Source organism: Rhinatrema bivittatum, chromosome 8, assembly GCF_901001135.1.
Source record: "Rhinatrema bivittatum chromosome 8, aRhiBiv1.1, whole genome shotgun sequence".
Taxonomy (NCBI): Eukaryota; Metazoa; Chordata; class Amphibia; order Gymnophiona; family Rhinatrematidae; genus Rhinatrema; species Rhinatrema bivittatum.
The window spans coordinates 72584865-73064225 of NC_042622.1; the positions used below are offsets into that span (position 1 = coordinate 72584865).

A 479361-nucleotide genomic window follows, 5' to 3' on the forward strand; every position below is an offset into this window, starting at 1 on the left:
GCAGGGCAAGAGACAGAAGGGTGACGGTGCAGGGACATCATGAAGTGCTAGCTACTGAAGCAGTGAGAGCAATGAGGAGAGTGACAGTAAGAGCAAGAGCAGGGACATTAGAACACACAGAAGAGGTTGGCAGATTAAGACAATTTAGTCCACCCACGCTGTCCATTTGTGCCTGCTACTGTGCTGTCACAGGTTTTACTTAATCTATGGTCTTCTTCCCCACCCATCTGCCGCTCATGTTTCTTAGGGATCAATCATTTTCATAGGGTTTTGGGGGCTAATTTAATGCCTTAGGGCCTAGGCTCTTAAATCGGCCCCTTTGAAAGTTGGGCAGGGCAGGGATGGATTTCATTCAATACTTCCCCCAAGGAATTGATTCAGTGCAGTGGTATGCAGTCTTCCACCCCACTCCAGCAAACTGCACTGCTCTCAGCTCCCTCAACCCCTGAATCTCAGCTCTAGCGGCAATTCTCATAGGTCAATGAGCACGAGGACTAAGCCTAGAGGGGGTTGGACACGTAAGCCAGGGGAGGTGCGAGAGCATTTGGCAGCCTAGGTAAACCTTTGATACTGCATCCAATCCCCCTGTTTACCTATTGGAAGCAGCTCCAGTACAGCACTTCCTCCTATCAGCAACAGTGGCTCCAGCACAGCGCTTCCTTATTTGGTGGCATTGGCATTGATACCAGACCCCTCTTGATATCATATTGGCAGGATTTTTCCACACTCAAAATTTTGATATAGGCAACCGCCTAGTTTGCCTAATGGAAGCACCAACCCTGTTGTAAGCATATGCTTACACCCTGTGCTCACTGAAGATCACCGCTGGAGCTGAGGTTCAGGGTGCTTTCTGAGGTCCAGAGCAGGATTGTGAGGAGGAGGGGGAGGTCAGGAAATCTGCCCACCACACCCCCACCAAATTTATCCATCCTAGGCAGAAGCCTAGTAGTTCTGTGAGTAAATCCAGGCCTGGGCAGAGCATCTAAATTTGGGTGCCAGTTTTCACTGAGCATCTAAATTAGGTGTCTAAAAATTGGGCAGCTGTGGGGACACAGGACAGGGAAAAAATTTAGGCACTTAGAACTGATTTTCAACCCTAGGCATCTAACCTAAGCACTTAAATCTAAGCAAATGAGTTGCTTAGAGTGAATTTTCAGCTGCAGTGTTAGGTTCCTAAATTTGGCCAAATTCTGCCCACATTTAAAGTAAATCTCTCATGCATATGAATTAAGGATATCCTGAAAACCTGATGGAATTGCCCACCCCTGTTCTTTCTTTCTTTCTTTCTTTCTTTCTTTAAATTCTTTTAATATACCGATGCTCAAGACGAGGTCTTATCGTACCGGTTTACAATCAAACTAGGGGAAAACCAATTAACAATATATAGAAGGTAAAAGTTACATTGAACAAGGGGAATAAACATAGGCTTTGGAAGAAAGGAAAGATTTCAAAATAATACAACTGGAGAGTACCAAAATGGTAACGAGACAAAAGTAAATTAACAAATGAGGATTAACATAAGGTTGCTGAATTCGGCTGGAGAGTTATCTCAGGCAGGTGTTATCATAACATTTCCAGAGGAAGGAAGAGCAGGGGAGGTAACTTGGGGGGGGGGGGGGGGGGGGAATAGGGTTCTATATGGTATTTCCTTAGCGCAGATTCAGTCTTGTGCTGATGTGTAAGTTCCTTGTGCTTTAGAGTTTTCACATAGAATGTCACATTGGGGTGATATTTACTCCATGTGTATACAGAAGGATGCATAGCTAAATCTAAACATAAATAGTAAATATATGTCCATAACACTAGTACATTTTGTGAACCCCACACAGTCTTTATTTGAATACTTAATTATAAGATACTTTATCATTCATACATTTTCAGCTACAGCAATTTTTAAAAATTATTTATTTATTGAATTTTTAAAATAATATTACAGAACTCAAAGTTCAAGATTTAGACAACATGTTTTGGAATATATACTATATAACAAGGATCAATATCAAGAACAGTTTCCCCCATATGTCATAATTATAGGAAATTGGGAGATCCAAAATGTAAATCAAGCAGTAATACTAGGAAATACAAACAATTGTGATTTACATAATGCTTCAAAATTAACCAATGCCTTTACATTATATGCCTTCCTATCCCTTGGAAATTATTCAGAGCAGGAGTCGAGGTATACTCGCAGTTGTTCTGGCTCTCTGAATATATATCATGAATTCTGATAGTAAGAGTAAACATTCTCACAACCCTAGCCTTGTGATCACTTCTGATGCTTTGATATGGTTACACTGAATGTACTTGACAACTGTTGCCCATTTTTATTATTTATGGAAAAGGGGAAAAACTACTACACAGAAAAAAGTAGTAGCAATTAATATACCTCAATATTTATAGCTTCACACATCAAAATAAGCCGAACGGAAAGCTATTTAACATGAAAAATCTTAAAATATATATTTATTTAGATATGAAACGGGCATCATATGGACCACTTCAAATCTTTGACTTCATTTCCTGACCATCATCATGTGCTCTTACTGTCCACATTTTTCATTCAAATTTTTTTCAAAAAATAATGCATATCTTTCCAAAAGAGTTTCTAATGTCCCAACAATCAAACAAACAACAAACGGTGCAGTCTGTACTTATCTCATTTTTTTGCACAGTTTTCCGCACAATATTCCTCTAAGTGGAACAGAAAGGTGTCTGAGGAAAATGAACTCCGTGAGAAAAATTGAGGTATGATAATATTTACAAAATATTTTAATTGCTACTACTTTTTTCTACAACCATTTTATTAGTGCCAGACAATAAAGTAAATTTTAACAAAATTTAAAACAGATTAAAAGGGGCTTAAATAATTGTATTTCCAATATTCTTAAAGGAAGCAATTACTGTATAGACTTGTGTTTGTAGAACAGTTGAGGACTTTTCTCCAGAATCATTGGTTGTAGAATCATGAAGCTTTTCAACATGGGGTATCCTGGCATTGCCAATGGATTTGCGGCTGTGACTCCATATAGACCTGGTGCAAGAAGCTGTTTGTTTGATAAATTTAAGACAATATCTAAGGAGCAGCTTTGCATGGTTCCAAAGTCTCCGAGTGTTTGTTATGCTCAGCATGGCTGCAGCAGATCCCATCCTAACGTGGCTAAAGAGAGGACCAGGGCGCTATTTGCCCTAGATCCAGCCCTGGTTTTATCTGACCCAGAGAGCTTCCTTATGAGTTCTAAATGGTTCAGATGGTTTCTGGAAGTCATATTATGACACAAGCTACAGCAGAACATTGTATCCGCCCCCCAGGCAGGCCCAGATTAAGAATTGGCAACTATCTAGGGCAACAGATATCCAGGACAAAGAAGAGCCTGCTTCTGTTTCTTTTCGGGCCATGTGCCGGCACAGCTTCAAAGCGGGGGCTGCCATGACACTCTGCTTATGGGCCCAACTTCTTAAATCTGACCTGATCCCAGGCAAAGCACACAGACTTCCTATGGATCCATGACAGACACAGTGTGATGGTACTGGGGCACTTGCTGAAACTGCTGCTCTTTGGTTCTTTTTTGGATGTCAGCCGAAAAATAGCCACAGCAAAACCAAAGGAATCAATGGCTTAAAAAAATAAAAATGGCTGACAGAACGCTCTGGATCACTACATGAAAAACAAAAGAAAACATAAAACCAATGAAAAACCCTGACTAGGCACTAAAGGATGGACCATAGAGAGGAAGAGGCATCCTGGACTGAAAATTAGAGAAAAATGGAAAAAGTTTGCTTTCCTCCGTGGAGCTAACTAATAAGCAAATGTTGGCTTTGTAGAAAAAATGGAACTGAGAGACCAGGTGAGTGCACCACTGACAATAGGAAGTCCTACACATGCTCAGCAGAGCATTTTAAGAAGTGTGCTGAGCTCGAAAAAGCTCCAATATAGGCTCCATTGGCTGACATCACCCAACTACGAGCACTTCTGTATCTTTCTTTCCCTTGGAGAAACATCTCAATCCATTATAAGCCTTTGGAAGTTAACTACACTTCAAAAGGTGAAATTAATTTTACCTCCAAAGGCTCTCATGGACTCCCCCCCCCCCCCCCCCCCAGTTCCTTAAAAGGGCAGGTGTCCACAATTTACAATTCACCCCCGCCACACACATTACACACTCAGAACCCAGTCTGAGCCCCTACTGATAAACATCCCTAAAATCAGAAACTTGTGACTCCATCCCCCTGGCTAAAATCCCATCCCCAAAGTATCCCCTACCTAGCTATCATGCCATGTCCCTCTCCACTATACCAATTACCCCATAGGATGAGCTTCCATTTTCCCTCTCATGTGTGAGCATTCCTCCCCACTCTCACCATAATTTAAAATGACATCAACTGACCCGAGGGTTCCCTTTACCCTGCACGACAGCTCACAAGTTTGATTTTGGGAGGATTTTCTGAAGAGGGTGGGCCTGAAGGGGAATTTGGTTTGGGAGGGGGTTGGATCTACCTCAGGGCTACCTGCCTCATTAAGGATTCTGGAGGGTGGAGGCAGAATTGCATGGACATTAATGCCTGTGGTAATACCCGAGTGTTAATGGCTGCGGAATGCGCGTTCCCACTAAGAGCTTAGCACCCTTCAGTAAAACCCACATTGATGGGGGAGTTACTAAAGCATATTTGTAATGCTTTTAGGCAATAGGCCTCTTAGCTGGTTAGCGTTGAAAATCAGTGCTAACCAGTTAAGTACCCCCAAAATAATAAAACAGCAAATTGGTGATTCCCTTTGTCTTCCCCATCCATCTTTCCCCAACAAAAAAAAGGTACTGAGCCACTCCAAACCCTCTTTCCTCCCAACAGAACCCCAATTACCCCTGATGCCCCTGCCCTGAAATATGAAAAAAAGACCTCCCCCACCCCATGTTTCGCCCCCTCCCAATTCCCACTCCATAAATCTCCCCCTTTGAAGTTTTCCTTTGGCTTGACTTGGCAAGACCTTGGGGGTTTGGGGGATCAAAGTTTCCAGGACAGTGGGGATGCGCTAGCTTTACCCCTTATTCAGTAAGGGGTAATAGCGCGTCCAAAACGCGCGTCCAACCCCCCTCCCGAACCTAATAGCGCCCGCAACATGCAAATGCATGTTAATGGCCCTATTAAGTATTCCCTTGCGATTCAGAAAGCAAAATGTGCAGCCAAGGTGCACATTTTGCTTTCAGAAATTAGCACCTACCCAAAGGTAGGCGCTAATTTCTCCGGGCACTGGGAAAGTGCACAGAAAAGCAGTAAAAACTGCTTTTCTGTGCACCCTCCGACTTAATATCATGGCGATATTAAGTTGGAGGTCCCGAAAGTTTAAAAAAGTAAAAAATTAAAAAAAAAATAATTTTAAATGGGCCCGTGGCTGTCGGGTCGAAAACCGGACGCTCAATTTTACCGGCGCCCGGTTTCCGAGCCCGTGGCTGTCAGCGGGCTCGAGAACCGACACCAGCAAAATTGAGTGTTGGCTGTCAAACCTACTGACAGCTGCCGCTTCCATCAAAAAAGAGGCGCTAGGGACGCGCTAGTGTCCCTAGCGCCTCTTTTTACCACCGGGCCTAATTTAAATAAATTAAGATACTGTATCGCGCGCACAGGAAAGTGGCCTGTGCGCGCGCCGGGAGAGCGGGCATTCGCCTGCTCTCCTGCATTTTTACTGTATCGGCCCAAAAGTTAGGCAGTTGGCGCTGAAAGTCAAGCTAGCTGCTTAACTTTCTCCCTTGACTTAACCCCACACTGAGGGCTGCCCATCATTTAGCTAAATCTGTGCACCTTGCGCATTGCTGATTAAAGTTGGCCAATCAGAGGGGGCCAGTTTTAAATGGGCAGGGTTTAACTGGCTACCTCCCAAAGGCCCTGACGCAATAAGGTTTGCTAGGCTGTGCGTACATGTCTGCGCATGTTTCTGCACATATTTTTTTGTGTGTAAAATTTTACTATTGATGAAACAAGATGTTTTACACACAAAAAACATGTACACAACCCAGAGTAAAAGTGTGCACACAGTATCCTCCATCCAAATCCCATGTTAATCAAGACATTCGCTATTAATCCTTACTGCAGAAATGTGCATAGGCTTAACTTATGTTTTCTTAACGCTGGAAATTTAACTCCTGGTCAGAGATGGAGGAAAGTTTCTGGGGCCAGTGTTAGTCTATGGAACTGAACCTGGAGTTCGTGGTGAGGCGGATCTGGACTCAACGTTTTTGCGTAACAAAAGTGATGTGTGTTTTGTGCGCACAACTTTTATGCCAGAAATAATTTAATTTTTTTTTTTTTTTAAATGTATATTCTTCCTAGTTAAGGCTGGAAACTAATTTAAGGAAATTTAGAAAAGACCTAAAAACCTGGCTCTTTGAGCGAGCCTATCTAAAAGATCAAAAAAAGGGTCATTAACATGAAGAGTCTCGAATTATTGTTTTGTTTACCTGTGATTCCTATTTTAAACTATTGTATCAGGTCTTTTAGATGAATAATGTAGATTTATATACTGTTTTTGTTATTTTGTTTTTGTTTCTTACTGTAAACCGTTGTGATGTATTTTCGAACGACGGTATACAAAACCTTTTAAATAAATAAATAAATGCAACAATTTGTTCAAATGGGATCACAATCAGAACATAGACAATATAATGTACATGGCTTAAGACAACCAGTAAAATACATGCATTGCAGGACAAAATATATACATGATTACTTCAAATTTACTATGCACAAAGACATTTTAAACCATCCAAGAACAGAGCAAGAGCAGACAATGCAAGATTTGGTTGTGTTTTGTGCATATCAACCATGATTTAATGAGTGCAAAACATCGTGAGGCCAATGTAACTCTATATTTTGTGAGCTATCCAGCTAAATGCCAACTTTTCAAAATCCTTGGCACTTCCTAGCTAAATTTTAGCAAAATAAGTAAGCAACATTTCTGGGAGCATTCCAGGTGGGGATGAGTTAACCAAGAAATTAGAAGTTAGTCGAATAAGGTTTTCAGCTAACTGTAGCCAGCCCCAAGAGCAGGTATTCCCAGTTAACTGTAGGCTTAACCAGTGCCATCAGCAACACATTAAAAAATACAAGTGTGGTCCAGCAGTCATAACACTCCCGCCCCCCCCCCCCCCCCCCAGCAAGTATAAAATTGGACTGGCAAGCCTGTATCCTTCACCCGACAAGCTCCCAGAAGTGTTCTAAAAAGTGTCAGGTCTTTTGCTAGATAACTTTAAACCTAACCGGCTGTATTGAAAGATCACCAGTTACATAAGAACCTAAGACATGCCATACTGAGTCAGACCAAGAGTCCATCAAGCCCAGCATCCTGTTTCCAACAGTGGCCAATCCAATACCCGCTCCCATTGTATAAGCGGTATATAAAAAATGTTAAATAAAATAAATAAGTCACAAGTACTTGGAAAGTACCCAAACATTAAATAGATCCCAAGCTACTATTCTTTATTGATTAATAGCAGTTTGTGAACTTCTCCTCTAGGAACTTATCCAAACCTTTTTTAAACCCAGTTACCCTAACTGCCATAACTACATCCTCTGGCAATGAATTCCAGAGCTTAATTGTGCATTGAGTGAAAAAGAATTTTGTCCTATTTGTTTTAAATGAGCTACTTGCTAACTTCATGGAATGCCCCCTAGTCCCTTTATTGTCTGAGAGAATAAATAACCAATTTACATTTACCTGTTCAAGTCCTTTCATGATTTTGTAGACCTCTATCATATCTCTCCTCAGCCGTTTCTTCTCCAAGCTGAACATCCCTAACTTTTTTAGTCTTTCCACATAGGGGAGCCATTCCATCCCCTTTATCATTTTGGCCACCCTTCTCTGCACTTTCTCCAGTGCAACTATATCTTTTCTGTAATGTGTCAACCAGAACTGCTCACAGTATTCAAGGTGCGGTCTCACCATGGAGCGATACAGAGGCATTATGACATCCACCATTTTATTTTCCATTCCCTTCCTAATAATTCCTAAAATTTTGTTTGCTTTTTAGACCGCCAGAGCACACTGAGACAACAATTTCAATGTATTATCCACTATGATGCCTAGATCTCTTTCTTGGGTGGTAACTCCTAATATGGAGCCTAACATTGTGTAACTATAGCAAGGGTGATTTTTCCCTATATGCATTATCTTGCACTTGTCCAGATTAAATTTTATCTGCCATTTGGATGCCCAATCTTCCAGCCTCACAAGGTCCTCCTGCAGTTTTTCACAATCCGCTTGAGATTTAACTACTCTGCATAATTTTGTGTCATCCGCAAATTTGAAGTTTAAAGTTATCTGGCTAAATTAGCCTGATAAGTTTATTCTGGCATATTCAGTGGGACATTTATCCCACTGAATGACTTTATGTGTTATACAATTTTTTGAGAATTGACCTCTGTTTGTTATCATAAATCGTGGGTTATATACATAAATTAATCTTGATGTGCAGAAGACACTGTGCAGAATGCATGTTTTATGCATGCTAAGCATGCTTCTGCACATAGTTTTGGGATAGTGTGTTTTTTTTTAACTTATCTATTAGCATATCATTACTTTACTACACTGGCCATTAAATTATTTTGTAGCATTTGCATTAAGAAACTGTATGCTGAATTTCAGTGCACAGCTTTTTACACTGACCCCAAAGTTAGCTCTCTAAGGCCTGGATTCATCATTCTTCGCAGAATGATGAATCCTGCGAAAACGGGAGGCGGGGAGGCAGGCCTGCGAAAGCCCACAACCTTCGCACCACGGCGGTGCGCCGGCTGCCGGCTTTCGCATCGAATAGTGCCACCATGAAAGGTAGTGCTATTCAGTGCACTACTGCCGACGATAATGTTAGTAACATTATCGTCGGCAGCGAAGACATTGCCAACTCCGCCCCCTCCCCTCCCTGACTCCTCCCCTCCCCCTAATTTGCATTATATCACACGTGAAAAGGCCTTTTTTGCATGCGATATGGCCCTAACGCACGCGATAAAGCTTTAGAAAATAACTCCCTAAATCTTTTGAAAATTCATTCATTTGCATGGGATAATCGCTTTGCACTTCTGGCCTAAGATTAGGCAAGGAGAAGTATGAGTGTGGAAAAAGGTCACACCACCATTATCCACCTTTCAGCAGCTCTTCAGACCCAAGAATCAATGTGACATCCACTCGGAAGACTAAATTCCTCTTTGAAGCTCTGCAAAAGTCCAGCCAGAGAATGTCATTGCTTGTTTGTTCTGGGGCTGTCTTTGACTTAGCATTTCCATACTTCTGGATCCTTGCTCTGTTATATTGTTCTCTGTAAGGCTAATTGAGTGTTGCATTGTTTGCACAGTTAGCTAGCAATGGCTGTGGTGCCTGTTGCAATCTGCTATCGGTAGTAAACAAGGCTTCCTTCTCTTGCTTTGACTGATGTTGTCTTTACTGAACTAAAACTAACCGCTCCCATAATAAAATTGTTCTGCAGAAGGAGCAGCATAGAGAAGTAAGTAGGAGCTCTCTCCTATGCTGAAGACATAGGTTCAAAATCTGAAGACAAGTATAGCAGGAAACGTTTTACGTAACTTTTCACCAGAGTAGGAAGTGAAAGCTGCGCAAGCCCCAGCTTCCCCCAGCTATGGTGAAACCCGCTGCATGCAAGAGTGAAACAAGATTTGCAGGGGATGTTAAAGATGAGGGATGGAGATGTATAATCAATAGGGGGAAGGGCTGGAGAGGAGGTTAGAAATGTTGGGCAAGGCCCCATTTCCTGCAGTTAAAATGAAAGTCATTCCAAGCAGTATCAGGCACTGCACTGCGGGAGATCAGGAGGCAAGAAGGAGAAATGGATGGGGGAAATATTGAAAAGTTGACATTTAACTGGATAACTTGTGACTTATCTGGCTAACTGCCGCTGAACATTGATCTCTATGAATGCTTTAGTCTAGGTCAGGGGTTCTCAACCCTGCCCTCAGGACACGCCTAGGCAGTCGGGTTTTCAGGATATCCACAATGACTATGCATGAGATACATTTGCATATAATGGAGCCAGTGCATGCAGATCTATCCCTAGTCTAGGTCGGAAGGGGAGGGGGGCAAAGTAGGAGCCTGGAAGCCTGATATTGGTTTTGAAATCGCAGAAGGGGCTCATGGGACTGAAAAGCTTGTAACTTTAAAATGATTTATTTGGGGTGCTTGGAGGGGATGCAAGCATCAGGCGCAATGACCCAAATCATTTTAAAGCCTTTAATAAGGTGGGAGATTGGGCTGGACATCCCATTAGGATTTTTTAAAATATTTTTTTGGGTTGCCTCTTAACCAGATATATTTTGAATGTATACATTTAAGTAGCAAGTTATCTGGGTAAATGTTTGACAATTTTATATGCAGGCATGCATGTACTTAGTTTTATTTAATGGGGTATAATTTATCAGACATTTTATTATTTTTTCATTTTAGTTTTTAACATGTTCATTTGTATTGTTTAATTTGGGTGATTTTATTATAATTTTTTAATTTGTTTTATTGCTTTTATATTTATGTTTACTAATTATTGATATATGTTATTTATGGATGTTAACAGTTGTAAACAGCCTAGGGATTTTGATTTGTGGTGTAGAACCCCCCCCCCCCCCCCCCCAAATAAATAAATAAATAAATAATTAAAGCTGCCAGGATAACTTTAGGACTGTTTTTGGGAAGTCCTAGAATTATCCAGCTAACTTAGACCTGGATTTTCCATTCTCGCAGAGAATGGTGAATCCAGTGGTAACGGGGGGGGCGGGCCTGAGAAAGCCGACAGCAATCGCATCATCGCGTGTTATTGCTGCCGGCTTACGCACCCAATAGCGCCACCGTGAAAGGTGGTGCTATTGGGCGCGCTACTGGCGACGATAACTTAACTTACCTTATCGCCGCCAGCGAAGATACCACTGTGTCCGCCTCCTCACCGCCCCGACTCCTCCCTCCCTGCCCCGACTCCTCCCCTCCCCACCCCGACTCCGCCCCCGGCAAGCTATCTTTTCGCGTGCGAAAAGTCCTTTTTTGCATGCAATAGGCTTAGAAAATGACCCCCTTTGCCAGATCCCTCTGAAAATCAGCTAAGTTAGCTGGATAACTTTGCTCTGCCCTGCAATGCTCCAGCCCATCTCTTCTTTATCCAGCTAAGGTTTAGCCAAATAATGACTTATCAAGCTAAAACTTGGTTGATCAATGGGGGGATACATATAAGCGCTAGATTTTTTGGGTTAAATTTGGGAGATAGCCAGACAAATCCTTTTGAATATTGATCTCAGAGTAATATTTAAAAGTATTGATGTCAATATTGAAATCCCACTAAATGGATAAAGTTAGCCAGATAAGTTATCAGGGATATTCAGTGGAATAAACGCCCTGATGAATATCCCAAAATACAGTTACCAATTTGGATAACTTTGAAACCTTTGCTTGAATATTGCCAGTAACGTTTCATTTATCTGAAATGTGTTCCTGGATAACTTGACTTAGGTGATATTCAAAGAAAATCATTGGTTAAGCAGTAATTGCAGAACAAAAAAAAAAGCTTCTGAGAAGGATTTACAGCCCAATTTGCCACCCCCTCCCCAGCTTCCCAGTGAAAATAATGCGAACATTGCTAGCCAATCCCCTTTCCCTGCCAAATATGTATAAAACATTGTGGTGTTTATTTATTTATTTAAAAACTTTTCTATACCGTCGCTAAGTTATATACCATCGCAATAGTTTACAAATAGGCACATAGACTAAGGTTAGTAAATCTAGGATATCGTACATTCTAACAGGTGCCAATAAAGTTTGGTTACAATTTCATAAATAAAATCATTATTTGAGTAATGTTGGTCAAGTCCAGGTATATTATTGAGTTACTATCTCTTTGAGATATTACTTCTTAAATGTAGGATTGAGTAAATTCATTCTTCTCTCAAATCTCAATCTCCCACACTTTGTCTACACAGACGATGTACAGGTCCTAATACCCATAACTGATTCCATCTCCAATGCCCTAAAAAGATGGGACAATGCCCTCACATCCATCAACCAGCTCCTTACCCAACTCAACCTAGCCCTAAACCCTAATAAAACTGAACTCATGATCATCTCACCTCAAGCCATCAACTCCTTACCTTCTCTTTCAGCCAATTCACCCCTCCCCCTCCCCCTCCCCACTTTCTCCCAAACCGTAAGAGACCTAGGTGTCACACTTGACCCCCAATTCAACCTTCAGAAATTTATCACCTCCACCATCAAAGACTGTTACTACAAACTACACACCCTCAAAAAACTTAAACCCATCCTGCATTTCAACGACTTTAGAACCGCCCTACAAGCCCTTATACTATCCAAAATAGATTACTCAAACGCTTTACTCCTAGGTCTCCCGAAGAACAGCCTTGCCCCCCTTCAGCTACTCCAAAACGCAGCTGCACGCATATTAACTGGCTCCCATAGAAACGAACACATAACACCAGTTCTTAAACAACTTCACTGGCTCCCCATCACTGCCAGAATTCAGTTTAAAACTCTCACCCTCATACATAAAGCCATCCACAATCCTGACATGCTCTGGTTCTCAGACAGTTTACACATCCGTCTCTCTTCCAGACCTACCAGAACACCCTACACAGCAAATATTCACACTCCATCGCCCAAACATTTTCACCTTACCACCACCAAACAACGTGCACTATCCCTAGCTGGACCTTCCCTATGGAACTCCATTCCCACCCACTTACGCCTTGAGACCTGCTCCAAAAAATTCAGACAAAATCTCAAGACCTGGCTCTTTACTCGAGCCTACACATGAACCCCCCAACCTGTCACTCCTCTCCCCCCACCAATCCCCCTGCCCCACAAGCACACCACCGATCCCCCCCCCCTCCCCTCGCCCCCCCAAGCATACTACCGCTCCCCCCACCTCCTAACTCCCTTCCCTAATTATTTTTGTAAATAATTCACCTGTATAAAATGTTGTCATTGCGTATATCTAACCATTTTATTTCGCTTTTCAATTTGTACATTATTACCTTTGTTTTCCCCCCTCTTCCCCTCTACCCAGTTCGCCTATCAGTTTTATTGTAAAGCCCAGTTGGCCATTTTATGTTACATGGAAACCGATGTGATGTTTTCCTAATGAATGTCGGTATACAAAAATTGCAAATAAATAACTAAATAAATAAATAAATAAAATCTGCATTACTCTGTACTTTCATTCTCTACCCTCCACACTCTTTAGTGAAGGCTTTTTTAAAGAGCCATGTTTTTAAATTTTTCTTAAAAGTTTTGAGATTATTCTGTAATCTGAGTTCAGGGGGCATCGTGTTCCATAGTATGGGCCCAGCCAATGATAAAGCCCTTTCTCTCACTTGGGTTAATTTTGCTGACTTTACTGAAGGGATTGTTAGTAGTGCTTTGTTTGCTGAGCGGAGGTTGTGGGCATTTAAGCCTGAATAACCTCTCTCCTCCTCCCCCGAAAAGTCCAGACATTAATTAAAGGAAGGACTGCAGCATAAGGCTACTCTCATCCCCATCTTCATCAAGCCCACCCTAATCCTCCTGCCCCCTCCCCCCACTGCCTCTAAACCCCTTATAGTGACCAGGAACTTAGAATTAGCATCCAGATGCTGGTGTGCCCAGCGTTTATTATTTCTAGGCGAGTCACAAGGTAAACACTCGTAAAATGATCATAGACGTACATACATACTAAAACAAAGGACAAAAGGCAGAAACCGCAGCAATTCAGGGATGGAATAACTCCAGTCGAGATCGGAAAGAGGCCCAAGAGTTAAAAGGCAGTCATAGTCCCTCAAATCCCCAAGACCTACAGATGCTAGTTCAAAGGCCTCTGTTAGTCTGAGCTCAGTGCAAAATATATAACTATCACCGCATACTCGCAAGACTTATTTAATCACCCACAAGTTATATGACATGAAATAACAAGCTGGCCAAGAATTCAGATTTCAAGGAGACGAGCACTGATATTTTTTTAAACTTTAGTGCACTATCGGGCTGGTGGAGCGCACTGTTAGCCTGCATTTGGACGCGCGTTTTCAACACACTAGCTTTACCCCTTATACAGTAAGGGGTAAAAGCATGTCGAAAACACGCATCCAACCCCCTTGAAACTAATAGCGCCCGCAACATGCAAATGTGATGCGATACAGAAAGTAAAATGTGCAGCCAAGCCGCACATTTTACTTTCAGAAATTAACGCCTGCCGGCACTGGGAAAGTATAGAGAAAAGCAGAAAAAACTGCTTTCCCTGTACGTACCAGGATCAGTCCAGACGGTGGGTTATGTTCCCCGTCCAGGAGATGGAGTCAGAACAAAAACTTCTAGGGGAGGAACTATATAACCTCACCTCCCCTTCCTCAATTCTCAGTATCTTTCTGACTCCAGCAGATGTGAGCAGGGTACTCTGTAGTCCCCAGCACTTTAGCTTAGTGGTCTAGGCTCTTCTTTGGTTAGAGGGATCAAGTAAAAAAAAAAAAAGAATTTATTTAGGCAGGGGAGCGGCATTAAGCCTGGGAGGGTTTTCTTAGCTCTCCTTTGTTTCTAGTGGCTTGCTGACAGGCTGTCTCCCTTGCCTCTCCTTCTGTTTTTCTTTCCCTACACTGTTTTGGGGTAAGTGTGTTCTTTTTTATTTCAGCCTTACCTGTGGGGAGCCGGCGTTGCTGGGGCCTGTCCCGGACCACTGGGGTACACGTTGGTGGGGCTAACCTCTCCCCCTCCCCCCTCTTCATCCCCCCCCCCTCCTTGGTGGAGCGAGACGCATCCCGACCCGTGGCCCCGCGAAGTGACATTCCCCGGGGCTGCCTGCCGTCGGGAAGCCAGATTCCCCGACAGTTCCTTCGGGTCGGTGGGGGGACCGGGCCGGATTCTTTTGCAGCCAGCCGCCGAGGATTTTTGTCGCGCGCGCTCGCCCCTCCCCTTTTCAGCTCCGATGCCGCGATCGGCGGCCTATGTGGTCTGTGGCCGTCAGGGGGGACGGCTTTCCCGGGAGGGGCACTGCGCGAGCTGCCTCCCCAATGGGGAGGACAGCTCTCCTCAGGAGGACCCCGCACAAGGTCAGGACTGCGCGGTGAGAAAGCGGCAGGCTTTTTTGTTTCCTGATTCGGATGCCGGCATTTTTGAAGAGGACACCGAGGCTCCGATTTCAGCGCCGCCGTTGGTGCTGGCCCCTTTTGCAGAGCCGGAGCCTGGAGGTCAGGAGGGGGAGGCCCCGGGGTGCCTCCCCCTCGGAGGTTCCTGCTTTTTCGCCTGAGTTTGTCATACTAATGCATAGGGCCTTTCTACAGAGCAGGGACTCGCTCATGGAACCCTGGGGGCCCCCCCAAACTGGCACGCCTGGCCCCTCTCCTGGGGGGAAACCTCCCCCAGGGCAGTATTCCGCTAGCCGGGGGGGGGGGGGGCAGGACCCTCTCGGGACCCACCTGCGCCACCGCGAGTGCCGCAGTCCGGTCCAGGGGGGTCCCTCTTCTGGATCTGGACGGGGACGAGCCATCTTGACGGCCCAGGTGGAGGGCGACAATCCGAGGGTCCTCCGCATTTTTCAATCTGGGGAGTTGGACGATCTCATCCCCCACATCCTGCAGGAGATGGATATCGACCCTCCCCCAGAACCAGTGGGGCCTGACCCAAAGATCAAGAAGGGGGACCCCCTTCTGGCGGGCCTTCGGCCGCTGGCCAAGGCTTTTCCCACTCATCACACCATTTTACAATTAATATCCAGAGAGTGGGATGCGCCGAAGGCCACCCTTAGGGTCAGTAGGGCCATGGAGAAATTGTATCCCCTTCTGGATGATTTCCTGGAGCTCCTCAAAGTCCCCGCCGTGGATTCCGCGGTCTCAGCGGTCACAAAGCATACCACCATTCCCGTCACTGGCGGTACGGCGTTGAAGGATATTCAGGATAGGAAGTTGGAAGTTTACCTCAAATGGGTCTTCGAGGTGTCAGCGTTGGGAATGCGGGCTGCTATTTGCAGTTCGCTAGCGCAGCGAGCTGGTCTTCGTTGGGTCCAACAGCTTCTCACCTCACAGGCTTTGCCGGACGCAGAGGCGCAACAGGCGGACAGGTTGGAAGCCGTGGTCGCCTATGGGGCAGACGCCTTGTACGATCTCCTACAGGTCCTGGCCCGTTCCATGGTGGCGGCGGTTTCGGCTCGTCGGCTTCTGTGGCTTCGGAACTGGTCGGCTGATGCCTCTTCCAAGACCCAGCTCGGGTCCCTTCCCTTTAAGGGCAAGTATCTCTTTGGGGAAGATCTGGACCAAATCATCAGTCACTCAACGAGAATGCTGTCCATAGACTACCAGAGGATCGACCACGTTCTTCGAGATCATTCAATTCCTCTAGAAACCGGTACCGCAATCAGTGCCGGACGCGCTCTACGAGACAACAGCCACCCCGGGCGCCATCTTCTCGCTCGCACACCTGGAACCAGTCCTTTCATGGGCACCGACACGGTAAGGACGGACAGGGCTCGGGCACCTCCTCTAAATCTGCCCAATGATGCCAGGAGGACCCGTGAGTCGATTCCCCAGCTGGGGGGTCGAATTGCTCTCTTCTACGAAGAGTGGGTCCAAATCACGTTGGATCAGTGGGTTCTGGATATTCTAAGAAATGGCTACGCCTTGGATTTTGTACACTCGCCTCGAGACAGGTTCCTCTTCTCCCCTTGCGGGTCCCTTCACAAACAAAGGTCCGTCCGGCAGACCCTCGACCGCCTCCTATCGCTGGGCGCGATAGTGCCAGTTGCTGCCTCCGAGCTGGGCCGAGGTCATTATTCCGTCTATTTTGTGGTTCCCAAGAAGGAAAGTACATTCCGGCCTATTCTGGATCTCAAGACCGTCAACAAGTCTCTCAGAGTTCCTCGGTTTCAGATGGAGACTCTCCGCTCGGTGTTGGCTGCGGTGCACCCAGGGGAATTCTTGGCCTCGCTGGATCTCACGGAGGCGTATCTTCACATCCCGATCCATCAGGCCCATCAACGCTATCTTCGTTTCAAGATACTGGGACAGCATTTTCAGTTCCGGGCTCTTCCTTTTGGTTTGGCCACAGCTCCTCAGGTTTTTACAAAGGTCATGGTGGTAGTGGTGGCTACTCTACGCAGGGAAGGAATCCTGGTGCATCCCTACCTGTACGACTGGCTCATAAGGGCGAAGTCTCGGGTACAGGGTCTCTGGGCGGTCGACAGAGTAGTACAGCTTCTCCACTCTCTGGGGTGGATCGTCAACTTTACCAAGAGCAATCTGGTTCTATCCCAGTCGGACTTTCTGGGGGCCCATTTGGACACAAAGGAGGGCAAGGTGTTCCTGCGTCCGGAGCGGGCGCATGCGCTTCGCGAACAGATTCACCGGTTCATAGCGCTCGAAGCCCCCACCGCGTGGGACTACCTGCAGGTTCTGGGAACCATGGCCTCCACCATCGATCTGGTCCCGTGGGCCTTCGCACACATGTGGCCTCTCCAGAGGGCCTTGCTTTCCCGGTGGAAACTGGTGTCGGGGGATTTCCAGGCGGTCCTTCCGATCCCGAGGCCAATGCTGTTCAGTCTTCGCTGGTGGCTGGACCCTCATCACTTGGCTCAGGGAGTGTCCCTGGAGGCCCCGGACTGGGTGATAGTCACCACAGACACCAGCCTCGCCGGTTGGGGGCGGTCTGTCGGGAGAGTTCAATCCAGGGCCAGTGGACGGCAGAGCAGACATGGTGGCCCATCAACCGGTTGGAGACCAGGGCGGTCCGCCTAGCATTGAAGGGGTTCTTTCCATTGGTACACCATCGGGCAGTCAGGATTCTATCGGACAATGCGACCACAGTGGCATACATCAATCACCAGGGGGGGCATGAGAAGTCGTCACGTATCGTTGGAGACCGACAAGCTGATGGAGTGGGCGGAACTCCATTTGCAGCGCCTTGCAGCTTCTCACATTGCGGGTGTGGACAATGTGCAGGCAGACTTCCTCAGCTGGCAACACTTGGATCCCGGAGAGTGGGAACTCTCGGAAGAAGCAATGCGTCTGATAGTAAAGCGTTGCCATGTGATCCACACATGGATCACATGGCAACCGCCGGAAATGCAAAGGCCGTTCGTTTCTTCAGTCGCAGAAGGGAGCACGGCGCGGAAGGGGTCGATGCTCTAGTTCTACCGTGGCCACGTCACTGTCTACTATATGTCTTTCCCCCGTGGCCTCTAGTGGGAAAGGTTATCCGAAGGATAGAGACTCATCAGGGGCCGGTAATTCTGGTGGCACCGGAGTGGCCCCGTCGGCCGTGGTTTGCAGATCTCCTCAACCTGGCGACTGAGGGCCTGCTCCGGCTCAGTCACCTACCGCATCTCCTCCGCCAAGGACCAATATTTTTCGAGGAGGCAGATCGCTTCTGTCTTGTGGCTTGGCTTTTGAGAGGCGCAAGTTGAGACGTCGCGGTTATCCTGAGCCTGTCATATCGACTCTATTGCGGGCACGTAAGGTGTCCACTTCTGTCACTTCTGTCCGGGTGTGGAAAGTCTTTGAGGAGTGGTGCATGTCACATGCCATTCAGCCGACCCATGCCTCAGTGGCACAGATTCTCTCTTTCCTTCAGGCTGGTCTGGATTTGGGACTCGCCTATAACTCGATCAGGGTTCAGGTGGCGGCCTTGGGGGCTTTCCTTCATAGTGGGAACGATGTTTTACTTTCTTCCCATCCGGATGTCCTACGTTTCCTTAAAGGGGTGGGACACTTGAAGCCTCCGATACGACCGCCTTGTCCCTCATGGAATCTGAACCTGGTACTCCGTGCCATTTGTGGTCCACCTTTTGAGCCTCTACGTGCTGCCACCATCAAGGACGTCACCCTCAAGACCATCTTCCTGGTAGCGATCAGCTCGGCACGACGGAATTCCGAACTGCAAGCGTTATCCTGCCGAGAGCCATACCTCTGATTTACGGCTGACGGAGTTTCGCTGCGCACGGTACCATCATTTCTACCTAAGGTGGTCTCGGCTTTTCATCTCAATCAATCGGTAGAGCTGCCCTCGTTTTCCTCGTCTGATTCCGGTGACCTGCGCAGATTAGATGTGAGGCGATGCCTGATGCATTATTTGGAGGTCACGAATGATTTCCATCTTTCTGACCACTTGTTCGTCCTTTGGTCGGGACCCAAGAAAGGGTGCATGGCCTCCAAACAGTCCATCGCTCGTTGGCTGAAGGGAGCGATCATCGCTGCATATCTTGGAGCGGGTAAGCCCCCGCCGCTGGCAGTTAAGGCTCATTCCCTTCGCGCCCAATCCACGTCTTGGGCAGAGAGTACTTCAGTGTCTGTACGGGGGATCTGCAGGGCGGCCACCTGGAAGTTGCTTCTTACTTTTGCAAGGCATTATCGTTTGGACATTTGGGCGCCGACGGGCGGTCATTTCGAGGTCAGGGTCATCTGCGCAGGGCTGTCTTCGGTCCACCCATAATGGGGAAGCTTTGGTACATCCCACCGTCTGGACTGATCCTGGTACGTACAGGGAAAAGAAAATTATTCCTTACCTGCTAATTTTCGTTCCTGTAGTACCATGGATCAGTCTATGTCCCTATGTCCAGACACCCTCCCTATGGGGGTTAGTTGTGGGACATCCCTGCTTACCTGTCTCCTCCTGTTTCACTCTGTAATTCTTGGTGCGCCAAGATTTTTATGCTCGCAGTTCTGTTCGCAAGTTCACAGTTAGGATTTTGGTTCCAAACAAAGTTGTCTTTGTTTGACAACCGTTATTGAGCGTATTCGTTACTTGATCCCTCTGTCTCTGTCTCTTCTCTTCTTGGCTTTGCTAGTCTAGTTACTGAGAATTGAGGCAGGGGAGGTCAGGTTATATAGGTCCTCCCCTAGAAGTTTTTGTTCTGACTCCATCTGCTGGACGGGGGACATAACCCACCGTCTGGACTGATCCATGGTACTACAGGAACGAAAATTAGCAGGTAAGGAATAATTGTCTTTTTCTGTACACCCTCCAACTTAATATCATAGCGATATTAAGTCGGAGGCCCCAAAATTAAAAAAAAAATCAAAAATATAAAAAAAAAAAATTTTAATCGGCTAGCAGCCTGCGGGTCGGAAGACGGACCCTCAATTATGCCGGCATCCATTTTCTGAACCCATAGCTGTCAGCGGGCTCGAGAACCGACCCCGGCAAAATTGAGCATCGGCTGTCAAACCCACTGACAGCCGCCGCTCCTGTCAAAAAGTAGGCGCCAGGGACGTGCTAGTGTCCCTAGCGCCTCTTTTTACCGTGGGCCCTCATTTGCATGCGGACCGATTCTAAATCGCACACACAGAATGGCCTGTTCGCGCGTCGGGAGAGCGGGCGCTCGCCGGCTCTCCCGCACTTTTTTCTGTATCAGCCCGTATGACAGCAATGCGGGTAGCTTTCATATCACTGAAGGGACCAATCCCCATTCAGAACTAAACTGCTACCAGAGGGCAACCAGGCACGTTGAGATAGCAAGAGGGATGAGTAAGTCCTCCTGCCACCTCAGCTGTGCATGGAGTGAGTTTGGAGGTATTTGGGAAAGGGATGGCAGGACACCCAGATTATGAAAATGAGGAGTGGGGGGGACAGGGGAGATCAAGGTTTTCAAGGAGCTTCTGTTCAAGGACAGTGGTTTTGCTGGAAGATGGACTGGTATCATGACTGCTGCAGGTTCATATTGTGCTGGAAGAGAGAGGGGAAAGTAGAAATCATGGCTACTTCTGGCTCTTATTTAAGTTTATGTTGTGCCAGGAGAGCGGGGGCAGTGGGGGCCATTTTTTGTAATACTTATGATGGCAGGGTGGGGTCTTGGCTTGCCGGGACATTTTTTTTTAAACAAGATTTAGTCAGTTAGCGCTGATTTTACTAAGCTACATTAGGGAAAATACCATGAGGTTTCCTTAGCTGCAGTACTTGGTACTGTGGTTAAGGAAACACTGCAATACTTTCCCTGGTGGCAACATACTGCCGGGAAAAGCACAGCAGGTTAGTGACCCCCATAAATTGTGCATGATAGTGGCTCCTCCAGCCCACAGCCCCCGTCTTTTTAAAGGGTCAGAGAGGCCTGATGTACCCTCCCCCAAAGTGTGGAAACCCCCCTCTGGGGTCTTGTGAGACTCTGTCACCCCTAAAGGTGGCCTCAGTGCCAGAATTTTAAAATGTTTTAAAAAGGGCATAAGAACCTGCCATACTGGGTCAGACCAAGGGTCCATCAAGCCCAGCATCCTGTTTCCAAAAGTGGCCAATCCATGCCATAAGAACCTGGCAAGTACCCAAAAAGTAAGTCTATTCCATGTTACTGTTGCTAATGGCAGTGGCTATTTTCTAAGTCACCTTATTTAATAGCAGGCAATGGACTTCTCCTCCAAGAACTTATCCAATCCTTTTTTAAACCCAGCTACACTAACTGCACTAACCACATCCTCTGGCAACAAATTGCAGAGTTTAATTGTGGTTCAGGCCTTTCCCCTTTCTTCCTAACTCCGTCCCTTTGTAAAAAATCTTCCTTTCCCCCCCAGGCCTTCAGACACCCCACCCTAACCCTCCACCTGACCCTTTCCCCAGGTCATACATTTGAAACCCTGGTGGCCTCGTCGGGCCTGGAGTAGCCCCTAAGTTCTGGGCCCTGTGATTTCCCTAACAAATGGGTGCAGACCAGTCGGTTTTCAAATTGTGCCCCTATCACATTCTAGTAGTATAACTTGATATGGTCAGGGGTAAGGCTTTAGCCAGAAGGGTCCAAAGGGGAATTTTTGCAAAGGGGCAAGGTTGGGAAAGGACGGGGGGGGGGGGGCCTTCACTACATGCATTTTTTAACATTTGTTTAAATTCTGGCATTGGGCCACCTCTAGGAATTGTGGGGCCTCAAAAGACTCCTGAGAGGGTTTTCCAACTTTGGATCACTCTGACCCTTTAACTTACAGCCCCAAGAGCATCAGGACCCTCATTAATGCCCTGATACTCGCTGGAAAAATAGGCTACAACGTTCATGAAAATAACTTAGCTTGTGAGTTTTCAGGCAAAGCCATGTTATTTTAGCAACATGAAATTGCCTAGTAATGAGCTGCTTTCCATGCTTGGTAAATGAGCCCCTACATTTGGCCTTGAAATCCTAGCCACATAGCTGGCCTAAATCTAGTCAGTCAAATTTTGATCTGCTAGATTTAGGATAATTTTCAGCTCAAAACCTAGCCAGTTATTTTCAGCTGAAAATGTTTCTAGTGATAACCAACTAAAATTAGCCAGTTATTTTGGCATTTCAAAGGCTGTCTGAAAATTGACCCATATTGTTTGTGTACTATGCTTAACTTTTTTTAATAGGTTAAAAATAAAAATAAATTTAACTAAACAAATTTCTTCAGTATAATTCTTTATCACCTAGTTAAGGTATATCCTGAACCTTGGATTATTTTCACTATTTTCTGACAAACACCACACCAAGCAATACAAGCCTCTTCAGAAAGCATATAAACTTTCAATAAAAAATGTTTTATGCTGATTATGTCTGTTGCCTGTGTAGTCTGCTGAACCTAATATGGAGGTAGCAGAATATATAAATTGCTCAATAAATAAGTAAAAAAAAATAAAGCAATGCTGTGCTGGATTCACTGCTTTTCCAAACAAGCACTTTACTTTGTGCACTGGCCTACACAATTATTTAGTTAGTACTATTTTCCTGGTAATTCAATACATTAAACAGACCCTATGCTCGCAAAGACCTCTATCCATTTTAAATCTCTGCAGAAACCAAGTGTACTTACCAACATAGAGCCAAAGCCTGGTTTTATATGACATTTTATCAGCATGAAAGCTACCATTGTATGAATAACTTTGAGCAACTGACTCCCTGCTCCTTATTGGCTAAATGAGATGAATAAATAAGATGAAGTCACCTAATAAGGTGATGTAATTGATGTCACTTAACTCTGGCCAGTGAAATCACTTGCTTACATTATTCTAAGAAATGTAAAGGTCTATATTCAGAACTTATCCAGCTAGGAAAGTTATCTGGATCCGACTTTAGTATGCATGAGGTATATTTGCATTCACTGTCTCCATCGTATGCAAACATATCTCATGCATATTCATTGTGGATGCCCTGAAATCCAAACCGGTTTATAGCTCTCCAGGGTTGAAGTTTTCTACATCTGGAACAGCAGCATATAAAGGTCATTTCAGCTTCACAGTATGAAGGTGTATACAAATTAAGATCAGCAGCAAAAATCAAATTATAACTTGGCAATAAGACTAACTTTAAATAGATCAACAACTGCTTACTAAGCTCTATCAATAACACAGCAGAAATAATAGTGACTAACTTACAAACATAAATAACATCATAGAAAAAAATTAGTGGCAACAGCATGTTTAAAGCATTTAAGGTGATGCCAGGCAGTTTTCCATAGTTCAGTTTTGCATCTTTAAATTCTGGGTTTGGCATTAAAATCTTGATAGAAGTGCTAGGCTTTTATTTGTTTCCTGAAGTGAGGGTCATCATCTATTTGTCTGAGCTCTTGTGGGAGGGAGATTCATAGGCTGCTCCCTTGAAGGATCTGTTGTGGATGTTTGTTCTTTTGATTTCTTTTAAATTATAATTTTCACAAAAATCAATTAAGTCACTGTTATACTTCACAAAAATAATTTTATATATTTTTACAATAGCTAACAAGACTTTTGTTATGAACAAATTAAATTTACTTTCAGCTTTGGGTCATGTATCTATTTATAGAAAACCTTCAATGAGCAATGCTTTCTCCATAGCACATACTTAAAAAAAAATGCCTCAGGCAACTTTTAGATTCTTTTAAAGGGCAGCAGTAAAACAAATAATTTACTTTGAGAGCACAGGCTCACACCTATTTTTTTTTATTTTTTGTTTAATTTTTCCTATCCATTATAACCCTGAAAGAGGGGCATATTTCTTTCTTCTTCGTTCTTTTACCTTCTCTATTTATAACCCTCTTGTTCATAGTTTATAGAAGTTAACCTCTTTTTTTTTTCCTTTTGTTTTTTTAAATTAAAATTTCCCAAAGTTTCAGGTGAGGCTCTACCATACTTGTAACAGCAGCCTAACAACCAGCTGAGAGTTGCTCATAATTTATTCACCTCTACAGAGAAGTAGGGAGCCAACAGTTTGGGTTTTTCTTTTTTGCAGTTTTTTTGAATTTTGCCTTTTTTTTTTTGTTTGGAGTGCTGCTTTTTGCGGTTTTTCTTTCTCTTCTAATAATTTTGGTTCATTATGCTAAAGCTTAAGGCCTTCCCATTTTTGTTTATTTCCTGCACCCTCTCACCCAACAGTAGGCTAGGCAGGGATGACAAATAGGCAATGGGGAAGAAGTGCACTAGAGAAGGCTCCAGTTGGACTAGGGACAAGGGAGGTGCCCACCAGAATTTTGCTTAAAACTGGACTCCCTTTAGTTCAGTGCCAGTGCTCCTGAGGCTGCAGCAATGCCATACCTCTAGTTATAACAGTTGTACCAGTAGAGTCTGCAGCTTCCATCCCAGCAGCAGTGATCTTCATAATCACCATGCTGCTGACAGTTACACTATTCATGTCCTGGCACATTCTAATTTTGGGGCAGAGCCCCCTTTATTTAGGGTATCCCAGGTCACAGCAGTAGTGATTACCTTCATCTGCCACTGTGACTATAAATAACTTTACCAAGGCTCACCCTACACCTGGAGCAGAAATTTGTTTGAGTTACCCAAAATTGCAGTGTCCCTAATCATTTTGTCACCTGCTGCAGCCTTCTGCCATCTGGCATTACAAATCATTCCACCTTGGAGACTGCTGCATCGCTAGACAGAGAGCCTAAGAATAATAATGTTCCTCAGGTTCAACCTCTCCTCCATATGAGATAGCAGCTCATCTTGCCCTATAACCCATATATATTTCCATCTCCACTGCTTTCAGTTTATATGCTCTTATGAGGTAGTTGCATCTAGCACAGAGAAACGTGGCTTTCTGAGAGAATCAGAAATATAGAATCAACTGGATGTGGGAGGCAGGATCCCTATATTATCTGGGTCAGGTTCTGGCCCATGCCTCACTGTAATTCAAAAGGATGAGATTAGTTGTTCGGTTGGTAGGGAGTCCATTGAGGGCAATGTGAAAGCTGAGGTAGGGTGTTCTGTGAGCATCATGGTGACTAGTAGGATGTATGGCAAAAATTATTTTCTTCCTGCAGAACCTGACCATCACAGTCAAAGCAATAAGCTTTAGAATTGTGATAGAGTGGATATATGCTTATCTAGAGTTTCCAGAAGTCCATGGAATGAGGATAGTGCTGTGAAATGTGTGACCTTAATTGACCAAGGTAATATTTGTAAGACACCTATGCACCCTGGGTGAAATCTGTTAACCCATCTCAATTAGCCCTCCTCCGTGCTGATGTTACTAAAGGGACGGAAGATTTAGAGGGCAATTTTCAAAAGCAATTGACCTAGGTGAAAAGGCTTTTTGAAAATTGCCTATCCTGTATGTGAGTAAAAGGAAATGGATCAGAGCTTTCACTTCTGAGTTGTAGAAGCAGAGGGAAGCCAAGAAGCAGATACTTTGCCTGCTGCCTGTGGATGCGTCTGTCTTCATGGATTTGCTCAAGAATTCTGCTCAGCACTTTACTGTCCAGAGCATTTGACCCTCAAATATACATGATTTTCTGGGAGAGGACAGACAGACTTTTAAGTCTTGCCAACATTTTTGAAGCCCTGCATTTGATGCCTATAACAAGCCTCTGGGCGACAGTCCAACTGTGGAGTTCTATTTCCCCTTCTGGACTGAGCTAGGGCCCATTCTCCTGCAGGATCTGATGTTAGTGTTGGAAACATGGACCCTTGAGCCGGCTCGAGAGTTGGAAGTTCCACTGAAGGAGTCAACAATGGCACTGGTAGCTGGGAGGCGGAATTAGACTAGGAGACCTGACAGGAACTTCACCTATACCAGCCCTCGTTCCCCGCAGGTTGAGCCCTTGGGTGCCAGGGCCGGCAGGACTTAGGCGCACGTCTCCTAGAGAAGAAGGTCCGGTGGGCGGTCTGAGTTGGGGCAGGCAGATGACTACAGAAGTGAAGATGGTCCAGGAGTTGAGGCAGGCAGCAAAGGAGCAGCACAAGGAACCAAGCCAGAGGCTGGGGCAGGCAGCAGATGAGCCAAAGTCAGAGAACACGCCGAGGGTCAGTACGGGCAGCAGACAGAAGAATCCGGAACCAGGCCGAGGTCAGAACCGGAGAAGCAAGCGAAGACAGGAGTGGAGTCAGGCACACAGGAACGCTGAAGCAGGATCAGGAACAGCAACTAGCTACTCAGAGAGTCGACCTGTTGCAAAGGCAAGGTAGAGGTGTTTGAAGTGCATAGGCTGTCATCCTCCATAGGCCTCTGAGGATGACGTCAGGTTGGGGGCCGGGCTGAAGTTTCCCGCCGGGGCCCCTTTAAATTTTGGGCTTCTGCGCATGCGGACGCCTAAGGGACAGAGTTACCAGCAGCTTTCAGCGGCAACTCCCTCGTGGGGAGAATGCTGCAGGAAGGCCCCACCGTGGGTTGGCCCGGCATGGGGAAGTTGGCGGGGAGCCTCCGAGTCCACGGGTAAGAAAGGGCGGTCCCGGTCATGGCTGTCCACGGCTGGGTTTCCCAACAGTACCCCCCCCACGCCCCCTCCCTGGGGGATTTGGCTTGTTGAGATGCTCTTGATGGAACTTGAGGAGGAGAGATTTGTCTAGGATATTGGAGGCAGGCTCCCAAATGTTCTCCTCTGGGCCGAAACCCTCCCACGAGATCAGGTATTCCCAGCATTGTTGATGAAACCGGACGTCCAAGATCTCCTGCACCTGGTAAACAGGATCCTCGTCCGCCACTTCATTCAGAGGCTTCGGTGGGTTATGGTGGAAGCGTGAGAGGACCAGTGGTTTAAGCAGCGAGATATCAAATACGTTGTGTATCCTTAGGCTCAATGGCAAGCGTAAGTGGTAGGAGACTGGCCCCAAGCATTCAATGACCGGAAAGGGGTCAATATATTTAGGAGCCAACCGCATGGAAGGGATTCAAAGGCGAATGTGGTGGGAGGTTAGCCAGACTCGATCTCCGGGGTTGAAGAGTGGAGCCTTGCAGAGCTGTCTATCTATATCCTTCTTAGCGGCCTCTGCCGCTCGTAGCAGATTAGCTTGAGTGAACCTCCAGCGAGAGTGAAGTTGCAGGGCCGTGAGTTGGACAGCAGGTGAGGGCACAGACAGAGAAAGCAGTAAAGGTGGTTTAGGTTGTTTATCAAACACCCCTTGAAACAGAGAGGCTTTAGTTGCTGAGTGCGTGTGATGATTGTAGGAGAACTCCGCCCATGGTAGCAGGGCCACCCAATCATCTTGTTTGTCTCCCAAGAACATACGGAGGAATGTCTTCAAAGAGCAGTTGGTCTGCTCTGCTTGGCAGTTGCCTTGGGGGTGGAAGGCTGACATTAAATCTAGCTGGACCCCAAACATCTTGCAAAGTGCCCTCCAGTATCTTGCCATGAATTGTGATCATTGATCCGAGGCAGTATACTGTGATAGCCCATGCAGGCGGAAGATGTGCTGCGTGAAGAGTCTGGTGAACTCTGGTGCCATAGAGAGCTTTGGGAGAGCCACGAAGTGGGCCATCTTCGAGAACCTATCTACAGTGACCCAGATGACTCGTTTCCCTTCTGAAGGAGGTAGATAAACTACAAAGTCTGTAGAGATATGGGTCCAGGGTTCTGTTGGTATGGATAGTGGCTGTAGTAGCCCCCAGGGACGACCGGGTAACGGCTTCTGCTGGGTGCAGGTTGGGCAGGAACTAACATATGCCTGGACATCCCAAGAAACTTGGGGCCACCAATAGTGGTGGGTTAAGAGTTTCAGTGTTCTGGCTTTGCTGGGATGCCTGGCTGCCAGGGAATCGTGTGCTCAAGAGAGGACTTTCTTTCGCAGGTGAATGGGTATAACCGTCTTGCCTGCCAGGACTAAGTCCGTAGCTGTCAGAAGGACCTTTACAGGGTCTAGGATATACTGCGGAGTTACTGGTGTGTCCTCCAGTTCAGAGGTGCGAGAGAGGGCATTGGCTCTGATGTTCTTAGATGCCGGCTGGTAACATAGCGAGAAGTTGAACCGGCTGAAAAACAAGGACCACCGAGCTTGTCAGGGGTTCAGCCGTTGAGCCCGGCACAGATATTCCAAGTTTTGGGGTCGGTGTATACCACGATGGGATGTTGGGCCCCCTCAAGCCATTGCCGCCACTCCTCAAAGGCCATCTTTATGGCTAAGAGTTCATAGTTTCTCTCGGCGGGGGAGAACTTTCGTGAGAAGTAGGAGCAGGGACGTAGCGTGCCCTTGCTGGAGACTTGGCTGAGAACCGCACCCACAGCTAGGTCAGAGACATCCACCTCTACAATGAAGGGTCATGTGGATCCGGATGGCGCAAGGAAGAAGGCTTGTTTTAGGTCCTCAAAAGCTTGGAAGGCTTCTAGTGGCCATTCCTTGGAGTTAGCCCCCTTTTTGGTTAGAGCAGTGAGAGGGGCTACCTTTTGAGAACAGTGCAGGACGAGATGGCGGTAGTGTTATGAATCAGCGCTGCCCGCGGGTTCCCCCGCGAGCAGGCCACTTACCCCACGCTGCTGTCTTCGCCGACGCGGCAGGACACCGCCATCGGCCTGCCCTCACGGCCCGGAGGCTGCCCTGGAATCTCCTCTTCGCTGCGGTCGGAGCTGCGGCCTTTGCTGCCTTCTTTGGGGCTGGGAGTGCCCACAACGTTGTCCTCTTCTTCGCGGCCGCAAGCCCCGGTGCCATCCGGCGGCTGGAGCCGCTCCCGGGGCTCCCTGCAGCGGCTGGAGCTGCTGCCGACGTCAGGGCCTGCTCCTCAGGCCCTGCCCTGCGTCTGACGTACAGACGCTGTGCAGGCCGCTGGCCATGGTCCTGCACAGCTTCCTGCACTCTCCTCCTAGGTGCGCAGCCGCGTCTTCTCTCTACATTTAAAGGGCCAGACACAGGAAGTGTCTGGGCCCTACCTTGGGACTATTTCCTGTATCAGCCCTATAAAGGGCTGCTCCGTCAGTTCTCCAGTGCCTTGCATCATCGTCGTCTCTTCACTCTGGAGGCTCCTGCCTGCCAGAGTCTGTGTAAGGTCCTCATCATGATGCCTTCTTGTTCTTTCATGTCATGTCTTCGTGCCTGAGGTCCTCGTCCAGGTGTCTTCATCCTCCACGTCCTGGTGTTCCTGCCTTCCTTAATGTCCCTTCCTATGCCTCGCCTCGTTTTCGCTCTCGAGCCTTCTGGTACCGGTAGGCCGGGGGTCCCTCAGATGCATTACTCCTGGGTGGACTGCCTGCCGGTGGACGGTTGTCCTGTGCTCCTGAGCCGTCTAGTCCTGATGTGTGTTCCTGTGCTGTCCCTCTCCCGTCGTGGTCCGTGACCAGTCTGCTAGGGCTGTGTAGGGCGCGTAATGGACAGGGTGGTCCGCGACTCAGTCCCGCGGGTGGCCTGAGTAGGGTGCCCTGAGAGACAGTGCCAATGTCCATGCCTCGTGTTGCCTTTGTGGATGTTAAGAGTCTCGTCTGGATGCCGTCCGCATTGATCCCAAGTGTCTACGTCATGGATGCCATTGCATCAGCCTTGTGTCCTCGCCATGGATGCCGTTGCATCAACCCCTAGTCTTCGTGCCTCGTGATGCCGTCGCATCAGTCATGTGTCTTCGTCCCTGGATGCCATTGCATCAGTCATGTGTCTTCGTCTGGATGCCGTCGCATCAATCCACAGTCATGTCTTCATGTCAAGGCCCGTCTGCCCTCAACCTCAGGCCAGGCCTGCTGCTCCATGCTGCTTGCAGCAGGTCCGAAAGGGCCCGGAATGGTCGGAGGACCATTCACCTTCCAACATCCTTGGATGTTTGGCCATGGGAGCTTGCCGGCCTGGTGGAGGGTAGACCGTCAGCCATGCGGAGCCACCGTCTTGGCTCGGTCCGGAAGGTCTGGGTCGGGCTGAGGCCCATGGGCACACTAAACCACCAGAGTATAACAGGTAGAAGTTTGCAAAGCCAAGGAAGCGCTGAAGAGCTTTAACTCCTACTGGTCGCGGCCAGTCTTTGATGGCTGAGACCTTCTCGGGGTCCATGTGAAATCCAGTAGTTGATACAATGTATCCTAAGAATGGCAAGGATTCTTGATCGAATAAACACTTTTCTAGTTTAGCAAAAAGGTGGTTCTCTCGGAGTCATTGTAGAACCCGACATACTTCATGTCGATGTGTGGAGAGATCCTTTGAGTATATAAGCACGTCGTCAAAATATACTATTACAGAGGACTGGAGCATGTCTTGGAAGACCTCGTTCATGAGGTTTTGAAAAACCGCTGGGGCATTACATAACCCGAAGGGCATTACTAGATACTCGTAATGCCCATCACGAGTGTTGAAGGCGGTTTTCCATTCATTGCCTGGTCTGATCTGCACCAGGTTCTATGCCCCTCGGAGGTCAAACTTGGTAAAGATCTTAGTCCCCTGCAGACAGTCTAGGAGCTCCGGGATGAGAGGAAGAGGATATCTATCTTGGCGAGTGATGGCGTTGAGACCTCGATAGTCTATACATGGTCTGAGGGTACTGTCCTTCTTGTGACGAAGAAGAACCCAGCCCCCACTGGGGAGGTCGAGGGACGAATGAATCCTCAGTCCAAGTTGTCCTGGATGTACTGTGCCATAGCCTGCGTTTCTGGTAGAGATAGGGGGTAAACCCGACCCCTGGGAGGTGTCGAGCCAGGAAGTAAATCTATAGCACAATCAAAGGGCCGATGTACTGGGAGAGTCTCGGCCTGTTCTTTAGAGAAGACATCTGCAAATTCCGCGTACTGTGGTGGCAGCACCAGGGAGGTGGCTGCCAGGAGGACATTGGGGCGCGGTAACTTGAGAAAACAATTGGAGAAACAAGTGGGGCTCCATGCCATGATTTGGAGGGATCCCCAGTCAAAGAGTAGAGAGTGCTTCTGGAGCCAGGGTAGGCCCAAGACAATAGGATGAATCACCTACTCGAGGATATAGAAGGATATTTCCTCCTCATGGAGCACCCTGGTGCGGAGGGACACTGGAGCGGTGGTAGGAGAAACTCGGCCTGGAAGAGGAGTGCTGTGGATAAAGGATATCCTCAACGGTGGGGTACGCGGCAGAACGGGAAGTTGTAGCTGTTCCACCACATCTGCCAGAATGACGTTGCCTCCAGCCCCTGAATCAATAAAGGCCAGTGTGGAGAACGAACCTCCTGGGTACGAGAGGGATACTGGAATCGTGCATTGGGGAGCAGGATTCTCACAGGCTAGGGTCAGCTCCCCGGTGATGCCTAGGCTCAGGAGTTTTCTTTTTTTTTTTTCATTTATATATTTATTCAAATTTTTATAACATACAAAAAGAATAAACTTTTGCATTGAAATACAGAGCTTAGAAAGAAAAAATGAGTAACTTACTCTTCAAAACAAAGAAATATCAAAAGGAAAGATATTCTCCTGTTACATAGGAAACAATGAGGGGGGATTTATAATATAAAGGAGTCAAAGGAAATTCCATTTAACAATTCAATATCGTCCTGATCATACCCTTTATCTAACTAATTACTCCTTTCATGTTGCACTAGGTTGACTCCTCCCATCCAAAAAGGTCCTAAGTTGGTCAGGAAAAAAGAAAATATAAGTATTCCTGGACAGTTTTACTATGCACTTACACGGATATCTCAGTAAAAAACTGGCTCCTAGTGCTTGGGTCTCAGTTCTCATTAATAAAAAAGCTTTTCTACGCTGCTGCGTAGCTTTTGCTAAATCTGGATAGACTTGAACAGGGCCCCCATAATATAATTCGCTAATATTTCTAAAATAACTTCTCATTATCTTTGAAACACTTGCTTCATCATATAAAGAAACAAAAAGTACAGCTCTGTCTATTATTTCAGGAGATGAATTTTCTAGGTAATCTGTTAGATTTTGTAAATCCAACCTTTGAGGATTTTGTATCCCAGAGACTGAGTTGTTTCTTTTTGGTAGAAAAAACAGTTTTTTAACCGCTGGTATTTCATCCTGTGGAATCTTTAAAGTCTCCAATACATATTTCTTAAAAGTCACTATAGGGATTTCTCCCATAATGATTGGAAAATTTAGTAATCTTATATTATTGTGCCTCATAAAGTTTTCAATGGATTCTAATCTCCTTGACATGTTAGTCCTTTCAAGTAGCATATTGGCATTAGTAGATCGGAGGCTACTTATTTCAGCATTTACTTTCTTTAGTGACTCTTCATGTTCCTGGAATCTTTTTAGATTTTCCCGTTCTTGTATACCAGATTTGGCAACAATCTCATCCAACTTCTGAGCCTGATTGTCAAGTTGGCTAGACATCCTCACCATGAAATCCCAGATGGTATCTAGGGTAACTACCGCTGGTTTGATACATTGCGGTAAGAGTGACATCCTTGCCCCACTTCCAGCAGACCGACCTTCCCCCCCATCTATTATAGGGGTTGTGTCTCCTGCTGTATCTACTTCGCTTTGCAGAGAAGCAAATTTCTGGGTCAGAAAATCATCTTTAGACAGGACAAGGTCATCTGGGCCACCTAGCCCGGCGTTACCTGTATTTCCTGGTTCAGCCGCGGCTCCTCCGACTAAGTCCTGTGGCAAAGCTCTCAGCGGTGTTTTAGGAGTAGGAGGGCTCAACGAGAGTTCCCCTGGGGAGTAAAGCGCTCCTCTCGCCTGTTCTTCAGCGGGGGTTGAGACACTCAATATGGGTAGAGAAGAGGCAAAGTCAGATATTAAACGCTGTCCTATTGAAAGGTCCGAGTCAGGTGGAAATACTCGGACCTTCCCTTTCCTCTTATGGGGCATGGTTACTAGAGAACTTTAACTTCAAAAGATTGGAAAAAAAAGAAACAGTTCAAGGACGTTACCTCTCAGGACGTTTTTCTTATTTCACCCCCTCAATGGCTGAAGGTTCGGGTTTGGGGCTGCGTCTCTCCTCCGTCCTTCTCCGGACGAAGCCGGACAAAGCCGCGCGCGCCCCTTAGGCGCGCGCGGCTTTGGCGGTGCGCCGGCGGTGGTGGTGCGCCGCTTCTCCGCCAGTTTTTCTATCGCCTTGGGGCTCCTCCCTGCTGCGTGGTGGCGTTCAGGTTGGGGGAGGTGTTCCGGCTCCAGCAAGCCTCAAACCTTCAGCAGTCTTTGCCGCTTCTCCGCCGGTTTTTCTATCGCCTTGGGGCTCCTCCCTGCTGCGTGGTGGCGTTCAGGTTGGGGGAGGTGTTCCGGCTCCAGCAAGCCTCAAACCTTCAGCAGTCTTTGCCGCTTCTCCGCCGGTTTTTCTATCGCCTTGGGGCTCCTCCCTGCTGCGTGGTGGCGTTCAGGTTGGGGGAGGTGTTCCGGCTCCAGCAAGCCTCAAACCTTCAGCAGTCTTTGCCGCTTCTCCGCCGGTTTTTCTATCGCCTTGGGGCTCCTCCCTGCTGCGTGGTGGCGTTCAGGTTGGGGGAGGTGTTCCGGCTCCAGCAAGCCTCAAACCTTCAGCAGTCTTTGCCGCTTCTCCGCCGGTTTTTCTATCGCCTTGGGGCTCCTCCCTGCTGCGTGGTGGCGTTCAGGTTGGGGGAGGTGTTCCGGCTCCAGCAAGCCTCAAACCTTCAGCAGTCTTTGCCGCTTCTCCGCCGGTTTTTCTATCGCCTTGGGGCTCCTCCCTGCTGCGTGGTGGCGTTCAGGTTGGGGGAGGTGTTCCGGCTCCAGCAAGCCTCAAACCTTCAGCCGGCTCAGGAGTTTTCTGAACACTCCTTGCATTGGGCTAGTAAATGTCCCTTGCCACTACAATAGAGACACAGGTGCTGCCTCTCCTCTGGAGTGAGAGGACTGCAGCCCAGCTGCATGGATTCCTCTCCTCGGGCAGCTTGATGTTCGGATGGAGGTGCCAGCGGACGGGAGAAGGACGGCGCCAGTGGAACCGGCCTCTGAGCCGGTTTCAACTCTCAGGCCTGTTGCTGAAGGCAGCAGTCAATTTGCCCGGTGAGATCAATCAGGGCTTCCAGATCTTCCGGGAGATCCCGGGCCACAAGTTCATCATTAACCCTGGATGATAGGCCCTCCAGGTATAAGCTTCTCAGGCTGTCCTCCCGCCAGCCCAGTTCTGATGCCAAGGTGTGAAATTCGACTGTGTAGTTGACTAGAGGCTGAGACCCCTGGCGTAGGTCGAGTTCAGTAGCTGCGGTGGATTGCCGAGCGGGTTCGTCAAACACTTGCTTGAAAGCATGGACGAACTGTTGGAGATCCCCGAGGAGGGAATCGCCCTGCTTCCATAAGATGGAGGTCCATGCCAGGGCTCGACCCGTCCAACAGGGAAAGTATATAAGTCATCTTAATCTGCAGGGTGAAGCACATAAAACAGTGATTAATAAACCCCCGGCACTGCTTTGGATCCCCGGCTTAACGGGGTGGCGCCGGCAAATGTAGAGACGTGGCAGGCCCAGGAGCCGGGACAGGAGCCGGAGGTGGAGCTGCAGCTTGGAGAGCGGAGTCCAGGCGATTGACCAACTTTTGATCATGGTCGCCAAAACATCCAAGCAGTCTGCTGTTGCTGCAGTCATTGAGCCATGCATGGTATGGCCTGGAGGCCAGAGATATCCGCCGGATCCATGGCCTTGGCAAGCTGTTGGAAACGTGGACCCTTGAGCCGGCTCAAGAGTTAGAAGGTCCACTGAAGGAACCAACAGTGGCACTCATAGCCAGGAGGTGGAACTGGACTAGGAGACCTGACAGGAACTTCACCTATACCAGCCCTCATTCCCCGCAAGTTGAGCCCTTGGGTACCAGGGCCAGCAGGACTTAGGCACAGGTCTCCTAGAGAAGAAGGTCTGGTGGGCGGTCTGAGTCGAGGCAGGCAGATGACTGGAGAAGTGAAGACGGTCCAGGAGTCGAGGCAGGCAGCAAAGGAACAGTAGGAGGAACCAAGCCAGAGGTCAGGGCAGGCAGCAGACGAGCTGAAGTCAGAGAACACGCCAAGGGTCAGTACGGGCAGAAGATAGAAGAATCCAGGAACCAGGCCGAGGTCAGAACCGGAGAAGCAAGCAAAGACAGGAGCGGAGTCAGGAACACAGGAGTGGAGTCAGGAACATAGGAGCGGAGTCAGGAATACAGGAACGCTGAAGCAGGATCAGGAACAGCAACTAGCTACTCAGAGAGTCGACCTGTTGCCAAGGCAAGGTAGAGGTGTTTGAAGTGGCCTATATATAGGCCTCTGAGGATGACATCAGGTTGGGGGCCGGGCCGAGGTTTCCCGCCGCAGCCCCTTTAAATTTTGGGCTTCTGAGCGTGCGCGTGCCTAAGGGGTGGAGTCACCAGTAGCGTTCGGCGGCATCTCCCTCGTGGGGAGAACGCCGTAGGAAGGCACCACCGCGGGTCGGCCCGGCATGGGGAAGTTGGCGGGGAGCTTCCGAGTCCGCGGGTAAGAGAGGGGGTCCCAGTCACGGCTCTCTGTGGCCGGGTTTCCCAACAGTTAGGGCATACTGCCAGATTTATGACCCCAGAAACAGGAGCAGGTTGGACAGATATGAGGCAGGCTTGAGTAGGAACGGATTCAGGAAGTCTTCTGCTTGTTCTGGCCACCTTCCCCTCATGTTCAGCCCTCGGGTGCTGGTGACTGGCAGAACTTAGACATAGGAACAAAAACACACATGCTAAGGAATTGGAAGGCATCCACAGAAGCAGGGCTGAGCTGCTGCAAAAACAGGAACCAGAAGGGTGCCCACTAAAACAACAACACAAGTAGGACCAGACAAGAATATAAGACTAAAATAAAACATGAACATGGGAACAAGCTAAGACACAACAAGAAGTTAGAATAAGTAAGCCCAAGAGAGGGACCCAAGAAAGCTTCATATTAGGGCCTACAAGGCAAGACTCAAGAACAAGACTAGGAAACAAGAAAACAAGACACAAGGAATACAGAAGACAGCAGATTAGGGCTACTAGGCTAGAATCAAGATCAAGGCTAAGATACAAGGCAAGACAGACTTACACCATGAGTAGAACAAAGCTCTGGCAGAGTGCATATTTAAGTCGATGCAATATCATGTGCTCAGGCTAGTGCATAGGTTAACCCGCGTTTTGGATGTGGATCCATAACCCCTTATGCAATAAGGGAATTACTGCATCCAAAATGCTCGTCCAAACCAGTGCGTAAATAATAGTGCTCATCACATGAAAATGCTATGTTGATGAGGCTGTTAGCTAGTACCTCCTTATGTAAAAACATAAATGTGCACCAGATGTGCACTTTTTAACCCTCAAAAATTAATGCCAGCCCCGGAGCTGGCGTTAAGTCTTGGGGAGCCCCAAAAATTTTAACAGAAAAGCAGAAAATACTGCTTTTCTGTGATTCCTTCAACTTAATATCATGGTGATATTAAGCCGGAGGAACCACACCAAGCAGCAACGTGAAAAAAAGTCTTGCTGGCGGTCAGGTTAGAAAAATGGATACTTAATTTACAGGCGTCCATTTTCCTAACCCATGGCTGGGTAAGGGAAATGGACACTCGTAAAATTGAGTCTCCGTTTTCCTAACCCACGCACAGCCACCTCTCCTGGGCGCCCAATGCCAAGGAGTTGCTAAGGACGCACAATTTCCCCTGGTACCTCCTTTTTAACAAAGCAGCTCATTAGCTACTGCATCGCACACCCAGGAGAGGTGGATGGGCGCGCATTAGGAAAGTGGGCATTCAATCATGAGTACCCATCTTTCCGGCGCAGACATTGCATTGACCTGATTGTTAGGCCAGAATATAACAGGGTCCACACAGGAACAACTTAAGCTGCCAGCAGACAGTACAGGCATAGAATTAGGAGGATCAACCAGAGAGTCCAAGCAGCAGGGCCACAATGCTAGCAATCCATGAAGCCTACCAAGGTCCCTTCCTGTGGGAAGGTAAGAACTTCCTTACGTCCTCACATTTAGCAGAAATGTTGGCATCATTGCTGTTTTTTCTTGTAGCTTAGTTTTTATGCCCATCAATCTGTGTGTGTTAATAATAATAATTTTGATAATTTTATTTATATCCAGTCTTTCGTGACATTTCACAGCGGATTACATTCAGTTACTGTAGTTACATTGCAGCTTCAAGGTTTGAGAGCTATATTTATATGAAATCACAATTGCCTCAGGTTTCTGAGCACTGCTGGAGACTAGCAGGAATTTTGTTGAATACTCCAGTAAAATGTAGAACACAGGAGGTGAAAACATCAGAGAATGCTCTAGCAAAATGCAGATCGTAGGAGCTAAGAATGCTGGAAACCAGGAGGATGGGAGGGTCTTGTACCAATGAAGTGGGTGAAAAATCAAACAAATATGTAAAAAGCAATTTAGGAAATATGGAGATTAAATTTTCAAATTATTTTACCTAAGCAACTAAGCAGTTGCCTGAGTAAAATCATTAGCTGAAAACTACCATCTGGCACTGCATGTCAAAGTAAGCACGTTTACTTTTATCAACGTTGCAGAAGCGAAAGGTCGGGGCTGGCAAGTAACCCACAGAGGTTTTATTTTGAAATCCCCATGCCTTCCAAGTCTACAGGTATGGAGATACCCTTGGCACTGGCAGGGAGTTTCTCTCTAAAAATTCACAGACAGAACCATGGGTATGAGCAACGTGCATGTTTGAAAAATTGTCCCCTAGGTTTACTGTGCTACAAAATTATTTAAAAATGGGTGTAACTGAATGGGAAATCATTACCAATAATCACATCTTCGCTTCTGCATTGCAGTACTACTACAAAGCAGATCAGAAAATACAACCTGTACTAATAGTCCTACAGCTCAATGCTGCCAGTTAAAAAAAAAAAAAACTGTCTTCAAAAGGGGGTTAGGGGACTTCACATGTGTGTCAGCATGTTTTCTTCATGTTTTCTATTTTAAGTGTATTTTTAAACCAATATTATATTCAAATTTTACAGCCCCCTCCCCCTTTTGAAGTCAATCCCATCCTCACCACTCCATTCACCTTCATAGATTTCAGTGGCATCACACTTTTAAATATCAGAAATCCGTAAAGAAAATCTCACTCTATATTGGCTCAGATTTAGACATATATATTTATAATTCTGATACTTTGGATTTATTATACATTAACAATATTGAAAAATACAAAGACATTCAGGCCTGTATGGCTATTCATAAATACAAGCACAGCCTGTAGCAAGACCAAAACAGTGATCATTACACAGGTCAGAATAGGACATAGGCAGCTGCTGTAAATGCTCATTTATTAAATTACTTACTCTGTTCAAACATTACTGCACTGAAAAAAAAAAAAGAGGCTTGTACATGGAGTATGACACTAAAGTTTGGGAGGTATGTTACTTCTGATAATATTACTGGCTCTGAAACAGTTTGTAAATGCTCTTAATGAGTAAAAAAAAAAAAAAAGCTTTCAGATTTGGTCTTTATATTATGTAATGAGTACCATTTGATGGCAATGGATAGGAACTGCAGCTTGTGTTGCTTGGCTGGAAAAGTGCTTCTTTTGCCTGCCTTCAGATCAGATGAGGTGTATGGTGCACAGCAGATGTATGCAGTGCTGTACAGAGACACAGTATGGTCAGTCCCTTCTCCTTGTAGCTTACAGTCTAGTCGAGGCAGACAAGCAGAATATAACAGAAAGCAAATAAGGAGGCTTTGAGTTAAGATGGCAAGGCCATTAGTGAGAAGATTTAAGGTGGGTGGAATTAATTGAGGGAATGAGAAGCTTTAATTGAATAAAGCTATAGAGAATGACTTCTTTACCTGATTGGTGAATCATTAAGAAATTGAATCTTGCTCTGTACTAGAGAGGCGTAGCCACAGGTGGGCCTTGGGGGGGCCTGTGCCCCCTCATGTTTGGATTAGAATCCTCACCTCTAGCAGTAGGGTCATGTCCCATTTGAGTCAGCTCCTTAATGGAGCAAGGAGTTAGAGGGTCTGGAAGCACTGCCAATTGATGAGCCTCTATGTCTTTAAAGAGATTAACTTGGACTGGAAAAACCACTGCACCCTGGCTAAACATCTAAAAATTTGAAGACCTGAAAGTCTGTTTACTTTTGGCAGGCAATTATTTATCTCCCAGCCCCTTCAAAGTTCAGGAATGTCTGGGCTAGGTGGAAGTCTATTTACATAATTGCACCTCAGCAGCCAGAGAGATTTCCATTTGTATAAAGTAGTTGCCTTAATCACAGAGGGAAACAGCAGAGACAGGCCAGGGAGACACTGAAGAGATAGAACACATAGAATATTGCCAGAAATTAAAAAGGTTTTGTAGCCACTGCCATGAAAAGCCATATAGGATAGGGTAAGGGATGGGGGCAGGGCGGGGTAGCTGGCCACAGTGCCCAGCCATGTTAACCTTGTGCCTGTCCAAGAATTCAGTTCTGGCTAGTGGCTACACCCCTGCTATATAAGAAAAAAACAGAGCAAATGGTGTGGTGGGGGTTAGATGAAGGATAGGGTATAAGGACATGGACCCAGATTTAGGCATAAACAACACAGGCAACTGCCTCCGTTGCCACATTTTGATAGATGACAGTGTTGCTGCTGCCATGCTTCTGTCTAGGTCTGCTTCTATGAGAGTGCCTGGGGGGTGTTGTCTAGACATAGACCTATTGGTGGCCATGAAGAGGGATGATGGCAGCATAATGAAAGCTGAAACTGATCAGACCTGTAGGCACCGTATTAGGATGTGGACTGCTAAAATGCACCAAAGGCCAATGCCTGCATTCCATCCCTGTTCCAAGGATCAACTTACAAGAATGTAGTATTTAGCATGTTTAGATAAGACATAGTACTAACCAGTTGAAAAATGTTATGTTAAGGAAGTAACTAACCCACTGGTATGTAAGTTGAGGGGAGGCAACATATATAACCTGCTGTAAGCCTCAAGAGCTCCAAGTTCTACATTTGCTAAGGTGATCTGCAGTTCTCCTAAGATATCTTACTAATAAAGATTTTTCTCTGTGCTGGCTGTTGGTGTTAAGTGCTTATTTCAACCCACAACACCTCCAAGTTGCAGCTTGTTATGTAGAGTGGCAGAGCTCCAACTCTGCAGTGGCAGCAACAACTTCAAAAACTGGAAATACAGCACAGGGCCTCCAAGCAGCCCATGGTGCTCTTGCAGGCCCTGCCTCTTGTACGGGTTTCCATGGTAACCAGAGGGGACGGAGCCGCAGCAGGGCCTGAGTGTGTGCGACAGGCGGCTCAGAAGGCCCTGTGCTGAATTTCATTTTCAAAGTTCTTGCTGCTGCCGTGGGGCTGAGGCACCGCCACTCCACATAATAAGCAGCTTGAAGGCGAGGGGGAGGATCAGAAAGGAGAGGATCTGGGCAGGAGCAATTTGGGATCCCTTGCCATACCCCCTTTCCTTCTCCCTGTATTCTGATTACTTCAAGGGGATAGGACAGGAGTCAAACCTCCACCCCACACCATCCAATTAGTTCTGGGAGGGGTGCTGTGCTTTGCCTATGGGCACCCATAATCTAAATCTGTCCCTAGAGAGACCCTAAGTAGACTAGTATGCAGTTTTATATTAGCAACTTTCTAAACAGAAACCAACAACAGAAACTTAACAACAATGAGGTCAGTATTCAAAAGTGTTTCCCCAGGTAACTCTTTGAGATACCCAGACAAATCCTGAGTTTTAAAATTTCCCACCCTGCCAGATACATTTTAGCAGGAAATCATTACCCAGATAAAATTTACCTGGATATAAATAAATTAAGGTTAACAAAAACATAAAAAAATATATAAGATGATAGCTTTCTACTAAATTAATACATTTCAAGACTAGCTAGTCAAGATATCTATTAAGTTAGTCCAATAAAAGGTATCACCTTATATTTTTTTTTGTTTTTGTTAACCTTTATTTCTATACATTCAAGTGGACTAACAGGGCCAGTGCAAAAGTATTTGGTGCCCTAGGTGAACCTTTGATCATGCCCCCCCCCCCTCCTCTTCCCTCAATTTACCTCCAGCATAACGTGCCCTCCTACCAGTGGCAGTGGCACCAGCATAGTGCTCCTTTCTTTGGTGATATTGGCTCCAGCACAGCACCCCTCTGGGCCTCGTGCTTGCGGGATTTTGCCACCCTCAAAATGTTGGCTCTCTAAGTGACTGCCTAGCTTGCCTAATGGAAGCACCAGCCGTGTGGATTAATATGGTAACCACACTGCTTTATCCTGGATCGAGAGACAGTACTGGGGGGGGGGGGGGAGGGGGAGGGGAGGGGAGGCTAAAAGTTATTTAGGTAACATTGATATGCAGCACTACTTGGATAAACTTAGCCAGGTACATCTTATTGAGGAACTCTATTCTAAAGATACCCAGGTAAATTTACCTAGGCATATTCATCATCAGCCTTACCTAGGTAAGTGCTGCTGAATACCCATGGAAAGTTAGTCAGGTTACTTTACAATTCACCGGCCCACTGAAGATGAATCTGTTTATGAAGCCAGCATTAAAGCAGTTCCAACCCATTCCTTATGGCGATGCTTGATTTTGCAATTCAGCTCAGATGATACCCTGTGTCCAGCACAGAACGTGACAAGTAAAATCTAGATGAGGTCTGCACTGGGTTGACCAACGCTCTAACCAGTACTCATTAAAGAAAGAGGGACATGGAATGAGAGAAAAGCTCTGCAGTTGTGAAGACGTGACGAAACATCTCCTGTTGACACTAACTACTAAACAGAGAAACCAGTGCAGCTTATGGCTCCAGTATCAGTGACCCTTTGTTGCACGATGCAGAAGTTGGTTCATGGCACAATTTCCCACTGGTGCCTGCAGTATCTGGTGTCTGAAAGGCATTATCCATTGATGATCTTCTGACTGATGTACCCTGGCATGGTGTACAGGATGAGGAAGAGGAAAATGGTCAGGATGATAATGATCAGCAAAGCAATGATGTATTTTTTGTATTTCTTCCAGATAAAGAAGATGAAGGTTTTCAAAGGGTTCACGAACCAGTTGAAAGATGTTTTTGGACGGCTGAGGTAAGAAAAATGAGAAGACAACATATCAGATTGTTGATGCAGGAAACAGGGCTCTTTCTCCACCATATTCTCTGGGTCAAGCCTCCAGGGTGAGCTCAATGATGAATGCAGACAATATATAGTTGCACAAGTCAGCCACACATCATCTACCTGGATGCCACATATGCCCCTGCTAGCCACATTCTCTGCCACTCCCATTGCTACACATACCACTCCCACCCTATAACTCTCCCATGCCACTCCCAACCACACACCTGCTACACATACTATTGCACATTTTGCCATCCACCAGTCACACACACATACTGTCACCCCACAGTCACACACAATCACACAAACCTTGCCATCCCCACCTCCCTCGGCAATACTCACCTCCTGTCACCCCTACCTAGCCACATACACACAACCCACAACACAGCATTTTGAAGTTGCATTTTGCATTTTTTAACTTAATAAAAGCATGTAAAAATTAAAAGATAAATTAATTTACACCTTATTAAATTAAATCCACTTAAAAATACCCCATAAATTTTAATTCACGCCATGAAAACATAATGAACACCTATTTTTAGTACCCACCAAAAATACCTAGTTACCTGAAAAATAAACCTTTACATTTGAAATGTATAAACCTCGAGGATCAGATGTGCTACTTATAGTCAAGCCTTTTCATGTGCGGGTCCCCAACTGTGGAACACGGCCCTGAAAGAGCGATGGCTTATGGGGGTCTACTTGCATTTCAGAAAATGTATTAAAGCCTGGCTGTTTGGCCCTGGTCTTTAGATATTTATATGTGGTCACAGACATTCTGAACTTATTACACTGACTCTTATAGATACAGCTACACTGGCAGTGGTTACCATGGTGACAATACATTGAATATCAAATTGCACTAATTGTTTTCAAACTCATTAATTTGGGATCCTGTCCACGGCTTAATGCACTTTTGAAATCATTATCAGCCTTCAGGTCAGTTAAGATCTTCACAACGAGACTTTCTGGATGTTCCATCTCTAAAAGGTGCTGGCTTATGCCTAACAAGGGAATCTGCTTTCTCTATCACAGCTCCAGTTCTATGGAATTCTTTTTCCATGGAGCTAAGACTTTGCGTTTGTTTAAAAAGATTCAGAGGTCTGTTAAATACCTTCCTATTTAAAAAAGCTTATTACTGAATGGGGTTAGGTTTAGTATTAAAAGCTTCCTCACTATTACAGGATTGTCAGTAAGCTACCTTTCTTATGGTTTTGTTCGTTTGCTTTTCATTATATATTTGGATTTTATGAATATTATTTTGTACATCACCTAAGCCTTTATTGTGTTAGGTGATGTACAAAATAAATATAAATGTAAAATGGTATGGAATTTTAGTTTCTTAATAGTTTATAATAGGTTTTTACAATCAATTATATATGGAGGATAGCTATGGAAATTATAGAATCAAGTTGTTTTTATTTTGTTTAAACGGTTTATTGGAATTTTACAATAACAAAGTTACAAACAGCCTGGGAGGTGTGGGACACTGCAACACCGCCCAGTGTTCAAGCAGTCAAATAGTCACGTAATACAACCAAAAGCATACTATAGAATCAAGTTTAAACTTGTTAAAGGGAGGGGATTTTAGTTTCAGGATTTGTGGGAATGTACTATACATGATTTTTATGCCTTTAGTCTGTAACGATTTATGTTTGTGTATTATATGGGATGTTTAGTTAGGGTTTAATTTATTTTATTTTAGAGTTTATCAAATTTGTTTTGATTTGAGGCATGTGGAGGTCAACCTAACTTTGCTGGGATATTCAGCAGCACACCCAGCTATGTCAAAGTTATGTTAAATATGTTTTTGTCTGATTTTATCTATTTTTAAATTGTATTTGATGTTGTACATTTTCTTGACTACTTTGAGCCTTCTGGGGAAGGCAGTGTACAAATTTGAATAATTTGACTTTGATGGTGTGTAACTGGAGACCTTTGATTGATCAGCATTCCATTCTGTCAATTGCGATGTTCCTGTTCTGTTTAAGGAGCTCAGGGCTGGTGTAGTGAGCGTAGAAATGTGTAGAAAGGGGATAATTTTCAAAGGCATTTCTGTGGATAAAACATTGCTTTACTTGCAGAAATGGCTTATAACATTGCAAAATAAAGGTAATCATAACAGTAAGCTTATTAAGCTTAATCGCTGTTCCAGAAGGAACAGCGATTCATTTTTGAGTGGGATATATCACATCCAAAGAGGCTAAATCAGGTGCACAGTGGATTGCATACCTTTAAAGAGATAATAAGTATTCCAGGATTAGAAGGAGCAGTTATGATTGGTTATTGAAGTCAGTGATGTCTTAAAGGGTGGGGCTAGTAGTTGGTAGGAATAGTGGATGTTTGCATGTTTTGGTAGGGATTTATAAGCAGCCATTCATATTGGGCAGATGCAATAGTTATATCATAATACATGGGGCCAATTGTGAGCATTTATATAAAGGACAATAAATCAATGTGCTCATGCACAGCATTTTTAGACACATGCCACCATTTTTATTTGCGTTGGATCATTTTATGGAACGATGGTTGTAATATGCCATGATAAAGAGCTATAAGTAAGTAACAGTACATTATATATGGCCAGTATATTTTCTTGTTTAAGTTTTGATAGTATGTGTTAAGTTATTAAGATGTATATTACAGATTGTTGGCGCAAGGCATTTTCAAGTTGTTAATAGCATGTCCTAAGAAGGAAGTGTGTGGGTACATTTGTTTGTAATTTGTGTGAAAATATTAATGGGATTAATTATAAGCTATAGTATGTTTTTATATTGATTGTTTCTGCTCTTTAGATGGATAGTTCATTGTGCAAAATATATATAACATCATGTGTTTTGTATAATGCCAGCTGCACAATAATTTTAGACAATCTAGTGTATTCATTGTTCCCTGGAAAAGCTCAGCATCTGTGAAACTGAATAAGTTTAATGCTGGGCGACAAAAGTGTTTTGTAACTGTTTCAAATATTTATTGTAAACTGTTTTGTTACAATTATATTGTAAGTTGATGTGGTTTCATTGAAAATGTGTTAATGCCCCCTGATGAAGCCAAGTATTTGGCGAAATAAGGGCCCATTGTTGGGAATATTTGTATAAATCTTTGAGAAAAGGAAATTGCGTATATTTGGGAATATCTGGGAATTGTTTGTGAATATTGGGGTGAGCTTTTTAATGGGAGACTATTTTGTATGATATGTATGTAGTACGTTTTAATTATGTGAATGAAATAAATTGTTATTGGGTATTTCCTTTGTTGTACTATAATAGCATTGTGCACCCAATAGGCAGGAAAGCTTATGTGTGTATATCCTGTATACATATGTTTACCAGGACTAAATGGAGGCATTTCCTGGGGCAGGGTTGAGGGGTTTTCAAAAGTATGCCTGTAAAATTTCAAGAACATTTCTATGCACATAATAAAAGATACTACTGTGTGCGAGTAGTTTTGGTGGAATCAATTTCTAAGTGAACTTACGCGCGTAAGTTAATTTTAAAAATTGAAACATGATAGCAGAAAAAGACCATATGGTTTATCTAGTCTGCCCATCCACAAAACCTACTCAGCTCTACCATCTCTAATACTCCCTCAGAGATCCCCTGTTTTATTGAATTCAGATGGTGTTTATGTAGGCTATTACAAAATTACTGCTAACTGGCATATTTAAAATATAACTGCCACAAAAAGTAACTCAAACTAGCACAAAAATTAGATATCTTTGCATTGATATATTTCCCTGTACATCAGAAAAAAATACCAGCCCAGCTCAGCTTGACCCAGCCGAATCTGGCAACTGGCCATGGGAGCAGGACTGTGCTATATAACATGCTGCTATTTACTCCTACTTCCCATGGCTAATTGGCTCTTCCAATAAGCCACAGGAGGTAGTGAAGAAGCAGCAGCAGCAGCAGCCTCATCAGTACTTCTCCCAGTCCTGCAGCACATCCTGTGCCAGCTCTTCTCAAACACACAGCATCAGAGGTAAAAGAGGCAGCCGTGCTGAGGCAGCCGTGCTGAGGGGACGGTGCCAAAGGCTTATCCTGCCCATCTTCCACACGGGGCAGCCCATTTCTAGATCTGCACAGATGGTGCAACTACTGGGTCCTCCAGTTATTAGGCCCAGGGCCATCACATAATTTGTACCAACAAAAAAAATGTCTTTTCTTTCTCAGACACTTACTTGGGCTTTTCTAGAGGTTCTGGCTCTTTTCGTCCTAAACCAACTGGGTTCTTCTCAGCTTCCTCCACCGTCAACAGCTGAAATTCAGCTTCCACTTTTCCCTGAGAAAGAAAAACTTGGCTTAAATGTTTCCTCCTAGCATTCACCCCACTGTGTATGAGGATTGTAAAACCTTGTGGACCTCCCCCAGGTAGTCCCAACATAGGAAATTCACTGCACTCTCTCCATAAATCATTCTCACCCAGAGGTGCTGATACAGGAAACTTTCTGCACTCTACCGTGCACACTAGCCGTCACCTCCACCCTCAACCAGGCATTCCCAAAACAGGAACTCTCCCTGCACTCCACCTTGCAACCTCAGAGATTGCAAGTGACCCAATTCAAGGAGGGTGGGTTTTAGGACGGCCTTGGATTTCTGACAAACCCATGCATTGTGTTATCAGCAACCACTAATTTCAAATGGTAGAAACGGAGATTACAGATGCCACAATGTATTGGGATGCAAGTTCAAAAATCAGAACTGCTCAAAAGACTTTCTCCTTGAAGTGGGTCACTTGGCAGTTCTGCATACCAACCTCCCTGCCCCTCCACCACTTTCTTTGGTGGTTTCTGAACAGGAAACTGTGTGAGCTCTCCCTTTCTACTATGTTCTTTCTTCCACAAACTATTTAATCCACTCACTGCTCACTCACAGTATTCCATGAATTCCAGGTACTCCCAGAATCTGTTCAGCACAGTCAGAGCACAGGTATGTCAAGATAAAAATATCTGGAGGAGATAGGTATTGCCAGAGGAATGCCTCATGGCTGTCCTGGGGCTGATTCCATTCATTGTTTTCACGTCTTATTGCAGAGGAACTAGCAAGGAAGGTCAATCTGTTAGTAGATGATACTAAGATCTGAAGCAGGATGTAAATTCTAGATAACATAGAAATAATGAGGCCAATATTCAGTAGCTCATTCAGTGGACAAGTTATCCATCTAAAAGCTGGATAGCTTGTCCTGTATACTCAGCGGGATAAATGTCCCGCTGAGTATACTTGCTCAAAGTTGTCAGGCTACGTGCAGCCAGCTAACTTAAAATCCTAATAGGCTATGTCTGAATATAGACTTTACTTTCAGGTTTTTAATTATCTAACCTTCAGTGGCCAGATAACTTGCTTCTTATCTGGCACTTTAAACAGGAAAAAAAAAGAAAGAAAGAAAGAAAGTAAAAGGCCTAGGGCTTGGTTCTCTATAGTCCCTTATAAAAAGTTGTATCTGGTAGGGATGTGCAGAGCAAAATTTTATGTTCATATTTTTTATGTCCGAAAGGGGGTCCCACTTGCGGCCAATATGGACATAAAAAAAATCCAATGAGTTGGGTATATGTACATATGTGCAAAAAAAAAATTTAAACCCCCTCACCCTCCTTAATCCCCCCCCCCAGACTTACCACAACTCCCTGGTGATCGAGCGAGGAGTGAGGACGTCATTTCTGCAATCCTTGGCGAGAAGCATGTGACGTCGGTGGCACGTCGAGTGATGCGGCGTCACGTGATTCCCGGCTCGTTCGCGCCGGACGGCTCGTTCGGCCCAAAAAGAACTTTTGGCCAGCTTGGGGGGGCCTCCTGACCCCCCCAAGCTGGCCAAAAGTTCTTTTTGGGCCGAACGAGCCGTCCGGCGCGAACGAGCCGGGAATCACGTGGCGCCGCGTCACTCAGACGCGACGTCACGTGATTCCCGGCGAGTTCGCGCCGGACGGCTCGTTCGGCCCAAAAAGAACTTTTGGCCAGCTTGGGGGGGCCTCCTGACCCCCTCAAGCTGGCCAAAAGTTCTTTTTGGGCCGAACGAGCCGTCCGGCGCGAACGAGCCGGGAATCACGTGACGCCGGCGTCACTCGACGTGCCGCCGACGTCACATGCTTCTCGCCAAGGATTGCAGAAATGGCGTCCTCACTCCTCGCTCCATCACCAGGGAGTTGTGGTAAGTCGGGGGGGGGGGGGATTAAGGAGGGTGAGGGGGTTTATATTTTTATTTTGGCTCAACAATCGCGATTTCCCACATATCGAACATATCTATGTTCGATATGTGGGAAATCCGATCGTTTATGTCGAATCAATTTTTTAAGTAAAAAAAAAATATGAGTTGCGTTTTACTAATGCGGTCAATCCGAATGCACACCCCTAGTATCTGGCCCTGTTGGGCCGTGCACTCTCCACCTTACAAAACAATTGTTCTTGGGTCCGCAGTTGCCCCCATCCCCTTCCTTGGTTCATTTAATATTATCTTTGGCTGCTGCCACTGCCCCTTCCACACCCCTCCCCCACACTGCACCAAAACTCCCCACCCCCTGCACCCTCCTCCCATCCCCATGAAGCATAAAAATTCCCTGCCGGGTCCAGACTACATTTTCCTCTACAATCTGTTGCTCTTGACCAGATCTTCCTCTGTCACTGCTGGTCAACTCTGCCTCTGCTTTTCTTGCTCCTGCTGAAGGCACAGCTCCCTCTGCCACTACTACTATTTTCCATGCAACTCCTTCCACACTACTACAATTACCAAAATGTAGCTCATTTGACCCTGGCCCCAGATTTGTGTCTTGTAGGTCAATATGGTCCATCCTTAATCTCTACCTAATCCCTACTTAACTGCTACCCAACTAAAGCAATTCTTTTTATTGTTTCAGTGGCAGATGGTGTAAAATGGGAATAGTGCCTTTAAACTATGTTGATGTCATCAGAGGACATCTAGTGCTATGAAAGATGAAAATTGAGGTGAATATGTTCTCCTTTTTGCTTAGCCTTTTCTTCCAGTTTTTGCCTACTAGTTTTGTGTTTTTCTCCTTGGTACAGAAACCAGTGAAGGCAACACCTTTTTTCATGGACATAGTAAATCTAAAACTCTCTTCCTAGGCTTAAGGCTTAGTATCTCTTTGGAAGAGCCCCTGGGAGGAACCATGGATTTTGCTATTATCTGCCTATTTTACTGTGAATGCCTGTGGGAAAAGCTGAACTTGTATAAGATACTCTGTTTCGTGCTTAATAAACTTTGGCAATATTGGAACCCAAATCCAGGAATGGACATTTCCAGGGTTTGGGATCACAGTAAATTGGAGTGAGCCAGAAGAAGCCAAATACTTGGAGGGGAGGGGAAAAGGGGGGGGGGGGGGTCTGTTCATCTACAGAGGGAAGAAGTTTCCTTGGCCCAGTAAAAGAAAACCCTCTGAGCCTGGTCCACTACACCATCTGCTTGACAACTTCATGATATGAAGTTGGAGGGAGGCAGAGTCAAGAGGAAATAAAACTTCTTTATTTAGGGGGCAGTAGCTGCACAGAACAAAGTACCAGCAGAGGTGGTAGAATTGGAACTCAAGCATGCTTGGGACAGGTGCTATATATATAGGACAGTGGTAGGAACAGGGTTGGAAGGCTGCAGTACTGCAAACAACCCACTCTTCATGCCCTCAAAAATAGAGGCAAGGGGAGGTGATAAGGAGAAAACAAAGGGTTTGTGGTGGTGGAACATGCTCCAGCTGCATAGTCGAGGAAGGCAGGAGAGCAAGAGCAGGTGGAGAGAATTGGCATGGAAGCAGATTCTGGGGAAGGGAGGAGAGGCAGGGGGGGGGGGTGCTGAGATTAAAGAAGGGGGATAGATTGGGGGCCTCAGCTGTACAAGGGAAAAATGAGCAGAGGGCAAATGCTGAGGGATGGGAAAGGAGGCATTATAGGGATGATGGATGGTGTGGAGATGGAGGAATAAGAGAAGAAGGAAGAGTGGATGGGAGAAAAGAGACAAGAGGGCTGAGGATGTGACAGGGGGAAAGAGTGCAGTTGCTGCAGAAGGGAGATAAGACAGGGAATGGATGCTGGGGGAATGGTGGGAAGAGGAAGGGGTCTGAGGATGGGGCAGAGGGCAGATGTTGTAAAAGAGGGAAGGAGGCAGGGACAAACACTATGGAATGGGGAAAAGAGGCAGGAGGCAGAGACTGGAGAAAGGAGAAAGAGGGAGCAGAAACGGGAGAAGGGGGGGAAAGAGGCAGGGAGACAGGATGAGGAGATGGGGAAGAGACAAAAGGGGCAGTGGCTGGAGAGATGGGTACATATGCTGGGGAAGGGGACTTCTTGGTAGGATGGTAATGTCTGAGGAAGGGGAGGAAGAGAAAGAATGAGAAATGAAGGATTAGTGGAGGCAAGGTGTAAGAAATTGGAGGGATGGGAAAGGAGGCATTATAGGGATGATGGATGGTGTGGAGATGGAGGAATAAGAGAAGGAAGAGTGGATGGGAGATAAAGGAAAAGAAAGGAAAATATGTGAGAGAAAATATGTGAGAAAAGCTACAGAGGAGTTAGAAGAGAAGAGAGACAATGAAAAGAATAGAAATGGAAACCGAGAAGAGAAAGATGGAGCTTGAGTCCCCTGGTGGCAGCTGAGTATGTGATGATGCAAGGGCAGAAGCACAATGGGGAACCTCCCCCTCCCCTTGTTTGCTCATCCCCTCAGCCAGTATTTTTCTGCAGTTTGTCCCTAGGAAGGAAGGAAGGTAGATAGGTAGCTAAGTATCTAGGTTAGGAAGAGAGGAGGAAACAAGATTTTGAGTTGGGCCAGAGAGAAGACTGGTATAGACCCCCTCTTCTTCCTCCCCTCCTGTCCTGGCTGCCTATCATCTCCAAATCTGGCACCATTATTGTTTGCAAATTCACCCCTGCCTGATACTATCCAGTGACAGGGAAAAAAGGTGTGTTTACCGGTTTTGAACCAGGGTCAGCTCAGTTTAGGGCTGGTGTTTCATGCACAGATCCACAGAATGGCTCAGAAAAAAGTCAGCTCTAGACTAAAGATAGCCTGCTATATAGCCCCTGAGGATCCTGACTGGTCCTGAAGGCTTTCAAAAGCAGTACTGGAACACCTGGAGAGTCTTTCCAACATTTAGATGGCATGGAGGCCAACGGAAGGTGTGGGATACTGGACTAGACCCATGAATTCTTCCTCTGAAATGTATTAATGTTATATTGTATTGTTAAGTTATGGAAATATTGTACCTTGTTTGTAAACAGAAGTCTGAACTCCAATTGTGTTTGTGTGCTCTTACTGGAGAGAATCTACTGGAGAGAATCTACAGTAACAGACCCAGACTGTATACCTGGACTGGAAGCAAGCCTTATTCTAATTTACTGCTTAAATTTCTTGCAGTACACAAGTCAGGAACTGTTATGTTATTCTCATTTCTAATAAAACCACCATTAAAGAATAATTCTTGTGTGAGTGTAGTGCAGGGGCCTTCAGAGTCTGACATCCAGCAGTGTCACAGGACCTAAGCAACCAGATGTTCGAGCACATGCTTCACTCGTTTTGGTATGTTGTGAGCGACTCAATACCGGATCTGTTCATCATCGTCAGGACATATGTGTCCCAACCCTTGTTGGTATGTTGTATTTGATGAGCTGCTGAATCTGTTCCTTATCAGCATGATGTATGTGTGTCGGTGTGATGGGTGTTGGATATGTTCCTTACCGTCAGGATGTATGTGTTCCCACTGCTGTCTGTATACTGAATGTCCTCGGGGTTTCTGTTCTTCCTCTTCTTCTTTTTCTTCTTTTTCTCCTTGGCTTCTCTTTCCTCCCGCTCCTCATCATCCTGGTCCTTCAGTTTGATGAAGGGCCACCAGCCCTTCATACGCTTGTGTCTGAAGATGGAGAAGCGTGGCGTGGCATTGTCTTTTGACATCTTGATGGTGCATTGCTCCGCTGTCTTTGCTGCTCGAATCATATCATTCAACTTCAGTTCGATGGAGCCTTCAGAAAGAAAGGACGTAGGAGTCATGAATACACAAAGAAACATTTATGCAGATAAAATTGGCTTTTACCTGCATACATTTTCCCTTTTAAAAATATTCCCCTTTTCTGGGTAACTTTACCAACACAAACTTTTGTGTGGCCAAAGTAATCTGGACAAAAAAGGGCAGGACTGCAGGCATGGCAAGGGCAGGCTAACATGTTCAGCCAGGTAATTTACCTGCTTACCAGCTTTAAAAATATGGACCTTTCACTTACTCCTTTGCAAAAATCTGACTTCTCCCCCTGGATCCTCTAACCAGCCTTCGCCAAATGCCTGAGGGTCTTCCGAGTGCAGGAACAATCTCCACATGCTCCTACCTCAAGGGTGCCATCTTTCAAAATGGTGCTAGCTGAACTCCAGGCTACCCTATGTCCCAGCAAAGAAATGTATTTATTTATTTTATTTTATTTATGTTCCGTTTTTCTCTCGCCTCTTCAAGAAAAAAAAAATGTGGCCCAGAGGCCGGATTCCCCCACCCCAGCTCACCCTCTGGACCCCTCCAAGACTTACTAAGTACAAGGGAAGAGCGGAATCTGGGGGTGATTGTATTTGATGATCTTAAGGTGGCCAAACAGGTGGATAAAGCGATGGTAAAAGCCAGAAAGATGCTTGGCTGCATAAGGAGAGGAATGGTCAGCAGAAAAAGGGAGGTGATATTGCCCCTGTGTAGGTCCCTGGTGAAACCTCACTTGGAATACTGTGTACAGTTCTGGAGCCCACACCTTCAAAAGGATATAAACAGGATGGAGTCGGTCCAGAGGGTGGCTACTAAAATAGTCAGTGGTCTTCATTCTAAAGCATATGGGGATAGACTCAAAGATCTAAAATATCCTAGAGGAAAGGTGAGATAGGGGAGATCTGATACTGACATTCAAATATCTCACAGGTTTCCATGCACAGGAGGTGAGCCTTTTTCAATGGAAAGGAGGCTCTAGAACAAGGGGCATGGGATGAGGGTGAAAGGCGGTGGACTCAGGAGTAATCTTAGGAAATATTTCTTTACAGAGAGGATGGTGGATGTGTGGAACAGCCTCTCAGTGAAAGTGGTGGAGACAAAAACATTGAATTAATTCAAGAAAGCATGGGATAAATATAGGGGATGTCTAAGGAAGTGATGAGAATTATAATGCTAAATTAATTGGATGAATTGGCAAATTGGACAGGCCATACGGTCTTTTTCTGAGGTCATGTTTCTGTGCTAGCCCTGGTGATTTAGTGTGGGCCCGGAGCACTCCCTAGGCTCCAGGTCCGCCAGTAGCTATCTTTCAAAATGACACTGGCAGACACTTCGACTTGATGAGACAAAGGCCAGACCCAGCCAGCCAAAGACATTTTGAAAGATGGCTCCTGACGAACCTGGAGCCGAAGAGATGCTCCTGGCCTCTACCAGACCACCAGGGTCAGAATAGTAAGCTTTGGGGCGGGTTCCAGAGTGTGGGCTAGACTGGGGGTAGTTCGGCCTCAGAGGCCACGTTTTTTTTTGAAGGGGAGGGAATAGGGCAGGGCCAGAATGAGGCTTAGAAAATAATTTTTATTTTTCATATGGCTGCCTCCATGAGTGGTACAGGGCATCTATGTAGACCACCAGGGTGTTTTCTTAACTTTTAGGAGGGGTGTGACTTGAGGCTGAGTGGCCCCTTTAAGCTTAAATGCTGGGAGCATCAGGATGTGCGTTAGTGTCCTGATGCTCCTGAGGGAAGTTAGCTATAACTTTTGAGTTGCAGCTAACTTCAAATCAAACAATGCGGCTTGCAGTTTTTGATAGTTTAGATTAGACATGAGCTAATTAGCATGCATTTGAAATATCTTGCGCTATCCTCACATTCGGGCCGATTCAGTAAAATGTGCGGGAGAGCCAGTGCTCCGAGATGAGCGCCCGCTCTCCCGACACGCGCCCAGGCCACTCTCATGGGCGCGTGATTCTCTATGCAAATGAGGGCCCACAGTAAAAAGGAGGCGCTAGGGACACTACCGTGTCCCTAGCGCCTCCTTATTGGCAGAAGTGATGGCTGTCAGCAGGTTTGACAGCCGACGCTTAATTTTACTGGCATCGGTTGTCAAACCCGCTGACAGCTACGGGTTCGGAAAATAGACGCCAGCAAAATTGAGCGTTCGTTTTCCAACTCATGGGCCGCAGGCAGATTTTAAATTTTTTTTTATTTTTGGGGCCTCCGACTTAATATCGCTATGATATTAAGTCAGAGGGTGAACAGAAAAGCAGTTTTTTCTGCTTTTCTGTACACTTTCCTGGTGGCAGCCGAAATTAACTCCTGCCTTTAGGCAGGCGTTAATTTCTGAGAGTAAAATGTGCAGCTTGTGCAGCACATTTTACTTTCTGTATCGCGCGGGACTAACTAATAGGGCGCTATTAGTTTTAGGGGGGGTTGGACGCGCATTTTCCACACACTAATACACCTTACTGTATAAGGGGTAATAATAGCACGTGGAAAACGCGCGTCCAAACGGGGGTTAACGATGTGCTCGGCCTGAGCGCACCGTACTGAATCGGCCTGATTATGCCATATACCAAGCGGTAATCTACCTAATGTGGCTTTATGAATGAGCCCTTTAGCTTGTAATCTGTTCATGACACTACAGAGAGTGTATTAATGTGAATAATCGTGTGAAGTGCTGTGCACGCCACTAGGAAATAATCCCTTACTTTCAGAAACCAGCTCAGCGGCAGGGCTAGATTTAAGATTTTGGTGCCCATAGGCAGTTGCTTATATTGTTTATGCTTAAATCTGGGCCTACTAAGCAGGCAAACTAAGCGAGCACTTTCAATCCACACAGACAATGTGGACTTACTTAGTTTGTCCCATGCTAAGGCGAAAGGAGGTAAATCTTCTACCGTCTATGTCCTCACTGCTTTTCTTCCATGGGCAATCTGGTGTTTGCTAGTGGTGAAGCGATCTTTGAACTGTGTGCATACATGAGGGGGACCATCCTGAGTGCCATGAACAGAGGCATCGGTTGAGAGTGGGGGTACATGGTGAGGTCTGGAGGTGTGCTGTGGTGCCAGGGGTGGTGGAAGTTGCTATGGGGGGCCTGATGCAGAGACACAGAGGGATTTATAATCGGGAGATTGGCAGAGGTAAGCAGAAATCAGTGGTGTTGGGGAGGGAAATCAGGTGTCTGCAGAAGCCACGTGGGTGGGGGGCAGCTCTGTATATAGATTTACATACCTCAACAGTGCAGGCAGATTTACATGGGTAAACTAACCACATACATTTTATGTCTGAAATGTATGTGCATAATTTTCTCCCCTGTTTTATGCTACCTGGAACATCTAGTTTTAGTACTGCTAAAAGTACATAATGTGGCTACTTCTGGCCTCTGAAAATCCTTTTTACGTGGACAAAGGCAATCCACCCATGCAAACTCTTGTTTTATATAGTTAGATGGTGAATTAAGGGCATATGTAGTGGCATTTAGCCCAATAACGTGTAAGTTATCCAGCTATATGCTGACATTTGAATATTGTGGGAATTTATCTAGCTGAATTTTAGCTGGATATCTCATTATCCAGCTAAGATTTATCAGATAAAGTAAGAGCATTCCGGGGACATTTCTGGATGAAGTTAATTTAGCTGGATAAGTTATCAGGCTAACTCCGATATTCTGATTTAACCTGATAACTTATCTGACCTCACCATGTAACTCTGGTCGTATCATAGAGCAGCCCTAAAGTTAGCCAGCTATCCAGCTATCTTTAAGATGGTTAGATACAATCAGTGGTGTGGCTGTATCGCGGAATATCCCACTAAAGTTAGCCAGATAAGTTTATCCGGCTAATTTGGCAAGCTGGCTAGTAGCTGAACATTGCCCCCTAGCTTTTTACATTTCCAGTCCTATCATTATTATTTCCATAACTGTAGGGTACAAGAATACACCATTACCTAGGAAATCGTTGGCTGATATTCTGTCATAATCCCAGACTTGCAGAGCCAGAACTGCTGGCTCCCGGAACTCTGACTCCTCCAGAGAGAAAAAAGAATCTTTCTTCTTGTACGTGATCTCCTTTTCTGTCGGCAGATAGTCAAAGCGGAACACAAATCTCCAGTTGAAGTTCCCCTCACCAGTTAGTGAGTTAAAGTGCACATCTGTTTCCTGCTTGTCCTGGTCCAGACCTCGTAGCCAGCTGCAGGAGGATAGTAGAAGCAATGATAATTAGGACAAAGTTCTAATCCTGAAGGAGCAAGCTGAGAACCCAGGGGCATTTTATAGCATGTTCTGTCGTTAAAGGAGATTGCAGGATAATGGCAGTGTTAAATCTCAGCCTGATGCAGGGTACAGAGCTGTCCAGCTGCAAGAGTGAGATGGTGGGCACAATTTGCAGGTTGAGCAAAAGTTCCATGATACTGTTGCATAAAATTTTGCTTACATTTTATGCTCACCTCCTCAAACAGAGTGCTCTAAGTGAGGTTCAGACAAAGCATGAAAAGAAAAATAATATTCCAGAACCCAACAGTAGAAATATTGTATACGCACTATGGTGTACAAGGCATAAAGAAAGAAGTGCGGATTTACTTGTCCTATTTACTTTAAGTTTATATACCTACACGAATACTACATTCAGCAGAGGAACTACTGCTGGAAATACCCTCTGTTAAACTCCCCCTATTTTTATTTTTAATCTGCTTTTTCAGTAACTTCAAAGCAGATTATATTCAGGGACTGTGGGTATTTCCCTATCCCCAGCAGAGGGCTTACAATCTTTGGGGATCATTTACTAAGCCATGATATTTTATTGCTGGAGGGGCGAAATATCGAAGGGAATGTTCCTGCAATATTTTACCCCACTGACAAAATATTGCGAAGGTCTTGCCACATCATTTTTTATTGTGGAAGAAATGTGCAACAAAAAAATTGTGCTGTGAAACGAGGCGTCATATTGGATAATACTTTGAAATCATTGGCTCAGTGTGCTGTGGCAGTCAAAAAAGCAAACAGAATGTTAGGAATTATTAGGAAAGGAATGGTGAATAAAATGGAAAATGTCATAATGCCTCTGTATCGCTCCATGGTGAGACCGCACCTTGAATATTGTGTACAATTCTGGTCGCCACATCTCAAGAAAGATATAGTTGCGATGGAGAAGGTACAGAGAAGGGCGACCGAAATGATAAAGGGGATGGATCTGCTCCCCTATGAGGAATGCCTAAAGAGGTTAGGGCTGTTCAGCTTGGAGAAGAGATGGCTGAGGTGGGATATGATAGAGGTCTTTAAAATCATGAGAGGTCTAGAATGGGTAAATGTGAATCAGTTATTTACTCTTTCAGATAATAGAAGGACTAGGGAACACTCCATGAAGTCAGAATGTAGTTCATTTAAAACTAATCGGAGAAAGCTTTTTTTCACTCAACACACAATTAAACTCTGGAATTTGTTGCCAGAGGATGTGGTTAGTGCAGTTAGTATAGCTGTGTTTAAAAAAGGATTGGATAAGTTCTTGGAGGAGAAGTCCATTACCTGCTATTAATTAAGTTGACTTAGAAAATAGCCACTGCTATTACTAGCATCAGTAGCATGGGATATACTTAGTTTTTGGGTACTTGCCAGGTACTTCTAGCCTGGATTGGCCACTATTGGAAACAGGATGCTAGGCTTGTTGGACCCTTGGTCTGACCCAGTATGGCAATTTCTTATGTACTTATGCTATTCTTTGTTCACCCTTCTACTACTATTACTACCTCTTAGCATTTCTATAGCGCTACTAGTACTCTACATATTCAGCGATGTACAAAAATATATAAGAGACAGTCCCTGCTCAATAGAACTTACAATCTAATCAAGACAAACATACAGGACAAAAGAGACTTGGGGAGTTTCACTTATTAAGACATTGGTAAAAATGTCTTAATCAGGGGTTAAAATTTAAAAGCAGCCTCAAAAAGGTGGGTTTTTAGATGGGATTTAAACAAGGCAAGAAAGGGAGTATGACGCGCCAGCACAGGAAGTCTATTCCAGGCACATGGTACAGTAAGGTGGATAGCACTTTGTCAGGAATTGGCAGTAGAGAAGGAGGGCATACATAGGAGCAGAGTACACAAGGAACGGAATAGAGAGAAATAAGAGAGCAGGGTATAGAGAGATAAGAGAGCAAAGGTAGTGAGGTGCTACAGAGTGAAGGCTCTTGTAAGCGAGTAAGAGGAGCTTGAACTGTATGTGGGAATGGATAGGGAGCCAATGTAGTGAATTGAGAAGAAGAGTTATATAGATGTAGTGACTTTGGCAAATCATAAGTCACACAGTTGAATTTTGGATAGATTGTAGTGGAGAGAGATGGCTCACTGGGAGACCTGTGAGGAGCAAGTTGCAATAGTACAAGTGGGAGGCGATGAAAGAGTGGATAAAGGTTCTGGTAGTGGGTTCAGAAAGGAAGGGACAGATTTTGATGATGTTATAGAGAAAGAAACAGCATATTTTTCCAGTGTTTTGGATGTGTAGAGAAGGAGCTAGAGGAGTTGAAGATGACGCAGAGGTTATAGGCTGAGCGGAGTGAGAGGATTACAGTGTTGCTACAAAGAAAGGAGAAAAAGGTGAAGGAGACTTGGGTGGGGGAGATAATGAGCTCTGTTTGGCCATGTTGAGTTTAAGATGGCAGTGGGACATCCAAGCAGCAATGCCAGACAAGCAGGCAGGATAAGTAGTACTGCCCAGTCATGTGCGCTACCCGGCTATTGACTATCCAACTAACTACTAAGCTGGATAAGTGACTTATCTAGCTAAGTGGCGGCCGCTGAATGTAGCCAGAAATTGAGTGACTGCCACTTAGCTGAGTAGCATTTGAATATTGATCTTGCTGGAAATATAGGCAAGGGGAAGGAGGTTGTGGTGGCATGCAATATCCTAGGCTTAAAATCTCTCTTAAAAATTGGCAGCTTCAGTATTGAGAGGGGCTGTGGTAAGGGCTTGAACTGAGAGGAACATTATTACAAAAATAAATAAAACATTCCCCTGTTGTATCTCACAGGAGACAGCAGTTATAGGAAAATTAGTTCTTACCTGTTAATTTTCGTTCCTGTAGCCCCATGGATCAATCCAGACCGTGGGTTGAGCCTCCTGTCCAGCAGATGGAGACAGACCAAAACTGAAAGGGTATCCTATATCAGGACAGAGCCTACCCTGCAGCCCTTCAGTATAACCATTGTCAAAGCAGCAAAAGGTATAAGATCAAGCAAGTAACAAGATAACTATTAAAGTTGTTGAACAATAGAACAATTGAATGAACTGTGTAACTAATCGCTCTTGCATGACTATCCCTGATCATCGTAAAAGATGCTTCCGGTGCCTTCAATGAGAATCCAAGAGAGCCAAGCAGAGACACTCCTATAATAAGGAGAAAAAAGAAAGGAGTTTGCGCGGACAGACCAAGGAAACACGGGAGGGTGTCTGGACTGATCCGTGGTACTACAGGAATGAAAATTAACAGGTAAGAACTAATTTTCCTTTCCCTGTACGTACCCTGAAGTACCTCACTTCGGTGGTGGGAAAATTAATGGAGACTCTGCTGAAAGAAAGGATAGTGAACTACCTACAATCTGGTGGCTTGCTCGATCTGTGACAGCACGGACTCACCAGGGGAAGGTCCTGTCAGACGAATCTGATTGATTTCTTTGATTGGATGACTAGAGAATTGGATCAGGGAAGAGCACGTGATATGATTTACTTGGATTTTAGTAAAGCCTTTGATATGGTCCTGCATAGAAGACTCATGAACAAAATGAGAAGCTTGGGAGTGAGTGCCAAGGTGGTAGCGTGGATTACAAACTGGTTGACGGATAGAAGACAGCGTGTGATGGTAAATGGAACCTACTCTGAAGACAGAACGGTGTTAAGTGGAGTGCCGTAAGGATTGGTGTTGGGACCAGTTCTGTTCAACGTCTTTGTGAGTGACATTGTGGAAGGGATAGAAGGTAAAGTTTGTCTATTTGTGGATGATACTAAGATCTGCAACAGAGTGGACATGTCGGAAGGAGTGGAGAGAATGAGACTTGATTTAAGGAAGCTTGAAGCGTGGTCAAAGATATGGCAACTGGGAGTTAATGCCAAGAAGTGTAGTCATGCATCTGGGATGCGGTAATCCAAAAGAACTGTATGTGATGGGGGGTGAAGTGCTGCTCTGCACGGAACAGGAGAGAGACCTTGGGGGTGATAGTGTCTAGCAATCTAAAGATGGCGAAGCAATGTGACAAGGCAATAGTTAAAGCTAGAAGACTGCTGGGCTGCATAGAGAGAGAGGAATATCTAGTAAGAAAAAGGAAGTGATAATTCCCTTGTACAGGTCCATGGTGAGGCCTCACCTGGAGTACTGTTTTCAGTTCTAGAGACCATATCTCAAAAGGAACAGAGACAGGTTGGAGGTGATCCAGAGAAGGGCAACCAAAATGGTGGGAGGTCTCCATCAAATGACTTATGAGGAAAGGTTGGGACTTAAATATGTATACCCTGGAGGAGAAGAGGAGCAGAGGAGATATGATACAGACCTTCAGATACTTGAAAGGTTTTAATGATGCACAATCAACAACAAACCTTTTCTGCTGAAAAGAATCCAATAGAACTAGGGATCATGAAATAAAACTCCGGGGAAGATGACTCAGAATCAATGTTAGGAAATATTTCTTCATGGAAAGGGTGGTGGACACCTGAAATGCCCTGCCGGAGGAGGTGGTGAATACAAAAATGGTGCAAGATTTCAAAAGGGCATGGGATAAACATTGTGGATCCCTAAAAGCAAGGGGGAGGGGAATGAAGTAAGAGGCATGGGGGTAACTTGATGCTGTGGCGGATACTACCCTTAACAAATAAACCTTTGCATGGGGGTGGATACTACCCTTTTCAAATAAGTCTTCATATTGTGATGCAACTCCATCATTGCTCGCTTCTTCAACAGCAGGGGGGAAAGAGGAACTGAATTCAGACAACAACCAACAAGGACATTGAACTATACAGTCTGGAAAAATAAATAAGCATGGGAATAACTTGCTTGATACATCAGTTACTACCCTTATCCAAAAAGCCTGATACTACATTTCTGATTCAACTCCACCATTATTCTCTACTTCAATGGCAGGGGGGAAAGGAAATTGGACTCAAACAGTAACCAACAAGAACCCTGACCTTGGCAGCCTGAGTAACTGATAAGTATGGGAAACTGATAACTATGGGAGCTTGCTAGGCAGACTGGATGGGCCATAAGGTCCATTTCTGCGGTCACTTCTATGTTTCTACAGGGTGGCCCATGATAAAGTAGCCTGCTTGCGAGGCACTGGTATTGGAGGTGGGTTACTTTTCCATGGACCACCCTGTATGTTTCACTGCTGGTACCGGTTTGCCCCTTTGTGGGTCCTTGGGCTGTCCATGCCATTTTTGGTCCCATGTTGACATAACATTTATATAATGGTGGGTAGACATCATCAGAAGAGTCTTCACTCTTCTGATGATGTCTACCCACCAGTTTCATTAGAAATGATTAGAGGAGCCCAAAACAGGCTGCATTTCTTCCCCATTGATTATAATGTTAAACAAATGAATGAATAAAATGAAAATTATTATTTATGAACTAAACTGAATGAATGACTGTGCCAGATGAAACAAATTACGATCTTGATGTAATCTCTACACACATTCTGAAAGAAATGGCGCACATCATCGCCCCAACCATAGCGGCAATTATCAACAAATCACTCGAAGAAGGTGAGCTTCCAACCGAACTAAAAACCGCAACTATCACTGCTATACTAAAGAAGAAGAACCTAGATCCTGCTGATTTGAATAGCTACCATCCTATCTCAAACCTACCCTTACTCGCAAAGATGACTGAGAAAGCGGCACTGATACAGCTGAACGAACACCTAGAGAACAACAACATTCTACATACCTCACAACATGGATTCAGGAAAAATCGGAGTATGGAAACACTACTCGCCAACCTTTCAAACAAAATAATAAGGGGTTTTGACAACAAACGAAGCCACCTTCTAATCCTTCTCGATCTATCCGCAGCATTCGATACTGTAGACCACAAAAACCTGTTATTAAGTCTTGCAAGCATCGGTCTCTCCGGTAAAACTCTCAACTGGTTCACATCATTCCTAAAAGACAGATACTTCAAGGTCACCATGAACAACAAATTCTCCAATCCCCTCCCACTGGAAACTGGAGTACCTCAAGGATCCGCCCTCTCGGCCACCCTCTTTAACATCTACCTACTCCCACTCTACCACCTCATCTCAAGTCTCGGCATAACATATTATATGTACGCCGACGACATTCAACTCCTCATCCCAGTAACCACCACAATTGAAGATGCACTGAGCTCTGCAGCCAAACACCTAATCTCAATCAGAAACATGCTGAACCAACTAAAGCTATGCCTCAACATAGACAAAACCGAATGCATCCTCATAGGTAGAAACAACTCAGAACAAACAACCCCAATACACTCCCTACAAGTTGATAATCTCAACATCCAGCTGAAAAATTCAGTTAAAGACCTCGGAATCTGGATCGACAACGAACTAAACCTAAAAAAGAACATAGCAACTAAAACTAAAGAAGGATTTCTCAAGCTTCACATCCTGAAACATCTAAAACCGCTTCTTCACCAATATGAATTCTGAACAGTGCTGCAATCTCTTATCTTCAACAGCCTCGACTACTGCAACTCACTCCTGATTGGCCTTCCTAAATCTACATTTAAACCACTACAACTGTTACAAAACACCGCAGCCAGAATCCTAACCGGCAAGAAGAAATCAGAACACATCACCACTGTTCTGAGAAGTCTTCACTGGCTTCCAATCGAGCAAAGAATCGAGTTCAAAACTCTTAACAATAGTTCATAATGCTATATACAAAGCAGAAAACACCGCACTCAACAACATGATCCAACAACACAAACCTCGACGAACGACCAGAACCACCGACAAACTGCACCTAGACATCCCCTCTCTTCCTTTGGCGAAGCTCACTAACACTAGGAACAGAGCCTTCTCCATAGCAGGACCAAAATTATGGAACTCTTTACCACAATACCTAAGCACACTGAGCGACATCAAATCCTTCAAAAAAGAACTCAAAACCTGGATTTTCAGCCAAACGTACAGAGATGGCGTGGGCTAAGCGGAATACCACTACCACTACGATTACCCAATTTCTATTCCCGGCTACTCACACTAAACCATTACCCAATGTCCATTCCCGGTTACTCACACTAAACTTGTTCAAATGTTCTCCTCTCCCATTTCCCTCCTATCCAATTCTCTCTACCCTCCACGATCTCCTTCAACGCACCCCCCTTACAACTAATGAATGATCTGATACTCCCCGCCTACAATACCATTCATAGCGCCTACAATACCATTCATAGAGCCTGATGTTAGTAATCAGTTAAGTGACTGATGTTAGTAATTGTTCAGTTAAAAATGTGCTACAGCTGTGCTATTAAGAAGTTTATCATTCAATTATAATATACTCTCCTATGTTAACTGTAATATACTTTACAATGTTAAATCGATGTATTAAGTTGTTACCATGTAAACCGGTGTGAAAGCAGATTGCTATACGTCGGTATATAAAAAAACTTGAAAATAAATAAATAAATAAACGAGAAATGGAAACAAATTTGTTGACTCTGCACATGCCTAATATCTATTAAGTTATGATGTTACTGTATGGGCTGGTTCTGGATTATTAGAGATAGTACTATATAGGCTAGTTCTTGAAAGGTCAAGGTAGTACGCTATGGATTGGTTCTGGGAAGCTGGGAGATGGTACTGTACCTTTTGACATAGATGTCACTGGAAGTTTCTCCGGTTATTGGATTTACGTCATCAAGAATCACTTCATCTGTATTCCAAATAATGACTCTCAGCTCATAACTGCAAGAAATGTTCAAAAAATACAACTTAACACTATAATCCTTGAGGGTAATTTTTTTTTTTTAATTATCTCTTTATTGGAATTTTCAAAAATTACAGATAAGAATTCCATTCCTTACCATAAGGTATAGCATATCAACCTTACATTCAACACAAATAATAATAGTTAACCAAAACTTTTTCTTATGCTATACCCTTATTTACTATGAAATCTGAGAAATTGAACTTAGGTAATTAAATGGAGCAATTTTGACAAATCAAATAAGAAAACATAATAGAAAGTGGTCGAGTTAAATCTTTTACCTGATAACTAACAGAATTTCAAGCTGTTCCTTCTTTGGAAATCAGGAATTTTTCTAGATACTCCGGTTCAAAGAAAACATAACGCTCATTCTCTAATGTAATGACACATTTACAGGGAAATTTGATCAGGATTTGTGCTCCAAGAGCACATGCTCTAGTACATAAATTCAGAAATTTCTTTCTACGTATTTGTGTTGATCTTGCTACATCTGGGTATACCCATATTTTTTCTCCCAAGTACAATTTTTCCCTATTTCTTAAAAAATTCCTCAATACATTATCTCTTTCAATTGGGGTTGCGAATGAGACAAATAATATACCTCTTTTCTCTATCTGTTCCTCTTATGAGGTTTCTAAAAACCCTGAAAGATCTTCTAAGGGTGACAAAGAAACTCCATCACCCCTAGGAACATCTTTGACCCTTACAGGTACACCTTCCACTTCGTGTCTCTTTAGAGTGTCAGACATAAAATATACTTTAGTTACGTTTGGAATACCTGAAGAGGGAAATAGCAACACCTCTCTCATATATCTATTTAATTGATCTTTAGGAGAAATAAGTTTGCATTTAGGAAAATTTACCATTCTCAGATTGTTATATCTGAGATTATTTTCCAGTTTTTCTAATCTCTTATCTGTTCTGGAGTCTTCCTGAATCAAGTTTACCTGAACTTCTTTAATTTTGACAATCTGAGAATCCAGCTCTTGAACTTTAACAGAGTTTGATAACACAACTGGATTAACTATAGTGGATTGTTCCTGAAAATTTTTAAAAGCTTGTGTTAAGGAAATAATCGTCTTCTCAAATACAGAAACAGCATTCCAAATTGTATCTAAAGTAACAACTTCTGGTTTCTCTAAAATTTATTTATTTATTTATTTATTTATTTTTATTTATTTTTAATTTTTATATACCGAAGTTCTTGTAGGGACTACAAATCAATCCGGTTTACATAAAACGAAGAACTGCTCAACAGAGAGCGGAGCTTTACATGGAACCGAGGAACATATGGAACAGTATAACTGATTGACAATTTAACATAGTGCTAAATAAAGTAATAATAGTTTAACTGGAAATAAATAAAGCAATATAATATTTTATAAAGACAGTTTAACTGTTTAAAAGAGTAATCTCGGGAATATTAAACGGAGCACTCTGAAAAGCTTCCCCCGATTTCCCTTTATCTGTTGTATTTCCCCCAGCTAGGGTTCTTGGTAATATTATACCAGAACCACTTACTGTCCCGATGTTAATTTCTTTCAAGGCGCTCAAAACTTCCTCGCCTTGAAATTGACCATATTCCAAGCCAGCTGTGGCTCCCTCGATCGTATCCCCTTCCTGTGGCACTTTAGGTCTCAGGGGGTCTACAGTCACAGCTGGAGAGGGGGTTACAGGAGCCCCAGGGCTCAGAGATGTTTCGTCGAGGGGTACTGGGATTTTCTCCTGTTCCAGTAACCCTGCCGACACTCCTGGGGTATCCACGACTGCGGAGTAGAACTCCTTAATCTTAGTTTGCACTGGGGAAGGTAAGCGTGGGGTCGAGGTTCCTTCCCTCACCTTCCCTTTTCTTTTTGTATGTAAGAGGGTAATTTTATAATAATTTTATAATAGTCTATATAGTACTAAAGTCTGTGGAACTCTTTGCCTGTCTAGTTACAATTGATAAAAAAGCCAAAATTGATCAAGAAGGCACCTTTTTCAACTTGTCTATCATGACTTCATTTGACCATTTTAAGAACTGTGATGTATTTTTATTGTCCTGTATACATTCTGTTACTGTGAATGTTTTATTAGGTACCCCACCCTGAACCTTTGAAGGGCAGGTAACAAATATTTAAATAAATAAATAAAGAGGACTTACACACATAAGTCTGCTAAGCATGTGAACAAACATGCACAAAATTACATGTTTCTGAATAGTTGTACCTTTGTGTAGATTTCCGCTCATACTTGTTCCATTCACCAGTTGCGGGACCTGCCTGCAACAAGCATCACTCACCCCTGGCAGAGACGCTGCCTCAGGGAGATGCCACCGAGAGCAGCACTCCCTGTTGGGATGCCACCAGGTTCCAGGGCCTCCCTACATGTGCGGTGCACATAGAGCCTTGAAGGAGCCGCAGCGGGAAAGTCCCCACTGTGCCGCTTGATGACGTCAATGTACTTCCCTACTTAAGGCTGCCCTGGTCTCCATTCAAACACCTCAGTAATGGGTCTCCTGCATACCTGATTATTCTGTGTTCCTGTGTTTCTAGGTTCCTGATTCTCCAGCCTTGCCTCATCTAGCCTTGCCTTCCCCTTGATCTTCTAGTACTGACCTCTTAATTTGGACCTGACTTCGAGTGCCTGCTGCCTGGACCTGACCTCTTGGCCTGTCCTAATACCTCCAGATTGCTGCCTGTCCAGACCCTGGTGTGCCCTTGGACTCTTGCTTTTTCTACCACCCTAGGGATCCATTTAAGTCCTGGTGGCTGCCAGAAACCAAGGGCTCAACCTGTAATGGAGGCCTGGAATAAATTAAGCTCCACCCTGTCCCACTACAGGGCACATTCACCTGCTGTCGGCATAGGCCTCGTAGGTTCACCTACGAGGTTGTGTCAACTACAATACTTTCAAAAATTGAAAGTATGTATATAAATTATTTCTTTACACTAACCCCACTTTCAGCATTCCTACACAAATGCGGGGAAAAGTCTGTGCAAAATCAGGTTTTACACTTACTTTACTCACAGAACCCCCAAGTTGATTTTCAACTTGCAATTTACTTGCATAAAAGCGGGTTTTATGTGTAAAATGCTTTAAAAATCAAGTCTTAAATAACCACACATAGCAAGATTCAAGAAAAAGCAAAATTGCTTACCTGTAATAGGTGTTCTCCAAGGACAGCAGGATGACAGTCCTCAGATATGGATGACATCATCCAATGGAGCCCAGCATGGAAAAACTATGTCAAAGTTTTGAGAACTTTTACTGAGCCTCTCTAGACATGCCCATGGCATGCTACTATGCTGTGTTTCCAAGTGCAGTCCCTATGCTCTTGCATTTAGCAAAAAGAAATGAAAAATGGAGAAACCAACTCCACAGGGATGTGTGTGTGTGTGTGGGGGGGGGGGGGGGGGGGGATTTCATGAGGTACTTCAGGTCAAAGGATTACAGTAGTGCCAAAGGAGCTTTCATCAGCTGGGATATAACCATGTTGAGGTCCCATGAAATAGCAGGAGGTCCATTAGGAGGCTTCAAATGAGGTAGATACCACATGAAATCTAAAACTAAAGGCTGTATAGAGATGGGCTTAACTTCTACATGGTAATGGTATGCATTAATTCCAATAAGGAGGACCCTTACTGAGCTGGACTTGAGACCAGCATCAGATAAATGTAGAAGTCAATCAAGAAGTTTTTGGTGGAATAGGAGAAAAAATCTTTGACCTGTTGCTCATATCACATGGCAAACCTCCTACATTTCAATGCATAAGTCTTTCTATTGGAAGCCTCCCTTGAAGCCAAAATAACCTGAGACATATCCTCTCAGAGATTAAGGCATTGCAGAATCAACCTCTCAACATTCAAGTGGTGAACAATAGGGATTTGAGGTTGAGATGGTGCAACCTGCCTTGATCCTGAGAGATGAAATTAGGGGAAATCCCCAGCCTGATCAGTTCCCAGAAGGACATCTCCCGAAGGAATTGGAACCAGACCTGTCTTGGCAAAAGGAGGCTATGACTCAGTCTGTCCACTAACACATTCTCTACACTGGCCTGGTAAGTGGCTCTGAGATCTGTCCCTTGAGAGATGGCCCAGCCCCATAGCTGAACAGCCTCCTGACACAGAACAAGCCCATACCTCCCTGCTTGTTGACGCAATACATCACCATTTGATTGTCTGTACAAGAATAACTTTGTTGGATAGTCAGTCTCTGAAAGCCCTTAGAGTGTGACAAATTTTAAGATTCAAGGTCTTAAAGATAGCCAGACAAACCCTTTGATTATTGACTTCAGAGCTTATAGATTGGGATAGGCAAGTTAGAAAAGTTAGTTATTTTTTTTAAGTTCAGACTATAAGGTAGAGAGAGATGAGGTGTCTTAGACATGTGAAGGAAACTTGTTCCACATTTGGACCCAGAAGTGAGAAAGCATGGATATATGAAGAAGCTTGCTTGGTATGAAGAACACAAAGCCGGGAACATAGGTAGTAATGAAAAAGATAGGAAAAGTAATCAGGAGCAAGGTCAAATGCATTTTTAGATGACAGTTACTTGTTTATCCACTGATAAGTAACGGGAAGAGAGTGAAGTAGATGACCTGGGAGCAGTGTGGGAAGCAATGTGCTGGAATTGTTTAAGAATTGGACACTACAGAGTGAAGCTTTGGGGAAACTAGAAAGAAAGTTATTATTTTACTGCAGTGAGGGGGAAAGGATAGCATGAAGCAGATTGCTAACACTGAAAATTTGAGAGAAAAGGATTTTGTAAATATTAAACTGATATCGGAGAGTAGAAAAGAAGAGAAAGGAGACAGGAGGATGAATCTCAAGTAATATCAATGCTTTTCAAAGTGTTGAGATGGAGAAAAAGAGAGAAAGAGAGTCAGAGAGTCAATAGAAAACCAGATGAAAGATGGAAAACTGCCAAAGGGCTCAGAAAGAAGAGAATTTTGGCTTTAGATGGGTTATGCGTAAGAAAGTGAGAACGTGTCCAAGCAGAGACTGCAAAAAAGAAAGAAGAGAGCTGGGTGGAAACAGCAGCAGACAGGCTGTCGGTGTTTGGCCTCCAGCAGCACACGCAGACAAGGCTGCACTGATCAAAGCAGTGCCTTGACCCCCTGAGACATCTAGCTGCTGTTCAAACTGCACTTTGTTTTGTTTTTTAATCTTCACAGCTCAGCCACTGGAGCACTCCTTGCCAAGGCTAGGTAAAAGACTGGAAGGAAGAACCGTGTGTGCTTCAGAGAAAAGATGTAGAGTGGAAGCCTAAAAGCTAGCCTAGTATAATTCCCCAAGCTGACTACCGAGCAGTCCCGATTGGTTGGAATTGTAATGCAACTGTGTATTCCCTTTTAATAAATGACGTTATTACATACCTGATTGGCGCTCTAGGTTTGATATTGACTGGAGGAGGAGCTGGGACATCATTTGGAAACATGTCAATCCACATGTGCAGAGAACCCTGATGAGGAGAGGCAAGTGTCAGTGTTCTAGTGATGCTAGCCAAAAGGGAAAATAAGGGATGAGTTGACAACACTGCCTGCTCAGCAGCTAAACAAAATGGCCACTCCCGCCAGGGGCATGAGCCTTCAATTCAAAGTAAGATTTTTGGGGGACATGCAGTTTAGCACTTATTGTCAGTCCTCAAAGCACTTTCATATATTGGCTGGACGATACTCTTTCATTTTAATTTTGCCACAGTAGTTTTCTTTCCATTTTCTTATGAGATTGTAATATACCTGACCCAGCCCAGGACTGTCTGGGTTATTAAGCGTCCGCACTTCTACATGTTCAGGAACAAGTTTGTGTCCATACATTGGCATTTCATCCCAGTGCTGCAGAACATACAGTGCTTTTTCCTCATCATATGCTGAAAAGGTGTCATCAAACTGCTTCTTCTTGTTTTTCACAAATGCCTCTGTAGCAAAGACAGACAGAGCTATAGTCAAGACCAGCTGTTTCCTGTGGTGGATTATGGGTAGATTTTGCAGCAAGGAATTCTGCACATTTTTCAAGACTCTTGTGGCAATTACATGGCAAATCTGCATGTTTTGCATAAAATTTCATGTCACCAAATATGCACAAAATAGTAAATTTTTACTGAATCTTTCCAACTGGGGTAGATTTTCAAAAGATATAACCACTTAATTTTGGGAGTCAGCAAGTTAAACCTTTTGTTTTTAAAAATGTTCCCTCACCGACTGGCTAACTTTAATCACCTAAATTCACAAGGCAGGAAACTTTAGCACTCAGTCCTGAATGAGGGGGTGGGGTTGGTACTATCACTGGTCCTGTTCGGCTGCAGTGGAGTAAATAAATGAATAGTAACATGTCTATGCAGGTGAGAGTGGTACAAGCATTTACTACTATTCAGGCCAGCAGGAAGGGCTATGAGCTTCTTGTCTTCCCATTAGGTTTTTTGGTCATTTTGGGGGATTCAAGGCTGGGTAGGAATTTCAGAAAAGTAATTTTTTTTAAGGTGGGGGAGGAATCAGGTGCTCAGACTACACTACATATATGTTAGGAAAGTGGATCCTTGATCCGGGACGAGGGATGATACCCACCAGGTCTTTAGAATAGATAAGTATATCATCGAAATAAATGATTACTTGTTTGTATAACATGTCCCGGAACACTTCGTTCATTAAGTTCTGGAAAACTGCAGGCGCATTACACAGTCCAAAAGGCATAACAAAGTACTCGTAATGACCATCATGGGTATTAAACGCGGTCTTCCGTTCATCACCAGGCTTAATTCGGACCAGATTGTAGGCACCACATAAATCTAGTTTGGAGAAAATTCTGGCTCCGTGCAGGCGATCAAGTAATTCTGGAATTAATGGAAGGAGATATCGATCCTTGCGAGTAATCGCGTTAAGTCCTCTGTAGTCGATGCAAGGTCTCAAGGACCCGTCTTTTTTTGGGACAAGGAAAAACCCTGCCCCAGCTGGAGACGTAGAGGGGCGGATGAACCCCCGTTCAAGGTTCTCTTTTATATACTGTGCCATGGCTTGTGATTCTGGACCAGAAAGGGGATAAACTCTAAAACTCGCCACCTGGGTGGGCTAGTATTAGGTAGAAGATTAATGGCACAGTTGAACCTCCGATGAATTGGAAGGATCTCAGCTCCTTCCTTGGAGAAGACATCCGAGAAATCAGCATACTGTGGAAGCACTGGAATTTTAGTGGTTGTTAGCGGTATCACTGGTTGTGGTCTTTGTTGTAGACACGTCTCAAAATAGTCCAGACCCCAGGCTGTAATCTGAAGAGTCCTCCAGTTAATAGTAGGAGAATATCTTTGTAACCAAGGAAGACCCAGTACCACTGGGTGGACTGTCTTCTCCAATATAAAGAAAGATATTTCTTCTTGATGAAGGACCCCTGTCTGGACAGTTATAGGAGCCGAGCAGGACGTGACACGACCTTGGAGTTTTTCTCCCTGGATAGAGGAGATGAATAAAGGTGTCTTGCGAGGAAGTATCGGAAGTTGCAGCTGATGTACCAATTCTGCTAAGATAAAGTTCCCTCCAGCTCCTGAATCAACAAGAGCTTGAGTAGTGAGGGATCCTTGCCCATATTGCAGCGCAACCGGAACAACAAAGTGAGGAGCCAGATTACTCCCTAAGGTCAGCTCCTTAAGGACACCTAGGTTCGAAAGTTTCCCGGCCGTTCCTGGCATTGGGCCAATAGGTGTCCTTTGTTTCCACAATATAAACAAAGTCCCATTCTTCTCAGGCGCTGTTTCTCCTCAGCGGTTAACCGACTTCTTCCTAGCTGCATGGGTTCTTCCCTACTTTCAGATGAGGCTTCGGCCGTAGTATGGGTAACCAAAGGCCAAGAGAAGGTAGGGGCCAACGGAACCATTTGCCGGGGTAGTCTTGATTCCTTTGCGCGCTGTTGTAAGCATCGGTCGATGCGGCCTGCCAAGTCAATGAGTGCTTCCAAATCCTCTCGAATCTCCCAGGCTGCTAGTTCATCCTTGATGTGGGGTGATAACCCTTCCAGGAAAATACCCCGTAGACAGTCGGAATGCCATCCTAGTTCGGAGGCTATGGTGCGGAATTCAACCGCAAAGTCAGCCAGTGTACGGGTACCATGGCGCAGATTGAGTAATTCAGAAGAAGCTGTGGACAGCCGTCCAGGCTCATCAAACACTTGACGGAAGGTTGGACGAATCTTGTTAGATCACTCAAGATGGGGTCCCCGCGTTCCCAGATGGGAGAGGCCCAGGCCATGGCTTTCCCATCTAACAGTGAAATGATGAACGAAGTCTTCATCTGGTCAGTAGGAAACTGCTGCCCTTGTAGGGAAAATCTGATAAAACATTGATTCAGGAAACCTCAACACTGTTTAGCTTCTCCTGAAAAGCGAGGAGGAGCAGGCATGTGAGAAACTGAAGTAGGGTTACTTGGAACTGTCGGCGAAGGAGCGGCCACCTCTGCTTCATGAGCGGAATCAAGACGACGAACCAGGTGTTCCACGGTGGCGGTTAAAGCCTCCAGACTCTGCTGCTGTTGCTGCTGCTGTTGTCATTGCTGCATAAGCTGTTGGGCTAGGCCTGGAATAGCCTGGAGACCAGTCAAATCCACCAGATCCATGGCCTTTGCAATCTGTTAGGAAAGTGGATCCTTGGTTCGGGACGAGGGATGATACCCACCAGCAGTGCCAAGGTGTGCTCGTCTCCGGAAGGTGGAAATGTACTGTAGCACAGTGATGCAAAGTTCCATGCAAGGTGTCCGAGGCAGGCGGCAAGCAACAAAGTCCGAGTTCCAGGCGAGGGGTCCAAGGCAGGCGGCAAACAACAAAGTCAGAGTTGCAGGCAAGGGGTCGGTGGCAGGCGGCAAACAGCAAAGTCCAAATCCAATCCGAGTCAAGCCAGAAGACAGAGAATCTACACCACAGGTCAGGGCAGGCAGTGAAGCAGCAAAGTCCAATATCCAGGCAAATGTTCAAGGCAGGCGGCAAGCAGCAAGTCCAAATCCAATCCAAGTCAAGCCAGGAGACAGGGAATCCAGAAGAAAACAAGCGAGTAACCACTGGAACCTTGTTGCAAAGGCGTCTTCCTGTCTTCAGGGAGAGGTTTAAATCTCCCTGGCTGATGATGTCATCTTCCGGGGCCGGCTTGGTCTTCGCGCTGCTGTCCCTTTAAGAGGCGGGGTTTGCCGCGTCTTCCCCGACGCTGCTCCCCGACGTCCGGAGGCCATCATGCCGCGGCCCGTGCGCTGCTGGCTGCCCTGATTGGGACCCTGTGCTAGCAGGATGAGGAAGGTAGGGGGGCCTGGCCGCGGGTAAGCGCGGCCAGGAACCATAACAATATAATTCTTCTTTGGGGGTAGAGGTAGGGGTTCCACTGGCACTGCTACAATGTTAATTATTCTTTGTGGGTGGAAGGGAGTAGGAAATTGCCCCACATTACATTTTATTTTTTTCTTGGGGCTGGGAAGAGGGGTGCTCAGTGTTGGGTAAAATGGTAGAATCTATTCTTTAAAACAAAATTAATGGTCATAGAAATAAACATGGCTTAATGGGGAAGATCAACATGGTTTTAGTAAATTAAATTCTTGTCTTACAATAGATTTTTTTTGAAGGTGTAAATAAATATGTAGATAAAGGTGAGCAGGTTGATATTTGGATTTTCAGGAGGGATTTGATAAAGTCTTTCATGAGAGACTCCTCAGGAAGTTAAAAAGTCATGGGACAGGAGGCAGTGGGGAGTAGTGAATAGCAGAGTGCCTTGGGGATCTGTTCTGGGACCAGTTATTTAAAACTTTTCTATAGCGTCGTTTAGTAGTGCACCATTACAACGGTTTACAGTTAGGCACAAATATGTTTGGTTTGGTTTCTAAATTATCCAGAAGGTGCCAGTATTATACGGTTACATAGTTCAATAATATACTCTAAATGGGGAATGGGTGTGGTTACCATTTATGATTGTTAGCGTAATCATATGTTTATACTGTCTTTCTAATATAATACTTAATATATTCACTAATGATATGGAAAAGGGAGCAACATTATTCAATGTAGTTAAAACATGAAATGATTGTGAACAATTTCAGAAGGACCTTGTGAAATTGGGGAACTGAGCATCTAAGTGCCAGATTAAATTTTAATGTTGACAAGTGCAAAATGATGCATATAGGAAAAAATAATGCTGGTGCTGGATTCCATATTAGGATTTATCACTCAGCAAAAGGATCTTGAAATCACTGAGGTCTATTTTCAGCTGTTATGCAGCTCAGCTAGTTAGCCAGATAAACATATCCGGCTAACTAGCAGGTTATATTCAGTGACATGGTCGCGCTGCTGAATATTTCTGGTTATTATAGCCAGTTATGTCTAACCTGCTAGCTTTAAGACAGCCCTTTGTCCCAACCAGAGGGAACGCCTCTTGCCTGCCCACGAAACACCACCTTCTTATCTAGCTAAATGGCTTTTGAATATGGACCTCAAGGTGAACAATACATTAAAAACCTCTACTCAGTGTACAGCTGCAGTTAAAAAAAGCATCTAGAATGTTAGGGATTATTCAGAAAGGAATAGAACACAAATTTAAGAATATCGGAATGCCTCTGTGCCAATCCATGATGCAGCCACACCTTGAGTACCGTATACTGTTCAGATCACTACATCTCAAAAAAGACAGTGTGGAACTAGAAAGGAAACATAATTGATAAATGGGATGGAATGTCTCAGTCAATGCACAATGAAGTTTATTGCCAGGGAATGTGGACAAGGCTAAAGGTATTGCCTTGTTTGAAAAAGATTTGGGAAGGTTTCTGGAGGACAACTGTTGGTCAGATGAACTTGGGTGATGATAGGGATTAGACTTTCCCAGGTAGTTTCCAGGTGGAACAGACTTGCCACTGTCGAAGAAAGGATGCTGCGCATGATGGATCATTGTTCTGACCCAGCATAGCACTTCTTATGTTCTTATAGTAAACAAAGGGTATTTGTATCGCTCCGTGGTGAGACCACACCTTGAATTTTCTGTACAATTCTGGTCGCCGCATCTCAAAAAAGATATAGTTGTGATGGAGAAGGTACAAAGGGGATGGAACAGCTCCCCTATGAGGAAAGGCTGAAGAGGTTAGGGCTGTTCAGCTTGGAGAAGAGACGGCTGAGGGGGGATATGATAGAAGTCTTTAAGATCAAGAGAGGTCTTGAACGAGTAGATGTGAATCGGTTACTTACACTTTCAAATAATAGAAGGACTAGGGGGCATTCCCTGAAGTTAGCAAGTAGCACATTTAAGACTGATCAGAGAAAATTATTTTTCATTCAACACACAATTAAGCTCTGGAATTTGTTGCCAGAGGATGTGGTTAGTGCAGTTAGTGTAGCTTGGTTCAAAAAAGATTTGGCTAAGTTCTTGGAGGAGAAATCCATTAACTGCTATTAATCATGTTTACTTAGGGAATAGCCACTGCTATTAATTGCATCAGTAGAATGGGATCTTCTTAGTGTTTGGGTAATTGCCAGGTTCTTGTGGCCTGGTTTGGCCTCTGTTGGAAACAGGATGCTGGGCTTGATGGACCCTTGGTCTGACCCAGCATGGCAATTTCTTATGATAAAGGTCTGATTCACTGAGGCTGTTTTCCACTGTGTCTTGATGAATCAAGCCCTTAATGGTCAGTTTTCACAGTGGAAAAAGTTACACAGTGGTTTCCCACATGAGCATGTATCATTGTGATGTCTGCATTGAATTAAGGACATAAAAACAGAAGCGGTGCCATGCTGGGTCAGACCAAGGTCCATTGAGCCCAGCACCCCATCTCCAACAATGACTAATCTGGATCTCTAGGAGTATCCAACAGATCCCAAACTGTAGATCCATTTCTTGTTGCCCTCTCCAGGAATAAGCAGTGGTTCTTCACAAATCTCCCACTGCACAGTTTATAAAATTCTAGAATAAATCTCCATTTGTTCACTTATGCATGTAAATGTTCCTCCATGGTTAAGTTTGAAAGTTAGGCTCCCTGTTACCTATTGTTAGGATTATATGTCTCTATGTGCATTTCTTTCCACTTACCCATATAAAATTTCATCTGCCGTTTAACTGCCTAGTTCTTGAGTCTAGAAATGTCCCTCTGTAGTTCCTCACAGTCTGTGTTTTTTTAAAACTACTTTGACTATTTTTGTGTATTCTGTAAATTTGATTAGCTCACTCGCTGCTCCCTTTTCCACATAATTAATAAATAAGTTAAACTTTGGTCCTAATATAGATCCTTGAAGTAGTTTATTTATTTCCACTATGAAAACTGAATATGTAGTCCTACCCTTTGTTTACTATCTTTTAACCAGTTTACTTATCCATGGTAAGGCATCACCTTCTATTCCATGACTTTCTAGTTTCCTGAGGACTTTTTGAATCACCTTCTAAAAATCCAAATACACTCTATCGACTGGTTCACCTTTATCCACATGCTTATTCACACCTTCAAAGAATTCTAATAAATTAGAAAGGCAAGATCTCCCTTTGCTAAATCCATGCTGGTTCTTCACCATTAAGCCATGTTTATCCATATGTTAAGTAACTTTGTTCTTAGCAATAGCTTCGATTATTTTACCTGACACCAATGTCAGGCTCACCAGTCTGTGGTTACATAGGTCATGCTTGGAGCCTTTTTTGAAAACTGGCATTACTTTGGTTAACCTCCAGTCCTCAGGTACTGTTATGATCCTGCCCGTAGAGTTCCCTGCGAGCATGTCTTTTACCTCTCATGCTGACTTCTTCAATGCGGTATGGAGCCGCTAACATTCTCCGCGGCATGGAGCCACCTCTTGGGGTCTTGCCCGCGTGGCCTGAAGCCGTGCTTTCGACCATCCATGTGGCCGAAGATGCCGACATCAAGCTGCGTTCCGCAGCAGCCAGAGCCCGCCTCCTTGTTACTTGCGGCAGGGAGCTGTGAGTCTTCATCCTTGTCTTCAGCGGCATGGAGCCGCCACCGCTGGGGCCTGTTCTGTGGCCTGGGTGGCCCCTGAAGGAGTCCTTGCGGCAGGGATGCCGCCATCAAGCTTCCCTGCTCCTGCCTGTGTCTCTGCGGCAGCATGGCTGCTCTTCAAGGTCCTGCCCCCTTCCTAAGGGGCAGGCCCGCATATTCTTCCCCTTCTTAAAGGGGCAGCGTAGGTGGGGCCCCACCGAAGTCAGCTTTCCTGGTTTCCTGTATCAGCCCTATAAAAGGGCTTCTCCTACACGTCAGCTTTGCCTTGCATTGGAGTTACTTGTCTCTGGAAGTCTCGTCTTCCAGCGCTCCGTCAGGTCTTCATTCTTCGTTGGAGCTCCATGTATCGTCGTGCTTCCATTGTCTTCGTTGTCTCCTGTGACTTCCTAAGAACATAAGAAAATGCCATACTGGGTCAGACCAAGGGTCCATCAAGCCCAGCATCCTGTTTCCAACAGTGGCCAATCCAGGTCATAAGAACCTGGCAAGTACCCAAAAACTATGTCTATTCCATGTTACCATTGCTAATGGCAATGGCTATTCTCTAAGTGAACTTAATAGCAGGTAAAGGACTTCTCCTCCAAGAACTTATCCAATCCTTTTTTAAACACCGCTATACTAACTGCATAACCACATCCTCTGGCAACAAATTCCAGAGTTTAATTGTGTGTTGAGTAAAAAAGAACTTTCTCCGATTAGTTTTAAATGTGCCCCATGCTAACTTCATGGAGTGCCCCCTAGTCTTTCTACTATCTGAAAGAGTAAATAACCGATTCACATCTACCCGTTCTAGACCTCTCATCATTTTAAACATCTCTATCATATCCCCCTCAGCCTTCTCTTCTCCAAGCTGAAAAGTCCTAACCTCTTTAGTCTTTCCTCATAGGGGAGCTGTTCCATTCCCCTTATCATTTTGGTAGCCCTTCTCTGTACCTTCTCCATCGCAATTATATCTTTTTTGAGATGCGGCGACCAGAATTGTACACAGTATTCAAGGTGCGGTCTCACCATGGAGCGATACAGAGGCATTATGACATTTTCCATTTTATTCACCATTCCCTTTCTAATAATTCCCAACATTCTGTTTGCTTTTTTGACTGCCGCAGCACACTGAACTGACGATTTCAATGTGTTATCCACTATGACGCCTAGATCTCTTTCTTGGGTTGTAGCACCTAATATGGAACCCAACATTGTGTAATTATAGCATGGGTTATTTTTCCCTATATGCATCACATTGCATTTTTCCACGTTAAATTTCATCTGCCATTTGGATGCCTAATTTTCCAGTCTCACAAGGTCTTCCTGCAATTTATCACAATCTGCTTGTGATTTAACTACTCTGAATAATTTTGTGTCATCTGCAAATTTGATTATCTCACTCGTCGTATTTCTTTCCAGATCATTTATAAATATATTGAAAAGTAAGGGTCCCAATACAGATCCTGAGGCACTCCACTGTCCACTCTCTTCCACTGAGAAAATTGTCCATTTAATCCTACTTTTAGCCAGTTTGCAATCCATGAAAGGACATCGCCACCTATCCCATGACTTTTTACTTTTCCTAGGAAGCCTCTCATGAGGAACTTTGTCAAATGCCTTCTGAAAATCCAAGTATACTACATCTACCGGTTCACCTTTATCCACGTGTTTATTAACTCCTTCAAAAAAGTGAAGCAGATTTGTGAGGCAAGACTTGCTCTGGGTAAAGCCATGCTGACTTTGTTCCATTAAACCATGTCTTTCTATATGTTCTGTAATTTTGATGTTTAGAACACTTTCCACTATTTTTCCTGGCACTGAAGTCTGGCTAACCAGTCTGAAGTTTCCCGGATCACCCCTGGAGCCCTTTTTAAATATTGGGGTTACATTTGCTATCCTCCAGTCTTCAGGTACAATGGATGATTTTAATGATAGGTTACAAATTTTTACTAAATTTTTCCTGATATTCCATGTCTTCATGTTTCGAGGTTCCTAGTCCAGGCTTCCTGATGTTTTGCTTACTGATGTTCCAGGTTCCCTGATGTTCCATTTCCTGTGCTTTCGAGTTCTCCTGGATCCACCAGCTCCTGTGGTTCTCCAGATGACACTTCGCTTCGTCATTGGAGTCTCATCTCAGCTGGATTCTCTTCCTGTGTTTTCAAGTTCTCCTGGATCCGCCAGCTCCTGTGGTTCTCCGGATAACACCGGCTTCGTCATTGGAGTTTCGTCTCAGCTGGATTCCCTTCCTGCGCTTGTCCTGCTCTCCGCGTGGTCCGGGACCAGCCTCTTCAGGTTGTGTAGGGCGCGCAGTGGGACAGGGTGGTCCGTGACCAGTCCCGCAGGTGGACTGTGTAGGGTGCCCTGAGAGACAGTTCCAATGTCTAACCTTCCCAGCTTCTCATCTCATCCAAGAGTCTTCCAAGTTCCTCGTCTCATCGAAAGTCTTCCAAGATCCTCATCCTCTTCCAGTGTCTTCTCGTCTTGTCTCGAGTCTTCTGTGTCACAAGGCCTCCGTCTACCCTCATCCTCAGTCTGGCCTGCTGCTTCTTGCCGATACCTAGCGGCAGGTTCGAAAGGGCTGGGAACGGTCGGAGGACTGTTCAATTACCAACATGATGTTGTTGGCTTCCAGGAGCATGCAGGTCTGGCAGAGGGTCAGACTTTGTGTTCACCCATGCTGGGGCATGCCTCGCCAACCCTCGGTGCTGTCTTGGACTCGTCTGGGATCGTGCAGAGGCCCAAGGGCACACTATCCCCTCAAGTTGGGATCGCTCTCCTAGTGTTCCGTAATATAACAGGTACAAAGGAAGATTAGAATGATAAGTTACAAAATTGCAGACTTGCTACTGGTAATCTGTATTTGAGTTCCTTTAGAACCTTTGGGGTGAATGCCATCAAGATCCAGTGATTTGTTACTATTTAGTTTTACACCTGGAACCTGTGAGGGAATCAGCTGGACCATTAGGTCCAGCTGATTCCCTCACAGGTTTCCTGTTTTTAATGTACTTAATTATTTTTTGCCCCATGAAACATCTCTCTTGAAATTGTCTCTTGGCCTGCTTTATTAGTATTTTATTTTTAATTTGCCAGTGTTACTGCTTATGCATCTTCCTATTTTCCTGGTTAGGTCCTGCTTTCCATTTTTTTAAAATATGTCTTTTTGGCTTTAATAACCTCTTTCACATCACATTTAGCCACTATGTTGTTCTTTTGACATGTTACATTCTGAAACCTTTTGAAAATTACCTCCCATAAGCAGGACAGTGTTCTTGAATGGACAAATTTACCTTCAGGAAAAGCCTCATTTGGGATCTTGAAGATCTTGTTGTTGACTTTCACCACCTCCTGGCGGTACTCCGGTGCAGGAAGCATATTTTTCTTACACAAGTTTGCTAGGATGTGGGTGGGCTTAAATGCATCTCTCCACTGATTGTAACCATCTCTGATATGAGAGCAAAAAAAAAAAACCAAACAACCCAGAAAATATCATTGCTTATGTCCCAGGCTAAAGTCTGCACAACATTTTTGCACAACAGTGTCACAAGTCAGTGTTGCACAATGCACTGCACAGCTTCATTGCAAAATGGTATCCCATAAATTGTAGGACAACAAAGATAGACCCAGGCCCTCCTCATAACCATTAGTCTCTTCAGTCCACAGTCTACTGGAATCAGTTTTTAGAAAAAAAGAAACTTTGAGCAGATGGTCATTAAAATCAAAGACTTCAAAGTCCAAACATTTTAGACCATGTTTCATAGATTGCATAGGGAGAGACTAAATCTACAAGCAAAGGAATATCAATCAGTATGGACACAAATTGGCAAAAACAGGTATAAAACAGTATTTAAAAAGCATTAACGGAACCCAAGGAGACCCACCTTGATAACAATGGTACAGGAATAGACTAAACAGCATTAATAGGAATGTGACATCTGGAGAGTGGAAGTAAACAGCAGGTTTTTGAAAAACTGCACCATTCCAGAGATCACATAATCAAGTACCGTCAGCAACAGGAGTCGTAATGATGACGTCACGAGCTTACGTTCAGGAAAAGGCAGAGCCAAATAAAAAAAATAATTAAGGCAACAGTGAAACAAAGAGAATTGCAGAGTCAAATAAATCAATAAGGCAACAGTAAAGCAAAGAGTAAAATAAAGCATAATCTGCAGAAGGAAAGGGAGACGGATGGGCAGGAGGAGGATGGAAAGTGTGTGTGTGTGGGGAGGGTTTCCATACACAAAAACATTGCAGCTGTTCTGAGGGAAGAGTGAATTCAGTTGAAAATTTGAAGCTGATATCTTGATGAAAATATTAAAAGTCTATACGGCTCTAAAATATTTGGAATTTGAAGTCTTTGCCAAAACTGTTCTAAGTTGCACTGTAAAAATAAGCAGCCCATGACTTATTTGCTTTCAGTTTTATGTGAACCAATGTGTTATCCCTGTCGAATGTCGGTATATAAAAACAAACAAACAAATAAGTAAATAAATAAAATAAATCTTATCGTGTATGCTCATTGACTTGATGATTTGGCTATCCACCTACACCTTTACACATTAAAATCAAGGATAAAGACCAAATACATTAAACTGCCATTAAAAAAAAATATTAAAACATAAGTTAAACCCAAAGGTAAATAATAAATACATTTTGGAAGAATATTTTTATATCACTTTATGGATTTAAATGTTTACAGCCATACTACTCGCAGGAAAGAAAGACAGGATTCTTTGGACAAACAAAATTATTGCCCTGAAGTTTTCAATCATTTAAGCTCTCCTGGCAGAATTTTCGGATGTTTTTAATGTTTTGTCACTAGGGGGGACATTTTTAAACTGTCCACATTGGAAGAAGGACTGCACACATTTTTTTTACCTGTGGGCTTTGCACCAGCTTTCAAACGGGCCGATACAGTAAGGACGCGTAAGAAACAGTGCGGTGGTGCCGGGTGCCAGCTTGTTTGCCGCACTCATATTTTGGTTCACATACCGCTCGATTCAGTATTCAAATTAGACACAAATCCAAGCGGCGTCCAAAGCGCGTCAATGAAGCGGTAGGCGCTCGCAATCCATTTTACTGTATAGAGCGGTATGCAGCGCCTATACAGTATCCAGGGTGCGTTGGTACCTGTCATTTGAAATGTCATTCCACCAGGTAAGTGGATGGTTCTTTTCTACAGACCCCACTGCCTTGAGTGCCCAGCCGGACGTCCAAGCCGTGACCTTGGACGTCCGGCTGGGTGCACAAGGCAGCGGTGCCTCCGATCATGGACGCCCGGATACAGGCGGGAAGGTCCATGAACGGAAGCCGCGACCTCGGATGTCCATGAACGGAAGCCGCCACCTCGGACACCAACCTTCCCGCTTGTATCCGGGCATCCATGATCGGAGGCACCGCTGCCTTGAGCGCCCAGCCGGATGTCCAAGCTCGCGGCTTGTTTATCAGTTTCAATGTAAAATGTTTTTAAAGTGATCTTATCATTTCAACTTGTTAAGGTACCACAGTTCTTCTCTTGGGATTGACTCTGTGTCCAATTTGAGTTCCACATTAGGGAAAAAGCTTGCGTAAATCCTTTCAATTTCAATAGTGTGAAGGAAAACAATCAATTTTTTTTCTTTGCCATCATACGGGGTCTGATAAATATCTGGGCATCCATGATCAGAGGCACCGCTGCCTTGAGCGCCCGGCCAGACGCTCAAGGCAGCGGTGCCTCCGATCATGGACGCCCGGATGTATTCGCCTGAGAAAGAGGTCCTCGGGCTGTGGCTGATTACAGGTGAGAAGGCCACACTAGCTGCCCCGGTTCATCAAAAAAACATTTCCCCTCGAGCGTTACCTGGTCGGCTATAGTATTTAAAACACGTTTCTATAACTCCAGCATTCCCACGGTGCTAAAGATGCTACACATTTCTTCACACTGCGTGCTGAATGCCCGCAAACACAGCAGTACCTCCGGCCGCCGTACTACCCATGCGCTTCACTCCAGCAGCCAAACCCACCCCTTAACTCTGATTGGCTGCTGCTGCCTACGGGTCGAAGCCTTTCCCGAATCCTGATTGGTTTGGGAGAGGTGTTGATCAAAGGAGACGGGGCTTTATATCTGGGATGTAAGCTCCTCTACAACAGAGGTGAGAGTTTTTGTAATTTCTATTCTGGGTTCCTTCCCCGAATACTGCGGTGAGAATAATCTGAACGCAAAGGAGGCTGAAACCCTTTATGGTAGAACTGGCGGGAAGGTCCATGAACGGACGCTGCGACCTTGGATGTCCGAGGTCTCGGCTTCCGTTCATGGACCTTCCCGCCTCCGATCATGGACACCGCGACCTTGGATGTCCGAGGTCACGGCTTGGATGTCCGGCTGGGCGCTCAAGGCAGCAGACGTCCAAGCCACTGTAGGCACCACTGCCTTGAGCGCCAGACCTCGGATGTCCAAGCCACGACCTTGCCGAGCATGTCGAGCATTTCTCAACCGTTGTCCGGTACGGAGCTGACTGAACACCACACTAACGCTAGGGACAGGGTAGGCGGTAAATATTCAGGTTAAAGACGCGGTAAATGAGCTGGTTAACAGGGCAATAATTTGGGCACACGTTACTGTATCGGAGGGAAGAGCTAATCCGATCATTAACATGTCATATACATGCGGGGGCGGGAAAGGGATACATGTCCTTTTCAGCAAGCGGTAAGGACGCGTAAAAGCCAATAATGAATCGCGGGTACGCCTTACACGTCCAAAATGTGCGTCCAAAGCGGGTTAAAAACCGGGTAACCACTGCTGCGCTTTACTGTATAGGCCTGAAAGTGAAAGTAGGTTTGTACTTCTGCATTTAAACTTACCATGGGCACAAAGACTGTGAGGTTACTGGCACCTGCTTTTTTCTGAAGGTAAAACCGTTGCTGGAAAAGACTGGAAAATACCATCTGTGCGAGAACATTTCCTCCCCCAACTAAAACATGCCCCTAGGAATGTCTCCTCTCAAAGCTGCTAAAGATCTTTTAGCCACATTTAAGATCTAGGGCCCCTCCCCATGGCTCCCCCCTTCCTTCTTCTTGTTAGACAGGAGGGACCTCAGCTCCTTCCCCCCCTGCTGTGCTGACTTGCATTAAGAACGCTGTTGGTTGCTCATGCAACCTCAGTCAGCGATGCAGGCAGGAGAGAGCTTGCATCTCTCCTGCCTGGAATCATGTGTAACTTCTAGAGGGGTGGTGGGAGTGCACGTGTGCCCGGGGGAGGCTGGATCTTTTTTATTGCAGTAGCAAAGGAGAAGAAGGGGAGGGATAAGAGCCCGGGAGTCCTCGGAATCTTTTGTTGTGGAGATGAGTGGTTCGAGGATACTAGATCTTTTGATTTGGTGGTGGAGGAGCAGTTTGGGTATCTCAAATCCTTCTGTTGTGACAGCAAAGGGCCCAGATCGTTTGGTTATGGTGGCAGGGTGTGTAGGGCAGGAGTCCTGGATCTTTTTCTTGCGGCAATAAGTTTGGGGGGGGGGGGGGGGGGAGTGTCCCATGGGTCTCAGATGATCTTGTTACAGTGGCAAGAGACGGCCACTAGAGTATCTTTCTTAAATTGGATGGTGGGAGGGAGAGGAGGAAGGTATTTTGGCTCAAGTAGAGAGGGGGAATCAAGGAATTGGGGGAGGGCAAGGATAGCACCTAGATTTAGGGAGCCATCCCTGCACCTAGATTTGGCTGTGTAAATTAGATGCCTAGCATGAAATCCTGCCTACCTGTCCACACATTTTTAGGTGCCTAAATTTTCATAAGTGCTGTTTTCACATAGGCAGATCTAAGTGCCTTTAACTCAAGGACCTGATTCACTAAAAGGCAGATTTTCAAAGCTCAGCACGCGAAAAAAACAGAAGATACCTGCATGGCCAGGCAGAGCGCATTTTAAATATGGCCCGGCCACACACGTATTTCCTGGTATGCATAGAAGTGCCAGGCTATGTCAAAGGGGTGGACCCGGGGCAGCGACTGTATGAGACGAGGCAGGGGCCGGCCGGGACAGCAGCCATAAGGCCCTGTCCCGGGGAAGTGTGTGCCGGCAGCTGGCTGGCGTGCAGAACTTACTACTGCTCCAAAGGAGCAGGTAAATTCTTGAACAAAAAAATTGAGGGTAGATAGGTAGGGTTTAGGGGTCGGGGAGGAGAGGAGAGGAGAGGGGAAAAGGGAGGAAGGTTAGGTAGAGGGTTAGGGAAGTTCCCTCCCAGTCCGCTCCAATAAAGGGGATGTCCCAAATGCGTTGCTGTGCGCTTTTTCAGAAAATCCCCCCTTATGTGTCCCCCCACGCACATGTGCACACCAATATAAAATCGGGTGATGTATGTGCGCAAGGGTATCAGATTTTATAACGTGCGTGCATCAGTGCGCGCACGTTATAAAATCGGCGTGTCCATGTGCGCGTGTCGGGTATCGCGTGCACAAGGACATGCGCGTGCTTCTTTTAAAATTTACCCGTAAGACTTTTCTCCCATTCTTTGTCTATGGGAAAAATGCTTATTGAATGAGGCCCTAAGTTAGCCACCTAGCTCTTTTCAATATTAGCCTATATGTGTGAAAGAGGGTTTAAATATTCCTTATTAGTGAAGCATGTGTTTCCACAGAGGATAGTGCAGTATAGTGTTGTTCAAACACTGCTCATTTGGGAAATGCCTGAAGAGAGTTTGTTAGATTGAATAAAATAAAAAAAACTGAGAAAGCTCTGAACCTTTTTATGTTGAAGCATTCCAAGACTCAAAGTGGGAGTCCCTGGATCTGCAGGAGAGGGAGTGAATGCTTTCAGCATCAAGGTGTTCAGAAAATTACTCAGAATTCACCTGTTTCAACTGGCTTTTCAATCTGAGGTATAGGAAATGAAATTAAGCTATACATCTGTTACGTTTGCCGGATCGCGGGCTGCCCCTGCGAGCTGATTCACCCCACGCTGCCCAGCCATGCAGGTCCCACCACTCCAAGCGGCCAGAAACGCTGCCATGCCAAGCGGCCAGAGATGATGATGCCGTCGATCTCCGGGCCCTCCTCTAGGTGCATGTCAATACTTAAAGGCCCTGCGGCGGGAACAGCATTGGCCGGTGCTTCCAGATGATGTCTCACGGTTGGGTATTTAAACTCCGGCCTTGCAACACTTCAGTACCTCAGCTGTGGGACGACTACCTTGGAATAATGCGAGTTCTCAGCCCTCCAGCTTCACTCAGCCTTTCAGCTTTGCCTTCAGCTTTCCAGCCTTGTCTTTGTCTCTTCATCCTGCCAGCCTTGCCTTCATGCTTCCGGCCTCACCTAACTACCTCTTCCTTGCCCTCGAATGGATTATTCATAATTGACCTTAGCCTGGACTCTCGATACTGCTACTTGTCGCCTGCCACTGACCATAGCCTGGACTCTCGACATCTTTGCCTGCCACCTGTCACTGATCTCCGCCTGGCCCCAGATCTTCTCTATCAGCGTCACAGAGACTGCCACCTAAGTTTTGCCAACCCCCGGAACCCAAAGGATCAACCTGAAGGGAAAGGGGTTGGTACAGGCGAAGCTCCAGCCCAGTCTCTGTACCATGTGTTCAACCAGTTGGCGGTGAGGTCCAACGGGGCCCATCCTGTACACTGCACCAATCTCACCCCAATACGAAGGTCCACAATCCTAATAGCAGCTGATCAGGTAGTTAAAGACTAGGTTCGGTAGTGGCAGAATGATTTTATTTGCAGTAGCGGGTATGCAGACAATCTGCACTGTCTTGTTGTCTCTGTTATCTTTGTTCACATATGAAGTATTTTATGATTGCTTTGTCATTTCCTGTTTTTAATTTTTGCTTAAAGCAGGCTATAATTTTTTTAAATAAATAAATAAATACATCTTGATAAGATTCTTCTTTAAGAGGAAACCTATCCCAGGACTCTTGCTCTACTGGGAGTCATCCAAATCTGTGTTTTGTGGAAGAAGTGGATATAGTATCACGATTAGGATAAGCTCCGAGGAGAGTGTGGCTGCAGCTAAAGAGGTTCTGCACCCAGGAGACAGCAGCAGAGAGGCCCATATTCAGCAGTGCGTGGAGCAGGAATTTACCTGCTGAATATATATTAAGGTTACTCAAGTAACAAAAGGACAGATTATTTTTCTGACCAGACTTACCCGATTAAGTTGAGCTGGGCAGTGCTCCATATCAATGCTACCTGGCTACTGTAAACTTAAGCCCTATCCCTTAAAGCTCCCACCCTCCCTTTTTGTACCCAGCTAAATTTTACTCAGGTAAAAAGTTAGTCAGGTTAAGTTTAGCTGCTAAGAGAGGGGAAATGTCCAATTACAGGTTTTTGTCCAGGCTTTGCTCTTTACTGAGGAGGATGTTGAAAGATAGCCATGTCATTTATAAGTCCTTGAAGGTGATGATTTGGAGGAACTGTAGGATAAAATGACTTGACAAACAAAAGATGAACAATCAACTGGCCTGTATGATATTCACCCCAGAGTTCTAAAAGAATTCAAATATGAAATTGGCAAGAAACAGGTGGCCTACTACTAGCAATCAGTAGCCTATCATTAAAATCACCCACTGTGCCTGAAGAATGGAGGCTGGCCAGTGTGACACCAATTTTCAAAAAGGCTCCAAGGGTGATCCGGAAAATTATAGACTAGTGAACCTGACATTGGTGCCAGGAAAAAATAGTAGAAACTAGGGATGTGAATCGTTTTTTGACGATTTAAAATATCGTCCGATATATTTTAAATCGTCAAAAATCATTAGAGCCGCGATACAATAACAATTCCCCCGATTTATCGTCAAAAAATCGTAAATCGGGGGAAGGGGGAGGGCGGGAAAACCGGCACACTAAAACAACCCTAAAACCCACCCCGACCCTTTAAAATAAATCCCCCACCCTCCCGAACCCCCCCAAAATGCCTTAAATTACCTGGGGTCCAGAGGAAGGGTCCCGGTGTGATCTTTTACTCTCGGACCTCCGGTGCTTGTAGAAATGGCGCTGGCGCTACCTTTGGTTTTTCCGTATGGAAAAACGATTCGCGGCAGGAGATCGCTCCCGGACCCCCGCTGGACCCCCAGGGACTTTTGGCCAGCTTGGGGGGGCCTCCTGACCCCCACAAGACTTGCCAAAAGTCCAGCGGGGGTCCGGAACGACCTCCTGCAGTCGAATCGTGTTGTCTACAGCCGGCGCCATTTTGCGCCGCCATTTTGCGCAAAATGGTGCCGGCCGTAGACAACACGATTCGACTGCAGGAGGTCGTTTCGGACCCCCGCTGGACTTTTGGCAAGTCTTGTGGGGGTCAGGAGGCCCCCCCAAGCTGGCCAAAAGTCCCTGGGGGTCCAGCGGGGGTCCGGGAGTGATCTCCTGCCGCAAATCGTTTTTCTGTACAGAAAAACGATTCGCATGCAGGAAGTCGTTCCCGGACCCCCGCTGGACTTTTGGCAAGCCTTGTGGGGGTCAGGAGGCCTCCCCAAGCTGGCCAAAAGTTCCTGGGGGTCCAGCGGGCGTCCGGGAGCGATCTCCTACGCTCCTGACCTCGGGGGACAAAAAACAAAATGGCGCCGGCGCTACCTTTGACCTGTCATATGACAAGGCAAAGGTAGCGCCGGCGCCATTTCTACAAGCACCAGAGGTCCGAGAGTAAAAGATCACACCGGGACCCTTCCTCTGGACCCCAGGTAATTTAAGGCATTTTGGGGGGGTTCGGGAGGGTGGGGGATTTATTTTAAAGGGTCGGGGTGGGTTTTAGGGATGTTTTAGTGTGCCGGTTTTCGATTTACACGATTTTCACGATATTTAAAAAACCCAAACGGCGACGATCCGATTCCCTCCCCCTCCCAGCCGAAATCGATCGTTAAGACGATCGATCACACGATTCACATCTCTAGTAGAAACTATTCTTAAGAACAGAATTACTGGTCAAATGTATTTGCGTTGACTGTTATTATTATGTGTCTTTCATTGTGATATGTGTTATGTACTAAATGGTTACCTGGACAAACCTCTTTGAATAAGGACCTCAGAGATATATTCTAATGAAGTGCAGGAGAAAGGCGGTTCTAGCTATACACTTATAGTACTGTTGCACACTCCCCACTTACATGTCGTACTGTGAAGCAATGCCACAGTTGGCTCTGTGCCGGCTGTAGAATCGATTCTCTAAGTCGATCTTTGTCTCTCCAATCAAGTCATCAGAACCCACCAGATCATGATCGAAGACAGAAATAGTGATTTCTGATTCTATAGGAAATGACACTGTCATCTCGAAAACTCTGTATGTAAAATAGAAAGACAATACTGACATGGGTGACCTTCTGCAACAGAAACATACCAACACATGCATAGTAGTGACATAGAGAGCAATCTGTGACTAGAACATGCTAACAACAGAGATGGGGGTGCATGCAAAGTTAGCATGGCTGGCCTGTGGGTTTTAAACCTGTTTGCAATGCTGGTATTCAAGAGGAAGCAACATGCCAGCCAGAAGATTTCTGATCCTTGAATTAGACTATTGTGAATATTTAGACCATCATCAACTTCCTCTTAATGCAAGTGGAGAAGGAGTAACTATATCAAGGAGAAGGATAAAGGGGTCAAAGCTTTGTCAATATTGGGAACAAAATAATTTGGGAAATTACAGAAGTGTTGGCAGACACAATTATCAATTGTCTCTGATGATAAGGCTATGAGCTGATGACCTACTAAGGGGTGGTTATCAGAGTTGGCCATGGAGGAGTACTTGGAGCAAATAAGGAAGAGACAGTGGCTGGAACAGTGGCAGCAGGGGGGGAGGGAGGGATGAGGAGACAGCGGCTGGAGGAGTGAAAGTAGTGATAATGGAGTACATGCTGCTCACAGAAGTTGGATAAGATACAGGATGGTATGACATACTGGAATGCACCTCCTATTGGTCTGTCAGGTCGCACTAATATCTACAAATTCCTAGTGAACCAATCAAAATGAAAAATATTTTGAACCTAATTTATAAGTTAACCTATCCATGTCTAATGCTGCACTGCTTCACCTTCAGTGAGGATTAATATACGTAAAACCAGCAATACACTATAAAGCATAAACACTTACTCTCCAAAGACGGGATTCAGCTGCTTGGGAATATATCTCTCCTTACTGTCCTTCTGCTGTTCGCCCACTTTTACTATCACATAGGGATCTGCCTTCCCATTGGGGTCTGCCGGTGACAGGTTAGTTGCCTAAAATCCAAAATATATTTGAAAAATATTTAATATGGAGGCACAGCACATTGGTATTTAGTACATCAGCAAACTGACCAGAAGCTGAGATACCTGCTTCTCCTGGCTACCCGTTAAAACTTCTGCTCATGGAACAGAGTCTGTAGCTGTGGCTCTCTGTCTTTGATATCACAGTATCCATGGTTGGTGATGTGCCAACACCTCTACTTTTACATTATCTATGGACTGGTTCTCTCAGTGCCACTAAAGTCAGCGGTTGTTACATAAGACAAAATCTACCCATTTGCTTTGTTGTTTTTCTTGAACTGATTTTATTAATGGCAGATTGACACTTCCTAATTACTAAAAGTCACCTAACAGAGATTAAAGTCCCTAAGGCATACCTTTTGTCCAGATGTTCAGCATTTACTTTTTACTTTTTATCCATTCTCCTCACGGTCCTTGCTGGTACCTGAAGAGCACCTCCCCACTTCTTTTTCAATGTTCAAATGATATAAAAGTGGTTAACACCACAGGGGTGTGGCACCCCTGTGGTGCCCCAGTTCAAATTCTCCTCCTCCCAGGAATGAATGGAGATCATTTGACTTAGACTCTCAAACTCCTTCATGATGTTAAACACTGAGTCCCTGGATCCTGGGGAACTCAGGTAGATGGTAAAAATAAAGCCCAACAGTGAAGAAGGAAGGGTGGAAAAAAAATGTCCTTCACCCAAACTCAAAAAGGGAAAAGAATTCAAAGGTGGAAAAAGGCACCCTTCTCGTATTCCATACCCAGGTTTCACTCCATGAAGCCCAAGGGTCCTTTCCGCATCTCCAAAATATACCAACAACTGGAACATCGTGCCTCCTCAAAGGACTAACTAAAAAAAAATCCACACTGCACAATAGTGGCATTGGATTTTATACACTATGGATTTCAGTATTGCAGCCTCCCACATGGGGAAGCTACTCCCAATCAAACGTCTTTGAATTCCCTTCAGGGGCAGCTTGCAGGAAAATATCATCCATGGGGATTTATTTCAAAACCAGCCCATGGGGTATCTGACTCACTTATGAGCATTCTGTGCAGCTCATGCTTCAACAGCTCCCAAAAGCTCACCAAGCCAATCGTTGACAGGTACCATCACATGACCTGGAGCTGGCGGAATTGAGACAAAACATCGCTAACAAATGTTGTATATTTTCTAAACAACTAAGTAGAGCACATCCTAGACTAGGGGTGAGCAAACTGAGCTGCAGTCCCACTTCCATCCATGCAATCGGTTGGGCCCCCCACAAGCTTGGTGACATCCCTCATATATCCTGGAATTCTTTGTCTGGTATTAAAAGTCTTTGCCAACCACTTAGCTCTTGAAGCAGGTGACAAGTAATGAGACAACCATACTGCCAGTCAGTAGCTCAGATACACACAATCAGACGCAGAAAAAGTCACAAACACAAAGACATTTACTGCTTTTCTGTACTGCCTCCTTCTTAATATCGCTGCGATATTATGTAGGAGGAAAAAGTAAACAAATTTTAAACAAAAAAAAAAAGTTTAAAAAGTCAGCAGTTGGGTGCAGGAAACGGATGCTCAATTGAGTTTATCGGCGTCGGTTTTCCTACCCGGAAGAGGGCCGATGCACTCGGGCTATCCTTGCTAATGCGACCCCCTAATTTAAATATTGCATAGCGCCCCCAGAGGGGGCGCCTGGGGGCGCATTAAGAAAGCAGGCTCTGACTGTTCAGCGCCCGCTTTCTGCGCCAAAGTATTGCATCGGCCCAAAAATGAGTGACATCCAGGACTCAGTGCACACTCTCCCCATCTTACTCAGCCTGGGTATGACACAGAGGCTTCAAGGATTTAAAGACAGAGAAGATGAGGAGGGACTGTGCGCACTGTGGGGCAAATTTTTAAAAAGTACGCGCGCGCATACTTTTGTTCGCGCACCCGGCGCAAACAAGAGTATGCCGGATTTTAATAGATACGTGCGTAGCCATGCATATCTTTTAAAATCCGGGGTCGGCGCGCGCAAGGCTGCGCAAAATCGGGAGCCTGTGCGCGCCGAGCCGCACAGCCTGCCTCTGTTCCCTCCGAGGCCGCTCCGAAATCGAAGCGGCCTCGGAGGGAACTTTCTTTCCGGCGCCCCCCACTTTCCCTTTCCTTCCCCTAATTAACCCGCCCCCCCGGCCCTAACTAATTCCCCCCCCCACCTTTATTTCAAAAGTTATGCCTGCCTGAGGCAGGCGTAACTTGCTCACATGGGCCAGCTGCTGGCGCACCATGTTCCGGTCCGGAGGCTGGTCCGGAGGCCCCGGCCACGCCCCCGATGACGCACTGGCTGCGACACGCCCCCCAGGAAAGCCTCGGGACATACGCGCGTCCCGGGGCTGGCACGCGCAGGGGGTGGAAGGGGCAGCTTTTCGGGGGTTACGCGCGTTCCCCTTTGAAAATCTGCCCCACGTGTGCTGCACTAAGTGGGTCCCAGTTATCACTGCCCTGAGTGCCGCCTATTAATTACCAAGGTTCATGCTGTGGCTAGGAAGAGGCATGCATGTTCTCAGACAGGAGTTCCTATCAATTTAAGAGCCACTGCTGGTGTCTCTTGCCGCTGCAAGGTGCTGAGAATAGAGGTAGGTGGTGGTCTGGATTGGGATATCAGGCAGTGGTGACTTTTCCATGGCATACTTGATCAGGTCTGAAGGCACCCTAGTTAGGAAACACTGCCCTAGGCTCTGCTTGCCTATCTACTCCTGGTTGGGGGGTGGGGGGTACCAAAAGTGATCCATACTGCCGGCTTCCTCCAGGGCTTATGAAAAAGAAAAATTAAGCCCTGGACAAGACTTTATGCTTCACTGCTGCAGCCAAGACTAGGGAGAGTCTGGCCCACAACAGCACAGTTCCATGGAGCTAATGCAGCCAGGGCATCAGGAACCCAGGAAAACCGTACAGCCATGCACCCTGTAGTGCGTGGAAGAATAGGAGGTTTTGCCTTACAGTCTGGATCAAACAAACACACTAATAAGTATTTTCCGCAAGCCTGGCCCTTACTGCTAATACACACCCTCCAGCCCCAGCCCCACCCTCCACACACACAATTAAAAATTGTGCATTTGTAGAAAGATTTTACATGAAAAATGTACATTCATAGTACAGCCTTTTGAAGTAAAAAATATTACAACATGTTTACTATATTTATATGCGCTGCTGTAGTGCCAACCAGAAAAACCTGCAAAAAAGTAAAAAGATATTTGTAATCCATATGGTATTAGGCCTAATGTAACATACATTGGGTGTGGGTATGACCCTCAGAAAGCCAAGAGTAAACTAAATTACAATTGCAATATATTAAACATCCCATACCAAAACAATATTAACTGCCAACACTCAAATAATAACAACTCTACCTATGAAACGGCAACACTGCAACTATTACCTACGTGATATCTTTGATGAGCGGCGGTATATAAAAACCAATAAATAAATAAATAAATAAATAAATAAATAAATTACCTCCCAAGCTAAAAACCGCCACTGTTACACCTCTTTTAAAGAAAAAAAACCTCAATCCTAATGACCTAAATAATTACCGCCCAATCTCTAACCTACCCTTCTTTGCCAAAATGACTGAGAAGGCTGCTCTGAAACAACTCATCAATCATCTTGATGATAACAAAATTCTTTATCCCACCCAATTCGGCTTCAGAAAAAACTGCAGTACGGAAACTCTCCTACTTAACCTTTCCAATACCATCCTAAGAGGACTCGACAACAAAAAAGGTCACCTTCTGATTCTGCTGGACCTCTCTGCAGCCTTCGACACAGTGGATCACAAAATTCTGATTTCCAACCTTGAATCTATTGGGCTTGCTGGCAAAACTCTTAGTTGGTTTACTTCCTTCCTTAATAATAGATTTTTCAAAGTTTCTTATAACAATGTATCTTCAAGCCCTATCCCCCTCGAAACAGGTGTACCTCAGGGATCGGCTCTATCTCCCATTTTATTCAACATCTACCTTATTCCTTTATGCCATCTCTTATCAAGCCTTGACATAACTTATTACATGTATGCTGATGACATACAAATTCTCGTTCCAATCTCCTCTACGATAGAAGATGCCATGTCAAAAGCAGCCTCTCACCTTGATGCAATCAGAAACATGTTAATCCACCTCAAATTATGCTTAAATATGAGCAAAACTGAATGTATCCTAATTAACAGAAAAAACCTTGGATTAAAAACAATACCACCCTTTCACTTCGATAAGACCCTCATCCAACTTAAAGAAAATGTGAAAGACCTGGGTTTTTGGTTAGACATTGATCTAAATTACAAAAAACACATCTCTACAAAAATTAAAGAAGGCTTTCATAAACTTCAAATAATCAAACACCTAAAACCTCTTCTTCACCCCCACGATTTAAAAACCGTACTTCAAGCCCTCATCTTTTCCGGCCTGGATTACTGCAACTCCCTTTTGATTGGTCTACCAAAATCATCTTTGAGGCCCTTGCAGCTACTTCAGAATGCTGCTGCCAGATTTCTAACGGGTAAAAGCAAATATGATCGCATTACCCCTGTCCTCAACCAATTACAATGGCTCCCAATAGAAAAAAGAATTGAATACAAAGTTCTTTCATTGATCCACAATGCAATCTACAAAGCCGACTACACTGCCTTTGATGACATTATACACATACTTCGCCCTCAACGCACAACAAGAACTTCTAGTAAACTGCAACTTGTGATTCCCTCACTCCCAAATGCCAAACTATCCTCCACCAGAAACAGAGCCTTCTCCATCATCGGACCAAAACTCTGGAATTCACTACCCCACTTCCTCACCGCGCAAGAAAACTCAAAATCCTTCAAAAAAGAACTAAAGTCTTGGCTTCTCAACCATTCTCTTAAGGACAACTCTCAATAACTTTATACTATAATCCCTTAACTGCCAACTTTAAATATTCCATTTGGACAACCTCTACTGATTCAAGCCACTGATGCCTCCTTTTTGAAGAACCCAGTTATATCTGCCTATCTATTCAGTGTATCTACCCTGTTTACACTATGTTCTTTGTTCACATCTCTTCTTTTGGTGCCATTTCCCACTATTGTTAAATTTAAAGTTTAAAATCTTTCAATGTAACAAGTTGTTCTATATGTAAACCGGAGTGAAGGCAACTATGCTATACCTCGGTATATAAAAAAATGCTAAATAAATAAAAAATAAATAAATAAATTACACTAGACCCTAAAACATCAATACTCTTCCAATTAGGAAAACAGAACAAGCCAAGTTGCAATAGATCTCAGGATAAAAACTGCATGCTAGCAGACTACCTCACTTTGGTTTGACTTGGAAAAAACACAGATCCTTACCAAATACAGAATAAAAAGACAATAAAGTATAAACAGAAACATACAGAAACATACAGGCACAAACTGAACTGGAAACCAGAACAAGCTGACTCTGTTTGCAGTGCAACAATGGAAAAACAAACAGCATTCCTCATAAAAAAAAATCAAACAAAATTAAGAAATATAAAATATAACAATGAACAAATATTTCAAAACAGCTGAATAGAATATCCAATAATTAAAAACTCGATTTGTTTTTAAATTTAACTATTTTGAAATATGTTTTTGATGTTTGGGAGACACAGCAAATGACATCCAATAATGAAAAATAGTAAAGATAAAAAAAATCTTGTGCTCTCCATACCTTTCATTTCCAATCATCCTAAGATTGTCAAGGATTCACAGGAGACAGGGAGATGCACAAACCTCTCTTCTCTCTCACACACACATGCAGACAAATAGACTCATGCTCCCTCATACACATGCAGACATACAGAACCATGCTCCCTCTCTCATACACACATTTGCAGGCAGATCCATACTCTCTCTCTCACACATAAAGGCAGACAGATCCACGCTCCTTCTCTCATACACACAGGCAGGCACACAGAACCATGCTCCCTCTCTCATACACACAGGCAGGCACACAGAATCATGCTCCCTCTCTCATACACACAAGCAGGCACACAGAACCATGCTCCCTCTCTCATACATACAAACAGGGATAAAGAACCATGCTCCCTCTCTCATACACACAAACTGGGATAAAGAACCATGCTCCCTCTCTCATACACACAGACAGGCACAAAGAACCATGCTCTCTCTCTCACACACAGGTAGGCACACAGAAAATGCTGCCTTTCACACACATGCATACAGAACCATGCTGCCTCTCACATACATGCACACAGAGCCATGCTTCTTCTCTCACACACATGCACACAGACAGAAACATTCTCCATCTCTCTCTCATTCAGGCACACAGAACCAAACTCCCTCTCTCTCTCACACACACAGAACCATGTTCCCTCTCTCACATTTGTGCCTCTGCATTTTTTTTTTTTTGCTTTACTGGTGGTTTGCAGCCTCCCCACCTTTTTTTTTTTTACTCTGCTGGCCTTTGATCTGGCGGTGGCTGCAGTCCCCCTCTATCTTTGGGTCCCTCTGGCTTCAACACTGGCAGCAGCCTTTAGCTTCACTCTACATTTAGCCCCATTGGCTTTGACTCTGACAGTGGCCTGCAGCCTCCCTCTATCTTTGGCCCTGCTGGCTTCACTCTTCTTTCTTCAGCCCTGCCAGCCTGGGCTCTGCTAGCAGCCTCCTTCTATCTTCGGCCTCACTTACTTTGACTCCAACAGTGGCTGCAGCTTCACTTCTTTGGCCCTGCTGGTGTTATGACCGTCGGTCGCAGGTGGCTGCGACCGAGTCTACTCAAGTTTTGTGTTACTCTGCTCCCCTCTCCGGGCCTGCTCGCAGCAGGGGCTAGCCTCTACCACCATGTACCTCAAGGTTCCCCGTGGCGGCCGGGATTCCACCGCCACACACGCCAACTCTGGGTCTTCCTAGACGCGCGTGCGCGCCACCGGGCCCTCTTTTGAAGATGCTACGGTGGGAACCTCAGGGGCGTCCCTGACTGATGACATCACTTGCTCAGGGTCCTTAAGCACCGCCTTCGCCCCTTGCTAGCTGACTTGGCAACGAGTTCCATCGCTATTCTACTTGCTCCTGTCTCCTTGGACCTGTGGTGGCTGTCTCGGACCCTCCTTGGACTCTGGACCCTGGCTCAGGTACCCGCTCCTCGGGGGCCTGCCTGCGCTCTCTCCAGAGACCTGGTCTCCTGGCTTCCCCCGCTCCTCGGGCTAGCCCTGCGCCTTCCAGGAATCCTACCCGCCGGCTTCCCCGCTCCTCTGGGTTGCCTCTGGGAATGTTCTCACCACTTGGGAGACTTATCTCCGTGCTACCCCGCTCCTCAGGTCTGTGCCTACGTTCTACACCTGAGACCGTCTGTGCTTCCCCGCTCCTCGGGGCAGTGCCTACGTTCTACACCAGAAACTGTCTGTGCTTCCCCGCTATTTGGGGCAGTGCTTACATCCTACACCAGAGACTGTCTGTGCTTCCACACTCCTCGGGGCAGTGCCTACATTCTACACCAGAAATTGTCTGGGCTTCCCCACTCCTCGGAGCAGTGCCTCGTACAACACTGGCAATTGCTGGTGCTTCCCTGTTCCTTGGGGCTGTGCCTTCATTTACTTCAGTGACTGAACCCACATCTTCCCCGCTTCTTGGGGTTGCTTACGTCATTACCTGGAAAACCGACTCAGGCTTCCCCGCTCTGCGGGTTAGCCTACGTCATCACATCAGTACCTCCCTCGCTATGCAGCTCTGCCCCTCGGGGCTGTCTCAGCAGTATACCTCCTGCACTTCCTGCCTCACACTTCCCACTCCTCGGGTCTGCCTAGCACCACTCTCTTGGAGGTCTCTGCTCAGGTACTGCTCTCCAGTCCAACCTGTATACTGTGGGTTTCCTCAGTGCTGTGTCTCTCACCCTGCTCTTCGGGACCTCCCCACAGACTTTCTCCCAAAGCTCCAGCTCCACCTGACCTCGCCCCTCGATGGTGTGGACCTGTGGGTCTCCTCCCCACAGGTGGTAACAACTCTCACCTTGGGCCAAGGGTCCACGAAACCCACAAACCATAACAGCCAGCCTGGGCTCTGGCTGTAGCCTGCAGCTTCTGAGGCAGGATACAAGGGGAAGCATTGCAAGTGTATGCTGCTGCCGCCATCTTGGATAGGGGATGAGCACCTGAGGAGAGTGGGGAGCATGTTGCAGCCTATGCTGCCATGGTACTGGTTAAGGAGAGGGGAAAGAAGTCCTCACACTGCCATAGCTTTCCCCACAATTAAATTAAAAGCTTGTCGCTCACTTAGAAGAGCTGCGGGCTGGTATTGAGCCTAGTGGTAGCTCGAGCCGGTGTTGGAGCCACTGCGACCATCACCAACTCATGTGATTGGCTGACCTGACCCAGTGGGGCATGCCCAAAGCCCCCATAAGCCAATCCACTGCTGATTCCCTTACAAACATGGTATTTTCCTCTTAGTGGAGCCCCAGTAGGGCGCGCCATATTGGTGACAGAAAGACGTGCAAAAGTGAGATTGGCATTACATTGGCCATCTTCCAGACTTTGGGCGTTGTGGCTGTTTTAAATGATGTATTGCAGAACCATTCTCCATGGTAATAGATTTGCAATTTCATGTTTGAGTTCTTTCAGGACTCTAGGGTGGATACCAACTGGTCCTGGTGATTTGTTACATCTTCCGTCATCACAGAGATTTGCTTTATTTGCTCAAAATCACCACCATCAAAGAATGTTTCTGGCTTAAATATTATTCCCAAAGACTTCCTCAGTAAAGACCTGTGCAACCCAATCCAATAATGGAATCCTACACACAACTACATTTGTAGAAATTGTATCTATTTTCCAGAAGAACTTGATGACTAATTTCAAACCCTGATATTAATATGATGACTACCTTATCTGATTCCAGTGTTGATTTGTACACAGCAGATGAGAAAGAGTGGAGTAGAGTCAGGAGCAGTGGCTTTGAGTATAAAATGCCTCCAAGTTCTACTTACTTTAACGATATAAACTCGCACAAGAACTTTGATGGGTCGGTTTCTGGGAATGCCCTGCATGATTTTATAATCTGGTCCTGCTTCATCAGCAGGATAGATATAAAATGAACCCTGAAGAAAAACAAGAAACAATTACATTTATTTTTTTAATTTTTGGCCTGGCAGTTTTCTTCTGATACTTTGGGCTCTCAGCTCAACTGGAATTAGTCTTTATTTGGCTAAGAGGCCAAGAGCGTTCACACACAGCTGTCTGGGTTTTTCCCTGTTTTATAACACCCTTCTCCCATCCTAATTCAGCCAGGGGCCACAGGCCACAGTTCCCTCTAGAACCTGATAAGCCTGCATCCTGGGTCTGGTTACTGGATGTTGCCATGTTGCACTAGCTGAGAGTCCCTCTCCTGGAGGCTGTGAAAGCTGCCTTTGTAGCATCCCCATCTGGCCAGAGGAGCAGAAGCTGGGCTCATGAAGTGGATCCAGATCTTCCACATGACAGCTCAGTTATAGTTCTAAGCCCAGCAATAAATATATGTTATTTATAATTATTGGTACATGTAATCATCAGTGTGCTAAAAGCTTAATTCACCCAAATTAAAGACAGAAACATTTATGGCCAAAACATATTTGCTGACTTCAGCAAATAAAAATAAGATTTTATGTTAAGAAAACAAAGCTCAGAAGCCCTGTACCACTTAGAAAAGTAATGCAAAATGCATCTGCATAGCTTTTAAGATTGCTCCCCACAGATGTGATGCTAGTCCCAGATGGTCTATCTTTAAATTTTATTTAAACTACTTAATCTCTATGTAAACTTTACTTAACCTATAAAAACCTATAGGCTATATTTGTTTTGGTAGTGGACGGTGTATATTGGGTCTTTCTGATGTCAGCAGTGACATCTACTTTGTACAAAGAGTGAGATTTGCAGTCAGTGTCTGGCCTGTTTTTTCAGCTTGCAAGTAAACTGTTGTTGCCTAGTGCAGAAATCAGTGGAGGCAACTTTTTTTTTTCCCATGGAGGGGGTGAAGATGCTACTTTACTCCTAGGCTTAAGGTCTTGCTTGTTTTCAGAAAAAACCCCTGGGAGAATCATGAGGGCCTAACTAGAGGAGGAACAGGAGATTTCATGGAGGTCTCATCATCCTCTAGTGTGTATCCGGGGGATCTGAGAAGGCCAAGCCTTCTCAGATCCCCCGGATACACACTAGAGGACCAAATTCCCTTCATGAGCGATGGAACCTTGTACCTCTAAGTTCATTAAGCACTAGCCCGCTTACCCTATTGTATTATATTACTAGTTTTCTGCCATCCTAGGCCTCTCTTTCCAGCTGATTAAGCCTCCAAGTTCACCCTCCTTGTTGAATGTAACTTTACCGCCTCCGTTCATATGTTTATTTCTGTTTCAGTTTTTTACCCTGTTCGATGTAAACCGATCTGATATTGTTACTACCATGAAGGTCGGTATAGAAAAGTGTTAAATAAAAATAATAAATTTATCGCACCTGAAACAACTAAGTTAATTTTTTGCTGATGATGAATTGTGCGGATTTCACCAGAAATGAATTCTTTATTCTTGAGGATTTCTTGTGCTGCTAAAACTTATCTGTGCTACTGTTTGCCTGTGTAAATAGTTGAACTATATCTGACACCCCAATTTTTGGCATGACTGGAACCACCAATGTACAATGTAGACTGAGCTCTTTGTCCTAGAATTTGGGTTGGCCTGAGGTGGAATTGCCTCTAAACTGACAACACTATTCACTTGAAGAATATAAACAGGGGGGAAAAACCCTGGGTAGTTGCAAATGTGGGCTCATGGCACCATAGCCCAACAAAGGCTGGTTCCAATTAAGCTGGAAATGCAAAGGATCAGGAGGAAACATCCAAGCCAAAGATAAAGGTAAATCAAAACATGCCAGTGCTCTTGCAGCAGTTCAGTTACCCTGATGCACCAGAAAATCTCTAAAATAAACTAAACTGAAACCTGCCATATACAGTGTTAATGAGAACAGTCGTGGATGAGTGTTTAAGCTTACTCTGTGATCTGGGACAGGGCATTGGGAGTCAGTGGTGAGTGTTTACACTTGTATGAACCAGGACATGGCACAAGGAGTAAAGAATGAGCATTTACATTTACTCTGTGATCTGGGATATGACACAGGGAGTCAAGGGTAAGTGCTTACACTCATTGTGTAATCTGGGAATTGGCACAGAGTGTCATAAGCACTTACACATCCTCTGATCTGGGACTTGATGCTGGGAGTTCAGTGTTCAGCACTTACGCTTCATCTGTGAATCTGGATAAAGTACAGGGAGCTGAGTGAGCATATGTGTTTGTTCTCTGATCCCAGACTTGGCACAGAGTCAGAGTTTGACAGCCCCAACACTTAATTGTTGGAGACAGCACTGATATGATCCCAGGATTGGAACGGGAAGTCAAGCTTGGAGCATTAGCACTGACTCTGTGATACCTGGCATAGCTCAGGGAAATAGGGATTGGAGTGTTATCCCTGGTTCTGTGATACAAGGATTTCGACTTTAAGCATTAGCCTTAACTCTGTGATATTGGGGTTAGCACAGGGAATCAGGGCTTGGACCATGTGATATCTGGGATAACACAGGAGATCAAGGCTTGGAGCATTATCATTGACTCTGTGATCCCTAAGATAACACAGAAGGCCAAGGCTTGAATCATTAACATTCACTCTGTGATACCTTGGATGGTATAAGGACTCTGGCCTTGGAGCGTTAACATGGTCTTTGTGATTCCAGGGATAGCACAGGGAGTCAAGGTTCTGTGATACTGGAGGTGGCTTAGAAAGGCAGAGTCTGGTGCATTAGGTACTGACTTTGTATTCTGAAGGTAGTAATAAGTTGCTGGGAGCTTGAAGTATTTTCATTATACCTTGTATTTTCCCATGAAGTTTTCTTCATCATTCACATCTTCTTCTTCACTTGCTTTTCCTCGATATAGAGGGAAGATGAAGAGCCAGTCCTGAAAGTTATCAAATTCATTTTCCAGTTCTGAATGGTAAATCTGGAACCAGAAGAAGGGGGAAAACCTATTACTTCAGCAAATGACGGTTCAGAGGAAATCCCAAGGCCTGACTTTTCTTTACCCTCTATTCATGTGTATGGCATAGGCTCCCTCAAACAGCCACAAGAACCCCCCATCTAAAACTGCATGGGCACACTCCCAGGGTTACACAAGCACTCTTATAGGAATGGCCAAACTGAGTCAGACCAAAGATCTAGCAGACCTTTGAAAGCAGCAAGCAGAAAATGCTTAAAGGAGGTGTATTAAAAAAAAAGAAAGAAACTGGGTCTTTTTTGTAATGCCAGATAGACAAATTCCCATGTTTCAGTCAGATCACCTAACAATAATATTTCATTTTGGAGTGGAATGTGCCCACCTGTGTACTTTTTGAATTTCTGTTACTTCTTCCCAGAAAGTCAACATCCTATTGTAAATTAGGAAAATGTGTACCAGACTCTTGTTCGGTCTTGCATTTGTAGCAACTTACTGAATTATCCAGCCCCATACGATATCTTTTGCCACTGTGAATATAACAGTGGTGGGGAATCTTAAATTGTATTTCTTTCAGGGTCGTTTCTATGGCTAATTCATGCAAGTCTTTTGAATAGCTTTTCTTTTTTATATATATATTCTTTACATTCAATTCGTTACCTATCTCTTTTTGCCAATAATTTCTCAGATCTTCCAAAACTACTTCTGATAAATTTTTCCATACACATTAAAGTGCATAGATGAAGAACCATCAAATATGAGCATTTGGAAGGATAATGATAGAATTAATGCAGATGAACAGGTTGGATGTACTGTAAATTAACAAACCGCAAAGAAGGTAAAGATTATACAGCAATATGGAAAGGCTTCTATGAATTATTAAAGGTTAAAAAAACAAACAAACCAGGAAAACTTAGTTGATATGGGTTCCTTAGTAGAACAATGATCAGAGGGAATGGATGACTAAGGATATGGAGGCAGTCTGGGGGGAGTGTATAAGTGTGGATGAATGTATATGCATGGGGACAGGAGTGGGAGGGGTAAGGGGAGGGGGGGTTATACATTCCAACTGTGACAGCATACAGGGAAATGACTGCTCTTCTAGATTTAGTTATGATATGTTACATACTTAGGACAATTATGTAATTGTAATGCTTTCTGAATATTTTACTTCTTTTTGTGCTGTTGACAGAAAGACAATATAAATTGGGGAAAAAAAAAAAGAAATGGGGTCTGTTTGTCATCAAGTACTTCTAGTCATGGTTCAGGGGTAGAAAGAACATGGGGTAGCAACCTTTACTGTTCTTTCTTTCTTTATTTTATCTAAATGGCTTGTGATTAATCTATCCTACAGTGAGGACAATTGTCATAGGGATCTAGCCAGGTAAAAATAGTATTTACCCAAGTAGATTCTCCTGGATGAAAACTGTCCCTCTCAGAACCACTAAAAGTACATGCGAACTGTTAGAATGTGTGCATTTTAGCCAGATTAAAAAGAAGCATTCCCAGTGGTGTGTTTAGATCATGTATATTTGCATATTCAAATTTAAGCATGCTGCTCTACCCCCGAATGACTCTCTGTAGGTGAAGCGTATAGGCAAACTTTCTACACCTGTATCTTGTAGGCAATTTTCAAAGACTATGAGGTCCATATTCAAAAGCAATTAGCCAGCTCAATGAATATTTGGTCACATATCTGGCTAAATTCTAGCCTCCTAATAAGTTAGGTAGCTAGAATTTAGACGGCTAAGTTAGGGGTGTTCTGGGGGGGGGCGTAACTGGGAGGAGTTGAGTTAGCCAGATGACTTAGCCAGCTAAGTCTAGTGAGGCCAAAGAGCTGCACTAAAGTTAGGCATTAACTTTAATACTGGTACACGGGCGCACGTATGTGCGTGTTTACTGGCTCACGTCCAGAATAGCCTGGACACGTGTACGTGTGTGCACAATTTTAAATGCATGCGCACATGTGCAGGCAAATACTGCTTCTACAGCATAAGTGGGGGAATTTTATAAGGGACATGTGCCGACGTCATTACCAGTTTTCCCAGTTCGCCCAGGTAAGGAATAGGACTTCCCAAACCCCTAGTTAAATAGCCTCCCCTGTTAGCCCCAGACTTTAAAACCTGCTGATCTGTTAAATTTCTTTTTTGTTTTATGACTTACACATCACCCAGAGCAGAATTAAAGTTATGCGGCAGGGGATCCTGGCTCGCCCTTGTACACGTAAGTGTTTACGCGCTGGTTTCGAAGTGAAACCTAGGAATGCCCATGCCTACCCAGACCATGTCCACACCCCTTTTTTGGAAAAACGTTGTGCGCACAGCGGGAGACATCCATATCCAGGCAGCTTTTAAAATTCGCTCAGCGTGCGCCAGCCCAACATATTTGCATATCTCCTGGTTTTGGGACACATCAGGTTTTTAAAATTCATTTTCAAGATAGTCGACCATATTCAATAGTGCAATTTCACATCTGAATACAACTCCCAAGAGGGTGCACAATTGTGCATCCTGCGCATGCCGACGCCCGTGGGCTTCCCCTGTTCCCTACCCCCTAGCCTGACCTTCCCACCCCTTCCCCTAGCCTTTCCACACTCTAACACACACAACCTAACTCCCCCATCAAATTTTTGTTTCACCTTTTGAGCCTGCCTGGAGGCAGGCAAAGGTTGCGCGCGCCAGCAGCCTTCCAGCACGCGATCCATTTGCCGCTGTGTTGGAGGCCTCTGGCCCAGCCCCCGGACCGCCCCCTTTGTAAAGCCCAGGGACTTAGACGTGTCCTGGGGCTTTATGCGCGTCGCTGGGCCTTTGTAAAATAGGCCTGGCGCGCATAACCCCCCCTACATACGCGTAGGGCTTTTAAAATCAGCCCCAAAATTGCACATGCTGGGTCTAGTCAAAAGGCCATCAAGTCCAGCATCCTGTCTATGACAATGTTCGATCCTGGTGATTAGAAAGTACCAAGTAGATCCATAAGAGTAGATTAAGTCCTTATTGCTCACTGCCAGGGATAAGTAGTGGCCTTCCCAAGTCTACCTGGCTACCAACTATGCTAACTGCTTTCACCACATCCTCCAGCAACAAATTGTACAGTTTAATTGTTCACTAACAAGCCGATACAGTATTGTCGTGCATTAAATGGGCACTCATGAATGAGAGCCCGCTCCCTTATCATGCACCAATCCACCTCTCCCAGGCTCCCTATTTATTTAATATTTAAATCGGGTACTGTGGTAAAAAGGAGGCGCTAGGGGAAATTGTATAGCCTCGGTAGCGGACATCCGGGAGGGATGGCTTTCAGCCGGTTAGAAAAACAGACGCCCAGTTTTGGAGCTTGTGTTTTCCTAACTTGTGCACAGATGCTGGTTTGGAAAATGGACGCTCATTAATTGAACGTCCCTTTTCCTAACCTGACTGCCGGCATCTTTTTATTTTTTTTATTTTTTTTATTTTGTTTTCCAGACTTTCTATTTTTTTAGTTCCTCCGACTTAATATTGCCATGATATTAGGTCAGAGGAAGTACAGAAAAGCAGTATTTTCTGCTTTTCTGTACATTTTTTTGGCTCCTCCAAAATTAACGTCTGCTCTGGGCAGGTGGGGAATAGATAATAGTCACATCAAGAGACCTCTCATGATTTTAAAGACCTCCATCATGATGGCCGACCCTGCATACTGAGCATGACAGCGTTCAGTCCTGGTCTCGCTGAGCTTCTTACCTCAATGCCTCATTCCACGAGAAAATGGCGGGCGAGGGAAAGAGAAGCCCTGCCTGCCTTTGCCTCAGCGATTTTGGGCCCGATGGATGCCCACGTCCATAAGAACATAAGAAAATGCTATACTGGGTCAGACCAAGGGTCCATCAAGCCCAGCATCCTGTTTCCAACAGAGGCCAATCCAGGCCACAAGAACCTGGCAAGCACCCAAAAACCAAATCTATTCCATGCTACCATTGCTAATGGCAGTGGCTATTCTCTAAGTGAACTTAATAGCAGGTAATGGACTTCTCCTCCAAGAACTTCTCCAATCCTTTTTTAAACACAGCTATACTAACTGCACTAACCACATCCTCTGGCAACAAATTCCAGAGTTTAATTGTGCGTTGAGTAAAAAAGAACTTTCTCCGATTAGTTTTAAATGTGCCCCATGCTAACTTCATGGAGTACCCCCTAGTCTTTCTACTATCCGAAAGAGTAAATAACCGATTCACATCTACCCATTCTAGACCTCTCATGATTTTAAACATCTCTATCATATCCCCCCTCAGCCGTCTCTTCTCCAAGCTGAAAAGTCCTAACCTCTTTAGTCTTTCCTCATAGAGGAGCTGTTCCATTCCCCTTATCATTTTGGTAGCCCTTCTCTGTACCTTCTCCATCGCAATTATATCTTTTTTGAGATGCGGCGACCAGAATTGTACACAGTATTCAAGGTGCGGTCTCACCATGGAGCGATACAGAGGCAGTATGACATTTTCCGTTTTATTCACCATTCCCTTTCTAATAATTCCCAACATTCTGTTTGCTTTTTTGACTGCCGCAGCACACTGAACCGACGATAACAATGTGTTATCCGACGGAGAGAATTAGAACCGGAAGAAGGCTCGCAGGGAGAACGTCGGGAGGAAGTGTTACCTGATACCTCTCTTGAGCTACGAACAACTCTGTCCCTGGTGAATCGGGTGGCTCCGGTGAATCCAGCTGAGGACAGATTTTCGGATCAGCTGAGAACCGAAACGGTCTTCGGCACAGTTACGGTTGAGGAAGGACGTGCCGAAGCTGAAATTGACCCCTACACCCCCTAGCAGTAACACAAGGCCTCAGCCTTTAGTTGGAGAAGCACTTTCATTTCCAGAGATCAACAAAATAGACCTGGTAAGACCTACTGAGATTTCCTTAAATTCGATATGGGAAGCAAAACAAGTTTTGAATACTAATATATACAATCAAATGGCACCTGTGTATAAATTTATGGGGAACTTTGGTAATCGGCTGAATATGATGGAAAAAGAAGTGCTGAGAAGTAAGAAAACAATTGATTCAATGGAAAAGGCAATAAAGGAAAAATCCTCAATGCATATTTCTCTGATTAAAGAAAATCAGATGCTTTCCATGAGGATGGAGCAATTGGAAAATCAGCTTAGGGCAAAGAATCTTCGCTTCATAAATTTTCCTAAGGATCAATATACTCCTCCCAAGGAGATGTGGAAAAAATACAAGATGGAAATATTAAAGATTCCCGAACAGGCCCTTCCTCTTACTTCGAGGGTTTTCTACATTCCACCCTTTAAGAAGAAGGACTTACACGATCAGAAGGGTGTTCAAGTCCTGACACCAGCTGAACCATCTGTAATGAATCTGACTGATATATTAGAAACATTACAGAAAAATTCAGTTACCCCTGCAACTCTAGTGGTTTCTTTTCTTTTAGAAGCGGATAAACAATGGACACTGAGAATGTTCTTTCGGCTCAGCTTCCTTTTTGAATCTAAAACTTAGTGTGTTTCCAGATCTATCCAGAGTGACGCAGAGAAGAAGAAAACAATTCCTTTTGTTAAAGCCTAAAGTAACTGAAATTGGAGCGTTATTTCTCCTTAAATTTCCTTGCAAGTGCACTATAAGATATCAAGGCCTTTCCTATATCTTTTTTGCCCCAAACCAACTTTCCTATTTTCTGTCAGATATAGTAATTCCTCTAAGTAGTTCTTCTCCTATTTTGACTGAGCAAGTGTAAAATCTGGTATTTGACTCCGAATAATGTATTTTGCTCTCCGTAGTGCAGGTTTTTTCCTTTTTCTTCTGTATTGACAGTAAAATTATTCCTGCAGTTGTGGTATTAGGTCCCCTTTATCGAGGACTTGTATGAAAGAGTAATATTTTTTTCCCCTCAATTTGTAATTGATGATTATGTATTTTTTAAGTTGTTTAACTCTCTCTATCTTTCATATCAAGATGTTATTTCTTGAAATGTTATATTGTGAAATTAATAAAAAATAAATTAAAAAAAAGTCACATCAACATGCATTTGCATGTGATGAGCGCTATTACCTACGTGCACGATTGGACGCGTGTTTTGGACACGCTAACCCCCGTTTTGCATCAGCGGTTATAGAAGCACTTCCAAAATGCATGTCCAATCACGCACGTAGATAATAGCGCTCATCACATGCAAATGCATGTTGATGAGGCTATTAATTATTCCCACCCAAACAAAAAAAAAAATGTGTGCCCAACATGCACATTTTTACTCTCCAGTGCATGGTACTGCATCGGCCTGTGAGTGAAAAATAATTTTCTTTGTTTCTATATCTGTTACTTGTTAGTTTCAGGGAGTGTCCCTAGTCTTAGTATTATTTGAAAAAGTAAATAACAGTGCCCTATTTACCTGTTTCACCCCACTCAGGATTTTAAAAACTTTATTCCTTGAGTAACTGCAGTATCATTTAAAACATCAATGCGATTTACATAAAAATTCAGCTTCTATCGTATCCCCTCTAAATTGTCTCTTCTCCAAGCTGAAAAGCCCTAACTGTTGCGCTGTGGATGGAAAGGAACACCAGGGGGCACTCCCCAGCGCAGGACAAGAGATGTGTGCCCTTGCAGTAAGACATCCCTGACCCTTGACCGAACCTGCACGTTTCCTTGAGATCACTAATGCAATGGTGGTCTCTGAATGGTCCTCAGACCATTCCAAGCCCTTTCGGACTGCTGCTAGGGAGCAGCAGGAAGCAGCAGGTCGGACAGAGGACAAGGCAGATGAAGGCATAACACAGGACGAGACTCAGATGTGGGAAGTAGACGAAGACTCAGGCTTGGAAGTAGTCGAAGCTCTAAGGCCAGTGCCGAAGGGCGCCCACCACAGCCAACCAAGGCCAGGCATGGACCACACCTAGGACTGACAAGACAGAGTTCATTCGAGAACAAAGGCAGACTCGGCTTGGAGATAGCCGAAGGCTTAGACGTTGAGGGTGCTAAAACTCAGACATGGAGGACGACGAAGCTCAAACATGGAGGATGACGAAGGCTCAGACGAGGACGACGAAGCTCAACATGGAGGATGATGAAGGCTCAGATGTGGAGGACGATGAAGGCTCAAGGGATGAGAATGCCGAAGGCTCAGACGTTGAGGACGACGATCCGAGACGGGACTCAGATAGGACGAGATTACTCCTCAGCGCCGTCTGATGGAAAAACCCACCAGCGCCCTATTCAACCCAGCTGGGCTGGTCGCGGACCACGAGGGACGGGTCAGAGCAGAGCTGAAGACATCTGGAACAACTTGGAGACAGGAACATCAGGGAAGCAGAAGACATCAGGAGAACATCTGGAACAAGAATGAAGACGAAAGACCAAGGAACGAAGAACATCTGGACGAAGACTTGGGATTCCACATGGAACAGAGTGCCTAGGAGGAGAACAGATGTGGAGTCCTAGGGAAGACTTACTCCTTGCAAAGGCGAAGCTGGAATGACTGAAGAACCCTTTTATAGGGTGAAGCAGGAAACACCCAAGGCGGAGTTCGCAGGAGGAGCCAGAGGGACCACTCCCTGCTGGCCCTTTAACTTCAGGGAGGAGGTGCGGCCCCGCGCCTAGGAGAAAGCAGGAAGCAGTGCAGTACTTTGGACAGCGGCCCTGCTGCACGGAAGACTGCAGAGCCGAAACAGAAGCTGGAATTAGGCCTCAGGCAGGCCCCGAGGTAAGCACAGCTTCTGACCGCTGAAGAGGAACTGCCAGCGGCTCCAGTTGCCAGGCGAGACCAGGGATGGTAGGCCCCATCCCCGCAGGAGACAAGGTAGGTGTCGGTGGCCTCCGGGCCACATAAGGGTATTGTTGGTGGCCTCCTGCCACATAGGGGCGTACCCAGATGGCTCACTGCTGTCGGGTAGAACAGCGGTATCGGCGGCCTCTGGAGTGCATGCAATGCCGTAGTGCGGCTCCAGCTGCTTGGTAACGGAACTGACGGCCTCCGGGCCGTGCCGGGTGGTACAGTGTGGCTCCAGCCATGTGGTAACTGTGCCAGTGGCCTCCGGGCCATGCTGGGCAGTACAGCGCGGCTCCAGCCTCGTGGTAACGGTGCTGGCAGCCTCTGGGCCACGCCGAGTGGTACAGCGCAGTTCCAGCCGCAGGGGCAGCCTCCGGGCTCCGGGCTGCAGAGACTGCAGAAGCGCGGCTCCGAGCTGCGAGGAAAAGAGGAGGAAAAAGGTGGAGAAGCTGTTCGTGCAGCTAACACAGGGCAGATTCATAACACTAACCCGCTAAGCATTTCTTTACATGGGAATTACTGCATCTCCCTTTATTATTTTTATTACCTTTCTCTGTACCTTTTCAAGTTTCACTATATATTTTTTGAAATAGGGGTGACTAAAAATGCACACATGGTACCATAACTCAAAACAGCCCAGTTCCAAGTGAACTGGAGGCCCTAATGAGCAGGAGAAATCTGCCAATTAAAAAAAAACCCCTCAAACAAAAACAAACTGCCAAACCATGCACAGACCCACGAAAAAACAGCATAGCATGCCAGACACAGTTTAGTACACCATACAGACATGCTGCCATCGTAATCCCTGCCACGACCAGCACACCATATCCAGATCCTACCAATACCACTGTGCCAGATTCAGATCAACCACAATCGCTACAGGCAAAACATTCTCATTTTGTTTTCTTTTTTGGTTTGATTTTGTTGTTTTCTTTTTTGTTTTAGCGCATGCTAAATCTTATTAACACCATAACCATGTAACACGGATAAAATATAAAAAATAAAATGAAAAATGTCATTTTTTTGTGTAATTTGCAATCTGAAATGGCACAAAATGAAATAATTTTGTTGTCCCCCTGTTTTCAAATGATAACATATCCCCACTACATCATACCCAGGACCAATCAAAAGCACATCACCATTCCTAGATGCAGTTGAAACCACTGCACAGCACATTACATCATACCTGAACTCAATCACAAGCCTCCTGCCACAACCAATACACCAAGCTTGGATCCTGCTACAACCACCATACCAAATCTAATCTTTAATAGAGCTAACCAGATTCTATTAAATTGTATGGATGTTTTGACCTGTTCAGATGTTTTGACCTGTTCAGATTACATAAGAACATAAGAACATAAGAAATTGCCATGCTGGGACAGACCAAGGGTCCATCAAGCCCAGCATCCTGTTTCCAACAGAGGCCAAAAACCAGGCCACAAGAACCTGGAAATTACCCAAACACTAAGAAGAACCCATGCTACTGATGCAATTAATAGCAGTGGGTATTCCCTAAGTATAATTGATTAATAGCCATTAATGGACTTCTCCTCCAAGAACTTATCCAAACCTTTTTTGAACCCAGCTACACTAACTGCACTAACTACCTTCTCTGGCAACCAATTCCAGAGCTTTATTGTGCGTTGAGTGAAAAAGAATTTTCTCCGATTAGTCTTAAATGTGTTACTTGCTAACTTCATGGAATGCCCCCTAGTCCTTCTATTATTCGAAAGTGTAAATAACCGAGTCACATCTACTCGTTCAAGACCTCTCATGATCTTAAAGACCTCTATCATATCCCCCCTCAGCCGTCTCTTCTCCAAGCTGAACAGCCCTAACCTCTTCAGCCTTTCCTCATAGGGGAGCTGTTCCATCCCCTTTATCATTTTGGTTGCCCTTCTCTGTATCTTCTCCATCGCAACTATATCTTTTTTGAGATGCGGCGACCAGAATTGTACACAGTATTCAAGGTGCGGTCTCACCATGGAGCGATACAGAGGCATTATGACATTCAATTAAAATCATCACAGTAAACCCAAACTCAGTCATAACACTAATCCTGTAGTCAGACTCAGCCATTCAGGACAATCACATCACCAATCACCGTGTTAAAGATGAAAATATCTCCCCACACCAAGAAAGGAAATGGCTTCTCTATGTCCCTGACCAGGAATGGCACCGACCACCATGATTCTATACTACAGACAAACAGGGGATGGCAGCCCACACCACCAGGTACAGTAATGATGTTCCCTTCCTCCCAAGTAAAAAGGGTTTTAAATATTGTGTTAAAAAAGATAAGCCTTGTGCAGCCAAGAGGAATGAAATAGAACAGTGCTGTAAGGGAAGGAGTATGTCTTGACTCCTGCAGAGAGATGAGAGAGAGAGAGAGTCATAGGCTCACCTTTAATGTCGCTATCAATTTTCTTTTGGTCTTTACCATCTCCTCTTCAGCATTGAAATCGTCTTCAGCATCTACATCAATCGAGTATGCATTCAAATTCCCACCATCTGCATATTCCATAAGTAACAGAGAAAAGTACACAGCTTTTAAGGGACAATGTTCAAAACTATGTGGGCAAGTGCAAAGTATCATGATGACTGAGATTAAATTTTTTTCTGCTGCTTTGAACTTTTGTTTGCTGTTACATGCCCTAGCCATTAGTGTGACACCCTTTGGGCTTTATTTTACCTGCCATTCAATGCTGGTGAAACTTTTATTTTTGAACAGTCTGGGAGACTATATGTGGTGCTTGTGCTTGTTTTGTTTACTGGGCTGATGCACAGAAGATCCCCAACAATGAAAAACCCTAAAGGCCTTGAAGAATTTAAACATTTCCCTCACTATGTGGTAACCCCGAGAAGCCATGAGCCTTCCCATAAGCCCTTGTGCCCAGGACTGGATCGGAACAGGGGATACACGCACATTGGCACAGCAGTAGCACGCCGAACCCCAAATAAATCAGCATTTCTAAAATGAGGGACACTGTAATCACTGCAAATGATGTATTTTCTGTTTGTGGAGGATGTAAACAAAGAGATGCCGAAGGTCCTCAAAATAGGTTTATTGATAAAGCAATTGTCCAGTGAATGCCCGACTCTAGGCCTGAGTTTCGCCCAGTTAAGGGCTGCTTCAGGGGCTGTTAAAAACAAATTGTCTCATTTGACAAGCTGCACTTTGAATCTCTAATGCCTCAGTCAAGGTGACATCAACAATGAAATCCAAAACATTGGTAGCGGGTCTGTAACTATCTTGTTGATATGCTCATTCCAGGATTTTCATAAAAAATCTCTAAAGTTTTCAACAGTGTGCGCACTTCAGAGTAGTTTGCGTGTAACAGCGGGAAATCAATATCAATATCATTCTCTACCGCTGGACCCTCCATCTGGAACGCCATACCCCCGGACCTCAGACAGGAAACCTGTCTTCTAACTTTTAAAAAGAAACTGAAGACATGGCTATTCTGCCGAGCCTTCCCTGCCAATAGCCCAACAGCCTGATTTAGAATTATCATGCCTCCCTCCCATTCTCCATTGTAAATAGTACTTTATTTACTGTATATAGTAATCTATCTTCGTTCTCCCCCTCTTTTTTTCCTTCTCCCAGTTAAGGCTACCTTGTTAGAATGTAACTTTCATGCTCCTTCAAATTGTCACTTGTTATATGGTTGGTTATAGTTCTGCTTTGTTCGATGTAAACCGAGTTGATTTGATCTGTATCAAGAAAGTCGGTATATAAAAGCCTTAAATAAATAAATAAATAAATAAATAAATAAATAAATAAATAATCAACCCATCTGTTGAAGTGCTTTAACTTCAATCTCAAATATGTTAGAGTACACAACGAATACTAGACTCTTTATGACACAGCCAGTCTGATTGAAAGAACCTGAAGTGCACAAGCTCAGGCCTAGAGTCGGGCATTCACTGGACAATTGTTTTATCAATAAACCGTTTTTGAGGACCTTCAGCATCTCTTTCTTTACATCCCTCATGGCTTTGTTAGACCGACTTCCTTCTTGTTTTTTGGGCCCTTTTCTGTTTGTGGGCCACACACACCAGAACTTAATTATACAAAGTAAAATCTCTTTAATTATTCGATCAGACATGTGGGATGAAGCAGAGCTCGCTGAGACAATGAGTGCAGTGAGACTTCATTTGGAGCACAATGTCCAAATCTGGAGACTTAACCTCTAAAATTGTAAAGAGACAGTCCAGAGAAGGAATACCAAGATTTTGCAGGAGATATGTACGTGTCTTGGCCCGGCGTGTGCCGTGTGGATTTAAAAAACTACGTGATTACGCGCATATCTCCTGATACGTGCATAAATCATATTAAAAAATGGGGCGGTGCGGGGGCAGGGTCTGGGCGGGGCATGGGCATGGGCAGCATGGGCGGGCCGAGTCTGTAACATAAAGTCTGTGCAAAAGTATTTACACGCACAAGCTCGTGTCAGGGTCCCCTACCGCATAACTTTATTTCTGCTATGGATGGCCTGTAAGTAATAAAATAACAAAAGCTAGGCTAGTCAGCGGGATTTTAAGGGTTGGCACTAATAGGGTAAAAGGGAAGCAAGTTAGCTAAGAGGTTTAGGAAGTCCTCTCCTTTACTGGGGCAAACTGGGAATGAATTGAGGAAACAGGTAGTTGCTTGGTGCACGCATCTTACTAACCCCCCCTTCCCCCACTTACGTGATCGAGGCGGCATTTGCGCGCACATGCATGCATCAATATAAAGTTGTGCACACATGTACGCATGTATAGACAATCTTATAGCAGGAGCATGTATGTGCGCATATGTTATAAAATCACTGCATCCATGTGCGTGAGCCAGCAAATGCACGCACATGTGCACATGCATGCAAGTCTTAAAATTCACCTCAATGTGTGCCAAGAGCCTATAAAATGAGACTTAAGGACCTCTATTTGTACACCTTAGAATAGTGTTTCCTAACCATCTCCTGAAGGCTGAAGGCACATCTAACCAGTCGGGTTTTCAGGATATCCATAATGAATATGCATGAGATCGCTTTGCATAGCCTGCCTCAGAAGAGAGAAGAGAGCAGGGATGTAACAGAGACATTTAAATACCTCAAAGATATAAATGTACAAGAAATAAACATTTTCTAACAGAAAGAAAGTTCTAGAACAAGGGGGCATGATATAAGACTAAAAATGAATAGATTCATAATTATCATAAGGATATATTCTTCACAGAAATGATGTTGGAAGCATGGAGCAGCCTATCAGTGGATGTGGTGGAGGCTAAAACAGTAAAATAAATCAGAAAACAGAAACAGAGAACATGACAGCAGATAAAGACCACATGGTCCATCCAGTCTGTCCACCCACATTCCCTGTTCAGCTTTATAATCCTTTGTGCATGCTCCATTTTTTCTTGAATTCTGATACAGTCCTTGCCTCCACAGGGAGGTGGCTCTATGAATGCACTACTCTTTCTGTAAAGAAATATTTCTTTAGATTACTCCTGAGTCTACCCTCTTTCACCCTTACCCCATGACCCCTTGTTCCAGAGCCTTCTGTCTATTGAAAGATGCCTACCTCATATGCATTTATTCCTTGGAGGTATTTTAGTATTTTAATTATATTTCCTCTTACCCTCCTTTCCGCCACAGTATACATATTTATATATTTGTGTGTCCCCATATGATTTATTATGAAGATCAGTGATCGTTTTATATCTGCCCTCTGGACCAAAACTATTCGATTGTATCCTATTGAGAGTGCAGTCTCCAGAATTCTATCTAGTTTTCTAAATGAGATCTCACCAGAGACTTATACATAGGCATTATCACCTCATTTTCTTTTTTTCCTCTCCCTGTGTACCCAAGCATCATTCTAGCTTTTGCCACTACATTGTCTACCTGTTTGGTCACCTTAAGATCATCATATATGATCACCCCCAGACCTCACTCTTGTTTTGTGCACATAAGAACTTTACCCCCTACTGTACTGCTCCCTTGAAGTTTTGAAATCCAAATGCATAATCCTGCATTTTTTAGCATTAAATATTAGCTACCAAACTCTAGACCATTCCTCAACTTTACTAAATCCCTCAAAAATATAAGAACATAGGAAACATAATACTAAGTCAATCAAAGGTCCATCAAGCCCAGCATCCTATCTCTGACAGTGGCCAATCCAGGTCACAAGTACAGGGCAGAATCCCAAAGAATAGGTCCAATCTTTTTTGATCATAACCAGAGATAAGCAATGGCTTTCCCAAGTCTACACAGTTAATAATGGTTTATGGCCTTTTCTTCCAGGAACTTGTCTAAACCCTTTGTAAACTCAGTTATGCTACTTTCACCACATCTTCTGGAAATATATTCTACAGTTTAATTGTGCACTGGGAGAAAAAAGACTTTCTCCAATTTGTTTTCTATGTGCTATCTATTAGCTTCATGGAGTGTCTTCAGTCCTAGTACTATTTAAAAGGCTATATAACATACCCTGTTTACCCATTTCACCCCACTCAAGATTTTATAGACCTCTAACATATCTCCTCTCAGCCTTATTTTCCAATCTATAGAGCCCTAATCTGTTTAGTTATTGTTATAGGGGAGCCGTTCTATTCTGTTTAACATTGGTTGCTCTTCTCTGTACCTTTTCTAGTTGTTTTATGTCTTATTTATTTATTTAAAATATCTTATTAATCACTTCCCCGATACAAAGATCACCTGAGACAATATACAAAGTCAACAAACATAGTTCCATCAGATCACATGAAACAAGACTATACAATCTACACATATACAAAATATATAAAAATTCATTAAAAAAAACAAAGAAAATTACTGCTATATAGTATAATTCATATCTTATTCCTATCGCTTAACCTCCTAAAAGAATATCGTTTTGTTCTCATGAGAATAGCCATGTTTTAATCTTTTTACAGAAGGTTAGTTACGCTCTAGTCCAGGGCTTCCCAAACCTGTCCTGAGGATCCCTTCAGCTACTCAGGTTTTCAGGATATCCACAATGAATATGTATGAGATGAATTTGCATATCATGGAGACAAATACTGAGTTATAAAGGAAGAACATACAAGACAACACTTTAGAAATGTCAGCAATGGCACTGTGGTGGATATTAAATTTAAGTCCCTAATGCAGTTCAATCAAAACATGATAAAATGTCAGGCATGGCATACTGATGAAATAGGGAAATATTTTTGCACCTTTATACCTGCAATACCAAAATTGTCTTAAAAGAGAAACACAATATTTTGTTGGAAACCAATGGACCAATATATATATGACTATACTACAAGGGGAATAAGTGAGCAGTAACCTACACATGGATGTTATGATGGTTTTTATTTATACAAATAATTCTATTTATTTATTTATTATTTTTATATACCAACATTCGATCTCAATTGAGATATCACACCGGTTTTACATTCAGGTACTGTAGGTATTTCTCTATCCCCAGAGGGCTTACAATCTAAGTTTTTGTACCTGATAATATATATTTGTGCTTGTCTGCTCATGGTAAGAAGTAAAAAGTAAAGGAAAAGAGTAATTTTATATTTATGCAACAATGCTTTTAAGTTTTATTCTGACACTATTTTATTTTATTATTTACTTAAACTTTTAGTATCATTTTATAATAATTTGAATTATAATATTGTTATTTATATTTTATTGTGTGATTTGTAAACCGTTGTGATGGTACCCCCAAACGACGGTATAGAAAAACTGTCAAATAAATAAATAAATATCAAGTACTAGTTAACTTGGTTTATAGCATGTTGCATTTGAGTTGAGGGACTCTATTTATGTGATAACTTTTAAACAATATCCATGCCTGATGTAAACTTAAGTTTTACATCTGCAGCATTTAGTTTTTTTCTGTTTTCCTCATTTTATCATAGTTTCCCTTTTAAAAATTAAATGCTAGAGCAATAGTTTTCCTTAATATCCTTCCTTGCATCCACAGGTTCAGCTTGAAATAAATTATCTAACATTTGCAGAACTTGAAAAAAACTTGATGATTTATTTTATGATCGTTTTGTTACTTTTTTATTAGAGAATATTTCTTAGATTTTTGTTTTAGAGGATATTGCCATTAACGTCTGATTAATGCTCTTATACTCTTTTAGGGTCATTTATCAAAATGCTATAAGGTGTTTTTGCATGCAAAAGTACCATAACATATGGTGCGATGCAAATCTGAAAAAGAGGAGAGGAGAGGAGAGGAGGGGAGAGGGGAGAGGGGAGAGAGGGAGAGAGGGAGAGAGGGAGAGAGGGGGGGGGGGAGAGAGAGAGAGAGAGAGAGAGAGAGAGAGAGAGAGAGAGAGAGAGAGAGAGAGAGAGAGAGAGAGAGACTAGCTATAATGCCCTAACACTAGATAGGTATTTTTATGCCTCCCATGGCCCACCTAGTAACTCGAGGTGAGGTTTAGGTATTAGTGTAGGGGTTAGGGGCCATTTTGACATTCAATGTGAGATGTACGAACAGAACAGTTCTCTCTTGTGAAGATCTGATGACCTTCGGAGTGAGGAAACTCACTCAAAAATGATATTTGTGCAATGTTCTCTCAACCTAGCTTGATGGACTCTCTACCTGGGTAACATCAAGCTAGGTTGAGAGAACACTGCACAAATATCATCTTTGAGTGAGTTTCTTTGAGAGAGCTCCAGGTAGCAGCCTTACAGATGTCAGCAAGTGGCACCGAGGGTAAGTGTGCTACTGATGTTGCCATGGCCCTGATAGAGTGTGCCTTGACACGGTCTTGAAGCGGAATGCCTGCCTGCTGATAGCAACAGGAAATACAGTACGCTAACCAGGAGGAGATGGTCTGCTTTCCCACAGGTTTACCCAATTTGATGGAATCGAAGGAAGCAAACAATTGAATGGATTTCCTGTAGCCAGCCTCTTCATGAAGTCATTCTTGGCTCTCTGACCTAGCCACTCTTACCTTGTCCATGCCTTGTGGCCTCTGGGTCTTCCTGTATCTTGTTCCTTGTTTTGCGGCCTGTCTAAGCTTCATCTTGCCTTGTAGCCTCTTGGCCTTCTGTCTTCTTATATCTTGCTCTGTGGCCTACTCAGGCCTTCCCTTGCCTTGTGGCCTTCAGGCCTTCTGTCTCTTTGTACCTTGCTCTGTGACCTACTCAGGCCTTGCCTTGCTTTGTGGCCTCTGGGTCTGCTCTTACTTTATACCTTGCTCTGTGGCTTACCCAGGCCTCTCCTCATCTTGTGGCTTCTGGGCCTTATGCTTAGAGACCTATGGTCTTCTGTATTGCTGCCTTCAGGCCTCAGTGTTTTTGTTCAGTGTTGTCTAATCCTTGTTCAGTCCCAACCTGGTCTGTCTTGTCTAGCCCTGCCCTTATCCTGACTTGTCCTGCCCTGCCCAGTCCAGTTCCTAGTATGCATGCCTTACCTTGCTATTGCCTTGCTCCAGTCTGTATCCAGCCCCAGCATTTACTTAGTATCTGCCCAAGCCTGTGTCCATATCAAGGTCCAAAGTCCCAGACCTTGCTCAATGTCCTGTTCAAGCCTGTGTCTCTATCCAGTCCTAGTCCCTGCTTAGTATCCTGTACAGCCTGTTCCAGTATCCAGTCCTCAGCTCCCTGCCTGTCTATACCTAGACCTTTGTTTCCAATCTGTCTCTGCCCACAATGTCCAGCCTGTGCCAAACCTCAGTTCTAGCTCATATCTGCCCTGCCTTGCCCAGCCTTGTCTAGCCTCAGCCAGCTAAGCCCTACCAGTCCTCAGAACCCAAGGGCTTGTTCTGCAGGGGAGGGGCTGACTAAGCAGAAGGCCAGTCCAGCTTCCATCCGTGACCATCCATGATGTTCTGCCGCCAAAGCCAAGCCCTACTGGCCCCCAGAAACCAAGGGCTCAACCTATGGGGGGGGGGGGGCTGGCTAGGCAGAAGACTGGCCCTTGTCCAACCCGCAGTCCTGTACCACACCTATGGGAGTGTATCCTAATCCTTGCCAGGCACCCCATGACATATTTACAAGCAGTGGCGTAGCCAGAAATGAATTTTTGGCTGGGCCCAAGGTTAATATGGGTGGGCATTAAAAGTCTGAGCCATGGAATTCATATTCATATTGATAAATACTTTCTCTCTCTCTCTCTCTCTCACACACACACACACACCTGACAATAGATTTCTAAATAATCTGCTACAGCTGTTATACAATTACACCTGTATTATGGAATACACTTAAACAGGAGCAACCCTGTCGATGAAAAGGCAACACTACAAATATTAAATCAGGCCCTAAAAACCAATACACCTCTTATTAGGAAAACAGAACTAGCAAGCAGCTATAGATCCCCACACAGAAATAATTGTAAAACTATACTAATAAGCAGAATAAATGTTTCACAACAACTATGAACAGAATAACATCCAACAATTAAAAACTCATAAAAAACTATTAAAAATTCTCCAAATACCAATAAAATATTTTTTAAAAAGCAGACACATCACATAATATTAAATAATTAAAATGGCAGTCAATCAAGAAAAAATAAACTTAAAAAGCCATCTTTACTTACCCCCTCCAGCAGCTCTCCTACTCCTCTTCCATGCAGGCTGTAGCACACACCAGAAGCAGCAGTAGTGGCTAAGCTCTATACTCATAGTCTTCTTCCTTAGGGCCCATGTCTCTCACACACACACACCATACCAGTCATGCCCCCCATGACCAGTTTCTGTCTCTCACACACCAATCATCTCCCAGTCTTTGACACACACACACACCAGTCACCTTCCTGAACAGTTTCTCTCATGCCATACACACACACAGGCTTCCCACTCCCGTGTTCCACTTACATATATGGGCTTCTCACTCTCATAATCACTTTCTCACACACACTCACCAGTCTCTCACTGCATGCTTGTTCTCTCCACATGCACAGGCTTCTCATTCCCATAATCACTTTCTCTCTGTTACACACACACACACACCAGTCTCTCTCTCATTTCCATGCTCGCTCTCCATGTGCACAGGCTTCTCATTCCCTGAATCACATTCTCTCTCTCTCACATTCACATACACACCAGTCACACCGTCACCTTACCAACCAGTCTCTCTCTCATGCATGCACACACACACACACAGGCTTCCCACTCCCATGCTCTCTCTCACATAATCAGGCTTCTCACTCCCATGCTTTCTTTCACATACACCCCCACAACACCAGGCTTCTTACTCCCATGCTTTCTCACATACCCAGATTTCTCACTTCCATGCTTTTTCTCTCTCACACATCAGTCACATCACATCCCTGACTGTCTCACACTCTCACATACACATCAGTCATCTCCTTGAGCAGTCACTTTCATTGTATCTCACATACACACACATACATCAGCTCTCTGACCAGTTTCTCTCAATCAACACATGCTCTCGATCAAATACATTCTCTCACTTACACACAGGCTCTCAATCACACACACATTCTTTCACTTACACACTGGCTGGCTGGCTGCTTCTCTCTCTTTCTCTCACTCACTTCCTCTCTCTCCCCCCCAGCACAAATGGTAGCTGCAGCTGCAGCAGCCTCCTCCGGCTCCAGCCCCCGCAGGCCAAGAAGGAAGAATTCCATCGGCCGCGGGAGGCTCATGATGCTATCTCCTTTCTCGATCCCCGGCTGCTTAATTGCTCGGGGGCCGATGCTGCAGTGGCCGCTGCTACTTTATCACGCGGCACGGCTCTTTCTTCTTCCCGTGCACGGCGTAGCACTTCCGGTTCCGGGGGGGGGGGGGGAAGTTGCAGGCGCGGGAAGAAGAAAAGGCCGGCCACGGGTGCCCCAGCTTCTTTTAGCACTGCTGCCGTTCCCACTGGGCTTCAAAGTGCTGATAGCCCGGCGGCAACAGCAGCAGGGAAGAAAGAGCTTGCCCCTTCACACTCATTTCCCTCCCCAGAGACCCCAGCACTTCTCCTGCCTCTTTTCCCCCCCCCCCCTCCTCCTCCTCCTCCTCCCTCCCTCCCTCCACTCACTCTTTTCCCCCTCCTCCCCCGGGTGACCCCAACCCTCCCCTCACTCTTTTCCCCCGGTCCAACCAATTTAATAAAGATTACCAGCCTTTCTCTTGGAAGTGTGAGGTAACTGTGGCTGTGCAATGCACCGCACAATGAAGGGAGCCAGCGTGCCGCGCGCCCGCACCACACGTGCCTTGGTCACCTGACCCGTGACCAGTCTGCATCGTAAACGTGCGTCCGGCACGGTGCGCATGCACAAGCTCCTCTTGGGCGGGTGGTGCAGTGAGCGGTCACGTGAGTCACGGCTGTTCAAAAAAGTAAACTCGCCGCCGATTGCCTGACTTTTTTTTTTCTTTTAGCTTTGCGTGCTGCCGATGCTGCCTGCACGCTGCCGATGCTGCTGCTGCAGTGGCAAAAAAATCTGGCAAAAAAATTTGGGTGGGCCTGAATGGAAAGTGGATGGGCCACTGCCCACCCAGGCCCACCCGTAGCTACGCCACTGTTTACAAGGAAATCATCATAAAAAAGATGCTCCTAGTTGCTAAACTATAAGCCTCAATAACAAGAATTGCTTCCTCTTATTTGTACAGAACAAGTTATATCTGAAAACAAATGGATCTTAAAATTCATTTTATAAATTCTCTAAACTTAAAAAAAGTTTTAAGCAGCCATTCGCTATTTGAATCAAGAGACAACTGGACCATTAATGTTGCTGGAAGCGACCTTTCAAGGAAACCAGATAGATCAACACTGTCAAAGGACAGATAAGATTGCCGCCCTCAGCGGCGTTCTTCTTGCTCTAGAGGACAAAATATACTTTGGAGATTGGTGGAATTGACATAGCTGGAACTTTCAAAACTTAAGAAACAGAGCTAGTGGTAGGCTTTTGTATGGTTGTTTTATTTATAAAATTGAATCATACTTGAGGGAGGTGAGGAATGCTTCGCAGTTGGCAGAGAGAAGGATTGAATCAATGTGGAGGTTGAAATCCCCTAAGATCATAGCGGGGGAGTCTAAGTTTATATATTTGGCTATGGTTTCTATAATGGGGGAGGCATTGGTGTCTAGGAAGCCTGGCGACGCATATATGAGGAGGATTTGAAGCTGGTCAGATTTGAACAGGCCTAATTCTAATTTAGATGCAGACTTGGCTGGCTGTAGAATTAGCCTAAGTTCTTTTTTGGCAGCTAGAAGCAGGCCGCCACCTCTTTTTTTTTGTCTGGGAAGAGAGAAGAAATCGTAAAGATGTGTAGGTAGTTGGTTTATCAGGGCTATGTCTGTAGGTTTAAGCCAGGTTTCAGTTATAGCGCAGATGTCTGTCTTTGAGTCGAGGAGATAATCATTTAGAATATGCGATTTCTTTGTGAGAGATTGTGCATTGAATAGTGTCAATGAGAATAGTGCAAGACCCAGAAGTTGAGTAAAGGGGGAGATCATGGGCCTGGACACAGGACACTCCTTCCTACTAGTACTTCTGGACATCTCGGCTGCTTTTGATACAGTGAACCACTCCATTCTCCTAAAACGACTTTCAGACATCGGGATACCAGGAACAGCCTTTAGATGGTTCGATTCCTTTCTCAGAAATAGAGGCTACAAAGTCAAAATCAATAACAAAGAATCCCCATGCATCAACTCCACATGAGGAGTACCTCAAGGCTCCTCCCTGTCCCCCACCCTCTTCAATATCTACCTTCTTCCCCTCTGCTAGTTGCTTATGAAACTAAAACTTAAACACTATCTCTACGCCGATGACGTACAAATCCTGATTCCTATAGCCGAATCATCACAAAAACACTAACGTTTTGGGACAACTGCATCCAAGATATCAACCTCCTCCTCACTAGCCTAAACCTTGTTCGGAATTCGTCTAAGATGGAACTACTCCTTATATCTCCCAACCACAGTGATAACCTTCAATTGACCCACACCAACACCCTGGTCAGCCAAGGAAGAGATCTCGGAGTTATAATTGATAACCAGCTAAATCTAAAGAAGTTCATCAATAACACAACCAAGGACTGCTTCTACAAACTACAGGTACTAAAAAGACTCAAACCTCTTCTGCACTTTCATGACTTCAGAACTGTCCTCCAGGCCATTATATTTTCCAAGTTAGACTATTGCAATTCTATTCTACTAGGTCTCCCCGCCTCCTCTACCAAACCACTTCAGATGCTTCAAAACTTGGCCGCCAGAATCTTAACAAATTCTAACAGAAGAGACCACATCACACCCATCCTCAAAAATCTGCATTGGCTTCCTGTAAGCTTCAGAATCTTACACAAGTCCCTCACCATCATTCACAAAACTATCCACAACCGGATCCCTATCAATCTCATATGCCCACTCACACTCCACACCTCTTCAAGACCTATCAGAGAAGCCTACAGGGGATCTCTACACTCCCCTCACCCCAGCCAAATCCACTCTTCATTCAGCCACCAGAGAACGAGCCTTCTCAACAGCGGGGCCAACCATCTGGAATGCCATGCCCCCTGACCTCAGACAAGAACCCTGTTTATTGACATTCAGAAAAAGACTCAAGACTTGGCTGTTTCAACAAGCCTTCCCTTGATCCAGGCCCATCCCAGCCATAGTCACACTTCAATGCCATCTATTCAATGCACTCCATTACCGATACTATAAATGATTTGTTATTATTTTAGTTCTGAGTTACCTTCTGCCACTGGCTCTTCGCCTCCCCAGTTCTAGTACCCCTGTTATATTGTAACTTTTTGCCTTCCTTTATATATATGTTAACGTTATTACCCCTTGTTCCTTGTAAACCGATATGATATGATCTGTATCATGAATGTCGGTATAAAAAAGCACTAAATAAATAAAATAAATAAATAGATATTCTATGCCTATTTACAATAAATAAGAAAAGGCTAACTAGTATGTTTTATTTATTTATTTTTGTTTAGACTTTTTATATACCGTCGTAACACTAAACATAACCAGAATTTCATAAGAACATAAGAATTTCCATGCCACTGAGGTCCACTGAGCCCAGATCCTGTCTCTGACAGTGATCAGTCCCAAAAAGTAGATCCAATTTTTTGTTATTCCTGCCCAGGCATAACTGGTGAGTTTCCCAGAGTTACCTGGTTAACAACTGTTTATGGACTTTTCCTCCAGCTCTGCTATTTTTTGTGACTAAATCCTCTGGTAACAAATTCCACAGGTTTATCGTAAAAAAAAAAATACTTTCACCAATTTGTTTTAAATTTTCTATCTTTAAGTTTCAAGTGCTATTTGAAAGAGTAAATAATCATTCCCTATTTACCTGTTCCATCCCACTCAATCATATCCCCGCTCAGTTGTCTCCTCTCCAAGCTAAACCACACATCTTTGTTACCCCCATATCTCAATATCACAAATGCACACATAGTCTCCCGCTCTCACTCACACTTAAATATGCATACACACAGCTTCATTCTCTCTCACCCACTTACACATACAGAATCATATTCACTATCACCCATACACATACATACACTGAGACACTCTCTGACCAGCTGGCATGCACTCAATCCTCTGTTTATACAGATGTCCTTGTGTGGAGTGGATGAGTAACCTAGTGATTAGAGCAGCAAACTGAAAACAAGGGAAGCCAGGGTTCAAATCTTGCTGATGTTCGTTGTGACCTTGGACAAATCACATCACCCTCCATTGACTTAGGTATCAATTTAGGCTATGAGCCCTCTGGGAATGGGGAAATACCTACTGTATCTGAATGTAACTCACCTTGAGCTACCAGTGAAAAGGTGTGAACTAAATTTAAATAAGTTAAACACATGCACAACCACCCTCCATCAGACAGAGAGGCTGCTCTGCTTTCCTGCTATGGGTTTTCCACACATGACAGCTCTAAACAGAATGGGTGGGGAAAACCTGCACACAGCAGCAGTTACAACCCTATAAAGACCTTGCTGGGCAGACTGGATGGGCCATTTTGATCTTTTTCTGCCGTGATGAACTATGTTACTATGATGAAGTAATAATAAGTTCTCAGTATGAATCCTTACCTGGGTCTTCATTTTCACCATCATCATCCTCTGCATTGCACTGAAAAATAAACATCCTTCTTTGTTTAAAGAGTAGAAAACAGTAACAGCATCAGTATTTAAAATAACTGTTCCTTCCTGGTGCAGTTGACTCCACCCTCTTTTTTGCCCCTAGGGTGGGGCACTTGGTCCCACTGTATCATTTTAAATCTGAATTGACCTTTAAACTTTAGTAATTAGTTCTACTATTCAATTAATTCTCTACTACTAGTTTTCACAGTCCCAAGACCAGTGTCACCTAGAAGTCAGTTTGGCTTTTTCTGACATATATTATCCTCCTTGCATAATACATATAGGGGTAGATTTTAGAAGGTTGCGTGCGGGTGTACATGTGCACACGCTACCCGGCGCGCACACATGTGCGCAAGGGGGCGCACAATTGTGCACCTTGTGTGCGCTGAGCCGCGCTGCCTTCCCCCATTCCCTTCCCCCTAACCTGACCTTCCCACCCCTTCCCCTAACCTTTCCTCCCCCAGCCCTACTCTAACCCCCCTCAAAAGTTTTGTTTTACCTTTTGCGCCTGCCTCTGGGCAGGCGCAAGTTGTGCGCGCCAGCCAACTGCCGGCGCACGATCCCCGGCACAGCAGCAAATATGGCTACTATGCTGGGAGCCTGACCCTGCCCCTGCCCTGCTCCCCGGACTGCCCTGCCCCCTCCCGCCCCTTTTTGCAAGCCTCGTGACTTACAAGCATCCCGGGGCTTTACATGCGTCGCCGAGCCTTTTTAAAATAGGCCTGGCGCGTGTAACCTTTTTAAAATCCAGCCCATATAATGGCCAGAATCTGAATAAGGCTTTAAATATTTATTTCAAGATTTGGGCTTTTACAGAAAAGTTCTAACTCTGCTGGAGAATCTGATTCTAATCCCATTTCTGCCTCTTATAATTTGACATTTAACTTACCGATGCTCAAACTTATGCTAGTAGCTCTTTGGGGAAGGGACTCTGTAACGCTATGATTTGTCTTGTGCCTCGCTGTACACACTGGCATTGATATAATAAATCTTCCTGTTCTGCTAACCTGGCTGTACATTTCCTTTAAGGATTCGTAGTACTTTGACCACCAGTCCAGCTCTTCCTTTTCAGGCTTCTCCTCTTCATACTCTTCTTCTTTTTTTATCAATTTGCTAATCGGGATTTTCTTCAGAGGATCCTGCCAAGCAGAATAGCCACAAGGATTACTGTCAGCCAAGCTTAGGCCTTGCTAGCGGGTAGAAATTCCGCCTGGATGACAGGCACATAAAGAAATCACTCCAGTGCAGTGACTGACGGTGAGCCTCAGATGACACTCCCGGCCACTTCTCCTTATATTGCTAAGTGAAAGTGTATGAGATCACACTAAACACCGGCACCTTACAAGCTGATCATGTTTTGTCAATTTATGAGTCCTAAAAAAAAAAGGTTTTAACATGTGACTCAGTAAATTATGATACACACTTGTACGTTTTTCTAAAAATGGGAGCCCGAGAGTCTTCAGTACTGAACCTTCATACTCACCGCCACCAGGCTCAAAGGGTTGCGTTTGTTCTCGGCTCCATTTTCTGGCGCCTCAATGGTTATCAAGGCCTGTGAAGGACCTGGTCTTAGAGACACCTCTTGTGCTAAAACAACAAAAGTAATTGGGATGTTTCATTTTGCTGGTTTGTATCACTTTCACTATTGTTTCTCTAACATTGTTGTGATATAATGCTAGAATATAATTTTAAATATTTCTACTGAAAATAATAGAAAAAATAATAAAATCATATATGTTTTTAAATTTTAGTTTAACTCAGTTCACTAGGCCATTAATGTGTAACTTCTTTTATCCTTAAATGCTGACAGAATTTTCCCCCTGAAGGGCCCAGAGTAAGCCAGTTTCCCTGCCAGAGGAACTTAAGCCCCTGAATGCACAGGTCTGAGTTTATGTGCACACATAGGGGCCGATGCAATACAGTGCGCTCAGCCGAGCGCACTGTATTGCATCGGCCCCTATGTAATGCAATAGGGGGATTAACGTCTATTTAACGAGCGTCGGACGCGGAGTAAACGAGATAGCGCTCATCACCTGCAAATGCAGGTGAATGAGGCTATTACTCATTCATTCCAATGCAAAAAAATAAATGTGCTTCTCAGGTGCACATTTATCGCTCGGATATTAACGCCTGCCTGAGCCTGCCTGAGCGCATTGAAAAGAAGTACAGAAAAGCAGAAAAAGTTAAAAAAAACAAAAAACCTCAGCCGCTGCATTGAAGACCAACGCCGATATGCTCAGCATCGGTTTTCATAACCGGTGGACTGCAGTTATGAAAACTGACGCTGAGTTTATCGGCATCGGTGTTCATAACCGGCAGACCGCCGGTAACCGCAGGGTCGCATTAGCAAGGAGGCGCTAAGGTCTCGCAAGCGACCCTAGCGCCTCCTTGCTAGCGCGACCCCCTAATTTGCGTATAGCATGGCCACCCCTTGCGGGCGCCATGTGCGCATTAAGAAAGCGGGCGCTGACTTTTCAGCGCCCGCTTTCCACATTTTTTATAGCATCGGCCCCTCAGGATGGGAACATGGGACCAGACTGTTTGAAGTTCACATTCTGGTCTCTTCCAGGGCCAGTAACCAGCAGAAAGGGAAAACACCTTCTTTATTCATCAGGAAGCTGGGAGACATTTCTTAAGACATTCCAGAGGATCCAGGTCAGAAGGAGATGCAAGAAGAATAGAAGCTGCTTCCAGACCAGTTAGAGAGCTGATCTATGACTTGGTCAAATGCTGTTTGCATTCTAACCAGATGAAGCTTCTCAGAATACATCTATTCTTCTCATTTTGCAACAGGCACCATCCTTTGTTGATTGTGGATGCTTTTATCCTATCGTAATTTGGTGGACTGTGAATTGGCGAGCTATAAATTTTATAAATATATAAATACATTCAACAAAAGATTATAGGTTAATACTAGCCCATCAGCTATGCTGCACACTGTGATATGCAGGACATGAGTTTGATTCCTGAGCCAGCCTTCCTCTCCCTAGTCTGGGGTAAGGGATGCTGCAGAGGCAGTATTCATAGTCCTTTGTCGGAGATGAGTTTCAAGATTAAGCTCTGGATCCCAGTATCAACAAGGGGAAATCGTAGTAGAAGGGAGAAACCTTGCCAGCTACCATAGGGGCAGCCCTAAAGTCCAGGAAGGCACAGAGTGATAAAGGGACTGGAACAATTCCCCTATGAGGAAAGCCTAAAGAGGTTAGGTCTCTTCAGCTTGGAGAAGAGATGGCTGAGGCGGGATATGATAGAGGTCTTTAAAATAATGAGTGGAATGGAATGAGTAAATGTTAATCAGTTGTTTACTCTTTCGAAAAGTACAAAGACCAGGGGACACACAATGCAGTTACTGGGTAATACATTTAAAACTAATAAGAGAAAATATTTTTTTACTCAATGCATAATTAAGCTCTAGAATTCGTTGCCAGAGGATGTGGTAAAAGCTGTTAATTTAGCTGTATTTAAAAAAGGTTTGGACAAGTTCCTGGAGGAAAAGTCCATTAACCATTAATAAGGCAGAGTTGCAGAAATCCACTGCTTATTCTTGGGATAAGCAGCAAGGAATCCATCTACCCCTTGGGATCCTGCCAGGTACTTGTGACCTGACTTGGTCACTGCTGGAAACAGGACACTGGGCTTGATGGACCCTTGGTCTGACCCAGTACGGCAGGCCTTATGTTTCATGAATCCTTGTCTGTGCTAAAATCGATGCTGTCAGAACAATCTTGGAAGTGTCTAGGATGGCTGTGTCCTGTGAGCCCAGCTGCTTGTAACTTTGTTCTAACAGCACCGATCCCTGCACAGACAGGGTTCAGAAAGGGAGTGGAGGAGTGGGAGGGAGGGAGACAGAAGAGGGTCCTTTGATTAAATAATTTGCCTAACTGGGGAAGGTGAGGCAGGGAGGGAGGGAGCCCAGCAGCAATCCATCATGCTTTCATTTTTAATAAATACTTCAAGAGGCTTGGAGGATGGGGGGAGGGGACTCGCCTGGCAAGGCAATCTTTTTTTTTTTTAATGAGTTGGGGGCTGAGAATTGGGCCCTTAGATAAGCACTTCACTTTTTTTTTAAAGGCCATTGCCACTTAACTGGCTATATTCTTTTGAATATAGCCAGTTAAGTGGCTATATTCTCCTGCTCCTGGGCACAACTAGAGTTAGCCAATACATGTTTTTGGTTATCTCCTAATACTGGAGTTAGCCAGATAAGTTTCTTGGTTAACTCGTCCCCGCCTTGTAACAAGCCTGTAAAACCCATTACTTATTTGGCAAATTTTTAGCTGGATAATGTCTTAGCTGGCTAAAAGTTACCCGGATAAGTACTGGGATATTGAAGTCTTGGCATATCGTCAGTTAACTTGTGAGTTATCCAGCTACATGTTGTTAAATATTAGCCTCAGTAATTCTAGAACTACCCCTGGTAGCTTGCAAGGCATCAGAAGTTATAGTAAGCAGACTCACAGTTTGGTTCATTTTCTGGCTCCTCTGTCATCTCATTCATCTCCTTTGGAGAGAACTTCATGAGATGTGACACGACATTGGTCCCTACCAACACTGTGCGTCCAAAGGCACGCTTCTCCACCACGAAGATGCTGAGGGGAGGATGCAAGTACACCTGCTCCGGCAGCTCCTGCAAATGCCAGGAAAAAAATCATAAAATTATGTAGCCTTGCAGCCAATCAAATCACCATTTCTGCACAGGGAAGGCTACCTCACACAGGGATGTGGTCTCTGAATCATTCTACTGTGCAAAGTCAGGGGGAAATTTCTTTTGATTTTTGTGTTCTCTAAAAACCAAGATAACAAAGTATATATACAATTGTAAAATTAATTTCATGAAATGAGATAAAAGACTATTTATTTATTACAAGGGTTTATTACTCACTTTACTTCTAGAGCACTTACAGTGAGGTACAGGATTATTGAAGGGTTTACAGAGAGGATATGATAAATAATCTGATACAAATATATATGAGATAATTATAAAGAAACATTGCAAAACATAATATAGATGAATAGTATACATATTTGGGAAGTGGGGCACAAATAATTTAACACAATAATTGATATAATAGTTATTTATTTATTTAGATATTTTATATACCATTGTTCCAAAAGAAGATCACGATGGTTTATAGTAACTGCATTCATAATCATGGATCATATTACTTTGTGTCCACATTCAACTTCTAATTCAACACCACAGCAAGTACATATACTAATTCATAGTAATATATATTCTAGGATATTAAAGTAGCTACTATATAATTTGGTTCATATTGATACTTTTCTAGTTCAGCACAGCAGTAAATACAAATTCCAGTTCAAAAAACTGTTATTTGTTATATACCGGCTTGATGTAATTAACAAAAGTTTCGGTATACAAAAAAGTTAAATAAATAAATAAATAAATAATAAATAAATATTGCTCGCTCATCTATCATTATGTCTGGTACTGTAGTTGCAATTATCAGCATATTGGCATTTTATGTTCTATCGTATGCCCTTCTAAAGAGCCATGTTTTCAGTTCACGTTTGAAACTTTTTCTTACTTTATCTGACGTAGTGGCTCTGGGAGTGAGTTCCACAGCTTGGGGCCTGCTATTGAAAACATTCAGTCTACAGAGGGAGGCGTAACTCATAAATCAGAGAAACATTGTAAAACATGTTATACACGAGTGGTGAATAGCTGTAGGACAGAGAAGACAAAGGGGTCCATTTTCAGCTGCTCTGCGGGTAGGCTACTTAGCCAGATAAACATATCTAACCAGCTAACTTTAGGACAGCCCTATGCCCTGACCAGAGCTAGCTGCGTAACTCTGCTCCTCCTCGGAACACCTCTTGCCTGCCCACGGAACACCCCCTTCTTATCCAGCTAAATATAGCTGGGTAAGTCATTTATTATGCCATCCATCTAAATGGCTTTTGAATATGGACCTCAAAATAAATAATAAAATGTGCAGGAGATGGAAAGAAGTGCTTATAAATTAGGGAAATAGTGCATGAAATATTATACATGATATGGAAGCATTCGGGTAGAATTTGTAAGGTGCGCGTACTTCCTGGTGCACACACATGGATGTGCCGATTTTATAACATGCGGGCGCCGGATTACATTCGGGTACTGTAGGTATTTCCCTAGCCATAACATAGAAACATAGAAATGATGGCAGAAGAAGACCAAAAGGCCCATCCAGTCTGCCCAGCAAGCTTTCACACTTTTTTTTTCCCTCACACTTATGTTACTCTTGGCCCTTATATTAGTAAGTTTTTGGTTCTAGTTACCTTCCACATTGATGTAGAGAGCAGTGCTGGAGCTGCATCTAAGTCAGCGGTTCTCAACCTGTGGGTCGTGACCCCGGCGGGGGTCGAACGACCAAAACACAGGGGTTGCCTAAAGCCATCGGAAAATACATATTTCTGATGGCTTTAGCCGCTGAGAAGTCGCGCTACCGTCTGCAGCAGCGCTATTCAGCTGGAACGCACGCCGTTATGGATGCGCGTTCCAAACTGAATGCCTGCGCGCATGCGCAGACGTGATTGCATCATCCGTCCGGGGCCTAAGGGGCAGGGGAAACGGGGGGAACGCTCCACAGTCCATAGCAGCGCATTACATGTGTCCGGCGCTTGCTGACGTCATCAGTGGGCGGACGCAGCAAGCGCCGGAGGACAGAAGCCTAGGAGGCGGAGAGGCAAGAGGCGGAGAGCCAAGAGAGCCTGCGAGACAGCCTGCTGGTGTAAAAAAGGTTAATAATGTAAAAACAGTACACACACCATACACACAATACTGTGAAAGTGTAAGGTGCTTTGTGTGTAATCATTTCTGAATTGGTAAGCAAGAAGCAACCACAACCATCTCACTGAATTTGGCAGCATACTGTTGCAAAATATTGCACTGTTGTTTACTGTTATATTACTGTTGTTATATTTAAACCCATGCTATGCCATGGTGAAATGTTATTTATTTGGAATTGTTGTTGTATTTAAAACCATGCTATGCCATGGTGAAATGTTATTTATTGGAATTAGTAATAAATATTTCTCAACATATAATTAAATATTGTTTTTGTGATTAATCACTATGTTTAAATTATGTTTGATTTGTAGCAATGAGAATACATAATGTATATCAGGTATTTACATTCCAAATCATAACTGTAGCAAAATTACAGTTTTGAAGTAGCCACCAAAATTATTTTTTGGTTTGGGGTCACCGCAACATGAGGAACTGTATTGCGGGTTCACGGCATTAGAAAGGTTGAGAACCACTGATCTAAGTGAAGTATCTAGCTTAATTGGTTAGGGGTAGTAACTGCTGCAATAAGCAAGCTACTCCCACACTTATTTGTTTACCTAGCCTGTGCCATTCAGTCCTTGTTGGTTGTTGTGTGAATATAATTCCTCTTTTCTTTATTCCCCCTGCCGTTGAAGCAGTGAGTTGCTCTAGATATGTATTCCAAGTGAAGTATCAGGCTTAATTGATTCGGGGTAGTAACCGCCGTAACAAGCAAGCTACACCCATAATTATTTGTTTACCCAGACTATGTAATTCAGTCCTTGTTGGTTGTTGCCTGAATATAAATCCTCTTTCCCCTCTGCCGTTGAAGCAGAGAGCTATGCTGGATATGCATTGAAAGTGAAGTATCAGATTTATTTGGTTTGGGGTAGTAACCGCCGCAACAAGCAAGCTATTCTCCGGTTTTTTGTGAATGCAAATCCTTTTTACCACATTTCCTCTTGCCGTTGAAGCATAAAGCAATGCTGGAGTTGCATTGACAGTGAGAATGTTTATTGAATAAGGGTATTAATCTCCAGGTAGTAGCTGTCATTCCCGCAAGCTACCCCCAAGACTCTTCTCTTCATTCACATCCTCTAGACTTTATGGATCCACAGTATTTATCCCACGCCCCTTTGAAGTCCTTCACAGTTTTGTTCTTCACCTCTTCCTCCGGAAGGGCGTTCCAAGCATCCACCACCCTCTCCGTGAAGAAATACTTCCTGACATTGGTTTGGAGTCTTCCTCCCTGGAGTTTCAAATCGTGACCCCTGGTTCTGCTGATTTTTTTTCCAATGGAAAAGGTTTGTCATTGCCTTTAGATCATTAAAACCTTTCAAGTATCTGAAAGTCTATATCATATCACCTCTGCTCTTCCTTTCCTCCAGGGTGTACATATTTCAATTCTTCAATCTCTCTTCATAAGTCATTCGATGAAGACCCTCCACCTTTTTGGTCGCCCTTCTCTGGACCGCCTCCATCCTGACTGTCCCTTCGGAGATACGGTCTCCAGAACTGAGCACAGTACTCCAGGTGAGGCCTCACAAAGGACCTTTACCAGGTCTATACTTGTTCCAGGACTATAGCCTCTAGAACAGTGGTTAATGCTTTACTTTCCATGGAAAGATATCGGTGCACAGGTCCGCAGGTACATTGCACCCAACTCATGTCATTTCAAAGTACAGGTGCATGTTTTATTTGAAAATTTGTGCACAGTCCACGGGTAAAATGTACCCAAGGACTTTGTCCCAGTGCAGACAGTCTGAAAATTGCCTCCTGAATATGGTAATCATAACTATCTCCTGTGGCAAGATGCTCAGCGACTTCACCACTCTTCGGACCAGGTTTAAGTGTTGGGGGGAAAATAGGGCATAAGAGTACAAAAAGTCTGAAAGTCAGTGTGCTTGCGCAATAATGTCCTATAACATTAGGACAAGAGAGGAATTCATGGAAGAACTCCTGCAAGCAAAAACCGTGTGCGTACAGCACTGTGGGACTTTTCTCAAAAGTGCAAAACTGAAGGATTGGGCGGTAAGTCCTCAACGGTGTCTGTTCAAGATTTCACGTGCACACTTTTTTTTGTGAATTCGTTTCCCTGAAGAAATGGCAGAAAAGTGAATCATTAGTTAAAACTATGTCACCAGACTGACTTGTATACTTTGTTCATTTGTTTGCCTGAAGCTTAAATCTGACAACTTTAAGAGCGAATGCCTTGCCCTGAAGGCAGTGACATCTATTTCCTCTGGTTTTGTGCATTCTTCCTTGTTTTACTGGTTGCTCCTGGGATAATAATGTAACCCCCCATCTCCAGGTGCTGACTTAACACTGAAGGGGCCATTAAAGGATTTGTTTATCCTGGGGCTGGCTTAGATTTTTTTATACTCTTACATAGTCTCTTTCACTTCTGGGTGGGGGAAGGAATATCTCCTCCAAGGCCCTGAGTGCAAAGGTGACACTGGAACACTTTTCTCTGGGAGAGATAAAATCTGTTACTGCTGTGAATGCTTTTTAGTACCATTTAGCACACTGGAGACTCTGAGTGTCCAAAAGAAATACTTCACGGAAGGTGAATCAGATGAAGCAATGGCACAGTCTAAATACAGTTCTTAACTCCACAGCAGATCTTTTCCTGTTTATAGTCCTTCCTCTATCTGTGCAAGGGTCTCTTCCTACCAGGATATGGGAAAACACTCATCCTCCGTGTCATAGAAAAAATGAGGTTCCCTAGTGGACAGGGTATCCTTGTGTGGGCAGGAAAAACCCCTCCAAAGCTAGTAAAAATGGTAACTCAGCCTAAGCACCAAAAGTCCCAATCGCCTCTCTCCCCAGGTGTGAAATTGGTCTTACTCACAGTTCTCCAGATGTCCAAGTTTCCTCTTTTTCTCTCTTGAATACTTGGTGGTACGGCTCCCCCCAGGAACACACAGCTCTCAATGTTCCTCCATGAGGGCAGGAAGGGAGCAGCAAAACATTCCTCCCAGGTCTTCTAACCAAAAATCTTCTTTCCCCAAAATTGATTCCAAACACCAGAAGTACCCTGCAGTGGGTCACTACCATTTCTTTGTCCTCAAGAGGTTGAATAGGGGCACGTCTTCCCTATCCTGCCCCCTCCCCCCCCCCCGGGGAAAGGTTTCCCTGTGACCTCTCTCTGGGCAAATTTCAGGGGTCTTGCAGGCTTCCTACTATAAAAAATAGCAAAAATCCCAAAAACAACCCGGAAACCCACCCTGCAGCCAATTTGTGGACTGCTGAAGCCGCTTCCTCAACCCTTCCTAGGAACTTCAGGCAGGTGGTACCCGAGTCCAGGGATATACCCAAAAACCAATAAAAGAAAAACCTCCAGCACTTCCACCCAACTCCACATTTCAAATGCACTGCCTCCCAGCTCTCAGGAAAGAGCTACCTTTAGTTCCTCACAAAGGAATGGCCATCCCAGCTCCCTCAAAGGTAGAGGCTGTACCAAATGGTGCCTCCCCACAATCTCTTCCTCCTCTCCCTAGATTAAAGAGTTAAACTAAGACCACTACTGGTAATGAACCCTAAGGGGTCATTATAATAAAATTGCCTTCAATTAGGATTGCCAACTGGCCAGTATCTGGCCAGCTTAGCTGGTTTTAATGAAGAGAGGCTGCAACCAGCTGAGATCTTTAAACCAGCAGTATTTATAATGATATTCTGTTGACTGCCAGCCTCCACAGCCACTGCTGTCCCTTTCCCTCCCCCACAGACCTATTTCTTTGGAAGCAGTGGCCTGTCTGAGGTCCAAACACAGCAACAATGACAGCAGTGACATATCATAAAGAGCATTGGCCTGGGACTGAGACAGTGCACATTCCACTGCCAGGCTCCACAGTGGCTCAACTTCCTTCTAGCTTCCATGTAAGAAGTGGAGCCTGGGCGCAAAGCAGCAGGTGCTGTTTTCAGCTTCTGCTCCATACTCCTTCACAACATGTCATTACTGTTGCTGCCACCACATGTGGACCTTGGAACAGCTGCTGTTTCAAGAACAGGTCAATGGAGGGAAGTGGGGAAGGTTGTAAAGGGGAAAAGGTTTGGGGGGACTGTTGGGTGGTGGAGGGGAAAGGGCCAATTGGCCAATTAGTTTTATTTTTAAATATCGGCAACTCTACCTTCAAGATCCTTGTATGATCCATTGATATTTTTATACAGTATAATTAAATGACCTCTCAATCTTCCTTTCTCGACAGGAAACAGTCCCATTTTAGACAATCCTTATATGTTCTCCTGTTCCCTTCATTAGCTCAATGACCTTATTTTGTGCATTTCCAATCCTTAGCTATGCCTTTAGAAGATACTCCAAACTGAACCATATGCTCCAAATGTGAGCTGACTTAAGGCCTTGTTGTTTGGTTTGGCACACCAATTCCCAGTTTATTAATGATAGGCCTGAGATATTTTCTGAGACAGTCAGAAAAAAGAACATGCACAGGGTAGATGCGAAGGGCAATACTGTGCAGAGGAAGACTGGAAAGGGGTAGATGATTAGGGTAAAGACAGAATAGACAGACACTGAATTTGGGCGGGAAAGATGCTCAGTGGTTGAACAATAACCCAACAACTGCTGTACTCACCACATTAACAAATTTGACCAATTCAGTAAAGTTGGGGGTCTCCTTGTAATTCAGAATAACTTCAGACTCCACTTTCTTCCCAGCGCACTCAATAATAACCTGGGGCTGATCCACTTCAAACAAGTTTATTCGTTTCAAATCTCGCAAACCCCAGAACAAAACCTGGATGCAGAAAGCACAAGTTATAGGGTGTCAATAGTAAGAAAGAAATTAGTCAAGTCATCTATGGTACAGAAACTACTAGTTATGTCAGCTGTAGAAGAGCTAATTTGCTCAGCAAGTTATAATCCGACACTGTCAAGAGATCCAGGTTCCAATTCCACCCCCACTCCTTACTTCCATGAGTCAACCTTTTAAGTGGTCAAGTTCTACAGCTGGTACCTGAGAAATATTCTTCACAGTATGGACTTCTATGATGGCCAAATTGACCTTTATCTGCCATCATCTACTATATTATCCTTGAATTTGTAAAATTCTTTAAAAAATATATAAGACCAAGTGATTGAAATCGGCCATAAATCTGAGGCATTATTCTGATGGTCTATATTTACTTACTTCTGATGGTCTACATTTACTTACTTAAAAAAAGTAATCAGATTGCTTGAAACCTCTGAGTGATCAATTTTTTTCTAGTGCTGTTCAGGCTCCAGCAGCAGCATTAGTAGTGGAAGTCAGCATGAGGCCTGTGAGTCAGCGTGCCCTCACAGACTGTAGTGGCACCCCTTCTCATGAGTTTCTGTAGTAATGGGAAAACACTGCATGAGGAGGGATAGGGGTACTAGCTTGCAGGCCCCATGCTAACTTTCATTACTAACACTATTGTCAGGCTTGGGACTAGTCATGAAGAAAGGAGAAGGCTGAGTGTACGTGGGCCAGTGGAGATTGCCACTGCTGTTCTCCCTCTCTCACCATTGAACTGATTCAAGAGAACAATATTACCCCTGTTATCAGCCAGTCCTCTCTTCCCATCAGTTGTTATCCACCTTTGGCCTGGGGCCCAAAGGAAATGTTGCTGCTGATCCTGGCTGAGGGGTTGTTTGAGGAGGAACTGTTTCAAGCAAGGGATCTAATGCAGGAGAGGTTTGAGGATTGGATCAGGTAGAGAAGAATTATCTCCAGAGGGTAAGCGAAGGGGAATGACAGAAGATCCACTGGGGGACATGTGAGAGAAGGGTTGGAAGGGAGTGGTGTGACTTAGAATTGAGAGAAAGTTGATGGGGAATGAAACTGAGGAAGGAATGAAGGATGGAGTGAGTCAGGGGATGAGAGCATCAGTTGAGGGGATGCAAAATGGGCTGGAGGGGGTAAAAGTAGAAGGGTAGTGTAAGAGGGCATCAACTGGAGGGTAGAGGTTGAGAGAAGAGGGTCTACTGGAGTGTAGGAAGGGTGAGAGTAAAGTGCTTGCTGGAGGGATCCACTCTATCCCTGCTAATTTGTTCTCGTCATCCTCTGGGGTCACGTGAATTTTCAAGTGCTAAAATGGGGTCACACTGGCTAAAAGTTATTCCAGCACCTGGGCAAGACAAAACTTACTTTTGGGAAAATTGATTACCCAACTTAACTTCTGCAATTACTCTGTCAGTTGAGGTATGACACTCTGACTATGACATTGCTTGAATCAACCAATTGTCTAGATACAAATGAACCACAGTTCCTTCTTTTTGGAGAGACACTGCGACCAGCACCATCACCTTAGAAAAAGTCTGAGATGCAGTTGGTAAGCTAAAAGGAAGAGCTTAAAACTGAAAGTGCCCTCCCAGCATTGCAAACCTGAGGTATCTCTGACACTCTCTTCTGATCAGAATCAGCAAAGAAGCTTCCAAAAAATCCAGGGACATCATAAACTCTCCTTTTCTCACTGCTGCAATTACCAATTGTAAGGTCTCCATATGGAAATGGGACACCCTTAAGGATGTGTTCAACTTCTTCAAATCCAGAATAGGTTGGAACATGCCCTCTTATTTTGGTACCAAAAAATAAATGAAATAATGGCCTATACTTCATTCTCCCCTTAGCACTGGAACAACCAATTGGAGTATACTGGATGAGCAAGTTCTAAGGCATAACATTCTCTTACAACATCCCGGACCCACTGGTCTGTTGTAATTCAAGCCCACTCGCCATAAAACTGGGACAACCTTCCTCCAATCTGACAAGGAAGAGAGTCAATTCTTAGTTCCTCCAGAGCTGCTGCAGCTGCTTTCCTGAGCACTTCTACAGCATGACCAAAACGGCTGTGACCTGCTTCAAACTGCCTCTTGGAAGTAGAAGCATTCCCCAGCCAATAGCACCTTGAGTCTCTAAACTCCGGCCTATTGGGCAACCCTTAACAGCATTTTTTGGCTTGTCCTCTGCCAACTTAAGAGTCTTTGAGTCACCCAAATGCTTCACTAGCTTCTCCAGGTCTCCCAAAAAGAAGCTTCCCTAGGAAGGGCAAGTTATCAAGCTGCAACTTAGACCCAAACATCTGCTGCCCACTTGTGCAGCCACAACAGCCTTCTGGCTGACACGGAAGCCCCCATGCTTCTTGCCAAGGTCCGAATAAAATCATATAAGGCATTGGCTATGAAAGTGAAACCAGCTTCCAGCCTCTCTGCGTCCATCTCCAACATACCTTTCTCTGCGCCATCTACTGGAAACTGTTGTGTCCAGTGCAAACACGATCTAGCCATAAGGCTGCCACCTAGTGCCAAAGCTAATACATCAACTATCGCTTAAGATTAATTTCTCATTTCCTATCCTACACATCTTTAAAAGCCATACTCCCTCTTCAACAGGGATCATTGTTTTCTTTATGGCTACTGAAATTAAGGCATTCACATTTGGCATTTTCAGCTGCTGCAAAGCTTCCTCTGGAAGAGAGTAAAGTCCTGCCCTCTTCCTCTGGGAGAGGGTAAAGTCCTTGTGTTAGCAAAGTGGGAAACTTCCAGAGTATCCCACTTTGCTAACACAAGGACTTTTTCAGTCCCATGAAAAAGAAAGGTTTTTGCAGGACCTGTAATACCCTCCAAAATGGGATACTTATTCTCCTGTGCTGATCCACCTTCTCTTTTATACCCAACTCTGCTAGAGCATGGGAAATCATGGAAGGCAGCTGCTGTCTTTTAAATAACCCGAGGGGCATCTCCCTCTACCACAGGGACCACTGGGATTTCTTCCAGAGGCTCTTTGACCAGCTCATTCGCCAAACTATTCTCCTCAGGGATATCTGCCAGAACATCATCCTCAAATTCCCCTGAGGCTGTCTCCCCTGGTTCTTGTTCCAAACTAGCCCATGTGGGGCTAGACTGAATAAGGTCACCTCCCAATGAGGTCCCTGCTGGACTAAGCATACCTGAAGCCATACCCTTCTTTATTAAAAAAGTGTAATGCATTAAACAAACTCCATGGAAAAAGAATCCATGGAGAAGTGCTTAAACAGGTCTTGAAAATCAGGGCTACCTCCTACACTATCCTGCAGTGCCCTCACCTCATCTATGGGGATTCAAAACTGGGAGTTCCATTTCTCTGTTTTCCACCTCGCTACCAGGAGAAACAGCTAAAATGACTGCCATCTTCTTCAGGCCAAACAACTGCAGCTATAATCTTAATGCACGGTTTCCCCTCTCCTCACCTGCTGAAAGCAGTGGAGCCACTGACCCCTCATACTGTGAGTGAAACAGTCATTTGCCTGCCACTTCTTTCATGAACTTGTTCCTCTCCCACTCCGAGAGCAGCACTGCCTGTACCACTAACTTTTTTTTTCTTAAACTTTCAGAAACTAACAAGAATAATAAATGAAATACTTATCTGTAAGAATCCACTGGTCCAGCCAAGCCGGGGAGAAATAGAGGAGAGGAAGAGGAAGGAAAGAAGGAGCCAGCATCACTAGCTTTCAGACCCTCCTCCAGTAAACGGGAACAAGGCAAGTCGAGGGTCACCATCCCTGCCCCTGCTCGTCCTGACTCCACCAGGAGGATAATCCACCCAGGACCTGGCCACCCTTGGGAGCAATTTTTCTACTAGAACCACTACCAGAGGGATTGGCACCTCTACCATATGCTGGAGGCAGAGGAATATAGAGAAATACTGAGTGACTGTAGGTGGGACAGTACCTTAAGTAGGATGTTACAGTAAATCTTTTATTCTCTGTCTCCATCTGCTGGTAGGAGAGAAAAAAACATCTATCTGGACTGGTCTGGTGGATGATACCGAATGTTTATTTACCCTTTCAAATAATACTAGCATTAGAGTCACTCCATGAAACTAGCAACCAGTAGATTTAAAACAAATCGTGAGATTTTTCAATCAGTGCACAATCAAGCTATGGAATTTGTTGCCAGAGGATGTGTTTAAGGCAATTAATGTAGTGGGGTTCAAAAGAGGATTGGACAGTGGACACAAGTTCCTGAAGGAAAAACCCATAAAAGTTATTAGCCAGGCAGACTTGGGAAAGGCAGTGCTTATCCCTGAGTGTGAGATACAAGAAATAAATTAACTATTGGGGATCTGCAGGGCACTTGTGACCTAAACTGGGCACTGTCAGAGACAGGATGCTGGACTCAATGGACCTTGGTCTGACCCAGCATGGCAATTGTTATGTTCTTAAGTTAAGTTGCTCAATCCATTGAAAACAGAATCCTATTGCCGTATCAGTAGTGAGGTGTGGGGTTTTTTTTTTACTGTTGTGAGATGATAGTTCTAGTGATGTTTGGTAGAACATAAGGTGTCATGCTGAGTCACACCTTCAGGCCTGTCTCCAATAGTGGCCAATCTGGGTCAAAAGTACCCAGCAGATCCCAAAGAGTAGATCCATTTCTTTTTGCTCACTGCCAGAGATAAGCAGTTGGTTTCCCAAGTCTACCTGGCTAATAATGGTTTCCTCCATTATGGACTTTTCCTCCAGGAACTTGTCCAAATCTCTATTACATCCAACTGTGCTAAATGCCCTGATCACATCCTATAGCAACAAATTCCACTGTTTAATTGTGTGCTGAATAAAAAAAATACTTTCTCCAATATATATATATATTTTTATAATATCTTTATTCAGTTTTCCGAAATAAACCTCCAATATATTTTAAATCTGCTTCATGTTAGTTTCTTGGTGTGTCTCCTAGTTTTAGTAATATTTGAGAAGGTGAATAACTGTTCCCTATATATCTTTTCTATCCCGTTTATAATTTTATAAACCTCTTTCATATTCCCTTCTCCAAGGTGAAAACCCTAACCTGTTTAGCCTTTCTTCATATGGAATCCATTTTATCCCTTTCATCATTTTTGTTGCCCATTTCTGTACCTTTTCTAGCTCTGTTATATTTTTTTTTGAGATGAGGTGATCAGAACTGCACATAATACTCGAGGTACAGTCATACCTTGATTGTTTTATACTACATTCCTTTCCAAATCATTCCTAACAGTCTATGTTCAAATCTTTTCACTGAGTTTTCCATTTGGCACACAATAAAACTGATAACCAACCATACAGCGGTTTCTGCACACAACCATATGCAAAGCAAAGTCGAACTTCAACAATCATATTCAGAGAAAAATACAGTGTGAACATTAACTCCAAAGCAACCCCTTCCCACCCACCTTACTCTCCCCTCTTCCCTTCGGACCCCAAACAATGACCCTGAAGAATAGAACAAACAAATCTTTCACACCGCTACAACCATCTGGTAGACCAGTTATAAGAAATCATTTAGTATCCAGCTTCTTGCATTGTGCAGTAAGCTTTGGGGTAGATTTTTTTAAAAAGCGTGATCGCGTACTTTTGTTCGCGCAGCAGGCGCAAACAAAAGTACGCTGGATTTTATAAGATACGCGCATAGCCGTGCGTATCTTATAAAATCCTGGATCGGCGCGCGCAAGGCTGCTGATTTTGGGCAGCCTGCGCGTGCCGAGCCGCACAACCTGCCTCCGTTCCCTCCGAGGCCGCTCCGAAATCGGAGCGGCCTCGGAGGGAACTTTCTTTCGCCCTCCCCTCACCTTCCCCTCCCTTCCCCTACCTAACCCACCCTCCCGGCCCTATCTAAACCCCCCCATTACCTTTGTCCTTCGATTTACGCCTGCTAGAAGCAGACATAAATCTACGCGCGCCAGCGGACTGCTGGCGCGCCGTCATCCGACCCGGGGGCTGGTCCAGAGGCCTGGACCACGGCCCCGGTCCCGCCCCCGAAATGCCGCATCATTCGGCCCCGCCCCTGACACGCCTCCTTTAAAAAACCCCGGGACTTACGCGCGTCCCAGGGCTCTGCGCACGCTGGCGGCCTATGCAAAATAGGCGCACTGTCGCGCGAGGGCCCTGCTCGCGTAAATCCGGGCGGATTTACGCGAGCAGGGCTTTTAAAATCCGCCCCGTTGGTATGTAAGAATCCCAAATCTTCAAAAACACTTTCTTTTTCCTTGTCACATCGACAATCTTTATATATTTTTCCATGAGATACGTCTGATGCAGAGAATTTCTCATTTGTATTACCTTTGGGGCCTCTAGTAATAGCTGGTTTTTTTTCTTTAAATTATTGTTTTAGCAATTCCAAAGCTTTTGTCCACATAACCATGTATGTTGATCCTGAAAGAATATTCTCCCAAGGTTATCAAAAAGAAATTACAAGGCTTCCAAAGGTAAACTCACCTTTGTGACTTAGTAAATATAATTCTGTATTGCCTGCCAGAAACGTTTTACAGCAGTGCATGTCCAAAATTGGTGCCCCAATGTATCATCCTCCTTTTGACATTTAACACATAGCTTTGTTGGTATCAATTTCGAACTCCTAATATTCTATTGTTTTTTAGACAGCTGCCACCCACTGATCTGAGAATCTCAACATATTGTCCATGATGACTGCAAAATCGTTTTCCTGGTTAGTGGCTCCTAATGCAAAACCCAGCATTCTGTACCTATAGTTAGGACTTTTTATCTCTATGTGCATCACTTTGCACTTACCCACATTAAGGGCCAGATTTTAAAAAGCATTTACTCGAGTAAAAACCAGGTTTACTGGGGTAAATTCACTTTACTTGAGTAAGTGGGTTTTTGAAAATTGCTACAATATATGCCATTGACTTGTCTATAGGATTTACTCACATAAGTGCACTTTACTTGAGTAAATGGCTTTTGAAAATTGCTACAATAGTAGCTACATTTACGTATGTAACTCCTTTTGAAAATTACCCCCTCAATGTTATTTACTATATAGTGCCCATTTCGGAATAACGTAGTAATATGGTAATGAGGGTAGATAAAATCCAAATGGTCCATACACTCTGCCCAGCAAGTTACTCCCATGCATTCTGTTAAGCGCAGTAACGGGCGGATTTTAAAAGCCTTGCTCGCGTAAATCCGCCCGGATTTATGCAAGCAGGGCCTTGCGCGCCGGTGCACCTATTTTCCATAGGCCGCCAGCGCGCACAGAGCCCCGGGACGCGCGTAGGTCCCGGGGTTTTTGGAAGGAAGCGTGTCGGGGGCGTGTCAGGGGCGGGACCCGATGACGCTGCGTTTCGGGGGTGGGGCGCGGCGTTTCGGGGGCGGGACCGGGGGCGTGGCTCCGGACCAGCCCCCAGCTCGGAGGACGGCGCGCCAGCAGTCCACTGGCACGCGTAAATTTACGTCTGCTTCTCGCAGGCATAAATCTACGGACAAAGGTAAGGGGGGGGTTTAGATAGGGCCAGGGGGGTGGGTTAGGTAGAGGAAGGGAGGGGAAGGTGAGGGGAGGGCGAAAGAGAGTTCCCTCCGAGGCCGCTCCGATTTCGGAGCGGCCTCGGAGGGAACGGAGGCAGGCTGCGCGGCTCGGCGCGCGCCAGCTGCCCAAAATCAGCAGCCTTGCGTGCGCCGATCCAGGATTTTAGAGGATACGCGCGGCTATGCGCGTATCTTATAAAATCCAGCGTACTTTTGTTTGCGCCTGCTGCGCAAACAAAAGTACGCGATCGCGCTGTTTTTAAAAATCTACCCCTAACTGTACCCCGCCTGAATGTAGGAAGGGTGGGTAATGTTTAAAATAAATAAAATAAAATAAATGCTCCATGCAGGTTATCACCATGTGTTCTGTTAAGGGTAGTAACTGCCACTCTGTGCCGGTTATCCCCATTTCCCCAGGCTTGCAAGGTCTTCCTGCAATTCCTCACAATCCGCTCATGTTTTAACAACTTTGAATAATTTTGTATCATTTGGTCACTTCATACATTGTTCCCTTTTTCAGATCCTTTATGAATATGTTAAACAGCACTGATCCCAGTACAGATCCCTGGGGCTCGCCACAATTTAGTTTTATTCATTGGAAAAACTGACCATTTATTTCTGTTTCCTACCTTTTACCCAGTTTACCAGTTCTCATAGGACACTGCCTCCTATCCCATGACTTTTTAATTTCCTGAGAAATCTCATGAGGGACTTTGTCAAATGCCTTCTGAAAATATTCTGGTGGTATTAGTGTAAAATATTGCAGATAATGGTGGTCAGGAGACGTAATTTTGGTGGTGCTGGTGTGAGATCAATAGTTCCAGTGATGTATTTAGTGGTGAGATAGATGATTCCCGTAATAATGCTGGTCTTGGTGGTGATCGATTGGAAATTAAGGATGATAAGAATAATCAAAAAACATATAAAATAAAATTACCTCAATTCGGAATTCCTTTAGAACAGGACTGATTCCTTTTGGAATGATGTATCGCTCTGATTGTTCATCCAAATACTCCAGCTCCTTGGGCACTACATCATCTGGAACTGAGGGCTGAAACAGAAGCAGACAATATGCTGGTTAATGAACTTCTGCATGGGTTATGGAATAAAAACTTGATACTCAACATGAATGACAGCTCAGAGTCAGTCACATAAAAAATGTACATATCTTTATCTTTATCATAATTTATGAATTGCCAAATACACAAGGCCCAAGGCAATTTACAACATAACATACATAATAAAATATATCAAACAAGCAAGGACAATTCACTAAAAGGTAAAAACATACTTTAAAGTAATAAAATGTGACAAATGGACGATAGAAACATGGTTAAAAAACATAGCCAAATCCAGAAACATCTCATATTTCTGAACTCCAAATAAAGACTCCAAATATTTAAAAAATCTTATCGGAAGTTATTTATTTATTTATAAACATTTAATATTCCACCCCTTCCTAAGTTTGTCACAAAGCAGATTACATTAAATAAAGAACATGGGCACATAAGTAATGCAAATATACAGTAATGACATATAGATATGAGGTAGATTGTAAGTATGTATCCTGAATGCAAATAGCACATATAAATTGATAAGAAGAGAGGTCCTTTTGGTACACTGGGTAGCAATAATGGAAATAAAAATAAATAAAAATGGGTCCAGAGTACAAAATGCATAGATAAATTAGCACCAATTATGTAGAATTAACCCAGTGATAGACAAAATTGTGGGCTCGTGATCAAGAAAGAGTTCATGTAGACGGCAGTAGATGGAAGATTCTCTGCTGTGGAATCTAGGGGAAGCCAAGCTTTGATTTCTCTTTGGAAGGGGCAGAGCAACTGAATGTATAAAGTCTTGTGCATGTTAGTCTAGGAGAAGCTAGTAGAGTGGGGGCGGAGCTGGAGGCGGCCGGTACAGTGGCCATTTGCCGCTGTGCCGGGGGATTGCCAGCGCACGTAATTTACGCCAGCTCAGGAGCAGGTGTAAGTTCTGAAATAAAGAAAAAAAAAAAGGTAGGCCGCGTTAAGGGGTTGGGGAGGACAGGGGAAGAGGGAGGGAGTATGGGCAAGGGGAAAGGGAAGTTCCCTCCCAGTCCGCACCGGCGCGTGCATGTTATAAAATCATGCGTCCATGTGCGCACGCCGGGTAGTACGCACACATGGACGCGCATGCATATGTTTTTAAAATCTACCCCTATATGTGTCAATATCAATAATATATTGTGAAATACATTACATGAAAACAATATTCTGTACTATGACACTAGATCCTTGATCAATATATCAATACTATAATCTGTACTTTAATATTAGCCAATATAGTATACCACTGTAATCAATTCTAATACCTTATCTCCTTGACTGACAAAAAGGCAGCAAAGTAGCTGGATAGAGAAGATACCTTCATTAGGCTAATTACTGTTTAAACATGGACCTTAATCCTCCCAAAAACTGCTTTTTTAATCACTTAATCTAATAAATGTATCATTTCTACTCAGCGATCTTGCTGGCTTTCTTTTAGCTATTTTTATTTTTGTGATCTATGACAATGATCTCTATCTAAAAAAAAAAACAAAAAACTGTTAAATAAATAAATCTGCTTTCTGGAAAGAAGAGATTAAAAATAGATATAGATATACATTTATATCTATATATCAGATATATAGATATAAATGTATATCTATATCTATATTCTATTTATTTATTTGGACAATTTTTTGTACCGTAGTTCCATGTAAAGATCACAACGGTTTACAAAGTGACATTCATAGTTACAACTCAAACAGACAAACAAAGATTGGTTACAGGGGTGGTATTCATAGGCAGGCATTAATATCTATCAAGTTAAATTTTCTACTACTTAAATGTAAGATGTATATTACAGTGTCAATCTACTTATCAGATAAACTGGAATAACAAATAAATATACTTCCCACTTTAGATGTATCAATAAACTATTTTTAATCTCTTCTTTCCAGAAAGCAGATAGAGATCATTGTCATAGATCACAAAAATAAAAATAGCTAAAAGAAAGCCAGCAAGATCGCTGAATAGAAATGATACATTTATTAGATTGAGTGATTAAAAAAGCAGTTTTTGGGAGGATTAAGGTCCATGTTTAAACAGTAATTAGCCTAATAATAGTATCTTCTCTATCCAGCTCCTTTGCTGCCTTTTTTTTTAAACTCTTCTTACTGGCTCACCATCATTTTTGAGAAAGTACTAACAATAAAAACCTGCCAGCACCGTGTGAGGCTGATGTAATAAGGTATGCTTGCTCTGTAGAGCATACGCATTAACTAGCAGTTGTGTGCCAACTTTATTGCTGATGCAGAAAGAGTTTTGCATACAAAAGATCTGTAGCACCCTCTCATGCAAATCCTATGCTAATGAAGGCATTAGCTATTACATCCCAATGCAGACAGGTGCGCTTGCTTACCTCATGTTTTCTTAGCACTGGAACGTTAACTCATAGTCCAAGGTGGAGAAAAATTTCAAGAGCTGATGTCAGTCTATGGGCAGAAACTGGATTTCCAGTGCTGGGATCTGTAATTGGGAATGTTTTGTGCACACAAACTATACTTTCCTCATATAAAATATGATTTACACATACAAAAAATGCTTACTACAACAGGAGCTAAAAAAATGTTTATTGTGTGCATTAAAAACCCATACGTTGAATTACAGCACAGTTTTAATGCTTAGCTTATTAGACCCGCCCCTTTGTGATAAGGAAACCTGAAGCCTAGTACCTGCTCATGAGCCTCTGTCAGAAGGCCCCAGGGCCACATTTTGTCTTTCTTGTCCAATGGGAAGCAAAGGCTGTCATCTAATCTCTTGAGTTCAGCACTGCAAGAGCCCAATGTTTGGACTGGGCAAGATACGAGTATAAATCCAAATCTCAGAACAGGGAACAAATGGCCAGCAAATGCTGCTGAGCAGCACTTCTGCTATTGCTGATACTAAACTGAGTTAGAAAACTCTGCTGACTGCATAGCGTGAGGAAGCGGTGTCACACTGCTGATGTATCTTACCTCCAAGAATCCAGTGTAATCCAATTCTATCAGTTCAAATGTGGCCAGCAATTCCCCTGCTGCCACTTGACCTTTGTAAATGTCAAAAAACTGAAGTGCAGGCTGGTTGTAAGGGTCATCCACCAGTTTAATATTCGGAACAGCAAATGCACGGCCCAAGAATTCAGGTGATCCCTAAAAAGAAGAAACATATACGTGCAGTACCTGAATGTAATCTGCTTTGAAGTGCCTGAAAAGTGGAATATAAATCAAAATAAATCAGTTTTCCATAGGGTAATTCTGATCCCTATGTGTCCTGGAGTCACCAAAAGCAAATGGATTCACTCAGTCCATCACTGACCTTTGCAAAACTCTTACATCAGTGATGGGATGTAAGCACTGGCTTACTGTCATCTTTGAATATCTTTTACATGTTTTCCAACAAAAGAACTCAGAATGAGTTACTGGAAGCTCAGATTTACAACAATCGGGCCGATTCAGTAAAGTCCGCGGGAGAGAGGGCAAACGCTCAATTTTGCCAGCGTCGGTTTTCGAGCCCGCTGACAGCAATGGGCTCGGAAACCGGATGCTGGCAAAATTGAGCATCCGGTTTTTGACCCAACAGCCGCCGGCTGACTTCAAAATTTTTTTTTATTTTTTTTTTACTTTTACCCTTCGGGACCTCCAACTTAATCTCGCCATGATATTAAGTCGGAGGGTGCACAGAAAAGCAGTTTTTACTGCTTTTCTCTGCACTTTCCCGGTGCCCGAAGAAATTAGTGCCCACCTTTGGGTAGGCACTAATTTCTGAAAGTAAAATGTGTGGCTTGGCTGCACATTTTACTTACTGAATCGCGCCCAAATACCTATTAGGGCCATCAACATGCATTTGCATGTTGACGGCGCTATTAGGTTTGGCGGGTTGGACGCGCGTTTTCTGCCCCTTACTGAATAAGGGTAAGGGAAAACGCGCATCCAATGGCAGGTTAACAGTGCACTCCTTTGGAGCGCACTGTACTGTATCAGCCCGAATGTTTGTAAACATCTCTGATATAGAGAAATAAGAGTAATGTATGATGGTAATAGCAAAATAAGGCACAGTAGGTGGAAAGCAGGTGCAACAGAGTAACATTTGGGGAAGCATAATGAATTAAAGATAACAGTAGGGAACATAGGGTTATAGGGCTATTTAACCTGCTGAAATGCCGCTTTGGGGAAAAGAACTGCCTGCACTGAGATTACTAGTAACCTGAGGAGAGAGGAGGAGCGGTATGAGACTGAGGGCCATAACAGCTGGATCTGAGGTGAACCGGGTCATTGGCTCCTTCCCCTACCGTGACGCTGCTGGAAATGCCCATGGTAACATCTTATGCTATTTTACCAGGTAAAATGCAGCTTTGCGGCATGCTGCTGTGGTGCGCTGAAGGGGTGCGATGTAGGAGAACAACTCTTAGGGGTAAATTTTAAGACATGCGTACGCGCGTCCATGTGCACGCCCTACCCGGCGCACATGGATGCATGTTATAAAATCAGGGGTCAGCATGCACAACGCGTAGGGCTTTTAAAATCCAGCCCTTAGTGAACCCCTTTGTGAGAACTTTGAGAGACTGTGAGGTTTCATTTGTTTGGGTACTGTTGTTGGGAAATTATGTGTTTGGGAGGGTTAGGGATTCAGGTAGTTAGTGGGAGGGGTACATATGGCGAAGGTTATAATTGTGCACATAAGTTAGGGTGAGTTAGGGGGGATGGATTGAAAGAGATATGAGTAGGTAATGGGAAGTGGGTTGTGGAAGACAGTAATATAGATGCTATGTTCTTCAGTGAAGGTCACTGTGTAATAAAACTAATCAGGTGTGGGATTTGGGGTGGAAACAACGGCAGATTTAGGTTGTGTGACAGAATTGGTTCTCAGATGAAACAATTGCAGTGTTTTCGGAGGTTTGACCTCCAGGATATAAGATATTTTCACAGAATAAAAAGAAGTGACGGAGGGAGGAGTGGCTGTTATTTCTAAAAGGAATGAGATAGTGCAACAGATGGTTTTGAGAGAATCAGAGAGTTGCGAATGTTTATTATTAGTGATTGGGAAAGGGAGAAGTGTGGGTATGGAAATTATTAAATTTGTGGAGTTTATTGGAGAGATGGTATTGTGATTTGAAAGGCTGATAATATTAGGAGATTTAATATACATGTGGATGATGTTTCTTGTAAGAAAACGTCTATGTTGCTGGAAGATTTATTAACTTGGGATTTGTTGCAGCGGGTAGGTTTTAGAACTCATCGGGGGGGGGGGGGGTGTCATGTTTTAGATTTAGTTTTTGGCACAGCAAATAATAAGAGACAGTTGTTTGTGAATTCAGAGAAATGAGGATGTTATATTCTCTGATCATAGGGTTATTTATTTTTCATTTATGATAACAGGAATGGAAGGATTGGAAAGAGGGAAAAAGAAGATTGAATTTAGAGGGGAAAAAAGACAAGGAGGCATTTTATTTAAGGTGGTAGAATATTATAGAAGATTTGGTAGGAAAGTGGAATCAGTCATTGAAAGAGGTTCTGAAAGAGGTTGCTCCAATGAAGAAAAGGAAAATAAGGTTAAGAGGGAACGCAGCATGGCATTCTAGAGATCTAAAAGAAATTCAGAAGGATGTACGTAAAAAGGAAAGGAAATGGTTGAAATCCCATGTTTGGGCAGATAATTTGCCAATTGACAGCGTGCCAATTTTTATTTAGGGAGGATTAGAGTTGCTAAGAAGTTATATTATGAAAATCAGATTAGAGCTGCTAAGAAGTTATATTATGAAAATCGGATTAGAGCTGCTGAGTATATAGTTCAAGACATTTTTGCGATTACACAGGAAATGTGAAAATATTGTTTGCCCAAAGCCATTATTCCAGAGAGTTTGAATAGCGAAAGTTTTGCATGATTTTGGAAAAATAAAATAGGAAGGTTGCAAAGTAATATGCTCAGTGAGTCATCTTTGGTTGGGGTGAGCTGTTTGGAAGAACAGAGGATGATAGATGGAGGAGTTAGGGAAGGGTAAGCTGAATTGAAGAGGTGGGACAGTTGGAATTCTGGGAAATATTACAGAGTTGTAACCCAATTACATGTAGTTTAGACCCTTGCCCCTCATATCTGATAAAAGATCTACCAGAAGATTTATTAGATAACTTGCAATTGATTGTGAATAGTTCCCTGAGGGTAGGAGTTTTTCTTGCCTCATTGAAGAAGATATTGGTCCATCCATTACTGAAAAAAGCAGGTTTCGAGAAGGAATTATGTATAAATTACTGGCCGGTAGCAAAAGTATTAGAAAAAGTGGTTACAATACAATTATCTAGATATATGGAGGAAATCAGTACTTTGGAAGAGAGCCAGTCAGGGTTTTGCACAGGACAGTGGTTCTCAACCTTTTTTCTGTCGGGACACACCTGATAGATAGTTCTCACATGCGTGACACACTGAACACATGACAGTCACAAGGCTAGATATAAATGTACACTTTGCATCCACAGGAACCCCACCCCCACTCCCGACCCTCAGCAATGGGTATAAAGCAGAACTAGAACATTCCCCGTACTGCTCACCATACAAAAAAGATATTCTGGTGTTATCTCAATAACAGAAACACAAACTCTACTACCAGGCGCATTAGCCTTACTTATAAAAAGACAACAGTTCACCACGAATGCATGTCCTATTGAGAAACACAACAAATAAGGTGAAGTATTTTACTAGCCTACATGCTAGTTAAATACCTCACCTCGGTCATACACACAAAATCGACCTTCACCAAGTACAGAAAGACCACAAATTATAAATATGGAAACAGAAACTGGAATGGAAACCCAAAAAAGCCACTCTGCATGCAGTACAAAACTAGAGAAATGGAAACAGAAATATAGCACCTAATATAGGATCTGCAATAATGCACACAAACTAATCCACAGAAAGTTAAACCTGCATTATGGCATGCACTCAGATAGAACAACCCTACCTATAAAAAGGCAACACTACAAATACACCTCCAATTAGGAAAACAGAAAAAGCCAAGCTGCTATACATCCCCACACAGAAATAATTGTAAAACTATATGAATAAATGTTTCAAAACAGCTGGGGGAAGATTTTTTTAAAAAGCGCGATCGCGTACTTTTGTTTGCGCAGCAGGCGCAAACAAAAGTACGCTGGATTTTATAAGATACGCGCATAGCCGCACGTATCCTCTAAAATCCTGGATCGGCGCGCGCAAGGCTGCTGATTTTGGGCAGCCTGCGCGCGCCGAGCCGCGCAGCCTGCCTCCGTTCCCTCCGAGGCCGCTCCGAAATCGGAGCAGCCTCGGAGGGAACTTCCTTTCGCCCTCCCCTCACCTTCCCCTCCCTTCCCCTACCTAACCCACCCCCCCGGCCCTATCTAAACCCCCCCTTACCTTTGTCCCTAGATTTACGCCTGCGAGAAGCAGATGTAAATCTACGCACGCCAGCGGACTGCTTGCATGCCGTCTTCCGACCCGGGGGCTGGTCCGGAGGCCTGGACCATGCCCCCGGGCCGGCGCCACGCCCCCGGTCCCGCCCCCGAAACGCCGTGTCCCGCCCCGAAATGCCGCGTCATCCGGTCCCGCCCCCGACACGCTCCCAACCCGCCCCTTCAAAAAACCACGGGACCTACGCGCGTCCCGGGGCTCTGCGCGTGCCGGCGGCCTATGCAAAATAGGCGCGCCGGCGCGCAAGGCCCTGCTCGCATAAATCCGGGCGGATTTACGCGAGCAGGGCTTTTAAAATCCGCCCGCTGATGAACAAAATAACATCTAACAATTAAAATAATTAAAAACTCTCAAAAATTCTCCAAACACCAATAAAATATTTCAAACACATTACATAATAGCCAATAATTAAAATGGCAATCAAGAAAAATGAACTTAAAAAGCCACCTTTACTTACCCTCTCCAGCAATCCTCCTACTCCTTTCCCTTGGAGGCCACTCCAGAAGCAGCAGTAGTGTCCTCATGGTCCTCTTCCTTAGGGACCATAACTAGTCTCTGTCTCTCTCTCCCTCTCATATATATACACACACACACACACACACACCAGTGACCCCCTCAGGACCAGTTTATGTCTCTCACACAGCAATCATCTCCCCGACAAGTCTCACTCTCTCTCTCTGTCTCTCTCTCTTCTCTCTCTCTCTCACACACACACCATTCACCTCCCTGATCAGTCTTTCTCACACATAAACACTTCACCTCTCTGACCAGTCTCTCTCAATCACACAATGCTCTCTCTCTTACTTGCACACAGGATATTAATCACACATACTTTCTCTCTCTGTTTCACTTACACACAAGTTCTCAAACATGTGTTCTCTCTCTCTCTCACTTACAAACAGGTTTTCAATCACACATATGCCCCCTCTCTCTCTTTTACAGCCACAGCCAGCAAGAAACATGCTCCATCTCTCTCTTACACACACAGAAGCACCCTCCCTCACTTACATACACACACAGAAACACCCTCCCTCTCTCACATGCACACCACACATACAAGCACCCTCCCCCTCTCACATACACACCACACACAAATACCCTCCCCATCTCATATACACACCACACACACACAAGCACTCGCCCCATCTCACATACATACCACACATACACACATACAAGCACTCTCCCCATCTCACATACACACCACATAAACACACACAAGCACTCTCCCCATCTCACATACACACACACAGAAGCACCCTCCCTCTCTCACATGCACACCACACACACAAGCACTCTCCCCCTTTCACATACACACCACACACAGAAGCACCCTCCCCTCCCACATACACACACAAAAACACCCTCCCCCTCTCACATACACACCACACACACAAGCACCCTCCCCATCTCATATACACACCACACACACACACTCTCCCCATCTCACATACACACCACACACACACACACAAGCACCCTTCCCATCTCATATACAAAAGAACCCTCCCCATCTCGCATATACACCACATACACACACAAGTACCCTTTCCATTTCACATATACACTGCACACATACACACACCACACACACAAGCACCCTCCCTGTCACACATACACACCTCACACAGAAGCACCCTCCATCTCTCACATACATACACACACAGACACAGAAGCGCCTTCATGATCTCAAATACATACACACAATCACACACACACACACACACACACACCGGCCCCCAGCTGAATAGCTCCAGTCTTTGGCCCTGCCGGCCTGGTCTCCAGCGATGGCCAGCAGCTCCGATCTTTGGTCCTGCGGCTGCGGCTAGCACACAACACACCTGCCAGTGCTTGGCAACACACTAGTGGGTTGCGACACACCGGTTGAGAATCGCTGGTGTAGGATATAGTACAGAGAATCTATTGGTGGCGTTGAATGATTCCATTTTTTAGTTTTTGGATAAGGGTGAAGAAGTGGGGTTAATTATGTTGGATCTTTTTAGGGCTTTTGATCTGGTAGATCATGAGATTTTGTTGCAGAGATGTAGAGAGTTGGAATTGCAGGGATACATTTTGAGATGGCTCTCCTTTTTAAAGGATAGATTGATTGAAGTATGAGTGAAAGGAAAGAGTGCGAAACCTTATAGCCTAGATTGTGGGGTTCCACAGGGGTCTCCATTATCCCCCCTTCTTTTTAATATTTTTTTTTCAACCATTGGGTCAGTTGATTTGTAGCTTGGGTTTTAATGGCTATATTTAGGCAGATGATGTGCAATTATAGTGTGCTCTTTGGGAATGGATCCTTTAAAATGTTTGGGTAAAGTTCAGGAGGGTTTGAATATCTTGGGTGAATGGATGAATACAAATAGGTTGGTATTGAATGATGGCAAGACTGAATGGTTGGTTTTTACAACAAATAGGCCAGAGAGAGTTTTACAGTTAAAAATTGGGGAGATAGGCTGTGCTAATTCTTCAGAAGTTGTCCTTTGACTTCCATATCTCTTTGATGATAAAGAGGATCTTTCTAAAACTAAAACAGCTGAAGAGAATTAGGGGATGGGTGAGTTAGAGATATTTCGGACCATTGTAAAAGCATTAGTCACCCCAATATTTGATTATTGTAATGGGATTTTGTTAGGAGTAACGGTGAGAAATTTGTGTCATTTATGGGTAATGCAGAATATGACAGCGAGGTTGGTATTTGGCTGCCTAAGAAGGATTAGTGTGAAGCCTCTTTTGACCGAGTTACAATGGTTACCTATCAGGGAAAGGATCATATGTTTAAGACCCTGATGTTTAAAGCTAATAAATCCCAAGGTGCAATTTATTTAAGGCATATACAGAGGCATATACCAATTCAAAATTTACATTCAGCAGAGGTTATTTTATTTGAGGTACCAGGGCTGAGACAGGTAAAAAGGGAGGGGTTCCGAAAGAAGATGTTTTCAGTATCCACTGTCGTTATAGTGGACTGTTAAATGGTTTGTCCCTGAAAAGATTCCCTTTGTAATTTATTACCCCCTGTCATCCCAGCAAAGGGCCCTCCCCCCCCCCCCCCCCCCCCACCCCGTTGGCTGCATTTGCTAGATTACACTGACACCTAGTGGAAATTACTGAAAAAGAAGATACTAGCATTAATTATAAATAACTTTCCATGAAATACCATTTTAAATTCAAACAGTTGAAGGAGTAGAGCAATGATGGCTGGCACAGTTATCAAGATTACAATAAGAGGTTTACTACAGGGAGAGCGAACACCAACATGAATGTACTATCCCATTTACCCATTAGGGATGAACCTGAATATGAAAATTCCGAGAAAGACTTCCTTAAGTTAGAACCTGAAAAGATCAGAATTGTCTCTGAGATAAAGAAAAGAAAGATTGAAATTCACTCAAACCTGTTATGACTAGAGCCATACGTCACAAGTCTTCTTCTCATACACTAAACTACTCCATGGAGTACTTGAGGGAGCTGCAGTTGGAACATGATGAACTGAAGGTGGTCATCTGTGCCATACTAGAGAATCAGTCACCTCAAACTGATGGTTGGTCAGAGAAATGGAAGAAACTCTGGAAGCAGCATATCAGACTTCTCTTTAAGAATGGTCTACTTTATCAGAAAATCTGTGATCCCAGAGATATGCCACCTTTGCAATTTATAGTACCAGAGGCATTACAGTGAGAGATCTTTGAAGCTAAACACAATTTTGGAGGATACTTTGGCATGGAAAGCATGATAAAGATAATACTTGGCCTCCATGGTGTCTGATGTCACTCAGTGGGTACAGCAGCATTAGCAATATCTGTTAACCAAAGACCTGTTCCTAAGAGAGAAGGCAAAAATGCAATGTTTTGAAGTGTTTTTCCGATTAGAAGTGTTGGCAATGGACTTCACTGTTCTAGAATCAAGTACTAATCGAACAGAAGATATATTAGTCCTAATGGACATGTTCACCAGATTCACATTGTTTACACCCACTTAGAAGTATATGGCCAAAACCACCGCCCAAGCCATAATGCAAAACTGGTGTTACGCGTGCCGTCCACAGCAGACCCGCGGCACGACCCCCTCATCTTTCTACTGTAACTCCAGCCACTGGTTCCTCCTAGCTGGCGGTGGTGGGCCATCAGCTTCGTCCTCGGGCCTCCCCTAGTGCCTCCGGCTCTGCCACAGTCCCCGGCATTCCCGGTCCTGCTTCCACTTCTCGTCGGGCCTCTCCGCATGGCCCGTGGAGAGACGCTGCTACTCGCTCCACACCCCTCCCTAGGCGTGCGCACACCATTGACTCTTAAGTAGGGACCGTGGCCGGAACCTAGCCACGGCCCCGGATGATTACGTCAACCTAATCTCAGTATTTAAGCTCAGGCTCTGCTCCCTAGCATTGCCTTTGCAACAGGTCCTCTCGCTGGTCGAGTACACGTTGCTTCTAGAGATTCGCCTCAACCTTGCGTTCCTGTTCCTCGTTGTTCCTGGTTCCTGTCTCTTCATTCCTACCCTGCTTATGCTTCAGATTGACTACACGGACTTTGTCCTCGCTTTGCCTGACGTTAATACTGCCTATCTCCAGACCCAGACCTCTGCTTTGCCTGACTACGGTACTGCCTAACTCCAGACCCAGACCTCCGCTTCACCCGACTATGCTACTGCCTATCTCCAGACCCAGACCTCCGCTTCGCCCGACTACGCTACTGCCTATCTCCAGACCCAGACCTCTGCTTCGCCTGACTACGCTTCTGCCTATCTCCAGACCCAGACCTTTGCTTTGCCCGACTAAGCTACTGCCTATCTCCAGACCCAGACTTCTGCTTCGCTTGACTACGGTACTGCCTACATCCAGACCCAGATCTCTGCTTCGCCCGATAACGCTACTGCCTATCTCCAGACCCAGACCTCTGCTTCGCCTGACTACGCTACTGCCTATCTCCAGACCCAGACCTCCGCTTCGACCGACTACGCTATTGCTTATCTCCAGACCCAGACCCTGCTTTGTTCGACAAAGCATTGACTATCTTCGTGATCAGACTTCAGCTTTACTTGACTATGACAATTGTGTGTTGAGTGAAAAAGAACTTTCTCCGATTAGTTTTAAATGTGCCACATGCTAACTTCATGGAGTGCCCCCTAGTCTTTCTATTATCTGAAAGAGTAAATAACCGATTCACATCTACCCGTTCTAGACCTCTCATGATTTTAAACACCTCTATCATATCCCCCCTCAGCTGTCTCTTCTCCAAGCTGAAAAGTCCTAACCTCTTTAGTCTTTCCTCATAGAAGAGCTGCTCCATTCCCCTTATCATTTTGGTTGCCCTTCTCTGTACCTTCTCCATCACAATTATATCTTTTTTGAGATGTGGCGACCAGAACTGTACACAGTATTCAAGGTGTGGTCTCACCATGGAGCGATACAGAGGCATTATGACATTTTCCGTTTTATTCACCATTCCCTTTCTAATAATTCCCAACATTCTGTTTGCTTTTTTGATTTCCGCAGCACACTGAATAGACGATTTCAATGTGTTATCAACTATGACATCTAGATCTCTTTCTTGGGTGGTAGCACCTAAAGTGGAAATACTGAAGCTCTGCTGACGTCACCATCCGGGGCTGCAGCTTGGTTCCCGTCATGGGCCCTACATAAGCATTGGTGATGCATGTGCGCCTAGGGAAGGGCGCAGCGCCAAGTAGTGGCGTCTCTCAGCGGGCCATGCGGAGAGGCCCGACGTGAAGCAATGGACGTGGTGGCTGGACCAGGAACGGCAGGGACTACAGCTGAGCCGGAGGCACCAGGGGAGGCCAGAGGACGGAGCTGGCGGCCCACCGCTGCGAGAGAGGAGGAACCAGGAGCTAGAGTTACTGCAGAGAGGTGAGAGGGCCATGCCGCGGGTCTGCCACGGATGGCACGCGTAACAACACATTGGAATCTTGCAGCCAAGCTGGGGCTTGCCCAAACAGTTCTGGCATGATCAGGCAGAGTTTCTTGGTGTGTTTTAAAAAAGTTAGTCTCTGTTACATGTTACGTTGCTTATGGCTGACAAAAATATGACATGAATTTTAAAATCATAAAAACGTCTGTCCAGCAAGAAAATAAGGGCCAGATTTTCAAAGGATTTATGCACATAACCACTCCTGTGCGCGCCGAGCCTATTTTGCATAGGCCCGGCAACGTGGGCAAGCCCCGGGACACGCGTATGTCCTGGGGCTTTGTGAAAGGGGCGGGGACAGGACTGAGGCCTCCAGCACAGTGGCTGTGCTGGGGGATTGAGCGCCGGTGCTCAGCCGTCACGCGCAACCTATGCCTGCCCAGAGGCAGGTGCAACTTATTAAACAAAGGTGGTGGTGGTGGGGGGGGGGTTAGGTAGGAGAAGGGATGGGAAGGTGGGAGGGAACGGGGAAAGCCATCTGGGCTCCCCTAGGGCTCGGCGCGTGCAAGGTGCACTAGTGTGCACCCCTTTGCGCGCGCTGACCCCGGATTTTATAACATGTGCGCGGCTACGCACGTTATAAAATCGGGCGTACAATTGTGCGCGCCAGGTTGTGCTCACAAATGTATGCCCGCACGTACCTCTTAAAATCTGGCCCTATGTGTACGCAAGATTATGTTTTATAATTTCACAATTATTGTAACACAAAATTGGCCGTTTCTCAAAAACCTTACGTGACGTACAAATTTTAAAGTAATATCTGTGATCAGCATCAAAAAATCTATTTGGAACACCAAAAAGCCTGAAGGAAACAAAAACTTTGTTTACCAGTGTAATCTGGACCTTAAGGGAAATGTCATTTTTAGAATGTGCTACTCTCTTCCTGCAAAGCTGACTACCAGATCTACATGGTCAACTACTTGCATAATCTCTGGGATGAAGTCAAAACATTTACTTAGTTTCTCCCTCAAGAAAAACAAGAAGAATTTCACTCTTCTAATAAGGAGAAGAGTGAGATGCATTTGAGAGGGTTCTGGTATGGCCAGTGACATTCGTAAAGTTGCATGGTTGTAGGTATTAGGTTTTAGAAATGATGCATAGAACATGGCCATGTTGTGCTCCAGCGAGAAACCCTTTGGAAGGAAGGTGAAGGAGGCAATGGATCTCATTAAGCAGTACCAAACAGACTCTCTCTTCTTCCAACTCTTAGTCCTGGGGGAATTCTGCGCTACTGCGGAGTGCAGAATTTGCGCAGAATCCCCCCCCGTGCACAATTGCCATTTTCTGCGCAGAAAATGGCAGAGGAGATCCCGGCACGCTGCGAACGGCGCACGCAAAAATGAAGGCCCAGGTTTTCACAGTTACTTGTTAATCTAACGTTACACAAGAGATTGTGGTGCAACTAGTAATGTCAGGGATGACATTAATTTTTAGTGGAGAGGAAAATAAGACAGTGACAGGAACATTTTAAATGGTTTCTTCTTATGCCTGGCTAAGGTTAATTTAAATAACAAATGGGGACATGAAACAGCTTGGTGTGACTTTCTTTTTAAAGTTAAAGGGGAAATGCTTAAACAGTATAAGAAAAACAAATGTCCTTTTGAAAGCCACTCGTTTAAGCAATGTAATGCTAGCTTCTCTCACACACACTGCCTCACCATAGAAATTCACGTTCTTTAGTTCAATACTTACAAATTTATCAGAATCAAAGATATTGATGATGATAATTGGGGGGTCGTTCTTTAAATCCTCCTTATTTCCATTTATCAAAAGCTGATCAAACAGAAGCAGCTCATTCCACATGGGTGCCAAAGTCTCTTCCTGAATCTAAGGGAATTCAAGTCATTATCAATAATGAACAAGGATTATTAAACATAGGTGAAAACAGACCTGGAATTTCAAAATGGTACAATGCTGACAACACTATTCCCAAAGATCCTTTAGATCAGTGATCCCCAACCCTGTCCTGGGGGCCCACCAATCAGTCGGGGTTTCAGGATCTCCACAATGAATATGCATGAGAGAAAATTTGCATTCACTGCATCCATAACATGCAAATTTTCTTCCATGCATATTCATTGTGGAGATCCTGAAACCCTGACTGGCTGGTGGGCTCCCAGGACATGGTTGAGGACCATTGCTTTAGGTTATGCTATCCAGAGCCTTAGATCCTGGTAGGGCTGCCTATGGTGGACAGGCTGGGTTTCTGGGGAGGGGGTCTGTGACTAACTCCATGACATCTCAACCTTCACTTTCTCCCTGATGGAAGCACAAATGTGCTATGGTCAAATTGATCAACGATTATAGGTTAACTTGCTTCAGGGTGAATCCTCCAATTATCTCAGGTTCCCTGCCATTGATTTTAGGACATATCCTGATTAAACATAGTGTGGTAACTGGTGTGCAACAGTGTCCTCATAGTAAACTCTTCACATGCCAATGCCCTCCCATGGATTTCATCACTTCTCATAACCTTGACTTCATAGAAGACAATCATACTTGTTTGTAAGGAATCCTAGGGTAATGATGATTCTAAGAAGCATACAGTGTGTTGCAAAAGTCTTCATACCATTGTAAATTTTTTGCATTCTGCTGACTAAAAAGTTTAAGTCAAAATGCATTAAACTAGGAATTTTTTTCACTGATCTACATAACATATGCTACACTTTCATTATGAAAGAACAATTAGAGAAATATTCTAAAAGTAATTGAGAATAAAAAAAAGTCTTGATTGCGTAAGTCTTCACATCCCTTGATTCAAATACTTGGTGGAAGCCCTGGCTGCAGCAATAACAGCCATCAGTCATTTAAGATAAGTGTCTACGAACTTTGCACAGCAGGATAGTGTAGTTTTTGCCCATTTTTCTTGGCGCACTAGCTTTAGCTCTTTCAAATTTGGCTGGGGATCATCTGTGGACTGCAGTCTTCAAGGCTTGCCACAAATTTTCTACTGGATTCAAGTCTGTCCGAGCCACTCAAAAACATTCACTTTCTTCTTGCTGAGCCACTCCATTGTTGCTTTTGGTTTGGGCTTAGGATAATTTCCTGTTGAGAGGTGAATCTTCTCCCCAGTCCCAGGACTATGGCAGACTGGAATAGATTTTCCTCCAGGATCTGCCTGTACATTGTACTTTCCATCTTTTACTCGATCTGCACAAGCCTCCCTGTACCCGCTGCTGTAAGGCATTCCCACAAGATAATGCTGCCCCCACCATGCTTTACTATAGAGTTGGTGTACTACAAGCGACTCCTGCCATTTCTATGAGGAATCAGCCTGGGCCATTCTGTTTCAGGGTCTACTCTCTGTTGTTATGGTGCTGTCTGGAGAACTCTCACAGTGCTTCCCCTCTGACTACCAGCTGGTGAATTAAAAAAACAAACAAACAAACACTGAGTGGGAAAGATAGTTGGGTAATTTTACCTGATTATCTTGAGACAAATTTTAAGCCTAACCTAACCTGCTAGGTTTGCTGTGAAAAATTCACCAAATCTGACTAGATTTAGGCCTGTTATTTGTATGACTGGAGTTGTGCAGGTAAACTTAGATGGTTAGTGCTGAAACTCCATGCTGACCATCTATGATGGAAAGCTGCCCTGAATTTTAAACTGGTTAGATTTATGCAGCAAACTTATTAAGTTTGTTTGGATAAACCTTTTGAATGTTGACCCCTAACTGCACAAATCTAAGTGGCCCTTTCCCACCTTTTTTTCTGAGGGCCTACTTTACGGCTGCAGCTGGTGAAGGCTACCTATCTCCAGCTTCCTGCTTGTTTTCTGTTTTCTATGTGCTTCTGTGACTCTTGGGATGGTGCGCAGTTTGTTTCCCTAGTGTACTTTGCATATGCATATTGCCCTAATGTTAAAATAAAGAGGGTATACCAGATTTCAACAATATCAAATGTTATTACCATTTTTTATAAAATAATTACAAGAAACTAAGGAATAAAAAATTGGGCCACAGGGGTACCTGTATTGTAACAGGTAATGGCAAGCACAGTATCCCTGGATTGTGACAATGCTATGCTGGGCTTTAGATTTAATGAGTGTGTAAAACTGATAGGCTGAGGCCTATAAATCATCCACTCACAGGTGCTCTGGAGGTTAAGGGGTCAGTGTCACAGGTGCTGAGGAGCCCGCCATCTGTTGTAGAGCGGAGGCCGTCTACTGCATAGTGACATTGATCAACTGCACCTCACTGATCAGCCCTTTAAGTTCACTCCACTGCTCTGCATATGCTGCAGTATTTGCTCCCAGACCCTACAGGTGTTTCAGAGCCAGGTCCTGTTAGAGGACAATTAGCTCCTTCACAAGTGCTGGCCTGAAAAGTTGAGGGCTATTCCGGTTCAGAGACTCCAGAATGTGCAGGACCTGTATAAGGTTAGAGGTGGGGGAAGAAAACCAGAGGGCCCTGGAGGGCAGGTCTGCCAGGACTGGCCATGAAGCAATTAAAGAACTATATATATATATATATATATATTTTTTTTTTAATAGAAGGGAATGCCTGTAAAATGTCCATTGCATAACTTTAGGCCAGTCCATGGACCAGTAACTCCTGGTCATGATTACTCAGGGATACAGCACTGTAGACTTACCATGGTGGTCTGGCACTGTGTTGAAAAGATCACTTTTGCGAAGGGATCTGAGAGACCGTTGTCATCGGCAGGGAGGATGCCACGAGCTTGGTACAGATGTGCCCGCAGCTGGAAGTAACAAAAGTCTGCCAAAAAAGAAGCACTTATGAAATCATAAGATATTAATTAATACAGAGATCCTGGTGTATTTAATTGTAATTAGAAAAAACCCCCCAAGAGATACAAAAAAAATGCAGTCACCCTGTTGCTCATCAAGCAGCAAACCCTCAATGCTTGGTCACACTCTTATTAAAGAAGCTATTCACCCTGCCTCACATCTCTCAGTGCCTCTTACCCCTCAGCTACACTCATTATAGAAGCAAATCACAGTCAAGAAACTTTATAGCATGATCATTTGCACATGTGTTGTCAAAGTAATTCATAATGGGATAAAGTTTCAAAGCAAGGTAGCTATCTAATTATTATCATTATTATTAGGCAGTTAAATGGTTAGATCAGCCCGTCTTAAAATCTAGCCCCGCACAGTGACTAGATCTAGCTGCTTTAATTTCACTAGATGGCTAGACTTAGCTGCATAAATTCTGTGCAGTGATGGAGGCATGGTTGGGAGAGAAGGGGACGACTGCTAGCACTAATTTCAGCATTGACTTTCCCAGAGGGGAAAATACCGAAGGATTTATAAAGCAGCTGTAAATGGCATTGCCATTTTGTGAATCCCATAGCATTTTCCCTGGTGGCAAAATACCGTGACAGTAAAGGGCTAAAAAAAATCGCATGATGGCGGTTCCATATATTAAAGGGGGCCGATGGCCCCAAATATCTCCCCACCAAAGGTGGAAAAAAAAAAACTACAGGGGTCTCCAATTACCCCCTGTTCCCCCTTACCCTAGAGTTGGCTGTAGAAAAACAAAAAAAAAATTAATAATAATAATAATAACATTTTTACAGGTCCAGGCCAGATTCCACTGCCCAATCCTTTTAAGTTAAAATTATGCCCACTGAGGCCAGCCAGAACCCCCTCCCCCTATGCTAGTCCACCCTCTGGATCTCCCCAGCAATTACATTTGAAGCCCTGGTGTTAGAGTAGGGCCTGGAACACCCTCTAGGCTCTGTGCCTGTGGTGACCATTTTTCAAAATGGTGCCAGCTGCTACTATCATGAGATGGGGGTAAAGGCCAAGCCTGGCTGGCTGGCACCATTTTGAAAAATGGCCACAGCCAGTCCCAGAGCTCTGGGCTCCTCTGTACCACCAGGGCTTCATATGTAAATGCTGGGGGAGGGGAGTCTGAAGTGTATGGGGGTCCTGCCTCGGAAGGACAGAATTTTAATTTGAAGGGGAGCAGTTGGGAGTAGGGGGGGGGGCAAGGCATGGTACGGACCTGTAAAAATGTTATCTTTTTATTTATTTATTTATACTATGACTGTCTTCCGGGGTGGCAGGGGGAGGGACTGGGATAGGGGGTTTATGGAGATTCCCAGGGTTCTTCTGGGGCCATTAGCCCCTTTATCACATGCCCTGGGAGCATTAGGATGTGTATTAGCATCCTGATATTTCCGGAGGAACTTAGCTACATTAGGCCATTTACTGTTGTGGAACAACATAAAATCAACACATAACAAATATATAATATAATTAATGCAGAACAAAAATATAAATTCAATATAAGCAATATAATAGTGCAATCAGTACCTCAAATATAATGCATTACTGTCTGATAAACAGCCTAATGCAGCTTTGTAAATGACTCCTTAAGTTAAATGGCTATTCTTGTTCACAGAGATAGCTGGCTTAAATCTAACTCTACTTAAATCTACTTAAATCTTAAATCTACTTAAATCTACTTAAATCTACTTAAATCTAAATCTACTATTCTTCCAAGACTTCAGGACAGTTCTGCAATCCCTACTATTTGCTAAAATAGACTATTGCAGCGCTCTCCTTCTGGGTCTCCCCAGCTCATCCACTAAACCCCTACAGCTGATACAGAATGCCGCGGCAAGAATTCTGACTAACACCAACTGCGGAGAACACATATCACCCATTCTCCGTAACCTACACTGGCTCCCGGTGAAATACAGAATCCTTCACAAATCACTCACTTTAATTCACAAATCCATCTACAATCATCTGCATCTGGACCTCAAATTCCCTCTCAATCTCCATATTACCAACAGACCGACCAGAGAAATATATAAAGGAACCCTACAGGCCCCACCTACAAAAGCTACTCGCCTCACCTCGACCAAAGATCGATCCTTTTCTACAGCAGGCCCAGCTATCTGGAACAACATCCCATACGACCTCAGACTGGAACCCTGCCTATTAACATTTAGAAAAATACTCAAGACCTGGCTTTTCCGCCAGGCCTTCACAAATCCCTCAGACACACATTAGACGACTAAATACCTGTCTTGAACAAAGGATCTCCATTCTAACTTCAAGTTCTGAATAAGAGCCTACCCTGACTCATTAACTGTTGTTAATATCCTAATCACTACGTTCCTTAAACATTTTTGCTTTCTAGCAGTCTTTGCTTCCAAGTTTACTACCCCTGTTGAATGTAACTTTGTTCTTCCTATTTTTACCTACGGTTCTTGTTACAGTTCCCCCTTTCCATGTAAACCGATCTGATATGGTCCTCAACCATGAAGGTCGGTATAGAAAAGTGTTAAATAAATAAATAAATAACTGGCCGAGTTTTAGGGAGTTAACTATATCAATCAATCAACTTTTTATCTGTTCCCATTTTTACAGTGGCTCATGTAACAACTGCCACATGGATCTTTTTAGGTCTTCTTTTTAGACAGTATGGGGTCAATTTTCAAAGCTGGCAGATTAAGTAACTAAGGGGGTCATTTATCAAAATGCAATAAGGCCTTTAATGCATGCGATCGCACCATATCGTATGGTGTGATGCAAATTCAGAAAATAGGAGGAGAGGTGGCTGGGTTAGCCTGTATGTGAAGAGCTATTGCACAGCTGTAATGCTGATTTTAACTACACCTCTGCTGTAAGGTTTCATTGCCCTTTGTGATGTCTCCTGTAAGACCTATTTCAAGTGAATTGAAGGAGAGAGAGAGAGAAAGAAAGAGAGAGAGAGAGACTGGCCATAATGTCATGGCCCATAGGTAGGTATTTGTATCCCTATGGTAGCCCCACCTAGTAACTCGAGGTGGGGATTAGGTAAGAGTGTAGGGGGTTAGGGGCCACTTTGACATTCTATGTGATACCTACGAACAGAACAGTGGTCTCTTGTGAAGATTTGATGACCTTCGGAGTGAGGAAACTCACTCCAAGATGAGATTTGGGCAAGGTTCTCTCCACCTAGCTTGATGGACTCTCTACCTGGGTAACATCAAGCTAGGTTGAGAGAACATTGCCCAAATCTCATCTTGGAGTGAGTTTCCTCACTCCGAAGGTCATCAAATCTTCACAAGAGACCACTGTTCTGTTCGTAGGTATCACATAGAATGTCAAAGTGGCCCCTAACCCCCTACACTCTTACCTAATCCCCACCTCGAGTTACTAGGTGGGCCTACCATAGGGATACAAATACCTACTTATGGGCCATGATATTATGGCCAGGTGCACTCTCTCTCTCTCTCATTAACAATGGTCCCCCAGTGGTTGAATGCAGGAAATACAACAGGTCAGCACTTACTGCAAAATCTGAAAAGGGTATCGCAATTTGCACTAACTTAGCTCTTCGCACAGGTAATTAGCACAAATTGCAATAAATGCTATATTAGCATAAAACACACCCCTTTTGCTATCGCATGCGGTACTTACCGCATTTTGATAAATCCAGGCCTCAGCTGGTTAGAATTTCATGCTAAGTTATGATGTGTATTCAGTGGCACGGCTAGCTTAGCTGTACAATTTATGTGGCTAAGTCCAAATATCGGCAGTTAGCTGCATAGGTTTCATGGCTAACTCGCTCCGCCCTGATGCACCCACCTCCTACCCACAGCTAATGCGGTTAATGCTTTAGCTGTATAAGGGACTTATATGGCTAAGTAGCATTCAGTGAATGTGGGCGCATATTCAGTGGCCACTATTTAACTGCATAAGTCCTGCTTATCCAACTAAATAGCTTTGAACATGCTTTGAATATTGATCTCTATGGAGGAAAGTTTAAAAGGAGTTACGTGTTAATTTAATATATTGTTATAGCAATTATAAAAAATATTTACGCAAGTGCATTTACACGTGAATATCCTATAGACAATTGAATGGATATATTGGAGCAATTTTCAAAAGCCCTCTTACACGGGTAAAGTGCATTTACATGTGTAAAACCAAATTTAAGCATGTAGATGCTTTTTAAAATCAGGCCCTATCTTTTTACCCTGTGTGTCCTGATAGAATATGCACACCAACACTATGATTTTGCAGTCAGTACCCTGAAACACCTCATTCCTCCCTTCCTCTCAAAGTGACACTCAGTATAAAGCATTCACCCTTTCATATTCCAGATCTCTCCTCATCTCTATAATCGTTCATTGTGAAGCACTCACTGTCCCATATCTCCTAGCTTCCTCATCGCCCAGTGACAACCCTCCTAAGGCCATGATTGCTGACAAAGTTTCAGGCTTGAGGACAAATCCAAAATACAGGCTTTTCCTTTCTACCTCCACTCACCTCCACCTTTTCAAATTTACCTGCTCCCTCTAGGCCTCCAGTTGCTTCCCCAAGGCCAGCCTACCACACCTTTCCTTTACTCCTTCCCATTTCATGTCTCTCCTGAAGCCGTGCAGTGCTGACAGTAGCAATCTGTGAGCAAGTGCAGGTGGCCCTTGTCCACTTGCAGGCTTCCATGTAGGACAGGAAACATGTGCCAAAGTGGGGAAGGCACGCAGTCCTGAGCTTAAGCACTGAATGCTGCTGTACCTAGTGGTAGGAGCAAGGCTGCCCCAACTGCTTTGGGAGAGACATGAATCGATAAGGAAAGGAAATAGGGTGTATCCACAGAATACAGGATATCCCCTTGCCGAAAGTCATACCAAACATTGCCACATTTGAAAGGTCAAGCATCCTCCACCTCCCCTCCTGCCCTCCTCCCTGGCAGTCAGATCAGCAGCAATGAAGGCAGACTGGCAGGGTGGGGACACAGTAAGCATTCACTCCAATCCCTGCAGCTGCTTCTCTTCCCCTTTCTACATTTCCTGTTTACAAAGGAAATGTGCACCATGGGGTTAGAGTAGCTGAGGGAACAGGAAGCACACAAATCACTATGGGCCTGCCATACTTCTCTCACTCTACCCATAGTATTGTGTCCCAAGAAATTAAGAAGACCTGAAGGAGAAGCAAGGAGAAGAGAGGAACATGATGAGATACAAAAGAGTCTAAGGAAAGGGAGGAGAGAAAGAGAGAGAGAGAGAGAGAGGAATCTAAGGGCAGGGAGAGAGGAAGAGGATTTTGGCACTTGATGAGGAAATGCAGAGGAACTGTGTGCAAGATGAGAAAGGGGCAGATGGGAGCTACAGAAGTACCTGAGGGAGATGAAGAGAAGGCAAAGAGGAACCTAGGTACAGATAGAGAGAAATGGGAAGGGGTAGATAGAAAGGAGCCGGGAAGGCGTAGAATGGATGGGGAGAGAGGGAAAGAAAAAGAGCAGAAGGGAAGATGAAAGTGATGGGGGAAGGAGTAAGGAGTAAGGATGATAATGCACCACATCATCTGCACATCCTCACTTTTTTAAAATCCTACAACTGCCCCTGTGTGTCACATATCTCTGTGTGGTCAGATTGAAAAAGAGGACAATTGTGGTCCTGTTCTTGCTAAAGCAGGACATAGAACAATTTCTTTAAAAACAGGATTGTCCTGTATAAAGTAGGATAACTCTCCATTGTAAAAGGAAATGATAAAGGGGATGGAACGATTCCCCTATCAGGAAAGGCTAAAGAGGTTAGGATTCTTCAGCTTGGAAAAGAGACGGCTGAGGGGAGATATGATAGAGGCCTATAAAATAAGTGGAGTGGAGCAAGTAAATGTTAATTGGTTGTTTACTCTTTCGAAAAGTACAAAGACCAGGGGACACACAATGAAGTTACTAAGTGATATGCTTAAAACTAATAAGAGAAAATATTATTTTATTCAACACATAATTAAGCTTTGTAATTTGTTGCCAGAGGATGTGGTGAAAGCAATTAGTGTAGCTGCGTTTAAAAAAGGTTTGGACAAGTTTCTGGAAGAAAAGTCCATTAACCATTATTAAGGTAGAGTTGCAGAAATGCATTGCTTATCCCTGGGATAAACAGGATGAAATCTATCTACCCCTTGGAAACCTGCCAGGTATTTGTGACTTCAATAGGCCACTGTTGGAAACAGGATACTGGGCTTGATGGATCCTTGGTCTGACCCAGTATGGCAAACCTTATATACTTATGAAAGGGGAGAGGTGCAGGGTCCCAAGGGAAGGGGGGGAATTGTAATGAGGAATAACTGGAGCTGTGGGATAAGAGAAGGGAATCTGGGGACACAGATTTAGAAGTTGGGGGTTTATTTGGTGCCTGAGCTTGCAACTCCTCGAGCCCCATTAATCACTGGGTATGGGCTGCATTCCCAGTTGGCAGCACCTTCATAGGGCTTACTTACAGCTCCTAACCTCCCAGCCACAGCTTTGGTTGAAGCCTTTGTATTGGCTCTTTTCTGGCTTCTGATTCTGGGAGAAAGACAGAAAAAGCCAGGACTGCTTTCAATCAGAAATTAAAAGTAAATGAGGGATGAACAGAGTCGTATCCCCAGTCTGTAGACAATGAATGTTGTTTCCTCACCATCCTTGCTGAGCCTGCTGGGTGGCATATTAGTTGGGATATCGACAATCTGTCCGGCCTTCTCATATATTGGTTTAAACTCCTCAAGCAGATCAGCAGTGCAATTCTTCGCATATTTGGTCACCCCAAGCCAAATATAGATTTCCATTTTAGCAAATATTTCTCCATTGTAGGATCCTGGTGTCTTGGCGCAAAGAAAGAGAAAGTCAAATTACATTCATGCCAAAAAAAAGAAAATAAAAAAGGAGTCAAAAAATGTTAATTACAACCCATACAAAAAAAAGACCACCTTACCCAAAAACAGCCTAAATAAAAGTGGAGTGGGAGACCACCATACGCAAACAACATCACGATGGAGGTCAACTATATATGGCTTTTCTTTATAATCAGAATTCTCCCCACATCTGCTAATCTCCACAATCCATATAAATATAATTTGATTTTCCAAAAATGCTTTCCCACATGGTAACTAAGAAATGTGCAACGTGACAGGTTACACTGTTAATAACAATCCACAAAAATTTCCTAATGAAACATCATCACTTATCCTACTCTGATGAAACACCTGACACGGCTACCGGCGTTCCATTATAAGACTGCATCAAGGGCATACATTAAAGAGTCAGTCATTTCAGTTCTTGTTTTTAGTATGAATTTTTATTTTTTTTACCTTAAAGAAAATTGTATGTATCTTCCCACAGTCCTTCCCTTTTTCTTCTTCCACCACAGAGTAGAGCACATCTTGAGCAGGAATTCTAACGTATGCCACACGCTTATTATTACTCAGCATCCAAATTATTACATCTGGAAGAGTACACTGGGGCTGGAAGACACAACATTTCCCCCAAAGTAACATTATATTATAGCAGCAGGACAGAGATGATTTGTGTTTGTATCATTTTATGGAAAGTGGATTTTATTCTGTTGTAAACTGCTGTGATCCTTGGCATGCGCAGTCTAGAAATAATCCGAAATAAATACATTAAAGTTGAGTTTAATTTAGGGTAATACATGTGATTAATTGCCTTTCATTGTAAATAAATGGAGAATAGCCTGGTGGTGAGAGCAACAGGGCTATGAGCCAGAGAAGCTAGGACTCAAATCCCATTGCCATTCCTTGGACAAGTCGCTTTACCCTCCATTGCCTCAGGTACAAACTCAGATTATAAACCCTCTGGGGACAAGGAAATACCTACAGTACCTGAATGTAATCTGCATTGAAGTGGCTGAAAGGCAGAATATGAATAAAAAAAATAAATCACTACAATGTATTATATATACATAGTAATCTAACGTATGACAGCAGAAAGTGAGCAGCTGGCCCATCCAGTTATTTCTGTCCACTCTGCAAGGATATATTCCATCTGCCAGCCACAGAGCATGACAGCTTGTAAGATCTTTCTCATTATGCAGAATAGTTTTGCCATTTTCTTATAAATATAGATACTGCAGTTAAATAAATAAATAAATGCATACAATAAATGTATATTCTACCATCTTGGGCAGATGAGCATACAGGATCCCCTACTTAAGTACACATCCAGCACCCCTCCCTTCCTATGTTTAACCACAAGGATTTATAATAATCTAAACAGCTACCAATACCAGCATGGCCACTGCCAAATATTTGGCCTCCTTGACCCTCTGGGTAGCCCGCCCAAAATAACCAGCTGCATGAGCACCTGCATTTCTGCTAGGACTTCTAGTTATTATTGTACTTGCAGTCTGCCAGACATACACAGCTGCTAGTTTTATTCTGTCATCACAGTCTAATCTAAATAGATACCAATACAAGTGTTTACCTCCCACTGACACTCCTAGTGACCTTGGGAAAGTCATGCTATATCCTATTACTTCAGGTACCCACTTAGATTGTAAGCTCTTTTAGGGAGAAATGTACCCGAATATTAATAATGCTGTAAGCATTATTTGGAAAGGTGGGGTTAAAAATCCTAAATCCAAATTATTGCTATTGTTGCCCGAACATCTAGCTTCCGAGGTCTCCTATACAGCCTACCAGACAGATTTAGCTAAGTTAGAGCCTGCATTTCCAAGTAGGATTTCTAGTTATTAATATGGTCGCATCCTGCCAGATAGACCCAGCTGTATGGTTACCTACATTTCTGCTAGGACTTCTGATGATTTTTCCAATTCACTCTGACTGACCTAATGGTTCCATTTTTCAAAGAGTTTAGGATCCTAACATTTGCAGTTAGGCACCTAGATTAGACCTATTGAAAATGTACTAGGTCTGAGTCCCTAAATTTAGGCTCCTAGTTTCATTAGGCTCTTAAATTTAGAATCCTAAAAAACGGGTGGCTACGGGGATGGGGGTAGGGCGGAGAAACAAAGAGGATCTTAGCACTGATTTTCAGAACTAGGCACCTAATTTAGGAGCCTAAATCTAGGCAAATAATTAGCAGACCTAAATTTAGTAGCCTAATTTTTAAGCTTCTAAATTGATGTGAATTTTTAGCTGAAAATGTAAGCATTTAAGTTCAGCGGAAAATAGGTGCCCAACTTAGGGACCTAAATTTAGGAGCTCAGCTTTTTTTTGAATATCTGCCCCAACATTTGTTGAATCGTCTGAGTAGAGTACTTTAGATGCAGTCAGGGTAACTTTAAAGCAAGCACATGCACACCTATATTCACATTTATGTGACTGCCAGTGCACATGGGTATGAATTTTATATTGTCCGTGCATGTGAGAGCACATATAAAATAAGGTTATTCATGTGTATGTGTGTTCCTAATTTTAAGCATTTACATAAGGAAATATTATTCACGTATTTTGCTTAGCACTTGTTGGCTTTTAAATGCGCAAGTCAGCACATTTTGTACCATGAGCACAAGAAGAAAATTATCAGTTTTACCAATTATCCCACAAGATTGCCCAATCTGTCACTAGGTCATCTAGACCCTCTGGGCTGGATTTTCAAAAGGTTACGCGCACTGGACCTATTTTCAAAAGGCCCGGCGACGCGCATAAAGCCTCGGGATGCGTGTAAGTCCTGGGGCTTTACTAAAGGGGCGGGGTGTGGGCGGGGTCAGAGTCTCCAGGCACAGCAGCCATTTGCCATTATGCTTGGGATCGCGCCCAGGGCTGAAGAAAGTTTTGTAATAAAAGACAGAAAAAGGAAAAGGTAGAGGGGAAAGGGCGGGGGAGGTAGGGGAAGGGAAGGTGAGGTGGGGGGGTAGGGAACGGGGGAAGGCAGCATGACTCGGCGTGGGCTTGGCACGCACAAGGTGCACAATTGTGAACCCCCTTGCGCGTGCCGACCCCTGATTTTATAACTGTGTGTGTCTGCACACGCATGTTATAAAATCAGGCATACATGTGTACGTGCCAGGTAGTGTGTGCACATGTACGCCGCACGCACTGCTTTTAAAATCTACCCCTCTGGTTGTTCAGCCTGTACTCCCCCCTGTTTACCCTGACTCTTCAGCCTGTCAGTATTTGGCTATAAAGGATTCTATTCTGATTTACACCTTATAAATAGCAGAAGTAAATATGCACAGGTAACAGCTGTACATGTGTTGCATGCATATAAATGTTGGCCCCGCCCCAGAACACCCCTGACCTACCCCTAGCTCACCCCTTTTTTATGTGCGCAAAGTTATTTCTGTACCAGTACTTATGCATGTATGCGCGGGATTTATAAAATACCACTAGTGCAAAAATGTGCTATTTGAGCGTACATCTCTTTTAAAATCCACTTTTAAGGAGGGAATTTTCAAAGAGTTCTGCAGTGGTCATGTGCTTAAAAATAGCATATACATGTGTAAGTAGCATATATGCACATATATGATATTTTATAAACCACATGAGTATGCATGCACTTGAAGTATCATGTATAAACTTTAACAGCTTGTCTCACTCTAATCCTAGGATTTTTATTTTATTTATTTATTTATTAGTTTTTTTATACCGTCTTTCGACAATGCCATCATAACGGTTAACAAAATAGTGCGTCAATTGGATTACAATCATTAAAGTTAAAATAGAAAATATATAATATTCCAAAAATAAATTTAAAATTTAACAATTAACAATAAATTGCACATCAGGAAAATGCAATAAAATCTTAAGATCTTTATCTAATCTGCCTTACTACTACTCCAAAATCTACTTTTCCCTCAAGGTCTCCAATCTCCACTCTACCACTGTGGAACCTCTTTATCTGTACTGGATGGGAGGTACCAACAGCCACGGAGCAGGAAGAGACCCGAGGCCTTGCAGTGCTGCGAATTTTAGGAGTTGTCCACTGAAACCCTAGGCTGGCCTTCCCAGCACATACAAAAGGTGCAACCCTGAGTCTCCTCTGCAGTCTTCTCTGATCCTGGTTACTGAGCTGGTGTGGCAGCCCTTGATCTTTCTTCCTGCTCCGCAGTTATTGGTATCTGATGGTTTCATCAGGAGCTGACAGTCACAGAGCATGAAGAGGCCCGAGACCTTGTGAGGCTGAGATTTTTAGGAGGTGGCCAGGTGGATAAGTGACAGTGATGGTGGGTGATGGCATCATGGCAGCGCTGGGAAGAGGTGGAGGATTGGGAGAAAAGAATGTGGGTAAGGGGATTGTGGGGATTGGTGTGATGATGGGTGGGGGTAGTGTGAAGCAATGAGGGGTTTGTGGGGTGTGAATGATGGTGACAAGGTATTAGGGGGAAAGGAGATGGGACAAGGGCAGAGAGAAAAGGTTGGAGAGAGGATGGATGGCTGGGGCAGATGACAAGATCAAGCAGGTGTGAGGTTAGAGGAGAGAGGAGGCGCTGAAGAAGAAGAGGGGTGGGGGAGAGAGGTAGAATCCTGAAGGGGGGCTGGGGACAGGAAGAAAGAGGAAGAGGCTATGAAGAAAGGCCTTATAGGGAGATATCTCATGTTTTACCACTGAATTACCAAATACGAATCATAATAGCCAAGAAACATGCAAATAGATGCTGACAGGCCCCAAACACTGTCAAGCAAGATAAAGTACTTTTGCCCAGATGAACCATAAAACAGCACTCTCTTAGTGGAAAAAGAAGAGACCTTGCCCTGATACACTGAAGAATGTTTAAATAAAAAAGCAGACACAGATACAATGTAACTTAAGCTCATAAGTAGGAGTCATGGATCAGCCAAGGCAAGTCCAGAAGTCAGGAAGACCCCCACCCTTGGAAGAAGGGGGAGCAGTCAGAGACGGAGAAAAACATTCTGGCATAACAGATTGGCATACAGACATGGCAGTTCTCCCCCCGAAGAAATGGGGAGGGGGAAAAAAGACCTGAAACATGGCAGGACACCCCCAAAGAAATAGGGAGGGGGAAAAGACCAGCAATGCGTCAAAGACCCTCCACCCACCTCGTGGTTATGCATGAATTTATGCATATTTATCAGCTGGAAAGTATAAGATGGGGGCAAAGAAGAAGAAGGAAGCGAAAACCTTAGGGGCGACCCTGAAACCAGCAAAGGACCCTGGGATCGAGAGGCTGAGGGGCAAAACCCTGAAAGAGTGAACCCTAAGAGTAACCCAGAAAGGAAGAGCGAAAGGGGAGTCCTAAGCAGACCAGCACCCCCTGCTATTGATGAGGGAGAAGATTAGGTGTGACCAGGAGACTGGAGAGAGGAGACGCCCTGACGAGAGACAGTGGTGAGCAGTCTGAGGCAACGGGGAGCAGAGAGCAGCCCGACAGCTCTGCCAGTACGGGAAGGAACCCAGAAGCAACCCCAGACAGCCAATAGCTCTGCCAGAAGCTGTCCTAGAGTCAAGTTTCCTCACCTGCCCACATTCTCCAGCTCTCCTCTGCTTAGAGGTAAACAGGGGAGATCGCCTGAAGCTGGACCAGGGGTAAGTGAGTTAGCCATAAGTATTAATACATTAAGCAGGCTAAGCTTTACGGCATGTATGAAACCACCCATGATACAGCACTTTCTTTAGGGTAAACTGGTGCTTAGTGGCCAGGACAGGAATTGTTAATTTCTAAATGCTAAACCCTGCCAAATCTGATAAATAAAAGGCTATTTCTGAGGCGAACACATTGTCTTTTTCCTGACAGGATCTGAAGTAAGGTAGGAGGGCAGCTGGAAGTATCCTGATGTAGATGGGACCCTGCACCCCTAAACTTGCTTACAGCCTGATCATCATTTTTGTTGGGGGGGGGGTCCCTTCTCCATCTCCTCCCTTCTGCACTCTCTTTCTCCTTTCCCCTGCTCACACTCTCTCCTCTTGCTCTCTTCTCCCTCCTGCCACCACTCCTATCCATACCACTATTCTCCACAAGAAAAACAGCAAAGGCTCGGTAGATCCAACATAGTACCATAAATTTTATGTTGGAGCCGCAGAGCCTTCATTGCTTTTCTTGGGAATAGACCTCTCTTCCTGTCCCCAGATCTCTCCTCTTTCTCTCCTGCTTCCCTTCAGCATCCTACCTCCATCCCCATCCCCTTTCTCTTTAAGTATCCCATCTCTCTCCCTGTTCCCACTCCTTTTTGCTTTCTCCCCATCTCCTTCTTCAGTGCCCTTCATCTCTCCCCCATTCCCCTTTCAGCACCTCATATCCCTCAGCATCTCCAGTCCCTCTTGCTCCCCACTCCTTGTCCCATCCCCCTTCTCCATTTAGCATCCCTCCTCTCTTTTCCTTGCTCCCACTCCTCCTCCTGTTGTTCTCTCTCCCTCCTGCCCCCACCCTGCCCAGCTCAAACAAAAACGAAACAACAAAAGGCTCAGTAGCCATGGCTTTCTTTAAAACCTTAAATCATCATAACTAAAAGTAAACTAGCACAATTCTTAAAACTTATCTTGTTTAGAAGAGGAACAATCATACGTGGAAAAACTCTATGGAAACATCTACCTTATTTTTCCATGTATGATTGTCCCTCTGCTAAACAATGTACGTTTTAAGAATTGTAGTGCTAGTTTTTTGGTTTTATTTGTTATGATTTTGATTATTTAACTAGCTATTTGGATTTTGTGTTTATATGTTTCTCTAAAAACCTCATGTTTGTATTGGTAAATAGCTGAAAGCAAGTTACATCCTGAAGAGATACAGTAGCTTTCTTCCTGTCCCCAAAGAGCTTAATATCTAAATTTGTATGTGAGGTGAGGCAATGGTGAGTGAAGTGATTGCCCTAGATCATAAGGAACATCAGTGAGATTTGAATCCTTGCTTCCCTGGTTCTCCTGGATTCCTAGAGCAGGGGTTCCAGACTTACCCCTGCCAGATCTCAGTTTTGTCGTTCCAAAGAACAAGAAGGATGGAAGGGCTGTCAGCACCTGATGACATCATCAGGCGCCCGCAGCCGCGAAGCAGGAAAAGGCCTGAGGCCTTGCAAGGAAGAGGGGACCAATATGCAGTGTAATCCAGTGATCGAGACTGGGGCATAACAGCAAGAGCAGGAACGGTAGCAGAGGCAGCTGCAGGAGTAGTAGTGGCAGTCAACCAGACCTCATATGTAAAGTTTGAGAGTTTTTTTGGAATTACTCTCACCAAAGAATTACCACGTTTTCTGTACGAAATTGACATATATATTGTGGGTTCTTCAATGTTTCAATCATCGGTCATGGTTGTATCAAGATCTCACACAAAAACTTTTTTTAAACTTTTTAGAGATTTTTTTCCCAATATAATTCTATCAGTGTTATATGTTTCTTCATGTAATGAAATACAGTTTGAGCAGGTTTTTGAATATAGGAGTAGTAGTGGCGGCAGGGGCCAACAGAGGAAGGTAGCATTGTGTCTATTGCTATGGCCTCTTCGGCCCTCCCCCCCCCCCCCCCCCCCCCCCGATGCCTGCCAATTTTGGTTTAAACCAAATTTCACCATTGTAAAAATCTGAGAATTTATGGGTGAAAATCGGTTTAAACAAAAATGAAGGTCCCTACCTGTACAAGAGCATTATCAGCTCCTTTTTCCTGCTGCTTATGCTTTTTGTGCGACCCAGCAGCATCCCTCGGACTTTAGACACCGCCTTGTCACATTGCTTCACTACCTTCAGATCATCAGACACTATCACCCCGAGGTCACTCGCCCAATCTGTGGACATCAGTTCTCACCCCATCACATCTGCTCCTTTGGATTTCTGCACCCCAAATGCATGACTCCACACTTTTTGGCACAGAAGTACATAGCTTCTTTTAGCGTGTATATTTAGCACTTTGCTTATTTTCAAAGGGAAACAACATGGGTTGAAAATCTGCTTACAGTATACGTTAAAAGCATCCCTGTAGTTTGCAACTAAGTGGGCTATTTGAAAATTACACCTGGCTCTTCCACTATTTACTTGGTAATCCCCAATATCCCATTTTTGTTTACCTAATTATTCAATTTGTTTACCCTATAATCCAATTAACATGCCCTGTTATCCCATAATTCTATTCAATTTGTTAAGTATTTCATTGCTATACCTCATTGTCCTATAGAGCAGTGCTTCTCAACCAGTATGTCGCGACACCAGTGTGTCGCGTCCCACTGCCCCGTTGTACTTTCCTTCTTCCTTTTTCCAGCACCTGCAGGCCAATTGGAAGCCTCCTCTCTTCTACCTGCCAGTGGGAGTAGGAAGAAGGGAGGAAGCCTTTGATTGGTCAGTGAGGTAGGCATCGCATAGCCCGGGGGTGGGTTGGGAGGAATGACAGTGTCGAACCCTGACGAAGCAAGGCCGCCATGGGAGCTCATCCCCGTGGCGGCGAAGAGGAAACCCTGACCCCGATGAAGTAAGGCCGCCACAGAAGCCCATCCCCATGGCGGTGAAGAGGAAAACCTGACCCTGACCAAGCAAGGCCACCATGGGAGCTCATCCCCGTGGTGGCGAAAAGGAAAACCCGACCCCGACCAAGCAAGGCCGCCACGGAGCCCATCCTGGTGGCGGTTAAGAGGAAAACCCAACCCCAACCAAGCAAGGCCACCACGGGAGCCCATCCCTGTGGTGGCAAAGAGGAAACCTGACCCCAACCAAGGCCACAGCGGGAGCCCATCCCCGTGGCAGCGAAAAAAGAAGGCCCGCCGGAGTAAAGCTGCGGTGGAACTGGAGCCCAACCCTGCAGTGAAGGATGAAGAAGTTTTTGGTGAGAGTTCGTGTCTGTGAGTGTGAATGAGTGCCTGGGTGAGAGCTTGTCTGTGTGTGAATGGGTGCCTGGGTGAGAGCTTGTGTCTGAGGGTGTGAATGGGTGCCTAAGTGAGAGCTTGTGTCTGTAGGTGTGAATGGATGCATGGGTGAGAGCTTGTGTCCGTGGGTGTGAATGGATGCATGGGTGAGAGCTTGTGTCTGTGGGTGTGAATGGGTGAGAGCTTGTGTGTGTGGGTGCCTGGGTGAGAGCTTGTGTATGTGGGTGTGAATGGATGCTTGGGTGAGAGCTTGTGTGTGTGGGTGTGAATGGAAGCCTGGGTGAGAGCTGGTGTGAATGGGTGCTTGGGTGAGAGCTGGTGTGTGTGGGTTTGAATGGAAGCTTGGGTGATAGCTGGTGTGAATGGGTGCTTGGGTGAGAGCTTGTGTGTGTGGGTGTGAATGGAAGCCTGGGTGAGAGCTTGTGGGTGAGAATTGGTGCCTGGGTGAGAGCTTGTGTGTGTGGGTGTGAATGAGTGCGAGAGCATTTGGGTGTGATTGAGAGCTTGTATATAAGAGAGTATGAGTGTGATTGAGAGAGAGACTGGTCAGGGAGGTGATGTGTTTCTGTGTGAGAGAGAGAGACTGGTCAGGAAGATGACTGGTGTGAGAGAGACCGAGACTGGTCTTGGGGTCTAATTGGGGGTGTGTGTGTATGTGGTTGTGGGCGCTAAGGAAGAGGACTGTGAGGATAGAGTTTCAGCAGCCCTTGCTGCTTCTGGTGAGTGCTATTGGCCTGGAAGGGAAAGGAGTAGGAGAGTTGCTGGAAGAGGGTAAGTAAAGGTGGCTTTTTAAATTTATTTTTCTTGATTGACTGCCATTTTAATTATTGGGTATTATGTTTTGAAATATTTTATTGATATTTGGACATGTTTTAATAATTTTTATGAGTTTTTAATTGTTGGATATTATTCTGTTCAGCAGCTGTTTTATAACATTTTTAGTATAGCTTTACAATTATTTCCATGTGGGGTTCTATAGCAGCTTGGCTTATTCTGTTTTCCCAATAGGAAATATATTAGTGTTTAGGGCCTGGTTTAATAGTTGCATTTCTTAGATAGGGTTGTTACTGTTTGAGTGTGTTCCATAATACAGGTGTAACTTTGTGCGGGTTAGTTTGTGTGCATTATTGCATATCCTGAGAGTCTGTTAGGTGCTATATTTCTCTTTCCATTTCTCCAGGTTCACACTGCATGCAGAGTGGCTTTTTTGGTTTTCCATTTCAGTTTCTGTCTCCATATTTATAATTTGTGGTTTTTCTGTACTTGGTGAAGGTCAGTTCTGGGTGTGTGACCGAGATGAGGTATTTTACTAGCATATAGGCATTTGTATCAATCTTATTTGTTGTGTTTTCTCAATAGGATATGCATTAGTGGTAAATTACTGTCTTTTCATAAGGAAGGCTATTGTGCCTGGTAGTAAAGGGAGTTTGTTTTGCTTTTACTGAGATGTCATCAGAATCAGAATTTTTTTTTATATGGCAAGTTGTAAAGGTTAATACCCTAGATCTGCTCTGCATTCATTGCTGGGGGTTGAGGGGATTCCTGTGGATGCAGAGTGCAAGTTTACATTTAGGCCCGTGATGGTCACACGTTCAGTGTGTCACGCATGTGAGAACCATCTGTCAGGTGTGTCCCGGCCACAGTGGAGCGCACTGTTAGCCCAGGTTTGGACACGCATTTTTGACAAGCTAGCATTACCCCTTATACAGTAAGGGGTAATAGTGCATCGAAAACGCGCATCCAACCCCCCCCCCCCCCCCGAAACTAATAGCACCCGCAACCTGCAAATGCATGTTGATGGCCCTATTAGTTATTCCCGCACAATACAGAAAGTAAAATGTGCAGCGAAGCCACAAATTTTACTTTCAGAAATTAACGCCTGCCCAAAGGCTGGCGTTAATTTCTGCCGGCGCCGGGAAAGTGTACAGAAAAGCAGAAAAAACTGCTTTTCTATACACCCTCCGACTTAATATCATAGCGATATTAAGTCGGAGGTTCCAAAAGTAAAAAAAAAGTAAAAATTAAAAAAAATAAAATGAAAAATCGGCCCACGGCCCGCGGGTCGGAAGATGGACGCTCAATTATGCTGGCGTACATTTTTCGAACCCGTGGCTGTCAGCGGGTTTGAGAACCGACGCCGGCAAAATTGAGTGTCGGCTGTCAAACCCACTGACAGCCGCCGCTCCTTTTACCGCGGGCCCTAATTTGCATAGGCCACCCTCCTGAATCGCGCGCCCAGGAGAGTGACCTGTGCGCATTTTTCTGTATCGGCCTGTATGTGTTTTTGTAACTTGCTTGGAGCTGCAAAGTTGAAGCAAGATATCAAATGGAAATAAATAAATGAGATGAACAACAACTGAATTGACTAACAATAATTGAGTACAGTAGTGCAATAATATGTAGAGTAAAGCAATGGGATTATGAAATGTAATAGGATCTGTTCATGGAATACCCATGCACATTAATGGAATAACTGGGCATGCACATTAATGGAATAACTGGGATAATGGAATATAGTAATGAGACAATGGTATATATTATTATTATTATTCCTTAAGGGGTAGATTTTTAAAGTTATGCGCGGGCGTAGATTTGTTCGCGCAACCCATCACGAACAAATCTACGCCCGATTTTATAACATGCGCACGCTGCCGCACACATGTTATAAAATCCAGGGTCGGCTCACACAGGGGGATGCACAATTGTGCAACCTGCGCGTGCCGAGCCGAGCAGTCTGCCTCCTTTCCCTCCGAGGCCGCTCCGAAATCGGAGCGGCCTCGGAGAGAACTTTTTTTCTGGCCCCCCCCCCCACCTTCCTCTCCCTTCACCTACCTAACCCACGCCCCAGCCCTAACTAAATCCCCCCCTACCTTTGTTCACAAAGTTACGCCTGCCCAAGGCAGGCATAACTTGCGCGCGCCAGCCAGCTGCTGGCGCACCATTCCCCGGCCCGGGGACTGGTTCAGAGGCCTCGGCCACGCCCCCGGGCTGGCACCCACCCCCAGAACACCCCCAAATGCCACACTGTCCCCGACACGCGTCCCAGGGCTTTGCCTGTGCTGGCAGCCTATGCAACATTTAGGAGTCTAAATTTAGGAGCTAAGCTTTTTTTTTAATATCGGCCCCATTGTAAATAATTATCTTGTTACAATATCTGATTGTTAATGAATAATTGTCTTGCACTGTACCTCTTTAGCCAAGAAGCGTAATTTGGTTAGAATTTTCTTGGCATCACTCATCTTTTCCTCCACATTGGATTTATTTAGCCGTCTGCTTGCTTTCAGTCCATGCTTTGCATACAGGATCTACATAGAGAAGTAGAGCAGAATTAGAAAGAACCAGATATCCTATGTCAGACAGTCGTAAGAGGTGACTATCTCACTGTGCCTGTTCTTATTATTTTATTTTAAAAGGGCACCAATGCACACAGTGCAGTACTTGGTCTATGTTAGCAATATGAGATTCATATGTAGGCATCTATCTTCAAAATAATCTTACAAAAAGTAATAAAAAAAGTGCAACAAGGGTGATGAACTTTATAAAGGATAGAGAAGAACTTTTGTGTGCAGAAAGACTGTCAAAGCTGGCTTATTTTCTTTAAAAAAATATAGAATGGAGGAGATATTCAACTATATAGTATAAATATACCAAAGCCCATGCAGGAATTTTCCAGATCTTTATATTTCTGGAACAAAAAAATAAAACTAGGAGGCCTCCTCTGATGATTAGGTTCTCCTATCAAAACTAACATCTGATCCAGAGTCATCCCTGTCACATCAAAGGGTTTGTTTTTTTTAAATCTATAGAAGGCCTAAAAATTCTGACTATTAATATTTGGTTACTATGGGCTTTAATGTAAATTGCCAGGGCTATTCACCAAAAATTGTTCTGAGAATTTAAATGCATAGTCAAAAAGAGTAAGTTCTATAACAGAGCTAGGATAAACCAAGAATGGCTTCCCATTCACTACAGAATCATGTACAAATCTATTACCATCATTTTCAAAGTCATACATCAACTCGCACCATTAAATCTACAAATACCACTCAAGAAACACACCTCTGTCAGACCAACTAGAGAACACTACAAAGAATCACTTCATGTTCCAAAAGCCAAAACATTCCAACACAAATCTCTCGAAGACAGAGCTCTATCCACAGCAGGACCGCGCCTATGGAACTCCATCCCTTCAGAGCTTCGCCAGGAACCATGCCTACCTACTTTTAGGAAAAGACTAAAAACCTGGCTTTTCAAAAAAGCCTACCAGAGTTCAGATTGATCCAGGTTCCCTTTCAACCACCATCTGTCACCTCCCTCTTCCCTCTATCCTAGTGTAAACCCCACCAGCCCATACCCCTCCCCGTCCTTGACTGCATTTAGCTCTTGACATCCTCTTGACACAGATCCTTTATTGCATACTATGTAAATATTCACTGTAAATGCGTTTTACTATGTAAATATTCCTGTCCCTTTTCTCTTTTTTCCTCCTATCCCAGTTGGTAATTTCCTTGTTCATTGTAACTATTATTTTCTGCACCAGTTCAATTACCCTAGTTCTATGTTTATTACACGACTTGTTAAATGTAAACCGACTTGATGCAACCTTTGGTCGTGAAAGCCGGTATAGAAATTAATAAATAAATAAAGAAATAAAGAAATGAACTCTAGATACAGTTTCATCAGCAATGCTAAAGTGAAGTAACCTTCCCTCTCTAGTCTCATATTTACTATAATTAAACCCAACATTATTTATTTCCTAGAAACAATATTTGCCAAAAAAAGAAGTTATTAGCAATAGGGATGTGAATCGTTTTTTGACGATTTAAAATATCGTCCGATATATTTTAAATCGTCAAAAATCGTTAGAGGCGATATTTAATAGGAATTCCCCCGATTTATCGTCAAAAATCGTAAATCGGGGGAAGGGGGAGGGCGGGAAAACCGGCACACTAAAACATCCCTAAAACCCACCCGACCCTTTAAAATAAATCCCCCACCCTCCCGAACCCCCCCCAAAATGCCTTAAATTACCTGGGGTCCAGTGGGGGGGGTCCCGGTGTGATCTTTTACTCTCGGGCCTCCGGTGCTTTGTAGAAATGGCGCCGGTGCTACCTTTGCCCTGTCATATGACAGGGCAAAGGTAGCGCTGGCGCCATTTTGTTTTTTGTCCCCCGACGTCAGGAGCGTAGGAGATCGCTCCCGGACCCCCGCTGGACCCCCAGGGACTTTTGGCCAGCTTGGGGGGGCCTCCTGACCCCCACAAGACTTGCCAAAAGTTCAGCGGGGGTCCGGGAACGACCTCCTGCACTCGAATCGTTAATGGAATAACGGGAGCGATCTCCTACACTCCTGATGTCGGGGGACAAAAAACAAAATGGCGCTGGCGCTACCTTTGACCTGTCATATGACAGGGCAAAGGTAGCGCCGGTGCCATTTCTACAATGCACCGGTGGCCCGAGAGTAAAAGATCACACCGGGACCCCCCCTCTGGACCCCAGGTAATTTAAGGCATTTTGGGGGGGTTCGGGAGGGTGGGGGATTTATTTTAAAGGGTCGGGGTGGGTTTTAGGGTTGTTTTAGTGTGCCGGTTTTCCCGCCCTCCCCCGATTTACGATTTACACAATATTTAAAAAAACAAAACCGCGACGATCCGATTCCCTCCCCCCCCCCAGCTGAAATCGATCGTTAAGACGATCGATCACACGATTCACATCTCTAATTAGCAATAGTATTTCAAGTGTTTGACATACTCCCTGTCTATAACTAATGTAAAGTATCAGTGCATACAACAGAACAATAACTATGGGTCATATTGTAACTTTTTCCAAAACACAAAGAGGTCCATATTCAGTCACAGTCCTGACAGCAAAGTTAGCAGATAAAGTTATCTAGCTAACTTTGGAGGTATATTCAATAGTGTACCCACAATATTGAATATAGGCGGCTATCTTGAAGTTAGTCAGCTAACTTTATCCTGCTAACTTTAGGGCAGCTTTTTGTTCTGACCAGACTTAGATGACTAAGTTATCCAGCTAACACTGAATATTGGAATTAGCTGGATAACTTAGCTGGCTAATGCAATGCCTCCCAGTTATGCCCCCAGAATGCCCCTAACTTACTCTTAGATTCATCAGAATGTTTTATCACGTGCATAACGCGTGAGATAAACAAAAGGGCATGTCTATTTAAATTGCGGCCTGCCACATCGCACAGCTAAATAATGCACGAGGCGGTGCATCATCACATGCGGCGGTGCATCATCTCTGTGCAAGTTGCGTCATCATGCAGTGTGTTATTTTTCACCAGTATAAAAGCTGACTTCCTGCACCTCCTTCTTTGAGGGTGTGTCAGGCGTTGGAGTGAGAGGAGATGTGGTTAGTGTTGTTAGAGGAGTTTTGGAGTAGTTCTTTGCGATTGCTGACTGAGTTGTTTTGTTTTCTGTAGTCATCTGTTTCCCTTTCCCTTTGTCTTTTGTGATATTTGTTGGAGTGAAAGTTAGTAAATCCAGTTTGGAGTTGGTGAGGAGAAGAGGAGGAGCAGAGGAGCAGAGGTGTGAGGAGGAGAAGAGGAGGAGTGTGTGTGTGTGTGTGCAAGATCGGTGAGGAGCGTGTGTGTGCAAGATCGGTGAGGAGTGTGTGTGTGCTGAGGTGTGTGTGTGCTGAGAGGATGGAGCGTGACAGGCCTGGGAAGAGAGGAGAGAAGAGACGTGAGAATAGTACTGGGAGGAGGAGGCAGAGTGAGTGGGAGGATGAGCGCGAGAATGCCAGGGGAAGAAGGAGTAGGAGCAGGAGTAGGGACAGGGGGAGAAATAGAGAGAGGCAGGAGGGAAGGGATAGGAGGGTGCACGTGGGGGAAGGGGTTGGGCAGGAAAGAGTGGTGGGAGGAGTAGAGTAGCATAAGGATAGATGGACAGGGCAGAGGATAAGGGAGTTGGCAGGCCAAGGTGAAGTAAGGGAAGGAAGGGAGGGGAGAGGAAAGCAGGACGGAGAGTGAGGGAAGGGAGGACACCTCTCTGGGAGAGGAAGTGGCACCCCCTTTGGGCAGCCAGGCAGCACCACGGCAGCATCAGAGGGCCGTAAAGTTTAGAGTGGCAGAGAATGAGCTTCTCATCACTGGTGTCCTGCAGCATTACACCATGTTGTTTGGGAAATGTGCAGCAAAGACCTCTAAGGTAGCCAAGGGCCAAATATGGCGAAACATTGCCCAGGCCATCAGCCGCCACAGCAGAGTACAAAGAAGCAGGGAGCAGGTTGCCCATCGCTACCGGGATGTGAAAGCCCAGCTGAAGGCGAAATTAGCATTGAGATCCAAGTATCAATGGCAGACTGGAGGAGGGACCCCCTGTCCAATAGTAGTGACTGAGACGGAGCAGCGACTCATAGAAAGGCTGGGACTGGACGTGCATGGATGCGTGGCTAGTCACCACATGAGCTGTAGCTGGTAAGTAAACCTTACCCATAAATGTGCATACAGCAACGGGTGTATGCATAATTTGGCATAAGATACTCACTTTGCACATAAGCAAAGTGCACCTCTGATGCCAAATATATATACCATATTTGCTGGCATATATACTTATGACTTTCTTTTTGTTTCTTCTCTGTATCCACTGCTCTCGAGCTGGAACACCCAAGACCCAGCCGTGATGCCCCTAGGACAAGCTGGGATGCCCTTGGGACCGGCCGCGTGATACCAATGATACAGAGGTCCTTACAGATGGACGCTGAGACACAGTGGGGGGAGGAGGAGGAGCAGCAGCAGGCAGAGCAGTCACAGCCTATGTTCTTTGCTCAGCACCTAGGTTCAAGGACCCCACTTCATGTGGACCTCGATCTGGAGACATTAATGGAGGCAGGCATTCTGGACTGGCAATCTTCGGACAAGCATTTAGCAGGAACCAGCACTCCACACCAGCCTGCAGACTCTCCATCACCAGGCCACATGGTGGGCACAAGCCCACCTCTGCCGAGGTTGTGCCCTCAGACACCACTAGTGCCTTCAGCACCAGCACCAACAGCGCTACCATCAGGGCCACTGCCATACCTGGGAACTCTCCGGATTTAGCCTGGAGACTCTGGATTTTTAGACAAATCACTGGGTTTATTGTCCGGGCAGGACAATAAAATCTCCAGAGGGCGCAGGCGCTATTTCTTTCTTTGCCACATGCCGCTCTGCTCCTTTTACGTCTGGCCTATGTCACATGTGCTGCTGCCAGGGGCAGATTGGCCTATTGGGGGATCGGGCATGATCGGGCATGATCCGGTGGGCCGGTCTAGCTGGTCACATGAGCTCTTGCTTTGCATTGAGGCTCCTGCTCTGCTGTGTCCCTGCGCTGTAGTGGTGAGCAAAGCAGAACAGCCAGCACAGTGCAAAGCAATAGAGATGTGCATTCGTTTATCACGAATTAGGACATTTTGACGAAATTGCCTAATTTGTAGTGGTTCGGGGGACCTGAACCACGAAATGGATTTTCCCCGAACTTCAGGGAAAATTCGTTTTTTAGGTTAGTGCAGGGGGAGGGGCACATTTATTAAAAAAAAAAAAAAAACCACCCCAACCCTTCACATTTACTGTATTACAACCCCCCCCCCATCCCGATCCCTCCCCAAGACTTACTAAGAGCCCTGGTGGTCCAGCAGGGTCCCGCGAGCGATCTCTCCCTCCATGCCGTTGGGCTGTAGGGCCTGCTATGAATCAAAATGGCGCCGATGGCCCTTTGCCCTTACAATGTCATAGGGACTACCGGTGCCATTGGTCAGCCCCTGTCACATGGTAGGAGCAATGGACAGCCGGCGCTATCTTGTGCTCCTACCATGTGACAGGGGCCGACCAATGGCACCGGTAGCCCCTGTGACATAGTAAGGGCAAAGGCTATCGGCGCCATTTTGGATACTGGCAGCTGACAGCCCGAGTGCAGGAGATTGCTCCCGGACCCCCGCTGGACCACCAGGGACTTTTGGCAAATCTTGGGGAGGGATAGGGATGGTGGGGGTGGGTTGTAAGAAAGTACAATTGAAGGGTTGGGGTGGTTTTTTTTCTGATTCTTTTTTTTTTTTTAATTCGTTTTCCCAGTTTCGAGTTCCAGCTTCATTTTTTCCGGAAAACGAGTTTTCCCACGAACCGCCCGAACTGAAACCGGACCCGAGCCAGAAAAACAAAGCTCATCTCTACAAAGCAATCAATGGTGATCCAACCTGACTGTGTCAGTGTTTTTTTCCACCAAAGCTGGTGGCTGGCCTGGCAGGCACCAGGTAAGCCGGCTGGAGCCTCGACCATAGTGGGAAGGGAGTGGAGGTGAGAGAAAGGGTGAGTGACAGAGAGAGCAGCACAAATGAAGGAAAGGGGGGTGTGAATGAAGGGAAGGAACGAGTGTGAGAGGAAAGGGGGGGGGGGGTGTAGAGTGAAATGGGAGTTCAAAAGGGGATGTGAAAGAAGGAAGCAAAGGTGTGAATGAGTGGGAATTCGAAAGGGATTCTCTCACATCTCCTTTCAAACTCTCACTTATTCTCCCTCTCTCTCCTCTCTTTCAGATCCCCTTTTGAACTCCCATCTCACCTCCACTTCCCTTCTTTCCCCTCATTCAAACCCCCTTTCCTTCCTTACATTAAAGAAAATTAAAAAATGGAGAAAGAAAGAATGCCTGTTTGTTGGGGGAGGGAAGAGAGAAAGTGTGTTCCACCACCACCCGCTAATCTAGAGAAATCTCATGGTGAGCGGAATTAAAACGTTCCCAAGTATGGCCACTGCCACCATCAGGGCTCTCCCCCCCCCCCCCCCCCCCCATGATCCCATGATTACAGACACCGCCAGCAGCACCCACACCGCCACTAGGACCAGAATCAGCATGGGCACCTGCAGCAGGCATGACTGCAGTTGAACTCAGGCACTTGTGGGGAGAGATACGGGTCCTGCAAAGATCCAGAGGCAGGCAGAACAAGATCTTGCAGCAAACCATAGCTGCCAATACACAAAATGCTAATACCATTGTTGCAGCCATCAGCAACCACACAAATGTGCTGACACAAATCTTCAGCGCATGCCGGAGCAGCACTCAGAGTCCTCAGCTGCATCCCTTGCATCGATACCCCACAGCAGTCCTGGAGATTCAACACGACGCAGGGGTAGGCCCCCAAAAAGTATGCCCCCCCAAGTGAGAAGCCACGGCATGGCAAGGGGCCTTGAAAAAATGTATAAAATGGCCAGTAAGGGCTAAGAAGGCAATTTTTCAAAGAAGACTGGGACGGGCTCTTCCCAGAGTTGTTGTGCCATCTAAATGGAAGAAACCGGCTCAGTGTGTCCTCAGTACAGAGTTGCTGTGCTGCCATGCACACTGGATGGTGTTCTGTGAAGCATATCCAAGCAGAACACTTACTAAAATGCAGTCCTTGAGCCTCTGGGTCTATTACGGCCTACTTTAAGCAGCCTACAATCACTTTGCACCTGCTGTCTCTTGACAGGCTGTCCCATATCCTGCTCCATGTTGCGGGGTGTCATCTCTTCTCATCTCCTGCAAGTGCTGGCTTCATGCTGCGGGATGTCATCTCTTCTCATCTCCTGCCTCCATGCTGATGGGTCTCCTCCTGGGTCTCCTGCCTCCATGCTGCTGAATCGTGTGTGCTCCTGCTGTGGCGATACAGAACTCTGCGGTCCTAGTCTTGCTGCCAACCATGCTGAACTGTATGGTCGTTCTCCTGCTGACTACATGCTGAAATTTGCTGCCGTGGCCCTTAGGCTGTCCTCTTTGAGTGCACTGTTTCAACATGGACTGTCTGGGGCCTTACAGTTTACACACATAGTAGTGATGCATGTAGATGTTACTTTACAGCACTACTATAGCTTTTGGGGTGCCACTTCTTCTTTCTATGTTCTTAATTGTAATCATGTTTGTGCCTAAAGGATAAGATGCAATGCCTGTATATGCTATGATGCTATTTCAATATATTATATGTACAGGTGTACACTGAATGTGTTGTTCATGAAATGTACACATTCTTTTTTGCTATTTGTTGTCTTGTCCTTGCAGAATGTGATTACCTAAGACATTGCCTTAATTTAAAAACAGTGCATTACATGTGTTTGCGAATAAATTGCTCACTGTTAGGAAATATAGAATTTGTGTTGGTGTTCTTTCATTGTGTGGTTTTTGTGCTAATGGGACAGAAGGTAAAAGGTTTGCTCTCCACATGACCTTGCATGTTCCAATGCACTGACTCATTCCTATTCTGTGTTGCGGTTCTGGCCACGAGCACCGCGGCCAGGCCCTTACCTCCGGGCTCCCGGACCTGCTCCCGCTTCCAGTGGCCTGGTTGGCGGCGTCCCCGCTGGGGCTGCGCCGTTGCGAGCCCTCCCATGGACACCCGGCTCCTAGGCGTGCGCGCCACTTGGGTGCTTTTCTAGGCCGTTTCCCACCAGTGGTGACTCTGCCCAACTCCTGACGTCAGACGCCGCAGCCTTGATAAGCCGGCCGCGGCCATCCAGTCTTTGCCTTGCAACGGGTTAGCCTCCCGGTTTCCTGTTGCGCTGTGCCCTGGAGTGACTCGCTTTGCTTCGTTGCTCCATTCCTGCTACAGTACCTGCTTGGTTCCCGCCTGCCTGCTACAGCACCTGGTTGGTTCCTACTTGCCTGCTATAATACTTGCTTGGTTCCAGTACCCGAATCCTACTACTGTTCCTGCCTGGTTCCAGTACCCGAATCCTGCTACAGTTCCTGCCTGGTTCCAGAGCCCGAGCCCAGTTACAGTATTGCTACTGTCCTAGTCTGGTTCCAGTTACCTGTCCTGATCCACAACCCGCCTAAGTCCCAGCGGCCGGGCCCCTATGGGCTCCTCCCGGGAGGGCTTCGGCTTCCAAGGGTGAAGCCACCTAAGTCCCAGCGGTTGGGCTCCTACGGGCTCCTCCCGGGGGAGTACCAGCTTCCAGGGTGAAGAGCATCTACGTCCTGCCTGAACATCTGCCTCCCGGCCTGCTATTCACTAGAGACATTGACCACCTTTCTCAGTCTCCAGCAGGTCGGCCCAAGGGTCCACTAAACAGAGACTCCCATAACATTCTGTACTTACCAAGCATGCAAGGCCATATGGCCTCCCTCTGCCTGCCCACCGTCCGGCGACTGCCCACCAACACCACCACTGGCATCTCAAGCCAGTGGCTGCAATGCCGCAAGATAGGAGAGCGGGCAGCCCGGACACCTGATCTATCCAAAGATAAGTAACATTTCTCCTGTACTCTCTTCCTGCCTAACGTTATCTCTGCTGTGTTACTAAATGTCCAATCACTATCAAAAACAATTCCACTGATAAACAAACTGCAAGAAGAACTAAAATCCACTATCTTCTGCATTACCGATTATGGCTGAAAGACTGTGATAATGTCCTCCTAAACCAAATTGATCACCCCAACTATGATATCTTTCACTTCCCCAGACGAAAAGGAGGAGGTCTCTTAATAATTTGCAAAAAAGAACTTACATTTAAACTATACAAAGTTGAGATTTATTATTTATTTATTTGCAGGTTTTTCTATACCGACATTCGTTTAGTAACATCATATCGGTTTACATTTAAACATAAAGATAGCAACAGCGCTTTACATTTGAAAATATGAAATAAGGTGATTAATAAACAAACTAGTTAATACAAGATAATTAGAAAACAATTGCATAACTCAGCAACCAAGACAAGAAATAAATATTGCGAAGATAAAATACAAGTGCTGAAAACCAGTGTGAAATATTATAAAAGGGAAAAGCAGGTGATAAACCTGCCCAACAAAGTTGCAATGCTAAAATCCTCACTTCTAAATATAGGTCTGATTTACAGCCCACCCGGAACACTCCAAAAAGACTTTCCCCCAAATCGAAATTTTCACTAAAGTTTTTCCGGCCCCAGAATCTGTTATGGTTAAGCGGTGTTTGGGTGAATCCTTGGGTACTGTGGTAGATGACCACGTCCACGGGGAGGAGCCCCTTGAGGAGCCACAGTACTGAGCTAGACTCAGAATGCACAAACACAAAGTTAATTCTTTATTATACAGCTTGAAGAGTACCACCAGAGGTGGCAATAGTGAGGCAGTCTGGTAGTAGCAGTCTCAGGGACCTTGGTAGAGGGAGCCCTTCTCAGCCCATTGGTATAGGGAGGTTCCAATGCAGGTTTCCCAGCAAGGTAGTACTGTGGATGAGATAGACTGAGAGTTAGAGTACTCACTAGATGTTTGCTGTAGGTATGCGATTCCACCAGGTTGAAGAAGATAGTACAGGCACCGAGGTAGGGAGAGCAGGCCCTCTAGGAGCGAGCACCTGTTCCCTGTAAGGCACCTGAAATAAAGCAGAGGGCCCCCAAGGAGCGGATACCCAGGTTAGCAGTTACCCCGAAGGGAAGAGAGAGAGCTTCCAGCAGCAGCACGGAAGCAGCAGAGTAGCGTAGACAGGAACGGATTCAAGTCCTTGCTAACTCAATGAGCTAGCAAATTAGAATAGGTTATATACCCGGATGGCATGACGTCAGCAAAGGGGAACGCCCCCAAGGTTCGCGCCAAGGTTGGAATAAAGACGGTGGTGGCGCGCGTGCACGCACCCTAGTAGGTACCTGGGAGGAGCATGGTGGGAGGCTGCACCATAGCCATTCCAGGGACGCTGGAGAGGTCAGCTTGTAGACACGGCAGTAGCCATCTTTCCTAGGTAAGCGGGAAGAGCCGTGAATAAGGTGAAGCAAACGGGGCGAAACTGTCTAGCACCAATGGATGCAACAGAATCAACCCTAATCGTAGGAGACTTTAACCTTCATATAGATAGCAGACTGAAAACTAAAGCAAGTGAAACCTTTCTAGATACTATGGAAGCCATGGAATGGACACAATTTGTAAGCAACCCCACCCATAAAGCAGGACACATCCTTGACCTAATTTTCGCCAAGCGCAATAACTGCATAATCAATTCCTCTCACAAAATACTACCCTGGTCTGATCACCAGCTAATAAGGCAGAAGTAACTATCCACACCCCCACACAACAAATAAACACACATATGTTAGAACCTGAAACACTCAAAGAAACTATTAAAAATAAAATATCTGAGTTTGATCAAGATAATGCCTCCTCATCTTTTGACTCCTGGGATAAAATTATCATTGAAATAGCGGATACCCTATGCCCAATCCAGGAAAAAGCATTCCAAAACAAAGGCAACACAACTAAACAAAAGAAACCTTGATATAATGAAGAATTAAGACACACTAAACAGACCCAGAGAAAATCTGAAAAGCAATGGAAGAAATGCCATTCGATGGAATCCCGATGTTAATGAACAACCTGTTTCTTGCCTGCCCTTAGTGGTCCTGCGGCGCAGCAATGGCTGCGTCAGCGGCAGCAGCTCCCTCGGAGAGGAGTGAAACATGAAGCATGCTCCATTTTGGCTCCTCTTTCCCGCCACACTGAGCGTCGCCACAGAGGAGATCAAGGGCAGTCAGTATTTAAACGGTGTCTTCTCTGCATTCTTTGCCTCGGCAACAAGCTGTGAGTAGGTGCTTGCTCAACTATTGATTTATGCTGGTTGTTCTGTTTCCTGTGTTCCCCTTGCCCTTGGTTCTGCCTTGTGAGTTCCTCTGCATGTAAGTTCTATCCTTGGGCTTCCTTGTGGCTTTGACCCCTTGCTGGACTCTGGATTCAGATTGTTCGCTGCCTGCCTTAGCCCCTTGCTGAACTCTGGATTTGGTTTGTCTGCTGCCTGCCTCGACCCCTTGCTAGATTCTGGATTTGGTTTGTCTGCTGCCTGCCTCAACTCCTTGCTGGACTCTGGATGGATTGTCTGCTGCTTGCCTCAACCCTTTTCTTGAGATGGTCTTTAGAGAAACTTGAAGGCACGAATGTTATCAGAATTGGTTGGTTTCGTTGAAACTAAAATAAATCTTCGGCACACGATGTTCTGTTGCTGAAAAGCATCACCGCATGCAGTTCAGCACTACGCTCTCAATTGTGGATATAGAGATCGTTCCACTTGGCTACAGAGTACTTCTCTCTGACTTGGTTAAAGAGAACTCCTCATTGAAAAGTACCATAGCTTTGATTCCAATACTCCTTGAGGTTGACTGAACAAGATATGTACAAAATCGATTTGACATAATAAATCAGAGCCCCTGATGCAGCCATAAAGCGAAACTTTGGCCAGAGTCGGGCATGTTCAACAATAAATGAATTAATCTTTTCCAAGGCATCGGTCTAGTTTTTGTTGTTCCACTATCCTGGTCTAGGACTGCTCTATGGTCTCCGTTCAGTCTCCAATTTGAGGTAAGACTGTTACTCTCTTCCACTGGATCCATAAAATAGTAACACCCAAGAAAAATACAAATCCATGTTAACAAAATACCATTAACTAATAAAAAAAAGCAAAAAAAAAAAAAAAAAGAATACTACGTAAAACAGATCCATGATATAATATTTAGTTCTAAACTACTCTTTGAAACAGTGAAAAACCTAATCAAGGATCCATCCTCCTCCATCTCAAATAACTACAACTTTACAAAGAAATCATGCAATGAATATGCTAACTTGTTGTTAAACAAAATCAATACACTTAAATCCCAATTCTCCACCTGCCTACCAACAAAACAAATGGATGAAAAACTTGATCAAGTGAAATGGAACTCAATTGACCAAGTATCTAAACTTGAAATAAACTAAATCATCACTAATATGAAACCTGGGACCCAGCCACTGGACCCTATTCCGGCAAGTACCCTAAAAAAAGTAAACTGCATAAGAACCCCAATATTCACAACCATTTACTAGTAGAAGAATTGGTCCCTGACAGGGTAAACCAATTCTAAAAAATAAAACCGGCAGAATCGATGATTGGAACAATTACTGACCAATATTCAACCTGCCATTCATCACGAAAGTCCTAGAAAAAGCAGTGCTATCACAATTAGAGAACCACCTAGAAGAAAACAATATATTATACCCAAACCAATTTGGATTCAGAAAAAATCCTCAACAGAAACCCTACTCATTTCTTTAACTGACCCTGTTCTACAAGGCTTTGACAACAATGAATCATATATACTAGTACTAATAGATTTAACAGTAGCATTCGACACAGTTGACCATAACCAACTATGAAATAGGTGGAAATGTTAATAAATGGTTTTATTCTTTCCTAAAAGATAGGACATTCCAAGTCAAACTAAGTAATCAAATTTCAGACACCTTCCCGATCAATGCCGGCATCCCCCAATGCTTAGCACTCTCGGCCATTCCATTCAACATCTACCTGCTGCCCATATGCATATAACTAGAAAATCTAGAAATCAACTTCTTCCTATATGCAGATGACATACAATTCTACATCCCTTTCGACAAAACATTCAAAAAAACTGCAGAGTCCCTGTCAATGTACATGAAGGCCATAGAACAAAAACTTTCTCAACTGAAATTAACTCTAAACCCCAAAAAAACAGAAATTGCTTGGCTAAGGAGAGACAACACAATAAACAAACCATCAACCCTAAACCTAAGAATAATCAATATTACTCCATCAGATGAAGTACGAGACCTAAGAATTCAGATTGACAAGAACTTCACCATGAAAAAGCATATAAACAAATTAATCAAAACTGGATACTCCAAGCTGAGAATACTACATTGACTAAAACATTCATATTTTCAAATTTAGACTACTGCAACTCACTTTTACTAGGCCTCTCCCAAGTCTACTAAAATCACTACAGTTACTTCAAAATGCATCCGCAAGACTATTAACAGGGACAAGGAAATTCGAACACATCACTCCCTCGCTGAGTGCCCTGCACTGGCTTCCTGTACAATTCAGAATTCATTATAAAATGTTATCCCTAATCATCAATATCATCAACAATATTGATCCATGCTTATTAGGAGCAACACTTCAACCCTACACACCAAAGAGAGACCTAAGGTCACAAAACAAAAGACTTGTAATGGTATCCTCCACTCGGAACACACACCTATCGCAAATAAGAGACCGAATGTTTTCAATAGCAGGCCCCAAGCTGTGGAACTCACTTCCAAGCCACTACGGCAGATAACAGAAAGAAAGAGTTTCAAGCGTGAACTGAAATCATGGCTTTTTAGAAGGTCATACGATTTAACGTAAAAGCCAATATCCTAATAATTGCAACAACAATAGCAGAGATAATGCTAGGCGAGTAAGCAATATATAATGAATGATGAGTATTGCTAGTTAGAATTAGAATTTGTATTTTCTGTGGTGTTGATCTAGAAAAGTATCAATATGAACTAAATCATGTAGGAGCTTCTTTGATATCCTATAATATGTATGACTTTGAACTAGAAAATGTAATTTGCTGTGGTGTTGAATTAGAAGATGAATGTTGACACAAAGCATATGATCATAGACCAAGAATATGAATGCTGTTGCTGTAAGCCATTGTGCGGTCACACAAGACAGTTATGATGCCACCAATCGTGTTCTCCACCACAGCCCCCCCCCCCCTCCTCCAATTTGGGTGCCATTAGCCACATACCCATAGGCAGAGATGGAATTGAGAAAGAAACATGTGTCTTACCTACGAGCCAACCTCAAAATTGTCAAAGAGGCCCGATTACCTAAGTATAAAGGAATCATAAACGGCTCCCGGGTACCTGGCCACCACGTTCAGGATTCACATTCCAGCGTGGCAGACCACTTCACGTTGAAGGAGTGGAAGAGCTTTCTGTTATGGTACGTCTCCTCCCTCTGACGGGGTGGAATAATGGCCACATGAGTGCAATTGATAGCTCCAACATTGGGAAAGTGTGAGAATGCATAGAAACCTCTTTTCAAGTCCATCAAGTCCTGCCTGTTGCGAGGAAATTTAATGTATTGATTAATGCAGTCAGTGACTGCTTCGATGACCTGGTCCAGATAGCATGAGAATATGGTTTGGAACATTCCCCCCATGACCCCTACTGTGGTTTCAAAGGAGCCGCTTGCCATGAAATGGAGGGCAGCCAAGAGTTTAGTGAGGCTGGGGATGGCGTGGGACCTTGCGGTGGTTGGATCCAGATCCCCTTGGATATTTTCATATAATTCCAGGATTGCCTGAGAGCTGAGGTAATACCTGCTAACCACAAAGTCCTAACCACAAAGTCCTCAGGCATGCCCAGCAAGAATGTTCATGGAGGAAAGATACGCTCCCTGTATCTCCTGTGCCGTGGCCGCCTGCGTGCCAGCCACTGAGCCAGAGCCTGAGGCTGCGGCAGCAGAGCCTCTGCCTGCGCTGCTGGTACTTTCCTCAGACATCTTGGAAGTGGCCTTGGCTGTTGTTCAGATGGTTCTTCTTCCACATGTTGTCGCCTGTGATGAGCCTAGCAAGGCATGAAGTATGCATGTAAAGTACATCTGACACTCTCAAAATGCTTTTAGGAAGGTTGATCTGGTAAAAACAGATGTTTTTATTGGTCCAGGAATGCTTGGTAGGTGTGTCTGTATTGTTTGGAGTTTTTATCGCGTGCAATGCATGCCGCGATAATACCATGGTCCGCGATAATGCCCGAGATAAACACTTTTCCGACCATACAGCAAAGAAAAAAGGTGTACTTATTACCCACTATAGTAACCTGCGATAATGTGCGATACCTATCACACACAGCGCTACCACCCCTTACTTTACATTTATCCCGCCCAACTCCTCCTATTTGAATATAAACTTTTACATTTGCATATGCAATTTCATGAATGACCCGGTTAGCTGGCTAAATTCTAGCCAAACAACTTATTAGCCAGCTCAAATATGGCTGGCTAGGTGCCTAAATATTTAATTAGCAGGTAACTTCTGAGTTATCCGTCTAAATACTTCTGAATAAGGACCTCAAAGATAAAATTCATTTACAAGCATCTACAAAAGTAAAACTACTAAATGCCATTTAATAAAATAAAGGGTAGAACTTCCAGTGTGTCTTCTGGTATAAGACTCACTGCACATAGGTTTGGCTCACTTGTTCCACTCATTTCATAGTCCTCATAGCTTGCAGTTGAAAATAGTAGGAAACATGGTGGGGACTTTTGTTTTCAATTTTTATTTTACTTTCCCCAAGAATTTATCAGTGTTTATTATAACCCCAAAAAACTGGAGAAAATCATTGGAGAAAAAAGGAATCCATTTTTTTCAATGGATTTTCTGCCAGTGGACTGGCAATTATAAACACTGATAAATTGCCAAGGAAAAAAAAGATAAAAACTGAAAACAAAGGTCCTAAGTATGAGAACAGATTATTTTATATCATGCTTCAGACTTTGGTTCCCATCATACATCTGCCAATCTACTTACAATGTTGTGCATCAGGGACTTCATACGACAGCGATCCAGGTTGTTAGGACGTGTCATTGTTTTCTTCTCTGCATTCAGAGAGAATTGCCTAGAATTATAAGGACATATATGAGAACATATTCAGGAGCAGGGCTTATTTTTCAGACACTAAGTAAAGTGTTCTCAGTTGTGCAGGCGACATTCAGTTTCATTTTCTCATTGAGTTCTAATGTAAGATCCTTCTAACCTTGACTCCCTTTCTCCACTGAACCCTTCTCCTCTCCTTTGCTTTCCTTCTGTCATATCTCTCCCTTGACTCTTTTTTTTTTTTTTACCATATTTCCATTGACCTCTGGTCTTTCCTACTGACTCTTTCCTCTAACTCTCTTCTCTGATGTTTAGTCTCCTCCGTCTATTGATCTCTCATGCCCCTGAATCCAAGAGGTGAGGATTCCAAGCTCTTTCTCCAGGATTATGTATTTACAGAGGGGAGCCAGTAAATTAGAAAAGGATATAAGTAAAAAGCTTGGGGGGGACCCAGAAATATTGTAGAGGCACTGAGATGCAATTTGTGGAAATTTTGGGAATGCTAGCAAGCAACATTAAAGAGCACTGCATCAAAGACACATTGAAAATTAACATCAGATGGCCAAAAGGCCAACAATTGGAGGGATAATTCCTGAATTTAGTGAAAAAATGCCCATTTCTATGCTCTTTCCTCCATAAAACGTAATACAATCCAATGCGATACAATGGGACATTAAAACACATCCCTCTTTCTTTACATGTTCCAAAATGACTTAAAAATAGCATTTAAACGCTGGCCAACCTGATGACACTTGATTCTTTCAGAATCCATAAATAAAAATGTTGCAAGCGTGGACGTGAGCATGAGCCCTTGGGCCATGGCACAAACCTGGGGCAAGGCTCCAAGGTACTCCCCATGGGTAGGTGAGCGCATGCAGGCACAGGCTGGACAGAAGCTTGGAGACTTGGAACACTCAAGCCTCCGCTAAACCTGCACGCACAGGAGTGAGACCTAGCAACACAGTGCTGGTCTCTGGAGTAGCCCTCTGGCCACTCGATAGCCTTTTGGACCTGCCGCTTGGGAACGGTCTGTGCATCAGGATAGACAAAGGCTGAGGACACAAGACAAGATGTGACAAAGGCTTGAACAAGACTCTGAAGATGTAGACAAAACAAGGCTGAAGACTTTGTACTCTTGACAAGACAGTATGCCCTACCCAGCCCATGAGCTGGTCGTGGATCACGCCAATGGCGGCACAAATTCTGGACTTGGAACCAGCTGAAGATGACATGACTCTGAAGACATAGACAAAACAAAGGCTGAAGACTCTGAAAACTCTTGGCAAAATGAGGCTGTGGGAGATCCCTGCATTGAAATGCACTCTACACAGCCCATGGGCTGGTCACGGACCACACCAATGGTGGTGCAGACTCTGGACTTGGAACCAGCTGAAGAACGTGGGTCTAGGTGAGATGAGAGAGCAGGTGAAGACTGAAGACAAGGTTTCCTCTGACTGAAACAAGATCTCTGAAGACCAGGAACAAGAACACTGGAACCAGGAACTCAGAAACTTGGAACTCAGAACAAGACTCAGGAACTCAGACTCTAAAAGCAAGGACGAGGACTCTGAGGACTTGAAACAGCAAAGGACTTGAACTGCAGACTGAAAAACTCAGAAGACAAGAACAGGAACCAGACTTGGACCTCAGGTGACAAAGACTGTTACAATCTCTGACCTTAGGGGCACGAGGGCGGCCACACTCCCCCGCCGATGCCGGTCTAGCCTAGTGGCCCCAGGCGCCCTGCTTGCAGCTCCCAGCCATCCCAGCCATCACCATCCTCAGCCATTCTCTGGCTTGTCGGCTGCCGTCCCAGACCCTGTGGGGCCGAGTAATCTTCCTTGCTCCAACATGCCACACGCTGCCACCGCATCGGGCCATGTGCCCTCCTAGGTGAGCACGCATGACATCTCTTCAGATTTAAGGGGCTGGAAAACCGCTTGCGTCCCCTCCTGATGACGTTTCCAGCAACTCCTATATAAGGCAAGCTCCAACATCCAGAGCTTTCCTTGGCCCAAGTCCCTTCACTCATTTGGGCTGCATTCCTGTTTCCAGCATTTCTGTTTCCAGCTATCCTGCTTCCAGCGATCCTGTTTCCTGTGTTCCTGTTTCCATCATTCCTGTTCCAGCCTCCTGCTCTCCGTTCCCATCTCCTACCCAGCCTTGCCTTTTGGACGGATCTCCTGGCTCCTGGCCTCTGGCCTGAATCTTGACTATGAGTATCACCGCCTGCCCTGACCTCTGGCCTGAATCTTGACTACGAGCAGTGCTCCTGGCTCCTGACCTCTGTCTTGAACCTGATCTTCGAGTACCATCACCTGCCTCTACCTGCAGCCCGGACCCAGCCTTTCTCCTCTCTGTGCCACCCATTGTGGGATCATCCATGCAGAGGCCCACCTAAGACCAGCAAGCCCCGGTACCCAAGGGCTCAACCTGCGAGGAACGCGGGCTGGTATTGGTGAAGCTCCAGCTGGCTTCTGCTTCCTGACTAGCCTGTCCCTTCAGGCAGAGCCAACTTCCCCCTCGGCTGCAGGGTTCACTCATTCAACAAAGACAGGAACACCAAACCAGGAACATGGACACAAGGAACAAAGAGAACAGGAATATCCAACGAAGAAAAAGGAGACCCTCAACATGGATAACAAGAAGTCCGGAACATGAAGTCCATCATAACTGGAGCATGACTATGCAAACCTTGAAGGACAAGGAACACTGTAAACAACCATAAAAACATAAGATATGCCATTCTGGATCAGACCAATGATCCATCAAGCCCAGTATCCTGTGTCCAACAGTGGCCAACCAAGTCATAAGTACCTGGCAAGTATCCAACATTAAATGAATAGATCCCAAGTTGGAAATCCTTATTGATTAATAGCAGTTTATGGATTTCTGCTCTAGGAACTTATCCAAACTGTTTTTAAACCCAGCTCACTATCTGCTGTAACCACATTCTTTGGCAATGAATTCCAGAGCTTAATTATGCATTGAGTGAAAAATAATTTTTTCTGATTTATTTTAAATGAGCTACTTGCTACCTTCATGGAGTGCCCCCTAGTCCTTGTATTATCCGAAAGAGTAAATAACTGATTCACATTTACCTGTTCAAGTCCTTTCATGATTTTGTAGACCTCTATCATATCCCCCCCTCAGCGTCTCTTCTCCAAGCTGATCAGCCCTAACCTCTTTAGCCTTTCCTGAGAGGGAAGCCATTCCATCCCCTTTATCATTTTGGTCGTCCTTGTCTGTACTTTCTCCAGTGCAATTACATCTTTTTTGAGATGCGGCAACCAGAACTGCACACGGTATTCAAAGTGCGGTCTGATGTTCTGAACTGCCAGCTAGGGAGTTTCATTTGGCACAATAAGGTGGCGGGTATTCAACTATCAATTCTCTGTTTATCTAAATCTAAGGTGGGCATGGGGCTGCCTGACTTCTAGGGCTACTATTGTGCATCAAGATTGGTATGTTTGATTTGGTTGCTGAGAGTGGGTGGCTTCAGATAGAAAGAGCTCAAACAGAGGGAACTGATCTTTATTACTAACACTATCCTCGCCATCAATACTGGTTAGAAGAATTTTTCATGGTAATTCAATTATTGCACAATGGTGAAAATATGGAAGGGAGTGATTATGTATATGGGATTATCTCAGGCAGACATGTCCCCAATCATGCCGTTGACAAAAAAAATCCTTATATTTCCTATTGTTCCTTTTATCCAAATATGGCCAGTTGGCAAGTGAATGGGCTGTGATATGTTTGGCAGTTATGGAAAGGGGGGGGGGGGGAACCCGAGTTCTTTGGAAAGATTTGTTAACGATCGCTCGGTTGAGGGGAAGCCCATAGCACGTATGTATAATGATATAACTGATAAGAATGACATTCTAGACAGGATAGTTTCTTTAATAGAAAAATGGAATGAGGATTTGCAGCTCAGATTAGACGACACTGATTAGGGTGTGATATGGGAGGCAGCACCCTTGGTTTCTATTTGAGAAGGTTGATCTTACGGTAAAGTTATTATGTAGGGTGTAAAGATATCCTACGTTTTTTATGGCGTTCTCTCTCTCTGCGTCTCCACTTTGTTGGCGGGGGTGCGGAGAGGAGGGCACATATGCACATGTAGTGGTTCTGTGTACTTTGGTATCTTCTTTTTGGGGAGATGTGGAGAGAGACATTTGATTGGTCAGTAAATCTAAGATCTTGCTAACACCTTGTTTGGGATTGTTAAGTTATTGGGATGTTAATGTCAATGTGGGAGGTACGGATATGATTTTGATTAATCACTGTATTAATGCTGCCCAACAAACAATAGTGTTATATTGGAAGGGGACTCCTATCATCTTTAAATGGCAGGCTTTATTAAATGATATTGCACTCATTGAAAAGATTGCGTATTCACTTTGGGGGAAATTGGATAAGTATGATCAAATCCAGAGGAAATATTGGCAATAGTTGTGTATTTGATTTGTGCTGTTCCATGGGAGTACTAAGGTGGGGATAGCTATTGTCTTATGAAGGGATTGGAAAATGATTTGTGTATGTAAGTATTTTGGCAATTCTAAGTTTGTGTTGTATGACGTTGATAAACTGGGGTGTGTATACTATTTGCTAAATAAAGTGTGTTAAAAAAAAGAATAATCCCTATACTAGTGTTATGATTTGTGGGTATGTGGGCCCTTGGCCCGAGGTGCAAGTTGTTACTACCTGTGGGAAGGACCCTCACAGGTCTGCACTGCCGGGAGGTGAGGTCAGAGACAGCGGAGAGCTCTGGGTGAGGCAATGGAGAGATCCCGCTGCATCAGGAGAGGACCCCCATGGAGTGTAGACTTGAGGCTATACCTGGGCAGGGACCCTGAGGGAAGGAATGCCAGACAGACCGCAGAGCGGGGCAGGAGGGCGTGAGGCCTGGCCAATCAGGCAACCAGGCAACCCCAATCAGGCAACCCCAGAGGGCAACCCCAAAGGGAGGAGCTGCACAGTGTAGGATGATGATGTAACACCGTAGGCCAGCCCACAGGACAGGAAAGCCCAAGCTGAGCGTCTAGTGATGACGTAGCACCGCCCCTAGGACCAGGGAAGTGTAGGCAAACTCAATATAGTATTTAGGCACAACCCCGAGGAGCGGGGAAGCGTGCAAGTCCCAGGGAAGCCGGAAAGCGCCACCTCGAGGAGCGGGGAAGCTCTGGCAGTCATTGTAATACGTAAGCGCGGTCCCAAGGAGCGGGAGGCATGCACAGTCTTGTTCAGGCTGTGGGCGCAACCCCGAGGAGCAGGGAAGTCCCACTGTAGAACTCACGGATAGCTGAAGTCCCAGAGGTAGCCCCGAGGAACTGGAGGACTTGCAGGTTAGAACCCAGGAGACACAGAGCCAGCTCAAGGAGCGGGGTAGGCAAGGAGAGCAAGTCCCCAATGCGTGCACTGGCCCCCGAGGAGCGGGTACCAGACAGAGTCCAAGTCCAAGGCACGAAGCGTAGTCTCAGGAACACGTAGGCAGTAGTTGAAGACGAATGGAACTTGTTGCCAAGTCAGCTAGCTGAGGGCGAAGGTGGAGTTTAAATACACCGGTCTGATGATGTCATCAACTGGAGACGCCCCCGAGGTTCAGGCCGAGGAGGCCTCAAAGGAGGGCCTAGTAGTGTGTGTGCGCGCCTAGGAAGGCCCACAGTCGAGGAAGATGGCAGCGGTGTCCAGGCCACCATGAGGAGTCCTGGGGAACGAGGCGGTGAAAACTGGCCCGAGCCGCGAGCAGCCCCTGGGAGGGCAGGAGAGCAGTGCAGGAAGTAAGTACACATGATTGCAGCTGTCTGCGACCGACGGGCATAACAACTAGGGACTTTGCACTGGCTTCCACTAAGTATTGTATGTTTAAAATTCTCCTATTAACTATTATGTCGCTATTTACTTCCAAACCTTTGTATTTTTTAATTCATCTGTCTACATATTGACCTACTCGTGCTTTGTGGTCAGCTGATGACTTTCTTTTGAGACTTAAAAGGAATAATAATAATAATAAACTATCTCTTTTTATACAAAAATGTATTAAATACTCATATATACATATGCATCTATATACTTTGCAATACCTATCTAAACCTACATACATATACAACCTAATACATATATTGTTACACAGTATACAAAAACAAATTACATCACCATTTCAAGATCCCTCTATTTCAAATCCTGACAAAGGCCCTTGTTTCACCTTAGACCGGCTTCTTCAGGGGACTATACCACACAAGTTAAAACAACCAAAACGCAAACATTTAATATATATTTACCATTATACATAGGCATTGGCTGTATTAATGGGGTATTAGGATTTTGCCTGTTTCACAGGCTCACCCTGCTTTACTATGACACCTCCTCACTAGCAGAGGTCTCCAGTGAGCTCTGTTCTGAGCTATCCAAGTCATCCCCTCAATGGTCTCTAGAGAGCCTGTCTTGCAGCCTCTACTTCACCAGGGATCCTCAGCGAGCTTACCCTCCAGCCCTGCCCAGCTCCTCTTCAGCTTGTATAACACACAAAATCCAGCCTTATGTAACCCAGCTCTGCCATTTTACCCTTGCCTTCTCATGGAGTCAGCCTTGGCTCTCTGACCTGGCTGTTGTTTTTTATCGTATGCCTTGTGGCCTCCGGGCCTTCTTGCTCCTTGACTTGCCTTGTAGACTCTTGGCCTTCTTATTCCTAGTGCCTTTCCTTGTGACCTACTCAGACCTTGCTTTGCCTTACATTGTGACTTCTTGCCTTCTTGCTTCTAGCCTTGTGGCCTATCTTGGCCTTGCCTTGAATTGTGGCCTTCAGGCCTGCTTTTTATTTTATCCTGCCCTGTGATCCATCTACACCACTCCCTTTACCTAGGGGCCTTTTGGCCTATTACCTAGTGGCCTACGGACCTCCAGCCTTGTTGCCTTCGGGCTTCCATGTTCTCTGTTCTGTGTTACCCTTGTCTGTCTTGTCTAAGTCCTGCCCTAGTCTGCCTTGTTGGTCTTTTCCTTATCTGGTCTTGTTGTGCCCTGCTAGTCCTGCCTGATCCAGTATCCAGTCCAGCTCCCTGTCTGTTCCAGTATCCTGCCCTGTTCCTGCCCAGCAATGCTCCCTTCCAGGAGTGTGTGAACATTTTTTTTATATGAGCAACAATTTTGTACACCAACAATTTTTGAGCACCAGTATTAGCGTTGCATTTCTGTATATAGCACAAAGAAAATTTTATGTGAATGACCATGTAAAACCTGTAAGCAATGCTCCAAAATGCATGAATAATCGCTCATGTGCATTGGGCTTGATTTACTTTTACGATAAGCTGCATTATCATTAAATAATGTATGTTAACAATTAACAAGTGTTAAATGCAGATAATGCACATTATTTGGGAAATAATGCACATTATTGCAATAATTATGTATCACATATAGGCCCCTAAGTTTGCATATGCCTTGGATTGGCCCTAAAGAAAACAATAGTTTTGATTTGCCCACTGACCTGCAGCCAGCTACAAATTCTTCCAGGACCTTCTTCAGTCGTTCTTCTGGTTTGGATTTCGGTCTCCTTGAAAGCTTCTCTACTTCATCAAGTCCATGTTCCTGCAGGAAGAGTCACTTCCTTAAGCTGATGTTCCCTGCTCACTGTGTAACTCCACAAGGTCAACATGCTGCAAGGGCCAGGCTACACAGCACTGATAGTTTGGCCGATACAACAGAAATATTATTAAGACAAAATGTGGGCTTTATAGAACTCAGAGCAGGCAGGAGGAAAAGAATAAAAAGAAAAAGTGGGGAGATTCAGAACAGCCACAAAGTGAAAAAGACTGAGGGGGTCATTTATGAAAGTGCTATATGGCGTTTTCGCATGCAAAAAAATGCCTTTAATGCATTCGAAAACGCCATTAATGCATGCGAAAGCACCATAACGTTTGGTGCGATGCAAATGAGAAAAAGGGGAGGATATTTTGGCCAAGCTCACAGTTTTGTGAAGCTGTATTGCTTTAACTATACCTTTTTAAGCTCCTGGAGAGCCAGCCAAGCTATCAGGGCCTGAGAGAGAGAGAGAGAGACTAGCAATCTCTATGGGAGGCCCACCTAGTCACTCGAGGTGAGGGTTAGGTGTTAGTGTAGGGGTTAGGGGCCACTTTGGCATTCAAAGTGAGACGTACGAACAGAACAGTGCTCTCTTGTGAAGATTTGATGATCTTCGGAGTGAAGAAACTCACCGAAAGATGAGATTTGTGCAATGTTCTCTCAACATAGCACATAAATCTCATCTCTGGGTGAGTTTTCTCACTGCAAAGGTCACCAAATCTTCACAAGAGAGCACTGTTCTGTTCGTACGTCTCACTTTGAATGCCAAAGTGGCCCCTAACCCCTACACTAATACCTAACCCTCACCTCGAGTGACTAGGTGGGCCTCCCATAGAGATATAAATACCTATCTAGTGTGAGGGCATTATGGTCTCTCTCCCTCCCTTCCCCAGTGGTTGTATGTAGGAAATACATCAGTTCTGGCAGTTATTGCAATTTGCACTAAGATAGTGCTTCACATAGGTATTAGCACAAATTGTGATAAACTGCCTATTACCATAAAACACACCCCTTTTCCTATCGCATGCGATATTTACTGCATTTTGATAAATCCAGGCCTGAGTGAGTAAAGCAGAGAGTGGGGAGGGACTTGAGAGGCAGGGGAGGTAGAAGGACTCAGGGAGGCAGCAAAGAAGGGGGTATGAAGAGGGGCTGTGACAGCAAGTGTGGGGAAACAGATGCTGAGAAGAATGGCACAGAAAGAAAGTGAAAGAGGCAGGGAGGGAAGTGTAGGACCTACCCAGGAAACTCTTAAAAGAGTACTTGTGTCAGTTGAACCAAACAAAATTGAGTCAGCAACACAAGATGGACATTGCAGAACTGTAAGATTTGCTATTGTTCAACACAGGACATTGCCTGCACAGCTGAAATTAGCTGACATAGCCAGATACAAACTGTTGAAGCTGCTTTGGCCTTAACAGACATCTAAGAAAGTTTACTCTGCCAGCATGAACTATATGTAAATCAGCCTGCTAAGAAGAAAAATAGCTTCTAAACCCACTAATCATATACCAAGGGACTGTAACATATATAAGATATGATATGATAGATAGGGGGATATGATAGAGGTGTTTAAAATTATGAGAGGTCTAGAACGGGTAGATGTGAATTGGTTATTTACTCTTTCGGATAATAGAAAGACTAGGGGGCACTCCATGAAGTTAGCATGGGGCACATTTAAAACTAATCGGAGAAAGTTCTTTTTTACTCAACGCACAATTAAACTCTGGAATTTGTTGCCAGAGGATGTGGTTAGTGCAGTTAGTATAGCTGTGTTTAAAAAAGGATTGGATAAGTTCTTGGAGGAGAAGTCCATTACCTGCTATTAAGTTCACTTAGAGAATAGCCACTGCCATTAGCAATGGTTACATGGAATAGACTTAGTTTTTGGGTACTTGCCAGGTTCTTATGGCCTGGATTGGCCACTGTTGGAAACAGGATGCTGGGCTTGCTGATCCAGTATGGCATTTTCTTATGTTCTTATGTTCTTAAGATCAGATTGTCTATTTTAATTGCTGGGCACTCATATGAAGAAACCAGTAAGGCCCCAAAAGACTTAAGAAAGGACTGAGATAAAAAACTGGCATCTGGTTGGACTTCATTTTGATCCCCTATTACTACTTATCGCTCCCTGTGGGCATTAATGGCCCCCAAGACCAGGCCTTGGACCCAACTACGGAGATCCTGCAAGGAGAGACTGCCAGACACCTGTATCTTCCTGCCAAGCATATAGAAGAGTGGGTTAGATATTCTCTATTATGCTGGATATTTAGACTGGAATTCATGTGGAAAGGGCAAGTTGAAGTTTTGGGATTGGTCCCAGTACAAATCCATGGAGCACTCCACTAGTTACCTTCCTCCACTGAGAAAACTGACCATTTAGTCCTACTCTGTTTCCTATATTTTAACCAGTTCGTAATCCACAATAGGACATTAAGACCATTCCCATGATTTTTTAATTTTCTCAGGAGTCTCTCATGAGGGACTTTGTCAGATACCATCCAAAAATCCAGATACATTATATTCACCGGCTCACCATTATCCACATGTTTATTAACTCCTTCAAAAAATGTAGCAGATTGGTGAGACAAGACTTACCTTGGGTAAATCCATATTGGCTTTGTCCCATTAAACCATGTCTATCTATATGTTCAGTAATTTTGTTCTTTAGAATAATTTCTACTATTTTTCCCAGCATAGACATCAAGCTCACTGGACTATAATTTCCTGGATCACTCCTGGGGGTCCTTTTTAAAGATAGGAGGGTGGACAATGTAATACCACTCTTCAGGTACAATATATGATTTTAATGATAGGTTACAAATTACTAGTAATAGGTCTGAAATTTCATATTTTAGTTTTTTCAGACCTCTGTGGTGTACACCATCTGAACCAGGTGACTTGCTACTTTTTAATTGTCAGTTTGCCCTATTACATATTCCAGATTCACCTTGATTTTTTTTTCCGTTCCTCCTAATCATCATCACCAAATACTGTTTCTGGCATTAGTATCTCCCCAAACTTCTTAGTAAACACTTACTCCCTCATAGGCTTTCTGCTTCAGATGCAGTCCTACAGTTAGTAGGATAATTAAAACAACTCTAGTTCTGAATGGGGATTGGTCCTTTCACTGACAGCTGTGGAGTAGAAAGGGTAAATAGGGGGATGATTATTTAAATTATTTGCAAAAGTACTAAAACAAGGGGATGCTCAATGAAACTAATAACCAGCAGATTTAAAACAAATCATAGAAAGTATTTTTTTCACTCTATGCACTATCAAGCTGTGGAATCTGTTGCTAGAGGATGTGGTCAAGGCAATCCGCTTAACTGGGTTTAAAAAAGGTTTAGACAAGTTCCTGGAGGAAAAGTCCATAAAGAATTATTTGCCAGGTAGATACATGTGACCTGGACTGACCACTGTCAGAGATAGGATGCTGGGCTTGATGGACCTTGGTCTGACTGAGCATAGCATTTCTTATGTTCTTTAATCTGTGTAGCCAGCGGTACTAGCATGACCATTGCCCAAATATCCAGCCTCTTAGGTCCCCTGCATAGTCTGCCAGACAGATCCGGCTATGTGTGCACCTGCCTTTCTGTTAGGAATTCTAGTTAACTGCACAACTTGCAGCCTGCCAGACAGACCTAGCTGCTAGTCAGTTTTATCATTGCAGCCTGTCACACAACCAGCCCATGCAGAAGCCTATGTTGCCACTAGGATTTCTAACATTTCATACTTGCCTCTTTTCTACAAATCCTAGCAGCTACAACACCCTTAGTTGACTGAGGTATGTATGGCACTATGAACGCTTAAACACATGTTGCTTGCTAGGTCGTGCTGGCTGCTCTGTCTACTTATAGCCCTCTTAAACTCAGTTACAGATGTAGCTACTACCATCTATGCCTGGAGGCATTCTTTGTTTCCGCTATCCTTGAAGAAAGAGAAGAGGAAAGAAAACAAAGAGGTCTATTTACTAAGGGTTTTCTCTCATTTCGTGTCTATGAGGAAAATGCTTAGTAAATAAGCCCCAGAGATAGAAATGGGACAATGAGGTGAGACAGGTTGCAATAGGAAGGAGATTGCTAAGGAGGAGGAATGAAGGCGTAAATGGTTGATATCTTGTTAGTGAAGCAATCTAACAAGACAAAGCCAGAGGGATAGATGCAGAGGGAGGATACAGACAAAACAGCTGATTGGCAGAAGAAGGGGCAAGAGATTGATAATAGTCAATGTTTGCCAGTTGGAAGGCAGGAAACAAGGACAGAAAAAGGGAGCTGAAAATCTGAAGATTTTGAATTCTTCCATCAAGATTCAGCATGGTAAGAGAAGATGGCACTGAGGGTGGAAGGAGAAACTCATTCAGGGCTGGGCATTAGATCTGGTTAGGTTATATGTGAATAAGAAAAGGTAAAGACTGCTTATGTTGACTCCCTAATGAGAGCTGGATGTGAGGGAATAAGCCTGGGGGAGGCAATTTTCAAAGCTGTTTACTCAGTTAAAGAGTGATTTCCCCATGTAAAATGGCCATGGCTGGTGCTTCCATTAGGCAAACTAGGCGGTCGCCTAGGGCACCAAAATTTCGGGGTGGCAAAATCATGTAAATGCAAGGCATAGAAGAGCCCTGTGCCAGATCTAATATTACTAAAAAAGGGAGCACTATTCTGGAGCCACTGCCACTCCTAGGAGGGAGTGCAGTGCTGGAGTTGCCTCCAATAGGTAAGTTGGAGAGGTGATGCATGACTGAAGGTTCGCCTAGGATGTCAAATACTCTTGAACCAGCCCTGAAAATGACCCAACGGAAAACCAGCCTCTTCACTCGGGTTCCTTAGCGCATTCACGTTTAGTGACAGGAAAAAGAGGCGGTGATGTGGACATGTTTAGGTTGGAGGAGGAAACCAGTGCATTCGATTTCCAAATGTACATGTGCTGTTTTCTCTCCCTCTGCCGCTTGCACAACTAGGAGGTGCAATGCGCAAAGACACTTTAATGTATAATGTACTTTGCCCATACTAATTGTCAAAGAGCAGCAACACAGATAGCTTCTCTTTGAAAATGTGCCAAGGGCTGCACATTAAAACCACCCATGCAGTATGCAGCTGCTCCAACACAAGCAATTCTGAGAACCAACCAATACTGCCTGTCAGAGTGAGCTTACCAGTCGTTCTGCTATCTTAATGAGCCAGTTAGAATTGCAGAGTCTCCACGTGTGATCCTCCCAGTGACTCCAGATGTAAATGCAAGGCTTCTCGTGGACCAGCGGGATGCAGTTGTAGGAACTTAAGAGAAAGAAAAAAACCTTTTTACTGGACCAAAAGCAACAGACACAATCCTTAGAAGCCAAGTACTGTGGGGGCAACACCCAGAGGTTTTTAAGCAGGTAGACACATGTTTCCCTGTGTTAAAATGTGTTTTGAAAATTTCCCCTCCTCCAAAGGAAGGTAAAAGTATTCCCACTACCTGCGTTGAAAAATAAAGTAGGCAGGGGTTAGATTGGGAGAGGGAAAATACTTTCAAATCACTGCATCTGTTTTCAGGCACACACTGTGCATTTGCTTGAGTGCAGTATGGTATGCAGCACCTACACTGTCTGACTTTACAATGAGACTTTGTTGAGCTCTAGAAGTCAAATGTGTTGACAGTAATAATTGTATATCTAAGTGACTGCAAGTGATTGAGAAGACCAAGCGCTCTCCAGGTTATTGGAGAGACGCTGACTGGCTTGCTGATGCAGTCCACTTACTACTTTAAAAATTTTCTAAAAAATTGTTAATACATTAAAAATTCAAAAATTAATCTACATATAACATTCAGTGAGCTTCCCCTTCAAGTTTGCAACTTGTTTTCCCTTTTTTTGTTTGGTTTTGGGGTTCATTTTGTAACATCACTCATAAGTCCGCCTTGAAAATTATCCTGTCAAAACTATGCGGTACCTATGTGCCTGCTCATTTTCCAAGCAGACTTATGTGCACAAGTCCAGTATGAAATTTAGGGCTGAAGTCCCTATGAACTTTCTATTTGCAAACTTCAGCCTTATGTGGGCTATAATAAAATTACCCTCATAGTAACTGATAGTGTGAATGTGTATAATTTTACACGTGCATCGCTCAAACAAATTTCTAATGGTTCATTTTCATGTGTAAAGCAGTACTTCATCTTCACAAGTCCCTCTCTAATTAATGATATGCTTTGTGTCATATGATTGAAATTATAAGTAGTCACCACAGCAATATGTCTTAGACTTGGGAGGACATTTTTAATTAGTCAGAAGCAGTAGCAAATGCATTGCTAACATTATCTTCGTTGTTTGGTGATTGCTCGACAAGAGATGTAACTATGTGCATGTGGATTTGCATGTATAATTTACAAAAATAAAAAAATATGTGCTTAAAACCCAATCTCACCCCAGTTCTGCCCCCCCCCCCTCCATGTAAAACCATGATCTGCACATACTTTAACACACATACCCACCAAGTCTATTTTGAAAGAGCCCCTTACATACATAAAATTGGGCTTTATGGGGGTAATTTTCAAAGAGTTACACGAGGGTTGCATGTGTGAATTTAGCATACAGCTACGTAAGTAGCATGTCTGTGTATGTGCTATTTTATAAACCTCGAGAGTACACATGTACTTGTGGTGTCCCACATAACTGTTAATAGGAAAAATAAGGGGATGTGAATGAGCGCTCTGGTATGGGGGTGGGATTTTCAGAAGACATGGTGGAATTAGAAAAGGTACAGGGAAGGGCGACCAAAATGATAAAGGGAATGGAACAGATCCCCTATGAGGAAAGGCTAAAGAGGTTAGGGCTCTTCAGTTTGAAAAAGAGATGGCTGAGGGGAGATATGATAGAGGTATGTAAAAAACTGAGTAGAGTGAAATGGATAAACACGAATCAGTTGTATACTCTTTCAAAAAGTACAAAGACTAGGGGATATGCAATGAAGTTACTAGGTGATATTTTAATTTTTTAATTTTCAATTTTTTTTATTTATGCTTATTAAAAAACAAATACAAGCATTTGTTTAAAGTATTCAGATACCATAACTTTCTACACACATAACTTTAACCTTAAATTTAATTTATCTGATAATCGATAAAAGTTTTAGAAGGGGCAATTGTTAATTTGACAAAAATAACTGTAGATTCTAACCAACGTTTCACTACTATTGAAGCCTCTCTTTCTAAAAATAAGGAAAAAAATTGGGCAGATTGGAAAAAGAAATGGAAACTTAGAAAACTGGCAACAAAGATTTGCAAGGGCAGAGATTCTGTATGAGAAGAAGTTTGAGGCGATAGAGAATTCATTAAAATATCTAAATCTCAGAATTCTTAATTTCCCGAAGCATGATTTAATTTTGCCTTATGACATGTTTAAGGAATACCTTTTACAAATATTGAAAATGCCATTGCAAACGATACCTGTTGTGTCTAAGATCTACTATGTACCTTTAAAAGGAAGCACAGTTACAGGAAGTAAGCCAGGAGAAGATCAGCTGAATTTGCCAGAAATAATTGAGTCTTCATTAGAGACTATAATAAGAAATAGATCTACATCGCATGTCTCTTTTTCCTTTGCTTCGGATCGAGAAACTCTATATGCAAAATCGATTGGCTATATTTCATGGAGACAAAATATGGATATACCCTGACTTTTCAAGAACGACTCAAGAAAGGAGAAGGAAATTCCTCAAGTTGAGATCAGAGGTCGAGACTATGGGGGGTAAAATGTTTCTAAAGTTTCCATGTAAATGTGAAATAGGTTATCAAAATAAAAAATACGTATTTTTTGAATTATCACAACTCCGAGCTTTCCTTGATTCCCACACCCAAGAAACTGTAGCGATGGGACTTGAGGCAAATTAGAAATTATACCAGATGTAACTCAAATTTCAATTGTTTAAAGGAGGAAAAGTGTCCTCCTTATTTGTCCTTATTGCCGCTTGTTTTCACCTACCCTTCTGAAATTACTAGGTGATATATTTAAGACAAATAGGAGAAAATATTTTTTCACTTATCGTATAATTAAACTCTGGAATTCATTGCCAGAGGATGTAGTAAAAGCTGTTAGTGTAGCTGGATTTAAAAAAAGGTTTGGAAAAATTCCTGGAAGAAAAGTCCATAAACCATTATTAAGCTGGACTTGGGGAAATCCACTGCCTATCCCCAGCAAACATAACACTAACAATAGGATTTCACCAATGGCATGGAATCTATCGACCATTTAAGATCCTGCAGGTACTTGTGACTTGGATTGGCCATTGTTGGAAGTGTATGCATTTTTTTGACATTTTGATATTAGCAAATTTATGTAAATTGTTTCAATTATTTGTTTTTAATTTTAAAAGGGTACACTGAAAAATATTGTTTATAGTAAAATTGTTCTCTCTATTGTTTTTACATTTATACTGTGAGAGAATTAAGTTGTATTTTCCTTCATACATATTTTTTACCTTGTCAATTTTCAAACGAGCTATTCCTGCAGGTAAAGCACTGTTTTTCTCGAAGTCCCTTTGAAAATTATCCTCCCTTCATATTGATATATTTGAAAGTGTCTAGAATATCTTGCCTATCTTTCCTCCCTTTTATCACTTAAATTTCACCTCTTAGAGCTTATGGTGCTGATTTTTGGTAGCCCTTGTCTGCTCTTTGCATATCTATTTGGAGATGTCACTTTTAGAAATATATATCACCTCACAAAAAATATGTACAGAGGTAGCCACTAATTTATTTTCATTTATTTATCTTTTTGATTTATATTACACCCTTCAAACACTTCAAAGTGGATTACATTCAGAAACATCAGCCAAATGGCAACCAAAAAGTGGTTCTTTAAATAATCATTTATGTAAATTGTTTAAATTATTTGTTTTTATTAAAAAGAGGGTACATTGAAAAAAAATTTTTATACTGGAATTGTTCTCTGTATTGTTTTTATATCTTTCAAAAATTGCCCAGCTGATACGCACTGTAAAATTATCATCTACTAAGCACATCAGGGAGAGATATTCTGGGAGTCGGAGTCTGGGTGGAGCTTGCACTTATGCACATGTTTTTTGACTTTGAAAAGTATGCATGTGAATTTCCCCAAACACTTTCCTCACACAAAGCAGCAGGTGTAACTTTGTGTGGGTAATTTTCATGGGATAATTTTCAAAGCAAGGTTGTGCGAAATTGGTATAACTTAGGCATATAACAGTCCGCAAATCTATGTGGGCTGTTACAAAATTATCCCCATAATGCACAAGAGATGAGAAATTTTGAGTGAAAAGAAAATTCTGCAACAAGGGATCATGACTTTAGGCCAGAGGGTGGCAGATTCAGGAATAGCTTCTTAACACAGAGAATGGTGGACACATGGAAGAGCCTCCAAATGAAGGTGGAAGAGGCAAAAACAGTATCGGAACTGAACAGAGCATCTTTTGAGGATCCTTAGCAGTAGAAACCCAGTAATAAAATTAAAGATCAAATAACATCTGTGATATTGCATTAGAGATAGGAAAGGATAAGCTAGCTAGGCCTGGTGATCATTATCTGCAGTCATATTCAATGTTCTTATGTTGAGCTTTCTATAATGTCAGTAAACCACAAGAAAAATGCTTTGAATGGATAAAGCAACCTCTCTTGTACAAAGGAGTACGTTTTCAAAAGGTTCAGGTGGGAACTATATCTGTAGGATTGGGTGTTATGTGGGTAGAATGGCTGAATCTGGCCAAGTGGATTTTCTACCAGCTAAAAGTATGTGCATGCATTCACATGGGAAGCTTTTTTATCCATAATAAAAAGAGGCATTAGCGGGGGCATAGCATGATCAGGGGAGAAAACTACATACATAAATTAATGGGTGAATTTTCAAAGAGTTACATGGCGGTGGCATGTATTAAAATAGCATATGTGTGAGTAAGTAGCATGTGTGTACATATATGCTATTTAGAAAGCTTGAGATCACATGAGTACTTGCAGTATCACGCATACATTTTAGTGGCGGAAAAAAGCAGCGCATGCAGATGTTCCTAACACTTTTATACCTACTAACTGATTCATGCAATTGAAATCGGGCGTGTCTTTTTTTCTGCAGGCTTTTGAGTGGGAGATCTGGGTGAACTTGTAGGGTTAAGGGTGATGTGCTAGAGAGTCTGGGTGAACTGGTGATTCCAAGTATGCACACAAGTATTTTCAGAATGGTGAATGAGCATATTTTATAAAATACCTGCCTCAGAGGTAAATTTTTAAAGGGCCGCACGGGCGCCCATGTGGGCTTGGTTCCTGGCACACACACATATGAATGCACCGATTTAATCACATGTGCGCGCCCATGCACACATGCTATAAAATTGGCTACCTGCGCACACTTGCGCACCCAATTTCATATCGACGTGCGCATGTGTGCACGAGTTTCGAGTTGTGCGCACAAGGGGGGGATATTTTATTTTAAAAAAACACACGGCGAAGCGATCGGGCCTTTACCCAGTTTCTTCCCAATCCACTCCATTAAAAGAGTAGACTGAGAGGGAAATTCCCTATCCCCCTAACTAACCTTCCTCCCTTTTCCCCTATCCTCCCCAACCCCTAAACCCAACCTACCTACCCTATTTTTTTTTTATAGAACTTACCTGCTCTCCTGAGGGCTGGCTGATGACATTTTGACTCATGGCAGCTGCTGCCGCCGGGGAGCAGGTGATTGCTCCTGGGCCTTTACTAGACCTCCAGGCATTTTTGGTGAGTCCTGGGGTAGGGTAGGCGGGGGAGGGTCAGCTGGTGGGGGGTAACTCAATATTGATATAAATGGGAAGAGTTGGGGCAGGTACTGGTTTTTTTTTTTAACTTGCTTTTCTTTTTGCTCCCCCCCAAAAATGATAGAAAAAAACAACACAAAATGTTGTGTTTTTCCTATCGTTTTTTTAAATTCCCGAAATAAAACGAAATAGGAAATATTGTTGGGATTTCCTATTTCATTGCAGACAAATGCCCACCCCTAGTATTTTATAAACTGTGTGGCTGCCATCAAATAATTTATGAAATACTAGCATAAATCTCTGCATAACCATTACACATGTAAATGTGTAATGCAGACAGTTTTGAAAATTGGGCTGTACAGTTTAAAAAATGTCTGTGCATAGTGGAGAGACATACTTTATTTACACCATAGTTTTAGAAGCAGTAAGTATACATGTGTACTTTTAGCTGCATAACAAACCAATGTACAGAGATAGAGTAAGGAGGGGCCCTAGTTTTTGAATATCAGCTGTATTTGTGCAGGTTAAAAAGAAGGTGCATGGAGAGCCAGATAAGCACTCTGCTGAAAATTGACTCCGTAGCACACAGGCTCATCATGGGAAGAGAGGAGAACATAAGAACATAAGAAAATGCCATACTGGGTCAGACCAAGGGTCCATCAAGCCCAGCATCCTGTTTCCAACAGTGGCCAATCCAGGCCATAAGAACCTGGCAAGTACCCAAAAACTAAGTCTATTCCATGTAACCATTGCTAATGGCAGTGGCTATTCTCTAAGGGGTAGATTTTCAAAAACCGCGAATAGGCGTACTTTTGTTGGCGCTCCAGGCGCAAACAAAAGTACGCTGGATTTCAGTAGATAGGCGCATAGCCGCTGAAATCCGGGATCGGCGCGCGCAAGGCTATCGATTTCGTATAGCCGGCGCGCGCCGAGCCGCGCAGCCTACCCCCGTTCCCTTCGAGGCCGCTCCGAAATCGGAGCGGCCTCGAAGGGAACTTTCCTTTGCCCTCCCCTCACCTTCCCCTCCCTTCCCCTACCTAACCCACCCGCCTGGCCCTGTCTAAACCCCCCCCTTAGCTTTGTTGGGGGATTTACGCCTCCCGGAGGGAGAAGTAAATCCCCGCGGGCCGCTAGCGCGCCGGGACGCGATCTGGGGGCGGGTCCGGAGGGCGCGGCCACGCCCCCGGGCCGCCCCAGGCCGTAGCCACGCCCCCGGGCCCGCCCCCGGAACGCTCCCGACACCCCCCGAAAACGCCGCGCGGTTCGGGCCCGCCCCCCTACACACCCCCTCCGAAAACCCCGGGACTTACGCGAGTCCCGGGGCTCTGCGCGCACCGGTAGGCCTATGTAAAATAGGCCTACCGGTGCGCAGGGCCCTGCTCGCCTAAATCCGCCCGGATTTGGGCGGATTTAGGCGAGCAGGGCTCTTAAAATCCGCCCCTAAGTGAACTTAATAGCAGGTAATGGACTTCTCCTCCAAGAACTTATCCAATCCTTTTTTAAACACAGCTATACTAACTGCACGAACCACATTCTCTGGCAACAAATTCCAGAGTTTAATTGTGCGTTGAGTAAAAAAGAACTTTCTCCGATTAGTTTTAAATGTGCCCCATGCTAACTTCATGGAGTGTCCCCTAGTCTTTCTACTATCCGAAAGAGTAAATAACCGATTGGTGGAAGCTGCCCTCCAGGGAGAGAGACAGTAGTACTGCCATTCACATGAGCAATGACAAAAGTGAGTGAACTTAATTCATTACATAGGTAAGTGCGAACTGTCTCAAGTGATTACGCTCACTTGCCCAAGCCACAGTGGTAATCTGACAGGCAGACATTGCCTCAATATCAGGAAGGAAATTGCACCTCTAAACATTAATAATAGACTTAGGGCTGGATTATAAACAGGTTACGCGTGCCAGGCCTATTTTAAAAAGGCCCGGTGATGCGCATAAAGGGGCGGATTTTAAAAGCCCTGCTCGTGTAAATCCGCCCGGATTTACGCGAGCAGGGCCTTGCGTGCCGGCGCGCCTATTTTCCATAGGCCTGCTGGTGCGCGCAGAGCCCCGGGACTCGCGTAAGTCCCGGGGTTTTTTGTCGGGGGCGTGTCGGGGGCGGGGCCGATCGACACAGCGTTTTGGGGGCGGGACGCGGTGTTTCGGAGGTGGGCCCGGGGGCGTGGTTTCGGCCCAGGGCGGTCCGGGGGCGTGGCCGCGCCCTCTGGAATCGCCCCCGGGTTGCGTCTCGGTGCGCCAGCGGCCCGCTGGCTCGTGGGGATTTACTTCTCCCTCCGGGAGGCGTAAATCCCCGGACAAAGGTAGGGGGGGGTTTAGATAGGGCCGGGGGGTGGGTTAGGTAGAGGAAGGGAGGGGAAGGTGAGGGGAGGGCGAAAGAGAGTTCCCTCCGAGGCCGCTCCGATTTCGGAGCGGCCTCGGAGGGAACAGAGGCAGGCTGCACTGCTTGGCGCGCGCCGGCTGCCCAAAATCGGCAGCCTTGCGCGCGCCGATCCTGGATTTTAGCAGATACGCGCGGCTACGCGCATATCTACTAAAATCCAGCGTACTTTTGTTTGCGCCTGGAGCGTGAACAAAAGTACGCAAACGTGCCGTTTTTAAAAATCTACCCCCATGCCCCGGGACACATGTAAGTCCCAGGGCTTTACAAAAGGGGCGGTTTGGTACAGGGGCAGGGCAGGGGCGGGGCCAGAGGCCTCCAACAGAGTGGCCATTGCTGCTGTGTTGGAGGATCGCATGCCGGCAGGCTGCTGGCGCGGGCAACTTGCGCCTGCCCAGAGGCAGGTGCAAAAGGTAAAAAAAAAATTTTGGGGTGGGTTAGAGTAGGGCTAGGGGGAGGAAAGGTTAGGGGAAGGGGTGGGAAGGTCAGGTTAGGGGGAAGGAAACGGGGAAAGGCAGCGCGGCTCGGCGAGCGCAAGGTGCTCCATTGTACACCCCTTGCTTGCGCCGACCCCTGATTTTATAACTTGCATGTGCCGGGTAACGCGCGCACATGTACGCCTGCATGCACCTTTTTAAAATCTACCCCTTATTGTTCAGATGCTTAGACTTAGCTCAGAAAGGTCATGCTGTGGTTAGTAAGCCACCTGTCATATTCTGTGGGCTCAGGTTTCTTGCTGGGGGTCATTGACTTGTCCAGTTGTGCTGTAGTGGATGGTAAGATCTCCACATGCAATTCCTCTTCTGAGGCTGCCTCCAGCAGTGGCTGCTTCTCCTCCTGCCCCTCTACTTTCGCACCTTTCTTAGAGCTTTGGGTGATCACCTCTGCTGCTTTCCCATAATTTCCTGTGAAGTGGATTCATTTAATAAGAGGTGAACAGATTTCTATGACTGCCCTTTATCATATACCTTTTATCATATACCTCTCGGAGAATACTAAACTTCACCTTACCCGAGTTTATCCCACTGAAAACGGCCCAGACCACACACCCAATTATACTATGACATTAATTATACTAGTCAAATTTAGATCTATATGTACATTATTGTATTATTTAGCAGCCCCTATTTGTCACCTTATAAACCCGTTACCTCTGCACTAAATAAATATAATCTGCTTAGCTGTTACTGTTAAACTGTTATTATAGTTACTCTATAAAAGCTGTAATACTGGTTACACTGTAAAGCTTCGTTGCTGAATACTTGTTGCCTGTAAACCAATATGATGTCCATCAACGAATGTCGGTATAGAAAAATCTTAAATAAATATCACAAAGAGCTGTGCGAAGACATGCGCATAAGAGATAAATATAGGGGGCCATTTTCAAAAAGCCCACATAAAAAAAGCATCAAAAATGCCATTTTTGAAAGTGGATTTGCGCGCTTTGAAAATGATCCCACCAAATCTACTCACACAAGTTACACCTGCTAAACCTTCTGTGCAAATTTTCTCTGAAAATTTCTCTGAAAATTTGCATGCATACTTTTTAAAATCCAAAACTACGTATTAAATCCAACACTACCTCCAAGAACACCTCCACTCAGTCCAGCTAAACACAAACACAAACAGGATATACAGTCATAAGTTTACCCACATCTCGGGCAGATAAATTTGTAGAAGGTCATTTCTGCACATAAAACACCCGCAGAAGTCTCTTTGAAAATGACCATTATATTATATTCTGCAGATGCAGGTTTAGTAGTTTGTTCGCTTGTCCAACATCAAGTAAGGGACATTCTTCTACATGATGCAGGTACTTGCAAAATTCATGGGAACTTTTCACTGTGGATTTTGCACCAGTTCTCAAAGAGAAAGCACACGAATACTTTCCTATTGAAAAGTGCCCCAGGGAGTAAGTACCTGCAGAGATTTGCACCTATTTTTTTTTTCTGCAGATACTTTTTCTCTGAAAAACAATGCGCATAGTTTTGAAAATTCAAAACTATACATGTTATTGCTTCCCCCAACCTAACTGCACCTCTGATCCCACCTGCAGGTAAAAATAGATGCATTGCTGATCCCACATGTTCTTTTACCTGGAGGGGGAGGGTCAAGTTATAGACTGCCTGTTTATCTGGGTTAATGTCTTTTGAAAATTGCCCATCTAATTTTGAAACATTACAAATTCATATCATACATATATATCAGGTCCTGAGTAAAATTGGCAGCTGAAAATGCCCCTTCCCGTTGCAGGTAAAAGTAACTACAATACAAAATGAGGGGCTGGGAGTTAGGGGAGGGGAGGGCTGGACAGGATTGCAAAGCAACACACTGAGCTTCATTTTGAAATCCCTGCACCTTTTTTATGGTGATGATTTTCCACCTGCAAAGAGGCCCCCAGGTTTTCATAGGGAAACTCAATGGGGAGCTTCTCTTTGAAAATTCGCTTGTAAATCTGAAAATTGTACCAAAAAGCTTTTGATCTTTCTCATTAATCATGGCAGTGTGCTATGTATACAGAGAACAGAAACTTTAGGACAAAGGTTTAGGGACTGAGCAAAAGTTTAGAAGCAACTTGCAAAATCTGAGCATTTTATCTGTGCTGGTAATTTTATGAGTCTCATGGGGAGGGCATTTTTCAAAGCCATTTTGATTCATACAATGTATGCATAAACGGGATTTTTGAAAATGGCTTATCCTGTCTGTATGTAAGTGTGTAGTGTCACTACACATGTACTTTTACATACAGAGCAGAAGCGTTCCTGGGGGCGAAGGTCTGGGCACATATGTGAACACTTATGTGTGTATGCGCATAATTTGAAAGCTGCCCCATTAAGGATCACACATAAATTTCATACTTCACTGTCCAATAAAAATTGTGCAAAAATGCTCTGTAAAAAATTGGTAGAAATAATTTTGCTGCACAATTCTGAAATAACAACTTTTGCTCAAGCTACATATTTGGCATTAGACAAAAACTTGCTCAAACTTTTGCCTAAGCCTAATTCTGGCCCTGATTATTTTGGATGGTTTACAGATCTCTCAACCCTTAACAGCTTGTAGAAGAGAGACCTATGAAAACAATAAAATATTTTCGCATGGCATCAGAACTCATTGGAGATTTTCTAGCTTCTAACAAATAACCCTAAAGCCTCCATTTCTACAGAAGGCATCAGGTCATGTGGGTCTGTGCCAGAGTCAGCAACTTGTTTTCTTCCCCACAGATCTATGACCATGAAACACTAAGAACTATCCTAAGCAGTAAGCACTTCTCTTCACCCAGATACTCTGCTGCCCTCACTGGTTTCCGCTTCTGTCTCTATGGTGGTACTGGTCTGCTTATAAGAGTACTCCAAACCAATGTAAAACTATAAGAATTAAGAAAATCTTTCATATAAAAGTACAGTAAATAAGACCAAGGAAGAAGCTAGAGAAGATTAGCAAAGGGTTGAGACAATAAACTAATGACAGGTAGCCCGAGGAATATGTAAACTACCGCAACATTATATTAAAGTTGCCGTGAGTATTACCTATAGACATCTCAAAGCAGACAGGCTTAGAACCAATGCTGGGATCAATCATGGTGACTTCAAAGATGGAAGCAAAGAGCAGGAACTCCTCCTTTACTCCCAGTGAATTCTGAAAGAGAAAACCAAAAATCCTGTTACTACCTATGGTACTTCACTGCCAGAGATGAAACTACACTGAGATAATGCATGGCGACACTAGAACAGAAAGCCCAAGATGTGCTCTCGCTGCAGGTTTCTTCTGCCACCTCTGTCCAGGAACATCGGCTCAATCCAGGAGAGGGAGAACAGGGGAACAAGTAGCATTCTGGGAAATAGGATACTGGAATGGATTGGCTCCCTTATGAAGAAAAGCTAAACAGGATAGGGCTCTTCATCTTGGAGAAGAGACAACTGAGAGGAAATAAGCTTAAAGTTTATAAAATCATGAGTGGAGTGGAACAGGTAAACAGGGGACAGGTGCTTATGTAAGGCAATACTCCCTTGATGCTGAAGTAATATAACCCTCTCCAATGTTAAGGTAATATAATGCTCCCCTGACCAAACCCCAGAGGTTGAGGTTATATAACCCCCCCTCCCCCACCACTGCTAAGGTAATGTAACTCTTCCTCAGTGCTGAGGTAATGTAACCCTCTCTCTCTATCACCCTTAATGCTGTAGTAAAATAACTTCTTCGATACTCCACCGATGGTAAAGTAATGTAACTCCCTCCCCAACAGCCCAGTCGGTGATGGATTTAGTCTTTTGACACCCTAGGCAGTCCTGGTGCTCCCCTACAGGCATCGAAAGATTTTCTCCAAACACCCCTTCCCCTGCAATATTTGGAACATTTTCTCCATATACATCCCCTATTTCTTCCCCCCATCTCCCAGACCTCGGAACACGACGGATCATTTCCTTCCTGCCGACACCCTTTGACCTCATGGTTCTGGCTCTGGCTCCAGCAGCAGTATCAACTGCAGGTGGAATGAGAGCAGGGACTGAGCCAGCCCATACTCACAGGCCCAAACATAGATACCTGAGAGGGCGGGACCACTAAAGTGCGGTGAGTGTGAGCTGATCCCCCTCATCCTTTTTCCTCCTCTTCCCCTTTCACCCTATCATTGCAATGTCTTTTATGATTCACTTTTTTACTGGTAAAATGTCATCTTTTCCGCATTCTATTCTGACATGAGAAAAAAAGTATTAGCTCTCAAAAGCTAGTTAAGTAAAAAGTTATCATCTCATCCATCTATCTATCTATCTCTATATAGATACATATAAAGTTAACACCTCATATATATATATATAATTTATTTAATTGTTAACCTTTATGTCTACACACACTCAGAAGTAAGAGGTGTAGAAACCCAAGTTTGTCTGGCTAATAATTGTTAATGTGTCTGTTTTCCAGAAACTTGTCCAACCCTTTTTAAACTCTGCTATATTACCTACCTTAACCACAATCTCTGGTAACAAATTCCACAGCTTAATTGTGCATTGACTAAAAAACTAGTGAGTATCCCCTAGTTCTAGAACTATTTGATAGAATAAATTAAAAAATCATGAGATAATGGGTAAATTAAAAAGTCATGGGATAGGAAGCAGTGTCCTACTGTGGATTGCCAGCTGATTAAAATATAGAAAACAGAGAATAGGGCTAAATAGTAAATGTTTTCAATGGAAAAAGGTGAATAGTGGAGTGCCCCAGGGATCTGGTCTGGGACCACTGCATTTTGATATATTTATAAATGACCTGGAAATGGGAACATCAAATGAGGTGATCAAATTTGCAGATGACACAAAATTATTCCAAGTTGTTAAATCACAAGAGGATTTTGAGAAATTGCAAGATGGCTTTCCAAAACTGAGAGACTGGGCATGCAAATGGCAAATGAAATTTAATGTGGACAAGTGCAAGGTGATGTACTTAGGGAAGAGTAACCAAAATTATAGCCTCATAATGCAAGGTTCCACATTAGGAGTCACCACTCAGGAAAAGGATCTAGGAGCCATCATTGAAAATACGTTGAAATTGTCTACTCAGTGTGCAGCAGCAACCAAGAAAGCAAATAGAATGCTAGGGATTATTAGGAAAGGAATGGAGAATATCATAATGCCTCTGGATCATGCCATGGTGCAACCTGTCCTCATCTTGAGTATTGTGTGCATTTCTGGTCAACATATCTCAAGAAAGATATAGCAGAATTAGAAAAGGTACAGAGAAGGGTGACCAAGACCATAAAGGGGATGGAACAATTCCCCTACGAAGAAAGGATAAAGAGGTTAGGATCTTCAGATGGCTGAGGGGAGATATGATAGAGGTCTATAAAATAATGATTGGAATGGAACAAGTAAATGTTAATCAATTGTTTACCCTTCGAAAAGTACAAAGACCAGGGGACACATAATGAAGTTACTGGGTAATACATTTAAAACTAATAAGAGAAAATATTTTTTTACTCAACACATAATTAAACTCTGGAATTTGTTGCCAGAGGATGTGGTGAAAGCTATTAGTATAGCTGCATTTAAAAAAGGTTTGGACAAGTTCCTGGAGGAAAAATCCATTAACCATTAATAAGGTAGAGTTGCAGAAATCCACTGCTTATTCTTGAGTTAAGCAGCTTGGAATCTCTCTACCCCCTTGGGATCCTGCCACGTACTTGTGACCTGGCTTGGCCACTGTTGGAAACAGGACACTGGGTTTGATGGACCCTTTGTCTGAACCAGTATGGCAAGCCTTATGTTCTAAACTGCTCCCTATTAACTTGCATGCAATGAGGAATAACTAGGATTAGATCAGCTTATTTGCATTGACCAGATCTAGGTGAGGTATCAACACATTGTTCAGGTGCTCTAACCCTCCCTGGAACCTCACTAACCTCTGGCAGGGGCAGGATATCTTCCACTTCTACAGTCACAACACTGGGCTGCTCTATTGCCTCGGCAGCCTCTGCCTCTTCCCCTTTCTGGCTCTGTTCCTTTTCTTTCTTCTTGGATTTTTCCTTGGCCTTTTTGCTTTTTTTCTTCATCTTGAGCTTGCTGAGTGCATTCTTCAGGGCCTGCGCTGGCTTCTTCTCTGCCATGCTGCGACTGATGAAAATCTCCACGGCTATGGCCACAAGGATGCGTCCTCGGTAAAATATGCCCTCGCCCAGTCCTTCATTGAGATCCCGGTGGACGTCTCGTAATGTGTAGTTCTGCGGTGAGCCATAAAGATTTAGCCAGGCAGGGCCAAAGGTAGGATTAAAGCCAGCTGCAACAAAACCCATAAAAAGCATACAGTGAAACATTCTAACCAGTAAATTCTATGTCGTCCATATAGCATCTAATGTCACAAATGACATCACACATAACACACTACATGAGCCAATCAGATTCTATTTGAGGTCATTATTTTTTATTTACTTATATTCCGCTTTTCAGGTGCTTTAAAGCAGATTATATTCAGGTATGGTAGGTATTTCCCTATCCCAACTGAGCTCACAATCTAAGTTCATGATACTTTTCCAAACATGGCTGATCCCAGGTGTTTTGGAGGACTATAAGGGAGATGGAGCCCAGTCTAACTCCTCATAAGAAGGATCTAGGCCCAGGAAAAGGGAGTTTGCAGAGAAGTTTGCCTCTCTCTGAATGAGAGAGAAGGGAGTAGCTATAAAGGAAAAGATTATTTTCCAGTTCATATATTTTTATTGAATTCGCTATAGGGTAGATTTAAAAGAAGTGCGCGCACATGTATGCCGGATTTTATAACATCCCTTCCCCTAAGGGTCAGTGTTAGGTCAAGGGGAGAAAGTTAGGTAGCTAGTACTGATATTCAGCACTAGTCACCTAAAACTAGGAACTGCAATAGCAGAACTAGATTCATCCTCCTACCCTCCCTCCAATCTGTCAGGCTGATACAGTAAAGTTCGCGGGAGAGTGGCCTGTGCCCACTCTCCCGACGCGCGCACAGGCCACTCTCAGGTGCGTGCGATTCTCTATTCAAATGAGACTCGGCGGTAAAAACAGGCAAAAGGAGGCGCTAGGGACACTAGTGCATCCCTAGCGCCTCCTTTTGGATCGGAGCGGAGCGGAGCCAATGCTTAATTTTGCCAGTGTCGGTTCTCGAGCCCGCTGACAGCCACGGGCTCAGAAACCGGATGCCGGCAAAATTGAGCATCCGGTTTTCGACCCAACAGCCGCGGGCCGACTTCAAATTTTTTTTTTTGTTTTTTGTTTTTACTTTTCAAAACTTTCGGGACCTCCGACTTAATATCACCATGATATTAAGTCGGAGGGTGCACAGAAAAGCAGTTTTTACTGCTTTTCTGTGCACTTTCCCGATGCCAGAAGAAATTAGCACCTACCTTTGGGTAGGCGCTAATTTCTGAAAGCAAAATGTGCGGTTTGGCTGCACATTTTGTTTTCTGAATCGCGCGGGAATAGCTAATAGGGCCATCAACATGTATTTGCATGTTGCGGGCACTATTAGGTTCGGTGGGTTGGTGTTTTCGGCCCCCTACTGAATAAGGGGTATTGCTAGCGCATCGAAAACGCGCATCCAATGGCGGGTTACTGTATCGGCCCAATTGTTAGAAAAAGAAGTGTATGGCCTACAAATCCCTCAACTGTATTCCTCCCCCCCCCCCCCCCCCCCCCCCCCCCCACTGTACTATGCTGAAAAACTCCTACCCATGCCATTCCTGCTCTCTCCCCACTGTACGCTGTTTTAAATAAAAAAATCTAGCCACAGAATTCCCGCTTCCTCCCCACTGTGCTCTGTTTAAAAAAAAAATACAGACTAAGGGGCGGATCCAATATGGCGGTGCAGTGAGAGGCAGGATTCAGCTGAATGGCGTTTTTCTCTTTTCCTTCTCGATTTGGTTCCTGATAGCAGTGGGAGCTGCTAACTGGAAATTATACTGCAGAAGAGGAAAGGGAAGGTGAGGGTATACCCGCCCGTGCCCAGCCTTTCCTCTCAACATCGCCTGATACCGGAATTCACCATTCCAGCCCCAAATGTGGGGACGACAACCCCCGTTAGTGGAATCGAGAGAGGAGCTCTATTCTCACCAGGGGAAATATCTTTAAGTCCCCACGATCCTCGACAATTGCTGCTAGCTTCCCCCCTGAGACCTACCGTGAACGCTGGAGGAGCGGGAGGGACTCCCACCAACTACCTTCAGGAGGACGGAGCCTGTGGTGGGAAGCCTGAGAGGGCCAGAACCTCAACCCCGGACCAGAGTTCAATCGGCCCCGGAGGAGGGGTTGAGGGGACCGGGGAGTTCCTGCTGGAAGCGGTAGCTGGAGAAAATCTAGAACCTGGAACCGGTGGGATGAGTTGACCCTCTGTGGGGATTAAAAAACCATTTGTAACTCTAGACTCCTTGTGGGACTTAATGGCAATGCTCTCAGCTAATTTCCAGGAACATTCTCTACATTTACAAGGGGTATCCCTAAGGTTAGACCACCAACGTATTCTGTCTGAACAATGTGTGGCAATCTATTCTTTGGAGGAGGAGGAGGTTAAAAACTTGAAAAGCACAACAAAGATGATCATATGAGAGAGATTAGCCTCTGTTAGGAAGATGGAATTTTTAGAAAATTCCATACATCTCAATTTTAGAATATTGAATTTTCCAAAAATTAAAGATGAACCTACTTTGATTTCCTTAAAAAAAAATACCTTGGGGAAATCTTGAAGATTCCCTTAGAAAAAATTCCTACAGTGAAGAAAGTAATCCATCTATCACAGAAGCAAAGTTCATCGCTTGTTAATCAGATGGAAAATCTGTCAAACCTTACTCAATACCTGGAAGAAACCCAGGTGGAAGTTACGGGCAGAGAGACACTGTTAGTGACGTTCCACTTGGAACAAGATCTGAATGTTGTCATGTGATCCTGTTTTAAAAACATGAGCACGTTATTGCTTGGGGGACCAGTTAGAATCTTTCCAGATCTAGCTAGGTCCACCCAGATACGCCGGAGGGCCTTTCGAGAATTAAAACCAGAGGTTATTTCCTTGGGTGCAATGTTCCTGTTAAAGTACCCATGTAAATGTGTGGTGAAGCTGCGGGGGAATACCTATATATTTTTTGATGTGGTCCAGTTGAGAGAATTCTTGGGAGCTAGAAGGGAGGGCACTGTTATTAATATAAGTGGAGGAGGATCCAGTTGAGATAAAGGGCAGGAACCCCTAGCTTGCTATATTTCTTTTTCCTTTTGAAAGATAAAATGATTTGAATCTACTTGTCTTTTCCTGTTATTTGTTTTCCTCCCCTCAGTATTGCCTCTATGATGCTGTAAGTGTGAAACAAGTATGTTTATTTTCATTTTGTATATATTTCGTATTATTATTGTATTATTATTTGCTAATCTGTTTTCATTGTGAAACACTTCATGATTTCTTACAAGGTATATATTACTTTGTTTATTATGTATAACATTCAATAAAGAGAAAATTTAAAAAAAGAAAAATACCCATGGCATTTCCATTCCCTCCCTACAGTGCTTTGTTAAAAGTAAAAAAAAGGCTACCTGCAGGATTCCAGCTCCTTCCCTGCTATCTCAAAGGAAAAAGCACTGCCAGGAGTCTTCTCTCTCCCTCCCTGCTATCCAGAAAGGGTAAAGTGCCCCCAAAGGATCCCCAGCCAGCTCTTTTGTCCTTGTTTTAACAGCAGGAGAGACAGAGGAAAGGAGAACCAGGAAACAAGGTTAGAAGATATGCAAGATGATAAAAGAGAAAAGATCAAGTGTAAAATAGACAATCAAGACAAGAAAATAAAAGCTCACTTTATTTTCAGATCAGATATTGGAAGGTATGGTCTCCCGAGGCATGAAATTATTTTATGTACATTGCAATATTTAAAAAACTGACAACTTCCAGGTGTATTCCAGGTGTAACTTTTGGAATAAAGGTAGGGGGGAGAATTAGGGCCGGGGGGTGGGTTAGGTAGGGGAAGGGAGGGGAAGGTGGAGGGAACGGAGGCAGGCTGTGCGGCTTGGCGCGCGCAGGCTGCCGATGTTGCGCAGCCTTGCACACACCGACCCTGGATTTTAAAAGATACGTGCAGCTATGCGCCTTTCTATTAAAATCCGGCGTACTTTTGTTTGCGCCGGTCGCACGAACAAAAGTACCCTCGGGCGTAGTTTTTAAAAATCTGCCCCTAGTCAACTTGACTAATAGCAGTTTATGCACTTCTCCTCCAGGAACTTGTCCAAACCTTTTTTAAACCCAACTAAGCTTACTGCCTTAACCATATCCTCTGGCAACGAAGATGAGCGCGGCGATTTGCAGCTTGCGGGCCACCAGACAGAACATATATTAAAAAGCACCAGTCCAAGTACAATTCCTGAGGCACTCCGCTGTTTACCTCGCTCCAATGAGAAAAGTGACCATTTAATCCTACTCTTTGTTTCCTGTATTTTAACCAGTTTACAATCCACAAAAATACATTGCTCCTATCCCATGGCTTTTTAATTTTCTAAGAAGTCTCTCAAGGAGGCCTTTGTCAAACACCATCTGAAATCCAAATACACTACTTCTACCAGCTCACCTATATTCACATGTTTATTAACCCTTTCAAAAAAATGTGGCAAACTTGTGAGGCAAGACTTCCCTGGGTAAATCCATGCTGGTTGTGTCCTATTAAACCATGTCTATCTATATGTGCTGTGATTTTGTTCTTTAGAATGGTTTACACATTTTTTCCCAGCACTGAAGTCAGTCTCACTAGTCTATAGTTTCCTGTATCACCCCTGGAGCCCTTTTTAAATATTGGAGGTACATTGCACACTCTCCAGTCTTCAGGTACAATGGATAATTTTAATTATAGGTTACAAATTACTAGTAATAGATATGAAATTTCAGGTTTTTAGTTCTTTCAGAATCCTGGGGTGTATACCATCTAGTCCATGCAATTTGCTACTCTTCACTTTATCAATCTGGCTTACTACATCTTCCAGATCCACTGTGATTTGGTTCACTTCATCCGAATCATCACCCTTGAAAACCCTCTCTGGAATGGATATCTCCCCAACATCTTTATTTGTAAACACGGAAGCAAAGAATTCATTTAGTCTTTCTGTAATGGCCTTATCTTCCCTATGTGCCTTTTTAACCTCTCGATCATCTAACAGTCCAACCGACTCTCTGACAGGCTTCCTGCTTCGGATATATTTTTTAAAGTTTTTATTATGAGTTTTTGCCTCTATAGCCAGCTTCATGTCAAATTCTCTCTTAGCCTGTCTTATCAATGTTTTGTATGTAACTTGCCAGTGCTTATGCATTTTTCTATTATCTTCAGATGGATCCTTCTTCCAATTGTTATAATTCTGCCCTCATGGGCAGCTTCTTACCTTCTCTCTACCTGCCTCGCGGCCTGGAGGCCACAGTCCCCGGTCTTCCTTGCGGCTGGAGCAGCTCCTCGGTCTGCCTCCTGTAGCTTGAGAGCTGCCGACAATGCTGGGCCTGTTCCTCGCCCTGCCCTGTTCTTTGGCATTAGCAGTAGCATGGCCGCTGGTCATGGTCCTGCATAACTTCCTGCTTTCTGTTCCTAAGATGCGGGCCGTGCCTCTTCACAAGATTTAAAGGGCTCGCAGCCAGATATGCCCTGGCCCCACCTGATGACTGTTTCCTGTCTCAGCCCTATAAGAGGGCTTCACCTTCAGTCCTGCCTTGCCTTGCATCGGAGTTACTTGCTCCTGGAAGTCTCGTCTTCCAGCGCTCCATCAGATCCTTTGTTCTTCGTTGGAGTTCCATGTCTTGTCTTGCTTCCTGAGTCTTCGTGGTTTCCTGATGTTCCATGTCTTCATGTTCTGAGATTCCCAATCCAGACTTCTTGATGTTTCACTTCCTGATGTTCCAGGCTTCCTGATGTTCCATTTCATAATGTTTCAGAGGTTCCGCCCTCCTTCGCTCATTTCGAGTCCTCCTGATCCTCCAGCTCCTGGTTCTCCAGATGACACCTTGCTTCGTCATTGGAGTCTCGTCTCAGCTGGATCCTCTTCCTGTGTTTCCGAGTCCTACAGTCCCTCCAGCTCCTGTGGTTCTCCAGATGACACCAGTCTCGTCATTGGAGTTTCGTCTCAGCTGGATTCCCTTCCTGCTCTCCGCGTGGTCCATGACCAGCCTCTTCAGGTTGTGTAGGGCGCGCAGTGGGACAGGGTGGTCCACGACCAGTCCCTCGGGTGGACTGTGTAGGGCACCATGAGAGTCAGTGCCAATGTCCGAACATTCCAAGCTTCTTGTCTCGTCCAAGAGTCTTCCAAGTTCCTCGTCTTGTCGAGAGTCTTCCAAGATCCTCATCCACTTCCAGGGTCTTCTCGTCTCGTCTTGAGTCTTCTGTGTCACAAGGACTCCTTCTGCCCTCATCCTCAGTCCGGCCTGCTGCTTCTTGCCGATCCTAAGCGGCAGGTCCAAAAGGGCTGGGAATGGTCGGAGGACTGTTCAATAACCAATATAATGTTGTTGGCTTTCCAGAAGCATGCAGGTCCAGCAGAGGGGCAGACTTTGTCCTCGCCCATGCTGGCACAGGTCTCGCCAACCCGCGGTGCGGTCTTGGATTCGTCTGGGATCGTGCCGAGGTCCAAGGGCACACATTCCCCTCAAGTTGGGATCGCTCTCCTAGCTTTCCCGTAATAAAACAGAAGGCAAGGCTTCCTAAGGCCTCCCTTCTGGAACACCAATTTTTGAGGGAAGATGTTTTAGCTAAAATAGCTTCTTTCATTTTACCTTTTAACCCGTTCATCAACAACTTGCCTCATTAGTTTAGTTTAGTTTATTAAATGTGATGATTTGCCTTTCTTTACAGATTAATCAAAGCAACATATATTTAAAAATGAAAAAATACAGATAAAAAGATAACAAAATAATCAAGCATAAAAATTAAAACTGAAAAAACAGAATATCTATAATCAAAATTAAAACAATAAAAGCAATAAAATAATTAAAAAAATGTAGCAGGATTGTGAATACAAGTCTCAAATTTTGTTACATCTCATATGCAATTTTGTGCAGAAAATGGCAAAGATGGAGCTTGCCTCCCGCATGCTGCAAGCAGAGCGCTTCGCCTGCAGAGTGCAACACACTCGCAGTGAAGATGAAGGCCCATGCGTGCAGCAAGTGGAGTCTGTCCTGCTTGCAGCAAAGCTGAAGGCTCCGGTGAGAGTGAGTATGTGTAGAGGGGTGTGTGTGTGTATGTGTGTGTCTGTGTGTGTATGTGTGAGAGAGATTGTGAGCCTGGGGAGGGGGGGGGGGGAGAGAGAGCATGTGTGAGGGTGCTTGGGAGGGGTGAGAGAGAGTATGTGTGAGGGTGTGTGTGGAAAAGTGGGAAAGAGGGGGCACAGAGGGCGGGTACCATCTCATCCCTTGCCACAGGCAGCATGTTGCCTTGATTCACCCCTGTTGGGACCTAACCACATAATTCCACAGGCCCCTATCACTGCCATAATAGTGCACATAATGGACACTTAGTTAGAGTAACTGAGGACCCTATCACTTTCAGAACAGCACTCATCACAATCACATAGTAACAGTGACTGGGGCCCCCGTCACTAACGAGACAGTACACATCATGGACATTTAGTAACAGTGACTGGGGCCCTGTCACCAAAGGGATGCATACATCACAGTCACACATATCAGTAATTGAGGGCCTTGTTTGCCAATGGGACAGCATACATCACAGTCAAATAGTAACAGTGACTGGGACCCCTGTCACCAACAAGACAGTACACATCACAGTCACAATAGTAACAGTGACTAGGGTCAGTGACTGGGGTCCCTGTCACTGACAAGACAGTGCAAATCTAGGTCATGCAGTAACAGTGACTGGGGTCTCTATCAATAAGGAGAAAGCACATCATGGGCACATGGTAACAGTAACCAGAGACCTTATTGATATCAAGAAAATAAATATCACAGCAACACATTAAATGGGGCCCACAAAGATCGGAAAGCACATCACAGTCACATTATAACTTTAATGAAGAAACTCAACTGAGTGATGCCAGAATCTCTGCTATGACTGTAAAGCTGAGAGGAGATCGTGGGGAACCCCTGCTATACTAGAAAAACATTGCAACTCACCATTCCTGCCAGGATCTGAAATCTGCTGCAAATCAATGAATTGTGTTGCCAAAGCCACATCCCCAATGTTCGCATCATCTAGCACCTGCACTTTGATCTTTCTAGCGAGAGGTGGGAACATCTCGATGAAACTGATCTGCTCGTTCCACTCAGGATCTGTAGTGTTGTTTTCAACAGATGTTTCTCCCTGACATGGAAGAGAATTATGACTTTGTCATATATGTATGTACTATACTAGTTTACAGTACGTTATAGTACTTTTATAAATACAGCTCACTCAAAGAAAACTCTTGTTTAAATTAATGGCTGATTGCTTATCTCCCCTCATATCAAAGGCTGAGAGCTTCATTTCCTGTCAAAACAATAAGAACAAGTGCTCCATCCCCCATTATACCAAGGATGAGCACTCCAGCTCCCGTTATTTTCTGTTATACCAACAATCAAGTGGCCTTCTCCCATTATACCTAAGGCCAAGTGCTCCATCCCCCATTATACAAAAGGTCAACTACTTTATCCCGTACTATAGAAACATATACCAAGTCCTGAGTGTTCAACCCTTCATTCTAATGGCTTAGTGGACCAGCTTGTAAATTATCTATCTAAATCAGGGGTGGGCAAACTATGGCCCGCAGACCAAATCTGGTCCATCCTTACCTTCCTGTTGGCCCATCAAGTCTTTTAAAAATAGTATTGGGTGCGGCCCACTGAGTCTTTCGACACCCAAATAGGCCTGAAGACTGACCACTGTGGATCCCGTACAGTGATGGTGAAAGAGTGCCTGCTGCAGCAAGGCTGCCGTGGATCCCATTTCACAGTGACCAAAGAAGGTCTGCAGTAGCAAGGCCACTGCGAATCTCAACTCATGGCACCAAAGGAGAAGGCCTGTATCATCGAGTCTGCTGCAAATCTTGCAGCACTGAAGGAGAAGTCCTGTGTCAGTGAGGCCGCCTCGGACTCCATCTCGTGGAGGCCCAAGGAGAAGGGCTGCATCAGTGAGGTCACTGCGGAGCCTATCTCATAGCAGCCTAAGGAGAAGACCTGCTGCAGTGAGGCCATTGTGGATCCCATCCTGTAGCGGCTGAAAAAAGGGTCTGGCAGTGGCTGAAAAGGCCATATGTGTGTGTGTAAGGGCGGAAGCCTGTGTGTATGTGTGAATGGGAGCATATGTGTGTGAAAGAGAAAGACAGTGGGAGCCTGTGTCTGTATGGGAGCCTCCATGTGTGAGTGGTAGACTGAGAGCCTGTATGTGTGGGGGGGGCACAGCATGTGAGAATGAGAGCTTTTGGGTGTGTATGTGAGCAAGCATGTGAGAATAAGAGCTTGTGTGTGGGGGAAAGGATGTGCAAGTGAGAGCTGTGTGTGTGTGGGGGGGAGGAAAAGCATCTGAAAGTGTGTGTGTGTGTGTGTGTGTATGTGTGAGTGCTTGTGAGAGAGAGCTTAGATGTGTTTGTGGGAGAGCTTGTGAGAGAGAGATTGTGTGTGTGAGAGAGAGCATGTAGGAGAACTTGTTTTGGTGTGCAAGGACATGTAAGAATGAGAACTTGTGTGTGTGTGTGTGTGTGTGTGAGAGCATGTGAGAGTGAAAGCTTGAGTGTGTTTGTGGGAGAGCATGTGAGAATAAGAGCTTGTGTGTATGTGTAGGAGAGCATATGAGAATGAGAGTTTGTGTGTGTGTGTGTGTGTGTGAGCATGTACTGTAAGTAAGAATGTATGTGTGTGTGGGAGAGCAAGTGAAATTGAGCTTGTGTGTGTGTGCTGGAGAGCATGAGAGTGAGCTTGTTTGTGAGAGCATGTAAGAGTGAGAGCTTGTGAGTGTGTATATGTGAGAGAGAGAGAGAGAGAGAGAAAGCATGTGAGAGTAAGAGTTTGTATATGTGTCGGAAAGCATGAGAGAGAGATCTTGTATGTATGTGTGTGAGGGAGCCTGTGAGAAAGCATGAACCTGTATTGGTGTATGAGAGAGAAAACGAAGAAGATGGGAGAAGAGAGAAGAAACAGAAAGAAAAGAGAGATCCTAAAGAAGGAATTAGGAAACGATCAACAAGGGAAAAGTAGAAAAAAAGAGTTCTGCAGCAATTCATTAGAAAAAAAAAGATCAAATAACAAAGATTAATATATATATGCTGTCTTTGGGAATGTGCATTCCTTATAGTTTTGTATTTTGCTCTTTCTTTAGAATTCCACTGCTCAGAGTCTGCTTTTTCAGGCTTTCTATTTTGGTTCTGTCTGCATGTTTCTGTTTCTAATTTTTAATCTGTTATTTCTGTATTAGGTAAGGGACAGTCTGTGTTCTGTTATGGTTAAGCGGTGTTTGGGTGGATTCTTGGGTACTGAGGCAGATGACCACACCCATGGGGAGGGGCCCTGTGGGGGGCCACAGTACTGGGCTAGACTCAGGACGTACAAACACAGAATTAGATCTTTTATTGTACAGCTTGATGTATACCACCAGAGGTGGCAGTAGTGAGGTAGTCTGGAAGTAGCAGACTCGGGACCCTTGGCAGAGAGGACCCTTCTCCCCCCGTTGGTATAGGGGAATTCCAGTGTAGGTTTCCCAGCGAAGCAATGCTGTGGATGAAACAGACTGAGAGTTAGATTACTCACTAGATGGTAGCAGTAGGTATGCGATTCCACCAGGCTGAAGTAGATAGTACTGGCACCGAGGCAGGGAGAGCAGGCCCTCGAGGAGCGAGTACCTGATCCCTGTATGGCACCTGAAATAAAGCAGAGGTCCCCTGAGGAGCGGGTACCCAGGTTAGTCAATACCCCAAAGGGCAGAGAGAGAGCTTCCAGCGGCAACACGGAAGCGGCAGAGTAGCTTAGACCGGACGAATCCAAGTCCGAATCCAGTCCTTGCTAACTCGATTAGCTAGCACGTAAGGGCAGGCTAAATACCCAGATTGACATCTCTTGAGGGGGACGCCCCCGAGGTTCGCGCCATAGCTGGAATAAAGATGAGGGTAGCGCGCGTGCGCGCACCCTAGGAGGTCCTTGGGAGGAACATGGCAGGAGGCAGCACCATAGCCGTTCTGGGGACGCTGGAGAGGGCCGCTTGCAGACGCAGCGGTAGCCATTTTCCCAAGGTAAGCGGGAGCAGTCGTGAACAAGGTAAGGCGAATGGGGTGAAGCCGTCTAGGACCGACGGATGCAACAGTACCCCCTTCAAAGGGCGCCCTCCAGGCTTCCTACCTGGTCTTGGTTTCTGAGGATGCATTCTGTGGAATTGTTGAAGCATCTCTTTATCCATGATATTAGCCATAGGTTCCCAAGAGTTTTCTTCAGGTCCATAACCCTCCCATGACAGGAGGTATTCCCATACTCTGCCTCTCTTTCTTATGTCAAGGATTGTGTCTACCTTGTATTTGATGTCTTCTTCTGCATCTATTGGTGAAGGTTCAGATGTCTTGGTAGAGAACTCACTAAGGATCAATGGCTTCAATAGTGAGACGTGGTATGCATTATGAATCTTCAATGCTGGTGGTAGCTTCAGACTACAAGTGAGATTGCCCAATCATTGGAGAATGGGAAAAGGTCCAACGAAGCATGGAGCAAAGTGAGCTGAAGGTAGCTTAAGTCTTAAGTGCTTTGTGGATAGCCAGACTTTGTCACCAGGCTGGAAATCTGGAGCCTTGCAGTGATGAGCATCGTATCCTTTCTTTGCTCGTTGTCCTGCTTTAAGAAGCATCTCTTTGGTCTGAGTCCATAGTTGTTGAATATCTTTGGCATTAGATTGAGCTGCCGGGACGACACTGACAGTGGAAGTGGTAGTGGTGACCACTTTGAATGGTGTTGATTCAGTAGATGTTGCTGGATGAGAGTTGATGGCGAATTCAGCCCAGGGCAACAGTTCAGCCCAATCATTCTGGCGGATGCCCACATGGGCACGACTGAACTGCCTGAGTGTCCTATTCATTCTCTCTGTTTGCCCATTAGACTGTGGATGGTATGCTGAGGTGAAGTTGAGAGAAATATCAAACTTCTTGTACAATGCCTTCCAGAACTTAGCTGTGAATTGGGCTCCTTGATCGGAGACTATGTGCTTAGGCATGCAGTGTAGGTGGAAGATGTGCGTGATGAAGAGCTTAGCAAGCTCCATAGCTGTGGGTAAGCCAGAGAGAGCCACAAAGTGAGCCATCTTTGAGAACCGATCTACAGTTACCTAAATCGTGTTGTTTCCTGCTGAGAGTGGTAAGTCTACCACAAAGTCTGTAGCAATGTGAGTCCATGGCTCGTTTGGTACTGGCAAGGGTTGAAGTAGGCCCCAAGGACGACCAGATAGTGTTTTCTGTCTGGCACAGTTAGTGAGGGAAGCAACGTAGGAGAATGTGTCTTCCTTCATGGTGGGCCACCAGTAAAACTTTTGCAGTTTAGACAGAGTTCTGCGTTGACCAGGGTGTCCAGCCAGTTTGGAGTCGTGAGTCCATGCTAGCAGCTTTTTTCTTAGGTTCTTGGGTACAATGGTTTTACCCACAGGTACAGAGTGAGTAGCTGCCAAGATAACTCTTTTCGGGTCGATGATGTGTTGCGGTTCAACTGGAATGTCCTCAGCGAGGAAGGAGCGAGATAGGGTATCTGCTCTGATATTCTTCTCCCCAGGGCGGTATTTCAGCACAAAGTCAAATCTGTTGAAAAACAGAGACCATCTCGCTTGCCTATGGTTTAGGCGCTGTGCATGGCGGAGGTACTCCAGATTTTTATTGTCTGTAAAGACTGTGATCTGATGTTGTGCTCCTTAGAGCCAAGGGCGCCACTCCTCGAATGCCATCTTTATTGCCAGGAGCTCCTTATCTCTGTTGCAACCTGTCCCTTCCCGATGGCTACACTCCTCCTACCTCTCTCCTTTTGCTCCTCCTCTTGCTGTTAATAGACGCCTGGCTGCCACAGCGTCTGTCTGCCATCCTCTCTGGCGTCCCCGGACCGGCTTGGGCGCTGCCTCTCGCCATGCTCTGTCTGTACCTTAGGGCATGCTCCACGCGGCCCTCGCTCTTATTTCCTACTTGGCGCAAACCTCAGGGGCATCCCCCTGTGATGACGTCACCCTGCCCAGATATTTAAAGCCTACACCGTTTGCTAGCCTTTGAGTTAGCAAAGGGAATCTTACGGATGGGATTCTCTCTCCGTACCCAGCTACTCTGCCTCCAATCTTCATTGGACTCTTAACGCTAACGGGGTACCCGCTCCTCGGGGGCCTCACTTGCTTTTCAGGTCGCTATCAGGAAACTGGTACTCGCTCCTCGAGGGCCCATGTTCCCTGACTCGCTGCCTGCTCCTACTTTCTCTTCTGCCTGGAAGGATTCACTATCTTCAACACCAGTGAGTACTACCATCTCCACCTCAGAGCTTTCCCTGGAACTAGGTACTCACTCCTTGAGGGCCTGCCTCTGTTCCAGCCCTGGTGCCATCTCCTACGTGGAACCGCTGTGTGAGTACATCTCCTTCAAGCCTCTCAGCTCTCAGGGATCAGGTACTCGCTCCTCGAGGGCCTGCTCTTCCTATCCTGGGGTTCTCCATACTGGAGCTTGTTCATTTTCCACTGTACTCATTATTCTCAGTTCTTTCCACTACAGCACTGCTACCGAAGGAGTCGCTGTTCCAGCACCTGAGGGATACTAGCCCAGCCGGGCTACTTCAACTACTCATCACTGCCACCTCTGGTGGCTACACAAAATTGTTTAAATAAAGATCAATCTCTGTGTTTGTGTGTCCTCAGCTGAGCCTGACCTGTGGCCCCTCACGGGACTGCCCCCCGTGGGTGTGGTCAGCTGCCATGGTGTCCAAGGGTCCACCCAAACCTCACTAATTATAATAATCTCCTATTCCGTAGTTCTTCTCTGCTGGTGAGATGCGATGGGAGAAAAATGAGCATGGGTGTAAGGCTTTGGAATCACCAGCCTGGCTTAGTACGGCCCCTACGCCAACATCTGAGGCATCGACCTCAACAATGTAGGGCTTAGTTGGATTCGGGTGATGGAGGCACAGCTTGCTCAAGAAGGCGTCTTTTAGATTCTGGAATGCTGTTACTGCCTCAGTAGACCAATTGGCAACATTGGCACCTTTCTTCGTCATGGCTGTAAGCGGAACAGTGAGTGAGGAGTAGTTCTTGATGAATGTTCTGTAATAGTTGGTGAAACTTAGTAAACATCTGAGAGCCTTTAGACCAGTGGGTTGTGTCCATTTCTTAATGCTCTCCAGCTTCTGTGGGTCCATCTGGAAACCTTGGTTGGAAACAATGTACCCCAAGAAAGGCACTGATTCCTTGTGAAACTTGCACTTAGACAACTTGGCATATAGATGATTCTCACAGAGTCTTTGCAGCACTCTTTTGACATCCTCCAGATGAGTGGTCATGTCTTGGGAGAATATCAAGATGTCATCTAAGTATACAATGACACATTTGTAGAGGAGGTCCCACAAAATATCGTTCATTAAATTTTGGAAAACAGCCATGGCGTTGCACAGGCCAAAGGGCATCACTAGATATTCAAATCAATGGCTCATTTCTTCCAGCCTTGCCTGAAGGTGTCAGCCTTGTCCCTGCCTAGCTTCAGCCTCAGCTTGGTCTTTGTATAGACTTTAGACTCAGTCATAGTCTGGCCCATGCCAAGACTTGCTCACCTGCTGCTGGCATGGGTCTCTGGACTCTACCTATGAGGCTGCGTCACAGCAAGAGGAGCTCACGCGTACACATTTCATTATAGTTTGCTGAGGCCATGAGGTTGGTAAATGCATCCCTGCAATGGGCCATCACTGCCTTGATCACCCAGATGCAGGAGCAAAAAACAGAAATGATTGGTCTTCTGCACCAGTTCATGCAATAGGTCCAGCAGCAACTCGATCAAGTAAAAGACTCATGGATCTTGTCACATCATTTAGACATAATACAAGCCCAACGTCCAGCTTCAGTCTCAGTTCCAGTTCTGGCGAACCCTGCACTGGCACCTATCCAGACTGGTGAGTCCTTGATTCAGCGACCACCACCTCCAAGATATGGGTGTGAACCTAAAGCATGCAGAGGATTCTTTAACGTGTGCAATTTGAGTTACAGCCGACTTGTTTTTTTATGGCCATGTCAAGATCACATATATACTCTCCCTGTTGGATGATGCAGCTCTCGCTTTGGCCTCTCCCTTGTGGGAGGAAGATGATTTGCATCTCAGGAATTTGGACAATTTCATTCAGCAATTCCATCTGATCTTTGATCAACCTGGATGTGTCATGTCCGCTGCCACAGAGCTCCTTGTATTCATCAGGACAATCGTTCTGTTGGTGAATATGCAGTAGAATTCCATATCTTAGCTTCCAAACTTGGTTTGGGTAAAGAGAGCCAAACCACCATTTTTTGGCAAGGATTATCTGAGAGAATAAAAGATGAATTTACAGCCTGGGACCTTATTCGAGATTTACTGTTACATCAATGTAGCTGCCTTACTACCAGCCTGACTACTCCTCGTGTTATTTCTTCCATTTTCAGAGAACCCTTACCTGGCCATGTGACCGCTGCCACCATGCTTATTACCATGCAGATACAGTCTCACTGAGAAAATCTTCAGTTCTATGTGTTATGTAAGGCATCCAGCCCTCTGGTACTTGGATTACTCTGGCTCAGACTCCATCAACTGACCATTGACTGGAACAACTTACAGATCAACCACTGGGGTCTATCCTGCCAGAAGCACTGCGCTATCTCATCTCTGGATGCTCTGCTCCAGATCACCTTGCCTTAAAGACCGGATCTGCTGCTCCTGTATACATCCAGTTCCAGCTTATGCTATGAAGGACGACCAAGAGCCCTAGCTGACCATTCCAAATCTTTGAAGTCCTTCATCATGGAAGTAGAAACCACTGCCAAGACTGCAGGGGCTACCCTCATTCAACATGATGATCTTCATTCCTCTGAAGGATCCTTGTCTGTAGAACAGGATAAACCAGTGGATGTTTCTCCAGCTCAGTCCAAAGACAAAAGAATTCCTAGATGTCAGCTGAATCTGGCCGCTTGATGTAGCAGGAAAGCCACCACTCCTGCTCTCCTAGGTGTGCACCAGGCTATAACGACCCCGCACCGGGTATTTAAACCCTGGCCGTGCAATTCAGTATTGCCTCAGCTAAGCTCACCTGTTTGTCAAGCCTTGTTCCAGTATTACATGCACTTATCTTGAATCCACTGTTAGCATATGTAGTCCTGAAGTACTTCGTCTCCTGAAGCTCCCTGAAGAAGGAGTAATATACTCCGAAACACCGCTGTGTTGGAGGATGGACTTCAGGACTGCATATGCTAACAGTGGATTCAAGATAAGTGCACGTAATAGTTGTTCAACATACAGTGCCTTATCTTGTGCTATAGCTCCGTATGGAGAATATTAGGCATTCTTGCGACCTATGATTAGATAAGCCCAGTGCTTCACGGGCTTCATATATAAGCCAAAAAGCATCTTGAGGCAATATATGATGGTCATAAGATACCTACAACAAACCTCTCAAGTTCCTTTTTGCATAGCTGAATTTATTAGTTTGTGATTATTTCAAATTTTCAAGCTATTTTTGGGGTTTTTAATTGTGCAGCTTTGGGAAATGAGCACCTCTAATATCTTTGTAGTTTGCCCAGCAAAGGAGGAAATGTATTTCTATTTCTCCAATATTACAGTGCATGTAGAGTTTGACTTATTGGGGTTTCCAGTTCAATTGGTTTCTACATTTTTCTATTTCTAATTTGTGTTCCCTTATGCTACATTAAGTGAGGATTTGTCTATGTTCTCTATGCATGACATGGGTATTTTACTAGGTATTTTACAATCTGGTTTCAGGATATCCTCAATGAATATGCATGAGATATATTTGTTAGCACTGACTCCATTGTATGAAAATATATCTCATGCATATTCATTGTGAATATCCTGAAAACCAGACCTGTTTGTGGCACTTAAGGAGTGGAGTTGCCTAACTCTGCCCTAGAGCAAGCTCACAAGATTTCTATACAGGACACTAACAATAGGGCTCAAAACATAGGGGCTCCCACTCTCTGGGGCATTCCATGTTCACTGTGTAGGAATTCACGAAAACACAGGATAAGCACAAAGAATCTCTGACAGAGAAGAAGGGACTATAAGGCTAAACAGGAGATTTGGATGGGCAGACTGGATAAGCTGCATGATCTTTATCTGCCGTCATGTTTCTATGACTAGATTGGATGTATCTCTCACTCCTCTTTATTTATACAGAAGTGAAATTCCTCTTCTTTCTCTTGAAGGAAAAACCGAGCGCAAGTTTGTAGTTCATGCTTTAGGATGTGCAAGTATTTGATTTTGTAGACCTGGAATTTCACTATGTGAGAACTAAGTAATATTTCTTGAAAGAACCACTTCCCAATCAGCTCCAAATTCTTATGTTTACGGCCTGCCAGGACAGATGCACGTGCCTTTAGGTTTTTGGCCCTCTTAAGCACTAATTTAACCACCACACTCTAATGTCGCAGTCAGATGTGACCAAATTCAGGAGCTGCTTGGCCTAAATGAGAACAATGTTCAAAGCCACTTATGTGGGTAAACAGTGACTTCCACACATAAACTGGCTGTCTGAAAATTGCCCCTCAACGCAGCTAAAAGTATGTGCAACCTTCTACAACACATGCATTTTTAGCCGCATTGAGAGGAGGCATTCCTGAGGATGTGTTTTGGTTGGAGGAGGAAAATCATGTGCATTGATTGAATTTTCAACTCTACACATGGTATTTTCTTTGAAAAAGTACTCACACAAAAACCAAGTGCAAATGACCGCCAGTACTTTATTCCCATAACAAGTTTCAATGTCAAAGTACATGTGCACTTTCACTTTGAAAATTAGTGCAAAGTCCGCAGGTAAAAAGCAGCCATTGACTTTGCCCAATGCAGACATTCTGAATATTGCCCCCCATATGTTGTGTTCACCTTGTTATTTACAAGAAGCAAAAAATTATGGATATTCCCACATTGTCTTCATGATGTCCTATAGGAGAGTGTAAGTGAACATTGTCACATCTCCATACGCGCATCTAGGGACCAGGAGGCCCTTAATGCTCATGAAATCTGCAAATCAAAAGAGATTGCCTCGACCTTTTCTGTATACAATTCAGGAAGGAATTATTCTCCAGTGGGGTGTCATTTCCAGGAAGCTGCAGCGAGGGGTCTGAGGGGTAATCAAGAGAACAGTTCTCTTCTGGACTACTCAGCAATGAATAGTCTTATGGTCCACACAAATTTGATAGTAAATGAGGAACATAAGACCCAATTAATCTGCCCAGTTGAAGTCTTGTAACAATGCCCTAGAACCTCACCAGTTTCTGGCTTTTCCTTGACTACATTGCAAGTAAGGATCCTCTGTGCTTATCCCAGTCTTTCTTCCATGGTTGCTCTTCTTGTCCCAGAAATCAGAGCTCGAAAGATTTCCAATATGAGCTTATGATATGGGGGTGGGGGGGGGAATCCCCTTCCCCCACTCTACTGGGAAAAGGAGCATCGCTGGGGGTGGGATTAGAGTGGTTGCGCTGAAAGCACATGCAGATATTTCGCTTTGAAATCCTTACACATTCTTGACCCTTTTTTTACCCCATGTATCTTGTACTTGGCTAAGTATGTGGGGGGTGGTAAAAAAAAACAAACCCATCCCCAGAGCGCAAGCCACTGTGGGGAAATTCACAGGGAAAATTTCACAGGGAGCTTCCCCTTCAAAACTGGCTTGCAGGCCCATGGCCACAAAGTACTGCAAGGAGGCTGAAAACAGAGCTCGAGAGATCTAAGCTCCTCAAAGCCAAACTGTCAAAGCAGTGAGGAGTGGGACAATTTTCAGTGACCGATGTTCGCCCACATGAAACTTAAAAATCCTCCTCTAAAATGCATCATTTACTCTTTTTCTATCTTTTTCTTTTCTGGGGGAGGAGGGCAGAGGTTGGCTTGCCAGTCTCGCCCCCTCAATCTCCCTGAAGTTGCCTTTACACAGAGGATTGCTGTGTATGTCTAATATTTCTCCTTTTACCTGCTGTCCAGCAAATGAGACCTGAACATAGGGATCAATGAAGACTTTCTTCTCCCCTATGATCTTGGAGAAACTCCCCATGATGCCAGCGCTCATATTGGGCAAACCCTCCGCCTTGAAGATTTTAACACTGATTTTTGCCCAGGGTCGTTCAGCAGGAACTCTTTTTGGAAGAAGCAAATTCCTGAAAGAAAAAGAGAATGTTTATTTTTGTCATCTGCTGGTAGTAAGCAGAGATATTAACTGAGCCAGACACCAATACTGTAGATAATGCGCAAGTGCAAATCCACACCAACTCTAGATGTTGGTGATGTCAAGAGTAACTTTGCACATCAGAAGAGGGATAATGATGCTTATCATTATTAATCTTCTTGGGGCTCATGCAAAAAATCAGCGCAGAAAACGGGTGCTCAGTGTTGAGCTCCCTGCTTTCCTAACACGCACCCATCACCTCTCCTGGGCCATCTAATGGTACATTCCTCCTTCTGCCCCACACTGTGCCTCTCCTCCCCACACCTTTCTCTCTCTCTCTCCACCCCCTACTGGTGCTTCTCTCTGTCTTCTCTCACCCCCTACAAGTGCCGCTCTCTTTCTCTCATTCCGCACCCTCCCCATTTCTCTCTCTTCTTCCTTCCCATTAGTGCCTCTATCTCTTCCCCCACAACTGGTGGCTTCCTCCCTTTATTCCCCCCCCCCCCCCCAAATGGCACCTTTTTCATTCTCTCCTACAAGTGCCTCTCTCTCTCTCACCCCTCATGCATGCCTTTTTCTCCCCCCATCCACTGGAAACTTTCTCCCTCTCTCAACCCCAACCTTTGCCTCTCTCACTCTCCCCACCCCCTACTGGTACCCTTCTCTCCCCCTTCACAAACACTTGCACCTTCCTCCTTTCCATCCTTCCCCCCCCACACACACACACACACACACTGACATCTTCTTCCTTTCCATCTCCTCCCCCCAACTAGTGGCTTTCCCTATATCTTGTCCTCCAGGCACTAGGATAGCAGCTGGTCTTATTACCTGTGGCTGCCTCCTCTGCCCTGCTTCCATCTAACATTATAGTCTGAATGCCCAGAACCAATGGGTTCAGATATCAGATGGAAGCGGGCAGAGGAGGCAGCTGCATGCAAGCAGTGCTGCTCGTTTATGCCTCCTCTGGCAAGGAGGAGAAAGACCACAGTAGCAAGGGAGAAAAAAAAGCACCACCACCACAAGGACATGTGAGGATTCTACTGGAGGATCATAATGGGATTGCTGGTACCGAGGCACATAAGCAACTGTACTGCAGCACAGCACTACCGTAAAAATAGACTAGATCTGCCGTCACACTCTTGTAACAGCCAGTACCTACTTTTCAACGTCATCACTCTGAGTGCTGGTGGTAGTAGGAGGAGCCATCATAGAATCCCCTCTGGCAACCACAGAAATATTACATTTCACAAATCCCTTGATGCCACCCCGGGTGTCTTTGGGATCAGTGATGACAGCCCATTTCTGCAAGAATCTATGATCTGCAGGGAGAGAAGAGACAGGATATGTGATAACGCTGTCAAGGCTATATTTTCAGACACATATATTATAAGAGAAAAGTTCAATGTTTATTATCACAACACTTTAAATAATTCAGGAAATGTGTCCTAAAATACACATGCCCTCACACATCCATACCATAAAAACACCACACAAAATACAGAGAAGTAATCAGCCATAAGGCCTATATAACAATAATTTCCTATAAGAAACTACAAAATCATATATCAGTGCTCCCTGCGGTCTTTATATGACCACTTACAACTCTATACCTGGCTTTCTCCCATTTTTAATCATCAGTATTAAACTAAAACACTGAAATATGACTGTATATCATGAATTAAATCTCTTGAATGTTTCTTCATATGGCAGACTTCACTGTATATACCTCCTCACTTCTGGGCAATGCTTCATATTATTGCTGTAGTTTAACCCCTCTCTTCCCTTCTGGGTAATACTTCATGTTGTCACTGTGGTTTGACCCCAACAAGCGGCCCTTGTTTCACTACCATCTGCTTCCTCTGGGGGATGATAACCACTGAGAAGACAAACCCAAGCATATTCGCCTTAAGTGAATATTATATTATAATTTACAAGACACATTAACCTCCAAAAATATATAAAACTTTTTTACCAGTAGTGTTTATAATCCAATTTTGTCCCCAGACCATCCGCAAAAAAAATATACCGAAGATTGCCACCCGATGGCCACCTTGAATAAGCCTTAAAAACAAGCTATGAAGAAGGGGTTTTAATGGCAATTTTGGTGGCGCAGTGTGTATTTGCCGGCTGAATTATAAGCATCAAGAAGCTGTTATAGCCTATGTGAATTGAGGTTTTGGATACATTGACCAGGTATGACATTGGTTTAGGAGTTGGGAGAATGACGTCAGTTAGTCTAACGCTCAGGAATGTGGTGATATTATATAAGGAGTATTGTTCAATTTCTGTTTTACCGTTTCAGATTTTGATCATACATTATGACCAGATAATTCCTTTCGTATAGACATAAGCCGGTCTGGGAGAGCCAAAAGATATCGGGGTGGCAATCTTCGGTATATTTTTTTGCGGATGGTCTGGGGACAAAATTGGATTATAAACGCTATTGGTAAAAACATTTTATATATTTTTGGAGGTTAATGTGTCTTGTAAATTATAATATAATATTCACTTAAGGCGAATATGCTTGGGTTTGTCTTCTCAGTGGTTATCATCCCCCAGAGGAAGCAGATGGTAGTGAAACAAGGGCCGCTTGTTGGGGTCAAACCACAGTGACAACATGAAGTATTACCCAGAAGGGAAGAGAGGGGTTAAACTACAGCAATAATATGAAGCATTGCCCAGAAGTGAGGAGGTATATACAGTGAAGTCTGCCATATGAAGAAACATTCAAGAGATTTAATTCATGATATACAGTCATATTTCAGTGTTTTAGTTTAATACTGATGATTAAAAATGGGAGAAAGCCAGGTATAGAGTTGTAAGTGGTCATATAAAGACCGCAGGGAGCACTGATATATGATTTTGTAGTTTCTTATAGGAAATTATTGTTATATAGGCCTTATGGCTGATTACTTCTCTGTATTTTGTGTGGTGTTTTTATGGTATGGATGTGTGAGGGCATGTGTATTTTAGGACACATTTCCTGAATTATTTAAAGTGTTGTGATAATAAACATTGAACTTTTCTCTTATAATATATGTGTGATTTACAATTCAGTTGAGAAAGTAGTTAAACATCACCCATTGTGTGTATATTTACAGACAGACATCTCTCCTATTCTCTGTAAATAAGGTCCCTATAATTCATATCTTAAATGTATTTTAAAAAATCACACAAAAATACTTCAGTTTAGAAAGGTAGTTTGAGAACATCATTACAAAACAGGAAAGGGGTCAAATTTGGAGGTAAGCAAAGTTAGGGCAAAAAAATACAAAAAGGTCTACAAATCACTTCTTTTTGCTGTTTTGAAAGAGCCCCTTCTTCATTCAAGGCTTTAATTTTCTGCAATTTATAAGAGGAAAAATATTCTGGAGAAAAACTATGTAATGAAAAACTTGTGCAAAAAGCACTGTGGGACTTTTGTCTCCAAGAGCTAAAATTAATTAATTCACACCCTTCCATCACCTACCTAATCTGAACCTAGTTTGGGTCTCATGTGCTAGAGGTATGAGAGTGGCTCAGTGGTCCTGGGTCAGCAATTTTTAACTTTGGTCACTGACTGGTCAACAGCAAATTCATGGGATCTTGGTGACCATGAATCCAAGCCACAAAGGAGTCTGTCTCACACAGATAGGAAGTTATTACAGGATATCTGATTGGAAGAATTAGAAGATGCTCACTGACTTCAATAGTGAGGGATCAGGAGTCAATCCCTTCTCCTGAGAGGAAGCTTTTCCTCAATGAGAAAATGGCAGTCAAAGCCAGGTTATGAGATAAAGCCTTTTCTTCTATAGGAAAGGGTGATTTAGTCCCAGAACCCAAAAAGAAAGATCCTCCTGCTGATAGGCAGCCTCTGGTGATACGCAGTCTGCCAGAATACCAAAGCTTGGGACACACTGACTTCACAGACACCTCCACAGACAACATGCTGTTATGATTTGTGGGTTTGTGGGCCTTTGGCCCAAGAATGCAAGTTGTTACTACCTGTAAGAAGGACCCCCACAGGTCTGCACCGATGGGAGGCAAGGTCAGAGACAGTGGAGAGCTCTGGGTGAGGCAATGGAGAGATCCCGTGGTACCAGGAGAGGAACCCCATGGAGAGTAGACTGGAGGCAATACCTGGGCAGGGACCCCAAGGGAAGGAGTGCCAGACAGACTGCAGAGCGGGAGAGTGAGGCTTGGCCAATCAGGAGGTATTCCGGAGGGAAACCCCGAGGGGAGGAGCTGCACAGCGTAGGATGATGATGTAATGCCCGAGCTGAGCCTCTGGTGATGACGTAGCACCATCCGAGGAGCGGGGAAATGTTGGCAGTCCCGATATAGTACGTAGACGCAACCCCTAGGAGTGTGGAAGTGAGCAAAGTCCCAAAGAAGTCGGAGGGCACTACCCCGAGGAGCGTGGAGACCGTGGCAGTCACTGTACAATGTAAACGTGGTCCAGAGGAGCGGGAGATGCGGACAGTCTTGTTGAGGTTGCGGGCGCAACCCCGAGGAGCGAGGAAGTCCTTCAGTAGAACTCACGGACAGCTGAGATGTAGTCCCAAGGAACTGGAGGCCTTGCAAGTTTGAATCCAAAGACACAGTGCCAGCCCAAGGAGCAGGGTAGGCGAGGAGAGCTAGTCCCCAATGCGTGCACTGGCCCCCGAGGAGTGGGTACCAGACAGGGTTCAAGTCCAAGGCACAAAGTGAGTCTCAGGAACACGTAGGCAGTAGTCGAAGACGTACGGAACTTGTTGCCAAGTCGACTAGCTAAGGGCAAAGGTGGAGTTTAAATACACCGGCCTGATGATGTCATCAACTGGAGACGCCCCCGAGGTTCCCGCCGATGAGGCTTCAAAGGAGGGCTCAGTGGTGAGGAAGGTGGTGGCGGCATCCAAATGACCATGAGGAGTCCCGGGGAACGCGGCGGTGAAAGCTGGACCAAGCCGCGAGCAGCCCCGGGGAGGGCAGGAGAACAGTGTAGGAAGTAAGTACACGTGGTCGCAGCCGTCTGCGACTGACGGGCATAACACATGCATGACTGCCACTATCAATGACACACAACCTATACAGACTCTTCTACTGGAAGCATGTATAAGCTCCACTTTTGGCCATAGACATAAGCACAATTGACATCATTGAGGATATTCAGTCCCCTACAGACACCTGTTAGTCATACATGAGCAGGACATGCAGATGTTACCATGAATGATCTACAGCATACAGTAAACAGAGATTATTGGTTATAAGCAGTACCTGGCTGGTTGTACACAGTCCCTGCATCTATTTTGAATGTTCCAATGCATGTTCCCATGAATGGAATCTTCTTTGCATGAACAACCTACAACAACACAAAACATGTTGAGGCACCACAAATACCATTAATATGGTGTATGGTCAAAGTACTATGGGAAGGGCAATTTTAAGAAGCATTTACATGGATAAATAGGTTGTCTGAAAATTTCTCAGCCTGTATGCAGGTAAAAATACACACAGAGAACAACATGTCTGCTTTTACCCATGGGAAAAATAGGTGGGATCAGAGGCAGGGTTAGAGCAGGGGAGGAAACAACATATATATTTTTGCATTTTCAAAACTATGCATGTTGTTTTTTCTGGAAAAAGTATCTGCAGAAAAAGCAGGTACACATTTCTGTATGTTCTTTTTCACTGGGGTAGTTTTCAAAGGGAAAATACTCATACTTTCGAGAACTGGTGCAAAATTCATGGGGAAAAATATCTGCAGACTTTTAGTTTTGAAAATTGCCCCCTTGATGAAGTACAATAAATAATGTGTGTAGGAGATGGAAGGTGCAGTACTCCTGGATATATATATATATATATATAAATTCAGGTATCCATAGGGTTTCCAAAAGATATAGCTGGAAAGGTAAGAGCGAAAAGGAGAGAGGATAACTTTAAAACAGCTGCACACGTGCCTGAACGTGTGCATGTATATGGGCACACAGAAATCTAGTCCTGTTTTTATAACCTGCGCATATATGGTTATAAATTATGTCCAAATGAACCCCGCAACCTGTGCGAGTATGTAAAAAAACCCACGTGAATTCCTATTGTGCTTATCCAGATAAGTTCCAACTTATCTAGCTAAGTAGCAGCTTTGCAACTACTTAGCCGTATAAGTCTTAAAAGCAATACTTATTAGGGATGTGCAGAAGAGACGGATTCGTCCGATTCGGTATTTGTATTCGTTGGGGGCCAAATACGTTGCATTCGTTCAATGGCGGCCCTGATCCGTTGATACATTTCATTCGTTTTCCGATTCCCATTAAAGTCAATGGGGGAAGTATTTGCAGCCTATTTCTGGCTGCAGAATTGGGGTTTTCTTATCAATTTTGATGAAACTTCTGGGGAGCAATCATCAGAACAAGAAAAGAGCTCCAAGATACTTAGACTGTGGCAAAGTGGCACCAAAGTGGCATGAATAGCCTAAGGTACTTTAAAGGGGCAAAGGGGTACCAGAAGTGGCAAGAGTGCTTTAATAGAGGTGCAAAGCAGCAGCGAGAGTGTCAAAAACACACCACAGCTTCAAAAGAGAGCACCGATAACAGATGCTTGAACCCTCAAAAGCAGCACGACAGGCAAAGCGGCAAGACAAGTGGCATCAACATCCTACAGCACAATGAAGGGGGAACATAGCAAGCAGAAAGACTAGCACCAACACAATGAGGAACCATGATAGTGGCAAGAACACCACAAAGAGTTGAGTGAGTCATCTGGTGTATGGCAGCAAGGCAGAGTGGCAGAGGGTAGATACAGGCTGGCTACACCTGGGGAGAGTTCCCTTTCCTTTGAGCAGGAAAGGGCTCACCGGAATGGGTTGGCCCCTAGAGTGGAGCATGAGTCTTCAAAGCGTGGCGACGTGGAGCATGGTCTCACTGTGAGCATGGTCTCACTGTGTTTGCCACAGTCTAAGTAACTTGGAGCTCTTTTCTCATTCTGAACATGGGTCAACAGGTGCTAAGAGATAGGCTGCTACATCCGGGGAGAGTTCCCTTTCCTTTGAGCCGGAAAGGGCTGCCTGGAATGGGTTGGCCCCTAGAGTGTATAATGGTACAAACTATTAGGATTTAAGCATTTGCAAACAGATAATGACTTCATGAGCAAGAAGGAGGAAGTTCTCTTCTCTGCCCTGAAACTAAAGAAAATTGTTTGTTTTATTTAAGGATCCATGCTGTGAAGGATTAGTAGTTTGAATTGCCAGAGACTGAGGTTTCCCTTTGCAACGAAGGTTCAGCCGTTAGAACCAAAATAAGCACAGACGTCATCTCCCGCCCAAATCTACAATATCAACCTATGTTGACTTTGTACCCTACAGTGCCTGTGTAAACTATGGGAACACAGAGGATGAACTAGAGTCCCACTACCACCAGTTTTTGATAGTACTAGAAGAAACATTAATGTTGACACCTAGGAAAGATTTAGGGAACATGGCCCATATTATGAAGGTCATGAAAACTATTGAGCATATGAAATACGTAAGCTCCAAACATCTTAAGTCAGCTTTTTATGTTCGTACATTCCAAATGTGGATGAACAGGCACAGTGTTTGAGGTTAAGTCCTCGTAGGGACATAAGGCCAGGACGGACAGGCACAGCATTTGAGGACAGAGGTCAAGCCCAAGTAGGGACATAAGGCCTGGACAGACAGGCACAGCATTCAAGGACAGAGGTCAAACCCTTGAACGGACATAAGGCCTGGACAGACAAACACAGCATTCGAGGATAGAGGTCAAACCCTTGTAGGGACATAAGGCCTGGACAGACAGGCAGGCACAGCATTCGAGGACAGAGGTCAAGACCACGTAGGGACATAAGACCTTGAAGGACAGGCACAGCATTCGAGGACAGAGGTCAAGCCCACATAGGGACATAATGAGTGGACGGACAGGCACAGCATTCAAGGACAGAGTTCAAACCCTTGTAGGGACATAAGGCCTGGACAGACAGGCACAGCATTCAAGGATAGAGGTCAAGCCCATGTAGGGTCATAAGGCCTGGATGAACAGGCACAGCATTCGAGGACAGAGGTCAAACCCTTCTAGGGACATAAGGCCTGGACGGACAGGCACAGCATTCGAGGATAGAGGTCAATCCCACATAGGGACATAAGACCTGGACAGACAGGCACAGCACTCTAGAACAGAGGTCAAGCCCACGTAGGGACGGACAGGCACAGCATTCGAGGACAGAGGTCAAACCCTTGTAGGGACATAAGGCATGGATGGACAGGCACAGCATTCGAGGATAGAGGTCAAGCCCATGTAGGGTCATAAGGCCTGGATGGACAGGCACAGCATTCGAGGACAGAGGTCAAACCCTTCTAGGGACATAAGGCCTGGACGGACAGGCACAGCATTCGAGGATAGAGGTCAATCCCACATAGGGACATAAGGCCTGGACAGACAGGCACAGCACTCGAGAACAGAGGTCAAGCCCACGTAGGGACGGACAGGCACAGCATTCGAGGACAGAGGTCAAACCCTTGTAGGGACATAAGGCATGGATGGACAGGCACAGCATTCGAGGATAGAGGTCAAGCCCATGTAGGGTCATAAGGCCTGGACGGACAGGCACAGCATTCGAGGACAGAGGTCAAGCCCTTGTAGGGACTTAAGGCCTGGATGAACAGGCACAGCATTCGAGGACAGAGGTCAAGCCCACATAGGGACATAAGGCCTGGACGGACAGGCACAGCATTCGAGGACAGAGGTCAAGCCCACGTAAGGACATAAGGCTTGGATGGACAGGCACAGCATTCGAGGATTTCCTTTGTGCAGGTATGTTTTGGTTTGACCTGTCACTTCTTCCTGAACTGGTTCACTGCCAGAAGAAAATGGCATCTTTTTCATTTCTGAAAGATAATTCAACAAAGGATGCTTTTAGAGCAATAGAGACTGCCATTTGTGAAGCAAGAACTGAGCTGGAGATTATTTTTGAATACCCAGTGGACAGTGGACGGACAGGCACAGCGTTTCAGGTCAGGTACGTGTGCTGCAGTGCTTATATTATCTGGAGCATAGGAGGTAGTTGCAGCTGCTGCAAGGCTTTCAATTGCTTTTATTCATCTTGCCATTCACAGGGAAAATTTGGAAACCCAAGCAAAGGCATGTGTACTTTCAAAAACACTAGCATTTCCATCAACTATGGTGCCAGCCATGAGCGGTGAGGGCTCATGTTATCCCCTGTCTTTGAAAAGACACGTTCTCTGGGCACACTGGTTGGTGGACATGACAGATATCGCTGAGCCACTTTGGCTATGTGTGGCCAGACAGTGGACTTGTGTGCCCAATATGCCAGCGGATCTGTCTGCATGTTCTCTGTGGGCTCTGAGAGATACTGTGTCACTGACAGCTGTGCTGGTGTCTCCTTTGCTTGGGTGGGCTGAGAGTCACTCATGGCAGCTGCTTTTTCTCTATCCCATAGCACAAAAGATGAATCTTTATGGGCAACATGCCTTTGGTGTTCTGAAGTGGAGGAGGATGAGGTACTAGCTGTCGCTGACAGAGTGCTGCTCCTGCTTGGGCTAGCACAACTCTCTGAAGTGCCCGCTGTTTTTTCCTCCTCTGCTTCATGCCTAATCTGTCTCTGCCTATGGCGCTCCTGTTCACAGACTTTTGCTAACAGCAGGTCCTTCACCAATAGAAGACAATCGTACTGTAGGGCGAGTTTCCCTTTCACACGGGGATCACAGACTGTGGCGAGCATGTATGTGTTCTCTTCTGTTAAAGGCCTTAATTTCTCTTCCACCTGCTGCTGCAAAACATCCAGAAAATGCAACACCTCAACTGTCATTCCCTCTTCCTGTTTAAAGGCCTCCAAATTTTCATTCAGGAAATTAACTATAGGGATGATGTCAGCCAAGGTGGCACTTCTGGAACTTAGCTCCTCTGTGACATCCTTGAAGGGCTACAAGATTTTTACCAGCTGACTCATGACTAACCAATCATGATGCCCTAGGGGATTATGCACACCTATATCCATTGAACCAGAAAGTTCATGAAGGGGTGTCTGCAGTTCCACTAACCTCTGCAGCATTGTAAAGATGGAATTCCACAGGATGGCAATGTCTTGAATGAGATGCTTGTGAGGCATGTCCAAATCAGTCTGCTTTTGTCGGAGAACCTGCCCCGACTTCACACTTCTGTGGAAGTGCGCTGCTATGTTCCTGCACTTCTGAATTAAGATATGCAGGTATTCATTCTCTTGGTCATTGGACTCCAACCCCAGAGCTGAATTCACTACCAGGTGCAGAGTGTGTTCAAAACATCGGATGTTCTTAAAGCGCCCGTCGGTTATTGCCTTAACCATGTTTGCACCATTGTCTGTGACAAAGAATCCTGCCTGAAGCTTCCTGTCTTGCTGGTGTAGTTGCCAGCCCTCCAGCATCTGTCTGATGCATGCTAGAATATTGGCTGTGGTATGGACCTGGTCCATCAGGTGGGTGTGCAGTAAAGCCCACCTCCACCCTGATACTTGTTCAGTAATAGAGCTGCTGCCTGCCCCTGCCTCAGCCAGGTCCCACCAGTGTGCTGTCAGGGAGAGGTAAGAGTGTGCAGCATTCATGGTGGTCCATATATCGCAAGTGAAATGCACACTCCCCTCTGCCTTAGCTAGCAGCGCGTGGATGCGACTGCGACACTGCTTGTACAGGCTGGGAATGACCTTTCTGCTAAATGTGGTTCTGGAGGGGACTTTGTAATTTGGAACCATGACCTTCAGAAAATTCTTGAAACCCACATTCTCCACTATCTGCAAGGGCTGGTCATCAAGGGCAATCATTTCCCAAATGCTCCTGGTTACAACCTTTGAGGCTGCCTGCCTCCTACCCTGGGATAGCGTTACTGCACTCCACCCCATTTCCTCCATGGTGGGTTGTTGTTCTGCCACATGTCAGGGGGTTGCTGGTCTGCCACCTGACTGCTAGAAGGGGCTGAGGGCGTGGGGTGACTCTACTCCTTTTCAACCACTTTACGCTGCTTGGAAGGGGTCCCCTGACTGGTACTGCCACCATCCCCAGATGGCAGTACTGTTGTTGGGTGTTGCCTCTTCATATGATGTGTCATGCCAAAATTAGATAGATATCCTATTTGCTTGCCTCTGCTAATAGCCCTACCACAGTAATTACACCGAGCAAAACGCAGGTCCTCTGTCACTTTAAAGTGGCTCCAGATCACAGATGTCTTTCGTGATCCTCCCTTCTGTATAGCCTCGGAGGTGGATGCTGGCACTGGAGCTGAAGTAGTGGGTGCACCCTGAGAAATAATGCCAGGGGCCTCAGTCACATTCTGTACCTGCGCTGACTGCTCTTCCTCCTCCTCATCATCATCAGTTTCATCTCTCCCCTGCTGCACTGAAGTGGGGGCTAAGACAGGACTAACTAATCCTTCTAAAACTTCGTCAGCTATTACTTCTTCCGTTTCTGATGAGAATCCCACACAAGATGATTCTTCATTGGAATCAGAAGCAAACAGTGCCTGCTCTACATTGTCAACACTAAATCGAGACTGCTGTCCCACTGCTGCTTTTGGGTGTTGCTATTTCGTCTTGCATGACTCAGCCTCCCCTTCCCTCACCTCCAAAACTACAGGGTCAGAAACAGGTGGTGGCGATGCATCATGTTTAGATTTCATTTTTTTCTGGATGGAACTGCCTGCCCCTCCAAAGAGTTTAGATTGCAACAGGTCCCTTTTTAACTTTAATGGGAGACTGGCACTAGTGCCTTTTGAAGTGCCTCCTCTGCCAGTCCCAATCATTCAACCACATCTAGCTTTCCCTGACATTATGGATTTAATGTCACTGCCTAGTGTCTACTGGCTGTCCACGGGCACAGTGCCTTGATATGCACTAATGTAATGTGTGTGCACACACTGAGCTTGTAACTACAAAAGAGGCCCACTGGGGATTTGGCTTCACAGACCACTGCTGTCCCAATATACTTGAGTCTGCAAAACTGGCTGCCCACGGGCACAGTGCCTTGATATGCACTAATGTAATGTGTGTGCACACACTGAGCTTGTAACTACAAAAGAGGCCCACTGGGGATTTGGCTTCACAAACACCCACTGTCCCAATATACTTGAGTCTGCAAAACTGGCTGCCCACGGGCACAGTGCCTTGATATGCACTAATGTAATGTGTGTGCACACACCGAGCTTGTAACTACAAAAGAGGCCCACTGGGGATTTGGCTTCACAGATACCCACTGTCCCAATATACTTGAGTCTGCAAAACTGGCTGCCCACGGGTACAGTGCCTTGATATGCACTAATGTAATGTGTGTGTGCACACACCGAGCTTGTAACAACAAAAGAGGCCCACTGGGGATTTGTCTTCACAGACCACTGCTGTCCCAACATACTTGAGTCTACAAAACTACCCAGTGCCCACTGGCACTGATTCCCAGTGCACAGACAGACTGAGTGAGTTCAATTAAAAAATGCAGTTAACAAAAAAGCTGGATTTGGCACAACAGGAAAATCTATGAAATATATTTTTCAATGGAAATTCTAGCAAACTAGCTAGCAGCTTCTCTCCGTGGCACAGAGAGACCATCTCAGATCAACTAAAAAAAAGTGCTTAAAAAAAACATGGCTAGCTGGCACTGCAGCCAAATGAAGAACAAATATCTTTTTCTATCTAAGTAATTAGCCTAGCTAGCAATTGAATACAGATTTGAGAACTCAGACTAGCTCTGAGTGTAGCCACCTTCCACAGAGACAGACCACCACCCGGCCTCCCCAGATCACCCCTGCAAAGAAAATGTGTGGCATGCCGCGTGCTTAAGTATATATAGTGCTGGGTCATCAGCAAAAGCATCACCAACCACTGAGTGAGAGCACGATTGGCTGCATTGCAAAAATTCTTTTTGCTGATACGTTGCATTCTGGACTCCTTGCCAACCTGTCCGACCCACTCTGACAGGGCTGTGAGGTCACTGATGACTCACTGGAAAGGGCTGGTTTTTGGCTATGGATACACCCAAATGGTGTTCTCTGAATTCAATTGGCCGCTAAGAAAAGCGCGCGGTGCCAAACGTATGGAACGGATGATATGTTATATTTGTGGGGAATTGCGATACATTTCGCGACCCCACGAATACAACAAATATGGACATATACGTTGCGGATTGCCAATATGTTGCAAACAAATGCACACCCCTAATACTTATCCAGCTAAATCAGATAGCAGTGCTACTTAGCCAGATAAATAGCTCTATTTGAGATTTATCCATCTATCTGACTTAGCTGAATAAGCAGTACTTTTAAGACTTATCCTGATAAGTGTCAGATATTTTTATTTCTAATTTAAAAAATATATGCATGAGATTTTATCCACATAATTTACATGCATTTAAGTCAGGTTTAAGTCGGGAGATTTTCTAACATGCTTGCGGCAATGAAATTACCAGTTTGACCAATTAGTCTACCAGTTCACCCACTCCATCTACAGGTCATTGAGACACTGCTGGCTCTTGAGCCTGATCTCCCCCCATTTCACCCAGACCCCCCCCATCACCTAGTCAGTATTTCACTTTTAAGACTTTTACAATCACCTACTCCAGATAAAGATCAGGAGTAAATCTACACGAGTAAGCTGCCAAATCTACACGTGTAAGTTTCTTATAAAAAAAAATTTACACGTGTACATGTTGGCCCCATCCTGGAATGCTCCTGGACCGCCCTGGAGAAAGTCGGGGAAAAATGAATGGAATGGCAGAGGATAACATTTCAGGAAGGAAGGATGTGAAGGTTTAATTCTGATAGATGCAGCTGGTACTAGTACCAGGGGGTGCATTTTAAAATTATTGAAGAGTAAGCTTACTCCTAAATGAAATTGATCCTTTTTCACAAGCTGGGTGATTAGGCACTGGAATGGTCTATAGTGGAATATAATTCAAAAGAGATATTTAAATAAAAAGTCAATATTCCAAAGGGCTTGTCCAGCTAACTTTTAAATCTTGTGCAAAAAATACACATTCTAGGTAAAAGATCAAGATTTAGGGACAGATTAAAATGGCTGGCAAAAAAAAAAAAAGTGCAAAATGTCTGTAAATCAGTTTGTGTGCACAGTTTAGAAATAATGCCCAAGGATTTAATTTTGTGTAACTTCTGCAAATAAAAAATTATTTGCATAGAAAAATATGTGCAAAGAGCACAGTAGGACTTTTGCCCAATTAGTAAATCTAACTCTTAATGTCAAAAGTCCCACAGCAGTCATTTTTCCTTTCTAGAATCTGCAGAAAATTTAATTTTGGGGCAAAAAAACCCCCATGTGGCAACCTGACTTGTTTTTTGCACTTTTTTTCCCTACTTTTAACGGAAACTTTAATCTGTCCCAGGGCATCATCATGCTTTGAAGACAGCTTTACTCTTAGAATGACAGCAGACTCCTTTCTGGGAGTTCAGTTTTGCATCCTGCTGAATTGTTCACATTAAGTTATCTGATCCTGTTTAATTGCAAGGTCTTCATTTCACACACACACACACACACACCCGCCCTTCTTTTGAGCCAGATCTTTCAAATTGTCTTGTATTTCTAGACAAGGAATCATTTCAAGCTATTGCATCCGCTCAAAGTGGCACTCTCGCAACATCCTATCGTTTGTACAGGTGGCCCACCAGACACTTTTCAGCATTGCCTCCCAGGCCTTCCTGTATTCACAGGGCATAGCATGACTGTACCCATTATGGGTGGCCAGTCAATGGTTTCCTAGAATCTGCTCATCAGACTCGTCAAAGGCTTTCAGACCTAGGCTGGACATTTTGTTCCTCTCAGATTCTGCTCTATAATAAGTAAATCAAATATGTAAGAATATTAATACTTACGGAAATTTCTATCAGTTTATCAAACACAATCTCTCGGGGTTCATGAAATTTAAAAAGGAAGTACTGAAAATAAAATAAGACATTTAATCAAAAGGCAAGGTAGTGACAAAACAGTCCAGTTCTGGCATTTCTCTTTCATAGCACATTAAGAAATCTGTACCCTTATAACTATACAACTAATCTCACATTGTGTTACACCAGATCCCGTGCGATTCTAATGAAATGTTATTCTGCTATATACAAGATCCCACATTGCGATAATAATTCAATGTTACCCAACAAAACTGGATGACACTATAACAAAATATACCAAAAAAACAAGTCAATCCAGAAATTGATGTAATAATTTTACTAGGTAGTCATAGACTAAAGTGAGAGTCAACTTAATATTCACATCATCATAAATTCAGTTATTGAGAGGGCCCTCACTATAGTTGAATTTATAGTGATGTGAATATTAAGTTGACTCTCACTTTAGTCTAAGGCTACATAGTGAGATTATTACATCAGTTTCTGGATTGGCTTGTTTTTAGTATATTTTGTAAATAATTCAATTTCATTCTCAGTATAAATGCTCTTACAAGTATACAATTAATCCTATGTCATATTCTATCTGATTCCACATCATGTTTCATCAGAATCTTGCTAATGATTTAAATAAAAAATAGTAACTGTGTCATTCGCTTGTATACCAGTTCTCACATCAGGTTAATAACTCAGTGTCCTTCACTTTCATACCCAACTCTCCATCTTGTTAATAACTCAGTGCCCTTTAATCTACACTCAATTCCACATTATATTCGTAAGTGAAAGTCCTTCCCCTTTATTCCCAATACCATAAGTTAATAACTCTGTTATGTGTGTAGCAGGGGGCACTCTCGTTGCAAGAAATGATCAAGTTCCATGCGAGAAGCTCTCTTGGTTCATGTACCTGCTTTTTTTAATCTTCTCTGGCTGTGCAGATCCCACAGAGATGGTACTGGTGTACATAATAAAAGTTGATTAATATCTGCTGGCTCTACCTAATATTCTACACCCATTTTCTGGAGACAAGGATGGGATCCTGTTGCTGTAAAATGTGCACGAGTAGCAAGAGTGTGCAGTTCTTGATAGGTGAGTCCAGCACAATCAGCCAGCATTCAGAAAGCAGGGCCGTGCTTAGAAATCAAAGCAATATATTAACCTGCAGGTATTTCCCCTTTTGGTCTTATTCAGGTATTTGATTTGGGATAGCCCATTGCCTGTGACTCTTATGCAGAAAGACTGACATTCTGTATGGAAGAAAGTAAGATTGAGATCCCTGTACAGAAACAAACTGTTCTTCTGACTTTATGCAGGGAAAAAACATATGTCATCATGGTGATCTTACCAGCCTTGCCAAACACTAAAACATATGAGGAGATCACAGCAATGCTAAAGGCCCATTTTTCATCTATAACATCCATCATAATGCAAAGGTTTCCTCTCCACTAGTGAAATCAAAATTGTAATCAGAGCATGGCTACCCATATGGCTAAGCTGCACACAATCGCAGAGCCCTCCAACTTCAACAAATTGTTAAAACAACAATTTGTGATGGTCTAGTCTGCAAGGTCCAGAATGAAAAACTTCAGTGCTATTTCCCTGTGGAGCCTAATCTGATCCTTGCAACAGCACAGGAAAAGGCTTTAGTACCAGAAATGGCACTGCAGCATATGAAAGAAATCTAGGTAACAACCACAATAAATTAAAAAAAGTCATTCAGCACCCAACCCAAGGGGCTGTGCTCCCTAAATCAAGTTTTAGCTGTGGATTTAAAGGGGTAGAGCATCATTTTTATAAAAAGAAATGCCTCATTGAATGAGTTTGCAGATCAAAGCTCAGTGGTGAGAGGCATAAGGGAACAGCAAGGAGCTTGATTCACAAACAAATGTGCTCGACACAGCAATGAGTAACATTGGGAAACTATATCACATCCAGGCTGTACAGAACATGATGTCACATAATTCAAAAGTGTTTATAACAGTCCATACCAATGGCTGCAAATCCAAAATGGAGACTGACTCTGTGTCTGGAGTGTCAGTTATTAGTGAAGACACTCTCAAGGAGTTGTTTCCTACTCACAATCCTCCTGAGTTGCTACCACACAGTGCAGCCTCTGCAACTGCAACAGACAGAATGCTGAGCTTGCTACGGCCCTTCTTAGGGAATGCTGCCACTCATAGTTTCACAGGAAGGAACTAGTTCACATCTTTAGGAATCAGTATCTAAGAGGTCCATGATATCAAGAACATCATGAATGAATTCCCTCAGGTGTTTTCTGAGGCACTGGGAGCTTACAAAGGACCAGCAGTGTGATTTTAACTGGGCTCAGGCGTTACACCCATTCAACTGAAGGCCAAGATGTGCCTTTTACACTACATCTTAAGACTGAGGCAGAGCTCAAGCATCTCATGCTGCAAGGTATGCTAGAAACAGTTACACACACAAAATGGGCTATACTCATTGTACCAGTGCTAAAGTAAAATGGAGATGTGTTGATAGGTAGAGATTATAACTGCACTGATAACAAGGCTCAAAGATCACCCACACCCTTTGCTTGCTGATATCCAACTACTTGCTGAAGGGAAAGTTTGTACAAAATTTGACCTTGCACAAGCCTATCAGCAACTGATTCTGGATGAAGAAGCTACAGATGCCCAGACAATCATTACTCAACAAGGAGCCTTCTAAGTTAAACATCTCCAATTTGGAATCTCTGTCACACCAGACATCTTTTAATATTTCATAGAATCATCGTTGGCTAGAATTCCAAGTGTTGTACCTTATTTTGAAAATGTCTTGGTCTTGGGTGCATCAATGGACAATCTGGACAATTTAGGGAAATTCTATACTAATAGGAGATGTCAGGCATTTAAGTGAAGAAAGATAACTGTGAAATTGGGACTACTGGTGTCGCATTTTTTGGATATTGCATTTATGCTTCAAGAATCCATCCAACAGAAGGCAAAGTAAAGGCAACCCATGATGTCCCTGAACCGAATTCTAAAGATGAGCTGAGTTCTTTTTTAGGAATGCTCAATTTCCATGATATATTTCTTTCCCAAAAGGCAACACTCACTGAACATTTATGCAGTCTTTTCCATAAAAGGGTGTCAAGGAAGTGGACCCACTGACATATAAATGCTTTCCAGAACATTAAAAATCTTCTGGTATCAGACTCTATGCTCATTCATTATGTTGAATAGAGGCCTCTCACAGTCATCTACAATGCCTCATGATATGATGTTGGGGCTGTGCTGAGCCATGCTTTGCCAAATGGCATGGAAGCATCGATTGCCTACTATTCTCAAACCCTGTTGTCATCAGAACAGAATTATGCTCACCTTGACAGCGAGGCACTCACTTTGGTAGCTGGAGTTAAAAAGTTCCATGTATGGTCATGCTTTTGAAATCTGTACTGACCTAAGCCTCTACTGGACATAGTCTCCAAAGACAAGCCAACAATTCTTATCTTGTCACCATGCATTGTTGGAGTATCATATTGAGTACCTATTATTATACATTGGCATACAAACCTGGCAAAGCAATTGCCCATACTGATGCCTTGAACCTCATGTCACTACAAGTACCAGACTTTGTTGTTCCATCTCTGGTTAAAGTTTTAATGCCAGAAACTCTCCCTAATGCTCCCCTGCAGGCTGCCCAGATAACTCAGATGACTGCAAAGGGCCTTGTCCTGGCCTGTGTACCAAACTGAGGTGGAGGGGATAGTCAAGTGGTAAATTGCTTGAGGAGTTAGGATTATTTTCAAGCAGGAAGCATGAACTATCAGTCCATAAAGGATGCCTTCCTTGGGGAAACCCTGGTTTTGTTCCAAGGAGAGTTCAATAGATCATTCTAGTCATGTCATATGCTGCATATCTTGCAGAGTGTAAATGAAGTGGCCAGGATCTAAGTCTGGTGGCCTGGGATAGATGCTGACATAGAAAGGGGTGTCAAGGAGTGTGACACATGCCAGATGTCTGGAAACAACCCATCAAAAGCCCCCATTTTCCTTTGGAAAGTAAATAATAAACCATGGTTAGGAATTCACATTCACTATTTAGATCCATTTCAAGGGAAGAACTTCCTTGTTGTAGTACATTCTTACTTGAGGTGGCTCCAGGTGATGACAGTATCTTCAAAAACATCTATTGCAATAATTATATTGCTTCAACAGCCATTTGCAACTCATGAGCCGAAGTACACACCCAAAAAAAAAACCAAGACCAAAGAAAGTAGCACTTTGGTACAATCAATCTTTGATCGATAAAAAGTGAGCTGTACGTTGCACTGAACGCAGATGTTGTAAAAGAAAGAAAGTCCTCTGACACTGCTGAGGCCTAGAGATCAGCCTTTAATTCATCCAGGAAGGCTTACTACTTCAAACAAATTAATAGCTCGCTTAACAGGCCACACAAGTTGTTTTATTTAGTTCCTCATTTACTAAGCATTTTTTGCATAGACACAAAGTTGTAGAAAAGCCTTAGTAAATCAGGCCCTAAGTAAGGTAACCTCTCTTAGAACAACATATTTTCAGCTTGACTGTCAATCGATTGATTCTCTTTTGAAGACTGTTCATGGGTCTTCTTCTACGTCACCTCTTTAATCAATAATTCAGCCAGATTTTGTATGGCATGATTTTGATTTTACTTATTCTACCGAGGTGGAGAATACCTTAAAAAAAACTTAAGAGGTGTTCCTGTTTCTTAGATCCTTGTCCTATTGGTCTTTTTTTGTTCCAGAAGACTTTTCTTGTTGTTTTAATTACCACTATTAACAGCTCGTTACAGTATAATGTTTTCCCTGATACTTTTAAAAACGCAATTGTGTGCCCCATTTTGAAATGAGGGTCAGTTTCTCTTGACAGCTGCTTCAGTTACAGTTTGATTTCTAATTCGCCTACCTTGGCCAAACTTATTGAGAAAATCGTTTTTTCTCAACGTACACCGTTTCTAGGACAGCATAATATTTTAAGTCAACATCAGTGTGGACTTCAAAGCAGTTATAGTAACGAAACCTATTTGTTTCTGTGTCTGATTTTTTGCTTTGTCAACTAGATAGAAAACTAACGGTTATTGTAATATGTCTGGATATCTCATCTGCATGTTACATGGTCAGCCATGCTTTGTTTCTACAGAAGCTCATGAATTTAGGAATTGGGGGCAAGGTGCTTTGCTGGTTTAGTTCTTTTCTGGCTCAAAGGCAATTTCAGGTAAGATATGCTCAAAATTCTTCCACGTGGCAAGAACTAAAGATTGGTATTCCCTAGGACTTGATTCTTCCTTCCTCTTTCTTTAATATTTATCTTTTCTCACTATGTCCTATTCTTGATCAATTTGCTCCTTATTATAAAATCTATGCTAATAATACTCAGTTTTATTTTTCCAGTCAAGATAGACCTACGATCACTTTATCTAAAATTAATTTCTGTCTGGAGCAGGTCAAAATCTGGATGACTTCTAATGTCTTAGTATTAAATTTTTAAAAAACAGAGACCATGTGGATTTCACGTTAGCCCATTCCTGCCTCTTGTCCCGGCTTACCATTTGCAATCTAACCATTCCTTTTTCTGAGTTAGGTTTTTTATGTTGATGTGTTTATCTGATATTAGTAAAATATTGCATGCAGGGTTTTATAAATTGCTATTGCTATATCATTTAATTTGTTGTCAACAAAGGATTTAAGAATAGTTGTCCACACATTTGTTTTAACTTTTATTGACTACAGTAATGCTTTATTAATAGGTTTGCCAATGTAACTGCTACAAAATGCAGCTGCACAGTTAGTGACCATTAGAAGTCCAAAAATCATGTTTAGCCTATACTTGACAACTACACTGGTTACTGATGGCACAGAGAATAAAATGTAAGATCTTTAATCTCGTGTTTAAGGCAATCAAAGCAGAGGGGACATTTTATTTGTCCAGCTTAGTATCATTATACACCTCCACTCAAACTCTATGTTCACAGAATGAATTGTTACTTAACATTCCCTCTTTTAAACAGTTACTGTTGGCTGAGACTCATGCTAGAGCCTTCTCAATTATTGGTCCCTCACTCTGAAGTGAGGGACCAATAATTGAAGTGAGGGCCTTCAGTAATGCACTAGATTTCTGATGTTAAAGATTTTCAAAAGCAGCTGGAAGATTTTCTGTTTCAAAGAAGCTTTTACTACTGTGATGTAATGTACTATTTTTATTTAATTTTGTTTTTAGCTTTTATTTATTTATTTATTAGTTTTTATATCCCGACAACCTTTGCACATCGTGTCGGTTTACAGATAACTTAAAACTTTTTGGCAGTGTCATTACATAGAACTTTCTGGCAGTGCCATTACATAGAACGGTAAACGATGCAAACAAGAGAAAAAACATGAACAAATGGAAACTGGATAACTATTTACAGGGAACGACGGTTCCTCAACCGGGGGCGGAAGAGGGAAAAGTCGACAGGAGCACATTGTAAAGATAATACAAGAAGCACATTGTGAGGATAATACATCGGGAAAAGTGTTTTGTTTCATCTGTTTGCAGAGACTCCCTAGATCTCCACTAGATGACCCCTGCTCCCTGCCCTTGGATTAGCAAGTAGTAGAGGGGCATAGCATTCCAAACAGCACCTCCCCAGAGACTTGCTGGAGTGGTAAGCTCCTGGTACATAAGGCAGGGTAGGAGAGAATAATGTGTCATCTTGTTGATTTGAAGTTAGGGCGTGAGGAGCTGGGTTGTTTTTTTTTCCACTCTTGAGTTTAAGTTTGGCCTCCTGGCCTTACTTGTGTTTGGGAGAAAGAATTCTTTCAGTACACCTCTGGCCTGTAAGGATATGGCTCCAAGTGGGCATAAATACTATTTTCAGAAGTTTTGGAACTTTTGATTGTGACCTCAGGTAAAGACCAGATCCCTCTTGGAGTAGGAACATGCCCCATATCTGGAGGCCAGGAACAAGAAGATATGCTGTACCCTCTCACTGCCAGTAAATGAACAACTTTAGAGTTGTGGTAATGTTTTTTCCCTTATGTTTTGTGAGGAAGTTTTTTCACCACTCTTCCTCACACTGAAGCTGGGTCATAGCAGCACTGCTTGTTTCCAGCAAAAGACCTTTTCCCTAGAGAGGTGTTTAGGAACAGTCTAAGAACGAGGTGAAAGAGAAAAGAGCCAAGATCTTTGGAGACCCACCAATAGTATCTCCACCCTTGGAACACAAGACACAGGCTGGATTTTGATGACCTGAATTCTTGTGGATCTCAGGTACGAAGTTTCTGGGCAGAAGGGGATCCTAGTCACACCTTGGGTTACCATGCCCACCAGGGACACTTATCCAGCTACTCCAATGATGGATAAGCCCTGTCCCAGGAGTATGTAGCAGGAACACCTACACAGAGAGGAAAGAGGAGTCTAGTGAGGAAAAGAACCCAGTTCTAACACAGATGTAATTTGGAACAATACTTTCAAAGAAATTGGACTTTATTTGAATTGAATAAATCACAGTAAACTTTATTTCTGGAACATTCATATCTATAACCTGTCTATTCCTGCAACACCATCGCAGTGAAACGTGTAGTAACACACTAAGGAAGGGGATTCCACTTACATGTCCTGGGCCTAGAAGGACATCCTTCCCCCAGAGACAAAGACCCACACCTCAAAGCAAAAGGACTAATGACTCCAGAATTAAAACTTAGCCCTCAGTTGAGTGTGACCCTTGCATCATTTAGTAATCACCCTGAATTGGGGTTTCATGTTGTTTTACTTAGGTATTGTTAGTGTTTATTATGTTTTATTATATGTTCTATGTTTTATTGTTTACCACTTAGCTCGATTATTTTGTTACAGGTGGTTTCTAAATATTAATTAATTTATTTATTTATTTAATGTCTAACACTGAGTCTGTTTTCATATCTAAAGACGTCAAAAACTTTGCGCAAAGAAACTTCATTAGGGCTGTCACCACTGCACATGGCTAACCTCAGGCAAATGGCCTGGCAGAGCAAATGATTCAGTCAACAAGAAGTATTAAAGAGAATCACTGAAGCACATTGGCCTACTAGGCTTGTCAGATTTCTCATCTCACAACAAGTCATGTTTTGTCCAATTACAGAGGCCATTCTGGCAGTATTGCTTATGGGACATCACCTGAAGACATGCTTAGACTTCCTCAAACCTGACCTCATTGCAGAATTACAACTCAAGCAAGAACAAGAGCTAGATTCCTCCCTGGATTCATCTACCTTGTACTCATTTATACTACAAGATCCTATGTTAGCTAGATTTTATGGGGCTGGACCAAAGTGGGTCCTTATCACTGAGATAATTGGACCTCTATCATGCAAGGTCCAGAAAACTTATGGACAGATCTGGTGTCGCTATATTGATTAACTGAAAGGCTACTTGTCCTCAAACATTAGAATGCCTCATGAAACTATGGAAATTCCAAATATTGAGTACACCATTATCCCATAGGAAGTGATTCCACCCTGAGCTCTGGATGCACTCACTCTGTCAGAGCCACCATTGTATGAGGATGATGCTCTTTGTTCATCAAGGTCTGAGGCTGACATACAGCCTTTACACCCACCAGTTAAGTATGTGGGCCTGCTGAGACCTTGGTACAATTGAAGGCAGCCCCTGGGACTGGATGATTATGTCACCTGGGGGAAGGGGTGTGATATATGCAGCAGAGGACACTCTAGGTGTATGGAATGATCAGGTTCTGTGCTAGACACTCCCTTGGTTCTTGTTAATGTCTTTTATCTTCTCTGGCTATGCAGCTCTCATCTAGGTGGAAGGTGATAAGCATAATAAAAGTTGGTTAATATGTACTGAATCCATCTAATATTCTACAAATCCTTCATCCTGCTACTTGTACATTTAATCTCACATCATTTTTATATCTCAATATCTTTCCTCTTTAAAACCAATCTTATATCATGTAAATAACTCCATTACCTTCACCTTTTCCACCCTATCCTATTAAGGCCAAGTCACAACCTTGTGCGATTCTTCCTTATTTTGTTAGTTTCCTGACCTAGACTGGGCTTCCCTTTTCCTGGTGCTCTTTCACTCAAGGATTTTTCCAAGTGCAAATTAAAATTGCAACTCATCCCATCCCACAATATATTATTTCTATGGCCCATTTCCTCCCTCATTGCTCTCTCACGTTTAACAGCTTTCAGGTTGACCAACTGTCACATACATAATTATAAAACATAAAATTGATTGCTTTTTGAATATATGTGAGCAGCCATGTACCTTATTATAATATATAATTGATTTATTTTTAGAAGACAATGTGTTCATACACCACATACGAGATTATAACAGAAATAATTGGTTTATTTTTGGAAGACAATGTGTTCATGTGCCATATACATGATTATAACAGATATAATTGGTTTATTTTTGGAGGATAATGTGTTCATGTATCTTATTAAATAGGGACAGCTGGATGATTTTTGGATGGCTGAGTACCTCCCTATAGTTGATTATAATGTGGGTCACCTGATTGATCTTTCTGTCGTCATACGCTATCAGGTACTTGATTTTAGTAGGGACATTTGGTTGATAACTGGGTACCCATATGCTGTCACCTGATTATAATAGGGATAGCTGCTTAATAATTGACTCTCCTTTAGCTGCCATATATCTGATTGAGTTTTGAGTGGTTGCTAATCCCTTGTATGTAATTTCAGTAAGGACAGCGGAATGATTTTAGCATGGCCATATGTTGTCATGTACCTGATTATAGAAGGGACAGTTGGTTGATTTTTGGGTAGTTGTGTGCTTCTTCTCCTCTCCCACTTTCACATGCACAACAGGATCAATGTTAACTCCCACCAGCTTCTGAGCTTGGATGATGGTCACTTCTATCTGCGCAGACATGGATAAAATACACGTTTATGATCTGTCTTTTCACCTTATATCAAACACTCATTGAGGAACATTTTCAAAGGGATATAGCCAGTTAACTAAGTGAAATTTCTGCTTGTACGACCACAGGCCCACTCCTGCCCTGCCTCCAGCGCCAACCATTTTCTCTATGGGGAAAAGTAAGCTCATTGTCAGCAGCACGCATACATTTCCCCACTGAGGGCCCAGGGTAATTTTCAGCAGGGGGGGGGGGGGGTTCCATGGGTGAACACCCATTAGCCAAGGAAATCCCTTTGAACACTGCAATTTTCAAATAGTCCATGTAGTTCCAAAGTACACAAGCACTTTTCACAGGTACATTATGCTAATTTTTAATAAGAAATTACCCACATACTTTGCATCTGCTACTTTGTGCAGGTGGCCAAGCTCATGTGAACTCTGGAAAAATGCCACATGTGCATGCTGTTTGACTCCCCTGACCTAAGCGCAATCAGGGGAAAGCCTCTTTCAACTGTAAACAGAAGGCATGGGGGTTGCCTGCATGGAGCAGCAGTTACAACCCTGAACACCTTGCCAGAAAGACTGGATGGGGTCATTTTGGTCTTTATCTGCCATCATTTACCGTGTTTCTCCTGCAGCTAAAAGTGTGCATGTTGTCTAAGCACATGTGTACTTTTAGCTGGACAGAGGATGGCAGTTTTCAGACAGGACAATTTAAGCACAATGATCTCTTTTAATACAGCTAGATTGCTGTGAAAATTTCCTGCCCTTTTCCTAGTTAGGCAGGTCATTATATTTTAATGTTTTCTTTTTGTCACTGCTGCCTCAGCATGATGTGGGATCACAGCTTTGACTTGGTGAACTGTGCTTAGTGGTTGTAGCCCACTGGTGGGGTTTTGCCCCCCCATCTCGTCTCTTAAAAAATTACTTTCTTTCATTTTGCATCAATAATTTTCTGGACCTTGGTCAAAAAGCAAGCCAGAAGCTTCTCAATGTACTCAGAGTTATCCCAAAAGATGTTCCTTGTTGATCATCACAAGGAATGCTGCAAGTGTTTGAGTGGAGGCCACAATGTCTTGGCGTGCAATCTCTGGGCTGGGATGAACCCCGGTCAAGGTTTTCTTTGATGTATTCCAACATTGCTTTGGTTTCTGGGATGGATAACAGATATACCCTGCCTTAAGGTGGTTCAGTGTTGGGTAATAGGTTGATGGCACAATCATAGACACAGTGAGCAGGTAGCATTTCTACTTCCTTCTTTGAAAAACATCAGTGTAGTTTGCAGTCCTACTAGGGTTGTCACCAGGGGCAAATGAGGAAGCGAATCAATATATTTATTTATAAAATTTTTTATTTATAAATTTTTTTATATACCGCCGCTCATCAAAGATATGCCTGCAATACCGACGTGATGAGTTGTGGTAATGGGGGCTCCAGCTGATCAATTGTAACGAAGCCCAGTAGAAGTGTGGAGAGTGGAGCTGCAACCAAGGTAGGCCCAACACAATGGGTGTAGCGCCCTGTTGATAATATGAAATACAATGCTCTGAATGTGTAGCAGGCCGGTGCGAAGGCGCAAGGGGGCTGTAAGTAGAGTGATCCGGCCAAGGAGTGGGTGCCAATGAATTGAGGAGATGACTAATGGGGTCTTCCTCGTAACCACAGGAAGCTGCAAGTGATCGACAAGGGCCTTCATTATGAAGTCTCCCCCCCACCCTAGCATCAAAGTCTATTAAGGCCTGGGTAGGGAACTCTTGGTCATTCACAGAGATGGGGAGCAGGGGTTGTGAAGCCTAGGATTACCGCCCCACTAGATCCTAGGCTGGTTAGTTTCCCAGCTTCAGTGGGCAATGTGTCAGCTGATGCCCAGACCCGCCACAGTAGAAGCATAGGCCTTGCTGGCATTGGCGGTCTTTCTTCGGGGGAGAGACGCCCTGGCCAAGCTGCATAGGTTACTCCAGATGGGCCTGGGCTGCAACTGCTGTGGAAACGGGAGAAAAAGGGCACTGGAATCGAGGAGCTAGTGTGATGGGTCTGCGTGGGCAGAGCTCCCGAGCCCATTGCTGGAGGCGATGGTCTATTCTTCCAGCTAAGCCAATAAGATCATCCAGAGATTCAGGGAGCTTACAGGCAGCCAGTTCATCCTTGATCCGTGAAGACAACTCCTCCAAAAATATACTATGGAGGCTGTCCTCACCCCAGCTTAGCTCCGTTGCCATGATCCAAAATTCTATGGCATAGTCCATGAGCATCCAGGAGCCTTGGCGTAGGTGTAGGAGATCCGAACCCACTGTGGCCAACTGGCCGGGTTCATCGAAGACAAGCTTGAAAGCTTTGACAATTGTTGACGGTCCTGGAGGAGAGGATCTGTCCACCCCCATAATGGGGAGGTCCAGGCCTAGGCCTTACCGTCCAGAAGAGGAAGCACAAATGTTGTCTTGACGGAGTCATTGGGAAACAGTGCCGACTGGAGAGCAAAGTGCATGAAACATTGGTTCAGGAATCCTTGCACTTATTCTGCTCCCCCACGTACCAAGGAGGGGTCAGTATCCGCAGAGTGGGAGCCAAGGACTCCGCTGGCAGTGAAGCAGCTATTGGAGGAGGTAAGGGAGCAGTTGAAGCGACTGTTGCATCTAGATGGGGGCTGAACTGCTCCATTGATGCCGCCATCAGTTCCAGGAACTGTTGTTGCTGAAGAATCTTCTGTTTTAGGCCAGAGATGGCCTGGAGGCCTGAGGCATCCGCTGGGTCCATGGCTTCAGCAATCTGTTGCGGAAGTGGACCCTTGGGCCGAGGGAGGAGCCCTGCAGGTCCCCACTGTCGGCAGAGCTGACTAGAGCAGAGGCTCAACTGGAACTTCATCAATACCAGCCCTCATTCCCCTTAGGTTGAGCCCTTGGGTGCTGGTGCCGGCTAGACTTAGGCGCAGACCTCTGGGAAGGTGAAGATCCATTGAGACAAGGATGTGACATGCCAGCACCGGGTGAGCAAGTGGAATCAGGTTCAAGCTGAGGTCTAGGCAAGCAGCATTCAAGTGATATTGAGGTTCAGGCAGTGGCCTAGGCAGGCGGAGTAGGGGGCATTGGAGGGGCGACTAGGGAAGCCTTAAATACCCTGGTGGCTGTGATGTCATCTGTAAGCACCCCAGCAAGATTCTCGCCGCTGGCCCTTTCAATACCAGGAGATCAACATACGCGCACGCCCTAAGGGGAGCAGAGTCCCATGGTCTTGGCATCCTGCCGCACAGGAGGAGTGCTGCATGGCTTCCCGCCATGACTGGGAGAGGCAGGTTGACATTGGGTAATCCCCATGGGAGTCCAGAGGGTGGCTATGTCTCACCAGGGAGACTGGCCCCGAGATCGGGAAGTGGCAATGACAGGCCCAGGCTGGATGTAAGCCCGGTGGGCCATGGGATGGGCCCATGGTTCGTTGAGCACAATGCTCATGAACTATTTTTTAATTTTCTTAGAGTATGCATATGTAGGCGACACTTACGAATGAAGGACCCAACTTTCTTAAGGCTTTAATCATTAAAGATAAGACTTTAAATTGCAATTGCCTTTAAATTGGTAACCAGTTTAACTTTTACAGTGCAGGACTAAGGTTTAATGATAAACATGCTGCTGCTTTTTGAATTTGCTGAAGCTGTATTAAGTTCTTTTGAGGCAATCCTATAACCAGAGCATTAATAATTGAGTCTTCATATGATAATGCACCAGTCATTGTAGCTATGTCCTTTTCTCCTGCTGAAATCTGTGGCAAGAAACTAAGTTCCATGTCAATGATGAGTCGACCCCTTGTATAATGTACTTCTGGTTCAGTATCAATGCCTCTCCCTCTAAAGTTAGTGATGGGCAATAAGGTAAATGTATTTATTTATATTTGTTTGTCATGTTTTCTTAGAAAAACTGAAGGCAATTTACATAACTCAAACAAATTATAATAAATAAACAATTGAAAACAATCATAACATCCATAGATGAATCTAAAACAGCTGCTTCCCCCATCTCAATATACCATCCCCATTAGCTCTCTTACATTATATTAATTTCAATCCCACAATCCACTAAATAAAAATCAATCACATAATTCTATTATACAAAATTCATTGCACAGCACTCCCAAAATCCTAATTCTCTACTTGCTGACTAACCCCTGATAATTCATATGGCAGCATCCCTAAATGATTGTATTATTAATACATACCTATGTTGTTTCTAACTGTAACAGTGATTTTGTTTTCATTTCATTTGTTAATTACCTGGAAGTTTTGTGGTTTGGGAGCTGCAGAAAAATCCAATTTTGTTGGAAATTTAGCTCGGCTAGAAACAGAAACAAATTTATTAAACATTTTTTTTTTTATAATCTTCTGGAGAAAGTACTGCAAACTGTGAACATGATCTCCATAATCACCCTCAATTATGTTACCAAGGATAATGGTCACAGAAAGCATCCATATCATCAGCTTGATTCAAACTTCTCAAACTGAAGTGAATTGGGCCTGGTAATGGGAGGATCATCTCCCATAGCCAAAAGAATTTCAAATCTACCACAATCAGCATGTGAACTCACTTATGTGACTCAGAGGCAGTTCTTTTTAAAGGGGGCATGGCCACCAATGAAAGGATTTTCCACATAGAATGGAAGATCAGCAAATAAGCTGTAGGTGACACATTTTTATTGGACTAATTTAACACATTTGTGGCTAGCTTTCAAGAGCAATGGCCCCTTTCTCAGTTTAATACAGAATGGAGACAAGAAGTTGTCTGAACATAAATGCATGTTACAATTTGAGACAATTCCTCCCCCTGTCTCCCATGCCAAAATGATCCCCTCTTATGACATCACCCTCAGCTCTATGTTGCAGTGCAGGCCCCGTGACCGAAGCAGCAGCAAGCAGAGCCAGGAAATTCAGCGCGGGGCCTCGTGCCAACCTCATACACTCGCCAACTCTGTGGCACCCCGCCCTCTTCTCCCACAGGGGTTTCTTGTTACTATGGAAACCCATGCAAAGGGAGGGATGTCGCAGGGCTGGTGAGCACGAAAGGGTTGCAGGAGGCTCCGCGCTGAATTTCTTGGCTCTGCTTGCTGCTATTACTGTTATGGAGCTGGCACCACAACCTAGAGGTGAGGGGGAATGCCATAAGAGGCAGCAGGCCTGGATTTAGGCATGCATTAGCAATGACAACAGCCCAGCACCTATAAAAACGTGTCACTGGCAGCAGTTGTCTACATTGCCTATGCCTAAATCCGGGCCTGGAAAGTACCTACTGACTTTGCAGCTACACAGGTTATCTGACAATTGCCCCCTACATAAACTACCAACACCCGTCATGGCTCTAACAGTATGGGCCTTACAATAGCCTTCTAAGATCAAACCTGCCAGGACATGGCAGTTGGGGATGTAATCTGCATCCAATGATGTAGTTTATTACAGCAAGACCAGGCTTGTCAGATCAAAAATAACTATAAGTTGAGTGAACTTTCTATGGACTTGACTCTGCTCCAGATAGAAGGCAACAGCTCTTGAAATTCAATGAGTAGAGGGTCCTTATGGTGACATGACCTAGGGAAGAAAGTTGGAAGGATGACTGGCTGACTGAAGTGGAATTCCAACATCACTTTGGGCAGGAACTTGGGATGAGTGTAGAGCACCACTCTTTTGTGAAGAAACTTAGGGGTAGATTTTAAAAGGTTGCGCACGTGTCCATGTGCGCACACTACCCGGTGCGTGCACATGGACACCTGATTATTTTATAACATGCGCACGCGGGTGAGCGCATGTTATAAAATTGGAGGTTGGCACATGCAAGGGGGTGAACAGTTGTGCAACTTGCATGTGCCGACGCCTGTGACCTTCCCCCCTTCCCTCCCAGGCCGCTCCAATTTTGAAGCGGCCTTGGAGGGAACTTCCCAACCCCCTAACCTAACTTCCCTTCCCCTTCCCCTAACCCTCCCGCCCCCTAGCCCTCAACTAGGACCCCCCCCCGACCTTTGTTACCTGTTATGCCTGCCTCCGGGCAGGTGCAGGTGGCGCGCACCGGCAGCCTGCCAGCATGCGATCCCCCGGCAAAGCGACAAATGGCCGCTGTGCCGGGAGCCTCTGATCCTCTCCTGCCTCCGGACCACCCCGCCCCTTTTTCGAAGCCCCGGGACATACGCGTGTCCCGGGGCTTTACATGCGTCGCTGGGCCTTTCTAAAATAGGCCCGGCGCGCGTAACCCCATATTCAGGTACTGTATTTCCCTGTCCCCAGAGGTAATGGAGAGTAAAGTGACTTGCCCAAGGTCACAAGCAGTGGGATTTGAACCTTGGTTTTCCTGGTTTGTAGCCCACTGCTCTAACTAATAGATGTCATGGTTGCCGGCTTGCAGGACACTCCTGTGAGCTGCCTTACTCACCTCCATCGCCATTGCGAAGCCAGAGCAGCATGGATGCTGTCTCCCTCACCTACCACTGCTCAACACGTTATGGATGCCATCAGCTTCTCACTCCAGCTGTCTTCCCCTAGGCATGCACGAACGCAACGCCTGGATTCTTAAAGGGGCCATGACAGGAAAATCCCCATAATGCCCTTAGATGACATCACCAAAATCTCCCTACAAAAGGTTCCTTCAGAGAAGCCACTGACACCTCAACAACAGGACCCCTCGTGTGCCTTGTGTCCCAGTGTGTGTTGCTAGTTCATCTCTTTTTCTTGTCTTAGCCTCGTCCTTGCTTCATCTATGCCCTACCCTTGCCTTGCCTTGTTCATGCCTTGTCTTGTCTGTGTTGTTCTTTCTTCCCTTTTCCCCTTGGCTTGACTTCCTGGTTCTGACCCCAGCTTGGATTCTGACCTTGATTTGTCTGCTGCCTGTCCTGACCACTGACTTGCTTCTCATTTCTACTGTCTACTGCCTGCCCCAACCCTTTGCCTGTACTTGGACTCTCCATTCTCCTGGATAGTTCTAGGGACCCACCTAAGACCTGCTGGCTGCCAGAACCCAAAGGCTCAACCTGCATGTGAGGCAGCAGGTATAGGCAAAGTTCCAGCTGGTCACACCCAAGGGCTTCTCCACTAGCTGTTGATGCGATGTAGTTGGGTTTACCCACTAGGTAGTGCCAACTGCACCACAACACTAAGGGTCCACTCTCCCAATCAGAGTTACACTAGGCTACTCCTCCTCTCCAACCAGTTTCTAAAGTAAGGGAAACCCCCAGTATCTGAAAGGGCTGGGTTTCATTTCTTTTTGCCTTTGCTCAAAGTCAAAGCAAGGGTGTCGAGAGTGAAGGGTTTTGAGATTTTTGGTCTTTCCAGCAATAGTTGTTGGATCTATTTGATTCTAAAAGCTAGTTTTGGAAGAAGGGTTTGATCACTTTTCTCCAGTTTTGCATGCTGGAACTACAACAGGACTATCCTATCCTCTAAGGAGAAGGAATATTGGAAATGGATGCTGGTGCAGTGGAGGGAACACCACCAAGGAAGAATGATATGAACAAGGAGACCATGGTTTTTCTGACATTGATTTTCTTAATGCTGTCTCATTTATTTTCCATTCTTGCATGGATTTTAATTTTTAAACTCAAATAAATTTTTGTTGAACACCAATATCAGACTCTGGGAATCTTTCTTAGCACAGACCAGCAGAATAGTGAGTGAAATGTTTGTCAAATTTGTTTACTTTTTTGGGGTAACATTTGGTTTGCGACTCATCCAGAGAACCTCCCTGCTTAGTAAAGGGACCTAGTGAATTGTGATCAAAATGCAAAGGACCATGGACATGACTCTGCCAAGGGTCCAGGAGGTAAAACCTTCCCTCACTGGATGGCATTGTAGCTCCCCGAATGCCGCCAAACAGCCAAATGGAGGTACCACTACACAACCTTGATGATCAGGTACTCACGCTGGATTAGAACCACTGTGATGTCCTATGACACAGCAGCACATTTCATTGGCGGCTTCAGCTGAAAAAAGTCCCACATAAATCTGAAAACTCCCCTGATATCCCATGCACCTCAGGACCACCGTCTAAAATGGCTGCGGTTCCTGCACTACAGTGCTTGTCTTAGCCGCTTGCAGTTTCCTTCCCACTGACTTCTTTCTCTCTGCTGCAGCATTATCAGCCTCGAGCTGCATTCCCTCACACTGATGCAGGGCCCACACAGACCCAGAGTGGAACTTTGCGCACTTGTCCTGCAAGATTTGCAGCATTTCCCATGCTCAACGGTAGCTGCTATTGTGGGCCTCATGCGGTCTCACTTCCAATACACAGAATCCCTATGTGCCCAGCACTCCCAGCACTTCAAATACACAGAGCATATGAACATAAGAATTACCATGCTGAGTCAGACCAAGATCCATTGAGCTCAGCATCCTGTCTCCGGCAGTGGCCAATCCATGTCACAAGTACCAGGTAGATCCATAAAGTAGATCTAATTCCTGTTACTGATTCCCAGGGATCTTTAGTTGCCCTGGCTAGTAATGTGTTATGGACTTTTCCTCTAGGAACTTGTCCAAACCTCTTTTAAACCTCACTATGCTAGTCACCTTGACCATGACCTCTGGCAACAGATTCCATGGATTGATAGTGCACTGAGTGAAAGATTTCTTTCTACAATTTATTTTGAATCCGCTGGTTTTTAGTTTCATGGAGTGTTTTAGTATTATTTGAAAAGGTAAATAACCATCCTTCATTTATCTGTTCCACCCCACTCATGATTTTATAAACTTCTGTCATGTCCCCTTCCAGCACGGCACTCACATCACTTCAAATGTACAGGTTCCCTATGTGCCTGACATTCACAGACTTCAGATGCACAGGATCCCTATGCACCCAGCACTCACAGCACCTCAGAGACACAAGATTCCTATGCGCCCGGCACTCACAGCACCTCAGATGTACAGGATCCCAGTGCTAGTGCTCCCTCTTCCAGCAGCACTTCAGTCATAAGCTTTACCTTTTTACGGGAGAGAAGTTAATTCCAGAAACCTCGATCTCAGACACATCATAGTCATCATAATCATCTTCCACATTGACGTCTGAGCCTTTAACCAGCTGCCGGCCTAGGATGGCAGCTTTCTTATCCAAGTCATTTGCTCTCTTTATCTCATCATAGCTACAAAAAAAAATATTTTTTTTTACCGTTCTTTTTCTTAACCCTGCATATGTGATCATCCTTTCCATATGGTTAAGGTGACCAAATACTTCCATATAAGGGGAACAAGCTGAGCCAGCCCTAGTTTTACCCCATTGCATACATACAGATGTAGTTCTGATTTCCCTATTGAGTTTCAAAGAAAAAACATAATTACATGGAGGTACAATTAGGACTAGTTCAGTCTGTCCCTTTTGACATGAAGCAATATGATCACCCTACCTATAACCTTGCATGGTGTAAGCATTTCCTCTCTATAAATCTACAGGGTGTGACCATCTCTTCCTACTTACCCTGCATGGTGCAACAATCTCCTCCCAATCACACTTGCAGAATGTGATCAAATCGTCCATATAATCCCCCATGATATGACCATCTCTTCCCTATAAGCGCTACAGGTGTAACTATTGCTTCCCAATAAGCATGCAGAGTTTAACTACTTCCCTTTATAACCATGTATAGCATGAATGTTCCTTCTTATATAAAGAAAGGAAATTTCCCGGTAAACTTCAATAAAATTGTAGAAATATAAATTTGTGGGATCATTGTAAGAGCAACCAAATAATGAAATAAGGCTGAATTATTCACTTAAGGTCCATTAATAATATAATTTTTTTTTTTAATATTTTGTAATCCAATGCATTTAAAAGAAAACCGCAGCATGACACATCTTGTGTAGAACTTAAAGATTCCCAAAATCAACAAAAAAAAGTACTCTCTCAATCCTTGAACATCACCCCAACACAGAGCTGTGTTTCATCATAGACTGCATCAGGGGGCACTGCACTTTTGTTGATAGTTCTACCACGACAAACAATCATCAAAGGTCCAAAGAGCTATCTTATGGACAAATTTCTACAATTTTAATGAAATTTACTGGCAAATTTTCTCTCTTTATATTGGACAAGCCGTAAAGCCCGTTAAAACGGGCTACATCCCTCTGTCTCTCACCTCCCCCTCATTCTCTCTCCCCTCACTCTTCACCACCCCCCTCCCCCACCCACTCCTCTCCACCCTCCCTCTCCTCTCACTCAGTCCCCCCTCTCCCTCACTCCCTCCCACTCAGTCCCCCCTCTCCCTCCCTCCCACTCAGTCCCCCCTCTCCCTCCCTCCCACTCACTCAGTCCCCCTCTCCCTCCCTCCCTCCCACTCACTCAGTCCCCCTCTCCCTCCCACTCAGTCCCCCTCTCCCTCCCTCCCTTCACCCACCTCCATTTCCTCCCGGCGCCGTAAGCGCGACTTCCCGCAACCCTCACCCGGCTCCATTAACTCCTCCCGCTCCTGCCGGCAGATCTCGGGGGGGGTCACTCCCGCGCGCGCGGCAGTGACCCCCCCGAGATCTGCCGGCAGATCTGGGGAGGAGAAGTAGCGGCGCCGCTGCTTCTCCTCCCGCTCCTGCGGCCCCACCGCCATTTTTTTTTTTCTGATCGACATCCTTGCCCGCACATGCGCAGTAGAGCTGCGCTCTACTGCGCATTTGCGGGCCGTCGGTCACAGGCCATTTATAAGGTAGATACCATTTTCCCGGGTTACCAATTTCTTTGGGCTCTTGTATGTGATTTGTGACTGTTTCTTCTCCATAAATATGCAGTATGTACACATAACCACTTCACAGCTTTCATCCTGAGAGTTGCCATCATCCCTTCCCCATAATTCTATGATGTGTGTCTGTTCCTCCCTGTATTAATATTGCCAGGTGTGATATTTCTAAAACTATGACCCTTTGCTTGTGGCCATCTTTGGAGGTATCATCCTAAATGCAATTTGCGTTCATCTCAGAGGGCTCTTTTAAAGATGCCAGCAAGGACAGAAGTAAGTAGCAATTTCATAAAAGGATGTTTTCTGTTGCTGGCCCGGAGTCGTGGGATTCCTCTCCGCTGGACATTAGATTGTAAATGAACTATCTATCGTTTCGAAAAAAAAAACCAAAACGGAAAACATGGCTATTTCCATCTGGCTAGTATGGTTGGAGGGGTGTTTGGAACTTGCTATGGGGTGCTGGAAGGTGAGAATAATGATGTTAGAATGAAATAAGCTGTTGGTCAGTAGGGATGGTATTGAGGGTGCTGGTTACTGGGGAGGGAAGGATGGCAGATATATGGAAGGTTGGGTTGTTTTAATGTTATTAATTATGTTTTTATTATGTATTTTTATTTAATGTGTTAAACTTTGTACACCGTCTTGGGCAGGTTTTTCTTGGGAAGAGGGTACATAAATACGAAATGAAATGAAATATTAATGCGCCACTGCTGTGGAGGCTTTATTTGGAAAGTTGAGCAGAAAACACTTTTTCCGTATTTCAAATGTATGAAGCAGTTAAGTGTGAAGGAGGCACAAGCAAAACAGAAATCTGCATGTGCTGGGCACTCTGAGGTTGGGATAATGACAGTGAGGTGAGCATGGACTATAGCCATCCACCAGCAGGAGGCAAGAGATGACTCTCTAAAACTGGAATTTGTAGTAACTTTTTAAAGTCTCAGAGATAAAGAAGAGTACTAGTAAAATGTTACATTGATACCAGCTGAGGTATCCTGCTTTTGTGTTTACTCTCCAAAGACTGCTTCATCCACACATGGCACAGCAGCATTTTCTTTTCAGCCAGTCTTCTATTTTATTAATTCTGTTTGCTTGTTAGGGTATAATTTTTTTTTATTTTTGTACAGTGCCGTGCACAGCAGCATTTTAATTAAACACTGTCCTTCATACACAGAGCTCTGTGTGATAAACTCCAATCTACAACAGAAAAATGTATGAAACTCAGAAAGGCCAGGGGGGATCCAAGATGGCGATCTAGTAATGCATGCTGAGGCGTCCTTTTTCTTTTGCTCCTGTGTGGGTAAAAATATTCCTCATTCCAGCCGCAAATGGAGGGCTAGGGAGAAGGAGGTTTCGGAAGCCTCCTCTGATGGCCCCCCCATTCGGACCAATGGGCACCCTTGTGCAAAGAGGAAGCGCTCGGCCAGGATGGCGGTCACAGGAAGGGAACCGTGAGGAAGAAATGCCCAGCCCCCCTCCAAGACTCAATAGCATCTCTCTCGCCAGGCGCTCTATTTTTGTAATATCTTTTCTTTTCTTTTCAAGAATTTCTTGAATGTATTTAAAAAAAATACAATAAATAAAAATGTTTTTAAAAAGAAAGAAAATGTATGAAACTTACTCTGCATCTTCAAATCCAGCGTTTCGGATAATAAAGGCAGAGCTACAAAAAAAAATGTTAGAAATGAGAAACATTGCCCATTTGCATAATAAACCAGAATCTAAAATATTACAGCAAAAATTTATTTTTTATTTATTTAAACGGTTTTATATACCGACAACCGTTTGCACATTCTGTCGGTTTACATGTAACTTACAACCAATGTATATATAGGCATTGCCTTTACAATGAACAGAAAACAATAGAACGCAGTAACAGAGCAAAAACTAGATAAATTAGAAAGGAGGGATTCAACTAGGAGTGACATAGGTGGGGGCAGGGAAGGAGTAAAACAATGACACAAAGGGAAAGGTTATGTACAGAGTTTAGCGAAACATACCAAAAATCTTGCCCCTGACCATTCAAACATTACCTCTGTCCCACCCATTCCAGAACATTCTTGCACTCTCCCAGCACATCCCCCCCACACACACTAACTTCTCCCAGTTACTCCTGTACTATCCTACCCCACACTCACTGTCCACAGCCACTTCGACACTGTTTCAGCCACTACTACCACCCAACTTGGCTCTCTCTCTCTCACACACACACACATACACACACACACTCATTGCCCCCAGCTACTCCTGCATAGATACAGCCACCACTCTTTCCCCGACTCAAACACACACACACACAAACTGCTCCCAGCTATTCCTGTGCTGTCTCGGCTACTTCTTCCAACCGTAGAGCTGCCACATTACCCAGTTCCAGGAGGAAGACTTTTTGGCCAATCCTGGTTCTGAACTTATTATATTCCAAAGCAAAGTGACATTTATAGTTCCTTCTTCTGCCCAGTGAAATCAGTGCTGCAGGTCCAATAATGCATCAGGATAGAGTTGTCAGCATTGATGGATTTACAATTTTGCCATCCCAAGGCTCTAGTGGTTCTGCTGCCCCCTACCTTTCAACCCCCACCACCCCACAAATAAGAACATAAGAAATTGCCATGCTGGGTCAGACCAAGGGTCCATCAAGCCCAGCATCCTGTTTCCAACAGAGCCCAAACCAGGCCACAAACTGAAGAGTAGTAAATCACCTGGACCGGATGGTATACACCCCAGAGTTCTAAAGGAACTAAAAAATGAAATTTCAGACCTATTAATAAAAATTTGTAACTTATCATTAAAATCATCCATTGTACCTGAAGACTGGAGGATAGCAAATGTAACCCCAATATTTAAAAAGGGCTCCAGGGGCGATCCGGGAAACTACAGACCGGTTAGCCTGACTTCAGTGCCAGGAAAAATAGTGGAAAGTGTTCTAAACATCAAAATCACAGAACATATAGAAAGACATGGTTTAATGGAACAAAGTCAGCATGGCTTTACCCAGGGCAAGTCTTGCCTCACAAATCTGCTTCACTTTTTTGAAGGAGTTAATAAACATGTGGATAAAGGTGAACCGGTAGATATAGTATACTTGGATTTTCAGAAGGCGTTTGACAAAGTTCCTCATGAGAGGCTTCTAGGAAAAGTAAAAAGTCATGGAATAGGTGGGGATGTCCTTTTGTGGATTGCAAACTGGCTAAAAGACAGGAAACAGAGAGTAGGATTAAATGGGCAATTTTCTCAGTGGAAGGGAGTGGACAGTGGAGTGCCTCAGGGATCTGTATTGGGACCCTTACTTTTCAATATATTTATAAATGATCTGGAAAGAAATACGACGAGTGAGATAATCAAATTTGCAGATGACACAAAATTGTTCAGAGTAGTTAAATCACAAGCAGATTGTGATAAATTGCAGGAAGACCTTGTGAGACTGGAAAATTGGGCATCCAAATAGCAGATGAAATTTAATGTGGATAAGTGCAAGGTGATGCATATAGAGAAAAATAATCCATGCTATAATTACACAATGTTGGGTTCCATATTAGGTGTTACAACCTAAGAAAGAGATCTAGGTGTCATAGTGGATAACACATTGAAATCGTCGGTACAGTGTGCTGCGGCAGTCAAAAAAGCAAACAGAATGTTGGGAATTATTAGAAAGGGAATGGTGAATAAAACGGAAAATGTCATAATGCCTCTGTATCGCTCCATGGTGAGACCGCACCTTGAATACTGTGTACAATTCTGGTCGCCGCATCTCAAAAAAGATATAATTGCGATGGAGAAGGTACAGAGAAGGGTTACCAAAATGATAAGGGGAATGGAACAACTCCCCTATGAGGAAAGATTAAAGAGGTTAGGACTTTTCAGCTTGGAGAAGAGACGACTAAGGGGGGATATGATAGAGGTGTTTAAAATCATGAGAGGTCTAGAACGGGTAGATGTGAATCGGTTATTTACTCTTTCGGATAGTAGAAAGACTAGGGGGCACTCCATGAAGTTAGCATGGGGCACATTTAAAACTAATCGGAGAAAGTTCTTTTTTACTCAACGCACAATTGAACTCTGGAATTTGTTGCCAGAGGATGTGGTTAGTGCAGTTAGTATAGCTGTGTTTAAAAAAGGATTGGATAAGTTCTTGGAGGAGAAGTCCATTACCTGCTATTAAGTTCACTTAGAGAATAGCCACTGCCATTAGCAATGGTAACATGGAATAGACTTAGTTTTTGGGTACTTGCCAGGTTCTTATGGCCTGGATTGGCCACTGTTGGAAACAGGATGCTGGGCTTGATGGACCCTTGGTCTGACCCAGTATGGCATTTTCTTATGTTCTTATGTTCTTACAAGATCCTGGCAATTACCCAAACACTAAGAAGATCCCATGCTGCTGATGCAATTGATAGCAGTGGCTATTCCCTAAGTAAACTTGATTAATAGCCGTTAATGGACTTCTCCTCCAAGAACTTAAACCAAACCTTTTTTAAACCCAGCTACACTAACTGCCCTAACCACATCCTCTGGCAACAAATTTCAGAGCTTAATTGTGCATTGAGTGAAAAAGAATTTTCTCCTATTTGTTTTAAATGTGCTGCTTGCTAACTTCATGGAGTGCCCCCTAGGCCTTCTATTACCTGAAAGAGTAAATAACTGATTCAAATTTACCCATTCTAGACCTCTGATGATTTTATGTACCTCTATCATGTCCCCCTCAGCCATCTCTTCTCCAAACTGAACAGTCTTAACCTCTTTAGCCTTTCCTCATAGGGAAGCCATTCCATCCCCTTTATCATTTTGGTCATTCTTCTTTGTACCTTCTCTGTACACAGTACTCAAGGTGTGATCTCACCATGGTGCGATACAGAGGCATTATGACATTTTCCATTTTATTCACCATTCCCTTCCTAATAATTCCTAACATTCTGTTTGTTTTTTTTGACTGCTACAGAACACAGAGCCAACGATTTCAATGTATTATCCACTATGACACGTAGATCTTTTTCTTGGGTAGTAGCGCCTAATATGGAACCTAACATCATGTAACTACAGCATGGGTTATTTTTCTCTATATGCATCACCTTGCACCTGTCCACATTAAATTTAATCTGCCATTTGGATGTCCAATCTTCCAGTCTCGCAAGGCCCTCCTGCAATTTATCACAATCCACTTGGGATTTAACTACTTTGAATAATTTTGTATCATCTGCAAATTTGAATACCTCACTTGTTGTATTCCTTTCAGATCATTTATAAATATATTGAAAAGCACCGGTCCAAGTACAGATCCCTGAGGCACTCCACTTCCCACCCCCCTCCACTAAGAAAATTGTCCATTTAATCCTACTCTCTGTTTCCTGTCTTTTAACCAGTTTGTAATCCACGAAAGGATATTACCTCTTATCCCATGACTTTTTAGTTTTCTTCGAAGCCTTTCACAAGGGACTTTGTCAAATGCCTTCTGAAAATCTAAATACACTACATTTACCTGTTCACCTTTATCCACATGTTTATTAACCCCTTCAAAAAACTGAAGATTTGTGAGGCAAGAATTCCCTTGGGTAAATCCATGCTGACTGTGTTCCATTATTTATTTTAAAATTTTTGTATACCGCTTTTACAACCAGAGTAGATCAAAACAGTTTACAGAATTTCTATACATTAAACTATGTCTTTCTATATGCTCTGTGATTTTGATCTTTAGAATAATTTCCATGATTTTTTCTGGCACTGAAGTCAGGCTGATCAATCTCTAGTTTTACGGATCACCCCTGGATCCCTTTTTAAATATTGAGGTTACATTGGCCACCTTCCAGTCTTCAGGTACAATGGATAATTTTAATGATAGGTTACAAATTTTAACTAATAGATGGAAATTTAATTTTTGAGTTCTTTCAGAAGCCTGGGGTGCATACCATCCGGTCTAGGTGATTTGCTACTCTTTAGTTTGTCAATCTGGCCTACTACATCTTCCAGGTTCACAGTGATTTGGTTCAGTTCATCTGACTCATCACCCTTGAAAACCATTTCCGGAACCGGAATCTCCCCAACATCCTCATTAGTAAACACAGAAGCAAAGAATTAATTTAGTCTTTCTGCAATGGTCTTATCTTCCCTAAGAGCCCCTTTAACCCCTTGGTCATCTAATGGTCCAACTAACTCCCTCACAGGTTTTCTGCTTCAGATATATTTTTTAAAGTTTTTATTATGAGTTTTTGCCTCTAAGGTCAACTTCATTTCAAATTTTCTCTTAGCCTGTCTTATCAATGTTTTACATTTAACTTGACAATGCTTATGCTTTTTTCCTATTTTCCTATTTCCTTCTTCCAGTTTTTGAAGGACTTTTTTGGATAAAATAGCCTCTTTTACCTCACCTTTTAATTATGTCGATAATTCTTTTGCCTTCCTTCCACCTTTCTTAATGCATGGAATACATATGGACTGTGCTTCTAAGATGATATTTTTTAACAAAGTCCATGTCTGTTGTACACTTTTAACCTTTGCAGCTGCACCTTTCCGTTTTTTTCTATTTTCCTCATTTTATCAAAGTTTCCCTTTTGAAAATTTAGGCCTAGATTTTCTAAGCTACCGCTGCTTCCTGAATCGCGCAGTCCAGGGGGGCGGGGGGGGGGGGCCAAAGCTGCTGGCTTTCGCACCCAATAGCGCCATCATAAAAGGTGGTGCGATTGGGCGCGAAATAGGCAGCGAAAAGGGTTCTTACCTTTTCACTGTCCACCATGTCTTCACGGCGTCCGCCCCAGTGCCACCCCAACTCCTCCTGTTCTGGTCTTGATGCCGCCCCCATTTAGTGATCGCATGCGAAAAGGGACTTTTCGCGTGCAAAAACTTGCTTTTCGCGTGTGATCGCTTTGGAAAATGACTCCCTTGGGGAGCTGTAGGTTTATATATTGTCCTCCCTTCCAGTCATTAGGTCAAATTTGATCATATTATGATCATTATTGCCAAGTGGCCCCACCACTGTTACCTCTCTCACCAAATCCTGCATTCCACTAAGTAGATCTAAAATAGCTCCCTCTCTCCTGGATTCCTAAACCAATTGCTCCATGAAGCAGTCATTAATTCCATCCAGGAACTTTATATCTCTAGCATGTCTTGATGTTACATTTACCCAGTCAATAGTACTGCACTGCCTAATTGGTTAGCTTCCCTGATTTCTCAGTTGGCAAGCTATTTTTATAAAGTAATACAAAAGATGGAAATGTTTTTTAATGTGCTTCAGAATTTTCTAATTTTTGCCACAGAATCTATCCCTGAATTGACACAGCAAAGTGTGAGGCTGTGCCTTAGATCATGTGCTCCCTGCTTTCTAACCCCAATATTTAAAAAAGGCTCCAGGGGCGATCCGGGTAACTATAGACCAGTGAGCCTGACTTCAGTGCCGGGAAAAATAGTGGAAACTATTCTCAAGATCAAAATCGTAGAGCATATAGAAAAAAATGGTTTAATGGAACACAGTCAACATGGATTTACCCAAGGGAAGTCTTGCCTAACAAATCTGGGTTAATTTCCAGGGTATCATTGGTAAGTCTATTGCTATTTTTAAATCTATGTATTTATTTAGATTTATTTGACAAAAAGTCTAGGGGGGGGGGGGGCGGGAAGGAGGTTTTTCCTGTCCGAGACATGACCAGAGTGTTTGAAGTGACTGCAAAGCTCCAGGGCTGAATGTGTGGTACAGCAAGAACTTGCCCAAGTCCTATCTGCTTACAGCCCTATCTGCCCCTTTTCTCCTTCTCTCCTCCCCTTGCTCCTCTGTCCCTTTTCTTACCTTCTCTTTCCTTTCTCGCCCTTTTCTCCCGAGCCTGGAGCCAGTTGGCAACCCTAGGTAGACAGTTAAATGGGGGATAGGATAATGGGGGTAGGAGGGCTTAAGTCATAGAGTGCCATAGTGGAAGGAGGGATTAGTGTGCAATGGAGTTTATGGGAAGGGAAGCCATCATGGAGGGGTGGTTTAGAGGGTATGGGGCTCCTGAACTCAGGCTGTTTGTATGTGGGGAACCCAAAATCAGGCTACCCAGGTGTGGGGCCAGGTGGGCCGCCCAGATGTGGGGTGCTGAAATCAGAGCCAAAGGGCCCAGGGGGCCAAAATCTGGGATCCCAGAGAAGTAAATGGAAATTACAATTGTACTTCGTCTTGGGGCTTATGTAAAGTTTCAGCATTTAAAAGTGAACTAACTTTTAGCACACTTTGCTACACTGGAATTCCATATGCAGCTCATTATCAAGACGGCAAAAAGTCAAGTGGAAGAAAGGATTGCCAAAGAGATAAAGAGAGGTGACAAAACATTTTTCAGATACATCAGAGAAAGGAGAAAAGTTCAAAATGGTATAGTGAAATTGAAAGGTGAAAAGGATCAATGTGTAGAGAGAGACGAAGAAATGGCAGCAATATTAAACGAATACTTCAGTTCGGTGTTCACTAAAGCGGACCCAGGAGAAGGACCGTCACTAATTAGCAAGAAACTGGAGGGGATTGGAGTAGATGTAATTCCGTTTACAGTGGAGAATGTGTGGGAAGAGCTGGGGAAACTGAAAGTGGACAAAGCCATGGGGCCCGATGAGATTCATCCCAGGATACTGAGGGAACTCAGAGATGTGCTGGCGGGACCACTGTGTGATCAGTTCAATAGATCCCTAGAAAGAGGAGTGGTGCCAAGTGATTGGAGAAGAGCGGTGGTGGTCCCGCTTCACAAGAGTGGGAGCAGAGAGGAGGCTGGTAACTATAGGCCGGTTAGCCTCACCTTGGTGGTGGGAAAAGTAATGGAGACACTGCTGAAAGAGAGAATAGTGAACTATCTACAGTCGGGAGAATTGCTGAACCAGAGGCAGCATGGATTCACCAGGGGAAGATCCTGTCAGACAAATCTGATTAACTTTTTCGACTGGGTGACTAGGGAGTTGGATCAAAGAAGAGCGCTCAACGTCATCTACTTGGATTTCAGCAAGGCTTTTGAAACGGTCCCGCACAGGAGGCTGGTGAATAAAATGAAAAGCTTAGGAGTGAGTCCCGAGGTGGTGGCCTGGATTGCAAACTGGTTGACAGACAGAAGACAATGTGTGATGATAAATGGAACTTACTCTGAAGAGAGAGCGGTGTTAAGCAGAGTGCCGCAAGGATCAGTGTTGGGACCGGTCCTGTTCAATATCTATGTGAGCGACATAGCGGACGGGATAGAAGGTAAGGTTTGTTTCTTTGCGGATGACATTAAGATCTGCAACAGAGTGGACACACCGGAAGAAGTGGAGAGAATGAGACGGAATTTAAAGAAGCTGGAAGAGTGGTCGAAGATATGGCAGCTGAGATTCAATGCCTAGAAGTGCAGAGTCATGCATATGGGGTGTGGAAATCCAGAAGAACTGTATTCGATGACGGGTGAAGGGCTGATGTGCACGGAGCAGGAGAGAGACCTTGGGGTAATAGTGTCTAACAATCTGAAGTCGGTGAAACAATGTGACAAGGCGATAGCTAAAGCCAGAAGAATGCTGGGCTGCATAGAGAGAGGAATATCAAGTAAGAAAAGGGAAGTGATGATCCCCTTGTACAGGTCCTTGGTGAGGCCTCACCTAGAGTACTGCGCTCAGTTCTGGAGACCGTATCTCCGAAGAGACACAGAAAAGATGGAGGCGGTCCAGAGAAGGGCAACCAAAAAGATGGAGGGGTCTTAATCGAATGACTTATGAGGAGAGATTGAAGAATCTAAATATGTACACCCTGGAGGAAAGGAGGAGCAGAGGTGATATGATACAGACTTTCAGATACTTGAAAGGTTTTAATGATCCAAAGATAACGACAAACCTTTTCCGTTGGAAAAAAATCAGCAGAACCAGGGGTCACAATTTAAAACTCCAGGGAGGAAGACTCAGAACCAATGTCAGGAAGTATTTCTTCACGGAGAGGGTGGTGGATGCCTGGAATGACCTTCCGGAGGAAGTGGTGAAGACCAAAACTGTAAAGGACCTCAAAGGGGCGTGGGATAAACAATGTGGATCCATAAAGTGTAGAGGATGTGAATGAAGAGTGGATGGCTCACGTGAACAATGGCTACTACCTGGCAATAATACCCTTATTCAATAAACATACACATGGTTAATACGACTCCAACATTGCTCTAAGCTTCAGCGGCAATGTGGAAAAAAGAATTTGCATTCACAAAAAAGTGGGGAGTAGCTTGCTTGTTACGGCGGTTGCTACCCCAAACCAAATAAGCTAATTCTTCACTTTCAATGCATGATACTTCACTTTCACTGCATATCCAGCATAGCTGTCTGCTTCAACGGCAGGGGAGAAAGTCTGACACGTCACGCATATCCAGCATAGCCCTCTGCTTCGATGGCAGGGGAGCAAGACTGATAGTTCACTTTCAATGCAAAGCCAGCATAGCTCTCTGCTTCAACGGCAGGGGAGCAAGACTGATACTTCACTTTCAATGCATAGCCAGCATGGCTCTCTGCTTCACCGGCAGGGGGGAATGAAGAAAGTTGGATCTATATTCAAACAACAATCAACAAGGACTGAATTACATAATCTGGATAAACAGATAAGCATGGGTGTAGCTTGCTTATTGCGGTGGTTAATACCCCTAACTAATTAAGCTATTTCACTTAGATGCAGTTCCAACACTGCTCTCTACATTAATGGCGGGGGTGGAATGGAAATAGAATAAAAAAGGTTACTAAGAGCCAAGAGAAACATAAGTATGTGAGAGAAAAAAAAAAGTGCGAAAGCTTGCTGGGCAGACTGGATGGGCCGTTTGGTCTTCTTCTGCTGTCATTTCTATATTTCTATATGTTTCTATATTAGCATGCATTTGTATACAAAGTGTGTTAAAATTAGTTCACTTTTTTACTTTGTATTCACTAAAACACTTTCTGCATAGGAAGTAATTGTAGTGCACAGAAAATGTGCACTAATGCCAAAGTAAACCATCGTATTAAGTCTATCATAGTTTATTACATCAGCCTTCTAGATCTGTCAGCTTTTGCAGGAGTGCTGCCTGACCTGCCTTTGTGCCAGAGAGCCACAGCCAGTTGAAGGAGAAGGGAAACTTTGGGTAAAAAGAGACTGTGAACCCCAGAGATCAATGGTCTTTTGGGCAGAGAAGGAGATGCCAGATGATGGGAACAGAGAGAGAGAGAAGGGGAACCCTGGGTGGGTAGAAAGAGGGGATGCTGGGAAAAGGGGAAGAGAGGGAGAATGAAGAGGGGGCGAGGAACAGGGGGTCACTGAGCAGAGGAGGGGAGAGAGAGAAAGGAGAAGTACAATGGGAGAGCAAGAAAGATAAGAAGGAGGGCACTGTGGCTAAGGACAGGGGCACTGAACAGAGAGTTGGGGTGACACTGGAGGAAGAGAAAATAAAACACTGGGGGGAAAGAGAGAGACGAGAGTTACAGAGAGGGAACACTGGGGAGAGGGAGAGAAAGTGGGGGACACTGGGAGAAAGTGAGGCAGTATGGAAAGGGAGAGAGAGAAAGAGGAATATTGGGTGGGAGTGAGATTAGGGGATACTGGGCAGAGGAAATGAGAGAGAGGGGAAGATGTGATGCAGATAGGAGAATGGGGGAACATAGGGCAGAAGGGGAGAGAGAGGGGGGATATGCAAGGCAATTGGGGGATAGGTCAACTAGTGCCATTTTTTAGGTTGGAAGGAAGGGGAGGTCATGCTCTCTCCTGATCTTTATTTGGACCTCATCAAAAGGGGTAAACAAATGGAGAATTCTGCTGGGGGAGAGAAGAGGCCTAGGAGAGGGACTGGAGCATAGAGGCCTTTTGGCCCCTGTCTCTGGGAAATGGAAATGTTTTTAGTGCTGCCAATCTCCCATCATCATTCTTGTGTCGAGGGCTTGGTGGCTTGTTATGGTGGGGCCACTGAGCATCCATTGTTGTTCTTGTGTAGGGGGTAGGAGACTTATTTTGGGGCTGTCAAACACCCATGATTCTTGTATTGGGAAGAGGAGAATCACTGAAGATCTTGAGCATGGGGGTGCATAAGATGTAAATCTGACCCTGATGTCAAGTGAGCCAGTTCAAGGAGAGATATTTTAGGTCACTCTTGGATTTCCGATAATCTTATCTTATAGAAACATAGAAATGACAGCAGAAGAAGACCAAACGGCCCATCCAGTCTGCCCAGCAAGCTTCACATTTTTTCTCATACTTATCTGTTTCTCTTAGCTCTTTGGTTCTATTTCCCTTCCACCCCCACCATTAATGTAGAGAGCAGTGATGGAGCTGCAACCAAGTGAAATATCTAGCTTGATTAGTTAGGGGTAGTAGGGGAAGTAACCGCCGCAATAAGCAAGCTACACCCATGCTTATTTGTTAATTATTTGTTAATTATTTGTTAATCTTGATAATTTATGGTACCTGCAGCACTTCAAAGAGTAGCAGCAGAAACCACAAATACCACAATATATTGGGATGTAACTTCAAAAAGCAGGAGTGGTCAAAAATCTCCCTCCTTGAACTAGTAGTGCTGTCAGGAGTATATTTTTGATGTATGTAGACTGGACACTTGTAGGGAGTGCAGTGCTCTTATATACAAATTGTAGACCTGAAAATATTTATTGTAAAATAGTTGGAACCTCATTGTTGAAGCTACCTTCAGCTTCCGTACCTGTCCTGCATGGGATACAGAAAGTCCTCTTCCACCCACTTTCCTGCTGAGCCATCAGGAGGCTGGTATCTGATATCTAAATCCACGCAGATCTACAAAAATAGAGAAGCAAATTCATTAGCGTTTGATACTGAAATCAAATTCACAAAAAAAACCACCCAAATAACACATATATCATCCTAAGGCATCATTTCCAGGGTATCATTGGTAAGTCTATTGCTATTTTTAAATCTATGTATTTATTTAGATTTATTTGACAAAAAGTCTAGGGGGGGGGGGTGGGGGCGGGGGAGGAGGTCTTTCCTGTCCGAGACATGACCAGAGTGTTTGGAAGTGACTGCAAAGCTCCAGGGCTGAATGTGTGGTACAGCAAGAACTTGCCCAAGTCCTATCTGCTTACAGCCCTATCTGCCCCTTTTCTCCTTCTCTCCTCCCCTTGCTCCTCTGTCCCTTCTCTTGCCTTCTCTTTCCTTTCTCGCCCTTTTCTCCCGAGCCTGGATTTGCTAATAGATCCACTAGGCCTGGGCCTGGGGTGTTGGCCGAAGATTTGCTGCCTTCCAGCAGTGCTGAGTTTCACTCAGTAGAGAACCTGCTTCCTCATCCAAGCCTCCCCACCAAAGCAGTTTGCAGGGGACATGAGGAGAGGGGGTGAGCCTGGCGCAGACAGAGCAAACTAATCAAGGGCTTCTTTGCTCCCTAATCCAGCTCCTCCCCTCCTGTCATTAAGGGACAAGAAGGGAAGGGGCGAGTCTGGAGTAGACAGAGCAAAGGGAGATCGTTTTGGAGAGGTTAGGAGAAGGCTGAGTGGGAGATCCTGGGGGGGGGGGGGGGGGGGAGGGAGGACCAGAATAGAGAAAGGGAAATGTGAGGGGATCAGCTGGGGAGGGAGGGGAGGATATGTCTGTTTGTGAGAGTGAGAAAGGAAGCGGGGGGGGTAGTGTTTATGTGTGTGAAAGAGAAAGAATTGGTGGTTGGTGAGTGTAAGTGTATCCCAGATTGAGTGGCAGATTAAAAAGGGGATGCAAGAGAGCTCATAAATGGAGCACATATAGGCAACCTGCTTGCTTTTCCTCACCACCACCACCACTGCAGTTCAGATCCTCTCCCCTCTGCGTTGGAGTGGTGACAGCAGGTCTGAAAAAGGGGTTAGCATTCCCCAGCTGTGCCATCTGACCCTGCATGGTAGGGGTTGGGACTGTAAGGCTTACCTATAAAATGTAATCTGTACTAATGAACCAAGTCTCCCTCTTCCTCCCTGTCTGTGGTGTCTGGTCACACCAGCACCAAACCTATGAACAGAACCATGTAATTGTGTGCATAAGGTTTATTGTTTTTCTGTCCGTTTTCTAAACAAAAGTGTGTGTGTGTGTGTGTGCGTGTGTGTGTGTGTGTGGTGGTGGTGGTGGTGGTAGGGAGGATGGGGGGGCCTGCTGTACACGTTCTGACCCTGAACAAGTACATTGGGCCAGACTGGAACCAGAGAAGGAGAAAAATCACCATTGCGGAACTCGCTATCTGGAATAATATCCCCAAATTGCTACCTTTTACTGTAATTATCTCTGTTTAGTCCTGGGGGAACCTGCGCAGAATTTACATGACACTGCACAGAATTCCAGGGGAGCCGGCTCCGCAAACTGCTGAGAGAAAGAAGAGCCAGAGCCTGTGCTTACTGCAGGGGAGTTAGCCGGGCAGGCGGTGGAGGAAGAAGATGGATGTTTAGGGGGGGGCAGGTTCCTTCAGGCAAATCAGGAGGTGAGGCAGGAGAGGGTCGGGAGGCAGGGAAACCACGCTAGAAGTGGATGGGGGGGGGGGGGGGGGAAGCAGAATTTTACACATTTTGTGCAGAATTCCCCCAGGAGTATCTGCTTTCAGAAACAAGGGAAAGCCTGGCTCTTTCGGCAGGCTTTTAAAGTTTGAGGCTTTATGGTTTTCTTATGAGCTGATTTTATACCGTTCACATTTTGATTTTGTTATTCCCATTTTGCATTAATTGTATTTTAATATTTTATTGATCAGTTTATTGCCGATTTATATTGCTGATTGTAATGTATTAGATTTATTTTACATTCTTGTATTTGTTTGTATTATGAATCTTAATAAGCGCTGGCACATTTGTGCTCATCATGGGAATCCTCTTTGTAGGCATTAACTTAGCACAAAAGACTGAAGAGTGCAGTGCAGTCTGGGAAGACGACTTTTAAACGGGAGGTGGGGGGGGGGGCACATTTTAACTGCTAAAAAGGGAAATAAAATATGCTAAGAGTGAAAAAAAGGAATAAGAGCCAGAAACAAGACCAAAAGGAAAATCAAGCTTTCCAAGTGCAGGCAAGCAGACAGTTTAATGAATCTTGTTGGAACTGCTGCTTTGACTCCAGAAATAAGAGTGGATGCACCCATAGGGCTGACTGCTAGTAAAGAATATGGTGAAGTACAGATTTCAAACTAGCTATCAGCTGCCATCAGCAAAGAAAGAGTTAAATCCGAGAACAATGACATTCCTGGCATGTTTCTCTGACAAAAGGTAAACAGAGGGTGTGCCTGTGAGACTTAGAGAAACCTTGGCTTTTCTTCTTGCTGGCTGGCTGTCAGGGCACAAAGGTTGAACAAAAGCTGGTGTCAGGGGTATCCTCTCTCTGAGCCCCTGCTGACCTGGTCCTCCAGCTTGCTGGCAGAGGGCACGCTTCCTTCCCTTTGAATCAGTACTGACCCAGTGTCCCAGCCTGGTGTTAGAGCAAGGGAAGGAGACTAAAGGTCAAAGTTTTAGATTAGCTAAAATATTGTTTATTGTTTTAGATCTAAAACCCCGCCCTTCTTCTGGAGAGGGATCAAGGCCAGGCACTTAGAACAAATCAATGCAGATAGACCAGGCTTTTACAGCAAATTAATGCACGTATATTCGGATTCAGCAGGGATATCCTGAAAGCCGGCCCCGTTTGTGGCTCTCGTGGACTGGAGTTACTTAGCCCTGTATTAGGGAGTACTCTTGCTTCTTCCTCATGGCCAGTACTGACAGGATGTCTAAGCCTGATGTGAGAAAGTTCCCTTCCCTCTCAGCCAGCACTGAAGTTAACATTCTGTGCTGATGACATTCAGATCCTGATTCCAATTACGGATACTGTGGAGAAAGCGTTTCAATTAACTTCTTTATTCCTGAATGTAATTAAACAGCTCTTAAATCAATTAAAACTTAGTGTTAATATTGCAAAGACTGAAATAATAGTGCTAGAAAGTAAAATGTCACCACATAATAGTCCTCTGTTTTTCCAATTATGAAAATCTCCAAATTAAGTTGGCATCGTCAATTAGAAATTTAAGAGTTTATATTGACCAAGAATTAGCCTTCAAAAATCATATCGCAAACAAGACAAGAGAAGGATACTATAAATTGTTAATTTTAAAAAGATTAAAACCATTGTTAAAACCGAAAGACTTTAGAACAGTCCTGCAAGCCTTAATTTTTCAATCAATTGATTATTGCAATGCTTTACTGCTCGGACTGCCTCATTCAACACTCCGTCCATTACAAATTATGCAAACTTCTGCTGCGCGACTACTTACAGGTACCAATAGAAAAGAACATATTACACCAATATTAAAAGAACTTCATTGGTTACCAATTGAACAACGTATACAGTTTAAAACTCTCTGCATTCTTTATAAAGCAATACACGAGGAGAAGGTGGAATGGCTGAACGCCGCAATACGGGCACATATACCCCAAAGAAACTTAAGATCTGCCAATAAAGGCCTACTATCTATTCCTTCGATGGTTTCGGCAAAATTCACATCAGTGAGAGAAAGAGCTTTGTCATTTCCTGCCCCAAAACTCTGGAATAAATTACCGGTTGAGATATGATTAGAAACAAACATAATAACATTCAGCAAAAAAGTCAAGGCATGGCTTTTTCAACAAACATTCAATGAAGGCACCAGTAACTTGTGAAACAAGCACTATACGGAGATAAGTGCTAAGAGAGGTTGAGAAAAAAAGGGTGATGAATGTTTTGGTATTATATGTTTTTTGTTTAGGCCTTTTATAAAAAATAATGTAACAAATTGAATAATTTTAGGATGTGTTTTTATACTGTCTGTATTGATTTTTATTTTATTTTATATTGTGAAACTTTGTAAACCGGTATGACGGTTTTTCCTAATACCGGTAAACAAATTTTTAATAAATAAATAAATACCTTGGATGCTGCTGGGCTGCCATCTTATAGACAATATGTTAACCGAAAGCTTGTGCAGTACACAGACATTAAAGACCCAATGGCACTGTTACCTGGCACTGTTGGGCCTGATGTTCTGACTAAATCCCAACACAGATTTTGTAATCTAACGCCTGCAGAATTTCCTCTTTTAGAACAGACCTAATTTAGCTGGCGTTGTCCAATAAGTTTCCCGAACTGAGCAGTATACAGCTTGGATAAAAATGCTATATGAATTTACATACTGTATGTGTCTTTACATGATAGAGACCCATAAGGGAGTTGTGGACTTTTGAGCTGAAAGTGATAGGTAGAGCAGTGTTTCCTGTCACTTCCTTTCCTCTTGGAAACTCCTGGGACTCAGCCAGTAGGACAAGGAATTTTTCAGAGGTGAGAGACTTTCCCAATTTTTTTTTTTACCTCTGAGGTTAGAAAAGATTTTGCCCCTGTTTGAAATCCCACTTGAAATGAAGTTTCCCACTTTACTTTTCTCTTCTGTTCTGGGGCTTTATTTCATTAATTTACCATCTGGTCCTCTCAGCCCAAGAGGATCAGTTCCAGCATGCCAAACGTATAGGAGGAAGTAGGATACTTGTCCAGTATCAAACGTACATCTGGCACCCCTCCGGGTTGGCCACTAGATGTCACTAACATCTATGAGCCTTCCATCCCTTTCAGCCCCTTGCAACCTGGAGAGTTTGGATTGGACGTCTCATCCTATTTAGTCCAGCCATTTTAGTGTTCTTTAGAGTCATTTTGATTTAGATTCAGAATATTGAGGATGTGCCTCCCTGTTTTATCAGGAACTTTATATTTTTTAAGAAGTTTCTCTCTGTGCACACCCTGACAGAGGATTTTCCTTTATTTAGTTATAGTGAGATAGATTTTTGCCTGATTCCCTTAGGGGCAAAAGGGCTCTCATCCCAGAGCCCTGAATATCTGTGAGGCCTTCTACACCCTAGATAGGACAAGCACCAGTGACAGATCCTTTTGAGTGAGATTTTTGATGGCCAAGATGTATCCTGATTTTTTTTAGAAGGCACTCCTGCTTAAACTTTGCACCCTTTAGAGAAGACCCCTCCCCAATACAAAGGACAAGGAGCCTTAATCTACACTCTAGATGGGGCAAGCCCCGGTGATAGTAAAGCAGCAACCACCGAGAGATTTTTCAGAAAGCAAGTATTTGGATTTTGTTGTGGGAGGGTGTTAGAGTTACCCTCTCTACAGGGTTCCAGGACTTGCACAGCCTGGTTCCCATGTTCTAAGACTTTTCCTGCCAGAGAAGCCACCAGTACCAACATCGAGGAGAAGGACCAGGATTCTGGGAGTTCCCACTCAGATCTCCACCCCATGGGATCAGGGCAGGCCGGGTGATCATGAACCAACTGGACTCAGGTAGGACTTTTCCATGTTTGAGGGGAAACCCCCCCCCCCCCCCCCCCCAGTAAGATTCTCATTTGGCCCTCTGGGAAAGCTTTTCTGCACTTTAAAATCACCACAGGAAGCTTTCCCAGATACCTGAGATAAGGGACACCTACTCAGAAGAGAAGAAAAAACCACCTTTGTACTTCAGTCAGCTATAATTTCATCTTTATTGAGAAATGGGCTTTCTTTACTTTTTACAGAATCAGTTTGTCCCTGCATCTGACACAACCCAGGGAGAAACGCACCATCGTCTGGGCCATAAGCGAGAGCTTCCCTCCACGAAAAGAATCCACCCTTGGGTCAGAGTGGGAGGAGTGCTAGATGGAGCCAGCCCCAAAGAGTAAAAAATATGTTTGTGTGCCCCTGGGACTTAACCCCCCCCCCCAGTAAGGGTTACACAAGTGAGAGGAAAAAGGAGAAGAGTGTCTTGGGCATCCATCCAGCGTTAGCCACTAACTGTGCTCATCCGATACAATCAGAGTTAGGAAAGAAGAAGAAAAAGATTGTCTATCTTAGTACTACATACTACAGTGGCAATGTTGATGATGGTCCTTCATATTTGTCTGTAGTGCTTTAATAAACGTTGTGGATTGTTAGTTTGTTTTCTCCATTACTTTTTTGCTCATTACATAGGTACCTAAAGAAGAGCCAGAGGATCCAATCCCTATCTAGTCCAAGAATAAAATTAACAATTAACAGCCTTATCAAACTCCTTCTCCACAGCTTCGGTTAAATTTTGAAAATCAAAGGATGATTTGGCCTCCAGAGACTGGACCGAACCCTCCTTTTCATAAACAAATGGTGACAAATCCTGGCTATAGGAGGACAGTGTGACAATCAGCATTCAGTGGCTTGCTCCAAAGAACGAGTGGCCGGACGTCCGGGGAGGCAGGTCCAGGGATACCCTGGCCAAGGTAAATGGGAGCGCATTGAAAAGAAGACCAGGTTCACATCAACAAGAACAGCGAGAAGGATGTTATTCCCTGAAGCAGGCAGTGTGGTGCCAAGGCACTGCAGTGTCGGGTGGTCGGTGATTGGTGTTCTGTGCAGAGAAGATAAGTGAGCATTGATCCTTTATTGGTAGTTCTGTATATACAAAGATATTTTCCTAGTCTAGCAGAGAATGCGGTGACATATGATTTGAGAACAAATGCTGGTTTATGATTCTGTTTAAAGCCCATTGCGGGCACAAGATAGCAAATTTTGTTTTTCAGCACGTAGAGTATGTAACTCAGTGACTTAAAAATATTTGTTACATTTTTTTCTTCTATTGCTAAAAGGATAAGGTAACCATGTAGTTCTTTTTGTTAGTCAGAGAAATGTTAATGGCGTGGATTAGTAGGGTAGGGAGGGCTCCATGCACACAAGCTCTTTCATTTTCTTTCTTACTCACACACACACACTAACACATTCACGTGTTCACTCTTTCATAAACATATATGCTCATTTTCCCACTCAACCTCGCTCCTCTCATTCTCCCACACACAACTCTTTCTGACACATGCTCACTCACATCTCTCCCTGTTCCCCGCACACATGCCCACTCACCCCCACACAAACCTGTGCCCACTCACTTCTTTCCCTCTCTCACACACACACACATTCACTTTTCACTCATTCTCTCTCCCTACCCTGACCCCCACCGGCAGCAGCCTCTTCCTTCAAGCTCATGCAGCCAACAGATTTCTTTCTCCCGCTGCATGGACTCAACGTTCATCCTCCTTCTGTCTCCGTGTCTCTTCTTCTCATCTGTGTGGCTCAGGTGATGTCTTCCAGGGCCTAGGTGGGCCCACTTCTGCAGCAGCCTCCCAGAACTTCCCAGGGCTGGCCCAGAGAGAGGGCAATCCTGTTAGAATTCCAGAGTCTGTGAGCCAAATCTGAAGAGTTCCCAGGTATGGCAGGAGAGAAGGGGAAAGGATCATCCCACTGGAGGGGGAATGTCCAGAGGGTAAGGGAAAATGAACCTCAATGAATTTAAGTACCTAACAATACCCCTGGTTACATGTGCAGCATTATCATGATCTCTGTATACCAAGCAACGACTGTTTAATATAAATGTGGCTTCTACTTTTAAGTGTTTCTAATTTATAAATGTAGATGTTTATCTTTTAGTTATCTTATCTTCATGTAGATACATACTATCAGTGTGAGCATAAACCTCTTAGTGGCCCTTGTAGGTTGAATTCTGTCCCCAAATAGCAGAACCTGTGTCCCTATACCTGCAACAAGGTGTTCAGGATTTTCCCTCTCAGCAGTCCATTCCCATGACTTTCTCAAGCCCACCACTCCCCAGCAACTTTGCTCATTCTCTTCGCCTGTCCCCAGCTCTGATACTAACTTCCAGGAACAGCTGTGCAGTGATGCTACAAGGAAGCAGAGTATATAGCTGAGGAGTGGTCAGTGCAAAAAAGGTGCAAATACAGAGCAATGAATCCAAAACAGACAAGGAGGATGGGATGGGAGAGTACTAAGGAACTGTGCTTTTCCAATATATATCTAATAAACACTAATTTCATTTTTGTTATGGGAAGGTGGTGGTGGTGGTCTTTTATTAAAGTTTATCTGTTAAAGCAAAAATCCAGAAGCCCTAGTTATAAACATCATCAGTGCACGCAATGGTGTCTGTTCATATAGCAATAATTATTAAGCAGTATATTAAAGGCAGCATAAAACTGAATAATAATAACTTGTTTTACTGTTATGGAAGCCCAGGCATTAACATTCAGTTACCTACCCCAGTAATGCTGTGGTTCTTGTCAACAAGAGCCTCAGTGAGGATCAGTCTACCTGATGTTGTTAAATGTTGGAGGCTGATGAGCAGTGTCCCCAGCAACCTATACAAACAATAGAGTAGTGGCATTATCTTTCAGAGTTACACAAATGAAGAGAATAAATTCCATTTCCTATGCTCACACCATGCATCAGGTACAGAAAACCCATGCAGATGGTACCAAGTAGCATGCTGGGGATCTGCTGAAGAATGAAGACATTGAGATTCTGCAGATACTCTCAATCCTTCTGAATAAGTCAGGCATGCAAAATATCATGTACACAAGTAAACATTATGAGACACAGATGGATATAACCTTGAGTCAGCCTGAATATCCTTTTTGCAGCATGAGAAAACAAAGCCACAGCTGAATATCTCTAGATATGCAGCAAATTACAGAGCTTAGGAATTTTGTAAAGTTTGTATTCAGCCTACCATGCAAATATTAGCTCTAGCCACAAGGGGGCAGCTAAGCATATTCTACCTGCATCTGTTTGCACCTGCATTGTTGTAGGGGAAGGAAGAAATTGAATACTGCAAGAAAAATCCAGCAGACGAGTAACCTCATGAGGGTACAATAAGTGATCCTAAATTACTGTGGCAATGACAATCTTACGGCCTCTTTTTAAGGGATATCATACTATTTTATTTGCTGCGCTATAGAAATTTCACCTCCTGCAGTGCTAATAATCATGGATTCCACCAGCAGCAATGACATAAATAATGCCTTGTAGTCTGAAAAAAAATGCATGTTTTTCAATGCTCTTATCCCCATCAAGCCTAACGTGGGTTGCATTGTAGCTCATAATGAGTCTATATTAAGAACTTTTTTCAGGTGACATCCATAAAGCATTCAACTTCCATTGCTTTCACACCTGAAAATATCCACCAGTACAGCATCTATGGCAATTTCACTGCCTAGGCTTCACTCAAACTTTCACTTTGAAAATTGTTTCTGAACCACAATAATGGTTCATTCCCTTCTTGAATTCATTGTTCTGGTCAAATAGATATGCAATGACTTCCAAAGATCTTCATGCCCTTTACATGTTTCTCATTCTGCTGTCTAAAAAATATGAATCAAAATGCATGAAAGTAGGAATTTCCCTGATCTATACAACATTCTCTACACTTCCATCGTGAAAGAATAATTATAAAAATATTCCAGAAGTAATTAGGTGTAAAAAATAAATAAATAAAAAAAGTCTTCATTACATAAGTCTTCACACCTCTTGACTCAAAATTCCATGCAAGCGCCTTTTACCGCAGAAACAGCCATGAGGCATTGAGGATGTGTCTACCAATTTTGCACAGCGGGATGGTGCAGGTTTTTGCCCTTTCTTCTTGGAAGAAGAGCTCAAGCTCTTTCATATTGACCAAGGATTGTCAATGTGGACTGGAGTCAAGTTTTGCCACGGATTTTCCATTGGATTCGGGTCTGGCCTTGCCAATTTGAGGACGTTCACCGTCTTCTAGCTGAGTCTCCCCATACTTGCTTTTGCTTTGTGCTTAGGTGGATTATCCTGATGAAAGGCAAATCTTCTCCTCAGTCCCACATCTATAGCAGACCGAAACAGGTTTTCCTCCACGATGTGCTGTACTTTGCACCATCCATCTTTCCCTCGGTCTTCACAAGCCTCCCTGTACCCACTGCTGCAAGGCATTCCCTCAAGGTAATGCTGCCCCCACCATACTATTAATGTAGAGATGGTGTTAGCAGGGTGGTGTGCTGTTGTTTTATGACACATATATCCCTTAGCACTGAGAACAAAAAGTTTGTTTGGTCTTATCAGACCACAAAACTTCCTCTCTCATGCGTGCACTGTCCTCTAAGTATTTCTTTGCAAACGCTATGCGGCACACTATATGGCTTTTCTTCAGCAGTGGTTTCCTTCTTGTCACCCTCCCATACAGACCATGTATTTATAGAATAACCTTGACATTGCTGAACAGTCAACATTTTCACCAGTCTCAGCCAAAGACTTCTGTAGATTTTTTTTAAAGTAATCTTAGGCCTCAGAGTGACCCTCCACAGCAGTTTCCTTAACCCATGGCCACCGACGTTGAAGGGATGGCCTGATTGTGGCAGTATTTTGTTGGTGCCAAACTATTTCTATTTTACATTGATGGACTTGGCATGCCCCAAGGGATATTCAAACACACTGACATTTTCTTTAGCTTTTCCCCAGCCAGTAATTTTGAATAACATTATCCTGGACTTCTTTCATCAGCTCCTTGTTCAACATGTTTTGACCTTTGCTTTAAATTCACATCATACAACTGAAGCAGCTTGATTCTTCATCCAGGAATATTCCAATCAGTTCCACTACTGTGACTGGACACAGGTGGGTTCTATGTAACTTATTATGGGCTTTATTAAGAGGCAAGCTTTTGTACAGGAGCTAATTTGGGTTTACTGTGACAAAGGATGTGAATACTTATACAATAAAGACTTTTATCTTAATTTCTTTTGGAATATTTCTATGATTGTTCTTTCATAACGAACGTATAGAGTATGTTGTGTAGATCAGTGAGAAAAATACTTAATCATTTTGATTTGTATTTTTTAGACAGCAGAATGTGAAAAATGCACAAGAATGTGACGACTTTTGCAAGGCACTGCATAAGGGGCAATTTTCAAAACTGTGAGGGAAGTGCAAGGTCTGAAAGTACTTTTACCTATAGATTTTACGCCAGTTCTCAAAAGAGGATGCATGTACTTTCCATTTGATAATTGACCAAGGAAAACGTGCTGCAGAAATTCGCACCTACTTTTGTACAGGTATTTTCCAGCCAAAACAATGTGTATAGTTTTGAAAATGCAAAACTATGTGCATCATTCCCTCCCCCATCCTAACCTTGCCCCAGGAATGCCTCCATTACAATGCAGGTAAAAGCATGCGCAATGTGGAATGCCTCACATACTTTTACTTGCTTACAGAGTAGGCACATAGTCATTTCCCCTGATAAATGGCTTTTGAATATTGCCTTCAGAAAGTGTGCAACAAGCAAGATCATAAACATATTCAGTCCACTGTGTTGTCAATATCACACTTTGATCCCCTGTTTCTCCATATAAATAAATGAAAAACATGTTATTGGATAAACATCAGAAAAGCTATACAGGATCATACTACACAAGCACAGTCAGATGTACGAACAGCACAGTACACATCAGTGAAGATTGGATGGGATTTGAAATGAGAACAGATACACAAATCTGATTTCTTCAATGTTCTCGCACCCTAGCTTGATGCATCTCTACCTGGGTACTATCAAAACTGGCCCCAAAACCCTAGTCCACCAGCAAAACTTTACCTCGAGTTACTAGATGACCCTCCTATAGTGGTTTAAATAGAAGACTATTATGTGTACTGCCCCAGAAGTTCTCTCTCTCTCTCTCTCCTTTGAATAAATTCACACACCTGCCATAACACACTTTGATGAATGACCCTGTAAGTCTGTTAATGCTGTGACAGTCATGGCCACCAGGAGGTGCTGTTCAGCTTCTAATGCACATTCCCTGCAATCTACAAACATTCCTTCACAATGCCACATGGTCTTTATAAACTCCACACCAGCCAGAGCAAGAGAAGCACAACTTTGAAAAAAGAGAATGGCAAGGATTTTTTTCCGCATGATCGGCATTGGCAGTGACTTGTACTTTGTCAGTGAACTTCCAGAATTAAGCACAGCCACCCATAACTAAACATAACAAAACTACACCTTAATGACTCTATGAAAGAGCATAAATGAGATTGACTAAAGAAAAATACCACAAACTAATATATGTTATATAATTGTTTAAATCAATCCTTTGTAAATCATTGTGACTCTACAAATGGCTATTAATCAATTTTACTTAGGGATTAGCCACTGCTATTAATTGCATCAGTAGCATGGGATCTTCTTAGTGTTTGGGTAATTGCCAGGTTCTTGTGGCCTGGTTTTGGCCTCTGTTGGAAACAGGATGCTGGGCTTGATGGACCCTTGGTCTGACCCAGCATGGCAATTTCTTATGTTCTTATACGAGATTGACCAAAAACACCACGTTAACTAATATATGCTTATATGATTATAAAATTGATCCTTTGTAAACCGTTGTGATGGCGATACCGAATGTCGGTATATAAAACTCGATAAATAAATAATAAAAGAGCCACAGCCATGTTATTTAAGGCAGCCCAGAGGACATAAGAACATAAGATGTGCCATGCTGGGTCAGACCAAAGATCCATCGAGCTCAGCATCCTGTTTCTGACAGTAGCCAGTTGAAGTCATTAGTAAGCCCTTGGCAGATTCCAAAGAGAAAATCCAATTCCTTATTCTTCACTACTGGGAATAGATAGTGACTTTCTCCAAGTCCACCTGGCTAATAATTGTTTATGGACTTTTGCTCTGGAAACGTTTTCAAGGAGAGAGTGGTGGCTGCCTGGAATGCCTGTCTGCAGTAGGTGATGGAGGCAAAAACAGTACCAGAATTCAAAAAAGCTTGGGATAAACACAAAGGATCCACAGTGGCAAGAGAATGATCATGAAACACTGGGTAATCGGTATGGAGTGGCAGTTAAAGCCCTAAACAGCAGCAATATGACTGCACTGTGCTTCCTAGAAGGCATGGGTAAAACAGAACTGCAGTTACAATCCTAAAAGACACACAGAGGGACTGGGGTGATGGATTCCATGTGGAATGTATATGTACATCTACCCAAAGTGGACAAATCACTACTGGGCAGACTGGATGGGCCATTTTGGTCTTTATCTGCCATCATTTACTATCAGGCCTATACAGTACAGGCCTATACAGTACAGTTTATTTATGTATTTATTTATTTATTTTTAACTTTTCTATACCGACGTTCCTGTAAACGATACAAATCACATCGGTTTACAATGTAACTGCAAAATTTGCTCATAGGCGATACAAAGAACAGGGGAGACAATTAACAATGGAACGGGTCATTAAGCATAACAAAGCATAACAACACATAACAACCTAACAAGTCATCTCAAAACAGATGAGATGATAACTGAGAAACAATAGGGACAATGCACTGGACTGTGGAGTCTTGCTAAAGTGTTCGTTAGAATGAGTCAGGCAGGGGGGGAGGGAAGATTAAGTGTCTGGGAAGGCTTGGCTGAATAGCCAAGTCTTGAGTTTTTTTTTGAAAGTCGATGGGCACGACTCTTGCCTGAGGTCCAGAGGCAATGCGTTCCATTGATGGGGTCCAGCTGTCGATATGGCGCGCTTTCTTAATGATGTTTTCGCTTGTGGGGCGAAAAGAGTGTCTTTGTAGGCACTTCTGATTGGTCTAAATGAGGTATGTGGTCTTAGTTGTGTAGAAGTGTTGAGGGATGTGAGGTTGTGTTTCACTTTATGTATGATCGTGAGTACTTTGAAGAGAATTCTGGATTTGATGGGAAGCCAGTGAAGATGCTGAAGGGTGGGGGTGATATGTTCCCTTTGTTTGGTATTGGTGAGAATCCTGGCTGCTGAGTTCGGGACCATTTGGAGAGGTTTGATATAGTTGGCTGGGAGACCGAGAAGAAGGGAATTGCAATAGTCCAATTTTGAAAGGCTGATGGATTGCAGCACCAATCTGAAGTCCTGGAAGTGAAGGAGAGGTTTTAGGTTTCTGAGGACTTTCAGTTTGAAGAAGCACTCCTTAGTGGTGGTGTTCACAAACTTCTTAAGGTTCAGCTGGTTATCCAGGATCACACCCAAGTCTCGAACAAATGGAGAGTGTTTAATAATTGAATTAGCTGATTGGGAAGAAGATAGCGAGATATGAGGCGTGGTGGGGTCTTCTTGGGAGATGATAAGAATCTCAGTCTTGTCTGTGTTCAGTACCAGGTTGAGAGTAGAAAGAAGGTGGTTAATTGCTTGAAGACAGTAGTTCCAGTGGTTAAGAGTTTTTTGTAGAGATTCTGTGATCGGGATGAGTATTTGGATGTCGTCCGCATACAAGTAGTGGGATAGTTTTAGCTTCGTAAGAAGGTGGCAGAGTGGTAGAAGGTAGATGTTGAAGACTGTAGGTGAGAGGGAAGATCCTTGGGGGACACCTAGGTTGGAGCAGATGGGGGGAGATTCTTTATTGTTAATCCTGACTTTGAAGCACCTGTTGGACAGGAAGGATCTGAACCAGCAGAGAGCAGGCCCCTTGATGCCTATGTCTGTTAGTCGTTCTAAGAGGATAGCATGGTTCACCATATCGAATGCGGCCGATAGGTCGAGGAGCGCAAGAAGGTAGGTTTGTCCTTTTTCCAAGTTTATTAGGATGGTGTCCGCTAGGGATAGAAGAAGTGTTTCTGTGCTAAAGGTTTTACGGAATCCATATTGAGAGGGGGAGAGAATGTTATGTTCCTCCAGGTAATCCGATAGCTGTTTGTTAACTATTTTTTCCATGATTTTTGCAATTATGGGAAGGTTAGCTATTGGGTGGAAGTTGGCTGGGTCCGTTGTAGATAAGTTAGGTTTTTTTAGAATAGGATTAAGTATGGCGAGCTTTAGTTGGTTAGGCACTAGGCCTTGGGTGAAGGAGAGGTTGTTGATTTCAGAGATTGGTTTTGAAATAGTGTTTGGGATGTTGAAGAGAAGGTTGGGCGGTATTGGTTCTGAAGGATGCGAAGCTGGTTTCAGTTTTTTGAGGATGCTTTCTATCTCCAGAGAAGATGTAGGTTCGAAAGCTTCGAGCATTGAATTTTGTTGTGGCGGGAAAGGGGGGGAAGAGGAGGCGTTGTAGAGGGAGTGGAGAGCGAGGCGGTTAGGTTAGTGATTTTTTTCTCGAAGTAATATGCAAGTTCTGTGGCTTTGTTGAGTGCGAGGTCATCTGGAATGCTGGGTGGAGATGGTTTGGTGAGCGCTGAAACATATGCGAAGAGGGCTTTCGAATCGAAGATGAAATGGTGAATTTTCTTAGCGAAGAAGTCTTTCTTCATTCTGAGGATGGAGATCCTATAAGCGTTAAGTAGAGATTTGTAAGCAGCTAAAGAGGAGTTGCAAGGATTTTTTCACCAACTGTGTTCTTTTCTCCTAAGGTCTTGTTTGAGGGCCTTAAGTTCTGGGGTGAACCATGGTTTTCTGTTATTAGAAGAGGGGCGTAGGACTTTGGTAGAGGTGGGACAAGCTTGATCGGCAACTTTAGTGGTGATGTTAATCCAGGATGTGACAGCTGCATCAGCGTCCGAGAGGTCGAGATGAGTTAGTTCCTTGGAGAGATGGCTGTCGAGGTGATCAGAGGAGCAGGGTTTTCTGAGTTGTATTGTGGTTGTAGGGAAGGATTGTGGTGGATGATCTTTAATCTCAAGGGCAGTGGAGATGATCCTGTGGTCAGACCATGGGACCGGTGAGCTATCAGGCTTGGAGGAGAGAGAGATACCTTCGTTGATGAAAATGAGGTCTAATGTGTGACCAGCTATGTGGGTCGGGCTGTTAACGATTTGAGAGAAGCCTAAGTGGCTGAGTGAAGAGAGTAGAATTTCGCAGTTGTGGGATTGTGGGGAGGCGTCTTCGTGCAGGTTAAAATCTCCAAGAATGATAGCTGGCTTGTCCGCGTTTATGTATTTGGTTGTGAGCTCGATGATGGGAGAAGGGTTGGAATCCAGGGTTCCAGGTGGGGTGTAGATTAGGCAGATTTGAAGATGATTTGACTTAAAGAGGGCCACTTCTATGTTGTAAGAAGTGTTGGTCAGTTGTAGGGCGAGGCCTAAACCTTTTTTTGCTGCTAAAAGAAGTCCTCCTCCTCTTTTCTTAAGTCTGGGTATTGAGAAGAGATCATAAAGATGTGTGGGAAGTTGGTTTGTGATCACTGTGTCCGTGGGTTTCAGCCATGTTTCAGTGATGGCACAGATGTCTGGATTGACTTCTAAGAGGTAGTCATTAAGGATGTGTGATTTTTTGGTGAGCAATTGGGCATTAAAAAGAGAGAGAGTGAAGAGAGAGAGACCAAGCAACTGTGTGATAGGAGAGATCATTATTGGTATTAGTCTCTGTTGGCGTTTGAGGAGCAATGAAGGGATTCTGGAGAGGTTTTTGTAGGTTCTTGGGTGATATTTGATCAAAGGGATGGTGAAGGTTCCCATCTTGGTGATTGATAGGTGGGGATCTCTAGGGAGGAAGTGGAGCTGCTGTGTAGCAGGTAGCAGGAGGAGGCCGACCCCGGGAGGGAGGGAGCAGGAGGCTAGGGCTCTCTAGATTTGGACGAGGATATCGAATGGCTTGAGCTCTGTGGATTCAAAAAGAAGGCTTGGGGGCAGCCCGGTGGGGCTGCATGAAGGGACGCACAAAGGGGCAGGCCCCTTTGTCGCGCTTCTTAGGCGCGCGGCACTGGCCGGGTTCCGAGTTAAAGGGCCTCAGGGGCCTCACTGGATTGGCTGATGGGAGCGGTTGCTCCTATTGGCTGGTCCCAGGAGGGCTGGCTCGGGGGCGGGCCTGAAGGACGGCGGGACGGCGCTGGATGCCTCGTGATCGTCTGTGGAGCCGCCGAGGGTAAGAGTTAAATTTAAAGGGCCCTACCCTTTAAATGTTAGCCCGTGATTAGCTGCGCGTTTTCGACGTGCTATTTTTACCCCTTATACAGTAAGGGGTAATAGCGCGTCAAAAACGCTTGGCCAAACCCCCCCCCCCCCCCCCCCCGAAACTAATAGCGCCCACAACATGCAAATGCATGTTGATGGGTCTATTAGTTATTCCTGCACCATAAAGAAAGTAAAATGTGCAGCCTAGCCGCACATTTTACTTTCAGAAATTAACGCTTGCCCAAAGGCTGGAGTTAATTTCTGTCGGCACCGGAAAAGTGTACAGAAAAGCAGAAAAAAACTGCTTTTCTGTACACCCTCCGACTTAATATCATAGCAATATTAAGTCGGAGGCCCCAAAATTTAAAAAAAATTAAAAATTAAAAAAAAAAAATTAAAAATCGGCCCGCAGGTTGGAAGACGGATTCTCAATTATGCTGGCGTCCGTTTTCCGAACCCGTGGCTGTTAGCGGGTTTGAGAACCGACACAGGCAAAATTGAGCATCGGCTGTCAAACCCGCTGACAGCCACCGCTCCTGTCAAAAAAGAGGCGCTAGGGACGTGCTAGAGTCCCTAGCGCCTCCTTTTACCGTGGGCCCTCATTTAAATACTCGATCGCGCGTCCAGAAAAGTGGCCTGGGCGCGCGTTGGGAGAGCGGGCGCTCACCTCAGAGCGCCGGCTCGCCCGCCGATTTTACTGTATCGGCCTGTATGTAACTTGTCCAACCCCTCTGAGATGTGCCATTGGACCTGCGCTGGACACAGGAGGGACCGGAGGTCGTCAGACAGATAGGATGGGGGAAGGTTAGGTCATGCTGGAGTCAGTCTGGGGGACGAATGGAGCAATAAGGCAGAGAGGATGAGGAAAAGGAAAGCAAAAGGAGAGAGGGGCTTGGAACCAATCCTGCTGAAAAGTCTGTGTTTATTGTGGAATCACCCAACAGGAAAGCCCTCAGCAGCGAGCAGCCCCCTGAGGTCCATTTCAACACCTAATATTGTTTTGTCATTTGTTGTTCACCAATTATTCTGGTGCTATTTTACTAGTATGTCTGTTGTCATGTAGGTGTCAAGTTCCTGCCTCTTGGGCACTTACAGAGCTCAGGCAGGGCTGAGCCCTGGGCGTTGGCATCCAGGCTGGGAAACGCCCAGGAGTCAATAGTTTCACTCAGGCAAACAGGAGGCCTGGATCTTGGAGTCAGCAGATAAAAGAGCTGGAGTGGAATTTGATCCAGAGCTCGGCTGCAGGCCAGGGACTGGAATCAGCAGGCAAGTTACAAGGAGGAGGCTGGAATTGCAGGTCATAAACAGCAGAACTAACAAACATTGGAACTGGTAAAGCTGCAGAAAGGAACTGAAAGACTAGGGCTGCAAGACTGACATAGCACACTGGAACCAAAGTTCTGACGCATAAGGTCTGGAGAGTCAAGATTTGGTGAGCAGCAAATCTGATAGCAAGAGGATGAGTCAGCCTTTGGGTTGCTGTAAACAACTTCTTGCTCCCCTGCAACCTTTTGGGACTTGGCCCAATGGAATCCCTGATACATAAAGGTCTGGCCTTGGGGGGTGCTACCTTAAGCAGTCTTCTCTGCTGCTTCCCTTTGCTTCAGGTCTCCAGCTGGTCTGAGGTTTAAGACTCTGGGACTTATTTGATTCAAGTCCTTGTCTGGGGTTCTCCTTAACTGGGTTTCACCCCTAACAGGAAGATGGCTCAAGTCCCTGCCTGGGTTTCACTCAAACAGTAAGACTGTATTTTTATGCTCCTTGTCTTGTCTCTGCGTATAATTATATTTTTGTACCTATTAAACTGTACTCCACCAAGGTCAAGACATTCGGACTGGAGGAATGGAAATTAAAAAAAAAATAAATAAAGACCCAATGGAGCCGATGTAAGAAGACCTGTGGTGAAACAGGTGCTAGTTGAGAGCGCGTGTTTTTTTTCCCCACGTGCGGAATAAGCTGGCGCCTCTGTGAGATGTAAAAAAAAAAAAAATGTATGCAAATGATTTGCATGCAGAAATGCACGCCTATAATCACTCAGAAAAAGCCCTATGTAATAAGCAGCTGCATCCGTGCCGATAATCTGTGCAGAAAATATGTGCACAAAAGGAAATTATTGCAAGTGTGTCTCGGGTCTCCCTTCCCTGCAATAGGAAGACATATTTTTCTAATTACTATGGCAACCATAATAATTGCATGGCAGCAATAATGGCGGATCTTTGTGAGAGCGGGAAAAGCACTACTTGCTGTATTGGCTGCATCAGTAAGCGTGGGAAATGCAGTGCTGGCTGTATAGGGGAGAGTGGGAAACTGTAGCACGTTTCATTGCTTGTGTACAGTGGCATGATATTCAAAGAGTTGTGATTGCTGTACACACATCAGTAATCACAGGACACTCCCCTTTCAGCCTGAAAAGCAGATCCTTACCTTAACCTAGTGTGGGTGTAGTTTGGAGTTTGTGGGAGTAAGAGGTGGCCAGAGGCTGGCGGCAGGTCAGGAGTTTATTATTGCGATGGCTGGGTGCTGTGTTTTTTTATGCTGTTTACTTATTGCTGTTTCCCCTTCCCCTTGCATCTTGTCTGTGATTGGAGCCTGGCAGCGCATTGCTTTGTTATCGTCTTGTTGTCTGTTAGTGTTTTCATCCTCTAGGCAAGAAAGAGTGGAGTGGGAGTTTGTGACTGCTCTGAGAATGCGCATGACAGAGGGGCGAGTGGGGACAGGATGGATAGGAGTGTGGCATCCGTCTCACGTGAGTGTAGTCAGGGAGGGAAGGCAGAGATGGGTGTGCAAGAATACGAGGATGCAGCTGAGTGTGGAAGTGGAGGGAAAAGAAAGCAGGTGGAGCAGATAGAGCAAAGGGAGGGGGGGGGAGAGGGTGTAGTGGCCAGGGAGGTAGGGAGCCACAGCAGGCTGGTCCCAATAACTTGGAGGAAAAAAGACGGCAGAGCCACACTTTACAGAGGAAGAGAAGGATCTGCGTGCTTGGAAGGTCTGTGAGAAGTACAAGGTGCTTTTTGGACAGAAGACTTCCACAATGGTAAAGTGAAAGATAGGGGAGAATATTTCCAAAGATGGCAGTAGCCAGTCAGTGGCAAACAGGTCGGCTGAACAACTGAAGCATCGGTGGCGCGACACCAGATTGGCTGTAAAAGCCAAGGTGGCCCAGATAGAAAGGTCCGATCACCAGACAGGAGGGAGGCCACCATGTGAGGTACGGCTAAGAGAAGTAGGGAACTGGTAAGGGACACTTTCCAAAGGGACTTCATCACAGGGGTCCATACAGGAGGGCCTGACACTGAGCCTGCAGATGGAGGCTGTGGGCGTAATGTAGAGGTGGAGGAGCCTGCTGCAGAGGTTCATGTGGTAGAGGAGACAGGAGCAGAGGCAGAAAATTCAACAAATGCAGCAGAAGGGTTACAGGATGCATCACTAATGCTGTTCAGTGCGCCCAAGGATTCGTCACAAGAGGAAAATGATCATGTTGAGCTCAGCCTAAGATAGGTGGAGATGTAATCCAACACTGGGGGTGACGGGTCCCCTGCCACCAAACTGGCCTTTGCTGGCCAGGAAACTCCATGCACCTCCATGGATGTCTTTGGGGAGCACCTGGCAGTGGAACTCATCGCTAGGCAAAAACAGATAAAGGGCACTGTGACAACAGGATGCAGGGCCGCCCAGTTAGCTATTAAGCAGGTGTGCAAAGAATTAAGAAGGATGCAAAGACAGGCTAGACAGCATGAATCAAGATTTTATGAAAGCATGATTGCTGCAACCCAAGACCTATGTACAGCAATTAGAGAGTTGAATGCTACTTTGCTGGCCCAGCAAAACTCCTCCAGCAAAAGCTCGGCTACCCAAAGAAATCCCCCTCACAGAGGCAGAGAGAGGCAGAAGGGGTGATCAGGATAGCAAGCAATAGATAAGTGAATGCATGGTCCTAAATCAATGGCAGTTCCATACATAATGTCAGTCATCGCTCGTCGCTGCTGTATGCAGAGATAGTCAAAGAGCTTTTGCACTTCCTTCTGGCCCTGATGGATCTCATGCATGCAAGCCTCATCTCTTCGCAGATGTCTCGCCTTCCGATTCTGCCTTTGCCTGGCCTGTCTTTGCTCATTACTGCTGTATGCAGATATGAACTTTGCACTCTTGCGCCTCTCTCCGGTGCCAATGCTTCTCTCACTTGCAAATCTCATCTCTTAGCAGATGCCTCCATCCTCCTGAATCTTCTTATGCCTGGTCAGCTGTCCTCTGTCGCTCGTTTCTTCTAAACATGAGTAGCATCAGTTAAAGCATCAAGTGGTCTCATCCCTTCTGGGGCCCCTAGAGTCAGAAGATTATTGTGGAGACTGCTCTGCTAACTTTTTTTTTTTCTCTCTCTTTTTTTTCCTTTTTATGCAGGTTTTAATAAGCCTTGTCGCTCATCGCTGCTGTATGTGGAGATGGTCAGAGAGCTTCTGCACTTCCTTCTGGCACTGTCGGATCTCACACCTGCAAGCCTTGTCTCTTTGCAGATGCCTCTTATCTCTGACTTTGCCTTTGTCTGGCCTATCTTCACTCATCACTGCTGTATGGGGAGATTGACTTTGCACTCTTGCATCTCTCTCTGGCGCTGATGCTTCTCTCACATGCAAGTCTTGTCTCCTTGCAGATGCTTTCATCCTCCTGAATCTTCTTATGCCTGGTCAGCTGTTGTCTGTCTCTCGTCTTTTCTAAACAGATGAGTAGCATCAGTTAAAACTTCGTGGTCTCATCCCTTCTTGGGCCCCAGAATATGCATACTTCTGTTGTCTACCCCCCCCCAATCCCCCTCCTCTCCTGTGGATGACTTGTTCCTTCCAATTTCTAAATGTTTTTCTTTGTTTATTTACCCCCTCTTTCAGGTGAATGTCACTGTAGTCACTTGTCGCTGCTGTACGCGGAGCAGGTGCTTGGGCTCCTGCACTTCCTTCCAGCGCTGTTGCTTCTCGTGCCTGCATGCCTTGTCTCTTCGCAGATGCCTCTTCCTCCTTGACTGTTAGATAAAATAATTGCACTGAATTCACCTGTCTTGTTTTTTTTAAGGTCTGTCCATCGTTTTCTAAATATTCCATTCTCCTAAGGTACTTCCACTCCCAACCCGCTTCCCCCAGTCCCTCTCTCCCCTGCAATACTGGATCCTCACATCTTCTCCAATCCTACTCCCTCCCCCCTTCAACCCTCCTTTCCCCTCACTCTCCCTTTCCCCCTTTTTATACTATCCTCATAGTATGACCTCTTGCCACTAATTTCAGAATCCACACACTTTGCCCTCACCCAAGGAGTGCCCCAAGGCTCCTCCCTATCATCCACCCTTTTCAACATCTACCTCCTGCCCCTCTGCCATCATCTATCTGACCTTGGCCTCAATTTCTACATCTATGCAGATGATGTACAAATCATCATCCCTATCCGTGAATCATTATCTACAACATATACGTACCGCGGTATATATAAGAACCTCTAAATAACATTAATTTTCTGGGAGAAATTCCTTGTATCCATAAACTCACTACTCACCTCCCTACAACTTACCCTCAATTCCTCAAAAACTGAACTTCTCCTCATCCACAACCACCAAACCCTTAAGCTCTCTCCTCCCAACGACCCTACAGCCACCTCCCTCACTTTACAGCCTCCTGTACGAAACCTTGGTGTTCTAATTGATCAACATCTAAACCTAAAAAAACACATTAACTCCGTCCTAAAAGAAGGCTTTTACAAGCTCAATGTTAGCTCAAGCCAATCCTCCACACACACAATCTCAGAACCGTCATCCAATCCACCCTATCATCCAAGCTGGATTACTGCAATTCCTTGTACCTTGGCCTTCCCTACTCCACCATCAAACCCCCTCCAAATACTACAGAATGCCACTGCAAGGATAATCATGAACGCACACAAATCAGACCACATAACCCCCATCCTCAAAGACCTCCACTGGCCCCCCATCCCATCATGCATCCTATTCAAAACTTTCACTATCATACACAAATCCATCCACATAAATAATTCCTCTTGGCTCAGCGAACCGCTCCGATCCACACAATCCACCCGCCCCACTAGAGCAAATCTCAAAGGCACCCTACAAGTCCCACCCCTCAAGAAGGCCCGACTCACAGCAACAAGGGACCGTGCTCTCTCAATTGCTGGCCCAACTCACTGGAATGCCCTACCCACAAACCTCCGCCTGGAGTCTTGCCATACTAAATTCAGGAAAATGCTAAAGACTTGGCTCTTCCACCAGGCATTTCCAGACTAACTCCACGTACCTCTCTCACCCTCTTCTCCTGCTTCTCTGTTATCTTTGACTCGCTCCAAGTAATTTGCATCATGTAAATATGTAAATATGTTACCTCTCGAGTTATTGTTATTTCTCTAGTTCAATTTTCAGGCTCCCCCTAGAGCCTCCTGCTCTCGAGTTTCTACTGTTGTCCCTCTCCCACCCTGTTCATTGTATTTTCCACCTACTGCTGAGATGTAAACCGATATGATGTGCATTCTAATGTCGGTATAGAAAAGCTGTTAAATAAATAAAATAATGAATAGTCACCTTTCTTCTGCCCCCCACCATCCTCACGCCCCCCCCATTACAAGAAAGTTGTGTTCATCACATCATCCCCTCCCCTTTCTATACTGTCTTCTCAGTAAAAACCTCTGACACTGATCCCCTTTCTTCTGTCTCCTCCCTCCTCCGTGCAGAAGCCCAACAAAATAAAGGACACACACCGTTGAAATAAAATTTTAAAAAGACTAACATTTTTTACATTTTGTATAAAAAATATTTACAAAATAAAAATAAAGGCCAGAGGTGGGATAAACTAAGGAGAAAAACTATTTACACAAAAATAAAAAGGGGCTGAGACAATAGGGCGGGCAGAGACAGATTTAGGGGTCTTGCTGTTGCTGGAACAGACCCATGCGCTAAGGCCAGCAGGACTCGTGTATGTTCCTGCTGGACCTCAGCTAGGCGCATGGTTGCCACGGCAAGACCCTCAAGGGCTGCCCGATTCGCCCTCAGCTACTCCTCCATCTGGATGGCCCGTCCAACCTGGCACTGAGAAACTTGGAGCGAATGCTCCAGACAATGAGCCAGGTTCTCCAGTCGGGCTGCACGATGTTGACGGAAGAGCCGGAGGGTGATGCAGGCCTCCCGCAGGCAGCAAAGACTGCTCAGTCTGTGCCTCTCCCTCCCTACTAGCCCGTTCAAAACGTGGAGGAGGCCCTATGAGTTGGGGAGAGAGTGCTGTGGCCTGGAGTGCACCTCCTGGAGGTGGCGACCTTCCACCACTGCTTCGCCTCCAGGTGGCAGCTGAGGTGGGGGAGGAGCATCCTGCTTCTCCCCAGCGGTAGCAGCTGCATTGGAGGGGGCCTGGGGCTGGTGCAGCTGTTCCTCCTCCTCCTCCTTCTCTTCGTCTGACAGCGGGATGTGTCATCTGTGAAGAGAACACAAATATTGTGTCATGTCATGTGTACCTGATCTGTGAGAGGGTATAGCTTTACCAGTGGAGATGTCGGGCAAGGGAAAATATAATAGGTATATGGTGCCTAACCCATAAAAATGCCTTTGACATTCAGATTACCAAAATAAATGGGCTGCTGTTTGATGATGCCTTGTATGTGCATTGGGTGGTGTTTTGCACTCGGTGACAGAGTTTGAAGCACTGGTTGGGGGCCTACATAGTAAGGCATCTAGAGTCATGAAACTGTATATAAGTGTTGGGTATGGACTGTAAAAATTAGCATGCAAAGAAACGTTATAGTGGTTGTGAAGAACCTGAAGGTTTTATCAGACAGGCCAGAGTGTACATGAATGAGGATTTTTGTCAGCTGAAAGCAGAGACAGGGTGATGCAGAACAGAGGGCCGATGTGTGTATGCTGCTAGAAACAGGACCTATATAGACCAAATATGGCCTTGATGGCTAGAGAAAAAAAAAACTTACTACCAGCCCCGGCCCGCCAAGATCGCAGTTGGTCAAGCCACCTCCTCTTATGTAGGTGCAACCACCAGGCCTTCTTCTTTAGACCCTCAATCTATGGTAAAGAAATGGATGAAAAACTTGAGCATGCACAAACTGTAACTGTGACCTCTGTAATGGTCTGTTGTCGTGTATCTTACTGATGTTTGAAATGGGTAGCATGGTTCTTTGCTGCACCAAGAAAAGATGGAATGTCGCCTGCACCAAAAGTCCACATGCACAAGCAATCTCCTTGAAGGGCCCTAATACCATTGGTCACTATTAAAGTAGCTGTGCAGAGCAGGCAGTGGGAATACATAGAGAGGACAATGTTCTGGAGAATGAAGAACCTTACAACAGGCACTAATAATATATGATATTGGCTACATGTATTATTCAAGGCCAAATTGTAACACCGGAATAAATAGGTTTGCATGTATATTGTTATATATATCAAACTATGCTTTTTGATATAAATTACATTATAGATTCAAACATTTATCCTGGCACCCTAGAGCTCCCACTCCAGGTAAAATAAGTACTTACCCCCACTCCCTCGAGTTCCCATGCCAGGCACTAAGTACCTGCCCCCAGACCCTCAAGCCCATACCCCAGGCTCTAAGTACATACCCCATGCACCTAGAGTCCCACCACAGACACTAATGACTCACCCCATTCACTATATTACCACTCCTCGCCTTTTGAGCACCACCCAAGGCACCAAGTACCCACCCCATGCAGTACATTCCCATTCCCTGCCCCTAAAGACCCCACCCCAGGCACTAAGTACCCACCCCCAGCTCCAGACACTACTTACCCCATATAGATGGGAGGCTCCTCTGTTGAAAGCCTGCTGGAGGTCTTCTCAGGCCATCTGCTCCTGCTAAGGTTGTGTCCAGGAAGAGACTAGTCTCATTCTCCACCACCAGGCATGCCAAATGGGTGATGTCCCTAGTGATGAAATTCAACTGGGGAGATATTGTGGCGACAGGAAGTTCTGCCCTTGCAGAAGTATGTTTGAGCGCGTGGGCATACATGCTCATGCACATATGTGCGCATACTATATGCACGAGCACACTTACACCCTCGTGCACATATGTGTATGTTCTATACATGGGAATATTCACGCTCATGCACACGTGTGAGCGTACTATATGTGCGGGTATACAAACCCCCCTCCCTCTCTTCCCATACCTATCACTGAGGATTCCCTCCAACAACCCACCTTCTTTGGATTCCTCCCTTCTCTCATGTGATTAATGATCCATATATGTTCCTCCCCCCACTCCACTCCCCTTCCTATACCTCCATGCACATAATGTACGCGCATATGTGCGCACGTATCCTGTGGGGAAGGAGAAAGCCGTGCATGGATGGGGGTTATTGATTGGTAGTAAAGGAAAGTGGGGGTGGGAAGAGGACGTGAAGTGAGAGGCAGAGGGAGGGAGTAACGGGGGAAAGGGGTTTGGTTGGTGAATGGGGAAGGTGATAGATATGGATGGGGGGCTGGATAGAGGGGCGGAACTTTGGCTTTTAAGAAAACGTTTTTATCCTCCTCTCATAACGCCACCAATCCCTCCTCCCTTCTTATTTCCATCCCCCTTTCCCATTCTCCCTCCCGGAACTCCACCAACCCCACTACTGCCCTCCCCCCCCCAAAGCATGGGTTGCTCCTAACATCTTCCCCATCCCCATCCCCCTCCCCAACTACCAACCCCTTCCCACTAGTAATGCCACCCCCCCTTTTCTTATTCCCTTCCCCCATTCCAATCCCCCATCCTCATCCCCCTCCCAGCCACCCAGGACAAGTATAGCGTGGAAATCCCCAGACCCAGGACACTGATATCAGACGACTGGCGTCCATGAGCCCAGACACTACCACCCCAATGTGGAAGGAAAATAACTGCAGCCAGGTCGCTGTGCTTGGCAGAGGTGTGCTGTGTGTCTTGCCTGCCCAGCTCTGAAAGCCTGTGGACCCTGGACACTAGGCTGGCAACCCCCAAAGACCACCCATACCAAGGACAGCATCCAACACAGAGAACATTAAAAGACAAGTATTTTGTAAAGAAATAAACATTTATTAACAATACAGTAAACACAACAGTATGTACAACAACACGATTCCAGTGCTTCAAAAATATTCCTTTCTGGCACAGTCCAAATCAGAGAGGGAACGGTGCTGCTCAGCCAAAATAGTCAGCGATGACCTTACGCCCTATCTTATTCCCTCTCACTGTATTGTATCTTTCTGGGGCTGGAGCGCACCTCTCTGGCTCTATTGCTTGATGCCATGCTGGAGGGCTATATTGTGCAGCATACAACAAGCTACCATGATATCGGCAACCCTTTCAGGTGAATATTGCAGAGCCCTCCCTTGAGCAGTCCAGAAACCTACTTTTCAGCATTCCAAATGTGTGCTCTATCACGCCCCTGGTTTTAACATGTGCCTTTCTACTGTAGCTCGAGGCCCTGCCAATGGCGTCAGCAGCCATGACCTGCATCTATAGCCAGTGTCACCTGACGAACACAAAAAAAAAAATACAATTATATCTTTTCATAGCAAAATATGATTTAACTTCCTGAAAGTTCCCTGCCATCCATTCCCACCCCTGCACGCTGAACTCTGAAACAAATCATCATGCATACTGGCAACCAATGACCCAATAAACCCTTACTATTCTGCCTTAGATACTCACCACTACATGCCGACATGTGTAACATATTATTAGGCATAATAGCACCCATGTAGCTGACAGCGTGTACAATGATGTCTTAACTATACCTGTCTGCAGGCATATTAGTACATTCTTTCAGATACATTTGCTCAATTAAACATGTCAGCTTACATTACTATAATACTATAGTATTTCTTATGTATGTGTGCAAAAATGCCAACTAAAGAGTTAGACATGTGAGCTCACAGGGTGATAACCAATTTAGTATACATTTTGGGCACCCATGATTCAGAAAGCACATACTAACTAGCCTTTTATTCCCTCCTCTGCACACTTGTTTCTGACTAAAATCTAAAATATTTAAGTGCACACTCCATCCCCACATAGCTGATTACAATTAAAAAGTAGTCGCTTTTGTTCATAACTTACCCAGCAACCAGCCTTCACCATATTTCCTTTCCATATAGTTCTGTATCATTGCTGACTGAGCCAGGATGAACGAGTCATGACTGTTTCCAAGGAATTTTGCCACAACGCTGATTATCTTCATTTGCGCATTGCACACCTCTTGAATGTTCAGAGAGAGGAAATGTTTCCTATTCTGGTATGTCACTTCTCTGTCATGAGGAGAGGTGAGAGCCACATGGGTACAATCAATAGCGCCCATCACATTTGGCATGCTGGCTATATTGTAGAAAACTCTCTTCGTCTCTTGCCACTCCTGAAGCTGCTGTGGGTAAGCTATGTACTGCCTGATCCTTTTCAGCATGGCCCCCAGTACCTGACTGAAGTGACAGGAGAATGTCATTGCTCCGTGCCAGCCACCACAGCCACTGTGCTCCGGAATGAACCAATGGCCAGAAAATGAAGGACTCCGATCAGCTTCACCAGGCCTGAGATGGCATGTCCACAATCTGCTGGTGGATCTATGTCCCCTCTGATCTCATCATGTGGACCCATGACAGCCCTAGAGCTCAGTCTGTATGACCTCACCACATCTGACTTTGGCATCCCCAGCAGGCATGGAGCTGAGGCAGAATATCCACTGCCTCCATACCCTTCTGTGACCTGCTTCAGCCAGAACAACCTGCTCCTCTCGATCCCTCCTCTCTGCCTGTTCCCTCCTGACCCTCTCTCTCTTGCCACGACCTGGGTCACCTGCCATAGCTTCTGCTGCTGTAATCCTTTGTCAAACCTGCAGGATATACCACAGTATCAGGAGCAACTGAATGCAATCCATGATATCCATAATCACACCAAAGCTGCACGGACACACAAACGCACTACACCGATGCAAGCAGTGGAATAAAATGGCCCCCCCGAGTCGGCACTATCACTTAACTCATGCCCTGACTGTGGCGCTAAAAGACCTGCATTAAAAAACCTGCACTAGAATTTATCCCTGCCCATGATTGGATAATCGCCTCCTTTGCATTCCATTAGCATTCACTTACACAGAAAAAGCCGCAGGTCTGTAAGAGGTTTGTACAGGTCAATTTTCCCTTCAGAATACCTTATTACATACCAGTATATGGCTTTGCGTGGAAAAACACGCACATAATCACACGTATATGCACACACAAGCGCAGCTTATGACATCAGTCCTAATGTCTTAACACCTCAGGCAAGACATTATCTGGCGCATGAAGCCATCCCAAAAGGGATGAGGGGGCTACTTTGGTAACCACTAAGTCAGGTTTGCAAAATGCATAGGAGGAAGTGATCTATTCCCATAAAAATCGTAATTGGCATGCTACATTATAAAATCTATGGGCTGGGAGATTAAGTCGCCTGTGTCTTCGAGGGTGTAGTAATGTTTCATACCCCATTCATGCTCTCTTCCCACACCACAAAAAGCTTACCAACACTGATTTTAAAAACACCAAATCTTTGTTAGATAACCAGAAAGGGACCATTTGTAACTGATACAATGATTTTGGGAAGAGTCACTTTATATAATGCCCAACTACCAAATAATGAAAACAGTGGATCACTCCATACTTGCAACTGTAATTGAAACTCCAGTAACAGAGGCTTTATATTCAAATGATAAAGCATAGACTTGCTCCAAGGAACCAAAATCCCCAAGTATTTAATTTGGTTGTTTGCCCACCTCAAAGGTTATTCACCCTGCTAAGTAATCTGAGTAGTATCCCTAATTGCCATTGCTTCAGACTTCTTAAAATTTATCTTTAATCCTGCAAAGCTTCCAAACTGCAAAAATAAATCTAAAGTATGTGACAAAGATATATGAGTATTACCCAAAAATAAGAGCATATGATTAGCAAACAGATAAATGTGATGGTCAGCTAATCCCAATTTTAACCCATGGATCATTGGGGATACTTTAATTTTAAGTGCCAGTGGTTCTGCTGTTAATAAATAGAAAAAGTGAGACAGGGGGGCAACTCTGCCTAGTACCACAATAAAGGGGGAAAGGGTTTAGAAATCAAACTATTGATATGTAATCTGGCTTGAGGAGAGGCATATAATAAGCATATCCATTGTAAAAAAAAAAGGCTCTGAAATCTCATATTTCCCCAACCTTCAAAATATGTAGTGCCATTGTATATATCAAAAGCTCTCTCAACATCCAAGCTCACAAGTTCTCTAGGCAGTTAGCATATAAGGCATCCAATGGTTTTCGAACTTTGCAAACACCATGTCTTCCCTTAACAATACTTGTTTGATCTTCTGAAATTAAAAAAGGAAGCACCATACCTAAATGTTTAGCCAAAATAGATGCCAATAGCTTCATATCTACACTGATTAAAGAAACTGGTCTTTAAGAGCCAGGATCAACAGTAATACAGTAATAAAAGAATGATTAGCCCCGATTTGAAACCCACCTTTTGCAAAACAATAATTATACATTTCTAATAGAGGCAGAGAAATCAGTGGTGAGAACAGTTTATAAAGTTTGAACCAAAGCCATCAAGCCCGGGTGCTTTAACTAATTTTAAAGCCTTAATAGTAGATTCAATTTCTATGATAGTGAGGGAAGCATTTAAACTTTGAAGCTGTTGGTTTGTAGCCTGTGTCAAAAGGAGATCTTCAAAAAGGGTGGCGCAGATTTCTTCAAATTCTGAAGAAGATGAGTATAATTTTGAATAAAATTCAAGAAACACTCCAATAAACTGGCCTACATTAGTCACAATGTTCCCTTATGGATTTTTTAAAGCACAGACCTACTGTTTAGGTTTGATGCCATGTGTGGGTCATGTTAATAATTTACCAGATTTATTACCATAATGAAGCATTTTACTATGAAAACGGTAATGGGATCTAATTATTCTTTGGTGAAGTAATTGATTCAAAGTGTTCTTAACATTCATCATTTGAGACTTAACTTCTAGTTGCGTAGCTCCTATATGCAGCAGTTTAAGGGTTGCCAACACTTTATTCAAACGTAAAATCTCTGCATCATATTGTTTAAACTTATTAGCCTGATATGATATTATTTCTCCCCTTAAAACCATTTTCCCAGCTTCCCAGAGAATAGGTGGAAAAATGTATCTCTAAATAATCTCGCCATTTATTAGTCAAAACACTTTGAAATCATCATCAAAATAAAGACAGGGTCTCAATTTTCAATGAAAAGCCTTAAAAAAGGAGCTCCCAGTTGCAGCTGGATGGACACAGGAGCATGATCAGAAATAAACGATATACCAATATCAGCCCGTTTGACCATGGGAAACAAATGGTCAGCTAACAAAAAATAATCTATGTGAGAATAACACCCTGAGAATAAGAATAAAATGAAAAATCTTGTTCTCCCGGATGCAACATCCACCACATATCGAATAGTTTGAATTCTATCATGTAGGAATGTTGTCTGCACAGTCATGGTGGTTTGGCGTCAATACTAGGATTAAAATTATCACCCAAAGTAATCATATTTATTTATTTTTATTTATTTAATAATTTTTATATACCGACTTTTCATGCAAGCATATTAAATCGGTTTACAGTAGTTAGCAATTAATCATTTAAAATTATTTGCATTTCCAAAGAAGAAAGTAGTAAATACATTATTTCATAATATAATTAACATAGCAAACTAAATAATCAAATTTTAAACACTTAGGGCCTCATTTTCCATCCAGATCGCACGCGATAAGGGACATTTCGCACGCGAAAAATCCCTTATCACGTGCGATACCAAAATGGGGGTGGAGTCTGCCCTGGAAGAGGAGGAGTCGGGGCGTCACTGGGGCCGACTCCGCATAGAAGCTGCGGACGACGAAAAGGTAAGCCCCTTTTCGCGTCCGAGTTCATGCCCAATAGGTACACCTTCTACGGTGGCGCTATTGGGTGTGAAACCGGCAGCGATCGCACCACGACGGTGCGATCGCTGCCGGCTAGCACAGGCCCGCCCCCCCCGTTTCGGCCCCCCGCCCCTCATTCCCTAAAGTATCGCAGGCCTGCGATACTTTAGAAAATGAGGCCCTTAGAGAGGTAGTATAGTTAGGGTAGAGATAGTATAATAAAAATAAAACTATACATTACCTTGGTATTAAATCAGAAGTGTAAGATAATTATGCTAACAGCTCTTGATAGGCTTGTTTAAAAAGCCAAGTTTTAATCCCCTTTTTAAATAATTTCATGTCAGCTTCTAGTCGTAATTCCTGCGGGATGGAGTTCCATAGAAGGGGTCCAGCAATAGAGATAGATCTTTCTCTTACATATTTAGGTGGGCAATTTTGGGGAAAGGAATTGGTAGCATCCCTGTTCCGGTTGTTCTGGTGGTTCTTGAGGGGGTGTGGAAGTAAAGTGAAGAGGTTAGCCATTCAATTTTTTCATTGTAGAGGGTTTTGTGTATTAGTGATAAGATTTTATGCTGAGCCCTGTATTTTACCGGCAGCCAATGAAGTTCTTTTAATATTGGGGTGATATATTCAGATCTTCTAGTACCTGTCAAGAGTCTAGCTGCAGAGTTCTGCAGAAGTTGCAATGGTCTTGTTATATTTGCGGGAAGACCTAAGAATAGTGAGTTACAGTAGTCTAATCTTGATAAGACCAGTGCCTGCAAGACAGTTCTAAAGTCTTTAGGGAATAGGAGGGGTTTTAATCTTTTGAGTATGTTTAATTTGAAGTAACCATCGCTTGTGATTTTTTTAACACAGGATTTCATGGAGAATTCACAATCTATAAGAATCCCTAGATCTTGTACTTCTAGGGAGATGGGGTAGTTTTTGACCGCTTCTTGAATTTCAAGCTCTTTTGTCTTGCTTAATTTAGGGGTGATGTATAGGATTTCAGTTTTTTTAGTATTTAGGGAAAGATTCATTTGGGTTAATACCTTTTCAATGGTGGATTGCTATATGTCCCAGAGCTTTAGAGTTTGGTCAATGGACTTTTGGATCGGTATTAAAATTTGAACATCATCGGCATAGATAAAATGTGTTAGACCGAGGCCTGATAGAATTTTGCATAAAGGGAGCACATAGATATTAAAGAGTGTAGAGGATAGAGAGGATCCTTGGAGGGCACTCCGAAGCTGAGATCGATAGGCTGTGACTCTTTATCAAGAAATTTTACTTTGAAGGTTCTATTTGTTAGGTAAGTGTTACGAGCGCGCGCGGGCGCGGTCGTCTCGGGCAGGTGGTGAGCCCTTGGGCCACGGCGGGACCCCAGGAGGAGCCCAAGGCCACACCGTGGGAGGTGAGCTGAGCAGGCATGGAGAGCCAGGCAGGCAGGAACAGAAGCAGGGAGTCCGACCCTCAGCCGGACCTGCATGCCCATGGTAGCCAACACGGGGAAGTTGACTAATGAACGGTCCTCCGACTGTTCCCGGCCCTTTCGGACCTGCCGCAGGGAACGGCAATGGGCAGCAGGCTGGACAGAGGTGAGGGCAGACAGAGTCCTTAAACAGAAGACATCAAACGGGGCAGAAGCAGGCTGAAGCAAGACGAAGACATCAGGACAAGGGCTGAAGCGAGACACAGGAAAGGTCCAGGCGAGCAGGAACTCCGATGCTGGGATACTCACATCCGAAGCCCCCTCGGCTGGCAGAAGCTCAAGAGCCCGTGGGACGAATCCCTCCTGTTGGCCACTCCAGGGCCCAACAGGACAGAAGGCTCAGGAACCAGGTCAAGGCAGAGACAGGAAGACATCCGGACAAGGGCTGAAGCAGACACTGTAGACAAGGCTGGACGGGAACATTGCACTGTCCATCAGGGCGCCCTACTCAGCCCGCCCGTGGGACTGAGTCGCGGACCACCCTGTCCCAGACGCGCCCTACACAGCCCAGGAAGGCTGGTCGCGGACCACGCTGAGAAGGAGGGTGCGGGGAAGACCCAGGCGAACAGGAACTCCGATGCTGGGATACTCACATCCGAAGCCCCCTTCGGCTGGCAGAAACAGGAGCAGACATCAGGAAACACGTCAAGGCAGACATCAGGAAACATGGAGGACCTGGATCGGCAAGGTTACAGACAACTGTAATGCACAATCCGAAGGCCGAAGACAAGCAGGAGTCGGAGTCACGGACCGGAATCAAGGCAGGCTGAAGACAAGCAGGAGTCAGAGTCACGGACCGGAGTCAAGGCAGGCTGAAGACAAGCAGGAGTCGGAGTCACGGACCGGAGTCAAGGCAGGCTGACGACAAGCAGGAGTCAGAGCCACGGAGGACCTGGATCGGGAGAGGCCACAGGCAACTGTGTAACCCAATCCGAAGGCCAAGACACAGTGAACAGAAAGTCCTTAAATACTGGAGGTAGAAGGCAACTCCCTGGGAGGAGCCTGCCAGGACCGCCCACCGCTGGTCCTATAACTAGGGTAGAGAGCTGCGGGCCAGCCCCTAGGGAAGGGCGTCGCCCAACAGGAAGTCCAAACACTGAGGCTGCAAGCCACAGGCACAGCTAGGCCTCTCAGGCCCTGGAGCAAGTCCTGGATGATGCGCAGGCGAGGCCCAGGCTTCAGAGCGGCCTCTGGAGGAAGGTAAGAGACCTCCTGCAGCGCAGCAGCAGGGGGGATCGCAACAGTAAGAGCTAAACCATTTGAGCGTTAAGTCTTTAATGCCTATTTCATTTAGTCTATCAAGGAGGATATTATGGTTAACTGTATCAAAGACTGCTGAGATGTCCAGTAAGATTAGGAAGTAAGATTGGCTGTTATCGATTCCTCTTAGGATGATATCTTGTAGTGAAGTTAAAAGGGTCTCTGTGCTAAAATAATTTCTAAATCTGTGCTGTGCACAGGGTACTATGGGCCTCATTTTCCAATATCGCATTGGTAACGCATTAGGAGGCGTTTCCAATGCAAATGAGGCTTCTTTCGTGCAGCGGGGAAACATCGCGTGCGGTGATGTTTTCGCCATTTGCAAAAACATTAGCGCCATTCGCGATGTTTTCCCGGTGCGCAAAGAAACACCGGAAGAAACATCGCAGCACACAATATTGTCGGTATCCGAAGAATCATCATCGCAGCACACGATAGTTGGCAGTAGCCGACAGAGGGTCAGTGCGGGGAGAGAGAGAGAGAGAGAGTGCATATGCCCTAGACAGGTATTTGAATCCCTATGGGAGGGCCACCTACTAACTCGGGGTGGGGATTAGGTAAGAGCGTCAGGGGTTGGGGGCCACTTTCGCATTCCACATGAGACATACGGAAAGAACAGTGGTCCCTAGTGAAGATTTGCTGGCCGTCGGAGTGAGGACGCTCACTCCAAGAAGAGGTTTGGGCAATGAGTGAAACATAGATGGGCAATGAGTGAAACATTGCCCAAACCTCTTCTTGGAGTGAGCATCCTCACTCCGACGGCCAGCAATCTTATTTTAGTTGCAATTATTGTAAATAGATCTTTCTGTAAATAAGTTCCTTCTATTTTGACGGTTGTTTGTTATTCTCTATTTCACGCTACCTATTTTTTCCCTCTCTTCTCCTGTCTCCCTTACCCCCCCTCCTCTTTCTGGCCTGCTCCCATCCCCTGATCCCTGTTCATTGTAATTCCTCCTCTATTTGAGTTAATTGTAAACCGGTGTGATGTGCCAAACGAACGTCGGTATATTAAAAGTTGTTAAATAAATAAATAAATAAATAAATTTGGTTAGAGTTCATGGGAGCTATGTTTTTTATTATGTTTAAAGTTTTATCTTTAAAATATTGAGCAATTGTATCGCAATTAGAAGAGTTGTTTTGATGTGGGAATTTCAATAGGACTGGTCAGGTCTTTTACGTATGAGAATAGAGCTCTAGGGTTATATTGAAATGTATTTATTTTGTTAGAATAGAATTCTTTTTTTGCTTTATTAGTGGCTTCGTTGTATTTATGTACTTATGATCAGAGAATTGACTCAGCATAACAAATTGTGTAAAAAAGGTATGATTATATACAGGGGCATACACATTACAAAACACCAATTTCATATGATATAAACAACACTGACCAAAATAAATCCCCCTCAGGATCAGCAATCTTCCTTTTCAAATGAAAGGTGAGATTTCCATGAAAGAACAAGGGTATCCCTCTTTGTCATCTATTAAAAGAGGAAAAAAGTGCTTGCCCAACCCATTTAGATGGTAATTTTTTATGTCCTATTGGAATCAAATGAGTTTCTTGAAAGAAAAAAACCAATGGGGCCCATATTCAGTAGGACGTTTAGTGGACAAATTATCCGTCTACCTATCCAATATATTCAGCAGGATAAACATCTTGCTGAATATACTTGCTTAAAGTTGTCTGACTAATTATAGCTGGATAATGTAACTCATAACTGGTTATTCTTTTTGAATATTGCCAGTTAAGTATAAAGTTATTCAGCTATGGTCAGCCGTATAACTTGAGACTTAACTGGATATATTTTTAAAAATATATATCCAGTTATGTTATGCACAAGAAAAAAAAATCCCAATGTGGCTTGTCCCCCCACCTCCCTCCCACCCAGGCTGCAAAGGCCTTCCGGAGCCAACCTTTCACCCCCCCAAAAATGGTCCATTTAATTAAAATAAAAATGTATTAGCGCCAGGAGAACCCCTTCCCCTTCCGCCTCCCACTGCTCCAACTTCCCCTTAAATGCCCAAATTTTAAATTTAGTGGCCCTCTGAATCCCCCCCGTGCCCACCCCAACCCTTTCCCTTCTCCCACCCACCCCCCACCCAGTACCTTTATTTAAAGGTACAGCGATCCTAGCCATCAGCTTTAATTAAAAGTCATATGGTCTGAGTGCTTTACAATCTTATCATGCATCTCATCCATGGCAGGCTGCAATTTACTAATGGGCCGATTCAGTAAAAATGCGGGAGAGCGGATGAACGTCCGCTCTCCCGGCGCACGCACCGGCCACTCGCCGGTGCGCGCGATTCAGTATGCAAATTAGGTGGTGCAGTAGAAACGGGCAAAAGGAGGCGGTAGGGACACTAGCGCGTCCCTAGCACCTCCTTTTGACCCGGAGCGGCGGCTGTCAGTGGGTTTGACAGCCGACGCTCAATTTTGCCGGTGTCAGTTCTCGAGCCCGCTGACAGCCACGGGCTCGGAAACCGGACGCCGGCAAAATTGAGCGTCCAGTTTTCGGCCCGACAGCCACCGGCCCAATTAAAATTTTTTTTCGTTTTTGTTTTTTTACTTTTTACACCCTTCGGGACCTCCGACTTAATATCGCTATGATATTAAGTTGGAGGGTGCACAGAAAAGCAGTTTTTACGGCTTTTCTGTGCACTTTCCCGGTGCCGGCAGAAACTAGCGCCTACCTTTGGGTAGGTGCTAATTTCTTAAAGTAAAATGTGCGGCTTGGCTGCACATTTTACTTACTGTATCGCGCGGGCATACCTAATAGGGCCATCAACATGCATTTGCATGTTGAGGGCGCTATTAGGTGCCGCGGGTTGGACGCGCGTTTTCCGCCCCTTACTGAATAAGGGGTAAGGGAAAACACGCGTCCAAGGGCAGGTTAACACTGTACTGTACTGTACTGTACTGGCCTGTAAGTTGGTCTGAAAGAGCAGCGATTACATTTTTAGAAATATCCCAAATCAGCTCCTCTTTAAGTTCCAGAAGTGAGTTCTCCCTTTTCATCGCCATCTTAGTCTTGAGATTTTTAACTTTATCTTTAGGTGTACACAAGGCTCGCATCAACATTCCAAGTAGTGCCGTCTATGTCACTGTCAAATAGAGGTCTAAAATCAGGTCATATATCCTCCATTCACCAGAAGAAACAGCCGCTGGGAAGTAAAAATAAGTAGGCCCTTATGGAGCTCCCCCTTCCTGCAACTTCTCTGCTTGCCTGCAAAACTGGAATTCATGGAGATATAATTTATTCAAACAAGACTACTAGGTGCATCAGATAAACACCCTTGCCTGCAATTCCCATTGTCTTTTTGTCACACTTAACTCCCTCTTCAAACTGCATCTACTTCCCACTCACTCCCTTTCACTTTATGCTGCATAACAACATGGGTTTAGCTACTTTTTACCCAGTCTGGAAACTTTTCACAGTGGACCTAGTGACTTTCTTCAAGTAGGAGCTGGCAACACTGCTTGGAAGCAGGGGCTCCCATATATTTGTTCTCATGTTTTTCAATCAGCTTTGGCCAGGCCCTCTGTAATTCAGTAGCCAGTCTGGCCCAGCCCTGCAGAATTATCCTCATATTTCTGTGGCCCAGACTACACTGCTCGCTGTTATCTTCAGCGTATGCACAGTAAGATTCTGTATATTTGCTTTGCCTGTTAATAAAGTTTGGAGTTGAAGAAGCAGCCTCCTCGGTCTGCGACTAAAGACTATTGTTAAGCTACCTGTTTTAAATTGCGCGGAGACAGAATAATCTTCTTCTCTGCACACATTCAAAACACAAATATGTTGCTTCTTCTTTAACATTACCAAAATTCATCCCTTTTTTTAATACACTACCAAAATCCTTATCCATTTCTTCATCACCTCCCACTTAGATTACCGCAACTTGCTTCTTACAGGCCACCTACTGAACTACGGTAACTCTCACACCACAGTCTATTAAAGATTCAGCTGCATCACTTATCATCTGCCAGTGTTGCTAGGACTATATAATCCCTCTTCTCAAATCACTGCATTGTCTTCCCATCTGTTTCTGCATATGCTTTAAGTTTCTTGTACTTATCTACAAGTGCTTTCACGCATCTCCTTATTATCTCCCTTCTCTATACTCTCTCTATGGTTCTCCTCCTGAACTCAAAGTAATCCCCCCCCCCCTCCCCGAAGGGCACATAAATGTGAGGGGGTCTGGTGCCTGTCTGGAAGTCCGGAGCCAGTCTCTCAGTAGGGTTCAACAATTAATGTGTCAAACGGTTGATGTAATGGACCTGGCCCAGAGGCAAGGGCAAAAATCCTGAGTAGGAGAAGGAACCCCCAAACCTGAAAAGGTCACTAGGGGTTTACAGGCTTCCCCAGCAAGCTAGAACAGCATCAACTTCAATAAACAACTTGTGGCCCAGCACTGGTATTACAACCTATTTCTTTCAAATGATACAGAATACCTTTCCCCCCATCCACTTCTCCCTTATTCCAAGAAATTCCTCCAAAAAATACCACTCTAACATGTGCTTCAAACAATTTCCAGAATACCAATCCAACATAAGATCATTTGAGTCATCATATTATCCTCCCAAAACAACACAGGTCCCCAGATTCCTGAACTTCAATACATATATAATGCCATCTGCTACCATACATAACACCATCTGTTGGCTGTTCCTTAGAATTGTCCCATCAATGTTTTTTTAACCACATTACTCAAACTATTGTCATAACATTACAAACCCTAGGTAGAGATGAATAGGTGAATTTTCAAAGCCCAGCATATGCTGGAGATCCATGCTCAATCAGGCCGGGGCGCCCTGAGAAAATCTTAAAACCTGCCCAAGTATGCACATATTTCCCGCTGCATACACAAATAAAAAGTTTACAAACGGGGGCAGGGCGGGGACATGGTCTGGGCAGGGCCATGGGTGTGTCGGGTCCTGGCCAAGAGATGAGCGCATAAATACTTACGCGCACTGGCACATACTGGGATTCTCTGCCACATAACTTTACCTCTGCTATGGGTGTCATGTATGTTTTAAAACAAAAAAATTTAGGAAAGTCAGTGGGTTTTAAGAGTTGGGGCTAACAGGGGGGAAAGGAGGCTATTAACCTAGGGGGGGTTTGGAAGTCCTATCCTTTAACTGGGAAAATTGGGAACGAACTGGGAAAATGGCAAATGGCATCGGCACACGTCCTTTGTAAAATTACCCTATTCATGCGATAGATTCGGGATTTGCGTGCACATGCACGTGTCCATTTAAAACCGAGCATACATGTACATGCGTCCAGGCTATTTCATACACGCACACATATACACGTTTATGTTACAAAATGACCACATCCTTGGGCACAGGCTAATGAGCACGTGTACATGTGCGCCTTCGTGCCGATTTTAACTCCCCCACTCAGAATCCTTTACAGGGAACTCCTCAATGCTGTAGGGCTCCATTTGGGAGGCCCATCATATCAGTTAATCAGGCACGTTGCTGTTAGCCATAGCCATTTGTCCATCACTAATTCCTGGCTTCATGCTTTCACATTATTGAATCAAACGCTTGGAACAGCCTTCTTGATGTGTTAAGCCCCCACTTAACAATCCACCTTTTTGAGGCTATATTTAAATTCTAAAATCCTAAAACTAGCTGAACTGTTTTCTATAACAATTAAATTCCTGAAACCTCTTGTGTGCCCTATATGTTGGGCACACAAGACTGTAAGCTGCATAGAGCAGGGATTTTTCTTATGTGTGTCTGTACAGTGCTAAATATATCTCGTAGCACTATAGAAATGCTTAATAGTAGTAGTAGTAGTATAGCAACTAGCTTGCCCTAATGCACATGCTTATTTACACTTTCAAAGAATTCTAAAATTAGTAAAGTAGGCCTTTCCTTTTCTAAATACATGCTGGCTCTTATGAATTAAGCTAGTTTATCCATCTGCCCAATAATTCTGTTTTTAACATTAAGTTCCTCTGTTGATGTTACATTGGCTACCCTCCAATTCTGAGGTAGAGAAGCACATATTAATAATAAGAACATAAGACTTGCCATACTAGGTTAGATCAAAGGTCCATCAAGCCCAGTCCCATTTCCAATAGTGGTCAATCCAGGTCACAAGTACCTGGCAGGATCTTAAAGAGTAGATGGATTCCATACTGCTTATCTTGATGGGAAGAAATCCCTTGTGTGTTGGGGAAGAGTGTAGTGATTTATTTATTTATTTATTTATTTATTTATTTAATTTCTTTTCCTATACCGATGCTCAAGACTAGGTCTTATCGTACCGGTTTACAATGTAACTGAGGGGAAACCAATTAACATCAAGGTAGAAAGTAAAGTTACATTAAACAGGGAGCATAAAACCTGGGCAATGGAAGACAGTACAGAGTTTAAACTAAGAAACAATTAGAGAGAGAAAAATATATAAATCAACAAAAAACTGTAAGATACAAAAACATAGGTTTATCCTAGGCAGTTATTAGCCTGGTATGTCCAGAGGGAGAAGGAAAGGGTGAGGTTGGGTGGGGGGAAGGGATTGGGGAGGGGTGGGGGAGTGAGAGTCAGTGATGGTTGAGGAGATCCTTCAGCGGTAGGCTTCTGCGAAAAGCCAGGTTTTCAATTTCTTTCTGAAAGTTGAATGGCATTGTTCTTGGCGTAAGTCTTGTGGAAGTGAATTCCAATGTAGTGGACCTGCTGTTGAAAGAGCTCGCTTGTGAATAGTGTTGTGGACCGAAGATTTGTTGGGGGGGGCCTTGAGCGAACCTTTGTAGGCGGTTCTGATCGGTCTTGCGGAAGTATGTAATTCAAGTGGGAAGGTGAGTTGGAGAGTGGATTGCTGGTAGACTGATTTGTGGATGATGGTGAGAGCCTTGAAAAGTATTCTATATTGGATGGGCAGCCAGTGTAGAATTTTTAGTATTGGTGTGATATGGTCCTTGCGACGAGTGTTTGTAAGGATCCTGGCCGCTGCGTTTTGCAGCATCTGAAGAGGTTTGGTGGACGAAGCGGGCAGACCAAGTAATAGAGCATTACAATAGTCGATCTTTGAAAACAGTATGGGAAAAAACAGTATGGGAAAACAGTGATAGGAATATACTACTGTCTACATGGCCAAAATGATAAGACAGACAGTGAAATGCTAAGAGAAATTAGGAAAACTAACCAGTGGGAGATTTCGATTACCCCAATATTGTCTGGGTAAATAAATGACAGTTTTATGGAGCATTTGGTTCAGGAACTGACAAGTGAGGGAGCAATTTTTAGATCTAATTCTCAGTGGAGGCCAGGATATGGTGAGAGAGGTAATGATGGTGGGGCCGCTTGGCAATAGGGATCTTAACATGATCAAATTTGAATTAATGATAGAAAGGGGGTCAGTAAGTAAAATCCATGTCTCTAGCACTAAACTTTCAAAAGGGAAATTTTGACAAAATGATGAAAATAGTTAGAAAAAACTGAAAGGTGCATCTACAAAGGTAAAAAGTGTGCAACAGACATGGATATTATTAAAAAAAATACCATCCTAGAAGCACAGTTCAGATGTATTCCACACATTAAGAAAGGTGGAAGGAAGGCAAAATGATTACTGGCATGGTTAAAAGGTGAGGTCAAAGAGGCTATTGTAGCCAAAAGATCTTCATTCAAAAACTGGAAGAAGGATCCGTCAGAAGAAAATAAGATAAAGCATAAGCATTGGCAAGTTAAATGCAAGACATTGATAAAACAGGCTAAGAGAGAATTTGAAAATAAGTTGGTCATAGAGGCAAAACTCACAATAAAAACTTTTAAAAATATATCCAAAGCAGAAAGCCTGCAAGGGAGTCGGTTGGACTGTTGGATGATCAAGGGGTTAAAGAGGCACTTAGAGAAGATAAGGCCATTGTGAAAGATTAAACGATTTCTTTGCTTCGGTGTTTACTGAAGAGGATGTTAGAGAGATACCCGTTCTAGAGAAGGTTTTCATGCATGATGATTCAGATCCACTAAACCAAATCACGATGAACCTGGAAGAGTAGTAAATCACCTGGACCGGATGGAATACACCCCAGGGTGTATTCCATCCGGTTCTCTTAGAACTAAAAAATGAAATTTCAGACCAATTTCAATTAATATGTAACTTATCATTAAAATCATCCATTGTACCTGAAGGTTGGAAGATGGCCAATGTAGCCCCTATATTTAAAAAGGGATCCAGGGGTGATCCGGGAAACTATAGACCGGAGAACTTGACTTCAATGCTGGGAAAAATCATGGAAACTGTTATAAAGAATAAAATCACAAAACATTTAGAGAGACATGGTTTGATGAGATACAGCCAACATGGATTTACCCAAGGGAATTCCTGCCTCACAAATCTCGTACTTTTTTTGAAAGGGTGAATAAACATGTGGGCGAAGGTGAACTGGTAGATGTGGTATATTTGGATTTTCAGAAGGCATTTAACAAAGTTCCACATGAGAGGCTTCTAAGAAAACTAAAAAGCCATGGGATAGTAGGCAATGACCTTTTGTGGAATGCAAGTTGGTTAAAAGACAGGAAACAGAGAGTAGGATTAAATGGTCGGTTTTCACAGTGGAAAAAAGGTAAACAGTGGAGTGCCTCAGGGATCTGTACTTGGATCGCTGCTTTTTAATATATTTATAAATGATCTGGAAAGGGGTATGACGAGTGAGGTGATCAAATTTGTGGATGACACAAAATTATGCAGCGTAGTTAAATCTCAAGCGGATTGTGATGAATTGCAGGAGGACCTTGCGAGTCTGGAAGATTGAGTTTCCAAATGGCATATGAAATTTAATGTGGACAAGTGCAAAGTGATGCATATAGGGAAAAATAACCCTTGCTGTAGTTACACAATGTTAGGTTCTATATTAGGAATTACTACCCAGGAAAGAGATCTAGGTGTCAAAGTGGATAGTACATTGAAATCGTCGGCCCAGTGTGCTGGGGCGATCAAAAAAGAAAACAGAATGTTAGGAATTGTTAGGGAGGGAATGGCAAATAAAACGGAGGATGTCATAATGCCTCTGTATCGCTCAATGGCAAGACCGCACCTTGAAGACTGTATGCAATTCTGGCCACCGCATCTCAAAAAGGATATAGCTGCACTGGAGAAAGTGCAGAGAAGGGCAACCAAAATGATAAAGGGAATGGAACGGCTCCCCTATCAGGAAAGGCTAAAGAGGTTAAGGCTGTTCAACTTGGAGAAGAGACAGCTGAGGGGGGATATGATAAAGGTCTACAAACTCATGAAAGGACTTGAACGGGTAAATGTGAATCAGTTATTTATTCTTTTGGATAATACAAGGACTAGGGGGGCACTTCATGAAGTGAGCAAGTAGCTCATTTAAAACAAATTGGAGAAAATTTGCCAGTAGATGTGGTTATTGCAGTTAGTATAGCTGGGTTTAAAATAGGTTTGGGTAAGTTCCAATTCTGAATAATTTTGTGTCATTGGCAAATTTGATCAGCTCACTTGTTGTTCCCATTTCCAGGTTATTTATAAATATATTATAAAGCAGTGGTCCCAGAATAGATCCCTGGGGCTCTCCATTATTCACCTCTCTCGATTGAGAAAATATACCATTTAGCTCTATTCTCTGTTTGCTATCTTTTAATCATTTCCCATTTCACAATAATACATTACCCCCTTTCCTAAGAAGTCTCTCATGAGGATCTTTGTCAAATGCTTTCTGGAAATCCAAATATACTATATCAATTGGCTCACCTTTATCCACATGTTTATTTACACCCTCAAAAAAATGTAGCAAATTGGTGAGGAAATACTTCCCTTAGTTAAATACACGTTAGCTTTGCCCATTAAACTATGCCTATCTATATATTCAGCAATTTTGTTCTTTATGATAGTTTCTACCATTTTGCTGGCACAGACATCAGGCTCACTGGATCCTGGATCACCCATTGATCCCTTTTCAAAAACTGGTATTACATGGGCAACCCTCCAGTTAACAAATTTTAATGATAGTTTACAAATTACTAATAGCAGGCCTGCAGTTTCATTTTTTTAAAGTTTTTTTTAGCACTCTGGGGATGTATACCTTCTGGGCCAGGTAATTTGCTATTCTTTAGTTTATCAATTTGCCCTATTACATCTTCCAGATACACAGAGATTTGTTTAGTTCTGCTGAATATCGTTTGAATATCATTTGAATATCATTTCTGGCATATGAATCTCTCTTACATCTTCTTCAATGAAGACTGAAGCAAAGAATTCATTTGGTCTCTCTGCTATGGCTTTTGTCATCCCTAAGTGCCCCTTTTACCCAAACTAACTCCTTCTCAGGCTTTCTAATTTGAATGTACCTAAAAAAGGTTTTATTGTAAGTTTTTCTTTCCACAGCAAGCTTCTTTTCGAATTCTCTCTTTGCCTTGCTCGTCAATGCTTTGCATCTAACTTGCCAGCGCTTATGTTGTTTCCTATTTTCTTCATTTGGATCCCTTTTCCATTTCTTGAAAGATGTTCTTTTTCCTATTATAGCCTCTCTCACTTTACCTTTTAATCATGCTGGTAATCCACCTTTTCTAGTGAATGGAATACATCTGGTCTGGGCTTCCAAGATGGTATATTTAAATAACATCCATGTCTGATATAAACTCTTATCCTTTGCAGTTGCTCCTTTCAGCTTTTCATAACCATTCTCCTCATTTTATCATAGGTACCTTTTTGAAAGTTAAATGCTGTTGCAGGTTATAAATTACCTGAATCAGATCTGCAATTTTGCATTTGAATTCTTTCAGAATTGTAGGATGAATACCATCAGGTCCTAGTGATTTGGTATTATTTAGTTTGTCAATTTGCATTAGTATTGTAGTAGCATTAGAATACGAGTTTGTAAGGCATTAACATATAAGTGTAGACTGTGCAGTATCAGAGTTATTACTGAGAACTGCACTGTTTCAGAGTTAGAATATAAGAGATCTACCTGTTACTGAAGACTTTACTGCAGTTGTAAACTTTGATAACCAACATCTCTTCAACTATTAGTTTCCCATAGTGAGGCCAACGGAAGATCTAGAAAACAAACAAAAACAATTATGTGTTCACGTCTGTAAGTGTGAGACAATAATACCTAGGATATACTTTAGTCAGGGACAAATACGTCAAAGACATTTGAGGTGTCAAGTTTAATGAGGCAGAAATGCATTGTGTAGTTCACATGAAATAGCTTTCAAACTCAACTGGAAATGAATTTCTTTGAGAGAAAGATTTTAAAGAGGCATATATATTATAGTTAACTGAATTGTATGTAATACTACAATTTCTGTTAGGAGCCAAGACTTCCCTTGAAGAGCAGATATTCTTGTAGGCTGTGAGAACAGACAGTTTTTATCTTTGACATTTTTAGGAGAGAAATGTGTTGGAATTGAGAATTTTTAGAAGAGAGACAGTGGACTAATGTTATATCTTTGACCAAAAGAGAATTAAGAGTTTTATGGATGAACCTCAGACATTTCCCTTTCTTGTCTATTCAGCTGAAAGAGACTGGCAAGAACTGGTGGCAATCATCAGATTTTTTTTTTTTAATCTAGAATTTTATATTCCACTTTTCACAGCACTTCAAAGTAGATTACATTCAGGTACTGTAGGTATTTTCCTATCCCTAGAGGGCTTATAATCCAATGGAGGATAAAGTGAGTTGCCCAAGGAGCAACAGTGGGACTTCAACGCTGGTCTTCTGGTTCATAGCCCACTGCTCTAACCACCAGGCTACTCCTTCCCATTAATGTGTAAGTGGTCAACTGAGGTTAATTCTATCTGGATATTTAGCTGGCAGGTATTCAGGCTGAATAGCCACTCTAAAGTTACTTAGACAAAGTTGTTTGGGTAACTTTAGGACAGCCATTTATCCAGAATATCAGCGCTTCCTGGACAAAGTAAAACTGTGCACTGGGAATGCTCTCATTGCCCTGGTAAATTTTGTAATGGGCAGAGAATTAAAAATGTTGGAGGTTTTATGTGGCTAGCACCAAAAGTTAGCCAAACGCTTTGAATATGAACATCAATAAGAACATCTTTGTGATAAATAAAGGACCAGTTTCCGTTCTAGCACAATAAAAAAAACAAGCATAGAAGGGAATGTTGTCTATGGAGGTGCTTCTCAACCGGTGCACCTTGGGAAAGTTCCTCCTGCACCACAAGGCTGTCAGCCTCAGCATGATCCTCCTCTCAGGGTTCATGCTCTTACTCTATTGGCCAGTGCCCCACGTCTCTTGCTTGCTGATCCAACTCCTCCCCTTTGTCCCCAAGGCAAGCAGACAGCATTGAGGGTCAGGAGCTGGGAGCCCACACAAGTGCAGTGGATGGAAGAGAAGAGCATCTGTTCCCTGCTTCAGCTCCTCCCCACCTGCTGCCTGGGTGGCCAGGCTCTTCTCTCTTGTGTTCCATTTGCTTGGAGAATCATTGCCTCAGCCTCTTCCCATCTATCCAATCCTACCCCTACCTGCTGCCCCAAGTTCACAGCTCTTCTCTGCTAAGCTCTTTTTGTTCCCAGAGTCACTCCCCCACCTACTCCCCATCCCCACCTGCTGTCTGGATTACAGGGCTCTTCTCTGTTGTGTTCCATTTGCTTGGAGAATCATTGCCTCAGCCTCTTCCCATCTATCCAATCCTACCCCTACCTGCTGCCCCAAGTTCACAGCTCTTCTCTGCTAAGCTCTTTTTGTTCCCAGAGTCACCTACTCCCCATCCCCACCTGCTGTCTGGATTACAGGGCTCTTCTCTGCTGTGCTCTGTTGTTCTGCTGGGAGAATTGCTGCCCCGGGCCTCAGATACCTGTGCTGCAGGAACTTGGGATTCAGCTGACAGCAAAGTCGGAAATCACCAGAGCTCCAGTCAGGTGACAAAGATTTGTGGGAAGAGAAGGGACGGGGGTGGAGGGATGAATGCTGAAAGGAGATGAGAGGAGAAGGGATGAATGCTTGGGGGGGGGGGTGCAGTGCAAAAGGAGATGAATGTTGGGGGGAGATGAGGAGGGGATGTGAATGCTTGGGAGAGGAACTACAGGATACTGCACAATTTTAGGCACCGCTGCTCCTACTGGTCAGAGGTGGGGAAGGTTTGGGAGGACAAGCTGAGCCATATCAGGGGAAGGAGAGAGAGAGAGAGGATCAGGTATGAGAAGGTGGGGACCAAAAAGAAGCAGGAAAAGGGAAAGAGAGAGACTGAGAACAAGGGACTGAGGGACTGAGGGAGAGGAATACGGGAGAAAGGATCCTGGGCAAGGGTGATGGAGAAGGAAAGGGAAAGGAAAAGGGACTCAAGAGAGAGAGGACAGGTAGTGGGAAGGGAGATGGAGAAGTGACAGGAATAGGAAGAGAAAAGGGGGACTGGAATATAGAGAGAGATGCAGGGATGGGGAAGCAAAGAGAAAGAGAAAGAACACTGGATAGGGAGAGGGGGAGGGGGACCCAGTATGAGGGAGAGAAGATCAGGTATTAGATAGACAGAGGGAGAAAGGACCAGTAATGGGGAGAGAGAGAAAGAGGAATGGAAAAGGAGAGAGCTGGGGCTGGGGGGGGGGGGTGTGAGAGAGAGCAGACCTTGGATTTTTGGGTGGTGGAATCCTGGGAGATAATAGAAGATAAAGGGAATGAGGAATGGAGGAGAAAGAAGAGGAGGAATGAGCAGAAAGACTAAAGGAAGAAAAAGTAGTAAAATATCCACTCAAGTAAAGAGACAGAGAAGAATAAAAGAAGACACCAGAGAGAGAAGGAAAAGCAAAAAAAACAAAACCATAAAGACAAGTGAATGACAGAAAGAAAAACTGAGCCAGAAAATAAAGCCAGAGAGACACCAAAATTGGAAACATTGCTATATAGAAAAGATTAATAACTCATCAGTATGAAATATCCTGGGACACAGTTCAAAGTCTGTGACCTGGATATGTCTCTCACATGGAATAATTGAATTTTGTTGGCTAAATTTGACTGTTTCTGGTATATAATTAATTCTCTTGTACGTAGGACATACCCACCAGCACAGACGTTTGTATTTATTAAGCCATAAAATATTTTGTGATAACAGAACTTAAGAGAATATCAGGCTAATTTTAAAACGAGTGCACGTGTGCCCATACACACATGTACAGGCACATGAGCAGAGATTCGCTGCAGTTTGAAATCATGCACGCATTTGCGCGCATATGTTTTAAAATAACACCTCCCACTAATAAGTATGCACATAATCTCAAGAGATTGCCTGAGAAAACATGCGTCATGTATCTTTCCTAGGACTTTGCCTGCGCTTGCATGTGTAAGTAGGCGGAATTTAAAACATGATTGCGTGAGGGACAACCCAATTAGCCCACCAGTTTGCTCAATTAACATTGAGGTCTTCAAGGCCTCTCTGGTCCTTCATCCTGCACACCCCCCGCAATTTACTCAGCCCCCTCACCCTGTCCTGTTCCTCATCTGGAGTCGCAGGAAAGTTACATGGAAAACAAGCTGACGTGCGCCGCGGTCTCAGGTTTTAAAATTATGGAGTTAGGCGCGTAATTGTTGGCCCTGCCCTGAACACCCATGCTCCGCCGACGCCCTGCCCCTTTTTCCACCCTCTTATTTTTGACTTGCACACACCTTATATATACGTGTGCTTCTCGGCTTGTTAAAATCCGTGTTGCTTGCGGGCAGCCCACATATGCGCATATGTGGGCATGTTTGCTTGAGTTAACGCTTTTAAAATCGACCTTTGTGCTTTTAGGCATGTTTTGAGAGTAAATTAGCACAATTTCCTAAGGGGACAGTCCACTGGACTCCCTGCCCCCCTCTTAGCACCTCAGAGTGTCCCAGATTCATCTACCAGAAATCTGGTAACTTTACCCTCCCTCCCTCCTTCCCACTTCTTGCCCGGTGTGCAGCCTCTGCCAGATTGAATTTGATGTTTAACTGTGGGGGGCCCTGTAATCAGATATCAGGCACACACAGATAAGAAGTACTGCTCTCCTCCTGCCAGTGGAAAGGGGGAAGGGGAAGAATCGTGTAAAAGTTTAGTCTGGGCCGCCACGTGCATTGATGAACAGGCTTAAAAGTGAGCCATGGAATAAAGAAGGCTGAGAAGCACTAGTCTGTGGGACTTGGGCCAGATTCTTAAATTTAGCACTTTTGGACAGACGTCTTGCAGTGTTTTATGTCCAAGTCGTCCTTGAATAATTCTGCTGTAATGTTTTTCCCTTCCTGAAGTAGCAGAATAATCGATTTTTGGGCAAAAGATGTTTTATTTTTCAAAATTCCACAAGCAAACTTGCAGGCTTTTTGCACATTTTTTTGCTTTCCCAAAACTTAAATCTGTCCTTATCTATCGGAGGTGGGCAGAGTGACACAAGCATTCTTTGTTCTTTTTTCAGTTTCAGGGCTAGCCAAACTTAATTACTGTAAATGACTTCAGGAACATTCCAATGACTCAGCCCGCTTGTTATTTTTCTTGTCGATTCCCTCCCTCAGCCTCACCTATGAAGATAATTTTCCTGGTATACCTCAGCTGCGCTAGTTTGAATGAGGAAACAGAAGTTATAAATAGGTCTCGATGACATGGGTTCAGTGGCAGAGTGAATTTGGTGACAGAATTAGCGTTTAGAGAGCATTTAGGCAACAGTACTGGTAATATAATTTCTCCTGACAATTTAGCGGGATGTCAGCAAATTTAAAGAATAAAGTTAGCTTGAAACAGTTGGGATATCAGAGCCTATGCAATACAACTTTTACAAAACAAAAAAACAGCATGGTCATGCAAAAGAGTGTAATAGGGAAAAAAAGTGCATCTTATGGAGTGAAAAATACGGTAATTGCGATGGAGAAGGTTCAGAGAAGGGCAACCAAAATGATAAAGGGGAAGGAACAGCTCCCCTATGAGGAAGGACTAAAGAGGTTAGGGCTGTTCAGCTTGGAGAAGAGACGGCTGAGGGGGGATATGATAGAGGTCTTTAAGATAATGAGAGGTCTTGAACGAATAGATGTGAATCAGTTATTTACACCTTCGGTTAATAGAAGGACTAGGGGGCATTCCATGAAGTTAGCAAGTAGCACATTTAAGACTAATTGGAGAAAATTATTTTTCACTCAATGCACAATTAAGCTCTGGAATTTGTTGCTTGAGGATGTGGTTAGTGCAGTTAGTATAGCTGGGTTCAAAAAAAGTTTGGATAAGTTCATGAAGGAGAAGTCCACTAACTGCTTTTTATCAAGTTTACTTAGGGAATAGCCACTGCCATTAACTGTATCAGTAGCATGGGATCTTCTTGGTGTTTGGGTACTTGCCAGGTTCTTGTGGCCTGGATTGGCCACTGTTGGAAACAGGATGATGGGCTTGATGGACCCTTGGTCTGACCCAGCATGGCAATTTCTTATGTTCTTATGTTCTTAATAAGAGGCTATAATCATGTACATTACAAAAAACGCATTAGCTATTATAGCTAATAGCATTACCTTGTTAGGTCGAGGGCAAACTAAACAGTGTGAAGCAACTGACCTGAGCATGCTCAGTTCTCTTTTCCTCTTATTTCCTCCTGCTGGCTTCCAAGGGGTATACATGTAAATCAGGAAGATGGGACTTGCTTGTTAGTTCAAAGGGAAGAAGTGGGAGACCAACTATACTTCAGGGGAGGAGGTTAAAGGAGAGCAGAAAGCCGACATGATGGCACGTGTACAGCCTCTGTCTTCTGTGTCATTAAGGATCTTTAGAGAGGTGTCAGAGGATATGGTTGCAGATAGCATGGGGGATGCTAGGGGGAAACTCAGGAAGGAATCTGGCAACTCTGTCTCAGAAGGGTATCACCATCATGTAGGGTAGACATCGCAATGCCTGCACCACCGAATCCCATTGCTTCTAAGCTCATAGACCTGAACTGTGTACTGGGGATGTGCTGTCATTTTAAAACAACCAAAACTCTTTTGTTTCCCAGAGTTTGCTTCTGCTACAAATTAATGAAATCTTGCTTATGTTCCCCCATGCTCTCTTTCTTCTCTCGGTACCTACGCTGGATGGGCAAATATTAAACTCCATTTCAGACCATCTCTAGTCACTGACTATTATACCCCCCTTTCCTCCTTCCAAAGGCTCATGGTCTCCAGCAACCATGCTGCCCTGGATCTCTGGTTCTTTTGAGCCAGAGAGGTGACAATTAAGTCCCACATACTCCTTCCAAAGGATCACATCTCCAGCAGCCATGCTGCCATGGATCTCTAGCCATGTGGTTCTTTTGGGCTTTGTGGCCAACCATTATGCCCAATGTCCCCTTTTCACAGGATCACAACTCCAGCAGCCATAGATCTCCAGTTGCCTGGTTGTTTTGTGGCAGGAGAGGCAAAAACACTGCAACCAAAGCATTCCCCTGGCAGTATTCTTCACTGTCTGCCAGGCCCCAGCCACCATCCTCTGGCAAGAGGCTGGGTTGGAGCAGGAAACAAAAATTTGGCTCAAGGGATGACTTTCAATGGATTACAACAAGGTAACTGTTCTGCTATATATGAAACTGTGACCCAGAATCAGGTAGTCTACAATGATTTAGTACCATCTACCTTCTGTTCACAAGCCAGTTCTGAGTAAAATGACTCTACTCACCAGCCGGGCAACCAGTTATAACAGGCTTCACAGCACACTGGTATCATCCCATTTAGTGGGGATTCTGACTTCGAGGCATTTAGTCATAATCCCCTAGATGGGGCACTGCCCCATTTGGTTCCTCAGCAAAGCACATACACCAAATGCCTGAACATGTGGTTCCTGTCATACTGAATAGGATTACTATTGCAAGAATAGTAGGGTTAAACTAATCTGTCTCATGATGGTCTAAACCCAGCTCATGTTCCCTATTAGAGGGTGAACAATCCAATGCTTGGTGAATTCTTCTTCACAATGACTAGAAGAGCTAACATCAAAGGATAAAAAAGCTATGCTGCTATGAACATTTGGTCACCATAAGCCAATTTAATTTATTCATTTATAGCCCACTTACACAATATCACTAAGTGGGGAATATCAAACACACACAATCATTAAAAAACAATAAGCAATAAAACAGTGTTCCTAGCATAGAAGTAATACAAACAAAAGTCAAATACATAGCTACAACTAATCTAAATAAGTATAAAACAGTAAAATTCGCAATGAACTGTGCAAGTTAAAAGTTAAACCAACAATTATCTGGCTGAAAATCATATAAGATAAGATAAAATTCAATAAAAAATTTGTCGGATAAGGCAGTCTTTGAAAGACCCTTAAATGTCTCGGAGAAACTTTCTAATCGCATATCTTGGGTCAATGTGTTCCACAGTTGGGGGTGCCACTACCGAAAATGCTTGCTCCCTCATAGTACACAAACAAGCATGTCTTGCACATGGAACTTTCAAAAGGCCACAATCCATAGACTGTAGAAGCCTATTTGCGCTCCCAGGCACACACCCCCCCCCCCCCCCCCCCCCCCCGGAGGCACCATGCAATATTTAAATTAGGGGGTCATGTTAGCAAGGAGGGGCTAGGTTCGCTTGCCTGCCCCTTGTGCCTCCTTGCTAAGGAGGGCCCGAGTGTGTCGGCCCTCCGCCAGTTAGGAAAACCGACGCCGAGTTTATCGGCGGTGGTTTCCTAAACGCCACACAGCCAGGGGTTCAGGAAATGGACACTTGGGTTTTTTTTAAACTTTCTTTTTTAACTTTATTTACTTTAATTTCTCCTCCTACTTAATATCACAATGATATTAAGTAGGAGGCAGTACAGAAAAGCAGTTTTTTTCTGCTTTTCTGTACTGGTTTAAGGAGCGCTCAGCTATTAACACCTGCTCCAGGCAGGCGTTAATTTCTGATCGCTAAATGTGCGCCCTAGATGCACATTTTTTTTTGGCATAGAGAGTGAACAGCTAATAGCCTCATTCACATGCATTTGCATGTGATGAGTGCTATTAGATTCACTCCGCATTGTAGAGGTGCTAATCCCCTCTACAACCCATATCCAGCTGTGGGGTTAACAGTGCACTTGGCTGAACTCACTGTCTTACATCAGCCCATAGGTTAATACTTCGCATAAATATTACTGCAAATTATGTTAACTTTTTGCACTAATACCACATAATTGCATTTTCCAAGAGAGAGAGGGAGACTGAGACTATGTACAAGGCCCTTCTAGTAGTTAGCTATTTATATCTCTATAGGAGGCCCACCTAGTAACTCGAAGTAAATATGGGTAGTGATGAGAGATTTGTACAATGTTTTCTCAACCTAGCTTGATGGACTCTCTACCTGGGTAACATCAAGCTAGGTTGAGAGAACATTGTACAAATCTCATCTTTGGGTGAGTTTCCTCACTCCGAAGGACATCAAATCTTCCAAGAGTGTACTGTTCTTTTCGTACGACTCATTCTGAATGTCAAAGTAGCCCCTAACCCCTACACTACTACCTAACCTCACCTCGAGTAAGTAGGTGGGTCTCATATAGAGGTATAAATATCTAACTTCTCTCTCTCTCTCTCTCTCTCTCATTCATTGTGGCACTTACCGCAAAGTGTGAAAAAGTTATCGCACTCTGCAGTAATACCTATGTGAAATGCTAAGATAGTGCACTTTGTGATAAAAAGGCTATTACCATAAAACACACCACTACTTAGCCACATAAGTCCTGTTTATCTGGCTAAATAGCACTGAATGCACTTTGAATATTGGGCCCCCCAGTGCTTCCCTGCTGTGCACTGTAAACTAAAAATATCAGGCAGTTCCAAAAAGCTTTTGAGGATCAGGATGCTCTTCAGACTCAAGCTTCTGGATGCCTATAGTGATCTTTGGTTACACTATCAAAGAAAAGACCTTTGTCCTTTGGGAAGATATTTATTGGAAATACATTTGCTTTGTGCAAAGAAAGGCAGATTTATTTTTGCATCATTCATGTGTGTGTCAGTCTCTTTTCTCTGACACCTCCCTCTCTCTCTTCTACGCTCCCCTGTCCTAATGGTGCCCTGTGAAAGCTTTCTTTGTATATTTGGTGGCAGAGGAAGGACTAAAGTGTCTTGGCTAGTCACTTGCACCTGGGGAAGACCCTCCTGTAGGAGAGGTCCTCTGCTTTCTTCATTAGCCAAGGAATGGGGCAGGATCCCCCACAAAAAGGCTGCCATCGATAGGCAATGTAAGTGCCAGCAGAGAAAGAAAAGGAGGAAAGTACAGCCTGTCAGACAGACCAAGCTGTCTCTTATCTTTTTTTGCAACTACGGATTTTCTATATTGCCAGGGACCTTCATTTTCAATTTCTATTTTATTTTGCCTGGGAATTTAAAAGTTAAAAATGAAATCAGTGGAAAAATAACTTTTCCACTGATTTTTCTCCTCTGTTATATCAAAGTTATTTTCCTCTGACCTTTGTTGTTATAACATCGAGAATCCTATGCAAAATAAAACACAGACTGAAAACGAACGTCCATATAAATTGCTTATCCCAAGAGTAGAAGAGGACATGGGATGAGCACGTAGAATCCTCAGATAGCAGAGGAATTAGGGGAAGGTTTTGAGCAGCAGTGCCTTTTCTTTTTATTTTAAAGAAGGTGGGTCAGGAGTGGGGGTTCCCATGCCAACCACTGTTTTTTTATCTTACAGGTTGGAAGGGAGGGAGATAGGATCAGAACTAAAAGAGACTGTTGTTTTTAATCTTGGAGGGAAGGTTGGCTGGCCAGATTTTGAACCTAGATTTGACTAGCCGAGTTAGTCGGCTAGCACTGAAAATCAGTGCTAACTACCTAACTTAAATTTAGCTACCTGGTGAAATTTAGGGACCAAATTTAGCGGGTTAGCTGGTTTCTGAAGAACAGTATATCTCCCTAACTGGTAAAACATCTATTTTTTTGCTAGTAGATGTGGCTATCTAGTTAATTATTGGAATAAAGAAATTATAACACAACAAACAAAACTACATATGTGCTCTCCAAGAAACTGGTGGGGTCTGGTCCTATCTGCCTGGGCTGAGCTGAGCCCAATCAGGGCCTCCCAGGGGCCCCTCTGATCCCTACCCGCCCCTGAAAAATTTGCCGGTATTGGGGATCTCCCCAGCCCCCACATATCCCTTCTGTGGGGATCCAGGAGAAAAAAACATAGAAAACTAACAGCAGATAAAGATCGTTATGGCCCATCCATGCCAACTATTATGATCCCTACCACTCACTCAAAGATCCTCTGTTTATCCCATGCCTTCTTGAATTCCGATACTGTCCTTGTCTTGGAACAGGGAGGCTGTTCCATACATCCACCACCCTCATCCTATGAACCCCCCCCCTTATTCTAGAGCCTTCTTTCCTTTGAAAAGGGCCCACCTCTTCTGCATGAAAATTCACTCTTGCCCCACCACGATCCTTTAAAAAATGACACTGGTCAGCCCGAAGACTGATGCCAAAGTATCATCACTTTGGTGCCTGCCACCATTGCCATTTTTAAATGCATTGCTCCAGCTCCTTTCTTTTTCCAGGATACCCATGGAAGGGGTAAGTGGGGGCTGGAGCCTTCAGCCCTAACACATTTTTCAGGGGAGGGGAGTCAGAAGAGGGTAGGAGGCACCCTGAGATAGCTCTGGATGGGCTTGGCTCAGCCTAGCCAGGGAGGCTTGGACTCCTCCAGTTTCTTAAGGGGCGGGAAGAAGATTAGAAGTGCTTGGGGAGGTCCTTGGAAACCCAGGAATCAGGGGTCCATGAAAGCCAGGAGGCCACTTTTTTAACAAAATAAAAAGATCCCAAAATGTTCTGGTATTTTTATGCAAGGCTATTTTAGGTTCAGATGCACAATTAATTTAAAATAAATGCATATCCCTATGAGAGAACATACCTGACAAAGCAGCATGGAGGAGGCTGGCTAGGACCTTATTGACTAGGAAACATGCATAAGAGGACAAGAAGATGACACAAAATTATTCAGAGTAGTTAAATCACATGTGGATTTTGATAAATTGTAGGAGGACCTTGCGAGACTGGAAGATTGGGCATCCAAATGGCAGATGAAATTTAATGTTGACAAGTGCAAGGTGTTGCATATAGGGAAAAATAACCCATGCTGTAGTTACACAATGTTAGGTTCCATATTAAGAGTTACTACCCAGGAAAGAGATCTAGGCATCATAGTGGATAATACTTTAAAATCGTCGGCTCAGTGTGCTGCAGCAGTCAACAAAGCAAACAGAATGTTAGGAATTATTAGGAAGGGAATGGTGAAAAAAACAGAAAATGTCATAATGCCTCTGTATTATTTATTTATTTATTTATTTATTTAAAAACTTTTATATACCGGCGTTAGTGGGGACATCACACCGGTTCACATATTAACAGTAGATCGGAAATTACATTATAACAAGGCGAGGGAACTTGGAAGGGGGAAACAATAGCAAAGCATAGAGGATAGTGAACAAGCAGATAAACATTAAAAACGAGTAATTACAGTATTTACAGTATTAGTAACAATATATACAATGGTATCCTAAGAAAAGATGATGATCAGGGGAATCGCAGAATGAGTTGGGGGTTCAAGAGAAAGGTGCGTAGCTAGGGGGTATGGCAACATGGTCTATTCTGGGTAGGCAAGTTTGAAAAGCCAAGTTTTCAATTTCTTCTTAAACTTGATAAGGCAGGGTTCGAGGCGCAGGGTGAGGGGCATGGAGTTCCAGAGGGAAGGGCCGGCAATTGAGAGGGCACGGTCACGGGCAAAGGAAAGGCGGGCTGTCTTTAGAGAGGGTACATGTAGAGTGCCACTATTGGTAGATCTGGACGGGCGGGAGGAGTGGTGGGGGGTAAATGGGATGTCTAGCCAGTTGGAATTGTGTGAATGAATGGATTTGTGTATAATAGTGAGGGCTTTATAGTGGATGTGGGAGAGGATGGGGAGCCAGTGGAGATTTTTGAGAATTGGGGTGATATGATCGTATTTGCGTGTGTTTGAGAGGATTCTTGCTGTTGCATTTTGCAACATTTGCAGGGGTTTAATTGTGGCGTAGGGGAGGCCAAGGAGGAGAGCGTTGCAGTAATCCAGTTTGGAAGCGATGGTGGCCTGGATCACTGTGCGAAGATCTTGGGGGTAAAGCAGGGGTTTCAGTTTTTTTAGGACGTTAAGTTTATAAAAGCCTTCCTTGAGTATGGAGTTGATGTATGTCTTCATGTTTAAGTGTTGATCAAGGAGGTCACCAAGAACCCTTACGAATGGTTGGGCGGTGGCGGAGTTAATGTTGGGATCGTTGGCAAAAGGTAGAGGGAGGGTGGCATGGGGGGAGATAAGTAGGATCTCAGTCTTGGTGGCATTGAGGGCTAGATGGAGGTTGGTGAGGAGGGAATTGATGGCCTCAAGGCATTTTTCCCAGTGCTTTAGGGCATCAGAGATGGAACTTTGAATGGGGATGACGATCTGGACATCGTCGGCATAAAGATAGAATTTAAGGTTAAGTTCGGAGAGGAGTTGACAGAGGGGTACAAGATAGATGTTAAAAAGGGTGGAGGATAGTGATGAACCTTGGGGGACTCCCTGTTGCAGGGGACGTGGGTTGGATATAGTATCACTTCATGGTGAGACCATGGTGAGATACCTCTGTATCACTTCATGGTGAGACCATACTTTGAGTAGTGCGTGCAATTCTGGTCGCCGCATCTCAAAAAAGATATAGGGGTAGATTTGAAAACCTGCGCACGGGCGCAGATTTCTTCGTGCAACCCGGCGCGAACAAATCTACGCCCGATTTTATAACATGTGTGCGCAGCCGCGCACATGTTATAACCCCCCCACCCCTTACCTTTGTTGAAGAAGTTACGCCTGCCTCCGGGCAGGCATAACTTATGCGTGCCAGCCAACGACCAGCCTGCGATCCTGGGCACAGCGGCAAATGGCCACTGTTCCTGGAGACTCAGGCCACGCCCCCCCAACCTGCTCCTGGACCGCCCCGGACCGCCCACGCCCCACCCCTTTTTGCAAGCCCCGGGACAAACGCACGTGCCGGGGCTTGTGCGCTCTGCTGAGCCTATGCAAGATAGGCTCGGCGCGCGCAGGGGCAGCTTGGTGCAGCTTTTCGGGGGTTACGCGCATATCTTACGCATGTAACCCTTTGAAAATCTGCCCCATAGTTGTGATGGAGAAGGTACAGAGATGGGTGACCAAAATGATAAAGGGGATGGAACAGCTTCCCTATGAGGAAAGACTAAAGAGGTTAGGACTTTTCAGCTTGGAGAAGAGACGGCTGAGGGGGGATATAATAGAGGTCTATAAAATCATGAGAGGTCTAGAATGGGTAAATGTGAATCGGTTATTTACTCTTTCAGATAGTAGAAGGACTAGGGGGCATTCCATGAAGTTAGCAAGTAACTCATTTAAAACAAATCGGAGAAAATTCTTTTTCACTCGACACACAATTAAGCTCTGAAATTTGTTGCCAGAGGATGTGGTTAGGGCAGTTAGTGTAGCTGGGTTTAAAGAAGATTTGGATAATTTCCTAGAGGAGAAGTCCATTAACTGATATTAATCAAGTTTACTTAGGGAATAGCCACTGCTATACTGGCATTAGCAGGATGGGATTTACTTGATGTTTGGGTACTTGCCAGGTGCTTGTAACCTGGATTGGCCACTTTTGGAAATAGGATGCTGGGCTACATGGGCACTTGGTCTTACCCAGTATTTCAACTTCTTATGTTCTTAGGGGCAGATTTTCAAAGGCCTGCGCGCGTAAATCCTGGGGTTTATGTGCGTGGCTGGGCCTTGCGCGCGCCGGGTGAATTTTCAAAAGGGCTCGGCCACGCAAGTAAACCCCGGAACGTGCACAAGTGCCAGGCCTCTTCAAAGGGGCGGACCAGGGGCGGGGTCTGGGCGGAGCAGGATGGGGGCCGGCCAGGACAGTGGACATTAGCTGCTGTCCCTTGGAAGCATGTGCCGGAGCTTAATTGGAGCAGACTGGGAGGGAACTGGGGAAGCCCGGATTATGTCGCTACTTGGAAATTGCAAATGTTCACTCGCCCCCCTTGCGTGTGTGGATTATAAAATCCGGCACACATGTCTGGGCGGCCACCGAATTTATTAACATGTGCATACCGGCGTGCACATGTTATAAAAAGTGCGTCCATGCGCACCGGGAACCGTGCGCATGTTATAAAATCTACCCCTTAGAGTCTGATGAGCTACTTGTAAATTGAAGACATTCTGGTCAGATACTTCTGAGCCTAATTGGAAGTGGAGACAGACTGAAGAAACTTATTTTGGCCAACTTTTGTGAAGATTATAAAATATTTGGATGCATTATAATTCTGAAAAAGTTTTGAACATACACTGCTGCTTGTATCCTGTTATGGGTTATTGCAAATAAAAGCAGCCAAGTTTGCAATGCCTTATAGTTGTTGAAAATCATTAGAGAAAGAAGAGATAATTGTTTCACTTAGGATTGTGTAACTTAAGCCTTTTGGCATTGGTGGCCTACTTCAACAACTGTTAAACCAGCTCAAACAGAACGCACACAGCTGTTCTCATTTCTAATGTTAGAATTTTACTGAGCTGTAATGGCATATGCAGGCAGCCTGAGACATAGATAACTCTGCACTATTTAAATCCACTGTAACTGTGCTGTTTCTTCATTGACCTGATGAAGAGAGGATAACTCTAGAAAGCTCATCACAGATATAGGGGCAGATTTTCAAAGGCTAAGCGTGTAACGTACGAGCGTAACCCGAGAAAATCTGCCCCTCCGCGCACCGAGCCTATTTTGCATAGGCTCGGCGGGGCACGCAAGCCCCGGGACGCGCGTATGTCCTGGGGCTCTGAAAAAGGGGCGTTCCGGGGGCGGGGCTGTGGGTGGAACGCTGGCCCGGGGGCGTTCCGGGGATGGGACAGAGGCCTCTGGAACAGCCGCCATGGCCCGGAGGCAGGCGTAACTTCAACGATAACGGTAGGGGTGGGTGTTTTAGATAGGGCTGGGGGGCAGGTTAGATAGGGGAAGAAAGGGGAAGGTTGGGGGGGGGGGGGCAGAAGGAAAGTTCCCTCCGAGGCCACTCCGATTTCGGAGGAAACGAAGGAAACCTTCGCGGCTCGGCAGGCGCAAGTTGCACAATTATGCACCCCCTTACGTGTGCCGACCCTGGATTTTATAACATGCGCATTTTAATTTGGTTGTGCATCAGAACTGTGGGTATTTCTTAATAATGTATTTTTATTGTGGTTTTATACATTGTTTTCTGATGTACATTCCTGGGGAAAAATTGAAAATGGATTTAATGTGCAGTTTTGCTCGGTGTACATAGGTACCAAATGCATTACTGAGTGTTGTTGGATTTACGCGCGTAGGTGGGGACACGTCTAAGTCCTGGGGCTTTGGGAAAGGGGTGGGGGGCGGGGAGGGCCAGAGGCCTCCGGCACAGCGGCCATTTACCGCTGTGTTGGAGGATCGCATGCTGGCTGGGTGTCGGCGTGCGCAACCTGGCGCAGCAGGTAAAACAATTTTTTGGGGGGGTCTAGGTTAGGGATAGGGGGTGGGTTGGTTGGGGAAGGGGAAGGGAGGTTAGGGGAGGGAATTGGTGAAGGCCGTGGGCGTCAGTGCGCGCAGGGTGCACAATTGTGCACCCCCTTGCACGCCCCGACCCCCGATTTTATAACATGCGCACACCTGCACGCGCATATTATAAAATCGGGAGTCCATGTGCTCGCGCTGCACATGGAAGCGCACACGCATGTTTATAAAATCTACCCCAAAGTACACTAAATATTGATGCCCAAATTTTCAAAGCACTGCGCACACTAAAACCAGAGGACACATTGTGGCCGTGCCGAGCGCAATTTTAAAAACGTCCCGGCCATGCGGGTATCCCCTGGTACACGCAGAAGTGCCTGCATGTCTGAAAGGGGCGGGCCAGGTGTGTGGTTTAGGCAGGGAGGAGTGGGGAGGGGGCGGCCGGGACAACGGCCATTAGGCCCTGTCCCGGGGAAGCAGGCACTGACAGCCGGCCAGCGTGCATAACTTACTTCTGCTCCGAAGGAGCAGGTAAGTTATAAAACAAAAAAAAGTAGGGTAGGTAGGTAGGGGTTAGGGGTTGGGGAGGAGAGAGGAAAAGGTAGGAAGGGTAGTTAGGGGGATAGGAAAGTTCCCTCCCAGTCCGCTCCTTAATTGAAGTGGACTGGGAGGGAACTGGGGAAAAATCAGATCGAGTCGCCGTGCGTATTTAAAACATCCCCCTCCCCGCGCGCACAAGTGAGGCCCCCGCTTGCACATGCATGCACCGATACAAAACAAGGCACGCATGTGAGCACGGGCATCGGATTTTAGAACAAGCACACGTCGGCGCATGCATGTTATAAAATCGGTGCGTCCATGTGTGTGCGCCGGGAACGTGTTTTTTTTTTTTTTTAATATACCCCTGAGGTATTAAGGAAGATAAATTGGTTAAGCTGATTCCTCAGTTTCTTACTTGAGGTTATTATTCTTATTTTTTGGTGTTTCTTTTTAGTTTTCCACTCCTCCCTCATTGTTATGTGGGCTAAAAAAGTTGGCTGTTTTCTTTATGATGATTTTATTCGTTCCTAAAGTCATATTTTATATTTCTTGTTATTTCATTAAATGTAATGTTAATGATATAATTAATAAAAATACAAATTGTAAACTTTTATCATTTGTAACAGCTCCTTTTACATTTTTTGTAACTAATTTCTTCATCTTTTCATATTATCCTTGTTTAAAGTTAAATGCCCTCCCTTCAGCGATTATGTTAAATATGGTTATGTTTTCATCACTATTACCAAGTGGTCCATCACTGTTACCTCTCGCACCACATCCTGAATCCTAGTGAAGATGATATTTATTTATTTATTTATTTGTTGATTTAGTCATGCCGGTTTACATTGTAACAAATTAACAAGAGAGTGAAATACAATAAACAGGGAAGGGGAAGGGGGAGTAGCAATGAAGGAGGAGAGAGGACAGCAGTAGGAAGGATAGAGAAAGAGAGATATTTTATAGGAACATTTGAAATATAAATTAACAATAGATTAGACAATATATGTACAGGTGGGCTGGTAGGTACCAGACCATTGATGTCAGTGAAAGGGATAGAAGGGGGGGGGGGGGGGAGGGAGAGACAGGGAATGATAAGCTAAGGGTGGAGGAGGGGAACTAATAACACAGTATTTAGGAGTCTTTGCTAGGGGGAAGAAACACTGTATTTTGGAGACTTTGCTAAGGGGGAAAGAAAAGGGGAGAAAGAGGAGATGCAGATAGGAGGAGGGGATGGTGAGAGGGCTGAGGGATTAGAGTGCAAGCTAAGTTGGGTCAACATCTGGATACGCTAATGTAAAGAGCCAGGTTTTGAGCCCTTTTTTAAATTTAGAAAGGTTAGGTTCTAGACGGAGGGCCGTGGGCAGGGTGTTCCATAGGGAAGGGCCGGCAATGGAGAAAGCCCTTTCTCTGGTTGAGGTATGGTGAGCAGTTTTTAGGGAGGGGGTGTATAGATTTCCAGCAAGGTTGGATTTGGAGGGGTGGGTTGATGATTGGAAAAGTGGTGCATTCTCGAGTCAAGTGTGATTTTGATTGTACAATAGATTGTGGAGAATGGTGAGTGTTTTGTATTTTATGCGGGAGGCTATAGGTAACCAGTGGAGGTCTTTTAGGATAGGGGTAATGTGATCCAATTTACGTGCGTTTGTTAGGATTCTGGCCATGGCATTCTGTAATAGTTGGAGGGTTTGATAGTAGAGAGAGGGAGGCCCAGAAATAAAGAATTGCAATAGTCCAGTTTAGTTAAGATAGTTGCCTGTAGGACTGTGTGGAGGTCTTGGGTATATAGCAGGGGTTTAAGTTTCTTTAGGATGTGCAATTTGAAAAAGCCTGTTTTTATGGTATTGTGGATGTGAGATTTGAAATTTAAATGTTGGTCAAGATAGACACTGAGATCTCTCACATTGCAGCTGAATGTGTCGGGAGGAGGGTTGGTGTTGCTTAAGGCAGGGAGCGAGCGAGCTGGGGGGATTGGAGATTGTGAGGAGCTCCGTTTTAGTTACATTTAAAGCGAGATGTAGGTTTGAGAGGAGAGTGTTGATTGAAGTAAGGCAAGAATCCCAAAATTGTAATGTTTTGGGGAGGGATTCTTGAAGTGGGATGAGAATTTGAACGTCGTCAGTGTACATGAAGAACTTTAGGCCAAGATCAGAGAAGAGATAGCAGAGGGGAAGGAGATAGATATTGAAGAGCGTGGAAGAGAGGGAGGAACCCTGTGATGCCCTGAGTCAGGGGAATGTGGGATGATTCGCAGTTGGCTATTTTTACGGTGTAATTTCTGTTGTTGAGATAGGACGAGAACCATTGCAACGCAGAACCAGTGACACCGATTTCAGCAAGGCGGGTGAGGAGTATGGTATGATTGACGGTGTCAAAGGAAGCAGATATGTCAAGTAGGGCCAGTATGTATGATTGACCATGGTCCAATCCCTTGAGTATAGTGTCAGAAAGGGTAAAAAAGAGGCTTTCAGTGTTACGGGCTTTACGAAAACCAAATTGAGCCGGGTGAAGGGTGTTGTGCTCTTCAAGGAATTCGGTGAGCTGGATATTGACTATTTTCTCCATTATTTTTGCTATGAAAGGCAAGTTAGAAATAGGGCGATAATTAGCTGGGATACTGGGGTCAAGGTTAGGTATTTTTAGGAGGAGTTTGACTACTGCATGTTTAAGGGGGTCGGGTACTTTGCCATGTGAGAGGAGCAGTTTATTATGTCAGCCAGGAGTTTTGAAATGGTGGCAGGGATGGAAAGAAGAGTCTTAGTGGGGATTGTATCTGATGAATGAGTGGCGGGTTTAGCCTTTTGGAGGATTCATTCAATCTGTTTAGGAGAGGCGAGTTCAAGGGACTCGAGGTTAGCGCTTGAATTTTTGGGAAGGGGGTTGACAGGGGAGGGATTAACAGGGAAACATTGGAGGACATTAGTGATCTTGTTTCTAAAAAAACATGGCAAGTTCCTCACATTTAGTGCTGGCATTTTCTTCAGTGGAGGGAGGGGGGAGGGGTGGTTAGTTCAGTGACAAGAAAAGAGAGCATTGGAATTGAATTGGTAGTCATGTATTTTGGCGGAATGGTAGTCTCATTTTGCTTTTAGAGTGAAGAGATTTGTAGGCAGCTGCGTGAGCTGGGGATGGAGTCTTTTGCCAGGCTCTTTCTTTATTTCTCAATTCATTTTTTAGCTTTTTTAATTCAATAGTGTACTAAGGTTTTTTTACTGACTTCTTGTGGGAAATTTTCTTTTTTACTATAGGGCAGACTTCATTGGCTATGGTGGCGGTGAGATTGTTCCAAGAAGATAGTGAAATATCAGGATTAGTAAGGGCAATGCGCGGTGATTTTTCTTCGAATGCTGTAATGAGAGTATCAGTAGAGCAGGGTTTACGGTAGGAGACAGTGCTATAGAGGAGGTAGGTTGAGGGGTGGGGGTGTTTATGGTGAGGAGAGCATTTATAAGGGAGTGGTCGGACCATGGGACCGGGATTGTGGAAGGGGTATGGTGAGATTGAATGTTAGCATTAATGAATATAAGATCAAGAGTATGACCTGCTTTGTGTGTGGGGGTTGTCATCAGTTGTATGAAGCCTATAGCTTGAAGGGTATTTAGGAAGAGTTCACAAGATGGGGAGAGAGGGAGAGAGGGAGGGCATCTACGTGGAGGTTGAAATCTCCTAGAATTATGGCAGGGGTGTCAATAGTGATGTTGTCTGATAAAAATTCGATGAGGGGAGAGGGATCCTGATCAAGCTGCCCTGGGGGGGGGGGGGGGGGGGGCGTATATGAGGCAAACTTGTAGTTCTTTGGCTTTGAAGAGGCCAATTTCAAGTTTATGGGGAGCAGTGATCTTTTGAGGTTTCAGGTTGAGATGGGTTTTTTTGCAGCGAGGATGAGGCCTCTGCCTCTTTTTTTGGGTCTTGGAATTGAGAAAATATTGTAGGACTGGGTAGGTAGGTGATTGATGAAGACTTGGTCAGTATCCTTAAGCCAGGACTCAGTGATGGCACAGATGTCTGGGTTGGTGTCGGTAAGCAGGTCAAATAAAATCGGTGCTTTTTTTGAAATGGATTGAGCATTAAAGAGAAGAATTGCTATGGTAAAGAGGCCTAAGAATTGTGCAAGGGGAGATACCATGATAGGTATGAGGTGTTTGCTGTGATATGGGGCACGGGGATATGGGGGGGGTGATGTATACGTGGGATGGAGAGAGGGTACATTATAGTATAGTGCAAATTGGCTAGGGATGAGAAGAGATAGAGGTTAACAGCAAATGTTGCTGCAATGCTGGTGCCAGATAGGTATAGTCAAGCGATACAATTCAGTTAACAAGGTGGGTGGGGTACGAGAAATCTGTAGGAAATGCAGTGAAGCAATTAAATAAGCAAGTAACAGGATTGGCAATACTACAGGAAAAACAGTGCAGGGAGATTATAAATAATTGAGGCTGAGCCTAAATAAGCATATCACAGAACTTATTAAAATACATAAGGCAGAGCTATTATTAGGCTGAGTATAAGTGAGAGGACTGCAACTAAATACTCAGATAAAAAATAACCAAACTAAGTGTCAAAGTAGTAATATAAATACTGGTGATTAATGCAGCAAAGGGTACAGTGGAGTGTTCATTCAGAAAGTGGTGACAATTGTATGTTACTTGTTGGAAGAGAGAAACAGTTCTTGCTGTGGGCAGAGGCAGATAGAGAAGAGTCCGATGGGTTGTGGTTGCAGGTGGTGCGCAGCGAAAGGTAAAGATCTTGGAGTCAATCATCGGAGATGCAAGAAATGTCTGAAAGGCTTCTGTGGAGAGGGTTGTACGAAAGGGCACACCAAGGGGCGCACCAAGGGGCAACCTCCTTGATCGCACTCCTTAGGCGCGCAACGCCTGCATGAGAAGGAGAGAATTTAAATGCAGAATCTGTTAGCTTCTTCTCTGATGTGTTCCAGCTGGGGGAGGGGTTAGCAACCACGAGGTGGAGGGGAGGAGTGGGTCCGACCGGAGGGCTGAGCACAGAGTAACTCAATCCAAGCTCTGGATCCTGGCTTGGAGAGCAGTTGCTCCATGAAGCAGTCATTTATAGCATCTAGAAACTTTGGGGCAGATATTAAAAGCTACGCGCGGGCGTAGATTTGTGCACTCAACCCAGCGCGCACAAATCTATGCCCGATTTTATAACATGTGCGTGCAGCTGCACGCATGTTATAAAATCCGGGGTCGGCGCGCGCAAGGGGGTGCACACTTGTGCACCTTGTGCGAGCCGAGCCGCGCAGCCTTCCTTCGTTCTCTCCAAGGCCCCTCCGAAATCGGAGCGGCCTCGGAGGGAACTTTCCTTCTGCCCCCCCCACCACCACCTTCCCCTTCCTTCCCTTACCTAACCCGCCCCCCAGCCCTACCTAAACCCCCCCTTACCTTTAACTTAGAAGTTGCGCCTGTCACCGGGCAGGCATAGGTTGGCTGGCCCGCGATCCCGGGCACAGCGGCAAATGGCTGCTGTGCTTGGAGGCTCCGGCCCCGCCCCTTTTTCAAGCCCCAGGTCATACGCATGTCCCGGGGCTTGCATGCAGCGCCAGCCTATGCAAAATAGGTTCAGCACACGCAGGAAGAGTTTTAAAGGGTTACGCGCATATATTACACACGTAACCCTTTTAAAATCCGCCTCTTTATCTCCCTAGCATGTCCTTACATGATACTCACCCAATCATTATTGGGGTAATGGAAATCTCCCATTATTATTGTATTTCCTAAGGTTTAGCTTTCCTAACTTCTGTTAGCCTTTTACAGTCTGTCTCTTCATCCTGACCAGGTGGACAGTAATATACCCCACAGCTATACCTTTCCCCATCACACAGGGAATTTCTATCCATAGAGATTCCACAATACATTTTGTTCTCTGCAGGACCTTTATCCTGTTTGACTCTTTGCCATCCTTAACATAAAGCATTACCCCTCCACCAATGTGACCCAGCCTATCATTTTGATATAATTTGTACTCTAGGAATAGTGTCCCATTGGTTATCCTCCTTCTACCAGGTTTCCCAGATGCTTATTATGTCTATATCTTCGCTCAGTGTAATACAATCTAATGTTCCTATCTTATTTTTTAGACTTCTTGTATTCACATACAGACAATTCAAAATATGATTTTTAATTGTATTCACTACTTGCCTAATAGTTTAAAATGGGTAGTTTGGAATTATCTCTGTATGTTCTTTATTTAAATGCACCTGGGCTCCTTCTCCCTGTTTACAAACTCTCTGTTTGGATATTTTAACTTACCCATTATGCCGGTATCCTTTGAAGATGCCTCATTCTGAGCCATGTGTTCCTGACTGTTGATGATCTAGTTTAAAAGCTACTCATTCTCATTTTTAACTGTTAGTGGCAACAGCCTTGATAAGATAGAAACCATCCTTTCAAATAGGCTCCCTCTTTCCCAAAATGTTACCCAATCTGTAACAAATCTAAAGCCCCCTGCAACATTGCCTCATTCACACATTGCCTGCCTCTGGAGTCCTACATGTGGAATGGGGAACTGTGAATATTATCCTGGAGGTTCTGGATTTCAGCTTTCTACCTAAATGCCTGAATTTGGCTTCTAGAACCTCCCTCCTACACCTTCCTATATCATTGGTATCCACATGTACTAAGACATTTGATTCCTTCCCAGCACTCTTTAAAATCTTATCTAAGTGGTGTGTGAAGACTACTACCTTTGTACCAGGCAGGCAAGTTACCAAGCAAGGGGTTGAAAGGGCACTTAGAGAAGATAAGGCCATCGCAGAAAGATTAAATGATTTCTTTGCTTCGGTGTTTACTGAAGAGGATGTTGGGGAGGTACCCGTAATGGAGAAGGTTTTCATGGGTAATGATTCAGATGGACTGAATCAAATCACGTGAACCTAGAAGATGTGGTAGGCCTGATTGACAAACTGAAGAGTAGTTAATCACCTGGACCGGATGGTATACACCCCAGAGTTCTGAAGGAACTAAAAAATGAAATTTCAGACCTATTAGTAAAAATTTGTAACCTATCATTAAAATCATCCATTGTACCTGAAGACTGGAGGATAACAAATGTAACCCCAATATTTAAAAAGGGCTCCAGGGGCTATCCGGGAAACTACAGACCGGTTAGCCTGACTTCAGTGCCAGGAAAAATAGTGGAAAGTGTTCTAAACATCAAAATCACAGAACATATAGAAAGACATGGTTTAATGGAACAAAGTCAGCATGGGTTTACCCAAGGCAAGTCTTGCCTCACAAATCTGCTTCACTTTTTTGAAGGAGTTAATAAACACGTGGATAAAGGTGAACCGGTAGATGTAGTGTACTTGGATTTTCAGAAGGTGTTTGACAAAGTTCCTCATGAGAGGCTTCTAGGAAAAGTAAAAAGTCATGGGATAGGTGGTGATATCCTTTTGTGGATTACAAACTGGCTAAAAGACAGGAAACAGAGAGTAGGATTAAATGGACAATTTTCTCAGTGGAAGGGAGTAGGCAGTGGAGTGCCTCAAGGATCTGTATTGGGACCCGTACTTTTCAATATATTTATAAATGATCTGGAAAAAAATACGAGTGAGGTAATCAAATTTGCAGATGATACAAAATTATTCAGAGTACCGGTAGTTAAATCACAAGCAGATTGTGATAAATAGCAGGAAGACCTTCTAAGACTGGAAAATTGGGCATCCAAATGGCAGATGAAATTTAATGTGGATAAGTGCAAGGTGATGCATATGGGGAAAAATAACCCATGCTATAATTACACAATGTTGGGTTCCATATTAGGTGCTACAACCCAAGAAAGAGATCTAGGCGTCATAGTGGATAACACATTGAAATCGTGTGCTGCGGCAGTCAAGAAAGCAAACAGAATGTTGGGAATTATTAGAAAGGGAATGGTGAATAAAACGGAAACTGTCATAATGCCTCTGTATCGCTCCATGGTGAGACCGCACCTTGAATACTGTGTACAATTCTGGTCGCCGCATCTCAAAAAAGAATTAATTGCGATGGAGAAGGTACAGAGAAGGGCTACCAAAATGATAAGGGGAATGGAACAGCTCCCCTATGAGGAAAGACTAAAGAGGTTAGGACTTTTCAGCTGTCTGCCACCTGCCTTAAAGACCTCAGCTCATTCCTGACCTGCCTGCCTGCCTGCTGCCTGCCTCAAAGACCTTAACTTGCTCCTGATCTGCCTGCCTGCCTGCCGCCTGCCTCAAGACCTCAGCCTGCCTTTGACCTCGTCTAACCTCTGGTATCTGACCTCTGCTTCATTGACCATTCCTTGGAATGACTCCTAGACTCTGACCTCTGCCTGTTTGACCTCGTCTCCAGATTCCGCCTCTGTTCCTAGCCTTGTCATTGCCTACACTATTCTGGTCCTCCTTGCTCCACCTGACCTGCAGTCTCGAACTTGACTGCGCTCCCCTTCTGTCCGTGGGCATGCCAGACTTCCACTGTCCCAGGAGACCCTGTGAGGCCCACCTAAGTCCAAGCGGCCCGGGTCCCTACAGGCTTCTCCCAGGGGGACCTCGGGCTTCCAGTAGTGAAGCTCTTCCTAGCCTCTGTCTCCTCCAGTGCTCCATCCCCTGGGGGCAGTTCCCTCCTGGTCCCTACCAGGAGGTGGTTCTCCACTGCCTCAGGACAAGGGTCCACCCCCAAGTACAACATCAGATTATAATCAAATAAAATATTACACAGAACATTCAAATAAAATTTAACAAGAGATAAAGTAAAATAAAATTAGAAATAAAATCAACACAATATAAATGAAATAAGATAAAATAAAGCATAGATATAAAACCATTAAAGTAAGATTAAAAATAAGAGAAATAATCAAATTCTTTTAATAGTGCTCGAATATTATGTCGGTAACTCATTATTAAAAGCTTGTTTAAACAGCCAGGTTTTCAGCTTTTTCTTAAATTTTTGATAATTCGTCTCTAATCTTGGTTCAGCTGGAATTACGTTCAAGTCTGGAGCCAGCAATTGATAAAGCTCTTTCTCTTACTTTGTTCAAATGAGTGATTTTAACTGTTGGAATAGACAGCAAACCTTTATTAACTGACATAAGGGTATGTTGAGGAGTATAAAAATTGAGAGTGGCATTTACTCATTCCATTTCTTCATTAAATATTGATCTATGTATCAAACAAAGAGCCTTGTACTCAATTCTGTATTTTACTGGGAGCCAGTGTAGATCTATAAGAGTTGGAGTAATATGGTTGAATTTTCTTACACCTGACAATATTCTTGCTGCTGCATTCTGTAATAATTGAAGAGGTTTTATAGTATTTTTAGGTAATCCTAATAGTAAGGCATTACAATAGTCCAGTTTCGAAAATACCAATGTTTGCAAGACAGTCCTGAAGTCATTATGGTTTAGTAAAGGTTTCAGTTTTTTAAAAATACGTAATCTGTAAAAACCAGCTTTTATTATCATGTTTCTGTTACTTTTCATATTTAATTCAGAATCAATAATTACACCAAGGTTGAGGGCCAAGCTCACTACAATAGTGTCAGATGAGTCAAGGCAAAAAGTCATGGGCAGATTGGCATTAATCTTATAACTAGTCTTTCCTCGTGGTTTTCCCCCAAGTTTAATAAACTAATCTACATTGGAATAGCAAACAAGCTATGAAAGGCAGAATAGAAATTTCAAATTAATTTAAATTAAATTTCCAAAAGAATAAGCATAGTTTTTACCCTGTACTCCATCCGCAAAAATAGCAGTTTTCTAAGAAATTATCTGGGTAGTTTCTCTTTGAAAATTCACTAAGATGGCTTTCAATACCATTTTTATTCTGATGATTCCTAGATCTACCTTTCTACACCAGAAATTCCACCAGAAATCCAGTGCCGGATCTTGGCCTGCTTGTCTGACATTACTGCTTAAACTTGATATGGCCAAGACAGAGCTCCTTATCTTTCTCCCCAAGCCCAATTCCCCTCTTCCTCCTTTCTCTGTTTCTATGGATAACATAGTCGTCATTCCAGTCCCATTAGCCCATAACCTTGGAGTGCTCTTCGACTCCTCTCTCTCCTTCTCTACGATTATCCAAAACACTGCTAAAATGTGCCATTTCTTTCTCTGTAACACTGCCAAAATCCGTCCCTTCCTTTCCAAACACACTACCAGAACCGTTATCCACTATCTCAACTCCTCCCGCTTAGACTATTGCAACCTGCTCCTCACAGGTCTCCCAGCAGCCATCTCTCTACACTGCAATCTGTCCTAAATTCAGCTGCGTGACTTATGTTTCACCAAAGTCGCTATGCTCACATAACCCCTCTTCTGAAGTCACTGCATTGGCTCCCTATCCACTCCTGCATACAGTTCAAGCTCCTCTTTCTCACCTACAAATGCCTTAATTCTGCAACACCTCACTACCTCTCCTCTCTTATCTCTCTCTACACCCATCCTTGTGCACTCTGCTCATCGGATAAGTCACTCCTATCCATGCCCTTCTCCTCTACTGTCAATGTCAGACTCCGTGCTTTCCACCTGGCTGCACCGTGTGCTTGGAATAGTCTTCCTGAACTGGTGCGTCGCTCCCTCTCTTGCAGTGTTTAAATCCCATCTAAAGACCCACCTTTTTGAAACTGCTTTTAAATCCTATGCCTGATTGTCTTGTTAACTAACTTTCTTTTCTTTGTAAACATTGTCTTGCTTTATACCCAAGTCTCTTGTCTTATTAGATTGTAAGCTCTATTGAGTAGGGACTGTCTTTTTGTATGTTTGTTCAGCGCTGTGTATGTCATGTAGTGCTATAGAAATGTTAAGTAGTAGTCGTAGTAGTAGAATCTACCATAGATTGATAATACGTAATCCCATTTCCATCAGTTTCCAGCAGCTTTACCTGCTTTCTCTAATATCTTTCTTTACCTCTGGAACAGAAATAGGTATAACTAACAATCAAGTTTCCTATTTAACAGTATCTCTCCTTTGCATGCTATTGCTGGATGGCTTTTATCATGTCTTTTCTCTATAGGGGCTCTAAATGCTGCCTTTCTAACATCTCCAGCCCCAGAAGCAATGTCAGAAAAGAAATCCAGGTATCTCACATGGCAATACATATCACTGCCACTGAGCCTTTGAGTAAGTCCTAGCATTCCATTGCTTTGTCTTGGACTTACATGAGAACTTTTTGCCTGTGCTAGATTAGTCCTACATTTTCTATTATTATCTAAGGTCTGTTGTGCTATCTATATTATATGCTGCACATTTAAATATCAAGCTATCTTGTGTTCTTTTAAAAATTTAAATATCAAGCTATCTTGTGTTCTTTTAAAAATTTTAAGAAATAAATTTGCCAAAAAAAACAACTACACCACATCTTTGTAATCTATCACTATAAACAAACCAAAATATTCACAAAAGGGCAAATGCAAAAATGTAAAAAAAAAAAATAGACTTTTTGCCTTTAAGAAATAATTAATGAAAATTTATAAGACCATAAACTTTTGTACTGTGGATTAATGGAAATATATTTTACTAGAAAGACAAAAACCAGAAAAAAATCACTTTTTCTAATACTTTCACAAATCCTTCTTTTTTTCTTTTAAAAACAGAAATGCTGTTCATCTGATAAATTCTGCCAACTATATCTTTCACATGTGTAGCCCTTCTAGTATTAAATAGAGAAGGCAGGCACACTCAGTCTCAGGGCTAAGTCCTTGCAAGGTGCCAACAGCCCCGAGCTCTGCAGTTTTTCAAAAGTGGGGGGTAAGATAAACTCTGGGGCCCAAGGTACAGGAGGTAAGCCTTTTCAGTGAGCGCTATATCAGTGGAGGCAAGCTGGACACAGAGGCTGGACACTCTGGATGGATGCCTGAAAATTAAACTTCACTGTTTCACATTTTCCACTGTGATCAACTGGCACCATACACATTTATTCTTTGCTATATCTATGTCCAGATTCAGATTCCAAAACTTCTCTTTATCTATGCAAGTGTCCCTCAGTATTTGGGGGTCCCAAGGTATCTCACCCTCCAGGGAATGGAAAAGTAAGAATCCCAGATGAGTAGGAGTCTCCTAGATGTACCTGAAATTCCTTTTCCAAAAAATCCCTGAGGCACAGATGTTCTCCAATACTTCATGACTCCCAACCTTCATTTCTTTTCCATTGGCAGGGACTGCAGTGGGGGGTCTGTAGCTACAATCCTCTTATTACTATTTCTCCTCTCCAGATAGTATAGTTGTCTCTTTCAGGTTGAAAGCTCCATTACTCACCTCAACAGGGATATAACTTCTTCTTTTCCCTACTCTTGAGCAGGAAGGGTGATAACAAAAAATTCCTCCCAAATAAAAAAAGGGAAAATACTTCACAAAATTTCTTACACAGGGTCACCACTGTTCATTTTTCCTCCCTAAGAAAGCACCACGGGTTCCAACAAAACTCCCAAAATTAATCTAAAATCCTTTAAACCAATGCAAAAAACCCTGAGACAGCCTCACCCGCCAGGTTGTGGACCAAAGAGGTATCTGCCTTTTTTCTATCTGTTGTGCACAGGGATGTGAGGCTTAACCTTACAAGGATAGGGGAACCAACAAAAAGAACGTCTTCTTCGAATACTAACCAAACATGCCAAACTAATCCCTCACCCATCCTGCACTTGAGCAGGCAGGAGACTACTACTTCAGCTACCACAAAGAGGTTCTGTAGCAACCTACACTCCTCTACTCAGATCTTTGACTAAAGGCAACTAGTGGAGATCCCAAGGTGGTCTCTACACATGAAAATACGTCTTTTAATGTCTCTGGAAACTAGTGTTCGGAATACTTACATTGTGGAAATTTCACAACTATCTGCAAAATGAACATGTTACTCTTTGCCTATCCTCGTCTACTACACAACACAATTGTTGCTGTCCCTATTCTCATATTGTTGGGGGTTCCTGTTTCATCTCATTTGGTTTATAAGCTCCTTAGGGAGGAGCTCCCTTATCTGTTGTAACTGTATGATGTTTGTTAAGTAAGTATTAATTGTATCTCAGTATTGATATAGCCACATTTACCTTGTTCATTACAGTATTATATTTTTTTTGTTTGTTAACCTTTAATTCCGTGCATTTGACTGGACTGCTATGGAAACCAGACTGTTTTATATAAAAATAATACAATTTTAATAATGATTACAGGAAAATCCACTTTCACAAGATGGACACACTGAAATATATCAGCACATGATGGTCGGATTCACAGCTCGCAGAGCCATGCCTCCCTTCACTTACCTCCCCAAACTCTGCTTCTGAGCCGCAATGAATTTTCTTTGTCTTGTGTGTAAAACCTTGAAAGAAAATTAAGGACATTTTGAAATTAAAAATTTTTTTCACAAGAATTATCTCCTATTTTGAGTAATTTTTATATTGTTTAAATAAACTCTATGTAAAGAGTTTGTTGTAAGAGTCACACTCTGCTTTAACAGATTAAAAAATGATACAATTTGCAACATATTGCATACTGTAATCTACCCCCACCCAAAACAGCCTGTCAGTTGGAGAACTGAATACTAAAAGAATAGTCTCTAGGAAAGGCACCAAGCCCATAAATAGACCCATCAAAAGGGACATTCAGGCAGACAAAGATCAATCATTTACCTAAACAAAATTAACCTACAACTAATTACAGGTCAAATACTGCTCACTAAGGGGCCGATTTTAATTCCTACGCGCGGGGTACATTTGTGCACGCTACCCGGCGCGCACAAATTTACACCCGATTTTATAAAATGCACGCGCTGCCATGCGCATGTTATAAAATCCGGGGTCGGCGCACGCAAAGGGGTGCACACATGTGCACCTCGCACGCGCCGAGCCCAAGGGGAGACCCGATGGTTTTCCCCGTTCCCTTCAAGGCCGCTCCGAAATCGGAGCGACTCGGAGGGAACTTTTTTTTGGATCCCCCTACCTTTCCCTCCCTTCCCCTATCTAACCCACCCTCCCAGCCCTACCTAAATCCCCCCCCCCCCACCTTCTTCGATGGAGTTACGCCTGCCTCTCGCAGGCGTAACTTGCGCGCACCGGCTGGCCAGGTCCCGACACAGGCCACTGTGTCGGGGCACTCGGCCACATCCCCGGACCACCCTGGACCGCAGACACGCCCCCAGACACACCCCCGGACCACCCATTTTAACAAGCCCAGGGACATACGCGTGTCCCGGGGCTTGCGCGCGCCACTGAGCCTATGCAAAATAGGCTCGGCGCGCGCAGGGGCAGATTTTCTCAGGTTACGCACGTAGCCTTTGAAAATCTGCCCCTCATGAAATAATCTGGAAGAGATAGTCAGCAAATGGCCACCTCACCTGTAAGGAAACCCTTTATTAACTTAAGCCAGTTATGACTAATTCTACCTTCTCCTACATCTGAAGAACCTGAGAAAGTTAATTTCACCTCTTCTTGCTATGTCAAGGATGGCACAATCACTATGGAGTATTACTACATCCCCCCCAATAATTATACAATCCAACACATATAGGGACCGCTAAAATAAATCATCAATCTGTACTAAACCTTTAAATTGCTCTTCAAATGTACAATTGTATCCTTTATTATATCCAACACATAAATATTCAATATGTTACATAATAGTCATTAAATATATCATTTAATTTACATTAAATACATAATGTCTCATAACATCATACTCAATATTATATAATCATAAATCCCATTACCCCTCAACCTACAGATGACTTGTCCGATTTATGATTATATAATATTGAGTATGATGTTATGAGACATTATGTATTTAATGTAAATTAAATGATATATTTAATGACTATTATGTAACATATTGAATATTTATTTGTTGAATATAATAAAGGATACAATTGTACATTTGAAGAGCAATTTAAAGGTTTAGTACAGACTGATGATTTATTTTAGCGGTCCCTATAGTGTTGGATTGTATGTCAAGGATGGCCAATTCTGGTCCTCAAAAGTCATAAACAAGTCTGGTTTTCAGGATGTTCATAATAGATATGCATAAGATACATTTGCATGTACTGCCTTCATTGTATGCAAATATAACTCAGCATATTCATTGTGAATATCCTGAAAATGAGGCTTATTTGTAGCTTTTGAGAACTAGAGTTGGCTATCACTGTTCTAGGTGATTGAGTTGCTACACAACATGTGGCTTGATTCCTTGCAATCCTGGCAGAAATCTATACAATCCCAATGAAGACAGAAAGCAGCAGAAGATTCACACACACACACACACACACACACACACACAAAATACAGAGAAGATGCATGCAGAGATAAAATGATGCAGACTGTCTGTGCTACACACAGAGATACCTGGAGAAGAAGCCATCAGCAAGATACAGAATCAATACTAGCATAAAGGCTCCACAGATGATCACAGGAGGAGGACCATAGACCCCACATCAAAGAAAAATCCCTAAAACTAATTTATTATTATACAAAGAAAACATTGCTCTCTCTTTAGCATATTTTCCCCCAAACGATTCTGAAAGAAAAATTGCAGGTATTTAAATAATCTTAGTGTTCCTCTTCTAAAAGAAATTGTAATAGATAAAATTGTCAAAGTGATTGTTATAGTAAATTGCAGATGGAATTTTAATCTATAATCTGCTATAAAGTCTTGATTTAAAATCAACAAGCCTGTTCCTTTAAATTAACTTCCTTTTGCCATCTGATGGTTGGAGACATGTATTGTATCTAATTTTAATGTATGGTAACTCCTGCAAGGAAGTTAGATAATAACTTGTAGACAATTCATAAATATCTTCCTTTCTTGCAACATAGTGAGGGTGTGTTCTTTGCTTTTTGCTCACTTCCTACCTTGCTTTTGTGGTGGAAACAGATTTTTTTCCCTTTTTGCCTGTTTGTGCTCCCTGGTGCAGAAACCAGTGGAGGCAACATTTTTCCATAGAGGGAGTGAAGCTACGATTCCACTCCTAGGCTTAAAGCCTTGCTTCTTTTTGGAAGAGTCCTTGAGAGAAGTCGTGAGGTTACCACCAGAGAGTACAGCCCACCTATGAAAGTCTCATCATTTATCTCACTTGGAGAGGATAAGGCCATTGCAGAAAGATTAAACAATTTCTTTGCTTCAGTGTTTACTGACGAGGATGTTGGGGACATACACGTACCGGAGAAGATTTTCATGGGTAATGATTCAGATGGACTGAACCAAATCACGGTGAACCTAGAAGATGTGGTAGGCCTGATTGACAAACTGAAGAGTAGTAAATCACCTGGACTGGATGGTATACACACCAGGGTTCTGAAGGAACTAAAAAATGAAATTTCAGACCTATTAGTAAAAATTTGTAACCTATCATTAAAATCATCCATTGTACCTGAAGACTGGAGGGTGGCTAATGTAACCCCAATATTTAAAAAGGGCTCCAGGGGTGATCCGGGAAACTACAGACCAGTTAGCCTGACTTCAGTGCCAGGAAAAATAGTGGAAAGTGTTCTAAATATCAAAATCTCAGAACATATAGAAAGACAAGGTTTAATGGAAGAAAGTCAGCATGGCTTTACCCAAGGTAAGTTTTGCCTCACAAATCTGCTTCACTTTTTTGAAGGAGTTAATAAACATGTGGATAAAGGTGAACTGGTAGATGTAGTGTATTTGGATTTTCAGAAGGCGTTTGACAAAGTCCCTCATGAGAGGCTTCTACATAAACTAAAAAGTCATGGGATAGGTGGTGATATCCTTTTGTGGATTACAAACTGGCTAAAAGACAGGAAACAGAGAGTAGAATTAAATGGACAATTTTCTCAGTGGAAGGGAGTGGGCAGTGGAGTGCCTCAAGGATCTGTATTGGGACCCGTACTTTTCAATATATTTATAAATGATCTGGAAAAAAATACGACGAGTGAGGTAATCAAATTTGCAGATGATACAAAATTATTCAGAGTAGTTAAATCACAAGCAGATTGTGATAAATTGCAGGAAGACCTTCTGAGACTGGAAAATTGAGCATCCAAATGGCAGATGAAATTTAATGTGGATAAGTGCAAGGTGATGCATATAGGGAAAAATAACCCATGCTATAGTTACACAATGTTAGGTTCCATATTAGGAGTTACCACCCAAGAAAGAGATCTAGGCGTCATAGTGGATAACACATTGAAATCGTTGGCTCAGTGTGCTGCGGCAGTCAAAAAAGCAAACAGAATGCTGGGAATTATTAGAAAGGGAATGGTGACTAAAACGGAAAATGTCATAATGCCTCTGTATCGCTCCATGGTGAGACCGCACCTTGAATACTGTGTACAATTCTGGTCGCCGCATCTCCAAAAAGTTATAGTTGCAATGAAGAAGGTACAGAGAAGGGCGACCAAAATGATAAAGGGCATGGAACAGCCACCCTATGAGGAAAGGCCAAAGAGGTTAGGACTTTTCAGCTTGGAGAAGAAGTGGTTGAGGGAGGATATGATAGTGGTGTTTAAAATCATGAGAGGTCTAGAACGGATAAATGTGAATCGGTTATTTACTCTTTTGGATAATAGAAGGACTAGGGGGCACTCCATGAAGTTAGCATTTAGCACATTTAAAACTAATCAGAGAAAGTTCTTTTTCACTCAACGCACAATTAAACTCTGGAATTTGTTGCCAGGGGATGTGGTTAGTGCAGTTAGTGTAGCTGGGTTTAAAAAAGGATTGGATAAGTTCTTGGAGAAGTCCATTACCTGCTATTGGATATACTTAAACACTTAAATTAATCTTTGCGAATGGATGTCTCTCTATTAATAGTAACGTGCCTGTAATCTTTACCATGTTTGTAAACCGTTATGATGGCTTTATAATGAAGCCGAATGACGGTATATAAAACCTGATAGATAGATAAATAAATAAATTAATATGAATTAAGTTGACTTAGAAAATAGCCACTACTATTACTAGCAGCAGTAACATGGGATAGACTTAGTTTTTGGGGACTTGCCAGGTTCTTATGGCCTGGATTGGCCACTGTTGGAGACAGGATGTTGGGCTTGATGGACCCTAGGTCTGATCCTGTATGGCATGTTCTTATGTTCTTATGTTGTAAGAACTAAGCAAGTGATTTATCTTGTTACTGATGAACTGTGCTGAATTTCATCAGGAATTAATTACCTGTGCTGAGGATACTGTTGTGCTGCTAAGGATATTTTCTGTTTGCTATTGTGTGGCTATTTTTATTGTGGAAGCTTATGGGAATGTTGAACATGGTGAACTAAGTGTTGTGTTTAATAAACTTTGGAAATATTGAAATTAGCAATTCACAGTGTGGACTGAGCTCCATATTCCAGAATTTGGGTATGCCTAAGATAGAAATTCCTATGGACTGTCAATGGTAGGAGGCCGGTACAGTAAAAAACGCGGGAGAGCAGGCGAGCACCTGCTCTCCTGCGTGCGCGATACAGTAAATACATTTATTTAAATTAGGCCCGGTGGTAAAAAGAGGCGCTAGGGACACTAGCGTGTCCCTAGCGCCTCTTTTCGGACAGGAACGGCGGCTGTCAGCGGGTTTTGCCGGCGTCGGTTCTCGAGCCCGCTGACAGCCACGGGTTCAGAAACCGGACGCTGGCAAAATTGAGCGTCCAGTTTTTTTTACTTTTTTAAACTTTCGGGACCTCCGACTTAATATCGCCATGATATTAAGTCAGAGGGTGCACAGAAAAGCAGTTTTTACTGCTTTTCTGTGCACCCTCCCAGTGCCCGGAGAAATTAGCGCCTACCTTTGGGTAGGCGCTAATTTCTGAAAGTAAAATGTGCAGCTTGGCTGCACATTTTACTTACTGAATCACGCGGGAATACCTAATAGGGCCATCAACATGCATTTGCATGTTGCGGGTGCTATTAGGTTCGGGGGGGGGGGGGGGTTGGACGCGCGTTTTGGACGCGCTATTACCCCTTACTGAATAAGGGATAAAGCTAGCGCGTCGAAAATGCGAGTCCAAATGCCAGCTAACAGTGCGCTCCGTCGGAGGACACCAGTTTACTTGGGGGGAGGGGAAGTCTATTCATCCAAAGATGGGAAAAATATACCTATCCAGTAAAGATCACTCTCTATGCCTGGTCCACTATACCATCTGCTGGATCATTTTCAAAGAAACCCTAGTGTCCAGGGAAATATTTGGACTCTAACAAGTAAATTTTCAAAACCCGGTGAGCGTAAATCCCAGGAGATACATGCATGGCTGGGCCGAGCGCATTTTCAAAACAGCTCGGCCACGCGCATTTCTCCCAGTACGAGCGGAAGAGTCAGGGTTTTGAAAAGGGACGGGGTCTGGGTGGGGCAGGGGCCGGCCAGGACAGTGCCATTTTGTGTTGTCTTGATGAAGTGCGCGCCGGCAGCTGGCCGGCGCGCGCAACTTACTTCCGCTGCTGAACGGAAGTAAGTAACAAAACAAAAAAAATCTGATTAGTTAGATGGGGATTAGGGGTCAGGGTGAAGAGGGGAAAAGAGAGGAAGAATAGGTAGGGGGATAGGGAACTGGGCAAAGGTCCGATTGTGTCACCATGCGTTTTTAACAAAATCCCGCCCCTTGCACATGCATCAGCACCCATGCACATGCCAATATAAAATCTGATGCCAATTTTATAACGTGAGCGTGGTGACTTGCGCATCCATGTGAGTGCACCGGGAACCGCACGCACGTGGACGACCGTGCGCCACATTAAATTTTACTCCTAAGAGTTTATATGAAGATAAATCAGAAGAAAGCATGTAAAAAAGAGGTAGGTGTTGACAGCTATCAGCTTAATTCCTTCTAATGAAACAACCTGAAATGGTGGAGGGTATGGAGGCTGGGACATTGGGTCAGTGTCTGCTGCTTTAAGAGAGGTCGGTGGCTGATAGATTTAGATTACCAGCACGAGCGTTACTGGTATTAAGAGCCTGCTAGCTATTTGCGTTCCTTAAACAACACCAGCCATGGCAATGGAATATCAGTTAGTTGGAATTCCTAGTGCTTTTATAGACTTACAGAATCTGATTAATCCAGAACGTCAGAAAAGAAAAGGAGATGACAACATGAAAGAGTGTCTCCCTAACAAAGCATATGTAAAGGCAAAAAGAGGACTATTTTCAGCTCGACACACACAGCTTGCAGGCTCAAGGGTATTTTGTACTTTGTACGCACGGGCCTGCAAGCTGATTTTCAAAGAAAACCTCCTCATGGAGTTTTCCTTTGAAAATCTATGGCAGCTAGTGCCATGGGGATTTTTTTAACTTGCATATTTTGCTACTGATCTTAGCTTATAGAGTGATGCTGATTATTATATTTCACTGGCATTTAATTTCTCTCTCTTTTATTACTTTAACCTTGTATGTTGCTTGCTGGGTAATAGAATATCAGAACATAAGAAATTGCCATGCTGGGTCAGACCAAGGGTCCATCAAGCCCAGCATCCTGTTTCCAACAGAGGCCAATCCAGGCCATAAGAACCTGGCAAGTATCCAAACACAAAGAAGATCCCATGCTACTGATGCCAGTAATAGCATAGGCCATTCTCTAAGTCAACTTCATTAATAGCAGTTAATGGACTTCTCCTCCAAGAACTTCTCCAAACCTTTTTTAAATCCAGCTAACCCTAACTGCACTAACCACATCCTCTGGCAACAAATTCCAGAGCTTAATTGTGCGTTGAGTGAAAAAGAATTTTCTCCGATTATTCTTGAATGTGCTACTTCTTAATTTCATAGAATGCCCCCTAGTCTTTCTATTATCCGAAAGTATAAATAACCGATTTACATCTACTCATTCAAGACCTCTCATGATTTTAAAAACCTCTATCATATCCCCCCTCAGCCGTCTCTTCTCCAAGCTGAACAACCCTAACCTCTTCAGCCTTTCCTCATAGGGGAGCTGTTCCATCCCCTTTATCATTTTGGTTGCCCTTCTCTGTACCTTCTCCATCGCAACTATATCTTTTTTGAGATGCGGCGACCAGAATTGTACACAGTATTCAAGGTGCTCTCACCATGGAGCGATACAGAGGCATTATGACATTTTCTGTTTTATTAACCATTCCCTTCCTAATAATCCCTAACATTCTGTTGGCTTTTTTGACTGCTGCAACACACTGAGCCGACAGTTTCAAAGTATTATCCACTATAATGCCTAGATCTTTTTCCTGGGTGGTAGCTCCTAATATGGAACCTAACATTGTGTAACTACAGCAAGGATTATTTTTCCCTATATGCAACACCTTGCACTTGTCCACATTAAATTTCATCTGCCATTTGGATGCCCAATCTTCAAGTCTTGCAAGGTCCTCCTGTAATGCATCACAATCTGCTTGTGATTTAACTACTCTGAATAATTTTGTATCATCCGCAAATTTGATAACCTCACTCGTCGTATTCCTTTCCAGATCATTTATATATATATTGAAAAGCACCAGTCCAAGTACAGATCCCTGAGGCACTCCACTGTTTACCCTTTTCCACTGAGAAAATTGACCATTTAATCCTACTCTCTGTTTCCTGTCTTTTAACCAGTTTGTAATCCACGAAAGGACATCGCCCCCTATCCCATGACTTTTTAGTTTTCTTAGAAGCCTCTCATGTAATGAGCTTAGCTCATTACAAAAAACAAATGCAGCACTGATTCCACGTGCCTTAGGCTTTTTTTTTTCTCTTTTCTCTTTTCTGATTGGTTTGAAGTTTTCATCCTCTCTCTGGGTAATGAGCTGGCTCCCCATTGGCTCATGATAGTAACTGAACTTTCTGTGCCTCGTGTAATCAGAGAACGGCTGGTTTCTTCAACAGCACAAGTTTCATGCTGGATTTAAACTGAAACAGTTTTCACCAATCCAGTTTTTTTTTCTGGTTTACACTATACATCCTTACACCAGGTAAAGTCAGGAGGGCAGGGACCCAAATCAGGCAGTCCGGCCACACTCGTTATTATCGAAGTGAGTTTCCTGGAGGAAGGCAATGCTCATCCTACATTTACGAAGATCCATTAATACTTTTCCGCTTGATGGGGGAATGAAACTGATCAACATTAAGTTAACACATATTAATGCTATCCATTATCAGAAAACAAAGCATAACACTAGTATCAATGAAGGAAGAGCTCCGTAGCCTGAGCCTCCCCCAATCATAGACAAGTGCTTTGAACACCTATGTAATGTCACAGAAGAAATCCACACATCCCATATACTTCCCTCCTGCACAAAAACCCAGTCATACACATCCAATCAAACTCATCCATATCCCATCTAGTAACCAAAATTGCACATATAGACCAAAGAACCCTCATTCCTTCAATCATTCCTCTCAACCCGTTTCCCACCCCTATGTAGAACCAAAAATAGTCCCATATCCACAGGAGTATTAAGAAAATATTCTCTTTGACAACAAGGTGTTTTCTTTCCTCTGCATCAGAGAACAATCTTACTCTTCTACCCTGAGAACTCCCAAAGTCAGCAGCAACCTCAGCTGATGTAATAGTTGCAGTATTGCATTCTGTAAACACTGATGTATTGCTTTTCATATCAAAGCTGACAACAAACAATCCTATTGTACTACTCATAGATCTATAACTCAATATGAATGCCATTAAGTTCTTCAATCAGCATTGTACCAAGAAAGAAAAAGAGAAGTGAATATTAAAATAAAAACAAATATATAAAATATACTCTATACAGCAAAAACACTCTCATGTAGACTCTCCCATTAATTGTGCGGTCCCAGCGAGAATTTCCTTCTGTCAACATTGTTGTCTGCATTCATAGCCGTTATATGAGTCAGGCTCTGACCAAGATAACCACTTAGCCAGTAAAATAAAGAACCAGATATAGCAGGCGAGAAATAATAAACGTGAAAAGTTCAAGAAATTAGCCACATCTCCAAGCATTTTCAGCCATCTCAGCAGAGTCCAGGTGTAAGAGCAGCAAGCATCAGCATTTCAAGAGACCTCAAACAAAATGACGCAGCATTTAAACATGTAGCCGCAAACAGCGCTGCAAATTTTCCATCTGAGAATTTTCCACAAACTCTTTGACCTCCTGGCCATTGGTAAACACCCTTGTTTCTCCTTGAAGGGTGCGTGCAGGCAACTGCAGTGTGAATATAATACCTTTTCAGAATAATGAGTGCAGTATGGAGTGAATTCTTTGTGAGACGCTAGCAGTCTGGTGGAGAAATCAAGAATATGAGAAGTTATTGCTTTGATACTGCAACTCTTGACACTTCCGGTAAGCAGTTAACAACTTCATTTTATCTGTATAACTGAGAAATTTAACTATTACTTGCTGAGGCTTGGGCATATTGGGACCTCCGACTCCTAGGTGATGCACCTGCTCAACCAAAATTGGCCTCTCTGTTACATTTACATTTAGAAGACCCAGTAGAACCTGGATCGATTTGGGCGCACCCAGAATTTTTAAGTTGTTCTCTCTGCTCCAATTTTCAAGATTGTCGAGCTTTTCTTCCAGCTGCTTATTTTTGGCCTTCGGTTCTGCTGTCGCAGTATCCAATGTTTCTATACAATATTCATGCTATGAAACTTTGGTGGGAATACCTGAGAGGGAAGAATTATAAGTGTCTACTTTCTCTCTCAATTCAGCTAAAGAAGGCTATAGTTTCTGAAGTTGGTCTGTGACTGCTGCGGTAACTGCATGGGTGAACTCTCTTAATGCTGCTTCCGATAGGCCCTCGCTAGTAGAAGAACTCATCTCCGCCGCCATCTTGTCATCAGTGCATAGAACTTTATTTGCTCCTAATCTCTTGGATCGCCCTTCCATCTCGCTACCTTTCTTTATAACAAAATTGTCCATGTATTCCCACACCAGGAAAGTATTTTAGGTAGTTTGATGGTTACACCCGCTGACTCCCAGGGAGAGAGACCTAGGGCCACCAGCTCAGGATGATGTCATCACCGAAAGCCCCACAATAGACGATTTTAATGCTAGGTTAAAATTTACTAGTAATAGATCTGCAATTTCATTTTTTAGTTCTGTCAGAACTATGGTAATTTGTCAGTCTGTCCTATTATATCTTCCAGGTTCACTGTGATTTGTTTCAGTTTCTCCAAATCATCTCCATAAATACCATTTCCAGGGAAATCAAAATGGCATTCTAGAGGTAGGACACTGAAACTCTGAGATCCTGCTGGTATTTTTCCTTTACTATGGGGAGAAAGTGGAAAGGGGAGTGTGTCCCCCATTGACTCAACTACCTCCTACCTTTAGTCAGCAATCCGTTTTGCCATTTGTCACCTCAGAGCTTCTTGCTTCCACTCCTTGGCCAGTGCCTTTTGTTTCTGGGGTGGAGATAGAAGCTTTTCCCTGGTTGGAGGCTGAGGTTTCTCTCAGCCTGGAGCAGCATAGCATACCCCCTTGGCCGGAGCTGTTGGTATCTCTTGGAACCGGACTCCACGTAGACACAGCAAAACCAGAAGTGGAAGAGCCGCTAGGGATTGTTGCAGCTAGTCAGCACTCGGGCATGCAGAGGCCGATGGGAGCTTTCTCTTCAGTCATGGGTGGCCAGGAGGAACAGCAAGAAACGTCGGAGGATGTCTCCGTGGTGCGAGGTCCCTCAGGAGAGCTTGGAACATCTATGGGAGCGCCATTGCTTATCCCTCCATTCTCTACCCCTGGATTTGAGATGAGCTCCCACAGGGCAAGAGATGAGATTTCTCTTGACTCCATTTGGAATACGATCTGCACTATGAAAATTCTATATCCAAAAGACTCGAAGGAATCAAATCTCTACTGAGATTTAAAAACTTGGCTTTTCAGACAGGCATATGAAGATTAAAGTGTAACTAGAGCGTGGATTAAGCCTGAAGAAATATATCAAGGCTGGATTTAAATTGAATTATGGTATAGCAGGAGCATAGATTAAGCTTGAACAAATATATCGTGGCTGGTTTCTATGAGCAAATGAGGTTTGATTTCAAAGATGATGCCGATTTTATCACTTCATTTTAATTAGATGTTTCTATGAGCAAATGAAGCTTAATTTTGATTTTGTAGATTTTAAGACTTTATTTTAATTTGATTATATTTTATTTTCAATTGTTTTATTAGTGATTCCATTTGAATAATATTGGATTTATTTTACGTCGATTTATTTTATGTCTTTTTGTTTTAGTAAACTAATTAATTTATATTTTATTGAATTTTATTGTTTATTTATTAACATAAGAACATAAGAAATTGCCATGCTGGGTCAGACCAAGAGTCCAACAAGCCCAGCATCCTGTTTCCAACAGAGGCAAAACCAGGCCACAAGAACCTGGCAAGTACCCAAACACTAAGAAGATCCCATGCTACTGATGCAATTAATAGCAGTGGCTATTCCCTAAGTAAACTTATTAGCCGTTAATGGACTTCTCCTCCAAGAACTTATCCAAACCTTTTTTGAACCCAGCTACACTAACTGCACTAACCACATCCTCTGGCAACAAATTCCAGAGCTTTATTGTGCATTGAGTGAAAAATAATTTTCTCCGATTAGACTTAAATGTGCTACTTGCTAAGTTCATGGAATGCCCCCTAGTCCTTCTATTAATTGAAAGTGTAAATAACCGATTCACATCTACTCGATCAAGACCTCTCATGAACTTAAAGACCTCTATCTGTTATTGATCTGCTCCTCCAGAGGGGAGGAGTTAGCAATTTGTAAATCTCCGTACGTGGAGTTAATGATCTGTTGTGGGTTGGCTCCCACAGAGTGGCAGTCTGAATGATACCGCTCTAGTAGTGTAAGGAATAAACACTTAGTGGAAATTGGTGAATCCTTGGGCCGATGGCAGATGACAGCGCCCCCAGGAGGATATCCTGAGAGGGACCACCGGCTAGGCTGGAGTATGGAGACAAGCACAGATAGTTCTTTATTAGACAGGAAGTAGAACCACCAGAAGTGGCAGTAGTGAGCTAATGTGCCCGGCAGGGCTGAAGTCCCTCTGATCCTGGAACTGCGATCTCTGGGTTGCTGAGCTGTAGAGAAAGACTATAGGTAGTGAGTAGACAGGGTATGCTGGATACATAACCAGTAGTAGATGATAAACTCACAATTGTAAATATCTGTAATGGCTTCTATGCATCAGAGAGTCTTCAGTATATTCAGGAACAGGAGCCGTAGGCGAGTACTGGTTCCTATATGCAGTCTGGAATAAGAACTCATAATATCTGTGTATGAGATGGCTTCTGAAATAGGAGAGAGTCTTTGGAGGGTTTTAGGAACATAGGCCCTCGTGGAGTGAGTACCGGTTCCTATCTGCATTCTGTAATAGTAATTCACAAGATATAGGTATGCGATAGCTTCTGAGATAGAAGAGAGTCTTGAAGGGTGTTAGGAACATGGGCCCTCGTGGAGCGAGTACCGGTTCCTATCTGCAATCTACAATAATAACTCACGATCTCTGTACCTGCGATAACGTCTTAGACAGAAGAGAGTTTTCAGAGATTATTTATTTATTTATTTATTTATTTGTACATTTTTATATATCGAAGTATTGGCGGGGGCCTTCACTCCGGTTTACATTTATAACAACGCTATACATTGAAGTCAGATGAACAGCTTTAACAGAGTTAAAGTTATAAAGAATATATACACACACTTGTTAAAGGTCTAAGTATGTCAGAACTGTTAGAAACATAGACATATTTTAACATATTTACAAATATATCAGATATAAACAAGAGTAAGTAAAAATCTCTTGGGGGCAATACAGACAGTGGGTTAGCGATACATTATCAAGTGATATGAAGATTAAGATGATTAGGAAGTGAGTTGATTGGATAGGTATTGGGTAGGGGGATGAGCTGAGGGGAAAAAGAGAGGTTGGGTCTGGAGGGGGAGATTAAGGAAGAGGGAGGGGCAATGTGGTATTTAGGGCAAGAGGAGGAGTAGGGATGTAGGTAATTATTAGAGTCATTGGTTAACCTATTCCGTCCTTGTATGCTTGCTTGAAGAGCCATGTTTTGAGTAGTTTTTTGAACAGTTTGGTGTTGTTTTGTAGTCTGAGACTGGAAGGAAGAGTGTTCCAGAGGAGAGGTCCAGCTATTGAACAGGATCTTTTCCTGGTGGTAGTTAATTTGGCTAAGGTGAGTGATGGGTGATTAGGAACATAGGCCCTCGTGGAGTGAGTACCGGTTCCTATCTGTAATAGAACTCACAGTGTTCATGTCTTCGATCGCTTCCAGGCAGTAAGAAGTCTTCTGAGCATTCAGAGACGTAGGCCCTCGAGGATAGAATACCGGATCCCGTCTTAACAATCTGAAATCAAGAAGAGCGAGTGGGGCCCCCGAGGAGTGGGTACCCCTTGGTAAGTTTGTGGAGCCAGAACAGCGGAGAAAGAATTCCCCTTGCTAACTCGATTTATAGTTGCAAGCAAAGACCTTTTAAGTTGGAAGCAGTTGACGTCACTACGGGGGGACGCCCCCGAAGTTCGCGCCCTTGCCGGTACAAACTCTGGAGTGTGCGCGCGCGCGCCCTTACATCATCAGGAACATGGCGGATCCGCAGCGTCAGGCCAGTCCGGGGATTCTGGGGAGAAGTGGCGAAGAGAAGCCGCGGCAGCATCTGTCCGTCAGACCTGAAGGGAGTCGCCACAAAGGTAGAGAGGGTGGAGCGAGGGCAAGAACAGGCACGAACGCAACACTATCATATCCCCCCTCAGCCGTCTCTTCTCCAAGCTGAACAGCCCTAGCCTCTTCAGCCTTTCCTCATAGGGGAGTTGTTCCATCCCCTTTATCATTTTGGTTGCCCTTCTCTGTACCTTCTCCATTACAACTATAACTTTTTTGAGATGCGGCGACCAGAATTGTACACAGTATTCAAGGTGCGGTCTCACCATGGAATGATATAGAGGCATTATGAAATTTTCCGTTTTATTAACCATTCTCTTCCTAATAATTCCTAACATTCTGTTTGCTTTTTTGACTGCTGCAGCACACTGAGCCGACGATTTTAAAGTATTATCCACTATGATGCCTAGATCTTTTTCCTGGATGGTAGCTCCTAATATGGAACCTAACATCGTGTAACTACAGCAAGGGTTATTTTTCCCTATATGCAACACCTTGCACTTGTCCACATTAAATTTCATCTGCCATTTGGATGCCCAATCTTCCAGTCTTGCAAGGTCCTCCTGTAATGTATCACAATCCGCTTGTGATTTAACTACTCTGAATAATTTTGTATCATCCGCAAATTTGATAACCTCACTCGTCGTATTTCTTTCCAGATCATTTATATATATATTGAAAAGCACCGGTCCAAGTACAGATCCCTGAGGCACTTCACTGTTTACCCTTTTCCACTGAGAAAATTGACCATTTAATCCTACTCTCTGTTTCCTGTCTTTTAACCAGTTTGTAATCCACGAAAGGACATCGCTTCCTATCCTATGACTTTTTAGTTTTCTTAGAAGCCTCTCATGAGGGACTTTGTTGTAAACTGTTATGATTGTATACAGAATATCGGTATATAAAATATTATAAATAAATAAATATTATAAATACTACTACTTAACATTTCTATAGTGCTACATGACATACACAGTGCTGTACTAATATACAAAAAGACAGTCCCTGCTCAACAGAGCTTACAATCTAATAAGTCAAACATATAGGACAAGAGACTTGGGGTATTTCATAAAGCAAGACATTGATTAAAAAGAAAAGAAAAGAAAGTTAGTTAACAAGACTAAAAGAATACAAACAGGCACAAGATTTAAAAGCAGTTTAAAAAAGATGGGTCTTTAGATGGGATTTAAACATGGCAAGAGAGGAAGCATGACGCACCAGCTCATTGTGCCAATAAAGATCCTATAGTGAAGGTGGAGCAATCCGTCAAAGTTATCTGTAAGAAACATTTTGACCGTGAAGGAAGGTTAACATTGGTCCAGTCTAATAATGAAAGTTTGCAAAAGGGCAACTTTAAATTACAGTGTAGGCTGGAATCGATGGAAAATAAAATCAGATTTTTGAATTTGAGAATCTTGAACTTTCCTCAGACTTCTTTGGTTAGTCCAGGAGAATTGTTTAAGATATATATGTTGGAGATTTTAAAGTTCCTTCTGGAAGCTTTACCTCCTTCTTTTACCTTCCTCAGAAAAAACATGTTATTGATACTGAAACGCAAGTTTAGAATTGTCTCCTTATTCATGGGTAGATTTTTAAAAAATACGCGTGTGCCTCCATGTTCGTGCACTACCCGGCAAATGGCCGATGTGCCGGCTGCCTCCAGTTCCGCCCCTCCCTGCCCCCCAGACCACCCCTTTTCTTGGGCCTGGTACTTCTGCGCTTAGCTGGGCTCCTTTGAAGATGCGCGCAGCGCACACAAGGCCCAGCCACACACATAACCCCCATTTTTCCTGCGCACAGGGGATTTAAATGTAGGTGTTAGTGAATTTGCAGAACGAAGTGTCTTCTCGGGCCACCTTGTTAGTATCTTTCATCTTTGAGTCTGATAAAAATTCTGTAATTGATATGTGTGCCTGAGCTTGAGATCAACATGGAGACAGCAACTGACCCAGAAGAATCCTCTGCTATCTTAGCCTTTCTGGCTATGTGAACTTTAAATGCCCTACTGAGCCTGACCTGGAGAAATTCCAAGGACACCTGGACAGCAGTTGAAGCTGGTGACAATTTGTGATACCTAATTATAGGGTCACAAAAGCAGAAGCCAACTGTCAGAACCTCAGGCTAGAATATCATTACGGGGGCATCTGTAAACACAACACACAGCCTAAGATATAAGGATTGCCCTGCACAGCAAGATTTTAACAGAACAAAGGATTATCTAAAGGGTGATAGTAAATGGGTCCCAACTTGGAGAACGGATCAGGGTAATGTAGGGATACTCTATCATGCTGCTGACATGACAACCTATCGGGCCAATGCAGTAAAGTGAGCTCAGGCTGAGCGCACTGTTAGCCCCCGATTGGCCACGCGTTTTCAACACGCTATTTTTACCCCTTATACAGTAAGGGGTAATAGCTCGTGGAAAACGTGCGGCCAAACCACCCCCCCCCCCCTGAAACTAATAGCGCCCACAACATGCAAATGCTATTAGTCATTCCCACGTGATCCAGAAAGTACAATGTGCAGCCAAGCCACACATTTTACTTTTAGAAATTAACGCCTGCCAAAGGCAGGCGTTAATTTCAGCCAGCACCGGGAAAGTGTACAGAAAAGCAGAAAAAACTGCTTTTCTGTACACTCTCCAACTTAATATCATAGCGATATTAAGTCGGAGGCCCCAAAAGTAAAAAAAATAAAACACATTTAAAATCTGCCCATGGTCTGTGGGTTGGAAGACGGATGCTCAATTTTGCCGGCGTCCGTTTTCCAAACCCGTGGCTGTCAGCGGGTTCGAGAACCGACGCTGGTAAAATTGAGCGTCAGCTGTCAAACCCGCTGACAGCCGCCACTTCTGTCAAAAAGGAGGCGCTAGGGATGCGCTAGTGTCCCTAGCGCCTCCTTTTACCACGGGCCCTCATTTACATATTTTTTCTTACTGAATCGCGCGCCCAGGAGAGTGGCCTGGGCGTGTGTCGGGAGAGCCGGCGCTTGCCGGCTCTCCCGCAGGTTTTTCTGTGTCATCCCATATGTAAATGATACTCCAGGTGGTCACGCAACTTCAGAATCTCTAACCTAGTACTGTATTGTATTTTACCTATAAAAGAACGATTAGTTCATGTATACAAATGAGAAGCTGGTGGTCAGTTTGTCAGAGAACGGTCATCCAGCATCTCCCAAGAATACTTATTGCTCAATAAAAAATTATAATTTCTACAAAATCTAAGTATTCTTGTCTTGTACCCATGGAGAAGCGTCATAAGCGTGTTTGGCGCATAACATAATGCATCTTTTCTTTAGACATTAAGAATGTTTGTTTATGAGTCAACAATTTGGTGTTTTCCAATTGTATCTTTTTTTTTTATTGAAAATGTTTATTGGGTGATACAGCATGAACATAAATAGCATAAATATGGAAATACACCCATTGTCTTTTTGATCGTGTGTTTATCCAATCCAACCCTCCCCCAACAGAGCCAAACAAGTGCATTAATGACAGAGAAAATGAACAGAAACTATGGTACAATACCTAGTGCAACCTAGCAATACCAAAAGCAACAATACATAAAGAAGCGAAACCAGACAGTAAGTACAAATATTTAAGAAAAAATATAAGAATATGGAATGAAGAGACTACACTTCACTAAAGGGCAATAACCACGAACAATTATTCCTGATACACAGCGCAATCATGAGTTCATAACCAGGTGGCCTCAAAGGATTTCAGTCGGTTATGACGTACAGTAGTGAGACGAGCTAGTTGACAGTAACCATATAAGCGGTGAATCACCAGTGACACTGCTGGGGCATCCGCTGGCTTCCAAAAGGTCACTAACTCAAAATGAGCTGCAAGGAACACCTGCTGGGAAAAGCGTTGAAGGTGCTTGTTCAGATTAGGCAATGGAGATTGAAGAGGGCATGACAAGGTTCAACAGTAACAGTTACCTCTACAACTTGTATCAACCATTCAGTAATTTGTGTCCAAAAAGAGACTGCTTCTCTCACTGCCACTATATGTGAATAAAAGTGCCAATATTCCCGCAATTTCTCCAGCAGGTATCTGACACATTAGGAAATAAACAGTGTAAGCAAGCGGGTGTCAGATTCCAACGATAAAGCAATTTATAGCAGTTCTCTTGCAAAGTAGCTGATATAAAACATTTACCAGCAGATAAAAAAAACCAGATCCCAATCCTCAGCACTCAGGGGATGTCCCAGATCTGTGTCCCAGTCCCTCAGTTGTTTAAAGGGTTCAGACAGACGACCATTTAGAAGATTAGAGATTTTAGAGATCAAGCCCTGCAAATTATCTGCTTGTTGGAAATAGTTTTCAAATAAAGATCTGGTCAGGCGAAGGGTATCTGCTCGCAGAAAAGAGTCCACAAAATGCTTGAGTTGTGCGTAAGCTAAAAAAATCTACATTCCCCAATCCATATAAGTCTCTCAAAGCAACAATAGTAAAAAAAAATGAACCTGACTATATAAATGTTCAATGCGAATGATACCCATAGCCAACCATGATGCGAAAGTCTTTGATTGTAAACCGCTTGGAAAGACAGAATTATGAAAATGATGGGTAAGAAGTGAATAAGAGCCTTTACCAACCAGTAATAACCGCCACTAATACCATATCCTCATGGTTACTTGCAGTGTGATTGGGATTCATGATAGTGATCTCCAGGAAGATTTAGGCTGCCAGGGCATAGCAGATAAAGACATGGTTCCTCATATAGCTTGTTCTAACAAAACCCATTGTTTTACATATTTCGTCCTGTGAAGGTCGACCAGAGCCCGTAATTGAGAGGCACTGAAATCAAATTAGGAACTCCAAGTCCTCCCCGCAACTTAGGTTGATAAAGGGTCAGCCGGGCAACCCTTAGTGAATGCTTTCTCCAAATAAAATAAAAAATATTTTTTTGTCATGCGCGTAATATTGCAGAGGAAAGAAATATGGGAAGAGCAGAAAATAGATAGAGAAAACGTGGGAATATACTCATTTTGATTATAGCTATCCTCCCCATGAAAAGGTATCCTGGGACCACCTTTCCAAATCATTGTCTACAGTCTTCTGTTATGAATCGCTGCCCACGGGTTCCCCCCGCGAGCAGTCTCTTACCTCCCCCCATGCTTCACCCGACGTGGCACGGACGCCGCCGTCGGGCCCTTCAGCGCGGCCGGAGCCATGGTCTTGAGTTGCTCTCACGGCCCAGAGGCTGCCCCAGATGTTCGCCTTCACCGTGGCCGGAGCCGTGGACTTTCAGCGTTCTCTTTGCGGCACAGGAGCCGCCCCGACGTCCTTGTTTTCTTCACGGCACAGAAGCCGCAGCCCCGGGCTCGAGTAGCGGCTGGAGCCGCCCCTGGGGCCTCCTGCAGCGGCTGGAGCCACTGCCATCATCAGGGTCTGCTCTACAGGCCCAGCCCTGCCTCTCCTCTGAAGACGTCGGTGCAGGCTGCTGTCCACTGTCCTGCACAAGTTCCTGCTTCCTGCCTCTAGGCGCCTCTCTGCTGGATTTATAGGGCCAGACACAGGAAGTGTGCTGGCCCCACCTAGGGAGTGGACTTCCTGCTCCAGCCTTATAAAGGGCTGCTCCGTCACTTCAGTCTTCGCCTTGCATCGGAGTTACTTCTGTCTGGAGGCTCCTACCTGCCAGAGCTCCATCAGGTCTTCTTCGTGGAGCTCCTCTTCGTTTCATCTCGTCATGTCAAGTCATGTTCGTGCCTGAGGTCCCTGTCCAGGTGTCCTGGCTTCTCGTCTTGATCTTCTGCTTCCTGATGTTTCAAGTTCCTTGGTGTCCTGCCCTTCTTGGTGTTTGCTTCAGCGCTCCTGAGTCTTCTGGTACCTGTCAGGCCGTGCTCTCTCGGATGACATCTTTCCCGAGCGTGGAGTAGCCTACAGGTGGACTGGTGTCCTGTGCTCCTGAGCCGTCATGTCCTGCCAGTCTTTGCGGAGCTCCGGATGACTTATGGCTCCGTCGTCGAAGTTTTGCCTCGGTTGGATTCTTCCCTGCGCTTGTCCCATTCTCAGCGTGGTCCGTGACCAGCCTCCTCGGACTGTGTAGGGCGTGCAGTGGGACAGGGTGGTCCGTGACCAGTCCTGCGGGTGGAATGTGTAGGGCGCCCTGAGAGACAGTGCCAATGTCCTTCCACCCAGCTTCTCGTCTCGTCTGGACTTCGTCAAGTTCCTCGTATCGTCCTGGATGCCGTTGCATCAGTCTTGGTATCATGTCAACGTCTTGTTCCTGATGTTGTCGCATCGATCCTGGTCTGTGATGTCTTTGCATCAGCCTTGGTGTCATGTCTTCAGCTACCTTGGTGTCATGTCCTGTGCCAGCCCTCGTCTCTGATGCCGTCCGCATCAGCCTTGGTGTCATGTCTTCGTCTGCGATGCCGTAGCATCGATCTTGGTGTCATGTCTTCATGTCAAGGCCTGTCTGCCCTCGACCTCAGGCCAGGCCTGCTGCTCCATGCCGATCTAAGCAGCAGGTCCGAAAGGGCTCGGAATGGTTGGAGGACCATTCACATTCCAACATCATCATGTTGTTGGCCTTGGGAGCTTGCAGGCCTGGCAGAGGATAAGACCGTCAGCCATGCTGGAACACGCCGTTAACCCTCGGTTCGGTCATGGATCCATCTGGGGTCGGGCTGAGGCCCAAGGACACACTAAAACACCCGGTATCTAACACCTTCAGCAGAGGGATATAGTTTAGGGCATAGAGTTCAGAGACCCGAGGCCAAATACTAATGTCTCTCTCAATCAAATTTATATTCAAGATTTCAGATTTATCAAAATTGATCTTGAGACCCGAAACTTTGCTAAAGTGATCAAGTTCATCAATGACTTCTTTTAAAGAAATAGAAGGATCAGACATGGTGAGCAAAATGTCATCCGCAAAAAGAGAGGTCTTGAACTGATGATCACCCAGTCGAATCCCCACTATTTGTGAAGATAAGCGAATCCGTGATTTGAAAGGTTCCAAAAATAAAGCAAACAATAACAGGGACAAGGGACAACCCTGCCTTTTGCCCCTCTCAATACTAAAAAGATCCCCTTATCCCCCATTAATATTTACTCGGACAGTTGGGTGTTCATACAGCCTCATCAACCAATGAAGGAAAAAGTGACTAAAGTTTTGAACAGAAAAGACCAGTGAACCTGGTCAAACACTTTTCCCACATCAGTGGTCAATAAGACAGATGGTATTTGCTCCTACTGGACCCACCATATTAAATCAACAATTTTGCGCAACCATACAGCCTGGAACAAAGCCCACTTGATCAAAGTGGACGAGAGAAGGTAATATTTTATTTAGTCTTTCAGCTAAAACTCTCGCCAATATCTTCAAGTCAAGATTTATTAAAGAGATTGGGCGATAAGACCCACATAGCACAGGATCCCTGCCCATCATGGCTATAACTGCTATTCCGGCTACATTAGAGTTCGAGGTAAGAAAGCCCCCTTCATATACTAAGATATGAGAGTACCGCTTATAATACCCACTAGAAAAGTCATCCAATCCTGGGGATTTTCCCACTTTCAGCTACTTGATTACATTTAAGACCTCAGGGGTACTGATGGGGCTATCCAGATATTGGTGTTGCTTCATAGTGAGTTTAGGTAAAGTAACAGAATTAAGATAGTCATCTATATCTGAATCCACAATATTCACATCCTTACTGCCCGTACAGGTAGACACTGAGTTGCCCTGGTGGTTCCTAATTTTTAGATTTATTTATTTTAGATTTATTTATTTAGATTTATATTCTGCTTTTCACACTTTTTTCAGCGCTTCAAAGTGGATTACATTCAGGTATTGTAGGAGAGCCTTGTGTGTAAAAAGCTTTCAGGCATCTGGCCAAATAATATCCAGCTTTATTCTCCCCTTCATAATAGGACTGTTTAAGTAAGTCTAATTTTTAGTTAAGGGATTTATCATCAAGGGACCGGAGCGCAGACTTTTATATATTCTAGGAGATTGATTGTTCATATGGAGACATATTTTTTTTTTGACCTGTTACAACTGAAAAAGTTTCTTAATGCTAAAATTTCTTCTAGTGCTGTTATTGGTTCCACCTAGGATTTGTTAAGAAATTTGCTGGACTAATTGTATACCTCTAGGAATGTCCTTTTCTTTATATGACTTCTTTTTATTTCTGATTTCCCCCAGTTCATTGTGTGCTTGAAAGAGGATTATTAGAGTTTACTGTTATTTGCTTTAGTAATAAGTTGCATTTGTTTGTGTTTCTCTGTAACCTATTTTCTTAGAAATATTAGTTATTATTTGTTAAAACTGAATAAATATTAGTTTAAAATATATATATATATATCATTTCCAGCATGGGTATCCTCCGCAGTAAAAATTGAAGCAAAGAAATAATTTAGTCTTTCTACTATGGCTTTGTCTTCCCTAAGGAACTTTGCCTCCCTTGCATGTCCTGATGTGATATTTACCCAATGAATGCTTTGGATAATTGAAGTCTCCTATTATTATTGTGTTGCCCATATTATTGTACAGTTTCATCTCTGTTAGCAATTTACAGTTTTTTCCTAATCCTGACCAGGTAGGCAGTAATATAGCTGCACAACTATTCTCTTCCCTTTTACCTTTGGAATTTCTTTCCATAAGGATTCCAGAGTGCAGTTTGTTTCCTGCAAAACTTTCATCCTGTTTGACTCTATGCCATCCTTAGCATATAATGCCACCCCTCCACCAATTTTATCTGCCCTATCATGTTGAAATAATTTGTGCCCTGGTATCACAGTATCCCATTGATTATTCTCCTTCCACCAGTTCTCTGAGATGCCTATTATGTCTATATCTTCCTTTAGTGCTGTACATTCAAACTCGCCAGTCTTATTGTTCAGATTTATGACATTCACATGCAGACATTTTAAAGTAGATTTATTTGTATTTCTGTTTTTATATGTGCCCACAATTTGCTTATTATCAGATGATATAGGCAGTTTGGAGTCATTTTTATCTGTGTGCTCTGTATTTAAATATGCTTGGGCTTTTTCAGCTTTTACAACCACATCTTTACTGGGACATTCTAACTTATTTGGTCTGCCAGTATTGTTTGAAAATATCTCCCTCTAAACCAGTGATGGCTAACCTATGACACATGTGTCAGAGGTGACACGCTGAGACGTTTTTGCTGACACGCGCAGTGTTTCGTGGACTATCGGGAAATTATTATTTTTTTATCAGCTGTGCCGAGCCTTTTATTAGCGGCTGCGCCGACCCTTTAAAATTAAGTTTTTAGTATCCCCCACCCTCCGGACCCCTCCACCCCCCCACAATGCCCCCGGACACAGGGAGGCTCATGAGGCGCAGTGACAGGCAGATAGGCAGAGCCGTGGTAAGGCTCACGTCATCACGGCCCAAAGAAAAAGATCGCATTTAAGCGCACTGATGCTCCTCCTCCTTCCTGCCTGTGTGGCCCCGGAAGTAAACGTTGCTGGAGCCGCGTGGGCAGGAAGGAGGAGAAGCATCAGCGCATGCAGAAGAGAAGCAGCGCTTGCGCTTACGGGCCGCACAAATCCCAAGTCGCAGCGGCCCGAGAAGAGGAAGAGGCCCGGAAGCAGGGCCGCCGCGGCCCGAGAAGAGGAAGAGGCCCGGTAGCAGGGCCGCCATGGCCCGAGAAGATTAGGGCCACTATAGAGCCCATTCTGCGGCGACCCGTGAAGAGGAGGCCCAGAGATGAGAGAGAGGCCTAGGATCTGTAGAGGGTGTGTGTGTGTGCGTGGATGAGATGAGTTGAGAGATTGTGTGTGAGAGTGAGGACCTGAATGTTTGCAGAGACAGCATGTGCTTGAGCAAGACAGCATGTGAGAGTTAGAGAGAGCCTGTGTGTGTGAGAGTCAGACAGCATGTGCCAGTGAGAGACTGTATGTATGAATGATTGTATGAGAGAGAGCATGTGAGAGTGAGAGTCTGTGCTTGAGCAAGACAGCATGTGGGAGTGAGAGAGAGCCTAGGTGTGTGAGTCAGACAGCATGTGCCAGTGAGACTGTATATGAATGGTTGTATGAGAGAGAGCATGTGATAGTGAGAGCCTGTGTGTGTGTGTGAGAGAGAGAGAGAGAAATGCATGTGAGAATGAGAACCTGACTGTGTGTTTGAGGGAAGAAGATAGAGAGAAAAGAAACAGAAAAAAAGCCAATATACAAGGAATTGGCAAAAAAAATAAGAAAGGGAAGGTGGAAAAAAATAAGAAAGGGAAGGTGGGGAAAAAAAGCCTGTGACCAACCAATTAGAAAACTAAGATCAGACAGCAAAGGTAAAAAAAAAAAAATTACTTTTTAGTGATTGGCACATGTAATCTTTGGGAATGTGCAAGAATAGCAATTTCTCTATGCGTATCTCGCAATGTACGAGATCAGCATGTAGAAAGTGGAAGCCCACGGGGCCTGCACAGAGGAGGCAGCAGAATGGGCTTCAGTGTCAATAGCAGCAATCGACACCTCCCCAATAGCCATGTGGCAGCAGTGACAGTGGCAGCAGAGGAATGAGAGAGGTTCCGAAGTTGCTGGCAAAAGAGAGGGGGGCCTGCCTTTAGTGTGTGCATGTGTATGAATGGGACTCTGCCTGGGGGTGTATATGTGTGAATGCATGGGTGCCTGCCTGGGGGTCTGTGTGGATGAGAATGAATTGGTGCCTGCCTGGAGGATGGAGCGGGAGTGGTGTGAAAATGAATGGGAGCCTGCCTGGGGTTCAGTGTGTGTGTGTGAATGACTGGGAACCTGTCTGGGTGTGTGTGTTTGTGTGTATGTGAGGGAGTCAGTGAGTGTGAGAGCATGAGTGTGTATGAGAAAATCCAGGGGAGTAAGAGTTTGTGTGTGGGGGGGGGGGGGTGGAGGGGGAGAGAGTGTTTTAATTGAAGATTTAGCCAATGAAATTCAGCAACAAAAATGTCACTAAGCAGGAAAGGTAAACAATTATTTGTTTTTGCTTTATTAATAAATACAGTACATATATTAAAATTATAACTTTTTGTTATTAATTAGAGCTACAAATATCACAAAATTATGGATTTTTCTAGAAATGACACACCACCCGAGTTATGCTCATTTTTTTATGAATTTTTGACACACTGAGCTCAAAAGGTTGGCCATCACTGCTCTAAACCATGCGTTCTCAATGTGTTGGTTCCCCCCATGTCCTAGTTTAAAAGATGCTGTATCTTATTTTTAAAAGTTAGTGCCAGCAGCTTAGTAATACCCTGGTTAAGGTGGAACCCATGCTTTCAGAATAAATCCCCCTTTCCTCAGAATGTTCCCCAGTTCTTAACAAAACTAAAGCCTTCTTCCCTGCACCATTGTCTCATCCACACATTTAGACTCTGGAGCTCAGAATGCCTCTGGGGTCCTACATGTGGAACTGGCAGCATTTCTGAAAATACAATTCTGGAGGTTCTGGATTTCAATTTCCTACTGGGGACAGTAACTTTTAAACAGCTGCACTGGCGTACAGACTTGCACAAATGGACATGGCCATTTTATACCAAACGCGTATATAAGTGCATATGTTATGTGCGCGCAATTTTATATAGACGTGCGCATATGCACGCAAATACTGCTTTTACCACATAAGTGGGGGAATTTTGCTAGGTGCGTGTGCTGTCGCAAATACCCTTTTCCCCAGTTCTCCCCGGTAAAGGACAGGACTTCCTAACCAGCGGTGGACTCACGATGTCGGACCGGCCCGGGTATTCGCCACCCAGGCCAGCCTAGGACACGCCACGTGGTCTGCCGAGTGCGGCTCTGTCACGGCCACGCACGGCAGACCACGTGATTGGAGTGATCAGCCCACCGGGGGATGCCCGATCCCCCGATAGGCCAATCCGCCCCTTTTCCTAACCCCCCTAGCTAAATACCCTCCCTTTTACCCTATTAGCCCTGACCCTTCAAACCCCGCTGACTAGCCCTGATGTTATTGATTGTACTCTTTTCTGTTTGTTATTGTAGTGTTTTATCCCTCCTGAAGAAGCGTTTTGCGCGAAACACATTCGTTTCAGGGGATACACTTGCTTGTAAAATTACTTGTCTTGAAAATTCATCACATTGGAATGATACATTGATGGAATAAAGTTCACCATGAAAATGACTTTGTGGCTCAAGGTCTTTCACATAAGTTTAACACACGCATGTTAAATCAGATGCCATCTCACTTTTATTTATTTATTTATTTTACTATTTTGGGAGACAGGCACTCGTCTCCACCACTATATTATGCATTAGCACTCACCAGATATTTTATAGCAGAGCTAGTTTTTATTATGCAACAACTAAAGGGTTATAATCCCAACTATAAGATGTTGAATTTTTCATAAACCCTATAGGTTCAATATAAAGTCAGTCAAATGAATGTTGAAATGAACTGGTGTTGGGGCATCTACATAAAACCTGTGTGGACTTGAATAGTATTTGAAAATATCAGTGATTGGTTATTAACAATAAATATATTTTAGATGAATAAAAACAATGCTTTTGTATTTTTAGTGAGTATCCATTTCATTTCATTTCTGATTCTACAAAGCTCTGCGCAGAAGCACAATACCATTGGTACTAAGACAGTGGTAGCAGGAGAGACGCTAGCAGTGTGAGTGACAGCAGGAGAGACATTGTCACGAAATAATGTAAAACAGTGTGACAGCAACTGCTGAGCATATACACTACTTAACTATAAGGGATTTTCCTGCCCTTGGGAGGAATCATGAATAACTAGTTAATAACACAGTGTGGCAAGAAAAGAAAACTCCCAACCTGAGGCTGCAGGAATAAGAAACACAGCGCGTCATGTGCTTTAGAATTATATTTTAGTGCAGGAGTGGCCAGTTCCGGTTTTTCAGAGCCACAAACAGGCCCGGATTTCAGGATATCCACAATGAATATGCATGAGATTGATTTGCACACAATGGAGGCAGTGCAAGCAAATCTATCTCATCCATATTCATTGTAGATATCCTGAAAACCTGACCTGTTTGTAGCTCATGAGGACTGGAGTTGACCACCCTTGTTTTAGTGTAATATATCCCCTAGTCAAACAACCTCTCATTACACTGAGCATGCTTCCTACAGATAAGATTATAGTTCAAAATTCAAAACCTTTCCTTAAAATAGAAATAATGCATATTGAACATGTATTTTTCATCTTAACCTATACATACTAATAGACATTAGAATTGTCTGAATGCCTGTTTAAAAAGCGATGTAAAAATATGAGTGTAATTGCATATGTGTACAGGTGTGTTAGTGAGGAAGTATATATGTGATAATGTTAGGCGTGTACATATGTGAAAGTGGATGTCTATGAATTTAATCAGGGAGCGTATGTGCGTCTGAGTGAGTATCCAGTGTATAACAGCATGGAGTATATGTGTCAGGATGAGTTTACAGTATGTAACAGTGAGCGCATGTCTCAGTGACTGGGAATTTACAGTATTTGTAAAATCACTTCTCTGTCTTATTTATCTGAGATCAAATATAAGTTCTCAATCTGGAGTCGAAGATGCTCCGTCCTTGGCCTTTTGACTGAGATTATGAACGTACATAACACTGGAGAAAGGTTAGTGCACAGCCACCTGACCCCGCTGGTGACAAATACCATTTGGACCCTGGACAAACCAGGAAGATTAAATCTAGAGTGTGTCACTGACTGACCAGGACAGGTATTACAGATTCAATCAATACAGACTATTGAAGCAATTAAATTTTAAAGTCATTTAAAGACAGGAAAGCTGAAGGAAAATCACTTTGAAAGTGCGATTGATAGAGAAAGAGAGAGAAAGAGAGAGAAAGAGGAAATGTGAATATATATACAAGATATAAAATATATAGAAACATAGTACTGGGAATGGAGAAAAAGACATGCTATAAATAGCCTCCTTTTGGATAGCAGCAGTGCTAAAAGAGAAGGTGTACAGCTTTACAGCTGAGACTATTTCTACTACTAACTATTTAAATTAGAACATCAGATTGATAGATACGGTTGGTAAAAAGGCAGATAGACTAATTGGAGGGTGACAGGGTGATTAGAAATGGCTAGGCTCTTACCTCGGAAGGTGAGCGACGCCTGCCTCTCATGGGTACCAGGCAGGTTTCTCACCTTCTTCAGACTCACACTCAGGGTCATCTCTGCTGAGAAGGAGAATTCTGCTTCTCCCTCTCTCAGTGCTGGGAAGTGCTGTTCTGGGACAGCTGTGCTCTAGGGAGTTGCCATGTTAATACTTCTTGGTTTTGGGACCCACGGCTCTGTCTTGTCCTGTCAGTGTTCTCGGGGTCTGAGTGTCTCTTACTGTTCTCTGGGCCAAGTTGGGTTTTGCCTCTGTCTAACCCCGCACAGCAGGTTCAGCCAGAGACAGGACTTGCCCAGCAGGTTCTGACTCCCGCCCCACACCTGGCAATCACGAATGTGCAAACAGAATACCTACAGCACCTCACCTCAGCAGAGGGAGGGCTCACGGCTTCATCACACAGCCTCCTCTGCCCCTCCAATATGAACACTACGTGAGAACAAGCTTTGCAGAGTAAACAGGAAATAGATATATTTTACAGTATGAGCTGTAAGCTATTTCTCCTTTGCCTTTTCTTTTCCACCCCATCCATATTTCTTAGACATATACCTATCAACAATCACTGTTACAGAGGAAGGCAAATTCACTGCAATACTTTAAGAGGGTAATTTTCTAAAGGTTTCAGCACACAAAATGTGAAGTTACGTGTATAAGTAGCATGCACGTACACAAGTAGTATTTTGTAAATGTTTGAAGTATGCACATACTAGCAATGTCCCACATAAAGGTAAATGAAATAAAGGGCAGATAAGGGGTGTTCTTGGTAGAGGTCAGTAAATTATGCAAAAATTAGTATTCCATAAGTGGTATATGTGAATACATTACCAAAATTGTATGCACACATTTACACCTGCTAATTGAGTGGCAAAAATGAAACTGCACTTGTCTTTGGACTGCAGTTTTTGGATGGGAGGTGTGGGGTATGTGGTGGAGGGTCTAAGTGAACTGGTGGAAGTGTCTGTGAACTGCTGATTCTGAGTACACTCTCAGATATTTTCATAAGCAGAATATGGGCATATTTTATAAAATATCTGCCCCTATGCATATATTACAGTTCTTTCACTTGTAAAATATGGAATCTAGGTAATTAATCAAAAAGAGCAAAACACAAATGAGGTGCCACAGTGTTCTCACAAAAAAAAAATTTTGAACATAAAGAATTATAGTATCTAAACAAAAAATGCTTCAATTTCTAATCAAGAGGAATATGGTATGAAAGTAATATATTGCTTAAATTTCTAATCCACTCTCGATAAATTGTGGTACTTGATAGGGCTGTCTCTTATAGCCTCTATTATTTAATTTACTGCTGGAACCTTTGCCAGATATGATTTGGACATCCCTGTTGATTTCATGCTTCCTTTTTCATAGACAAGAGCACAAAATTGCCCTCTATGCACATGATGTGCAGCTGTTTCTGACAAACAGAATGAAAATGGCCCCTCAATTTCTTGAAATTCTGAAGAAATATAGTATTTTGTCTGGCTATCAGATAAATTATACCATTTCTGAGATTATGCCTGTGGGGCCCAGGCACAAGCTGCCAGACTGTCTAACTAGGGGGGCCATTTATCAAAGTGCTATATGGCATTTTCGTATGCAAAAAACACCTTTAATGCATGCAAAAATGCCATTAATGCATGTGAAAGCACCATAACGTTTGGTGCAATGCAAATGAGAAAAAGGGGAGGATATTGGGGTGGGAATTTTGGCCAAGTGGGCTGGGCTCACAGTTTTGAGAGAGAGAGAGAGAGAAGAACCTAGGCTTAATGCCCTCACACTAGATTGGTATTTATATCTCTATGGAGGCCCACCTAGTCACTCGAGATGAGGTTTAGGTATTAGTGTAGGGGTTAGGGGCCACTTTGACATTCAAAGTGAGACGTACGAACAGAACAGTGCTCTCTTGTGAAGATTTGATTGTATTCGGAGTGAGGAAACTCACCCAAAGATGAGATTTGTGCAATGTTCTCTCAACCTAGCTTGATGGACTCTCTACCTGGGTAACATCAAGCTAGTTTGAGAGAACATTGCACAAATCTCATCTTTGGGTGAGTTTCCTCACTCCGAATGCAATCAAATCTTCACAAGAGAGCACTGTTCTGTTTGTACGTCTCACTTTGAATGTCAAAGTGGCCCCTAACCCCTACACCAATACCTAAACCTCACCTCGAGTAAATAGGTGGGCCTCCCATAGAGATATAAATACCATTCTAGTGTGAGGGCATTGAGCTTAGGTGCTTCTTTCTCTTTCTCTCTCTCTCTCTCTCTCTCTCTCTCTCTCTCTCTCTCTCTCTCTCATCTTAAACAATTCTAGCACTTATCACAAAGTGTGAAAAAGTTATTACAATTTGTGCTTTGCATAGGTATTAGTGCAAATTGTGATAAACTGTTTATTAACATAAAACATAACCCTATAGCATGTGATATTTAGTGCATTTTGATAAATCCAGGCCTAGGTTTGTCATGGTTCAAAGAAGCTTCCATCATTTTGGGCTATAAATACTAAATAATATACTGGATCTTTTTGCTTTAAATTATAGCCTAGTCCTTAGAAACTTTAAGAAAGACCTAGATAGTTGGGATATTCTGCCTATCTCTCTTCTGGGCAGAGCTAACTTATTAAAATAGTGGTTTTGCCTGAGCTTCTTTATTTATTTCAGCAGCTTCCTTGTAATGTCTCCAAAATATTCTTTGTACCAACTGCATGGCCTTCTGTCCTCCTTTTTGTGGCATAAGAAAGTCTCAAGAATTGGCTTGTCGACGTTGATGCTCCCAAAAAATTGTGGAGGATTGGAATGTCCCAATTATTTCTTATTTTACCTCTCTTCTTCTCTTATTAGCTTGTGGGGCTTGATTGGGGCTGTTAGGGACACTCCAGGAGAGAAGGGGTGCCAGCATGGCCATTTGGCTAGGGCCTACAATGTTCAAGGGGCCTACTTATGTTGGACAAATTTTTTAAAAAAAGCTAAATATATCTATTTCTAACATGTATAAATAAAAATTTAAATTGTAATTGAAGAATTCGCTAACAAAAAAGCTTGTAAAGCCTTCTTAAATAAATAAAAATTATTTGGGAAATTTAGAAAACGATTTATCTTATTAAGTATCACATCAGAACCTTACACAGGGGCCTCCTTTTCTTAGCTGGCACGGGCCTAATTCCTGCTCTCTCCAGCCCTGGTTAGGGATCAGGGCTGGGCTGATCTGGAATGGCGCCAGACACGAGGGCATAATTTAGCAAGCCTTTTAAAGTATCTCCCATGGTGCGCATAGCCTTACCAAAATTTGCAAAGTGCACCCCGTTATATCACGTATAGCAGACCTGCCAGTGGATGAAATGACCTAGTGAGATCTTTTCTCCCCTTATCCCCCTACTTGTGAATGTTCAACTATCCCAGGTTACCTTTTCCTCTGACATGGAATTATGGTAGAAAAACAAGCTTCATTATCGGAGGCAGATTTGGTGGCAGGGCTTTTCACTTTGTGCTTGTGCAGACATAGGGACTTGATTCCAAATTCCTGCTCATACCCATTATATTTGTACTTGCAGATATGAAAATTAACGTATGGGGCTAGTGGGAATAATGAATCTCTTAGAACTCCAAACCTGATTGAAATCCAGGCAAATACAGTCCCCAAGAGTATTACGAAAATGTTTAACTACCTGGTCTTTGGGGATGGAAAAAATGATTCTACTTCTGCTTTGACTGAACCTTGTAATCAAGACCTTCAGGAGTCTCTGGATCTTAGTGATTGGCAGGGAATCTGGGGCTCGATTGACAAAATATCTATATGTAATAAGAGCCAGAAATGATTGTACAAATAATTATATAGAGCTTATTGCTGCCCGGTTTTCTTTTCTAAATTTAGCACATCCCAGCTCTTGTTGTTGGAGCTGGATGTGCACATGCATTCCCACATGTGGTGGGAATGCAGGGACACTCAATTATTTTGGCAGGAAGTGCACAATGTAATACAGGAAGTTATATTTACCTCATTTGAACTGTCTCCTAAACTCTGTCTGATAAGGTACTGGGGAACCACTGACCTGTAAAATAAAACAAATGGGAAGATTTTAAAACCCCTGTGCACGTAAATCCTGGGGTTTATGCACGTAGCCGGGCCTTACATACGCCGGGCAAATTTTCAAACGGGCTCAGCCATGCACGTAGACCACAATACGTGAATAAGTGCCTGGGCTGGAGGCAGTTGGTACAGCAGCCATTTGCTGTTGTGCCGGGGAAGCACGCTCCGGCAGTCGGCCGCACGTGCAAGTTGCTTCTGCTCCAACGGAGCAGTAAGCAACAAAACTACAAAACAAAAAAAAAAAAAGGAAAGGTAGGAGAAAGGGTTTAGGGAGTGGGGAGTGGGGAGAAGCAGGGAAGAGGGAGGGAGTATGGGTAGGGGGGTGGGGAAGTTCCCTCCCAGACCATTCCTTAATTGGAGGTGCTTGTGTCGCCGCACGTAATCTTATAAAATTGGAACCCCCCCAGTGCATGCTGCGCGTATGTGTGCGCAGCCATGGGATTTTATAACATGCGCGTGCCGGCGCGTATATGTTATAAAATCAGCGCATCCATGTGTGCCTGCCGGAAAGTGCGCGAGTTTGGAAAGGCAGTGTCTGCATGCAGCCAGACTGACCATTGCATTCCACTGGAAAGGATCCCCAGTGATATCTCATCAGTATAACAGCTTGAGTGAGATATCCTTAATGGAAAAAAATGTCTTATCTGCTCAGGAACCAGCTAGATCACTACAATATAGCGTGGGAGTTGTATTGTTATACAGAAATATCTTGGAGGGGGGGGCGGGATACTCTGAGGGGAATTCATTTTCTTAATACAAATAGCATGTTTTAAATTACTTTATGAGCAGATACGTAATAATATAATTATATCAATATTGCCCTTAAGAATGTATGGTTTTCTTCATGCCCGTTCTATGACAAATTGTAACTGTAAACTACTTGCTGAGTGTCTACAAAGAGCTTCAAACAGTATCAGCGGGTAGCACACCAGATATTATATACCAAATCTTTTCTCAGGAAAGCTAAATTTCAAAAAATACTAAATTCCACAAACTTCCACAAAAATGACAAAAACTTCTGCTAATTATTCCACCCTGTTCATCAGAGAGTGATCCCAGTTATGATGACCCAACATGTCCCATGTTTTGGCAAAAACCATTGCCTTCATAAAGGGTTACTTTAGCACATCGCTACAAAAATAAAGCAAAAAATTAGAAAAATGCAGATGAACAATAAAACCAATTCCCACAATGAGTCACAACTTACCTCTCTTTGTGTATAGCAATCAAATCATAAGGCTTAAAAAAATGGCAGCATGTTTAAAAGATGCCAAAAAAGTCACATCAGTTTAAAGGCACACTCATCAAACAAGGCACACTCACCAAACAAGACCTTCTTGATAGACATATGGCCAATCAGAAATGGCAACTATACCCTCAATATCTTAAAAGAAAAGTGACCAATTGATTTCTTTATTCAGGCCATAGGACTGAGCAGTATAAAAAATAATAAATCCACCTTTTCTCACACTGTAGCAAAAGTAAATAAAAATTATTATCCCATGATCGAGGCTGTAAATGTTTCAGCACTGAAAATGTGAGATTTTTAAATGTATGGCACATGCTTAGACAATTTTGTACTAAAGGGGGCCTCTGACCTCTCTCGAATAGAGCTACAATGTTCATTAGACACAGTGTCCATTTTTTTTTCCAATATATAACAGCTGACAGGGACATCAAATCACATAAATTGCACCACTTGTCACACATGTAGTATAAGATCACAAATTAAAATCTCTTGTTTGAAGAAGAGGCATATTGCTGCCAGAAAAAGACTGTTCATAAACAGTACACAGACCACAGAGATGGTGTCCTGTCATCTCTGATTGACTAATGTTAACTAAAATTCTCATGAAATTCAGAACGTATTACTTAGTCCCTAATATTCCAGCCTCGACACAAGCAAACTGCGGGCCAGGATCAAACACACTATGCAGCTGTAACACCTGCCAGTGTTTTTGAATACTCGTTGGACTCGGAATATCTGTGGAGAATATGGAAGCACACAAATCAATTTGTTCTCTTCCTGATGTATTTGTATTTGTATTTATTAAAATGTATTAATCGCTTAACACAAAATAGGCCTAAGTGATTTACAATAAAACAAGCATAAAATTATTGACAAAACAAACAGCAAAAAACATAAAATATAGGTCCAACCAACATCAGCACAAATTAACCATAGGCCTGGAACGATAGAAGGTTCTTCAAATGGAGTCTGTATTTTTTAGAATTGTCATAAAGACAGAGTTCACCTGATCAGACCACTAACAGCACAGGCTAGCCGTAGGCCTGCTGAGGCAGGAAGTTCTTCAAGTGGAGTCTGAATTTTTTTAAATTGTCTAATTAATTTATTGATGTGGTGAAGGTTACAATAGCAAATTGCAATCAACACAACAAGCTCTCTTATAAGCTTTTCTCAAAAGACATTTGGGATAACCTTGCTGCTGAAAAATGCTCCACATCTTTGAACTGTAATTTTATACTCTGCCAGACTCAAACATAATCATTGTAGGCATTTATTTATTTTTATATACCAACATTCAATCTCACTTGAGATATCACACCAGTTTACATTCAGGTACTGTAGGTATTTCTCTATCCCCAGCAGGCTTACAATCTAAGTTTTTGTACCTGAGGCAATGGAGGGTAAAGTGACTTGCCCAAGGTCACAAGGAGTGACAGCAGGACTCAAACGCTGGTCTCCTGGTTCATAGTCCATTGCTCTAACCACTAGGCTATTCCTCCTCCACTAGGCATATGAATTGTCCAAGGGAAGATTCTCACGGAGATGCCACAGATGGACAACTTGAAAACTGAACAACGTGTTCCTATTGGTCGGTTTCTTGTAGATAGCAAATTCAAAACAATTCTACCGCAAATGAATTATGATATCCATAAAAGGCAATCGCACAGTACTAAAAGATGAAGTAAATTGTAAACTAACTTCACACTGAGCCAAGACATAAAAGGTGTTAATACTTCTTGCTTGCCATTCCACAAAACCAAAATATCATCAATAAAACGATGCCATAATTTAATATGACAAATATATGGACATGATGACATCCACACTTTCTCAAAATGACCCATGTACAGGTTGACTATGTCTGGAGCCACTGTGACATCCATGGAAACCCCCTTAATCTGATGGTAATATGTGCCATTAAACATAAAAAAGTTCTGAGTGTCACAGATGCTAGTTCATAAGTAAATGTTGACCGAATGTGTCCCTCCCATAACCGATCCTGTAACTCATCGCTGATAATATTAATTAATTAATTTATTTATTTATTTTTATATACCGACATTCAAACGGGATATCACATCGGTTTACAAAAAATATATGCAGCTGTTTACAATGGTTTCAGAGTGTTTCTTGGCATAAACTTAATAGTAATAACTTGAGAATATTTCTCATAATAGAACTTAATAGCAATAACTTAATAAAATTACTCATACTAGAACTTAATAAATAATATTGAAAGTAGAAATGAAGTCATTTGTCTTAATGAACAATTTTGTCTGTAGTAAAACATAAATAGGGGTAGCGTTAACTTAACGGGTATAATCAGAAGTAGTTGTTTTCAGATAGAATTCAGAATGGGGGGCAACATTTAGCTTCAGTGGCTGTTGGGCGTCATGTGGTTGTTGCAAAGGCTTTGTGAAAAAGCCAAGTCTTTAGATTTTTTTTGAACATTTAAGAACATAAGAACATAAGAAAATGCCATACTGGGTCAGACCAAGGGTCCATCAAGCCCAGCATCCTGTTTCAAACAGTGGCCAATCTAGGCCACAAGAACCTGGCAAGTACCCAAAAACTAAGTCTATTCCATATTACCATTACTAATGGCAGTGGCTATTCTCTAAGGGGCGGATTTTAAGAGCCCTGCTCGCCTAAATCCGCCCAAATCTGGGCGGATTTAGGCGAGCAGGGCCCTGCGCGCCGGTGAGCCTATTTTACATAGGCTCACCGGCGCGCGCAGACCCCGGGACTCGCGTAAGTCCTGGGGTTCTCCGAGGGGGGCGTGTCGGGGGGGCGGGCCCAGTCGTCGCGGCGTGTAGGGGGCGTGCCGGGAGCGTTTCGGGGGCGGGCCCGGGGGCGTGGTTACGGCCCGGGGCGGCCCGGGGGCGTGGCCACGCCCTCCGGACTCGCCCCCAGGTCGCGTCCCGGCGCGCTAGCGGCCCACTGGCGCGCGGGGATTTACGCCTCCCTCCGGGAGGCGTAAATCCCCCGACAAAGGTAAGGGGGGGGCTTAGACAGGGCCGGGTGGGTGGGTTAGGTAGGGGAAGGGAGGGGAAGGTGAGGGGAGGGCAAAAGGAAGTTCCCTCCGAGGCCGCTCCAATTTCGGAGCGGCCTCGGAGGGAACGGGGTAGGCTGCGCGGCTCGGCGCGCGCCGGCTATACAGAATTCATAGCCTTGCGCGCGCCGATCCAGGATTTTAGTGGATACGTGCGGCACCGTGCGTATCTACTAAAATCCAGCGTACTTTTGCTTGCGCCTGATGCGCCAGCAAAAGTACGCCTATTCGCGTTTTTTGAAAATCTACCCCTTTGTGAACATAATAGCAGGTAATGGACTTCTCCTCCAAGAACTTATCCAATCCTTTTTTAAACACAGCTATACTAACTGCACTAACCACATCCTCTGGCAACAAATTCCAGAGTTTAATTGTGCGTTGAGTAAAAAAGAACTTTCTCCGATTAGTTTTAAATGTGCCCCATGCTAACTTCATGGAGTGCCCCCTAGTCTTTCTACTATCCGAAAGAGTAAATAACCGATTCACATCTACCCTTTCTAGACCTCTCATGATTTTAAACACCTCTATCATACCTCCCCTCAGTCGTCTCTTCTTCAAGCTGAAAAGTTCTAACCTCTTTCGTCTTTCCTCATAGGGGAGTTGTTCCATTCCCCTTATCATTTTGGTAGCCCTTCTCTGTACCTTCTCCATCGCAATTATATCTTTTTTGAGATGCGGCGACCAGAATTGTACACAGTATTCAAGGTGCGGTCTCACCATGGAGCGATACAGAGGCATTATGACATTTTCCGTTTTATTCACCATTCCCTTTCTAATAATTCCCAACATTCTGTTTGCTTTTTTGACTGCCGCAGCACACTGAACTGACGATTTCAATGTGTTATTCACTATGACACTTAGATCTCTTTCTTGGGTTGTAGCACCTAATATGGAACCCAACATTGTGTAATTATAGCATGGGTTATTTTTCCCTATATGCATCACCTTGCACTTATCCACATTAAATTTCATCTGCCATTTGGTTGCCTAATTTTCTAGTCTCACAAGGTCTTCCTGCAATTTGTGTCATAGGTTCCATCCTTAGTTCTGTTGGAAGGTTGTTCCATAGGGCTGGGCCTGCCAGTGATAGTGCACGCTCTCTGACTGTATTTAGGTGAGTTCATTTTGGAGAGGGAATTGGGAGGAGCCCAGTGTTAGTGGAGTGTAGGTTTCTTTGGGGAGTGCGAAAGTGTAAAGCAGCATTGAACCAGTCTATTTTGTTGTTGTAAAGTGTTTTATGAATGAGGGTTAAGGTTTTGTATTGGATTCTGAGCGAGATAGGAAACCAGTGTAGGTCTTTAAGAATAGACATAATATGATCCGTTCTTTTACTGCTTGTGAGAGTTCTTGCAGCTGCGTTTTGTAGGAGTTGTATTAATCTTAGAGTGGACGCTGGGAGGCCCAGGGGTTCGGCGTTGCAGTAATCCAGTTTTGAGAAGAGAAGTACCTGGAGTACTGTCCGGTAAGCTTGAGTATATAAGAGTGGCTTGAGTTTCTTTGGCACCTGGAGTTTGTAATATCCTTCTTTTATTAGTGTGTTAATGTGTTTTTTAAAGTATAGTTCACTGTCAAGGAGGATTCCGAAATATTTTTCTGTGAAAGAAATTTGTTTTTTTGTCTGGGATGCTTTGAGATGAAGGTTGGTATTGATGTAGGTTTGTTGCATATGTATAATATTTTTATTTTGTTCTGATTTAATGAAAGAGACATTTGAGATAATAGTTGTCTTATTGTTGATAGGTAGGTGTCCCAGTATTTTAGAGTACTCTCAAGGGTGTCTTTTATGGGGAGCAGAATTTGGATGTCATCGGCATAGACGTAATGTGATAGACCTAGTTCAGACAGGAGTTTGCAAAGAGGCAACATATAGATGTTGAAGAGTGTGGAAGACAGAGATGAGACTTGAGGAATGCCATATCATAGGGGTATCTGTTTAGATTCTGTCTAATTTAGACTTACCTTGTATGATCTGTCTGACAGGTATGAAGTGAACCAGTTAATTGTGATGTCGCATAGTCTGATTTCTCTCAGTCTATTTAGGAGAGTTGTATGGTTGATGGTGTCAAAGGCCACATAGATATCAAGTAAGATCAGTAGATAAGAATGACCCCTGTCCAGGCCTCTGAGGATTGTATCTGAAAGGGAAAGCATTAGCGTTTCTGTGCTGAAGAACTTCCTGAATCCGTGTTGTTTTGGAAATAGTATGTTATGGGTTTCTAGATGTTCCGTTAGTTGTTGACTGACAATTTTTTCAAGGATTTTGGCTATGAAGGGTAAGTTAGAGATTGGCCTAAATTTGGTAGGATTGGATTCATCTAGTTGTGGTTTTTTGAGGATTGGCTTGATTATGGCACATTTTAGTTTGCCCGGGAAGATACCTTGGTCTAATGAGAGGTTGATTAAATCAGTTATGGGTCTGGCAATAATGTTAGATACTTGTTTTAGCATTTTTATTGGAATCGCATCGAAGGGATGTGATGCAGGGTTCATTTTTCTGATGATTATCTCGACTTCAGTTGATGCTACATTCTCGAATTGTGCCCAACTGGCCTCAGGTTTGCTTGTTAGTTTTATGGAATCCTCATTTGTGATTTGTTTTTTTGTGATCAAGTTTAGTGTTTTGTCTCTGAAGAATTGGGCAAATTCATCACGTTTCCGTTTGATTGATAATAGGGGGTGGGTTTTGGCTTGGTTGTGTGAGGTCTTTAACATATGTGAATAGTACTCTGGGGTTGAATCTTTCTTGAGTAGAATTCTCGTTTGGCCTTGTCGATGTCTGTTCTGTATTTGTCTTTTAGGTAATCGGTGGGATTTCTTCTCCATTTTTTTTCAGCCGATCTTAGTAAGCTTTTGATTTTTTTAAATTCTTGGGTGTATCATGGAGCTTGGTGGATGATTTAATTTCTTTTCTGATGACTGGGCATTTAATATTTGCTATTTCTGAGGTAATAGTGATTCAGGAGTTTATGGCTGAGTTTATGTCAGTCTTGTTTAAGGATTTCAACGTATCCGGTAATGCTTGAATTAGGTCATCGCTGGAACATGGTTTTTTGAACTCAATGTATTTATTTTGATTATTTAGCTCATTGTGAGTATTTTCCAGACATAACTTGGTTTCTACGAGTTTGTGGTCTGACCAGGGGATTGAAGAAGCTATGGGTGGGTACTTTGTTTGAGATTTTGTTATTGATGAATATTAGGTCCAGCATGTGCCCTGATCTTTGGGTAGGGGTTTTAACTATTTGTCTGAATCCAATTGCTGTCATAGTGTCCAGCAGGAGTTTGCTCGTGGTTGAGACTGGAATTTTATTGACGTGTAGGTTGAAATCTCCCAAAAATATTGCAGGGATGTCCATGTTAATGTTATCTATAATGGCTTCGATTAGTGAGAACATGTGTTCCAGAAGCCCTGGTGGGGTATAGATTAGCATAATTTGTAGGTTTTTTGATTTGAAAAGACCTATTTCAAATGGAGGTGGTAGGCTGATAGTGTGAATTTTAAGTTTAAGTTTCTTTGACGCCAGAAATAGTAAGCCGCCTCCTTTTTTGTTTGACCTTGGTAGGGAATACACATTGTAGATAGTTTATTATTTATTTATTTATTTATGTTTTTTATATACCGGTCTTCTTACATTGTATGCAAATCAAATCGGTTTACAGAGAACTGTTGAAACTTGCTTGGGGGCAATTACATATAACGAAGAACTTTTTAAACAAACAGATAAAATAGAACTTTTTAAACAACAGTTACCTAGAGAAATATATTTGACAAAAAACAATGTTTTAAATGTCTAAATGTCTTAATGTTTTAAATAGAGCTTTTAAATAGCATTTATAAAGAAGAAAACAATAAATAGCCAAAAGACAATGTCTAAATCAAACATAGTATTAGGAATTATTCCTATTCCTAATTGTATAGATGTCTTGCAAGAGGCAGGAAGCAGAAGTCCTTGGATAACTAACTTCCACTTGAGTGCATCGAATGACCCATTGTGGGAAAGAAAATTAAGAGGTGGGGAGGAGGGTGGAGCTGGAGTTATGCATTTTAGAGCGAGGCAGATGCAAAAATAACAGGTTGAAAGCTGCTTGTTAGTGGTCAGGGAAATGCTTGGCTGAATAGCCAAGTTTTCAGTTTTTTCTTGAATGACTGGTGGCAAGAGTCTTGTCTTAGTTCTGGTGGAAGTGAATTCCAAAGAGAAGGACTTGCGGTGGAAAAAGCTCTATTCCTTAGCGGAGCTTTGGCTTGAGGGATAACCAGGATGTCTTGGTAGGCTTTTCTGATTGGTCTTGTTGATTTGATGGTGCGTAGTTGATGGGTAAGATCGATTGGAGCTATATTGTTTATGGCTTTGTGAATGAGGGTCATGACTTTGTAGAAGACTCTATATTTAATTGGAAGCCAGTGGAGATTGTAGAGGATGGGCGTGATGTGGTCTCTCTTATTAGAATTAGTCAAGACCCTAGCTGCAGAATTTTGTACCATCTGAAGGGGCTTGATTGTAGAGGCTGGTAGACCGAGTAGCAACGCGTTGCAGTAGTCCATTTTGGTGAGAATAATTGATTGTAGGACGAGGCGGAAGTCGTGAGCATGTAATAAGGGTTTTAACTTTTTCAGCACTTGTAATTTGAAAAAGCATTCTTTGGTTGTGTTGTTTACAAATCTTTTTAGGTTCAGCTGATTGTTTTGGGTAATTGGTTGATTAATGCTATGTCTGAGCTTTTGAGTCATGATTCGGTTATACAGCATAAGTCTGGCCAATTGTTGAGTAAAAGGTCATGCAGTATAGGTATCTTTTTTTGCTACGGATTGCGCATTGAGTAAGATCAGAGATAGGGCATTCAGGGCTGTCATATGAATGTTGGGATTGATGGGTATTGTGGTAAGGATCTTTAGTCTTTTGGGTTCTTTGCTTTTCTTTTTTTATTAGTATTCCTGCCATGGCTTACTGTTGGAATTTTGTGTTGGAGTTCCATGTTAGGGGTTCTAGTTTGCGTTGATCTGGAGCAGCTCTTAGATATTTAGGGTGGATACTTGCGGTTAAGGATGATCCTGGAGGTCAGAGATGCTGAGTGTAGCTAAGAAGAGAAGAGATGTATGATTGTATGGTTTTCTAGATTTGTTCTTCAGATAAAAGTTAAGAGGGGGCAACACAAAGGGACATGCTCCTTTGTCGCGCTCCTTCGGCACGTGATGCCCACAGCTCACGCCTGCGCTTGTAGACTCCCTGTCGCCCTGTGTGATGTCTGTAGGGGGCAGGGTTATCCGTTGGTGGGGGGGGAGCAGCACAGGCCACAGCTCCACATGCTGTCGGAGGGTCGGTGGAGGTGCGAGATGGTCCCAATGGGGATCCTTTATGTGGAGGTCCGTGCTGGCGGCGATGGTGATTCAAATTGGTTGCCCATGGCCCGCGCCTGCGTTTGTAGACTCCTGGTTGCCCTGTGTGATGTCTGTAGGGTGTGGAGTTATCCATCGGGGGGGGGGGGGGGAGTGGCACAGGCTGCAGCTCCGGATGCCATCGGAGGGTTGCCTCTTGTGGTACAAAGAAACAACATCTTTTTTTTTTTTGTGGGTATCATTTGTAAAATACGTGCATGTAATTTTTACAAAATAGGTATAGAAAATAGGCAGCTTCCTGCATTAAAAAGTCTGCGCACACTGAAACATAAATGCATACTTTCAAGGCAGAGATATGTGGTATTTTATAAACTATGTGGCTCCCACCAAACAATTTATAAAATATAGGCATAACTTTGTGTGTACCTACTTATACACGTATATGCTGACTTACACTGTTGAAAATTACCCTCTTCAAGAATGTGATAGACATCATTTCACTATGCTGGAATACAGGAGCCGATTATTAATGCTGATGATATTATTTTTGTGAGTTATAAATGAGAGACCAGAGGGCAAAACTATATTAAAGATTTAGGGTGAGGAAGGAGAGAGGACAGCCCATCAAAAAAATGTGCACAATCAGGTTCAAAATGGAATCTATAAACTAAATCACAAATAGAAAATTTAGAAGAGGAAAGAATGCTGTAGAACAAGATATCATAGAAAGATCTTCCAAGTGAGTAGACCAGAGGTAGGCAATTCTGGTCCTGGAGTGCAACAGGTAAGTCTGCTTTTCAGGAAATCCACAATCAATATGTATGATATATATTTCCATGCCTCTGTTGTATGCAACTATATCTCAAGCATATTCATTATGGATGTCCTTAAAGCCAGACCTGTTTGGGGCACTCCAAGACCAGAGTGACCTGCTTCTGGGGTAGACTTAGGAGAAACATCAGAAAATATTTCTTCATGGAAAACTGGTGGATGCATGGAATGTCTTCTGACTGAAGGTGGTAAATACAAACCAGTAACAGAATTCAAGAAAGGAAGGGATAATGAAATAGGATTTCTGGTTAAAAAATGAGAAAGCCAGAAATCAGTTAAAGCCAAAAGAGCATGGTTTAAAAAAAGAAAAGCAGACCCAAATGAAGTAAATAGAAAAACTCATAAGCAGTGGCAAGTTAGACAGTAGAAACAATAGAAAGACAGGCCAAGAGAGAGTTTGAGAAGTAGCTTGCCTTCTCACCTTCCTTCCTGTCTGGGAAGCCACTGTCCAGAGTCCAGTGGCTCTTATTTCCTCTGGCCATTGCCCGCACTCCCCCCTATTATCTCCCATCTTTCTATAAAGGTAACACTCTTTCCTTGGGTCAAACTTCTTCACATCAAACCCTAGTATTGGCTCTGGGGCTGATCTCTGTGCCTAACCACCATTCAACAAGAATGGCCTCTTGCAGTGAGGTGGTAACTTGGTGGCTGCAGTCTGAGAGGCAAGGCATTGAGCTGGACAGCTAAGGCAGAATAATCCCTGTCCACTCCAGGGGATACATGACAGTCTACTCATTGCCCCAGGGGTTGTTCAGAAATGTTCATTTGTTTTGTAGTATGCGAAAATGTTCACAGTAGAAAAGAGGGAAGATGTAATGACATTAAAGTTGGTTGCAAAGTTCAAAGACTACCAGAAGGTGCTCTGGGAAAAAAATAAACAAGTTCACTGTTCCTGTTCAGACTTTTTGGTCAACTCTCTAGGATGGGGTCTGGTTAATGCAAAATAACCAGCACATAACTTTCTATGCTGTGATAAGGAGCTTCCAGAGAGCAGCCCAAAGCGGGGGCATCCAGGACTCCAGGTGACACTTGAGAAATACATCTGTGATGAAGAAGAGAGTGCTATACTGGAACACCACCTGCTTCCTTTTTAATAAGAGAGTTCAGAGGAACCAGAAAAGCAAGATATCTTTGAAGTCTTCTGGCAGCTAAATATAGGAAGGTGTTAGCTGCCCTACAAGCGGACCTCACCTGCAAAACAAGGTGAAGAAAAGGCCCCCTAAGAACCACGTGCGGTCAGGAATCTGTGGAGGAAATGATAAGACCAGGGCAATTCAATGTGAGGGCAACACTAATCCTTCATGTAAATGGAAATTAGGAGATCCTGGTGGAGTTTAACACAGAATGTAGGCTGTATCACCACCATCCTGAAGGCTGGCCTTTTGAGTCACCTCCTTTACCTCAATATACTGAGGTAACCTGCAATGCAGATCCTTCCCCAAGGCGTCCACCAGATTGGCAGCAACCCATGGAGGCATCTAAAGGTAGTGTCACCTCTGAATAAGCCCATCCGAGAAGTACAAGGGTGGGCCAGAGAAGAATAGGCAATTTGAGAGAGGGTGGTAAATGGAAGAGAACCTGAGCTAGAAATTGAATGTAGCTATAAATAAATACTTAATTTGCACTTAGCAATGTTGTGTGATTAATCTGTTTCTAACATATATAGCAATAAAAGCATGCTGCTGTATAATTTCTAGGTCCTCTTCAGACTTAGCATCAGGATTATTTGACTCAGTGCTCTCCTCCTGAGATGCAGATGGTCCATGCTGCATAGCAAAATTGTGGAGGATACAGCATGCAAGAAAATCATACTCTACACAGAAAAGTTCTCACAAAAAAGTTATTTTTACTTGCACTAAGCCCAACTACATCTTTCAAAATTGACCCAATATTGTTTAATATATCTAGACTTATATGTTAGTTAAAGATCTTTCGACCCTTCCAGTCTGCCCTATTTCCCTTATCTAAAGTGTGACTACAAACCCCACTGGCCCTCCAGTCATTTCCTTCCCTTGTCCTTATCTCTGCCTTTTGTATTGGTTCTATGCATGCTTGAATTATGTCATTATTTTGGTTACTTCCAACTATGTTGATAGGCAGTTTAGGCATTCATCAACCTCTCAGCAAGAGAATAATGAGATTCTGCAGACAGGGTGATCAGAATGAGTGGGTAAGGCAGGCCACTGTCTGGGGTGCAAAGCTCAGGAGTACCAACACACCTCATCAGGGAGTGGCACATCCGCAATGTAGGCCACTGTAGTAGCAGGAGCTCTCTGGAGCTCCTTCAGAGCCACTAATGTTACTCAAGGCCGGTGGAACCACTAGACAAACTAGACAGGGGCCTAGGGCGCCAGGGTCCTAGGATCCCAGGGGCAGCAGCCGCAGCAGCAAGAACCAGTGACCCATCCATCCTCACCTGACCCAGCCCTTCTCTCAGCCGTGCAGTAACCTGGTCCCGTTACCCACCCCCGCGGCAGCTCCCTCAGGCCAGACTCCAGCTCCCGCCACCTCCCACCATTTTGCTCCAGCTTCCTCTGCACGGAAGAGTGGGAAAGAGCGCGTGAACCTGGGTGGGGTAGGGCAGCGCAATGGGGGGGGGGGGGGGGCAAGGCAGAAGGCACTTAGGATGCCTAATACCCTTACACCGGCCCTAGTGTCACCACATCATCAGAGGTGAACTTGGGTAAGCCCACTGCATCACCCAAGAAGGACCCCTGCAGTGGGCCCTGCTCCCTGGACTGCCCAGAGTGCTGCTTGGCCTGGTGATTGACTTTCTGTAGGGATCTAACTGTCCTATATGTACTCTGGGGCCAATTTTCAAAGGTTTTAGGTGCCTAAATCGGCCTTTTTGAAAATGTACTAGAGCTGAATGCCTAAATTTAGTATCTAAGGGGGTCATTTATCAAAATGTGTTAAGGGCTTATTGCATGTGATAGCACCATATTGTATGGGTTAGCCTGTCTGTGAAGAGCTATTGCACAGCTGTAATGCTGATTTTAACAACACCTCTTTGAATTGCGTTAGCTGAGAGAGAGAGAGAGAGAGAGAGAGTGAGAGTGTGTGAGCCTGGCCATAATGTCATCCCCTTAGGTAGGTATTTGTATCCCTATGGTAGGCCCACCTAGTAACTCGAGGTGGGGTTTAGGTAAGAGTGTAGGGGGTTAGGGGCCACTTTGACATTCCACGTGACACTTACGAACAGAACAGTGGTCTCTTGTGAAGCTTGGATGGCCTTCGGAGTGAGGAAACTCACTTCAAGATGAGATTTGTACAATGTTCTCTCCACCTAGCTTGATGTTACCCAGGTAGAGAGTCCATCAAGCTAGGTGGAGAGAACATTGCCCAAATCTCATCTTAAAGTGAGTTTCCTCACTCCGAAGGCCATTCAAGCTTCACAAGAGACCACTGTTCTGTTCGTACGTGTCACGTGGAATGGCAAAGTGGCCCCTAACCCCCTACACTCATACCTAAACCCCACCTTGAGTTACTAGGTGGGCCTACCATAGGGATACAAATACCTACCTAAGGGGATGACATTATGGCCAGGCTTTCTCTCTCTCTCTCTCTCTCTCTCTCTCTCTCTCTCTCTCTCATGGTGCACCCAGTGGTCAGATACAACAGGTCTGACACTATCACAAATTCAGATAATGTTATCACAATGTGCACTAACTTAGCTCTTTGCATAGGTAATTAGCAATAAAGCACACCCCTTTTGCAATCGCATGCAGTACTTACCGCATTTTGATAAATCCAGGCCTTAGTTTGTTAGGCTTGCAATTTAGGTAACTAAAATGTGGGCGGATATAGAGGTGGAAATAGGGTGGGGAAACAAAGTTTGGAACTTAAACTGGTTTTAAGATAAGGAACCTCTGGTTTTCCTTACCAGAAGGAATGTTCTAACAAGATGGGGAGGTGCAAAGATAGTTTAGTATCAAGAGGTTTGGGTTTTACTTCTCCATGTGGGAGATGCTTATGGTGTGCTCTAGCTGTTTATCAGCACCAAGCACCATCCTAAGAGTGTGGATTTTAGTTTGGATTTCCTGAAGGCTGGAGCTCTTTTGTCTCCAGTTATTTATTTTTGCTATGTTATTCCAGAAGGACTGCCTATTCTTTCCTTTTGTGGGTCAGACTGTTAAGCTGACCTACTTATAATTGCTTTTTTTTCTTTTAACCCATTCTGTGAGATTTCCATTTGTGAGCCTATTTTTTTTATATATAATTTATTGACCAGAACATCAGACATAGAAAATATCATCAGAACAACAACACTAGCATACAAAGTCAATAGATACATGTTACAAAATGAGAAACCTCCCAAACACCTACTCCCTTCCCTATAATCAAATATACAAAAGTATATCTAATATCAAACTAAGGTAAAAAGATCCTAGAGTGATAAAAAATAATATGTATCTTAAATTTGGTTTGCATTAATCCATAATATATAAGGTTGTCTATTTTATCAAATTTCTCCAAAGCGTCTTGCCTCATAGCTGTAAGTCAGCCCATATAAAAAATTACATGCAGTTTCTTTTCAACCAGTGCTAATGTAGGACAATCCTGCTGTTTCCTGCAAATTGCCTCAGATAACCTAGCAGCTAATACAATCTATAGAAGGAGAACCTGTATTGATTTAGGAACATCTGGCACAGGAATACTTAACAAAAAAATTAGGGGTCTTTGGTAATCTCACAATGCATCATATCATAATGCAATTGAATTATCATGTCCCAAAATTTACTAATCTTTGCACACTCTCACCATACATGATATAAAGAGCCGATGGCTCTGCAGCGTCTCAAACAATCTGGTGAAATAGCTGCATATATTTTATGCAATTTTTCTGGAGTCAGATACTAACGATATAGAATTTTGTATCCATTTTCTACCAGAAGCAAGGAAACGGAGCTACGTCCCACAGACATAAAAGACAGATCCCAAGTGGAGTCCTCAATAAGCGAACCTAAATCATTCTCCTATGCCCCTAAGTGTTTTGGCTTAGCAGATAGCTCTCCCAAAAGTTTCAGGTATAGTTTGGAAATTACTTTCTTACTTTTCTCAGAACTATCACAAAGGCCTTTGAAAAGTGTTTTACCACAAGATAAATCTTGCTTGACTTCCAGAGACTGGAGGTAATGAAATACCTGCATATATGCAAAATAATCTCTTGGAGCGAGATTATACTTTTCACACAAATCTGCAAAACCCACCATTTTATTAGTATCACATAATTGAATCAATCTTGCCAAACCTAAAATTTCCCATTTCCAAAAATCCATGGAGTTAAGGCCAGGGAGAAAATCCCTATTATAGCGAATAGACATATTAACAAAGAATACCCTCTGCCCAACTATAGACCTCTTCCACGCATCCCATAATTTTAAAGTCAGTTGAGTATATGGGGAGATATTTGCTGATAATAGTCTAAATCATTTTGGTATCCAGAATTATGTCTGAATAGATATGTTCTCAGTTATTGTCTGTTCAATAATTGCCCATTGTTTAAATTTAACTGATAGGTGCCAATCAATCACTGCTTTAAATTGCACTGTGCTAAGTATTTTTTAACATTAGGACTCCTAAGCCTCTGGCACATTCAGACTAATACATTACATTGAGAGCGACTCATGGAGGTTGTCACCTCCAAATAAAGTTGAAAATTCGAGTCTGAGGTTTTTGTAAATATGAATCTGTAAGAGATATAGGGAAAGTTTGAAGACATTCATTTTCATATTAGCAATGCTTCCAGACCAGGAAAGAGTGTACCGTTCCCATATATCCAAATCTTTAAAGATGCTGGATAACAGTGGAGAATAATTTAACAGAAAAAGATCCTTAGGATCTCATCTAGATGCACCCATAAGTATTTCAGTTTCTTATTAGCCCACTTCAGAGAGAACTCAGATTTCAGCAGAGATACCATTGCATCTGGTAACCAAATTTTCAAAATTTCTGATTTATCCATGTTTATTTTGAAATCAGAAACTTTTCCGTAACAATCTAACTTTACAATTAAAGCTGCCAGAAATTGCAATAGTTCACTCAGGTTAAATAAGATGTCTTTGGTAAAAAGTGAAATTTTATACTGATCGTTCCCCATAGGAAAGCCTACTATCTCAGCATATCTTCCAGTTCTCTCCAAAAAGGGTTCCATTGCAAGTGCAAATAGCAGAGGGGATAATGAACACACCTGACGCATACCACTTCCCACTTCAAAATTAATGGAGTAACCTCCATTGATTTTAATGCATGCTTCAGGATGAGCATCAAGTTTTTGAACCCTACATAAACCATTTGAGACTCTTGTGTGAACAGTGCATGGAAGATTGGGGTATTTCCTGTGTATGTTTACATCAAGGGAAGGGAAGATTCAGACTGTGTGCTATAACTCCTCCAAGGTTTGGAAACTGTCTGTGACCTGATGCTGCGAATTTTCAAGCTTCAGTTGGTTTTCCTGCTTGTAACTATCTCCTCATTTTGGAGGCAAGGAAGTTTCTCCACCCTTCCTGTCTCTTGTTTTTTTTTCCCTTTTTTTAAGTAAAAGACTATTTTTGTTCCACCATGTGCTTAGTGTCCTTGGTACCAGGGAATCCATTTCCATTCTATTAGGAAGGAGCATCTTTCACCTAGGAAGAGCCTGAGGAGTGAAAGTTTGTTCATTTAAGGAGTGGATTCCTCCCTTGTGAGAAGGAAGGAGCCGAGAGTATTCAAGGACTGGGTTTGCTGCTGACTCCGGTCAGCTACACTTGAGAGTGCCCATCTGGTATATCAAAAAGAGATCTAAATGTTGTGGCTCTGGTACTGCAGAAGAATGGTAGACCCCACCTTCAGAGTGGTGCAGGATGGCATGATGAGGCTAGGGCTAGACTGGGGCAGTCTGGTGAGGCTGGCCAAGGCAGGCAATGCTGGAACTCAGGAACAGATTGGAGCTGTGTGCAGGTAAGGGTGAACTGGAACTCAGGAACGGACTGGAGTTGGGTGCAGGTAAGAGTGAACTAGAACTACTGGAAAAGAGTGCAGGTAAGAGTGGAACTCAGGAACACTGGAACAGAGTGCAGGTAAGCATGGAACTGGAACCACTGGAACAAAGTGCAGGTAAGTATGGCACTGCAACAACTGGAATAGAGTGCAGGTAAGCATGGAACTGAACAGAGGCTAGGGTATGGACAGTGCAAGACAGGACAGGACAAGGACAATACAGAACATGGAACATAAAGCCTAAAAGCAACAGTGCTGAGAGGCCCCAAGGGGGGAGGCAGGGAATGGCCTAGAGAGGCCATCGATTTAGACAAGGCCAGGAGACCAAAGATTAGGAGTAGGCCTAAATAGGCCATAAGCAAAGAAGGAGCCAGAAGACCCTAAAGCCGCAGGGCAAGATTAAGGAAAGAAGGCCGGATGACCACAAGGCAAGACAAGGGAAAGCTGGGGACAGAAGGCCCGGATGCCACGAGATAAGGTAAGGCAAGGCAAAGGTCAGAAGGCCCAAAGGCCACAAGGCAAAGTAAGATAAGACTGGAATCAGAAGACCCAGAGGCCATGAAGCAAAGCGAAGAAAAGTCTGGGAAGGCCATAAGGCTGAAATGGCTAGAACAAGGAGCTAATAGGAACTTGATGCTGTAGCACTGAGGCAATGGACATACTGGGTTAAGTATTGCTGGAATCTGGGTGTGGTACAGGTAGGCGAGAGGAGCTTGGCCAGATAGGGAAGTGTATTCATGGAGGTCCCCTGGTGGAGCGAAGGCTGAAAGACTGGCTGAAGCCTAAAACCAGGGACATGCTGGAGAGTACAGTTCGGAACAGGACTCACCAGAGTCCTCTGGTGGAGGGGAGGCCACACAGCAGCTGGAACCATAACACTAAAGTATTTAAGAAAACGTCAGGAAAGGTATGAGAATTGGGACTTACATTCTAATAAAGTATTGGGACTATATTCTAACCACTCAATAGTGGATAGAAGCTGAGTTAAACTTGGAAGGTGGAAGGAACAGTAAGCTTTCTTCAAAAGCTGAATACTTGGACAAAGAGGATATGGATTTCTAAGTAATTGACTTTCAGTAAATGAAAAGTCTTTACTAGAAGACTAAGGTCACAAATTTACTGTATTACTCTTTTTTTCTGCCTATATGTACATTGACTTTTATTTCAAATTCTGAATTGAGTGCTATAAATATTCTTCATTCATAAAATCAAATATCAGTAAAGAAGTTGGAAACCACATTGCTTCTCAGTGTGATTTTTAGATGCAAAAGACTATTACTATTATTAATGCTGTTTACAGAGGAGGAAAAAGGTTGGTACTGTACTAACTGCAAAAGAGCCTTGAGGTTATGCCTCCACCGCTGGGAGTCCTGGCACTCAGATGTAAATGCTATCCAAGGAGAACAAAGAGCAGATAGGGTTTATTTCTTTTTCTATGTGACCCCGGGTGCAGTCTGAGGGTTCCATCCCAGAGGCATGAACTAGGCATCTAAATTAAGAGCCTAAATCAAGCAAATGAATATCTCCTAAATTTATGCTAATTTTCAGTTAAAAACTTAGGCTTCTAAGTTCAATTGAAAATAGGTGCCTAATTTAGGGATCTAACAGGATTCTAAATTTAAGAGCTCAGCTTTTTTGAATATTGGCCCCTTTGTTCTACTTATGGAACTGCAAGTTCATTTTTTTAAGGAAAACCCCTTGTACAGTTTCCCTTTGAAAATGTGCTTGGCATCCACACTGTGGGTACATTTGTACCTGCGTACTTTGCACCTGCATGGAAGCAAGTGCAAAGTTTCATACCCAGAGGTTTAAAAATGAAACCTCCATGCATACCTTCACTTCCCTGACCTAACTGCCTCCCTTTTTCAGTGGGGAAAGCTATGTGTGCTGTTAAACAGCCTGCATAGTTTTATCTGTTGACAGGGGATAGAGGATGGCCAAATTATAAGAACACTGTTTACCTGCATAAAAATGTTTGAATATTGCCCTTAAAATAGTATTTCCTCACATTTCCTCTGATCCTCTCTCCTAAATTTATATCATGACCCCCTTGTCCTTGATTTCTACAATGTTTATATGTAGATGCTGCATCTACAAGTTTTCCCTCAGATACACTTTTTTTCTGGTTGGTTTATTGATTTTAATATGAATCTGAAACCCTCCCAGAGCAAACAGAGAAAGAGGTGGGGAAATAGCCACCCTCTCTGAATCTCTTGAGAAGCAGAAAACTTCCTGGGTGATTCAGCTCTGGCTTCAGGCCAAATGTCAATTCTTTTGGGCACAACAGATATTACATTTACAATGCTGCTTATTTCAGAGGTTCAGAGCAATAAGAAACCTACTCAGAATAGATGACTCATTGCATTACCACATATCACCAATATGTCCTCTGCCTTAAATAGGGCTACTATATAAACATAGAGACATGACAACAGAAAAAGACCATATGGCCTCTGGGCCCATGGCTATTTTTAAACAGCCTAGCATTAACCAGGCATCCCGCACCTACACCCTGAGAGTGAGGTAAAAAGGGGGAGCTCACCTGGAGCTGGCACTGAGTTTCCCAATGCTCCTGGGCTGGGATTGGTCTGGCAGTGCTGGGCCGCTTGGCTGGTGCTGTTCTTTCAGTTCACCAGTCGTGCGGGTAGATGGGAAGGAGGGCACACTGGGTCAAGTCACGTCAAGTGCTCCAAGTACATCATTGGAAAGGAAGGGTAAGGGATTTAACCACCCCCTCTATCTGATCTTGCAGCCCAATTGGGCTGTTTGTATTTTAGATGGCAGAAGGGGAAAGGAAGGAGAAAAACTCCAGCTGCAAAGAGGCAGCACAGCAGAGACTGGCCTGTTTCTCCTATGCCGCATGCTGCTGACCATGTTTTCCTGCTTACCCTCCCCACCCCCCACCCCCCCTTCTTCGTTAGCTTAGGTAGGATGCATATATCTAGTTCTAGTCAGGTTGTTGAATTCAGATATTACACATGTGCTCAGTGCTTTTGTAACATGTTGATATTGTTATTCTCTTTGATTTGTAATTTTCACGGCTAAGAGGGGTGGGGTACTCGGCCAGGGGGGGGGGGGGGGGCACAGTATCATTGGGGGGGAGAACAGATCTGAATGTTAAAGAATTAGGACACAGCCTGGGGTGTATCTGTCATATCGGTGGCCAGACCATGAATCACAGCAGAGCAGAATACCAGAAGGAATCCTATGAGTGCCTGGAGGGCTGGCAGTCTTGCTTGTATAGGGCAGGCTGCCCGGTGATACCCAGCCGGGATTCTCCATTGATTGAGCTTGGTTTTGCTGGCCCATTGCAAGCCAAGTCGTTCTGATGCATAAAGAAGACTCACTCCCAGAAGTGTGCAACCCACATCTCTTGGTAAGTTAATAGCTCAGGTACTAATAGTATTTGTTCATGTTCGTGTTAATAAAGCTGCAGCCTTTAATTGTTCCAACAATCCAGTGTATTTTTTTCTTTGGGGTAATGTCATAATTAGTTGTGAGTTTCATGCTCATCTTTGGAGGAGGGGGGCAGTCCCAACTGCCCCAGTTACTATTCTAGCTCTTGGCACAACTGCTGAGCTCTGCAATCCCTCCCACATCCTCAGAGACCCCCTGTGCATGTCCCATGATTTCTTGAATTCAGATACTGTCCTTGTCTCTGTTGGGACCACAACGTAGACTGTGGACCCTTGGCCTGAGTTGGTGTTGACACTGCCTGAGAGGGGAACCCCCCGCAGGTCACCGATGTCAGGGGGTGGGGCCGGAGGAAAACAGGGGCCAGCTGGAACTTTGCCACTACCAGCCCACGTTCCCCGCAGGTTGAGCCCTCTTACCTGCTGGACCCGATGGAGGACGCCCATAGAGAAGGCCAAGAGCTGGGAGCTGGGAGATAGGGCCGCGCAGCTGGCGCATGAGCCCATCGGGGTAAGGCCCATTCAATCTCGCCCCTACCGCCGAGGCCCCCCGCGCCGACCACGTGACCTGCGGCCGCTCTCCACCCCTAAGGCCTACCATCGTTGCCCTGCAGGCCCAGCCAATCAAATTGCAGTCGCCCCGGTGACTGCAACAAACCGCGACTGCAGCAAATTTAAAGCAACAATCTGACTCCTGGCACCCTCTTACCTGCTGGACCCGACGGAGGATGCCCACAGAGAAGGCCAAGAGCTGGGAGCTGGGAGATAGGGCTGCGCAGCCGGCGCTTGAGCCCATCGGGGTAAGGCCCATTCAATCTCGCCCCTATCGCCGAGGGCCCCCGCGCCGACCACGTGACCTGCGGCCGCTCTCCGCCCCTAAGGCCTACCATCGTCACCCTGCAGGCCCAGCCAATCAAATTGCAGTCGCCCCAGTGACTGCAACAAACCGCGACCGCAGCAAATTTAAAGCCATGATCTGACTCCTGGTGCCGCATGCCAGGCGTCGCGCACCGAAGGAGCGCAACAAAGGGGCCTGCCCCTTCATGCAGCCCCGAAGTGAAGAGAGATTTTGATTGATTTTCTGCCTTATCAGGTCTATTTCTTTTACCTTTCTTCCCCCTCCAGCTTACCATTGGCAGGAGCCGGCCATCCGTACAGCAGCAGCTCTACTCCCTCTTGGCATTTTCACCCTTAGCTTCTCCACAAAGATGCACTCTTTCACTATCCCCATTATCAGGCACAAATTCAGAATGCACACGAAACCTGCGTCTCCCCCCATCACACGACAACAAAGGCTAATTCCAATAATGATCTCTCCAATTACACAATTTCTGGGACTCTTACTCTTTACACTAACTCTATTTAACGCACAGTCGCTCTCCAAAAAACCCCACATTCTTAACAATTATCTGGTAGAAGTGAACCCATACATTTGTGCAATCACGGAAACATGGTTCAAACCCACGATACAGTACTAATGAACCAGCTTCCCACGCAATCTTACGACCTCTTCAACTCTGATCCTCAAGTGCCACAAACAGGCCTGATTTTCAGGATATCCATAAAGAATATGCATGAGTTAGATTTGCATGCACTGCCTCCATTGTATGCAAATCTATCTCATGCATATTCATTGTGGATATCTTGAAAACCTGGCCTGTTTATGGTTCTGGAGGCAGGAGTTGGCCACCCGCATCCTAGGCCATTCCTCGAACTTCACTAGATCCCTCATCATGTTTTTCACAATTTTCTTACTATCTACCCTTTTGCAGATTTTGGTATATTCAGCAAACAGACATACCTTATCCGATAATCATTTTGCAATGTCCTCATGAAAATGTTGAAAAGAACTGGTCCAAGGCCCAATCCCTGCAGCATGTTGAAGCGTGTTCTGAAGTAGCCCCCATTTGGGATAACTCTGACACAGTTTCATCTTTCGAAATTCAGCAGGCAAAGACTAAACTTTATCCTGCCCTGCAAGATAAATTCTATTTCGGTAGGTCTCTGAAAAATGCTAAAAGAAGTAGTCGCCCCTTGCTTGAGTACAATTATAAATTTATCTTTTAGTAAAGGTCTTGTGCCCAATAATATTAAAAAGGCTATAGTTAGACCAAGAGATCAATTTTGAAAAATAAGAATCTTAATCGCAGTATATTCTCAAATTATCGCTCAGTATGGTCTCTTTCATTATTAAGCCAAGTTATTCGAAAATTCAGTCTTGTAAAAACTTTCTGACTTTCTGGAAGATCATTCCCTGCTTTTTCCAAACCAATTTGGGTTTCAGAAATATAGTTGTACTGAAACTTTACTTCTTTCAGTTGTTTGGAGAAGGTTTGATGGGGGCCAGGATTATCTCTTAATTTTATTAGACATCTCGGCCGCATTTGATACGATCAATCACCAGAGTAAGCGGCCAACCCTTGAAATGGTTCATTTCTTTGCTGAGTAACAGAATGCAGCAAATTCAGGTTCAGAATAGTTCTTCCAAATGGCACAGTATTTATACTGGAGTCCCTTAGGGCGCCGCACTGTCAGCATTGCTTTTCATCATTTATTTAACTCCACTATGTAAACTGCTTGCCGGATTGGGATTAAACTACTTTATTTTTGCAGATGATATACAATTTTTTATACCCATCTAAGATTCCTTAAATGTTATGCTTGACCTCTTATAGATCTATTTAAATGCTATTGCAAAGTGGATGTCACAAAATTGTTTGTTATTGAATCCGGAGAAATCAGAAATTCTGTTTTTTCCTAGAATTAAGGAGATTCTAGAAAATGTAAAAATTGAATTTGAGGGGCATACAAACAGTCAGGCCAATTCAGTAAACTGCACGGGAGAGCCAGCGCTCTGAGGCAAGTGCCCACTCTCCCAACGCGTGCCCAGGCCACTTCCCTGGGCACGCGATTCAGTATGCAAATGAGGGCCCGCACCTCCTTATTGGCGGAAACGGCAGCTGTCAGTGGGTTTGACAGCCGACGCTTAATTTTACCGGCGTCATTGTCGAACCCGCTGACAGCCACGGGTTCGAAACATGGACGCCGGCAAAACTGAGCATCCGTTTTCCAATCCGCAGGCAGATTTTCTTTTGGGGGGGGGGGCCTCCAACTTAATATCGCTATGATATTAAGTCGGAGAGTATGCAGAAAAGCAGTTTTTTCTGCTTTTTTGTACACTTGCCCGGTGCCGGCCAACATTAACTCCTGCCTTTGGCTGCACATTTTACTTTCTGTATTGAGCGTGACTAACTAATAGGCTCATCAACATGCATTTGCATGTGATGCATGCTATTAGTTTCGGGGGAGTTGCCCGCGCATTTTCCATGCGCTATTACCCCTTACTGTATAAGGGGTAATAATAGCACGTGGAAAACACGCGTCCAAACGGGGGCTAACGGTGAGCTCGGCCTGAACGCACTATGCTGAATTGGCCTGAGTGATAGTTAGGGATTTGTGGGTTCTTTTGGATTCCCATCTTGCTATGTCTTTACATACAAAAAACCTAATTTGCTCAGGGTATTTTAAACTTCGGATGTTGAGGCAACTCAAATCGTTTTTAGAGTTTTCTGACTTTAGGTTTGTACTACAATCACTACTACTATCATGCCTGGATTATTATAATTCCTTGTTTCTGGGAATCCCAAATTCCTTCCTGCAACCCTTGCAGTTGCTCAACTGTTGACAAGCTGTAAAATATTTGATCATATTTCTCCAGTTTTGGCAGCACTGCCCTGCCTTCCCATAAAAGCACAGATTAACTATAAGGAGAAATTAATACTTACTTGATAATTTGCTTTTCTTTAGTACAGACAAGTACATAAGAACATAATAACATAAGATATGCTATACTGGGTCAGACCAAGGGTCCATCAAGCCCAGTATCCTGTGTCCAACAGTGGCCAATCCAAGTCACAAGTACCTGGCAATTTTAGAAGGTCGATTTTAAAAGGTGCTATTATGTTACAGAACAAAATAAAACAATAAAATATCTTAAATATCTTAAATGCAAGCACTCGAACTAGATACCTGGCTAACCAAAAGCCTCTAAAAAGAGAATCACTTTTAATTGTTTATGAAAGTGAGCAATGTCTTCAAGACTTCGCAAATTGACAGCTAGTGAATCCATAAAACTGGACCTACAGTAGAAAAAAAGCCTGCTACTTAGTCCATAACAGGCAAACAACCTTAAAAGTAGGAACAATTAAAAGATATTTTTCAGAAGACCTTAAATCATGGGCTGGACTATAATATTGTAAATGGTGAATAAAACGGAAAATGTCATAATGCCTCTGTATCGCTCCATGGTGAGACCGCACCTTGAATACTGTGTACAATTCTGGTCGCCGCATCTCAAAAAAGATATAATTGCGATGGAGAAGGTACAGAGAAGGGCTACCAAAATGATAAGGGGAATGGAACAGCTCCCCTATGAGGAAAGACTAAAGAGGTTAGGACTTTTCAGCTTGGAGAAGAGACGACTGAGGGGGGATATGATAGAGATGTTTAAAATTATGAGAGGTCTAGAACGGGTAGATGTGAATCGGTTATTTACTCTTTCGGATAGTAGAAAGACTAGGGGGCATTCCATGAAGTTAGCATGGGGCACATTTAAAACTAATCGGAGAAAGCTCTTTTTTACTCAACGCACAATTAAACTCTGGAATTTGTTGCCAGAGGATGTGGTTAGTGCAGTTAGTATAGCTGTGTTTAATAAAGGATTGGATATGCCGCAGTATTTTCCTCGTTTGGGGTTCCCGGCTGTGAGAGCCCAGCTTGAAATTACCTCCAATACTTGCTGACCAATCTCTGGGCAGACTGAGGACGCCGCGACGTGGAGGAGGAGCCGGGTAGGCAAATAAAATCTAGCCTACGCCGGCGCGACGCCGCCGGCGCGACGGTTAAGCCGCGCGCAGGTCAAGGGGCGCGCGACTTCGCCCGGCTTAGCCCGGTTTGGAGCGGTTTGGAGCCAGAAAATTTTCCAGTTGATGCGGCCGGCTTGAGAACACAGGTGAACAAACAGTGAGTAAACTTGCTGCTAAGTGGAAGCAGATTAAAATCTTCTGTGATTTAGAGACTAATTCTCTGAATTGCTATGCCTCATACCAAGAGGAAAGCAAGGATGAGAGATTCTACCTCTTCAATAAATGCTAGTAATATGCTTCAGTCTACAATCACAGACTGTTTTCACATCAACCCCACTATTACACCCGGTAGGGCCGCTAGTAGTCCAACCAAGGAGCAGGTCGAGGATAACGTGGCATTTGAGACATCATTAACCCCGGGTGCCCCGGAGAAGCCGGCTCCTCCATCTGCAGAATTTGAGGCGGACTTGAATTTCTCTTACAAGATTCTCTCTTTCAGGGAGATACTGATAAGAGACCTATAGTTGTGGGGGATATAGAAGATCATATCCCAAAAGAATTTAAAGAAACTTCATCAATTAGTGCAGAAGAAAAGGGAGGACCATTGCAACAGAAAAGAGGAAGTGTTGCTCATTTATGTACAGATAATAATGAGAATGTTACTGTTATTGTTCCAAAAAAATATTCAATAGATGAATTGGGATCTATGATGCTTAAAATGCAAATTTCGATAAATAAATTGGCAAACACAGTTCAGGAAGCATTTAAACAAAATAATCAAATTCAGGAAAAAGTAGATCAAATAGAGGAAAGTGTTAATAAAATGGATAAACAACTAGGGGATGTTCAAAAAATTCAGTTTAATTTAATTAAGTCTGAAGAAGAACATGAAAGTAAAATAGAGATATTAGAGAATCAGATGAAGAAGTGTAATTTAAGAGTATTGAACTTCCCAAAAAGTCACTTAATAACACCTTTGGCTTTATTTCATAGTTATCTGAAGAATATCCTGAAGTATTCTGAAGAAAATTTACCCAAATTAAGTAAATTATATTACATACCACAAACAGAGGGTGAGAATAAGGAAAAGAATGGTGAGACTCCTGAGGAATTAAACTTAACTGATTTTCTTGAAAAATCTTTTGAGTCTAGAATTAATACCACAGCTATACTGCTTGTCCAATTTATATCACAATCAGATAGGGATACTGTGTTAAAAATGCACTTTAAGCAACAGAAGTCCATTTTTTATGGGCAATCTATTAGGATATTCCCAGACATAGCTCGTCTAACACAGCTGAGACGAAAAAAGTTTATAGAGATGCGATCCGAGGTACTGTCTAGGGGGGCACAGTTTCAACTGAGATATCCCTGTAGGTGTCTAATAAGACACCAAAATAACAGATATATCTTTACTTTCCCCGAACAACTACGAACATATTTGGACACACACTCTTAAGAATCTGTGCAATAGGGGGTAGGAATTATATAAGGGATTGATAGCATCAAGTGTTTGTTGTATAATTATTTTCCTTTGTGAGCTCCAATTTTTCTTGTAAGTTTGAACCCTGTTGTTCTCACGTCTTGTTCCTTATTAGATTTCTTTTAATGATAAATAAGGTAATTTGATTATTATAATTTGTTATTCCTAATAAGAATGTACTATCTTATTTTCTGTTTAAATAATGTGAAATTTCAATAAAAATTAAATTAAAAAAAAAAAAGGATTGGATAAGTTCTTGGAGGAGAAGTCCATTACCTGCTATTAAGTTCACTTAGAGAATAGCCACTGCCATTAGCAATGGTAACATGGAATAGACTTAATTTTTGGGTACTTGCCAGGTTCTTATGGCCTGGATTGGCCACTGTTGGAAACAGGATGCTGGGCTTGATGGACCCTTGGTCTGACCCAGTATGGCATTTTCTTATGTTCTTATGTTCTTAAAAGACTTCTAAGTTAGGAAAGATATCCCAACTTTAAGGTTTTAAAAACCAAGGTATGGATTTTAAACTTGATCCATTGAGTAACAGGCAACCAGTGCAACTCTCTCAATATTAGGGAAATGTGCTTCCATCTTTGGGTCCCAAAGGCAAGCTGCCGAATTCTGAAGGATTTGCAATGCCCTCAGTTTTTTTTTCAAGTAACCCAATATAAAGAGAGTGTAATGTATTCAGGCCTGCTGCAGCCGCAGAAATAGTTCAGGAATACAATAAGACTGGACCAACTTAGTTATGGTGCAAGTATTTATTTACAGTGCTTCAAATATAAAAGAATCAAAATAGTAGCTCACCTTGCGTCAGGCACAACTAACAGATAAATGTCCATGGTATGAATGTATCATGAGAGCCTCCTCAAGCTCTCTAGGCCTGGGCTCTTATGGCTGGGTGAAGGGAATCTCCCTTCATCCAGAATCCCTTGCGGCTTTCTGTCTTAAGGAGACCTGAGTTTAGTCTTAAGTGGGCTCCTTAAAGTAGAATGAGGGAATTGTCGGTACACTCTTGTCACATACCTTCCCCCTCAGCTTGGCCATATCCAGTTGAGCATCTAGATATCCCCAGGGCACCCCCTGACTCTGTCTCAGGTGCCTCCCCTCTCCGGCTGTATTGTTTCCAACACCCATGAGTTGTCTCCATAAGGTTGCATAATGGGGATAATCTCGACCCAGGACTACTGGGAATGGAAGCGGGGAGAGGACAGCTGCTTCTAACATGGCTTGTCCTGCAGCGGTCGTCAAGAGGACTTAAGAAGTTGAACACTTTTGTTCATCTCTTATATATCCATGTTACTGTCTCTATTTTCTTATCGTTAATATGTCCTTGAAATAGTAAGTCCTGGCTACCTAGCATTTCACTGCAGTTGGAATTTACCATGGCCTGGATAGACATTCCCTCCAGTTCCACCTGGATTATAAAGTTGTTAAGTCGTGCACATGGGACACTCACAAAATTGCAGCTTTGGAGTTTTGGAGTTTTGACAACTTGTGATCCCAAGAATTTTCCCACGAGTCATTAACATTCTGGGACTTTATCCCAATTTTTCCTCCTTCTCACGTTGTTCTGCTACCTTGCGTTCAAACTCCAGGTCCTCAAGCCAAAGACATTCTTCCTTTGAATGACCTTCTGTTTTACAGAAAGCACACACCCATAGACTGGGCGTGTTTCTGCTCTACCTGGTTCATTTAAAGACTCTTCGGTTTCTGGCTGCCTATATGGACAGCGGTCTTTTTCATGCCCGTTCTCCATACAAAGGGCACTTACACGCGTCCCGGGGCTTTATGCGCGTCGCCGGGCCTTTTTAAATAGGCCCGGCGTGCGTAGAGCTTTTAAAATCTGGCCCATAATGTATCTGTGAGGGTGAGGGAGAGGCACCCTGTGTATGTTAGAGAGAGGGAGTGTGTGAGAGAATGAATGTGTTATTGTGCCAAGCTCACATCTAATACACATTACAAAAAAATCTAATGCCATAGTAGTTCCAAGTTTCTTTTTTGCAGAGTTTTCTGGTTGGCACCACAGGAGTGCATGTAAATATAATATGCATGTTGTAAGTGATATTTTTGCCTCAGAAGACTGTACTCTTGAATGTTCTTTTTCATGTAAAATTTGTTATAAATACATAATTTATTGTGTGTGTCTATAAAGGGTGTGGGAGTGTGTGTGTGTGTGTGTGGTGATGGGGGGTGGTGTGTATGCAAGGCTGTAAGGTTTGCCTAGGGTACCTAATACATTTCCTTATCCATGGGTTCTGGGTAGGAGGCTTGCAGGACTGAGCTGGGCTTTATTTGATAGGCCAGGACAGGCACTGAATGAATCGGGGGGAGGGGCAGCACAGTAATTTTTCACACAGGGCAGCAAATAAACTAGCACCGGCCCTGGCTCTGACACAAACAGGTCAATTAATGGGAGACCTCATAGACTAAATAGTCTGTTGACTATTGCAGAGACTATTCGTGTGGTTGAAAAACTCTGCTGAGTCAATCTGCTAATGTGTTAGAGATCCCTGGAAGGTAGATTGCTTGCAAGACAGCTTGATTCTTGCATGCCCATTTCCATATCTTTATCACTTCATGGCAAAGAATCTATGAGCCTGTGTCTCCTTACTTTTTCACATGGAACATGGCTACTTGGTTGTCAGTTTGAATGAGAATGCACCCCTGGAGAAAATGAGTAAATGTTGCTAGAGTATATTGATCACTCTCATTTTCAGGAGGTTGAAACTATCTTTTTTACAAATAACCATTTACCTTGCATTAGAAAGGGTCCTGTGTGGGCCTCGGGCCTCCCCCCCCTCCCCCTTTTTTTGTTGTTGTTAGGATTTCACATGTAATACAGCCTTATCCTACCTTCATGTCACCTCCAAACCAGCAGAAGCCCTCAGTGTGCCTCACCTCTATCCTTGTCAAGCTCCTCCTCTCTGCCCTTGCCACACCTCAGCCTCAACCCTATGTAAACCTGCCCTGCCATTCTAGCCTTGTCTTCTCATGGTATCACTTCTGGCTCCATGTCCTGACCCTTGTTCTTCCCTTGTCTTGTGGCCTACAGGCCTTCTAGCTATGCCTTGTTGGCTTCAGGCCTTCTGGCTTTCTAGCTTCTGTCTTGCCTTGAGACCCTCGGGCCTATCCTGCCTTGTTTCCTGCCTTGAGGCCTTCTGGCCTAATCTACCTTTTGTCTTGCCTTGAGGCCTTGAGTCCTACTCTGTCTATCTACCGTGTTGCCTTTGGGCTTGTATGTTCTTTGTTCCCTTATCTGCCTTGTCTGACTCCTGCCCTAGTCTGCCTTGTTGGCTTTGCCGGCTTTGTCTTGTCTGTTCCAGTCTTCAGTCTTGCTTGTACCAGACTCCTGTCCTTGCCTTGTCTCACCCTTGTCTTGTCTAGTTCCAGGTCCTGCTTAGTATCCAGTCAAGCCTGCCTGCCTTGTCTTGCCAGCCTAGCCTGCCTGCCCTCTCCTACCTGCCATGCCTTGCCGGCCTTTTCATAGACTGCCTTGCCCTGCCTGCCAAGCCTGCCTTGTCTCCAGCCAGCCTTGTCCAAGCCATGACTGTGTGGACTCACTGTTATGATGATAAGTAGAAGGAGTAGAGATCCCTACATAAGAACATAAGATATGCCATACTGGGTCAGACCAAGGGTTCATCAAGCCAGATATCCTGTCTCCAACAGTGGCCAAACCAAGTCACCAGTACCTGGCAAGTATCCAAACATTAAATAAATCTCATGCTACTAATGCCAGCAACAATCAATGGGTATTCCCTATTGATTACTAGCAATTTATGGACTTCTACTCTAGGAATTATCCAACCTTTTTATAATCCCAGTTACACTAGCTGCCTTACATCCTCTGGCAACGAATTCCAGATCTTAATTTTGAGTTGAATGAAAAAGAATTTTCTGCGATTTGTTTAAATGTGCTACTTGCTAACTTTATGGCATGCCCTCTAGTCCTTGTATTATCCAAAAGGAAAAATAACCATTTCATATTTGCCCGTTCAAGTCATTTCATGATTTTATAGACCTCTATCATATCCCCCCTTAGCTGTCTCATCTCCAAGCTAACCTCTTCTCCAGCCCTAACCTCTTTAGCCTTTGCTCATAGGGGAGCCATTCCATCTCCTTTATCATTTTGGTCACCCTTCTCTGTACTTTCTCCAGTGCAACTATAACTTTTTTGAGATGCAGTGACCAGAATTGCACACAGTAATCAAGGTGCAGTGTAACCATTGAGCGATACAGAGGCATTATGACATCCTCCATTTTATTTGCCATTCCCTTCCTAATAATTCCTAATATTCTGTTTGCTTTTTTGACCACCACATCACACTGAGCCGACAATTTCAATGTGTTATCCATTATGTTGCCAGATCCTTTTCCTCGGTGGTAACTCCTAAAATGGAACCTAGCATCATCTAGCTACAGCATGGGTTATTTTTTTCTACATGCATCACCTTGCACTTCTCCAGATTAAGTTTCATTTGCCATATGGACGCCCAATCTTCCAGCCTTGCAAGGTCCTCCTGCAATTTATCACAATCCGCTAGTGATTTAAGTACTCTGAAGTATGTAGGGATCTAGCCACCAATGTAGATCCTGTTTCATTTACTGTTGAACTGTCACTCTGGTTATCAAGGGTTGAGTAAGCTGGTCCCATTGGGAATGTAATCCCCATTGTAGGAGCCATATGTGAAGGCAGATTAGTAAAACTATGTGAATTGCCATTGTCATGTGGCCCAGAATGACTAGAGCTTCTCTGGCTATTGACTGATCCGTAGTCAACAGTTTGTACACAAGGGATCTGAGAGTGTTCACCTGATCTGACAGAAGGAAAGTTCTTTCCTATATAGAATCTGTCATGCTCCAATAAATTTGATTTTCCATAAGTTGATTTCTTGAAATTCACCAGGAATACTAGTGATTGTAGCAGTTGTACCAACTTTTTCAGGGAGGTTAGTACTCCTTCTTCTCAGTTTGCTGTCACAAGCCAGTCATCCAGGTAAGGGAAGATTCTGATGTCTGGACGATACAGATGCGCTACTATTACAACCAGGCACTTAGTGAAGACTCTTGGTGCTCCTGAGAAGCCGAACGGGAGCACTCTGTAGTGACAGTGGAAAGAGTCCACCATAAATCGCAGGTAATGGCAGTGGACGGGATAGATGAGAATATGTACTTAAGCACCTTTTAGATCCAAAGCACACAGCTACTCCCCCTTCTGGATGAAGGGGAGAATTGTTTGGAAAGAATTCATTTTGAATTTCTCCCAGAATATATGCTTGTTCAAGTTTCTTAAATACAGGAGGGGTTTTGATCCCCCAGATTTCCTGAGGATAAGGAAGTAGCAGGAGTAGTACCCCTGGCCATGTCGATGGGGAGGACCAGGTTCTATCATCCGCTATTTGAGGAGTGAGTACTCTTCTAGATGGAGTTGTGTCGAGTGAGAGGGATCAGGATTGAAGGTTGAGCAATGAGGAATCATGGTAAGCCAGTTGAAAACAAGCAGTATCCAGATTCCACAGTCTTGAGAACCCAGCGATCTTTGCTAATCTTGTGCTACTCCTCCAAGGTAGTGCTGGATAATCCCTTCTACCGCTGAGGATGTGTGCTGGGTTTGAAAGGTGGTTAAAAACTTGGGCCAGGCTTTGGCTAGCCTTGCTGCATTGTTTTTGGTTGATGGCACTCATGCTGTCAAGTATGAGTACGAGGGAGTCTATAGGAAATTCCCTTAGAGTACCCTACGGGACCAGGCACAGCTGTCTCGCCCGGTTCTCCTTAAGATCCAGACCCACAGGAAATCTGGGTGAAGGGAGGAGCCTTTCACCAGAGTGTAAGAACTCAGAGCCTAGAAATGATTAAGCAGGCCCCAGGGAGCAGGCAGAGAACCACCATATGCCAAGACCTGTTATGTTTAAGGTCTGTATGCTACCTGAAGTTAAGGTGGGCTGCACTGAGTGTTTTGATTTTGATTTTTCCACTGTAAATAAACTGCACTAAGAAACAACCAGAATCTGCCTTCTTATTTCTCTGGCTGTTTCTAAGCTGCTATCGCCCAAATTACCACATATGGGGTTAGAACTGAGATATCTTGCCTAAGTGGGAAGCACAGGCAAGAGCCCACAGCTGCAGCAATAGAGAAAAAAAAATACTGCAGAGTTAAGAACATAAGAACATTCCATACTGGGTCAGACCAAGGGTCCATCAAACCCAGCATCCTGTTTCCAACAGTGGCCAATCCAGGCCATAAGAACCTGGCAAGTACCCAAAAACTGTCTATTCCATGTTCCCGTTGCTAGTAATAGCAGTGGGGCCTCCCAGTTCCACCCAGCCAGCCTTCACATAACAGGCCAAGGGATCTAGCCCCACCTGTGAAATCAGTGATCAAGCAGTGAGAAAGGGCCGGACAGGCCAGAAGATATTTTTTTGTTTTTCCCCCCTCTCCTTTCCCTGTAAAAGTTCCTAGTTTGCAGACAGCTCGATAAGAAGGGAAGATGGAGCAAGTGATCCAGGTCCTTGCTACAGGGCAGCAACAATTACAGAATGCTCTGCAAAAACAAATTGATCAACAATGGGCACTGCAAGAATAGGTGGCCATCTTTAAAAATGGCGCGGGCCATCCAGTGCTCCTACCATGTGACAGGGGCCAGCCAATAGCACGGATACCCTGTCACATGGTAAGGGCAAAGGGCCATTGGCGCCATTTTGATTAGTGGCAGCCGACGGCCCGGGAGCGGGAGATCGCTCCCGGGACCCCCACTGGACCACCAGGTACCTGTAAAAAGTTTTTTGGGGGGTCGGGAGGGTGGGGGAAGCTAAGGGATTAGTTTTAAAGGGTCGGGGTGGGTTTAGGGGTTATTTTTGTGTGCCGTTTTTCCCACCCTCCCCCAAAATGATAAGAGAACCCCCATGAACAATATTGTGGGGTTTTCCTATCGTTTTGGGGGAGCCCCCGATTTCTGATGATTTTGAAAATATCGATGATATTTTCAATCGTCCGAAGCCCGATTCACATCCCTAGTCTATATAAAAAGGTCCAGTTGTATTGCAAGTCCTACCCTACCTGCCAACACAGAAAGCCTACCAGCGTAAGGGCAGCACCTCTGATCCTCATGCCCATAATTGAAATACCTTTGGAAAGGGTGGGCATGGACCTTGTGGGGCCACTAGAGAGATCTACTCAAGAAAAGAAGTACATCCTCATCATTCTGGACTATGCCACAAGATATCCAGAGGCAGTGCCGCTGTGGAATATGAAGACACCGACAGGGGTGACCGCCCTAATGGAGATTTTTTTCACAACTTGGGCTTACCAAAGAGATCCTGATAGTTCAGGGATCCCTGTCTGTGTCCAAACTAATGAAACAACTCTGCGCCTTGCTTAACGTAAAAACTCTGCATACCTCGGTGTATCATCTGCAGACCGATAACCTCGTTGAGTTCTTCAATCAGGCGCTAAAACAAATGTTGAGGAAGTTTTTGGATGAAGATGGCAAAACTGGGATACATTGCTACCCTATGTTCTGCTCGCAATCCACGAAGTGCCACAGAGATGAATGGGGCTTTCCCCTTTGGAGTTATTGTATGGGAGGAAGCTGAGAGGAATCTTGGACATAGCTTATGAGACTTGGGAAGATGAAGGGTTGGGAACCCCAGGCAGAACCTCTTTGACTGCAGGATTGCCTAAAAAAGGCTGGGGAGGTGGCCTGCCTATGCCTAGAAAAGGCTCAGGCTAACCAAGCCAGAGGTTACAATCGCTCCATGATCCAAAGAGTATTCAGCTGGGGGATTATATCCTTGTTCTTCATCCCATCTTCGGAAAGCAAGTTGTTAGCCCATTGGCAAGGACCCTATGAAATTTGGGAGAATACAGGGCCTGTGGATTACAAAATAGCTCAGCCAGATAAATGAAAGAAAAATCAAATCTACCACATAAACCTTCTGAAGAAGTGAGTGGCACAGGAATGTGGCATGATGCAAGAAGGACAGCTTGGCCCAGAGGTCGGACCTGAAGAGGACCGAGCCCATGTTTCTATCAGAGAGCAGCTGTCCACTGCACAGACAGCTGAATTAAAGCAGCTGGTAGAGCGAAATAAGGAAATCTTCTCAAACCTGCCAGGTAGTACCTGGCTGGTACAGAATGACATCATTTTGCCTCCAGGAGTTATTATATGGCAACGACCCTATCTGATTCCTGAGGCCAAGCATCATGTCGATGAGACTGCCTCGAACCTTGCACTATCAACTTCAAGAAAAAGTTAAAGACCTGGCTCTTCAAGCAGGCTTACCCAGACTAGGACCCTTACGCTATGATCCCATCATCACAGAATTTCCCCTTCTAAATCATTAATTTATATGTTATCTGTTATCATGTTAATTCCTCTTAAATTATACTTATTTATATAGTTCTCCTTTCGTTTCCCCCTCTATTCGTCTACTTTAGTTCTAGTTTTGTTTACTGTAGTCCATGACCCCCCACCTGTTCCATGTATTTTCTACCTTCAGTTTACTGTAAACCGATATGATGTACCCACTAATGCCGGTATAAAAAAAGTTATAAATAAATAAAGTGAAGAAGATGCTCCGGCTCGGGGTTAGAGAGGAGTCTAACAGTCATTGGTCCTCACCCACAATGTTGGTGCCAAAGGCAGATGGGAGCATAAGGTTTTGCATTGACTTTAAAAAGGTCAATGAGGTCTCAAAATTTGAAGTGTACCCAGTGCCACGAGTGGATGAGCTGATTGAGCGTCTGGGATAAGCCCAGTTCATCTCTACCCTGGACCTTACAAAAGGCTATTGGCAGGTACCTCTCATACCAGCGGTGAAAAAGAAGACTGAATTCTCATTTCCAAGGAAACTTTTTCAGTTTACTGACCTTCCATTTGGATTCCATGGCGTCCCTGCAACATTTCATAGCTTGGTTGATTGCCTTCTCCGTCCACATCAAAGTGATGTAGCTGCCTACTTGGATGACATTGTGGTATGCAGCCCAGATTGGAAGACACATCTAAGCTAAAGCCAGGCCATGCTAAACCAGTCTGAGGAAAGCAGTACTAATGGCTAACTCTAAGAAGTGTTTGTTGGGAGAGCAAGATGTCCAATATCTTGGCTACACTCTGGGAAAGGGCAAGGTCCATCCACAGATCTAGAAGATCGAGGCAATCACCCAGGTACCAGTCCCACAAACAAAATAAAAAGTGAGAGCATTCCTAGATCTTATGAGGTACAGCAGAAGGTTTATCCCCAATTACTCAGAGAAGGCGGAGCCTCCCACAAGACTATTGTTGAAGAAAGCACCAGAGAAGCTCCAGTGGTCAGTTGAAGCAGAGAAGGCCTTCTGGGCTCTGAAAGAGGTAAAATGGCGGTGATAAGGCGATGGCTTTTGCCTTGGTTCTTTCACAACTGGACAATTGGAATGTGATATTTTGGGACTGCAAGGTAAAGTGATTTGAAAATTACAACTTATTGAAAATACTGCTGCTTGAATTGTTTTGGGAAAATCTCGAAGAACCTCTGCCAAACCATTATTATTGGATTTGCATTGGTTACCTATTGTGGACAGATGCATGTTCAAAAATTTGGTGTTAGCATTTAAAATCTTCAATGGTTCAGGCTCTCCCTCTTTAAGGGGTACGTTGGAAAGGCATGTATCTAAAAGAAATTTGCGTTCTACTGGAAGATGATATTTGTAACTTCCTCCAGTGAAAAAATGTAAACATTCTCGCTTGTGTGCTAGATCATTTGCTAATGTTATCCCAAATTTATGGAACAGGTTACCACTGGATGAGAGAGATGAGGAAAATGTATTAAGATTTTGGAAGAAACTAAAAACCTGGTTTATGTTTACTAATGATTTATAATATTACTTGGCCTGATTAGGTTGACTTGTCAGGATAAAGCAATGGGTGATAGGAACTGGCCACAAAACGCTGCTTTTAAATGTTGTTAGTCATGGTATTTTTAGTTTTATGTTATGACATATTGTTGTAATTTAATGTTTTATTTTGTATATCACTTTGGGTGATAATTTTTATCTGTAAAGCAATTAATAAATGAAAATAAATATGCTCTGAACCTGTCCTGATTAGTTCAGGCTTCACCGAATCCTTCACAAAGCATACCAATGCCTCAGAAGTAGGCTTGGGAGCAGTCTTAGTCCAGGAGAAGGATGGCCAAGAACATCCTATGGCTTACATTAGCTGGAAGCTGATGCCACAGGAGAGGCATTACTCAACAGTTAAGAAGGAAATCTTGGCAGTGAAGTGGGCCTTAGAGGCCTTACGCTATTATCTGTTGGGACAACAGTTCACACTCATAATGGACCACCAATTGCTCCTATAGATGAGTAGAAACAAGGAGTCCAATGCAAGGGTACTGAGATGGTTCCTGGCCCTACAGCCCTTCAACCATAAAATACAACATAGAGCAGGCAGAGAAAACACCAATGCAGATTTCCTGTCTAGAGAAGTGTCCCTAGTACAGGCAGGTGCTCATCCCGACAAGGCTGAGCTTGTTACGCTTGCCATCCGCGGCAGACCCGCGGCGCGGCCCCCTCACCTTCTTACACAGACTTCAGCTCCTTGTTCCTCCTCACTAGCGGCAGTGGGCCGCCAGCTCCGACCTCAGGCCGCCCCCCGATGCCTCCAGCTCTGCCATGGTCCCCAGTGTTGCAGGTCAAGATGCCATTGCTCATCGGGCCTCTCTGCATGGTCCACGGAGAGATACCACTACCCGCACCGCATCCCTCCCTAGGCGCGCACGCATCACTGATCCTTATGAAGGGCCCGTGGCAGGAACCTGGCCGCGGCCTCGGATGATGATATTTAAGCTCAGGCCTCGCTCCATAGCGTTGCCTTTGCAACAGGTCTCCTCGCTACTCGAGTACTCGTTGCTGCTAGAGAATCCTCTCTACTCTTCTTTCCTGACCTTTGTAGTTCCCTGTTCCTGTCTTCTTTGATCCTGCCCTGTCTGTTTTGGACTGACTCTATGGATATCGACTTTGCTTTGCTTGACTATGCTTCAGTCTATCTCCAGACCCAGACCTCTGCTATGCTTGACTACGCTACTGCCTATCTCCTTACCCAGACCACCGCTACACCTGACTATGCTACTGCCTATCTCCAGACCCAGACCTCTGCTATGCCTGACTACGCTACTGCCTATCTCCAAACCCAGACCTCTGCTACACCTGACTACACTATTGACTTCTCCGTGATCAGACCATTGCCTTGATTGACTACGCTATTGACTTCTCCGTGATCAGACCATTGCCTTGATTGACTAATGCTATTGACTTCTCCGTGATCTGAACTCAGCATTGCTTGCCACGACCTCCGCTTTGCCACCGGCCCTGATCCAAGCCTGTCATTGACACCTCTCCTAGCCTACTCCCTGGACATGGACTTATTAGGCTCTGGCCTACCTTTGCTCGAGCGCTCCCAGCTAATCTCCGTTCCATTGGTGCCCAAGTTCCAGTACCATACCCGGTTCAGGGTAGGACTACGCCGCCTATCGTCTGCTGTCTTTGGGTTGAACCAACCTCTCTTGCTAACCAACCTCGAGGCCCACCTAAGTCCTGCTGGCCCCGGCACCCAATGGCTCAACCCGCGGGGAATGAGGGCTGGTATAGGTGAAACTCCAGCGGCCTCTACCTTCAGCCCACTCCACCTGCCGACAGGTTGCATCAACCCCACCTCGGCCCAAGAGTCCACCTCCGACGCAACAGAGCTGAGGGGGAGGGTATGTGAGGGAGCCTATAGGAAACTCCCTCAAACTACCTTAAGGGACTGGGCAACAGCTCTCGTTCAGTCCTCCTAAGATAGAGTCCTACAGGGAATCCTGGGTGAAGGGAGGAGCCTTTCATCAAAGTATAAGAATTCAGGGCCTAGAAGGTTTAAGCAAGCCCTGGAGAGCAGGCAGGGACCCATCGTATGCCAAGACCTGTTAGGTTTAAGGACTGTTTGTTACCTGAATTTAAGGTGAGCTGCACACACTATTTTGATTTTAGGAACAACCAGAATGTGCCTCATTTCTCTGGCTATTTCCAAGCCGCTATCGCACAAATTACCACAGCAAGCCAGAAGTCATTGCTGTTGAGGAAGCAGAGGTGGCATCCAGTATCATTACGTCACTCATGCTGACTCAATACATGGGATAATTTCTAAAATTAATAGCTTATTAAATGATCAGAATTCTCAGACGTCATCTCACGTACTAAAGTGGGAGAGTGATTTGGGATTAACCTTGGATCCTAAAAACATGGAGGTCTATATACTCAATAGCCACTAAATGCTCAATATCTGCATGAATGCAAGAAAATTGTTATAAAATGATATTTCAGTGATATCAAACGCTGGAATGTCTGCACGTAATTTATCCAAATCAATCCCCCTTATGCTGATGTCAGTATGGACAGCAAGGGACCTTCATACATATATGGTGGCATTGTGATAGAGTTGAACAATATTAGCAAAATATATTTAAATGGATAAGCAAACATTTTGTGGTGAATTGCATCCCCTCCACAGCTTCAGCCTCACTTAATATGCCCCTCTTAGGATTAAATAAGCAACAACAAAAACTGTGTGTTCAAGTGTTCATTGCTGCTCGATCGCTATTGGCCCAAAATTGGAAATCCAAATGAGTGTGTTGTGTTTGAGGCCCTTGGTCGCAATGGAGTCCCGTGGGGTACCACTGCAATAGGCTGACACAGATAGCAGACACAGAATGGATAGAGTCTTTATTGTACTGCTGTAAATAGATGGTGAAGCAGGAAGGTAAGGCACTGATCCACGAGGTACCAATACGCTAAACAGGCTCAGAAGAGTAGTCTCACCCAGATGTTCACGATAGGCAGGAGCCCGCAGTGCGGGTAACGCCGCAACTGGTGGATGGAGTTGGAGCGCCAGTTCGTAGAGGTACTCACAGAGTGAAGGCATCTTCCTGATGGAAGAATGGTGGGACCAAAGGTCCGTGGTGCAGGATATGAAGAGAATAGGCCCTCGAGGAGCGAGTACCCAGTAGTCCAATATCCTGAAATGATAAGAGAAAAGATCCCCGAGGAGCGGTTGTCTAGGTTAGTGAGGACCCCGAAGGGAGTTGGAGCGAGAGACTCCCGATGAGCGGGGTGTCTAGGAGCTTCTGCTGGAGCGAGGCCCTTAGCGAAAAGAGCGTCTAAGCTAGCAGCTTAGAGCAGGCAGAGTAGCGAAGTGAATTCTTTACTAACTCAATTAGTAGCGGAAGCTGAGGCTAGTTATACCTGGAATGGTACTGACGTCATGCATGGGGCCGCCCTGAGTTCCCGCCATGAAGTGTATTTGAGCGTTAGAATGTGTGCGCTCGCACCCTAGGAGGCCAAGGGAGTGAGCATGGTGGATGGAGCAACCCATGCTGGTCTGAGAATGCGAGGGTCGTGGGCACTCGGCACAGGAGACAGCCATCTTGCCCAAAGAGAGGGAAAGAGGAGAAAAAGAGGTAAGGCAGAGCAATCGCAGCCGTCTGCGACCGATGGACGCAACAGTACCCCCCCTTCAAAGGATCCCCTCCAAGACCTCTTCCAGGTGGTCTGGGCTTGCGTGGGTGTGCCAGGTGGAATTGGCGTAGCATCTCCTTGTCTGTAATATTGGCCAGTGGTTCCCAGGAGTTTTCCTCTGGACCATAGTTCTCCCAAGAGATGAGGTACTCCCATGTCTTGCCTCTTTTACGTACAAGGATGTGATCTATGGCATATTCAATGTCATCCTCCGTGTCCAGGCTGGTTCTTTTCTGGAGAACTCGGAGAGTATCACTGGCTTTAGTAGAGATACATGAAATGCATTGTGTATCTTCATTGATGGAGGCAGTTTGAGACTGTATGTTAAATTTCCTAATCGCCGAAGGATGGCGAAAGGTTCCACAAAGCGAGGAGCAAATCTTGCAGAAGGGAGCTTGAGTCGGAGGTATTTTCTGCTTAACCAGACCTTGTCACCTGGCTGGAACTGGGGTGCCTTTTGATGATGGGCATCACAGGTCCTCTTTGCCTTTTGTCCTGCTTTAAAAAGGAGCTTCTTCGTCTGTCTCCAAAGCTGGGATAATTCTGCTGTGGTAGCCTGGGCAGCAGGAGAGGCTACTGTCAATGGAATAGGCAGCGGAGGTAAAGGTTGTCTCCCATAGACAAGTTGGAAAGGGGAAGACCCTGTCGAAGAAGCAGGATGTGAATTGATGGCAAATTCTGCCCAAGGCAGTAATTCAGCCCAGTTGTTCTGTCTAGAGTTGACTTAGGTGTTGTGGTCCCGACCGCCTCCTCCATGTTCGGGGTCGGGTCCGCTTACCTCCACTCCGGTCCACGAGAAGACGCGCCAAGGTCCCGGTCCGGTGGGCTGCATGGTCGCGGCTTCCCCACGTGGAGCACACCGTCCAGGCCACCAGAAGCTCTGCCCCTCTCTTTACCTCAGGCGCGTGCGAGGAAGGCCCTTATGTGCGTCCAGCACCCGGAAGTACGGTACAGCCCCCAAGCTGACGTCACACCCCGGGCCTGCATATAACCAGCGTCCAGACTCCTAGTAGACGCCTTGCAACAAGGTTCCGTGAATGCTAGTTGCCTTCTCGTCTCTGCTGGTTCCTGTTCCGTTCCCATTCCTGCTTCAGAGACTCCTCGACTGTCTTCCTGGTTCTCGACCCCGGCCTGCCTCAGTACTTCGTCTGCCTGCCGCCTGCCTCGACCCCGGTCTGCTTCAGCACTTTGCCAGCTTGCCACCAGCCACGACCCCGGTCTGCTTCAGTACTTTGCCAGCTTGCCGCCTGCCTGAACCCCGGTCTGCTTCAGCACTTTGCCAGCTTGCCACCAGCCATGACCCCGGCCTGCTTCAGCACTTTGCCAGCTTGCCGCCAGCCACGACCTCGGTCTGCTTCAGCGCTCTGCCAGCGTACCGCCAGCCACGACCTCGGTTGGTTCAGAACTCTGCCCACTGGCTGCCAGGCCTGTCCCCGGCCCGCTTCCGAACTCTGTTTGCCTGTTACCGCTCTTGACCCGGTCCGGCCTCAGTACACTATTGGCTAGCAGCCTGTCTGCCCCAGGCCTGCTTCTGGACTTGCTTGCTGATCTCCACCTAACCTGGGCCTGCTTCCGTCATACCGTCTGCGGCCCACCTTCAGCCTAAGTCCCAAGGGCCCGGAACCCTACGGGCTCCTCCTGGAGGGATCCTGGGTCCCGGGTGAAGCCCTGCCAGACCCATAGACTCCGCCTCCCGGACTGCTTAGGAAGCCTCCCTACAGTCCGTCCCAAGGGTCCACAGTATCACAACAGTAACTGTAACAGTTTGCAAGGCCATGGACCTGGCGGAGGTCCCCAGTCTACAGGCCATTCCCGGAATAGCGCAGCGCCTCCAACAGCAGCAGCACTGCATCGACGCCCTCGCAGCCACCGTGGAGCGCCTGGTTACCCGCCTAGAAGCAACGCCCCTGGACACGCCCCCGGCGCCTCCTTCGGCTCCGGCTATCAGTACTGCACCAGTTACCCAGCTGCCTGCGCCTACTCGCTACGCAGGAGATACCAAGGCGTGCCGGGGTTTTTTGAACCAGTGCTATGTCCGGTTCTCCTTGCTGCCGGCACAGTTTCCATCTGACTCAGTAAAGGTAGCCTACATCTTCTCCCTTCTGGATGGAAGGGCACTCGACTGGGCCTCTCCCATGTGGGAGCGACAGGACCCTCTATTGCACAATCTCCAGGAATTTGTGCTCAATTTCCGACAAGCCTTCGACGACCCAGCTCGCCAAGCCACTGCGACATCTGAACTATTGCATCTCAGACAAGGAACTCGGCCCGTGGCGGAATATACCATTGAATTCCGTACCCTTGCCATGGAAGTAGACTGGCGAGATGATTGCCTAAGGGGCATTTATCTGGAAGGTTTGGCGGGCCGTATCAAGGATGAACTGGCCGGTAGGGACCTCCCTGATGATATCAACGACCTCATTGACGTAGCGGGCCGGGTGGATCGCCGGCTACAGCAACGGGACAGGGAGAGTCGCCCCCCACGTAGGTCTCCTACATCTACCCAAGTGTCCGCCAGGCCCTTGGTACCTAAGCCACCATCCGCTACCTCCTCGCCAGGCAAGCCGATGCAACTGGCCGCGCCCCGCTAACTGCCGAGGAGAGAAAGAGACGTCGGACCCAGGGGTTGTGCCTGTACTGTGGCGGGAAAGGGCACTTCCTAGCCTACTGCCCGGAGCATCCGGGAAACGACCGAGCCTAGGTCATTCGGAGGAGCTACTCCTAGGCTATGCGGGCTCAGCTCCTCAATGCTCTGCTCCAGTGACTCTTAAATATCCCGGAGGCGAACTCCAGACCTTGGCCTTCATTGACTCTGGGGCCGAGGGGAACTTTATAGTAGCGGACCTGGTTCAGAAATTACGCTTGCCCACGCTGCCCAGACGACCTCCGTTACGCATCACCTCCATCCGTGGCACCCTGCTCCCCGGGATCATCTCCCATTCCACCGTGCCTTTGACTCTTCAAACAGGGGCGCTCCACTCCGAAGAAATATCCTTTCTGGTGTTGGAAAGGGCCGTGCACCCCTTGGTACTAGGACTACCGTGGCTGCGCTGCCACTCCCCCGTGATTCAGTGGGACACCCTCCAATTGACTCAGTGGAGTCCCTTCTGTTTCTCGCACTGCCTCCAAGTACCACGCCCTCCACGACCAGTCCTGCTCAGTGCCTCGAACCTCTTACCAGCGCCCTACCAAGCCTTCACAGAGGTGTTCTCCAAGGAAATGGCGGAAATCCTCCCTCAACAATCGGCCCTTCGACCGTGACTATTAGACTTACTACCCGGTTCCATAGCGCCTCGAGGTATGGTACCGGGTAGTATATCCCCTATCCCTGCCGGAGACTACCGCCATGTCCAAGTATATCACAGAAAATCTCGCCAAGGGTTTTATTCGTCCCTCTCGTTCTCCTGCCGGGGCTGGCTTCTTTTTCGTGGGGAAAAAGGACGAATCGCTCCACCCCTGCATCGATTATCGGGACTTGAATGCCATCACCAAGAGGGACCGCTACCCACTCCCACTGATCCCTGAGCTCTTAGATAGGCTCCAAGGAGCCAAGCTGTTCACTAAACTAGACCTTAGGGGGGCCTACAACCTCGTCCGCATACGCCCAGGAGACGAGTGGAAGACTGCCTTCAACACCAGGGATGGGATTACGAGTACCATGGTAATGCCCTTTGGCCTCTGCAACGCCCCGGCAGTCTTCCAAACTCATGAATGAGGTCCTGAGAGAGATGCTCCATTCCCATGTCATCGTGTATCTGGACGATTGTACTGATATATTCCAAGGATTTGGAGTCCCACAAACGGCAGTTAAGCAGGTGCTACAGGTTTTAAAGGATAACCGCCTATACGCCAAACTGGAGAAGTGCCTGTTCGAGTGTGAATCATTGCCCTTCTTAGGCTACATAGTCTCCTCTACAGGCTTCCGGATGGACCCCGAGAAGGTATCCGCCATCACCAACTGGCCCCGTCCGTCTGGATTGAAGGCTCTGCAGAGATTCCTGGGGTTTGCCAACTTCTATAGGCATTTTATCCCCCATTACTCTCGTAGAGTGGCTCCCCTCACGACCTTGACTCGTAAGGGAGCTGACGTCAAGTCTTGGCCCGAGTCCACTGCTGAAGCCTTCAGCGACCTTAAACAAGCCTTCTTGACGGACACCTGTCTGCACCACCCGGATCCATCACGCCCCTTTGTAGTAGAGGTAGATGCCTCCAGCGTCGCAGTGGGAGCGGTCCTTAGCCAGCACTCACCCTCGGGGCAATTACTACCCTGCTCGTACTATTCCAAGAAATTCTCGCCTGCTGAGGCTAACTACTCCATTGGTGACAAAGAACTCCTAGCCATCAAGCTCGCCTTCGAAGAATGGAGGCAATGGCTGGAGGGTGCAGCTCACCCGGTAACGGTCTACACAGACCATATGAATTTGGAATTTTTGTCCCAAGCACAGCGGTTGAACCCCCGACAAGCCAGGTGGTCGCTTTTCTTCAACCGATTCAACTTTACACTCCAGTATAGTCCTGCCTCCAAGAATGTCCGAGCCGACGCGCTGTCGTAGACCTCGATGTCCGAGGAGGATCAAGAACCCCCGCGATACATCCCTGACCCATCCAAGGTTCGCCTGGCGGCTCTGAAGGTGCTATCCCAAGGTAGAACGGTGGTCCCCAAGCGTGCCCGGTTAAAAGCACTACGCTGGGCCCACGACTCACTGACAGGAGGTCATGCAGGGCAGGAGCGGACCCTAGAGCTACTGAACCGATACTACTGGTGGCCCAACCTCCGTCGAGACGTTTGGGTCTACGTGAGCTCCTGTCTTACCTGCGCTCAACAGAAACCCAACCTCGGACCCCCCTGTGGCCTCCTTCAACCGCTTCCGATTCCTACAGAACCATGGACCCACATTGCCACGGACTTCATGGTAGATTTGCCTCCTTCTCAAGGGAAAACGGTAATCTGGGTTACCGTGGACCGTTTTTCCAAAATGGCCCACTTCGTGCCACTACCCAAGCTCCCATCAGCCCCGGAACTACCACTCTTGTTTGCACAGCATATCTTCCGTATCCATGGGCTCCCCCAGGACATCGTCTCCGACCGGGGACCGCAGTTCACAGCCCGGTACTGGAGAGCTCTCTGTAAGTGCCTCAAGGTCCAGCTCAGCTTCTCCACAGCTTTCCACCCGCAAAGTAACGGCCAATCAGAGAGAATGAATCGCTCCTTGAAAACCTTCCTGCGCACCTTCGTAAATGAGAGACAGGATAACTGGACTGCGCTCCTACCCTGGGCAGAGTTCGCATATAACAACCAAAGCCATGCTGCCACCGGAAGCTCCCCTTTTCAGATTGTGTACGGGAAGCAACTCAAGCCTCCGTTGCCCATTGCTACACCCAGTTTCCTTCTCCCGCTGCTCAAGCTATCCGAGCAAACAGCTACAGAGCCTGTGGCAGGCTACCCAGAACAAGCTTGCCACCTCCGCCACGGCGGCCAAGTGATGCGCCGATTGACACCGTCGACCCGCTCCAGTATTCCTTCCCGGGGACCGCGTCTGGCTCAGCACTCGGAACATCCATTTAAGGATGCCCTCAAGGAGATTTGCACCCAAGTCTGCGGTCCCTTTCGGATAGCCGAGAGGGTAGGTTGGTTCCTACAGGCTGCGGTTGCCGTCCTCCTTACGGATCCACAACGTCTTCCACATCTCCCTCTTGAAACCACTGGTCCTCTCCCGCTTCCACCGCAAACCTCCTGACACCACTGCCACACCCGTGGCCGAAGATCCCACGTACCAAGTAAGAGAGGTCGTCGACGTGCGCTTCTTCAATCGCAGATGGGAGTACCTCTTAGCCTGGGAGGGCTGCGGAGATGAGGACAATACCTGGGAGCCTGCCCACAACATCTTGGACAAATCCCTCCTCCGACAGTTCCACCTCGATCATCCAGGGAAACCTGGTCCGTTGAAGAGAGGGCGTAAAGGGGGGGGTACTGTTGAGGTCCCGACCGCCTCCTCCATGTTCGGGGTCAGGTCCGCTTATCTCCACTCCGGTCCATGAGAAGACGCGCCAAGGTCCCAGTCCGGTGGGCCGCATGGTCGCGGCTTCCCCACGTGGAGAACGCCGTCCAGGCCGCCAGAAGCTCCGCCCCTCTCTTTGCCTCGCGCACGTGCGAGGAAGGCCCTTATGTGCGTCCAGCACCCGGAAGTACGGTACAGCCCCCAAGCTGACGTCACACCCCGGGCCTGCATTTAACCAGCGTCCAGACTCCTAGTAGACGCCTTGCAATGAGGTTCCGTGAATGCTAGTTGCCTTCTCGTCTCTGCTGGTTCCTGTTCCGTTCCCGTTCCTGCTTCAGAGACTCCTCGACTGCCTTCCTGGTTCTCGACCCCGGCCTGCTTCAGTACTTCGTCTGCCTGCCGCCAGCCACGACCCCAGTCTGCTTCAGTACTTTGCCAGCTTGCCGCCAGCCACGACCCCAGTCTGCTTCAGTACTTTGCCAGCTTGCCGCCTGCCTCGACCCCGGTCTGCTTCAGCACTTTGCCAGCTTGCCGCCAGCCACGACCCCGGCCTGCTTCAGCACTTTGCCAGCTTGCCGCCAGCCACGACCTCGGTCTGCTTCAGTGCTCTGCCAGCGTACCGCCAGCCATGACCTCGGTTGGTTCAGAACTCTGCCCACTGGCTGCCAGGCCTGTTCCCGGCCCGCTTCCGAACTCTGTTTGCCTGTTACTGCTCTTGACCCGGTCCGGCCTCAGTACACTATTGGCTAGCAGCCTGTCTGCCCCAGGCCTGCTTCTGGACTTGCTTGCTGATCTCCACCTAATCTGGGCCTGCTTCCGTCATACCGTCTGCGGCCCACCTTCAGCCTAAGTCCCAAGGGCCCGGATCCCTACGGGCTCCTCCCTGGGGGATCCTGGGTCCCGGGTGAAGCCCTGCCAGACCCATAGACTCCGCCTCCCGGACTGCTTAGGAAGCCTCCCTACAGTCCGGCCCAAGGGTCCACAGTATCACAACAGTAACTGTAACAATAGGATCGCAAAAATTGTTTCAGCATCCTATTCATTCTCTCAGTCTGACCGTTAAACTGAGGATGGTAGGCAGAGGTAAGATCTAAAGCAATGTCAAACGTCTGACATAATGCTCTCCAAAACTTTGCAGTAAATTGCATTCCTCTGTCAGATAGGATATGTTTGGCCATCCCATGAAGACGGAAGATGTGTTTAATGAAGAGTTTAGCTAATTCAGTAGCAGAGGGTAATCCTAGTAATGCTACAAAGTGTGCCATTTTAGAGAAACGGTCGACCGTAACCCATATGGTGTTGTTGCCGCTGGATGATGGCAGGTCCACTACAAAATCAATAGCGATATGGGTCCAAGGTTCATCCGGGAATGGTAGAAGTTTTAATAAACCCCAAGGTCGCCCGGGTGGTGGCTTTTGCTTGGCACAGACAGTGCAGGAACCCACGTACGCTTGCACGTCCTTCTTCATGGTTGGCCACCAATAGTATCTTTGCAACATTGCTAAGGTGCAACTCTGTCCAGGATGGCCTGCCAGTCGAGAATCATGTGCCCATTTCAACAGTCTTTTTCATAAACGTCTGGCCACCACCGTCTTCCCAGCAGGTACCGTATGGGTGGCTGCGAGAACCACACTTGCGGGATCGATGATATGGTGGGGTTCATCTGGCATGTCCTGAGGTGAGAAGGAGCGCGATAGAGCATCAGCCCGGGTGTTCTTTTCTCCAGGAAGGTATTTCAAAAGGAAATCGAATCTGTTGAAAAACAGGGACCATCTTGCCTGACGGTGGTTGAGTTGTTGAGCATGTCGAAGGTACTCTAGATTCTTGTGATCGGTGTATACTACTATTTGGTGTTGTGTGCCTTCTAGCCAGGGATGCCACTCTTCAAAAGCCAGTTTGATCGCGAGAAGTTCCTTATCTCCTATCATATAGTTTCTCTCAGCAGGTGAGAATCGCCTAGAAAAGAAGGAGCAAGGATGGAGCACATTGGATTCGCTGTACTGACTTAGAACCACCCCCACACCAACGTCAGATGCGTCAACCTCCACGATGAAAGGACAGTGTGGGTCAGGGTGGCGGAGACACGGTTTCTTTTGAAAAGCCTCTTTGAGCGTCATGAAGGCTGAGATGGCTTCAGGAGACCAATTGGCAGGGTTGGCTCTCTTCTTGGTCATAGCAGTTAGAGGAACTGTCAATGATGAGTAGTTTTTAATAAAAGATTGGTAGTAATTGGTAAATCCTAAGAAGCGACGTAATGCCTTCAGGCCTGTGGGTTGAGGCCAGTCCCGGATATGCTCAAATTTCTTGGGGTCCTTTTGAAAACCGTTCTTCGAAACGATATATCCCAGAAAGGGTACAGCTTGTTTGTGAAATTCACACTTTTCAAGCTTTGCGTAAAGGTGGTACTCATGCAGGCATCTTAGGACTTTCTTAACATCCTCCTGATGACTTTACAGATCCTGAGAAAAGATCAGTATATCATCAAGATATACCACAACACATTGATACAGTAAATCCCGTAAGATGTCGTTCATCATATTTTGAAAGACTGCAGGTGCATTACTTAAAATGAAGGGCATGACGAGGTATTCAAAGTGTCCATCTCGGGTGTTAAAAGCAGTCTTCCTTTCGTCTCCTTCTCGAATACGCACCAAGTTGTAAGTTCCTTTTAGGTCCAATTTGGAAAATATTTTGGCCCCTTGGAGTCTATCAAACAGTTCAGATATTAAGGGCAGGGGGTACCTGTCCTTGATGGTAATCTCATTCAGATCCCTTTAGTTGATGCAGGGGCGTAAGGTGCCATCCTGTTTTCCTACAAAAAAAGAAGCCTGCACCAGCAGGGGATTTGGAAGGTCTGATAAATCCCTTTGTAGATTTTCCTGTATGTAAGTGGACATAGCTTTGACCTCAGCTACAGAAAGAGGGTAGACTCTTCCTTTGGGAGGTTCAGAGTTTGGCTTCAGATTTATGGCACAATCAAACTCTCTGTGTGGAGAAAGCACATCAGCTGCTTGCTTAGAGAAAACATCCTCAAAGGAGGCATATTGTGGAGGTAAGCCAGGTAATGATGGTGGTAGGCATGCAAATGAGTGGTGAAACTTCAGCAAGACACTGACCATGACAGTCTGGTCCCCACCGGGACAGTTCCAAGGTAGCCCAATTAAATTATGGCATATGGTCTTGAAGCCATGGCAGAACCAACACCACCGGATGCATGGCTTTTTCCAACACTAGAAAGGAAATTGATTCTGAGTTTAGGGCTCCAGTGCGCAGGCCAATGGCTTGGGTAGCCAATGAAACTTCTCCAGGAAGTGGTTCTCCATGGATGGATGACAATAGCAGAGGCTTATCTATAGGTGTGGTAGGAATTCTCAAATGTTTGACCAAGCGCTTCAGAATAAAATTACCTCCGGCACCGGAGTCAATGAGAGCGAGAGTCTGAAACTCGAGACCTCCGCAGAGCAGGGATACAGGTAATGATAATGGAGGAGTAGGAGAGGTAAGGCCCAGGAGAAGTCCTCCTGCAGATCCCAGGTCCGTCAGTTTCCCGGACAAATGGGACAGGTTTGGACTGCATGACCCGATTGGCCACAGTACATGCACAGGCCCATGCGCTTGCGGTAACGTCTCTCCTTAGAGGTCAAGTGGCTTCAGCCTAGTTGCATAGGCTCCTCCTCCTCTAGGGGTGCAGATGATAAGTCTGAAGCAATAGGCACAGGTTTTGGATGGTTAGCCCCCACTGTAGACTTTCGTGGACTCTTAGCCTCTTGAGTACAATCGTGGATACGGCGGTCAATTCTCCCTGCTAGATCCATCAGGGACTCAAGGGATTCAGGCAAATTGCGAGCCACTAGTTCAACCTTTATGCGGGAGTTGAGACCCTCCATGAATATGGCACTTAGGCATCCAGTGTCCCAATGCAGTTCGGATGCTAGAGTTAAATTCAATGGCAAAGTCTGTAAGTGGCTTGTTACCTTGCTGAAGGTTGAGCAAGGTGGATCCAGCGATGGTCTAGTGAGCCGGGTCATCAAACACAGACTTAAAAATTTGTAGAAATCCTGATAGGTCATTCAGGATAGGATCTTCATATTCCCATAGCGGTGAAGCCCAGGCCAGGGCTCGTCCTTCAAGGAATGACAGGATGTAGGTGGTCTTCGAAGCCTCAATGGGTAAGAGGGTAGACTGTAAAGCAAAATGCATACTGCATTGATTGATGAACCCTCTGCACATCCTGGCTTCACCCGTAAAGCGGGTAGGTGTAGATAAAGGCACAGTGGTCTTAAGGGTTACCACTGTTGACAGCAACTCCTTCACAGGAGGAGCTGAGGAGTTCAGTTGAGCGTGTAACTGATTGAAGGCAATAGCAAGGTTCTCCAAGGTTCTATAATCAGCTGGGCTAGGCCAGGAACGGCCTGCAGGGCTGCAGCTGAGCCGAGTCCATGGAGTTAGCAATCTGTTGTGTTTGAGGCATTGTGGACCCTTGGTCGCAATGGGGATAACTCCGCCCATGGGGAGGAGCCCCGTGGGGTACCACTGCGATAGGCTGACACAGATAGCAGACACAGAATGGATAGAGTCTTTATTGTACTGCTGTAAATAGATGGTGAAGCAGGAAGGTAAGGCACTGATCCACGAGGTACCAATACGCTCAACAGGCTCAGAAGTGTAGTCTCACCCAGATGTTCACGATAGGCAGGAGCCCGCAGTGTGGGTGACGCCGCGGCTGGTGGGTGGAGTTGCAGCGCCGGTTCGTAGAGGTACTCACAGAGTGACGGCATCTTCCTGATGGAAGAATGGTGGGACCGAAGGTCCGTGGTGCAGGATATGAAGAGAATAGGCCCTTGAGGAGCGAGTACCCAGTAGTCCAATATCCTGGAAATGAATAAGAGAAAAGACCCCCGAGGAGCGGTTGTCTAGGTTAGTGAGGACCCCGAAGGGAAATTGGATGCGGGAGATCCCTGAGGAGTGGGTGTCTAGAGCTTCTGCTGGAGCGAGGCCCTTAGTGAAAAGAGGCATCTAAGCTAGCAGCTTAGAGCAGGCAGAGTAGCGAAGCGAAGTCTTTGCTAACTCACAGGCCAATACAGTAAAGTGCAGCCGCGGTTACCCTGCTTCTAACCTGCTTTCTACTCAAAATTTGGCCGCGTTAGTCCAACCTGCGATTCACTATCCCTTTTAACCCATCCTTACCGCTTCTTTAAATCAACGGGTAACCCTTTCTGCCTGCGGCATGTATATGAGATGTAAACAATCAGATTAGCTATTCCCTCCCATTCAGTAACGTGCGCCCCGACTATCGCCTTTTTATCCTGCAGTTTAGCCACGTCTTTAATCTGCTAAATTACCGCCTACCCTTACCCCTGCGTTAGAGGCAGGGGTAAGGGTAGACAGCAAACGTTCCCCCAGTCCCCGCTCACCTGCCCTGGCCGCGTCCATGGGTGCCGGTCTCCGGGGCAGCCCCAGTCCTCTCTCCCCTCCTCCCGAAGCAACTTTAACCAAAAGAAAACCTAAAAACCTAAAATCCCCTCCTCCCGAAGCAAGGGCGCAGGGCGAAAAGCGACTCGACATGTAAAGTATTGTGAATAAGTGTAACCAAAGTTAACTTACTTTTTCTTTCTTTCAGCCCTCTCTGCCCTCCTCCAGAGGCACGCACCGTGGCTCCCCTGCCTCCTGGGGGCAGCCAGCGGCGAAAGCGGCTTCCAGCGGCCCCCGCCGGCGAAGACGGATGAACGCACGCCCGTAGTGCACGGGCGCTCAAGCCAGCGAAAGCACATGATGTCACAGCGTACGTTCATATGCTTTTGCTGACTTTGGGGCCCGTCAATTTGGGCGCTCAAGCCAGCGAAGCGCATGATGTCACGGCGTACGTTCATACGCTTTTGCTGACTTGGGGGCCCGTCAATTTGGGCGCTCAAGCCAGCGAAGCGTATGAACGTATGCCGTGACGTCACGCACGCCCGTTCATGTGCTTTCGCTGGCTTGAGTGCCCGTGCACTACGGGCGTGCATTCATCCGTCTTCACTGGCGGGGGCCGCTGGAAGCCGCTTTCGCCGCTGGCTGTCCCCGGGAGGCAGGGGAGCCACGGTGCGTGCCTCTGGAGGAGGGCAGAGAGGGCTGAAAGAAAGAAAAAGTAAGTTAACTTTGGTTACACTTATTCACAATACTTTACATGTCGAGTCGCTTTTCGCCCTGCGCCCTTGCTTCGGGAGGAGGGGATTTTAGGTTTTTAGGTTTTCTTTTGGTTAAAGTTGGAATCCATTTCCTGGTACCTGTCATTTCAAATGTCATTTCAAATGTCATTTGAAATGACATTTGAAATGACAGGTACCAGCGCACCCAGGATACTGTATAGGCGCTGTATAGCGCCTATACAGTAAAATGGATTGCGCTTCATGGACACGCGTTGGACGCGGCTTGCATTTGCATGCCATTTAAATAGAGTATCGAGTGGTATGTGATCCAAACTGTGCGTGCGGCAAACGCGGGTGCGCCCAGCCCTAACGCACCTCTTTCTACCGCACATTACTGTATCGGCCCGACAATTTGGTAGCGGAAGCGGAGGCTAGTTATACCCGGAGGTACTGACGTCATGCGGTGGGGCCACCTCCGAGGTTCCCGCCATGACGTGTATTTGAGCGTCAGAGATGTGCGCGCTCACGTCCTAGTTGGCCACAGGAGTGAGAATGGCAGATGGGGACACCCATGCTGGTCTGAGAATGCTGAGGCCCTCGGCACTCGGCATCGGAGACAGCCATCTTGCCCAAAGAGAGGGAAAGGGGAGAAAAAGAGGTAAGGCAGAGCAGTCGCAGCCGTCTGCGACCGACGGACGCAACAGAGTGCTTTCTTTCTCTAATGTTGTTGAAAAGTAACATAACTATTGCCAACTAGCCTCTCTCACTGCTACTAAGCATAATAGAATTTCCTCCTTTTGAATCATCTGGGGTCCCTTTATGCAATCTTTTTCCTAATGGGTTTCGATGCATTTATTACTCTATATTGGCCTATGAAGTGTTTGCTCTTTGTGGTTTACTTTATATGATGTGTGCTACAAAACTAAAGTAATAGGAGGGTCATCTGTAGTGCATCTGTCATAAAGTCGCGCGCATGTTATAAAATCTGGGGTCGGAGTGCGCAAAGAGGTGCACACTAGTGCATCTTGCATGCGCCGAGCCCTAGGGGAGCCCCGATGGCTTTCCCCGTTCCCTCCGAGGCTGCTCCGAAATCGGAGCGGCCTCGGAGGGAACTTTCCTTCGGCCCCCCCACCTTCCCCTCCCTTCCCCTATCTAACCCGTCCCCCAGCCCTACCTAAATCCCCTCTTACCTTTATTTTGTAAGTTACGCCTGCCTCTGGCAGGCGTAACACGCGCGCGCGCCGGCACAGTAGCAAATGGCCGCTGTGCTGGAAGCCTCGGTCCCGCCCCCGAACCACCCTGCCCCTCCCACGCCCCGCCCCTTTTTTCAAGCCCCAGGACATATGCACGTCCCAGGGCTTTATGTGCGCCGTCGGGCCTTTTGAAAAAAGACCCGGCGCATTTAACTCCCCCTACACGCATAAATCCTCCTGGAATTACGCGCATAGAGCTTTGAAAATCTGCCCCTAAGATTTTGGAGCTGGTGACTTATGGTCTAATCAATGATGTAATTGAACTTTAGATGTTGTATGCTATTATGAACAATACGGGGTGGGGGGAAGGGTTTTTCTACCATATTATATGAATGTTATATCACTAGAGAACAATTTGTATTTGTTAATTTTGAAAATAATAAACATTTTAAATTTAAAAAAAGACTATGGGCAGACTGCCTCTAACATACTGCCCCCCCCCCCCCCAACCTTTTAGACCGGCGTCTGTGGTCACTACCACCCAATCCGGGTCCTCCAGATTCTCTCCCTTCTCCAAGTTGTGATGGGAGAGCCACCATGAGAGACTGGATCTGGATTCTCCCCGAAGAGGTAAAGGCAGGAGATACTCCTCTGACAACGGATTCCATCTGGACAACAGCGCCTTCTGCAAAGGCCGCATGTGAGCAAAGGCCCACGGAACTAAATCCAACATGGAAGCCATTGAGCCCAGGACCTGCAAATAATCCCAGACCTTCGGCACTGGCAGATGGAGTAGACGCTTCTCCTGCACCTGCAAATTCAACACTGACCACAGTCAGGAACACCCTGCCTTTCTGGGTATAGAATTGCACTCCCAGATACTCTAATGATTGGGTTGGCATCAGATGACTCTGCCACATTTATCTCCCAACCCAGTGAACTCAATCTGTTCCCCACTCGCTGGATGGATTGACCGCGCTCCTCCTCCGTCTTTGCCCGAATGAGCCAATTGTCCAGATATGGATGGACCAAAATTCTCTCTCGCCTCAAGGCTGCTGCTACCACTGCCATCACTTTCGTGAAGGTTTGGGGCGCCATGGCTAAACTGAAGGGAAGAGTCAGAAACAGAAAATGCTGGCCCAGCACCATGAACTATAGAAACTTCTGATTGTCCCTTTGAATGGGAATATGGAGGTAGGCCTCTCTCAGGACCAATGATGCCAAGAACTCTCCTCTGTGGACAACTGCTTTAACTGTGCACAACGTCTCCTTCCGAAAACGCAGAACCCGCAAGGCTACATTCATTTTTGCAAATCCAGAATGGGAACCACGAAATAAATGGAGTTTCTCCCCTGTCTCTGTTTGGCCAACGAGACTGGAACCATGGTGTCTAACTTTTGTAAGCTCTGTAGAGACCCTTTTACTGCTTCCCATTTGCTTCAAGACAAGCAGTGGGACTCTAGAAAGGCCTCACTGAGCAGGCATGAAAATTCTAATGCATAGCCATCTCCTACCACCTCCAGGACCCACTCATCTGTGGTAATCTTGGCCCATTCCCCATAAAAGCGAGACAACCTGCCCCCTACCACTTCCACGGAAGCACCTGGCTTCATTGTGCTGACTTTCCTCCTCTGGTCCCCTGACCGGCAACATGTCTGGAGGATCTGCGGGCACCCTTAAAGGGCTGCTGCCTACCCAGAGACTGCTTCAGCCCCACAGCAGAGGAAGTCTTGCCTGAACGGAACCGCCACATATCCCTAAAATGGGACCAGGGAGAAAAAACCTTCTTGCCGCCCCTCTTATCTTCAGACAACTTATTTTCTTTTGATTCCCCCAAAGTCTTCATCAACTGATCTAAATCCTCCCCAAATAAGAGCTTCCCTTTAAAGTGGAGATTATACAACTGAGACTTGGACCACATGTCAGCCGACCAATTGCGCAACCATTAAAGTCTGTGAGCCACCACCATCAAGACCATGCTCCTGGCCGAAGCCTGCACCAAGTCATACAGCGCATCCGCCACATAAGCCACTCCAGTTTTCAGTCACACAGACTGCATGGCGCTAAATGTCCCGGTTGAAGCCTGTTCCTGAGCCTTCTGAAGCCAACACAAACAGGTCCTCTGCATCATACTGCCACAAATCGCCGCCCTCAGGCTTAAGGAAGAAACTTCAAACATCCTTTCCAACTGAATCTCCAATTTACGGTCCTGAACAACCTTCAGAGCAGCTGAACCCGCCACTGGAATCGTTGTCTTTTTAGTAATGGTGGACACAGCCGCATCCACCTTAGGAACCCTTAGGAGATCTAGTCTCTTCCTTCAATGGGTATAGCTTCACCATTGCACCACCAACTTTCAAGCCCTCTCCCAGGAAGTCCCATTCCCGGTTTACCAGCTTACAGATCTTCTTAGGCAGTGGGAAGGCAGTAGGGGGGCCATGCAGGTGTTGCGACCGTCACTGCCCGACGTCTCCATTCCGCCCACCTTACCTCTTTGGCAACTCCCTCTTTGGTTGATGGAAGTTTAGCTGCCCCTGCGTCATTTTGCCAACCTCCTCCGGTGTTCACAGACCAGCTAGATGCTGCCTTCCGCCATTTTCTCCTGAGGCGCGGCCGAGACTCAACTACCGGCTTTGGTGCGACCCTCAGGAGCGTCCCCCTGAGATGACGTCATCATCGCCAGATATTTAAGGTCTCTTGTTTTGCTAGCTAATCGAGTTAACAAAGGGTTTCCTACCTAGCTGCCTCCAGGTATCGCTGCGGATGGGATTCGCTCTCCGCGTACCTTGCTACTCTGCCTCCTTGGACTTTACCAGTGGTACCCGCTCCTCGGGGGCCTCACTCTCTCTCTTGCTTTTCAGGTCGCAATCTGGAACCGGTACTCGCTTCTCGAGGGTCCACGTTCCCGGACCTGCTACTGAATATAACTTCTGCCAGGAAGTCACCACTGCCTACAACACCAGTGAGTTACCTTCTCTCTCTCAGAGCCTTCCCTGGAACTAGGTACTCGCTCCTCGAGGGCCTACTTCATTCCAGCTCCTGGGCTGTTCCAAGAGACTATTGTGTGAGTGTTTCCATCAAGGTTCTGTTCCTGAACTCTGCATACTCTTCCTACTCACTATCTCAGTTTCTCTACAGCTTAGCCATCCTGGGATCACTGTTCCAGAGCATGAGGGACTACAGCCCAGCTGGGCTCTTCCAGCTCACTACTGCCACCTCTGGTAGTTCTCTAAAACAGTTTAATAAAAGAACTAAGTGTGTGTCTGTCTCCCAACTCTGAGCCTGACCGGTGGTCTCTCTCGGGATCTTTCCCCGTGGGCGTGGTCATCTGCCACCGGCCCAAGGATCCACCCACAATTATCACAAATAATAACAGCAGGCCATCCAGGTCCGGGTTCACCCCTCCTGAAGATTCCACCTTTGGCCTCTTAACCAAGTGACATGGGGCTTCTCTCTGGGACGCTTCCCCCTTGCTCCCTTTTGTGCTAGAAAGGCCTTATGCAGGAGTAGAACAAACGATGGAGAAGGTTCAGAGAAGGGCTACCAAATGATAAAGGGAATAGAACAGCTCCCTATGAGGAAAGACTAAAGAGGTTAGGACTTTTCAGCTTGGAGAAGAGACGGCTGAGGGGGGATATGATAGAGGTGTTTAAAATCATGAGAGATCTAGAACGGGTAGATGTGAATCGTTTTTTTACTCTTTCGGATAATAGAAAGACTAGGGGGCACTCCATGAAGTTATCATGTGGCACTTTTAAAACTAATCGGAGAAAGTTCTTTTTCACTCAACGCACAATAAACTCTGGAATTTGTTGCCAGAGGATGTGGTTAGTGCAGTTAGTATAGCTGTGTTTAAAAAAGGATTGGATAAGTTCTTGGACGAGAAGTCCATTACCTGCTATTAATTAAGTTGACTTAGATAATAACCACAGCTATTACCAGCAACGGTAACATGGAATAGACTTAGTTTTTGGGTACTTGCCAGGTTCTTATGGCCTGGATTGGCCACTGTTGGAAACAGGATGCTGGGCTTGATGGACCCTTGGTCTGACCCAGTATGGCATGTTCTTATGTTCTTAAACTCTGGAGAAAACTCCTCCGGATCCTCAGCACTGTGATCAGGTAGACTACCTTCATATTCCCCTCCTCTATCCTGATCCTCTGCAGACACCTGATCCACAGCAAGAGAGAGGGAAGGGAATCTCTGGCCTCCCTGGCAGGTGTGGACCTCTGACTGCGATCCTCCGCCAGCCTGGTTCCCAAATTCGATTCCCCCAGGACTACAGCCACGGCCCCCGACGACCTAGGGGCCTCCTTTCACCAGCTGTGCCCACGGAGGTTCCCTCCTCCCATGACGCACAGCCGGTACAAAGGGAGCGTGCACTGAGCTTCGCAGACCAGAGACCACATGCCCTACATGCCGCCCTGCACTGTTTTGGCGCCATTCCCCACGAGGCATAAGCGACAGCACTAAGGGGAAAAATCTCAACTGGTGCGTGCCGATGAAAAAGAGCAGGCTGTACACACGGTCACAAAAAACAGGCCACACATGTGGTCGGTAAGACGAGCCACTTGGGTGTGCTGTTCCGAACGGTGTGCGGGAAACCTCCTCCAGCCCCCAGGTTCCTCTGGGGGTATAAAGAAAAGACGAGCTCTCAACTCACTCCCTCCAATCGGTGCCAACAGTCCCCACTGTCGAAGGCGCCCCGCTGCTGAGCCGCCACGACTGAAGTTCCTGGCTTCACCTAATCTTCTTTTTTTTTTTTTTTAAACTTATTAAAAACAAACAAGCAGGAATACTTCCCTGTCCAGGGGCAATGGCCTGAGGGAGGAGACCTTGGAGGCAACGAGGGAGCCAGTCCCCTGGCTATCAGGGCCTCTGGAAGAAGTAGCCTAGACAGACAGGGGTTACCAACCCCCCAGTTGCCCAGCTTCACCTGAGGGATGGTCCAGAAAGGTACCTAACACCTCAGGGCACCTCAGTCCAATCTCTGATCTTCTGCTACGACTGAATTCTCTCTTTTATTTTTATAATTTTTTAAAAACATCTAAAAACATGGGTATTTAAAAATCATTTGAAGACAGTGACTGGCCTTTCTTTTCTAATGATTCCGGTAAGTGAGGAATAAATTAACTTATTTGAGGCAAGGTTTGTTAGTTATGACAAATAAGGCATGTTGATTGTATTTGTCTGTTTATTTTTTACCCTTTGTTTTTCAAGTACTTGTTTTAATTAGATATTTAATTGTACTTTTAACTTTATTATGTAATTTAGCGGTTTTATTTTGATTGTATTGTATCTTTTATGTTTGATTTTATTTGACTTTCTGTAAACCATTGTGATAGAATATGGAACAATGGTATATAAACATTTTAAATAAATAAATAAATATACTCCTTCTGCATCTGCTTTGCTGTTATTGTCACCTCTGATTGAATTCTGCTACCAATGAGGCCATCTATCTGTGACTGAAATAGCCCAATCTGACAATTCCTTCTGCATCTGCCCTGCTGCTCCTGTCTATTCTCAGCTTTTACCTTTTCCACTGATTCAGCATTTGTGGTATTAATCCACACTTCTTACTTTATTGTCTTTACATTGTATATATTTGATGTTTTCTTCATTCCACAGAATATCTAATACTGAAGCTCTACTCCTTCCCATTCACAATCCCAAGTGACTGCTGACATATAGGTAAAAAATGATGGCCCATGGTAACCTGTAATGGTGGGTTTTTTTATTTGTTCCACACCACTTACGATTTCATAAGCTTATGTCTCTTTTTTTATTTCTTCTCCAAGCTGAAGAGAACCTTTGTAAGAAAACCATTCCATACTGGCTGACATACAGGTAAAAAATAATGCCCCTCGGCAACATGCAATGATTTTTTGTATTTGTTCCACACCACTTATAACTTCATAAGTTTATGTCTCATTTTTTTTTAGTTCTTCTCCAAGCTGAAGAGAACCTTTGTAAGAAAGCTTGGCATACCTGCTATTCCTGTCATTGGCTGCTACTCTTCTGAATGGTTTTGATTTACTATGGCTAAAGTAAAGAACTGTGCTATGTATGGTAAAAGGTATTGCAAAGCGTGGGAAGAGGAACGTAAGCTAAAAGCATGGTTTCAGCCTGTTGTCGGCGATGACAGTAAAGCTATGTGCAAATTTTGTAAATGCGAAATTCGTGCATATCATGCAAACCTCCTGCAGCATGCTAAAACGGAGAAACCCATGTGAAAAATGTGACTCCTTTGTCGTCTATAGGACTCACTAACATTGGTGTTACTACAGTAAAACGAAACATAACTGTGCAATAGCAGGAACTAAAATACACTTGTTTTACAGCCTATCACTGTGCAGTATCTATTGATGATCACCTATGCGAGTTGACAGTTGCGATGCATAACAAAGTTATTAGGCTTTACAGAACTAAGTGTAGAGCCTTAATTTGCATTGTGATTGTGCCCTGTTTACTCGAAGAATTTGTAGATGACATCAACAATGTGTTGTACTTGATTACTGATGAAAGCACAGACATAATTTTGACAAAACAAATGTGTGTTGTGAGATTCTTCAGCACAGTTTTAAACAGAATTGTTTCTACATTCCTAATTGATTTGCAGGGTGAAACAGCTGAAGATATTGCCTCATCTGTGCTGGAGTTTCTAAAAAAAACTGAACACTGATTTCAGCAAGCGTACGGGAATAGGAACTGATGGATGCAACATTATGATTGGCAAACACAACTCGGTGTAAACCAACCTGAAACAAGTAAATGCTGATTTAAGTGCATATATCACTCACTTCAGCTGTGTGCGAGCAAAGCTGTCGAACAACTGGCCCAGCATTTAGAGTTTTTAGTTGGACAATAATATTCTTGGTTTTCTCACAGTGCCCAGCGACAGAGAAATTATGCAAACTTGTACAGGACAATTAATGATGGACATGACCCTCTTAGACTTGTTCAGCTGTCAAACACCAGATGGTTGTCTGTGTATAATTGCTGTGAACTGTTCTGTCTCAGTGGGATGAATTAAAACTTCACTTTAGTTTGTGCAAAGTCAAGGAGAGATGTTACGACGATGAAATTTTGTCAAGCATGTACAACAATCTTGTCAATAAGTTATACCTGCATTTTTTTTACATCAATACTGCAGCAGTTTAACAGAATTAACAACCTTTTCAATTGGATTCTGGTAATCACTTTGTAATGCAAAACAATCTGCTGTTATTCTTTTGCTTGATATTGTCACGATTCATGCCTATATTGGCAGTTGATTTCAGAGCAGTTTTCCATCTCTCGCTTCAAGAGCTGAAACTTGATCAAACCAAAGTGACGGATGTAAAGAATCATTGCATGAGGTTCCTCCTTTGTCTGCTGGTTTGATTATAATGTTTTGGTTGTTTTGCAAGTTTTTTACCGCAGTTCTTTCTAGTGGAAAAATGTTGCATAGAATTTTCTTCTGTTTGTAGGAAAGCTGTGTTTTCACCTTATATCTGAAACACTCTATGTAGTTGTCTAGTTTACTGTTTTGTCCCCTTGGTGAGTTGAAACGGAATCCTAGCTGCCAAAACTTTGAGTGAGCTTTCTTATATCATTTCTCATTCTCTCTACACCTTCAAGTGTGTCCACTCTGTTTCAATCTTAGCATAATCCACAAAAAGACAAACTTAACTTTCTAAACTTTCAGCATTATCGCTCACAAAGAAATTGAACAGACCCAACCCCAGAACCAATCTTTCAGGCACTCCATTTATCAATCTTCTCTACTCGCTGTCATCTGTCAATCAACCAATTTGTAATCCATTCTGCCACCTTGGGACCCACTCCCAGGCTTTTCATTTTGTTCATGAGCCTCCTGTTCAGGCCAGTATCAAAATGTTTGTTGAAATCAGATAAATCACATGAAGTTCTTGTCCTTGACCTAATTTTCTAGTCACCCAATCAAAAGAATTGATCAATTTCGTTTGTCAGGACATTCCTCTGGTAAAACCATGTTGCCTCAGATCCTGCAACCCACTGGATTGTAGATAGTTTATTAACCTTTCTTTCAGCTGCATTTCCATTAATTTTCCCACCATCAAGATAAGGTTAAGTGGCCTGTAGTTTCCAGTCTCCTCTGCTACTACTTTTGTGAAACATGACAATTGCTAGGGGTGTGCATTCGTTTTGAACTTAAATGTAAAACGCTACTTATTTTTTTTTTTTAACTTAAAAAAGTGATGAGGCGTAAACGATCGGATTTCCAACTTATTCAACATAGCTATGTTGAATACGTTGGAAATCGTGATTGTTGATCCAAAATAAAAATGTAAACCCCTCACCTTCCTTAATCCCCCCCCCAAAGACTTACCACAACTCCCTGGTGATCCAGCGAGGAATCAGGACGCCATTTCTGAACTCCTTTGCGAGGAGCACGTGACGTCGGCGCCACGTCGGAGTGACGCGGCGTCACGTGATTCCCCGCGGGGTCGCTTCCGGGATCCTCGTTCGGCCCAAAAGGAACTTTTGGCCAGCTTAGGGGTGTCAGGAGGCCCCCCCAAGCTGGCCAAAAGTTCCTTTTGGGTCGAACGAGGGTGCTGGAGGGAACCCGCGGGGAATCACGTGACGCCGCGTCACTCCGACGTGGCGCCGACGTCACGTGATTCCCCACGGGGAATCACTCATAACAGTAGGTTGCCCTACTTCATGTAAGCATCTCTTATTTAATTCAACTATGCAAATTTGACTCACAATGGATACCCCAAACTGCACCAACATTATCAATCTGCCCAACCACACAATCAGCCAGGTTGAGGAAGGTGTCCTTTCATGGGGGCTTTCCTTCTGCCCCACCAAATCCACACATGTTACAATTCTGTGCTGATCTGACACCCCCAAGCCTCCTGACACCCCCAAGCTGGCCAAAAGTTCCTTTTGGGCCGAACGAGGATCCCGGAAGCGACCCCGCGGGGAATCACGTGACGCCGCGTCACTCTGACGTGACGCCGACGTCACGTGCTCCTTGCAAAGTTGGTCAGAAATGGCGTCCTGACCCCGCTGGACCACCAGGGAGTTTTGGTAAGTCTTGGGGGGGGGGGATTAAGGAGGGTGAGGGGTTTAAATTTTTATTTGCACATATGGACATAGACTCAACTTATGGAATTCTCCATATGTCCATATTGACCGCAAATGGGACCCCCTTTCAACTTATGGACATATGAACTTAAACTTTTCCTCTGCACATCCCTAAAAATTGCCCTTTTCCAATCCTGGAACCAAGAATCTATTGAACAAATATCTCAGCAAACCCACCAGTAGTTAATAACATAAGAACATGCCATACTGGGTCAGACCAAGGGTCCATCAAGCCCAGCATCCTGTTTCCAACAGTGGTCAATCCAGGCCATAAGAACCTGGCAAGTACCCAAAAACTAAGTCTATTCCATGTTACCGTTGCTGGTAATAGCTGTGGTTATTATCTAAGTCAACTTAATTAATAGCAGGTAATGGACTTCTCGTCCAAGAACTTATCCAATCCTTTTTTAAACACAGCTATACTAACTGCACTAACCACATTCTCTGGCAACAAATTCCAGAGTTTAATTGTGCGTTGAGTAAAAAAGAACTTTCTCCGATTAGTTTTAAATGTGCCCCATGCTAACTTCATGGAGTGCCCCCTAGTCTTTCTACTATCCGAAAGAGTAAATAACCGATTCAAATCTACCCGTTCTAGACCTCTCATGATTTTAAACATCTCTATCATATCCCCCCTCAGCCATCTCTTCTCCAAGCTGAAAAGTCCTAACCTCTTTAGTCTTTCCTCATAGGGGAGCTGTTCCATTCCCCTTATCATTTTGGTAGCCCTTCTCTGTACCTTCTCCATCGCAATTATATCTTTTTTGAGATGCGGCAACCAGAATTGTACACAGTATTGTAGGTGCGGTCTCACCATGGACTGATACAGAGGCATTATAACATTTTCCGTTTTATTCACCATTCCCTTTCTAATAATTCCCAACATTCTGTTTGCTTTTTTGACTGCCGCAGCACACTGAATCGACGATTTCAATGTGTTATCCACTATGATGCCTAGATCTCTTTCTTGGGTAGTAGCACCTAATATGGAACCTAACATTGTGTAACTATGGCATAGGTTATTTTTTTCCTATATGCATCATCTTGCACTTATCCACATTAAATTTCATCTGCTACTTGGTTGCCCAATTTTCCAGTCTCACAAGATCTTCCTGCAATTTATCACAATCTGCTTGTGATTTAACTACTCTGAACAATTTTGTATCATCTGCAAATCTGATTATTTCACTCGTCATATTTCTTTCCAGATCATTTATAAATATATTGAAAAGTAAGGGTCCCAATACAGATCCCTGAGGCACTCCACTGTCCACTCCCTTCCACTGAGAAAATTGTCCATTTAATCCTACTCTCTGTTTCCTGTCTTTTAGCCAGTTTGCAATCCACGAAACGACATCGCCACCTATCCCATGAGTTTTTACTTTTCCTAGAAGCCTCTCATGAGGAACTTTGTCAAACGCCTTCTGAAAATCCAAGTATACTACATCTACCGGTTCGCATTTATCCACATGTTTATTAACTCCTTCAAAAAAGTGAAGCAGATTTGTGAGGCAAGACTTGCCTTGGGTAAAGCCATGCTGACTTTGTTCCATTAAACCAAGTCTTTCTATATGTTCTGTGATTTTGATGTTTAGAACACTTTCCACTATTTTTCCTGGCACTGAAGTCAGGCTAACCGGTCTGTAGTTTCCCGGATCGCCCCTGGAGCCCTTTTTAAATATTGGGGTTACATTAGCTATCCTCCAGTCTTCAGGTACAATGGATGATTTTAATGATAGGTTACAAATTTTTACTAATAGGTCTGAAATTTCATTTTTTTTAGTTCCTTCAGAACTCTGGGGGGTATACCATCCGGTCCAGGAGATTTACTACTTTTCAGTTTATCAATCAGGTCTACCACATCTTCTAGGTTCACCGTGATTTGATTCAGTCCATATGAATCATTACCCATGAAAACCTTCTCCAGTACGGGTACCTCCCCAACATCCTCTTCAGTAAACACCGAAGCAAAGAAATCATTTAATCTTTCTGCGATGGCCTTATCTTCTCTAAGTGCCCCTTTAACCCCTCCATCATCTAACGGTCCAACTGACTCCCTCACAGGCTTTCTGTTTTGGATATATTTTAAAATGTTTTTACTGTGAGTTTTTGCCTCTACAGCCAACTTCTTTTCAAATTCTCTCTTAGCCTGTCTTATCAATGTCTTACATTTAACTTGCCAACATTTATGCATTATCCTATTTTCTTCAGTTGGATCCTTCTTCCAATTTTTGAATGAAGATCTTTTGGCTAAAATAGCTTCTTTCACCTCCCCTTTTAACCATGCCGGTAATCGTTTTGCCTTCTTTACACCTTTCTTAATGTGTGGAATACATCTGGACTTTGCTTCTAGGATGGTATTTTTTTTAACAATGACCACGCCTCTTGCACACTTTTTACTTTTGTAGCTGCTCCTTTCAGTTTTTTTCTAAATATTTTTCTCATTTTATCAAAGTTTCCCTTTTGAAAGTTTAGCACGAGAGCCATGGATTTTCTTACTGTCCCCCTTCCAGTCATTAATTCAAATTTGATCATATTATGATCACTATTGCCAAGCGGCCCCACCACCGTTACCTCGCTCACCAAATCCTGTGCTCCACTGAGAATTAGATCTAAAATTGCTCCCTCTCTCGTCGATTCCTGAACCAATTGCTCCATAAAGCTATCATTTATTCCATCCAGGAACTGTATCTCTCTAGCGTGTCCCGATGATACATTTACCCAGTCAATATTGGGGTAATTGAAGTCTAACACACAAATTCTCTTAATGAAAAATCCCACGATCAAAATGAGCTATATAGAAACACGTGGTATTGAAAAGTTAAACAATCACAACGCTATGAAATTTTATCTTATATATTTAAGGACCATCATACCACCCACAGTGCTCACAAGTCAGACTTGCATCTCATGCACTTTAACGGGGTCACATTTAATCAATTGGTCCAGATGGAAGGCATCAAAGTTCAATTTTGTGTACTTTTTATAAATTTTTTTGCTATATATATTAAAAAAGCAACTTCCCTTGTTTCTGAATTATCGGGGTTACTTATCCCGTAGCTGTCGGGGAAACTTGTCCGACGCGCGCGTTTCGCCACATAAGCTGCTTCAGAGACATCCGTATTCAAGCTCTCCTGATCCAGCACATCCCCATATCTTTAGCGGGGGTGCAAACAAACGAGATGGTGTCGGCGTTCGAAAAATCGATGGACCTTCGGCACCTTGTATAAAATTCGTGTGTTTGCACCCCCGCTAAAGATATGGGGATGTGCTGGATCAGGAGAGCTTGAATACGGATGTCTCTGAAGCAGCTTATGTGGCGAAACGCGCGCGTCGGACAAGTTTCCCAGACAGCTACGGGATAAGTAACCCCGATAATTCAGAAACAAGGGAAGTTGCTTTTTTAATATATATAACAAAAAATTTTATAAAAAGTACACAAAATTGAACTTTGATGCCTTCCATCTAGACCAATTGATTAAATGTGACCCCGTTAAAGTGCATGAGATGCAAGTCTGACTTGTGAGCACTGTGGGTGGTATGATGGTCCTTAAATATATAAGATAAAATTTCATAGCGTTGTGGTTGTTTAACTTTTCAATACCACGTGTTTCTATATAGCTCATATAGGTAATTGAAGTCTCCCATTATTACCGCACTACCAATTTGGTTAGTTTCCCTAATTTCTCTTAGCATTTCACTGTCAGTCTCACCATCTTGACCAGGTGGAAGGTAGTATACTCCTATGACTATAGTCTTCCCTGACACACAAGGGATTTCTACCCATAAAGATTCAATTGTGCATTTAGTCTCATGCAGGATGTTTATCCTGTTGGACTCTATGCCACCCCAGACATAAAGCACCACACCGCCTCCCGGGTGCTCCTCTCTGTCACCGCAATATAATTTGTACCCCGGTATAGCACTGTCCCATTGGTTGTACTCCTTCCATCATGTCTCTGAGATGCCAATTAAGTCTAAGTCATCATTCACTGCTATACATTCTTTTTTTTGCCACGAACATTTTTATTGACACAGTAAGTAACAGCAGAACAACAATAAAGTAATCAACAAATAAGTTGCGTCACAGTGTCATTATTTCAGACCTTCCCAAATTCCTTCCCCCCACCCCGCCCCTTGTACCAGAAGGAAGTCCCCTCCCGAGAGTACATAAGCAATGATACTATTCATAGGCAACAGCATATCAAGGTAAAAAGGAAACAATGGTTCAAAGAGCCAAAGGCCAAGACAGTAAGACCGTATGACGACTCCCCGCAAGGACTAAATCCCCCAGCCAGAGAATAAAAACCAATAGACAAGAAATATACAGTAGGCAGGTGTACTCAGGGCTAAGTAACAGAAGTCAAGGAAGCCTCAGTAGTCCGCCAGTTGAGATAAGGATTCCAGATTTGGTAAAACATTTTCAATCTCTTATGTTTTTCCGCTGTGAGTTTATTCAGGGTACAGATATGATCAGTCCTCCGTTGAACCACAGCCAAGCCTGGCCCGTTCCTGTCCCTCCACAGACGTGCAATTTCCAAACGAGTAGCTACACACACCTGTACACACAGTTCCGATGTCCCCTCTGGTTCTAGGCGGTCAAAGTCATTCAGTAACGCGCCATTAGGAGTGAGATTAATGGGATGGGGAAGCATCTTGTTTAACCAACATTCAACTTTCCTCCACACATTTTGGATACACGCCCCCTCCCACCACATATGCAAAAATGTTCCCCTAACATCACACCCTCTCCAGCATTTACCATCATGTTTTGGATACATTTTCCCCAACTTGTCAGGGGTGATATACCAACGAAATAATAACTTGTACCCATTTTCTACAAGAAGGGATGAGATGGAGGCTTTACTAAGACGAAGGTAAATCTGCTCCCATTCAATTGTGGTCAGTTCCCTCCCGAGATCATCACACCAGGCTCTGATATGACTGGGGGCATCCAACAACCGACCATTAAGCAATTTATAAATCTTGGAGAGAAGGCCCCTCGTTCCAAGGGGGTTGGAACAGAAGCCCTCAAATAAAGTCTTGCCGCCCCGCAAATCTGCTAACACTCCATTTGCAAGACAAAAATGTTCCAACTGCTTGTAGGACAAATATTCAGTAGTCGGGATGTCCACCCTCTCACGCAGCAAGGCGTAGGAAAGGAGTTTATCCCCACCCCACAAATGCTCCAATCTAGTGATAGATCTGGCCTTCCAGGCTTGAAATGCGGAGGCATGAAGCCCCGGGCCAAAATTGGTATTATGATATAAACTCGTCATATAGAAATATTTCTTAGTACCCACCAACTTAGCTTTCCAAGTGGACCACAACTCTAACGTGTGAGAGGTAGTAGGCAAGAACTGGTTTTTGCAGGCCCTCCACGTACTCCTAGGTTGCCAGGGCAAGGCAGCTAACTGCAATTCCGGTACCTGAGACTGCTCAAGAGCTACCCAGTGTTTGGGATCTCTATCCACATGCCACTCTATAAGAGAGCGAACCTGTCCCGCTACATAATACCACTGAACATTAGGCACACTGAGCCCCCCTTCAAGTTTAGTTTGATAAAGAACATGTCTACTAACGCGTGGTGGGCGTCTTCTCCAAATAAAGCTAAAGATCCGACGCTGCCACAGTTTGAGGGCTATATTAGGGATTGCTATAGGTAATGACTGAAACAGATATAATAACTTTGGAAGGATATTCATCTTGACAGTGGCTATGCGCCCCAACCAGGACATAGGTAGCCGATGCCAAATATCCAAATCATAAAAGATTTTTTGTATAAGCGGAGGGTAATTGCAAGCATAAATATCCCTCGGGTGGCTTGGTAGATAAACCCCCAGATACTTGAGTTTTTGGGAAGCCCAGCGAAAGGGATGAAGAGGTTTTAAGGTGTGGGCAGTGGAAGGAGAACAGGTGAGATTAAGGATCTCTGATTTTTCCCAATTGACTCGGTATCCAGAGGCCTCGCTAAACCACCTTATTTCCTGTTCAATGGCCAAGAGGGAGTCATGTGGATCCGTCACCGGAAAGATAACATCATCTGCAAAAAGGCAAAGTTTATGTTGGACATCTCCCACCTGCACTCCCCGAATGGCTGAATTACTGCGAATTTTAATTGCTAAGGGCTCCAAAAATATCGCAAAAAGAATGGGCGATAGTGGGCACCCCTGTCTTGTTCCCCGACCCACCGTAAAACTCTCAGAATATCCCCCATTAATTTTGAGGCAGGCTTGAGGATGTTCATACAATTTAAGCAGCCACTCACAGAAAAACGGGCCAAACCCCATTTTACGCAATACCCCAAACAGGAAGGGCCAATGAACCATATCGAACGCTTTTTCTGCATCCATGGAAAGAAGGAGCGCATCCTCCCGGCTACCGTGAACTATCCACATCAAATCTATCAATTTCCGAATATTGTCCCCAGCCATTCTCCCCGGGATAAATCCCGCCTGATCTTGGTGTATGAGGCCCGTGATGTAGTTGTTCATACGACCAGCAAGTATCTTCGCTAGAATCTTAAGATCCAGATTGATCAGGGAAATGGGACGATATGAGCCGCACACCGTGGGGTCGCGCCCTGGCTTGGGGAGGACCGTAATACCCGCTAGGTTAGCTTGAGGTCCTAGAGTGACTCCCTGTCTTAAAGAATTATATACTTTTTGCAGATGTGTGACCAGAAGGGGCCCAAATTGCTTATAAAATTTTGCCGTCAGGCCATCGGGGCCTGGTGATTTCCCCACCTTCAACTCATGGATACTATCTAGTATTTCGGCAGCGGTAATCTCAGCATCAATGGCCTCTTGTGCCTCAATGGTAAGACATGGTAACTGAAGATCCGCCAGATAGCCATCTACATGTGTTTGAGAGATATTAGCGTTAGGGGCATATAACTTAGCATAGAAATCTAAGAAACACTTCCGGATTTCCGTGTTATTAGTGAGGATAGTGCCCGCGGGGGATTTAATTTTGGCAATATTATTTTGATATTGTATGCGTTTTAATCTAGATGCTAGCTGTTTGCCAGCTTTATTGCCCCCCTCGAAGTAAGTCTGCTTCGCTAGCAACATGGAGTGGGCAATCTGATTGGTGTCTAAACGAGTGAGATCCTCCCTAGCGCGTGTGAGTTTCAGCCATACCTTCTGGGAGCCACGGAGCTGATGCAGCCGAGACAAATGGCGTATAGTATCCCTCAATCCCTGGGCGATTTTTGAATCCCTTTTTTTGACAAAAGTACCACGAGAGATCAATAGTCCCCTGAAATAAGCCTTAAATGCGTCCCACACCATGGGCGCAGAAACATCCTCCCCCATATTTAGAGAAAAAAAACTCTTGATGTCTTCATTGAGGGTGGAGACATAAGCTGTCTCGTTCAATAGGGATTCATTAAGGCGCCAGAACCGTACCCCCGCATCATACCCCTGTAAGGATACCTCGACGACCACAGCGGCATGATCCGTCCACACCACCGGACTTATATCGGAGTGACGTATCTGATGGAAGAGCCCCTTGTCTGCCAAAAAATAATCGATCCTGGAATAGGAGCAGTGAGGTGTGGAGTAGAATGTATAGACTCGAGAGGTGGGATAATGTACCCTCCAGACATCCAATAACTGCCAGGTATCCATGAGAGTATTCAACTTAGCTCTATGAGTAGGAGAAGAGGAGACACTGCCCTTAGAGGCATCCAGGCACGGCCTCCGCACCACATTGAAGTCTCCACCGAGCAACAAAAATCCCTGGCCATGCTGTAAAAGCAGGGATCCCACCTGGTCAAAAAACCTTCCCTGTTCCTTATTAGGTACATAAATATTCATTATGGTATACACCACCCCGTTAATAGAGAGAACTAAAATAAGATAGCGACCCAGAGGATCCCTAATACAACTTAGACATTCAAAGATCACCTGTCTACTAAACAAAGTTCCAACCCCTGTATACTTCGCCTTGTTTGAGCTGGCTGCATAATATTGGTGCGGATAGAGGGGAGAGGCCATGAGTGACTCATATCTGGCTCGTAGGTGAGTCTCTTGGATAAGAATAACATCGGTTTTAAGACTGTCCAGTTCCTTATAGAACAGGCGTCTCTTGTAGGGAGTATTAAGCCCCTTAACGTTTAGAGAGGCTATGCGCAAGGTAGTCATTACATCAGAGCTAAAACAGCCGTCACTAAGCTTTGAAATTTATGAGACCCTATCCCCCTCGCCAGCACCTTGTTTCCCACACAAAAATACCATTGCTGTGAACCTCTCATACCCAGTAGTGTAACCAGCAAGCATCGGACCTCCTCCTGTTTCCCCCAAAATCCCCCCCTCCCCAGCCCCCTCCCCTCCCACACAGCAGATCTACAGACTCCGTGCTGCAGATCCAACCTTTTTAGACTCATAGAGGAAGATTATAACTGACTTCACTCCCCCTTCCCTAAAAACATATGAAAAATGCAGTAAATATCTAAAGTTCCCCAATTCTTGAACAGATACATATCTCAAAAAAAACATTTGAAACAGTGAAACAGTGAAACAGTGAGCGCAGGTTTTCATGGGCACTCGGCTCACTTATCCTGAGGTAAAGAATGCAAACAGACCACCAACTATGTGGGCCCGTATCAGGTCAAGTTGCCCCAGCCACAGACTTGTTAGCGTCAGAGTTCCTTTTCAGCCTGCTATTTCGGGTACCAACTCTTTGCCACCTGGGATGCTGGCCCTGAGGTAGAGCTTTCCTAGATGGACCCGGTAGCGATGTCACAGGGCAGAACCCCTTTCCCTTCAAAAGCGTAGTCGCCTCTGCCACCGTTTGCAGATGGGAAGTCTGACCCTCCCATGTGAAAGTCAACCCAAACGGGTGGAGCCATCGGTACTTAACATTGGCACCCCGAAGGAATTGGGTAACCTCCCGGAATTCATAGCGGCTCTGTAGCGTGGCTTGGGAGAGATCAGCATATATAGAAATCTCCTGGGTTTCCCACACCCATTTCTGTTGTTTCCTTGCCGCCGCAGCTATTTTCTCCTTCTGTGAATAGCTGTGGAAACATACAATTATGTCTCTAGGGACATTTGCCCTCGGAGAGCGCAGGGCTCTATGTGCTCTGTCAATCTTTATGTCCACCTCTACCTGCTGCGCATCCGAATGCTCGCTGTTTAATAGAAAAATGCAGAAGCGGGTAATTAACTGCTCACAGTTCTCGCCATCAGAATTCTCTATGAAGCCCCGAAAGCGAAGGTTCCCTCTCCTCGCTCTGTTTTCCAGATCCGCTATTTTGGCCCGTACGGCGACATTTTCACTCTGCAACTCGGTGCAAATATCCTGGAGTTGCTTCGTGGCCTCCGCCTGCTCATCCATCTTGCCCTCGTGGTCATCGACCCGCCGGCCCATGGCGTGCAGCTCCTCCTGGAAGTCTTCCATCATCTCGCGAATTTCCTTTTTGTAGCTTTTGAGGTCCTGCCGAATGCTACAAAACCATTCACGGAACTCTGATCGCGTCGGGGCCACGTCTGATGTTACATTAAATTCATCTGCGCCATCAGAGGGTTCAGTAAGCATGTCGGAAGTCGCGCTCCGGATCGGGGCCTCCGTCTCCTCTCCTCCCGACTTTTGGTATGAATAGCAGCGAAAATCAACTGATTTTCGTTTCGTCGCCATCCGAGATGCCTGCACTCAAATCTCACCGCCGAGGAAGTACAGGCGTGCAATTTGCCACTCGTAAGTTAGCTTTTGATAGGGAAGATATCGGGAGCTCAAAAGTTAGGCAGCCATTTCATCGGCTGACGTCACTTCCTCCACTGCTATACATTCTAATTCTCCCTTCTTACTTCTTAGACTTCTGGCATTAGTATACAAACATTTCAAAATTGGTCTTTTGTTTGTATTTTCATTCTGCTTTTTAATTGATAGGGCTAAGTTAGAATTTTTTAGCTCAGGTGAGTTTTTAGTTACAGGCACTTGGACTACTTTTCTTATTATTGGAACCTCACTGTCGGGATGCCCTAATTCTAATGCATCATTAGTATCCTTTGAAGATACCTCTCTCTGAACCATGTGCTGCTGAGCGACTGTCGGCTTTCCCCTTTGTTTTAGTTTAAAAGCTGCTCTATCTCCTTTCTGAAGGTTAGCGCCAGCAGTCTAGTTCCACCCTGGTTAAGGTGGAGCCCATCCCTTCGGAAGAGACTCCTCATTCCCCAAAAAGTTCCCCAGTTCCTAACAAAACTGAACCCCTCTTCCTTGCACCATTGTCTCATCCACGGATTGGGTCTAGACTTTCCATTATGATAGGAGTGAGCGCTGCAGGTAGATGCCATCAGATGCCATCAGACCGAGGTCTTGCAGGTAATCCCATGCTGTAGGCTGAGGTTCGCTCAGTAGGAATTGTAACCGGTTCCACAGTTTTGATCTCCTTGTGGGAGTCAGGCTGACCTTGTCTTCTTTGGTGTCAAATCGGACTCCTAGGTATTCTAGAGACTGTGAGGGCTGTAGACAACTTTTGTTTGTGTTTACCACCCAACCTAGGCTCTCCAGTAGAGTTTTGACTCTGTTGGTTGCTTGGCGGCTTTCCTCTGGGGATTTTGCCCTGATCAGCCAGTCGTCTAGGTAAGGATGTACGAGGACTCCTTCCTTCCTCAGTGTTGCTGTCACCACCACTATGATCTTGGTGAACGTCCAGGGTGCTGTGGCTAACCCGAAGGATAGTGCCCGAAACTGGTAGTGACATTCCAGGATTTTGAAGCGTAGATAGCGCTGGTGTTCCTGATGAATTGGGATGTGTAGGTAGGCATCTGAAAGATCCAGGGATATGAGAAACTCTCCCGGTTGTATCGCCCTTATTACAGAGCATAGGGTTTCCATGCGGAAGCGGGGAATCCTTAGGTGGCGGTTGACTGACTTGAGGTCCAGGATGGGCCTGAACGTCCCCTCTTTCTTGGGGACGATAAAATAAATGGAATAATGCCCAGTATTTATTTCTTGTGAAGGCACTGGGGTGATGGCCTCGAGGGCCAGTAGTCTGGTCAGTGTAGCTTCCACTGCCGCCCTCTTGGAGAGGTCGTGGCAGGGGGATTCCACAAACTTGTCCGGAGGGGTTCGCAGGAAATCCAGGTAGTATCCCTCCCAAATGATGGCTAGGACCCACTTGTCCGAAGTTATCTCGACCCATCTGTGGTAGAATAGGGCTAGTCTGTCCCCTATGGCTTTGTCCCTTGGATGGGTCGGCTGAATCTCATTGTGGGGTACGGCTGGAGCCTGTACCCGAGCTGGTTCTCCTCTTGTTGTGCTTGTTCCGAAAGGACTGGTTCCTGCCCATAGGTCGGGGAGCTTGATAGCTGTTTCTGTATGGATTGAAGCGCTGAGAGCTCCTGCCCCTGGAAGATCGGGGGAACGGTCGCTGGTTTCTCTTAGTTCTGTCCTGTCCTCCGGTAGGCACGGCAATGGGGACTCGCCCCATTTGTCGGCCAGTTTCTCTAGCTCGCTGCCAAACAGGAGGGATCCTTTGAAGGGCATCCTTGTGAGGCGAGTTTTGGAAGATGAGTCGGCTAACCAGCTTCGGAGCCAGAGTTGTCTCCTGGCAGCCACCGCAGATAACATTCCTCTGGCCGCAGTGTGCACTAGATCGGAAGCAGCGTCCGTAAGGAATGATAGTGCTGGTTCCATGACTTCTCCAGGGGTGTTGCTCCTGCCACAAGGGTGCAGCAGGCCGCTATTTGTAGGGACATAGCGGCTACGTCAAAAGATTGTTTAAGGATGGATTCCAGGCACAGGTCATGTGCATCTTTGAGCGCTGCTCCTCCCTCCACAGGGATAGTAGTGTGCTTCGAGACCGCGCAGACCATGGCATCAACTTTTGGGCATGTCAGGAGGTCTTTGGCCGCCGGGTCCAGGGGGTACATGGCTGCCATAGCTCGTCCCCCTTTGAATGAGGACTCTGGAGCACTCCATTCCAGGTCAATTAGCTGCTGGACGGCTTGTAACAGAGGGAAATGGCGAGAGGTTTGGCGGAGGCCCTCTAGCAGGGGATTCGGCTTAGGCTCCCCTGAAGCACCTGGGCCCGGGATAGCGAGCTCCTTCAGGCTGTGAGTGACCAGGTCAGGGAGCTCGTCCTTGGTGAAGAAGCGTCTCATGGTTCGGTGAGGTTCTGTTCCCGGGGGAAGCGCCCCCTCTTCTAGGGGCTCTGCTTCCTCTTCAGAGTAGTCCGTGTCCCCATAGGTGGGGCTTCTGGGCGGTGGAAATCTTTGTCTAGGCCTCGAGGGGCCTGGGGCATACAGGTCTTCTGGCGGCAAATGTGGCTGATCAGCCACAGGTTCCATTTGCATGTGAACAATGGTATGTAGCCCTTTGAAGAACTCCACCCATGAGATAGATGCTGGATCCAAGCCAAGCAGCGCTGGGTCCCTGGGGGTCCCCATCTACGGGGGTGTCCCGCTGGGATTCGCTAGGTCCGGGGTACCCACCGAGGAGCTATTACTCGGCCCTGGGTGGGACTGGCCCTGGGCTGGATATCGCAGGGCCTCCTCACACTGAGCGCACAGGGCGTTGGCCTCCTCGCTTTGTGCAGCTCTGATATGGCATGCTGGGCAGAGGCCTTGAGCCTTTATCTCTGTTTCCGGTGGTGCCCTGGTTATCGGCGTGTAACCCCTTATGCGCTCCGGCGTGTCTAAGATATGCGTGTGGGTTGTGCGCGCAGTTGTGCGCCCAAGTCGTGGTTATGTGTGCAGCCCGGTAGGCGTGCGGCGCGAGTATAACTTATGCGCACGGCCCTTGTGCGTGTAACTTTATGTGCACAATGATTATGTGCGTGTAACTGTATGCGCACATGTAATTTGTGCACCTAGCTAGACTTGTGCGCTCGGGACGAGCCGACGGAGCGGCGAATAGGGCCAAGATGGCGACAGCGTCCACGCGGGCAATATGGCGACCACCTCGGAGGTTCTCCACGTGGGTAGACACTTTAAACTAACGGGGCCTGGCCCTGCTAGGGTGGATCAACCCGGCGGCACTGGTCCCGACCGGCGACCTGTGCAACTTCTCGAACCTCGGAGACCGGAGTCAATGCCGAGGATCTCTACCTTACCTTGTCTTCGGCGCTTCCTGGTTTCGTTCCGGGCGGTCTCCGGCTACAGGGGGAGAGGGCAAATACCTTCACCTCCGCGCTCGAGGGTGCACCCGCTGCCTCTCAGCCGTGCCCGGGATTGGGGGCTAGGTCCTCGCCGCGATTCGGCCGTCGGACCGAGGCTTACCTCTGAGGGACCACGGAAATCACCTCGGGAAATCTCAACTGGGGGAGGGACCCGAGGGTATCACCGCAGGAGAGCGGGGCTTATCTTCAGAGGTAGGTTTTCTTAAAATTTTGGGTTTTCTACTTTGAGTTGGTTCTAACGCTGTGAGAGCATGCAGATAGTCCCTAACTGCTATGGAGACGGAAAATACTAGAGAGCTGCACTTCCTGCAGAAGTATATGTACTAGGGGCTGACGTCAGATTGAAATCTGATCCATCTCCAACTGCTATCAGGAGTACACTATACCCATTGGTCCTGAGTCCATCTGCTACACGCTAGGAAACTCGTCTTATAAAAGCTAAATTAGCAGAAAGATGTTGGAAATGCAGGTGGATGGGAATAGGTCCAAAGAAAAAACAAAAATCAACATGAATTCATACCATTCACTAAGGCATTAAGGCCCACAGCTGAAGCAAGAAAACCAAACTAACTATTGTTATTTGTATAGCACATAACAGATATATGGAAAACTGTACAAAGACATTATAATGTTGATTTTGAAAGCCCTACACGTGCCAGAGCCGGAAGATATGCGCGTTTTGGTCCGGCACGCACTGTGCGCATTTTAAAAAGTGCACAAGTACGTGCTTATCTCCCGGTATGTGCACAAATCAAAACTTTAAAAAAACAGGTGGGCATGGGTGTGGTCTGGGCGGAGCATGGGCAGGACATGGGCATTCTGGGAAGTTACTTTGAAATGTGCGCAAGCACTCACTGGGGTCCCCTACTGCGTAACTTTAATGCTGTTATGGACAGCATTTAAGTATTAAAATAAAATAAACTAGGTGAGTCAGCAGGGTTTTAAGGGTTGGGGTTAAAAGGGTAAAAGGGAGGCTAAACGGGGGAGGCAGGAAATCCGATCTGTTAACTGGGCGAACTTCGAGTGAACTGGGAAAAAGGGCTATTTGTCGGTGCTCGTATCTAATAAAATCCCTCCCACTTATACAGTAGAGCTGGCATTTGCATGCTCATCCATATAAAATTGTGCGCACATGTATGCGCGTACAGCCGATTTTATATCATATGCGCATATATGCGTATGTTATAAAATGGCTGCATCTCTGGGCGTGAGCCGGTATATGCAGGTATATGTACGCCCGTGCGGCTGTTTGAAAGTTACCGTCATAACTGATAGTTCCTACTCCTTGAAGTTTACAATCTAGTCAAGATAGAGACAAGACATACAAAAAAACCCAAAAACAAATAAGAAGTGTTAAACTAAGACAGCAAGGTCATGACTGAGGATTAAATTGAGGATACTAATGATCATCAAATATGACTTTATGGTCATTAACTATTTCCCATACCCTCAGATTTCCTCTTCCTCTCCTCTCCTCCATTGATACCTAAGATTCCCCAATCTTAAAACTCCCAAAAGGTCAAAATAAATAATACAGATACAAAGGGTGGAAAACTAATTATGCAAAATAAATTTAAATTAACAATACAAAAATTTTCAAATTTATACAAATGTGCCAAAGAATTGCATCTAAATGTGTTCATTTCATTTTTCAGACCTGTTGGAAGTGTAGCTCCTGAAAGGTAATCAAGAAATACATTGTTAGTCCAATAAAAAGGTATCACCTAATATATATATTTTTTGGTTTGGCAACCTTAAGGACAGATTTTAAATGCCCGGTGTGTGTAAATTCTGGCCTTTACACACACGTGGCCGGGCCTTATGTGCACCAGGCGAATCTTCCAAGAGGCCCGGCCACATGTGTAAAGGCCGGGCCTCTTGGCTGGGAAGCTGAAGTAAGTTGGCGGAAAAAGGTAAAAAAAAAAAATGTTAATTAGGGGTTGGGGAGGAGAGGGGAAGGAGAAGGATAGGGTAGGGGGTAGGCAAGTTCCTTCCCAGTCCACTCCTTAATTGAAGCAGACTGGGAGGGAACTGGGAAAGGCCGCGATGTGTCGCAGCACAAATACGGCACTAGTCCATCCCCCCCCTTGCGCACGCTGCCCTGGATTTTATAAGATGTGCGTGCTGGCGCGCGCATGTTATAAAATCACACATCCATGTGTGTGCGCCGGATAGCACACGGACATGGACGCGCATATTTTTTAAAAATCTACCCCTTAATTTCCAAACAGAACTTCAGAAACTTTGCTGTAGAATCTAACCCCGAGCTGCCGCAAGAAACATTAGGCTACGTCTACATTGGTAGA

General features: G+C 44.4%; 1 protein-coding gene across 1 annotated transcript; it reads right to left on the minus strand.

The window, feature by feature from the left end:
* Positions 1-37026: 37026 nt before the first annotated feature.
* LOC115097189 (fer-1-like protein 4) lies at positions 37027-396892 on the minus strand. Its single transcript, XM_029612774.1, has 45 exons — positions 396648-396892; positions 368320-368375; positions 339063-339151; positions 301924-302023; positions 293557-293648; positions 282558-282599; positions 279203-279361; positions 274527-274587; positions 270134-270265; positions 260377-260439; positions 250784-250868; positions 246708-246867; positions 245357-245540; positions 234353-234539; positions 226164-226537; positions 223303-223411; positions 220479-220677; positions 211804-211924; positions 206554-206654; positions 199002-199089; positions 182892-183008; positions 171293-171445; positions 170623-170806; positions 163846-163970; positions 160946-161080; positions 148868-149041; positions 145769-145882; positions 137169-137330; positions 130263-130431; positions 127288-127391; positions 126812-126943; positions 125754-125793; positions 112155-112261; positions 101870-102001; positions 98969-99079; positions 89869-89996; positions 88887-89057; positions 80104-80258; positions 69629-69807; positions 69266-69351; positions 63789-63887; positions 55902-56143; positions 51679-51959; positions 46187-46287; positions 37027-41971 (listed from the first exon to the last, which is right to left on the minus strand). Exons 1-45 carry the CDS (start codon positions 396724-396726, stop codon positions 41791-41793), a joined length of 6063 nt encoding a protein of 2020 aa, XP_029468634.1. The 5' UTR covers positions 396727-396892; the 3' UTR covers positions 37027-41790.
* Positions 396893-479361: the final 82469 nt, after the last annotated feature.

Excerpts from the sequence above, each read along its gene's own strand:
- LOC115097189 (XM_029612774.1), bottom strand. The coding sequence starts at position 396,726 with ATGACCCTGAGTGTGAGTCTGAAGAAGGTGAGAAACCTGCCTGGTACC. Across the intron at positions 282,600-293,556 it reads CTGTATCCCATGCAGGACAG|CTCTGCCTTTATTATCCGAA; the intron begins GTACGGAAGCTG and ends TTTTTTTTGTAG. Across the intron at positions 56,144-63,788 it reads AGTGACATCTATGTCAAAAG|CTGGCTACGAGGTCTGGACC; the intron begins GTACAGTACCAT and ends ATCCTCCTGCAG.